Source organism: Eubalaena glacialis, chromosome 17 (assembly GCF_028564815.1).
Source record: "Eubalaena glacialis isolate mEubGla1 chromosome 17, mEubGla1.1.hap2.+ XY, whole genome shotgun sequence".
NCBI classification, from domain to species: Eukaryota; Metazoa; Chordata; class Mammalia; order Artiodactyla; family Balaenidae; genus Eubalaena; species Eubalaena glacialis.
The window spans coordinates 88,895,670-89,428,750 of NC_083732.1; the positions used below are offsets into that span (position 1 = coordinate 88,895,670).

At 56.7% G+C, this 533,081-nt stretch overlaps 35 protein-coding genes, 1 long non-coding RNA gene and 1 pseudogene across 114 annotated transcripts; 15 read left to right on the forward strand and 22 right to left on the reverse strand.

Moving 5' to 3' along the window:
* Positions 1-6,082: 6,082 nt before the first annotated feature.
* Positions 6,083-8,886, forward strand: HGH1 (HGH1 homolog). The gene is made up of 6 exons (XM_061171696.1): positions 6,083-6,717; positions 6,790-6,890; positions 6,989-7,087; positions 7,290-7,381; positions 7,478-7,600; positions 7,688-8,886. Exons 1-6 carry the CDS (start codon positions 6,092-6,094, stop codon positions 7,865-7,867), a joined length of 1,221 nt encoding a protein of 406 aa, XP_061027679.1. The 5' UTR covers positions 6,083-6,091; the 3' UTR covers positions 7,868-8,886.
* A 142-nt stretch (positions 8,887-9,028) lies between these two features.
* On the reverse strand, positions 9,029-14,564 carry LOC133077077 (testis-specific serine/threonine-protein kinase 5-like). The gene is given in 11 exon segments (XM_061171746.1): positions 9,029-9,225; positions 9,327-9,443; positions 9,778-9,837; positions 9,840-9,892; positions 9,987-10,116; positions 10,437-10,501; positions 10,585-10,775; positions 10,942-11,049; positions 11,420-11,602; positions 11,697-11,792; positions 14,496-14,564. Coding segments are annotated over 11 exon segments (1,269 nt in total).
* Positions 14,565-14,667: 103 nt separating this feature from the next.
* MROH1 (maestro heat like repeat family member 1) lies at positions 14,668-81,811 on the forward strand. 14 transcript variants are annotated; one of them, XM_061172022.1, is made up of 44 exons: positions 14,668-14,687; positions 24,349-24,451; positions 25,803-25,880; positions 26,818-26,963; positions 32,847-32,978; positions 33,402-33,564; positions 33,790-33,888; positions 38,432-38,583; positions 38,974-39,114; positions 39,360-39,452; positions 45,148-45,226; positions 45,454-45,567; positions 49,589-49,662; positions 51,197-51,319; positions 56,443-56,550; positions 56,685-56,829; positions 56,920-56,960; positions 57,275-57,416; positions 57,756-57,808; positions 58,316-58,423; positions 58,849-58,968; positions 59,177-59,299; positions 60,093-60,239; positions 60,332-60,358; positions 61,273-61,395; positions 61,526-61,605; positions 61,686-61,797; positions 61,878-61,973; positions 62,502-62,606; positions 64,525-64,660; positions 64,773-64,885; positions 65,961-66,113; positions 71,870-72,024; positions 74,972-75,137; positions 75,750-75,946; positions 78,746-78,883; positions 79,250-79,364; positions 79,680-79,826; positions 80,022-80,210; positions 80,387-80,542; positions 80,621-80,755; positions 80,842-80,944; positions 81,020-81,085; positions 81,532-81,811. In XM_061172022.1, the coding sequence occupies exons 3-44, from the start codon at positions 25,859-25,861 to the stop codon at positions 81,615-81,617; spliced, it is 4,923 nt and encodes a 1,640-aa protein (XP_061028005.1). In that variant the 5' UTR covers positions 14,668-14,687; positions 24,349-24,451; positions 25,803-25,858; the 3' UTR covers positions 81,618-81,811. The 14 variants fall into 14 exon arrangements, 11 of the variants coding, with proteins under 11 accessions (XP_061028005.1, XP_061028009.1, XP_061028004.1 ...); XM_061172021.1 differs by lacking the exon at positions 14,668-14,687 and adding an exon at positions 14,897-14,959; XM_061172026.1 differs by lacking the exons at positions 14,668-14,687; positions 24,349-24,451 and adding an exon at positions 14,877-14,959.
* An 88-nt stretch (positions 81,812-81,899) lies between these two features.
* Positions 81,900-102,793, reverse strand: BOP1 (BOP1 ribosomal biogenesis factor). The gene is made up of 16 exons (XM_061172036.1): positions 102,509-102,793; positions 100,842-101,039; positions 95,207-95,287; positions 84,689-84,843; positions 84,473-84,590; positions 84,293-84,394; positions 83,992-84,204; positions 83,737-83,898; positions 83,576-83,656; positions 83,433-83,502; positions 83,222-83,354; positions 82,963-83,143; positions 82,559-82,847; positions 82,400-82,484; positions 82,215-82,322; positions 81,900-82,133 (listed from the first exon to the last, which is right to left on the reverse strand). Exons 1-16 carry the CDS (start codon positions 102,791-102,793, stop codon positions 81,980-81,982), a joined length of 2,415 nt encoding a protein of 804 aa, XP_061028019.1. The 3' UTR covers positions 81,900-81,979.
* On the forward strand, positions 82,355-88,374 carry SCX (scleraxis bHLH transcription factor). 2 transcript variants are annotated; one of them, XM_061172056.1, is made up of 4 exons: positions 82,355-83,912; positions 84,311-84,934; positions 86,385-87,097; positions 88,059-88,374. In XM_061172056.1, the coding sequence occupies exons 3-4, from the start codon at positions 86,522-86,524 to the stop codon at positions 88,095-88,097; spliced, it is 615 nt and encodes a 204-aa protein (XP_061028039.1). In that variant the 5' UTR covers positions 82,355-83,912; positions 84,311-84,934; positions 86,385-86,521; the 3' UTR covers positions 88,098-88,374. The 2 variants fall into 2 exon arrangements, with proteins under 2 accessions (XP_061028039.1, XP_061028040.1); XM_061172057.1 differs by lacking the exons at positions 82,355-83,912; positions 84,311-84,934 and having other exon boundaries at positions 86,343-87,097.
* Positions 102,768-121,984, forward strand: HSF1 (heat shock transcription factor 1). Of its 8 annotated transcripts, none has more exons than XM_061172043.1 (14): positions 102,768-103,043; positions 116,465-116,573; positions 116,864-117,000; positions 117,210-117,367; positions 118,849-118,924; positions 118,993-119,054; positions 119,143-119,239; positions 119,319-119,455; positions 119,536-119,793; positions 120,162-120,245; positions 120,990-121,095; positions 121,170-121,235; positions 121,314-121,383; positions 121,463-121,984. In XM_061172043.1, the coding sequence occupies exons 1-14, from the start codon at positions 102,927-102,929 to the stop codon at positions 121,666-121,668; spliced, it is 1,683 nt and encodes a 560-aa protein (XP_061028026.1). In that variant the 5' UTR covers positions 102,768-102,926; the 3' UTR covers positions 121,669-121,984. The 8 variants fall into 8 exon arrangements, with proteins under 8 accessions (XP_061028026.1, XP_061028028.1, XP_061028027.1 ...); XM_061172045.1 differs by having other exon boundaries at positions 121,338-121,383; XM_061172044.1 differs by having other exon boundaries at positions 119,539-119,793.
* A 1,424-nt stretch (positions 121,985-123,408) lies between these two features.
* On the reverse strand, positions 123,409-133,093 carry DGAT1 (diacylglycerol O-acyltransferase 1). 2 transcript variants are annotated; one of them, XM_061172053.1, is made up of 17 exons: positions 132,792-133,091; positions 128,477-128,564; positions 126,257-126,297; positions 126,079-126,164; positions 125,944-125,996; positions 125,606-125,711; positions 125,347-125,460; positions 125,169-125,243; positions 124,980-125,083; positions 124,854-124,892; positions 124,700-124,741; positions 124,581-124,625; positions 124,392-124,504; positions 124,240-124,305; positions 124,055-124,142; positions 123,908-123,970; positions 123,409-123,812 (listed from the first exon to the last, which is right to left on the reverse strand). In XM_061172053.1, the coding sequence occupies exons 1-17, from the start codon at positions 132,983-132,985 to the stop codon at positions 123,657-123,659; spliced, it is 1,473 nt and encodes a 490-aa protein (XP_061028036.1). In that variant the 5' UTR covers positions 132,986-133,091; the 3' UTR covers positions 123,409-123,656. The 2 variants fall into 2 exon arrangements, with proteins under 2 accessions (XP_061028036.1, XP_061028037.1); XM_061172054.1 differs by lacking the exon at positions 123,908-123,970 and having other exon boundaries at positions 132,792-133,093.
* Positions 133,094-139,514: 6,421 nt separating this feature from the next.
* SCRT1 (scratch family transcriptional repressor 1) lies at positions 139,515-142,595 on the reverse strand. Its single transcript, XM_061172055.1, has 2 exons — positions 142,481-142,595; positions 139,515-140,458 (listed from the first exon to the last, which is right to left on the reverse strand). The coding sequence occupies exons 1-2, from the start codon at positions 142,593-142,595 to the stop codon at positions 139,515-139,517; spliced, it is 1,059 nt and encodes a 352-aa protein (XP_061028038.1).
* A 17,201-nt stretch (positions 142,596-159,796) lies between these two features.
* Positions 159,797-161,894, reverse strand: TMEM249 (transmembrane protein 249). Its single transcript, XM_061171747.1, has 7 exons — positions 161,871-161,894; positions 161,610-161,702; positions 161,326-161,476; positions 160,978-161,072; positions 160,667-160,862; positions 160,376-160,461; positions 159,797-160,097 (listed from the first exon to the last, which is right to left on the reverse strand). The coding sequence occupies exons 1-7, from the start codon at positions 161,892-161,894 to the stop codon at positions 159,948-159,950; spliced, it is 795 nt and encodes a 264-aa protein (XP_061027730.1). The 3' UTR covers positions 159,797-159,947.
* A 378-nt stretch (positions 161,895-162,272) lies between these two features.
* On the reverse strand, positions 162,273-165,867 carry FBXL6 (F-box and leucine rich repeat protein 6). 3 transcript variants are annotated; one of them, XM_061172039.1, is made up of 9 exons: positions 164,921-165,862; positions 164,506-164,664; positions 164,277-164,340; positions 163,837-163,968; positions 163,654-163,761; positions 163,438-163,551; positions 163,138-163,333; positions 162,803-163,049; positions 162,273-162,509 (listed from the first exon to the last, which is right to left on the reverse strand). In XM_061172039.1, exons 1-9 carry the CDS (start codon positions 165,328-165,330, stop codon positions 162,359-162,361), a joined length of 1,581 nt encoding a protein of 526 aa, XP_061028022.1. In that variant the 5' UTR covers positions 165,331-165,862; the 3' UTR covers positions 162,273-162,358. The 3 variants fall into 3 exon arrangements, with proteins under 3 accessions (XP_061028022.1, XP_061028021.1, XP_061028020.1); XM_061172038.1 differs by having other exon boundaries at positions 163,138-163,369; positions 164,921-165,861; XM_061172037.1 differs by having other exon boundaries at positions 163,138-163,369; positions 163,438-163,968; positions 164,921-165,867.
* On the forward strand, positions 165,416-168,244 carry SLC52A2 (solute carrier family 52 member 2). Of its 2 annotated transcripts, none has more exons than XM_061172051.1 (5): positions 165,416-165,886; positions 166,217-166,408; positions 166,522-167,389; positions 167,498-167,621; positions 167,705-168,244. In XM_061172051.1, exons 2-5 carry the CDS (start codon positions 166,279-166,281, stop codon positions 168,242-168,244), a joined length of 1,662 nt encoding a protein of 553 aa, XP_061028034.1. In that variant the 5' UTR covers positions 165,416-165,886; positions 166,217-166,278. The 2 variants fall into 2 exon arrangements, with proteins under 2 accessions (XP_061028034.1, XP_061028035.1); XM_061172052.1 differs by having other exon boundaries at positions 165,417-165,886; positions 167,730-168,043.
* Positions 168,245-182,544: 14,300 nt separating this feature from the next.
* ADCK5 (aarF domain containing kinase 5) lies at positions 182,545-199,240 on the forward strand. 3 transcript variants are annotated; one of them, XM_061172040.1, is made up of 15 exons: positions 182,545-182,612; positions 190,488-190,594; positions 191,084-191,233; positions 196,681-196,756; positions 196,870-197,070; positions 197,169-197,309; positions 197,387-197,500; positions 197,578-197,709; positions 197,778-197,861; positions 197,944-198,025; positions 198,100-198,178; positions 198,268-198,359; positions 198,422-198,674; positions 198,776-198,892; positions 198,976-199,240. In XM_061172040.1, exons 1-15 carry the CDS (start codon positions 182,601-182,603, stop codon positions 199,079-199,081), a joined length of 1,746 nt encoding a protein of 581 aa, XP_061028023.1. In that variant the 5' UTR covers positions 182,545-182,600; the 3' UTR covers positions 199,082-199,240. The 3 variants fall into 3 exon arrangements, with proteins under 3 accessions (XP_061028023.1, XP_061028024.1, XP_061028025.1); XM_061172042.1 differs by lacking the exons at positions 182,545-182,612; positions 190,488-190,594 and adding an exon at positions 192,449-192,663 and having other exon boundaries at positions 191,146-191,233; positions 196,875-197,070; XM_061172041.1 differs by lacking the exons at positions 182,545-182,612; positions 190,488-190,594 and having other exon boundaries at positions 191,145-191,233; positions 196,875-197,070.
* Positions 198,991-214,331, reverse strand: CPSF1 (cleavage and polyadenylation specific factor 1). Of its 4 annotated transcripts, none has more exons than XM_061172033.1 (37): positions 214,002-214,331; positions 207,327-207,354; positions 207,092-207,234; positions 206,911-206,991; positions 206,662-206,813; positions 206,427-206,573; positions 206,124-206,263; positions 205,940-206,050; positions 205,762-205,855; positions 205,589-205,676; positions 205,395-205,517; positions 205,261-205,312; positions 205,083-205,177; positions 204,874-204,948; positions 204,712-204,792; positions 204,548-204,637; positions 204,223-204,333; positions 204,003-204,144; positions 203,739-203,917; positions 203,528-203,661; positions 203,271-203,445; positions 202,981-203,187; positions 202,822-202,911; positions 202,587-202,730; positions 202,351-202,503; positions 201,444-201,560; positions 201,261-201,351; positions 201,105-201,189; positions 200,878-201,019; positions 200,630-200,782; positions 200,376-200,552; positions 200,224-200,290; positions 200,107-200,154; positions 199,868-200,023; positions 199,659-199,747; positions 199,435-199,573; positions 198,991-199,346 (listed from the first exon to the last, which is right to left on the reverse strand). In XM_061172033.1, exons 1-37 carry the CDS (start codon positions 214,143-214,145, stop codon positions 199,078-199,080), a joined length of 4,512 nt encoding a protein of 1,503 aa, XP_061028016.1. In that variant the 5' UTR covers positions 214,146-214,331; the 3' UTR covers positions 198,991-199,077. The 4 variants fall into 4 exon arrangements, with proteins under 4 accessions (XP_061028016.1, XP_061028015.1, XP_061028017.1 ...); XM_061172032.1 differs by having other exon boundaries at positions 203,528-203,664; XM_061172035.1 differs by having other exon boundaries at positions 199,224-199,346; positions 199,659-199,788; positions 203,528-203,664.
* A 3,137-nt stretch (positions 214,332-217,468) lies between these two features.
* Positions 217,469-222,079, reverse strand: SLC39A4 (solute carrier family 39 member 4). Its single transcript, XM_061171612.1, has 12 exons — positions 221,780-222,079; positions 220,932-221,216; positions 220,256-220,451; positions 219,989-220,140; positions 219,728-219,899; positions 219,212-219,384; positions 218,905-219,042; positions 218,698-218,826; positions 218,470-218,524; positions 218,194-218,346; positions 217,816-218,003; positions 217,469-217,723 (listed from the first exon to the last, which is right to left on the reverse strand). Exons 1-12 carry the CDS (start codon positions 222,044-222,046, stop codon positions 217,595-217,597), a joined length of 2,037 nt encoding a protein of 678 aa, XP_061027595.1. The 5' UTR covers positions 222,047-222,079; the 3' UTR covers positions 217,469-217,594.
* Positions 222,080-226,493: 4,414 nt separating this feature from the next.
* On the reverse strand, positions 226,494-231,326 carry VPS28 (VPS28 subunit of ESCRT-I). 4 transcript variants are annotated; one of them, XM_061172206.1, is made up of 10 exons: positions 231,247-231,322; positions 229,493-229,561; positions 228,892-228,920; positions 228,734-228,771; positions 228,416-228,505; positions 227,583-227,688; positions 227,370-227,471; positions 226,987-227,040; positions 226,821-226,912; positions 226,494-226,729 (listed from the first exon to the last, which is right to left on the reverse strand). In XM_061172206.1, exons 2-10 carry the CDS (start codon positions 229,527-229,529, stop codon positions 226,612-226,614), a joined length of 666 nt encoding a protein of 221 aa, XP_061028189.1. In that variant the 5' UTR covers positions 229,530-229,561; positions 231,247-231,322; the 3' UTR covers positions 226,494-226,611. The 4 variants fall into 4 exon arrangements, with proteins under 4 accessions (XP_061028189.1, XP_061028190.1, XP_061028192.1 ...); XM_061172207.1 differs by lacking the exon at positions 231,247-231,322 and adding an exon at positions 230,933-231,230; XM_061172208.1 differs by lacking the exon at positions 226,494-226,729 and having other exon boundaries at positions 226,817-226,912; positions 231,247-231,326.
* Positions 231,327-232,535: 1,209 nt separating this feature from the next.
* On the reverse strand, positions 232,536-244,562 carry TONSL (tonsoku like, DNA repair protein). The gene is made up of 26 exons (XM_061172205.1): positions 244,477-244,562; positions 244,281-244,376; positions 243,970-244,112; positions 243,304-243,487; positions 242,796-242,925; positions 242,393-242,564; positions 242,190-242,304; positions 241,502-241,647; positions 241,256-241,408; positions 240,960-241,085; positions 240,648-240,837; positions 239,609-239,688; positions 239,420-239,509; positions 239,071-239,143; positions 238,808-238,971; positions 238,595-238,718; positions 237,703-238,475; positions 237,511-237,587; positions 236,947-237,100; positions 236,786-236,864; positions 236,085-236,386; positions 235,757-235,928; positions 234,855-235,030; positions 234,544-234,617; positions 234,003-234,136; positions 232,536-232,794 (listed from the first exon to the last, which is right to left on the reverse strand). The coding sequence occupies exons 1-26, from the start codon at positions 244,499-244,501 to the stop codon at positions 232,601-232,603; spliced, it is 4,146 nt and encodes a 1,381-aa protein (XP_061028188.1). The 5' UTR covers positions 244,502-244,562; the 3' UTR covers positions 232,536-232,600.
* A 2,262-nt stretch (positions 244,563-246,824) lies between these two features.
* On the reverse strand, positions 246,825-260,675 carry ZFTRAF1 (zinc finger TRAF-type containing 1). The gene is made up of 4 exons (XM_061171417.1): positions 260,301-260,675; positions 251,454-251,692; positions 250,625-250,836; positions 246,825-249,046 (listed from the first exon to the last, which is right to left on the reverse strand). Exons 1-4 carry the CDS (start codon positions 260,658-260,660, stop codon positions 248,655-248,657), a joined length of 1,203 nt encoding a protein of 400 aa, XP_061027400.1. The 5' UTR covers positions 260,661-260,675; the 3' UTR covers positions 246,825-248,654.
* Positions 260,676-261,867: 1,192 nt separating this feature from the next.
* On the reverse strand, positions 261,868-263,348 carry TMEM276 (transmembrane protein 276). Its single transcript, XM_061171418.1, has 2 exons — positions 262,814-263,348; positions 261,868-262,648 (listed from the first exon to the last, which is right to left on the reverse strand). The coding sequence occupies exons 1-2, from the start codon at positions 262,904-262,906 to the stop codon at positions 262,163-262,165; spliced, it is 579 nt and encodes a 192-aa protein (XP_061027401.1). The 5' UTR covers positions 262,907-263,348; the 3' UTR covers positions 261,868-262,162.
* A 720-nt stretch (positions 263,349-264,068) lies between these two features.
* Positions 264,069-271,428, forward strand: KIFC2 (kinesin family member C2). Of its 3 annotated transcripts, none has more exons than XM_061171983.1 (18): positions 264,069-264,449; positions 264,617-264,698; positions 264,880-265,031; positions 265,497-265,635; positions 265,771-265,895; positions 265,986-266,051; positions 266,140-266,268; positions 266,697-266,780; positions 266,896-267,010; positions 267,089-267,198; positions 267,588-267,696; positions 267,807-267,964; positions 269,633-269,737; positions 269,820-269,941; positions 270,038-270,161; positions 270,266-270,395; positions 270,481-270,737; positions 270,823-271,428. In XM_061171983.1, exons 1-18 carry the CDS (start codon positions 264,282-264,284, stop codon positions 271,075-271,077), a joined length of 2,430 nt encoding a protein of 809 aa, XP_061027966.1. In that variant the 5' UTR covers positions 264,069-264,281; the 3' UTR covers positions 271,078-271,428. The 3 variants fall into 3 exon arrangements, with proteins under 3 accessions (XP_061027966.1, XP_061027967.1, XP_061027968.1); XM_061171984.1 differs by having other exon boundaries at positions 264,069-264,380; XM_061171985.1 differs by lacking the exon at positions 270,481-270,737 and having other exon boundaries at positions 270,823-270,978.
* A 514-nt stretch (positions 271,429-271,942) lies between these two features.
* Positions 271,943-273,438, reverse strand: FOXH1 (forkhead box H1). The gene is made up of 3 exons (XM_061172144.1): positions 273,250-273,438; positions 272,851-272,955; positions 271,943-272,746 (listed from the first exon to the last, which is right to left on the reverse strand). Exons 1-3 carry the CDS (start codon positions 273,421-273,423, stop codon positions 271,943-271,945), a joined length of 1,083 nt encoding a protein of 360 aa, XP_061028127.1. The 5' UTR covers positions 273,424-273,438.
* Positions 273,439-275,925: 2,487 nt separating this feature from the next.
* Positions 275,926-306,344, forward strand: PPP1R16A (protein phosphatase 1 regulatory subunit 16A). Of its 17 annotated transcripts, none has more exons than XM_061172084.1 (17): positions 275,926-276,033; positions 296,356-296,451; positions 296,895-297,025; positions 297,246-297,393; positions 297,979-298,109; positions 300,053-300,305; positions 300,605-301,632; positions 302,798-302,868; positions 302,946-303,091; positions 303,820-303,957; positions 304,201-304,304; positions 304,419-304,543; positions 304,634-304,759; positions 304,840-304,915; positions 304,994-305,123; positions 305,346-305,511; positions 305,769-306,344. In XM_061172084.1, exons 7-17 carry the CDS (start codon positions 301,374-301,376, stop codon positions 306,141-306,143), a joined length of 1,716 nt encoding a protein of 571 aa, XP_061028067.1. In that variant the 5' UTR covers positions 275,926-276,033; positions 296,356-296,451; positions 296,895-297,025; positions 297,246-297,393; positions 297,979-298,109; positions 300,053-300,305; positions 300,605-301,373; the 3' UTR covers positions 306,144-306,344. The 17 variants fall into 17 exon arrangements, with proteins under 17 accessions (XP_061028067.1, XP_061028070.1, XP_061028071.1 ...); XM_061172087.1 differs by having other exon boundaries at positions 297,277-297,393; XM_061172085.1 differs by lacking the exon at positions 275,926-276,033 and adding an exon at positions 276,132-276,155.
* On the reverse strand, positions 284,406-284,828 carry LOC133076978 (non-histone chromosomal protein HMG-14-like). Its single transcript, XM_061171695.1, has one exon. The coding sequence runs from the start codon at positions 284,803-284,805 to the stop codon at positions 284,500-284,502; it is 306 nt and encodes a 101-aa protein (XP_061027678.1). The 5' UTR covers positions 284,806-284,828; the 3' UTR covers positions 284,406-284,499.
* A 1,915-nt stretch (positions 306,345-308,259) lies between the features above and the next one.
* On the forward strand, positions 308,260-311,182 carry GPT (glutamic--pyruvic transaminase). Its single transcript, XM_061172100.1, has 11 exons — positions 308,260-308,552; positions 308,706-308,795; positions 308,870-308,978; positions 309,158-309,291; positions 309,433-309,676; positions 309,825-309,904; positions 309,987-310,123; positions 310,240-310,414; positions 310,491-310,646; positions 310,749-310,861; positions 310,931-311,182. Exons 1-11 carry the CDS (start codon positions 308,391-308,393, stop codon positions 311,019-311,021), a joined length of 1,491 nt encoding a protein of 496 aa, XP_061028083.1. The 5' UTR covers positions 308,260-308,390; the 3' UTR covers positions 311,022-311,182.
* A 1,423-nt stretch (positions 311,183-312,605) lies between these two features.
* On the forward strand, positions 312,606-314,708 carry MFSD3 (major facilitator superfamily domain containing 3). Of its 3 annotated transcripts, XM_061171595.1 has the most exons (5): positions 312,606-313,587; positions 313,885-314,032; positions 314,116-314,240; positions 314,307-314,416; positions 314,494-314,708. In XM_061171595.1, the coding sequence occupies exons 1-5, from the start codon at positions 312,822-312,824 to the stop codon at positions 314,665-314,667; spliced, it is 1,323 nt and encodes a 440-aa protein (XP_061027578.1). In that variant the 5' UTR covers positions 312,606-312,821; the 3' UTR covers positions 314,668-314,708. The 3 variants fall into 3 exon arrangements, with proteins under 3 accessions (XP_061027578.1, XP_061027577.1, XP_061027579.1); XM_061171594.1 differs by having other exon boundaries at positions 314,116-314,416; XM_061171596.1 differs by lacking the exon at positions 314,307-314,416.
* An 81-nt stretch (positions 314,709-314,789) lies between these two features.
* Positions 314,790-321,352, reverse strand: RECQL4 (RecQ like helicase 4). The gene is given in 22 exon segments (XM_061171473.1): positions 314,790-315,141; positions 315,233-315,341; positions 315,479-315,632; positions 315,713-315,893; positions 315,967-316,136; positions 316,218-316,347; positions 316,430-316,715; positions 316,792-317,054; positions 317,135-317,276; positions 317,349-317,528; positions 317,639-317,812; positions 317,896-317,979; positions 318,413-318,549; positions 318,629-318,721; positions 318,807-318,932; positions 319,275-319,401; positions 319,477-319,650; positions 319,653-320,270; positions 320,580-320,720; positions 320,941-321,044; positions 321,171-321,204; positions 321,269-321,352. Coding segments are annotated over 22 exon segments (3,636 nt in total). The 3' UTR covers positions 314,790-315,016.
* Positions 321,353-321,572: 220 nt separating this feature from the next.
* Positions 321,573-325,585, forward strand: LRRC14 (leucine rich repeat containing 14). Of its 4 annotated transcripts, none has more exons than XM_061171539.1 (5): positions 321,959-322,311; positions 322,493-322,981; positions 323,258-323,611; positions 323,792-324,376; positions 324,471-325,585. In XM_061171539.1, exons 3-5 carry the CDS (start codon positions 323,283-323,285, stop codon positions 325,036-325,038), a joined length of 1,482 nt encoding a protein of 493 aa, XP_061027522.1. In that variant the 5' UTR covers positions 321,959-322,311; positions 322,493-322,981; positions 323,258-323,282; the 3' UTR covers positions 325,039-325,585. The 4 variants fall into 4 exon arrangements, with proteins under 4 accessions (XP_061027525.1, XP_061027522.1, XP_061027524.1 ...); XM_061171541.1 differs by having other exon boundaries at positions 321,959-322,148; positions 322,262-322,981; XM_061171542.1 differs by lacking the exons at positions 321,959-322,311; positions 322,493-322,981 and adding an exon at positions 321,573-321,611.
* A 376-nt stretch (positions 325,586-325,961) lies between these two features.
* On the reverse strand, positions 325,962-329,016 carry LRRC24 (leucine rich repeat containing 24). The gene is made up of 4 exons (XM_061172140.1): positions 328,434-329,016; positions 328,002-328,280; positions 327,665-327,833; positions 325,962-326,986 (listed from the first exon to the last, which is right to left on the reverse strand). The coding sequence occupies exons 1-4, from the start codon at positions 328,716-328,718 to the stop codon at positions 326,064-326,066; spliced, it is 1,656 nt and encodes a 551-aa protein (XP_061028123.1). The 5' UTR covers positions 328,719-329,016; the 3' UTR covers positions 325,962-326,063.
* Positions 329,017-329,778: 762 nt separating this feature from the next.
* On the reverse strand, positions 329,779-332,475 carry C17H8orf82 (chromosome 17 C8orf82 homolog). Its single transcript, XM_061172141.1, has 3 exons — positions 332,297-332,475; positions 331,600-331,648; positions 329,779-331,317 (listed from the first exon to the last, which is right to left on the reverse strand). Exons 1-3 carry the CDS (start codon positions 332,456-332,458, stop codon positions 330,872-330,874), a joined length of 657 nt encoding a protein of 218 aa, XP_061028124.1. The 5' UTR covers positions 332,459-332,475; the 3' UTR covers positions 329,779-330,871.
* A 2,117-nt stretch (positions 332,476-334,592) lies between these two features.
* On the reverse strand, positions 334,593-414,463 carry ARHGAP39 (Rho GTPase activating protein 39). Of its 6 annotated transcripts, none has more exons than XM_061172135.1 (13): positions 414,370-414,463; positions 372,517-372,679; positions 366,265-366,699; positions 357,010-357,093; positions 348,630-349,986; positions 346,242-346,803; positions 340,333-340,425; positions 337,132-337,205; positions 336,584-336,693; positions 336,286-336,411; positions 335,494-335,585; positions 334,934-335,103; positions 334,593-334,842 (listed from the first exon to the last, which is right to left on the reverse strand). In XM_061172135.1, the coding sequence occupies exons 2-13, from the start codon at positions 372,594-372,596 to the stop codon at positions 334,660-334,662; spliced, it is 3,366 nt and encodes a 1,121-aa protein (XP_061028118.1). In that variant the 5' UTR covers positions 372,597-372,679; positions 414,370-414,463; the 3' UTR covers positions 334,593-334,659. The 6 variants fall into 6 exon arrangements, with proteins under 6 accessions (XP_061028118.1, XP_061028117.1, XP_061028120.1 ...); XM_061172134.1 differs by having other exon boundaries at positions 334,593-334,854; XM_061172137.1 differs by lacking the exon at positions 340,333-340,425 and having other exon boundaries at positions 334,593-334,854.
* LOC133077123 (autophagy protein 5-like) lies at positions 358,459-359,782 on the reverse strand. The gene has a single exon (XM_061171809.1). The coding sequence runs from the start codon at positions 359,471-359,473 to the stop codon at positions 358,826-358,828; it is 648 nt and encodes a 215-aa protein (XP_061027792.1). The 5' UTR covers positions 359,474-359,782; the 3' UTR covers positions 358,459-358,825.
* Positions 414,464-425,958: 11,495 nt separating the features above from the next.
* On the forward strand, positions 425,959-426,885 carry LOC133077079 (elongation factor 1-alpha, oocyte form-like; annotated as a pseudogene).
* A 575-nt stretch (positions 426,886-427,460) lies between these two features.
* Positions 427,461-429,900, reverse strand: LOC133077138 (uncharacterized). Its single transcript, XR_009697669.1, has 2 exons — positions 429,125-429,900; positions 427,461-428,989 (listed from the first exon to the last, which is right to left on the reverse strand). It is a non-coding gene; the product is annotated as an uncharacterized LOC133077138 (long non-coding RNA).
* A 2,543-nt stretch (positions 429,901-432,443) lies between these two features.
* Positions 432,444-436,246, forward strand: COMMD5 (COMM domain containing 5). 3 transcript variants are annotated; one of them, XM_061171472.1, is made up of 3 exons: positions 432,452-432,500; positions 433,109-433,258; positions 433,609-436,246. In XM_061171472.1, exon 3 carries the CDS (start codon positions 433,665-433,667, stop codon positions 434,337-434,339), a length of 675 nt encoding a protein of 224 aa, XP_061027455.1. In that variant the 5' UTR covers positions 432,452-432,500; positions 433,109-433,258; positions 433,609-433,664; the 3' UTR covers positions 434,340-436,246. The 3 variants fall into 3 exon arrangements, with proteins under 3 accessions (XP_061027453.1, XP_061027455.1, XP_061027454.1); XM_061171470.1 differs by lacking the exon at positions 433,109-433,258 and having other exon boundaries at positions 432,444-432,500; XM_061171471.1 differs by lacking the exons at positions 432,452-432,500; positions 433,109-433,258 and adding an exon at positions 432,507-432,838.
* Positions 436,247-441,147: 4,901 nt separating this feature from the next.
* On the reverse strand, positions 441,148-455,382 carry ZNF7 (zinc finger protein 7). 7 transcript variants are annotated; one of them, XM_061171550.1, is made up of 6 exons: positions 455,309-455,382; positions 454,045-454,269; positions 453,896-453,940; positions 453,249-453,375; positions 447,376-447,492; positions 441,148-445,689 (listed from the first exon to the last, which is right to left on the reverse strand). In XM_061171550.1, exons 2-6 carry the CDS (start codon positions 454,132-454,134, stop codon positions 443,906-443,908), a joined length of 2,163 nt encoding a protein of 720 aa, XP_061027533.1. In that variant the 5' UTR covers positions 454,135-454,269; positions 455,309-455,382; the 3' UTR covers positions 441,148-443,905. The 7 variants fall into 7 exon arrangements, with proteins under 7 accessions (XP_061027533.1, XP_061027534.1, XP_061027531.1 ...); XM_061171551.1 differs by having other exon boundaries at positions 447,376-447,489; positions 453,896-453,943; XM_061171548.1 differs by having other exon boundaries at positions 453,896-453,943.
* Positions 455,383-459,923: 4,541 nt separating this feature from the next.
* On the forward strand, positions 459,924-462,437 carry RPL8 (ribosomal protein L8). The gene is made up of 6 exons (XM_061171309.1): positions 459,924-459,995; positions 460,230-460,376; positions 460,457-460,598; positions 460,864-461,082; positions 461,900-462,015; positions 462,245-462,437. Exons 2-6 carry the CDS (start codon positions 460,239-460,241, stop codon positions 462,401-462,403), a joined length of 774 nt encoding a protein of 257 aa, XP_061027292.1. The 5' UTR covers positions 459,924-459,995; positions 460,230-460,238; the 3' UTR covers positions 462,404-462,437.
* Positions 462,438-463,777: 1,340 nt separating this feature from the next.
* Positions 463,778-477,151, forward strand: ZNF34 (zinc finger protein 34). 6 transcript variants are annotated; one of them, XM_061171898.1, is made up of 8 exons: positions 463,778-464,042; positions 470,931-471,122; positions 471,414-471,736; positions 471,817-471,869; positions 472,230-472,316; positions 472,606-472,732; positions 473,129-473,239; positions 475,307-477,151. In XM_061171898.1, the coding sequence occupies exons 5-8, from the start codon at positions 472,284-472,286 to the stop codon at positions 476,668-476,670; spliced, it is 1,635 nt and encodes a 544-aa protein (XP_061027881.1). In that variant the 5' UTR covers positions 463,778-464,042; positions 470,931-471,122; positions 471,414-471,736; positions 471,817-471,869; positions 472,230-472,283; the 3' UTR covers positions 476,671-477,151. The 6 variants fall into 6 exon arrangements, with proteins under 6 accessions (XP_061027881.1, XP_061027883.1, XP_061027879.1 ...); XM_061171896.1 differs by lacking the exon at positions 470,931-471,122 and having other exon boundaries at positions 463,962-464,042; positions 472,140-472,316; XM_061171895.1 differs by lacking the exon at positions 470,931-471,122 and having other exon boundaries at positions 463,962-464,042.
* A 22,275-nt stretch (positions 477,152-499,426) lies between these two features.
* Positions 499,427-518,375, reverse strand: ZNF250 (zinc finger protein 250). Of its 5 annotated transcripts, none has more exons than XM_061172180.1 (6): positions 518,328-518,375; positions 512,346-512,440; positions 511,995-512,121; positions 511,775-511,888; positions 510,024-510,086; positions 499,427-501,209 (listed from the first exon to the last, which is right to left on the reverse strand). In XM_061172180.1, the coding sequence occupies exons 2-6, from the start codon at positions 512,385-512,387 to the stop codon at positions 499,885-499,887; spliced, it is 1,671 nt and encodes a 556-aa protein (XP_061028163.1). In that variant the 5' UTR covers positions 512,388-512,440; positions 518,328-518,375; the 3' UTR covers positions 499,427-499,884. The 5 variants fall into 5 exon arrangements, with proteins under 5 accessions (XP_061028163.1, XP_061028166.1, XP_061028164.1 ...); XM_061172183.1 differs by having other exon boundaries at positions 512,346-512,406; positions 518,328-518,354; XM_061172181.1 differs by lacking the exon at positions 518,328-518,375 and adding an exon at positions 516,567-516,746.
* Between the last annotated feature and the right edge of the window lie 14,706 nt (positions 518,376-533,081).

The following is a 533,081-nucleotide window of genomic DNA, read 5'->3' on the forward strand; positions in this document are numbered from 1 at the left end:
AGAAAACAGGCAAAAGAAACAAAACAGACATTTCACCCAAGAGGAGATGCTCCACATCACCATCCATTAGGGTAGTGTAAATTAAGAATGGCTCAAATTTAAAAAGTGACGCCACCAAATGCTGGAGAAGATGTGGAGCAACTGGATCTGTGTACGATGCTGGCGGGGATGTAAATGGTCCAGACACTGGAAAGCAATTTGGCAATTTCTTGAAAACCAGGACTCAGCAATCATACTGCTGGGCATTTATCCCAGAGAAATGAGGACTTATGTCCACAAAAAACCACACTATGCACCAATGTTTATAGCAGCTTTATTTGTAACAGCCCCAAACTGGCAATGACACAAAGGTCCTTCAACAGGTGAATGGCTAATCAAACTGTGTCACATCCACACCATGGAATACTTCTCAGCAATAAAAATAAATTATTAACACAACAACCTGGATGAATCTCCAGATAATTATGCTGAGTGAAAAAAGCCAATCTCAAAACATTCCATTTAAATAACATTCTTGAGGTGACAAAATTATAGAGGTGAAGAACAGATCAGTGGTTGCCTGGGGTTAAGGATGGGCAGGAGAAGGCAGAGCAGGAGGGAGATCTTTGTGGTGATGAAACTATTCTCTATTTTGACTGCGATATTGGTTACACGAATCTACACAGGGGATAAAGAGGCATGGAAGGACTTCCCTGGTGGTCCAGTGGTAAAGAATCCGCCTTACAATGCGGGGAATGTGGGTTCGACCCCTGGTCAGGGAACTAAGATCCCACATGCCGCAGGGCAGCTAAGCCCGTGCACCACAACTACTGAGCTCGCGCGCCTCAACTAGAGCCCGCGTGCCGCAAACTACAGAGCCCGTGCACCCTGGAGCCTGCGTGCCACAACTAGAGAAGAGAAAACCCACATGCCACAACTAGAGAGAAGCCAGCACACCACAACGAACAGCCCGTGTGCCGCGATAAAAGGGCCCGCGTGCCGCAACTAAGACCCGATGCAGCCAAAAATAAATAAAATAATTAAATAATAAATCTTTAAAAAAAAAAAAGAGGCACGGATCTACACACACAATTTCATTTTGACACTGTATTATAGCCTCATAAGAGTAACCACTGAAGAACCTAGAACAGGCAGCTTTGTAGAGACAGAAAATAGCCATGAGGTCACTGGGGGGGTTGGGAGGTTAGAGTTTCTGCTGCGGGGGGTGAAAATGTTTTGGAAATACACAGTGGGGATGGTGGCAGAATGTTGTGGGTGTGATTAATGCCACTCTTTATACACTTAAAAATAATTAAATGGGGGAATTCCCTGTTGGTCCAGTGGTTAGGACTTGGCGCTCTCACTGCCGAGGGCAAGGGTTCAATCCCTGGTTGGGGAACTAAGATCCCACAAGCTGCGCAGCGCAGCCAAAAAAATGGTCAATTTTGTTACATGTATTTTACAACCATTTACAACAGTTAATGTAACACACCAGAAACCACTGAATTTAAATGGATGATCTGTACTGTATGTGGATTATATCTCAATATGTTACCAAACGGAACTTGGGTCTGCTCGCCTGATGCACAGCGAAGCCAATCTGCTGACACCGGGCTGTAGTGAAGGAGGGTACAGCGTTTACTGCAGGCGCCAATCAAGAAGAACTGGCAGCTCATATTCAAAAGACCTGAACTCCCCAGTGGCTTTCAGGGAGTGGCTTTTAAAGACAATGTGAGGGAGAGGGTCATGGGTTTCGTGATCAGCTCGTGCACAGTTCTCTGGTTGGTTGATGGTGAGGTAACAGGGTACTAGGTATTTTGGAAATCTCAATTATCAGTTTTCTGGGGTCTAAGTGCTGGTGGTCAGCATGCAGTTAACTTCTTCCACCTGCTGGGGGCTTTAGTATCTGCAAAACCACTCAAGGATATGGCTCAGGATATTATCTATAGCCTTCAAGTAGAACTAAAGGTCCTTGACTTTGTTTTGTGGATAAACTATTATTACTTTGTCTAGACTGCTCTCCCTTTTTTGCTACGTTTTCCCACTTCTCTGATTCAATTTGCTCTTTGGAACTCAGGGACGGCCTAGGAGGCTAAAGCTCTTCTACAAACAAGAGGTGGGGGACGTGGCAGTGGGAGGGGGTGTCTGTCCCCAGGAAGGCCCTGCAGGGTCCTGTTTGGTTTCAAATAAAGCTATTTTTAAAAACACACAGAAGGGACTTCCCTGGTGGCGCTGTGGTTAAGAATCGCCTGCCAATGCAGGGGACACGGGTTTGAGCCCTGATCCCGGAAGAGCCCACATGCCGCGTTGCAGCTAAGCCTGTGCACCACAACTACTGAGCCTGCGCTCTAGAGCCCACAAGCCACAACTACTGAGCCCACGTGCCACAACTACTGAAGCCCGCGTGCCTAGAGCCCATGCTCTGCAACAAGAGAAGCCACCACAATGAGAAACCCACGCACCACAACAAAGAGTAGCCCCCGCTCGCCACAACTAGAGAAAGCCCGCGCGCAGCAACAAAGACCCAACGCAGCCAAAAATAAATAAAAATAAAATTAAAAAAAAAACAACACAGAAGGGCTTCCCTGGTGGCACAGTGGTTAAGAATCTTTCTGCCAATACAAGGAACACAGGTTCCAGCCCTGGTCTGGGAAGATCCCACATGCCACGGAGCCACTAAGCCCGTGCGCCACAGCTACTGAGCCTGAGCTCTAGAGCCCGCAAGCCACAACTACTGAGCCCACGTGCCACAACTACTGAAGCCTGCGTGCCTAGAGCCCGTGTTCCGCAACAAGAGAAGCCACCGCAATGAGAAGGCCGCACACCGCAACAAAGAGTAGCCCCTGCTCACCGCAACTAGAGAAAGCCCACGCACAGCAACGAAGACCCAACACAGCCAAAAATAAATAAATAAATAAATTTTATAAATAAATAAATAAATAAAAACACACGGGAGCCTCCTTAAAGGGGCTTCCACTGACCAAATTGAGGATCAAAATAATGACAGTAAAGTATTATATTTCTTTGAATAAACTAGGAATCCATGAGACTTCATTGACATAAATAGGTAAAGAGAAAGCTTTTTTCCCTACAATAAATGATAAAATTAGAAAATAGCCATTTGGTAACCATCACGGTAATAACTAATTCAGAGAAAAAAACAATACATGCAAAAACTAGGGAGTGAAAGTTGGATGAGGAACGGAGTGCTAACATAGCCTCAAAGTATCCCCTCATAAAATACTTACTAAGTACAAAAAGAAAAAGAGTAACCTGACAGGGAAGAAGCTTGGGCCACTCGACCTTAATTAAGTGATCAAAATAAGCCTCTCCCGCGCTGAGACACACTGACATTGTGCCACCTGATCGGACAGGATGAAAAGAACCCAGGATTTCCTCCAGAGCATTCATGCCAAAAATGCACCACCTGAATCTAATCAGGAGACAACCGGACAAATGCAAATTGAGGAACATGCTACACAATAGCTGGCTGGTGGTCTGTGTCAAGGGCATGAAGAGCTGTTCCCACCTGAAGGACACAAGAGGTGAGACAAAGGTCATTACTGGGGTGACCTGGGAATTTGACTGAGGTCTCTGGGTCAAGGCTATATGGGGGTTCTTTGTACAGTTCTTGTACCTTTAACTTTGAAGCCACTTCCAAACACTTTGGATCTTGTAGTTCACCGTGGGCATGTGTAAGGCGCCCTAGCTGCTGATCACTGTGAACACTGCCTGGATCCAGTCAAATCACGGGCCTGCTCATCAGTCCTCTGCTCACGCCAGTGGGCCCTGAAGGTGCACATTTTTGTCTCAGTCAAAAGTACCCACCAGAGGGCATCATTTACCTAGGTTATCCACAATATTCTAATTCCATACCTTGAGGAATTTTCAACTCTTATGGCCTGGCCGGGATCTGTGTGTCCCGAGCATGTGGTTGCCTTGGAGAGGTGGCAGGTGCTTGGACTCATCCATCCTCTTCCTCAATTTCCATGGGACTTTCAGGAAAGTTTAGGTTGGGATTGAGGCTATGGGTCTCAGGTGGGGCAAATCCCGGCTCTTGGACCTTATGACCTCCTGACTTCAGGGGCATATTTTTCCCTGTAAGTGGCTCTTCTGGGCATCACTGCCCCTGGAGGCTTCGTCCTAGCCCTTAGTGTGAAACAAAAATAATATCAATCTATTAAGGGGCTTATAACCTATGTAAAAGTAAAGTACATAACAAATAACCCATGAGTCAGGTAATAAGTGGGGGGAAACCCCTATATTAGAAAAGAAGAAAGGTCTCAAATCAATGACCTCAGCTTCTACCTTAAGAAACTAGAAAAAGAACAGCAAATTAAACTCAAAGTAAGCAGAAGAAAGGAAACAGTAAGGTCAAAGTAGAAATCAATAAACTTGAAAAAGAAAACAATAAAGAAATGAATCCAAAAGGTGGTTCTTTAAGAAGACCAATAAGGGCTTCCGTGGTGGCACAGTGGTTAAGAATCCGCCTGCCAACGCAGGGGACACAGGTTCAAGCCCTGGTCCGGAAAGATTCCACATGCTGCGGAGCAACTAAGCCTGTGCGCCACAACTACTGAGCCTGCGTTCTAGAGCCCGCGAGCCACAACTACTGAAGGCCACGCACCTAGAGCCCGTGCTCCGCAACAAGAGAAGCCACCGCAATGAGAAGCCCACGCACCACAACGAAGAGTAGCCCCCGCTCGCCACAACTAGAGAAGGCCTGTGCGCAGCAACAAAGACCCCAACTCAGCCAAAAATAAATAAATAAATTTATTTTTTAATAAAAATCAATAAAATTGACAAACCTCTGGCAAGACAAAAGGAGAACGCAAATTACCAATATCAGAGACGAGAGAGCTGACACCCCGACAGATTCTACATTTAGTAAAAGGATAATAAGGGAATATTATGAACAACTTTATAACAATTAACTCAACAATTTAGAAGAAATGGACTAATTCCTTAAAAGACACAAACTACCAAAAGTAGCCCAAGAAGAAAATGACAACCTGAATAGCCATGTTTCTACTAAAGGAACTAAATTTGTAATTGAGAAACCTTCCCAGAAAGAAAATTTCAGGCCCAGATGTTCTTTTTTTAATTAATTAATTAATTAATTAATTTAGGCTGTGCAGGGTCTTACAAGTAGTACTAGTTTTACAAACTCTTCCAGAAAATTCATAAGGTAAGAATACTTTCCCCAATCCTCTGAAGCCAATACTACCCAACTCCAGACAAAGACATCATGAGGAAAGAAAACTACAGACCAATATTCCTCATAGACTGAGATGCAAAAATTCTAAACAAAACTTTCACAAACCGGGACTCCCCTGGTGGCGCACAAGTTAAGAATCCGCCTGCTAATGCAAGGGACACGGTTCGAGCCCTGGTCCGGGAAGATCCCACATGCTGCAGAGCAACTAAGCCCGTGCGCCACAACTACTGAGCCTGCGCTCTAGAGCCCGCGAGCCGCAACTACTGAGCCCGCGCGCCTAGAGCCCGTGCTCCGCAAGGAGAAGCCATCGCAATGAGAAGCCCGCGCACCGGGACGAAGAGTAGCCCCCGCTCGCCGCAACTAAAGAGAGCCCGCGCGCAGCAACAAAGACCCAACACAGCCAAAAATTAAAAAAAAAAAAAAAAAAATTTTGCAAACTGAATACAACCATATATAAAAACGAAAATATATCACGATCAAACGGAGATTATGCCAGGAATACACTAGAAAGTCAATCACTGTAATTGATCCTGCTTTTCCTCCCATGAAGACGGATGTCTGCCAATCACGAAGGAAGAGGGAATGTAATCGGTCCGCTATCAGCGGCTGGCAGGACCCCCAAGGGACGGTGCCATGCCGGGGCCCAAAGCTTGTCCCTGCACGACCCCCACCACCGCGCAGAGCCCGAGATCCCCAGCTTCCGGGCGGCACCCAATCCCACAATCCCCCGGGCCTTGGCGTGGCCCCGCCTCTGCGCGCCGGTCCCGCCCCTTGCGCAGAGTCGGTAGCCTCGGATTGGTCGCCGTGGCTTCCGGTACCCCGGTGGGCGGGGCCGCTGCCCACCTGTAGGCGCAGCGCATAGCTGAGCTTGCGTAGCGGAGCACGCCGAGCTGCATGCGGGAGGACGAAGGGGACGTGGGTGGGTCAGCCGGTGGCCTCGCCTCCGTAGGGTCGCCGATGCTGGAGGCCGGCCCGAAGGCGGAGGCGGCGAAGCTGCTGCCCTTCCTGGCGCTCGGGGCGCGGGCTGACCTGCAGGCGGCGGCGGCGCAGCATGTGCTGGCGCTGACCGGCTCGGGGCCCGGCCGCACGCTGCTGGCCGGCCAGGCGGCACTGCTGCGGGCTCTGGTCGAGCTGGCGGTGGCCCCTGCTCCCGCCCCGGCCCGAGACGCCGCTCGCGCGCTAGTCAATCTGTCCGCCGACCCCGGCCTGCACGAGCCGCTGCTGGCGGCCGAGCCCGGACTACCTGCCCGCCTGCTGGGCTGCGCGTTGGACCCACAGTGGCCCTGGGCCGAGGAGGCGGCTGCCGTGCTGGCTAACCTCAGCCGCGAGCCGGTGCCATGTACTGCGCTGATGGCGGCGCTGGCGGCCGCTGAGCCCGGGGAGTCGGGCCTGGAGCGGCTGGTGCGCGCGCTGTGCACTCCCGGCTACAACGCCCGCGCGCCCCTGCACTATTTGGGGCCATTGCTCTCCAACCTCAGCCAGCGTCCTGCGACGCGCGCTTTCCTGCTGGACCCCGACAGGTGAAGCCCAGGGCGCTCGCGGGGAGGGGGTGGCAGTGAGCAGGGACGGCACTGAGTGGTCTTTCCCTCCAGGTGCGTGGTCCAGCGGCTGCTGCCCCTTACCCAATACCCGGACTCCTCGGTGCGCAGGGGCGGGGTGGTGGGGACACTGCGAAACTGCTGCTTCGAGCACCGTGAGTGGTGGTGGGGAAGTTGTCGTGTCGGGGAGTGGGAGGAATAGACTGGACCCTGGGGCCCCTCTGGACTGGCCTCCATTCCTGTTTCTCCCCAGGACACCATGAGTGGTTGCTTGGGCCTGAGGTGGACATTCTCCCCTTCTTGCTACTGCCCCTGGCTGGGCCTGAGGACTTCTCCGAGGAGGAGATGGAGCGTGAGTGGCTTGGGTCGAGCCTCAGGGTTGGTCTGGCAGGAGGGGAGGCCAGTGGGGGGAGAGGCAGAAGGAGGTGTCCAGATGAGGGCCCCTTCTGAAACCTTCTAGCAGGGAGTTGCTGAGCACAGATGGGCCTTACAGTGGCAGGGTCTTGCCTAGCCGTCCAGGGGCCAGCATAGGGACCCAGTGAATTCACCCCTAGGGCTGCCCGTTGACCTGCAATACCTGCCACAAGACAAGCAGCGAGATCCTGATGCCGACATCCGCAAGATGCTCATTGAGACCATCATGCTGGTGAGAAGGAGTACTGCTACATTAACGTCATCCCCCCACACACACACACTTATATATTAGCACACTGATGTCTGGATAACCTCTGCCCTCTCCCAGCTGACGGCCACGGCACCTGGTCGGAAGCAGGTGAGGGACCAGGGAGCCTACTTGATCCTGCGCGAGCTGCACGACTGGGAGCCAGAGCCCGACGTGCGGGTGACTTGTGAGAAACTCATCCAGGTGGGTGCAGGGTTGGGGGAGTGGTGGACGTCCACAGTGTGCCAGCCAGCTGCTCACCTGCTTTCTCTGCCTCTGCCCTGCTGGCAGGTTCTCATTGGGGATGAGCCAGAGCATGGCATGGAAAACCTGCTGGAGGTGCAAGTACCTGAGGATGTTGAGCGACAGCTGCAGCAGCAGGACCGCCAGGAGCAGGAACAGTGCGAGCGGGTGCAGCAGGCGCTGGAGCTGGCCCCAGAGACACAGGCAGAGGTAGCCGCACCCACCTGAGGCCCGTGAAGCCTGCCACCAGCTCCGGGCCCACCTTTGCTCACCATCCGTCCAGGCATCCCCGACCAGGTCTGCCTGCAGCCGCCGGCAGGCCTCTGGGTCCCCTTGCTCTGAGGGTGTGCCCTGCTGAGAAGCAGAGCTGTTCTTAAGCGCCAGGTCTTTGCTGAGCGTTGAGGGCACCTCCCTGTGCCCTGTTGGCTCCAGCAAGAATGCTGGTTGCTCAGAGGAGGACTGTTCAGCCAGAGCTGGCCCAACCCTATGACTTGCTCAGGTATCTCCAGGGGGATGGCTAGCAGGGCTGGACAGAAAAACACTGCAAGCCCGAGGGGCTAGCTGGAGCTTCCCAGTCCCAAGGGTGCTACAGGGGTCTGGGCATAGGGGGGCACCCAGGTGCTTGCAGTGCCCCTTGGTACCAGTCCCACCCCAGGCCCCTCCATCCTGGGGCCCTGCCTGAGACCCAGCCTCAAAGGGCTCACCTGTTGAGATTTTCACCAGCCACACCCTGTCCTCGGAGCACTTGCTGGGTGTCGCCTCCCCTTCATGCTCCCCACCTTTCCACCTGTGCCCAAACCTACCCTCAGTTCTTTGCACGCTCCTCAAGTCCCGTTTCCCAGTCCTGGACTGACCTGATGCCCTCGCTCTCCCCCACTAGCTAGGCCCTCTCCCTGGTCGGCTTGCCTGAGCAAGCCTCAGCTCCCCAGAACCCCTCGCCTACCAAGCTGAGAGCCTCCCTGATGTGCCTGCAGCCTTGTCGTTGGCTCAAGTCTTTCCCCTGACCACCCTCCAAAGCTGGAGGCAGCTCCACTGGTGCGCCCATCAAGGCTGGCTTCTTCATGGGTGCTGGGTGTCTCCCTCCTCTGCGGTCCCCTCTCTATTCCCCCCCTCCCCCCAGACAAATTAAAGCTCTGGCCTGGAGGTATGTGGACTGTTTTCCAGATGCCCCAAGGCCCGCGGCCCTCTTCCTGCATTGAGAAGTCCACACCGTTGGCTCCACAGAATAAACGCTCTATTTGACTTTGCCCCCACCCTCCCGCCCGCCCTCCGTTAACCAAGTAGTGCCCAGGCACGCTCCGGATGGCAGACACGGAGCATAGCGATAGCGGACGCCTGGAGGGGCCCACCGTGCGACTGGCCGTCTCCGTGCTCCAGAGTCCCAGCGCGTCAGAGTCGCACCTCGTCTCGGGGGAGACTCCCTGGGCTCGGGCGCCGGACAAGAGGCGCTCTCAAGGCGGGGGCGGGGGGGGGGGTGCCCTGTTGCTGGGGTCGCCGCAGGTGCAGGAGCGGCCTTGGGGGATCTGAGTCCGCGCTGGGCTGCACGTTGTCTGGGGACGTTGGGAGCTGGGACTCCTCAGGCTTCTCTGCAACCGACCGCAGTGGGAGGGTCACGTGGGGCGCTGAGGAGCCGCCCACCTGCCTACACTGGTGGGCATGCAGCACCTGGAGTGACGCCGCTGAGCACTGCGCGGGAAGAGCGCATGCGCGGCGGGCAGCATCCAGTGGTGTGCGGCCACCTGCTGCAGGCCCAGGCGCGCTCGCGGGCGCAGCTGGAGCAGGCCTCGGATCAGGTCCTGGCACTCTGCGGGTGAGGGCTCAAGGATGCGGCCTACAGATGCCACTGCCCCCCCGCGCCCCCCGCCCACTCGCGCCCCAGCCCGCGGCCATCACGGCCAACAATGCTGGCAGCTTGGAGGGGTCGTCCCATTCCGTCTTCCCAAACGGCCGGAGGGTGTCCGTGTTTCACACGTGGGGAGACAGGCAGAGAGAGGTGAGGCGGCCTGCCCTGGGCTAGTGCAGGGTTCAAGCTTAGCGGGGCCGCCAACCCATTTCCCCCTCTCCGGACCCAGCTCTCTCTTGCCGCCCACCTGGGTGCGGGCTGGGACGGGGGAGGGACGCAGGGTGGAGGCGCTCACCTGGGGACAGGCCTGGCCGTAAGGTGGGGCCCCGGCGCATCAGGTACAGCATGCGGTGGGCTGGTGCTCCTTGAAGGGTAGCTTCCCGGTCACCAGGGTGTGGAGGGTGACACCTCTGGGGGCATGGGCTTCTCAGGGCGTGCCCCCTCCCCACCCCGCCACTGCCCGCCCCTCCCTAGGGGTCCTGGAGCCCGTGAGGTGGCGCTCACAGGCCCCACGGGTCAGCCTGCCGTCCGCTGTACTTGCTCGTGCGGCCCTCCAGGGCTGTGTAGGCCACAGAGCCGCCGAAGGTGCTCAGCAGCGAGTTCCTAAGCCCTGACCGCTTGGCAGAGCCGACGTCTGCAGGGGGCATACAGGGAGGGCGGGGTGGCGGGTGAGGGGCAGGTGTAAGAGAGTGGGCTCCTGCGGGATGGCTTTGTGGTGGACATGGGGCATGTGGGGTGACTGCAAGTGTGGCTCTGGGCGAGGGTGGGGTGTAGGCCTCCTAGGGGGGTTGAAGGACAAGGCAGACTGGGGTCAGAAGTCTGGAGCAAGCCAGTGTAGACGCTGGGTGCCTGGCTGGGGCAAGAGTGGGGTGTGTGTGACCCGCAGAAGTTGACGACCTCGGTCAGAGTTGGCGCAGGCTGGGGGCAGGGTTGGGGGCTGGGCCGCAGGCTTGCCGCTCAGGTTTAGGAAGCCTCGGTCATCTAGCAGGATGTTCTCACACTTTAGGTCCCTGCATGGGGAAGCGGAGGTGAGGCTGGGCCTGAGCTCAGGCGGGTCTCTCCATGCGGTGGGTGGGTGGGCTGGGCGGCGCCCTCAACTGCCATGCCTGAGTTGTGGCAGTGCGCCACGGCACTGACCAGCTGCCAGAACAGCCTGCGGGCCTCCTGCTCCAGCCCCGGGCAGCGGCAGTGGTCGGACACGGCATTGATGTGCTCCAGCAGGTCGCCACGGGCCGCCAGCTCCAGCACCAAGTAGGCGCGCCAGCTGTTCTGGTGGGTCTCGTAGAGCTGCACCTACTGTATCCCGCCCACCTGCCGTCACCCCGAGGAGGGGCCGTCAGGCGCACTGGATTGGGGTCTCAGGATGGAGCTGGGCTCGAGCGTAAGGGTCCCAGGAGGGGAAGGGGGCAGGCCTGGGCTGGGCAGGAGGGGGCCAGGATGTCTTGGGGTCTCTGCCCACCACGTTCAGGTGCTTGTAGGTAGCATTGAGTGACGAGATCTCACGGGGCAGGAACTTGCAGGAGAACTCCACAGAAGCCTCAGCGGTGGAGACCATCTTGATAGCCACCTGCGGGGATGGCGGGTGGCCACCGTGTGAAGCCCACAGCCCCTCGGGGGCGGGATGTGGCAGAACAGGCCCTGTGGCCTTTGTGCATGTTGCTGAACTTGGCCAGGGCAAGGCGCGGTGAGCAGCGTCCTCGGGGGGCAGCTCTGGTCTTCCTGCCCACTCCTGTCCCAGGCACTTACGTGTTCAAGGGGTCCAGGAACTGGGAGCGATCAGCCTGCCTGAGCCTTGGCCTTCAGGGAGGATGCAGGACCAGGAGGGAGCCAGGGCACCTGGGAAGTGCCTGAGTGGGGTCAGGACAGGGGCCTCAGGGCTGGGCTGGAGGGTGAACCACGGATCCCCCACCCCATGGGGAGGAGGCGGCCTGCCTCACCATGGTGTGGCGCTTGCCCCGCAGGTCAGAGGCCAGCTTGGAGTTGTGCTGTATGCGCTCCTGCGTGGCATAGGCCAGGTAGACTTTGGAGAAGGCCCCAGAGCCGATCTTCTTGGAGGAAGGCAGGTAGCCGTTGTCCCTGCATTTGCATACCTGCTCCATGAAGGCTCTCTGGTCCATGACCTTCCGGAGGTCAGGGCACTGCGGAAGGGGTTGGCCATCCAGCTCACCGCAGGGCCTTGGGGATGGGGGACAAGAGGCACGGCTGAGGCCTGACATGTTTTAGCGGGATAGGGGTGATGGGGCTGCAGGAGGCCAGCTGGGACCTGCGCCCCCTCAAGGCTGCAGCCAAGTTTCTGAAGTCTTGCTGGGACTGGGGCAGAGACAGGGGAGGGACCAGGGCTGAGAGCTCAGGGTGGGAGGCTAACACAGCTGCGCAACCATGGACTGGCATGGGGGAAGGCAGGGTCTGGGATAGCAGGGGCAGATTCTAGAATGGAAGGTTCTAGAGCTGTACCTGCATTGTGCCCTCGAAGGGGGTCTCCTATCCCCCAGGACTTGCTTGCCCTAAGAACATCTTGCTGGAACCAGCCCTGCCCTGCGTGAGGCCCATTCTCTGGGGTGAGAACCAGAGGCCTTTTTTTGGTGGTGCTGTGAGACTTGCAGGATCTTATTTCCTTGACCAGGGATTGAACCCAGGCCTTTGGCAGTGAAAGTGCCAAGTCACATCCACTGGCCTAGGGACTTCTCTGGTGGCACAGCGGTTAAGAATCCGCCTGCCAATGCAGGAGACCCCGGTTCAATCCCTGGTCCAGGAAGATCCCACATGCCACGGAGCAACTAAGCCCGTGCGCCATAACTACTGAGCCTGTGTTCTAGAGCCCATGAGCCACAACTACTGAAGCCCACGCGCCTAGAGTCTGTTCCACAGTTAGAGAAGCCACTGCAATGAGAAGCCCACGCACTGCAACGAAGAGTAGTCGCTGCTCGCCGCACCTAGAGAAAGCCCATGCACAACAGTGAAGACCCAACGCAGCCAAAAAACAAAAACAAACAAACAAACAAAACACTGGCCAGCCAGAGAATTCCTGAAGCCACCCAACCTTCCTTTGCTGAGGCCTGGAAGCTTCTGCTCAGGCCAAGACCTGCTGCAGAGGCCTTTCCCCCAGAGCTCTCTACACACTTGATGACACAAGCAAGCAAGTAACCCTCGCCCCCGCCTGGGTCCACCTCAAGCCCCCAGCTCCAGGAGAGATGAGCCGACACGGCCCCTCCCTTCTCCTGGCCCCTGGTGTCTTCTGTGAGTGCTTTTACCGTGGGGAGTAGCATCCAGTTTCCTGAGTGCCTGCTGTGAGCCAGGTGCTGTTCTAAGCTGCAACTACCAGCTCCCAGAGTCCTGCTCCTGTGCACAGACCACGCCCGACGTGCCTGTCCTGCGGTAGGCAGTTCACAGCCAGGATTTCAAATCTGAGCACCACCAAGCGACGCCCCCTTTCCAGACGACACAGCTGAGGCCCAAGTCGTCGTCCCTCTTCTGTGAGCTGGACGGCACAGTGGCTGGGGGCTGCCGTCCTGGCAGTGTCTGTGGACTGGACTTGTCCCCACTGGGATCCAGTCCATGGGGTGCTCCCGCTGCAGGAAGAGCCTTAGAACGCTTGGAATTGAACTGCTGCGACACATTTTGTCATCCCTGTCGGACTGTGAGCTGCTTGAGAGCGAGGCTGGTGTTTGATATTCCCTTGCTCACCCACAACCCTTGTCTAGCAAACTGCCTGGAGTATAGAAAATATGGACAAACTAACTGGTTTGCTACTGACCTGGGGGTTAGGAAAAGAGAAGCTGCTCCAGGTATTTCAAGGGGAGGGTAACGTTATATTTGTCTTTCTCTTTCTGACTTAACTTCATTTAGCATGATAATCTCTAGGTCCGTCCATGTCCCTGCAAATGGCATTATTTCATTCTTTTTTATGGTTGAGTAGTATTCCATTGTATATATGTGCCACATCTTCTTTATCCATTCATCTGTCAATGGACACTTAGGATGCTTCCATGTCTCGGCTGTTGTAAATAGTGCTGCTATTAACACTGGGGTGCGTGTATCTTTTCAACTTATAGTTTACTCCAGGTATATGCCCAAGAGTGGGATTGCTGGCTCATATGGCAACTCTATTATGGGTTTTTTGAGGAACCCCCATACTGTTTGCCATAGTGGCTGCACCACTTCACATTCACACCAACAGTGTAGGAGGGTTCCCTTTTCTCCACACCCTCTCCAGCATTTGTTATTTGTAGACTTTTTAATGATGGCCATTCTGACTGGTGTCAGGTGGTACCTTATTATAGTTTTGATTTGCATTTCTCTAATAATTAGCAATGTTGAGTATCTTTTCATGTGCGTATTGGCCATCTGTATGTCTTCTTTGGAGAAACGTCTTCTGTGCATTTTTTAAAAAATAAATTTACTTATTTTATTTATTTTATTTTTGACTGAGTTGGGTCTTCATTGCTGCATGCAGGCTTTCTCTAGTTGTGGTGAGCCGGGGCTACTCTTCGTTGCGGTGCGCAGGCTTCTCATTGTGGTGGCTTCTCTTTGTTGCGGAGCACGGGCTCTAGGCGCCTGGTTTCAGTAGTCGCAGCTCGCGGGCTCAGTAGTTGTGACTCGCGGGCTCTGGAGCACAGGCTCAGTAGTTGTGGTGCACGGGCTTAGTTGCTCCGCGGCATGTGGGATCTTCCCGGATCAGGGCTCAAACCCGGAACCCGTGTCTCCTGCATTGGCAGGTGGGTTCTTAACCACTGGGCCACCGGGGAAGTCCCTAGGAGTTTCATTGATGCCTGCTCATCTTGATTCCCACGGTCTGTTGGCATACTGGACGTGTGCCTCCAGTTTGCGTGTGTGTACCTGTTTGCGGAGGGTTCCTCGGCCCTGGGGTCTCTGGGGTGTTGGTTGGGTGTTCAGTGTGTGTTCATGTGTGAGCGATATAGGGCATGACAGTGCCTGTGTGTGTCCAGGTCAGGCCCACCTGGCGTGTGTACCTGGACAGGTATGTGCTTGTGAGAGGACCGGCTTTGGGCGCACTGACGCGCCGAACCGGCGTCCCCGATGCCTCTCCCGGTATGTGGGGCGGTGTCTGTGTGCCGGGATCATCGCGGTGTAAATGTCGTACGAGGACACAGCAGAGTGGGAAGGGAGCCGGGTCCCGCGCCTGCGCAGTGGCCGGCGGCACGCCCTGAGGCCGACAGGGCGGCCCTACTGGCGCCCAACAGTCAGGTGTGGCGGTCACGGGGCGGCCGGGGGCGGGGCCGAGCGGGAGGCGGAGTTTGCGCACTGACTCTCTGGGGTTCGGGGGGCCGGGTGGAGAGGGCGAGAGGGACGCACCTCCGACCAGTGAGCGCAGAGATCGCTCGGGGGCGGGGCCGGGCTGCCGCGCGCCAGGCCACGGTTGGCGGGGGGGGCGGTGGGCTCGCCGCGTGGCCCCGCCCACTCCGGTCAGCGGCAGGCGGGAGGGCGGCGTCCGGGCTGCGGCTGCCGCGGCTCCTCAGGTAAACGGGGTCGGGACCGGGGATCGGGGCTGGCGGCGGTCACTCGGCGAGGCGCCCCTCGGGGAAGCCTGGGCTGCGCACTCTCGGGCCGCCCCCTGGGCCAGGCCGCCGCGGGAAACCGAGTCAGGGGGAGCCTCTCCAAGGTCACCGGGCGAGCGCGGAAAGGGTCCCGGGCGTCGCGGGGCCGAGACCACCCCCTTCCCCGGGCTCAGGTGCGCCCAGCCCCGCGCGGAGCCGGATTTGCCGCGTCACAACCCGGAAGAGCGCGCTGGGAGCCGAGCCGCTCACATTCTTCCTCGCAACGGCATGGGGAGCCCGGCCCCCGTGCCCGTCCCCTCCCAGGGTGGGACTCGGGGTACCTGGTCTCTGTGCCCGTCTCCTCCCTGGGGGGCGCTCGGTCCCCAGTCCTAGCGCCTGTCACTCCGGAGGCGTGTGGTCCACGTCCTTGCTTCCCCGGGGGGAAAACGGGGTCCTCTCTATGGGAAGCTAAGCCAAACCCGAGAGTCCCAACGCGCAGGGGCCGTTGTATTCGTTCCATTTTCTCTTTGACTGTAGAGCAGGGGGTACTTTGTCCACAGTCCTGAGGATTACTGGCCACGTAAGGTAGGCGTGAAGCTGGAGGGCTGCAGGAAGTCCCGCTGGCAATCCGGTGAGAGCTAGGTGGTGCTAGGCCAGGGCTGGCTCCCAGTCCCTGGGCTCTTAGGCCCAGTTTAGGGTTCTGGTTTTCCTGGAGTGCCAGCACAGCTAGGGCCTGAGGTTCCCCTTTGCCGGCCCAGCCGGGGTAGGGGCGGGGCTGACTGGTAAGCTCAAGGGCAGTGAGGCACAAAGGGGTGTGGGGGGCAGAGGGGGCGGGTGTGGGGATGTAAGCGGGAGCGGCTGCCTGGTGGGGGGGGCAGGTGGGGTTGGGGTGGAGGCTGGCTTGAGGGGACCACTCTGGAAAGGGATGGTGGTAGAGGTGGGGAAGAAGGTGGTCAGTGAGTCACCGTAGGGTGTGGGGAGGGAGATGGAGGAACAGGAGGGGGTGATGCTGACCTCTGACCCACGTAGCTGAGTGCATGATGACACAGGAAAAGAGGCAGGTGAGGTGGGGGTCGGGGTGACAATGGTGTTAGAGCTGTTGAGTGTGTGTGGCGATGGTGGTCCAGATGGAGATGGCCAGCAGGCGCTGGGCCCCAGGAGACCCAAGCGGGAATCATCAGTGTGGGACACTTGAGTGGTGGCATGATTGTGACGTGGTTGCCCCTATGGTCCTGGCAGCCAAAGGGCCTGGGGATGCTGTTGTCAGCAGGGTCTTCGGCCATCATGGTTCAAGTGAGCACGCGTCTCTCGTCTCTCTTTGGTGTCAGAATAGCATCACCTGGAGTTGAGCTGTCTTGGTTACCTTGAAACCGACGTCCACGCTGCGGTGGATTGTTTGGACCTGCGTCTTGCTGTTTCTCACTCCTCCAAGGCTGTTTGCTGCCTGCTGAGGGCCCTCAGTGGATCAGAGGTGGAACCTGTGGGTGCTTGCCTGCTCCCTCGCCTTCACAGCTGTCGCCTGTGCCTGGAAGCAGGTGTCTGTGCTTAGTTCAGACCCAGGGTCCCCCAAGGCCCAGGTGAACAGCCGGGTCGCTGCTTGTCTGTGATCAGCAGCCCCAGACCTCATGAGCCCCTTCATGGAGCCAAGTTACTTGATCTTCTTGAAGTAGGGCCTCCAGGAAAGCTCCTGCTCAGTGCTCAAGGAATGTTGGCTACTGGGCGTCATGAGAAATGCGCTTTCTCCACTGAGCTGGAGGGCCGCCCAGTTGCGGGGGTGACACTACCAGGCATGGCTGTGCTGCGAAACAGTGTTCTCAAGGGACTGTGTTTCCTGGGTGACCTGCCCGGGTTCTTGTCGGTGACTCTGGAAGTTGATTCCTTCTCTAGCTCCTGTGCTAAGAGGGGAAGACCCTGGGCCTTGTGCGTGGGTGGGGGTGGGGTGTTCCCGTGACCCCCCCGGGGCCTCCTGATTTCCCAGTCTCCCCTCACACACCTATCCTCCAGACCAGCTCCTCGCTGCCTCTGGGCTGGGCTGTGTGTGGCCTCCTTGGCCTCCCACACCCACTTCTGACCCCCCTCCGGTTCAGCAAAGTTGGCCCAGCACCTCTGTTAGTGTGTGCCAGTTCATGTGGCAGCCGTAATACAAGTGGGCATCTTTCAGGCCAGGGGCTCTGTGGGTGGGGGCAGCACCTGGTGGGCATTACTGAATGCCATTGAATGAATGCTGAGTACAGGTGAGCGAGGAGGAGGGGTGGGAGGGGGAGGAGGGAGCTGCTTCTGCACTCACCCACAGCGTGTCCAGCATGGGAAGGAGGACCTTGTTGGCCCTGCTCCATGCCCTGTGCTGGGACCATCTGGGCAGGTGTGGAGGGCAGTGCGGGAGCCAGTCCTGGCGGAGTCCCGCCCCATTGCTGACCAGCTGCTGACAGCACGTCCCTCGCAGACCTGCTTGGCCGTGCAGATTAAAGGAGATGGTGCCTCGTCGGTGCATCCTGTGGGACGCAGGGAGCCTCCCAGACCCTTCCCTGTCTCTGCACCCCCTTCCCCTGCAGCGTGTTCACCTTGATTTGCCGTCAGCTCTGTGCTCACAGGTCTGTCTGCTGCACAGACCTCCTGGCCTGGGGCAGGGACAGCAGGTGGAAACTTACAAAACCGGTCAAGCCCGGCTCTTCCACCAGCCAGGTAGTTTATACTTACTTGGCTACCACCTTTTTCCAGTGCTTGTTTTTTAAAAAGTCTAACCAGATCCCTGATTGACATATGTGTGTTTTCTAACACTCTGTACTCACGGGAGGGCTTCTGTAGACGGATGTCGAGAGGTGGATGATCCCGTCACGCAGTGCGACCATTTGGGCTTGTGGGGGACACTCCACAGGCTCTGCTGGTCGTCCGCACCTGTGTGGTGGCCACAGCACTGACGACGTCTGGTGCTGAGAGCGCAGCCGTGTGCAGGCCTCACTGCCAGCCGCTCGCTCGTGGCGCGGGGAGAGCCCAGTCCTGGACTGGCCGTCTGCCTGCCGCCTGCCTTCTTGTTTGTCGTGTTGACGCGGATGAGCTCCTTTGCGTGTTAACATTAGACAGATTAGCCTCTTGTCATACCTGTTATGAATGGTTTGACTTGTTTGTCTTGTATTTACTTTATGCTCCACTGAGGATGGGGTGAGTTGTGAGAGTGAGGGTTGTGGGCATCGGTGTATGTATATGGATATGGTCTTCAATTTATGTATGTTTTTGACTTTCAGAAATTAAAAAATTTTATATAGTCAACTGAACAACATTCGTCAAGGTGTGTGGGTTTTTGTGTCTGGCTTAGAAAGTCCTTTCCTACTTCAAGACTATAAAATGTGTACTTGTATTTTCTGCTTAGGACTTACATGTCATTTTTACATGTAACACTTGTATCCATCTAGCATTTATTTTGGGGTAAGGAAAGATGTAGGGAAGACTAATTTTTTTCCCTAAGTGCCCAACTAGCTGTTCCAACACTATTGGCTAATCTGTCTTCATTATTTAAAATCCTCCCTTTCTTTTTCTTCCTATTGGTGTTTATTTCTGGACTTTCTATACAGTTCTGTTGATTTGTGCACCTCTTCTTAGAACAATAGCATAGTTTTAATTACGGTAGCCTTTTAATACGTTTTAACATAACATAGGACAAATCCTTTTCACATACTTTTCAAAATTTAGTTGGCTACTTTTGTATGTTGATTCTTCCATATGAACTTTGGAACCCATTTTATCAAGTACCCTCCAGTAGCCCGATTCACATATTTGTAGATGAAGGAAAATTGACAGTTTTATAATATTGAGTCTTATGGGAGGATTTTGGGTCTTTTCCTTCAATGAACAGCTTTTGTTTGTTTTTTGAAATTGCGTGCATACTAAGGATATAAACCACAGCTCGCTGGAGCAGACTGGCACGCACAACTGTCACTGTTTGGAACTGATGCCACAGTCCCCGTAGGAGCCAGGGCTGCAGGAACACTGGGTCACCCGCTGGAGGGGTGTGCTAAGGGACTGGCCCTTGAGGAATGAGTGGGTTTCCCGGGGTGGAGGGGGCAGGGCGGGGCAGGGTGCTTGTAGGGACCAGCAGAAGCAGAGGCGCAAGAGCCGAAGCCCTGGCCCACGGTGATCAGGTGCTGGACGCCTGCAGCGTGAGGGGCGAGAGAGAAGCAGAGAGGGGCTTGGGTCTAGGTTGCGACAGCCCTCGTTGAAGGTGTTGGTTTGATTCTGTGGGCAACAGTGAAGATCAGTGAGAAGCAGTGTGACGTGATGTGACCTGCGTTTGACAAAGGCCAGCACTCAGCGTGGAGGAAGTGGCCAAAGGCAGGGCTAGGTGAGGCGGCCACCAGGGATCAGCTCTCAGAGAAGGAGCAGGGCACCTGCTGCCTGATGTGCAGGGTCGGGGTGGAGTGAGGAGGTTGGGGGGGGCCGCTGACGTTGATCATGGCATGTCTGTCACTGAGTGGCGGCCTTAGAGGTGTTCGCCTGTTCAGTTGCCACTCCCTTAGCAGCATATGCAAAGAGCAGTGCTTGGACAATTTCAGTTTATCAAGTTTTTCTTTTATAGATTTTGCTTTTGGTGTCAGTCATGGAGATTTTCTTCTATGTTTCTTTCCAGAAGTTTTATAGTTTTAAGTTTCACATTTAGGTCTGTGAGTCATTTGGAATTTTTGTGTGTGGTGTGAGGTATAGATTGGAGTTTACTTATTGTATGTGGGTGTCCAGTTGTTCAGTACTGTTTGTTGAAAGACTATCTCTTCTCCACTCAGTTGCCTTTGTACCTTTGTACCTTTGTTGAAAACTGGACATATAAGTCCTGAAGTCAGGTAGTGTAAGTTCTCCAATTTTGTTTTGGTTTGGTTTTTTTCAGAGTTGTCTTGGCTATTCTAGGTCCTTTGCATTTCCATATGAATTTAGAATCAGTCTGTCAATTTCTACAAAAAACATTCTGGGATTTTGATTGGGAATGCCTTCAATCCGTAGATCCATTTGCAAAAAATTGATATCCTTGTACCGTATTTCTCTCCATTTATTCAAGTTTTCTTTAATATCTCTCAGCAGGTCCATCTTTTGTCAAATTTATCCCTAAATATTTCATATAATTTTTGCTCAGTGGCAAATGGTGTGGCTTTTTCAATTTTTGTTTATTGTTAGTATATGGAAATACAGTTGCTTTTTTTTTGTTAATTTTTAAAAAATTTATTTATTTTTGGCTGTGTTGGGTCTTCGTTGCTGCGTGCGGGCTTTCTCTAGTTGAGACGAGCGGGGGCTACTCTTCATTACGGTGTGCAGGCTCCTCACTGCGGTGGCTTTTCTTGTTGCAGAGCACGAGCCCTAGGTGCGTGGGCTCAGTAGTTGTGGCTCGTGGGCTCTAGAGCGCAAGCTCAGTAGTTGTGGTGCACGGGCTTAGTTGCTCTGTGGCATGTGGAATCTTCCCGGACCAGGGCTCGAACCCGTGTCCCCTGCATTGGCAGGCAGATTCTTAACCACTTCGCCACCAGGGGAGTCCCTTAAGGTGGAATTTGATGTTGTTGACCTTAAAACTAAAACAGCCAGTTATTTCACCAGCAAAATATGTTTATTTGGGAATAACAGAGAATTGCAACCATGCTATAGCAAAAACTATAGGCTAGTCCAGCAAACAAAGGAGAGGAAGTTACTTTACAGAGAAAAAGGAGGAAGTTGGGAGGGGCTGCTCTGAAGGAAAGTCCACAGGAGGGAAGGGAGAGTTCAGGATGGTGATGGCTTCCCACTGCCTGAGCTGAGAGGGTTCCCATCTGCTGGGCTTGTTGCCGGGCAAGGAGAGATCTTCCTTCCTCTTGCCGGGGTCCTAAAGTAGAGACATCTTCCTGCTGGGAATGCAAGTCATGACTCTTCCTGTTGGGTCTGTGATTCACCTGGAGTGGTAGTGCACAGGAGCTCCCACTCTGGCCTCCGCACTCCCTGCTAAATGAGGTTTCTTTTATTCAAATTCACAAAGTCATTCTTCTTTTCTAATACAGACATTTAGTGCTATACATTTCCCACAAATTTTGATGTCTTCATTTTCATTCACTTCAAAATGCTTTCTAATTTCATTTTTGATTTCTTTTTTGACTCATGCATTATTTTGAAGCATATTAAGTAGTTTCTAAATACTTGGGGATTTCTCAGATAGCTTTCTCTTATTGATTTCAAATTTAACTCTATGTGGTCAGAGAACGTACTTTGTATGACTCGAATTCTTTTAGGTTTATTGAGACTTGTTTTATTGCTCAGAATATGGTCAGTCTTGGTAAATGTTTCATGTGATTTTGGAAAAAATACATATTCTACTGTTAATGAATAGAGTGTTCTATAAATACTACTTAAGTTGGTTGACGGTATTGTTCAGGTCTTCTGTATCTTTAGCGATTTTCTGTACACTTGTTCTAACAATTACAGATAGAGGGGTGCTGAATTTCTACTATATTTTGGATTTGTCTATTTCTCCTTGCATTTTTATTAGGTTTGATTTTGTGTATTTTGAAGCTCTGTTATTAGGTGCATAAATGTTTAGAATTGTTATGCCTCTGTAATCCACTTTGTCTAATATTAATATAGTCACTCCAGAGTTTTTATGACTAGTTGTCAGCCTTGTTTTTCTTTTCCCATTCTTTTACTTTAGCCTCTTTATGTTAACATATTCAGTGTTTCCTGTGGTTTCTTGAATATATGAAATACAATTATAATCTAAATGTCCTTAACTACTAATTCTTTCCTCTGCATCATTTCTGGGTCAGTGTCTATTGATTGATTCATCCTCATTATGGGTTGAGTTTTCTTGCCTGTTTGCATGCCTGGTAATTTTTTTTTTTTAATAAATTTGTTTATTTATTTACTTTTGGCTGCGTTGGGTCTGCATTGCTCTGCGCAGGCTTTCTCTAGTTGCAGCGAGTGGGGCTACTCTTCGTTGCGGTGCATGGGCTTCTCATTGCGGTGGCTTCTCTTGTTGTGGAGCACAGGCTCTAGGCGTGCAGGCTTTGGTAGTTGTGGCATGCAGGCTCAGTAGTTGTGGCGCACCGGCTTAGCTGCTCCGCGGCATGTGGGATCTTCCCGGACCAGGGATCAAACCCGTGTCCCCTGCATTGGCAGGCAGATTCTTAACCACTGCACCACCAGGGAAGTCCCTGCCTGGTAATTTTTGATTGGATGACAGACATTGTAATTTTACTTTGTTAGTGCTAGATGTTTTTGTGTTCCTATTATTATTCTCAAGCTTTGTGCTGGGTTGTGGCTAAGTTATTTGGGAACAGTTTGATCCTTTCAGGTCTTGCTTTTAGCTTTGTTAGGTGAAACCAGAATGGCATTTAGCGTCGGGCTAATTTTACTTTTTTATTTTTTTGTCTTTTTTTGGCTGCATGGCACAGCTTGCGGGGTCTCACTTCTCCGACCAGGGATTGAACCCCGGCCATGTCAGTGAAAGCCTGGAATCCTAACCACTAGGCCATCAAGGAACTCCCTAATTTTACTTCTTTACTGAGCTGAAATCTTTTTTAGTGCCCTTCCCAGAATCCTGTGAGTTGTGATGTTTCCCCCGATTGCTGGGAGCAGGCCCATTCCTGCCTCATTGTGAGCTCCAGGGATTATTTGCTGCTAATCCTTTTGGGTGGCTCTTTTCCAGGCCTTGCGTAATTTCTTCTTCTTTTTTTTTTTTTTTCAATAAATTTATTTATTTATTTTTGGCTGCATTGGGTCTTCGTTGCTGCGCGCAGCTTTCTCTAGTTGAGGCGAGCGGGGGCTACTCTTCGTTGCAGTGCACGGGCTTCTCATTGTGGTGGCTTCTCTTGTTGCAGAGCTCGGGCTCTAGGCACGTGGGCTTCAGTAGTTGTGGCACGTGGGCTCAGTAGTTGTGGCTCGTGGGCTCTAGAGCACAGGCTCAGTAGTTGTGGTGCACGGGCTTAGTTGCTCCACGGCATGTGGGATCTTCCTGGACCAGGGCTCGAACCCGTGTGCCCTGCATTGGCAGGCGGATTCTTAACCACTGCGGCACCAGGGAAGCCCCCGTAATTTCTTCTTAAACATGGTGCTTGTATTGGTTTTCTATTGCTGTTGTAACAAATTACTACAAACTTAGTGGCTTAAACAACACATATTCATTATCTTAAAGTTCTTAAGGTCAGAAGGCTGACATGGATCTCATGGGGCTAAAATTGGGTTGCTAGGGCTGTGCTCCTTTCTGGGGACTCTGGGGAGGATCTGTTTCCTGCTGTTTCAGATCGTTGGCAGAATTTGGTTCTTTATGGCTGTAGGACCAAAGTCTGTGTCTTCTTGCTGACTGTAAGCTGAGGGTTGTTCCCAGCTTCTATAGGTGCCCCCATTCGTTGGCTCAGAGCCTCCTTCCTCCATCTTCAAAGCCAGCCATGGTGGGTTTTCTTCCCATGCTTTGATTTTCTCCCCCTTTTTCCATCTCACCTCTCTGACACAGCTGGGAAAGGTTCTCTGCTTTTAAGAACTTAGGCTGGTCTCACCCACATAATCCAGGGTAATTTCTCCACCTCAAGGTCTGTACCCTTAATCCCATCTGCTAAGTCCCTTTGCCAGATAAGGTAACATATTCACATTCTGGGGATGAGGGCATGGGCATCTTTGGGGACATTATTCTGTTGCCCCTGTGCTGGCCAGTAAGTCAACTGAGTGACCAGGAGACCCTCTGCAGGTCGCTGGACTTCTCTCTAGTACTAGACCTGCAAACTCCAGCAAGACTCAGGCCTCTCGAGATGCTCCCCGTCCTAACTCTGGGCCTTCCTGAGTGTCCTCAGCTGGATGTGCCCTATAGGTGATGAGCTGGAGTGACCTCAGGGTTCCCTGCCCTTCGTTTCCTGTTGCCCAACAGCCTGAGAACTATGGCTTCACGTGTTTTGTTCAGTTTCTTAGTTGTTTTGGTTGAGATGGCAAACTGGTCCATCCCTCCCAGGTGGGCTGGGGGCTGACGTCTCTTATGCTTGTTTGCGTTTGCTGCTGCTTGAGTCGAGTGAGCACATCTGTCTGCACTTGTGTGAAGGATGTTCCAGCTGGAGCTGGTTAGCCCCTTTTCTCTGAGGCGTGGACATAGACAGCTGTAGCTTTTCACAGGGCAAAGCCTCTGCCCCAGGAACTGGCTGCTTGCCTTGTAAACTCAGACCGGCTCTGGGAACTCAGGATGTGGGTTCCATGTGCGGGGGTGCCTGCCTCTGAGAAGTGTCCTGTGGGCTTTCTGAAGCCCGTGGCCAGTGCACCTCATACCTGCCTGACAGCTGTGGCGCTTTCCGCCTTTCAGCTTTTCGGGGTGTGGGGTTTTTCTGCCACCTTCTTGCTCTGCTGCCAATGGAATATGTGTTTTTATTTCTTGTTTTCCTTGTTATTTTCAGATGCTTTCCAGGAAGAAAGGGGAAACACCTTGCTGATGCCACCAGCTTCAAACCAGTCCTCTCCATCTTCTTTCTGTCTGCCTGGGATTCCTGGAAGCTTCTGGTCTGCTAATTTTATCTTTTCTTGTTTTCTAGTGCTCTTGTGGGTTTGTTCTTTTAAAACATGCATCTTTTCTGTCATTTCACTGAGGTTTTGGCAGGATGGGTGAATGCTTAGGACCAGTGTGCCTTCTTGATCTAGAATTCTCACTTATTTTTTTAAAATTAATTAATTAATTTTTGGTTGCGTTGGGTCTTCGTTGCTGTGCACGGGATTTCTCTAGTTGCAGAGAGCAGGGGCTACTCTTCATTGTGGTGCATGGGCTTCTCATTGCAGTGGCTTCTCTCCTTGCGGAGCACGGGCTCTAGGCGCGCAGGCTCAGTAGTTGCAGCTTGCAGGCTCAGTAGTTGTGGCTCACGGGCTTAGTTGCTCTGTGGCATGTGGGATCTTCCCAGACCAGGGATCGAACCTGTGTCCCCTGCATTGGCAGGCAGATTCTTAACCACTGCGCCACCAGAGAAGCCCTAGAATTCTCACTCATTTTTAATTCCACCCCCTAACCCTGTCCCCGCATTAGGTGACTTCTCACTGCCCCCTTCCCGTGTGGCCACAGCCAAATGAGCATATCCTCCCTGCTCGGGAGCAGGTCAAGGCATCTCTCCTTTGCTACCTCCACCTTCACCCTTTTCTGGATGGGTGGTGACTGGGGAATGAAGGGTGGTGACCAGCAAATCGAGGACACTAGTGTGAGAAAGCAGCACTGTACAGGTCCTCGGAGAGTGTGCCATAGGGCAGAGCATTTGACCACGTGGTGAAGTGGGGAGCCACTCGCGTATTTCATGGGCTTTATCCTTTGGGTCCATCTGTTGCAAGTGGTGCTTCGAGGCGTGTGCTGTTTGGATGGTTGGTTTCAGGCGCCAGGGAGCCCACCAGATCCCTGTGCTGCCCGCCCAGTCTCTCGGCCAGCAGGAGGCTCATTTAACACCGTGCTAGGATCTCAGGCGTGGCGAGTCCCGGCCCCGCAGCCACCAAGGCAGTTGCTCTCGGCTCTCAGGGAGGGAGTCCCTCCTCCGCACAGACCGCCAGCGACACCAGGCCTGACGCACACGGGGTGAAGGGAGATGCTGTAGCTGGAGGTGGTAACACGCTTGCCCAGGCCACCGTGGGCCAATCAGGACGAGCCCTGGCGGGCCGGCCATGCGTCGGCGGGGCTGACAGCTGCTGGGGTGGAGGAGAGCCGGTGACCATTGAGGGGACGGTGCCTCCTGTCCTCCGCACGCCTTTCAGCCAAACTGTGGCAGAGACAGTTCCCCCAGGACGAAATTGTTTAAATCTTGTGTTTTACACAAGCACAGTAACTGCTCGTAAACTGAGGAGGCTTGTGACTTAAATGCTGCACGTCTGGTTGCTCCAGGTTTGAAGAGAGCTGTCCATGTGCACACCGGGCGAGAGGAAGCCACGGCCACAGCAATGAGCGAGTCATACGTGAAGAGTGAGTGTGTGGGGCTCCTGGCAGGTCTCCATGTCATGCCTGCCGGTTTCTGAGTTTGGGACACAGAGGAGCCCGTGGCATTGAGTAAACGTGCTTGGAAGGAATGACGCTTGCACGAACACACTTTCTCTAAGTTTTCATTAAAAAAAAAAAGAAAACAAAGCTCTTGTCTCTGCAGATGCTGACGCAGAGGTCCAGATTTGGCCACAGGCTCAGTCTGGTGTGGGGGACGGCGTTTGTCTGGCACAGAGGGCTTCGTGCTCCATGTGGGAGGGTCCCTGTGCCTTCGTCCCTTCCTACAAAAGCCCCAGGGCCAGCATCCACTCTGGCTGGCTACTCTGCCTGCCGCCAGGGCCAGCTGTTTGCTGAGGGCATGGCCCAGGGCGGGGCAGAGGCTGGGAATGGTGTTCCTGCCCCACAGGTTCCATCCCCAGGGTGAGGGTCTGTGAACCGCTGGCAGGCACACGCCCGGAGCTCTCGGGGCACTGAGGATGGGGGGTCCTGTCCGTGGGGCGGAGGCCTGGATCTGACTGTGGGGAGTTGCCAGGGTGAGGAGTCAGCGAGAGCAGCTGGTGGGACTGGGGTGCCGCCCGGCAAGCACAGGGCACAGTGTGGGCCAGAGGGCCGCCTGGGGCAGCTTCCGAAGGGGCCCTGAGCCTGCACCGCCTGCCTTTTATAGGAGCTCGGATCCAGCGGGGCCGGAGACGTGGAGCAGACACGGCCTGGGCTGGAAGGTCGGGGTACAGGTGGCCGGAGTGACCTCAGAGCAGGTGGCCAGTGGGTCCCAGAGATCCCGGCCAGCGCAGTGGAGGCTGCAAAGCGGCCAGGCCGGTGCGGCGGTCTCCTCCAGCTCTGGGGCCGAGTCCTCAGAGGCTGAGCGTAGCGATGGTGGGGTCGGGGCCGGGCCTGACCACGCCATTGGGCTTTGTCACGGCAGGGCTGTTCACCATTCTGCTGGACGCTGTCACCGACAAGGACCCTCAGGTGCAGGAGCAGGTGTGTGGCGCCCTGTGTGCCCTCGGAGAGTCGCAGCCTGTGGAGGCTCTCCGCGCCTGCGCGGAGCACCTGCGGCTGCACGAGAAGGTATTGCTGCTCCTGCGGGGCGGGGCCTGCGGGATGGGGCGGGGTCTGTGGGGGCCGGGCTGCGGGATGGGGCCTGTGGGGCGGGGTCTGTGCCAGGGGTCTGCCGGCTGGCCGGCTGGGTCCAGAGTGCAGAGCCGTGCTGCTGTGGGTAGAAAATCATACCTGCAAGTCCAATTCCCCTCGAGGCGGGCAAGTCCAGCATAGATGACCCTCTTTGCCTCGTGGCCTGTGGGTTGGTCCTGTCGTGGAGGGACGGGGTGGTAAGCACTGCAGCGTCCAGCCGCTCGCTCGCAGGCCCAGTGCCGCCATCCCCTTTCGCTGACCCGCTGGAGCCTGGACAGCTGTCCTCGCCAACGAGAGAGGGCAGCTCGCGTCCACCGCGGTAACGGGAACACGTGGACGGGCCTCGGAGAGGGGCTGTGGCTGGGTGGGCGTGCCGACTGGACTCTGCAGAGACGGCTCAAGGCCCGCCGACTACAACAGAAGGGGCTCTGCCAGCTCCCCCTCTCCTGGGTCTCGGGTGCACGGCTCTGTGACGCTCTCAGCTCCCTGTGGTGGGAAGTTATTTCAGTTTTCCCCAGTGCGCGTTTTAGGCTCCTTCCTGGGAGTTAGACTTTCGGTCTCAAAAGACCATTTTTCTTTTTGGTTTTGACATTTGATCAGTAGAAGAGGACCCCTGTGCAGCACGAGCTATTTCTCTCTCATCTGTCAACTGCCGTTTCCTGAGGGCAACAGCCGAGTCCTGCTGAGTGGCTGCTGGGCGGCTTGTGCTGCGGCTTGATGACCTCTCCTCTCGTGGGGAGGGTCCCCTGCCCCCGCCCCGCTGTCCTAGCTGTTCTGGGCCTTTTACATGTTCGTGGACTGCTGTTGGGACTGGGGGTAGATAGGACGGGAAGGGCACCCTCATGCTTGGGCACGTGTGTGTCTACCCAGGCTCTTCGGCTCATGGAGCTTCACGGTGGTGCATGCTGGGTGTCAGGACCCTTCTCTTCGTGGCTGAAAGGCTCCATCATCGTGACCTGCTGAATTCAGCGTCTGATTGTTAGACAAAGATTAGGGCTGCCCTGGCTATTTGAGGAAATGGCCAAAGAGTACTAAAGGTGGCTAAAAAGCCTTTGTTATTTTTAACAATTCATAGCAAAATTTAAGTGTGCGTCATACTTGTCATTTTCTAGCTCACTTATGATTTTACCCCTTTTCTAGCCTTTTTAGTTTCTTCAACCAACTTTAAAAACCAACTTCCTTCACAGTGGCCCTTTATAGTAAACGTGTCTGAAGTTGGAAGCTCTGTCCCTCGCAGTGGAGCCCTTCCTAGTGCCTCTCCACCCCCAGCCACCACCATTGCCTCGTCCACACCGTGCTGCCAGCAGCTTTGTGCCACTCACTCGTGTTTCTTCACAATCAGACTTTATTGGGCTGCATCTTAGCATGTACATTTCGAATCCCCTTGATTCTCTCTCCAAAAAGATGTGGGATAGCAGAAGAAAGGTGTACAACACTATCGGGTCATCGTAGGTCAGTGCAGCATTTTGAGATGCATGCGATACTTTGTAGATATCAGCTTCTAGAGGCTTCAGTGTGCCGGGGGCACTGGGGCATGTTTGCCGCTCCACCAGCTGGTCCTGGTCTGTGTTCCTGGATGGTGGTGGGACGCACAGTTTTAGACAGATCCAGTCTCCTTCCTGTTGGCCAAGTCTCAGCATAGGAAAGGTGAACACAGCGACAAGCAGGCTCCTTCACAAGGCCTGTCAGGCCAGTGGGCAGGGAAGTGATTTGGGGAAGAGAGGCAAAAATAGTTGTCTTAGTCCCCTCTGGCTCCTATGACAAAATGCCACAGACTGGGTGGCTTTTAGACAGCAGACTTGTGTCTCCCACAGTTCTGGAGGCTGGAGGTCTTAAGATCAAGGTGCTGGCAGATTCAGTGGCTGGTGAGCGCTTGCTTCTTGGTTTATAGACGGATGTTTCCTCCCTTTGTCCTCACCTGGCAGAAGGGATGAGGGAGCTCTCTGGGGTCTCTTTTATAGGGGCACAAATTCCATTCATGAGGGCTCCACCCTCGTGGCCTAATCACATCCCAAAGGCCCTGCCTCCTAACGTCATCCTGCCCGCAGGTAGCCTGGTCATCCAGTTCATCCATTCAGTGGACTCAGTCAGTTCTGGGGGTGGGGGAAGGGCAGCAGGGGTGATGGGCTCATTGGCCACCCACCAACACGTCAGAACGGTTGAGCCAGAAATCTCACACACACCTGCCAAGGGCAGGTATCATCAGCAAGCTGCCCTCCCCCACCCCATTCCGTTCCCAGTGTGCTACCTGACAGGGGGCTGTGGCTACATCGTTCTGCATGAGGGCCTGGGCGAAAACCCCCGCCCTCAGAGGCAGTGCTCCACATCTTCTTTTGCTGTGGTTACTGTTCTGCTCATTGAACTCTCAAGAGCAACATAAAGTGGAAATAAAATCTTGAAAAATAAGCAGCTGTTGCAACTTTGTAGAAATAGAAAAACCCATCCTAAAATTCATAGGGAACCTCAAGGGATCCTGAATAGCCAAAACATTCCTAAAAAAGAAGACCAAAGCTGGAGGACTCACAATTCCTGATTTCAGAATTTACTAGAAAGCTACAATAATCAAGCCAGTGTGGCACTGGCATAGAGACAGACACATAGACCAATGGAGGAGAATAGAGCCTAGAAATAAACTCTCACATATGTGGTCAAATGATTTTCAACAGGGGTGCCAAGACAATTGAATGCGGAAAGGATAGTCTTTTCAACAAATGATGCTGGGAAAACTGGATATCCATTTGCAGAAGAATGAAGTTGGACCCCTACCTCACATCATACACAAAAATTAACTCAAGGGGTCAAAGACCTAAACGTAAAACCTAAAACTGTAAAGCTCTTAGAAGAAAACATAGGACAGAAGCTCCTGGACATTGGACTTAGCAATGATTTCTTGGATATGACACCAAAGGAACAGGCAACCAGAAGAAAAAATAGACGAATTGGACTTCGTGAACATTTTAATAATTTGTACATCAAAAGACACTATCCACAGAGTAAAAAGGCAACCCACAGCATGGGAGAAAATGTTTGCAAATCATATATCCAATAAGGAATTAATATCCAGGATATATAGAGAACTCTGAAAACTGAACAACAAAATACCAAACTACTCAATTCAAAAATGGGCAAAGGACTTGAATAGACATTTCTCCAAAAAAGATATACAAATGGCCAATAAGAACATGAAAAGATGGTCAGCATCACTAATCATTAGGGAAATGCAAGTCAAAACTACAGTGAAATACCACCTCACATCCATCACAATGGATACTATCAAAAAAAGAGAAAATAACAAGTGTTGGTGAAAATGTGGAGAAACTGGAAACCTTGTGCAGTGGTGGTGGGAGTGTTAAATGGTGCAGTGGCTATGGAAAACATTATGGAGGTTCCTCAAAAAATAAAAATAGAATTATCATATGACCCAGCAGTTCCACTTCTGGGTATACACCCAAAAGATTGAAAGCAGAGTCTCAAAGAGATAGTTGCACACCTTTGTTCATAGCAACATTAATCACAGTAGTCAAAAGGTGGCGGCAACCCAAGTGCCCATCAGTGGATGATGGATGAGCCAGATGTGGTCCATCCACACAACGGAATATTCAGCCTTAAAAAGGAAGTGAATTCTGGAAATTCCCTGGCGGTCCTGTGGTTAGGACTCAGCCCTGTCACTGCCAAGGGCCCAGGTTCAATCCCTGGTCGGGGAACTAAGATCCCACAGGCCGTGGTGCTGCCAAAAAAAAAAAAAAAAGGGAATTCTGACACGTGCTACAACATGGATGAACCTCTTTTTTTTTTTTTTAATATTTTGATCTAAGGATACATAGGACTTTTAAAAAATAAATTTATTTTATTTTATTTATTGTTTTTGGCTGCGTTGGGTCTTCGTTGCTGTGTGCGGGCTTTCTCTAGTTGTGGCGAGCGGGGGCTACTCTTTGTTGTGGTGTGCGGGCTTCTCATTGCGGTGGCTTCTCGTTGCGGAGCATAGGCTCTAGGCATGTGGGCTTCAGTAGTTGTGGCTCGCGGGCTCTAGAGCACAGGCTCAGTAGTTATGGCACACAGGCTTAGGTGCTCCGCGGCATGTGGGATCTTCCCGGACCAGGGCTCGAACCCATGTCCCCTGCATTGGCAGGCGGATTCCCAACCACTGCGCCACCAGAGAAGCCCCTGGATGAACCTCCTTGAGGACATTTTGCTCAGTGAAATAAGCCAGTCACAAAAGGACAAATACTGTATACTTCTACTTATATGAAGTGTCTAGAATAGTCAAATTCAGATACAGAAAGTAGAAAGGTGGGTGGCAGGGGCTGGGGGGATGGGAATGGAGAGTTAGGGTGTAATGGGGACAGGGTTTCAGTTTTATAAGATGGAAAGAGCTATGGGGAGGGATGGTGCTGTCGGCCACACCACCAGCTGAATGTATTTAATACCACTGCACTGCATGCTTGAGAATGGTTAAGATGGTAAACTTTGTTATGTGTATTTTAACACAATTTAAAAAAGCGAAAAACAGAACAAAACAAACCAGTAGGGCTTCCCTGGTGGCACAGTGGTTGAGAATCCGCCTGCCAATGCAGGGGACACAGGTTCGAGCCCTGGTCCGGGAAGATCCCACATGCCGCGGAGCACCTAAGCCTGTGTGCCATAACTACTGAGCCTGTGCTCTAGAGCCCGCGAGCCACAACTACTGAAGCCCACATGCCTAGAGCCTATGCTCCGCAACGAGAAGCCACCGCAATGAGAAGCCCGCACACCACAACAAAGAGTAGCAACTAAGCCCGTGCACCACAATTACTGAGCCTGCGCTCTAGAGCCCGTGAGCCACAACTACTGAGCCCGTGCGCCACAACTACTGAAGCCCGCGTGCCTAGAGCCCGTGCTCTGCAACAAGAGAAGCCACCGCAGTGAGAAGCCCATGCACCGCAACAAAGAGTAGCCCCCGCTCGCCACAACTAGAGAAAGCCCGCGCGCAGCAACGAGGACCCAACGCAGCCAGAGATAAATAAATAAATAAATTTTAAAAACCCAGCAGCTGTGAATGACCCCATCAGTAGGACATTGGTACTTTCCCCAGATATAAGCTGTATGTATCTACTTGAAATAGAGGGGTTCCTGCCCTCCCCTCTCGCCTGCAGGGCTGAGTGACCGGGAAGTGTGGGCCACCCCCGTGAGGGCTGCTAGTGGCCTCTGCAGGAGGGAGCGTGGTGGGGACGTCGTTGGCGGGGGGCTCTCGCCCGAGGGTCACGAGCACCTTTTCTCAGGCCTGAGCTCTGCAGAGTGCAGCCAGCCTGAGTCGCACCCTTTCTTGCCCTCTTTCCTCCCGTCACGTGGCCTGGGCACTCCAGCTGCACTGAGGTTGTGCCCCCTGGTCTGCACCCCCTGTCTGGACGCTCCATTCGCGGGGTGAGGGGGGAGGGTCCTCAGGGAGCGGCGGGTCTTGGTCTTTCCTGGCTCCCTGAGTATTTCCTGCCCTCACCGCCGGTCTCCGTGACACCCGGGACTCCGGCAGGATGAAGCCCTTCCCTTGGCTGGGCTCTGCTCATGTCGCGGGGTTTTCTGTCATCACCATGACATGCCCTCCACCTGTCACAGCCTCCGCTGTGGTCTGCGTGTCCTCACTGAAGGCGAGGACGACGCGTGCTGGACGGGGGCGCTGCAGGGAGGTGGCTGAGGAGAGGGCTGCACCAGGACATACGGAGAGCTCCCCAGGAGGCGGGCCACCCAGAGCGATGCTGTCAGGAGACCGGGGCTCTTTCTCAAGCTCAGGGAGGAGCTGTGAGAGGCAAGCAAGTCCTGGTCCTCCCTCCATGGTTCTCTCCTCAGCTGGCGCATCCGTACCGGACGATGATCCTGAGGGTCATGGAGACGGTCGTGAGCAGTCACATTGGCGAGCTGGACGAGGACGTGGCCAGGGCCAGCATCCTCCTGGCCTCCAGCGAGATGACCAGAGTGAAGGTCTGTGGGGCTGACCAGGCCCCGGCTTGGGAGGGAAGCTGCTTTCCGAGGCCTTTCCTCCCAAGTGCCTTTGGGGTGTGGGTTTGTGCCCGGCTGCCTCGGGCTTGGCCCCTGGGTCCTGTGCACTGACTGCCCTCCTGGGGTGGGCAGGGTCACCCCACAATCTCCGATGGAAACTGAAGCAGAGAGCGAACTTCCCAAACCCTCAGGGCAAACGTAGGGGCAGTGGTGCCCGGTGTGTGGAGGCGCTGGGCTCAGCAGGGAGCCCTGCTCGCAGCAGCAGCACCACCACCTCCCGAAGACAGGCAGCCTGTCCCCTGGCGTGACTGCGGGCAGAGTGTCTCATTTCGCTTCCTGGGCGGTTTCAGGGTGAGGTCTGCCTCCTTCGGTCTGGGTGCCAGTTCAGATCTTTTGTGGGGATAGGAGTTGGTTTGTGACTGGCAGCAGGCTGCCAGCAACGTCCTGGTGGCGGTGGGAAAGCGTTTCATCAGCAGCGTGATGGAGGAGATGCTGAGCAAGTTCCAGCCCGGGGTCCTGCCGCACCATTTTGTCGTGCAGACGCTCGCCAACCTCTCAGTTTCCAATGGTAGGTGGCGGCCCGGCCCCCTCCGACCCATGCTCGCAGCGGTCGTGAGGACCTCTGAAAGCCCGCTGGCCTCGGTTCCTTGTGTCCCGGCAGCTCCACCGTGAGCCCCGGCTGTGCAGAAGGAGCTCGAGGCATGTGGCCGGGGTGCGCTCTGCCTCCCCTGGGGCGCAGGGCCCGGGGGCAGGACAGGCTGGGCGGGGCCCCCGTGACGTACCCCTCTTGCAGTGTTCGGCATGGTGCCCTTCCTGACGTCCATCCTGAACACCATGCTGCCCATGCTGAGTGCAGCCAAGCCCGACTTGATGAGGGTGGTGTTCTGCTCTGGTAAGATGGGGCCTCTGCGGGCAGGTGGGCCTCTGCGGGGCAGGGGCTGGGCGCAGCCTGTCCACTCCTGGACCTTTTGTCTCCAGTGCCCCTTTGTGGGGCTGCGGGTCCTCCAGGCTGCAGGAGGAGGGTGGGACATTTAGAGGAAGGGTGACTGCAGGCGTGGGCTGGGTGGGCACTGCTGCAGGTAGAGACCTGGCCTCTGCCATCTGACTGCTTTTCTCTGCTGCTGGGGACCCCGCTGCCCAGGACTTTACACTGCAGTCCCTGAGCCCTGGACGCTTGATGCGGGGCGGGGAGAGACTTACCCCAAGCTGCAGCTGCTTCCCGTTTCTCTCCTGCTCCATGCCGGGGGAGTGACCATTCCGTGGGCATCTTGGGATGGGGTATTCACTCTCCCACCTTCTGTGTGCAGCCCTCTGCGTGCCTGGGCAGGGGAACGGCGCCTCGCGGCATGACTCTTGATGGGAGGGGAGGGCACTCATGTGGGAGGGAAGCAGAGGGTCCTGAAACACGGGGGCTGAGGGGGCCTGGGCCTCTTCTAGCAGCCACCACGTTGCCCTTGTCCTTCAGCTTCCTGGTGACCCTAGTGTCCCCACCAGTCTCAGGAAGACTGCTGGCTGGTACTGAGGGGAGGGAGAGGGAGCACCTGGGCCATCTGAGGCCCCCATGAGGACAGGACCCTTTTTAATCCGCAGCCCAGCCTGTTAGCAGGTGCTGGGCTTCCACCGCAGGCTGCCAGCTAGGGAGCATGTGGTGAGGGCGTGGCCACACTGGGCAGGGCTCAGGGTTGGGGTTGGGGGCTGGTAGCTAGAGCATTGGTGTTCGGGGAGGGTTCCTAGGGAAGCTGCGTATCTCGCACACACCTGGGGACTTTCCTAGCCAGGGCCTAGAGCTTTGGGCCCCAGCCCTCCCTGTTCACAGTGGCTTTGGGTTCAGGGTTCCCCTGCTTTCAGGGGGCCCTAGGAGGGGCTCCAGCCCCTGCCAGCCCTCCTCACAGCCCCCGCGTTCCCCATTCTCTCCGTTCCCTGCCATGGTCTCTTTGGTGCCTTCCTCTTGCAGGCTCCTCCCACCTGTGTGTGATTGGCAGGCTGCTTGGGCTGAAGGGCAGAAACCCTCCTTGACCTAGTTTTGGCTGAAAAGGGAATTTGTGACAGGATCCCCGAGCAGCTGGGCCGGGAATCACCGCTGAGCTGGGAATGCAGGAGCAGGACACAGAAGGGACCGAGGCAGAGCTGAGGGGCTGGGGCTGTACCTCGGGTGCGCTGCAAACGGGGAGAAGACCAGCCTAGGACAGCCTGCGTCCAGGCCGGTGGGGGAACAAGAAGAGCCCGTGTCGGAGCCGAGGGCTTAGTTACTGGCCCCGGACAGCTCCTCTGGGAAGTACTGGCCTCACTCCGGGAAGCGCGGGGCCCTGCACAGAGAGCTGACTCGCAGATCTCAAGAGCTCTGGTCCCTGCCCTTCCCAGGCCAAAGGCCCCTGCAGTTCTCACCTTGTTGGTATGTCGCGTATGAAGCAAGTGCGTGGGCCAAGAGACCTGCCCGCGGGCCGCCCTCCTGCTGAGGTGTGCGCTCCTCACACAGATAGAACGTTCAGGGTCTGCAGTTGGAGGGAAGAGTGGCCCTGCCTACTGGAGTGGCCTCAGTCGGGCCAGGAGGGTCCACATCAGCCCATCAGCGGCCTGGGTGGGGCGCGAGAGGGCTGGGGCCTCCTGTCCTTCCAGACAGCCTCTGGTTCTGGGCAGATGTCTGTGTCCACTGCAGGAAGGCGGCACAAGTGGGCAGCGGCGCTGGGCCAAGAACAGGAGCACGCGCACACTTGAAGGTGCTTGTCCAGTTTGCAGGAGGCTGTGGCCAGGCAGGGGAAGAGTGGGGAGGGAGACCCAGAGACCGTGTTGACGTGTCCCAGACAGCAGGGTGCACGGCTGGCCTGGCCACACTGTCCAGCACCAATGGGCGGCCCAGAATCACTGCCCGCGAGGAAAGTCTCTGATAGGAGAGGTGGCAGCAGGATAGACAGAACCCGAGACTTGGGGAAAGCAGACGGTTCAGGGAGGAGGACACAGGCAGGAAAGGAAACCGGCGGTTAATATCCTCAGGGGGTTAAGAGAAGGTGCATTCAGGAAACAAGAGCATGTTGCTATGAAGAAGCTACATTCGGAGAATAAAATTAAGCTTTTGGGAATTAAAAACATGATGAAAATGGAGGCAGAAATGGAAGAGAAAGTTGAGGAAATCCTCCAGAAAATAGAGCAAAAATGCAAATATATGGAAAATAAGAGAGAAAGAAAAGAATTAGCAGGCTAGGCCATGAAGCCAGCACTCGAATAAGACACCCTGGAAAGAACGAACAGAGAGAGTGGAGTGGGGGAGTCGTGCAGTAATCCCCGAACCTGCCCTGGAGCAGGAGCTGTTCCTGATGGAGAGGCCCTCCAAGCACCGCACCGGGAAGACTTTGCGGGGGGGTGGGGCAGGGATGGTCCAAGGGGAGGCTGAGGAAATAGGTGTCCTTGGCTTCTCCCGCTCAAGGGAGAGCGTCAGCAAGCTCCAGTGGAAGGCACCCTCTGAGAATCAGAACCCTGCCCAGATGCTGCTTGAGCAGGAGGGTAAAGACGCTTTTGGAGAAGCAAGGATCAGGAAGGGTGCGGTCCCACATGGCGGGGCCGAGGGAGCCCCAGGGTGTGTGGCAAGAGATGTGGCGGTTGCCTTAGTGACTCGTGCCTGGAGAGCCAAGGAGACTCAAACCGCAGGTGGTCGGTTACTCTGGGAAACAAAGCTGTTCATGGAGGGAGTGGGTGGGCTCTGGCAGCGCGGGTCTGGAGGGATGGATGGAAAGGACTGGCCCTGGCCTTGGGGGGAGTAGGTGAGGAACATCGTGGACGCGTTACTTATCGAGAGATAGATCCAAACCCCATGTTTGCTTCTGGAGAAAGGGAAATTGGGCTGGCAGAGGGTGTATGAGAATTGCTCTTTTACCTTATGCCTGTGTGTATACCTGATGAAAAACTCAAACCTAGTAACAGATTCGGGGGTGGGTTTCTGCTTCTGGCCATATAGTAGCCTGTTATTCTGAAAGACCTTCCCATGCAAAATACCTAGGATCCCTGATCAGTTTGACCAACAGCCTGACTGAACAGCTCAAGGAGGCAAAAGAGTAGGGGGGACGAAGGGGGCGTGGAGGAGCGGGGGGTTGAGAGAGGAGCTGAGGGTTCTCGGGGCACCAGAAGCCTCGGTTTTAGCAGCCATGTGGCAGGTAGGGGACCAGAGCCCACCTCACCAGACCCTCCAGGGGCCCATCCTCAGTGGAAGGGCTGCCCATGACACAGAAACCTTCCCCCAGGAGGTAGTTTTCTTTCAGAATTTCTTTATGTTCTCTCTTGAGTACGTGTGAACATGGCTGCCCTCCTGTAGATGGAGGGTTAGGGTTAGTCTTTCTGCTGGGCTGCAAAGCCCAAGGTAAGAAATTAGCCTTACAGGTGGGCCAGGTTTGAGGTTGTGAGCTGGGGCAAGTAAAGACCCCCGGGGCAGCTGCTGCAGCCCCTGCCTGGGCGCCGGGCTCTGCCCTCGGGATGCCCGGCCGGGAGCCGCCGCCTCTCCGGGCCATTCCGTCCTCATCTCCCCCTGCACTGCCCAGGCCCCGTGGCCAGGTCCTGGCCTCCGACTCTCCTTTGTGGCCCCATCGTCTCCCTTGACCCAGGGTCCAGGCCCTGCTGACCACTCGCAGGTCTGCACCAAAGCGAGTCCCCAGGCTTACCCGCCTGGTGGCCACAGCACAGTCCCTTCCACGGACACAGCCCCCCAGGCCAGCGCTCCCCACTCTCGGCACCCTGCCACCGTGCCCCCAGGTCTTCTTCCTACACATGTCCTGGGGGGCCCACGCCTGCCCGGCACAGAGGCCCTTGAAAGCGCGTGGCACGCGTCTCTGTGAGGGGAGAGGTGGGCACAGCAGACGAGTGGGCCAGGCGTGGTGGCCTGGGGGCATTTTGGGGAGGTTGGTGCCTGTACTGGTTTCCTTGGACCACCTTAACGAAGGACCACAAATTGGGGGGTTAAAACAACAGAAATGTGTTCTCTACGGCTCAGGAGGCCAGGATTCCAAGAGCAGGGTGTTGGCAGGGCCGTGCGCCCTCTGCGGCTCTGGAGAGAAACCTTCCAGGCCCCCTGGCGTCTGGAGGTGCCCGTGCATCCTGGCGCGTTGGCTCGAGGCTGCAGCAGTGCAGCTCTGCCTCCGTTGTCCCCGCGTGTCTGTCTCTCTTCTTGTGAGGACACGGTCCTGTTGTAGTGGCCCCCCCCCCACCACTGTGACCTCATCTTGACTCATTGCATCTGCAAAGACCCTATTTCCGAAAAAGGTCACGTTCTGAGCTTCTGTGAAGCACACGAGTTGGGGGACCCTTCACGCCCGCACAGCGCTTTGGTCCCGAGCTTGGCCGGGTGCTGGGAGGGTGTCTCGCAGGCGGCGTGGCATGTTAGAAGGGGCAGGTGTCGCGCGGAGCCTGTGCGGCCATGGGCCGGCTGCCGCTTACCGCGTGGGTCGCCACAGCTCTGCAGCGCTTCAGCGAGAGCACCCTGGAGTACCTGGCCAACCTGGACCAGGCCCCCGACCCCACAGTCAGGAAGGACGCCTTCGCCACTGACATCTTCAGCGCCTACGACATCCTCTTCCACCACTGGCTGCAGAGCCGGGAAGCCAAGGTATGCGCGGCCCGTAGGGACCTGTGCCCTCGCCTAGCTGGCTTTCCTCTCCCACCCCCAGCCTGGAGGTACTGCTCCAGTCACCTGGGCCTCTTCTGCTGTCCTGCGGGTTCTAGGGGGGTGGGGAGGGTAGATCTGTCTACACGCGCCCCTCCCTCCCCTGCCCCGCAGGTCCTCACAGAGTAGGGCTAGTTTTCTGCGGCCCCAGCGCTGGACCTCTCCCCCTGGGCCCACTCCCTCCGCCCCTTTAGGCCCCCCGCTCGTGGTAACCCGGGTCTTCGAGTCCGGCTGTGGGGTCCTTGGTGAAGGGCTCTTTGCACATCTCTGCCCCGGGCTGACGGGCGTTGCCGGCCGTTCTGCACGTGAGCGTCTGTCCCTGTGTCCCCCCAGCTGCGGCTTGCTGTGGTGGAGGCCCTGGGGCCCATGAGCCACCTGCTGCCCAGCGAGAAGCTGGAGGAGCAGCTCCCCAAGCTCCTGCCTGGACTCCTCGGCCTCTACAAGAAGCACGCCGAGACCGTCCATGTGTCCAAGGTGCGTTCAGGAGTTCAGCTGCAGGGGGCGCGGGATCGGGGTGGGAAGCCCCCGAGGCAGTCAGCCTCAGCGGGGGGCGTGGACGGGAGCCGGGGAGCCAGGCCCACCTGGCCTCGCCGCGCGCCCCCTTCCCGGCCCTCCCCTGCGAGCGCTAGGGCGGAGGGCTGGGAGACTCCCGCAGCCAGCAGGGGTGGGGCTGGGGCAGGAGGAGGCCCTGACGGCCCCTCTCCTCCCTCCTCGAGCAGAGCCTGGGCCAGATCCTCGAGGCGGCCGCGAGCGTGGGCAGCCGCACGCTGGACGTCCAGCTTGACTCACTCCTGGCTGCCCTGCACGCTCAGGTGGGCTGGGGGCCCCGGGAGGGGTGGGAGCACGCTGGGGAGGTGCCTGCTGAGGGTTAGGGAGCAGGAGGCGGGGCTGAAGTGCGGGCTTCCCTCGGGGCTAGGCCCCCTGTTGTCTGCCCAACGCTGGGGCTCGGGCCGCGTGACACAGGACAGCCCCGGCATGCGGGGACCGGAGCAGGCAGCCAGCAGGCCAGGGGCAGCTCTGGGGCCATCTGCACAGGCCGTGCGTCCCGAGGACCCGGGCTCAGGTGGAGACCCCCTTCAGGGGTCCTGAAGGCTCTGATGGAGAAAGGGCTTCGAGGAGGCTCCTCAGCCGTGCACACCCTGCCCCCCCAGGTCAGATGAGGGGCGTGGAGGTCATGGGGAGCTCTGGTGGGGACGTTGCGTCCATGGGACTTTCTGAGTGGGAGAGAAGAGGGGCGGAAAACTAAAGAGAGCGTGGGCAGGCGGCTCTTTGAGAAAGAAAAGCAGGGAGAGTGGACTTACTTCTTTGCTCCCCCACCCCCTGGGACATCTCTGGGCCTGCTCCACTCCCACACCTGCTGGGATGCCAGCCTGGCCCCCCGGACCCGCTGGCCTGAGCCCTCACCTGCCACACACATGGACGGCTCCCAGCGAGGGCCGGGGGTCTGGCTATGGTAGAGAGATTAAATAGTAATTTTAGTGTGTGAGCAATGGTAATGAACCTGAAAAACTGTATGAAGTGGATAGATTCCTAGAAAAGTCTTAAAAATGTCAAAATTGGCAGAGAAGAAATAGAAAACTTGACTAAACCAAGAAAGAAATGGAAACAACATTCCAAACCCTTCCTTTCTGAAAGCAAACCCAGGACCCACGTGGTTTGAAGGTTGCGTTCTTCCAAACTTTTGAGGGACAGCTAATTTCCACCCTACACAGGTGGGCTTGGAAATGAGAAAAGGATATCCAGAGCTGCCTGATAGATTCTTTGAGGCTGGTCTTGATTCCAAATCCAAGTCAGGACCACACAGAAAAATCTAGGTCTACTACTGTGAGGCTAGATGTGAGGATCGTGTGCTCAGTGAAGGGAGTTGCCCCGCACCGTGCCCCCAGCACTGCACCCCCAGCACTGCACCCGCAGCGCTGCGCCCTCAGCACTGCGCCCTCAGCACTGCGCCCTCAGCACTGCGCCCTCAGCACTGTGCACCCTCAGCACTGCACCCTCAGCACTGTGCACCCTCAGCACTGTGCACCCTCAGCACTGCACCCTCAGCACTGTGCACCCTCAGCACTGCACCCTCAGCACTGCACCCTCAGCACTGTGCACCCTCAGCACTGCACCCTCAGCACTGCACCCTCAGCACTGTGCACCCTCAGCACTGCACCCTCAGCACTGCACCCTCAGCACTGTGCACCCTCAGCACTGTACCCTCAGCACTGTGCACCCTCAGCACTGCACCCTCAGCACTGTGCACCCTCAGCACTGCGCCCTCAGCACTGTGCACCCTCAGCACTGCGCCCTCAGCACTGCACCCTCAGCACTGTGCACCCTCAGCACTGCACCCTCAGCACTGCACCCTCAGCACTGTGCACCCTCAGCACTGTACCCTCAGCACTGTGCACCCTCAGCACTGCACCCTCAGCACTGCACCCTCAGCACTGCACCCTCAGCACTGTGCACCCTCAGCACTGTACCCTCAGCACTGTGCACCCTCAGCACTGCACCCTCAGCACTGCACCCTCAGCACTGTGCACCCTCAGCACTGTGCACCCTCAGCACTGCACCCTCAGCACTGCACCCTCAGCACTGTGCACCCTCAGCACTGCACCCTCAGCACTGCGCCCTCAGCACTGCGCCCTCAGCACTGTGCACCCTCAGCACTGTGCACCCTCAGCACTGCACCCTCAGCACTGTGCACCCTCAGCACTGCACCCTCAGCACTGTGCACCCTCAGCACTGTGCACCCTCAGCGCTGCACCCTCAGCACTGTGCACCCTCAGCACTGCACCCTCAGCACTGTGCACCCTCAGCACTGCACCCTCAGCGCTGCACCCTCAGCACTGTGCACCCTCAGCACTGTGCACCCTCAGCACTGCACCCTCAGCACTGTGCACCCTCAGCACTGCACCCTCAGCGCTGCACCCTCAGCACTGTGCACCCTCAGCACTGTGCACCCTCAGCACTGCACCCTCAGCACTGCACCCTCAGCACTGTGCACCCTCAGCACTGTGCACCCTCAGCACTGCACCCTCAGCACTGCACCCTCAGCACTGTGCACCCTCAGCACTGCACCCTCAGCACTGCGCCCTCAGCACTGCGCCCTCAGCACTGTGCACCCTCAGCACTGTGCACCCTCAGCACTGCACCCTCAGCACTGTGCACCCTCAGCACTGCACCCTCAGCACTGTGCACCCTCAGCACTGTGCACCCTCAGCGCTGCACCCTCAGCACTGTGCACCCTCAGCACTGCACCCTCAGCACTGTGCACCCTCAGCACTGCACCCTCAGCGCTGCACCCTCAGCACTGTGCACCCTCAGCGCTGCACCCTCAGCACTGTGCACCCTCAGCGCTGCACCCTCAGCACTGTGCACCCTCAGCGCTGCACCCTCAGCACTGCACCCTCAGCACAGCACCCTCAGCACTGTGCACCCTCAGCACTGCACCCTCAGCACTGTGCACCCTCAGCACTGCACCCTCAGCACTGTGCACCCTCAGCACTGTGCACCCTCAGCACTGCACCCTCAGCACTGTGCACCCTCAGCACTGCACCCTCAGCACTGCACCCTCAGCACTGTGCACCCTCAGCACTGTACCCTCAGCACTGTGCACCCTCAGCGCTGCACCCTCAGCACTGCACCCTCAGCGCTGCACTCTCAGCACTGTGCACCCTCAGCACTGCACCCTCAGCACTGTGCACCCTCAGCACTGTGCACCCTCAGCACTGTGCACCCTCAGCACTGCACCCTCAGCACTGCACCCTCAGCACTGTGCACCCTCAGCGCTGCACCCTCAGCACTGCACCCTCAGCGCTGCACCCTCAGCACTGTGCACCCTCAGCACTGCACCCTCAGCACTGCACCCTCAGCACTGTGCACCCTCAGCACTGTACCCTCAGCACTGTGCACCCTCAGCACTGTACCCTCAGCACTGTACCCTCAGCACTGTGCACCCTCAGCACTGCACCCTCAGCACTGCACCCTCAGCACTGCGCCCTCAGCACTGCGCCCTCAGCACTGCACCCTCAGCACTGTGCACCCTCAGCACTGCACCCTCAGCACTGCACCCTCAGCACTGTGCACCCTCAGCACTGCGCCCTCAGCACTGCGCCCTCAGCACTGCGCCCTCAGCACTGCGCCCTCAGCACTGTGCACCCTCAGCACTGCTCTCCCAGTACACGAGGGGTGTAGGGCCCAGCCAGGGGGGCTGCACAGCACTGAGGCCTGTCAGCTCACCTCATCATGGAACGAGATTCCCGAAAATATTCTCTGATACCAATCAATGCAGAAAAAGCTTTTGATAAAGTTCAACACCTATTTGTCGTTAAAGCTCTTAGCAACCAGGATCAGAAAGGAACTTCTCTAACTTGATGAAGTTTAAATACCCAAACCCTCCGCATACATCATAGTGAATGGGAGACAGGTACGTTTCCTCTAGTGTCAGGAGCAGGAAGGAGCCCCACTCTCAGTGTTAATGGGGAAAGGAACAGAAATGGGGGGAGCGAGGACAGACCTGTCGTTCATCTTTTCCCGGCCACCCACCCTCCGTCCTGGTCCCCGCTTTGCCTTTCCCGAGTCCCCGAGCTCCTCTTAATACACTCAGCAACGGGTGGGTTGCCACTCGGGTCTCCCCAGCGAGAAGGCACAGGCGTGGAGGGGAGGGTTTGCTCTGTTCTGTTCCCTGCTGTCCCAGCACCGGTCCGTGTTACTCGTGAGCACTCAGTAGATGTTTGTTTTATGGATGGTTGATTTATTCATCCAGAAATGCACTCATATATGAACTGAATCGGTTCACAAATACTAGAACTAAGTTCAGCAAGGTTGCCAGTTACAAGACCACCCTGTAAAAATCAGGAGCATTCTTCTCCATCAGTAGTGACCAACTAGAAAGTACAAAAAAATGACCATTTACAATAGCAACAGAAACTTATCGTAAAGTATCTGGGAATTCACCTAACGAAGAATGCCTAAGATCTCTATGGAGAAAAAGTTTACAACTCTGAAAAAAGTGAGGAAAAAAATGAGAGATGTAGCACAATATCATTTACTTAATATAAAAGTGATTGCATAAAACTGTAAAAACAAACTGATTATCTATGGGATGGGGGTGGGGTTTAAACGGGGAATATAAAAGCTGAAAAGGCAGAAAAAATGTGATATTTCCTTTTCTTAGAGCTTTCCATTCATGTCTTTTGTTTTTCTATTGGTTTTTAGGGTTTTTTTCCATATTGATCTGTAGCAGTTATTTATAGTCTCATATCATGTATGTATAAATGTTTGTTTCTACTTTGTCCGTTATCTGTGGCTCTGTTTATGGTATTTTTTGCCATGCAAAATTATTTAGTTTTTACACCATCATTTATCCATCTTTTATGTTACAGTTCAGCTTTTGCTATACTTGGAAAAGGCTTTCGAGTTCTGCAATTAATTTTTAGCTTCTCTCATTTTCCCCTATACTTTTACTGTTTAATCCGTCTGGAGTTTATTTTAGGGAAAGAGTGAGAATCTAGTTTTATCTTTTTTCCAGATGACTACCCATTTGCACTAGTTATCTATTGCCCTTTGACCGATCACTCCAAAACTTAGCATGTGAAAACAGCAGCGGTTTACTCTCTCCAAGTCACTGCGGAGTCCTGAGCAGCTCAGGCTCGCGCGTGGCCACGGTCACGCATCTTCTGAAGGCTCCCCGGGGGGCGGGGGTTTCTGCTTCCAAGCCGGCTCCCTGCTCCTGGGCTGCTTGAGCGTCCTCAGGGCTGGCGGCTGAGTGAGCCCGGGAGCAGGCAGAAAGCCACGGTGCCTTTTATGGCCAGGTTAGGTCTTCGCAGTGGAAGTGACAAGGAGCACCCTGGGGGCCTGGAGCAGAGCCCGGCCGCCTGGCATTCACCTGGTCCTGCACCGCTGGCCACTTCTCACCTCAGAGCCCTGTGCCCGGAGGCCCTGCGGGTGTCCTTTGTTGTGGCCTTGAGGGGTTGAGTGGGTGTTGGGGTGCCACCCAGGGCTCAGCCCCCGGTGAGTGTCACCTGCTGAGGCACAGTGGAGCCCAGAGACACATCTGCCAACAGCCTCTGTTTTTACTTTTACTAGTGCAGCTTCTTTTTCTTTTGCAATTTTGAACGAATGGACTCTAGGTATTTTGGTTTCCAGTGCTTTCTGTATTCTAGAGGTCCGTGGTTTCCAGCCCAGGATGTCATGCCCAGGAAAGCGGGAAACTGTCTCCTTTCTCATCAAGGAATGTGTCTTGGGAATTTGTTTTCCTGGCTGGTGGTGGGAAGGGTGGGGTGTAGAAGGAGCCAGGACTCTTTTCCCTTGAGAGGGCCAACTGTAAGGTGTGGGCTGAGGTCCCCAGGGCGCTTCCGGTCACAGGCGAGGGGCTCCTGCACCCAGGTGAGAGAGCGCCTGAGGGACCTGCACCTGCGTGGTGGCTGAGGTGGAGCCTGGGCCCAGCATCTTCAGGGGACCTGTCCCTCCTGCGGCCTTGCTGGGCCCCTGTGACTGTGCCCTCTGTTCCCGGAGCAGATCTGCGTGCCCGTCGAGTCCTCGAGCCCTCTGGTGGTGAGCAACCAGAAGGAGGTGCTGCGCTGCTTCACGGTGCTAGGTACGCGGCCGGCGGCCTGGCTGCTCTGGGGGCGGGGGGCCCTTTGTCTAGTGTGCTGCCCGCCTGTGTCTCTGGGGAGCATACAGCCAAGGCCTGGCTGGGCCGCAGCCCCGAGCGCCCGGCCTCGCTGGCCGCCGGGCCTTGCTTGTCTTGGAGGGGCAGACGCCCGGCAGGGAGCAAAGCACAGCTCGTCACAAACAGTCTTTTGCCGAGCGCTTGCCCTGCAGCCTGCTGCTCGCCTGACCGCCTGCTGGCCTTCCTGCTGCCCAAGCTGGACACCAGCAACGAGAGGACCCGTGTGGGCACCCTCCAGGTCGTGAGGCACGTCATCAACTCGGCCGGTGAGTGCCCTTGGGGGCGCAGAGATGGAAAAGGCAGACATTGTCCAGCTTTTAGGGGAAAAGGAACATCTTGCTTTGAATTCTTTAAATATTTTCCCCAACTTTCTATTTTGCAAAACTCCAAACTTTTTGCAAAGTTGCAGCAATAGTGCTCATCTGCCCCCCAGCAGGTGTCCGTCACTGACATTTGCCCTGGACAGCTGGCTGCAGACAGTGGGACACAGCGCCCCTGATCTGGGCCCGGCAGCTGCCACATGCCCGCTGCTCTGGTGGCTCAGGGTCCCGCTGACCCGTCACGCTGTCTGCCGCAGCTGCCCCTCAGTGTGGGGTCTGTGCACAGGCTTATGTTGCTTAGTTGTGTCTTAGACGTGGACCTTTGAGAAGAGTTGAGGCCAGTTCTGTAGACAGTCCCTCAATTTCCATGTGTCTGATGATTTCCTCACAATTGGATGGAAGAATTCAGGTTTCTTGCTTTTAAGGCTAATTTAATCAGCAATAAGCTTGAACAGTTTTCACACTTAAGTCTGTTTTTTTCCGGTGAGTCTTGGTTGCTAAACAGTGGCCATGGCCGTGGGCCACATCAGGCCTGCAGCCTGCTTTTGTACAGCCCGTGAGCTGAGAGTGGTTTTCACATGGCAACGGGTTGTACAAGCAAACAAAGAAGAATGTGTGACGGAGACCACTTGTGGCCCTGGAAGCCTAAGTGTTCTCTGTCTGACCCTCTATGGAACAAGCGTGTGGACCAGGTGGCGCCTGTGGACTTGGCAGCTCTCGGGTTTGGGGAGTGAGGGGACAGCACTTGGTGGGCGAGGCCGGGTCCTGCCGTGAGCCCAGGAGCACGTGGCTGGTGGCCTGCTGGCTCCCTGGGGAAGGGTGGTGCTGGGACAGAGAGCAAGGCCTCTCACCTGAGCCACAGCGCCCTCGGGAGCCCAGGTGCCTGTGGGCCTCGTCTGGGCCTCGGCCGGGCCTTCGCTTCTTCTCTGATCTGCTGTTCATGGTCATTAGTGGCGCTGAACGTTTTTTACGCAGTCAGCCTCGCTTGCCTTTCCTTTGTTAATTCTTCTCTCGCGATGATGTTCCAAAGTCACTTCGTATCCACTTGTCTTTCATTTTTTCCTTTAAGTTCTTTCTCTGGCCATAAGTGTATATACGTATATATGGTTAGGACTCGGTGCTCTCACTGCCCAGGCCCCGGGTTCAATCCCTGCTCAGGGAGCTAAGATCCTGCAAGCCACGCGGCATGGCCAAAAGAAAGATGTGGTACATATAAAAAATGGAATGCTACTCGGCCATAAAAAGAATGAAATAATGCCATTGCAGCAACATGGATGGCCCTAGAGATTATCATATTAAGTGAAGTAAGTCAGAAAGAAGAAGACATATACAATATACCACTTTTATGTGGAATCTAAAATATGACACAAATGAACTTATTTACAAAATAGAAACATACAGACAGAAAATAAACTTGTTACCAAAGGGGAAAATTGGGGGGAAGAGATAAATTAGGAGTTTGGGATTAACAGATACATACTACTATATATAAAATAGATAAACAACAAGGTCCTACTGTATAGCACAGGGAACTATACTCAGTATCTTGTCATAAACTATAATGGAAAACAATCTGAAAAAGAATAGATACATAGGGCTTCCCTGGTGGCACAGTGGTTAAGAACCCGCCTGCCGATGCAGGGGACATGGGTTCGAGCCCTGGTCCGGGAAGATCCCACATGCCGCGGAGCCACTGAGCCTGTGTGCCACAACTACTGAGCCTGCGCTCTAGAATCCACGAGCCACAACTACTGAGCCCACACACCTAGAGCCCGTGCTCCACAACAAGAGAAGCCACCGCAATGAGAAACCCGTGCACCGCAGGGAAGAGTAGCCCCTGATCACCACAGCTAGAGAAAGCCTGCGCGCAGCAACGAATGCAATGCAGTCAAAAAAAAAAAAAAAAGATACGTATATGTATAACTGAATCACTTTGCTGAACACCAGCAACACTGTAAGTAAACTCTACTTCAGGAAAAAAGTAAAATTTTTAAAAATTATATATATATATACATATTTAAACCTCTCCCTTTTGGGGGGCTTGGCCCTTGGTGGTTTAATTTGCTTGCTTACAATCGTGGTAAAATACACACAACACAACATTTGCCATGCTCGTCGTTGTAGGTGTACACTCAGCAGCGTTAAGTACATCCACGTGGCCGTGCAGCCGCCCCCTGCAAACCTGAAACTCTGTCCCCGCTCAACAACACTCCCCACATTTCCGTCCCTTTTCAACCGCAGGTTTCCTGTGCTCTTTTCTTTCTCTTGTAATTTATCCGTGGAAGAGCCTAGGCCATTGGACCTGTGGAGTTTCACACGGTCAGCTTGGCGGGCTGTGTTCTTGAGGTGCAGATTGAGGTTTTCTCGTCCGTCTGGATTTCTTGCAAATTGGCAAGAACTCAGACTCCAGTCGAGTCCTTTTGGCAAGGCTGTAGCGGGCACAGTGTGTACCGGGCAGCCTCGGCAGCACTGACGCTCGCCGCCTGGGGCACGGCTGGTGCTGCGCCGGTTCGCTGGGTGCCTTGATGAAGAGATGCTCTTCACCTGCCACTCAGCCACGCAGAAGTGTGGCTCATGTAGGAACTGCAGGCTCAGCTGTTGGCTCCTTTGTTTTGTCAGTTTTCAAGATAATACACTGGTCCCCTATCATCTTCTAAAGGTGACCATTGCTCTTTAAAAATATCATAGGGACTCATGAATTCAAACATGTTCGAGAAATTTCAGTTCATTGCAGTTATTACCATTATCTTTTAAATTAATTTTTATTGGAGTATAGTTGATTTACAGTGTCATTTTAGATTCTGCTGTACAGCAAAGTGAATCAGCCGCACATATCCATATATCCCCTATTTTTTAGATTATATTCCCATCTAGGTCACCACAGAGCACTGAGTAGAGTTCCCTGTGCTAGGCAGTAGGTCCTTATTTGTTATCTATAGTTATTACCATTATTGGAGCTCAAATTGTGTCATCTCCGGGGAGCGGGGAGACTTCTTCAAGTTCTGAGTCCTTTGATGATGAACTAATAAGCTCATGGTGTATATTTCTTGCCCCAGCCTCCAGTTCCCCGTGTGAGGTGGGACCATGACACACCCCTCCCCTGGGGCTGTCCTTGGAATGACAGCGCCATCACTGTGCTCCCAGTCTCTGTTTTCATTAAAAAAAATTTTTTTTGACCACGCCATGTGGCTTGCAGGATCTTAGTTCCCAACCAGGGATCAAACCCGGGCCCTCAGCAGTGAGAGCATGGAGTCCTAACCGCTGGTCCGCCAGGGAGGTCCCTCTTTGTTTTTATTTTTATTAATCTCATGACCACTTCTTGATAGTCACTTTTTACCCCCATTTAAATATCAGAATGCGACTTCCCCGGAGGTCCAGTGGTTAGGACTCCGCGCTCTCACTGCCGAGGGTCCAGGTTCGATCCCTGGTCGGGGAACCAAGACCCCACATGCGGCGTGGTGCAGGCCCCCCCCCTCAAAAAAAATTAAAATAAATAAATATCAGGAAAGGAAGGGTTATACTGCTGGTTCTCAAAGTGGGGTCCTCAGACCGGCAGCGCCAGCTCACCGGGGAATGTGTGAAAAGTGAACGCCTGAGCCCACCCGGGCCTGCAGGTTGGAGTGGGGAGAGGGGACGGCGGCTGGTGGTGCTTAACGAGCCTGCTGTGATTCTGATGCCCCAGGAGACCCCCTGACCCTTGCACTTGAACTGAGATACCTGCTCAGCCCGCTCTTTCTCTGCTGCCCTAAACCACCAACCTCCTAGCTTTTTAATTGGGTGAAATAATGTTATTTGCTGCAAAAGGTCATTTCCCCCTCCCGCCCGCCGGAGAGAAATGGGTGGGCTTGTGCGTGTGCGGTCTCCTCCTCCTGCCACGTGGAGGGCCACACTGAGGCCAGAACCCCGGCAATGTGGTCTTGGGCCTTGTGGTGGGGGGCAGACTGAGCCATCTGTCTGTTTCCTGCAGCTGCTCAGATGGAAGTCAAGCAACCCTTTATTCTCTCCTCCATGAAGCTTCCTCTTCTGGATACCAATAGCAAGGTAAGTCAGCGGGCAGCCCTAGCTCCGCCGTGAGCAGCTGCGGGCAGTGTGGCCACCACTGACCCGGCAGCCACCTCTCAGCCAGGCCAGACCTCAGTGGGCGCGTGCAGGCCTGGGCATCTGCCAAGCTGTGTGTCTGGGACCCCCAGCTTCCTCCTGATGCAGTTAACCAAGTATGAAGTTAGGAAGCGGTCCCCAAAACCACCCTGGGGTTCAATCGTTCTCTAGAAGAACCCCCAAACGCACAAGAGTCGTCATACCCACGTTATGGTTTATTACACCAAAAAGACACAGACTAACCTCAGCCACAGAAGAGGCACGAGGGGCAGGCCCAGGAGGCTCCAAAGGCGAAGCGCTGCTGTCCTCTCCCTGCGGAGCCGTGGGCAGCCTGGGCTCCCTGGCAGTGCTGTGCCGGCTGCCCCCCAGGGAAGCCCCCAGCCTTGTGTCTGGGGTCTCTGTCGGTCCTCCGTCACGGAGACCTCAGCGTCCAGCCCCTCCTGGCCCGAAGCCCCCACCCTCAACCATCACATGGTTAGGTGATTCAGCGTGGCCGAAGCCTCAGGGAAACGAGGACCCGGGGCTCAGGGGCGACATCCAAGGGCTTGTGGGCGATGCCCAGAGCCGAGGGCAGGGCTGATCCTCCCTCCTCGGGCTCAGCGGCAGCAGGGCCCCTCAGCTCTGTCCTGGGGCTGCCCCAGCCTTTGCGCTCATCCTGGCACCCTGTTCTTTGGGACCTTCTGTGAGAGTTTCAGAAGCTACTGAAATGGACCCCAAACCACCTGCATCTGTTTCAGGGACCCCGTGCCCTGGGTCACCCCCAAGGGGCCACACTGCGTGCCGCCAACAGTGTCAGTGGCCAGACGCACTCAGCCTGAGTGGCCCTCGTGCTCCCATGTCGCTCACTCCCTCCAGACCTGTCAGCCCCACGGTCACTCAGGACACACGTGTAGTTGGGGGCACAGGGCAGCGATGTGCGACCTGAGATCCGGGGGAGGAGAGGCGTCACCGGGACACAGGGAAGGGTCCCCAGGGAGGGGCATTGGGCCGCTGTCTGGATGGAGTGTGGGAGCAGGAGGCCCTGGAGGAGGCGCCCGCCCTGGGAAGAGGGTGCTGTTTCCGGCCACGATGGCCCAGCCATTCCTTGGAGCCGCCAGACAGAGTTATCGAAGGGGCTGGACAGCAGGCTCAGAACTCTCAGGAGTGTTTGGGTGACAAGTGCAGACTCGGGGACTTTGCCCAGAAGGGCAAAACGGGGTCGGGAGATGCCCAAGGAGGCGCCGGCCCGCGTCGGGAGCCAGAGAGCAGCAGGGCTGGCGCCCGGGAGGGGAGGGGCTGGGGGAAAGAGGAGGAAGAGGCCTTCCCCTGGGGATGTGAGCGTGGCCGCAGGCTGGCCTTCATAGCAGGGGTCTGGGGAGAAGGTGGGGGCAGGTACAGGCGCAGGCAGAGGGAAGGGTGAGATTCCATCGCCCAGCTGGGCCGTCGTGCTGTCCGGCGCTCCTCTGAGGCCCTTGCCGCTCTCCCTCGGTCCGGGCAGGTGAAGCGGGCCGTGGTGCAGGTGATCAGTGCCATGGCCCATCACGGCTACCTGGAGCAGCCTGGAGGCGAGGCCATGATCGAGTACATCGTGCAGCAGTGCGCGCTGCCCCCCGTGGCGGAGGTAAGGGCACCGCCTCGCCCTCCTGCTCCTGGGCCCCTGATTCCCCGCCTCCGTCGGGGGCGTTGTCACACGTGCCAGTGATCTGTTGTCTTACTGCGGAGTAGCATTCCGTGGTACGGACGTGCCAGTCTGTTATCCACTCTCTAGAGGAAGGAGACTCCAGTTGTTTGCAGCGTGGCCGTTACGAAAAAAGCCACTGTGACCGTGTGGGTACAGGTTTCTGTGGGAGCATGCGTTTGTACACCTGGGTAAGCACGAATGGCAAGTGTGCATTTAATTTCATAAGAAATTTCCAAACGGTTTTCTGAAGCGGCTGTGCCATCTCATGGCCCCAGCAGCAGCGCATGAGAGGCCCTGTGGGCACTTGCAGGCTCGGGTCCGGGCTGTTTGTTTCTCAAGCTGTCCTGACAGGCTGGCATCTCACCAACGACCAATGTTTGCCATCCCCATGTCTTCCTTAAGTGTCTGTTCACAGCTTTTGCCTTTTTTTGAGTTGTTTACTTTCTTATTATTGAGTACAGAGTGTTCTTTATATATTTTGGATGCAAGTCCTTTATCAGATTTATGGTTTGTAAATATTTTCTGACAAGTCTGTTGCATCATACTTATCTTTTTATTTTCTTAACAATGTCTTTCAAAAAGCAGATGTTTTAATATTTTAGAAGTCCACTTTATCAGGTTTTTATTTATAGCTCTTGCTTTTGGTGTTCTAGCTAGTAAATCCTCTCTTAACCAGAGGTCACAAGGATGTTCTCCTGTGTTTTCTTCTAGAAGTTTTAACTTCGAGGTTTTACATATAGATTTGTGATCCATTTTAAGTTAATTTTGTTTAATGTGAGGTGTGGTTGTTAAGGCTCATTATTTTGCACGTGGATGTCCAGCTGTCCTAGCACCATCTGCTGAAAAGACTCTTCTTTCCACGTGGATGAGTTGCCTTTGCATCTTTGTCAAAATCAAGTGACTTTGTGGACTCTGTTTTGCTCCACTGGTCTGCGTCTGTCCTTTTGTCGGGACCACACTGTCTTGCCTGAAGCTTTACAGTAAATTCTGGAGCAAAGTAGCATGAGTCCTCCAACTTCAGTCTTCTTTTCTAATTCGTTTGGCTATTATAGTTTCTTCACTTATCCATATAAATTTTAGAATCATCTTGTTAATTTCTACAAAAATAAACCTATTAGAATTTTATTTATTTGTTTTTATTTTTGGCTGCGTTGGGTCTTCATTGCTGCACGCGGGCTTTCTCTAGTTGCGGCGAGTGGGGGCTACTCTTCGTTGCGGTGTGTGGGCTTCTCATGGCAGTGGCTTCTCATTGCAGAGCACGGGCTCTAGGCGCGCAGGCTTCAGTAGTTGTGGCGCACGGGCTCAGGAGTTGTGGCTCACAGGCTCTAAAGCGCAGGCTCAGTAGCTGTGGCGCACGGGCTTAGTTGCTTCGCGGCATGTGGGATCTTCCCGGACCAGGGCTCGAACCCGTGTCCCCTGCATTGGCAGGCGGATTCTTAACCACTGTGCCACCAGGGAAGCGCACCTACTATAATTTTGACTGGGATTGTGTTGAATCTGTAGACTCTTCGGGAAGGATTGATATCTTTTGATGAATTGATGTTGTCTTCCCATCTATGAAAATGGTGCATTACACTTACTTAGGTCATCTTTGATTTCTTTCGTCAGTACTTCGTAATTTTAAGCATATAGATTCTGCACATATTTTGTTAGATCTGTAACTATGTTTTTAGTGCTATTGTAATAGTATAGTTTTGTTAATTTCAATTTCCAATTGTTCATTGCTAGTGTGTAGAAATACAGTTGATTTTTACATGTTGACCTTGTATCCTGTGGCCTTACTTTTTATAGATTCTTTGAGATCTTCTACATGGAACGTCATGTTTTCCAATAGACAGCTCAATCTTCCTTTCCAATCTGAATGCCTTTTATTTCTTTTTCTGGCCTTATTGCCTTGGTTAGAATCTCCATTACAATGCTGAATACAAGTGATGAGCGCAGACATCCTTGCTTTGTTTCCATTCTAAGGGGAACACATTCAGTCTTTTAATATTAAAGATTCTGCTTTCAATTCTTTTGAATTTGAAATGGACATAAATGATTGCTTTTTAGGTATTGAATTCCTTGCAGTGCCAAGCCAAGATAAACCACACTTGGTCATGATTTATAATGCTTTTAATATATTGCTGGATTTGATTTCCTGATACTTTGTTGAGAGATTTTGCACCTCTTCAAGAGGGTTATTGGCCTATACTTTCCTGTAATGTCTCTCTCTGGTGATCCTTCGTTAGGTGAGTTTGGACATGTCCCCTCCTCTTCTAACTTATGGAAGAGTTTGTGAAGATTTGGTATTTTTTCCTTAAATCTTTGGTAGAATCCGTCAGTGGAACTACATAAGCCTGGAGGTTTCTTTGTTGAAAAGCTTTTAACCATGAATTGTTTCATAGACAAAGAACTATTTAGGTTATCTGTTTTCTTGAGTAAGCTTTGATGGTTTGTCTCTGGGTAAAGGGTCCTAAGGCCACCTACATGCTTGGTGGTTCACTAGAAGGACTTGTAGGACTCAGAGGTAACTGTACTCGTAGCTAAAATCCATGTGCACGTTTCCTGTGTGCTCCCAGAAGGGGCCACACAGAGCACACTCCCTCCTGCATCAGAGAGATGCAGCCCAGGGAAGCCCATCTGACAGCCTGAGTCAAGGTTGTTACTGGAGGTAGGCACCTTCTGCCACAGCCAGCAAAATGCCAGACTCCCAGGGGAGCCCGTGTTCAGTGCTCAGGCAACCAAAACAGTCTTACTTCTCACTTAGGGAAGTTTCCAAAGACGAGTTCCCGGATGTAAAATGTTTCAGGTGCTGTGGAAGAGAGTATGGCGGGTCTTCAAACAATTAAAAACAGAGTTACCATATGATCCGGCAATTCCACTTCTGGGTATTTACCCAAAAGAAATGAAAGCGGGATCTTGAAGAGATACTTGCACACCCATGTTTGTAGCAGCGTCATTCACGATAGCCAAGAGGTAGAAGCAGCCCAAGTGTCCATCAAGGGATGACTGGGTAAACACAGTCTGCTCTATCTATATAGTAGAATGTTACTCAACCTTAAAAAGGAGGGAGAGGGCTTCCCTGGTGGCGCAGTGGTTGAGAGTCTGCCTGCCAATGCAGGGGACACGGGTTCGAGCCCTGGTCTGGGAAGATCCCACATGCCGCGGAGCAACTGGGCCCGTGAGCCACAATTACTGAGCCTGCGCGTCTGGAGCCTGTGCTCCGCAAGAAGAGAGGCCGCGATAGTGAGAGGCCCGTGCACGGCGATGAAGAGTGGCCCCCGCTTGCCACAACTGGAGAAAGCCCTCGCACAGAAACGAAGACCCAACACAGCCATAAATAAATGTAAAAAAAAAAAAAAAAAAAAAACCCAAAAAAAAAAAAAAAAAAAAAAAAAGGAGGGAGATTTGGACACATGTTACAACATGTGTAAACTTTGATAACTTGCTGATTAAAGTTTTCCCTACTAGTTTTAGCATCAGTTGTTCATTTTCTAACTCCATTAATTTTCTATACTTATTTTTTTGGCCTTTTGTTGTGACAAAGAGCATTTTGCTATTTTTATGTTCATATATAACATCTCAGTGTGGATTCATGGGTTACTCTTTCATGCGTTTCTGTCATTGGTTTTGGTGGTCAAATTGTTCTGAGTTTGGCCTGTGGGAGCCCCCGTGGAGCGGGCTCCTGTGTCATTGAGGCAAGGCACGTCTCCATCATTTTTTGAGTGAGGCTTTCCTTGTTTTCTGGCACGAGAAGATGTTCCAGGCTCACCTGACCTGTCCTTACCTCTAGCTCTGTGGACACTTTTCAGATGAGCTCTTTTTATCTTTTATTTCTGAGGGGAATTTGTCTCCTTTATCTCTTTAATTTTTTCTTGCTCTCCATTTTTATCTCTCTCATTCCAGCACTTCTGTTATCTGAATGTTAGCACTTCTTTAATATCTTTCTTTTTCGTTTCCTTGAAGTCTTCAATCTGTTCTTCCAAGTCAGTAATTTCTTTCTTAACAGCAACCATTTCACTATTAATTTCTTGAATCAAATTCTGTATTTAACTGTTACACTCTTTCTCATGTTTTTCTTGTTCTTGGTTCATATTAATATTTTCCCACCTATAGTATGTTTTTCAGGTTAAGTTTATGTTCTTGGTCTATGTGTCCTAATAGTTCTGCTTTTGTTGGGCTTTGTATGTGTCCTCAGTGTTCACTATTGGATAGTTTGCAGTTTCTGTGTGGATTCTTTATTAACCCAAAGTTTCCTTTAGGATGTTTTAAGTTTTCTAGGTGATTCGCTTTTCGTGGCTACTGTGGGTTTGTAATTTTATTGCGTTCTCTACATTGAATCTGGCCAGGTTTATTTTTGCTTCTAAGAGTTTGTTGAGATCTTCTTTTTAGCCTAATAGGTGGTCAGACTTTCAAAGTTGTTTGTGTGTATTTGGTATTAAGACTTATCTGTATTTTTAGAACATGCTTTAAAAATTGCTGTTTAGGCCCTATTAAATACCTCTATTTTTTCTACTCCATCTTTGATTTCTCAGGGAGAGGTGTTAAATGTCTCCTATAGTCATTGCAGTTTTCCCAATTTCTCTTGGTTTTCAGTGTTTGCTTTTTGGTATTTCAAAGCATGAGTTGAAGACTCAGAGTGTTTGGAGAGCAGAGTCCTTTTCCGCATGGAAGGTTCCCAGGGAGCCGGGCCCTGGAGCACTGTCTCCTCAGGTCTGAGAGAAGCCACTGGCCCATCGGGTTCCAGAGCTTGTCTCTGTTCTTCGTAGAAAATGCCGTTTTCTCGCCGATTATCAGGTCCACAAAGGGCCTCCGGTTTCTGGGGACATCGGCATTGCCCATCAGGACGGAGTCACGGTTCCCTCTGTTCTGGGGGCTGAACCAAGCCTGCTGAGCCGGCTTCCTTGGGCGATTTTAGCGCAGAGTGAGCTTCCTGCCCGTGACGGGTGACGTGGGCGTCCCCTCAGTGGGGGCTGGGCAGGGTCTGTCCTGCTTCGCTCAGGCCGTGTCCTCAGGGCCGGAGCCCACGATGGTGTAACCTGGAGAGCAGAGAGCACACACTCCGCCCTCCCCTCTGGCAGCCTCAGAAGCTGGGCGCCGACAGCGAGGCCCCGGCAGTAGACAGCGTGCGGGCCATCAGTGTCAGCACCCTCTACCTGGTCAGCACCACCGTGGACAGGATGGGCGACGTGAGTGCCGCCCACCCCCTGGGACCCACCGCGCCCCTCCTGACCCCTCGGCCCGGGGGTCTGCTGCCCGCACACCCGGGAGCGGGTGCGGGGAGGCTGCATGTGCCTGCAGACTCCCGTACTGCTGCCCCCAGGTCCTCTGGCCATACCTGCTCGAGTTCCTCATCCCCGTGCGCTTCACCGGGGCACTGACCCCGCTCTGCAGGAGCCTCGTGCACCTGGCCCAGAAGAGGCAGGAGGCGGGGGCCCACGCCCTCCTCATTCAGTACAACGGCAACGGTGCGACCCCGGCCCTGGCCTGGACCCCCAGCCCACCTTGACCCCAGGGCGCGGGCGGCCCTGAGTGTTGCACGTCTGTCTCCCCCGCAGTGACCCTTCCATCTCCCTACGCCATGACCACCAGGCTCCTGGTAAGCAGCGCACTGGGGGGCTTGCTTTCCCAGAAGCATCACCTCCCCAGGCAGGTGGCCGCTGGGCAGCCGCGCACTCCGGGGATGTCGGGGAGGAGTGGGCCCTCTCCTTTGTCCCCGTCGTCACCCTGTCACTGCTGTGAGAAGGACAGTGTCTCGCAGTGGGGACTGTCAGGTGCTCCAGGTGGGGTTTTGGGGAGCTGCATCTCTGGGGGCTTCTTGCCCCACCTGGGTGGCCGTTCTCGGCCTCGTGTGGGGCGTTGGGGCGCTGTGGCCCTGGGCGCCGGTGGAGAACCCACTTCTGGCTCCTCCAGGCCGTGTCTTCCAGCCCCTACCTGGGGGACGGTCGCGGGGCGGCCTCGCTGCGCCTCCTGAGCGTCCTTCACCGGGACATCCATCCTATGCTGGGTCAGCGGTGGGCGACCGCCATCCCCCTGCTGCTGGAGCACCTGGACGGTGAGGCCCAGAGGTGGGCGGCGCCGGTCCTCCTCTGATCGCGTGTTTTCAGCCAGTTGGCACCAAGCCCGGCCAGTGGGGACCAGGGTTTTGAAAGTTGGAAGAAATGGCCTCTGCTGTGGTTCAGGAAAGGGCCTGGACAGTGGGGCTGAAAAGACGCTCCCTGCTGGTTGTCACCTGGGAGCACACTGGATGTGGACGCAGCCCTTTCTTCCTCTGTGCTAGAGTTGATGGGGCCAGGCGGGGGGCGGTGCGGGGGGGGCGGTGCTCTGAGCACTGCACTCCTGCCTGCGGGCGTGGGTCTGTCTGCTGGGCTGAGTGGATGACTGGTCGTTTCAGGACATACGGAGGAAACCCTGTCACGGAAGGAATGGGAGGAGAAGCTGCTGACGGTGAGAGAAGGGAGAGGAGGCGAGAGCGTAGCCTGTCTTGGACCCAGGGGCCTTTTCTGGCCCGGGTGGGGAGAGCTCGGGGCAGCAGATGCTAGGGGAACTGCCCCTTCCCGGGGTTGCGATGCTTGCCTTGACCTAGCGGTGTGGCTGGGGGAGGGGCAGAGGGATAGGTGGGTGTCTCTGGGGGTGAGCACTGCCTACTGACCTCACAGATTGTCACCCTGCTGTGACAGAGTCACATTACAGGGGCTTTGAGCTGCTCTGGCCACTGGAGCCTTCTCTCCTCTCCCCTGCTTGGCTCAGAGCTGTCTGTGCCCCTGTGTGGCGCGTGCCTGACCACCCAGAATTTGTTTTGTCTGGGCTCGAAAGTGATCTACAGCCATTCAGAGCCATGGCACAGGACCCTGAGGTCCCTGCCTGTGACACCCCCAGGCATTGGGTCCCTCCCCAGCCAGCCCAGTGAAAGGCCGAGCTCCGGCCCCTCATTGGTAGAGCTCCTGCCCACAGTTCCTTCGGGACACTCTGGCTGTTGTGTCTGACAACACATGGATTTGCCAGCTGAGCCTGGAGATGTGCAAGCAGCTACCCAACTACAACGGGACGCCCCTGGAAAAGGTGCAGGGGGAGGGGGAGACGCCCCAGGAGGAGGTGCAGGGGGAGGGGGACCCCCTGCTAGGAGGAGGTGTGGGAGGATAGCCTGCCAGGGGTGTTGTGGGCATGGTCCTCAGCTCCTGTTCCTTGGTTCCGTGTCACTAGCTCCCTGAGCCTGTCTCTGGCGGCCCCTGTGGTCCTGGCAGAGGCTGGGCGAGAAGGCCTGCGAGCCTCCTTGTAGTGGCTGGCGGCTGGGCGGTGCAGCGGCTCTGCACCCCCTCCTGCTCCTCACACGCTGCCCAGGACTCCTCTGGTCCTTGCGGTGGTCAGTGTCATGGGCTCCCGCGTCCGCTGGCAGCGCGGGCACCGCCAGGGGCAGCACTTTGGTAGTGCTGGGCATCCCTCTACTCGGGAGCCAGGCACAACCCTGTTCTCTGACCTCGTTGCAGAACTTCCTGTATAAATGCATAGGAACTACCCTGGGTGCTGCTTCAAGTAAGGAGGTGGTGAGAAAACATCTGCAGGAGCTGCTGGAAACCGCCAGATACCAGGAGGAGAGCGAGCGTGAGGTGGCCGCCCCTTCCCCACGGGAGGCCCGGATGCCCACAGGCTTGCTGGCAGTGGTCACTCTGTCCTCTCAGACGTGCAGCCAGCGTGTGTACCTGTGTGTATGTGTGTGTGGCGTGCACAGACGCACTGGATGGTGTGCGCATGCATGTGTACTCCTGTCCGTCCCCGACCTTGCCCAGGTGTCAGTGCACCTGTGTACCTCCCCAGGGCCTTGCCTGTTGCTTTGGGATCTGTGCCAGCTCCCACCTGGATGACACCCTGGCCCAGCTGGAGGACTTTGTAAAGTCAGATGTGTTCAGAAAATCTGCCGGCATTTTCAACATTTTTAAGGTACAAAGGTCAGGCTGACAGCTGAAGGGGAGGTCTGGGGTGGACCTGGCCTGTGATTTTGTCTTAGCCGTGGTACCCTGCATTTTGAGGTTCTGTGGGGTGGAGGGTTGGTCCTGGCGCTTCCTGGGCTTTGGTGCCTCGCACGTTGGGGGTGGGTCAGGGAGCTGGCATCTGGTCGTGGGCGGGGCTGGCAGATGAGGGCTCCCTCCCAGCTGGTGACTGGGGCAATGAGAGGGGCTCTGGGCAGCAGGGATGGGGGCGGCCACCTTCCTCTCCCACCGCCTATCTGTGCGTCCTCTGCCCCCTGGTGGCCAGTGGAGGCTGCGTGCTCGCTGAAGCCCCACTGGGGGCTGGACCCCCGCTGTAGGCCTCCACCCCAGCCCTGCCCCTAGGTTTTCAGTCTCCCTGTGCCTGGGTCAGTCGGTGACAGAATCTCAGGGCTGTGTAGTGTGAACAGGCCCTGAGGACGGAGGGGGGCTCCTGGGCAGCCACCAAGCGAAGGCAGGGACCCCACCTCTGGCCCTTCCATTGCTCTCAGCCCCCCAGCTCTTCCTCCTGCTTGCCCCTCCCACCTTGGTCCCCTACTGCGTCCTTTCCCCTCTGCCCCTTGGTCCCCAGCAGGCCCGAGCCTGCCCAGGCCTATCCCGTCCTGCTGTTCCCGACCTTGGGGCTCTCTTCCTCCCGACCAGCTGTGCCCTTCTTCCCGCGCACGTGGGGTCGGAGTGCTCGGCTGCTGGCAGGGGTGGGGGGGTGATTGTGTCACAGAGCCCTGCTGAAGCCTCCGGCCTCTCAGGATCGGAGTGAGAACGAGGTGGAGAAAGTGAAGAGCACGCTGATCCTGTGCTACGGGCACGTGGCGGCGCGGGCCCCCCGCGAGCTGCTGCTGGCCAGGGTGGAGTCAGACATCTTCCGGAACATGTCCCAGTGCTTCAGCACCAAGGTGGGTGCCCGGCCGTGTCGCGGGGAGGGAGAGAGGGAGGGGTGCCGCCACTGGGGCCTCACGCGCTAACGCATGTCACCTCTGTCGTTCAGGTTCTGGGGATAAAGGTAGAGACCAAGGTACAGTGTGGAGGAGTGGAGGGGGGGCGGCTCTGCTTTCCTCTGTCCTCCGGGCTGGGCCGTGAGCTTCCGGGGCGGCAGCCAGGGCTGCTCCCTGGGGCTTCCTGGCCCCAGTCCAAGGGCAGAGCATTCGGGACACCGCTCCGGGGCCTGTCCCCACCGCCTCGGAGCAGAACGGGGGCCCAGGAGCTCCTTCTCTGGCCCAGGCCCCGGACGGCGGGTGGGAAGGAGGGGGAGGTGAGGGCTCGCAGGCTGGGCGCGGGGCCTCGGCCGCAGCCCCTCTCCTGGCTCTGCTCCCTGACGCTCACGGCTGCCCTCTTGGCCAGCGCCGGGGAGGGGTGAGTTCTGCAGCCAGTGACAGTGGCCTCTGGCCTCACTAACGTGTTTCCCTCTGGACTCCCCGGCACTAACCTGGAAGCCCCCTCTGGAGCGGCTGGGTCTCCCCTTAAAGAGCAGACCCTCCACCCCGGCTCTCCTGCAGTCGGCCGGGCAGCGGGGCTGTGCTGAGAGGGGTCGCTCTGACTGAGTGGGGGGCAGCCCCCCGCTGCCGGGGCTCTTCTTGGGCAGCAGGTTCCCCTCCACCTTGGGAGCACCTTCAGCCACCCCACAGGTGGATGGAGCGGGCGTCTGCCTACGGCGTTTGCCCGGGGCCGTGACCCGGGGCCCCCCAGGCCCAGGCCGGGCAGACAGCCGAGGGCCCCGGGTTCCCTCACAGACCCCCCGTGGCCCATGTGGAGGGATGGCCAAGAGCCCCAGAGTGGAGGGGAGCGTTTCTGGCTTTGGCGGGAAGAGCGGGCTGGTGGTCTGGTCTCGCTGCTGTGGGCAGCCCCCGTCCTGGCTCAGCCCTACGGGCCTAGAGGGAGCGGCTGCTGCCTCGGGCCTTGGTGCCTTCCCGAAGCCCAGCGTCCCCGCAGGACCCGGCCCTGAGGCTGTGCCTCGCGCAGAGCGTGTGCATGGCCAGCCAGGCCATCTGCAGCAGCTCCCGCGGCAGCTCGTTCCAGCTCTTAAGGAAGCCGGAGCTGGTGGCTCAGATGATGGTGAGCGCCGGCGGGGCCTGGGCAGGGGCCTGAGTGCCCGAGCAGGCTGAGGGGCGGCGGCTGAGCGGGCGGCTGGCTGGGAGGCAAGCCGGTGCTGTGGCCAAGGGCCATCCCGCGGCTGCTCCCCCAGGAGTTCATCAAGGCCGAGCCCCCGGACTCCCTGAGGACGCCCATTCGGAAGAAGGCCATGCTCGCCTGCACTTACCTGGTGTATCCTTTCCTCCGGGGGCTGGGGGGCCCGGCCGGGGGGCCCCTCTGCGTGAGCGCTGGGCCCTTAACTCGAGGCTCAGCTCCCTGGAGCCGGCGCTGGAGGGGCAGGTGCAGGCGGACCTGATCCACAGCTGCCTGCATGGCGTTATGGCCGTGCTGCCTGAGCCCGAGGGGGTGGACGGCAACCAGGAGGTATGAGCATGGCCCTGGCTGTGGGTGCCCGTGCGCGGGTGGCAGGGTCACAGCGGGACCGGCCGCTTCTCTCGTTCCAGCCCCTGTACCTGGACACCGTGCAGGCCCTCAAGGACTTACTGACAAGCCTCCTTCAGCGAAACATGACCCCCCAGGGCCTGCAGGTCATGGTGGAGGTGTGCGGTGGGTGTGCGCTTCCCCGGGGCAGGGGCGCCGTGGGGACAGGGTGGTGCACTATGCAAGGAGGGGGGCGGTCTGTGAGCGGCAGGGGGACCCCCTCCTGCCTGGGCAGGTATGCAGATGGGTGCGGTCGCCGACCCAGATGGGGGCCCCGAGCTGGTTCTCCCCTCCCCTCCATCACATGGTGCTGGGATGGAGAGACCCTGCGGTGCCCCAGACATGCACTCCTGACCACCTGGGGCCATCGCAATGGCAGACTGGCCTGCGGTGGCCTGCGGCATGGCTTCCTGCCCTTGCAGCACCGCAGTGGGCTGGGGCAGGACCGACCCACTCCTAGGAACACCCTGTCCCTCTGTATGCCTGGCTTGCTCTGGGTGGCCGTGGCCGTGAGCCAGGCCAGCAGGACGGAGTGACGGGGCGGGGTGCACTGCACAGGGGGCTTGCTCTGACCTGGCACACTGGCCCCCACACCCAGAAGGGTGGCTGTAGGCAGGGCACCTATATGAAGCCCCCCTCTTCCCCAGCACCTGAGCCCATGGATCAAGTCCCCGAGGGGCCACGAGCGGGCGCGGGCGCTTGGCCTGAGCGCCCGCCTGCTGCAGTACTTCCTGAAGCACCTGCACATCCGCGTGAGTACGCAGGTGGCGACCCGCGTGGCCACTCCCTTGCCCTGTCCCCGTTCCTGGCCCCTCGGCTTGGGCGCCACTGCCTGGGGCCCTTGCGTCTCTGAGTGCCAGCACGCTCTCTGCCCTTCGCCCAGCTGCTGCCTGGGCTCATCCCGCATCCCAGCGAGTGCCACCGTCCTCTTTCTGGGCCGTGGACGGAGGACCATGAGGGCCAGGAACTGTCCTCAGGGCTGGCCTTTGTGTCGACCTGATGGGCACCCTCGTCCTTGGGAGTGGGGGCACGGGCCGGGACCAACGCGTGATGTGCTCCCCCGAGGAGGGAAAGGGTGACGGGGACCTGGGTGTGAGAGGAGAAAAGGAGGGCGTTCGCGGCAGAAGCAGCAGTTTGGGCAAAGGCAGGGGGACCTGAACCCACGAAATGCTGCGGAAAAGGCCAGTATTATTCGGTGGTTGGAGTGGGTGGGAAGGAGCTTGGTCCAAGAACCGCGCGGTTATTATGCATTTTAATATTTGCTAAGAGTAAGCAGCTCCTTTTCACGTTTTCAGAATTTCACAGTTCTTTCAAGGCCATTGATCAGGTGGTTTTAGGGTAGATTGGACACAGTCCTCAAATGTTCCCAGCACGGCTTTATGGGGGCAGGCACCCCACATTTTCGTGTGTTGAGCAGTAACATCTTTTAATAATGGGCCCTTCCATCCAGGTCCCTCTGGGTCCCTCGGAAGCAGGTTCTGGGCCACAGGTTCTGTTGCTGTTGTCAGCGTGACTTTTTCTCCCACTGTATTTAATAATTTGCTTATTGCTGGTAGGCAGGAAAACTATGGATTATTGGGTATTTAGGAACTGGGTAGTTTATAAGATTCCGTTGTTATTTCTAATGAATTTTTGATTAATTCTCTGTGCTCTTCAGATACCGTCGTCATAGTTTACAAATGCCGCGAGTTTGGCCTTTCTCCCCCGATATTGATGCATGTTAGTTCGTGCTGCCGTTAGCAGGAAGGTGAAAGCTGGCGGCAGCCCCAAGCCTTTACGGTCTCACTCTTAAGCGCGATGCTTGATTTGGTTGGCAGTATTTATTTTTCGTCGTGTTCCAGAAGCATCTGTCTGTTTGCTCGCTTAGACGGCTTTTCCCACCCAGGTTCTCCTGTGGCCTGTTTTTCATGTAACCCTGGTGCAACCAGAGTTCATGTTTGTTTGTGATGAGACAGAGCTCTGCCCTCACTAAGAGGAACAGCAGCTGGCCGTCCTCTGTCCGACGCTCCCGCCTTCCCGCCTTCCCGCCTTCCGGAAGTCCCCTCTGGTGACTCCCAGCAGCCTGGGAGCCCTACACGTCCTTGAGGAGCCTGTGCAGGGCAGGGGCGGGGCGGGGTGCTTCCCTGGGGAGGCCTCTCGTGTGGGGGGCTGACAGCAGGCTGGTGGAGCCACGAAGGCCGAGGGCTGTGTGTTGGCGGGGGCGGTAGTTGACGTCCCCGTGTCCAGGGCGTAGGAAGCAAGGCCCTTTGCTAAGAGCAGGGTCAGGAAGGCTTAGTGTTTGAGGAGAGCAGAAAAGGCTCTGGAAGATGGGACCAGGACCCAATTAGGAGGAGAGGGGTCTCATGCAGCAGCCCCTTTACCTGATGGGGGGTTGGCCTTCTGTGGCGGGGACTTCCCATGTGTCTGCTGAGGCACACACCTACTCGCCCAGCCCTCCTCCCCTCTTGGGGACCCGCACTTGGAGGGTGAGGGTCGCCATGCAGGAGGAGGAGCTTGACAAGGGGTCATGCTGGCCAAAGGGATGGACAGGGGCTGCCCTTCTGGTCACACCCCTGCCCATATCTGGGTGCAGGTGGCACCTGCCCACCGCAGCATCTCCTGAGCTCCAGCCCCCATCTCTGGCCATCTGCCCCCCGTGCCCCTACAGCACCCGCACATCTGCCTCTCCAGGCCCTGGTGCCCTTCCACAACCTGGGCCTCCTGCTCGGCCTCTTCTCCCCACGGTGCGCGGACCTACGGCCTGCCACCCGCCAGGAGGCTGTGAGCTGTGTCTACTCCCTGCTCTACCTCCAGCTGGGCTACGAGGGTGAGCCCCTGGCTGGGCAGAGGTGCGGGGGGTGTGGTGAGGGAGCAGAGTCGGGGCCTCCAGAGGCCGGGGAGGCCTCCCCCTAGCCCTGCGCTCCCTCCCGCCTCTGCAGGCTTCTCTCACGATTACCGGGACGATGCGGTTGAGCGGCTCCTCGCCCTCAGAGACGGCCTGGGGCACCCTGAGCCCGCCATCCTCTTCCACACCTGCCACAGCGTAGCCCAGGTACCTGCCAGGGCCTCTGCGAGGGAAGGAGGGGCCGCACGTGCCGTCAGGGCCCAGAGGGCCTCTGCAGCACCTCCTCTCGTGCACGGGCTCCACGGGTGCCGGGCCGGGCACGGGACGGGTCTCACTCAGAGAGTTCGGTGTCAGCACCGCCTCCCGCCCCCTCCTGTGCTTGCTGGGGTCCCCCCTCCCTCCGAGGCCCAGCAGGGAGGGTGTGGGCGGGGAGCTCAGCTCCTGGCTCCAAAGGGTTGAGAAAGCTGCCCCTAGCCCACCCCGTGAGCCCCCAAGCCAGGGCGGTGCTGTTGTTCCATTTGGTGACTGGAAATGGCCCTCAGGGGTCAGGAGGCTTTCTCTCCTGCCGAAGAAGGAAGGGAAGGGGGTCAACAGGGCCCTTTGTTGGGGGTGGGGGGTGGCGGGCTCAGACACTGGGAAGCAAAGACCCCGCCCTGGGCGAGTCCAGGCAGAGCGGGACTTTATGTTTGGGATCAGACTTCTTGGATATTCAAGCACTTTTATTTCTTCTTTGTACAAAGTTTATCTGCTTTAACTTCTGGTTGCTCTTTCATGTGGAGGGAAGGACAGGGGCTGCAGGGGGAGCTGAGGGTCCATAGAGTCTTGGTGGCCAGGCCGTCCAGGGTAGAACATGCCACCATCTGCCCTTGACTCTCTGTATTCTAGAGAGTTCTAGAGAGGCTGCACCACCAGGGCCACTCCCAGCCCACCCCACTGGGCAGGAGGAGCCTCAGGGAGGGCACACTGACCTGGGCCCTTCAGCTGCCCAGGGACCCCCCCTTCCAGGGGCCTGGGCCTGGAGGCCCTGGAGGCTGCCTCCCGGACCCGGCCAGGCTTCAGTCTGGGGATGGGGGCTCCTGTGCATGGGCCACCCCACCCTTGCACCGGCAGGAGCTCCCGAAGGCTTACAGGGCTTGCAAGAGGGTGGGAAAGGCTGGAGGAGGGATTTGAGAGGCGGAAATGTTGTCAGCCCTTCCCCGGAAGCTCGAGCCCCTGGGATGTTTCGCCTGGAAGGTGTGCTGACCCTGTGCTCTCAGTCTTCCTGACGCAACTGTCCTCCTAGATTATTGGCAAGCGCCTCCCGCCAGATCAACTCATCAGCCTCTTGCTAACCCTGTTTGAGGGCCTGGGAGACCCCGACAAGAACTGCTCCCGAGCCGCTACGGTGATAATCAACTGCCTGCTGAAGGAGCGGGCCAACGTGCTCCTGGAGAAGGTGGGGCCGGGCGAGGCTGGGGCGGGGATTGGCAGGGGCCGGGCATGGGCGTGGCCAGGGCCGGGGCGGGGCTCGTCAGGGGCCGGGTGTGGGCGTGGTCTTGTCTGGGACAGGCCAAGAGTGTGGGTGGGCGGGGCTGGGTAACTTGGGGCGCCCCACCCCACTCCCTCACCCCCAACCCCTGCTCTGTGGAGGTTTGGCCCTCAGTGCTCTGCTCCTTTTCCCTGTGGGCCTGATTTGGACAAATCTTTCTCTTCTCTTTGAAGACAGAATTAAGTGAAAGTAACTGCGGAGAACTTAAGGGTAGAAAAGGCAATTGAGAGGGAAATGCCAGTGCCAGGGGCTATCACTTGGCACCGAGCCAGCCCTGGCTGAGCTCCCTGCTCACGTTGCTGGTGAAGACGCAGGTCCAGAGGGTCCCCAGGTGCCTGCACAGAGGGTTCCGCGGCGGGTCTGGCCCAGAGCAGAGGTGCCCGGGACACTCAGGTGCTGCCCTGCCCATCGCCTCTGAGTCCTTCTGGCCGTGAGCTCATGTGGCTGTCCACATAGTTCCCAGACATGCATTGGCAGCCACCATGACAGACGTGCCCAGGTCCTCATAGGTGTAGGTCTGAGGCAAGCTCCAAGGGTCAGGGGATTTCTAGAATGCGTGTCCGTGAATCCTGGAGAGCCAATGGCCTGGCAGGTAGGGTCCCATGTGCCTAGAGGGAGAGTTAAGCTCCCCATTAAAGTGAAGCATAGCAGCAGAAAAGGGGGTTTGTCCTAAGCGCATGGCCTTGGGGGGTCGCACAGGCAGGAGCAGAGGGCCTACCGACTCCAGAGTCCCTTATACCCCAGCAGACGCCCTGCAGCACAGAGCGTGCCTCGGCTCGCACCTTATGTAGAGGGGCCTCGTGTCTGCCCCACATGGCGGTAGCCTGGGAGCCGGCGCGTCTCCCGGCCTGGCCCGAGCACTGCTCCTTCCCGCTGTGAGGGCCACGTCACTCACCCACCCACCTCCGTGAGCGCTTGGGCAGTTCCCAGCCTGAGCACCGAGAGTGCTGCCAGAGTGCGGGTCCTTCGGACCTGAGGGTACATTTTGGTTGGAGACACACCCAGGAGAGCGATTGGGGCCTGCAGGAGAGGCCCCCGTGCAGCTGTCCCAGGGCTGTCAGATGGCGCTCCAGGCCGTTCAGCTCCCACCAGCACCGCCTGCAGCTCCCACATGCCACGCCCCTGCCAACGCCGTTTCTGTCCTTTCCAGTGGGTGTGTAACGGCTTCATGGTCGAGTTTTGTTTGCGTTTCTCTGGTGGCTTATGAAGTGGAACACTTTTGCACATTTCCTGGCTATTCAGACGTCCTCTTCTGTGAGGATCCCAGTCTTGCCCATTTTTCTTCTGGATTGTCTGTGCTTTTCTTATTGATTTGCAGACGTACTTTGTATATTCTGGATACAGGTCCTGTATTGGATGGATATATCACAAATATCATCCCAGGGAGGGAGGGAGGAGCAGGAGTTGCCGGCGGAGGGGCCGCACGCCAAGGCAGCAGTGTGTGGTGTGGTGCCTGGAGGGGAACATGTGCCATCGTGACCACTCCTCCTGGGAGTGGAAGGGGGCTGGGGAAGGAGGAGGGAGGCGCAGGGCACAGCAGTGAGTCCTAGTCGGGGTTTGATGGGCCAAGGTTTGGATCTTATTTTGCATTCAGTGGGGCTTCCAGGTCAGATTGGAGTGGTAGAAAGGTGCCCTGGTGGCTCTGTGTGGGGGGAGGGGACAGACCAGGCCGCAGGCAGTGGCCACTGGTGGTCCTGGTGTGTGTATATACACGGCACATTTTGTTTGCTTGTTCATCTGTGGATGGACACTTGGGCTGCTTTCACCTCTTGGCTACTGTGAATAATGCTGCTATGAACATGGGTGTAATACATATCTCTTCAAGATCCTGTTTTCTTTTGGGTAAATACCCAGAAGTGGATTTGCAGGGTCATATGGTAGTCCTATTTTGAATTTTTTGAGGAACTGCCATACTGTTTTCCTTAGTGGCTGCACCAGTTTACATTTCCACCAACAGCACACAGGGGTTCCAATTTCTCCACATCCTCACCAGTACTTGTTAATACCTGTTTTCTTTTTTTTAATGTTTTATATGTGTATATATATATATTTTACATAACGGAAGTTCTTTAGGAATGGACATTTTCCCCTAAGCCTCAGAAGTACAATATGGCATATTATTTTAACTAGCTAAGAGAGGAAATTAACAGACCTCTATAATTATTAATATTGGTAACATTCTTTCATTTAATATTTTTGTATATCAAGTGTCTCTATGTTAACTTGTATTCTGTTTCTCTAATCATGGTTTCCTTTAAATACCTGTTTTTTTGATAGTAGCCACCCTGATGGGTGTGAGGTGGTATGTCATGTTGGTTTTGATTTGCACTTCCCACATAATTAGTGTTGTCGAGCATCTTTTGATATGCTTGTTGGCCATTTGTGTGTCTTCTTTGGAGAAGTTTGCGTCCTTTGCCCATTTTTAAATCAGGTTATTTGATTTTTTTGTTGTTGTTGAATTGTAGGAGTTCTTTATATATTCTGGATATTAACCCATTATCGGATATATGATTTGCAGATATTTTTCCCATTCCATAGGTTGTCTTTTCACACTCTTGACTGTGTCCTTTGATGTATAAAAGTTTTAAAGTTTGATATAGTTCCACATGCCTGTGTTTGCTTTTGTTGCCTGTGCTTTGGGCGTCACATCCAAGAAATCATTGCCAAGCCTAATGTCCTGAAGATTTCCCCCTGTTTTCTTCTAGGAGTTCCTTAATAGTTTCGGGTCCCACCCGTCCTTGATAAATCCAGGTGCCTCTCCCTGGGCCCAACACACCGAGCCTGCTCCTGGCCTCTCAGGGAGCTGCTGGGCTGTCTCCTCCTGGCTCAGGCTCCCAGACACACTCAGCACACCCACCCCGGGTGCTGTGTTCCTGACTTACACCTTCAGCCTGTCTGCAACGTGCCACCTCTGTCTCATGTGACATGGCCACTGGCATCAGTACCCATGGGAGCCGTGGCGGGCCACCGTTTTCTTTCCTACCCTGAGAGCCTGGCAGGGGGACCCACTAGAGACACCTGGACACTGTTGGACTTTGAGTTTGTCTGACGCTAAATCAGAAAACGTGGTCCTAGCAGGTGACCCGTGACCGGGCCGAGCCCCTCTGCCAGCAAAGCCAGGCTGGTCAGGTGGAGGGCGGGACGGGCATGCCGGGAAAGACCAGAGCCCTCTCAGTAAACAGCGGGCATGGGAAGTGAAGCCGCTGCTGCAGAGACGCCCGGCAGGCGGTAAACACAGAGGCGCCGCCCAACCCGGCAGCTCCACTCCTAGGCGTGTACCCGGGAGAGGCGGGCCCATGCCCGTGGGAACCTGTACGGACACGCGCCTGGCAGCCCAACCATGGCAACAGCGCAGACGCCCATCAGTTAGCAGCTGGATCTGTCCGTTCAGTGCAGCACTACTCAGCAGCGGGACGGAGTGACGGGCTGATTCCTGCCGCAGCATGGAGGAGCCTGGAAAACGCTTGGCAAAGTGAAAGAAACTGGTCACAAAAGGCCCCGTAGAGTGGGATTGCATTTCTCTGAAATGTTCAGAAGAGGCAAATCCAGACACAGAAAGTGGATTCGTGGCTGCCAGGGGTGGGGCGGGGGAACTGGGGAGTGACTGCTCGTGGAAGTGAGGTTTCTTTTCGGGTGATGGAAATATTCTAAAGTTGATGGCTGCACAACGCTGTGAATATACGAAACACCACTGACTTGTACACTTAAAATGGGCGAGGTATGTGGTGTGCAATTATAGCTCCGTGAGGCTATTGTGAGGAAACAGTCTAGACCAGGTGTGAGGGAAGGTTAAAGGGCCCCCGCGGGGCTTGCCACCAAGAGGCGCGGGAGCAGGGCTGGTGAAGGTAAGTCTGGAGCAGCCCCGCAGGCCTAGGGTGCGGCCCCTGCTCACCAGTCCTGGGAAGCCTAGAACCCGGTGCCGATGCAGCCCCAGAGCCCGCCACGCCTGAGCGCCTGGGCGCTGCCATCACGGTTCGCAAGAAGCAGATTCAAGCTGCTCACAGGCGCCAACGGGTACAGCTGCTGAAAAGAAAAGAATATGCAACAGCAAAGACGACATTAGAGAAGAAGATAGATAAGCCCAGTGAAACAATTAGGAATAAAGCTCTGCCAAGACAAGCCACAGAAAGAGTACCAACATCCAAGAAAGCAAAGTGAGAAAGGGGAAAACATATACATAAGAGATTCGACATACGATGAAGCATATCTACGGGCCACTATGGTCCAATGCACCTGAGAACCTGGGGTGACGGGGACAGGCTTCCGCAGGAAGGCCGCTCTCACCGGCGTCTGTGCAGGAGCCACACAAGTGCCTGAGTCCGCCAGGCCTGCACATCTTCAGGGGACCAGTGCCCCTTGTGGCCAAGAAAGCCCAGGAGACTGGAGAGGAGCCGTGCCCCTCGCCCCGTTTCAGCGGCAGCCGTGGCCTGGAAGATCCCAGCGCGTCTGTCTGCGAACGTCGCTGCGCCCACAGCTAACGGGCGGCACCGGCCCAGCGGCTGCGAAGGCTGCTCCACCAAAGCACCACCTTCCCGCCCAGGTCCCCAGGCAGGAACACGGGGAGGCTATTTAGCGTGGCGGCCTGTCTTGTCAGGGAGACGCAGCTGGGCCGGCCGAGGGTCTGGGCAGGCGGGCGGGGGCAAAGCAAAGAGGTTCAGGTCCTTAGAAGGAGGTGCGGATGCCTGTGAGTTGGGCTATCAACCTTCTGGACTCGAGGTCATAAAAAGAAGACAGCCTCATTATGCTTACAAGTCCTTTGAGAAATGGCGGCGGCAGTGCCTCTCCCTGAGGCCCAGGCGGGGGCTCTGGCCCGGCCCAGGCAGCACTGGATGTGCAGCGCCGCCTCCCCTGCCGAGGGCCACGCCCCGTGCCCCCGCACCGTCCCTTCCCGCTGCTCCTGCGGCCCAGGCCCCCGGGTGGGTTCCTCACCAGCCCTGCCCAGGAGCCCAGGGTTGGCGGAGCCCACGGACTGCCAGCTGCCCGTCCCGGGGACCGTGTCCCTGGGGCCGTGTCCAGTGCTCTGTCATCAGCTTTCACCTTGCACCAGGGTGCTTCCCAGCTGCGCAGCCCAGACCGTGGTGGGCGGCACCCCCGTGGCGCGGGGCCCACGATGGCAACCGTGCCCTGGTTGCCCGTCTGCGGCCTCTGCAGCAGCTGCAGCCCATGAAGCCTGCCTGAGGCTGCCGGCCCTCTCCCAGCCCAGCCGTGGCCTCAGTCTGGGCACAGGGCTCCACGCCCCTGTCCCTGTTCCAGCACACTGCACGGGAGGTGGTGTGGGAGCAGCGCAGCCTGCGTGTGTCCTGCCTCCAGGGACAGGCTGGGTCCCCCTGTTAGCCTCAGCGCGCACCCCGGTGGCCTTCCCCTCCCGCCCTGCCCTGCACACGCCTGTGTGTGTCTCAGCGCCTCCTCCAGGCAGGCCCCTCTTGGGTCCCCGTCGCTTCCCGTGTGGAATGTGGGATTGGCTCCCTCGGCCCCGAGGGCTCTGGGCTCCTGCTCTCCATCGGGCGCCGGCAGCAGGGAGCTCTGATCTCACAGGACTTCCCTCCCCTCCCCTCGGCCAGCCAGCCTCCCCGGGGCCCCTGCGCCCTGGCCATGGGGGACTGGCCCCTGGTGTGGGTGTGTCCCCGCTGCAGGCCTCACCGCGGCTGCTTGCCCGCCCGCAGGTGCCCGAGATCGTGAGCGTGCTGCGCTCCAAGCTGCAGGAGACCCACGGGGAGCACGTCCTGCAGGCCGCACAGCACAGCGTGTACGTCCTGGCGGCCCGGCACCACGCCGCCGTGGTGTCCAGCCTTCTGGGCAGCCCCCTGCCCTTTGACAGGTACGTGGTGCCCACTAGCCTGCGGGGGTGGACGGGGCTCCAGCCACCTGGGCTCCACGTTCCGGGCTCACTCCCACCCTGGTGTGGTGTTCACGGGCCCCAGCCCCTCTGCGTGGGAGCCTGGAGACCCCGGCCCCGGACTGGGTGGAGACAGGCTCACTCTCATGGGCTGTGCTGGCCAGTCCTCAGGGCTGGTTCTCCGGAGGGCGTCCACCATCATCTGTGAGCAGACCCCTGGGGCCAGGCCCCCTCCTGGGTGGGGGAGATTCGTGGGGGGAAGGGGGGATTCGTGGTTGCCAGGGGCGGGGCGAAGTATGGGAGCTCTGATCCATCCCACACTTGCACCCCAGCCCCCGAGTGCCATCAGTGACCCTCAAGTTGCCAACCTCGGGCTCTCAGGGCAGGACTTCTCCGCGCCAGGGCCTGTGCCCAGCCCTGTCTGTGTACCACAGCCCCTGGGGTCCCCTCCCCTCCTGCGCCGAGGCCTCCAGGTGGCCGTTGCTGTGGTCCCAGCGCTTCCAGAGCTCAGGGCCCGCTGCTCCTGCCTTTGCTGTCCACGGCCTGGGTGGAGGCCGGCACCCGTGGCCTCCTGGGGGCCCCCGTGCGGGGGGCCTGCTCTCACTTAGATGCCGGCGCCGCTCGGGGCCCCCGGTTCTAACGTGTGCGGCTTCTCCCCAGGTCACGTCTGTCAGCGTTTGCCGCTGTCGCCTCTCCTGGCCCGTCACTGTCAGCCTTTCTTTGCCCTCGCAGTTTAGGTGTGTTCCTTTTCCAGGGTAAACAGACGCTCTCGGTTGCTGACGTAGTTGGGGTTAAACCCACTGTCTTATTTTTTGTCTTCTCTTGGTCTTTTTTCTTTATCTTCTTCATTGTCCTTTTTAGATTGACAGGGTCTTTTTTACGATTTCATCTTCCAATCAATTAGTTTGGAAGTTGCACACTCTGTGCTCTCCAATGGTGGCCCTGAGAACGACCGCGTGGGCACAGCGTCCCTGGGCAGTGCAGGCCTCTGCAGGGGCGGTCCCCCGCCCTGCCCGTCATTGTCATGGCTGCTCTGTGCAGGCAGTGTGTCTGCCCACGCACCCGCCCCTCGGCTCTGCGTCCCTGCCTTTCACGGGTGCAGCTCACGCGGAAGAGCAGGCACACTGCCGCCGGCCCTGGGGGACCTCAGCCGCGCGCAGAGGGAGACGGGGCAGGCATCCAGCCCCCGCTAGGCTCCGTGCCCGCTCGGTCAAAACTCCCTGAAAGGTCGCCGCTGTCTGACTGCTGTTGCCAGAGGTGTGTTTTGCCTGATCTTGAACGTGGTGTCAGTGGAGCCCTCTGGACTTTCTCCTGCTTCTTTTGCTGTCCTCGGGGTGCAGGGCGCTGCTGTCCCTCCTTTCCTGCTGTGCCAGCGCTTTGCGTGTTCATAGGAGCGGGGTCGTCAGGGCGGGGTGGGCACAGTGCGGCCAGGGCCGAATCTGCCCACCACCTGCTGCCTCTGAGCCAACGATGGGCTTTACACTTATAAACGGTTGGGGAAAAGTCAAAAGAATTATATTTCATGTCCGGAAAGTCATGTGCAACTGGAATGTCCGTGTCCGTGGCGGCGTTCTGGGAGCGAGCACACCTTCGCTTCCTCGTCCGTGCCCGTGGCTGCCGTCGCCGCGTCACAGCAGAGCTGCCTGGTGTGCAGAGACCGGGCGGCGAAGGGCCCTGGCGCCCTCCCACTGGAGTGCACTCTCCAGAGCCCCGTGCGGCTCCTGGGGGCGACAAGCCCCACTTCTGTGCATCTGAACACGCATTTATTCAGCTGTCCTTCTCGGAGGTTGTTTGCCAGAGTCTGGGACTCGAGCTGGGCGCATGCTTTCTTGGAGTCTGTGTAAGAGGACGTGTCCTTTTCTGGCTCCTGTGAGTCCAGGTGGTGCCGAGGTCGCGAGGGACACGCACCAGGCGCCCCTTGTCTATGGCGCTCTGCACCTTTGGGGGGTGGGGGGCGTGGGTGTCCATTCCTTGTCCCGCCAGGCGGCTGCCAGGCTTCCTGAGCCTGTGAGCTGGTGTCTGTCATCAGCTCTGACCGGTTTTCAGCCCTCTTCTTCAGACACTCTCTCGAATGTCTGCCAGACCTTTTCGTCCCACCCGCTACATGTCTGGTTCTGAATTTCCGCCGTGATTGTTCTCTGCTGGGTTCTGGGTAACTCCCTCCGTTTATCTTCCAGCTCATTGTTTCTCTCTCCTGCTGTATCCAGGCTGGTGCCAAATATGTCACTGAGTGCAGAGTTAGGTGTCTCAATTCTTTTTTTTTCTTTTGTCTTTTTGGCCACACCACGTAGCGTGTGGGATCTAGTCCCCCGACCAGGGATCGAACCCCGGGCCCCCTGCGTTGGGAGCGCAGAGTCTTGACCACTGGACCACCAGGGAAGTCCCTGTGTCTCATTTCTAAAGGGCTGTTGGTTGGCTTCCAAATGTGCTCCATTTTTAGAATTTCCGGGTCCGGTTAGATATCTGGAGTCTGTCACTTCTCTCTGTAAACGTGTGACGCACAGCCGCCTCCCCGTGCGTCTGAGCACCCGGGGTCTGCAGGCTGCTCGGGCCTCCTGCAGCCTCCGCCTGACCTCACTCACATGCCTGCCTGCCTTGGCCACGTGCTGCTCATTGCGGGAAAAGTGACTTGTAGGTGCCCCCGAGGCCTGGGGTGGCACTGCCCCCTCCAAGGAAGCCCAGCGTCTGCTTCTGGCAGCGCCCAGGGGATGCCTCCTCTCCCTGCCCCCGTACCAGTGAGATCTTCTGCCCTTTATTGCCAGCTCTGCTCACCCCCGGGCCGCCTGATTACAGGCCACTGGGTCAGAGGAAGGGGTGAGTTTGGGTCTGAGGTCAGGGTGCCACTCGTGGCCTGGCTGGAGCTGAGGCTGGTGGGCACGACAGGGGCCGGCAGTGGCCTCGGGGTGACCATCCTCCTGCCCCGCTCCAGCCACACCTGCAGCCTGTGGAGGGCGCTGGCCGTGGAGCCCGGCCTCGCCACACAGGTCCTGGGGCTGCTCCTGGAGAAGATGAGCAGGGACGTGCCGTTCAAGGAGAGCCGGGCCTTCCTGCTGAGCAGCGCGCCCGACCGCGTGGCCACCCTGCCGCCCCTTGCGGTGAGTGGGCTCTGGGGCGGCACGTCTGGCCCATCCTCCCTTCCCCCTGCTGGTCCAGGAGGCTGGTAAGGGGCCGCGTGGCCGCTGCGGGAGGGCCCCTCTGGGGGCCTGGGTGGCACCCCGCAGGCACCTGGCGGCTGACTGGGGCACCGGAGCAGGCGAGCTTGGAGCCCAGGCTTGTAAAGGCCCCGCAGGTGTTGGTCCCCAAGGGAGCGCACTCTGTTTCATCCTGCGGAAAAAAAATAAACCCAGCTTGGCAACGTTTCCACAGTAAAGCAGCTGTGAGAGTTTCCTCCTCCTCCTGCTAAAGCACCGAGAGCAGATGCTGGGAGCCCGTCCCCCGGCAGCCACACTGCCCTGGGCCTGCCTCCTGCCCCCGAGGGCCAAGCTGGGCAGGGCTGAGCTCCTCGTCCCACCCACCCAGCCGCCCCTCAGGCGCCTCCTCCTCCTCCCAGGGCCCAAGACCTCTGGGGACATGGGGTACCTGCTAAGGAAGTGGGGCTTCAGGCTAGTTTGGGTGCTGGGGTGCAGGGTCCAGCCTTCGCTGTGGCCGGCCTCGTTAGACCTGGCCCGGGGCGGGGAGGGCTGAGGCTGAGGTGGCACCGTCCCCAGGCCACCTGTGCGCTGTACGAGGTCGCGTCTGCCCCGGCGTCTGGGCCGGCGGTGCTGGAGCTCTACCCCCAGCTGTTTGCGGCGCTGCTGCTGCGGGTCAGCTGCACCGTGGGTGTCCAGCTGCCCAGGAACCTGCAGGCCAAGGAGAGGAAGAGTGCCAGCTCAGGCCTGGCCTCGCGGAGCCTCGAGCCCTGCAGGTAAGCGGGCCCCACCTTGTGGCCCTGGCACCCTCGTCTGTGGGCTGCTGTCCCTGCTGGGAGTGCAGCTTCCCTGGGCTGCAGGAGGGATAGGGACAGTCGGGGCGGGGCTTCCTGGGGACATCAGACGGGTCGTGAACTGCGCCTTCTGTGGGAGGGCGGAGCGTGAGGAATGCTTGGGTACGGCAGGGTCTGCGTGAGCCCACTCTGTGTTTGCAACCTCAGTCTTCAGCTCCAAGTTCCGGCTCTTCCTACACTTGACTGGGGCCCCCCACCTTCGGACAGAAACTCTGCAGCAGCCTCCCTGCCTCCCCTGAGCGGCCTCTCACCTGGGTTGGCCCCGGCCCCCAGCCCTGTTGGGGAGGGCCCAGCTGCCACACGGGTGATGCCGGGTTGGCTCAGAGCCAGGCCCCTGGTGCCACTGGCCTATGCGGGCACCTTCCCCTTGCCTCTCGTTGGGGTTTCGGGCCCTGGGTCCTGGGGCAGGAGCCTGGGGACGGCGGGGTGGAGCTGTTTCCGCTCCTGGGGACATTCCTGGTCCCCCTGGTAACTCTTCAGGGCTCCAGACAGCTGTCTGGGGCCACAGGATGAGCAGAGGAAGCTGACGCCCCAGGGCCACCGGAGCCTGAGTGGCTGTCAGCCTGGCCGCCTCCCCACCCTTCCCCAGTGTCTGGCTGGGGACACCCGAGGGACAGTCAGCTCGCCCCGCCCCACTGCGGGGCCGCCCCACTGCAGAACTGACGCGTCCACTCCAGCGAAGGCCGTGTGTCAGGCCTGGCCTGACTGCGCAGACCCGGTGGAAATGTGAACGGCCCAGCGGACGTGGCCCAAGCAACCCCGGGCCTAGCACACCGGCTCCAGCGCCGTGGTCTGAGCTGTGGGGCCTACAGCCCCATGGCCCAAATAGGGGTTCTGGGGGGGCCACCCCTGAGCCGGGATGTGTGCAGTGCCGGGCACAGGCCTCGGCTCTGACGGAGGCCACTAGCCAGCAAGTCAGACCCTTGCAAACGCCACACCCCCAGAAAGCCTGGGCAGTAGGGCGAGCAGGCAGGGGAGGCACCTCATCTGAATTGTCGACCTGCTCCTCGGCCAGACCTGCCCCTCACCACTGCCCGTTCGCTGCAGCCAGGTGGCACCTCTTCTGGGCCTTGAGGCGTGGAGCCAGGGTCAGAGCTGCTGGGCCCTAGCTGTGGCCCAGCCCTGCCCACACCGTGCGAGACTCCTTGGCGGGCACCGTGGGCATCTGCCCGGTGACCGCGTGGCTGGAATGGTTTTCTGTGCCTGCAGTCAGTGTGGGCGCCCCACATCCAGGGGCCCCCCAGTGTCTGGGCCTCCGCTGGGATTGCAGAGCTCCTGTGACAGTGGGAGCCACCTTCTAGTGTCTTCCCTGGGGCCGGGACCCAGCTGGGTATAGTCTGTGGACACACAGCCAGGGAGCCTGTCCAGCTGTCGTGGACACCAGACCCCCCCACCCCCCACCAGGGGCATCCCCACAGCCCTCATTCCACCCCGGGATGGCCGTGAGGAAGGAGCTGGGCTGAGGTGGGGGCAGTGGGTTGTGTGCACACTGCTGGGCTCGGAGGAGTCTACCAGCATCTGCTTCCTGGGCTGCCAGGACCCCTGGACCAGGACCAGTCACGGGGCCTCCAAAAGCACGTCAGATTCCCCCGCACTCACCCCGCCCCTCCCCAGATGTGAGGCCTGTACTGTGCAGCTGGCAAGACCTGGCCCTCACGCTCCAAGCGCCTAGGCCCCTGGCTGCCCCTGCACCCTCGCAGCTGAGCCATCGAGGTCACAGGAAGACCCCGTGCAGCTGACGCCTGACAGCCCCATGGAGGGTCCAGCGCACTGCCCTGGGGGTGGGCACGTGCCCTTGGGCCAGGAGCCCCAGGGACGGCTCCTACATTGACGCGCACTCACGTCTGAGGGCCCACGCGGGGCCTGACACGTGAGGCGGTCGATGTCAGGAGAGAGGGGATCAGCACAGGGGTGGGGGCTGCGGCCCTGAGGCCCTCCCTGTGCGGCCCTGGGGACCCTGATGTGCTGTCTCTCCGGGCCGCAGGCTATGGTGTGAGTCTCTGCCAGGTCCATGTTGGGCCAGCACTGCTGTCCCCAGTCCTGTCTGTGGGGTGCTGCCCCTGCTGCCTGCTCACTGGCAGCCCCGCACCCTCTGCCTGAGCTGGGGAAAGGTTCATCAAACGAGGGGGCTGGATGCGCAATTCCAGCTGGTTTCTGCCTCCTTGGGCCCCTCCTACAGGAGAGAGGGCCAGCTGGGCGTGGCAGACGGAGCTGCCTGGCCCAGGCAGGAGTCAGACCCTGATTTGCCTTTTGAGTTCATTTTTATGAAGAGTTTTCTCCGTTTTCTTTTTCATGTTTTTTTTTTTTTTTAATTAAATGAAGGTCTTTAAGGCAGGTGAAAAGAGCAGCTGATTGTTACCCTAAAATTAATCTGAGGGCCTTGCCTGCTCCAGAGGGCCTTGGGGACACTACCTGCAGAGCCCCCAACTGCCCCTCATGGGGGTTAGGGAGACAGGAGCAGTCTGCCTGAGACCAGAGGGTCCACAGTGGTGCCCAGATGAGGGGGAGGGGAGAGCCCAGAGCCTGCGCCCCATAGGATGTTGCTGGTAGGGAGCAGGCTGGGTAGCCCCGGGACGTGTCTGCCAACGGCACAGAGGGAGGGGTGTGGGGGTGGGTGGGTGTGTGTGTGTGTGTGTGTGTGTGTGCACGCGTGCGTGTCTGCGCGTGCGGGGTGCAGAGCTGGGAGCCCTGCCAGCCACAGCCACACCCGCGTCTCCGCAGCTCCGCAGTGGATGCGCTGCAGGCTGTGCTTCTCCGAGGTGGCAACGATGATGTGGTGCAGCACATGGAGCTGGAGGGGGGCTGGCAGCTGCTCAGGACCTCGGCCGGGCACGAGGAGGGGGTCACCCGGCTGGCCAGGTGAGCAGGCCGGGCCCGCGCACCCCAGCTCTGGTGCTGGCTGGGCTCTAACAGGCCAGGTCCTGTTCAGGTACCATCCGGGGGCCCCCAGTGGCACCTGGGAGGGGCCCAGCATGAGGAGCAGGTGCGTGGGGGCAGCGGGGAGGCCGTGAAGGCAGCTGTGGTCTCTAGGCGCGACGGGCTGGGAGGGGCGCGTCTGGAGGGGGAGGACGTGCAGGGCCCGGCAGCCGGGTGGGGGGCTCACGGGCTGGAGGGCGCAGACAGTGCAGGTTGGGAGGCAGAAGTGCCCCCAGGCCCACATGGGAGTGGGACGTGCTCGGGGGAGGCCCGAGGCCCCAGCCCTGCCCAGTGTAGCCTCCTTCCCAGCGCCATGGCCAAGTTCGCGGGCCCCCGGCTGCCCCTGATGATGAAGGCGCTCTTCGCCACACAGAGCAGTGTGTACGAGATCCAGAGGGTCAGCTCCACAGCCTTCCTGGCCGAGGTAGGAGCCACGTGCTCTGGATCACGAATAGGGGCCTGGCGGGGCAGCGGGGAGCCCTCCCCCACAGGCAGGCTCAGGCCTCCCCCTGGGAAACCTGCCCCAGGCCATGGCAGCGGGGGCCAGGGTGGGGCTGGGTGAGGAGTTCCGGGGAGGCCAGGAGCCTAGGCTTGGCATACAGGCCTCAGCTGGCCTTTGCCACGTCCACGCCTCAAAGTGACCTGCGACTGGGAGGGCTGCCCAGTGCAGTGGTGGGGAGGGGGCGGGGTGAGCCTGGGGTTAGTGGGGCAAGGGTAGTCAGAGCACCTCTGCCCCCAGCTGCTTAGCAGCAACATGGTGAACGACCTGATGCTCCTGGAGTCCCTGCTGGACAACCTGCTGGCGCGGCAGAAGGACATGTGTGCCCGTGTGCGAAGGCTGGTGCTCCGGGGCTTGGCCAACATTGCCTCGGGCTCCCCGGATAAGGTGAGGGGCTGGCCAAGCCCTCTGGGGCCCTGTCCCCGGGAGAGAGACAGCAGAGCTGCAGCCAGTGAGGAGACCCAGGTGGACGCAGTGCAGGCGGTGGGCATGGGCATGGGCATGGAGATGGCACCGGGAGGGAGGGGGGCTGGGCCATTCCACGGCATGACCTAGGCACACAGGTGTGTGTGGCATCCCCAGGTACGGGCCCATGGCCCCCAACTCCTGACGGCCATGATCGGTGGGCTGGACGACGGTGATGACCCGCACAGCCTGGTGGCCCTGGAGGCCATGGTGGGCCTTGCGAGGCTGCTGGACCTGGTGGAGGCCTGGGACCTGCGCTCGGTGCTGCTGCACGTTGCCATCCGCATCCGGCCCTTCTTCGACAGTGTAGGCCCCGCCAGCCCCGCCCCTGGCCATGCCAGCCTGGCTCCTGCCCCTTCCTCTCCAAGCCCCGCGAGCCGTGTCACCACCGCACCCTCGGGGCCGGGCCCCGGGGTCGACGGATGGGCAGTTCTGGGGAGGGCCCCATGGGGTGACACCTGCCACCCACCACCCCGCCCCAGGAAAAGATGGAGTTCCGTTCTGCATCCATCCGCCTCTTCGGGCACCTCAACAAAGCCTGCCAGGGGGACTGCGAGGACGTCTTCCTGGAGCAGGTTGTTGGCGGGCTAGCGCCCCTGCTGCTGCACCTGCAGGACCCCCAGCCCCCAGTGGCTGCTGTGAGTAGCCAGGGGGGATGGGCAGGCCGGGCCGGACTCACTCACTCAGGGACTCAGGGCTCAGCCTGTGCCCTGCAGGCCTGCAGGTTCGCCTTGCGCATGTGCGGCCCCAACCTGGAGTGTGAGGAGCTGGCAGCCATCTTCCAGAAGCACCTGCAGGAGGGCCGGGGCCTGCACTTCGGAGAGTTCCTCAACACCACCTGCAAGCACCTGGTGAGGGGCGGGGCGGCAGGGCCGGGGCGGGGCCGGGGCGGGGCGGCAGGGCCGGGGCAGGCCCTGAGACTGAGGGCCTCTTGCAGATGCACCACTTCCCCGACCTGCTGGGCCGCTTGCTGAGCACCAGCCTGTTCTACTTCAAGAGCAGCTGGGAGGACATCCGCGCTGCAGCCCCCATGCTCACAGGTGAGGCTGCCCTGGGCCCCCCTCCCGCTCCCGCTGCCCGCCACGCGGACCCTGACCCCGCCCCCGCCCCCGCAGGGTTCCTGGTGCTGCACGTGGAGGCTGAGCGCCGGCCGCAGGTGGACCTGGAGCAGCTCCTGGCGGGTGAGCCCCAGTCCTGGGGGCCCCGCCCCCCACGGCGCGCTGGGCCGCGCTGACCCTGTGGGCACCAGGGGGGACTAAGTGATTTTCCTGGATTTCAAGGATTTTTTCCCTGTCACTGGTGACCTCATCGTCTCTAGTAATTCACGGAAACTTCTTAACTGTTCCAAAAGAGCTTAAAAAACACTAAAAAAGGAAAAACTATCTTTCCGTTGGCTCCTGAGCCCTCCCGGCAGAGGCCTGTCTTAGGAGGGCGGTGGGCGGGCGGCCCCCACGCACAGGGTGGGGTGTGAGCCTCGGGGTCCTGGCCCCCAGGCTCAGCGCGCCAAGAAAGGGGGGTTCAGCCTTAGCCGCAGCTGCGAGCGGGGTGTGGGCGGGCCCACGGGCTCAGACTTTTAGTTCTCGGAGGGCCACAGAGGAGCCCCCAGCAGCGGCTCCCTGTCCCCCAGCGCTCCAGCTCCTGCTCAAGGACCCGGCCCCCGCCGTGCGCGTGAAAGCTGCTGAGACTCTGGGCCGCCTGGTGAAGTTCGCCTGAGGCTCCCGTGGCAGCGCTGCCCCTACACGCAATACCGGCCTCGCCGGCCCGAACCGAACCTCCGAGATGGGGCCCTAAGGAGCCCCCTGCCCGAGGGGAGCCCCCGGGCCCACACGGCACGGGAGGGCTGGGGCCACGAGGGTGGGCAAGTCGCTGTCCCCCCCCTTGCCAATAAAGCCATTTGCTGCTCAGCAGGTGCCGCCATGACGTGGCCTCTCCTTCTGGGCAGGTCAGCAGGTTCTCTCCCCCGTTAGGCATCCTGACTCAGAGAAGGTCACGCCAGCAGGAGAAACGCCTCTATTGAGTGTCCTGAACACACACACAGCCCAGCCCCACCTGCCCCGCCCGGGAAGCAGGGCCACCTAGGTGAAGAGGCGGAGCGTGCCGTCAGCCCCGGCGGAGAAGACCCACGGCTGGGTGGGGTGGAAGGCCACGTCCAGCACCCCCAGGTCCTTGGTCAGGGTGTGCCCCTTGAGCACCTTCACGGGCACCAGCAGCGGGTTCTGCAGCAGGTCGCTGTGGGGAAGGGAGAGGCTCAGGACGGGGGCAGCACGGTCCCCACGGGGGGCGGGCGGGCGGGCGGGCACCGGCACTCACTTGTACACCATCCCGTGGCAGACGATGACACTGCCGTCGTCGGAGCCAGATGCAAAGAGCGGGTACCGGGGGTGGAAGGCCACGGCCCGGAGGGCCTTCTTGTGGTGCCTGAGGCGGGGGACCAGGTTGAGGGGGGCGGGGGGGGCAGCGAGTAGGGAGCAGCCCACCACCCGCCAGCTCCTCACCTCAGCACTCTGTACGGCTTGGTGGAGAGGTCCAGGTCAAACCACACCAGCTTGCTGTCGTAGCTGCCACAGATGACGTTGTCGCCTGGGGAAAGAGGCGGTGGTAGGGACCTGGTGGCCCCCTCACCTGCCCCCCCCCCAACCAGGGCGGCCCCTCACCTGCCGGGTGCACTGCCAGGCTGGACACCCACTTGCAGTTGGGCGTCAGCTTCTTGGTGAGCTCCTGGCGCAGCAGGTGGTAGAGGCGGACGCTGCGCTGGGAAGCCACGAGCAGAAAGGGCCGCACGGGGTGGAAGGCCACGCACTGCACCTGACCGCGGCCGCGGCGGAAAGGGCTCTGGCTGCGGCGCCGGCTCAACTGGTGGATTAGCACCTGGGTGTGGCCCGGGGTGGCCAGCACCACAGCCATGTAGTCCCCACGACCGTGCCAGGTCACCTGCGTCACAGGCTGCAGGAAGGCGAGGTGGGCTGAGCCGCCCCGCCCCTCCCCCCGCCCTCCCCTCCCCCCGCCCTCCCCTCCCCCCGCCCTCCCCTCCCCCCGCCCTCCCCCATAGCCCCCACACCTTGCCGTGGCAGATGCGCAGCCGCAGGCCGCCCCGGCGCTCCTCCTCTGAGGCTTCCAGCCAGTGGGCGGGCTGCGCAGCGGGCTCCGCGGGCGGGGTGAAGGCGCTCAGCAGCTGGTCCGTGCTGCCCACCACCAGCCGGTCCCCAAGGGCCGGGTTCAGCAGCAGCACTGTGTCCTCCCTGCGGCCAGAGCCCGGTGAAGGCCCCCAGGCATAGGACCGCCCCCGCCTGCCCGGGCACCCCGGGCCTCATACTCACACTGCCACGGCCACCAGGCAGACGGTAGGGCAGGGGTTCCAGGCGACACTCTTCACCACGCCCCCCGCGGGCACAGTCCTCACGCAGCGGGCGGAGGCCACCTCCCAGAGCCGCACCGAGCCATCGTCTGAGCCTGGGCACAGCGGATGGGGTCTCAGCACCCGGCCCCCAGCCCAGCCCCCACGGCAGGGCTGCCCCACCCGAGGCCCACCTGATGCCAGCCACTGGCCACCCGGGGAGACACTGAGGCAGCGGACGAGGTCGCTGTGGCCCCTGTAGACCTGCAGAGAAGGGGCGGTGAGGGACGGAGCCCCGGAGCTGTGTGCTCCCGGCCGCCCCGCCCTGTCTGCTCACCAGGGCCTGGCACGTGGGGAAAGGCTGCAGGTCGCGTGGCCGGGGCAGTCTGGGGATGAGGTCCTCAGGGTCCACGTTCACCTGGGAGAGGAGCACGCGGGGTCAGCTGCGTCCACCCCCCACTCCCCGCCCCCGCCCGGGAGCCCCTCCCCCCCGCACACCCTCATCTTGCGCTGCCGTGGGCACAGGTAGAGGTCAAGGCAGCGCTCGAAGCGCTCCTGGAGGAAGCGGCCGTACGCGGGCACAGCCCGCAGGCTCGGGAACCGGCGCGGCAGGAAGTGGAGGCTCCTCTCGTCGGGCTTTCGCTGCTCCCAGGCCATGCGCTGTGAAGGCAGGAGTGAGCCCGGAGCGCGGGGCGGGCGGGGGCGGGCGGGGGCGGGCGGACGCGGGCGGACCCCAGCCTGCACCAGGCTCACCTCCTCCTCGCTGGGCAGGTACTCGGGAGGTGGGTTGTAGGACTCCGCGTGGCCCGGCAGGGCCAGCTTGGGTGCAGGCACGTGCATTTTGTGGCGGCCCAGCACCGCGTCGGGGTCCTCTTGGGCCCACAGGTCGTAGAAGCTGGGGGTGGAGTCCCGAGGACGGCGAGGCTGGATCCAGCCCATCTTAATAGCGTGCACCATGCGGGAGACCTGCAGAGGCGGCAGGGTCAGGGTGGGGGTGGGGGTGGGGGCGGGGGCGGGTGGCCGGGGGCGGACCGGAGGATGGGGCCGCACCCACCTTCTCCTTCTCCACCAGGGACGGGATAAAGCTGCGCTTGTCAGCAGGCCGGTTGGTCACCGGGTGCATCATGACGTCCCCACTGAAGAAGTCCACAGCCGGCTGGGGGGATGAGCACAGGGGTGTGGGCCCGGGTCCTGCAGGTGCCCCCAGACCCTGGGGCCAGCGGCTGCCCCTTACCTCGTACGGGTTGAAGCTCACATCCCCAAACTGGCCCCTCTGCAGTCGCCGCACCAGGGCCACCTGTTCATCTGTCAGCTGCACGCTGTGCCCCGTCATCCGGTCCTGCACCGTACGCCTAGGGGCTGCCCGTCAGAGCCGAGGCCCCGCCCCAGCCCGCCCCGCCCCAGCCCGCCGGCCCTGTCCCACCCCACAGTCCCCGCCCCACGCCCGCACCAGTAGTCAGGGTTGTCCATCTTGTCCAGAAACTGGTCCAGCTCGTCAGGGGTGCGCAGGGGCTTATAGATGCGCCTGCCGTCCAGGTCGTAGCCCACGTGGGGGAAGTCATCGTACCACTCCAAGGGCACATTGCCCACCGTGTTCCGGATGTCCTGGGGCAGGAGGCCAGCGTATCAGCACTGGACACCCACTGGGCCCACCCGTCCCTCCAAACCCCCCAAAAGATACAGACGAGGGGGAAAGGTGAGAGCAAAGGGACTGGCTTCAAGGCTAGCCAGGGGCAGCACCCGGGCACCCTGACTCGTGCCTTCTCCCTGGGGTGTGACGTGGCAGGGCGGCCAGCACTGTCCCCCACCACCCCCCTGACCCTCAGAGGCGCCGGAGCTGTACCTTCACATTTTCCACTGAAGTGGTGCCAACCCCAGAGCCTCCCCCCTGGATTCCTTGGCCAGGGCTCTGGGCAGCCACAGGCAAGGGTGACCTCATCACCCGTGGGCTCCCTCCCCTGGCGGGGGGCCTTAGGCAAAACCGGGTAGCCACAGGCAGGGACTCAGGGAAGACCCCACCAACCCACTACAAAGGGAGGCCGAACCCACCGCATTGTGACCTGCAAGCGTTCAGGGACTCCCCAGCTCCCCAGCCCTGTCCCCCACCCCACCCTCAGCGGGCAGAGCAGCCACATTCCTGGACACACATTCCTGGTCGAGGCCTCTGCCAGCCGCCACCCTCCCTCCACCCAGCACGGAGACTGCTGCCCAGGCGGCCGCTTCCTGCAACAGTAGCCACGGGAGGAGTGGCCCCGATGAGACAGCACGGCCAGGAGCCTGGGAACCCCTCCCCCTTACAGCAGGACAGGACCCTCTGGGAGCTGCCCCTCTGCACCTGCCCCCAGCCCCCAACCTGCCGACTTTAGTTCTCCCAGCTTGCCCATCCTCCAGGTGTGCCCTCGTGTCCCTGCCGTTGCTAGGAATGCCCTTCCTTCTCCTGTGACCCCCAAGTCTACACAGCCATCCCTGAATTGGACAGACTGGAGTTGGGGGGTCGGTGGCCCAGAGAAGCCCACGGGAGCACTCAGTAGGGGAACGGGGTGCTGGTGGGGGGTTCTCCAGAGCAGGAGCGCAGGCAGGAGCCGGTAAAGAGGGCACACACAGCCTGGGCCAGACCTGGAGGTTGATGCCAGGAGGGGGCAGGTGCAGGAGAGACAGGCTGTGTCATCAGGCGACCCCAGGCACAAACCTGAGGGGGGGCGGCCGAGGGAGCTGGGGCTGAACTCCAGCCCCTCAAAGCTGTTCTCTGCCCCCTCCTCCGGGCACAGAAGGCCCAAGTGTACATGGGAGGGAGAGACAGACAGGGTGTGGCCAGGCGCTGGGGCCAGGGCAGCTGGGTTAACTTGGTCATGCCAAGCGAGAAGGCCCAGGTCATGGGTCCTGCTTGACCCTCCTGCCCCCCGCAAAGAGGGAGAAGAGGAGGCGGCACAGCCCTGGTACCACCCAGAAGGGGGCTCCCACTTCCCCCGCATCCCCCAAAGACAGCAAGATGCTCCAGGCCCCTTCACCGTGGCGCGAGAAGGCAGAGGGACGGAGGGCCCCTGCTCCAAGCGGCCTCCAGGGGCTGGGAGGCGGGGAGGAGGGCGGGCCGGCGCGGGGGAGGGGCCGCCTCGGCTATAAAGGCCCGGCCCGCGGCCCTGCTCCAGCCCGGGACGCACACGTGCGCGCGGCGCCGCAGCCGCCACCGCGGGAGCCCTGAGACCCCGCGCCCTCCTGGCCTGGGCGGCGGCGGCGGCGGCGGCATGCACGGCGCGCGGCGGAGCTGACGGCGGCCGCCGGCCCCATGTCTTTCGCGATGCTGCGCTCGGCACCGCCCGGCCGCTACCTGTACCCCGAGGTGAGCCCGCTGTCGGAGGACGAGGACCGCGGCAGCGAGAGTTCGGGCTCCGACGAGAAGCCCTGCCGCGTGCACGCGGCGCGCTGCGGCCTCCAGGGCGCCCGGAGACGGGCCGGGGGCCGGCGGGCGGGGGGCGGCGGCCCGGGGCCTGGGGGGCGGCCGGGCCGCGAGCCCCGACAGCGGCACACGGCGAACGCGCGCGAGCGGGACCGGACGAACAGCGTGAACACGGCCTTCACGGCGCTGCGCACGCTCATCCCCACCGAGCCGGCCGACCGCAAGCTCTCCAAGATCGAGACCCTGCGCCTGGCCTCCAGCTACATCTCGCACCTGGGCAACGTGTTGCTGGTGGGTGAGGCCTGCGGCGACGGGCAACCCTGCCACTCGGGGCCCGCCTTCTTCCACGCGGCGCGCTCGGGCAGCCCTCCACCCCCGCCGCCGCCCCCGCCCCCTGCCCGCGACGGCGAGAACGCCCAGCCCAAACAGATCTGCACCTTCTGCCTCAGCAACCAGAGAAAGTTGGTGAGTGTTGGCCGCGGGTCGTCCCCAGAAAGGGAGGCGAGGAGGATGGGGCGCCCCCCACCTCCAAACCACCCGTGCAACCCACACCTGCCTGGCAGAGAGGGCGGGGCCAGAGGCAGGCAGAGCTCCCCAGCAGCACCTGTTAACCCACGCGCAGCCCCGAGCCCAGGGAGGGAGGAGCACGAGGAGGAGGGCACAGCTGGAGCAGGCGGGGCGGGGCCTTCCCTGGACATTCTCCCCACGAGTCCCCTGGACACAGGCTCCCACGGGGACCAGAGAAGGCCACCCAGGGCCAGATGGGGGAAGAAACCAAGGCAGGGCTGGCACCAACTTGGAAGCTAGGGGACCAAACCAGGGTTGGATCAAGCAACTCTGGCCACCCACCCTGCCCCCAGGGGAAGGAGACTCAGGAGCAGTGGGGCAGTAAGGCGACCCCCCTGGGATCGCAGTGGGGCAGTAAGGCGACCCCCCTGGGATCCACTTGCTCTGACACTGGCCTAAGGCTTGTCGGGCACCTGCCTGCCCTCCCCTGGCCCCTGCCCCTGGGGCTGCCCACTCAGACACCAGTGCAGCTGTGGGACCCGCTGGCAGGAGACTTGGGGGCTGGGGGAGAGGCCCCACGCTGGCTGGCTGTGATTTACAGCTCTTGCTGTGCTTGGTGGCACCGGAAAAGCAGGGTGAGCAGGGAGAAAATACGGCGCGGCTTTCCCCAATCCCCATTTCCTCTCCAGACGGCACGCGCGAGCTCCTGGGGCCTGAACATCTGGGAAATTTAATTTTACAATTTCGGCTGTGCAGCAGCGTACTCTCCTCCCCAAGCCGCTTGGGGAAGCTGGGCTGAGCGTGGAAGTGGGGGTGCTTTCAGCACCCACCACCCGAGACAGCACCCAGTGGGGAAGCCCAGAGGTGCAGGCTGGCACTGGTCTCTGCGCGGGCCCTGACACTGCCCTCCCCTCTGCAGAGCAAGGACCGAGACAGAAAGACGGCGATTCGGAGTTAGAGGCGGATGCTGCTGGGCCATCCACGGAGAGCCCCCATGGACCTGACTCGGGCACAGGCCTCCCTGAGGGCACCCCCCAGGCCAGCCCTGCCCCAGCTGTGAGCAGGGCCGATGGACAGACAGGCGGTGGGACTCGGAGCTGGCCCAGCACTTGCCCAGCCCCACTGGAACTTTCCGTGCTGGCTCCCAACCTGGTTTTCTTCTGGTCACTATGTGCTGGCATCTTGTGTCTTTGATATGATAATATAAAGTCTGGAAACTTTGTATAATTAAAAACAAAACAATTATCTTCTAAACACGGACGCACTGTCCTCTCCAGCAGTTCAGAATCCACCCTGAGCCGGAGCCCGAGCCCACCCTCCCACCCTCCCACCCCTCAGGGCTCCGTGGGCCAAGGTACCCAGTTCTCAGGGAAGGCCCCCCACTTTCCAGGGCTCAGGGCCGGCACGCCCAGCACCCACAACCAGGGAACTATGGCGTGGGGTCCGAAGGAGACCTGTGAGGGGAGAGGACAGCGAGGGACAGAGCGGGACACAGGCAGCCCGGGCCTGGGAGCAGTCTCGCCCCACCCCCGCTCCGAGAGCCTGCCAGGTGTCCCGGTGCCCGGTGCCCTGAAGGGTCCTCGGTGCTTGCGGCATGCAACTTGCTCGTCGGTCTTCAGGGCCTCAGCACCTCAGCCTCTGCCCACGGAGCCCCACGAAGTGGGCATGTAGGGGAGGGTAAGCGAGGGGCACTGTCTGGCAGAGCGAGTCCCCAGGCCTGAGGGCAAGGACCAGGTGGCAGCTGCCTGTGTGTACCCCTGGGGCCCACCCCTGCCCCCAGCCCTGCCCACCACCCACCCACCCACCCAACTCCCCCAAAGGCCCCACCTGCCCATGAGGAGGGCAATTCAGGCCTCTCCCCGAGCTGTGCACAGCTGGCGGGCCATTAAAATCTTGCAGGTGACAATTATAGACTAGTGGCACGAGCTCCACGGGCACAGCAGAGAAGAGAGACGGGGGCGGCTCTGTGCAGGCCACCCCAGCACCCCCAGGCTGGCCAGCAGCCTGACTTCCGGCCAGCGGGCGGGGAATGGCCAAGAGCGCCAGGTGCCGGCCCCGGGCCCTGCTAGCCCTCAGCGCAGGCTCAGGGACCCCGGGAGAGGGCAGGTGCCAAGGCCCACGTGGGCACCCCAACAGGGCAGGGCTAGAGCTGCCCCCTCCTCTGAACAGACGGGCTCCAGGGAACCGAGAAGCCGGAAGCGATGGTGTAATTTTGGAGGAAATTCTCAAAGCCAGAGCCATTAAGGACTAGAAGAGGGCTGTGTCCAATCTGATAGAAATATAACAGGATAAAAAGTCACAACGGCAGGTTCCACTCAGAAACCCAACCCCAAATTTCCTCTCCTTAATTCTGCAGGAGCCTACAGCTGGCCGGCCGAAGGGGGGGAGAGGGCACGCTCGGTCACCCCCGCCCGCCTGCCTGGAGAGCCAGGACCCAGGAGGAACGTGGGGGTCCGCCTGGGGGATGAGAAAGGCACCCCTTCCGCCCCAGGGCACTGAGGACACTGCGAGAACGCGACCCGCGGAGGGGCACGCGGTCAAGCAGGGACGCCCCCCAGGGTCTCCGGCCTGCCTCCCCTGCTCCCCGGGGCACCAGTGCAGTTCTGTGGGGACGGTCTGTGGCCCACCTGCCGCTCACCCACCGGCCTCACCTTTCCATACCTGGGCTGGGTGGGAGTGCACCCTCCCTCACAAATCCTCCCGAAGACGATGGGCAGCAGGGGGCAGGGGGCAGGGGGCAGGGGGCAGGGGGCCGCATGCCCTGCACAAAGGCCTGAGAGAAGAGTGCGGGGCGAGGGGGACAGGCAGGGCGAGGCCGGAGGGGCATGGGTGTCAGGGACCCTTGGAGCTGGTGCAGGAGAGGGGAAGGGGCTGAGGGAGCCTCGGAGATGCCAAGTCGGTAGGAGAGGACAGGCCGTTGGGACGGTCCCCAGGGGCCGCAGGTCCTGGCACAGGGCGCGCGGGCCAGGCCCTCGGCTGCTGGGCCTGTGACTCCGACAGCGGCTGCAGCTTGGCCAGCCTCGGGCCCGGGCAGTGGGCCCGGTCGCTCCCTGAGCTGCACCGGTAGCAGCAGAGGCTGAGGGCCTGGCCCGCCAGCCAGCAGGAGAGGGAGGGGAGGGGGCAGGGAGGAGCACGCCGTCACCCTCCAGCGCTCCAGAAATTCAAACCAGACTGGGGGTGGCGGGCCGGCCCGAGCCCTTGCGGCCCCACGGGAGTCCACTCGGCTACTCACAGCCGCCGCCGGGCCCCCGTCCACCACAAACCCCACTTCCTCCCCAGGACGCCAGCCTCGCCCTCCACCGAGCCTCCGTGTGCCAGTGCCCCACAGAGGCGGCCCGAAAGGAGGGCCCAGCCCGCACCCTGGGCCAGCAGCCGCCTCTGCGGGCCAAGCAGGGCTGGAAACGCTCTGATGGCCATCAGGGCCAGGCTGTCAGCTCCCTGTCCCCAGCCTGGGGAACGAGCTGCTGGCGGCACCACGTGATCCATCGCCAGGCCGCCTGCGCCCGCAGGCCAGCCGGCCCCCACCCTGTGCAGCACCTGCGGGCTGCCAGGAAGCACACGTGACCCCGTGGGGGCGGGAGCCCGCCGACCCCTCCAGGTCCCAGACAGCCCCCAGCCTGCACTCTCCCAGGGGGCCGCCATGCCCCAAGGACGAGCCTTGGGGCGGCAGGGGTCCCCCACCCCCCAGGCTGCACCGGACACAGGCGGCCACCGGCTGATGTGTCGGCTGGGATTTTTCCGCTCTCGCAGAGCCCCCCCCCTCCCCTCCCCCTCCCCAAAGTGGCTGCAGCTGTCAGGACCGCAGATTGGAACTGCAGGTACGGCGCTGGCCCGCTGCCCACCTCCCTCCCGTGTCTGTCTGAGAGAAAGGAAGCCGGCCCACCTCTGGAATCCTTCACTCTCTCCTCGTTCGCCTCTCCCACCTGTCCCCGGGGAGCGCGGGGTCAGCCGCCCTCGCTCGGGCTCTCTCTTCCCCTTGCCCCTCTCCGATTACAATGCCGGCAGTGTTCCCTCAGCTCCCCCGACACGGAGCCCCCCCCCCCCGCCCCCCGCCTTCCGAGCCTCCTCTCTCCTGCACTCCATGGCGGGAGGAGGACCGGCCACGTGCCCCAGGCCACCTGCTGCAGCTGAACCCACACAAGGTGCTGGCAGGATGAGTCCTGGTCGATGGGCCCAAGGGGAGAAAGCCAGGTCCCGCTCGGCCTCTTCCTGCCCCAAAGGCCAAAGCCAGCTGAGGGGATCCCGGCAGGGGTCGGGGTCAGGAGCAGAGCCCACCAGCTGTAGCCAGCCAGGCCAGGGTGGGGCTGGCGAGAAACTCGGAACCCCCTTCCCAAACCTTCTCCATCAGACTGTCCCTTCCAGTTGCCATCCTCACAAAAGCGCTGCTGGCCCGACCCACCCCTGAGCCATCGGACGTTGTGTGGGCACAGGGCCCCTCCAAGGTCACTCCTTGACCCCTGACCAGTGCCTCCACGGCTGCTGGGGTAGAGGGAAGCAAGTCCACTCCCCAGCCAAGGGGTCCATGGGGGAGGGGGAGAGGGCACCGAGGTTGCTTGCCCCTGCTCCTGGGTCCTCAGATACCCAAGACCCCCCACCCACCTGCCCCTCCCCCTCCTGGGGTTGGCCAGGGTCCAGTGGGCGCTCCCACGTGGGACACCCGAATCTCGGCTCCCTGCAGGCAAGGGCTCCCAGAAACTCCTCTGGGAATGCTGGAGGTAGGCACAGGCCTGGGACCCCATTGCTAAGTGCCAAAGGCCCACTATGCTGCTTCACATCCCAGCACCAGCCCCTCCAAGACCTCATTCGGGAGGACTCGCCCCGAGCCCCTGCCCATACACGGCCAGTCCCCCAACCCCTGACCCCCGTCCTCAGCAAGACAGCCCCGGCCTGGGCCGGGACACGTACTGGCCCTGCTCAGCAGCCAGCCCCTCAACCACCTTCCTACAGAATTTGCGCCCCACAAGCCTGCCCAGCCAGCCCCGGGTCTACGGCCACACCTCCAGCCCTAGGGCGACACCCACCCCACCCCCGCCCCGCCCCAAGCCCAGCACCCTCCCTCCCACCCGCCTGCCCGTCCACCTGGGTTCCTGCTGCTTGGGAAACTGGCTCCAGTGGGCACAGGGCAGGCCAGGGCCTCTACCTCCCACGTGCCCCAGTGAAAGGGAGGATGCTGCTCTGAAGGAGCCCCCCCGTCACCTGCTGCTGCCGCTGCACAGCTCCTGAGCCCCCAGGCCCTGCTATCCTCCAACACTCTCCGCCGCCCACCCTGCCCTCCCCAGGGGGAACCCTGTCTCCCAAGTGTGACAAGTGGACCCAGGGCGGGCGGCGCTGGCGGGAGGGCACCCCCCACACACCCAAACGCAGCGGGCCTGGCTGAGAGGTGGTGCCTGGCAAAGGCAGCCAGGGGCGCCCTGAGGTCACAGTCGCCACACCCACCGCCCCCCACGGCCACCTGCGAGGCCACGGGCCACGGTGTCATCGGGCCCCTCCCAGGCCAGGCGGCCGGGGCGACCCGAGGGGCTGTCGGAGCCTGGCCGCGGGGATGGGGGCCCGCCAGGGAGGCCGGCGGCCCGCGAGGCCGAGACGCACGCTCTGCACTGCAGCTCGAAACCCGAGCCGCGGCTGCGCTGCCAGCAGCGAGCGAGCGCCGAGAGCCGAGGGCCGCGCCGGGGGCCGGGGCCGGGGGCGGGGCCCGGAGGAGGCGGCTGCCGCTCAGTAGCCGGGAGGCCATTAGCGGCGCCTGGCGGGAGAGCTGAGAGGACCGCAGCCCGGACGCAGATGCGCCCGCCGCCCGCCCACCCTTGCAGGGCCGGGACCCCGGGGGCTCGCAGCCCCGCCCCCACCCCACCCGCCGAAGGCCTCAGCTTCTCCCAGCTTCTCCCAGGCCAGGGACAGGGTGGGGGAACCCCGCTGCTGCGAAGGCCGCCCACCCCCCGCCCCCGCCCCTCCTCCCGGGGCGGCAGCTGGATGAGATCACGTCTGTGGGGGAGGGGTGCAGTGGACTTGTGGGAGAGGGGCTCCCCCCACTCACGGTGGTCAGGACCCCCGCCACGCGTGGCCTGGCAGCATGTCCAGGGGCTGCAGCCCTGTTGCTGCCTGGGATGTGAGCTGGGGGGAAGGTACGGAGAAGGCCAAGGTACGGAAACAGGACCCAGGTCTCCCGAGAAGGAGAACCGTCGCCCACCAGTCAGTGCCTGGGGCGGGGGTCCCCCAAAGCCAGGCCCGGCAGAGGCCGGCGGTCAGAGGGCCTAAAACCCCACCCCCACCCCCGGGGCCTCAAGCCCAGGCCTGAGGGGTGGGCAGGACAGGGACTGGGGAGGGGTAGGCTGGGCACTGCCACACCACAGGTTCTCCCCCGGGAGCACGCCTTGTCAGGACACCACTGCTGGAAGCTGGCCAAGGCCTGAGTGGAGTCCTGGCACCACCGGCCACCTCCAAGGACGCTTCGTGGAGGAGGCGCTGCCCGACACGATGCGACCAAGTGTTCGCGGACGGTGGCCCCTTCCAGGTGCCAACCACCCAGGGCACAGCCCCGGGGTGGGGGAGGCTCCTGTGCCCCTCGCGTGCTCTCGCCCCTTGGGCCCCCAATAAGATGGCTCGCCACCCCACCTCTCAAGCCTCTTCCCTGAAGCCCACCCTGCTTTGCACAGACGGCAGAGACGAGACGACAAGTGTGTGTGTGTCGGAGGGGGGGGGGCGGGGGGGGGGGCCGGGGCAGCACTTCTCAGGGAGGAGAGCATCTGTCAGGCCAGCCTGGTCCCTGAAAGCCGAGCTCTGCCGCCCCCTCGAGCCACAGCCGGCTGTGCTGGCAGAAGCACGGCTCCCTGTCACTCAGGCGACATATGGGATAGTCATCGCTGGAGGAAGCAGCCCCCACCCCGGCGGCTCCAGCACAGCCCGGGCTGGGAGGAGCGCCTCCCCGCGGGCGGGCCGAAGCCCCTCCCCCGGCCTCTGCACTCCATTTACAATCATCATCGATTTCTCAAAATACCGAATATAAAAAAGTAGCCGACAGGATGTGGCTGCCGACAGCCAGAGCCCCTGGGAGGGGGGGAGACAGGCCGGGAGCCGCGCTGCACCGGCCCCCCTTCACCGAGCACGCCCGCTGCTCCGGCCAGGAAACCAATTTATTTTGTTTTGTCTCTGTTCTCTGAACGCACAGAGACCGGATCGGGCGGGCAGCCAAGGCTCCTGCAGCCGCTGCCAAGAGAGCGGAGGATGGGGGTGGAAGCTGTGCAGGGGAGGGGGCGCGTGTCTCCCCAGCCGGGGACAGCCCCTGGCAGGCGGCAGGAAGAGCCACCGGGGGGCGGGGACCGCTGTCTCTGCAGGCCCCCCCAGCCCGAGGAGGCACACACCCGGAGGGCTCACGCCAGGGCAGTGGGCATGGGGGCCGCAGCCCCGGCCGGTGGCCAGGACACATCAGGGAGGGGGCGGCGGGGCGAGCAGCACGGCCACGTCTACCTGGGAGCTCCTCAGCCCCAGCACCCCCCAGAACCCACGGGCAGCTCCGGGCAGCTGAGCCACGGCAGCCTCTGGCCAGACCAAGCACGCCTGGCCTGGCAGCAAGCTTTCCCCTTGAGAGCGTAAATGTGGGAAGGACGACCAGAGTCACTGAGGGCCCCAGCGGCCCAGGCCTCCAGGATGCCAGGGAGGAAAGGGGCAGAGAACCGGGGCTGCCCGTCTCCTGCCCTCAGTGCCCAGCGCAGGTGCCAGCGGGGCCTGTCACTGCACCCTCACCCCCGGGGACCAGCCCAGGCCGGCGGGTGTCGGGGAAGCCTCCCCGGGCCTGTCGGTGCCTGCCCAGAGCACAGGGGCCCCCACTGCCTGCTAGCCCCGCCGCCCACCCCCCAGGGCCCAGGGGTGGCTGCAAGGTGCCCAGTGCCCTCCCCTCCCCGCGATGACACACACTCCTGCAGTCACGTGTCCCCGACCCTGAAATCGCTCTTCCAGACGGGGACTGGGGCCCCAGGCCAGGACGCCCACTCAGGCCTCGCTGTGGACTGACCCACCTCTGCCCAGGCAGTGCAGCCCACCCTGCGAGCAAGGAGGCCGCGGCCCCAGCCCTACCTCCTCGTCAGAGCTGTCCTCCACGTACTCGTCCTCGTCCGGCACGCTCGCCACCTCCGTCCTCGGGGAAGGGGTCCCGGCCTGGGAAGGGAAGGGGAGAGCGGTTATGTCAGGACACTGATGCCCTGTGCCTGGGGCAGATCGCGGGTCCAGGACGCCCACCCCCTCCTGCCAACGCAGAGGCCTAGGTTCCCACACCCCAGTCTCTAAGCGGCTCCAACCTGGTCCTGGCGCCAGGACAAGACTGGGGACACCGCAGGTCTAAGTGGGCCTCTCAGGGAGGGGGGTCCCACCCAGGGTCATCCTCTGTCAAGGGCTGGACCCATCATAACGTCCAAGCTCCGGGGGAGGACCCCAGGGAGGGGCTGACACCTGGAAAAGGAGCACTTAGCCACCCCCGCACTCCTTAATGAAAAAAACGGCTGCCGGGCTCCTGGCCCAAAGGCCCAGCCGAGCCCAGAGCCAGCCTGGGGTCAGGGGGCAAGGCGCCTCAGCAGCCGCAGGTGAGGGCTGGTCCCCTGAGGGGAAGGCCATGGTACTCGCTCTTGGCCACCAGCAGAGGGGCCACAGCCGACCCACTCCTAGGGCAAGACCCTTGCCCCGAGGAGGCCACATTCAGCGCAGCCGGCCAAGGGCCCGGAGAGGCATCCACACTCTCAGAATGCTGGGAGGACCCGGCCCCAGGCTGACCCCGCCCACCGGGCCAGTGAGTGGGTGCCACTGGGCATTCACACCCCAACCTGGAAAACAGATTCTCCCCTTGTGGGGCAGGGGGACCTGGTGTACCGGAACTGGGATTGATGGGGAGAACAGCCCGTCTCTCCCCCCGACTCCAGAGGCAGTAAAGTGTAGCAGGGGCCCCCCACCCCAAGCACAGGCGCCCCGCCCAGAGCCCTGCTCCCCCTGCCCGGGCAAGAGCCAAAGGCCCGCAAGGCAGCTCTCCCTCCCGCCTGTTTTTCCCTCGGTGTAAGGAGGGTGGGAGAGTAACTTTTTTTCCAGGCCAGGAAAAGGCGAGATTCGGTTTCCACGTCTCTCCCACCCCTTGCTCCCCGAGCTGTGCGCTGCGGGAGCCCTGCCCGCTGAAAGTGGGTCAGCACTGCCTGGGGGCGGGGGCAAGCGAGGGGCGCAGAGGGCCAGCCTGGGGCCCAAACCTTTCCTGCCATCCTCACCCATAGCAGCAACCAGCAGACACACCTGCCCCAGGCCCTGGGCTGGCAGGACCCCAGTCCAGGCCACTTGCAAGTCTCTCAACAGCCCCCTGATGCCAGCCCGTGGCTGACGGGCCACTGGTTGCAGCAGGGTCGGCAGTGCAGGCCATGGTGCTCCAAGGCTGCCAACCGCCAGCCAGTCTGATGCCCCCCACCAGGCACCGGACCCCGGGAGCCCCGCACCACCTGCACGACAGGCCACCATCCCGGGGCCCTGGCCAGCCCCAGTGATGCCTGGGGAGCCAGACACAGGCGGGACCTCAGCGAGGGGAGGGGACACCCAGCAGCGGGGCTGTGAGTTCCTGGGCAAAAGAGCTGGACGCCGGCAAGGAGGGCCCTCCCTCACGGCACCAGGGCTCTGAAGCCACCAGGGCTCTGAAGCCACATCCTCCCTCCAGAGGTGACGCTGCAAGGCAGACGGTGGCCACCAGGGGGCTGCCGTGATGCGGGGCGTGGCCCAGCGCCTGGGACCAGGAGGACCTAACAAACCCCGCCCCTTCAAAGTTTAGAGGCACTGTAGCTGGGCAGTGGCCACTGGAAAAAAGGGAGAACTCGCACGGCGCCGCCCTCTCTCTCCTCTTTCTCACGCGGCCCAGCCCTGGCCCCTGACATCCTCAGGCACAGGCACCAGGTGGCGAGGGGCTGCCCAGAGCCGCCAGCACCCACCCCAAGACGGGCTCAACACCACGTGCTGCGGGCTCCCAAACGTGCCCATGTGGATGGCTGGGGGCCCACAGGCAGGACCAGAGGGAAGTGGGGTTCTGTAGGCAAATGTCCCAGACCAGGGGACCAAGGGAGGCAGGACGGGCCTCTCCTGGGAGGGGCTGCAGCCTCGCATCCTGACCGGCAGCCCCACAGCCAGGATGCTGCTGCACGGCTTGCTTGCTCTTGGAGCCCTGAGTCCCGAGAGAGGGCACAGGCAGGCAGAGATGAGATGCCCAGTGAGAGCCAGCCACTCAGGTCACCCCACCCAGACGTGTGAGTGAACCCCAGAACACGGGGTGTGATCTGAGTGACCACCCTCCGAGGGCAGAACATACCAGAAACCTGGGGAGGGTACAGGAGAAGCTGATGTGCTTCACAGCTGAGGGGGGCTGTGGGATCTCCCAAACCCACTGATCATGTCACCTCAGATGCGACACCACCCACCTGCCCTGAACTCTGATCCCCAGAAATAAGAGTGTCTGACGCTGGGCCACGGCCGGGGCTCTCTGGGACAGGCCCGGGCACGTCCTGCCTGAGGTGGCCTCCACTGACTGGGCCCGCTCCCTCCCCAGGAGCCAACGCCCAGACCCCACAGTGCACAGGCCTGGGACTCACAGCCGCTACCGGCCTCCTGGCGGCCCTGCCCACCACTCCCCAGAGCTGAGCTGAGACCCAGATGGGCTCCTCCTGCCCAAGGGTTTGCGGTAAGCTCGGTGCACAGACGGTACAGGCAGGACTCTTAAGTTATCTGGGAGACGCTAGTTGCACATTAGGCATCGCTACTAGGTCTTTTGTTACATTCTTGAACGTGGCAAGCAGATTGAACTAGTGAAAATGGGAACTTCTGTACAAAAGAATAAGAAAACAAAATACAGGAAAGCCCACACAAATGAGAAAGGACCAAACCAAACAGGACAAGCAGGAAAAAAACAGATCTAAACAAGCACAAAAAGGAAGAAGTGGCCGTCAGCACCTAAATCCACTCAAGGTGAGAAATCAAGAGGCGGCCCAGCGACGCGAGACCTATGGGACCGGAAAAGCCCGCCCAAAAGCACCACCAAGTGCTACTGGGGGGACACAGGGAAGCAAGAGGCCCTGGGTGACTGGGGGTGCCCGGCGGCAGGAGCCACCACCTGAGGGTGGAAACAGGAGGGGTGTGGGCAGCCAGTGGGGGAGCGGGAGCGGGGCCCGGGGCTCCTCCCCAGCTTGCTCGCAGGGCTTCCTGGTGTGACACGGGACGACCCACGGGCTGTGGCGGGTGAAGGTGGGTCGGCAGACCCTCGAGAGGGCCCTGAACTAGCGGAACCCCCCAGCGTGGTAGGAAGGTTCTGCAGGTTAGCAGCCCCGCAGCAGCTGCAGGATGAGAGGAACAGGCTGACTCGGGGGGCCCCGATGCAGAGCATGACAGGGCTGTCACGGGGGCCACTCCTGGGTGTCTCGTGTGGCCAGGCTCGGGGGGAGACAGGAGAACACGCAGGAAGCACTGACTGGCCTGTTTGTGAACAGGAGACGTGGAGAATCGCCAGCTCCACCAGGCGGGGCAGTGGATGGCTTTGGAGGCATGGGCGGAAGGTAAGGGGAGATCGGGGCATTTCCACCAGGAGTCAGGAGCACACCCACCTCTTCAATTTCCTCTCTTGGTCTGGACCAATTCCAACCCAGTACTGAGGTCCCCGCTTCAGAAGAAAATACTCCAACACCGCTCAGCTAAAGCACGAAGAAGCCAGAGACGTGAGTGCCCAGGCCAAGCAGCTTCCGGGGAAGCTGGCAGGGCTCCAGGACGACCCTCAGGAGATGCGGATGGGCCCTAAGAGCCTGCGCACGCACGGGGAGCGGAGCCCAGCGGAGCCCAGCGGAGCACGGAAGGGAGGGCCCGAGGGCCTGGCTGCCAGTGGGGGACACCTGGGGAGGGTGCAGAGCCACAGGCAGCCTCACCCCCTCTGAGGACGCCCTCACCCAGGTGGCCTGGGCCGACTTCCTCAGACAGAGGGCTCAGAGGGCACCCCGGAGGGCCAAGGGCCAGGGGCGAGGACGGCTCCCCGCCCTCTGGAGAGGGTAGGCATGGAGTCTCTCCTGAGCTGCAGCTCGGCACCCGCTGAGCCGGCCGCCAGCAGACCCAGGACGGCGGCACAGGTACCTCTGCGGAGCAGCACGAGCCCAGCGGCTCGCGGGGCACAGGTGGTCAGCTTCAAGATGCCTGTACGCAGTACCTCCCCTAGAGAATTTCAACTAAAAATTCTTTTTATTAAAAAAAGTTATTAAACTTTTAAAAATCATTCCTAAAATTTTGTTTATAAAAGAGGATAAAAATCCTATTTTAAAGGAAAAAACTTAAGCATGTGGATCCTTAATTTTAAAAGAGGAGGAAAAGATCCAGGAAGATAATTTAACCATGAACTGTGCTCACCAAGGAGAGTGAAGGCAGCGAATGGAAACGTCCTTTACTGAACAGTGTTGATCTAAGATTTAACTTTTTGTCAAGGAGGGAATATTTTGTAAATTTAAAAAGTTAAGGGACTTCCCCGGTGGTCCAGTGGTAAAGAATCCGCCTTCCAATGAAGGGGACGCGGGTTCGATCCCCGGTCAGGGAACTAAGATCCCACGTGCTGCGGGGCAACTAAGCCCACGTGCTGCAAACTACAGAGCCCAGTGCTCTGGAGCCCACGCGCCACAACTAGAGAGAGAAAACCCGCACGGCACAACTAGAGAGAAGCCTGTGCGCCACAATGAAAGAGCCCGTATGCCGCAACTAAGACCCGATGCAGCCAAAAATAAAATAACTAACTAACTAACTAACTAACTAAATAATGAATCTTAAAAAAAGAAAGTTAAAAAGGAGAAAAATATCTGCCCATAAGCCCACAAACCACGGGCAAGGCAGTCTGTGGACCATCTTCTCTTTGTGCACCAGCGCTACAGTTAAAGCTTGAATGGGTGAGGGTTTAAACCTGATTTAAAATCTTTTCTTCCTAGGAAACAGATCAAATAAGTAGATCAAATAAGTGCGGCTTTTGGTTTCCATCACGGTCCTAACCTCCAGAACACCACGGCCACTGAAAGTATAAATAGTTACAAGAGCGTTTTTAGGATGGTCTGAACAACCAGTGTTGTGCTTTAGTTAAATTAAGCGTTTCTGTCATTCTTCTCACTTAAGAGCGGGGTTTGCCTTTCCCCATCGTCACAGCAACAGGCAGGACGGCAAAGCCTCACGCGGCGGCCGGCTGGCTCCTGCGCCCCCGAGACCAGGCCAGGTGGATGGAGCTCCACTCGCTCCCATAAGTGCGGGGCCACCAGCTCCCCCCAGGCAGGCCCCTGCAAACAAATCCCACCTTGGGCTTTGCCCCTAGGAAACCCAGCCTACAGCTGAGTCTAGCAAAGTGGCCTGAGCCTCAGGAGAAGTGACATCAGAATCACTGGGGTTGGGGGGGGGGCCCAGGCAGGTAGATTTTTGGGGTTCCTATGAACAGAGCACATGACTATGCTTGAAAACTGGTGCCCTAGAGCTCAGAGCACCTCAGCTCCAAGTAAGCGTCCTACCCAGCCCCCACCAGCAACACCCACCCCCTCCCCCGCCCCGCTGCACCGGAGGAGGGACGAGGGCCTTGGGGTTCCCAAGGAACGGGAGAAAGTACTGCCCCCAGAGAGCCCGACGCCTGGCAGGCACTTTCCTGGCCGTGGTCATTCAGGGGGTGAGCCCACCAGGAGGCTCCTTGCTTACCCACCTGCTGCCCAGGGGTCCTCTCTGTCCTGCTGCACTGCTCAGCGCCGCTGGCCCCATCCTCCTCCTCAGCTGCAGTGTCGGCCTCACTACTGTCACTGCCGGAATCTTCCAGGCCTGAGAACACACTCTCCTCGCTGTCGGAGAGGCCAGGATCGCTGCCAGGCCCGAGGCTGGGAGCAGGAGCGCCGAGGAGAGAAGGCTAAAAGAAGCACGGCATCAATGAGCCCACAGCGCACCCACCAGGCACCGTGCGCTGACCCACAGCTCTGTGTGGCCAGCCTCCAAGGCCACAGCCCTCAGGCCACAAGCCTCCACCTCCACCAAAACCACCCACCCGACCCAGGCCTCCCTCACCACCCACCTCCGCCAGCAGGCCGCGTGCCCTCGGAAGAGACATTCAACTCCTAGCATCTCACAAGGGAAGGACTTTTCAAGGAGCTCAGTTCCCATCACATCACCCACACCGGCCCCGAATCCTCCACACCCCACCCTGGCACTCACAGCCCCAGAGCTATGAGGGCACTAGGGCGGGGTCTGGGGCAGGCAGAGGACCACAACCTGAGGGGCTTTTCCCACCTGAAGCAGAAGACTCTGTATCCAACCAGATTGGGACCGACAGTTGATCAGTAAATTGAAAAGGTTGGTTGAAAAGACATAAAAACTACACAAGCTTTACTTAAAAGCAAGTGTTTCCATTCACCCCCTCAAGGGGTAGGACCAGAGCTTCCTCGGAGCAGAGCTCTGCTGACCAGACGCTACCCGGTCCCTAAGTCTACAGGACACAGTGCACAGTGTGTGGACCTTTTAGAAGTGGAACAAGAACTTGCAGACTTCTAACAAGCATTTATTTGAATGGAGAATTCGCTGCTTTTCAATTGTTAACAAGTCTCTCACCTAATTGGACAGCCTGCACTCACCAATTTCTTGGCAGCACTCAACTCAGCTTCCACAGAAACGACTCTGACACACACTAACTACTCCAACACTTAGTAAGTCACACAATTAAAACAGCAAATGAAAATGGCATAATGATTTGGGCACAAGCACAAATGGCTGCTGATGGGTACAGAGCCAAGAGGACTTGTCGCAAATTGAGCGGGCAGCCTGACAACCCAGCAACGTGGAGTCCCGGCTCAGAGAGGCGCGACTGTACAAGCCTTCGGCGGCTTTCTACCACCGAGATTTGATGACACCCCACAACCCAGCTGGGGTCCAGCTGGAAAGCAGTAGTGGCCATGAGTCCAGTTGAAACGATGCGTCCAGTGCAGCAGGCACTGCCTTACTATTCTCGTACCCTCTTTTACAATGTATGCGACGTATTAGTAACGTATCAACAGGCAAGTAGTTACTGCACGCTCAAATCCCTTTAACGCAGGAAGCACAATTCAAAGGGCTAGGGAGGCTGCCGCACAGGATGCCAGCCCTCCTTCCTAGCTCTCTCCGGCGCAGACGTTCTTCCAACCGCAGAACAGCCCAGCCCCACACCGGCTACCCCTCGCGCAGGGGGTGCTCCCTGCCCAGGACGCCCCCACAAGGCCACCGCCAGCAGAGGACAGGCGACCCTCCTCCCCGCTTTCCCCGGCCTGGCTCCCCAGGGCCGGCGGCCGAGGAGCCGCCACGTGCGGCCCAGATGCACCTCCCCGTCCCGCTCGCGCAGCCCGCGGTCACCTCCTCCGGCTCCGGCTCCGGCTCCGGCGGCCGCTTCCCCGGCAGCGCCCCCGCCGCCGCCGCCTCGCGCCCCACGCCCCGCGTGCCCACCATGCTCCACGCCAGCCCCGACCCGCGCCGCCACTTCCGGCAGCGACACGACCGCGTGGGCCTGGGGGCGGGGCCCGCAGGGTCAGAGGGCGCGGGGCGGCCCCTGGGTGGGGCGGGGCCGGCGTGCGCGCGCCGTGGGGACGCGGGCGGGCGGCGCCGGCGGGAGCGCGCCCGTCGCAAGATGGCGGCGGCCATGCTAGGGCCCGGGGCCGTGTGTGCGCAGCGAGCGGCGGCGGCGCGGCCCGCGCGGGAGGCGCGGCGGCGGCGCTAGCCCGGCCCTCAGCCCCTCCTCGCGATCGCCACCTCCGTTTCTCCCGCCTCGCCCGCTATGGATCTGCCCGTGGGCCCGGGCGCGGCGGGGCCCAGCAACGTCCCGGCCTTCCTGACCAAGCTGTGGACCCTCGTGAGCGACCCGGACACGGATGCGCTTATCTGCTGGAGCCCGGTGAGGGGCTGGGCGCGCCGGCCCGGGGCTTTTGGGGGCGGGCAGCAGGGCGTCGGGAAAGAGCGTCCGAGGCCGCCCCTCGTCGCTCCTGCCGCGCGCTCCCCTGGGCTGGGCAGGAAGGGCCTCTCCTCCTCGGTCTCGCGCCGACTATGTGCGGGACAGCTGCGGAAGCGCGTCTGGCTTTAGGGCAGCGCCCAGTTTCGCTGGCGAGCGTTGTGCCCAGGTGGCCCCCGTAGCTTCTCAGATGAGTTACCAGGGTGGTGGGGTCGGCAGCCTTTGGGAAGAAATCAGGACTTGGCGCAGGAATTGGAGAGCGTTACTCTAGTGGAAAAGGAAAAGGAGCGAAAACAGAAAGCAAAACGTCATAAAGTTCCGGTGGGTCTCGAGCCCGTGTCCGGAGACCAGAGCCGGGTTTCCCAAGAGCGACTTTGTTTTTCGTTCCTCTCGGGACGTCTTCATTCGCGTTCCTGCCTCCAGTTGCCTGGCAGCAGGCTCGTTTCCGTGGTCTGACCTTGCAGACCGGACAATTCAGGCTTGCAGAGGTAGAGCAGAGACTGTCTGGAGTTGCGGCTGAGAATCTGCCGTTCACGTCCGGGCTGTGACGTCGTGTCCGGGGAAGGCCGGAGCCATAGCTCAGGGCCGGCAGATGGGTGGCCTAGGCCGCCCTGGGCTGCGGAGCCTCTGGGCGCCTCCAGACATGCTTGCTCTCTTGAGGGCCCAGACGCTGGCTTTCTCAGACTCTCCTAAGTACTTCTCTTTCACAGTCTTAAGCCCTTAGCAACGAAGAACAGTCAGGGCTGAAACGAGCCCAGAACTGGAGGCTGGGTCCTCTCGTTCCTGGGTTGTCTGTTTGCTGAAGCTCTGCCTCAAGAGGGGGAGAGGGAGTAAAGAAACTAGAAATCCTGCAGCGTCCTTGTGGGGGACACTTTGTGTTGGTCCAAGTAACACATCCATGTGGCACTCTCCATTCCCACTGCTTGTTTCTGTAGTGGTGGGCAGCATTCCCAAAGAGGGGGCCGTGCTTTCCTGCAGCCTGTCCTGTTGCCACCATCCCTTCGTTGCAGGACTTGAACTTTGCTGACCCAAGGAAATGACCCCATGTTTCTGTCATTATCCTTCCTTCTTCCTCTTTCCCCTTTCCTTTAACTCCCAGGCAGCACTCTTACCCGGTTTGGGGAGGGGCATCAGAGATCTTTTGGGATGTTCCGAGCTTAGTCCTACTGGGGTGATCGCCCCACCTCTTGACCTGCTCACTGCTTCTGCTTAAAGATCATGAGGCAGCGGGTGAAGCCCCACCAGCGAGCTCTCCAGGTCCCACTGCCTGTGCTCTGGGCAAGGCCTTGGAGCAGGAAAGCGGGAACCATCAAGCCTGAGACAGCCTCGCTCACAGTGGCTGCACCACCCGCCGGCCCTGCTGGCACTTTCTCCCCGGGGGGTGGAGGGGTGCTGGCTGGAGCCTGTGCATTTGAGCCCCCCTGGTCTGTCCACAGGCCGAGCAGGGTGTGCTTGGTGCAGGAGGCAGCGGGCGGGCTGGCACTGCCAGGCAGGACAGAAACGGAGCCCTTTTCTGGGTTGGACAGGGGCTGCAGAGCTGCCCAGCCCTGAGAAAGGAGACAGCCCCCTGCCTCAGTGATGCCCACACAAGCCCCGGGCCTCTGTCAAAAAGTCCTCATGGAGACTTCTGCAGACTTGCAGCCCAAAGTCCAACTTCCAGAGACCTTGGAAGGTTCTGGCGTCTGTGCTCTCGGTGCCTTCCCCCTTGTGCTGGAAGTTTTCTCCCCATTCTGCCAAGAGGACCCTGCGTTTGACCCGGGGGACCAGGGAAAGGCGGTAGTGGGGTGGCTGACCCTCAAGGCTGAGTAATAGGGGGGGTGGGGGGTGACTTCCAGCCCCAGAAACTCTGGCTGGGGGGCCAGTCCGGCAGTGTTGTGCATCCTCTGCACAGCCCAGGGGACAGCCAGCAGGTCGCTGCCCAGAGAGTCGTGTTGGCTTCCCCCCCTTCCAGACCCCTTGCCAGTTACCGATGCGCTTGGTGTGGAGCCACTGCTGAATAGGCCGGGGCTGCCCTGCAGGACCCGAGGCCCCGCCGCCCTCGGGAGGGAAGCTGGCGAACGCAGCGGCTCTCCTTACCCCACTCCCACGGGACAGGGATGGGGGGAGGGAGCGCGTAGGTGAAGGAAGCTCTTCTTTTTAGGCTGCAGGCGCTTCGAGTCCCTAAGAGTGAGGGCCTCTTTCGCCTAGGATGGCCCGTGTGAGCACCGGCAGTCAGAGGGTCAGAGGGTCACACTGGAGGGGCTGGCTGGAGAGCAGTCCCTGCAGTCAGGTCGCCAGCTCCCTGTGGGACCCTTCGAGGAGGGTCCTGGTCGCACCTGGCCACTCCGAGCTGGCCGAGGACCGTTTTCGGGGCTCCCGCGACAGGCAGGGCTGCTCCTCCTCCCGGCCCGGGAGCCAGGTGGGCCCCAGCAGGCCCTCCGGCCCGCCCTCGGGGATGGGCAGTGGCCCCGAAAGGCCGGAGGCGCACCCGGTGCAGGCTGTGAGGGGCGCTGGGGGCCTGGAGGCTCCTGGTGCCCCCTGCACCTGCCAAACAGGACATGGCCGTCCCTATCCAGTCTCTCTGTGCAGCGGGAGGCCCAGCCCCTCGGGTATCGGTTCCCCTCCTTCCACAGCCCCACGTGGAGGTGACAGCCGGCCTTTTAAAGACATGGGAACTGAGTCCCAGAGACATCAGGAAACAGACGAAGAGCTGGGGGACGGCTGAGCAGGACCCGAAGTCCACGGTCTCTCGCTCACCTCAGGAGCCAGAGGCGTCCAGCTCTGGCTCACGCCTGCCCTCGCCACACTCCACGTCTCCCGGGTAGAGGGCAGCACGAGGCCTCCACCTGTGGGGTCCGGGCTCCGGCTCCACCCCACCTGCTTGCTTGCTTGCTTTTTTTTTTTTTTTTTTTTTTTAATAAATAAATTTATTTATTTATTTATTTATTTTTGGCTGCCTTGGGTCTTCGTTGCTGCGTGCGGGCTTTCTCTAGTTGTGGCGAGCGGGGGCTACTCTTTGTTGCGGTGCACGGGCTTCTCATTGTCGTGGCTTCTCTTGTTAGGGGGCATAGGCTCTAGGCACATGGGCTCAGTAGTTGTGGCTCGCGGGCTCTAGAGCGCAGGCTCAGTAGTTGTGGCTCACGGGCTTAGTTGCTCCGCAGCATGTGGGATCTTCCCGGACCAGGGCTCGAACTTGTGTCCCCTGCATTGGCAGGTGGATTCTTAACCACTGCGCCGCCAGGGAAGCCCCTACCTGCTTTCTTAGCCTGACCTCAGCCACACTCGGACTGACCAGTACTTGGTCCTCATAGAATTGTTGTTTGTATTTTTACACGAGAGTCCCCCCTTTCCCCTTCTGTAGAGATGTATAGGTATATGTATAGATGGATGGATGGATGGACGAGTCGGGCAGAGATCTATAAACGGTGGGCTATGTGTGTGGTCTCCTGTCTATTTTCTCCCTCCGTGGTCCTGGGGTGGGCAAGGGGTGGTGAGGAGGGGCACAGGGGTCTCAGAAGGGGCTGGAGGGAGGGTAGATGGGCACGGCACACCTGAGCCTGAGCCTGCCTGGCTCCACTGGGCCATGTGTGCTCAGAATTCTTTATTAAAGGACCAGGGAGGGGTCAGCAGGGTCCACAGGACCCACCCTGGAATGAGCGGTCAGCTCCCATCAGATATCACAGGCGCCGGGCTAAAGACCCCAGAGCCTGCACCTTTGGCTGCAGGGTTTCCTTGAGATCTGCAGGGCTAGCAGAGGCTGGCCTCGCAGGCCGTGGAAGGAGGGAGGCCGGCTCCCTGAATGCTTCCCGATCCTGGAGGCGCTGGCAACTGCCCCACAGTCTCCTCCCACTGGGAGGGCCCCGGCAGTTACTGAGTCAGCAGTCACCCATGTGCAGATGTTCAGCTGGGCCTGGGGCCAGCGGCTGGACATGAGCGGGGATGCTTTGGTCCTGGGGCCTGTGCTGCGACCCTGAGCAGAAATAAGAAAATGACATGAAGACAGTGCGGATGGTCCTCTTCTCGGTTGCGGACAAGACGAGGGCCGGGGAGGGGACCGAAAGCGAGCTCCCCTCTGCACCCCGCCTTGTGCCTCCCGTGTCCCCCCGCCAGGCTGCGTTGCTCTGCGGCCGCGGCCGCGCGGCTCTAGTGCTCACACCGCACGCCCACTGCTCCCGGAGCACATCACACACACCAGTCTCTTGGGCTGGGGGACTAAAACGGGCCTTTTCTTCTGGGAATATACTTGAAAAGTACAGGTAGGCCTCTCATGGAATTACCGTGGATGTTAATCCTGTTGAGTTGTGGGTGCTTTGAGAAAATATTCAAAGACAGAGATCCTCCCTCTGTAAAAATGTACTTACGTGCAAAACTTTGTATACGTTTCAGGTTGTTCACAGTTGTGTAGGAAATAGGGCCACAGACTCTGAATTTATAGTAAGACTTGATATTTACTAAGAACTGCATCTCAGGGGCAAGGGCATTGCTCGCCAGCCAGCAGCTGGGCAACAGCTTCTCCCTGGTCCTGCCGTATTTCCCATCACTGGTTTCCGTTATATCCAAGGGTAAGCCAAGACTTCCTGCAAGAATTGCACGTGGTCAGCAGAGGAGGAGGAGACATCGGGTTCTGCAATGGACTCACCAGAAGGCCCTCTCAGACTTCTAACAGACCTTAAGGTCAGGCTGGCAGGACACATTCAACATGGACTCAACCCACCAATAGCGTTCAGGATTGTTAAACAGGAAGGACAGGTGAGCCCTCCAGGTGCCTAGGCTTTCTATCTGGAGGCAGTGTTCAGACTCCGAGAGCCTGGCCTTTGGAGAAGCTGAGACAGCCAGAATTTGCAAGGCCTGGTACCAGAGAGGAGGAGCCGCACGTGAGCCCCTGCGGATCTTGGTCGAGTGCTGCTTCGCCCGTCCGTGTGGGGAGCCTGGGAAGCCGCCCGAGAACTTCCAGGGAAGGAACAGCCACTGAGGAGCCGTGTGGTGCGCGACCACCAGGCTCACCTAGAGTTGGCCGAGTCATCGATTCCTCACAGCCAGAGCGGAGAGACCACTCTAACATACAGAGCCCTTCACGGACCTCAGAACGGCCACGGCTTGAACGTGGGGCTGGATTAGCCCCAGAGAAAAGGCTACCCAAATGCAGTGTAAACGAGCTTAAAAACAAGCCTTAAAAAGATCTGGCTGATCCTTTCCTGCAGAACTGAGGGTGCAGTACTCTTGAAAGGAAGACAACTAAACTCAGACACAATGTAGTAAAATTCTTCGTGTCCAGGATCTAGTCAAAACTAATAGATGATCCGCTTGGCATGAGAATGTGACCTGTAACAAAGAAGGGAAAAGTCATAGTAACAGATCCAGGTGTGATGGAAGTGGCGAGCAAGGACATTAAAAGAGTTATTAAAATGCTCTGTGTGCTCAAAGAAGTAGAGAGAAAACATTAAGACAGAGAAATGGAAGATATAAAAAGGAAGGAAATTGAACGAAATATCTCTGGAACAAGTGTCCCATGCAGAAGAATTCCAAATTATTTCTGTTGACTCCCTTCAAAGAGGTGACACGTAATTCCCACCCTTCAGTGTTGGCTGCACACAGACTTCCTTCTGAGGAGTACAGGAGCGGGTGGGGGGAGAGACTGTACAGTGGAGATGCCTGACAGACAGGCCTCCGCCAGCAGTGATGAGTCACGTTGACGGGTGTGCCCTGACGTGCTGTGATGGGCAGGGCAAGCCACCTCTGTGGTCTTCCTCTCCAAAAACTTATGTAACCCCAACTCATCATGAGGGAAAAACATCCGACGAATCCAAGTTGAGCAACATTCTACACAATACCAGCCTAGATCTCCTCAGAACTGTCAAGGGCATCAGAAACCAGGAAAGTCTGAGACTGTCAAGAATGACGTAAGAAGACGAGAATGTAATGTCTCGGATGATGTCCTGGAATAGAAAGACATTAGGTAAAAACTAAGGAAATCTGAACAAAATGGGGACTTTGGTTAAAAATAAACTATCAATATATTGATTCGTTACTTGTGGCATATGCACTAATGCAGGGTGTTAATAATAGGGAAACTGGGCGTGGGATATATGGGAACTCTGTACTGTCTAGCTTTTCTGTAAATCTAACTTTCTAAAATTTAAAGCTTGTTTTTATAAGTCACTGGAGGGGATTAAACAGCAGATTAGAAACTGCAGAAGAAAAGATCACCGAACACTAGACTAGCAAAAGAAACTATGCAGTGATCACAGAGAGGAAAAAAAGACTGAAAAAAGTGAGCAGAGCCTTACGGGGATAATGTCACATGGTCTGACACACAATTTAAGTTCCAGAGTAAAGGAGGGAGGAGAATTTTAGAAATACTGGTTGAAATTTTCCCCAGTTGTTTTTTTTTTCTTTGAAAGCTGTAAACCCACAGATCCAAGAATTTCAATGATTCCCAAGGAGGATAAAGCACAAAAAAAAACGATAACCAATGCACATCACAATCAAATTGCTGAAAACAAGTGGTAAAGAGAAAATCTTAAAAGCAGCCAGAAAAAGAAAGGAAATTGCACACGGAAGAATAGGATAAGAATGAGACTGACTTCCGATCAGAGACAGCATGAGGCCTGGGACTGGAAGGGGCCCTGTAGGTGGAAGTCTGGTCAACACTCAAGACCTAGTGTAACTCACCACATCGACAGAACGGGGAAGAAAAGCCACGTGATCTTCTCAACAGAGGCAGAAGCATTTGACAAAATTCAATATCCATTTCATGATAAAAACTCAGCAAGGGACTTCCCTGAGTGGCGCAGTGGTTAAGAATCCACCTGCCAGTGCAGGGGACACGGGTTCGATCCCTGGTCTGGGAAGATCCCACATGCTGCGGAGCAACTAAGTCCGTGTGCCACAACTACTGAGCTTGCACTCTAGAGCCCGCAAGCCACAACTACTGAAGCCCGCGCGCCTAGAGCCCGTGCTCCGCAACAAGAGAAGCCACCACAATGAGAAGCCCACGCAGCGCAACGAAGAGTAGCCCTCACTCGCCACAACTAGAGAAAGCCTGTGTGCAGCAACGAAGACCCAACACAGCCAAAAATAAATAAATAAATAAAAATTTTTTAAAAGCTCAGCAAACTAGGAAGGGAAATTCGTCGATCTCATAAAAAGCTTCTACCAAAAAAACCCTACTGCTAACATTATACTTAATGGTGAAAAACTGAATACTTTCCCCCAAGGCTGGAAAAGAAGGCAAGGATGTCTGCTCTTACTGCTTTTCCTTAATATGTATTGGATGCCCTGGTCAGGCAATATGGCAAATACATAAATAAAAGACATCAAGATTGAAATGCAAGAAATAAAACTCTCTATTCATAGAAAACATTATTGTTTACTTAGCAAATCCCAAAGAATCTACAGAAAAGTTATTAGAACTAATGAATGAGTTTAGTGAGGTCACAGGATTCAAGGCCAATATACAGAAATGGAATATATTTCTATGTACTAGTAATGAACTGTTGAAAATGGAAATACTTACAGTGCTACAAAAACCACAGAACACTTACTGGTTGTATTATCTATGGCTGTGTAACCAGTCACCTCCAAACTAACTGCCTAAAACAACAAACCCTTGTTATCTCCCAGTGTCTGAGAGCCGTGAGCTGGCTGCCTCAGGATCTCTTGTGAGGGTGCAGCCATCTCAAGACTCAGCTGGGGGGACTTTCTTGGTGGTCCAGTGGTTAAGACTTCGCCTTCCAATGCAGGGGGTGCAGGTTCGATCCCTGGTCAGGGAGCCAAGGTCCCACATGCCTCTCAGCCAAAAAACCAAAAGATAAAACAGAATTAATACTGTAACAAATTCAATGAAGACCTTGAAATTGGTCCACATCAAAAAAATCTTAAAAAAAAAGAAGACTCAGCTGGGTGCTGGCAGCCTCAGTTCCTCACCCTGTGGACCTCTCCTTAGGGCTGCTTTCAGCATGTCACCTTGCCTCTCCCAGGGCAAGCGATCTGAGAGAGCAAGAGCCCAAGGTGGGCTTGTAATGTGTTCTCAAATACCATCATGTCTGTTGGATGCTGTTGGTCATAGAGAACATTCCTGGTAGATCATGGAAGGGGACAGCACAAGCTGTGAACTCCTGGAGGTGGAGATCCTTGGAGGCCATCTGTAGGCTAGTTATCATGGGGTAAATCTTGCAAAATGTGTGTGTGTGTGTGTGTGTATATATATATATACACATACATATACACACACATACATATATATACGTGTATAATTTATTCATTGAAAACTATAAAACATGGCTGAGAAAAAGACGTAAGTAGGTTCCACACAATCCCTGTGAAATCCAAGCAGAAATTTTTGTGTGCACTAACCTTCAGTTTATATGAAAAAGCAAAGGACAGAGAATAGTCAAACTTTTTTTTTTTTTTTTTTAAGAACAAAGTTGGAAGACTCACACTATCTGATATCAAGACATACTGAAAAGCTATAATAATCAGTACTGAGTGATATTGGCATAACTATAAACATACAAATAAGTGGAACAGACTAGAGAGTCCAGAAGTAGGCCCACCCATTCAAGGTTATTTGATTTTTGACAAAGATGCCACTGTAATTCAATAGAGGAAGAACTGTCTTTTCAACAAATGGTGCTGGAATAATTGGACTTCCTCAAGCACAAATGTGAGCCTGTCCTGTGCTTAATACTATATACAAAAATTAAACATAGATTGAAATATGAGAGCTAAAACTATATAACTTCTAGAAGGAAAAAACCCGGACACAAATGTTCATAGCACTTATTTATAATAGCCAAAAACAGGACACAACCCAAATGTCCATTAACTGGTGAGTGGAAGACAAACTGTGGGACATCCCTACAATGGAATACGACTCAGCATTTAAAAGGAACAAACAGCTTACCCTTGCAACACTATGGCTGCATCTCAAAGGCATTATGCTAAGTGAAAGACTACATACAAACACAAAAGGCTACATACCCTGTGATTCCATTTATATGACATTCCAGAAGAGGCAAAACTATGGGGACAAAAGATCAGTGGTTGCCTGGGGATGAGGGAGGGGGTTGACTGCAAAGGGACGTAGGGGTGATTTGGGGGGTAGATGGAAATGTTCTCTATTCCTCGCTTGTGCGAGTAAACAGCTGTGTGTCAGAAATGGAGAGCTGTTCATTTAAAATGGTAAACTGTATATAGATTATAGCTTCCTTTTCAGAGATATCGAGGTACGTCCCAGACGGCCAGCCATGTGGAGACACCCAATCAGTCAGCAAGGGTAGAGCTCAGCAAGCAGTCTGGCCTGGGGTGAGACAGGATGTGCTTGAGGTCGTGTGGGTGAATGGTAGATGCCACATGGGGAGACTGAGGCACAGTGGCAGCCTGCAGATGCCACCATCAAGACTCGCAAGAGCGCAGCCTCCAGAGGAGCCCTGTTTTCTTCCCTCATTTTCCATCTGACAGGATATCCATCTCCTGTGCCACAGACATTCCCCAGCAGTCCACCAAACTCTTCCTGTCTGAAAATGTGTGAGATCCACATAAAGCAGTGCTAAAAGGGAAATAAGAATGGCTTCTGAGCTTCCACATTAAAGTAAAAAAAGAGCAAAGTAAGCCCAAAGCAAGCAGAAGGAAAGAAATAATAAAGACAACAAAAATCAATGAAATTGAAAACAGTAAAACGTGATAAATGAATTCAAAAGCTGAATCTTTCAAAAGATTGAGATCGGTAACTTGTGGAATGACTGACAGAAGAAAAAAGGTAAATTACTAATATCAGGAATCACAGAGGGTATATCACTACAGATGCCACAGGTGGCAAGAGGATAATAAGGAAGTACTATAAACAACTCTATGCATGTAAAGTTGATAAAATGGACCAATTCCTTGAAAAGCACAAATGGCCAAAACTCACCCAAGGTGAAACATAACTATTAGTGGTCCTGAGTCTATTAAAGAAATAGAATTCCTAGTCATAAACCTTCCTAAAAAGAAATTTTCAGGCCCAAATGATTAGACAAAAACAGTCCAAGAAAATTACAGACCAATATCCTTCATAATGTCTTCTATAAAATTTTAGCAAATCAAATTTGGCAGTACATAAAAAGAATAATGTCACAACAAATGGGATTTATCCCAGGAATGCAAGGATGGTTCAAGATTTTTAAATCAATATAATCCACCATGTTAACAATCTAAAGAAGAAAAACCACATGATCATACTATTTGATTCAGAAAAAGCATTTGACAAAATTTGATGTTCGTGATATTAAAAAAAAAAAAAATCCCTCCGAAAACTAGGGCTAGCAGGGACCTTCCTCAGCTTGATACAAAAGGATCTTTAAAAAAAAACAGAACACACACACAAAAAAATCCTATACCTAATATCATACATAATGGTAAGACACTGAATGCTTTGCTCATAAGATCAGAACAAAGCACAAAGTCTGTTTTCACCAGTTCTAGCTAATAGTGTACTGGAAGTCCTACCCAGTACATTAAGACAAGAAAAAGAAATTAAAGGCTAACTGGGGTGAGGGTAATTGAAGCCCCAGTATTCTCAGCCTGCCATGCCTGGGGTAGAGCCTCCATTCTATAGGCGGGGGCAAAATGGAGAAGAGGACCCTCAACCTCTTGGCTGCAATCACCAGGAATTTAGCCTCTTCACCTTCAAGTTGGACAAGATGAGAAATGCTGGTGGCCTGCCCCTCAGTAAGATACAGAAAGCCTTGGTTGTAAACTGAGGGGAGAGGAATCCCCACCTCTAGGCCATAGCCTCCCAGAGTGTCATATCAATCCAGGTGAACTGGTGTGAGGAGGACAGAATAAGTTATGGCTAAAATGTTACAGACTCACTGTTCATACTGAGTTTTAGGTTTTCTTGAATAAATGTTTCTTCATTTGTTATATGCCTTTAGGACAATTTCCAGAGACTTTAGATGACTTAAATAAGCTTCGTTTTTTTCTTCTTGGAGTGGTTCGCTGGATCTCCTTAGCTGCCTTCACAGACAGAGAAACCTTGCCTTTATCTTCAAAGGATAGTTTTGCTGGATATAGAATTCTTGGCTGACAGGTTTTTTTCTTTCAGCACTTTTGGTATGTCATCCCACTGGCTTCTGGCCTGCATGGTTTCTGATGACAAATTAGCTGTTATTAGGGATTCCTTATACATGATGGGTCTGTTCTCTCTTACTGCTTTCAAGATTCTTCCTTGGTCTTTTGCTTTCTTCAGTTTGATTATGGATATCTAGATGTGAATCTCTTTGAGTTTATCCTTGGAATTTGTTTAGCTTCTTGGATATTTTTCATCAAATTTGGGAAGTTTTCTGCCATTATTTCTTCAGATATTCTTTCTGTCCCTTTCTCTCCTCTCCTTTATGCATATGTTGGTCTTTGGTGGTGTACCACATTGTCTCTGAGGCCTGTTCACTTTCTTCATTCTTTTCTCTTTCTGTCTCTCAGCCTAGGTAATCTCAGTTGAATATCTTCCTTCACGTTTGCTGATTCTTTCTTATTCCTGCTTGGATCTGCTCTTGAGCCCTCTAGTGAATTTTAAATCTGAGTTGTTACACTTTTCAACTCCAGGATTTTTTTTTGTTCATATTTATAACTTCTATTTTTATTGTTATTCTTTGTTCTAAGAGATATCATTCTTATGCTTTCCTTTATTTCTTTAGATGCCATTTTGTTTTGTTCTTTGAACATATTTCAAATACCTGATTTTAAAGTCTTTGTCTAGTAAGTCCAACATCTGAGCTTCCTTAGGGACAGTTTCTTTCGGTTGCTTTTTTCCCATGTATGGGTCATACCTTGTTTCTTTGCATGTTTCGTAATTTTTTGTTGAATGTTGGACTTTCCATTAATATAATGTGGCATGTGTTAAACTCAGTATCAGATTTTCTCCGCTCGCCAGGATTTGTCGCTGTTTTCGTGTCGTTGCTGTTTGTTTAGTGACTTTTCTGAACTAATTCTGGGCAGTTTGTGTTCTTTGTTGTGTGTGGTCACTGAGTTCTCTGCCCAGTTAGCTCATTGGTCAGGGAGTAAAGGGAGCAGGAATGTCCTTCAATGCCTGGAGACAATAACCCTCCCAGCCTCTGCAGGGGACTCTGTATGTGCTGGGTGTGCCTTCACCTCCCAGCCAGGTAGTTGACACCTTGACTTTCTCCTCCACTTCCTGCTTCTGCAGAGCCTCAGTCAGCCAGAGGTGAGAGGGCCTTCTCAGGTCTCTCTCAGGTGTGCACACAGCTCTACATGTGCATGTGACTTCTAGATCCCCTGGAATATTTTGGAGCTTTTCAAAGCTCCTCTTGATATCTCATTCCCCAGCTCTTCCTTTTAAGTTTTCTGGTTAGCTTGTTTTTCCCCGTCTGTTGTCCACTTCTTAGGCAGCCACAAGTTTTAAAATTGCCTCTAGATGTTTTCAACAAACATCCCTAGGGAAAGGCTTTTTATACTAAGAGAGCTTCCAGTCAAATCAAACAAAAACAGCCTTGCAAGTGGAACCTTCCAGGGAGTTGCCATACAGGCCTTGAAGGAGCCCCAGCCCCATTCTCACCCTGTGGCTGCCGGAATGCTGGCTCCCCCACGATTTCAGCTGTTGGTTTTCACAGCTACGGGAAAGGAGGTGGGAACAGGGCGAGTTTGAATGCCACAGCTCACTGGTCTTACTGAGATTCAACCATTTCTTGAATAAATTCTTCCCATGTTGCTGCAGTCCTTTGGGTGAGTTTCAGGGTTCTGAAGAAGTTGACTAAACATTTTTTGCTAGTTTTCTTATTGCTTCTTTGGAGGAAAAAAGCTTTAGAGGTCTCTCTTCCACCATTTCTCCTCACCTCACACTTACATCTGTTTATTGTCATGTCTATGTCTGTGTTGAGAAGCGTTGCTGCGTCCTGGTCACTGCCATGGGGATCTTCCGGCTCTTCCCTGTCCCTCAGGACTGCGCCCGCCCCCGGGCCCTGCCAGCACAGAGGGCTGCCTTGTCGCCCTCCCAGTAGCTTTTGGACTGAGGTCAGGAAAGAAATGGAAGAGCAGCGTAGCAGTTTTTTTCATCTCTGTTTTTTGTCTCTGTTGCCAAAAGAAAAACAAAGCTGCGTTTCTGAACGTGACTGTGTTGTTTTCCTCCAGAGTAACTGAAATCAGGTTCCTGTTTTCTTGGCTGCCTCCGTTTGGGGTCTTGGCTGTTCTTAGGGGAAATTTGCTGATTAAAGCTAGCACGAGGCCCCCTGAGGGAGGCGCCTGCAGTGCTCTGAGGTGCTTCCTGAACGGCCCTCTGCAGCCCGGGTGAGCGGGCCTCGGCAAGGGTGCTGGCTCCCAGGGCGACCTCCACCCTGGATGGGGGCACAGCCCCTGCACCGAGGCGGCTGCATGACCCCTGCGTCTCCTGGCAGAGTGGGAACAGCTTCCACGTGCTGGACCAGGGCCAGTTCGCCAAGGAGGTGCTGCCCAAGTACTTCAAGCACAGCAACATGGCCAGCTTCGTGCGGCAGCTCAACATGTGTGAGTGTGCTGCCCGGGGCCCCGCTCGCTGGCCTGGTGCAGCCCCCAGCCTCTGACCCCTGCGTAGCCCGGGGGCGCACCTGCGGGGGGAGGGGTGTCATGGGGGGTGTGGCGTCTCCCTGAGACCGAGACCACCCAGCCACCTCAGGCAGGGCTCCCAAGAGGGCAGTGCTGGGCATTTCCCCACTCCCGCAGCCTCCCTCGTCCTCCAGCGGGGCGGGGGCCGTGCTGGAGTGAGGGGCTGGGTCCCCAGCCCTGAGGCAGCACTGCCCCCGCCCCGTCGCACGCAGATGGCTTCCGGAAGGTGGTCCACATTGAGCAGGGCGGCCTGGTCAAGCCAGAGAGGGACGACACCGAGTTCCAGCACCCGTGCTTCTTGCGCGGCCAGGAGCAGCTCCTCGAGAACATCAAGAGGAAAGTGACCAGCGTGAGTAGCCGTCCTCCCTCCCCCACGTCCTTGGACCTCCCTCCAGGCCGTCAGCAGCAGCAGCGCCCACTCCCTGCCCTGCTGGCCTGGCCTGGCTGCACCGAGCCCTCTTCCTGCTGGCAGCCCCTCCTCCATCAGCCACCACAGCGAAGGCCCCTCCAGACCGGCAGCCCCTTGGCCCTTTCTGCTGTATCCCACCCCCCCCCCAGGCCACCTCAGTGACTGCTCCCCTGGGGACCCAGGTGTCCACCCTGAGGAGCGAGGACATAAAGATTCACCAGGACAGTGTCACCAAGCTGCTGACCGACGTGCAGCTGATGAAGGGGAAGCAGGAGAGCATGGACTCCAGGCTGCTGGCCATGAAGCAGTAGGTGCCGGGGCGCCGGGCAGGGGAGGTGCTGGGGCCAAGAGGCCTCCTGGGGAGCGAGCAGAGGAGCGGGAGGGGGCGCCAGCGGAGGGCCTCTCCCCCCAGTCCTGCCCCGCAGGCTCCGAGACAGATGCTTCAGGCCTTCCACTCTCCAGACAGGACTAGGTTCAGGCTTGCACAGCCTCCCACCCTGCCAGGTTGAACTCATTGCCAGAAGGTGGGGTGGGACCCGGTTCCCATGGCAGCAAGCAGAGCTGGGCCGGAGCAGCGGCCACGCCCTCGGGCTCCTCACACAACCCCTGAGCGGGCGCCTGGCATCACTCAGCACGGGTGTCGCCTCTCCTCAGGCCTGGGAAGCAGGAAGCACTTTGGGTTCTTTCTGGAACCCCTGCCCCTGGGGCATGTGTGGCCACTGCAGAACCAGCTCTAGGCTCCCCCCAGCCTCACATGTTTCTGGCTCCCCAAGTTACAAATTCAGCTGTTTGTCTGTCTCTCGTGCTACCCGGATTGTGCTCCAAATGTTGGGGGAAAGGACGCTATATATTGGATTCCTTCAAACTCCGTCACCCTCCTCGCCCAATGCCAATCATCATAATTGATCACAGAGAATGTGTAATAAGGCCTCTTTTCCTCAGCCAGGACCCCTGTGGAGGCTGGCTTAGGTCTCCCCCCATGTACTTGGGGCCCTGGGGACCTCGGGAACCCCAGCCCGGGGTGGCTGTCCATGTCTCGGTGTGGCCTCAAAGCCGCTCAGAGGGCCGGCCGTCGTGCCCCCCAGACCATGGAGGATGCTCCTGGGCCCCGACTACTCACATCAGGGCCCAGCAGAAGCCCCTGGCTGGGTGATACCTGGAGATGGGACCAGGTGAACTTGGCCTCCGGGACATGGACACCTCTCAGGGTGAAGCCAGGAGGGTCTCTTGCATGTCAACAAGACATGCTGGGGGCTGAGCAGGGCTGGTCCCCTGGAGCGGCAGACCGTGGGCTGCTCAGGTGGCCCTTTCTGCCCCTCGAGGCCACCTCTGATCCCCTAAAGGCACAGGACAACCCCCCATATGCCGCCCTGTGGCCTGAAAGCTGTACTGCCCCCTTCCCCTGGACTCCCCTCCCATTCTCAGCCTCAGTCTAGGGAGAGACGGCCAAGGGTGGGGGCCACCCTCAAGGCTCTGCCACCTCGACCGTGACCGAGAAGGCCCTGGGGGTCTCGGCCCAGATCCTGGGGCGCACCAGCCGGCCCTGCCCAGGTCTCCACCGCAGCCCCGCTGCCCCCGCACCTGGCACCCCCGCGCATCCTCCCCTCGCAGCGCAACTGCGTGAGGAGGGGCGGGGGCCCTGGCCTGGCCCCCAGACCATCCCACAGCCTGTGCTCGGGTGGGGTGGGGATGGGCCGGCAGTTGGGCTTGTGGCGAGATGCAGTCCCCCACCGCCCTGCTCCTGCCCGGGTTGGGTGGAGTGTCCTGACGGCGCCTGGTCTGTCGCAGCGAGAACGAGGCCCTGTGGCGGGAGGTGGCCAGCCTGCGGCAGAAGCACGCCCAACAGCAGAAAGTCGTCAACAAGGTGCGACGCCGGCCGGCGGGGTGCGGGGTCTCTGTCCGCAGCCAGGCTGACCACCTCTCCCCCTGCAGCTCATCCAGTTCCTCATCTCGCTGGTGCAGTCGAACCGGATCCTGGGGGTGAAGAGAAAGATGTGAGGCGCTAGGCATGCCCACCTCCTGTTGGCTGCGTCCTGGGGGCCGCCGAGGCCGGGGACGCAGCTAACCTGCCCCTCCCCACAGCCCGCTGATGCTGAACGACGGCAGCTCTGCACATTCCATGCCCAAGTACGGCCGGCAGTACTCCCTGGAGCACATCCACGGCTCGGGGCCCTACTCGGTGAGCAGCGGGCGCCGCGCGGGGCGGGGGGTCGATGCGGCGGCAGGCGCTGCATGTGGTCACCTCCCTCTGGTGGCAGGCTCCGTCCCCGGCCTATAGCGGCTCCAGCCTCTACCCCCCAGACGCTGTTGCCAGCTCCGGACCCATCATCTCCGACATCACCGAGCTGGCCCCCGGCAGCCCCTTGGCCTCCGCGGGCGGGAGCGTAGCTGAGAGGTGGGCCAGGCGCCTTCCCAGCAGGCGGGAGCGGGTGGGGCTGGCGGAGGCGCCTGCTGACACGTGCGCCCCCTGTCCAGCAGCCCCCTGGTTCGAGTCAAGGAGGAGCCCCCCAGCCCACCTCGGAGCCCCCAGGCAGAGGGTGCCAGTCCCAGCCAGCCGTCCTCCGTGGTGGAGACGCCCCTGTCCCCGACCGCCCTCATTGATTCCATCCTGCGGGAGAGCGAGCCTACGCCGGCCGCCTCGGCCCCGGCCCTCGCCGATGCCGGGGGCCGCCCCCCCTCGCCCCGGCCTGCCTCGGCCCCCGAGAAGTGCCTCAGCGTAGCCTGCCTGGACAAGTGAGTGCCGTCCGCTCACCCGCCGGCCGCTGGAAGCACGGCCGGGCCTCTTGACGGGGGCTGTCTGCAGGGCTGGACACGGGCGGCCCTCAGGCCTGCGGCTTCGGGCTTGCTGGGCATGAGCTCGCAGACCTGGCCCTGAGCACAAAGCTCAGGGCTGGGGAGGGAGGGAGATACCAACCAGGTGATCCCACGGCCCTTCCACCGCAGGAGCCCAGGCGTGTGGCCAGGCCGCCCTCTCCTGCAGCAGGCTGCTGGGTCCCTGTGTCTTGTCCTGCTGCCCCAGAGGTGGGCAGGCGAGGGTGGGGGCTGGGAGTCTGCCTGGCCCCCACCTGCAATCGGGGGGCTCTTGTCTTTCTATCTTGCAGTTTGGCTCGCGCTCCACAGATGTCTGGGGTCGCCCGCCTCTTTCCCTGCCCCTCCTCCTCTCTGCACGGCCGAGTCCAGCCAGGGTTAGCGCTGTCCCACCGGGGAGGGAGGAGGGCTCTGCCGGAGCTCGGGCCCCTCCCCAGCCGCGGACCCGAGCCCAGCCCGGCTGGGAGCACTCCGCCCTGCCTGGTGAACGGGCACCCCGGGCCCTCTGCGGCAGGGACTGGCCCCCGGGCTCCGGGGCCCAAGCCAGCACCCCGAGTTGCTGACTGACAGAGGATGGCCCAGGTGTTGTGCTGACTGGCCTCCTCTAAGGAGAGGGCAGGGCTTTTTTGTTCGCAGCCGCCAGGCCCGGTCTCTTTCCTGGCAGGCACCGGGGGAGAGGCTGGCCCACCCAACGCCGAGCACGGCTCCTCTCCTCCTCCTGCTGTCTTCCGGTGCAAAGGCCCAAGCTTATCGAGCCTGAAAATCTGGGCCCCCGCCCCATTCTGAGCACTGAACTCCTCCTTGGCCCTCCTGCCATCTTGGCCCAGCCTAAAATGCTGCCAGAGGCCTTACGGGGCCTCACGGTGACCGGTGACGGTGGGGCCTGAGCCACTCCTCCCGGTGGCCAAGGATCCTGGCCCCGGCCGCGCGCACACTGCCCCACCGGGCCCGGGCTGGCAGCGCAGAGGGGCCCTACCTTGGAGGGCCTCCCGTGAGCCCGAGCAGGGTGGGTGGTGGCCGAGGGGAGCCCTTCTCTGGCAGGTGGGTGTGAGCGCTGGCAGGAAGGCGCCTGGATGGGGACGCCGGAGTGCCGCTTCACCCGATTGCCTCCCTCTGGCCAGGACCGAGCTCAGCGACCACCTGGATGCCATGGACTCCAACCTGGACAGCTTGCAGACCATGCTGACGAGCCACGGCTTCAGTGTGGACACCAGCACCCTGCTGGACGTGAGTCCCGGCCCCGCCCCGCCCCCACCCGCCCCGCCCACAGGCACGGCCTGACCGCCCTCCCTTCCCTGCAGTTGTTCAGCCCTTCGGTGACAGTGCCTGACATGAGCCTGCCCGACCTTGACAGCAGCCTGGCCAGCGTGCGTAGGGTGTGGGGGTGGCGGGGTGGCGGGGGAGAGGATCCGGGAGCCCTCACCACGCTCCCTCTGCCCCAGCAGATCCAGGAGCTCCTCTCTCCCCAGGAGCCCCCCAGGCCTCTTGAAGCAGAGAGCAGCAGCCCTGACTCAGGTGAGCTGAGCCTGCCCGCCCCCGCCCCTGCCCCGTGCCCTCGTGCCAGCACCCTGACCTGCTCGGTCCCCGCCCCCAGGGAAGCAGCTGGTGCACTACACGGCCCAGCCCCTGCTCCTGCTGGACCCGGGCTCCGTGGACGTCGGGGGCAGCGACCTGCCGGTGCTCTTCGAGCTGGGAGAGGGCTCCTACTTCTCCGAGGGAGATGACTACGCCGACGACCCCACCATCTCCCTGCTGACGGGCTCTGAGCCCCCCAAAGCCAAGGACCCCACTGTCTCCTAGAGGCCCCAGGAGGAGGGCCGGCCTGCGCCCCACACTCCCCCCCCCCCCACCCCAGTGCAGGGCTGGTCTCAGTAGTACCGGGCCGGCTGGGCGGGCGTGGCCCCAGTCAGCACCGAGGGCCCAGCCCCACGAGCAGTGGCCTGCCGGGGCCTTCACAGCCACTCGGACTGACCGGTACGCGGGTGCTCACAGAATTGTATTTTGGATTTTTACACGAGAGTCCCCCCTTTCCCCTTCTGTAGAGATATACAGGCATATACATGGACAGACGGACAAACGAGACAGAGATCTATAAACGACGGGCTGTGTGTGTGGCCTCCCTGTCTGTTTCCTCCCGCGGGGGTCCTGGGGTGGGCGGGGGGTGGTAAGGAGGGGCACAGGGGTCTCAGAAGGGGCTGGGGGGAGGGTAGATGGGCACGGCACACCTGAGCCTGAGCCTGCCTGGCTCCACTGGGCCGTGTGCACGCAGAAGTCTTTATTAAAGGACCGGGGAGGGGTCAGAGGGCCCCTAGGAACGCCACTGCCAGGTCTGCACCAGGTGGGACACAGGTGGGTGCGCCGTTGTGTATCTGCCCAGCAGAGCCACCTCTACTGCGCTCACGTCACGAGGGGCCAGGCTGGCTTTGGCAAAAGGGAGGCGCGGGGTCTGGCACAGGAGGGAGGGAGTGGGAGCACAGCACTGCCCCTGGGTCAGGCGGCCACGGTGAGCACGTGCACGCGGTACAGGGGGCAGGCCAGAGCAGCCCACCTGCTGTCCTGCCCCACCCGGCTCACGGGCTGCTTGCCATTCTCCCGGCAGCCGCCCAGGAGGCAGGGGTCAGGGAGATGCGGCCTGTAACTCCTTGGACTCAAAGGGCACCCCCAGGTGGCCTCCCTCTCCCAAAACCACCACCGTGACCCAGAGGAGGCGAGGACTTGGGGCTGAGCAGCTTCTGGTTGGGGCAGGGGCAGCATGGCTCTGAGACCAGCGCCCAGTCACCTCCTCAGACACCCACCTTGTTGGGCTGTGGCTGTACATCAGGGCACACCTGGCCTGGCACAGCCTCGGGGTTCCACCAGAGGTGGGAACAGGAGCCTGGGGGTGCCCCCACCTCCCTGGCAAGCTCTGAGCGGCAAGCTCTGGGAGCAAGGTATCCCGAGGGCCACACTCAGGATGTATCAAGTGGACCATCCAGCCCAGTCAGTGCCAGGAAAACAGGGCAGGGCTGGGAAGGGGCCAGGGAGGCCTCAAGCCAGCAGTATCAGGGGGGCCACTGAGAGGGAGGCTCTGGATGAGGGTTGGGTCAGGCCACCTGCCTCATCCCAGAGGTCCAGGGCCCACCCCAGGTGGGCACCCCAGCACGTGGCTGCCCCTCCCCAGCGGCCTGTGGACTTGGCCTTTGTGTCCTCTGCAGCCTTGCTTTGGAGTCTGTTAGCCCCTCGAGTCAGTCCTGATTCTCGACCCTCTCGGCCTCCGGCCCCACCCCAAGCTGAAGTCCACTTCTGGGCAGCCCTCAGGCACACGGGGCCTGGGAGTTCTGAGGCCCCACCTTGCAGAACAAGAAGTCTTGGGAGGCAGGGAGGTTGCCTCCTACGCCACGGCCCGCCCCAGCCCAGCCACAGCCGGGCAGCGGCTCCAGGCCCTGGGATGCCGAGGGGACCCAGATGCCCCTCCCACCGTCCAGCCCAAGGGAGGCCGCCCCCGCGGGACTGGGGCGGCCACCACCTCCCAGCAGCCCGTGCCCTGGAGGCTGAGGGAGCTCACCGTGGACAGCACTTTATTGACACACTCAGACCCCCGGGCAGGATCGGCACAGCTCCCGGAGTGCGGGCACCTCCCACGGGCCCAGTCTGCCATCCCTGAGGGAGCAGGAGGGTGCCCCATAGGGGCAGAGAGGCAGCATCGGCCGGCCAGGCCTCTCCCCAGCACACAGGTCGGGGGCCGGCTCCAGCCACGGGCAGTGAGGCGAGGCAGGCAGCCGCAGCAAGGAGGGCCGGCCTGGAGCGGCTCAGGCCCCGGCCGTCGGGGCCTCGCAGTTGAGCACGTAGTAGTCGTGGACGTACATGAGCACCGCCACAGGCTGCCCGATGATGAGTGTCAGCCACACGGCCGCGTTCCCGTAGTTGCCACGGAAGAAGCGGCCCACTATCCAGGCCAGTGGGATCTGGGGACACGGGAGGGGCCCGGTTAGCAGGCCTCAGCGACCACGGGGCTGGCTCCCGGGCCCGGGGAGGATGCCAGGCCACGTGGGGTGCTCACCTGAGCCATCATGCCCGTGAAGGCCCAGAGGCGGAACATGCGCAGAGGGATGCTCACCAGGTACTGGGTGGGGGTGAGAGGGGCGTCAGCTGACCCCTTGGCAACCCCCGCCCGAGCTGGGACAGGACGCACCCACAGGGCACTGACCTCGTGGAAGAAGGCCGAAGCCAGGAACACCCCCATCCTGGCTGCCCACTTGCTGCTGCCCCTCCGGAGCATGGGCTTGTAGAAGTGTCTGCAGAAGGAAGCGGCCGTGGGGCGGGCGCCCGGGCCACGTGCCGCCCGCCCGCCCGCCCGCGCGCGCGCCCACCGGCTGCAGCGCCCACACCCACCTTAGGCACCACTTGTGTACGGGGATGTTCCAGTTCTGCCAAAAGTAGGTGACGGACTCAGAGTTCCTGGGGGTCGGGAGACGGCGGGTGACCGGGCTGCGCCACGGCCCTTCCCCCCCCCAGCCCCCGGCCCCACACCCAAGGCCACCCACCACCAGTCCCGATAGAACTCGCGGTCTCCGAAGTGCATGAGCTCGGCCACGGCGTTCAGGCAGGAGTGGAACAGCCAGTAGAAGAAGATGAGCCAGATGAGGTGGTTGGGGACCTGCGGGAAGGCGTGTGCCAGGTTCCAGACCACCACCACCACCCCACCACGTGCCCCTACCCACCAGGCTGCTCACCGCCAGCTTCAGGAGGCGCTCGATGATGCGGGAGTAGTCCATGTCCTGCAGAGACAGGGTGCAGCTGGCTCCCTCGGTCCCGCCCTCAGACCCCACCCCGCCAGGGCCTGCCTGCTCACCTTGAAGGGCTTCATGGAGTTCTGGATGGTGGGGACCATCCACTGCAAAGAGGGCAGGGCGTCAGCTCCCTGGCCGCCCGAGCTACCCTCCTCCAGCAACCCGCCCCCCCACCCCGGCCCCCGCCCAGCGCAGCCCCCAGCCCAGCCCGCGTACCTGCTGAATCAGCCCCACCATGAGCTGCGTGAGGAACAGCTGGAGGAGGAAGCAGAGAACAGCGGGCTGAGCCCCCCAGTGCCCGGTGGCCCCCCAGCCCGCGAGGCCCCCAGCCTCCAGCCTCACCATCTCAAGGAGCCGCCGCAGCAGGAAACGCTTTCGGATGCGGGCGGAGCGGGGGAAGTTGAGCTCGTAACACAGGGTGGGGGCAAAGAGGAAGTAGTACAAATCTGCAACGGGAGGGTGGGGCTAGCAGGCCGAGGAGGCCCGGCCCCCAGCAGCCCCCCTCCCCCAGGCCCCCGGCAGGGTTCTCACCACGGTAGGTCAGGTTGTCAGGGTAGCTCACGGTGCACTGGGCAGCTCCCCCGTTGGCCTTCTTACCCGCAGCAGCTACGAGCAAGTGGCAGGGCGGGGTGAGGCTGCGATGCTGCCCGGGTCCAGCCCCACAGCAGGTGGCAGCCCCGGGTGGCCCCAGCCCCAGGCAGCCCCTCACCAGCCTTGGCCTTGGCCCTAGCCCTGCGCTCTCGGCACCACAGGTTGACATCCCGGTAGGAAAACAGCTTGAGGAAGAGGATGGTGTACACCATCAGAGCCAGCACGGAGCCCACTGCAGGAGAGGCAAGCTCAGGCCATGCGCCTCCCACACTGCCCACAGGAGAGCCATGGCCACAGGGGCAGCCCCTGTGGCTCGCCTAGGTCTCTCCTACGGGCCCCAGAGACAGGTTGGGATGGGGGTGAGATGGGTGGCCCACCTGGAGTGATGGACTCAAGCAGGAAGGCCACAGCCGCCGGGAAGCAGAGAATGGTGGCCAAGTTGACCACGTGCAGCAGCAGCCCTGCCTGCTCCGTCAGGGCACCCTGGGGTGGGTGGGGGAGCACAACGCTCAGCCAGGGGCCCCCACTCCCTGGCCAGAGGGTCTCCCTAGGGCATGGCCGCCAGGCCTGAGGTGCAGCCCCTCCCGGGAAAGCCACACACAGCCCCAAACCCTGAATGAAACACAGTGGGACGGGCTGCTGGCCCGCCCTAAGTTTGGCTGGTGAGGAGCAGACCTCCGGGCAGGGCGAGGGTGGGCGTGAGGGCGCTGCTTACCACAGCCAGGCGCTTCTCCACCTGGAACGCAGCCACGGCAAAGACGTTGGCCACTGAGGACAGAAGCGCCACAGGGCAGGTTCAGGCCCGGGTCAGCCCTGTCCCCACCCGAGGCCTCCTGGGCACTCAGCTCACCAATAACCAGGCACAGAGCGGGCCAGCTGTAGGGATCCTTCAGAAACAGAGACACCACCTGGATGGGATCCACCAGGATGCCGTACCTGCGGATGGGCAGGTGGGGGATGAGGGTCTGAGTGGGTAAGGGGCGGGGCCTGAGCTGGCAGTGGGTGGGGCAGGGCCAGGGCCCACTCACTTGATGAGGTTCTCTAAAAATAACCGTGCATTGCTCAAGATCTGCAAGAAAGAGAGAAGGACACAACCCTGTCATCTCTGGCCCCGGAGCACCCACCCCAGCTCCTCCCGGCACCCGTAGGTCCAAGCAGCGGCCTCCCTCCTGCAGGCCCAGCCCTGTCTGACCTCACGCCAAGCTCCGAGACTCGCAACCCACCCCGCGGGCACCAGTGCAGGGACGGGAAGGCCCTCGGCACTGCCCCCGGCACGCCAGTGAGAAGGAGCCGACCCCGACACCAGGCACTTCCCAGATGCCCGTGTCTTCGGCAGCAGAAAGAGACCCGCGCCGTCCAGCAGCCCGCCTCCATCCCACTGAGCTGGTGAGGGCCCCAAGGCCACAGCAACAGTCCCAAAGTCCAAGCCTGCCAGATGGAGCTGCCACCCACGCCCAGGGCACCGCCCTGCCAGTCAGGCCAGTCCTCGCAGCGCCTGGCTGTGTGGCAGGCGCTGCACCGGGAGTGCCCACGCCCTGTGTGGGGTGGTGGGAAGAAGCAGGCCAGAGCGCTGAGGGGCCGGGGGAAGCTGGGCCTGGAGCGCCACACTGACAGTCACGCCCCTGCCCGCCTCGGCCACTCCTGCAGCGCCAGCAGCCGAGGATGGAGCCCCCTCTCCACAAGCTCTTGCCTTTAGCCGGTGGCTGGGTGCCTGGCTTTGCTCTGCAGGGACAGGGACCTCCTGCCCCAGCCCACAAGGCACAGGCCCCAGGCAGGGTACGGAAGGTTCTGCAGAAAAGTGCTGCTTCTCCAGGGGACACTGGTGGGGTCCCTTACCTGGCAAGTTTCACGAGCAGGTGACAAGCTCAGAGATGCAGGGGCCACCTGCCACACCCTCTCCCAGTCAAACGCCTGACCGGCCAGCTTACCAGGACACACGCGGTCCTACAATGTCACCCCACCTGGTGGTGGCCTGTCCTGAGAGCTCACAGCAGGCGAAAGCTGGAGCTGCAAATAGGCAGCACCCACCTGGAGGCCCAGGCTGCAGAGGGAACGCAGCTCGGGATGCGCGTCTCCTACAGGGAGGGTGTGGCAGAGGTACCAGAAGCAGGGGGAAGGCTTTGGGGCGGCACCAAAGGGCCAGGCAGGCCCAGGGGCTGCAGGAGAGCAGACAGTGCCGCCCAGGCAGCTGAGGGCCCGCCCCGCACGACCCCCTCTTCACAAACCCAGCCTCGGCCAGCAATGACCTCCAGAGACCAGGGACACGTCATCTCCTGGGTCTGGGCTGGCCTACGGCCCGCTCTCACCTTGCCCAGCCAGCTTCTCACCCACCAGGCTGCATGGCACCCCACAGCTCCCCAGGGAGCCTCCTGGGGCCACAGACGGGGAAGGTGTGGGAGCCCCTTGTACACGGGCAGCTGCGGGAGCCACACCCAAGACAGGCAGACAAGTTGGGTGGAGGATCAAGGGCGTCGCGCCACATGGCCCTGAGTGGCGGGGGCAGGGCCCAGAGAGGCCCCTGCCCCCTGCCCCGCCCGAAGGCTGCGCCCTGGAGCTCTGGTCTCCAGCTGCTTGTGGGCCAGAGCTGCTGGCCCAGCCCCACCAAGTGCCGGGGGAGCGGGGCCCCTGAAGCAGTGGCCTCGACCAGGCCGCAGAGCAAGGCAGGCGCAGGGCTCCCCGCACTCACCCTCCTGAGACTGAGGGAGGGGGGCCAGGGGCCCGCAGAGCTGGGGCCCGGGGCTGCAGGGCTGAGCCAAGGAACCGTATTCTCGCCCCTGCTCCCCCAAGTCCGGGCCTGCCTGGGGGCTCCACGCCCACGAGGGCCATTTGGAACAGAAGAGGAAACTCTTCACGGACCCCCAAGACCACTCACACGTGCTGCCAGGAGGCCCTGCACCCACAGCGCCCCTTCCACAGCCCCAAGGCCCACCAGCCCATCAGCCTGTCTACTCCTTCCTGCCCCCACGCCAAGCCAGAGAAGCCCCTCAGGAGACCCCAGTGCCCCTCAGGCACAGCCCACGGCACAAAGGCTCCCACGCTAGCCCTGCAGGCGTCTCCTGGGATTCAACAGGGACAAGGGTTGAGTGTGTGCCCTCTGGGAGCCCAGTATACGGCCGCTGCAGGGACCGCCACCGCGATCCCTCTCCACTCAGCCCAGCCACAAAATCTCTGGCCACCCGCCCCAGGGGGCAGAGCCCGTGCCCCACCTGGTCACAGGGACAGCTGCTCCAAGACGCCACCCTACTTACCAGCATCACCACACACCAATTCAGGATGCCACGGTAGTTGTTGAAGCCACTGTCAGAGCTGAACAGAGAATCCTGCAGGCGGTGGCACCTGGAAAGCAGGAGTGGGCACCCGCAGAGCCCCAGGCAGTGAGAACCTCAGGCAAAGCCAAAAGCAGGCCCACGCCTCCCAGCCCTGGCAGACACCTGGGAACCTGGCCACGCCCAGCCCCTCACTCTGGGCAGCTCACACCCATCTGCCCACACATCCTACTCCCCATGTATCATCAGAGAGGGGCCAGGCCATGCCAAGCTCTCAGGAACACCCAGAGGCCTGACGCTCCACGCTGCAGGTGGGCGGGGGCACGCCACAGACAGGAGCTGGCTACGCGGGGCTGGAGTCCCCCAGGCTGGGAGCCCACCTCCCTCCGCAGATGCCTCTGGCTGCCGCCACACTCGCTGGCTAAGGAGTGGTGATGGGCCCACAGGAAGAGTCCACCCCAGGGGTCCAGAGGCCCATCCGGCAATGCTGGACAGATGAGGGGGGGGGCGAATCTGCCTTTGCAGTCGGCCCAGCCCACCACCCAGTGAGCCAAGGGCCCCACTCCAACCGCCTCCTCCCTCCATTTGGCCCACACAGGTCCCAGCAGGCACTGGCACCCAGGCGCTGGGCGCCTGATGGCAGGGAGGTCTACAGTAGAAGCCAGCAGAGGCACTTTCGGTGCCCCCCACCCATGAGCGCTCCCACCCAGTGCCAGGGTTGGGGGACACAGACGCAGACCCTCACGTCCCTGCCTGATCCTCAGGGCGAGGCAGAGGCGGAGGGGCCACAGCACGGCGGGGCAAGGCTCAGCCCTGGTGCCGGTCCTTGGCTGCAGCCCTGCCTCACCCCAAGTGCCCTGGCACCAGGAGGCCTTCCACGGCGTTGAGCAAGGCCTCCGGTTTTGTAAGAGGAGAAGCCAGGGCCTCCCCTTCCCTCCCCTGGACACAGCTCCACCTCAAGAGGCAGCTGGGGCACAGGAGAAGAGAGGGCCTCCGGGGCTGGCCCTGCCTCGGTGGCAGGCCTGGCTACGGCCGGGGTCAGCACTCAGACGGCCGCACCCAGGAGATGAAGGGCCAGGGAGGACGAGACGCCACTCAGCATCTTCAGCCAGGGCAGTGCTGACAGTCTGACCTCTGCCTTCCCAGACCGAGGTCGGCCCACACCTGGCCCACCCGCCTCTCCCAGTCACAGGCCTGGCCTCCTTGCACCTGTCCTCCAGCGCCATCCTGGACCGCGCGCAGTGGGGCTGTGAGCTCCACCCCAGGCCCTCTTCTTCCTGAGTTTCTGCACCTGCCTTTCGGAGAGGCGAGCAGAGCTCCAAGCCCCAGCTCCCCAGAGAGGACAGTCTCTGGGCCTCTCCACTGGATGGGCTTGCCCAGAACCCTCCCCCAAATTCAAGCCCATTCGCTTTTACTGGAACCGTCCCAAAGCCACCTCATGCCACAACCTGCCAACCGCCATCTGCATGTCCACGCCCGGCTCGACACGCCCAGGGGACTGTTTCACAACAGCGTGACCCCTGCCCGCTTTGGGCCACTGAGAAGACCACACTGACTTTATTTGCAGCAATCTCTAAGATGAAAATGGGGGTGGGGGAAGGGCGGCGTTTTCCAAACCTGACAACAAATAACATTATAAAAGCTCTTCCAGATTCCTCCTGTCAGGTTCCTAGGCCTTCCCCAAGCCACCCACACCCGCCCCTCAGGTCCCTCCACCGGCCTTCTGACCATCCCCAACCCAGGCAGCTCCCTGCCCTGAGGTCGGAGGGCCCAACCCAGGGAAGGAAGCCCACCACCCACCAATCCCCCCAGAGGTCCAGCCTTGCCGGTGCAGTCAGCTGCAGTGGACCAGAGGGCACCAGGCATGGTTGGCATGGACGCGGGGCCTGGCCGCCTTGCCCAGAGCTCTGTCACCCTCTCCCCTACTGCAGGCGCTGCCCACGCCTCTGTGCCCTCCAGCGGCCCGCCCACCTGCTCCCAAGTCCCACCCAGCCAGCAGGGCCATTCTAACTCATCACAGGTATCACCTCTTTCACCACCTCACACCAGCACTGGAAGGCGGGCACACGGGGAAACTGAGGCTCACTGAGGTTCAAAGCTTGCCCAGAGGCACAGCCCCAAGTGTGGACCACACATGCAGGACCACATGGTCCAGCTCCCGGGCCAGTTAGAACAAGGAGGGGGCAGGGTGCCAGCTCGCCTCCCAGCTGCCACCCCCTTGGCGCTTCCTCCAGTTGGGTGGGCAGTTGGGTGGGCTCCCCGTGTCCTCAGTCCCTGCTAGAGAGGGAGAAACAGAGGGCACCCCAGAGACAAACCCCTGGGAGAGCCCCACGACAAGAAGGCTCTGCCTGGAGGGCCCATGAACCAAGGGCTGGAGGGCGCACAGGGGAGTGTGGTGCACCTGAAAGGAATGAGCTGAGAGGCAGGGCAAAAGGGGTGGCCCTCCTTCCTTCCGGCCCCACCCAGAGCCTGACCGGGCCTGCCAGGCCAAGGTGAGCAGGAAGTGTCGGGAGGGGAGGGAGGAAGAAGGGGGCGGAACAAGCAGGGAGGAGAGGCGGCAAGTGAGAGGAAGATGACGGGGAGGAGGGGCGGCAGAGGCCAGACGCCAAGAGGGCAGACACAGCAAGGCCTGGTTCTGCCCCAGGAGACCCCAAACCCTGCGGCGTCTGGCATGAGGGACAAGCACACGTAGCCTGTGTGTCCTGCAGATCAGAGGGGACTGCTGTGGCCCATCCCTGCCACCTACTGCTCCTCTTCCCAAGGGTCCAGACCTTGAGGGTGGCGAGTCAGGGCTCCTGCTCGCTCAGCCCAACGAGCAGGAATACAGGAGAGGCTGCTGGCCACCTGGCCTGTGTAGAGCAGGAAAGCGACTGCCCGCCCAGGGTGACAGCTTGGCCCAGAACTGGCACCCCTCATCTCATACAAAATGACCCCAAATCCCACCCCCTCCAGAGGGAGATCGAGCCAGCCACGCCCCTGCCTCCTGGAGAGGACAACGTGGGGAGTTAGCAAAGGGGACTCTAGGACACTCCTATCCTTTGCAGCCTCCCTCAGTCCCACCTCAGGCCCACAGGAAGCCAGCACCCCCCAGTAGAGCCGCCCTCCTCCCCCACGGTGCCATCATGAACTCTGCGCCAGACCTTTGCTCACACCGCTCAGTGCTGAGATTATCTTATCTCCCAGGTGAACTGCGCGCACCCCAAGGGCAAGGACAGTGCCTGCGCCGCAGCTGCCCCTGCCCATCCCCTGCCCACAGCACCCAGTGAAGAAAGCCTCGGTTCTTCTTTAATGAGAGAGCAAATCCTTGCCAACCCACTGACAGGTTGCCCACTTCCTCCTTGATAATCTCTAGCTCTGGAGCTGCTTCCAAAGCCAGAGTCCCTGAGGGCCCCTTGGCCAGGATGAAGGCTACGGTGGGGGGAGGGGGCACAGCTGCAGGACTTAGCCAGTGCCCAGGTGGGCCAGGTCCTCCCCATCAGCCACAGCTTGCTCCCCACCCCCTTCCCATCAGTCCTTCGGCTAAGCAGGGAGACCACCTGTGGGTGTGCCCACTTCAAACCCCTCTCCTGTACCCCAGCCAGGGGTGAGAGTCCCAATACAGGACCCATCTCTGACCCTAGAGCAGACATTTGTGCTGGTAATATAAGCAGGACCCCAGGCCAGTCAATCACTGGGTAAAGGATGAGAGACCTTTGTGAAGACCATTCTTGGGAGGGTCTGCAAGGGATGAGAAATCCTCTCGCACTGCCCCCTGCCCCTTTCCTCAGGCAGTCCCAAGCTCCTGCTGGCCCACTCCCCAGCCAGCCCACCCTCCTCTGGGAGCCTTATGTACCCACAAGGCACCCCTCATAGCCCTCAGGAGGGACCCCCTTCATCACACACCGCCAGACGCCATCCATCTCCTTCCAGGAAGAGAACAGTATGGGTGGCTGGAACCAGCCCACCTAGGGCTCCAGGCTCTGGGCTCACCCTGGGAAAGAGCTTCAGGACCCACCTAAAGATGTGCAGAGGGAGGGGCGTCTGGAAGCTGGGCCGCTGCCGGCTCCCCTCGGCGCCCCCACCTGTGTGACCTTGTCAGGCGACCCTCCACCCCTAACCTCCCCCTAAGTTTCCCCGCCGAGGCCCAAGGGGCACACCTGTCCACGCAAAGTCCGGAAGCCAGGCTCTCGGACTCGGAGTCCAAGCGCCAGGCTCTCGGGCTCGGAATCCGAGCTGCGGCGGACACGCCTGGGGGAACAGCGAGGGTCGCGCAGGCCCCCGGTCGGGGTCAAAGGTTAGGGGTCAGGCGCACCGCTACCTCAAATCCCACTGGCCGCTGCCCACGTCGACGTCTCCGTCCTTGTCCTTCTCCGGGGCAGGCGCGTCCCCCCCGGCGCCCACGTCCCGTACCTCCTCTTCCGCCGCCGCCGCGGGCCCGCTGCCGCCCTGGCTCGAGGGCCGCGACCCCGTCCTCCGGCGCCGGGAGCCGCTCGCGCCGCTGCGGTCGCCCATGGCCTCAGCCCGCACCCTGCCGCGGCGGAGTCGTGGCCCACCGGGCTCGCAGCGCCCGAGGCCCGAGGCCCCGCCTCCGGACTCTCGGCCAGCGGCCGCCACCGCCCCCTGTCGGCCGCCGTAGCCCGCGCCGCCAATCAGCGCGCACCTGCCGGGTCCTCCCCGAGCCCGCGGCAGCGTCGCTCCCGGAGCTGCTAACTGGCCCGTGGCCGCGGCGCGCGTCCATTTGTAGTCCGCTGGCGCGCGGGGCACGCTGGGAGTTGTAGTCTCATGGCGCGAGCCGGAGCGCGAAGGCAGGCGGGCGCGCAGCCAGGGGCGGACGCTGCTCCCCAGAGGGCCTCGGCGGAAAACGCGCGGCTTCCTGGCAGCTGGAAGCCCCTCCTGACCGCTGCCTGACCCTTGTCCCGCTCTTTAAACACAGGGTTTCCTCATGCCTCAGCCCAGGCGCGGGGTGTGGGGTTGTAGGTTATTTATGAAATGCCTCGTGCGTTACTGTCAGACAGACACCTAGCGCGTTGATGCTCCGCGAGCCCTCTAGTTACTACCGTAGGCCCCCGCTTTTCCTCCGCTTAGGTTGTTCAGACAAGCACCAGGCCAAAGGATGGAGCGAGAGAAAGGCCCCAGGCCCCGCGTCCCGGGTACCTCCGCCTGGCCCACCTACTCCCAGGGCAGCACCTCTCCCCTGCAGGCCCAGGACGGGGCGGGGCAAGGGTGCTGCCTTCGCCCCCACAATGGGCACGCCCGGCCCGCCTCTCCACCCGGCCCCCTTCTGCCCTCGTCCGCAGACTTGCAGAGCTTCCCGCGTTTCGCACCCGGGCCAGGTTTGCCAGGGCGGGGGGATCCTGAAGTGCCAATTCGCGGGGGCCCAGAGGCTTCTGTGTCATTGCACAGTCTGCAGTCATCCAGTCGTTAAATGAAGCAACTAATACACCATAACAACTGCCCGGTGAGAACCGTGGGCGGGCAAGTCCGGTCCCACTTGGCTTGACCTGCATTTTGCAAAGAGCATGGAGCGTGAGCATCCCGGATTTCCGGATGCGAGCGTTCACGGGGGGCTCAGGCCTGGTTTACCCAAGAAACACCCCTAGCCGCAGAACCCACTCCATTCACTCCCCTGAGGTAAGCAAGGCTGAGAAGATCACCTCTCTGAAAGCAAATAAACCCAGAGGCTCAGCCTGAGGTCAGCCCTCCTTCCCGCCGGGCTTGCCCTGGATCCATCACCTCCACGGACAGGCACCTGGGCCCCCTGGTGACACGTTCTTCTGCCACCGGACCATTTGCGGCTGATACCAGCCTGGCATCCCTTCCTGGCAGGCTGAGGCTACCTTGCAGGTGTTTTCGAGTAGCCTGCTAAAGGGGCCGCCCTCACTGGGCGCCAGAACCCCTCCCGCATGCCCACATGGCCCAGCCTCGGTGGGTCAGGACCAGCCCCGTCTCCTATCCAGTGTCCAAGAACGTTCGTCTGTTCCTAGGCAGACCTGAGCCAGGGGGAGCTAGGCCTTTCTGAGTACTAATCCCAAGGGAGGTCGGACGCAGGAGAGGGTCCTCTCGGGAGCCCGCAGCGTAGGGGTGAGCCCTGGGAGCTCTGCCCCTCCCTCCCCATGCCCTCTCCCAGGCAGCTAGTGGTGAGTTCCCCACCCACGCCCACGTGTCTCCGAGCGCCTTCTGGCCATGCCATCCTCCAATCCAGAGCCAAGACTAGAGGGCCGGCCCGGACTGGCACGCTGATTGGTACAGGAGAAGATCGACGGCTCAGGCTGCCAGTAGGCCCAGAGAGGCTGAGCCCAGTAGCCAACGAGGAGTGAAGGGCCGTGTTAGAAGCGGCTGCCTGTGTCCGCGTCCAGGCTCCAAGTCGTCGGCAGACAAGAAGCAGTAGGAGTGAGGGGACCAGGGTGGACTGGGGGCCGCCAGAAAGGACCGATCTGACCGGGGGCTGTGGGGGAACCAAGGGTTCCACCACCGAAGTTGAGAGCAAGATCAAGGCCTCGAGCCAATGGGAAGGCATGGGCTGTGAAGGCACCAATAAGGAGGAGCCCCTGTACCAGCGGGGGGTAGGGCCTGTCTGAGGGAGGCGGAGGCCTGTGGTTGATAGTGGGCGGGACCTCTAGGAGGGAGGTGGGGCCTACGCCAGCCCCGCCCACAGCCCCAGCACCTCAGGATCCTGGGTGAGGTGCGGCCCAGAGCCACAGGGGAGAGGGAAAAGGTCAAGGTAGGTGGGGTTGTTTGAGGACAAATGTGTGCATGAGGAGTTGTCGAAGAAAGCTCAGTGGGGAGTCTCCCTGCTGGTGGAAGCAACACCTGGCCCGGGGTGAGGAACCTGCAGGTCTGGCCTAATAAAGGGCTGGAAGGGTTTTGGGGTTTAGAAAGGGCCTCGGGCTGACACTAGGTTGGAGGCGCCGCGGGCAGGCCAAGGAAGCCTGTGAGGGAAGACACTGGACATGGTGATCAGCAGCCTGTGCTGCCTATTCTCTGGAAGGCAAAGTTCTGTCCATGGACACCTGTGGAGACAAGCGTGGGCTCGTCCCAGGCACCGGGGAGGCAGCCTCCATCCTTCCACCCCCACTGCCCCTTAGAGTCTTGGAGAAGCAGAAACAGTCAGTCCAGACCCCGAAGCTGAGGAGCCCTGGGGAGGAGTGGACCTCTAAGAGCCTTCCTCCCTGCCATTGGTGCCCACCCAGGTGTGAATCTGAGTTTAGGATGGGTGGGGTATTGGGCAGGGCTTAAGTCAAAGGCAGCCCTTGGACAAGTTGTTTCTCTCCCTGTGGCTCAGAATCTTCATATGCAAATTAGGCAATGATTCCTACCTAACCTCTACCAACACTGGGGGCTTTCCTGAGGTTGTTAAGGCTGAGAGTGCTCCCCAGAAGGGGGCGCCGGGGCGCCCACCTCCAGGTGAGCCTCACCCTGAGCAGCAGGCCCACAGGCTATGGTCTGTTGCAGGTCAGTCTCCCCTGCTGTCCATACCAGTGGAGTCTGGGTGGGCCTGTCCCCTGCCAGGGTGCAGACAGCTGCTCTGGCCCTGGGCTGACCTGGTTTGACCACATGTCTCCAAAGATGTGGGACCTCTCAGCTCATGCCTACCTACCTAGGTGCCGAGGGCATTTGCTGGGGTAGGGGTCCATGTCCCTGGGCTCTCTGAGCCCAGCACAGCCCTGCCCCTCATCTCCTCAACATGACATCCTGTCTAGAGCCCGAGGGCTGTGGGTGGCTGTGGGAACTCCTATGACCCCTGGGCACCTCCTCCCCGGAGCCAGCCTGGCCCAGCTACCTATGGAGGGCTCCTCAGTGTGGGAACATACCCCCTGAGTCTGGGAGTCAGGATGCGGACAGCAGGCTGCAGGAAGGGGTCAGACCCCACACCCTCTGCTGTCCCCATTTTCTCCAATGGCATCGAGGAAGGCTCGCTGGTGGCTGTCAGGCCTGTAGGGACAGCAGGAGCCCCTACAGGAAGAGTGGGGGTACCCCAGGCCACAGGATTACAGGCCCTGCTGTACCTACTCTGGCCATTCTAGATCAGTCCTGGGCTAGAGCTGACTGTAGCCTCCCCCAGTTCCTGGCACAGAGCGGATTCACCTGCCACAGGAGAAATGCTAACTGCCTTGCCTTCAGGGGTGTGCTTTTGCCTTTGGTCTGACAAGCCGGCCCTCCAGGGTGGAAGACTGCCTTCTCGCAAAAGAAGACACGGGCGCACCCCAGCAAAAGGCAGCGGCGCGACTCCAAGGCTGCGTGGGTAGGATGCCACTCCCAGCGCTGGGCCTGCGCCTGCCAGACCTCTGAGGTGCGGCAGGACCGGGAAGACGCCCCCTAGATGACCCCAGCGCCCCCTGCTGCGCGGGCCCAGCCCTGTATACATCAGCCCGACACTCCAAGTTCTATCAAGAGTGGCATTTATTCTCCTCGTGGAGGTGCGGTGCTCCGGGGAGCTGGTGCTATTGTGCTTAGGAAGGAGGTCTGTCCGTCCGTCCGTCTGTCCGGCCGGCCCGGCCCCAAATGGGGGCGGAAGAGGGGCGCGGCCCGAGTAAAAATCCCGGCCTGTTCCGGGTGGGAGTATGTACAAGGCGGCGGGGCGCAGGCGGGGGTGGGGGCGGGGCGGGCCGGCGGCCGCAGCCCCCACCCGAGGGCCCCCGCATCTCGGGCCCTACTCATAGAATCAGTATAAAATAGGTGCTACCTAAACGTTCCTTCTACCTGAATTCGCTAAGTCGGTTATTGTGCTGCTTAGTTATGGGGGCGGGAGGGGGCCCATGGCTTTCCACGGCGGCGGGGTGTGGGGAGAAGCGGGAGACCCTGGCCGGCCCACAGCCCTCCGGCCTTCTCCTTAGGTAGGTAGATAGGCATGTGGGGTAGGGTGGGGTGCCTGTGTGTGCGTGTGCATGCGGGTGTGCCCAGCGCAAGCGGGGCAGGCCCCGGCTTGGGAGCTGTGTGAACACCAAGCTGGGATGTAGGGGTCTTGGACGTGGGCCCTGCTGTGCTGGCCTCTCAGGTCCGGGTCCACCCCTGCGGGAGCAGCTGAGTAGCAGCCGGGCTTGGTACCCACGGGGATGGGGCTAGCCAGGTCAAATGCTCCAGCGTGCACCTTTTCTTCTGGCCTGGAGCCCTGGACTGACGTGACAGAGCCGCCATTGCCAGGGGATGGAAGGAATGGGATTCGGTATGGGTGGCCCTGGTGGCGCTGGGCCTTGGGGCCCTCGGTCTGTGCCACCTGAGCTGAGAACCCAGGCCCAAGTCAAAGGCAGAGCCCCACTGCCCCCAGCACTGGCTCGGCACTGGGGCGGGGAGGAGTGAGGGGCCCACGGTTAGGTCTAGGGACCGCGGCTCTCTCTGCACCTGCGGCCATCCCTGGCCCACCCAAGCCCGTTGGGCCCGTCACAAACATGCACACCCCCCCTCCCCCTGCAGGTCGCCGCGTCCCTAGCGGACTCAGAAGGGGGCCTGGAACATAGTTGGTGCCTAATGAAGGATTGGTGGGTGATGGACGACTGAAGGAGGGGTCTTGGGGGGCAACCACCCCGCCCCTGAAACCATTACACCCGCCGGCCTCTGCCGTGGGGGGGGGAGGGGGAGGAGGAGGGAGGAGGAAGGGGAAGAAAGTCTGCGCGTCCGGCCCCGCGCAGTGTCCCTGATCTAGGGGCCTATGGGGTGGGTAGGGCAGGGGGATACCTGATTCTCAGTAACTCTAGAGGCGGCGGCAGCTTCGCATGCAGTGCGCATTATTGCTCTATAGTCGGCTTCGGACTAACTAAGAGGGACAGGGAGCGGGCAGCCCCGGGAAGGGACGGGAGGTGGGTTGGGGCTGCATGCAGTGACGTCACAAAGGCGGCGGCCAATGGGGCGGGCCCTTGGGGCGGGGTCGCCGCCGAGGCTTTGGCATAGACGGGCGTAAGTTGGCAACAGAGTGAGGGCGGGGCCTGGGGTTCCAGGGAGGGGGCCGGCCTCTGAGAGGCGGGGCCTGAGGCTCCCAAGAGGCGGAGCCCGGGTGGGGCGGGGTTCAGGGGCGGGGAAAGTGATCCCGGACATCCCAAGCCCCTGGCGTCGGCGGGAAGGATAGGGGCCGCAGCGCCCCTCCCCTGACCCGAGTGCAATCCGTTCATAAATATAACGTACAAATACAGAAAGAAAGAAACCCGACGCATCCGCAACCCCCCCCCAGGGGGCTTTACCCGCAAAGCGAATACAGAGAGGTGTGTAGAGGGCTGTGCCCAGGCCTGCCTGCCGGGCACCAGAAATCCGTCCTCCAACACCGAATGCCCGGGTACGAGGGAGGGGGCCCCGGGGCAGGGCGGGAGCGGGTTCTGAGGAGGTCGGATAAGTCCATGCGATTTGATATGCGTCATTATTATTCGTTATGGAGGACAGAGCCCGGGAAGCTGGGCTGGAAGAATTCGGATTTGGCAGGGGATGCGAGGCGAGGGTAGGAGAGCGGCTCGGACTGAGGCCCCAGAAGGAACCCAAGGGAGAGAGGTGCCGCCATCCGCCCCCCTCCCCGATCCCCAACGCGTCTAACACTCCTGGGGTTCAACGAACACTGAGGAGTAGGGACGCCTCTGCAGCCCCCCATCCTGCTCCTCCCCCGCCTGCTGCTGGGGAGGGACCGGCTCCCTGGACGTCTAGGCCGCAGGCCTGGCCCTGGAAGGCTTGGGAAGGGGTGGGGAAGACCTGAGTCTCTGCGACACGATCCAGGGGCGCAGAAGAGGGAGGAAGGGGGCGCTCCCTACCTCACCCCACCCCGGTCTTCAGAGACCTAACTCGGAGATGAGGTTCGGTTCTGGGTCTCCTCGACCCTATTGCTGGGAAAAAGCCTGGGGCACCCTGGAGGGGAAGGGAGGGGGCTGGGGTGGGTCTCCCCTCGGGACCCTATTGCTTGAAGGGGCCGGCAAGGCCCCTGGCGGGCGGGGCGGGGCCGGGCCCCCTCCCCCTATTGCTGTGAGGAGGGGCCCGCCCTCCGGCCCCTCCGCCTGTTCGCCGGCGGAGACCTCCCTGGGGGCCCGTATTGCTGAGAGCCGACCCGGCTGGCGGAGGCACCGCCGTCCTAGGCCTGCACAGGGCTGAGCTGCGGCGACGCGGCGGGCGCCGGGGCCGGGGGGCCGCCGGCGGCGGCGCCCTTGAAGCAGGCCGACTCGTAGTGCTTGTTGAGATAGGACTTGAGCGCGAAGCTCTTCTTGCAGCGCTTGCACTGGAAGTGCTTGAAGGCCGAGTGCGTCTGCATGTGCGCGCGCAGGTTGGAGCGGTCGGCGAAGGCCTTGCCGCAGTGCGCGCAGCCGAAGGGTTTCTCGCCGGTGTGGGAGCGCATGTGGCCCTGCAGCAGCCAGGGCCTGGAGAAGGCCTTGCCGCACACGCCGCACTTGTGGCGCAGGTCGTGCGTGAGCAGGTGCATGGCCATGGCCGGCATGGACACGTACACCTTGCCGCACGTCGGGCAGCGCCGCGCCAGCTGACTGTCCAGGCTGCGGTGCGTCTGCTTGTGGCGGCTCAGGTTCGACGACGTGGCGTACGTTTTGCCGCACTCGCCGCACGCGTGCCGGCCTCCCGCGCTGCCGGCCCCAGGCCCCGCGCGCGCCTCGGTGCTCGCCCCCGCGCGCGCGCCGCCCCGACCCCCGGCCCCCGATCCCGCACCGCGCGTGCCTGCCCCGACCCCGCCTCCGCCGTCGCCGTCGGGGGCCGCCGCCGAGGCCGTGGAGGGGGCGGCGGCGGCATTGGCGTTGGCGGCCTTACGGCGGGAGCGCCCGTCGGTGATGAAGAAGGCGTCAGCAGCGTAGCCCTCGCTGACCGCCGCATCGCCGTTGATGTAGCCACCCGCGGCTGTGGCCAGCTCCGGGCGCGGGGTGGGCGGCGGCGCCGAGCCCGCAGCCGCCGGGCCCAGCTCTCCCCGCACGGCCGCAGCGTACATGGGCTCCGGGGACGGCCCTTTGAGCAGGGCCGCCTCGGCGTCGCCATCGTAGACAGAGGCAGGCCCCGCGTAGTCGTTGAGGTATCCTAAGGGCCGAGGCGGACAGACAGGGAGACAGCGGGAGGGGAACCGGGCAGCGGGCGAGACACACACGGGAGGGCGGCGGGAGACAGCGGGGTCCGGGAAGGAGGGAACAAGGAGGACAAAGAATAAGGGGCCGAGGGACCGCGGGGCAGGGAGGATGGAGATGGCAGGGAGGGGAAGAGAGGAGAAGAGAGATGAGACAGGGCCCGGCCCGGCCCCGCCCCACCCTCGCAGGAGGAGGAAAAGAGTCGCATCTTCGGGCGCGGCTCCCCCACCCCCACCTTCCGCGGAGCTTCAAGGTCAGGGGGGAGGGGCGGCGCTTCCCTCGCCCTCCTTCCCCTCCTCCCCCCTCCTCCCCCTCCCCCTCTCCCTCCCCCTCGGGTTCTCCCCACTTCAGCAGTTTTCCCTGATTATGCAACACACTGCAGACCCGCAGCGCACAAAGCCAGGACCGCCTGTCCAGGGACCCCGTCGCTCCCGCTCTCATGGCTCCCAGCGGCTTTTCCACTGTGCTGAGAACCCGCGCCCAGCCTTGATGCTGACCCTCTCCGGTGCTCGAGGTCTCCCCACGAGCCCTGGAGAATTCTACCTCCCGCAGACCCTCTAGCACCTCCCTTTCATCTCCCAGGTCTCCCACTACTCACTAGATTTGACCAGCTTCAGCTCCAGCCCTATCTCCCTCCATCCACTCTGCTTCTGCCCCCACTCCCTTTAGTCATCCTGAAGCCTTGGGTCCTACCTTGTTCCGCATTGCCCTCTTCCCCCAGGCCCTAATCCTTTATGGGGGCCTTCCTCAGCCCCAGGACAGATGACCAGGAAGACGCTGCATTGGAGACAGTGCCAGGGCGTCCACCAGGGGACACCTTCACAGGGACAAACTGCAGGCAGGCAGCATTATTCATGCCGGTAACTGCAGCTGTTCTCAAGGCATGAGATGGATCTCACAACCTCAAAGTCACAAATGCACACCCCACACAATACAGGCTCTGGCTTCTTCAGGGTTACACTCAGCCTCTCAGACACTGTCAATCCTGGAGTCCCCTCAGGGTGGGCTGCATGCTGACCCAGGCCTGTGCCACCTACTCATGCAGGGTCAGACATGCAGCCACCCAGACATTCTCAGCTAGGGTCACCAGTCACATGGGCGCAAAGCAGCCTCAGAGTCACATGGTCCCATGTAGTGGCACACAGGCAGGCACACACTCATACAGGGTCACACACAAGCGCACACAGTCACATGGCCACACGCAGTCACATGGGCACACACAGGCTTGCACACAGGCTTATGCTTCTTCAGGTCACACTTGTTTTACCACCCCAGGCTGCTGGCACTCTCAGGACCCTTGCCTGCATGCTAACAGTTGTCCTTGAATTTGGGCGCCCTTACACAAAGAGCCTCCCCCTGCCTCCAGCACTTTGGACTTGCCTGCCCACAGCCCACCTGCCCACACCCTTCTCCCTGACCCTGGATTCAGGGAAGAAGACACTGCTGCTGCCTCGGCTGGGACCTTTGCCCTGACAGGTGGGCCGCCCCCACTGGACCACATGGCTAGTCCCTGGAGCTCATAGCACTTCCCTGATGGCCCTAGCAGGGGGTCCTGGAGGTGTAGCCAAAGAAGAGAAGAGGGCTCTGAAGCAGGCTCAGTTTTCTGAGTGTGGGTTTGCATGCATCGCTAAGTCCTGTCATGTCAGCAGGTGTCCATGCTGTGTTGGTCAGGGTGTGGGTCAGTGTGTACCTTCAGGTACCTCCTGTTCCTGACCCCTGTTCCCCACACTCTCTCCTGCATTGACACTCTCCCTGCCCAGCCTTGGCTCCGTTCTGGCCTACCTCTGCCTTCCCCTCTCCCTACCCCCCATCTCCATCCCCTCCAAGTCCCGCTCCAGCCACTGCCTCCTGCTGGTTCTGGTTCCCTCGGGTCTATTTCCTGGGGCTCCTGCTCCCTGCAGCCCCACACTCTGGCCCTCTACCCCTTCCGGCCCTGCCCTGGGCCCCTCGCCGCCCCCAGCCTCATCCCAGCTCACACCTTTCTCCTGCAGTCGCTCGCCGAGGTCGCTTCGGGAGCGCCCGTAGGAGCTCTCGAGGTCTGCCGAGGAGAACGTGTCAAGTTTGACCTTCTTGACCAGGAAGGATCTGGGCATGATTCCTGCAGGGCTCCGGCGCTGTGGGCCTGCGGAGCCGGGACGCGGGGGGGCTGCGGCCGCGGCGGGGCCCCGTCACCATCCGAGGAGCGGCGGAAGCAGCGCGGGTCCCCACTCTGGCCTTTGGATGCCGCCGCACGAGTGCCGTCCTCTCTTCTGCCCGCCTGTCCTGCGTTTCCTCCTCTGCTCCTCCGGATCCCTCTTCGTCTCCTTCCTTCCTTCTCTTCTCTTCTTCTATTCTCTTCTCCTCTCTTCTCCTCTTCTCTTCTCTCTTCTCTTCCTTCCTTCCTTCCTTTCCTCCTCTGGTCCCGGCTTCCCAGCCCGCAGTGCCGCCCCTGGACAGGCGGGGGAGGAGGCTGGGAGGGCGGGGAGGGGGGGAGCGGCTCCGTCCCGGGCCCGGAGGCTGCGAGTGGGTGCAGGGCTGGCCCGGCTCCGCGGCCCCCTTCCCCTCCCCCCCGCCACCGCGGCGGAGCCTCAGTCAGCGACCCCCCATGCCCCCGGAGGTGGCGGCACCGGGCCCGGAGAACGGGGCGGCGGCGGGAGTGCCGGCAGCTTCAGCACCGCGGCCAGCGCCGGCCCGGCCAGCACCTCGGCCAGCGACCGGGCGGGTAAAGCCGGCGCGAGCTGCGAGGGGCGGGCCGCGGGGGCTCGGCCGCCGGGCGGGGGTCCTCGGCGGGGGTCTCTGGGAGGCTTGCTTTATTGTTCTGCAGCCGGAGCGAGCGGCGGCGGCGGCGGCGGCGGGCGGCGGGCGGCGGGCGGCGGGCGGGGGTCCTCGGGGGGAGGGGTGCGCTGGGAGGGCGGGCCGAGGGAAGGTGGGAGGGAGGGACGGGGGCTCCGGGGGCGGGGCTCGGCCCTCCGACAGCTCCTGGGCCCGGCCTCCTGCACCCGCGGCCGCCTCTGCCTGCGGCCCGGCCCAGCCTCCGGCTTTTAAAGCCCAGGAGCTGCGGGAGGGGGTGGGAGGAGTGGGGGAGAGGACGGCGGAAATGGCTGCGCTGGACCGGGCCCCCGCCAGGAGCTCCTGGGAGGGGTCTTGGGGATGCCGCGGCCCCGCTTGTGTGGAGTTCCCCCGAGAGACTCCAGGAACGGAGGCCCAGCTGTCCGCAGCATTGTGGGGCGTGGGGGGAGAGGTGGAAACAGGCCTGGGACCCACGAGCCCGGACTTGGGATCTTTGGGGGAGGAACGCAGGGCGGACCCCAGAATGGTCCGGCCAGTCTAGCTCTCGGGTGTGGAGGCGAGGGATCTGCGGGGGCAGGTGGGGGAGGCAGGAGGCGAAGGAGCGAATGCTGAGGCAGCGAAAGTGCAGTGTGGAAGTGCTGCGCGCGCCCTGTACCGCAGTGGCTCCCTGCCACTCGGTCACCCGGGCTGACCCCGCGCCCGCTGGAGAGGCCTCCTCCACCCCCGCCTTCCTCCCAAGGGGCGGAGGTCGAGCGCAGCGGCGACGCAGCGAGCGGGATGTGAAGGGGTAGAGGGGCTGCTTTGCCCTTGCTCCAGAAATTCGGTTTCACTGGTGGTTTTCCGCCCTCCCGCGCGCCTGCAGCTCCTCCACGCGGCCCCGCAACCAGGCGGATAACCCTTCCCCCGGCCGCCCGCCCCGAGTTTGCAGCCCCCATGACGTCAGGCCCAGCAGCCAATGGCTGGCGCCGGGGTGCGGGGAGTTCCGGGCCGCACAATGGCCGCGCGCGAGGACATATGTCCCCAATTAGGGCCCGGCGCCGCCATTGTCCCCTCAGCCTCCCCCGCCCGGAGGTTCGTGTCTGCACGCTCCGAGCGCTCCCCAACGCGGCCCTCCGTCTCTGGGGACCAAGGTCGCAGGGGTGGCTCCGGGAGTATCCGGGCGCGTCCGAGCCGGGAGCGCGTGCGCCCCCGTCGCAGAGAGCGGTGACCTTGTGCGGGGCGGCACGGCGGTCCCGCGGACACCTCCCGGGAGCGCGCGGCGGGAGGGCCGCACCGGGGGCGCGCGTTCGGGGGCGTGCCGGGCGTGCTGAGCTCAGCGCCCCGCCGCCTGCCCGGCTCTCCGGTTCCTCCCGCATCTCAGCCCAGGAGCCGAGTGAGCGTGGCTGTGAGCGAGCCAGCCCGGCGCGGGGGCGCGGCGGAGACCACAGGCCCGCTTTGTGGCGGCGGCCCAGGCCGCGGCAGTGGCGGGATATTCATCTTGCGTGGCAGTTGCTCCCAAGGGGCGGGGGCGGGGCGCGGCTGCCCCCTTATCGCAGAGCCGCAGCCGGCGGGGCCCGCAGTGGGGGCGGGGACGGGGATCCCCCTCGGCCGAGCCGGCCGAGCCGCTCGTCCCTGCCCCCTCCCAGGGGGGCCAGGCAGAGGCGCAGCCGGAGGCGCGGGCCCAATTAGCATTTTGATTGCGGGACTGGGGGGCCCATCTGGACCGAGGCCTAATTACCGGGCTAACCCTCGGGGGGCCAGCGGGACGGGCCAGGCGCACTCCCTCCACCCTGGGCTCCCCGCCTCCCGAACAGTCCGCCCCAATACTGCTCTCGGACTGTTTCCCTGTCCCCCTCCGTTATCCCAGTCGCCCTGTCGCTCTGTCCGTGTACTTTTGCTCCTCCACCCCTTCCCTCATTCTTCCACTCCCCTACCCCGTCCTTTGTCCCTCCCTCTGCACCTGTTTCCTCAGTCCCATTCCTCCATCGCCCCTCGCTTTTCCCACATTTCTGTTCCTTCATCCAGTTTCTCGATTCTTCCATTCCTGGCTCGCTGTCCCAGTCCCTGCCTGTCTGTCAATTTCCCCGTCCCCGAGGCTCCCAACCCTCTTGACCGACCGGGCGTCAGAGCACCGACACATGTGTCCTACGGCCCCGGGCGCTCCCGAGGGGATCATTTAGGCCGCCCTCGCTCGCACTCGCTCGGGGTAGAGCCTGCAGCCCCTCGGGGCGCCCAGCGGGGAGGGGCAGCTGGACCTAGGCCTTGGCCATCAGTCCGAAAAGGCCAGGTTGCGGAGCACACATGCGGCTCGGAAGCAATTACTTAGTCCTCTCCACCCCACCTCCTTTCAAGCACCCTGAGGTCGAGGTCACTGTGTTGCAGGAAGGGGGACGCCTCCCAGGGCCTGAGAGCGTGCTCTTGTCTAACACTCAGAAATGAACTGTCCGAGGAGACACACGTGCTGACAAAGCAAGAGACTTTATTGGGAAGGGGCGCCGGGCGGAGAGCAGGAGGGTGAGGGACCCCAGGAGGACTGGTCTGCCACGTGGCTCGCAGTCTCGGGTTTTATGGTGATGGGGTTACTTTCTGGGTTACTTTCTGGCTGATCATTTTGACTCAGGGAACTTTCTGGTGGCACATGCAACCGCTCAACCAAGATGGCTTCCAGCGAGGAGGATTCTGGGAGGTTGGTAGGACATGTGGACTGGCGTCTCCTCTCTCCTTTTGACCTTTCCTGTATTCTTCCGGTTAGTGGTGGCTTGTTAGTTCCTGGTGTTCCTTACCAGGATCTCCTGTCGTAAAATAACTCATGCAAACTGTTACTGTCTTTGCCTGGCCAGGGCAGGCGGTTTCAGTCAGTGTTTCCCCTAACAACTCCCCCCTGAGAGACTTCATACTCAAGATACTTCTTGGGAATTGGGGCAGAGGTCTCTTTCTTCTGTAACTACTTCCTGCTGAGAGTGGGCATAGTCCTGCCTCGTAGAGTAGAAGTCTCTCTCCACCTGATCAAAATTTGGGGTGAGGGCTGCAGGATGTGTGACTTTCAGCAATACAAGGACTTGTCTGAAATCACACCCATAGTGTCACCTAGTTATTTCCTTGGATGTCTGAACCATAGCTACTCCATTTTGACTTTTTTTTTAATCCATTTTGACTTTTAATTGTAATTTTCTCCTCAATAGCCAAAGCTGATGTCACCATTAATGATGTTAGTGTTTCTCTAGGTATGAGAAGATGCAAGAGTTTGGACTCATAAAATCTTCTCCTGAAAATATCTCACTATCTGAAAGCCTGTCCTGCCAGGTTTTCTCAGAGCACAGAGTGCCTCATTCCTGATCTCCAGCCTGAATTCCTTTCAGGGGGTGTTGAAGCTCAGTGGCTGTAGTGGCCATTGACTTAATCCTTGCAGAGGCAGATGGCAATTTTCAGTTGGCAGAGCCCCTTCAGGATCATAAATTTCAGCATGGTTTGGGGGGCATTTCGTGACCATTTCATCCCACGGTGCTAGGAATGCTTATTCCCAGATCCGGTGAAGATTTCACTGACAGGCCACTCAGTGTGCTGCTATTATTGGACTAGGCCTTACGAGTAGCCAAAAAGTCTCTGGACCACCTGTCTAGTCTAGTCTCTTATGGTGCAGGACAATATTCCCTCTTGTTGCTTCTTCCCATATCTAGACTTACACTATTACCGTCATTGATCTTATGTGGAACTATATATTATCATTTTGTCAGAGGCTCAGTCACACATTTGGTAATGCAAGAAACAACAATTTTGTAAAACAGGCAATATACAAAAATTATATAGCTAGCAGATTAGTAAGGTCATAAGCAAGAATATAAGTCAAGAACTTCCATTAGGTGCAGCCCAGTATATCCCAGGTCGTCTGACTCAGTCTGTTCTGTACCAATCCTTATCTTTAAGGGAAGTTATATATTGGCATTGTCCATAAGGCACCCAGGCCAGCTTCCTAGTGTTACTAGACTGATTATCCTTAGTATGATTTAATTGTTCCCAACATAGAGGAGCCTTTAAACTTAAATTACCATAGCCTGGTGTTAACTACGTAAATCCATCCCATGATTGTGGGAGGTCTTATTCCTTGGCTGAAACTGCTTGTTGCTCTGATTGAGCTTGAGTAATAGAAGAAAACTCATGTTTATGGCCAGGGTCAGAGCAGGCATTATTAATTGGCCAGGTGAAGGGATTCTACCTAGTAATATCAATAGTTACCTGAACATGACTATAATTTTTCTTTTAAAGTAAATTTCCAGGCTTCCCTGGTGGCGCAGTGGTTAAGAATCCACCTGCCAATTCAGGGGACATGGGTTCGAGCCCTGATCTGGGAAGATCCCACATGCCGCGGAGCAAATAAGCCCATGTGCCACAACTACTGAGCTACTGAGCCTGCACTCTAGAGCCTGCAAGCCACAACTACTGAGCCCCTGTGCCACAACTACTGAGCCCGCGTGCCACAACTACTGAAGCCCACGCGCCTAGAGCCCCTGCTCTGCAACAAGAGAAGCCACTGCAATAAGAAGCCTGCGCACCACAACAAAGAGTAGCCCCCGCTCGCCACAACCAGAGAAAAGCCTGCATGCAGCAACGAAGACCCAACACAGCCAAAAATAAAAATAAATAACAATAAAATAAAATAAATTTTTAAAAATAAAAAAATAAATAAAGTAAATTTCCTCAGGGCCAACCAATGGGCCTTTGAGTGGAGAAATTCACCAAGGTAACCCAGAAGTACTAGACACAGGTAATTGGTCACAAACCCAACAATTGGACTGATTTTTAAAACTAGCATAGGATCGTGCCCGTGATAGGAAAACATTTGATTCATATGCAAGGGTCCAAGAAGTCAGGAAAACATTATAAATGATCATACGAGTCAGGTCGAGGATCTTGGGCAACCTGTCTGCTTCTGATGTTGTCTTCTTCTTGTCCTAGCGTGAGTGTAGTTTCTCCTCTGAGCATTGTTTGAAGGTGAGTTTGAGGTCAGCCGTCCTCTCTATAGGCCAGTCCAGTGCAGGGACCCTTTATGAGTGGAAATTAATCCGAGTCAATTCCCTTCCGTTTCACTGTGCATGAGCTAGTTAAGAGTACCTGCTAAGGGTCCTTCCGTCCAGGTTGGAGATAGTTTTTTAAATTATGTCTTTTCCAGTATGCATAATCCCCCGGTTGCGGGTCGTGGTGCATCTGATCTTCATCCAACGATAGATTACTGAGATATGCTTCAGAAACAAACTTAGAGTGTCCTTCAATTAAATTTTACATTAATATAACGTAACAGCAAAGAACTATCTGGGAGGTGAGTCTTAGTAAATACAGATCTCCATTAACAAAACTGGGATTTAACATTCATTCAAACATAATCTTTTTCTCTCTAAAATTACCCTGTTTTCTACCAAATGTAACCAAATTCAGACTAATTTGTTTGCAGAATAAGTCTGGTCTCAATACTTGGCCTGATGATTTATATAACTATAATTGATCATATAGACTTGCTGAAATTTTTATAAGGAGTCTCAGACTGGACTTTTAAAAGACCTCTCAGGGCTAGGAAAGTCATGCCAAGGGCTTATCACAGATTTTTGCCTAACAAATATAGGTGAATTCCTCCCTTTTCGAGGTCTCCAAAATACCTTGGGATTTCTGTACCTGCTAGTGAGGTAGCCTTCCTAATTTATCTGACAAAGCTGCTGGGAACCTAAGAGTTTCCAATCTCTGGAGGGAGCAGATAGAGAGAAAAAGATAAATGTTTCAATTCTGCTTACAAAAGTATAATTTACCAAATTTCTGTAAGTCATAATGAGTTTGAGGGGAAGGTTTCTGTATACCTGGAAAACACAGATTTAAACCAGTAATTTTTCAGATAAAAACCATAAAAATTAAACCATATTCACCAGTTCACTCAGTCCTATGTAACTAATCCTTTTTGTTAACAGCTTTATGAAGCCATCAGGTTTTTCATTAGAATTCTTCAATTTCTTACCCAGTTCAGCATTATGGTCTGAAAGTCAGAAACCTGTATTTATCCAAAAGTCCTTTCTATAAATCTTCTTGAAGAGGAAGCATTTTTGCAAAGGCATTCGAGTGAAACCGTAACTGTCTATAATGACAAAAGACTTAAGAAGGCACGTTTAAATCTGATTACAATGCAATTGACAAAGAAACTTGGTTACTGCTGTGACATACAACACTTTAGGATAATAACTAGAATTATGACTGATAACATTTTACCAGGACATATCAGAATTTTAGGAACTGCCTATAATGTCTAGGATATCTATATTAGTAACATTTACCATACAATATAACCTAAGAAGATTTATTACTCATTTGACAATACTTCCCATGTAACTTAACATACCAGATGAACTTAATTAGTTTAATATTTTTCTTTGGGATGTTTCAAGGGCCCTTTGAAGCATCCCAAAGTTAGCTAGAGGTAAAAAAAGGACTTCATTAGAATTTGATTTAGGAAGTTTTGTCAAAAAAAAATTAAAAAGGGTTTAGAACACTCAGTCACGAAGGATGAAAGGTCACTGTGAAACAATAGTTATTCTCTTAGCCAAAGTAACAATAAAGATTTCAAAGGCAAATACAGAACAGATCACTTAAAAGGTAAAGAAACTTGAAATCTGTTATCAAACGCAGTTCAACATTTTAAGAAATCTTGTCCTCTTAAGAGAGAGAAAAGCCAAATTCAAGTTTTGCACCCACTTACATTTAAAATTCATTTACTCAATTAAATTTATTTTAAACTTAGTCAATCCTGACCATGCACAGAACTCTTTTCTTGGGGTCCACTTTCCACAAAGCTTTTTACCACTTTCTGTGTCCATCACTTTATTTTTCCATCCAGAAACAGCTACCTGTAAGTCAGACCTACTTCCTTTTCCCTTAATAAAATGCAATTCCATTCCTCATCCCTTCTTTACTAAAAACACACATCCTATTTTCCTTAAGCAACCATGAACTATCCTTTATATCAACACTCTGTAGATTGGTAAACATAAATCCCAATAATTTATTGAAAAATGTGCTTTCTTATAGAAAATTTCTCAGTGTGGCACTAAACATATCTATTGATAGTCCTAAACTTTTTGTTTCTCTGTAAAAGAAAGCCAATGTTCAGTAATTAATGTTTCAGTATCTTATTTTATTCCTAAAAAGTTCATCCAAAGCTCTTATCTCATTTGAATTTTCTTTCCTTAAAAGTTTCTTCACATTGAGTTACTTTCCTTGCTGACAAATTTGCAACACATATAATAAGATCTTATTTAACTCCTATTAAACCTAGGTGCAATAAAAGTATTATACTTAATGTTGGTGACGCTAAAGACATGTCTATATTAATTAGATCAACAAACTTAAACATTAATACCAGGTGTTAATTTAATACTGAATATTTCCCAGTTCAGTTACCTTAATTTCTCTTGTATTTAGAATTGTTTGATTTGTAAGCGCTTACTTTTCTTTAAGCCAATTAAAAAGAGCTCATTTACAAATTAACCTCAGCAATATTATCCAAAGACAGAGACACACGCTGAGACATACATATATCCAGCCAGACACAATGAGAAATCTAGCTTCATTTTCTAAACTTAGTCATGAATCAGATATCACAATATAAAATTCACTAGTTTATAAATAACAGTTGGAATAAGTAAAATTTTTAAAGGCTTCTTCCCGTTTTTCCCTCGATCTCAGGACTTAGAGATGGCCTAGATAAGATAAGTGTTCCTGAGAGCCCTGGTCTTGAGGCACAGGGAGAGAAAATCAAGTTCTCCTAGTAGGATGTGTTCCCTCAGACTCAGAATTCTGAAAAGATGTTTGATCAAGCTTTTTTTACTAAATGTATATGCAAAAAGAACCAGTTTTGGAATCAGTTTTCAAGAGTTTTACCTAAACCAACTTTCTCTGGAGTCTAAACAATATGGTGGCCACACAAGGTTATCCCATTTCACAAGGCAGAATGGCCATCACACATCACAGCACAGAACACAAAGTATAAACCACACACAGGCCCAGCCATTCTAATCAGACACTCCCTTAAATACAAGATTGAAGACTCCGAAAACCTCCTATGGAGACACAGAACTTCAGATCCGAGTACTAACAGAGTAAATGGAAATATCTCAGGTCTTCAAAGATTTCAAAGGGAGGAAAGGAGGCCAGGTTGAAAGATGAGGGGAAGGAGGGGGGACAAAAGGGGTGGCCTTACGGACGTCTCCTGCCACTTGCAGACATCCAAGCATTACGGGACTTTTCCCTGGGCTTCCAGGAAGGGAGGACGGGAACTTGGTCCTACCCGAAACCAGAGACCAGACCACACCAGAGCCAGAATTCGAGTTCTCTGCCCACCGGAGGTGATCAGGCTCCGACACTCAGATCAGGCTGAGGCCCCTCAACCAGACTCCTGCATCCAGGACCAGGACAGAAGGAAAAAGGGTAGGATAGGAGGGGTTGAAAGAGGAAAGAGAGGGGGTAGGGGAAAGAGGTCAATAAAGTCTGTTGCTCCTTACCTGGTCGGAGCACTCTGGCCAGTCGTCTGCATCAGGAGGAGACCAGGAACAAAAGGGTCCCAGTTGCGGCCGCTGGGTCTGGTCCATCTGCAGGCGAGCTGGTCCCCGAGTACCCCGAGTGGTCAGGATGTCAGTCGTAGCGAAGAAGGGATCCCACCAGAGTTGCCATTTGTTGCAGGAAGGGGGACGCCTCCCAGGGCCCGAGAGCGGGCTCTTGTCTAACACTCAGAAATGAACTGTCCGAGGAGACACACGTGCTGACAGAGCAAGAGACTTTATTGGGAAGGGGCGCCGGGCGGAGAGCAGGAGGGTGAGGGACCCCAGGAGGACTGGTCTGCCACGTGGCTCGCAGTCTCAGGTTTTATGGTGATGGGGTTACTTTCTGGGTTACTTTCTGGCTGATCATTCTGACTCAGGGAACTTTCTGGTGGCACATGCAACCGCTCAGCCAAGATGGATTCCAGCGAGGCGGTTTCTGGGAGGTTGGTAGGACATGTGGATTGGCGTCTCCTCTCTCCTTTTAACCTTTCCTGTATTCTTCCGGTTGGTGGTGGCTTGTTAGTTCCGTGTTCCTTACCAGGATCTCCTGTCATAAAATAACTCATGCAAACTGTTACTGTCTTTGCCTGGCCAGGGCAGGCGGTTTCAGTCAGTGTTTCCCCTAACAACTGTGCCCCATGGTGGGGTCCAGCTAGGAGAGGCTGGGAAAGGACAGCTGGAGATACTAACCCCTTTGGAAAGTTTCAGCCCTCTTGCACCGGAGGCCACCATGAATCTCTCCCACTGAGAGGTATAGGGGGCTTTGTTGCAGGAGAGGAGAGTGGGTCCCAAGGCAAGGCCACTTTGGCCTCCAGCGGACCCAGTGGGTTGCGGGGCACTGCAGCACTCGAGGCCCTTGCAGGGACCATACCCCGAGGAGCCTCTTGGCCTCAGGGCCTCTGTGCACCAGCCCCACCCTGCCCAGGTTCACACCGCAGCAGCTGGGCCCAGCCCCTTATCCATGTCGAACGGGAAGGATTTGGTGTTGGTTCTATGTTGCTCTGCCCTCCTCTGCTTCTGTGTGTGCCACTTCCAGGCCTGGCAGCTCTCATGTTACTGAAGAGCCAGACTTTAAGCGGGGACTCCCAGTGTTATATCCCCAGCACCGTGCCCCCAGCAAAGCCAGGAGCCCTGTGTGTGCCCACCCATGGGCCCGTGGTCACCTTCTCACCCCCCTCTGCCCTACTCTCTGCCCCAGTGGGTGTATCTGGAACCAGTTCTGCCTTCACCCCACTAACCTATATTGAACGTCAATCTGTGCTCTGAAGCAGGGGCAGCAGACACGGACCTCTGTGCTCCTAGAGCCCACAGTGCAGCCCAGGAAACAGAGGCGAACCAGTGAAAGCTTGGACGATGAGAGCAGGACGGGGAAGGACTGGGAGGAGACAAGCAGTGGAGGGCTACTGAGACTGAATAGTACTGGGGGAAACAACCCATGCAAAGGTCCTGAGGCCACAGTGGGAGGAGTGTGGGCAGCAACCCTAGGCCAGAGAAGGGCAGGTGCATGAGGGAGAGCAGTAACAAGTTGAAGACGGAGAGGAAGTGGGCAGAGACTAAGCCTGTGAGGTGGTTATGGGCTTTGGCCTCTATTCCAGAGGTGATGGGATTCTGTGTCTTTCAGGAACAGCAGGGAGGCCAGTGAGGGTAAGCAGAGGGGTTGAGTTTATCCAGGTGAGCTACTGAGAGAGGCATGTGAATCAAGGGGCGTGCAAGGGAGGGGTGGCAGTGATTGTGGAATCTAAACCAGATGAGGAGAGGGTGAGGACACATCATCCTGGGGCTCTGGGGCGCTGGAGTCAGCAGTGAGCTGGGAGGGGTGATGGGCAGGGAACCGGGTGTTGAACCGAGATGCTGGGGCGGGGTTGGGGGGTTACTGGAGGTGACAGGGTCCAGGGTGTCATTGAGGCAGAGGATGAGGTCACTGGCAGGAAGAAGAGGTCAACACCGAGGGGCAGGGAGTTGAAGGGTGGTCCACGGGAATATCGAGATCACCAGGAATTCACGCCTGATGCAGTGATGCGGCGACGCCCTCGGCAAGGGCTAGGGTGGGTGGTCGGTGCGGCCGATGGTCGATGGACGGGTCAGCCAGGACTCTTAGGGGGAGGAGGAGGAAGGGGCTGCAGGCTGCAGCAGGAAGAGGGGTCGTGGCACTTCCAGGCCTGGGGGCGAGGCGGGAGAGAAAAAGCAGCCCCCAAGAAGGCTGGCGGGAAGGGGGCAGGGTGGAGGGGCCGCGGTCCAGGGGAGAGCAAAGGCTGAGTGACAGGGGCTGAGGGCGTGGGGGGTTGCTGGAGCCTGGCCCCGGGGGAGGGTGTCAGGACTGGGGGCCTTTACTCCTAAACAAGTGCTGTGTGCTGGGAGGGGCTCATGGGAACAAGGGCTTGAGGCAGACCTGCTGGGGCAGCAGATCAGAGCCGCAGCAGGGAGGCCAGACCACGAGGCAACTGAAACCGGCTGCCTGAAAAAGACCAGGAAAAACAAAGGGTGAACATCAAGGTAGTAGAAAATGAGTGCAGTAAATATAGCAATGGTTACTATTCTGATAGTAGGAACAAGTAGTATTAGGTGAACTTGTACAGAACGGAAATGCTGATACTCCCAAGGGGTTAACAGGAGATTTACTACACAAGAAATGAGGCCTGGCCAGAAAAGTCATGCAAATTAAACAATGAAAACGTAAATTCAGGGTTTTCGGGGTTTTTTTTACATTTTATTATAGAAAATATCAGACATGCACAAAAGTGTAGAGAGTCAGACCATGTGACTGTCACCACCACCACCTAAGACCAGTTCATGGCCAGACTGGTTTCCTTTTTGCCCTCCCCCCATCACAAAGCGCCACTCTTCTCTTAGGAACTGAACAAAGACAGGAGAGCAGGTGGCCTGGCTGTGGTGTGAGGCAGCCCCAGCCTCCTGCTCTGAGTCCGTCCAGCCCTACCTGGGGGCGCCAGAGGTATGACTGGGCCCTGCCCCCTTCCTGTTTGGGGCAGGGTGTCCCCTTAGCCTCCTGTGTCCAGGGTCTCCAGCTGGCTCTCTGAGAGGCCAGCTGCCCCAAAGTGGCCCAGATCCCTCCTCAGTCCAAGGGATCCAACTGCCCGACTTGCTCACAGCCTTGGTCTCATTCAGCCTGAGCCTGAGCTGGAACTCCCATACGCTTCAGACACCTCCGTGTTCCCCGTGTCAACACAGGCGTCTGCCCTATCCAGACACAGGCCACTAGTGTCCCCTACAGGACTGTTCTTTGGGGACTTTTTTAAAGGAGACACGGTGGTGGGGGGGCAGGAGGGTGAGCTCTGGGGAGGAGGAGGAAGGGGGGAGAAGGTGACCAGAGGGACTTCAGGACAGGGCTGCCTGGGCCACCAAGGGGTAGGCTCTGGCAGCAGGCGGTGGACTGCCATCCCTCCGACGCTCCACAGAAGCTTGGCATGTGGTGGCCTGGCAGCCCCGCGCTTCCTGATACAGTGTGGCCCTCCGTACCCTCACTCCCCTGACCTCTCCATGGGGTTGCCACTTTCATTCAACCTTTGCTCTGGAACATCACGCCCCCATGGCTCCCTCCCCAACACCCCCACCCCAGCTCTGCCCCAGAGAGAGGACCATGCTCACTACATCCTCTCTGCTGTCCGTCCACCGTCCACCTTCTCACTCTCACAGCAACCTGGTCCCCTGAGGACCACACTTCCTCAGCAAGGGCAGCGGGTCATTCTTCTAAACACTAGCTGGCTTACTTCCCATCCCGTTGCCACTCCTAGGACTTTTATCTGTGGTGCACACGTGACGCATTGCCCTGATCGTCTTCCCAGGAAGGACTCTGGCCCCATTGCCTGCAGGCGACACCTTCAGCTGTCAGAGGCTCCAGGGGTTGCCCCTGGCCTCATGTCCCAGCCCCTCTGGTCACCAGAGCTGTGTGCTCCAGGGCTGCCCTCTGTGTGGGCTGCAAGGGCCCTTCTGCTGTGGCAGGGCCTGCTACTGTGGGCACGTTGGTAGACGGGGCTGGCCCCTGGCCCAGCTGGCTGCCAGACCTTGCCTCACGCAGAGGGTGCAGGCTCACTGGTGGGTGGGGCTGGCTGAGGGGCACAGGGGAGCCCAGGTCTGGTGCCAACCTTCTGGTGGGTGGGGCTGGATCCCTACACAGCTGGTTGTTCAGCCTACTGGGGGGTGGGCAGGTAAGCCCCTGGCACTAATAGGCCAGAGGGAGGACTTCAGAATGGTGCTTGTCAGCACCTGCGTCCTTGTAGAATGAGCTCCCCAGAACGGCTGCCACCAGCATCTATGTCCCCAGGGGGAATCCCAGTGGTCTCCTGACTCTCCAGTATGCTAAGATGAGCAAATGGGTCTAATTCAGGCTCCTTTCAAATAACTACCTCTGCATTGGGTCTTGGAGCATGTGAGATTTTGTGCACAGCTGTTAGTAGTGGAGACTCTGTTTCCTACAGCCCTCTGGCTCTCTCATACGAAAGCCCCACTGGTCTTCAAAGCCAGCCATCTTGGTGGCTCATCTTCCTGGTGCAGAACCCCCGTGCTGGGGAGCCTGATGTGGGGCTCAGACCCTTTATTACTTGGGGACAATCTCTGCAATTGTGATTATCCTTCCATGTGTGGGTCGCCCACCTCGGAGTGTGGCTCTTGACTATACTGTATCTCTGCCCCACGTACCCATCTTGTTGTGGTTCCTTCTTTATATCTTTAGTTGTAGATCTTTTCTGCTAGTCTTCAGGTCGTTCTCATCAATAGCTGCCCTGTAAATAGTTGGAATTTTGGTGTGCCTGAGGGAGGAGGTGAGCTCGGGTTCTTCCTGCTCTGCCATCTTGGCCACACCCCCTGTGTCTACACAAGATGATTCTTATATTGCATTGGCTAGGATTTAGTCTCAAGCAACTATCTATCTGAACCAGAGTCTGAGAAATGCAGTCCTTATTCTATGGGATCATATGCCTAGCTAAACACCAGGGGGTTCTTTTCTAAAGAACAAGTGGAGGATGGGCAAGAGATCCTGCTCCCCATCCCAACTGTGTCCCCAATCCCCTCCTCTCTGCCCAACCAAGAATGTTTTTCCTGCAAATGTCCCTTGTCACCTGCTTCCTAATAAACATCTCTCGGTTGGGCCATTCCCACTTGCAGAGCAATATGCCTTTAAAAGTGTACAAGAAGGGATTTCTCTGGTGGTCCAGTGGTTAAGACTCAGCACTCCCAATACAGGGGGCTCGGGTTCAATCCCTGGTCAGGGAACTAGATCCCGCATGCTGCAACTAAAGATCCTGCACGCTGCAAGAAAGATCTCGCACGTGGCAACAAAGATCCTGCATGCAGCAACCAAGACCTGGTGCAGCTTAATTAATTAATTAATTAATTAATTTTAAAAGTGAAGGGCTTCGCTGGTGGCGCAGTGGTTAAAAATCCACCTGCCAATGCAAGGGACATGGCTTCGAGTCCTGGTCTGGGAAGATCCCACATGCTGTGAAGCAACTAAGCCCATGTGCCACAACTACTGAGCCTGCGCTCTAGAGCCTGCGAGCCACAACTCCTGAGCCCGTGTGCCACAATTACTGAAGCCTGCGCGCCTAGAGCCCGTGCTCTGCAACAAGAGAAGCCACCGCAGTGAGAAGCCCATGCACTGCAACGAAGAGTAGCCCTCACTCGCCGCAACTAGAGAAAGCCCGCGCGCAGCAACGAAAACCCAACGCAGCCAAAAATAATTAATTAATTAATTAAAAAAAAAATAGTGAACAAGACCTCCCTCCCATACGCAGCCTTCTTGCCTCTCTGCCCGTGGCAGTGACACTCCCTGTGTGACCTCTCCCTGCCTCCCCCCTCCCTCCCCATCCTACCCACCCCCACCCCCACCCCCACTCCTGCAGTGCTGCTCAGCCCCCTCCCTGAGGCTGTTCCTGGGGGGGTCCTCCCACCCCTGGTGAGCCCTCATCTCAGTGGACATGGGTTTCGCCCCTTCCCTCTCCAATTTTCTTGTCCCTCTCCCTCTGTGGGCCTGTCCTCTGCCCACCCTTTGTGTGTCAGGTGCCAGGGTTCCATCCTCAGGGTCTTGCCCTTCACTAACCACTGTTCTGCCAGGGAACATAAGGGCCTTGGCCTGAGGGACCTCCTGTGGGATGATGGCTACAGATCTATGCTTCCTGCTCCTCTCCTTTCTCCCCTGGGCCTCCCTGCCTTCTCAAGTCTCCCCTAGCTCAGAAGCCCTGATTCCTCGATCTCTCCTCCCCATGATCCCCCAGCACCAATGCCCAGGCCAGAAACCCTGTAGTCCTTTCCAGCCTGCGTCCAGCCTGCCAGCAAATCCTGTCCGCTGTGCCCTCAAAAGGGAGCTCAGACCTGCCCATGACCCTCTCTGTTCCCCTCTGCCCCATCAGGGTCCCAGCTGCCCTTCTTTCCTTGCACAGAGCCTGCAACCTCCCAGCCCTTCCCCACGCCCTCCTTGGATTGTAGTGCATCTGTGCTTACAGCTCCCAAGCGGTTTCCCGCACCCTGGTCCGCTTCCTCTGCTCAGCCCGTCTCCTTGTGGCTTCTCCAGCACGTCCAGCTCAGTCCTGCATCGCACCCTCTCACTCCCTGGCCCCGCTTCCCAGAAGTCTCTCCCCCCAGACCTCATTATGACCTCAGCTCCTCGTATCAGCTCAAATGCTGAATCCTTGGAAAGCCCTGACCCCCTAGCTGGAGGGACCCCACACCCTTCCAGCCACTTTGCCAACAAAGAAGTCAGCACTTCAATCTGGGTCACCCTTAGGTCATCAGCTCCAGGAGGGCAGAGGCCTTGCCTGCCTTGCCTGCCTGGCTGGAACCGAAGCCCACCCTGAAGCCTTGCTGACCGACCGAGCAGCCTCCTGGAGCCCAAGCGGCTGGCGTGCCCTTCCAACTCCTGTCCATGCCCGACAGGCAGCCTGGGCACTCCTCACCTCCCCCCGCTGCACTGACCCGCAACCTATCCCAGGCCCTCCACTGCCGGGTTCTGCCCGCCCCCTTGAGCCCTTCCCCTGGTAGAAGCTGGGCACTGTCACTCTGAGGACAACTTGGGCCCCATCTTCCGAGGAGCAGGGACCCCTGCCCTTGTGCCATGAGCAACAGTTGCTCCCTGGGATTGCCTAAAGCAGTCCCCGCAGCCTCTGGACCCTGCTCCAACGGTGAGTGACGATGAGCCAGGGCTCCAGGCAGGGCCAGCTTCACGGGCATGTGACCTGAGCAGTTGCACTGGGCCCCAAGGTCCGAGAACCTGCACTTGGTTTGATGATCTAGTGCTGCCACCTGGAAATTCTTAACAACTTTTTAACAAGGACCTCTGCATTTTCAGTTTGCATGGGGCCCTGCAAATTATGCAGCTGGTCCTGGTTCCAGGGACACTCAGCTGACACAATGCACAAAAACCTGGGTCGTGAGGAAAAATGCTGACGGGGAGACCCAGGTGCCTTCTCTGCTCCCACAGCAGCTTCCAGCACCCAGGAGGCAAGAACACCCGCTGCACAGGGAACATGGGACTGGGGTTCCAGCAGGCAGGCAGGAGCACGCTCCAGGGATATGGGGGGTCTACTCCCCAGCAGGCCTTGAGCTCTGGCCTAGAGCTCCGCAGGAGCAACTCCACTAGTGTCCAGTGCGGGATCCACCCCTAGGCACAGTGCTGGACCTTCGGCGGTGCCCCCATCCCATTGCTGATTGGACTAGGACAGCACCTGACCCAGACTGGACCAATCAGATTCTGACTCCTGGATTCCGCTCATTGGTCAGCACTTCTGAAGCCTGGTAGGACCAGTTCAGTGCTACTGACCAAGAGAGGCAGTGTGTCCCACACGTGTTCTAGAGGCCTGGCTACTTGTCACCCTCAGTCCCACTGCGACCTCCATCTTCCAACCCAAACTCCGGGGTTGCTCCCTGAAAGGCTCCCTGAGGCCCTGCGAGGTGTGCACCACGGGAGGGCCTTGGGGCGGCAGCCCCCACCGCACGGAGGAAATGAGCAGGCTTGAAGCAGGAGGTCGCTTTATTGAGAAGAAGGCCAGTGGTCGGGTGGAGGTGGAAGATTGGAGGGGAAGGGAGAATGCAGTCCCGGGGGGGGGGGGGGGGGGGAGGGGTGGGAGCCAGCTGGCAGCATCACAGGTCCTGGGCGGACTGAGAGTTCCGGTTGTCCTAGGCACCGGTCTTGCGCAGCAGGATGCCCGGGCTGACGGCGACCCCCGGCGGCCAGTGGCGGACCACGTGCCGGTACGACGTGGCCAGGCAGTCGAAGTAGTTAATGTTGAGCTTCCGGGCAATATGACGGCCGAGGTATTCCATTTGCTGTGCGAGCGGGTGGCGGTCAGCTCTTGCCCGAACAAGAGCTGCGCCGGAGGCGTCCCCTCCCCTTGGCCAGACCGCACCTCCAGCCCTGCCCGTCAGCCCCGGCGCCCTCTCCGCCGGCTCCCAGCTTGAGGGCCTGGGCCAGGACCCCGTTGTATGCACTCTCCACCTGCGAAATGGCCCTATCTTAAGACCCTAAACAGTGGCTGGCGTCACGTTGAACCAAGGAGGGGAAGGGAGCGTGTCTGGGACCCCATGGAGGGCTGGGCGGGACCCACCTCGTAGCGCTCCGACAGCTGCACCAACACCAGCGGCTCCAGCTTGTGGCCGCACAGAACCAGCTGGAAGAAGCATCTTCCGTAGGCTGGCAAGGAGCAAGCCGCTCAGCCCCAGGTCTCTGGAGAGCCGGGGGCGGGGGCTCCGGGGGCGGGGGCTCCGGGGGCGGGGGCTCCGGGGGCGGGGGCTCCGGGGGCGGGGGCTTGGGCCAGTTGTCTGCTCCTCCCCTCTCCACGTGGCTTCCCCGTCCCCTGCACGCCATCCCCCAGTCCGCGGCCCGCCCTGTGCGTCACCGTCGGAGCTGAGCGCCATGCGCACGTAGACCAGGTGCATGGGGCCCTGACACACGGTGCGGCCCTGGATGGAGAAGTGGTACACGCCGCGCACGTGGTTCAGCACCAGGCGGCGCCGCGGCAGCGAGGAGATCATGAGCCACAGGCCCACGCCCACGCCGTAGGCTGGGAAGCCCCAAGTCTCCTGCTTCTGCACCTGTGGGCGCCGCGGGGACTTCCTGAGCCGCCGCGGGACCCGGGGGCGGGGCACCGAGTGGGGGTCCGGCCCCCAGGGTAGGAAGGCCGTGGGGGGCGGGCCCAGGAGCTCAGACCTCGCTCACAAGCCCGAAGCTGACGAGGAAGAAGCAGACGAGGAAGAGCAGCGTCCCCTTCCACAGCGTGTCCAGGTAGTACTCGAGCACGAAGACTGGGGGCGGCGCGGCGGGGGCGCGTGAGGATACCGGGCCCCTGCTCGCAGCCCGAGGTGGAAGTGCCAGGGCTTGGGCCCGGAACAGCCCGCCGCCCGCAGGGCCCGGGGCCGCAGTCCGGGTCCAGCCGGCAGTTGCAGCGCCCACGCAGGCCGCAGCCGGCCCGGCCCCGCCCCGTTCAGATTCCAGTCCCCGCCCCGCGTCCCCGCTCCGCCGGGTTCTGGTCCCCGCGCAACTGAGTGTCGCCCTCACCGTTGGGCTGCTGCTGCGTGAACGGGTAGAAACTGTTGTTCTTGAGGCGCTTGGCCAGGTTGCGCTCGGTGCAGAAGAGTCCTTGGGCCCAGAGCTGGAAGGGCTTGCTGCCGGAGGTCGCAGGCAGGCCGCTGAGCCGGCCCTTGGGGGCCTGGGTCGGGTACAGACCGTCGGCTGTGCGGTTCGTCTGTTGCCACTGCCCACTGCTCACTGCTCACAGCCACACTCATACCTGGGAGAATAAAGCCACACTCATACCTGGGAGAATAAAGCCACACTCATACCTGGGAGAATAAAGCCTTCAGGGCTGCGGTCCAGGAAGGAGCAGTTCTCAGGCGAAGGCGGGGGAGCGACACCAAGTGGCGGTCTAGGCTGGGCTACGCCGGGTTCTAGAAGCTCTGGGCGGCGGGTTCTAGAAGGGACCGTCCTGTTGATCATCCCTTCTCCAGGGAGTCGCCCGGCCCGGCCCTGCGGTGGGCGTGCACTTCCCCGCTAGGCCCCACCCCACTGGAGGCCCCCTGTACAGCCTGGTTCACAGTCCTCACCTGCAGGGTGGGGTAGTGGGACATCCCAGGCCTGAGCTGGAGAGGAATCTGTAGGCAGGTGCCCCACGACGAGCCCCGTGGCTGAGCATGGCCTCCCCTTCTCCATTGCCGCCTCTGCCCGGGTCGGAGCCTCATATACAATCACAGACAGCTCGCCTTAGTGTCCCTGAGGGTGGAAAGCGCACACACACACACACACACACACTCACTCACACTCACACTCAGTCCAAGATTTGAGCCCAGGATTGAGCAGGAAAGGCACGGCCACAGGCTGACTCAGGAGCCCTGGGGGGGCTGCCCCCAACGCCACAACACACAGGTTCTGGGCCAGTTCTAGCCCCAAGTAGTTCCCTCAGAGACAACCCCTAGCCTCTCACTGGGATCCCAAAGACCACACATGAGTTCCTAAAAATGTTTTATTGTAACAAAATGCTCAAACATCCAAAAATGGGAAAGGGGTCAGGGCAGGGCTGGCTGGCTGGAGCTGCCTAGCTGGGAGGGGGGAGGCTGGTGAGCAGCTGCTGCAGGCACCACTGGACTTCCTCTGGGCCCCTGTAGGCCCGCTTCAGGCCCCGGGGAAGGCAGCGGCAGGACTCCAGGTTGAGGTACAGCAGACCTGGGCAGTTGCTGATCACAGAGCTGTGGGAGCAGTGCAGGCCATGGGAGGTTGAGCCACTGGCCCCAAGAAGACCCAGGCACAGCATGGCTGAGCCAGTCTAAGGAGCCCTCTCTACCCTTGCACCGCAGCTGGCTCTGCCACCTACAGCCATCAAGGCCCAAGCCCAGTACCCTTGGTGTCCCTAAGGCCAACCCCAAGCAGGGGCTGGGCCAGTATGGGCTCCCTTTTCAGACCCCTGGAGCTGGCAAGTCAGGCAGGACAGGGGATCAAGCCATACTGGCTCCAAGGAACTGGCGGGGGTGGGGATGCTGACCTGACTGTGCTTGGTGTGACCCGGGTGCCCCGGAGGTTGAGGGAGCACAGTGCCAGGTGTGAGCCCCCAGGGGTGCCTGAGAAGGCAGCTAAGGCCTGCTCCAGGTCCTTCTCACTGAAGCCCTGGCCACTCAAGTCCAGCTCTTGCAGAGTGTGGCACCACTTCTGAGTTAACAGAAGGCTGCCCTCCTTGGCTAGAGTCAGCCGGTCCGACATGCCATACAGGCCCAGGTGAAGCTGCTCCAGCTCTGGAGGTGAGAGGAATGGGCATGAGCTGTGGGGTGGGCAAGAATCCCCACATCCCACCTGCCCAGCCACCACCCGGGGAGTGCTGACCCTGACATGGCAGATCATGCAGGCCAGCAGGTGTGATTCGAGCACAGCCACGGAGATCCAGCAAGCGCAGGTGAGGGGAGCCGTGGAGCAGGCGGTCCAGGACCTCGTTGCTCACAAAGTTGCAGGTGGAGCTGGCGAGGCAGAGCTCTTCAAGGCGGGGGAAGCCTGGGCCGGGAGTGATCGCTCGCCCGGAAGGCTTGGGCAGCCACATCAGGTTCAGCAGCCGCAGCACCTGGGAGCGAGGCCCAGGCTGCAGGTGGGGAGGGGGGTGACAGGTGGAAGAGGTGGGGCGGCAGGTACCTGCAGCTGGGGGCAGCCTTTCTGCAGGGCCTCGACAGGCAGCTGGAGGGGAGTGCTGTTGTGGTTGAGGCCAGTGCTCACCTCCAGGAGCTGGAGTTGTGGGCAGCAGCTGCCCTGGAGAGGTGGGGGAGAACACAGGGTCGGAGGCCTGGCAGTCCCTGGTTCAGCACCCAGCTCTGCTCCTGCCCAGCACCAACCTGCCCATGACCAACCTACCAGCAGTGCACCCAAGACAGCTGTCGTCTGGGAGCTGTAGGTCAGCCACAGCTTCCGCATTCGGGGCCCCGCCTCCTCCAAGAAGCTTACCACAGCCGTGGACTCCACCTGGAGACCCAGCACAGAGGCACCGGTCAACTCAGCCCAGGCTTCCTTGGGGCCCCTGGGGACTCCTGGGCTCACCATGGAGTGCTGTATGTCCAGGCTGTGGAGCTGGGGGCAGGCTTTGGCTAGCATGATCAGAGTGTCAGGGGTCACACCGTGGCAATCGGAAAGCTTGAGGAAGGTGAGCCGGGGACAGGACTCGCTAACAAGCTGTGGAAGACAGAGAGCCAGTTGGGGTTGGGGGAGGGCAGGCTGTGGTCCACAAGGGAAAGAGACCAATGGCTGGTGCCAACCGCACTTTACTGCCTCAGCAATGGTCTCCTTTCTGGCCATGCCAGGCCTACCTGGGTGCTCCCACCTCTCACACCTCCCTGCTGGAAGACACGCCAGGAAAGGAGAACCAAGCAGGCATCTTCATGGGGCATCGCTGGGCCCCACGGTACCTGACCCACTCCCTGGAAGTACTGGGTAACCCCAGAGTGTCATGGCTGGCGTGCAGGGCAGCCTCGAGCTCTCACCTTCAACACAGGGTGTACCTGGGACTTCCAGTGGATGAGAGTCAGCCTCTGGAGCTGTGAGAACCTGGGCCGACAGCAGAGGCAGAGCTGCACAGTGTTCCCACGCTGCCCCTTCTGCCAGCCTTCTCCCCACCCATCACCTTCGTGCAGGGATGCAGGAGGGGACCTGGGGCTTATCACACAACACACAAATGGAGTGAGGGGATAAGAAACAAATGGAACTGCTCACCGACTGGGCATAAGCCACTCCAGGGAAGCAAGGAGCTTCTTCTCAGTCTTGGTCCCACTCTTGGCGGGGCGGCCAGCCAGCGGGGGTGACAGGGTGAGAGTGTGCCAGAGCGCGGGCTGGGAGGCGGCCTCGTGCCAGCGGCGGCACACGCGTGCAGCCCTGGGAGAAAATCTCTGCTGAGGGGCCGGGCCATTTGTGGTCGATCGCTATGGGGTTTTCTAAGAGGAGGGACCTGCCCCCCGCCAACTCTCACAACGCTGCGGACCCCTCAGTTCAAAGTCGGGCCCCTGGGGTTCCAACTGGACGCCCTGAGAGACTGCGCTCTCTGGGACGCGTGTGTGGGCGCTCAGCCACCCGATGAGTGCCTAAGAGGTCAGCTTGAGACCCGGCGCTGTACGCGATGGTCCTGGGGTACCTGCCAAGGAAGGGTATAGGCCCATCCGCCGCCACCAGCAGCCCGAAAATCTGCAGCAGGATTTCCAAGGGAATGCGGTCGCCCCAGCCCGGGTCGGGCTCCTGCTGCGGTACGGGCGCGGGTGCGGGTGCGGGTGCGGTCCTGGGCTTGGCCTTGGCCTCAGCGGCGCGGGCCCCGTGGAGCCGCAGCAGCTGAGCACGGCGGGCGGCACGCCTCTGCGCGCGGGGTCGGGCGGGCCCCGGGCCTGGCAACACCAGCAGCATGCTGTCCGACTGCAGCAGGTGGTAACCGGAGCCGCTCGGCGCCAGCCGATCCCACCACCAGTCCTCCGCCGAGCGGCTCCGCGCCCCGGCCAGCGGCAAGATCCGGACCCTTTGCCGGGCCCGCCGGCGGGCCACAACCGGCGCCATAGCCACTCGCCGCGTTCCCAGTTCCGCCCAGGGGGAGCGGAAGAGGCGGCTCCTGTGGCGGAAGGGGTGGGGCCGGCGGAGGCGCGGCTTGCCTCAGGGGGCGGGGTCAGGGCCCCGGGCAGGCCCTCCCGGCCCCCGGACTCCCCACTCGATTTCCGGAGCGGGGTATCAGGCGCTGGGGCGCGCCCGCGGGTGGTTTCTCCGAGTCCCGGCGGGTGAGTTGGAGTCCTCGCTCCCTCTCGGCTGCGTTTTCCGGCCCCACCGGTTCTGGGCTGGGGCCTCGACCCTGGGCCGGAGGCGGCGCCCTCGAAGTGTGGCGGGACGGCCGGTCGCCGGGTCAGGGAGCGCGCGGGTTCAGGACCGGGAAGCGCAGGCACCCCAGAGCACCGGTCGGCTCTCCGCCCCGTCGCTGACGCAGCGAGGGGCGGTGCCCGCCGCGGCCACACCCCCAGCCCCGACTTGGCTCCGCTGTCCGGGGTCTCGCAGAAGCCGCAGAGGTGTGCTTGGCGCCTGAGAGGTGGACCTGTCCCGGAGTCCTTGTCCCGTATCCGTGGGGGTGAGTACTGTGGCGGCCTCGGTGACTCACACCCGATGATCATCTCCCTCTTTCGTCATCCTTCCCTGGGCTTCGGCGTCTTCTTGCTTCCCTGCCTGCCGGCCTTTGCTGTGTCGTGATCCCGGCACACGCCGCCGGTGTGCTTGGTCCCTTCTCCTCCCCATCCCCCACCCCCGGCATCCCCCCAGTTTCCCTGGTCTTGGCCGTCTGGTCCTGTCCTGACAATGGTTCTGTGTCTCTCTCTTGTGATTCTGCATGCATGTCTCTTTCCTTCAAGCTAGACGAAGTCTTCAGTTCCCGGAGGAACTGAAGCATCTTTTTTGCACCTAGGTGGGGAAAGAAGAGCTGGCTGTGACCTTTGCCCTGTCTTGGAGGCTCCAGCCTTGGGCTAAATGGCAGCACCCCCGCTGGGCCGTCTGGTGCTGACCCACGTGCTGGTAGCCCTCTTTGGCATGGGCTCATGGGCTACCATCAACGGGATCTGGGTGGAGCTGCCTGTGGTGGTGAAAGACCTCCCCGAGGGTGAGTCGATGTGGGCAGGGGGCGAGGCTGCGTGCTGGGGAGGTGGGCTGCAGCTGCTCTCTGGACCTGCACATCCTGCCCCTGACACGGCTTCCTCCTTTTTTCCCTTGCAGGTTGGAGTCTCCCCTCCTACCTCTCTGTGCTTGTGGCGCTGGGGAACCTGGGTCTGCTGGTGGTGACCCTGTGGAGGCGGCTGGCCCCGAACAAGGGCGAGCGGGCCCCCATCCAAGTGGTGCAGGCGCTGAGCGTGGTGGGCACGGCCCTGCTGGCCCCTCTGTGGCCCCACGTGGCGGCAGTGGCGGGGCAGGAGCACTCCGTGGCCTTCCTTGCTCTGTCCTTCGTGCTGGCGCTGGCCTGTTGTGCTTCGAATGTCACTTTCCTGCCCTTCCTGAGCCGCTTGCCGCCTTCCTTCTTGCGGTCCTTCTTCCTGGGTCAGGGCCTCAGTGCCCTGCTGCCCTGTGTGCTGGCCCTAGTGCAGGGTGTGGGTCGCCTCGAGTGCCCACCAACCCCCACCAATGGCACTCCTGGGCCCCCCATTGACTTCCCAGAGCGTTTTCCTGCCAGCACTTTTTTTGGGGTCTTGTCCGCCTTATTAGTCGTTTCAGCTGCCGCCTTTCAGGGTCTCCTGGTGCTATTGCCGTCACCACCATCTGTACCTACAGGAGGCCCAGCGCCTGGCCTGCAGGTGGGAGCCCCAGGAGTGGAGGAAGAGGAAGAGGCCTCACCCCTGCAGGAGTCTCCCAGCAAGGCGGCAGGCACCACCCGCAGCCCAGAACCTGCGGCCCATCGGCTGCTCTCCACCCGTGGTGTCTGCCTGCTGGGCCTGCTGGCCGTCACCAACGCTCTGACCAATGGCGTGTTGCCTGCTGTGCAGAGCTATTCCTGCTTGCCCTATGGGCGCCCAGCCTACCACTTGGCTGTGGTGCTGGGCAGTGCCGCCAACCCCCTCGCCTGCTTCCTGGCCATGGGTGTTCTATGCAGGTATATGCAGGCAGCCCAGGGTGGGACTTAGGGGTGAGAGCCTGGGTCTGGCTCAGGCCTGGCTCAGAGCCTGGGCCTGAGCCCTGAGTTTTTGCTCACCCCTGGCAGGTCCCTGGCAGGGCTGGGCAGTCTCTCCCTGCTGGGCATGCTCTTTGGGGCCTACCTGATGGCGCTGGCAATCCTGAGCCCCTGCCCACCTCTGGTGGGCACCTCTGCAGGGGTGGTCCTTGTGGTAAGTATGTCGGGGGATAGTGAAGCAAAGAGGGTGGCAGTAGGGAGGGGGTTCGCCCTAGAGCAGGGGCATTTCACGCTCAGCCTGCTACTGTGTCCACCTTCCCAGGTGGTGTCGTGGGTTCTGTGTCTTGGCGTGTTCTCATACGTGAAGGTGGCTTCCAGCTCCCTGCTGCATGGAGGGGGCCAGCAGTCGTTGCTGGCAGCTGGCGTGGCCATCCAGGTGGGCTCTCTGCTCGGTGCCATGGCCATGTTCCCTCCCACCAGCATCTACCATGTGTTCCGCAGCGGGAAGGACTGTGTGGACCTCTGTGGCCCCTAAGCCTGAGCAGGTGGGGACTCCACTCCACTCCACTTGTCTTCAGGTTGGGGTTGCCACAGTGCCTGCGTGCCCACAGCCCAGGGAGGCCCACCCTACCAGCAGCCTGCTCGCGGATGCCTGCGTACTCCACCGGAGAACCTGGCACTGCGGGCCAGGGTTGGGACCACAGAGCAGGCTCGGAGCCAGGGCTCGGCTGGGGATGTGGATTTGGCCCAGGCCCAGGACCTGTGTGGGATTTGTACAATAAAGCATGTTTATTCCATGAGTTGGAGCTAATCCCAGGAAAAACTCTTGCTGTGTAGATAGACCTCCCCTGAGCTAGAGCGGTAGCCTGACCTGTTCAGCAGGGGCCTGTCCCACTCCCTGGGGCACTGTCACAGATCCTGGGGGTCATGGAACCTGCTCTTAAACACAGATACACATACAGAACTGCCCGGAGGGAGGGTGAAGGCCAGCCCCAGGGCCTGGAGTGTAGGCCAAGGACCCACACAGGCTACGGCAGTCAGAGGCAGTGTGGTGGGCCGAGCCAGCCAGGCACGAGGGTCAGGCCGCATGGGCTGCCTCGTAGTCGCTGCCTTTGTGGCCTGGGTGTGGCACACTTACCCGCTGCTTTATGGGAGGATCCTACCGGGGGATTTGTGCCAGGGGCTTGTTGCCAGGTCCTGGTACAGAAAGGGCTCAGCGAGTAGGACTTAGAAGAGACTGGGGTGTGAGGGTCCAGCCGATCTTGGGATTCTTCTGCTCAAGGACGTGGTCCCCTCCCCCAAACCACCAGCCTCGTTTGTAGCTCCTGTGATCAAACCTGCAAAGGCCTCAAACCCTTTATTCACACAGATGCGACAGTGGCTGCCTTCTCCTGGGGCTGCTGGCAGATCGCCCTGGCTCTGAGCAGGCCACGCTCTGCGCTCTGGCCCCACCCTGGGACAGCGGTCCAGGCGTTTGCTTGGTGGTGTCTGCAGGGAGCTCAGCGCCAAACACAGGCTGTCCTGCACCGGGGCCCCCACGCGCGGGCTGCTGGGGACTGGAGTGTGCGCGGGCCAGCAGGGCCAGGAGGGTCCGAGGGGATTCAGACGGAGGCTGCCGCGGGGCCGGGGCCTGAGCTTCTGCCGCCTCCTCTGTGCCTCCTGGGCAGGTGGGGAGCAGAGGCCTGGGGGGGACACAGGCTCCCCGGGGGGCAGGACACCTGAGCCGTGAGCCAGTGTGACTGGCGTGGTACTGAGAGCCCATCCTCACAGACAAGGTGCCCTGCTTCCACAGGGGGCCCTGCAGCCCCCAGGGGCCGGGCGTGGGCAGTGGTCGGAGCGGCTCCTGCCCTGCTGGCCAGCCCTCTCCGGATGCCCTTTCTAAGCTTCTGAAGCCAGCTGTCCTTGACTCGGGCTGCGCGGAGGCTTCTCAAGGTCTTCCTCCCCGGCCTGGCCTTGGCAGGACCGGCTGAGCTGAGGGACTTCCTGGCGGGAGGGAAAGATCCCCAGGCCTTGACCCGCCATCAGGCATGTGGTGGGACCAGGCTCCCACGTGGCCCAGACACAGCCCAGCCCTTAAGGCAGAAAGCCACCGCCTTCCAGGGTGCTAACCACCCGGGCCCCTGACCTGATAGGGCTGGGGAGGGGGCGCCGGCAGGCGGGTGTGAGCTGTGGACGCCACCTCCGGAGAGTCAGAGGGGGGAGGCCGAGGGCGTGATGGGGGTGGTGCGGCCCCCGGCCTCCGCGTGCCCTCCCCTCGCCTCTCTGACACTGCCCTCACCCCTCCCCTGCCCCCCCTGGGGCCGGAGGCTGGGGGAGCCTCCCCCCACTTCCTTCCTGCCTTCCCTCACGTTGGGCGTCTGTGGAGCCTCCGTGCCGGCGTGTGTGTCTGCGCCACATGTGCCAGGCACCAGGGCCCCGGGAAGCAAGGCACAGTCTCCCGAAGCGGGTGGGTGGCCTTGAGCCCCGGAGGCCAGGACTGCAGGGGTGGCTTGAGAGAGCCCCTGCCCTTTGGCGTCTCCAGGGCGTCCGGTCAGCTCCCCGAAGGGAACAAGGCAGGAGCCCAAACAACCAGGGGAGGAAGACGCCTCGGGGCCAAGTCCTGGAGAGCCGCTCGGCACACCCTTCCCGTCACGGCGTCCAGGCGTGAGGCCAGTGGCCGGGAAGCAGGGCGGCCCGCCACGCCAGCCCCTCAGAGCTGAGCGTCCCCCCAGGGCCCTATCCGGGCACCCACGCCTCCAGCTGGACAGCAGGTGGCCAGCCGCTCAAGCTCACAGCCCTGCCCAAAGGGTCTCTCAGGCCCGGGGTGGTGAGGAACTTGAAGGAGACCCCAGAAGGGAGGCGGTGTCCAAGGCAGGACCGAAGGCACCGTCCCCTGTGTGAGAACAGAGCTGAGCCACGGGCCCTCTGTGGTCTGTGGCTCAGGTTCTCTGGAAACCAGAGAAGAGCCAGCCAGGGTGTGCCCTACCACACGCAGCCCCTCCGCAGGGGTGCGGCCACTCCCCCAAGGCGGAGAGGGACGAGGCTCACCGGCTCTGGTTGAGCAAGTAGAGGTGGGGCCTTCACCTTCCTTCAGTCCTGGGCTCGTCAGCCCACCGGGGTCCCTAGGCAGGTGTGGGTTCCGACGCGGGCATGAGTGTGACAACACCTGGGTGAGGGGAAGGTCACACCCCTCATCTGCGCCAGCTCAGAGGCCCACTGCCTAACTTGGGGACAAGGGATGAGTCCTTTCAGGGGCTCCCTCCCCTCCATGGATTCAAAGGGACCTCCTCGCTTCCGTGGGGAATGGGGCCAGTGGATGGGAGTGTGGGAGTGACTGGGCCTCTGGTGAGGGAGCGGGTGCAGGTCATCAGCAATTCCAGAATCGGCCACTCTTGGACCAGGCCCACACTGTCTTGGGGTGCTGCCCACCTCAGTGGGGCCACGTACTCTCCACTGCACTTTCCAGGGGCTCAGAGGCCCCTATCGTTCTAGTGGGCTGTCAGTCCCAGGCCCCTGCCTTCCACCCTTTGGCTGGGTGGGTGCCCCGGCTAATCCAGCCGTGGTGCCCATCCTCCTGCCCGTGGTGATGGAACTGGGAGCCCTGGCCCTGTGGAGCAAGTCAGGATCCAATAGAGATTTGTCTCGGCGGTGTCAGTCATCCCAAGAGCTATAAAAAATACCCAAACTACTCAGGGTGCACACCAGAGAATGAAGGCATCGCAGAGGCAAGCAGAGCGAGGGGTGGAGAGAGGCAGCACTCCGAGAGCATTCTGGGATCTCCTGGATCCAGCTGTACCCGAAACTAAACCCCTTGGACTTGCAAGTTATGTGGGCCCACAATTTCTTGCTTAAGTTGAGTTGGTTCTTGTGTGTCACAGCTGCAGGCGTTGTGAAATCCTCTTTCGTCTCCTCTCTGAAGCATTTAGGACTGTTCAGCCTTTGCACGCACAGCACTGGTTAATCTTTCCTTGCCTGGGGGAGAGCCGGTCATTCTCTTGGAGACTCTCCATGTCGTACTCCCCATGACCCTTCCGTCTCCCAGGCCCCCACCTCCAGCTCCTGAGCAGGGTGCTTCCCTGACCCACTTCCAACCTGCGTAGAAGAGTCTCCTGGACGTCTGACCCTCTCAGAAAACCTCAAGCCAGGCCAGTGGGGGAAGAAGGCAGGACCTTCCTCGGCAGGACCACCCAGGAGGAGGTAGGTTTCTGTCTGCGTAACTGTATGAGCTAAGTGAAAGGCAGGTGGCAAACCAGCCTGGAAATTCCCCTCGTTTTGCAAGAGAGGCAGGAAAGCCGAGCTCTTTAGAAAGCAGATTGCAGAAGATTCCCTACCTGACCCCTCGTTGACATCCCCGAGCCAGCCCTTGATATTCCCTTTGAAAAACATTCTGAGAGCGCTGAGCCAAAGCACTGAGCGGGTACGTGTTGTGGCCGGGAGACCAGGGCGCCAATTCTCTAAAGGCAAGTTGTGGGGAAGGCAGCTCCCCAGCGCCCCACCCCCCACTGCAGGCGTCCATGGTGCCCATGCCCCCCGTACCCCACCCCCACGCTGACTTGAGCCGGAGGGATGCGAAGAGATGCTGAGGCCGGGGTGCTCGGGCTCCAGGGCCAGTTAGCACGTGGGCTTGAACATCCAGAGAGGAAAAGCAGGCAGATCCACAAACGAAGGTGTCTGCTTTCTATTGCACTGCAGGTCCTGGCAAGGGTAGTTAGGCAGGAAGAAGAAATAAAAGGCATCCAGATTGGAAAAGAAGTAAAACTATCTCTATTCTCAGATGATGTGATTTTTTTTTTTTAACTGATTTTCTTTTTCTTTTCTTTTTTTTATATTTATTTATTTATTTGGCTGCGCCGGGTCTTAGTTGTGGCACGCGAACTCTTAGTTGCGGCACGTGGGATCTAGTTCCCTGACCAGGGATCGAACCTGGGCCCCCTGCATTGGGAGGGTGGAGTCTTAGGCACTGAACCACCAGAGAAGTCCCTCAGATGACACAATTCTATGTTTAGAAACTCATAAGGAGGGACTTCCCCAGTGGCGCAGTGGTTAAGACTCTGCACGCCCAGTGCAGGGGACCCAGGTTCGATCCCTGGTCAAGGAATGAGATCCCACATGCACACCACAACTAAGAGTTTGCATGCCACAACTAAGGAGCCCACGTGCCGCAACTAAGGAGCCTGCTTGCCTCAACTAAGACCCAGCACAACCAAATAAATAAATAAATAAATAAATGTTTTTAAAAAGGAAAGAAAGAAACTCATAAGGAATCCACAAAAAACTATCATCAGGACTAAAAAATTCAACCAAATTTTGCAGATTACAACATCGATATACAGAAATCAGTTGTATCTTTATATACTAGAAGCAAAAAATCTGAAAATGAAATTAAGAAAAAATTTTCATTTACAATAGTATCAAAAGAATAAAATACTTAGAAATAAGTTTAACAAAAAAAAGCAAGCCTTTTACATGGAAAACTACAAAACTGTTGAAAAAAATTAAAGATGCGAGTAAATATTCATGGATCAGAAGACTTAGGTTGTTAACGTGGCAGAACTCTGCACACTGATCCAGAGATTCAAGTGATGCCTATCAAATTCCAGCTGGCCTTTTGCAAAAACTTAACAAACAAATCCTAATATTCGTAACAAAATGCAGGAGACCCGGAATAGCCAAAACAATCCTTTTTTTTTTGACCACACTGCTTGTGGGATCTTAGTTCCCCAACAAGGGATTGAACCCGGGCCCTCGGCAGTGAAAGCGCTGAGCCCTAACCACTGGACCGCCAGTTCCCCAAAACAATCTTTAAAAAGAATAAAATTGGCTACAAAGCTACAGTAATCAAGACAGACACACAGATCAGTGGAACAGAATAGAGAGCCCAGAAATAAACCCACATTCTTATGGTCAATTAATCTACAACAAAAGAGGTGAGAATATACAAAGGGGAAAAGACAGCCTCTTCAATACATGGTGTTGGGAAAACTGGACAGCTACATGCATAAGAATCAAACTGGACTACTTCCTCACACCATATACAAAAGTAAACTAAAAATGGATTAAAGACTTACATGTTAAGACCTGAAGCCATAAATCTCCTAGAAGAAAACATTGGCAGTACGCTCTTTGTCATCAGTCTTAGCAATTTTTTTTTTTTTTTTGGCTATGTCTCCTCAGGCAAGAGAAACAAAAGCAAAAATAAATAAATGGGACTACATCAACCTAAAAAGTTGTTGCACTTTTACTTGATAGTAAGGGAAACTATCAACAAAATGAAAAAGCAGCCTATTGAATGGAAGAAGATATGTGCAAAGGTTATATCCAACAAGGGATTAATATCCAAAATATTCAAAGAACTCATATGATGCAACCTCAGGAAAACAAACAACCCAGTTAAAAAAATGGGTAGCGGCTTCCCTGGTGGCGCAGTGGTTGAGAATCTGCCTGCCAATGCAGGGGACACGGGTTCGAGCCCTGGTCTGGGAAGATCCCACATGCCGCGGAGCAACTGGGCCCGTGAGCCACAACTACTGAGCCTGCGCGTCTGGAGCCTGTGCTCCGCAACAGGAGAGGCCGCGATAGTGAGAGGCCCGCGCACCGCGATGAAGAGTGGCCCCCGCTCGCCACAACTAGAGAAAGCCCTCGCACAGAAACGAAGACCCAACACAGCCAAAAAAAATAAATAAATAAATTTATTAAAAAAAAAAAATGGGTAGAAGACCTAAATAGACATTTCTCTAAAGAAGACATACATCCAGCCAGCAGGCGCATGAAAAGATGCTCAGCATCATTAATCATAAGAGAAATGCAAATCAAAACCACAATGAGATATCACCTCACACCTGTCAGAATGGCCATCATAAAAAGGCAACAAATAACAAGTGTTGGTGAGAATGTGGAGAAAAGCAAATCCTCGTGCACTGTTGGTGGGAATGTAGATTGGTTCAGCCACTATGGGAAACAGTATGGAGGTTCCTCAAAAAATTAAAATAGAGCTACCATATGATCCAGCAATTTCACTTCTGAGTATTTGTCTGAAGAAAACAACACTAATTAGAAAAGATATATGCACCCCTATGTTTATTGCAGCATTATTTACGATAGCCAAGATACGGAAACAACCTATCGGCAGATGAATGGATAAAGAAGATGTGCTACATATATACAATGGAGTATTACTCAGCCATAGAAGAGAATGAAATCTTGCCATTTGTGACAACATGGATGGATTTTTTTTTTTTTTGGCTGCGTTGGGTCTTCGTTGCTGCGTGCGGGCTTTCTCTAGTTGCGGCGAGCGGGGGCTACTCTTCGTTGCAGTGCGTGGGCTTATTGTGGTGGCTCCTCTTGTTGTGGGGCACGGGCTCTAGGTGCATGGGCTTCAGTAGTTGCAGCACGCGGACTCAGTAGTTGCGGCACATGGGCCCTGGAGGGCACGGGCTTCAGTGGTTGTGGCACATGCGCTCAGTAGTTGTGGCTCATGGCCTCTAGAACGAGGCTCAACAGTTGTGGCTCATGGGCTTAGCTGCTCCGCAGCATGTGGGATTTTCCTGGACCAGGGCTCGAACCCGTGTCCCCTGCATTGGCAGGCGGATTCTTAACCACTGTGCCACCAGGGAAGTCCCGACTTTTTTTTGTTTGTTTTTAGATTTTATTATTTTGGGCTGTGTTGGGTCTTAATTGCGGCATGCGGGATCTTCGTTGAGGCATGTGAGATCTTTTGTTGCGGCATGCAGGCTTCTCTCTAGTTGTGGCGTGCGGGTTTTCTCTCTCTAGTTGTGGCGCATGGGGTCCAGGGAGCATGGGCTCTCTAGTTGAGGCGGGCAAGCTCAGTAATTGTGGCACGCGGGCTTAGTTGCCCCGCGGCATGTGGGATCTTAGTTCCCTGACCAGGGATCGAACCCACGTCCCCTGCATTGCAAGGCGGATTCCTTACCACTGGACCACCAGGGAAGTCCCAACATGGATGGACTTAGAGGTTATTATGCTGAGTGGAGTAAGTCAGACGGTGAAAGACAAATACTGTGCAATTTCACTTCTATGTGGAATAAAAAGCAAAACAAACGAACAAACATATCGAAGCAGAAACAGACTCATAGATGCAGAGAACAAACTGGTGGTGGCCAGAGAGGAGAGGGGTGGGGGATGAGTGAAATAGGTGAGGGAGATTAAGAGGTACAAATGTCCAGTTACAGAATAAATGAGTCACAGGTATGAAATATACAGTGTTGGGAATATAGTCAATAATATTGTAATAACTTTGTGTGGTGATGAAACGGAGCAGGACCCTATGGTCCTTGCCCCCTGTGTCCTCAGCCTGCCTTTTGTCTGTGGAAAAACTTTAGCCAAAGAATAAGTTTAATCAGAGAGAAGTGAGAAAATGCAGGAAAAAAGGAAACAGTCAAAGGAGACCAAATAATAATAGTTTAGTCATTAAGCAGAGTCAAATTCCTTTAGCTCCTTCTCAAGGGCTATAGATCATATTCTGAGCCGTATCCTGTGAGCTGTCTTATAGATACTGAAACCCCTGCCAGGTGGAAGAAGTTAACTACATGATGACCAGGCTGTAGCCATGACATAAGCTGCCACAATTCCAAGAACTGGCCTCAAAGAAAAGGGAACAAACAGACCCTGGAACTGAAGATTAACTGTACTTAAAACAATCAAGATGATGCTGGTCAGACCACCAAAGACTAATGTCAAGATGACTGTCAGAGTTGACTGTGCTGTTTCTACACGTAGCCCCCTCCGTCTGTCTATAAAAGCTCTTGCCCCCGATTGTGGGGGGCGGGGGGAGTTGGCCTTTGGACAGGTGTCACCCCCCCACCAGTTGCTGGCATCCAAAACAAAGAAACTTTCCTTTCCACCACCTGGCCTCTTTATTGGCTTCTGAGCGGGCCCCACTTCCGGTTACAGTGACCGATGGTAACTAGACTTGTCCTGGGGATCATTTTGTAATGTACAGAAATATTGCATCACTATGTTGTTCACCTGGAACTAACCTAGTGTTGTAGGTCACTTATACATCGAAAACAAACTCATAGGAAAAGATCAGATTTGTGGTCACCAGAGGCAAGGGGTGGGGGGAGGGGGAATTGGATGAAGGTGGTCAAAAGGTACAAACTTGCAGTTATAAGTACTAGGGATGTAATGTACGACATGATTAATATAATTAACTGCTGAATGTTATATATGAAAGTTAAGAGTAAATCCTAAGAGTTCTCAGTATAAGGAAAAAAACTTTTTTTCCTTTTTCTTTTATTTTGTATCTATATGAGATGATGGATGTTCAATAAACGTACTGCCGTCATCGTTTCACGTTGTATGGGAGTCTAATCATTACGCTGCACACCTTACACTTATACAGTGCAAACATCAATTACATCTCAGTAAAACTGGAAGAAAAGAAGAGCATTTGCTTTCAAAGCATATATGTATGTATGATAATATAAAAATATGTGGTCATATATTTCATATAATATATAGAGATGCAATAAAATATTAAACGCACTAAAAAAAAAAAGAATGAAGTTGGAGGAATCTCTCACAGTTCCCAATTACAAAACTTATTACAAAGCTACGCTAATTGAGGAAAGGTGGTGCTGGATGTTCAAGACACATGGATCGATGGAATAGAATCACGGGTTCAGGATGAAACTTACATTTATGGTTAATGGATTTTTGACAAGGTGCCAAGACAATTCAATGTTGAAAGAATAATCTCTTATACAACTGAATATCCACATGCAAAAGAATGATGTTTGACCCCTACATCACACCATATACAAAAATTAACTCAAAAGTGGATCATAGACAAATTTAAGAGTTAAAACTATGAAATTCTTGGAAGAAAAGGTAGGATTAAATCTTAACAATCTAAAAGCATAAGCCACAAAAGGAAAATTAGATAAATTGGACTTTATCAAAGTTAAAGACTTCTGTGCTTCAAAGGACATTATCAGGAAACTGAAAGGACAATCCATGGAATGGGGGAAAATATTTGCAAATCATCTATCTGATAAGGGAATTGTATCCAGAATATATAAAGCACTCTTACAGCTTTACAATAAAGTGACAAATAACCCAATTAAAAATGGGCAAAATATTGAGTAGACATTTTGTAACCGAGCAGGACCCTACGGGATCTTCTTGGAACAGACCCCCGCCACACACACACTCATGTCCTCTGCCTGCCTCTTGTCTGTAGAAAAACTTTAGCCTCCTAATCCTTCCCTGAGATCTAAAGAGTAAATTTAATCAGAGAAGTGATAAAATGCAGAAAGAAAGGAAAACAGTCAAGCAAGACAATAATAGTTTAGCCATTAAAGTCAAGGACCTTTAGTTCCTCCTCAAGGACTAGAGAGAGTATTCTGAGCCATGTCCTTGAGCTGATCTGCAGATGCTGAAACCCACACCAACTGGAAGAAGTTAACTGTCTGCTGCCCACAAGCCCATAGACCTCAGACCGGTTGGAACCAGCAAGTTGATGATGTTGACTCCCGGTTACCTCACCATCAGCCAATCAGGAGAATGTCCACAAGCTGACCACTCACCGCACAACCCTGTCCCTCACCCTGTTTTTAAAAACCTTTCCCTGAAAGCCTTCGGGGAGTTTGGGCCTTTTAAGCACTAGCTGCCTGGACTCTTTGCTTGGCGCCTGCATGAACTCTTTGTCTAAGTTTTTTAAAAATTGGTTTTACTGGGGACTTCCCTGGCAGTCCAGTGGTTGAGACTCCACACTTCCGATGCAGGGGGTGTGGGTTCGATCCCTGGTCAGGGAACTAAGATTGCACATGCCACACAGCCAAAAACATTTTTTTAATTTGTTTTACTGTCTTTGCATGTCACAGAAACAACCAATTTTTTTTGTCAGTTGCATCATTCTTATTTTGACCTTCATCAGACCTCTTACATTTGAAAATGTTAGGTAGTAAATTAGCCACACCCACTGAGTCTCTCATCTTTTGTTTCACCTGAGGCTCTGCCATCAGCCACAGGAGGGAGACTGAGCCTTCAGTGGAGGATAGCCCCAGAGTCCCTGAGAAAAGGTTGGGACCATGTCCTTCAAACTATTGACCTATCCGAGGATGGACATTCGGATGACCTTTGGATACCTCGAGGTGGATTCCCCATTTCCAGCCTCTCATGGAGAAGAAGCCCATGCCTTGGACTGCTCACCCCAAACCCAGCTAACCAGAAACTGATAACAAGACAGCGTGAGCAGGTGAGGGAAATGCTTCCATGGTCATTTGCCTGAACACCATTGATGTTGTTTCAATGCTCTGTTTCCTGGTATTAAAAAACAAAAATTCAACCAGCTAAAATTTGAAGGTCTAATTGGTGTTACTGACCAATTAACAAATCGGGCAGCATGCCATCCAGCAAGTATAGGGGAGTTCCATAGGGCTCCAGAAAGGGGAAGATTTTTAAAAGCAAGACAAAAAACTCATAACAAAAAAGACGATGGCAGGCTTAGGTCACCTACTTATGGGGGATGGAAGGGGTCATTGTGGCAGATGACTTCCTCTTCCTCTGTGGGTGGAGAGGGCCCACGTGGCAGGTAACCTCATTGGTGCCGACCAGAGAATTCCTGACTGACCAGTTAAGACTGCATTTCTGGGGGAGGTTGAAGCTTCAGTGAGGGTTGGTGTTAAGCCCTGGTTTAGTGGCCTGGCCGAGCATAAGTGATTCCCTTTGGGGGCTGTGGCTTTCTTTTTAACACTGGGTACATAAAGAAGCCCTTTCTCTCTCCTCAAGCTATCTGTAGCCCATAGTCATTTAGTAGACTCTTCTTGTAAACTGAAACGCAGCCTTTTAAAATGACACCTGCGGGCTTCCCTGGTGATGCAGTGGTTAAGAATCCGCCTGCCAATGCAGGGGACACGGGTTCGAGCCCTGGTCAGGGAAGATCCCACATGCCGCGGAGCAACTAAGCCCGTGCGCCACAACTACTGAGCCTGCGTGCCACAACTACTGAAGCCCGTGCGCCTAGAGCCCGTGCTCCGCAACAGGAGAGGCCACCGCAGTGAGAGGCCCGCGCACCTCAATGAAGAGTAGCCCCCGCTCACCGCAGCTAGAGAAAGCCTGCGCGCAGCAACAAAGACCCAACGCAGCCAAAAATAAATAAATAAAATATATTAAAAAAAAACAAAAACAAAATAAGCAATACAGAAATGTCTTACTTAAAAAAAAAAAAAAGTATCTTGCTGGTATCTCCAATGTTGTTTAGAGCATGCCCTTCCGGGTTATCTGATTCTGACTTCATCAGGTCCCTGCCTTTCACTGTCTGTGAGCTATTTTACAGCTCTATAAATTGCCAGTGACCAACAGCAATGAAAATACTTCCTTTATATAGACATGCAAATACATTTGGTCCAATAGAGTTTCACTTGTATTTTTCCTGTGAAAAAAGCCAATCTCCATCTATTTTAAAGTTTATTTTAGCATTCCTTTACTCCATATAAATTTGTAGTTTTCGAACCTCTTTATTTGAATTTGTAACCCCTTTCCTGCTTCTCTCATTAGTTAATGAGTTAAGTAAACCTTTGACACACTGTACTAGTTTTCTAGGACTGTTGGAACAAATTACCACAAATCTGGTGTCTTAAAACAACAGAAATTTATTCTATCACAGTGCTAGATGTCAGAAGTCTGGAATCAAGATGTTGGCAGGGTTGGTTCCTTCTGAGGGCTGTCAGGAGGATCTGTTCCAGGCTCCTGTCCAGCTTCTGGTGGTGCCAGCCAACCTCGGTGTCCCTTGGCTTGTGGCCACATCCACAATCTTTGCCTCTGTCTTCACATGGACTTTTCCTCTGTGTCTCAGATCTCCTTCTCCCTTCTCATGTAAGTACACCAGTCATTGGATTTAGAGCCCATCCTCATTCAGGATGCTCTCAACTAGGGAGCCTTAACTTAATTACATCTGTAACAACCCTATTTCCAAAGAAAGTCACATCACAGATTCCAGAGGTTAGAACTTGGACAAACCTTTTGGGGGAATGTTGTTCCCATCATGTCTGTGTGTCATGCTTCTTAATATACACCTGTACTCTTTTTCTTTAAGAGCAGCTTGAAGATTCAAGGCCCTGGAAACACAGGGTGCTGGGAGATTGCACAGATATGCTTGGGGGTGGGGGACCCACTGCGGGGGACTGGAGGAGACTGTGTCTGGGGTGTGAGTGGAACGGGAGTGGTGGTCACTGCGGGAAGGTTTCCTTGGTGCCCCTGGGGCCCAGCAGTCCCAGTCCGAGGGAACTGACCCCATAGAGCACCACCAGGGGTGGGGTACCCCCGATTCAGTCCAGGGGCTTGTGTCCTGCCATGCAGAGGGAGGACCTGCAGCCCTCAGCCCTGGTGGGAGCCCAGGCCAGTACCAGGGTCCTTTGATGTGGAAATAGGTCAGAGTTCATTCCTTTGTTCATCTGGGGACTGGGAAACAGCTATAAACCCTCCTCCCACCCCCATTCCCAGCCCCAGGGCAGTTGATGGCCCAGGCTTCCAGTGCCATCTGTACCTGAGTACCCGGTCAGCTCATCCTGCTACCTTGCACCTTGCTTTTGTCCCTTCTCAGATGTCCTGGAGGCATTCCCGTGTCAGCTACACCTACCCTATCTCCTGGAACTGGTTCATTAAATGTTATGGGGTTAGGTGGGGAGGTCAAATGTGTAAAACTGGGAACTTTCCTGAAAGCCTGGCCCTGGGAGGGCCTCCAGATCCACTCTGTCAGGCCCTGGCCTGGACACTAGGACACAGCAGTGAAGACGAAAGGCCACATCCCTGTCCTGGCAAGGCAGGCAAAAAATCAGTGAGGACAGCCATCTGTATTCAGCCAGGGTGTGGAGCCCAGCATTTGTTCCACTGGGGACAATGGGAACGAGGTGATTCAGGACACTGAGGTACATTGTAGCAGAAGAGAAGGAAGGAGGCACAGGCCTGCCTGGGCCCAGGGATACCCAAACGAGCAGGCACCATTGGGAGGAGGAGCCATGTGAGAGGGGGAGGGATCATGTGGGAGGGGAGGGGCCCCGTGGGAGAGCGAGGGGCCACGTGGGAGGAGAAGGGGCTGACAGGAGAACCGCCAGGTGGGACCAGACTTCAAGGAGAAAACTTCCTGAGGCATCAGTGTGAAGGTGGGGTCCTAGTATGTGTGGGGTAGGGGACACGAGGCCCAGGGCATCCACTGCAGAATGGCCAGGCCACAGGAGCACTCTGGCCAGACCCCTGTCCCCGACCCCGAGGGTGTGAGCTTCGCCGAGGTTAGCACGTGGCTGGCTGGTGGATCTGCCCTTGAAGAAGTTATGCGGAGTGGGAGCGGGGGCTGGTGGAACCGCGGAAAGGGGGCCGCGACGGCCAGAGGAGAGAACCTGAGCGAGTGGGTGCTACCTGTCAGGGTGACGGGGAAGCAGGCGAGGGGAGGGAAGAGAAGATTTGGCATCAGCTGGGAGGGCCATTGAGCAGAGAGGACGGGTCCTGCCCTCCCAGAGGGCGGCAGGAGAGGAGGAGCGGGAGAGGCTGTCAGGCCAGTGAGGGAGGCAGAAGCTTTCTCCGCGGGCCTTGCCTCCCCTGTGTTCACTGTTCACGGCGTGGTTACTGAGTGTCCACCTCCCCGGCCGCCCACCCGCACACAGCAGGTGCTCGCATCAGTGGCTTAGATCCAGGTGAACAGCAGGCATTGCATGGATAGGGAGCTCTATTAGCTTGTGAGTTATGACCTCATTTTGCAGCGAGGAAAATGAGGCTTGAGCAGTTAGAGATGTTCACCCTAATCCGTGGCACGGAAGTGCTGGGCCGGACTGGCCGCCCCTCCCCCTCCCCAGGTCCAGCTCCAGCCCTCGGCGCTGACCTCCTAGTGGGGTCCCTTCTCTCTCTCAGCTTCCGCCCGTTCTGTGAGCTCCTGGGCAACAGGTGAGCTGATCTCCCCGAGCCTCAGCTTCTATCGGGGGTGCGAAAAGACACCAGCGGCAGGAACCGATGGCGTGCCTGCCGGAGGGACTCGCCGCGGTCCTCAGCCTTCACGAGGGCCGGTCCTTGCCCTAAACCTAGGTCGCCGGGGGCCGCCAGGGGGTGCTGCTCGGCCGCGGCCGCGGGCCCGCTCGGGGCGTGGCCTCCAGTGCCCGCCCACTGGGGCGGTGCGCGCGTGCGCACTGCTCCCCGCCCGCAGGGACTGCTGGGCCGGCGACACGAGCGTGCGGCGAGCGGGAGTGGAGTTGCGGTCCCGAAGATGTGGAGACCTGTGAGCCCCCCGCGCGCCCGCGCCCCTCCCGCGGCCCGGCCGGGACCCGCAGGGCCCCGAGACCCTGCCCCCAGAGATCCTCTCGCCCTGCAGGGACCCTCAGGGCTCTAGAAGGAGCCCGTCACAGCGCTCAGGCGCCCTGTCCTTCGGGCCCCCACTTCAGCCCCCAGGCCCTGTGGGGAGATGCCAGGAGCCACTTAGGGGCCCACTGGAGAGGCTGCCTTCCCGACGCACCCCACAGCCTCCTTTCTCAGAAGCACGTTCTCCGTGGTGGAGCCTTGTCTCAGAGGCGGCCTCTCCAAAGCCTCTCCATCCCCGCGAGGGATGACCCTCTAGTCCCCTCACGGGCGCCCCTCCCCAGGGAGACACTCTGTCCCGAGGCGACTGCCCAGCGCCTGACCCCTCCTCCCGCCCCGTGTCTCCCTTAGACCCGTCGCTGCTGCAGACTCTACCAGAATCCCAGACCGGATCCCCCGTCTTTCCTGTTACCTGCTCCCTTGGGCACCCTTTTCGCCTGGTCACCAACCCCCCCGCCCTGGGTCATCCTGGGCTGACAGCTGCCCCCCTGCTTCTGGGGAGACAGAGGACTTTGGGGGCTGGGAGGGGCGGCAGGTGGGCTGACAGCTGCCCCAGCCCGGCGCAGAGCCACCTCTCCTCCCACCCTGTCTCCGAAAGCCCCTCCTCTCAGGCCTTCCTAGGCTACTGCCTGGCCCTGGGCTGCCCGCCTAACTCACGCTTCTTTTGATCCTGAACGTGGCAGCTGACTTTCCAGTCTTTTTCCTGGTCGGGCCTCCCCGTTTTATTGCATCTCTGCAGTTTGGATTAGCACCTTTCAAACCGGGTGTCATAGTCATTGACCCACGTCTTAGCCACTCCCTCCCCAGGAATCTAGCCCTTTTCTCCTGTGGTTGGTTTACAGCTGAAGAGACTGAGGGGGGCTCATCAGCGTTTTCAAATTGGAATTTTCTGTAGACCTTGTCTTTTTCTAATAAGCCTAGCCTTGTGGGTTTAGGTATTAATGCAGATAAACATCCATTACCTTTTGTGGCTTGCAGTGAACAGCTCTTTACATAGGGGTGTTTTATGGGCTGAGATGGTGAAGCAGTCTGAGAGTTAGTCTGAGAGTCAGGCAGAGAGACACTGAGTTGGTCAATTATAGTTTATTTATTTATCTTTTTATAGTTTATAAAGCTGCTTCACACAGTCAGGTCACTCAATCCTCCAGGCAGCTTTAGCCCCTGATGAGGAGATGCTCATGACCAGTAAGTGGAGCGGGGCCCAGTAGCCTTCTAAGTCCTGACTGGTGTTGAGAGGGTCACAGACCCTTGGAAAAGAAAAGGACAGGGCATTCATGGTCATCTCCACCACCTCTTCTGGGCCCAGATTGCCAGTCTCTCTCTTCCTAACCATGAGAACGTTTCTGTGCTTTGGTTTCCTCTCCTGGTAGGAGCGTAGGGCTGTTGACCTCACCATTAACCTGCCCAGGTTCTTGTCACCTCTTTGTAGTTTCTCTGTTTCAGGCCTCAAGAGACTCAGCAGTTGCTTCTTACTGCTGGGGGCTGGTTTATCCTGCAGTGACCTTTCACCTTCCTTCTAATCGGCTGTGTCTAGTCAATAGGGTGTTAGGAAAACAGCTCGGCTTGTGCCTGAAACACGAGCGCTGTGTTAGAGTGCCCGCGAAGTGTGAGGGTTGTAGTAGCCACCTGCGTGTTACCGCTCAGGCTCTTTTTGCTGCTTTGCAGACTGTTAGCTGGGCTCCAGACGAGCGCTCTGTTTCTGCTGACAGGCCGGGCAGGCACTCCTAAGGACGCGCTAGAGGCTGCGGTGGAGGAGGCCCATCTCATCCTGTCCCAACTGGGAGGCTTTTGGAGTGAGAGGGGTGCTGGGACAACCCATATAAGCCAGGACCGCCCCAGGAAAGCCGCGTGCGTGGTCATCCTGGTGAGAAGGCACGGTGTGCAGGAGCGCGTCCTGGGGACCCAAAGCCCTCTCTATACATGTTTCCTGCCGCGCTCTGGTGCCTGAGCTCTGGGTGTGGTTTGGGTTACATGGGATGTGGTGGAAATTGTGCCGGACTGGTTCTTGGAAGGTCTGGCTGCAGGCTCTGCCCCACGTTTGTAGCTACATGACCTCGTTGGGCTTCAGGGATGTCTCCTATGTGACGGGGACATTCGGGGAGTCGCTGGGCATCCCAGCTGGAATGAGCCAGGCACACTGGGGGCCCTGTGGGCGCTCTGGCGTCATCAGCAGGAGGCCTCATCCTTGGAGGCCGGCCCAGGGCCAGGCTGCGGTCGGGGCTGGGGCTGTCTCTCGCCTGACCGTGGCCTTCGCCCTGTTGCTCAGTGACATCCTCGCTTGGGCCATGTGGGGTTCTGGCTCATTCACCGTTTATCTTAATTCAGCGAGCATTCATGGAGTTTCTGCTTTATCTTAGAAAGCACAGGGCTAGTCGGAGCACAGAGATGATTGGTGGGCCCTCGTCAGGCTGGTGGGGAGAGAGACGGCAAACTACCAGGCGCAGTCCTGCGTGATAAGGACAGTGGGAGAGGGATGGGGGGGGTGGTAACCGTGGTGACTCAGGGTGGGGGAAGGGCCTTCTAGGCAGAAGGGCAGCCTGGAGAGCAGGCCTGGGCCAGGCTCTGCGCGGCTATCCGAGGTCTGCCAGAGGGATGTTTATCCCAGGAGAGTGAGTGAGGAGTCAGTGCTGGGAATGATGAGCTGCAGCCAGAGCTCCTGCTGCACTGGTGGCTCCTCAGAGAACAACAGAAAACTGTTACAGGGACTGTGGTGAGGGGCGGTTACTTTTCTGGCCGTGCCCCCTCTGCTTCGGCCGTGTGTGCGGAGGCTGTGGGCTCTGGTCCTCAGCTTCCCTCCCAGAGCCCCTGCTGGTGGGGGACAGCGGTTAGGAGGCTGCGGGCGCAGCTGGGGCCTCGTGCCTTAAATGATTCAGGTTCAGCATCCTTCTGTAAAAGAACTGTATGTTTTAATGTGATCATGATGTGTAAACTTATCTGTCAGCTAGGTGACTTGACTTTCCTCACCAGACCCTTCCTACTAATGGCTCAGGGGACAGTGTGCTCCGCCCTGTGGCTGTCAGGACCTGCCACCTGGGGAAGGAAAGGGTGACGACTGGGGAAGCGGTTTGACTTGGGCTCCACCCCCAGATTCGCCAGGCGTTTCTGCTGTGGACCATGTGAGGAAATATGTGTGAAACTCCCACCGTCAGAAATGCCCACCTTTTGTTGAACACCTGTTAGGTGCCAGACCCTGAGCAAGGTACTTTATTTCTACCATGTTTCACCTTTCCAGCCTGGCAAGGTGTCAGCGGGGAGTCGCCCCCAGGCAGAGGGTAAGGGTTGGCGAGGCGGGCAGGCTGGGCCTGTGTTGCTGCAGTGCAGCGCTCGGCCCTCGTGGGCTCCGGCCGCTCCACGGCACCCCGTCGGCACGAGGGTGCTGAGTCACGTGCCGTCTGTACGCCGTCCTGTGCCATTCCACTGGGGTCACCAGAGACCCGGCTGGGGCTGCACACACTTCTCCTCCGGGGTGTCCTCATCGTGCGCCCCTCAGGGTCTCCCTGATGGACTCTGGTGCTTCCGCAGGGGGCAGGGCTTGGAGGGTGAGCCCTCTCTCGGGCGCCTCCTTGCCCGCAGCCTTCTGCTGCCTCTAAGTCAGACATACGTAGACCATGCGTGCGGGGCCTCTGGGGGAGGAGGTGTGACGCTGGGTTCAGCCGTGGTCTTGGAGCAGCTGTGCCGGGCTCTGGGTGTGACAGCCCCTGCCAGCCCTCACCTCAGCGTTGGCGCCCGCAGCCTCTTGACTCTGCCCCTCCAGGTCGTTGGCACGTTGGCTAGAATAACTCGTGATCTGTCCTTTCTTTCCTTCTGAATGTTAACATCTCAGGATAATCATTATCAGTCAGCTTTGGCCATTTTCCTTCCCTGTCTCAGGGTGCAGTCCCCATGGGACTTTGCAGCGAGGCCCACTCTGCTGCCCGGCCGCTCCAGTAGCTGAGCATTTCTTCATATCTGTATATAATCTACTCCAAGCTTTTCATAAGTTGGTCCCTGACTCATGATGGTTTGACTTACGATTTTTCAACTTTATGATGCTGCAAAAGTGATACACATTCAGTAGAAACCATGCTTCGAATTTTGAATTTTGATCTTTTTCTGGACCAGCGATGCAGGGTGGATACTCTCTCCTGATGCTGGGCAGCGGCAGCCGCAGCTCCCCAGCAGCCCCGAGGTCACAAGGGTGCACAGCCTGTCAGGGTGCCCTGACAGCCGTTCTGTATTCACTTGCAATCAATTACATGAGATAGTCCACATTTTAGTATAAAACAGGCTTTGTGCTAGATGGTTTCGCCCACTTGTAGGCTAATGTGAGTGTTGTGAGCACGTTTCAGGAAAGCCAGGCTAAGCTGTGATGTTCGTTAGGTTCAGTGTATTAAATGCATTTTCGACTTATGATATTCTCAACTTACAATGGGTTTAACCCTAACCCTAACCCCATCATAAGTTGAGGAGGATCTGTAGTCTCTCTTCTGGGCTAAACAAACCCTTTTTTCCTTCTGAAAAAGCAGGGGGCAGCTGACGATCTTTCAATATAAATAGTTCAGTTCAACCCAGCAAATACGTCCTTCTTGTTAGGTGGGGTGGTCTGCAGGGCGAGGGGGGCAGGGTTGTTGGGAGGAGGGTTAGGGCATTGGGGACCAGTGGGCAGCTTAGTGCAGTGAGGAGGGCCTGGCGGCAGGTAGCCTCAGCGTGTGCCTCAGCCTGCCCTGCACGCTGGGCTGGGCATTGCTCGAGGGCTTTGCAGATGTCAGCTCACTCACCCTCACTTCAGCAGTACAGCAGTCCCCACCTTACAGACAGGGAAACTGAGGCACAGAAGGAAGGCACTTACCCACGCCGCATGGCTGGTAAGTGCTGGAGCCCAGATTCCAACTCCAGCCCCAGAAGTCTGGCTCCAGGTTCTACTTGAGTCTCTGGGGCGGGGCCTTCCAGTGTCTGGTGTTGAGTGGTGTCCCTGGCCTGTACCCCCTCGATGCCAGGAGCACCCCTCCCCCGAGTTGTGACAGCTAGGAGTGTCTCCAGACAGGGCCAGGTCTGCCTGTCCTGCACCAGCTACCTCGCCTTCCCCATGCCGCCTTCCTGACTGGACTCTGAGAGTATAGCAGACGCATTGCACCTTTGGTCATGAAAACATTTACACATAGGGACAAGCTGACAGCGTGGTCCCAGAGAGTTCATTATCCAGATGCCACCACCTAGATCTACCCATTATTAACATCTTGCCCTAGTGGATCTATTTCTATTTGAAAATATATATTTTGTTGTCATTGGATCATTTGAAAGTAAGTCACAGACATTTTGACACATGATCTCTGAATACTTCAATGTGCATCCCCTAAACAAGGATATTATGTAACCACAGTAACCGTCATGCCTAAAAATCCTAATTTTTGTGCTCCCTGGTGTCTGGGGTCCCTCAGATGTTTCATAGGTGCTTTCTTTAAGATTGAGGTTTAGTCAGGGCTCGTGCTTTGCACTTGGTGCAAAGTCCTCCCACGTTTTTTCTCGTGACTTTTTTTTTTTTTACCTTCTAAGGAAAAATTGCAAATATTTACAGAAGTAGAGAGAACTGATAAATGACGGTGCCGGGCACCAGTAGTTCTCAATGCGTGGATGCTAACGGCTTTCTGGAGAGGCTGGGCTGCTGTTTGGAGACACCCCACGCTCGGGAATTCTCAGGGTCACTGATAACGAACGAGAAGCCCCAAGGCTGGCAGCTGCTAGCTGTTGTCATTTCTTATTCCGTGGGCTTGTGATCTCGCTGAGAAGACCAGAATCGCAGCAGAACGGTCGCTGGCCAGAGGAGCAGGCAGCTGGTGTGCAGGGCGTCCCGGCCTCACTGTCTTGCCTGGTTCCTCACGCTGGCCCTGAACCTACCCCACCCCCCACCGCCGCCCCCAGGCCACAGCTCCGCCTCGGGCTCCAGCCCCCTCTTGCTGGGTATGTGGCCCGGCCTCCTCCCAGGCTGACCACTCCAGCGTACGCCCCCTCCCTGCATGAAAACCCTGGGCCCCCCCCCCCGCCCCCACTACAGCTCACTTTGCTGCCCACCCTTTTCTATCTGGGCGCCCCGCCCCTCCTCTGACCACACATTATGTTTTCCAGTCACAAGCCACAGGGGCCTGTCTCCTCCCCAGCAATGCCCTTACTCTCCTGGCTTCCTCTGCCCCAGCGTCCGGGTGGAGACCCACTTGCTGCCAGGCCGCAGGATCCCTGACGCCCTCTCACCTGGTGTGGCTCCTGCATGCGGTGCGCGGGCCCCCCACCGCTAGGGTCTGGCCTGGGACACAGCCAGGGCTGTGGGCTCAGAGAGTGGGGCAGGGCGGGCCTGCTGGAGACGGGGCCAGAGCCGGAGGAGGGCAGCAGGGATGCGGGCAGGAGGGTTCTGGCTGTGGTCCTTGGTCGCACGTGGCCCCTCACAGGCAGGGTGTGTTTGGTGGGTGTGTGCGGTCGCAGACGTGGACTCGGGTGAGGGGTACAGGGAGAGGTCTGCACACCTCGCAGAGAGCAGGCAGGGGCCGGGCAGCCAGGCAGGGCTGCCTGAGGGGGAGGCCCGGTGTGCAGGCAGGCGGGCCTTCCCCGCCCCCCACGCCTGCTGGCACCACAAACCCTTGTCATCTGTGAGGTGGGAGGTGACTGGGGTCCCAGCCTGCAGCCGCCGTGTGTGCCATGCCCCAGGCCAGGTCAGGTCGTGCGGGCCAGGTAGGGGGCAGCGGGGTGGACAGCGGGCTGGGCCGCCCTCTGGCACAGAAAGCCTGGGGCTCTGCATGCCCGAGTCTGCCCGCCACTGCCTCTCTTGCCTTTGCGGGGTTTTCCTTGAGGATCTGCACTTGCTGTGCGTGGCCTTGTGGAGTGGAACTTTCTGTCCTGTTCTCCTCTTGGGACGGTAGGTCATGGACCTTTTCCTTTGACTTTTGTGTTGTTTTGCATCCTTGAAATTGTCTTCAGGGCTGTGTGCTTTGGCCAGAAAGTGATTGGAAAGTCAGTTCTCTATTTGGCCCATAATAATAATAATAATGTTCATAATAATAGTGTTAACATCTGTGTTGTGGGCTATGACTTACTTTGCACAATCTTTTTTTTCCCTAAAAACTGAGAATTTAGAGTTGGGGCGTCTGTGGTTGAGGAACTCTTTAAGGTCTTATTCAAATAAGATTGGGAGACCAAGGCTGCCAGTGAGCGTAGGAGAGCCGCGATGTTTCTTCCGTGGCCCCTGAGACAGGGCAGCACGTTGGCCTGTCTCCCTGGCACTTTGCTTCTCTACCTGCCCCTCGGCTGTGGCACCTCCAGCCTTCCCCTCCCTCCTCCAGGCAGAAGCTTTCCAGGTCTGACCGCTGGGGGCTCAGCAAGCACAGGTTCCTTGTGCCCTCGTTTGCTTTCGGAGCAGGCACCACCCCAAGGCCCTCTGCCTCCCTTCTGATCGTGTGGTGAAGCATTCTCGACCCTTCCTTGGGAGGCCGCTGGTCTCAGCAGCGGGAAATAGGAAACGAGGGCTCTCAGGGCCCAGCAGAGTGTTAGGGGCAGGGACCGAGGGGCATTTCCAGTGGCCTGTGGAGGGGCTTCCGAGGAGGACGCCCCGTGTGCAGATGCACGTAGCCTTCCCTTCCCTCGCGTGGTGCTTGGCCCTCAGCCTTGCTCTTAACCCGGCGGAGTCTCTGCCTCCCTGCGTCAGACACGCGAGGGCCCAGGAGGCACCAGCGCTCTTCAGTGACGTGTCGGGGGTGTGTGGGGAGCCCCTGCCTGCGTGAGGCCGGGGGGCATGTTCCCGCCGCCAACGCCGTACCCTCTGCTCACTTCGCAGTCCCAGCTCTGCCGCTTCCACTTGGCCCTGCTGCAGGGCAGGCCGAAGCCCTGGCCATCCCCCACTGCCTTCTTCAGGAGAAACCTCGGGGCACCGCCTGCAAGGTGGTGAGTTGGCCGCGGGCACCCTCCAGGGCACGTGCCCCTCGTCAGGCAGGGGCGACCTCCGCTGGGGGGCCGTGCCTTCTCTGTACGCCACCCGCAAGACGGGACGCGCCTGCTCCCATGGGCGTTGCGCCGGCTGCCCCACCGCCAGGGTCCTGGCCTGGGACTCGGCCAGGGCTGTGGGCTCAGAGAGTGGGGGAGGGCGGGCCAGGGCAAGAGCGGGGGAGCAAGGGGTTGGAGGGCCGAGTGGGCAGTGGGCAGGATGGAGCCCGCTTGGAGCCCTGGGGTCTGGGGGTCTGTGGGGCTCAGGCGAGGTGACTCGGACCCGGAGGTCACAGAGCACTGCGGTGACCACACAGGCGTCCGGAGGCGGTGCTGCCTGCCGAGGTCCTGGTGAGGCTGCAGCGGCCGTGGGCTGGGCCTGGAGAGCCAAGGCCGGAGGGGCCGGGGCAGACGGGAAGTAACCCAGGCCGTGCGCCTGTCGTCTTCCAGGCCCTCGAGACCGCAGCCCCTGTGGAAGAAGGCACTCTCCGCCACGGTGCTGGGGGTGCCCCTGCTCCTCGGGGCGAGGTACCTCACGGCTGAGCCACAGGAGAGGAGGCGGATGCGGCTCGTGGGGGACGGCATCGGGCGCTTCAGCAGGTAGGGGGCCGGCAAGGTGGCGGCTTCTCCCCGCTGCGTCCCATCCTCAGGCGTGCGGGGCCGTGTGCGGGGGCTGGGAGGGGCAGCAGGGTTTTGCTGGGAACTCTGAAGCTGCCTTCCAGGGATCTCTTGTGCTGCCCGGTGGGGCAGCCGAGCGCCGCGGGGCCCACGCCATCCACGCTGGGCACGGCCTCCACAGACCCCACCTCAGGCCTCTGCCTCATCTCCCTTCGGGCTGCCCCAACACTCCCAAGGAGAGTTGGCATCCAGACGGAGAGTTTGGGGCTCACGGGGGAGGACTGCCTCTCGCCTCCACTCCCAGTGTCCTGGACTAGCGACGGGCCTTGTTGGTCATTGGTGTCCAGGGCGCCTTAAGCTGAAGGGTCTCTCGTACTCCTGTATCTCCCGGGGCAGGATTCTGGGGGTGTGGGGCGGTCTTCCCATTGGAGCAGCTTGGGCAGGCATTCCTGCTCCAGTCAGATCCAGGAATTCCTACAGCCACAGGGTCTTGAGAGCCAGCTCTTGGCAATGAGTGAAACTTCAGCTTACCCAAACCCATGGTTGGACTGGGGGTGCACGATTGCCTGGGGAGGGGGCTCACATGAGACCTTGGTTGAGGAGGCCGCTGCAGGTGCCCTGCTCTGCCAGCTCTGAGCTCCTGCTGCCCTTTGGGAGCCTGGGTCGGTTTCCCAGGGCGGGCTCAGGATGCCAAGGACTTGGGGCCCTTGGCCGAAGCTTTGTTGAAATTTACCCCAGTGGCAGCCATAGGTGGGCAGATGGCCAAACGCTTTACCTCATTCCATCTTCAGGAAGAAACAAGGCGCCCTGTCCTCAGCTCGCTGGCGGCGGCTGCACCCACGCCATCTTCCAGGGTGGTGGTTTGATGGGTTTGCCTGGAACTCCTAGTTGCCCTCCTGGGCAGGTTCTAGGCAGTGGCCTCTGTGTCCTGCAGGGTTTCCCAGTCTCCACAGCCTAGAGATTGATGAGGGCAGAGCCTGGGGTTGGCTCTCCTGTGGCTTTCCACCATGAGGGACCGCACAGGAGCGGTGGGGACTGTCCCCAAGCAGCCTGGCTCTGAAGACCACACTGAGCAGGTCTGGGCCGTCTCACCTTCTGCTGCACACCTGCTGCTGTCTCCCAGCGTTAGATACGCCGTGGCAGACTCGATACACCCCTGCCTTCTCCACTTCCCTCCTGAAAAGGGTATTTTCACAGCTTGCTTTCAGAGGCTGAGCTAGAACTATTTTCCCAACAATCTGTGCGATCTCGTCAGCTCTCAGCCCTAACAGTTGCCAGGACAGGCAGGCCTGACGGAGCATCCCTGGCTGGGCGCAGGGTGACCACGGGGCCTCTGGAGACCTCGGGGCCCACAGCGCGTCCTGGGTAACAGGGCAACGTACGTGCAGGAGCCCAAGGAAGGAGCATGGGTGGTGAGTAATTCAGGACCAGCTCGCCCGAGGGCAGCGGGGCTCATCCTGCTGTGGGAGGGGAGACCAGAACGTACCGCATGTGCCCAGGCTCACTCGCAGGGGCTGGGGTGGTGGAGGGTGGCATCGGGGTCCATTTCTGCCCCCACCCCTTACTTAATTTTAACTTTTAAAAATCCTGTGGGCTTTTTTTGGACACAATTTCAAATGTCCAAAGAGTTGGACTGATAACATAAAAGAACTTTTTTCTTTTTGAAACATTGACAAATAAGTTGTCAACATGCCCCATTACCCCGAAACCTTGAGTTATTTCCTAAACAAGGACATTCTCCTCCACAGCCACAATCGGGAAACTGATACATTGTGACCCTCTAACCCTCAGACCCTGTGTTACCAGGTGCCCCAGTAACAACCTTTTCAGCACAAGGATCCCACCTGGACCCATGTCTGGTCTCTAGCCTGGAAGAGTCCTCATTTTCTCCTCAGCTCTCATGGCTAAACTTGAGGTCAGGGCATGGCCCCCCAGACCCCCGCTTGCCCAGGGCGTCTGACACCAGCTGCAGGTTCCAGTGTCCCCATGGGTTCCCTCACCTCAAACCACTGGCTACAAATTGGGGGGTCCCCACAGACTCCCTCAGTTTTGATAGTTCCCTAGGACAACTCAGGAAATACTGTATTTATGATTATGGTGTTATTATAGCAGAAAGATAAAGTCGGAATCAGCAAAAGGAAGAGATGCCCAGGGTGAGGTGAGGTCTGGGAGGGTCCTAGCCTCAGAACTTCCATGTCCTCAGACACATCCCCCGCCTCTCATCCCCCTGTGACAGTACACGTGGGTCACCCCCAAGCTTTGGTGTCCAGAGTTTCATCTCATAGCCCTGATTGATTGAAGACCCCGGACTCTGATCCCATGCTTGTCCTTTCTGGCTGGCAGAGCCCCTCACTGGTGTGAACCGTCAAGGCTGTTATTGCGGCTCAGATGCTGCCATCACTCAGGAAATCTCATGGGTTTAGAGGCACCTCCCAGGAGCTGGGTAACGTTAATTCTTCGTCACGTGATGACCTTGACATATTTGTGGGCAGACAGGCCATAGTATTGTACAACAGGGGTCAGCAAACTCTGGCCCTGTGCCAAATACAAGGGTTGGTAGAGCTCCTTGGAGCGGCAGCCACGCCCCCCTCACCCTCCTGAGGCTGCCCCTAAGACCCAAAGTATTTATTGTCTAACGTTTTCAAGAAAAACTTTGCCGAGCCCTGATGTGGGTTTGTCTGATGTTTACTCCCAGTTTGTCCCATTGTTTCGCTCTTTGCTTCCCTTGTCCTTTGATGTGGGTGCCTGTGCCCCTCACCCCTCCATCACTCACTTAGCGCCCCCGGTACTTCTCGGGTGAACTCATTCCTGCTGGCTCAGCCGTCCCATCCACCCTGAGGGCTTGTGTTCTACCATAAGGGAAAACTCTGTCCTCCCACGTGTTCCTTCCTCTTGCTTGCGTCAGTCTGGACGGGGACGTTTTACTCCGAGGGCTGCTCTCACTCAGCGTCAGTGCTGTGTTGTCGCTGAGACTGGGTTTGGCTCATAGGAGGAGCCCCTCCACCTGGCTTTTAGGACCCTTCTCTCACTTTTTTTTTAAAAATATTTATTTATTTATTTAGGCTGCACCGGGTCTTAGTTGCAGCACACAGGATCTTTAGTTGCGGCACGCAGACTCTTAGCTGTGGCATGCACACGAGATCTAGTTCCCTGACCAGGGATGGAACCCGGGCCCCCTGCATTGGGAGCACGGAGTCTTAACCGCTGCAGCACCAGGGAAGTCCCCCTCACCCTTCTCTCTTTTTAAAAAAAATTATTTATTTTTGGCTGCGTTGGGTCTTCGTTGCTGTGCGCGGGCTTTTCTATAGTTGCGGCGAGTGGGGGCTACTCTTTTATTTATTTATTTATTATTTATTTATTTATTTATGGCTGTGTTGGGTCTTCGTTTCTGTGCGAGGGCTTTCTCTAGTTGCGGAGAGCGGGGGCCACTCTTCATCGCGGTGCGCGGGCCTCTCACTATCACGGCCTCTCTTGTTGCGGAGCACAGGCTCCAGACGCGCAGGCTCAGTAATTGTGGCTCACGGGCCCAGCTGCTCCGCGGCATGTGGGATCTTCCCAGACCAGGGCTCGAACCCGTGTCCCCTGCATTGGCAGGCAGATTCTCAACCACTGCGCTACCAGGGAAGCCCCCGGGGGCTACTCTTCCTTGCGCTGTGCGGGCTTCTCATTGCGGTGGCTTCTCTTGTTGCGGAGCACGGCCTCTAGGCGCGTGGGTTCAGTAGTTGCAGCACGTGGGCTCAGTAGTTGTGGCTCACGGGCTCTAGAGTGCAGGCTCAGTGGTTGTGGCGCACAGGCTTAGTTGCTCCGTGGCATGTGGTATCTTCCCAGACCAGGGCTCAAACCTGTGTCCCCTGCATTGGCAGGTGGATTCTTAACCGCTGAGCCACCAGGGAAGCCCCTGACCCTTCTCTTTTAATCTCCAGCACCTGACTATAAATTGTTTCAAACATACAGCAGAGCTGGTGAGTCTGGCTTTTATCAATAGCATCTCGGAACCCTTCCAACGCCCTCCGTCCTTTGAGCATTTTACTCCTGCTGGCAGCACAGTCACTCCAAGCTCAGCCTTGGAAGCAGCCAGTCTCCCGATGGTTCTTCAGGATGGAGCAGTGGCTCAGGGGCCACGGTGAGGATGCCGGTGTGCTCGCTGCTCTGGACTGTGTCTGCCCCAGGCTCCTCCATGGACAAGGGCTGCGGGCGTGCGCGTGTGTGTGGCTGTGAACACACGCCCAGGGCCATATGTTTGCTTCTGTAGCCAGTCATCGACGGCAAACCTGCTGTTCCATTTCCCACACGGGTCATTCTGGTTTTCTCCCTTTCTGTGTCTGTAAGACCGGCTCCCCTTGTCCCTAATTTACTGACTTACTAGCTAGGCCACCCCGAGTATAGCCATCACCCCACCGCCCTCACCTGCACCCCTACCCTCACCCCTGTGCAGACCTCGCATTAGCTTTTGGACAAATTATTCAGGAAGGAGGGCAGCTCCTCTTTGGGTCTCGGGGAGCTCAGAGAAATCCTGTCTCCTTGCTCACCCTGCCTCACAGACAGCCCTGTTTGCTTCCTGTATCAGGCTGGGGTGGGTGGGACAGACCCGGTTCGTGGCACTCAGTCTGGGCTGACCTCATTGCTCTAAGACACCGGTCTCCACGGCTGCTGGGAGGGCAGGAAGCCTGTGCAGGATCTGGCAGCCTCTTCCTTCCCACCTTTTCATCCTGGCCCCTCGTGGTGGAGGGGCTGGAACAGGACATGCTGGGGCGGGCGGAGGCTCGGCCTGCACCGGGGCCCCGAGAAGCAGGAGCCCCACACCCTGCTCGTGACGGTTTGAGGGGCTGGGGTCTGCGGCACTGGAAGCCTGGATTCTGGTCCTGGATCCTCCCCTCTCCAGACCCAGGGCTGCCTTGTCCATAGCCTGGGGCGTGGGAGTGAGCGAGGACCCCTGCCCACACCAGAAGGCCTGGGCCTGCGGGCCTGCCTGGGGCGTGCCCTCAGCCGGGAGAGCAGGCCCCAGCTCCAGCGTTTGAGCCCCAGGGGCTCGTGTCCACTCCAGTCGGGGTGCAGAGGAGACAGGACCAGTGGTGCAGGGGGCGCCTGAGTGAGGGCATGTCCACAGACAGAGCAGCCATTGCGGCTGTGCAAGCTCGTGGATGGATTTTCACGTGTAGCAAGTGTTATCAAAGAATGAAAAGAGCACGCCTGCTTGTTAGGGCCCGAGGCCCCCGTTCCTGTCCCAGGCGCCCCCGGGTGCACGTTCAGGGGCTGAGGGGTGGTGTGGATGCAGGCTGCCCAGCCCACAGCCCAGCGGCTGAGACTGACCTGCTGGCCACGCAGTCCCGAGAGCCCAGCAGCCCTGCCAGGTGCTCACAGCGGTCCGGGGTGCTGGCGGGGATCTGAGGCGAGTGCCCGCTGGGGCTGAGGGCAGCCTCTGCCCACAGGTCTTTGAGGGTCGGCCTGCAGATCTCCCTGGACTACTGGTGGTGCACAAATGTCGTCCTGCGAGGGGTGGAGGAGGTTTGTTCCTGCGTCCTAGCCTGGCTGGGCCTGGCCTGCGGCCTGCGGGGATGGGGGTGCCCAGGTGGAGGTGCCCGCCCGCCCCCATCCCTTCCCTCTATACCTGTGGTCAGAACAGCCCGGGGTACTTGGAGGTGATGTCTGCATGTCACCAGCGGGCGGCCGACGCCCTGGTGGCTGGGGCCATCAGCAACGGGGGCCTCTACGTGAAGCTGGGCCAGGGGCTGTGCTCCTTCAACCACCTGCTGCCCCCCGAGTACATCAAGACACTGCGGGTGCTGGAGGACAGGGCTCTCACGCAGGGCTTCCGGGAGGTGAGCCCTTCTCGCGGGAGCGCGGAGGCGGGGAGCGGCCGCACGCTGCTCCAAGCCACGCCCCCCACCCCACCCCACCCCCCCCCCTGTCCTGCCAGGTGGACGAGCTGTTCCTCGAAGACTTCCGGGCCCCGCCCCACGAGCTCTTCCAGGAGTTTGACTACCAGCCCATCGCGGCGGCGAGCCTGGCCCAGGTGCACCGCGCCAGGCTGCACGACGGCACCGTGGTGGCCGTGAAGGTACGCGGGGCGCCGCGGGGCGCCGCGGGGGGCACCCGGGCGCCGGTGGCCAGTCCTCCCTGCAGCCTCCCGTGCAGGTGCAGTACATCGACCTGCGGGACCGCTTCGAGGGCGACATCTACACCCTGGAGCTCCTGCTGCAGCTCGTTGAGCTCATGCACCCCAGCTTCGGCTTCAGCTGGGTCCTCCAGGTACCCGTGGGGACCCGAGGGGGCCGGGGGTGGGCCGCCTCCTGAGCTGGACCTCCAGCTGCCCGTGTGGCCCCCAGGACCTGAAGGGGACCCTGGCCCAGGAGCTGGACTTTGAGAATGAGGGCCGCAATGCCGAGCGCTGTGCACGGGAGCTGCAGCACTTCCGCTATGTCGTGGTGCCACGCGTACACTGGGACGTGTCCAGCAAGGTGGGCTGGGTCCCCTCCTGGGCGGGGGTGTGCAGGCCTGCTGAGCTGAGGCGCCTGTCCTCTCCCAGCGCGTGCTGACGGCGGAATTCTGTGAGGGCTGCAAGGTCAACGACGTGGAGGCCATCAAGACCATGGGGCTGGCGGTGCGGGATGTGAGTGCTGTGTGCCCGGGGCAGGGGAGGGTACATGTGCCGTGGGCCCAGAATGATGGCCTGTGGCCTGTCCTCTTCCCAGATAGCGGAGAAACTGATCAAGGCCTTTGCCGAGCAGATATTTTACACAGGCTTCGTCCACTCTGACCCCCACCCTGGCAATGGTAGGAAAAGGCCTGAGGGGGTGGGAGTCTGGGCTCGGGGTGGGGCGGTGTGAGACGGCACGCCCTGTCCCTAGTTCTGGTGCGGAAAGGCCCCGATGGGAAGGGACAGCTGGTGCTGCTGGACCATGGGCTGTACCAGTTCCTGGACGAGAAGTAAGCTGGGGGTGCGGGGGCTGGGTGGGCACACCCTGCCCCGCAGGCCGGCCTCCCCCCCACCCCCCGCTCATTGCTGGGCCCCCCAGGGACCGGTCAGCCCTGTGCCAGCTGTGGCGGGCCATCATTCTGAGGGACGAGGCTGCCATGAAGGCGCACGCAGCTGAGCTCGGGGTGCAAGGTGAGGCCGGGGTGTGGGTGTGAGGCGGGGCGGGCGCACAGCCCTGGCTCAGGCCCCCCCAGACTACTTCCTGTTCTCCGAGGTGCTCATGCAGCGGCCTGTGCGCCTGGGGCAGCTGTGGCGCTCACGCCTGCTGAGCCGTGAGGAGGCGGCCTACATGCAGGACATGGCGCGGGAGCACTTCGAGGCGGTCATGGCCGTGCTCAAGGCCCTGCCGCGGTCCATGCTGCTTGTGCTGCGCAACCTCAACACCGTGCGCGCCGTCAACACCGCCCTGGGCGCCCCAGTGGACCGCTACTTCCTCATGGCCAAGAGGTGGGCCCCCCCAGCCCCGCGCAGCAGGAGGGGCGGGGCCGGGGCCAGGAGGGGCGGGGCCAGGAGGCTGGGCTGACCGCCTGTCGGTGGTCTCTATGCAGCGCAGTCCGGGGCTGGAGCCGCCTGGCGGGCACCACGTGCCAGAACGTCTATGGCGCCAGCCTCTTGCGCCACATCAGGGTCATCTGGGAGTCGTTCAAGTTTGAAGTGGCCCTGAGGTGAGCAGGCGCGCGGGGTCCCAAGGGCGGGTAGCCAGGGCCCGCCCCCCCCAACCTGCAACGCCTTGACTCCCCTACCCCAGGCTGGAGACCCTGTCGATGCGGATCACCGCCCTCCTGGTCCGAGTCCTGGTCCACCTGGGCCTCGTGCCCAAGACCAAGGGGCTGTACGAGTTCCTGGAGACCTAGGGACCCCCCGCACGAGGATCACAGAGCTCGCGCCACCGCAGGCTGAGGGGCCGGCCAGGGCCAAAGCACAGATGCCTAAGACAGACCTGGGGGCACTGGAGTGACTGTGGCCTGGAGTTGGGCCTGCAATGACCACACGCTCTTCTCAAATCACACAAATGTTTTCCTTCGTGTTTTGTACAAAAGGGGGGTGGGGGAAGTGGCAGTATCCAGGGGTCTAGAAGTGGGCAGTGACTCGGTCCGTCTCCAACAGGTCGTCCAGGATCTGCGGGGAGAGAGGTGGCTGAGGGCAGGGAGCAGGGGTAGGCGGGTGGCTGGGGGCACGTGGAGGGGCAGGGCGGCGGGCGGCTCACGATGTCGGGCGTGGTGCCAATCTTCTTGGCCAGCTCCCCGCGCTCCATGGTGCTCAGGTACAGGTAGCGGTTGAGCAGCTCCCCGTCCAGGACGTTGCGCACTGCATTCTGTAGGACGCGCCGGTCCACGTGCAGCATCCTGGGGGTAGGCACGGAGGCAGTGAAGAGTCGGGACAGATGCGGGGCGGGGGGAGAGGGGGGCGGGGGGGGGGCGGCAGGCTCACCGGAAGGCACGCGGGTTGAGGCCGGCGTGGTGGGGCAGCATGGTGGTCAGCGCGTTCTGCAGCATCAGCAGCCGCCGGTAGGTCTTCTCCTGCATGGGCAGCAGGAGGCCGATGCCGCCGTCCAGCGTGGCTAGAGCGGACACGGCGTGAGCCCCGTGGAGCCCCACCACACCCCACTGCCACCTTAACCCCCTCCGCCCCACACTCACCAAACCACGTGATGTGCTTGTTCTCCCACACAACGGACTTCTTGCTGGGCCCTTCGGCAGCCCCCCGGCAGGGGGTCCTCCAGAACGTGTTCACGTGGGCGCCCACGTGGAAGTCCGCCCGGCGCAGCAGCCGCATGCCCCCGAAGCTCTCCTTGGCTGGGCCAGAGGGACCTCAGGTCACTGCCTGCCCGGCCCCATGCCCGACCCCCTGCCCAGGAGAGGGTGGAGGGAGCACTCACCCTCTGGCAGGTACATGTAGACCATGAGGTTGCGGTCACGGTCGGACACTAGGGAACAGAGCCCACGGTCAGCCCCAGCCCCAGCGAGGTCCCGGGGACCCCAGCCCCCGCGCTCACCCAGGAAGCCCAGCTGGGCGTTGTCCACCATGAAGTCCACGCTGTACACTTCCAGGGGCTTGGCGTCCTGAGGACGGGAGGGGAGACACGGACGTCAGGGTGGGCCTGGGGCAGCACCCACCCACCTGCTGTGCAGCCCAGCCCCTCGGTACCCGGGACACAAGGCTCAGCGTCTTGCTCTCCTCCTGGTAGCGTAGCAGCGAGATGCTCTTCATGACGTCCGCGGCCAGGATGAAGTTCTTGACGCTGATCATCTGGTGGATGTAGAGCTGTGTGTCGATGAAGGCCATGCCTGTCAGCTCGCTGGCCCGCAGGCTCCACAGGAAGATCTGGGGGGTGGGGGGGGGTGGGTGGTGAGTGGTGGGCAGTGAGTGGTGGGCGCTCGGGTGGGCGGAGAGGGGCACACCTTCTGGCCGATGGCTGACACCAGGTGGCCATTGCAGTGGCACAGGGCGGTCACGGGCCCCTTCTGCTCCTTCTCATACAAGACCTTGAACTTGTTCTTGGTCAGGGGCTGGCCGGGCTCGGGCACCACCTCGATCACGTCCATGATCAGGATCTATCAGGGAAGGCGGGGGCGGGGTGATTCACAGAGGTTGCGTGCAGGCCGCTGGGCACTGCCTGCCTCCCTCCCACCCCCTGCTGGCCACTTACCCGCCCTCGGCACGTGACCTCCTCCCCTTGCATGAGGCAGGTCCCGGCAGCTACGTAGCCCTTGAGGCCCGACACGGTTTCCTCACTGCGCAGGGACACCGTCTTCATGCAGGTCACATGCTCCCACTCCTCCAGCTCGATCCTGCATCAGCCCAGGTCAGGACACCAGCCTAGGCCAGGACACCAGCCCAGGCCAGCCACCAGCCCCGACCTGGGCCCAGCCTCACCTGGCATTGGGGATGGCCTCCCAGCTGACTGGGGAGATGAGCTGGATGGAGAAGGCCTCCTGCTGAGGGTGGATGTAACGGTCATCTGCACGGACAAAGGGGTGACAGTCAGGGAGGGTGACCCCGAGAACGGGCCCAGCCTGGGGCACCTCGCACCTCTCTCAATGGTCTCAAACTCCTTCTCCTCGCCCGTCATGCGCGGGATGCGGGTACACGGCGTGTTGGTGCTGGTGGCAACAGCATACACCTGGGGGGGGGGTGGAGGGTGTCACATGCCAGAGGCCGGGCCCCCAGGCCCCAAAGGTCCCTGGCGTGGTGGGGCGGGGGACGGTGTCAGACCTTGGACTCCACATGGTAAGCCACATAGTGGGCCGTGCAGCGCAGCGGGATCTTCCTGACAGGCCACGGGGCATCGTAGGACAAGTAGGCAGGCAAGACACTGATCCTCAGCTCGCCCTGGGTGGGGCAGGGGGTTAGCGAGGGCTGGCACACCCCAAAGGCCAAGCCGATGAACCCAGGCCTCCAAGGGCTCCCTTGGGTCAGCCCTCAGCTCTGCTGGAATGGGTGGCAAGGGACCGCAGCGTCCAGGCAAGGCCTTGGAGAGACCATGGCCCACTGTCCTGTGCTTCATGGGCTTCCCATCCCTTCAGCCAAGCTCACCCAGGGCTGGGACACTGGCCACAGCTGTGGTCTGGGCCAGGACAAGGGAGGAGCCAGGCTCAGGGGGTGCTGGAGGCCGCAGGCAAAGGGTGGGTGGCACACACACAGGCCACGCCAGGGTCTGCACCAACAAGCACGGCTGCCCTGCCGGGGCCCCGAGCCGGTTTCCTCCGCCCACGGTTGTAAGCGCGCCAGCACCTACAGAGCACCTACCACGTCACCATCACTGAGTGCTCAGAGTGCTGACACCTTGGTGACAGGTGAAGAAACTCAGGTTCAGAGAGGGTGAGCATCTCACCCAGCCACACAGCTTCTAAGGGGCAGAGCTGGGGTCCAAGCCAGCAGAGCAGTGACTGGACCCTGGTTGCCCAGGCGGGTGCCCTTGTGGGCTACAGCCTCCAGTCCCGACTTCCCCAACTCGGCCTTGGCTCCCACCACCCTCTGGACACCCCCCGACTCTCCATTCCAGGGTGCCCCCATCCCGAGCCACTGAGGGCCTCTTTTCTGGGGCCCCAGCACCTGGTCCTGCTTGGGCAGCACCGGCGAGTGTCAGAGAGCCAGGCTGGGCCGCATGGGGCCTCCCTACCTGTCTGTTGAAGTACAGGAAGCCGCGGGGGCAGTTGACGTTGTGGAATGGGGCGAAGGAGTCGATGGGGCCATCGATGCCCATGGGGTGCAGCCGCAGGGCCCCCCGGCCAGTCACCAGGAGCCAGTGGGGCGAGGGGCCGCAGATGAACACCTGGGGGCAGGCAGCGTGAGGAGGCTGCTGGGGCCGGAGCCCTGTCGGCCCCAGCCCAGGCTCCCTTGGAGCCGCCAGCCTACCCCAGAGTAGCCATAAATGTCCTCAAAGTAGCGGAACCGCGCCACACGGCCTCGGGCCCCAGCGCCCTCCTCAGCGCTGCCACCTTCTGCCTTCTTCTTGGACGGCTTTGGCTTCTTCTCTCGGAAGTTGATGCTGTGCGGGACCTGGGGGGGGCACTGCTGCTGTGAGGGCCAGGTCCCGCCCCCACCCCTGCTCCACATCCTCCCCACACCCAGCACGGCCCAGACACTGCACCTTCTTGAAGCGAACTTTGAGGTTCCCCTGGCCGAGCTGTGAGTCGTGGGGGAAGGCCTCATAAACGAGCAGCTCCTGGTCCACGTGCACCTGGGGGCATGTGGGGCGTCAGGGGGCGGGGGCTGTGCAGAGCCCAGGGGCGGGCAGGGCCACACTCACCAGCAAGTAGGGCCTGCGCTGGCGGCTCCCCAGCGCCACCAGCAGCACCTCCTTGACGAGGGGCAGCTCGCCCTGGCGCGTGGCCTCCTCCTTCCGGGCCTCGCCCTGGGTGGTGGGCTGACCAAAGGAGCTGTCCACCAGGACCCGCTGCCCCACAGGGAAGTTCTTCACCAGGAACACCAGCCGCCAGTCGGGGAGCTGGTAGATCTGCGGGGACAGCGGCAGTTAGCTGGGCGGGGCGGGGCACAAGCGGGGGACGGGGGCCACGCTGGACACGGGGCGCCACCCACCTCCATGGTTCCGTTCTCCCGCACCAGCAGGCACCAGTGGGTGGGCTCAGCCCGGAAGGGGGTGGGGTCCCGGTCGGCGGGGGGCTGGCTGCTCCTGCGGGCCTCCTCCTTGCTGGGGCTGAAGAGGGAGCCCGAGTCCCCGTAAAGCATCTCCTCCTCGTCATCCACCGTGGGGCTGGGGGCCAGCAGACACGTCAGTCACAGGCAGCCTGCCCCAGGGACCCCGGTCCCAGCCTGCAGCCCAGCCCCGCACACACCTGGTCTCTGAGCCCTGGCACTCGGCCTCTGAGCCGCTGCGGCCGCCCATCTCGTCGCGGGCCCCGCCCAGGCGGCTCTCGGTGGTGAACATGCCGCTGACGTCCCGGTACACGCAGAGCGTAATCACCTTGGACTGCTGCGGGGATAGGGGGGCTCAGTGGGGGGGGGCGGGGGGGTCAGCAGGCCCCAGGGACGGAGGAGGGAGCCTACGTGGTGCAGCGGGGGCTTGTGCAGCGCCAGGCGGTGGTGGCGGCCCCCATACGAGTCACTCTTGAGCAGGAACATGGTGATGTGGCCCTCAGCACTCATGATGACCACGTAGGGGTCGGCCACGGCGCACTGCACGATGGGGGAGCCCAGGTCCACGGGGATGAAGTGCAGCTGGTTCACTGCGGACACAGGCTGGTCAGCAAAGGGCAGTCGGCACGCACTAGCCCTGGACCCCATCCCGCCTGCCCGCGTGGCCCAGCCCACCTCCTTCCAACAGGCGGATGCCGAGTGGCGACACTTGCACGATGTAGCGACTGTCCCCGATGTTGCCAGCAAAGACTGTGGGGCCCTGCGTGGCGAAGCCGCTGGTGTCCAGCTCCATGATCTCCTGCCCCGTCTGTAGGATCTGTGGGTGACGGTGGGTGAGGTGCACCCCCCACCAGCGGCCCCCCCCCGCCCCAGGCTGCCGGGCGGGCCCCATCACCATGGTGGAGTCTTCCCGGCTCAGGATAAGGAACCCGTGTCTCCGCCCATCGTCATCTGCTTCGGGGGCGCTGGGCTCCTGCTCCGCCCCCTCCCCCTTAGTGGTCTCCTCCTGTGAAGGCAGAAGGAGAGCAGGAATCCCACCGCCCAGCCCCAGGTGCTTGGAGCGCCGAGCCAGAGCAAGCCCGTAGCCAAGCCCGCCTGAGCTGCACGGCAGAGCCCGGTGCTGGGACCGGCGGCCTCCGGGCCACCCACACACGGGCCAGGTGGGCAGCAGCACTGCGCCCCCGCACCACCCAGGCCTCGCCAACCTGGGGCGCACCTACCTGCTCCTTACGCACAGGGGCGATGACTGTCCACATGTCATAGCAGCCAGGAAGCTCAAAGGTGGTCACCACCTGGGGCCGGATGCTCTTCTGGAAGGACACAAGGGGTGTCAGCAAGCGCACCCGGGCCCCGCCAGGAGGCGCCACCCCTGCCCCCAACACACCTGCAGCACCGACAGGGCCCCGTTCTTCCCGTAGCCGGAGCACACCACGATCTCCAGGTCTGGCTCGGGACTGTTCTGAAACTGCATGGGGGGCGGGGGGGTGAGGACGGCACCTCCCTGCTGTGCAACCTGCCCCCCGCCACCTCGCCCCCGACCGGGCACCTCTTCAGAGAGGAAGGCGGGCTCGCCCATGGCAGCGTTGGCACAGGGTCCGATGTTGAGGATGCTGTCACACACCTGCGGGCACAGCAGTGGTCAGGTGGGCAGGCGGGTAGGTGGGCAGGAGGGCAGGCGGGCACGAGGGCAGGCAGGGAGGAGGGCAGGCGGGCCAGCAGGCCGGCGGGCGGCGACCCCTCTATGCCCAGCCTCACCTCAAAGGAGTAAGTGGCCAGCTGTGTGCCTGACTGGGCTTCGCTGCCGTACACCTCAATCTCGTCCACCTCGTCCTGCGGCACTGACTTGCCCCCTACAGCATGTGGAAAGGCCACCTGAGCCCACCTGGCTGCCCAGTCCAGCCCCCGCCCTCGGCCCTCACCTGACGGCCCTCACCTGACCAGCCGGCTGTGGCGTCCACGCGCTTCTTCTTGGAGGGCGGCTCCTCCTGTGAGGCAGGTGGGGCGGTGAGCAGCCCCCCGAGGCCGCCCCGCACGGGAGGGCAGCGTCCCCACAGGCCCCACACCCACCTTGTCGGCAACCTCTCGGGTGGTGCCGGCCGGGGGCTCCTGCAGCTTTTCCGTGTACTTGAGGAGCAGGGAGTTGCCCAGGCGAGAGCCAAGGAACAGATATCCGGGCTCCATGGTGACCATCTGAAGGCAGGATGGGGGTGAGGGCGGGGCCCAGCCCGGACCCGGGGCCGCCCCCCCGAGACCCCACTCACGCTCGTGGTGAGGACGCTGGCGGCGGCCTTGTCGAAGTGGAAGGCGCGGACGCTGCGCATGCCGTCCGTGATGAGCGTCAGCACGTAGCTGCCGGGAGGGGCACGCTGAGCTGGCGCGGGGGGACCACACCACCCGCCGGAGAGGACGGGGCTCCCTGGAGGGGGAGACTCACATCTCGCCGCCCTTGAGGGAGATGACCATCTTGTCGTAGGAGATGAAGGCTGCCTGGGCACAGTCCAGGGTGATCCGCACGCCCTCCTGGGTGCCTGTGGTGGGGAGTCAGCCGGACCCGGCAGCCACCCGCCCCTCCCCCCGCCCCCGCCCCTCGGCCCCGTCACCCTGACACTCACGCAGGGGGAAGGCAGTGGTGCCGGTGGTGAGGCTGTTGAGGGCCACGCCGTAGGGGGGGACGCTCTGGTTCAGATATAGCAGCGAGTTGACAGCAAAGACCACCACCCCGCCTGGAGATGGACATGCTGGTGGGTGGGGCCCAGTGCTCTCCGTACCCACCCTCTCCAAGCAGCCCCACCTCACCTATGGGCTTGGGCACGGCAAGGGCCTGGGTGCAGTCAAAAGGCAGGCTGGTGAGGGACCAGATGACGGGGTGGACCTTCTGCGTGATGTTCAGCGAAATGGCCACGATGGAGCACGTGTCCTGCCGCACAGCCACCCGCCTGGGACCACGACAGCGGGTCGGCCAGGGGGCCAGTCACAGCACGTCAGTCCCCAGTCCCGCGCCACTGAGACTCGCCCGGCCCCTCCCTCCCTCCCTCCCCCGGGGCGGGCCTCTCTCCGGGTCAGGGCCACAGCCATGGCCACAGCAGCACAGGGCCTCACCCAGGCCAGGTCTGGTTGGGCTCAAACAGGATGAGCAGGGTGGGCTCGTAGTAGCCGTGCAGGAACTGCAGGTCGACAATGTTGAGAAGCTTCTCGTCCAGGGCCCTCACGTCAATGATGTAGCTGGGCAGGAAGCTGGACCTCTGCCTGGGGGCAAAGGGCTTCAGCTGGGGAGGGGCACGGGGAGGGGAACCCGGGCTCGGCAGCGCCTCCCCTGCCCTGCCCGGGCACTCACCCCTCACCCACGAGCCCCTCGTGCTCCTCGGCCAGGCTCTCCCTGCGGAAGGGCAGGACCACCAGCCGCGTGCCGTAGATGAGCATGGCCGCGCAGCGCCCGTCGGGGTCCACACGCACCCGCGGCGTGTGCACGTTCTGCACGAAGCCGTCCTGCGGGGGAGGGGCATCAGGCGGGCCCCGGCAGGGGACCCCACGGGGAGGCGGGGGGCGGGGCAGGGGGCGGGGCAGGGGGCGGGGCTAGGCCTACCCGCAGCTCAGGCTCCTCAAAGTAGTGCAGAGACAGGGTCTTGAGGTCGTGGGTGCCCGGGTCGTATTCCACCACCGACAGCTGGGGGCGGCAGGTCAGCACTGGGCCCGCCCACCGCAGCCCCACCGCTCTGCTCCCGCCCCCGCCTGCCCCGCCCCCGCCCCCCGCTTCCCACTCCCACCTTGGCATCCTTGAAGCTCAGGAGCAGGGCATCCCTCTTGGCGCCCGCCAGCTGCACGCTGGCCATGGACATGACGTTGCCGAAGAAAGAGAAGGAAGCCACCAGCTCCAGCTTTTCCCGGTGCTCCCGGTGCGCCTTCCCCTCTGCGGAGAGCCAGTGGGTAGGGATCTGGGCCCCGTGCCCCGGCCGCCAACCCCCAGGTGCATGGCCAGGCAGCCACCCTGCGCTCACTCACCTGCGCTCCTGTCATTCTTGGTCGGCACCTGTAGGAGGGAGAAGGAGGGAGGGCAGTGAGGGGCGCACCTCACGGAGGGACAGGAGAAGACCACCCAAGGCCGGCCCTGCAGCCAGGAGTGCCACAGGGCTCGCGACCAGACACTGCTGGAGACGGCCGTGCCCACAGACTCACACTGGCATCTGGGGTCCCCAGCCCGCCCCAGGGCTCCTCCTCAGGAAGCTCCCCACCCAGCTTCCCCAGCAGCCGTCCCGACACGGGACGCTCAGGGTCAAAGGATGGACAGCACTCTCTGTGCACCCCCAAAGCACCCCAGACTCACCCTGGGCCCAGCCATGGCTGCCACCAGCTGCCAATGACATGTGATTGCTATGAAGAAGGAACCCCGGCTCTGCTGACATGCCGGGCGCACCCCTGAGTCCGAACTGGGCGTGACGGTGACCCCAACACAGGGCTATGGCCCTCGCCCCATCTGTGTCCTACCGACTACCTTCCCCAGGGCAGGAGGGTGTCTGCAAGTGAGCCTGGCGACATTTGAAAGGATACTACACCACAACCAAGTTGCTATTCCAGGCATGCAAAGTCAGTTTACCACAAAAATGCCCATCGCTACAATCTACCAAAGTCTCAAAATTAAGGAGAAAAATCATGTATTGTTTTCAATGGATATGAAAAACATTTGATAAAATTTAGACCCATTCATGATAGAAATTCTTACTAACCCAAGAATACAACTTCCTTAATCAAATAAAGGTCATCCACAGTAAATCTATAACAAGTGTCGCACGTGAACTACAATGTGAAAGTCGCCCTTCAGATGAGGACTAGGCCAGGACACCCTCTCCCCTCGCCAGACACAAGGTCAAGACACAGAGACCAACTGCAATTCTGTACAGACGCAAGACACAGAGTAAAAATGTAAATCCATTTTAAGAGACGTAGGGACATAATCAAATGGTCTAACACACCACTGGCAACACAGAAGGACGGAGGGAGGAAAAGGACAGAACCCAAAACTGAAGAAATGACCAAAAATATTCCAATAAGAAGCATCGGCCTACAGATTCAAGGTCAGCCAGCAAGTCCCGAAGCAGGGTAAATACAAAGAAGCACATCGCAGTTGAAAGATAGGAAACCAAAGACAAAGACAAGTATCATAAAAGTGGTCAGAGGCAAAAAGAGACAACACCTTCATAAAAACTGATATTCAGGGACTTCCCTGGTGGTCCAGTGGTTAAGACCCCGCACTCCCAATGCAGGGGGCCCTGGTTCGATCCCTGGTCGGGGAACTAAGATCCCACACGCATGCCACAACTAAGAAGCCCGCCTGCCGCAACGAAGATCCCACGTGTCGCAGGTAAGACCCGGTGCAGCCAAAATAAATAAACAAATAAATAAATATTTTAAAAAACAAACTGATTTTCAACAGAAACTACAGAAGCCAGTGCTTTAAAGTGATGAAAGAAAGAAGTCAACCTAGAATTCTAAACCCAGTGAAAATATCCCTCAAAAAGGAAGTTGAAATAAAAACATTTTCAGACAAACAAAAGTGGAACAAATTCACTGACAGCAGAAACACTCTTCAAGAATTACTAATGGAAGGTCTTCAGGCTGAAGACCCCAAAGGATAAAAAAAGACTACAACCTACTGAATAGAATAAGAATCCATGAGCCTGTGGTGTTATAAAGAAAGGAATGAATACGGGGAGAAAGGAAAGCCCACCAAGAAGGTAGCAGAGAGGGTGGGGTCAGGAAAAGCACCGCAGTGGTGTCACCATCACCATGGATGCTGACAAACACAATCACTGCTGCTGAAACTGGAAGAGGAAGGTCTGAGCAGTAAGACGGCATTTATGGCCTCAAAGTCCCAACATCCCAGTGGGAAAGCTGGCGGGCTGCTCACCCCACCAAGCCACCTACACCAGCACCCAGTGACTGCACCAAGGAGCATCACAGGACACGCTGGCCAGATGTGACCAGGCCTGAACTACACCAGCACCAGCGTCCAGGTTCAGACCACTGGCCTGTGGTTCTGCAGAGACTCTGGTACTGTCTGAACGCATGCGACACGCTGACCTCTAGGAGCCAAGGGGTCCCGGCCTGCAACTTATCCTCCAGGTCCAGGAAAAAAAGACAGAGATACGGCACAATGTTCACCTTTGGGACTCTGGGTGAGCGTCCACAGGAAATCTTTGTGCTTTTGCAACTTTTCTGGGTCTGAAATTATGTAAAACCGAAGTGCTAACAACAACAGTCATGTTCTGCAGAGCTCCTAACCTATGCAGGAGCAAAACCTGTGACAACAGAACAAAGCGTGGGGGTCAAGAGGATAAAGGGTTACAAGGACTCTGTGTAGTTTGGGGAAGCTCAGTGGAGCCAGATGGTAATAAACCACAGAGACCTGTTGTGGCCTCAAAGGTAGCTAATTAGAAAATAATGCGGGCTTCCCTGGAGGCGCAGTGGTTGGGAGTCCGCCTGCCAATGCAGGGAACACGGGTTCGAGCCCTGGGCCGGGAAGATCCCACATGCCGTGGAGCAACTAAGCTCGTGCGCCACAACTACTGAGCCTGTGCTCTAGAGCCCACGAGCCACAACTACTGAGCCCACGCGCCACAACTACTGAAGCCTGCGTGCCTAGAGCCCGTGCTCCACAACAAGAGAAGCCACCACAATGAGAAGCCCGCGCACCGCAACAAAGAGTAGCCCCCGCTCGCCACAACCAGAGAAAGCCCACGCACAGCAACGAAGGCCCAACACGGCCAAAAATAAATAAATAAAATATAAATTAATTTTTTTTAGAAATTCTTAAAAATAAATAAAATTATACATTCTTGATTTTTGGCTCTTCCATGTAAATCTGAGAATCAAGATTATGAAATCTAACAAGAAATCTTATGGCAACTTTGAGAAAAAGGACACGATTTTTGGATTCATTTGGAGAGGGTATGACATCTCTACAATATTGAGACTTCCCATCCATGGTACATTTTCTATTTACTTGAGACTGTCCTTAATTTCAAGAAAGTGCTATCCACTTTCTTTCCTCCCGGAGGTCACAGCTGCCCGGCCCTGCAAAGCAGCAAGACCTGCCGCTCCCGCAGCTGCCGGGGGTCTGCTTCCCCCAGGACTGAGGGACCAGGCACACGCCCCACCCCCACCATCTGCTCCCCACTCTCTCCTTCCCTCCTGTCACCACGGCAGCCCCTGCACTTGCACTTGATTCCTTGGGGCAGACTGAAGACAGCCTCCAGAGGGGGCTCACCACTCCCTCTTGAATCCGGGCTGGGGGTGGTGCTCTGAAGGACAGTCAGTGACAAAAGGGACGCTGTGCCCCCAGGGTCTGGCCCTGGCCACGACTGGCCGCTTCCCTCAACGTAAGAAGCTCAACTACCTCAAGGCCGCCTGCCACGAAAACCAAGCCAGCCACGTGGAGAGAAAGGGGAGAGACATGCTCTTCAAGTCACCCAGACAAGACCCAGACCTCACAGAGCAGAGGCCAGGCGTCCCCACGGTCCCTGCTGTGCCATCCAAGCTCCCGGCCGCCCACAGGTGTGTGCCACCCTGGTGACAGTGCTGTCTGAAGCTCCAGGGCAGGCTGTCCCGCAGCAGTGCCTAGGCTGACCCCCAACACGCTCACCCACCCGAGGACTCCACCCCAGCCCGCACTCCACCTCCGGCTGCCACACACTCCACTCTCTGGTGTAAGAGTTGGCAAACTTTCCTATGAAGGGCCGGGGAGCAAGTATCTGACTCAGGCTTTGCAGCCGCATCTGGTCTGTCAAGGATCTTCTGTGGAATTGTTTACAGCCCTTCAGAGGCGTGCAAGCTCCCTTGGATCTTGGTGGGCTGAGAGTGGGCTGTGCCGGGGGCCCCGCACAGGCGGCTCCTTCCCTTCGGAGCAAAATGTGCCGTCTCACTCCCCTTAAAAAATCCTGCCCTTCCTACCAGTTCCTGCTCCATTTCTTCTCCTCCCTTTGCGCAAACCTCTCCCAGGGAGCTGTCTCGGTCCACTGGTACTGGCCCTCCTCCTGCACCAGGCTCTTGGCCTCACTGGCCCGCACCCCTGCCTGCCACCAGACTTCCTCGTCGGGGTCACCAGGGGCCTCCAGGCCTCAGGACCCACCTGAGGCTCAGAAACATGGGACCCAGCATCAGGTCCCCAAACACTGCCCTCCCTCGGCCGCCAGAACACTCTCTGGCTTGGCTGCCACCTCCCTGGCCATGCCGCTCCCGACTCGTCCACGGCTTCTTCTCTTCTTCCTACCCCCTGATGCTGGGGCGCCCCAGGGGCCATCTCTGGGGTGATCGCAACCTGCTGCTACCGCGTCTAAACACCACCCACAGGCTGCAGACCCCGACTCCAGCTCCAGCCCCCAACCCCTCCTGGACATCGCCTCCGGCTGTGGCGTGAGCACCTCGAAGTGCCGGTGGTGGCCCCAGCAGCTCCCTGCGCTGGGAGGTCCACGTGGCCCTGACCACTTCTAGATCAGGTTACAAAAGACATGCGGCTTCCAACCCGGGGGGCTAAGTCGTCCTGGGGGAGGCTGTGTGTGGTGAGCAGCCCTGTGGAGAGGCCGCACGGTGAGGAACCGACGATTCGGAAGAAAGCAGAAACCACAACCCCAGTGGGGCCTTCAGAGGACGGCGACCCCAGCCGAAGTCTCACTGCAGCCCCAAGAGACCCTGTCGGGGCCACTCCCGGCTTCCCGAGCCGAGATCCCGCGAGGCAGTGCCCGCTGCTTCACGCGGCTGAGCTTTGGGCCACCTTGTGATGCAGCAACAAGTAACTCCTACGATGTCCAAAATGAGCTCCTGACCCCAGTGCCCACGCCCTCCCCGCAGCCTTCTCCCTTCTCAGATGCCGGCAACTCTGCCCTGCAGGCGCTCAGACCGAAATTCCGACCCAGGCAAAGCCTCGACCCTGAAGAGCCTCGGCATCGCCCTGGGCTCCTCTCCCCTGCCCACCGCACATCCCCACATCCGTCCGTCCTGACCCAAGCGCTTCCTGCCACCTCTAGCACCCGCTGCTCCTCCGCACAGCGGCCACAGCGACCCTGGGAGACACCGTCTGGTCAGCTCGCTCCTCTGCCCAAACCTTAATTCCCCATCTGCCTCAAGTCACCACTCAGTTCCCACAATGGCCCAGAAGCCTGCGGTGCCAATGCCCCAACCCCGGCCCGTCACCCCTCTGACCCTCTGCTCTCACCTGCTCACTCCTCCCTCCCTCTCCGCCGCTGGGCTGGTCCCGGAACACATGCCCCTACTGCCCTGGGACCTTCGGCTCTGCCTGGAAGCTCTTCTCCCCACACCATCCTCCTCGCCCACTCAAATCTCACCTGCCCAAGGAAGGGAGCTTTAGACCACGCCTGGCTTCATCCATCCTGTTGGTGGGCACAGGCACTTTCGCCTCCAGCATGTGACGTGCTGGCAGCGTGTGGTCCGCCCCCACAACCAGAACCAGAGCGCCACCACAGCAGCGGTGCTCTGAGGCAGCGCTCACCAACCCCTGCCAAGATGCTGTGAACCCATTTGTAAAACACGTAACAATGTAAAAACTTCCAGTCTGTCTCTGAAAGTTGACTGAAAACCAGTCTCAGATTTAGTAACAGCAAAGGTCCTCCTGTTCAGTGCGGAACCATATATATTTATTTGCAAAATTTCTTTTTCAGTTTTGACTGAAATTTTGACAAAAACCAAATACTGACCTCAAAACTACTGTATCGCAAAAGCTTAAACCAAGATTTTTTAACGACACGTATTCAGTCGCAAAGCTCTCACATCCTTCTATATTTTGCTTGCTTTGTCACGTGTGAATTAGTACAGCAGTACACACGTTTAACACAAAACAAACACCCATGTCCTGAGGTAGGTGCCCAGGAAGGCGGCGTCCTCCTGGCTGCCCTCTGGCCCTGTCCACCTGCTGCCCCGCGGACGACAACCCCTCCCACCCCACCTCCACTCTGCACCCCAGTACAACCCCTCACCCCCTCCCCATCCTCAATTACTTCTGGCCTGCGCACAGGCCTTCCTTCTGCCTGGAACCTACCCCCTCCCCATCCTTGCGCCTGGCTCTTACTCCCGGCTCCTACTCCCCCTTCAAGAACAGATGAGAAGCCGCCTCTTGCAAGAAGTCCCCCTGGACCAAACCTCACACCTCCGGCAACCAAAGTATCTCCTCTACCGATGGGTTCATCACACTTTACCGACCTCCGACCCACACCTACACCCAGCCTTGTTCTCTTTGCCAGGAAAGTTCTTCCCCCAACAAACTCCTACTCTGCCTAAAGGAGGCTCCTCTGATCACTCATTCTCTCCTCCATTTCCTCAGCTGCCCCTTCTGCAGGCTGCAGTGTATCTACAGGTGTGTTCGCACGTGTGCATTTGGTCAGCGGGTGTCCTCCTGCCCCAAGTTTTTGCAGGTTTTGTTCACTACTGCATCGCTACCACCTAGCACACAGCAGGTGTTCATGTAATTTGCTAAAAAAAACGAAAGAGCAAATGAGACGCGCAGGGCAGGCCTCCGAGCCCGCCAGGAGTGGGAAGAGGTCGAGGAACGCGGCAGCGAAGAGAACAGGCTCTGGACACAACCAACCACGGGGCCCGTCTGTCCTGCCTCTCTGTCTCTACCGGGCACCCCTCGCCGCGTGGCGCTGCGGCTGGAGCGGGCCTACCTACCTCGGCGTCGCGGTTGAGGCGGTACACGTAGAGCTGCGAGGTCCCGGCCACCACGAGGTTGCGCTCGCTGTTGTTAAAAAAGTTGCAATACATCGAGAACTCGAGGCCGGTGGGCGGATGCGCCTGTTTGTATACGGCGTACATGGCGCCGAGCCCGGGCTGCACAGGGCCGGAAGGCGACAGGATGAGCCGGGCCGCCGGCGCACGACCACAGGACCGACCGCCCGCCTGCCGCCCACCTAGCAGTTGGAGCCGGGTGACGGGGGACCCGTACGGCAGTGAACACGGCCCGGCAAGGCCCGGAAGCCGCGCGCCGAGGTTCCGCGTTTCTGCGCTTGCGCAGCGCCGCCAAGGCGCAGCTGCGACGGGAGCGACAGCGGCCCCTGGTGGTCTGGGGCGGCCTCGAGGCTCCGCCTCCGGAGCCCCGAAAACCGAGCTCTCTCGAGATCCAGGGTCCCGCTGCGGGCGAACGCAGGAGCGTGTTGGAAGCCGGACGGGGGCTGAGGCGGCTCAGGGCCGCCGGCCAGGGCCCTGCCCGCCCCCGGACCCCAGAATGGGGTCACCGCTGAGGGTCTCGCCCGCAGGAAGAGGCGAGGTCTTAGGCGCCCTGCCGGGTGCCGAAGCTCAGCCAGGCGAGCCTCGCAGTGTGGAGGCCGGGAGGGCAGAGACCCCCGGACATAAACAGTCGCCAAATTACGCCCCGGCAGGTGCCGCTAGTGTGGCGGACGCCCGACTAGTCCAGGGAGAGCTTCCTGGAGATGCCGTGTCCCGTCCCTGCTCAGTGTTCCCCCGCAGAGCGACCCCCCCCACCCCCACCAGAACACGCGTACTCACGACGCACGGCCCTGACTGGCACTGGCGGTCGCGTAGCTGCTGGTGGTCCCGCCGGCCCCTCTACGAGCCCCTCCCCGCAGAACGGCGCTTTTCGCGCCTCGTGCCCACTGCTCCCTCCCGAGGCCTGGCACAGTTGCCCACTTCAAGGGCCCTGGAGCTAGGACCACGCACAGCTAAGCAGTCCTCTCCTCACTTGGCAGGGACTCGCCCTAGGTACCCGCGAACAGGTCTGGGATTTAGAAACAGAATTTTTTTTTTTTTTTTTTTTTTTTTTTGGCCGCTCCGCGCGGCTTGCGGGATCTTAATCCCCCGACCAGGGATCAACCCGTGCCCCCTGCAGTGGGAGCGCGGAGTCCTAACCCCTGGACCGCCAGGGAATTCTCAAGAAACGGAATCTTAGGAAATAAAACAAGAAAGTATAGTCACACCAGAGAAAATGGCATAGAAATATGTGTTCATGTTGCATCCAGATCCACTCACTTGCTCATTTCAGCAACAAGGCTTCAAATCTGGACCCTTGAGCGGTGGACAAAGGGGTCACTTGGATGCCTGGGCAGGTGTGTGACCCCTAAGTCACAGCAAACCCCTTTAAAAGTCATAACAAAACTGAACCCTGAAAAGAGGGGTGGGCTGGGGCAGAGCTTACCCTGGGCAGGAGAGAACACCCGGAGCCCATTTCTCTAGGAGCCCCGCGCCCTTTCCTAGAATTCCTGTGACGTGTAACTGTGTCACCCGAGCCTTTGTGGGGAGCCTGCCTCCCAGACTTGCTATTTTATATAATGTATTTATATATATTTGTAGATGTGATAGAAGTCTTGGGGGAGTGGGGGCCAGCTGCTACTCTCCCCACTCAAGCCCCTTCTTGCTGTAGCAAAATAAGCCCCCTCTTCCCCTTTTCCCTTCAGGCCTTCTATTAATACATAGCCCCCTGGAAGGCTGGTTTAAGGCAGTCTGAGTATTGGGATCAGGTACCAATGAAGAATCACGACTTATCTCGCTCCCTTGTAAACCATTATTTGAGTTTTTGTCCTAGTGTAATTACTTTATCCCTCGATTTTTGAGAAACTGGTCCTTTTGTCATTTGTCATGTTTCCCTCCCTCCAAATCTTGATCTGGGAATAGCAGAGATATGTCCCCCGCCACACCCCCCACCCCTGCCCAACATAAAAGTGGTACCCGTTTGTCTCCATACAGAGCAGGGGCTTCTGCTTCTGTTCTGGTCTTGACCCCAGAGACTTGCCTTCCTCTGGCTGACCATTTTTAAAATAATCTGAATTTACACTCAGAGATATTCAGCCTGTCAGCTCCCCTTTTAAAAAATCAAAGATATGCTTTCATCTCAGTGAGAGCATGTCTCCAAGCAAAGGCTCCTTTATTCCGGTCATCCTGAACCAGGTGGGTGACTGTTTCAGAGGTTTTCTCTTTTGCCCAAACTCCACCTAATAAAGTTCTGATAGCATGAAAAAAAAAAAAAAAAAAGTCGTAACAAAAACTGTAGCCAGAGCCACCCTGAGGATGTACTAGAGGAGGGAGCAGGGGCAGAGCTGCGGCTGTGGCCAGAACACTAACTCTCTTCATCCAAGTCAGATGGGCATAGTCACGGCACCCACAGTGCAGGGCATCTGTGATGGATAAACAGGTCAGTGGCCACAGAGCCCTCAGACTCGAGCCTGGCATGTGGCAAGTGCCCTGACACAGGAATGAGAGTTTGTCTGTGGGAGAGAGGTGGTCGGTGCAGAGAGAGGCAGGGACACTGAAGGAGCACAGAGCTGGGAGAGCAGAAGCGGGCGGGGTGCAGCTCCATTCCAGGCAGACAGGAGGAGAAGGGGGGCAGAGGGGCTGGGAGGTTGTGGGGCTGCCAGCAGGAAAGCAGATGTGGGCCTGCCTGGTGGACGTACTTCTTCAATGGGAAATTTAAGGAGGCTGTCAGTGGAAGTGGGGGCTCAAAGTTGCTCGAGAGGGACGGTGATGGGCTGGAGGATGGTGCAAGGCTGGGGGGTGGGAGGGGTGATGGGGCGGCCAGTACAAGAAGCCAGTTGAAGCTCACATAACAGATTCTTCCCTAGAGACTTCAGAGGAGCACAGCCTGCTGACCCCTTGATTTCAGACTTCTGCCTCCAGAACTCTGAGAAAATAAATTTCTGACATCCTAAGGCACCCAGTGTGTGGTGGGCTGTGCTACAGCCCTAGGAAACTACCACGCGGGGACTCTGAGGATGGACACTTCTGCTGAGGACAGTGGAGCAGAATAGTAGAGGCCTGGGCCTCACTGAGGGTTGCCACACACTCTGGTCTGATTATCTCCAGGCCCATTTTTCATGAGAGAGAAACAAGCCCGCATCTGTGTAAGTGCTGCTGCTTGTTTTGTTTTTTCTGCTACAAGCAAACAAATTTGATTCCTGATTGGACCCCAGGTCCTACCTGCGGCCCACAGACCCTGGCCCATTTCTCTGGCTTTGCTTCCCATGCATTACAGATGAGGGGACTGAGGCTGGCTACTTGGAGGTCCCTGAGCTCAGCTATCCTGGCTCCTCATCAGGCACCAGGCACTGCTGTGGGGAGAGATACTGCCCCACCTGTCGACCTGTCTTGGTGGGAGACCCTTCCCTCCCAGCGAGGTAAGCAGGCTGGGCTCCAAGGACAAGAGTGTCTTTATTGAAGATGGATGCCGGGGCTCTCGGGGTGGCTGCGGTTTCCAAGGGCTGAGCTAGTGCAGGGCCAGGAGCCAGAGTCAAGGGCCGAGACTGGGGCAGAGGCTATCAGAGGGTGATATTATCCTCATACAGCGACAACAGCAGCAGGACGGTCCAGCCGCCCAGCAGGCCCACGTTGTGCAGCAGGAAGAGGAGCCAGGGCCGCCGGTCCCGCACGTTCAGCATGGCCGGGAGCTGAGGAGGAGGTGGGCCCTGGGTCAGAAGTCAGCTCAGAGTTCCTGCTCAGCTCCCGCCCACGGCAGTCCCCTCCCGCACTCCGCGCTGACCATGTCGCAGAGCGCCACGTAGAGGAAGAGGCCAGTTGCTACCGCCAGGATCCAGGTCTCGCCGTCTTCGCCGACGCGTACCGCGAGCGCCACGTAGAGGCCGATGAAGGCCGTGAGCCCCGACGCCAAGTTCAGCAGCAGCGCCCGGCGCACCGACAGCCCCGCGTGCAGCAGGGCCGCGAAGTCCCCTGGGGCGGGCGGGGCGGGGTTAGGCCTAGAGCCCCGCCCACCCGACGGCCCGCCCACCCCCGACAGACCTCGCCCCGCTCCGATAGTCCCTCCCAACCGTCCCGCCAACCAACCAACCGCACCCCAGGCAGGCCCCGCCCACTACGGGCAGGCCCCGCCCCCGCCCCGTTGGAACCTCTCGCGGCTCACCCAGCTCGTGCGGCACCTCGTGGCAGAACACGGCCAGCGAGGTGGCCAGCCCCGTCTTCCAGGAGGACGAGAAGGCGGCGCCCACGGCCAGACCGTCGGCGAAGTTGTGCACGGCGTCTCCCAGCGTGATCACGTAGGGCAGCAGTCTCAGCTCTGCGGGCGCGGCCGGCGTGGGTGGGCATCTGCCTCGCACCTCCTCGCCCCCGCCCCCCCGCGCCTGTGCTGCGCACCGAACCCCTGGCACCCAATGCTTCCGGGGCCTCCCTCAGGGCTCACCTGGGCTCAATCTCCGGGGCTCCGGGCTCAGCAGTTCGGGGCTCTCCTCCGCCACCTGTTGGGGGGGAGGATGCGGTCCGCGTAGATGAGCCTCTGGGCGGGGAGGAGAGGAGGGGCTCGCGGAGCTAGGTCCTCAGCTCAGGCCAAGGGCAGAAGCCTTGGCGTGGGGGCTGGGAGTGCAGACAGGGCTCCGCGTGGGGTAGGGACGTCCGGCCAGAGCCAGCTCACCAGGTCTGCGCGGGAGCCCTCGTGGGGCTGCTTGGGAGGCCGGAGATCGCTCGGCGCTAGCTGCAGGGACACGCCATGGCTGTGGCCGCCGTGACTGTGTCCGTGGCTGCAGGGCCCGTCCTTTCGGTCCTGCGGGGACAGCGGCTCAGGGTCCACCACGCCTCCCCCCCTCCTCCCCACACCGCGTCCAGCCCCCATGCACCTGACCTCCGGGTCCAGGGGTAGCAAGAGGTTGAAGAGGCTCTCGAACAGGAAGAAGGCATAGAGACCACCCAGCACAGCTAGGAGGCGCCAGGTGGGCTGCAAGCCAAGGCCTTCGCCATCATGCGAGTGCAGCCCCAGCACCTGGGGGGGCAGAGGGCACTGGGCCAGTTGCCCCAGGGCCTCCTCCCCCCAGACAAGGAGATAGGGGTTAGGGGTCAGGGAAGGGTCCCAGGAGGGTGTGCCTGGAAGGAAGGCTGGGTAGGGGAGTCCCTGGTGGGGGAGGGAGGGTCCTGGTGGGCAGGGGGCCAACCTGAGGCGTCAAGTGCAGAAGGGCGTCGCCTGTGAGCGCGCCTACAGCCATGCTCAGGAAGGTCTGGATGATGTAGTGGGTAGCAGTGCTGCATTTGGCACAGGTGAGGAGCGAGAGCCCGAAAATGGAGCTGAGGCAGATGAGCAGCGTAGCCAGTGAGCCATATAGGTACCCTGGTGGGGGGGGGGGGGACACAGTGAGAGCCTCCCTCTCAGCCTCAGCCCCCCATCCCTGCTTCCCAGGGAAGGGTGTCCAGGTGGGGTCCAGGAGTGAGCAAGACCCGCCAGGGCTGCTCACGCTAGCCCTCTGGCCTCAAAACTCCATCCTCTTCCCTTTCAGGCCCCCATATTCCCTGTTACCCCTCTACGCCAATGGCTCTTTCTCCTGCCAGCCCTGGCCCAGCTCTCCCCGCCCCTCCCAAGCCCAGCAGCCACTTCCTCCTCCCTTTTCGGTCCCACCTCCATGCTGCCAGCCCTCTGGGCACAGCCAGGCACAGCTGGGGAGGTGGGCACTCACTCTCCACCTGGCTGAGCTGGTCCTGGGTGGGCTGCTCAGGCTGGGGGCTGCAGGCCCCACTCAGTTGCTGCTGGAGCAGGGCAGGGCTCAGTTGGGCCCAGGCCTCTGGTGTCACCCCAGCCTGCTCAGACAGCCCATACACCGCCATCACATCTCCAGCACTCAGGCATACCTGGGGGGTGACAGGCCTGGGGGTCAGGGACCTGAGCAGACTAGTGGGACCCCACCTCTCCCCAGGACGAGGGCGCATGGGCTGCTCACTGTGTCCCACATGCTGGAGCTGCTGTTGGGGGTGGCAAGGGGCACAGGGCCCTGGCGGTTGGCCCCCTCTCCCAGATGACCGTGGTCACTGTGGTCACCATGGGTCTCGGTCGCTCCGCCCACCCCCAGGCGCTGCATCAAGGCCTCCAGCTCTGGCAGGGAGGACAGAGTGACAAAGTTTGTGTGGGCTCCAGCCCTGCGCTCCCCAGGGGCACCGATGCTGGGGTTCAGGGCACTCCCTGCCCAGTGGCCCAGCTCAGGCCTCACCAGCCAGTGTGATGTTGGGGTTCTCGCTGCTGTGCTGCCGGAACACGAAGTCCACGAAGTACTGAGGGGTCGGCAGGGCTCGGAAGCAGGACCCGTTCCTGACGTGGTCCAGCAGGGCAGCCAGCACTGGGCCGGGGCTGCCGGGAGACCCCACCCCCGCCGCTTCCTCCAACAGCTGAGGCAGGTCTACACAGGCCTGGGGAGGAGCTGGACCTCAGCCTCACTGGCAACGTGGACTTCCTGGCCTCTAGCTCTGCCATTGCCCCTGGTGCCCCCTGGACTCCAGTGACCCTGGACCAGCCTCCTGGGAGCACCACTTCTTCCTGTTCACGTAAGACCTGGGCTGGGCCCCTCCCCTGCTTGGGGCCCCTCCCTGGTACCACAGGCCTCCCCCTTCCTGGCCCAGCGGGTCCAGGCCCCCACCTTCCCCCCAGGGCTCCTCCCTGTAGCCCCAGGAGCTTTCTCAGACCCTGTCCAGGGTCAGGGCCCCTCCTGGGGCCCCTGCAGCCCTGCCCTACTCAGTGGTGAGCCTCCATTTGTGATTCCCCCAGCCCAGACTCCCCAAAGTGCCCAGAAAGGTGTCGAGGCCCAACCCCCTAAGGGGTCCCCCTCCCCTCAATCCCTCTTGGCTCCTCCTCACCCACCGCCCCCCCGGCCAGCCCGCCCGAGCCCCCACCTCCGCAGAAGTGGGCCGGCCAGCGGCCTGGGCCTGAATCTTCTGCAGCAGCCTGGTCAGGCCTGGGGTCAGGGCCTCAGGGCTCTCGAGCAGGGCCAGGAGCTGGTCGGCGCGGGAGGCCCAGCGGCCAGCCCGGACATCCGCACAGGTGCCCTCCGGGTTGCTGAGGTAGAGGGCGGCGGCAGCACTGAGGCGGGCGATGTGCCTGGGCTCCAGGGCCGGACCGGACCGGAGCCCTGGCTTCTCAGGCCTGCCCAGGGCCAGGGCGTCTTCCACAGACAGGCACTGTGGGCAGAGACAGGTGGGCAGGGGCCAGGTATCTGTGGCTCAGGAGCCGCCCCCTTCCCTGCGGGGGCCTCACACAAGGACCACCATCCTCTCCATCCCTCTCACAGCGACACCTCTCCATCACCTGCTCACTCACATACTCTCCCCACCATCCCCCTCAGTGACAGGACTGCGCGTGCGTGCGTGTACACACACACACACACACACACACACACACACACACACACACACACACACAGGGGTCCCGCCACCTCAGGGTGATTTCTTCCTGGAACCACTGCCACTTTGCTGGCCTGGGGGCTGACGGGGTGGGGGTGGGGCAGCCCTGGGGTCCCGGAGCCGCGGGTCCCTACACGCCACCGCCCCACCAACAGGGAGGGCAGGTGGGTCTGAATGCGGAGTGGGGGAAGGTGGGCTCGGGCCTGCAGGCAGGGCCCAGGCGCCAGGCCACTGCACTCGGCCCGCCTCCTGGAGTTTGCCCGAGCCCTTTGCCGCCGGCCCTCGGGGTGGAGCGGCGGGCTGGGGCTGGGGCTGGGGGACCCGTCGGGTGGGGCCGTTACCTTTCCACACGGCCCGTCGGCGCAGTGCACACGGGCCGCTAGTGTATTTAACAGGCTGCCCAGCGCCATGCGGTCCAGAACACCCTGGCCTGAGGACAGCAGGGTCAGCAGACGGGCAGGTGGGGTCGCCGTCCCGGTCAACGCCAGCGCGGCCAGCAAGGCCAGCAGCAGCCCTGGCTTGGGCCCGGCCAGGCCAACCAAGCTGCGGCCCCCGGGTGCTCTGAGTTCCAGGGAGGCCATGGTCACCTGGGTGGCTGTGGGCTGCATGGGCTGCCTGGTGCCAGACTCGGGCTGGGCTGGGACCCGCCCGCCCCGGCGAGGCTCTCCAGGCATTTCCTGCGGGGCCCTGTGATTGGCTGCTGGAGGTGTCGCAGGTTAACCATTCCAGGTCCTCCCCGAGCGAGGTGCTGCTGCCCGCGGGGGGCGAGCCTGGGCTGGGCCCACTGAGCTGCGGCCCCGGGCCACCCCCTCTGCTCCCGCAAGGATCTTGTTACCGAATGCAAGTCTGTGTGCCCGATGCACAGTGAGGCCAAACAAACCGAAACGTCGGAGTCTGGAGCAGAGAAGGGTTTACTGGGGGGCCGAGCAAGGAGAACGGGTGGCTCGTGTTTAAAAACCCTGAACTCCCCGATGGTTTCTGGGGAGTCTTTAATAGGCAAACTTTGGGGTGAGGGCAGCAGGGCATGTGACTTTCTCCTGAGTGGTTGGTGGGGAGGTGGCGGCGGTGCTGTGGGGTCCCAGCTGGTAGTCGCCATCCTCCACCTGGGTGGGGGCCTTCGTTCTGGCGGAAGAGCTCCAAGGGGAGCCAGGACCTTGCCCCAAGGCTGTAGTTTCTTGACTGCCCCTCCTTTGTTTCTGCATCCCCTCCCTTCCCTGATTAGCAACAGTTTGAACCTGCCCTTTGGAACTCAGGGAAGGTCTTAGGGGGCTGAATGAAGCCCATTTCCTACAAACAAGAAACGGGGGACAAGGGAAGGATTTGTACTCAGGAGGCCCCCGCGGGTCCTGCTCAGTTTCAATCCCCCCCTTTTTTTTGGTGCTCCTCAGTCTTGAGGGGAACAGGTGTCGGACAAGACAGGGAATAAGGTTTGCATAGAGAGGCTACGCAGGAGCTTGGCAGAGGAACTCGGTTTTAGGGGAACTCCATTTCAGTGTGGGTGTTGCTTCCCGGGGCCCTCTCTCTGAGAGCTGCCCTCAAGCCAAGGGGGCCTGGCGCAGAGGTTCCAAGACACCACCGCAGGCCCGGTCCCCACATCCCACCTGAAAGCCCCCATACGGCCCCGCCCCACTCCCCTCCCTGCAGCATCCCCAGGAGGGCCCCCCTGCCCCCTGGCTCAGGCAGCTTAGACACCCCCAGAGCCTTCGAGGGCCTCCCTGGGGGTGGGGTCCTGAGCTGCGATGGAATTCTGTGTTGAAATTCTTGCGGGCTGGAATCCGAGGGAATTGAGATAAGGTGCTGGCTGAGTCATGTGCCCCTCTCCAAACCCTCCAGGGAAAACTCCCCAGGAAATGGCCAAAGCCCCACACAAACAAGAGCAAAAAGGAGGCTGGGCCCTCTGCTCATACCCCCTGGCTCACCAGCCAGTGAGGGGCTCCTGGGCCCTGAGGGCAGCAGGAAGGCGGAAGTGGGCACTAGGCTCCGGGAGGGGCAGAACTGTGGCTCCCAGCCCTGCCCCTCCCTGCTGGCTCCCGCTCCGGCCTTTGAACCTCTAGGCCTCATCTCTGCCTAGTTGGCAGTCTGGAGAAAGGGGCAGACCCCAGGGAGCTAGCCAACACCCCAGTCTCGGGGCAGCCTTGCCTTCTAGAGGGAGTGTGTGGATGGCCCCTTCCACACCTGGTTGGACCGACTGCTGACCCTGACCCTGTCCCTAGGGGGCGTGGTTGGGGTGGGGGAGGAGAGGCTCCAGGGGACCTGGGAGCTCAGGCCCCAGGACTCCGTCCCCATCATCCTGTGCCACCCAGGGCAGGGCCTCAGGCTGAGGACGGTGTCCTGGGCCCGAGTTCAGGTGTAGTTCCTGCCCTCCCACCCACACACATGCTGGATGGCACTGCAGTGTGACCTCGGTGGGTCCTAAAGGGGTATCAGGCAAGGGGAGGGGATGGGAAGAGTCTGCCAGGGGTTCAGGTAACTCCTGGACCCGAGTCAATGAGGAGGGAAACTGGAAAGATTTGGGCTACCCCCCCACCCCAGTTGTTGGGCCCAAACTGGCCTTTTTCCTACCCCACCTTGTCAGGGCTGGGGGCTGGTTGGAGCTGAGCCTGGGACCAAGCTGCTGCCTCAGGTCATCCACTGCTCAAGGCCTGGTTAGCTTCAGGGAAAAGGTCTCAGCCCAGCCGTTCAGGTCCCCTGGTGGAGGCCTGGCACACAGCTGGCATGCCCTCGGGCCTCAGCACCCCTCTGTGTGGGCCCACGTTTCCCTGCTTCATGTCCCCCCAAACACTTACCCATGCCCTCCCTTCCTAGCCCAGAGCAGCCAGAGTGTGTCACCAACTCCCCTGCACATCTGCCTGTCCCCCGCCAGCGCTGGGCTTATCCCCAGGCCCCTCCTGCATCAGGCCATCATCCAGCAAGCGCCAGACACCCACATTCATTGCAGGATATTCACAGAAGCCCAAAGATGGAAGCAGCCCAAGGGCCCATCAGTGGGTGAACAGATAAACACAATATGGTCTAGACATACCACGGAATATTATTCAGACATGAAAAGGAAGGAAATCCTGTCTCATGCTAAAACATGGATGAACCTTGAGGACATTATGCTAAGCGAAATAAGCCAGTCACAAAAGAACAAATTCTGTATGATTCCATTCATACTTCCGAGGTTTTGGGGGTCGCCAGAATCCAGGGGTAGAAGGTAGAATGGTTGGTGCCAGGGGCTGGGCGGGATAGGGAGCTGTTTAACGGGGACAGTTTTAGTTTAGGAAGATGAGAAGGGTCCTGGAGACAGGTGGTGGCAACGAATGCACGATGTGGTTAATGCACCTAATGCCGCTGAACTTAGAAATGTTTCAGGTGGCCAACTTTATGTTTTACATATTTCATTGCAATAAAAAATTAAAATAGACCCCAACAACCCTCCCTGGCCCTTTGCCCCCTCAGCTCCCTGGACAGCAGGTCGTGGGGACTCAGGCACTGGTGGCCTCTCCCAGGCTCCACTGAAGCCTCAACCCAGCCCACACTGTTGTCAGAGTCACTGAGAGCCCCGCGGGCCAGACTCGGCAGGGCTCTTCCTCGGCTCGGTCCGCCCTGGAGCTCACTGTCCTCCACACCTGGGCCTCTGGTCTCCTCCCCGGGCCCCGGTCGCCCCTTCTTCAGCTCCTGCATTGATGCAGCGCCAGTCCTGCACCTCGGGTAGAATTCCTGGCACCCATGATAGCGTGCTTTCACCCCAGACACCAGCCTTCACCCTTGTCTCTGGAACTCCACCCTCTGGTGTGCAGCCACGCACCTGATGGCTCCCCTTGACCATCCGAGAGCCACATCCAGCTCCGCCTGTGCACACAGGGCCCCTCCTCCCCAGGCGTCCACATTTCAGTAGGAGCTCCTCCACCCCTCCAGGTGCTCAGGCTCAAGCCTAGGTGCAACCCCGGAGTCCTCATTCCACCGCTGCATCCAGCAAGGACTGTGGGCGCCACACACAGCACGGTCCACACCCAGAACCTGACGGTCTCTCCCCCTCACTTGCTGACTCTGCTCTTCCCTCCTAACACCCAAGGGAGATGAGGGCCTCTGCTCTGAGTCCCTCACTGGCACCCGGGGCTCCTGGGTACAATCCCAAGTCCTCACCCGCCTTCCAGCCCTGTTTCCCACCCGGCTCCCCACACCCTTCCTCCTTCCCCAGGGAGCCCTGCTCACTTCTCCTGGACCTCCTGTTCAACGCTGAGAGCTGTTCCTGACCACCCCATATGCAATGGCACCTCCTCATTGGCAGCCTTGGACCTCCTCCATCACCACTCGAAATACCACACACTTTATTTGCTTGCCTCTAGAAGCCAGATACAAAGCAGCACCACTAAGAGAGAGAAAATGCTACAATGAAACTCTGGCATGTCCCTCATCCCAACGCCACAGCTGCTAAAACTGGAAACAACCCACCTTGGAACCCAGAGCCCTGGTCTCTGGTTTGCTGCTTGCTGTCTGCCCCAGAGGATGAGGACGCGGACGTAAACACTGCGGGGCCAGGCAGCTTCCAGCACTGACGGCACAAGACCTTGGAGCAGGCGTGGTGAACACTAGTAAAGGATCTGGCATTGCTTCCCCACCAGGCTTTGGGCAAGACCAGCTTTGGGGCTCCCGTGGCGTCTGCCGGCTGGGCCTTGCTCCCGGGTGAGGGACACCCTTGGTGGCAGGCAGGAGGACAAGCTGTGCTATTGTGAGCTATCAACCAGGGCTCCTGTGAGCTACCGCACAAGGATGGGCCCTGCTGCACAGGTGTCAGGCTCTGCGCCAACCTGGCCAGCTGGGCCGCCACGCTGCCTAAAGCTCTCAGCTGAGGGGTGGGGGAAGCTGTGGCAGGCAGATGCAAGCCTACCTGGCCTGGGGGGAGGCGCACCCCTGCTGGCTTGCCAGGCGGTGCCCACCAGGGAAGCCGCTGCCTCTGAAGTGCCACTGAGGCTCTTCCCTGATGAATGGGCTGCGTGCTCCCGAGGCCCAGAGGGCAGACAAACAGGCAGGGTGGGCCTGGGGGCGGCGGGGGGTGTCCACAGCAGCAGGGAGGTCAGAAAGCATCTTTATTGGGGGAGCGGGCTCCAGGCCACTGTGCACGGCAAAACGTGTGCAGACGTCGGGGGAAACGGGACCATCACAGAAGGTGGGGGTAGGGAGGCTGGGCTCAGGCGTGCAGGAAGCGGTTGAAGGCGTTGTAGGCTGACTCCAGGTCGAAGAGCATCTGGCGCACCTGGGAGTCGTCCAGCTCGTCTGAGGCTGACATGCCGCTCAGGGTCTGCAGCCTGTGGGGCACAGAGCACAGAGCTGGGCTGGGGCAGGTGGGGGGCTACGGGGCTGGGACGGACGGGGCGGCTCAGCAGGTGACACACTCACCACTGGCTGACCGTCTGGCGGCCCTCGAAGTCAGGGGGCAGGTGGCTCATGCGGTGCATGGTCTCCATCAGCTCCCGCAGGTCGGGCTGGATCTGCGGAAACACCACCCGCTGGGACACCGACCCCGCTTCCCCTGCCCCCACCCCCGACCGCCCGGGAGCCGCACCTCGTCCATGGCCCGGATCTCCAGGCGCAGCTTGTCCATCACTGTGATGAAGAGCTGGCGGCAATTGTGTGTGTGAGACGACGTGGGCCCCCGGCAAAGACCCCCGCCAGCCTGGTCCTCTGCAGGGTTGGGCCCAGGGCAGCACCAGCCGGCCCTCGCCCTCCTCAGCCTCGGCCGTGGGGTCACGTGGGCCCTAACCCTGACCCTGCACCTCAGGAGCTGTCAGTGGGTGGGAGCCCTGGGCACATCCCACGTGGGCCTTGGGATGGGAGGGGCCTCAGGGGGTTTCCCGGAAGCTGCCCAGGAGGACTGCCCTCCCCACCCCCCTCCAGCTACTCTGTGCACCCCGGGGCTGTGGGCACGTGGCCCTCCCGCCTCCGCACCGAGACGACGTCGGCAATGCAGCGATTCAGGTTGCCCTTGTCGTCCTTGATGGTGATGGGCCGGTCCTCCTTGATCCTCTCCATGGCGAGCGGGCAGTCCAGCTGAGGGAGGGCACACGGTGCTGGGCCTCGCGGGGCAGCCCAGCCCCAGCCCAGTGGCCCCCATGCCCACGCCCGCCCCCGCCCCTCAGGGTGGAGGGGCCGCTCACTCACGCGGAACTTGCGGCAGAATTCATCGATGGAGCTGACCTCTGACCCCTGTACCTGCCGGAAGGCAGCTTTGTACTGGACCAGGAGCCGGGAGCAGGCCGCAGTGTACCTGGGGGGAAGGGTCAGGCTGCCGCCCTCAGCGCCAGGCCAGCGCCGCCTGGCACATCCTGCTTATCCTCGGCCCTTCCAGACAAGTGGCAGCTCGCACGGAGGGCTGGGTGAAGGGCCAGGGATTGGCCATCGAGGGCCGAGCCTTCCCACTTGGTTTATACAAAAAAAGAACTCTGGAAGGTGGCGGAAGGTGGTAATGGCCAAAATACAGCTGCCACACGGACCTGGCCTGGACTGTGCAGCCTGGCCCCCAGCCCAGCACCAGGCAGAGGCCCAGCGAGACCCCTCGTGCCCGCTCCTCGGGCCGTGTTGGCTGTGCCTCCACGTCGACAGCTCGTGGTCCTATGGGGGAGGGGCTGCTGCACCGAACAAAGGCCCCACGTACCTCCTGGCTGCCAGGCCTGGCCAGCGGCACCCCACGGACTGACTGCCTGTGCCACCCTGCTCGCCTTCTATGCATTTGCACTGATGAGGCCCCAGGTAGCAAAGCTGGGGCAGAATCCTGAAGCCAGGGCGCTGGGCTCCCCTCTCCCCAGAATGCTGGGCTACTGCTGCCAAGATGTCCCTGCCTGAGATGGCACCAAGGCCACCAGCACCCAGGGGACCCTCCTTGCGCTGGGTGAGCCTCAGACCCCCGCCCTTGCTCCTTACTGAGCACCCCAGCCCTGGAGGGCAGAAACAAGCTTCCAAGTACGGGTCGGTGGTGCAGGGAAGCGGGCTCTCACTCGTTGGGGCTGACGCAGTCCTTGATGTATGCCTTCTCCAGGGCCTGCATCGTCTTCACAACTGCAAACAGCTCCGCCATGTTGTCATACCTGAGGGGGCGCATCCTTCAGCCGCGGCCGCCATGGCAGGGAAGCCGGGGTCCCGGAGCCTAGGGTGCCAGTCCTACCCAAGGTGCCGCTGAGGCAGAGCTCCGTGTCTGGCTGCCCCTCTCACCCCACCCCTGGCAGAGGCTTCTTGGGACCCGTTTCCCTGGGCCGACCCCATGTCCTTCTGACCCTCAGTGTGGGGGAGGCAGGCAGCCTGAGTGCTGGACTCACTTCTCCCGCTCACGGGCATTCTTGTACAGCTTCACTTCCTGTTAGGGAGACAGGGCAGAGGGTCGGCCAGCAGCGCCACAGTGGCTGCGGGGCCCCGGTGAGGACCACGCGGACAAAGACTATTGGCCAACGCCGCCAGGCGGGTGCCCGCCACTCACCTCATACAGCTCCGGCTTGTTTCCAGGGGCTGCGACAGAACAGGCAGATAGCTGGCAGGCTGCTTACGAAGGTCACCCTGGCAAGCTTGTCCACCGCCCTGGCCCAGCCCCGTCTCAGCACCCCTCCCAAGGCCTCCCCGGGCTATGTCCCAAAGAGCCCAAAGGGAGCTGGGGGAATTTCAATCTCGGCATCCCCATCAGTTAGTTTGTGGGGTGACCTGAGCAGAGGACATGCCTCTGGGTCCAGGGGGCTGCACGCCAGGGCTGGTCCTCCATTCCACCTGTTTCTGGGCTACCTTGCTTACGATGCAGTGATGGGCACACACGTTTGTCACATGCTTTGTAATCTTTTCCCTGGCTTGAGGACTGTGGGATACCCAAGACCCCCTGAGGTTCCAGCCACACTAAAGCTGTCATCTCTGCGCCCAGCTGACCCCACCTGGAGGAGGTCTCTGGGCCCCTGGCCACTACCTGAGGTCTTGCGGGGGCGGACACTTATAGACCTCCCAAATGCTCCGGCCACCACTCCCATCAGCCTCTGCCGCAGAGGCTGAAAGCCTAAGCCCTCTGGGTCCCTGGGCCCAGCTTGGGCCACACTCACCTCCCATGCCAGGAGTGGCTGGGATCCCGTGAAACATCCTGCAGGCTCAGGTGGCCACAGTACAGAGACCTAGGGAGCAGAGCCAGTGCTGACGCAAAGGTGACCCCCTAACACCCCTGAGGGCTGGGCCTCATGAAGAGCTTCCCCATCCTCAGCAGAAACAAAAACAGCAATGAACACACAGGGTGCTGTGCACCGTGTTGGGAACACCGAGCCACCCTGGAGGCTGCCGGGAGGAAGCAGGTGCAGGTGAGCATCTCAGGAGTGAGCAATGGCGGGACGGCAGAGGGGGTGGGGTGGGGGAGGGGTGCCCTGGAGCATGGTCAGAGCAGGTTGCTCTGAGTCAGGTGGCCAGGAGAGGAAGGGGCTGCAACTATCAGATGAATGACCTGGGTGAACGTTTGGGCAGAGGGAACAGCACATACGATAGCACGTATAATGCGAGGTCTTCACGCAGGAATGAATTTAGAGAAACAGACAAGCGGCGGGGGGGCGGGGGGGACGGTGAGCTTTCTGAGTGAGGGGCGTCCTAGGGGGTGAGGGGCGTCCTAGGGGATGAGGACAGAGAGGCAGGGGGATCAAAGGGCACAGATCTCACAGGCCAGGAGGAGGAGTCTGGGTTTATCCTGGCACAGCCAGAGGGAACTACTGGAAGACTGAAGAAAGTCCTCCCGGCTCCAGGTGGGCAGCGGGCTGAGCCGACCGTGGAAGCAGGATCGCCTGCCCACTCCGGAAGTTGATGCGGTGGCTGGGGTCATGTCCTGACGTGCTTTGGAGATGGAACCACCAGACCCAATGGAGAATTTGAAAAGGGGTAAAAATTAAAAAGGACTCAAGAATGACACCCTTATTTCTGGACCAGTGGCACCATGACAGTGACGTGAACTGAGATGGAGAACGTGAACAAAGCAGGTGTGGAGGGCAGGCGGGTGTGCAGGAAAGCGCTGCAGTTGATCTGTTGGCTTTGAGAGGCTCCGCAGACATCCGAGGAAGCTGCTGAGGCGGCTGGAGATCAAGGGAGAGGCCGGGGCTGGCAGGGCTGAGCCAGTGGCACTGAGGGGGTGGATGGCGTCCCACAGGAGATGGCTTAAGGGCGAACCAAGGTAGAAAGGAAAGCAGCCCACGTTGAGCCCCGGGCACCCCGGCGTGCGGAGGCTGGGCAGAGGGAAGGCGGGATCAGGGCTGGGAAAGGCCAAGGTTGTACAAGTTAAGCAGCAGGGGAGCGGGGGCGGGGCCGAGAAGGCCGACGCAATTACCAGAGCCCGCGGGGGTGGGGTGGGGACACGGATACCACTGAGCCACCCTCCCGCCGCATCAGAGAGGAGGCGCAACGGAGAGAAGGAATAAAGGGATCGTCTGTGGCTCTACAGCGGGATTCCACGCAGCCACGAAAACGGACGTCCGCGGCCACATGCGAATACTCGGCTGAACCTCACCAACCTGCCCCGACCCAGAACGGCGAGCTTCTAGAGAAAGCCCAATGAGCGCGGTGGACGATCGGGCGGGCCGGGTGCGGGGCGCATAGGCCGCGGGAACCTTCGGGCCCGGCGGTCTGAGCGCCGCGCTCGGAGGCGCCAGTCCCGGGGAAACGGCTCTGGTGCCCTGGGGGGAGCCAGGAGAGCCGGGCACCGGGAGAGGGGACCACAAGACGGAGAGCGAGGAGGAGCACGGGCGCGGAGTGCCGTCCGCGGCACAGCGACACCCCCGGGCCTCGGCCAGGGCCGCCTTTCCCGCCCACCCCCGGCCTGGAGTACCTGGGAGGCCTCGCGGATCCCGGAAATGGCGCGGGGGCGGAGCGCTCCCTGACGTCTTCGCTTGTGCGCGGGCCCCGATGTATGCGCCTGCGCGCACTTCCTCGGCGCCGGGTCCTGATGTCTGCGCCTGCGCGCGGGGCCGGTCTGCCTGGGCTTCTGGCTACTTCCCCGCAACCCCGCGCTGAGGCCGGGCCGGGATGGGGGTAACACTCTGCGGGTCTGATCCAGCCATGCCTGATAGGAACCGGAAGAGGTAACGAAGGGAGAAGGCTTTGCCTTCACCTGTAGGGCCTCTAAGTGGCCGGATCTGTCCTGGAAACTGTGCCCCACAGGGTTAACAGAAATTGATAACAGAAATCCTTGAGCTTGTCTTTACAGCTTCTTAAAAACTCCATAAACAACAAGGACCTACTGTACAGCACAGGGAACTATATTCGGTATCTTTTAATAACCTATAATGGACAAAAATCTGAAAAACAACATATATACAAAACATATATACAAAACTGAGCTGAATTGCCTTGCTGTACACTTGAAACTAACACAACATTGCAAATTAAGTGTACTTCAATGAAAAAAACCCCTCCGCTTGTAACCTGCCTTCACTGACCAAGCTCGCCTTAATTGTTGATACAAAAACGTGCATGTCCTGAAAAATAAGATGTTTGCTCTGAGTTGTTTTCCAGGAACTTGGAGTCACCTGTGTCCAGTCTGAGCTCAAGCCAGTTAAGACTGGTTGGGACCACCAACCCTAAAACTGGGCCTGCACAGGTGTCCAGTGAATGACCTTTTGACATCAGAGGGCCCAAGCCCCCACCCTCAGATCATGTGCCATTTTTTAACATGGGTCCCATGAGGAAGCAGGTAATTCAGACACACCTCTGCAGAACACAGATTATGTCACCTTTTTCCTACCTCCCATCTCCTTTCCCCATGCTTAAGATCACCCTGCCTTTTTTTTTTTTCTTTTTTGGCCACGCAGCTTGTAGGATCTTAGTTCCCCGAACATGGAACCAGGCCCAGGCTGTTGGCAGTGAAAGTGCTGGAGTCCTAATCACTGGACTGCCAGGGAATTCCCCCAACCTGCTTCTTCATCCCGTAAATACCCTACGCCCCTACTTTGGGGAAGCCAATCTGAGATCCGTCCTCCTGTCCCCTCACTTGGCTGCCTATGAATAAACCCTCTCTCTGCTGGTTGTGGCTCACTGCTTATTGGGCAGGGAGGCCTCATTCCAGAGCGCTCTGACAGCAAGGTGAACCCCTCCGAAGGCCACAGCAGGGAGGGAGGCGGCAGCAACGGCTTCCTTTATTAGAGGCTTGGGCGGGTGGGGAGGGCGGGGCATGGCTCAGCCAGTCAGAGGTGCCTGAAGAAGAGCTTGGGTCCCCGGTCCAGGGTGCATGCTTTGGGGCCCAGCTGGCTGGGCAGCAGCTGATGCAGGGCATCCCGGTCCTCAGCAGAGAGACGTCTGCTGCACAGCTGCAGCTCCCGCAGCTGCACCGTTAAGTTGTCCCAGAGGCGCAGGCCCAGGGGGCCCTGGACAGCACAGCCTGCAGAGGGGAGGCAGGAGTAGGCCTCAGACTATGGCCGGGGGCCCGCGGGAACCAGTGGTGTTCGTAGAGGGGGCCCTGTGGGGCTTTTCTCTTTACCAGTGTGGCCCTCGGGAGGAAACACACTTCCTCTGAGGCCCCAAGGGCTGCAGCAAGGGGCATGAGCAAAGGCCAGCAGAGGCCCGTTAATTCTCTAGGAAGGTGTGCTCTCCCAGGCCTAGTGTGCCCAGGACTGTGGACTCCCTTCCCAGCCAGTGGTCGGGCACGAGGGAGGTTGGCTAAAGTAAACACCGCATTCACATCTGTGCCTCTGCCATTGTCTGACGATGCCTGGGTCTCTCCCTCCATAAAATGGACCCAATGGGCTACCTGTGAGTCTCAAGACACTGAGCTACAAGGCTCAATCCTCAGAGAGACCAGAGAATACCCAGCAGGCTCACGACCCCAGGGAGCTTGGTGAGAGGGTGCAGGTGCCAAGAAGCCAGGTGTGTGGGGAGCCAGGTCTCCTACCAGCCCACCTTCGGGGGGGCCTTCCTGGAGGAGCCAGCCTGGCCCTGTGGGCCCGTGGGCGAGCAGCAGGAAGAACCCAGGGGTCCCCTGTGTGTAGACCCACTCCCAGCCCTTGTTCTCCTAGAGGGCAAAGCCTGGTCTGCCCTGCCCTGGGCCCCAGCGGGATGTGCCAGGCTGCTGGGTGGCCAGTTCACCAAATGCACCTCTCTGGGGTCCTTCTCAAGACAGCTCTGGTAGGGTCCTGCACTGGGGCGTGGCCAGAGAAACCAGCTAAGTCAGGCCATAGGCCTGGACGGTAGGGTCAGGGCAGCCTTGGCCAGGAAGCGGGAGGGTCTCTCAGAGGCAGGTATTGCCACCCTAGCCCGACGTCCCTCCCTCTGGACAACAGGAACGAGAAAGTCCCTGTGGCAGTGGGTCCCTCGGCCATGGTCTCGAGGGTCAGGCTGACCAGGCCAGAGGCAGAGACCCACGGTCCTCCCGCCCTACGGTTTGAGGAGCGAGGCTCACACCTGCTTCCAGTCACAATGGTCACCGTCCTCCGCTGTGGCAACCCCAAGGGGCCCAGCCCACCCTTGCAGTCTGGCTGGTGGCAGTGACAGCCCCTTCAGAGGAGGCACCTGGGCCTAAGGCAGGTCCTCAAGGAGGGAGCTGTCACCAGCTCCGGTGTGGCAGGTATAGCCACCATACCCAGAGCTCACCTGACAGGCCGAGGAAGCTGAGGCCTTGGGGCCGCCCTTGGAGGGCAGACAGGAGCTCCTCCAGGCCAGCACAGCTGATCTTAGGGTTGGCAGACAGGTCCAGCGAGACCAGCGAGGGGCAGAGAGGCAGACATCTGAGACAGGGAAGAAGCCTGGGGGTCAGCTTCCATCACGAGGGGAAGCTGCCCCAGGTGACCCCAAGGCTCGGGGAGCTGCAGGCCAGGCCCACAGGCTTTGCCCCCAGCCTGGCACGGGTGCCTCACACTCCTGCGAGCCAGCTGAGGCTGGAGGGCCACAGAAGCAGTGGCCCTTGCCTGGGCTGCTGGACAAAGGGTGACAGGAAAGGACACACCAGAGGGAAAGAGTCTCGAGAGCTGTGGGAGCATGAAGAGAGACACGAGGGCCAGCCAGGAGGCAGGCTAGTGGCTGGCGGCCAGGTCTCGGGGCACGCCGGGGCAAGGAGCCCCAGCTTCCCCGGGCTCCTGGGCCCTGAGATCAGAACCCCTGCAGGATGGTGGTGGCACAAGCTGGCTGGCATTACCTGCTCAGATCTCTCACGGCCTCATCGCCCAGGTGGTTTGCCGACAGGCCCAGGTGCTCCAGGGCGCAGCCTTCCTAGACAGCGGAGGCCCAAGGGGAGCCGGCCTGAGTGGGGGACCTGCCCTCCCTGCCTCCCTGGATCCCAGGTGTCCTTCCTGCTGGCCAGGAATTCACAGCCTGAGGCAGGCAGGCCTACAGAAAGCTTTCCCCGCCTCTGTTTTTTCCAAACGTGCAAGCCTCTTCCCAGCACCACCCGCCAATCCTGGGTGGCCCAAGGTGCCTCTGGCTTAGGGTCCCTCCTTGACCGCATACCTTGGTCAGGTAGCTGACCACGGGCTCCGTGAGGCCTGGGTCACTCTTGCTGGCGGCCACAGAGCCCAGCTCCAGGCGCAGGAGGGTGCTGGCTGGCAGGCTCCGCAGGGCCTGGGCCAGGGCGGAGGTGCCCAGGCCGTTGTAAGACAGGGACAGTGTCTTCAGGCACTTGGCGCCTGTACCAAGGGCCAGAGCCTCTGTCAGCCCCGCGTGCTGCCGCCGCCCCCAGCCCTGCCGCACAGTCCTGGGCCCAGAACCCTCGTGACCCTCGGGAAGCCGTCCTTGTCCCTGAGGTTTGGTGTGCGGGGAAACGGGGGTGGCTCTGGCCCAGTGTCTCCCAGTGGGGAGGGGGCAAAACTGGGCGCCTGAGCCCAGCTCCTTCCCGCCACTTCTGGGCCCTCCACCTGCCCCTGCTGACGACAGGATGGCCCCAGGTGACCCCAGACAGGCCCCGGGCTGGGACACCCCCGTGTGGTGGGGTGGGGCGGGAGCACTCCGTCTGCCACCCCAGTCCCAGACCCCTCCTCCCCTGCCGCTGTGCTCATAGCTCTGTGGAAAGCCCCCTAGAGGACCCCGGATTCCAGCTTCTCAGCGCTGGGATGGCGGGTCTCTGCAGCCCCAGTGGGCTTGTGGCGGAATCGCCTCCGGCAAACGGGATGCTCAGACCTGGTGAGAGCCGTGGGGCTGGGGCTCTGGCCTGCAGCGTAGCTGGGACTGGGGCTGTGTCCTGAGGGGGCCGCCCAGGCCAGGCAAGCACCCGACGTCCCTCTGAGCCCAGACAGGTCCAGCACCTGCATGTGCACCTACGTGCTCCCGAAAGCTGGGCTTGTGCCCTGGGAGTCGTCACACTCGAGGCTCTCTGAGCCCTTGGGGCCAGGGAGTGGACGTGCCCGGCAGCTCACCTTGGAAGGCGCTGCCCAGGGCCGCCTGGTGGTTCAGGAAGAAGCTGGGGCCAAAGCCACAGGCCTGGAGGTGCAGGGTGCTGAGCAAGGGGCAGGCCCGTAGGATGGAGGCCAGGGCCTGGCCACAGCCATCCCCGAGGGGGTTCATGCTTAAGTCCAGTTCTTCCAAGTTCTGTGGAGACATGGGTTCCCCAGAGGATCTGGTCTGGGCCACCCGGAGCTGGGTACTGGCCAGCACTCTCAACCGCGCCTTCCCACCCAGGGATGGGCTAGATATGGACGTTCAGATGCTGCCCTGGTACCGGTCCACTATTCCCCACGCCTCTACCTGCAAGGCGGACTGCCCCAGGAGGCCCACAGCAAGCTGGCGCAGGCCTTCAGGGCCCAGGTGATTGGAGGAGAGGTCGAGGACGGTCAGGCCGGGCACGGTGTCCAGGGCAGCCAGCAGCTCGGCAACACATCCATCCCCCAGCCGGTTCCCGGCTAGGCGTAGCTCGCGGAGTGCTGAGTGCAGCTTCAGGGCCCGCAGCAGTGGGGTGAGCTGGGCCTGGCGCAGCGCCAGGGAGCAGGCACTGAACGCGGGGCCTGAGCCCTGATGCTCCGTCGCCTGCAGCACCTGATGGTGCTCCCCTGGAGGGGGGAACGTGGTGTCACGAGGACCAGAGCCTGCCTGTCCTGCCCTGTGCATCACAAGAGGCAAACCAGGCAGCCCCTCCTCACTCACGAGCCCTGGGGCAGCCACCAGAGGCCTGTGGACCCCGTGGCCCAGGAGCCACGCCGCACAGACAGTGGGTGGTGCTCATCTACCTCCAGACGGGGCCAATCTCCCCCCCCCACCCCACCACCTACACACAGGGCCACTAGGTGGGGGAGGAAAAGCCGAAAACAGGTGTGGCGGGAAGGGACCCTGGTGAACACCTGGGGTCCTGGGAGTCGAGGCCCGCAGACCTGAGAGTGGCACGGGCAGGTGGAGCCCACACACCCAGCCCTCTGCCAAGGCCACCGCCGCAGGGCCCCCTGGGCCCTTACCTTGCTCCAGGCTCTGGCAGGCCCGGCGGTAGCGGTCCGTCAGCGGGGGAAGGTCCCATGAAGTCACCTCAGCCAACACCTGGAAAGCACCAGCGGTGTGCAGCCCCCGGCACCCAGTGCTGGAGAACACCCCGAACTCAGGGCCCCGCCCTGCCACTCACCTCCTCATTGCTCTGCAGCACATCGGAGATGGGGTCCTGTGGGGCCAGCAGGGCCCCCTCTTTTTGTAGGGAGAGCCGAGGCAGCAGCCCAGAGGCCTGGTAGTAACGCTGGGCAGCCTGCTCAGCCAGCCAGGCCACGGAGTGGGTCTCCCTGCTGTGGGGACAGAGGGCGAGCTGAGTCCTGGACCTGGCCAGGTTCCTGCACACGCTGAGGAGAGGCCCCCGGGGTCCTGCCATCCCAGCTCGGTGTCCACAGCTCCCTCGTCTGGCTCCTTCCTCTCCCCCTGCCCCTACGTGTGACATGCCAGTGCCCCGTGCACACGTGCAGCACCTCCGGGCCGTTTCTAGGGACGCAGGGCCTCCCCGAGCCTGTGTCTGCCATCACCTCCCCCAGCTACCAGCCCCCCAGAGGTGGGGTATAAAACCAGATGGATTCTCAACGCACATCCCACGCCATCTACAGCCGTGAGGGCCCTCTGCTGCCCCTGCGCACCATCCCCCGGCCCAGAACCCGCAGAGGCGCAGAGGGAGCCAGGGGTTGGGAGAAGACAGGTGACACCTTACCTGTGTGGAACGGGGATGAGGAAAAGATTATTCTGAACACGAACTCGAACTCGGATGGGAGGGAGCAGGGCCTGACCCTAGCAGGTGCGGGCAGGGAAGAACAGCCTGAGTCAGGAAAGACGGAGCCCCCCGCCCACTACCCCCAACCGCCCCAGCCTGGGAGGCAGCTCTGCTCCAGGCTTGCACACCCACCAAGGGCTGGCCTGCTGCAGGGTTTCCCCCAATGGGCCCCAAGGCCCTGGGGACAGCAGGGCTCCGCGGGGGCTCTGCGGCTGAGCTGCAGGCTGCATCTGCTCTGACCACTGCACTCCACCTCTTGAGAGAGGACAGCCGGCTCTGCCTGGCCCGGGCCCGAGGCCTGATGGCACTCGCGTCACTGCCTGACCCGGAGGCACTGTGTCTGCTGCTATCCGCGCTGCTATCCGCACTGCTACGGGGGCGGGGCAGGTGGCTGCCCCGGTGACCGCGGGCCAGCGGCAAGTCCTCTTCCAGCCAGTCCCCGGCCAAGCACTCCTCCTTAGGGAGGGGCGCCGCCCGGGGGGTGGGGGCCTCGCCGGGGCCTCGAGGGGGGCTGGGGCCCAGGCGGCAGCTCTGGGCACTGCCCACACCGCCGACGGCCGCCCGGTAGGCTGCCCAGCCGGCACTCGCTGTGGCTGCCTCCCCGTCACTGGCAGGGCCGGGCATCCGGGCCGTGGCGGGCAGTGATGGGCCAGAGTGCCGGAGCCTCTTCTGGGTTGGCTGGGGTGGGCCTGGGTTGTCCTCCCCCTCCGAGCTGCTACTGCTGGCCAGCTTGTGCCTGCTCCTCCAAGGCCTGGCCGCAGCTGGCACCGCCAGCCCCTGGGAGACCCTGGCACTGGCCTGACAGGCTTCTGGGGGTCCTGGGCTGGGACTTGAGGGAGGAGAGGTCCCAGGGTCAAAAAGATGGTTACTTGGGAGGGTCGGGGGAGCCAGGGAGCTGTGGGGAGCTGCGGAGAGATCGAATCTATTGTGAGGCAGTGCCTGGCACCATCCCCGCCACCCAGGGCCCCGGGGACTCTCAGGCTGAGGAGCGAGGTCCCTAGGGGCAGAGGAGGTCCCCGCGTGCCTTGGCCCGAAGAGGCCGCCTGGAGCAGCGTCTCCATGGCAGCAGCCTTCTCTCGCGTCTCGCCATCCAGATCCTTGCAGTACAGCTTCACCCACTGCTGCAGCGTCTGCAGCGGGCTGCGCCCCTGTGGGGTACCCAGCTGAGCAGGGCTGGCAGCAGCAGTACCACCAGCCGCGCGTGGCCCACGCCTGCCTGGCCTGCGTCTGTGCTCACCTTCCTGGTTCGGAGGATGACTGATGCTCCTCGCTCAATGAGCAGCTGGGCCACCTCAAAGTGGCCACAGTTGAGAGCATCGTGCAGGGGAGTGATACCCTCACAGCCTTGGCCACCCGGGTCATCCACCACGGCCCCATGGTCCAGCAGGAAACGGACGATGTCTGTGGACAGGGGGTATGAGCCAGCTCCCGGGCCCTTCCTTGGAAGGGACCCTTTCCCTCTCCCTGTCGTATGCTAGCACCCCTCGGTCCCACACTCACCCAGATGCCCGTAGTTGCAGGCCTCGTGCAGGGGTGTCCAACCACAGTAGTCCCGAGGGTTCAGGGGGTGGCCCTGTGACAAAGAACGGGAAGGAGCCTGGCCCCGAGTACCCCACAGCCTGGCCTTGCCCTGGGGCTCTGAAGCCTGAGGAGGGCCCCCGGGGCCCACACCCGAGCCTGGCCCTGGCCCAGGTCACACCAGAGTGAGGGAGACACTCCCCACCACAAGTACAGAGTCCCCAGTGCTGGCGCCGGCCCCTGCGCCCTGTCCTGGCCCCTGGGGAGACAGTACCCCAGCGAGAGCCCCTGCTATGGCCGCAGGGTGACGGGGGTGGGGCAGCGTGCCCACCTGCCTCACGAGGTCCTGGACGCGGCCCAGCTGGCCCTCTATGCAGGCTCGGTGCAGCAGGGTCTCCCCGACGTCATTGCGCCGGTTCCACTGTGGGCACAGTCGCCCCGTGGGGGCGTAGGCGTGAGGGGACAGGGCGGCACTGGCGCGCAGGGGAGGGCGACACACCCGCTCAGCCGCCGTCCTCACCTTGCTCACTCTCCTCTGGCCCAGACAGCCCCGAAGCTCCTCCTCCTCCTCCAACCGCTGGGACCCGTCAGCTTCATCCTCTGGAACAGAGCCAGGCCCGCCAGCCCAGGTGAGCCTAGCCCCCTGCCCCGAGCTCTCCTGCGCCCAGGAGACTGCCCTGTGGGTCAGCCTCCCCCGCGCCAGACCTCTGCCGTCTCTTTCCCGGCAAGCATCCTTGTCAGGCCAAGTCAGGCCCAGGGTGGACACAGCTCGTCCCTGGAGCCCAGGCGTCCTCCGCCTGCATGAGTCCCGGTGCCTCTGCCTTCTCCCGCCCCCCCCCCACCCCCGCCTGCTCTCAGCCCAACCCCGCTCCTCGCCCCTGCTCCCTCCTGCACCTCTGGCCCTTCCTGCCACCTCCTTCTCCTCCGTGGGTAACTGCCTATGGAGAGCATCGCCTGAAGTTCTCCTTTTGGGTCCTCTCTCCCCGCCCCTCCTGCGGACCCTCCCCCACACCTATATACGAGCCACACCCAGCTCGGCACCCACCTAAGGCAAGGCTGAAACTTCACAGAGGTTCTGGAGGCCCCTAGAGTTCAAAACTCAAGCCACTCCTACTGGCCTCGGGGACCTTGCAGCCAGGAGCCAGGTGACTCCTGAAGCCCACCCACTGGTCCGCTGCCTGAGCCGGCTTCTGCCACAGCCCACCCTCACGGCTGCCCCACGGAGCTGAGCACGCTGGCCTCAGGGGAACCTGCGCGGGCCCTCAAGGGTCTCGGGACCCGCTTGGCTCCTCTGCCCGCTTGTGGTGCGTTTCCCCAGGTCTGCCCCGAGCCACCTCCCCTGCAGACGCCCGCCAGCTTCCCGGCACAGCCAGTGCCCGGTTCCCTGCACCCACCCCCTCCTCCACCCTCCTCCACCCGTCTCACCTCCGCCAGCTGCCCACCCCGCGCTGGGCTGTTCCCTCCCATCGTGAGCCTGTGAGCAGGACCCACCGGCCCCGGCCCCGCACAGGCGTCAGGGAGGGAACGCCGGGGCCGCCGGCACAGCGTCCGAGCCTCACCGCTCTCTGAGAGCTCCACCTCGATGGCCTCCAGGGCGGCGTCGTCCCCCTCGTCCTCCTCGTCTTCCTCGTCCCCCTCCTCCTCCTCACCTTCAGCCGGCCTCAGCTCCTGCAGCCTGGCTTCAGTGCCAGGGGCCTCCTGAGGCTGCAGCCTCAGCTGCACCGCGTGGAGGTGCCGTAAGACCTGCCTCTGAGGAGCAGGGGACACCCAGCTCAGGCCAGAGCAGAGACAGGGATGGGGGACAGGGGGACAGACAGGCTGCGGGGAAGCTGTATGTGGGGATCTCAGCACGGGCGGGCGGACTCCCACACCTGCAGCCGCGGCTGCTGAGCTTGCTGGGCACAGCTGAGAGCCTTCTGGAAGCACGGCGCCAGCACCTCGTAGGCATCACCGGCGTCCTCGCGGGACAGCGCGATGTTCAACCAGGTCTTGGCCTCCTGGAGGAAAAGGCATGAACTCGGTGGCAGCTGCCCCCGCACCCAGCTGGCCCCAGCTCCCCATGGCTGCCCACACGAGACAGGAGGACGACAGCCCTCCCGTGCCCACCCCCGAGGGCAGCAGTCCTGGGACAGAGCCCCGGGCAGGGCAGGGCGCCGTGACCCCTCACCTCCAGGGCGTTGCCGTCCCGCAGTCTCAGCTCCTCTTCATAGTGGCGCACGGCCTGGCGGTGGTCCTTCATGTCCCCCAGGGTGGCAGCCAGGGACACGTGGATGACGGCCAGCTCAGGCCCCGGCCTGTTTAGCAGCTCTGCGAACTGCAGCTGGGAAGGCGGCAACAGCGAGGCCAGGGCTGCGCCACACCCCGCAGCCCACAGCCCCGGTGCCCTCACCCCCGCCCCAGCCCGGGCACGCACCTGCTTCTGGTAGGCCGCGGCGGCCTTGGGGAAGTCGCCCGCCTTGGAGAACAGGTCCCCCAGCTGCTCGCAGATGCCCATGGCGCCCCGCGGGTTGCTCTCCTCAGCCTCCTCCAGCTCCTGCTGCAGGCGGACCACCGCCAGCACTGCCAGAAAGAGCCTGGTGCAGGGGCGGCACAGCCTGGGGCCTGACCCCGTGCCCTTAGGCAGCCAGCCACCGGCCCGAGCCTCCGCTCACCCCCCGGTAAGGGGGGTGGTAGGAGGAACTACTTCGTGGGGTCGCAGCAAGAGTAGAAGAACCAACTAATGACAAGTCAGGGCAGGGGCTGGTCCGCAGCATGGGGTGGGGCCCTGCTGACCGCCACTTATCAGTCCTGCTAGGCCACACGCACCGTCCACGCTCCCACTCCGTTAGGCGGGGCGGCTTTTCTCTTGAGTTTGCCAACGAAGCTGGCTTGTGCATAGACACTAGCCTCCTGACCACCCTGGGTGCCCCTCTGACACTCTGTGCTGAATGTAGCTCAGAGAAAAATGAGGCCCCTCCCAACAAGAAGTGGGGGGAGACGGGTGCCCTACTGACGCTGCCACCTCCCAAAGGACACACGCCCAGGCCTCCTCTGCTGAAGGATGGGAGCCCTCCCTACCCCTTCTCAGGGGGTTCAGCCCCCCCATCCCCTCCTAGGCTCACCATACTTGAGGGTCCGGCAGACCAGTGCCTTCTGCAAAGGCTTCTGGGAACCAAGCCGATAGGCCTTCTTCAAGGCTCTCTTGGCGGCCAAAAAATCCCCTAGGTCTTGGAGGACCTGGGGGGCAAGGGAAGGTGAGGCCCGCAGGCTCCTGAAGGCCCAAGCCCGCCCGGGAGCAGGGCCCGGAGCCACTGGGAAGCAGCACCTGCGAGAGGAGCAGGCAGCACTCGCTCTCCAGGGAGCCCTGCTTCAGGATGCGCGCGCACTTCCGCGCCCCCTCCAGGCAGCGCATGGCCTGAGAGTGCTGCCCCCGCCGCCAGTGGATGGCGCCCAGGTTGTAGCGGGCGCGAAACAGGTCCTCGTACAGGTGGTTCTGCCTGTGGGCGGGGACAGGAGCTCAGTGCCCGGGCACTGTCGCTTAGGGACAGCACGGCAAGCACCCACCGATGCCACTTAGGGTTCCGGCCCCCACAAAGCCAAGGCTGCCCCTCTGCTAACAGGAAACTGACTGGGCGGAGGGGTGAGGTCAGCCCGGCTGCCCTCTCGGGAGGACCCTGGGAGCAGCCCAGGCCCCAGCCGCTCCCTCCTGGGGCCGAGTGGGGCCTTACTCGGCAAGGAAGATGCTCTTGGTGAAGTAGGCGTGGCACAACGCCGCCTGCTGCAGGCTGTCGCAGGTGAGGCCCACGTTGAGGTAAAGTCGGGTCCTCATCTCACTCAGCTCTCGCTGGGCCAGTGAACCTGGAAGATGCCCCTCCAGACACTCAGTGCCCTACCCCCACTTGGGGTCTCCAGCCCTGGGCCCTGGCCAGCCTCTCCTGGACCCCTCCTCCCGCCTCTCACTGTAGGTGCCAGGGGTTCTGCTGCAGGTAGAGCGGAATGAGAAAGAGCAAAGGCAGCCGGACCCGAGGTCGTGAGGAGCACAGGCTCTGCGGGGCGGGGGGGGAGGCGGCTTGGGGAGGGCTGCTGCTTCTGAGAACCGATCTCAACCTCACAAAGGGAGGGCCCAGGCAGGTGGACCCACCACACGGGCAGGGCGGGCAACGGGGCTGTAGCCTCTTCTCCCTGCAGAGCTCAGGAGGCAGAAGGCGGGGAGGGCCAGTCTCCAAGGGCAGTTACCCTGCAGCTTCTCGTCCACGATAGCCAGGCTTTTCTCGAAGGCACCCTGTGCCTGCAGCAAGGCATCCTGTGACTGGTGGTGGTCATAGATGTCCAGGTGGGTGCGGCCAATGGTGGCCCAGGCCCTCTGCTGCTCAACATGGTTGGACAAGGAACATGCCAGCTCCAGGTAGCGGTGCTGGTGCTGGAGCACAGAAGAATGGCCACTGTGAGCCAACCCCACGTCAAGCAAACCCCATGTGTCCCCCAAGCCCCCACAGAGCAGGCCAAAACCAGGCTGCAACACCCTATTTTCTCTATGCCAAGAACTGCCTGTGGGGACGGTGGCACCACACTCGGACCAGCCAAAGTCACTGGGGGAGAGACACTGACCGGGAGTTAGCTGGGCGGTGGCAGCCCCAGAAGCCGGGGCCAGGGCAGTTCTGTGTGGACAGAGGGCCTGGACCCCCACTGTGGCACACCCACCCAAGGACCAGGCTACCAGGGCCCGGCGCAGGGCTCTCTGAAGGTGAGGCCCCATCGCAGCGTGTCCCCCTCTCCCCTCCAGCCAGAGGCCTGGACGGCAAAGACCGGGCCTCCCTTCCCGGAAACGGACCCCCAGGAGATGAGAGCCCAGGAGACCTGGGTGTGGCCAGCGTGGGGGTCCACGTCGCGGCCTCCGCCCACCTGCAGGGCAGCCGAGTAGTCCTCCGTCTCCGCCAGCCTCTCTCCGATCTTGCGGTGGGCCACGGCGCAGCCCAGGGGGTCGTCGGCCGTCTCCAGGAGCTGCAGCTCTTGCTGGTGCTCTCGCAGGGCTTCCGCGTAGCAGCCTGGGCGGGCGGTGCAGGCTTCAGTCTGGCCGGGCAGTGGGCCAGGGGCCGCGAGGGCCAGTGGGGCAGCGGCCGGTCGGCACTCAGGAAGGCCCCCCCCGCCCGGCCCCCCCCCCCCCCCGGTCCTCCCGGCTCCCCGCTCCCAGGCCCGGACTCCACCCCACGCACCATGGCTGGCCAGGAGCTCCCCCAGCTGGTGGCAGACGGCTGCCTCCTCCCGCAGCTGCCCGCTCCTCTGGGCCTTAGCCTTGGCCTTGCTCAACTCTGCAGAAAGAAGGACGAGGCGTGGGTGCTGAGCCTCTCCGCCCGGGAGGGCCAGGCCCGCCCCCGGCCCCCGCGTTCGGGCGCTAGTCCCTGGACTCACGGCGAAGCTCGCGGTCCAGGCTCATACTCCGGTCGCCGTGCCGGGGGTTCCGGACTTCCCGCGCTCTAGCGCCGCCACGGCAGCCCCCCCCCCCCCAGGCCCAGCGCGCAGGCCCAGTCCTGGCGCGGAGTATGCCGGGAAGTGTAGTCCACCCGCCCGACGCATCCTGGTAGTTGTAGTAGGGCTGGCGCTGGGGCCGGAAGAGCGGCGGGCGCCTCCATGGACTCCTGGGTCTTCCCCTCGAGCTGAGCCCCCCCCCCCACCCCGCCCCGCCCCGCCCCGCATCCCGCATCCCGCATCCCGCATCCCGCATCCGCCCTTGGGGTGGGGTCTCCTGGGCTCCCTCCGCGTGCTGCCGCATCCCGCACACAAGCAAATCTACCCACCCACGCTACTTGGCCTGAGGAAAGGACTGCCCTCGCGTGGGAGGAGAGGAAGGCCTCGGAGACCACGGGCACTTGAGCACTCAGATTTGTGGGCATGATCAGAGGCGACCTCGCAGAACCTGCGGATCAGCCTTGAACGCGCCACAGTCGTCACACGTGGGGACTCCAACCCCCAGTGCTACCGGCGGGAGGGGGGCTGTGTGTTTCAAAAAGAACCGAGCGCGGTCCTGCTTCCTCAGTGTGCACGCCAGTTTTGTATTTCTGGAAAACTCAGCGTGCGCTTGTTAAAACTGCAAAACCGTCTTGTGCTAAGAGGTAAAGGGAGCAGGATCCGGGCTCGGAGCGCTGTGACCAACCTCTCAGCTGCAGAAGATCGGGGGTGTGGGGAGCCTGGGGACCTCTAAGTACCCGTCCTTTCCCCCAACCCCTGCCTCGAGAACCAAATACCTGCCGGGCCTCGGGGCTCTCAGTCCCCACCCTGCTGCGCGGCCCTGGGCCCTAGGTGTCAGGGCTTGCGCCCCAAAGTCCCCAGGGGAGGCCCGGAAGGAGTGGGAGATGGGCAGTTTTATTTCCTATGGAAATGGAAACAGACCCAATGGGGTAAAATTCTCAGCCAGTGGGTAGGCAGCAAGGCCTACCCGGGAGGGAGCGATGTGGAGGGTGGCTGGTCCCCAGGTCCAGGGAAAGCTGCAGGGGTGAGGCTGAGGCTGAGCTGGAAGAGCAGCAGGAGGGCCTCCTCTTTGCCTCCTGAAGGGTGTGGTGCTCTCTCCCCCTCCCTCCAACGCGGGATCCCAGGAGACAGGACAGGAGGCCTTGAAACCAAGGTGGCTGCTTGGCAGGCAGGCTGGTGAGGTGCAAGGGGCACAGTGAGAAGCAGGGTGGGGATGGGGGAGCCGAGCCAGGGAAACAGAGACTGTCTCAGCAGAACGGGTGGGACAGCACCTCCCCCGAGAGCCTCTCCCCCTCCAGCACCAGCATTCACAGGACAGCCCAGGTCCTGGGGCCTGATCTCCCTTAAGAGAGGACCCAACTTCTCTAGCCTTGGCTTCCCCACTGATCAGACAGGAATGCGCATATGAGGATGCCAGCAAGAGCTGAAGGCCTGGGGTGGGGAGGCTGCAGGCTGGGGGCCAGCAGCTGACCCCTGGCTGGGAGGCTATCAGAGCCCAGGGAAGCCCATCCATGAGGCTGTCTGCTTGTAAGGAAATACAAATAAAACTTGGTTTGGACCTTTTTCAAAACTGTAGTTACATACAGAAATATCCAAAGAGACCACAAAAGCAACATAATATGTTAAGTCGTTTCCGACAGCGGTAAAAACACCTCTTCACTCCTCTCTTTAAAAAATTTTTATTATTATTGTAAATGTCTCACTTTGGGCGTACTGAGAGATGTAGTGCTTAAAGGGAAGTGTGGGGGTGGGAGAAGGGAAGGGGGGCTGGCTCGACCTGTGCCCCCAGGCCTCCCCCAACCCTCGCCAGCTCAGGATGCCAAGGTGGACCGGGATCCTGGAGACAGACTGCTGGTGTCTTCTCCTTACGACAGGACTGGGACATCCTCCAGTAAAGCAGTGACTCCCAGTGAGATGACACAAGGAGGTTTATGGCGCCAGCCTCCAGCGATGGCCAAGAGCGCACTGCAATGTCCCAGAAGTGCCCGGCTCCACCAGGCTGTAAGGCTCAGCTGCTGAGATGACTGTCATAGGGCAGGGCCGTGTTGGTGGATTAGCAGTCTTCTTGGGTCCCCCCAGACCCACACCCCTACAGGGAGGGCCTTGCCTGGGTGCCAACCCACTCCCACGCACTCACTTGGACAGCTGGAACTCGAGGGCCATGTGCCCCCAGCCGTGTGTTCCAGCAGCTGAACTCTGACCCTGGTGCCGCAGAGCGCAGCCCCTCCTGTCCACCACCCCCCCCCCAACAGGTCTGCCAGCCCAGCCCCGGGGGTGCCCTCCTCCTGCCTGGCCCTCTGTGGCAGCCACACACCTTCACCTGCCCCACCCAGGAGAGCTGCCGGGGGCCCGCCCCTCCGCTTCCTCAATCTCACACAGGCACCCAGACACACACGGACCAGGCAAACCCACCCCTGTCCTGGCCCCCCTCACAATATGGTCACTTTGGAATTGACAGAGAGGGTGTCCATCCCCAAGAGACCCAATAGGGTGACAGGGAGCCATCCATACACAGAAGACCTGGCCCGTGTTGACGTGAATGTCATCCTCTGCGCCTACAGGCAGGCAGGGGCAGCCTCTGAGGGCAGTGGTACAACACCAGGGTGTGCCTGGGTCAGATGCCCACAAGGATGGGCTGGGGCTGGGGTGGGGTCTTTCTTTGTGGAGGGCAAGCCAGGCTGAGTCGGCCTTGCAGGATGGGACCCCCGCCAGCCCCATGCCCTGGGTGGGGAACAGGGGCCCCGCCAGCCTGGGAGGGCTGCTTCGTCCACTAGGAACTGGCTGAGGCTCGAGCTGTACCCCATAGCTCCTTCACTCCCCTTCTCAGCTCCCCACCTTGAGGGCCAGGAGAAAAAGGAGCCCCCAGAGACAGGCCAGGGCGGCCCTGCCCACTGAGCCTGCAGAGCCCGGGCAATAGGGGGCCAGGCCGGCAGGGGCTGCTCCAAGCACGGGGTGGGCCTGGCTGGGGGGCGAAGCAAACAGTTCTTTGGTATTGAAGCAACGAGAAACTATTGCAGAAGAGCCTTGTCTCCTAAGCAGGGGCCGGAGCTCTCCCTTTCCCAGTAGGTCCCAGGGTCCCGGGATCCCCAGGCAGGGCTCCTTCCCCCTGTGAGGCCTGCACTTGGGCCTGCTCACCGCAGCTCTGGGGCAGGACTGCAGGACCTCGGGGGGCCCACCTCCCTCGGGTGAGAAACCACACTGCCCAGCGCTGACTTCCATGCAGAGCCCTGGATGCAGGGCCAGCAGCTGGTCCCTGAGAGCAGCATGGGGGCAGCTGGACCACTCAGACCCTCACACAGCCAGGACTGCTCACCGCCGGCAGACCCCAGAACTCTCCTCACAGCCTGGGGACACTGAGTCCTTAAGGCTGAATACAGAAGATAGATTCTCTCTTGCTCAATTTGCATTAACTTGTAGAAGAGCCTGTAAAGGGTTTAATTTTTTCCCTGGGAAGAGACAGAAAATCACCCTGCATTCCGAAACGTCTGCTGAGCCCTGGTGGCCAAGTCCTGCCTCCCTGGAGTGGCTGGGGGTGGGATGTGCTGGAGATAGTGAGAGCCCCGACCCCGCCCGTTCCCCTGCCCAGGCCTGTGACAGAGGGGGCAGCGACTCCAAGTCTCTCCTGGGGCGGGGCACGTGAAGGTGCAGTCACAGGGATGGGCGGGCTCTGACCCTTGGCCAAACCGAAGACCCCATTCTGTCCAATTACAGCCACGCCTTCCCCTCGAACAAAACAGAAAGTAGGAAACAAGGGTGCCTTTTTAATTGCAATCAAATATGCCGTCTGAGGTCAGCGCCCCCGAGCCCGGCCCAGGGGCCGTGCGCAGCCCCGTGTGCGGCCCAGAGCAGGCACGTGGCCCGCTGCGCGGTAGGGGCCGGGGCCAGGCTGCCGTGCTGCGCCGCGCCCCTTGGGTCCCCGAGCAGCGTCTCCTCTGCGGTGGCCCGGCCTCCAGCGCCCGGGACAGGGGAGGTGGGGCAGAGGGCGAGGGGGGCGCTCCCACCTTCGCCCACGCATGCAGACGTCCCAGTGTTCGCTTCTGTTCCTTTTCCTTCTTGGCTGAGATGGGCGATGGCGCCGTGAAGCCGCTGCCGGGCAGGCGTGGGCAGCGCCACGGGGCTGCCTACTTCTGTATCTGGAACAGGAAGAGCCGCAGGTTGATGTTCTTGGCGGCCAGCAGCTTGTTGCACTCCACGGAGTCGACGATGGGCAGCGGCACGTAGTCTGTCTCGTTGCTCTCGTTGGTGAAGACGAAGTGGTAGATGACAGGGCTGATCTTCACGTCGTCGTACGGGCCCTTGAGCAGCAGGAAAGAGCACTCCAGGGGCGCCGTTACCTTGCTCTTGAGGAGGAGCTGGAAGGACAGCGTGCGCTTGCACGACAGGTTGGGGTTGCGCTCTGAGTCGTTCACGCGCGCCTTCAGGACCCACGTCTGGTTCAGCACCGTGAACCGCGGCGTCTCATAGTACAGGCGCGTGATGAAGTCGTCCGTGCGGTACGGCCGGAACTGGACCTCTGTGGAGACAGACAGGCCGGGGAGCCGGCGGTCAGAGCAGGCAGGGCCAGGGGCAGCGCCTTCCCAGCCGGCCGAGGACACGGGCTCGGCCAGGGAGGAAGGCAACTTACCAGGACACAGCGGGCTCTACTTGTCACAAGGCAAATCAAACGCAATTATGGCAAACGGAGGCGCACGCAAGCTTTGGGGAAAGAACTACGAACAGAAGTGACACGCGTTAGCGGCAGGGAGTCCAGAGGCTGCGAGAGGTGAACGGCCAGCCCCGCCTGACCCCCAGGTCAGGTGAGGCCTCCCTCCTCACCCTTCCCCGGGGCCCAGCAGAGGGAGAGGCCCCGCCCAGGGGGCCGGGGTAAGCAGACACACAGACAGGATGCAGTTCTGTGAACAAGTGTACTTTATTGGTTCCGATACAGAGCTGCCGGAAAAGCCGGCGGCCGGGCTGGCGTGTTGGGCCTCGAGGCGGAGTGCCATCGCGTGGCTGGTGCTGGGCTCTGCCGGCCGGCCGAAGGGCCCATCGGTCAGTGGGCGACTGCCATCACACAGTTCTCTCAGCAGAGCCCGTGGCCCACGGCTGGCGAGTCCCTCCACAGAGGTGGCCAATCCTCCCTGCCCGGCCACGGCTGCAGTCACGACGCCTCGGTCCACCCAGACTCTCCAGGCCTGGCCTGGACTGTTTGTGACACAGTGCCCACCGGGGCAGCTGAGGCTACGACTAACCAGCGGCCGTGGTCTTCTGCTGCGGAGACCCCGGCCCTCGGCCTTCTGGGCCCCCACAGGCCTCCACCTAGCAGGTCCAGTCCAGGCAGCACGGTCTGACTGGCTGCCTGTGACTGCCCTCGGCGCTCTGGGCCGGCCGCCTGGCGTGGGCCGGGCAGTATAGGGCCAGAGTACCCCCAGCAGCTCCAGCGACAGCAGGGGCTTCTTGCTATTGTGTGTGTCTAGACCAGGCTCTGGCCTGACTTCTGCTCCCCAGAGTGTCCAGAGGCAGTGGCGGTGGCCAGGAGAGCCCAGGAGATCCAGCGGGCCTGAGTGCAGTCCAGCCTGCCCATCCCTGGGCATCCACTCCCAGCTCTGCAGCTTGAGTCAGGCACCCTCAGCTCGTTCTGGAACCCCGGCCCTGACCATCTTCTCGCTGGCCTCAGGAAGCCCGTGGCCACTGCAGTAACCGCCTGCAGGTAGGACCTGACATGACGAGTGCTCTTCTTGCCCCTGGCTCCGCAGGGCAGGCCCTCAGCTCCCAGACCCCCCCCCCAAGACACACCCACCTTCCGGTTAGACCCCAACTGTCCCAAGGTTGTGCAGCCCCTCGCGGTGAGGACACCACTTTGCTGGGGTAGCAGGGCCGGGGTGGGGAGGACAGGTGGGAAGGGCCTCTGTGAGAGCCATGCAGGTGCCTCCAGGGTCCTGCCCGGCCCCTCTTCTCCCTTAGATGTCCTCCCACTCACCAGGAGCTTGTCCAGAGCCTGGCCATCTGGTGCAGCCTGTGCCACTGCCCAGACCCCATGGCTCCCCCGGCTCCCGGCCGCCGGCCCCACCCCCAGCCTGTGTGGCATGCAGCGGTCAGCAGGGCGCCTCACCTGTGTAGCCAATCTTCTCGAAGCTGAGCAGGCTGAAGATGCTGTTGTAGAGCTGCATCTCCTTGCGGTGGCTCTGGTCCATCTCGTCCAGGATCTCCATCAGCTCGTTGCCCGTCTTGGTTGGGTGGGCACACGCGGCCTCGTGCACTGTCAGCTCATGGAAAGGGCCGTGCCATGGGCAGCCGATACGCTTGTACTTGCACTGCGTCACCCTGGGGAGGAGGCGAGCACTGCGGTCACACCCGCGCCCCGTGGAAGGTGGCTGTGCCAGTGGGCCTCCAACCAGCCCTGCTCACACAAACCACTCCCTGAAGGACATATTCCCCACATGCCGGCCCTCAGGAAGGGGTCAGAGTGCGTGAGAGCCTGAGAAGGAGCAGGGCATGTGTGAGCTGTGCGTATGCATACCCCCTACACCCACTGCCACGGGGCCTCTCTCCACAACGGTCCTGGGCCCCGCGTGGCTTCACTCCAGGGGAGGCTCGGCAGCCTGGCCCCCTGGAGGGGGGGATTGGGGTGCCAGTGCCACCATCACGCTGCGCTCCCAGAGCCCCTGTGCTGGCCACACTTTCCTGGCCCAGGGACACCATGGACAGTCTCTAAGAAAGAAGCCACCACACAGCCACAAAGAACCCTGGAGGGCCAGGGTAATGTTCAGACGCTTCCAGTTGCAGATCTAAGCCCCCCAGTCTGTGGAGCCTCCCGCCCACCCCCTCCACGGCCTGGGCCCTGAGCAGCTTTGCACTGACCCGGCCCTGTGAGGTTGCCGCTGGGTGGCGTGTGTGGAGCCAAGCCCCTGGCAGGCAGGCCAGCCAGCCCAGGTGCTTACCTGTCCTGGCACTCCTCTTTCTGGTGCCTCTCCAGGAGGGAGCGGGGGAACTGGCACAGGCAGAAGCCACACTCAGAGGGCAGCTCGCTCACGGCCTTCTCCACGGCCAGGTTGCGGCAGCAGAGGCTCTTACTGATCTCGCAACGACAGTTGGGGCACGTGGCTTGCTCCTCCTTCAGCCGGGCATCTGCTAGTAGGTGGATAAAACAGCCAGCGCACATCAAGTGACCATTAGTACACTGCGGAGAAGGAAAGGGAGATGAAGCTCACGGACCTGCGGGACCGCGCAGATGCGCGCCCGCCCCACTGCCGGCCCCTCCCAGGGGCTGCGGTGCAGGGGCCGCGGGCAGGCTGCTGCCCGACAAGCACAGGCTGCCACTCCCACTCCCGAGGGAGGGCCAGGCTGTCCTCCCGGAGTCCCGTGCACGCGGCCAGCAGGGTCCCCATGGAGAGGGCGGGTCTCGAGGTGGCCCTCGTTGGCAGCAGAGGTTCGGGCTCTTCACTGTGGTGGCCCGCCAGCGGGCACTGGGTGGGCCACACGGGGGCTTTTCCCATCCAGGGGCTGGAGACTGTCCCCAAAGTCCACCACAGGGCCTGATTCAGGGACACCCACGGAACATGGGCTCTCGGCCAGCTGCCCACGCCGAGGCGGCTGCACCCTCAGCCTGGCCCCGCCACTCCAGCCTCCTGGGCCTGCACAGGTGAGGAGGCAGCTGCCACCCGCCCAGTGGGGCTGGCTACCTGGAGGGGACCTTCCCAAGGGCTGGTGGCACAGAGCCGTGGCGGGCGGGGAGGCCCACTTGGCCCAGGACAGGGCACGTGGGCAGTGTGCGTCTGCAGGAGCGTTGCTGGCTTTGGGCCTAGGAGCCAGGCCCCTCCCTGGCTGAGCCTGCGGATCCAAGGCGTAGGCGATGCCGTCGGCGACCTGCCCCTCCCTGCCGGGGGTCCTGGCGTGTGAACAGTGGGCTGCCGGCTCAGCTACCTCGGCTCCGTCACTGGCTCCACACACCTCCTGAGCACCCACTTGGTGCCCTTGAGACACACGGCAGGCTATGGGTCTGGGCCTGCAGGGGCTCACGGGGCTGGGGGAGGAGAGGCCCACACGGGAACCAGAGGTGCAAGAGCAGACAAGCTGTGTCCTCCAGGGCAGACACGGCCGTCTTGGAGCCCGGGGAACACTGGTGAGAGTGTGGGCCCCCTCACCCGAGGGCACCTATCTCCATTGGGAGACGCCCAGTAGCTGAGGGCAAGTGGGCAGGCAGTGCTTCCACAGGCTTCCTTGGGGCCCAGGACCCTTTTGCGACTGGGATCCAGTGTGGTAGAGGGATTCACAGGGCCACTGCCAAGCCACGCCTGCACACGATGGGGTCCTCGGTAAACACCAGGGGTCCGTGCACCCTGAGCTGAGGGCTGCAAGAGGCTGAGTGAGCTCTTAGCGCCTGCGGGTCATGCTTGGGGTCCAGTGAGTGATGGGACCTATGTGCTGAGGACCGATGCGGGGGCCGGGGACAAAGGCCTCAGTCACAGGATCCAGGTCCACACAAACACCCTAGATCAGCTGCACTCAAATCTCAATTTCTAAGTCAGGTCAAAAGTTAAGATGTGCGAGACGAGGAGGGGGCTGGGAGGGGCCGGCCAGCGCCTTTTCTGGACACACAGCCTGGCTGGGGGTTGTGGAGCGAGGCTGGTCCCGAGAGCGGCCAGGGAGGAAAAGCAGTCTGCCCCGTCCACTGCCCGGGGTCAGTGGAGAAGCCAGAGACGCGATGAGTGGAGGAGAGGGTAGGGGGACACGGCACCATAGGCTGCTGCCACCCTGTGGGAAGCTCAGACCAAGAGCCCAGGTCACACGTGTTCTCAAAGCCCCGCCAAGGGCCTGAGCCCAAGAGGGCCTGGCTTCACCGTGCCACAGCCCCAGGGAGAGGATCGCTGTGGCTTCTAGAAGGCAGAGAGGAAGCAGTACATGGCGACCTGACCACTCAGTCACAGGAGGAAGAAGCGGCAGGGCCCCCGGAAGTGAGGCCAGACAAGGAAGCACCAGGCTTGCTGAAGTCCCATCCGCTGCCTAGCACCCCAGTGAGGAAGCCAGGAAGGCCTGGGGACCCCACACTACTCTGTGTGGCCAGCTCTAGTTCTAGATGCCCCAAGGCAGGGCTGTTGCTCTCTGCTGAGGCCCAACCCAGCTGGCTTCTCCTCTGTCTCCGGTGGCCCAGCCAGGGTGTGGGCCTGCAGGCGAGAGACTCGGGATGGAGTCCTGGGACTTCCTGAGGGACCCGAGACTGCCAGCTGTGTGACTGCCCACTCCCAGCGCTGCCCTGAAAGCCCACTGCTCTGGAGCAGAGGGGGTGACCTGCGCGCCCCCCTGGCAGGCCTCTCCTCAGAACCTGGGCGCCGCAGGAGTTCCCAGGCTCCAGGGCCAGTCCCCACCCCACCCTCCCAGAACCTCCAGACCCAACACAGGCTCAGGTACTAGGGCACCTGCCCTCTGTTGGGCTCTGGGGAGGCGGGGGCACTGCCCCTCCAGCCCTAACCGCTCAGCTCCGAATCGGGACACGGCTAACCAGCAAGGCGCTCCAAGTGCTGCCGGCCTGCCAAGGGGCACACGTGGCTAGTCCCTTACCGGCCACCCAAGGGGCGCTCTCTGGGTGGACACCAGGTGGCCAGCCTTGGCCCCAGCACCTACCCAGCCCAGGCAGTCTGTCCACAGCAGGACAGTCACCATGCTCCAGAGCCCTCCCCACCAGCCAGGCTCCCCCTCGGCCTCCAGAGCGAGACCTAACTCTGCACGCAGGCCTGGCCCAGGGCCTCTGCGGTGGTCGGGCTGGACTGTACCTGCCCCAATTTGCCCATCCAGAAGCTGGGCCCCAGAGGGCTCAGCACAGCATTGGCCATACGCCAAGCCTCTGACAGACAGCACAAGCCAGGGCAGTCGGAGTGCCCCACGCTACGTGCCAGGGCCAAGCCCCCGAGAGCTTGGGCAGTTCCAAGGAGCAGTTCCTGCAGTGCCCAGGATGGGCTGCCTTCCCCCCACCTGCCAGGAAGACCCTAGAGACAGGGAGGGCTACGGAGGGGGCTCCACGACGCAGGACCTTGTAGGGCCTCCCAGGCCCTCCCAGGACAGATGCTGGCCAGACCCCACAGGTCACCAGCAGTATGCTCTGAGGCTGGTCACATCCTTCTCTGGGCCTCAATTTTCTCCGGCACAAAAGACAACAGGGGGTGGGGAGGTACTTCCCTGATAACACAGTGGATAAGACTCCGTGCTCCCAATGCAGGGAGCCTGGGTCAGGGAACTAGATCCCACATGCATGCTGCAACTAAGAGTTCGCATGCCACAGCAAAGGAGACCACGAGCCGCAACTAAGGAGCCCACGTGCTTCAACTAAGGAGCCGGCGAGCCGCAACTAAGGAGCCCACAAACCACAACTAAGGAGCCCGCCTGCCACAACTAAGACCCAGCCCAACCAAATTAAAAAAAAAAAAAAAAAAGACAACAAGGGGACTTCCCTGGCGGTCCGGTGGTTAAGACTCCGCGCTTCTACTGCAGGGGGCACGGGTTCGATCCCTGGTCGGGGAACTAAGGTTCTGCAGGCCGCCCGGCGCAGCTAAAAAAAAAAAAAAAAAGGCAACGAGGACAGGACTGGCCTTATTACGCACTGAAGAGGTAGGATAGGACCACCAGTGTGACACACAGTGGCCAGAGAACTAATGCCTGGCACCACACTCATCACCCAGCAGAACCCAGCTAGCCCCTCATGCAGCCCCTGCCCGGAAGCCTCAGGAAGGACTCCAGGCACAAGCCTGTGATTTCAACAAAACCCCCTCTCCCTCTCTCACTCCTGGGTTCCCCAACCCCACCAAGTTGTGCCCCAGCCCAAGCCCCTCTGCAATGGCCCAAAAGTGGGCATTTGTCCCTGCCCCCAGGATGTCGCCCAGCAGCCCCTCCCCCTGCCTGCCCAGGGCACCCAGGCCATGCAGGCCAGGGCCTCTATCTGAACCAGCTTCCCCCTGGGGGAGCTGAAGGAACCGTCCGGACTCTTGAGGAGGAGCCCTGGCCCCTGGGCCTTGGGACAATAGCAGGTCTTAGAAAATGCCCCCCAGCTTCTGGGGGCCAAGTCCTCAATCAGTAGGCCTTTTAGGCCTGGAGTCCACAGTCCCCTCAAACCCTGGGGTGCCCCCCAAACTCCGCTCTTTACCACTAAAGGAAGGCTCAGCACCCAGACTCACGTGAGCAGCCCAATCTCCAAAGCACAGGGGAGGGTACCCACACCCAAAGTGCCCCTCAGCCGAGCTGGAGGCCCCCCTTCACCAGGCCCAGCAGGGCCTCACGGCACCCCACACCCCTGCACACTCGGCCTGAGGTTTCCTTGACCTCTTTCATCAAGGGGCCTGGAAGGGACCATGCAGGGTCTGAGACACACAACTGTCTCAGGGGAAGCCAGGGCTACAACCTTCCACCAGGTTTTGGGTTTGAAGTTCTGGGCCAGCAGTTCCTGATGTCACAGCACCCCGAGACTCGGGGACTTGGGTGGGGACCAGTCAAACCTGCAGTCAGGCTCTTGCTCAGAACCCAAGTGCTGCCTGGATCAAAAGGTAACTCAAATGACAAACCACCACTACAAAAAGCACAATTTCTCATCTCGTCAGAGTCCAGAAACTTGCTCTTCCCTCTGCCCTTGTCTTGGATAGCTAAGCAGACATGTTTTCAAAGCTTTTTTCTCAAAGCATGAGCCAGCCATAGTCTTGGAGCTGGGGAAGAGGATCCCAGGCCATGTGGGTGGGCAGCCCCATTAGATTCCTTAAACATCATCTTGAACAGAGTCTGCAGCACCAGGCAGGTCGACAGATGCCAAGACGGCGCACTTGGAAGCTCCCCAAGGCGGGTACCCACATTGGCCAGGACACAGGCAGAGATGGAGCCACCCCTGCTTCCTGGGCCTTTTACCCACATGGCTGCCAATGAGGTAACCAAGCCAAGTGGGCTGAGCCGAGTCCTGGCGGGCACAGGAAGCGCAGCAGGACACCCTCAATCCTCCCACAGGACAGACGGCGTCAAGTGCCCAGGCAGGTTGGGTGGGACAGGCATCCTGTAGCAGGGAGAGAAGACGACCTCGGTGCAGGGGTGCTGCCTCAGTGGGGCCCACGAGGAGCAGGAGTGGGCAGGGGCAGGGACGGGAGAGGGCACCCCGGCAGCAGGGGCATGAGAGCAATGGGCTGAAGCGGCAGGGCTCAAGTCTGAGGCAGGAGCAGTGGGCAAAGGGGCCAGAAGGCCAGTTGGTGCCACATACCGTGACAAAGGCCCCCTGACTACTTCTGTACCCCAATGGGGGTCACAGGAGCTTTCCTGGCTGAGAACCAAGTTGGGATGGGAGAGCTCTGCGGCCCCTCCCTCCAGATGTTGGTCTGAGGCTCAGGGCCTCAGCTGACATTAGCGGGGTCAGGGCCAGGTCTACCTTGTGTGAAGGGCTGGAGGAGAGTCCCAGATGGGGTCAGGGAGCAGGCTGTGGCGGCAACGATCCAGGCACCACCCACTGAGGCTGTGTTTCCCCCAAAGAAGGCAGACGACCCAGGTCACATCGCCCTGGGGCCACAGGGCTGCATTCAGAGCAGGTGCCAGCACAGCTGCCGATTGCCGGCTCCAACACAGAGCTCCTATGTGCACGTCACTGCTGCATCCCCGGCCCTCCTACCCCTACCTGGTTGCCCGCTGCCGTGCCCACCCAGGACCCTAGAAGGTGGCTGCACACCTTGTCAGGCCAGTCACCAAGAATACACCTAACATCCACACGGAGAACATCAAAGCCAGCACCTGCCGTACCAGCTGCAGCCCTGCCCTGACCTGACCTAACGCAGGTCACGGTGAGAACCATTTGCATGAGTGCCCTGGTCTGACACCAGAGCAAGAATCCCAACCCAGGTGGTGTGATGTACTGGACCCATGGTGGAGCCGACACTGTGGGGCTCAGATCAGGGAGCAGGTGACCAAGCCTAACCATGCAGCCCGTGTCTGCTCTCACCACCACCCAGGCTTCCCCAGAGGCACGGAGGTAGGGGCTGCTGGCCGGAGAGCAAGCTCTCGAGTTACTGCGCACCCAGCCACATCCAGAGGCCCATGGAGACGCCCCTGCTGCCCCAGTGCCAGGCACAGCATGGTCACTGGCTCTTCTCCTCACCCCAGAACTGGGTACCATCTGAAACAGCCCTCAGATGCGTAGCACTGCTGGTGCTTGCCCCGAACCACGTATCCTGGTGGGGTCAGACAAAACGTTGCCTATAGGAACACAGAGCAAAACATACCACATGCCTGAGGCAGGTCCACCAGAGACAGCCCGTCAACGTGACTCACCAAAGAAGGCCAGCAGAAGTGGAGGGGCTGAGCCCAGGCCCAGAAGCGTTGGCGAGCAGTGGGCCCCAACCAGGGACACGTAGAGCTCTGCGTCCTCATTTCAAGGCAGCGCATGTGGAACCTATGCTGTCCTTGACCAAATCATCCTGGGAGCAAACCCAGCTCTGATGCCAACCAGGCAATCGGGCAGGCCTCCAGGCCCATCTCGATCCCCCCCCACCCAAATAAATGTCCCCATCCAGGGTGGCTGTGAGGGTAATGCGGACCACAGCACGCAGCAAGGAGTCACCAAGAAGCCTTCCCTCGGGCCCCTCACACCCCAGGCTCCAGGGTGGGCACGGCTGTGCATCCATGCCCCATGGGCCCCCATCACACGGCAGGTCTTCCAGCAGCCAAAGCGAGTTCTGACCCGTGGCAGCGTTCCAGCCAACCTTTCTAGGGCCAAGGGCTCTCCCACTGACCACACGCTCTAAAGCTTTCTCCCAGCCTCTAGAGATGAGAGGGAATCAACTCCCTGCCAAGACCAGGGTGTCACTTGGGAAGAATGAAGGTGGGGCAGAGGGCTGGTGCCAAAACCCACAGCTCAGCATTGGTGGGCTCTCCTCACTCAGCGGGCCCGTTCCCAGGGAAGCCACTGAGCAGAGCCCACTAGGCCACGGGGAAGGCCACAGGCCAGGTGGCCCAGAGCCTTCATTCCCCATCAGAGCTGCTCAGCCACCTGCCTCCTGCCGGCCCAGAGCTCAGCTCCCAGCACGGTACGGGCCGGTTTGAAGCAGCCAGGCTCAAAGGCCTGGTCACCAGCGGCTCCGGCCAGAGGCAGAAATGCAGCTCTCTGTGCTGAGTAGACCCAGAGCTGGCACCACATGGCCTGTTTTCATGCCAGGTCCATCTCCAGCCCACTCACATGAGGAGAGATGAAGAACCCCCTAATCCCCCTGGGACCCCCCCCCCAACCATTGGCTTGGCTTCCTAGACTCTCACTCAAGGCCCAAGGAAGGAAGAGTGTTTTTGGGAAGATCAAAACGTCGTAGGCAAGCAAAAAAGGCCAGAGAAAGGACAAGTCCTGAAGTGCACCCCCAAGGCTGAAGCGGTTATGAGAAGTGCTACCCCAATTTGCACTGGGCCAGGAGGCCTGTGGTACTCCTGAGCTAGGGCCTCTGGCCAGGAGCTTCCCAAAGCCCAGGAGGGTGGGTTGAAAGCCAGTGTCCTCTCCCCAAGGAACTCAACCCACTTCCCCACCAATGCCTCTTCTCTCTCCATCACCCAGGCACACTGGGATCCTCCAAAGCAAACTCATGCCAGAGCAGGAAGGATCTGGAGATCCAGAGGCTGGGGAAGTGGCAATTCAGACTAGCCTGCACTGTTTACTACAAAAATGGCCCTCGCACCACAGCCCTCACTCTGCGCATAAGCAGGGGGACGAGGCCCCATCGGCCACGTCCAGCTCCTGTAAATGCAAACAAAGGTGACAGTGTACCTGTTTCATTCCTCAAAGGGGCTGGGGGTGTGGGGGTAATCAGAGATGGGGGTTGACGTGGAGACACACACAATGGAGAAAGCAGAACGCTGCGCAGTGACCCTGGGACCAGAGTGTGACCCTGCTGCTACGGGGTGCACGAGTGAGACTCCCTGGGCTAAGTAAGTACCCTCTCTGGCAGCCCTGAGCGGGTTAAGGACTCTGAGTCCAGCCACCAGGCTGGCTCTTCAGACAGAAAGGAAGTGGACAGACCTCCTGGAGCACCGGTAGCCTAGGAAGCCAGGCCTGGTGTGGGGGAGGTGGGATGTGGTAGGAGCCCAGCCTGAGGCACAGCATGTCCAGAAGGCACTGGATTGGGCTGGGGCAGGGGCTGGGGCTGGAGAAGAGACCCAGGCTGTGGGGCTTGATGTGGGCAATTCATCTGGACCAGGAATGAGGGGAAGGGGTGGGGGAAGGCAAAGAGGTGAGCCCCTCCCTTCTCAACTTTCTTCCCAAAAGGAAGTGACAAGGGAAGGGGATTCTTCCACACCAAAGGGTAAAAGGATACAGGATGAGCAGGAGGATAGGTTTGGGGGGGTGTGTCTGCAAAAGAACTGAGAAGAAACACTTGAGGAAGAGCAAAGACCAGGGACTCCCGGAGCCCAGGGAGCTCAGGGCTGCGCGGAGCTGGCTCAGAAGTGGGGAGGAGCACGGGCATCTCTCGCCAGCTTTCTCTGGGGTCAGCTTGAGGGTGGGCTGAGGAGTGCTGAGAAAGGGGCAACAGGGGAACCTGGAAAGAAAAGGGGCGTCCAAGTGGGAGACAGGAGATTCCCATCAGGAAATATGGGCAGTCACAACGAGAAAAAAAAGGAGGTTCAGAGCAGGAAACAGGAAAGTTCCCAGAGGACGAGAATGAGGAGCTTCCGAACAGGCGCCAGAGTCCCACCTCTGGGCCCCAGGGCTCTGGCCTGGCCTCCGAGGAGACGCGGTGCCGGGGGCCCGGCCGCGGCGAGGCTGGAGCCGAGCCGGGTCTGGCCGGCGGCCCTACCTGGTACACGGAGGCCTTGGGCAGGTCCAGGCAGACCGTGCAGCACAGAACCGAGTAGAGCCGCTCCTCCAGCTTCCCGCTGCCCGCCGCCGCCGCCGCCGCCGCCGCCTCGGCCGTCTCGGCCGCCCGTAGCCGCTTCTTGGGCGGCGCATCGGGGTCGCCCGCCGCCTCCTGCAACTGCCGGGCACCGGCCAGGCCCGCCTCGTCTGGGACCCCGGGCCCCGCCGCCTCGCCCAGCGCCGCCGCCGGCCCCGCAGACGCTCCGGCCCCGGCCCCGACCCCGGCCCCGGCCCCGGCCGGCACGGCACCGGCAGGCCCCGCGGCCGGGCCGCCCCCGCCGGCCTCCTCGGCGCCGGACATCGCGGCCGGCCGGCCCGGCGGGCGGGTGCCGGCGCGCTCCCGCGGCTGGAGGTTAGGGGCGCCGCGCACTCCCTCCGCCCTCTCGCCGCCGCCGCCGCCGCCGCCGCCGCCGCCGCCGCCGCCGCCGCCGCCGCCGCGACCCCGCAGCCCCGCTCCCTGCGCCGCCGCCTCAGTGGGTTCGGCCCGCGCGTCGCCCCGCAGCCGCCGCGGCCACCGACCCCGGCGCGGCCGCCATCTTTGTTTTCCCTGTGCGCTCCCCCCTGCCACCGCCTACGCCCCCTTGTTCTCTCAATCACGTGAGCCGAGCGAGGCCAATGGGAGGGCCGTTCGGGGAGACAGCGCGACGGCCAGAACCAATGGGCGCGCGAGGGCCCGCCCCTGCATAAGGTGGGCGGGGCCCCGGGCGACCCGCTGAGGGGCGATCTTTGGGGCTCGAATAGTCCTGGCGTCAGGGGTGAGCGCGGTGCTTCCCGCCAGTCCGGCCCGGGACCACACGCCTTGGGTGCCCCGGAACGGAGGGCAACCTTGGACCCCCACGTCCAGATGTGCCTGCGCCTTTGTCCCCGGACACCCAGGCTAGCGTGCGCGGGGCTCTGGCCTGGCTGGCCGGAGCGAGAAACTGCCGGCCACCTCTCCCTCCTGTGCGGGAAGAGATGTGCTTCCACAGGACGCGAGTGCAGGAACTCCCCAAGGGAGGACTCTGGACCCGGAACTAACCCACCGCTCTGCCCAATCCCGTTTCATAACCCTGGGGTTGGGAGCTGAAGAGGGGTCCGCTGAGGAAAGCGAGGGTCTTAGGAAATCAGGACTTGCCTTGCACAGGCCGGTGGACAAACGGGTAGAGGTCGAGTCAGCCCTGGGAGGGGATGTACATTTCTGGGAACAGCTGTGGTACGGCCCTCCCCTGCCCCCACACCAGCCGGCGGCCGGTTAAGGTCACTGCCCCATAGGGCCACCAGCCAGACCTTGCAAGGATATTCAGAACTCCACCGTGTTCCAGGAGAGCAAGGGCTCCTGTATCTTCTCAGTCCAGGGGCCCTCCTGACAAAGGTGCCGGCAGGCCAAGTTGAGTGAGGCCCCCAGGGTTGGTTCCAGCGCATTGCCTTCCTTTGCTCAGGGAAACCAGTTGCTGCCCTGGCAGCCTCAGAAAGCTCACTGGAGGATCTCTCAATCCGACTCAAGAATAGGCAGAGTCCATATTCCTGCTAAATCCCTAAGGTTTATTGGAGACCAAGCCTCTCTCTGGATCCACAACTATGGCCTGCCCAGAATCAGGCCCCAAAACATGCCCGGGACCCAGTCCCCCTCATTTTGGTCTAGGCAAGTCCTCACACTGCGCTAGAGAAGGAGATAGTGCCCAGACTCTGCCCCCTGACCAGTCACTGCCGCAAGCTGGCTTCAGTTGAAGGAGAGTCTCTCCCTAGAGGAGGAGGCCCTAGGAGCAGGCCTATGAGGGGAAAGTGATAGCCAGGGCAGAAGCCTCGCCTTGCTGTCCCCAGCCATCACCCCCACTGCAGGCGCTGTGTGTGCAGGGCCCGGTGGTAGGCCCAGCTGCCTCCGGCCAGGGCCCAGCGACAGACGTCCTCCTTCGGCAGCAGCAGCAGTCTGTCCTCCTCCAGCCGGCTCAGGAGGCCTGCGGCGCCGAGCATCACCCCCCCCCACATTCCATAAGTGTTGGTCGTGAAAACAGCCACAATGAGGATGGTCACTGCGACCACCAGCACCACTGCCTGCCCAGCCACAGAGCGGCCCTCAGCACCAAGGTGCTCACCAGCCACTGCCAGCACCATGCCTCCTCCCAGGAGCAGGTTGGCGGAGGAGCAGTCCCCATTCACCCAGTGGAAATCGAAGGCCAGGAGGGGCAGGCCAATGACAGTGGCCACCCAGGCTCCAGCAAGACAGTCTTCATCTGTGCCCAGCCCTGGGGCCAGCATGGTGGCAGCAGCCAGGGCCTGGAGCAGGAAGCCAGCAGCGGCCCCTCGATTTGCCTGTCAACACAGGGAAGGGAGATGTGGGAAAAAGAGGCCAGGACCTCCCTTTAAACAGGGAAGGGTCTGAAGGTCTCACAGAAGTCGGGCCCCCACACTTACCTCCCACCACCCTCTAGGGATTTGGGAGTGGGCTACGCCCCTGCCCGGCCCCAGTGTACTCACCTGGGCAGTGCTCAGGGCTGCATGCAGAGACACTGATCCCAGCGCCAGGTGGGACAGGGCGGAGCTCCACTCGCGCCCTGGCCTGGGGGCCATGACACCTCGGGCGGTAGTGAGTTTGAGGGAACGGGAAAGGGATCCTCAACTTTGGAGAAGAACGTAGAAGCCGGCGACAGGGGGCCCTAGGGGTGTCTCTCCAGAATTCCCAGGTTCCAGAACCCCATTTCTAAATATTGTTATGGGCTCACTCGAAACTCGCAGGAGCCCTGAGGCCACTGGACACAACGTTGGGGAAGAAGAACCTAAATCCGCCGGGAAAAGACGGTGCGGGGCCTGGACTGGGTGGGCGTTAGCTCTGGCGTCCTGGAACCCAAGTCGGCGCAGGGCTCTGCGCTCGGGGAGGCGCCGTCCTCGGAACCCGGCCCGGAAAGAGCGACGGCGCAGGCACTCAGAGACCGCTGAGCTCCGCGACCCCCGCGCAGCGGCGAGCGAGAGGCCTAAATCAGCCCACCGCGCCGCCCTCTGGCTGCCGCTCCGCCTCCCGCGCCGGGTGTGCGACAGTCCCGCGCCAACCAACGAGAGGAGCGGAGGCTAGAGCGGCCGGGGGGGGCGGGGCCGGGGCGTCGCGGGCGTGGAGGAGAGCAAGACTGGGTTGTAAGAGTGGGCGGGGCGAGGAGGAGGGGGTCTCTGCTTGGTACTGGACGCACACGCCCGCTGGTTTGGGGGGCGGGAAGGGGCTCGAGGAAGGAGCCATGAGGGGAGGGGCGGGGTTGGAGGAAGGGGCGGGGTTGGAGGAAGGGGCGGGGCGGGGCGGGGTTGGAGGAAGGGTCGATGAGGGGAAGGGCCGAGGAAAGGGTGGCGAGAGGAGGGGCTTCTAGGGGAGGGTCTGAGGAAGGAGTGGTGAGGGAGGGGTCGGGGAGGGGGAGAGGGATTGGAGGAAGGTGCTGTGAGGAGAGGGGCATTGAGGGGAGGGGTTGGAAGAAGGGGCCGAGGAGGACGTAGGGCGGAGTAGGAGGAAGGGGCGTTAAGGAGAGGGGTTGAGGGGGGGCGGGGCCGGTGAAGGGGCGGGGAGGGGAAGGGTATTGAGGGGAGAGGAGGGGCGGGGCGGTGCGGGGAGGCGTGGGAGGAAGGGGCCGAGAAGGAGCTGGAGGGGAGGGGTCGGAGGAAGGGGCGGGAGGGAAGGGCTGGAGAGGGGAGCGCTTGGTGGAAGCGGCGGTGAGGGGAGGGGCCGAGAAAGGGGCTTGAGGGAAGAAAAGGTTGGACACCTGAGGGCAGAAGGCTCTGAGGGGGTACAGCCGCGCGGGGGTCCTTCGCAGAGGACCCGTAGGGATTCTGGAAGAGGAGGTGTGGGGCCGTGCCGAGGGGGCGGCCGCCAGAGCATGCGCACGGGCTCTGCAGCGGGCGGGCGCGGAGTTGGGGCGCGGGGACGCGGGGCGGCGCGAAGCGGGGCCCTCTGTCGCCCCGCGCTCTCATGTACGCCTTCTACTCGCTGCTCATCTACATCTTCTACAGCCTCTTTCGCAGGGATGGCGGGGCCGCGGCGGCCGCCGACCCTGGGAACCCCGCCCAGGTGAGCGGGGGCGGGCGCAGCTCGGCCGACGACCCCCTTCCGGAGAACGGTTTTGCAGGCCGGCGCTGCGTAGGTCCCGGGGCGCTGACGCAGGGGAGGGGCCGTGCCGAGGACCCCGTCTCTGGTGTTGGAAGCTGAGAGCCCGGCTCCAACCCCTCGGGCTCAGTTCTCGGAGGCAGGGAGCCCAATGGGCTGCCTGGCCTCGCCTCAGGGGCTCCCCCCCGCTCCCTCCCTAGAGTGCCCGCTGCAAGCCCGGGGGTCGCCGCCGCCCCGACCAGCCCACCGCAGAGCTGTGGACCGAGCTGACCGGCCTGGTCGGTAGGTACTGTTGGTGCATCGGTAGTGCTGCGTCTCCCTGGGCAACGAGGGAGCGCCGCCGTCCGAGAGATGCAGGGGGTGCCCGTGCCCTCATTGGGAGGGAGGGAGCTGGCAGGTGCCGGCTAGTGGCCTAGCATCCGACACGTGACCCAGCACGCTTACCCATCCCACTCCCTCGCAGGCTGCTCGGAGTCCGAGGATGGGCCGGGAGGGGCAGCGGAGGGCTGTCCGGCCGAGGTCTCACTGGAAGAGGCTCTCGTGCGTCTTGCGGAGTTCCTCTCAGTCCAGCTGGGGGCGGAAGAGAGCTTCGGGAATTCTGCCGACCTGAGCAAGGTAAGCAGAGTTGAGATTTCTACAGCAACCTGTTCTGTGTTCTCAGGCCTACTGATTTCCATCCATACCCCTGTATCCTCTTCACCCGGCCCCCATCCTTTTCCACTTTTTTTTTTTTTTTTTACAAAGCAGGTAGGCTTTTTTTTTTTTTTTTTTTTTTATTTGTTTTTGACTGTGTTGGGTCTTCGTTTCTGCGCAAGGGCTTTCTCTAGTTGCGGCAAGCGGGGGCCACTCTTCATCGCAGTGCGCGGGCCTCTCACTATCGCGGTCTCTCTTGTTGCGGAGCACAGGCTCCAGACGCGCAGGCTCAGTAGTTGTGGCTCACGGGCCCAGTTGCTCCGCGGCATGTGGGATCTTCCCAGACCAGGGCTAGAACCCGTGTCCCCTGCATTGACAGGCAGATTCTCAACCACTGTGCCACCAGGGAAGCCCCCTTTTCCACTTTGATTTCTATTTCTTTCCCAGCCTGGTGATGTTCCCCCACTGTTGACGGTGACCGGTCAGCTCTTGGCCCTCCTGGCATGGATTCGGAGCCCCAGGGGGAGGCAGGTCCTGCCCCAGGCGACGCAGCCAGCCTCAGGGGTGCAGCCCCCCACTCCTGCTGGTGCGTAAGTAGTGAGTTGAAGAGGGAGTTTGTTCAGGGAGTGACGCCCACCAGAACCCTAGCAGCCAGATGTGAGGTGTCCCTTCCTTCAGGCCAGAGAGCTCTTCTGTCCTAACTGGGTCCACCCCACCCCAGGAACCCCATCCCAAGAAGAAAGCCCTTCCGTTTCACCAAGGGGTGAGGCCCAGGGGCAGCAGCCTCCTCAGTTAGAGGAGGACCAGAGGGCTTGGCAGCGGCTGGAACAGCTCATCCTTGGACAGGTGAGGGGCCCAGGAGGCAGTGGGGGGGTGGGGGGTCTGGGAGGGGGCTGGAAGGAGGCGTTCCACCCGGTGCTCTTTCCTCCTTTCCAGCTGGAAGAGCTGAAGCAGCAGCTGGAACTGCAGGAGAAGGAGCTGGGCCAGCTGCGTGTGGGAGTGGTGAGGCTGCTGGGGTGGGGGCTGGACAAGGGGGACATGAGAGGGTCTCAGCCTCCAGGTGAGTTTTGAGTGCTTCCTTCTCTCCCAGGGGGCGACAGACTCGGAAAAAAGGGTTCAGCATCTGACTCTGGAAAACAAGGCCCTGAAACAGAGCCTGAGCCTTACTCGGGATCTCCTGCTGCACTGGGGCCCCGCCCCCCCCAACAGAGCCTCCCAGGTATCCTACTCCTTAGCTGCTACCGTCCCTGCAGCCCGGGGCTCCTGCACCCTGGTCTCTAGCAACACTGCCTGGGCTTCCTCAGGACCTTGTGCTCGCTGGAGCAGAGGCAGGGAGCCCCCTCTGACCCTTCAGACCTGAGGCCCAGACTGTGGGCGGCAAATGCATGGTAGCCCCGTCAAGGAGACTGATGCCCATGGGAGAATCCCCTTCTTTCAGTCCATAGTTTCTCCCAGTGACTGACTGCAGGAGAGCAGAGAGACTTGGTGAAAGGAGCCCTGCATGGAATTGGGAGGCATGGATGTGTGACCAGCTTTGTGAGCCCCTGTCGACTTGACTTTCTCATCTGTAAAATGGGGCAGCTGGAGTGCCCCTCCCTGAGTTTCCTCCTGGCTCCATAGTTCAGCTGGCCCCCACTCCCCTTGCAGGAGCAGGAGGAGGCAGAGGCACTGCTGGAGCTCCGGGGCCGGCTTCAAGACGCCCAGGACACCACGGAAGCTCTCCGAGTCCAGGTGGGCTCTGGGCCCCGGGGGCTGGGAAGTCTGGGGCTCTGGGCAGGGGGTGTCTGAGGCAGAGCCTGGTAAGTGCCTGTTTCCTCAGTGACAGGGCTGGGGTTGGGTGGGGCAGCTAGGGGTGCAGGAGGCGCAGCTGCAGGGCCTTCGGGGGGCCCTCCGGCAGCTCCAGCAGGAGGCGGAGCAGAACTGCAGGAGGGAGCTGCGGCAGATGCGCGCGCAGCTGGCAGGTGAGGGCTGGGGCTCCGGAGCTCATGGGAGGGCTGTGGGGCCTGGGCTTTCCCTCACAGCAGCCTTCCTGCCCCCAGGACTCCGTGTTCGCATGGCCAGCTTGCGTCAGGGCTGTGGGGACCTCCGAGGACTGGTCAGCACCTTTTCCCAGAGCTGCCAGGGTTCGCTGAGCGAAGCCCGGGGCCAGGTCAGGACCACTCGCTCCCCTCCCTCACACTTGTTCTCTGTACAGCCTCGTCACTGGTCTTCCCTTGGGGAACCCCTGCTCTCCCTTCCTTGCCAGCCCCAGGGTCTTGTCTCGTCTACTGCAAATCTTAGGTTTTGGAACCAGAACAACTGTGTTCTGTGCAAACTGGGGTGACGGTGAATCCCTCACAGGATTGCCAGGAAGCCCACGGTTCTCCTCGGGTTCCTGAGCTCCATCCCAGGCCCACTGAATGATGCCCCAAGGGTCTGAAACCACTGAAAGTTGTGCATCCCCACAGCTGGGGGCCACGTGGTGGATATTGCCCTCAGCACCCCATCCCTTGCTCTCTTCCCACTGCCTTCCCCTTCCTCACTTCTCTGTGTCCCCAGGTATCGTGGGCCCTGGGGGCACTGTCAGCGGGTGGGGCTGGGACTCAGCTCCTGGAGGCACAGCAGGAGCCCCCAACTGGATGCCCAGGGCGGCTGCTGGAGCTCAAGGGTATGGCAGGCTTGGGGAGCAAAGGGCTGGGGCGGCAGAGGTGGGGGACGTGGAGGCTCTCCACGCTTCAGGATCTGGGAGGCAGCCCCCTGACCTGATCTCCACCCCAGGAAACATCCGTGTGCTCTGTCGGCTGAGGCCAGGGACACCCTCCAGCTTGGTGAGCTTAGAGCCCGGCCCGGGTGGCACTGTCACCACCTGCTATCGAGGGCACCAGCGTCGCTTCCGCCTGGACTGGGTCTTCCCTCCACACGCCAGCCAGGAGGAGGTGATGCTCCACCCTTTCACCTGTGTCGCCTGTCACTCAGAGTTCCCTGGAGACCAGAGAAGGCTCCCTGTCTGTCTGCCTTCCCAGGAGAGAGGGCGGCTGGACTCCAGCAGGGAAGGGAAGGGAGCCGGAGGGTCTGGGAGGCAGGACTGGTATTCTAGCTGGGCACCTACTTTCTTTCCAGGGTTTCCGCTTTGCTTCCCCCCACCAAACTCTACAGGCTGGGGGAGACAGACTTTATGGCTTAAACAGGAAGATTAACATTTTCAAAAGTAACTTTGTGCCAGGAAATGAAGGAAAATGAACACGTTTGAGGTGATGGTTACTCAGGGGGCTGTGGAGCATGGCTGGGGTGCTGTTGTTGTTGTGAGGTCAGTACTGTGACCTCCTTCCCGCAGGCTTCACTGGCTGCCCACTCCCCTGGCCCAGGGTCCAGAGATGGTCAGCTCTGAGGGTGGGTAGCTCTCCAAGGGGAGTGGGGGGGCACAGGTGAGCTTCCAACCCCAGCCCCCCGCTGCCTTGTTTCCCGCACACTATCTTCACTGCACACCAACTTGCAACTAGAGCTCAGGAAACAAGGCTGAGAGCTGGGACGGGGTGAGGCGAGGGGCAGAGCTTTCAGAGATCCAGACCTGTGCTGGCCTCACGGGGACAGACTGTGATGAGAGTGCCTGACAGGTACTCCCTCCCCCACTTTTTGGGGCACCGCAGCTGTTTTCCATCTACCTCTATTTACCCCCCATACCACCCCCACCCTGTCTTCAGCCTCCATCCCAACTGCAGCCCTGAACAGGGGTCCCTTGTCTATTGTCTTCTGGGTAGCCTTCCTAGACAGGGTCCTCCAATTCTGGCTGAAAGAGCTAAAGGATTCTGTTACTGGGCTCCCTCACCTGTATTCCCTATCTCTGTCTGCAATAGCGCCCCCAATGCTCCTTTCTAGTCATGGAATCTTAGCAACCTCACTGGCAATTCTGGATTCTGCCCTCGTAGCTGGCAACCAAAATTTCAAAGAGATCTGACAGCCCAGTAGTCACCCGCCACCTTCTGGGCACAAAAGCTGGCCGACAGTGTCACTGCTCGAGAGGCTGCTGCTGGTGTCCAGTTGCCAACAGGACACAAGTCCCAGCTCCATCTCCCCTTCACCTGCCTCTCTGCACCCTCCCAGGGCCCGACTTCCAGGATCCTGGTTGCCCACCAACCTCCACACACGGGACCCTCTGGGTTCATCTTTCACGTGCCAAGTGCTGCACTAGTCCTCTTGGTCCACATTCTCACTTAATCCCTCACAACAGGTGCCACTACAGTCCTCATCTCACAGAGGGCAAGATGAGTGACTTGCCTCCAGTCACACCCAGGGTTTGAACTTGGCCATCAAGCCCAGGGCCTGGGCTCTTGACTGCTACACCCCCAGCCTTCCAAGCAGTCAATCGTCAGGATTCCAATACTCTGCATCGCCTGTTCCTCCTACCTGTCGCGTCCCTTCCCTTCTTTGCCTGGCAAATTCTGGCAAATGCCACCTTCTCCAGGGAGCCTCACCTGTCTGTTGGGAGATCCACTCTTCTACTGTGCTCCCCTAGAGCCAGCCTCCTTCCAGGGGAATCAAGTTTTGTTCACACCTTGCCCCAGGTCCTGGGGCTTAGGGCCCCTCCCAACCCCTCCTACCCCTAGGTCTTCAGGGAGCTGGAGTCGGCTGTGCTGTCCTGCCTCGGAGGCTACAGTGTCTGCATTTTCACCTACGGTCAGACAGGGACGGGAAAGACCTACAGCATGGAGGTGGGAAAGGGGGCAGTCTGGGTGGCTCCTGGGGCCAGGGGCTGGGATGTGAGCCCGATGAGGCACCCCACCCCATCCCCAGGGCCCGCCTGAGGACCCTGGCATAGCTCCTAGGGCGCTGCAGTCACTGTTCCGGGAGATGGGAACAGGGGGACAGCACCACGTGACCCTCAGCATGGTGGAGATCTACAACGAGGCTGTAAGGTCAGGGCCGCAAACAGTGCCTCCTCCCCGCCCCGGGCCCCAACTTCTGGCTCCGCCCCCCCGAAACCCCAACAGAGCCCTCCCCTTTTTCGCCAGGGACCTCCTAGCCCCAGGGCCTCCCCAGCGCCTGGCAGTGAGGCAGGGCCCAGCAGGCGAGGGGGGGATCCAGGTGTCTGGCCTCACCCACTGGGACGTGCCCAATCTGGAGTCGTTGCACCAGGTGAGGCTGCCCGGTGGGGCTGCGCAGTCCTCCAAGCCCCCGCCCTGTACTCCCACCTGGGCCGCGGACGCCGCAGCAAGCCAGCCCTGTCCTCCGTCCTCCAGATGCTGAACCTGGGGAGGAGCAACCGGGCCACCGCCGCCACAGCCATGAACCAGCACAGCTCTCGTTCGCACGCGCTGGTCACGCTGACGCTGCGCACGGCGTCCCCATCAAGCGGTCCCGGCACCGCAGGTATCTCGGCGTCTGAGTCCTGCGGGGGGCTTCGCTGCACCCGAGACCGGGCCTCCCTCCACGCCGGGCTCGCTCGCCTCTGCAGGCACGCTGCACCTAGTGGACCTGGCAGGGTCCGAGCGCGCTTGGAAGGCAGGGGCGGCCGGCACGTCGCATGAAGACCGGGACGGCGCTCAGCGTCTGCGGGAGGCTCGGACCATCAACCGCTCGCTGCTGGCGCTGGGAGGAGTGATGGCCGCGCTGCGGGCCCGCCGGCCACACGTGCCCTTCCGCGACTCGCAGCTCACGCGCCTGCTACAGCCCGCACTGGGCCCCGGTGCCACCGCTGTGCTGCTGCTGCAGGTGGGGCCAGGCGGCCCGGCGGGAGGGTTGTTTGCATGCCAGGCGCCGCCCACCCGGGCCCGCCCACCAGCGCCGCTCCCCGCAGGTCTCCACGCGGCCCGAGGATCTCGGCGAGACCGTGTGCTCGCTCAAGTTCGCTGAGCGAGTGGGGCGAGTGGAGCTGGGGCCTGCTAGGCCCCGCAGGGCCCCGCGCTCCGGCACGCCCTCCTCCCTGAGCACCGACACACCACTCTCTGGGACCCCCTGCACCGCCACGCCCTCGCCCGGCAGCCCTCCAAGCCCCGGCCTGGACAGCGGCTCCAGCTCGGCCCTGGCACCGCCGGAGGACCTGCCTTCGTAGTCCTACCCAAGGAGTCTGGGTCGCGTCTCTGCCGGCAGAGGCAGCAAAGTCCCTATTCCCCCCACGACCTCCTTGATCTCTGGGGGCCTGCTGCCCCCCAGACTCCCAGAGTCCACCCCTTTCTCTCCCGCCCCCAGGAGTGCTCCGCCTGGGGTAATGATCACCCCCCCCACCCCCCACCCCCCCCCTGCCCCGGCCCTTAGCCCTTTGCTTATCACCATCTGCTGTTATCGAGCGGCGCACAGCAGGGGATCCCAGAGCCGCGGAGGCAGACCCTGGCCAAGTGGCCACCAGACTCACTACCCCATCACCAAACATCAGACTTGCATTAAAATGTCGTTTGTTCCTTTACTGTTATCTTCCCCACTACCACCACCAAAACCAGGTAGGGTCTCCATTCTCCGTCCCCTCCCCCCAAAGGTGCTACCTCCTTGCCAGGCAACAGTGGAGGGGGGACAGGACTTAGGGATGGAGCGGCTGGGGCGGTCATTAGGTTTTCCCTCCCCCAGCCCGGAGCCAGGGAGGGGAAGTGACAGATGGTGATGGATGGATGGATGGATGGATAGATGGACAGAGGGCTGGAGAAGGTGGGACCAGGAAGGGGACAGGAAGGGCTACTTCAAGCAGAGCCCTGCTCCTTCCAGCCTTGCCTCTCGGGGTAAGAGAGGCATGACTGACCATCAGGGCTGCGGTGGTGCCCAGCTGGGCCACAGCTCTCCTGGAGTGTCCAATAAACACGCGGACTCTCAGCACGGCTGGTACCTCGTGTCTCAAGGCGGAGCCACACGTACCTTGGTTTCCTCTCAACAGGCCTAAGGGTGGCAGGAGAGGGTGGGAGAGGAAAGCAGCCCCTGCCCTGGGAGCCTCACAGGCTGTACCAGGACAGTAGCCAGCCTGGGGTAGGGGCAGCCAGGTCTCGGGGGTGGCTAACCCACGCATCATAGATGCTTTTGTTGGGTGGCACCCCCTGGAAGAGGGCGTCTAGATCCCAGAGCAGCCTTGGGGGGCCATGGGTTTCAGGGACCACCCCCCAATAGCCTGTGCTGGTTGAGGGGGGGCACCGGGGGCAGGAGGTGGGTGGCAGTGGGGCAAATGGCATCACCACGTTGGGAGTGTAAATGGGCAAATAAGAGGTAGGTAGCTGCCCCCAAAGCGAGGCCCTGTGGCTTCCACCAGGGAGTCCCCCAGGGCCTGGGGTACCCTGCAGTAAGTGGAGGGGCCAAGCTCTGGGTTCAGGGGAGAGGGGCGAGGGCCTGCTGTTTCCCCCCTGGGAAGTCTCCCCTTCTGCTCTCAGGGACCCTGGGAGGGGGCAGGCGGGCCACAGAGGCCTCTCAGAGGAGGGGACTGGAGTGGGTGCCTCTTCCTCCCCTATGCGAACTGAGCCTGACCGACTTGGGCTGCTCGGCAGCGCCCCCTCCCCGGAGTCCCCTAGCAGAGACTTTATGCTGAAGCCCTCGCAGGGCGGCGGCTGGGGACTGGGCGGCCGGTAGGGCCGGCCATGAAGCACATAGGGGCCCAGGTCCTTGGCGAAGGCTCCCCTCGCGCCCCTGCTCTGCCAGCGCCTGCACAGGGCCGTGTTCTGCAGCCGCAGCGCCTCGGCTGGGATCAGGCTCACGTCGACCGCCCAGAAGTTGCCCTTGGCCTGGGGCTTCGCGGGATCTTTGGGCACCTGGTGGAGGAGGGGGGCAGGCTTGGGTGGGGCTGTACGACCCCGGATACTCAGGATTTCCGCCCGCGTCCCGCCCCCAGGCTCCGACCCTCGCCCTGCCCCACCTTGCGGAAGCATCGGTTGGAGGAGAGGTTGTGGCGGATGGAGTCTTTCCAGCCCTCGTAATCGTCCCTGAAGAAGGGGAACACGGCCTGGACCTGACGGATGATCTGAAACCATCGGGCGGGCAGCGGGCGCCGTGAGCCGGGGCGCGTGGGCGGGGGGCCACGCTGCCCCTCCCCTCGCCTCTGCGTGGCCCCCCTCGCCGGGAAGGGGCCTGTCTGAGTGCTTTAGCTCTCTCCCTGGGTGCCCAGGCCGGGACCGGCCCCACTGGCATGGCTGGATAGGGCCAGGTCGGGGTGGAGGCCGGAGCCTGAGCCTCCGAGCAGGGGCCAGGTGGAGGACGCGTCCGGGGACAGGTCCGATCACGGAGTGTGAGGGAGAGCGGGCAGGGATCCTCTCACCTGGGCCAGCTTCAGCCTGCGGGAGGGTGCGGCCTGGATCACCAGGGCGATCATGGCCAAGTAGGTGTAGGGGGGCTTGTCATGCCGCAGGTATCTCTTCTTCCTCCTCTGGGGGGGCTGGGAGGGCGACTCCCCACCGGGGAGCCCCAGGCGGGGGTTGCTGCAGGGCCCCATGCAGAGGAAGCAGGCAACGTGGGCAGGGGTCCGGCCGGGTGGTGGGCGCAGGGCACTGGGGCAGTGTGGTAGTGTAGTGAGGAAGAGCTGGGGCCTGAGGCCAGGCGGGGGCTGGCGGGCCAAGCCCTTTATCATTCGGATGGAAGGGGGAGGGGAGGGGAGGCCAAGGGAGGTAGAAATACGCGGTGGGGGAGGGGAGCGTGCAGAGGGCAGCCACAATTAGTAGGTTTCGGTTAATCTGGGAGGGAGGGGCAGGGAAGATTCCAGTGGGGGCTGCAGGCGGCCACCCAGGCCTCATTCCTCACCCCTGGGCTGCCTTTGGCACCCCCCCTAGAGCTGGAAGGAAAAGCCCTTGGAAGGGGCTTATGACCCACAGTTACTTTATCCCATCTAGATCTCAGGTTCACATTTAACAGATGGGGGAGTGATTGGTCCAAGATGAGCCGCCAAGAAGGGGTGGGTCCTGCCCAGAGTTCAAGGCCAAGCAGCTAGCAGGACTTGGGTGGTGGTCTGGGAGGGCTTCCTAGAGGAAACCTCAGAAATAAAAGAGGGATACAGTTGACTCAAGGGATTTTCCCACAGGCTGCTGCATGGCCCCAGAAGGCTCCCCAGGCCCTGGAGGTCACTTTCCTTCCCTCCTTGGTGCTGGTCAACAGTGGGTCCTGGGAGATGACCATAATAATAGTCCCTCATTATTCCCTGTGCACCTCACTGGTCCTGGGTAAGCTGGACCCCCCTGGCTTGAGAGAACTTCCTGGAAGTGTGTTTGCCTCTCTGCTCCTCTTCTGGTCCTCTGGGTCCAGATACTCTGGAGGTTGTCCCCCGAGGAGGACGCCACTTGGTCCTCTGGGGCACTCAGGCAGTGCCCCTGGGTGGGTGTGCATGGAAGGAGAGGCCTTCTAGCCGTAGGTGTTTACTGGCTACCGCTTGGGGCCAGGCCTTGAGAACACAGCCCTGTGGGTCATGGTGCCTGCCCAGGGGAGCCTGCGAGAACCACTTGGCATCACCCTGGGCAGGAGTGAGGACAGGTGTGTTATGTCTGGGTACACAGGGCTTCCCAGGCAGCCCCAATGCCCTGTGGCTTAGGCTTGCAGGGAGATGCTCCCCAGGCAGGAGGGGGTAGGCCTGAGTGGAGGAGGGGCACTCTGGGAGACAGAGTGGAGGCTGAGCCTGGGGAGGCCTGCAGGGCCAGCACCCCTTGCTCAGCCCTGGCCAGAACTTCTGAGTGCTTTAGCAGGCACAGGACCTGGCCCAAAGGTGCGATTCTGGAAAAATGCATTTGGCAGCTGCCCTGAGACATGGTCCTTCTGGGTCCCAGACACTTCTGTCCCCTGACCTCCTCCCTGGCCATCTAGTCTGTGGCTCTGCCCCTCAAGTCAGTCAGGGCCTGTGCTCTGTACCCTGACCCAAAGCCTGGGTTTCCCCCGGTGAGGACTGGGCAAGTTCGCAAAGGGATTATCAGGCCCAGGACACCAGCAGTGGTGGGGTGTTGCTACTAGGACCCCCAGACCTGAGGAAAGCCACAGAAGCACAGGGAGACACTTTCTATCGCTTCACTCTAAGATTTCGGCTTTTCTTGGGCAGCAGCAGCACCCCTTCCACACACACACCAATTATACCCTTAGAGGGTTGAAAATCTGCAGCCTACAGTGGGTGCCCAGCTCTCACTGAGGTGCTGAGGGAATGGGTGAGTGATGGGTGCAGTGGAGGAGGAAGCCTGGAGCTGAGATGGATGATGTATGTGGGGTACCACACGGCTCCCTCCACTATCTCATACTCTTTCTTCAGACTTCACCTGGCTTCCTCTGGATCCCTATGTCACCTCCTCAACACCTGTCTGTTTCCAGGGCTCTAGCTGAGGGGTCCTTGTGTCTCACCAGGCGACCTATGGCCTCCTAGCTCCACTCGGTCATTAGAGAGGTCTTTTTCTCCAACAGGTCTTAAGTCAGCCCCTCTCCTCCACTGGTCCTCCTGTGCTTCCAGGATAAAGCCCAGCTCTTGGTTTGGCGTTCAAGGCTCCTCATGTCCTGACTGTTCATCACTGACCGCACGTACCACCCTACCGGGCCCCCGCCCTACTAAACCACCACCTCAATTCTTCCCACCGGGTCCTTCCACCTTTGCGCATGCTCTTCTCTACACCAGTGACGCCCCTGCTTTGTCGAGTGAACTCTGACCCTTCCTTAAAAGCTCAGCGTAAATAGATGACCACCCTCCTGGGAACCTTTTGACTACTTGCCCTTCCCGCCCCAACCGGGCCCCACCGCGCCGAGGACGCCCCTACCACAGACGTTCGCACCATGCGGTCAGCAACCTCTCTCTAGTTGCTCTGCGCAAGCCCCGCCCCCGCGCGGCTCGGCCCCGCCCCCGCGCGGCTCGGCCCCGCCCCCGCGCGGCTCGGCCCCGCCCCCGCGCGGCTCGGCCCCGCCCCCTGCTCCCACCGGGAGCCGCGGTTTCCGGCTCCGGGACCCGCGGGCCGGAAGTATCGCGTTGCCATGGCGAGGGCCGGGCGCGGGGCCCGCCCCCGCGGCGCCGGGAGGAGCGCTAGGCTGACGGACCCGCAGACGGGCTCCGATCGACTGCGCGGTGGCTGCTGGCGCGAGGCGGAAGGTGAGGCGCGGACTTCCGGGGCCTGCTGGCGGGAGGGGAAGCGCCGGAGGTGGGAGGGGGAGAGGGGAGACGGGGAGGCCCGGGTCCGGGCGGGAGGCTGTCCAGGCCCCGCTTGGGCGCAGGTGGGTGAGGCCCGGGCAGCCGGTGCTGAGGGTCAGGAAGGCTCCTGGAGTGGCAGGCTGTGAAGGCCACCGGTAGGCTGTTCACGTTTTAGCTAAATGTGGAGTTGTTTGCAGCCTTGCAACCTGTTGGTCAGGTAGGCAGCACTAAAGTTACCTCCATGTCAGCTGAGGAAATTAAGGCCTGCGGAGAAGTGACTTGCCAGGCTTCTTGTGGGCTTTGGAGTTAGGCCAGAGGAGAAACTGAAGCTTTTCTGGGGCAAGTTCCTTAAACTTCCAGGGGTTCAAGTGACCTCACTTGTGGGGGGGATCCTGGGCTCCAGCTCACAGATCGGTGTTCGGGCGGGAATAGTAGCTGCTGTGTGGTAAGTGCCGGCCGTGCTGGTACGGAGGCGCTCGGGCCTGGGAGGGAGTATCCACGCCGGGCTGGGGCCCCTCGCCGTTCTGGAGCAGAGGCTGAGGCGACTGTGGGATTAATTTCCGTGGGTGCGGAGACGGGAGGTGTGTACGGAGTCATTCCAGGTTTGGGGAAGCGGGAGAAAGGCTAGACCTCCCCAAGCCTCTGGGCCTTCCTTTTCCTCCCGGTCCTTAGATTGGGGGTGGAGGTGCAGGGGCACCACGCTGCTCTTCTCAGTCCCTGCCTTTGCTCCCCCAGGTGCTTCCCACCAGGATTGGGGAGCTCTCCCTGGGAGAGGTGTAAAGGGCCTCTGTGCCCTGGCTGGGCCGCCTCATTCACTTCAGGGGCCGCACTCCTGATCACCTTGCCATGTGTGTGTCAGACCACCACCCTACTGAACCCCTGCAATAGTGGTGGAGGGGAGGGGAGGGAGTAAACCTCCCCTGTCCCTTTCCAAGCTCTGTGGCTTTAGGAAAGGTCTTGTCAGCACATCAGATTGAGAAAAAAGACAGAGAGGTGAAGGAAAGTCTAGTTCCACAGACACCCAGGGGAGAGGGTCCTGGGGAGAAGGAGCATGTGCTCCACTGCCAGGACCCCTGTGTGGGCAACGCAGTGAGGCCCGATGGCGGACGGCGGGTTCTGGGCTGCTTCCTTCTTGGGCGGCTGTGACAAACACAAAGATTGCCAGGACTTCGCGAGACCTTGGTCATTCTTTGATCTGACTACTGCTGTTGTGTTGGTTTTGTGTGGCGCGCTTTGTAAGTCTCACCCCCACCCACCCCCTAGAACCTCCTCCCGTTCTGGAAGGAGGACCGTGGTGTAGTTGCAGGTGAACCCCGGGAGCCTCCAGGACTCAGATGAAGCCCCTGCAGAGCCCTGCCCACTGTCAGGGAGGTTGGAATGGCCCTCGCTGCGCTGGCAGGGCCCGCAGTGAGCATTGCCGTTGCCGACAGGCCTCCTGTGTTTCCTCCGGGCTGATCTCCGGGTGGGTGAGCAATGCATGTGTCACCATCGCTGGCTCTGCATCTCAGTGTGAGCCCGGCCCTGACGCAGCTGCACACACAGCTGAGTGGTGGTCCTTTCCATTCAGCCGGCTCAGTCCCAAGCTCACCATCTCCTGTGTCCCCTTCTGTGCCGTCCCCCAGTGCCCGGAATGCATCTGCTCCTGTGGTTATGGGTGCTTCCTGCAAGTCAGGCACCGGGTTCAGGGAAGAAAACAGTAAATTGAGTCAAAAATGAAAACAGGGTGAAGAGACAGGAGTGACAAGGTAACCACAGAAGACCTCTGACGAGGTGATATTTAAATTGAGATCTGAGGGACTTCCCTGGTGGCGCAGGGTTTAAGAATCTGCCTGCCAAAGCAGGGGACACGGGTTTGACCCCTGGTCCAGTAGGATCCCACATGCCACGGAGCAACTAAGCCCATGTGCCACAACTACTGAGCCTGCGCTCTAGAGCCCACGCTCTGCAGCAAGAGAAGCCACCACAATGAAAAGCCTGCGCACAGCAACAAAGAGTAGCCCCCGGCTCGACGCAACTAGAGAAAAGCCCGCGCGTAGCAACAAAGACCCAATGCAGCCAAAAATAAAATAAATAAGTAAAAAATTTTTTAAAAATACACTTTAAATTGAGATCTGAGTTACAAGAAGGAGAGAACTATTATGAGATCTGGTGGAAGAACTTTCCAGACAGAAGGCACAGCTGATGCAAAGGAGGAGTGATGATGAGGATGGTAGATCAGGGGTCTGCAAAGCTTTACTGTGAAGGGCCAGAGAGTAAGTATTTTAGGCTTTGCAGGCTATATGGTCCCTTTCACAACTATTCTGCCTTTTTGTGGAAAAGTAGCCACAGACAATATGTAAGTACATGTGCTCTGTTTCCACAAAACTTTATTGATAGACCCTGAAACTTGAATTTCATATAATATTCATGTGTCACAAAATATTCTCTTTATTTTTTCCCCAATCATTGAAAAAGGTAAAAACCATTCTTAGCTTATGGGCCATACAAAAACAGACAGTGGGCTGTAGTTTGCCAGTTCCTGTGCCAGACACCAAAAAATGCCTTGTGTATTAACTCATTGAATCCTCATAAGACCCTTATAAAGAAGGTACTATTATTCCATTCACAGATGAGGAAACTGATTTAAAAGAGGTCAAGAAACTTGACCAATCCCCTCAGCTGCTGCCACTTTAGACCCAGAGCCTGGTTCCAGAGCTCAGCTCCCAGTCTCTGTGGTATAGAGCCGAGGTTCCTGAGGTGCAGGAAGCAGTCTGGTGTTGAGTGGGAAGTGGAGAGAGGTGTGGGAGGGGACAGCAAGGCCAGGAGTGGCCAGACCACTCAGGGTTAGAGGCCAGGAGAAAACTTAGGTTGTATACTTTTATTTTGTTACATCAAACTTTACTGAGGTATAGTTTACCTACAATAAAAGGCACCTATATAAAATAATTTGGTGGGTTTTGATAGATGTATACATCCTTGTAAAAGCTACCATAATCCAGATGTAGAGCATTTCCATCATCCCCATTCCCTTCCCCAGGCAATCACTGATCTGCTTTTTGGGTTTTTTGTTGTTGTTGTTGTTGTTTTTATAAATTTATTTATTTTATTTATTTACTTTTGGCTGCGTTGCTGCACACGGGCTTTCTCTAGTTGCGGCGAGTGGGGTCTCCTCTTCCTTGCGGTGCACGGGCTTCTCATTGCGGTGGCTTCTCTTGCTGCGGAGCATGGACTCTAGGTGCACGGGCTTCAGTAGTTGTGCCTTTTGGGCTCAGTATTTGTGGCTCGCGGGCTCTAGAGCGCAGGCTCAGTAGTTGTGACGCACGGGCTTTGTTGCTCCGCGGCATGTGGGATCTTCCCAGAGCAGGGCTTGAACCTGTGTCCCCTGCATTGGCAGGCGGATTCTTAACCACTGCGCCACCAGAGAAGTCCCTACTTTTTGTTTTTATAGATTCACTGTCCCTTTTTTTTTTTTTTTAAGAATTTCACATAAATGGAAGCGTACAGAATGAACACTTTTGTGTCTAACTTCTTTATCCAGACAGAGCGTTTTGGAAATTCAGATTGCTGCATGTATGTGTGGTCCGTTCTGTCTTTGTTGCCGAATGTCTGGTACCCACCGCATAGATACACCACCTTTTACTCTCTGTGCACACACCTGTTGATGGACATTTTGATTCTTTCCAGTTTTTGGCTGTTATGAATAAAACTGCTGTGAATACTCGTGTCTACAAGTCTTTGTGTGGACATATACTTTATTTCTCTTGGGTTGAGTTGATAGAAATGATGGTTGAAATGCGTATTTGTGTTTAACTCTATAAAAAAGTACCAAACTATTTTCCAAAATGGTTGTATCATTTTACATTCCCAGTTCCATATCCTCTTATCATTCTTTTAAAGTTTAGCCATTCTTGCGAGTGTTGGTAGCTTGTTGTGCCTTTAATTGGCGTTTCCTTAATGATGAATGGTGTTGCACATCTTTTCATGTCCTTATTTTATTGGCTATTTGTATATCTTCTTTTGTGATGTGTCTAAATCTTTTACCCGTAAAAAATGGGTTGTTTGTCTCATCAAGCTTTAAGAATTCCTTGTATATTTAGGATGCAAGTCCTTTGCCAGATACATGTATTGCAAAAATGTTCTCAGTCTGTGGCTTGACTTTTCATTTTCTTTCTTTCCTTATTTCTTTCCTTATTTCTTTCCTTCTCTCTTTCTTTCTCTCTCTCTCTCTCTCTCTCTCTCTCTCTCTCTCTCTCTCTCTTTCTTTAATTTGGCTGCGCTGGGTCTTAGTTGCGGCACGCGAACTCTTAGTTGCTGCATGTGGGATTTAGTTCCCTGACCAGGGATCGAACTCACGCCCCCTGCATTGGGAGCATGGAGTCCTAGCCACTGGACCACCAGGGACGTCCCAACTTTTAATTTTGTTACCAGGGTCTTGAACAGCAGATACTTTAATTTTGATGAAGTTCAGTTTGTCATTTTTTTCCCTTTATGGTTTATGCTTTCTCTTATGGTCAAGAGGTCAAGGATCATTGTTTTCCGTGGATATCCAGTCATTCCAACACCATTTTTGAAGACCATCCTCTCCCCATTGTATTACCTTAACACCCTTGTTGAAAATCAATTGACAGTATATGTTTGAGTGTATTTCTGGATTCTCTATTATATTCATTGATCTTATTGCTAATATCCCACATATTTGATTATTGTAGCTTTATAATAAGCCTTGAGATCAAGTAGTGTTAATTTTCCAACTTGGTTTTTCTTTTTCAAATCACTTTGGCTCTTCAAGATATTATGTAGTCCTATATAAATTTGAGAATTTCTACAAAAGGGCTTACTGGCATTTTGATTGGGATTGTATTGAAGCTACAGATCTATTTATGTAGGTCTCTGTATTATCTATTGCTGTATAACAAATTACCCTTAAATTTAGTGACTTAAAACAATAAATTTTTGTTATCTCACAGCTGCTGTGGGTCAGGAATTTAAAAATGGCTTAGCTGGGTGGTTCTGGTTCAAGGTCTCCTGTGGCTGCATTTGGGATGATCAGCCAGGGCTGCATCATCTGAGGGCTGGGGCAGGGGTCTAGGATCTGCTCCTTCCCGTGGCTGTTGGCAGGAGGCCTCAGTTCCTCACACCAGGGCCTTTCCTAGACTACTTAACTGTCTCACAACGTGGCAGTTGATTTCCTCCAGTGCCAGCGATCCAAGAGAGTGAGCAAGAGGCTGCACTGCTTTGTAGAGCTAGTCTCTGAAGTGATGCATCATCATTTCAGATTTTTTTTTTTCTATTTGTTAGAAGTGATTAAGTCTAACCCATATTCAGGGGGAAGGGGATTAGGCTCTACCATTAGAAGCGGGTGTCAGAGCTTCCATGTTTTGTGACACGAATTTTTTAAATGATATATTTACCATTTTGCATTTTCCAGTCCTTTGTTGCCAATACAAAGACATGAATCTGATTTTGACATATTGTCCTTGTATCCTGCAACCTTGCTAAATATACTTATTTATTCTAGTAGCCCTATTATAGATTTCTAAAGATTTTCTACATGTCTTTTTACTTGCCTTCTGCATGTAAAGAGTTTCCAATCTTTCCAATCTTTTTATCCCTTGCCTTAGTGCATTGGCTCGGACTTCTAGTACAGTGTTGGATAGGAGTGGTAAGAGTAGATATTCTTACTTTGTTCTCAATCCTAGGGAGAAAGTGTTCATTCTTTTCCCATTAGGCATGCTTTAGCTGTAGGTTTTGTGGAGATGCCCTCTATCAGACTGAGGAATTTTCCTTTTATTCTTAGTTTTCTAAGTTTTTTTTTCTTAAGTCATGAATAGATATTGAATTTTGCCAAATGCTTCTGCTTCTATTGATTTGATTGTATTTTTAAAATAGCAAACTATGTTAATTTTTATATTTTTAAATTTTATTTTATTTTTAAATTTTATTTTTGGCTGCGTTGGGTCTTCGTTGCTGCATGCGGGCTTTCTCTAGTTGTGGCGAGCGGGGGCTACTCTTCGTTGCAGTGCTTGGTCTTCTCATTGTTGTGGCTTATCTTGTTGCAGAGCATGGGCTCTAGGCACACGGGCTTTGGTAGTTGTGGCGCGCGGGCTCAGTAGTTGTGGCTCGCAGGCTCTAGAGCGCAGGCTCAGTAGTTGTGGTGCACAGGCTTAGTTGCTCCACGGCATGTGGGATCTTCCCGGACCAGGGCTCGAACCTGTGTCCCCTGCATTGGCAGGCGGATTCTTAACCACTGCGCCACCAGGGAAGTCCCCTATGTTAATTTTTTAAATGTTAAACCAATCTTTCATTCTTGGAATAAACCACAGTTGGTCAAGACGTATTATTCTTCTTATATATTCCTGGATTCAATTTGGTAATGTTTTTTAAAGAATTTTTGCAACTATTCATGAAGCAATCAGTCTGTGGTATTCTTAAATTGTTGTGTCTTTGGTTTTGGAGTCAGGGTAATACTGGCTTCATAAAATGAGTTGGGATGTGTTTCTTCCTCTTCTATTTTCAGAAAGCATTTTTGTAGATTCTGTATTATATCTTCTTTAAATGTTTGTTATAATCTGCCAGTAAAGCCATCTGGGCTTGGAGTTTCTTTGTGGGAAAGTTTTTAACTGGAAATTTAATTCCTTTAATAGATATAGGGCTGTTCAGGTTTTCTACTTCTTCTTGAGCCCATTTTGATAATTTGTTTCATTCCGGTAATTTGCCCATTTATCTAAGTCAAGCATGGCAATTTTTCTCTATAAAGGGCCAAATAGTAAATGTTTTAGGCTTTTCAGGCCATATGGTTTCTGTTGTGGTTACTCATCTCTTACTGTACCATGAAACAGCCATAGACAATACGTGAACAAATGAGCATGGTTGTATTCTAATAAAACTTTATTTACAAAAACAGATGGTAGGCCGATTTGGTCCATAGGCTGTAGTTTGTCAACCCCTGACTTAAGTTGTTAAGTTTATTATCATAAATTGTTCAGAACATTCTCATTTTTATCCTTTTAGTTGTCTGTAGGATCTGTAGTGATATCCCCTTTTTCTTTCATGCTGTTGGTAATTTTTGTCTTCTTTTCTTGATCAGTTCAGCGAGAGTTTTATTGATTTTATCAACATTTTCAAAGGAACAACTTTTAGTTTCAATGTTTTTCTCTTTTTGTCTATTTTATATTTCATTAGTTTTTGTTCTTATTAATATTTCCTTTTACTTACTTTGGGCTGAATTTTCTCCTCTTTTTCTAGCTTCTTATTAAGTTGGAAGCTTTGGTCATTGATTAAGTTGGAAGCTTTGGTCATTAAGTTGGAAGCTTTGGTCATTGAAAGAAATAACCTTTCTTGTTATTTAAGCATTCAAAGGTAGAAATTTCCTTCTAAAACCTGATTTAAGTGCATCTCACGTATTTGATATGTTTTCATTTTCATTCAGTTCAAAATATGTTCTACTTTCCATCTTGATTCCTTCCTTAGCCTGTAGGTTATTTAGAAGTATGCTTTAAAGTTTCCAAATATTTGGGAATTTTTCCAGATATCTTTTTGTTATTGAGTTCTAGTTTAATTCTAATGTGGTCGGTGAACTTTCTCTGTATGCTTTCATTCCTTGTAAACTTATTGAATCTTTTTTTTTTTTTTTTCTTTCATAATTGAGATTTTATTGGTTGTTTTGAGGATCAGTACACAGACATTTCAATTTGTACACAATTCTCAACATACGTACCAAAAACCTAAAAAATCATGTAGTTGTGATTCTTTTCTGAACAGTTATTCCAGTGACTTTCCAGCTTAAAATTTGGGGGCAAATTTTCCTTCGCAGGATATCAAGTACCAATATCTTCAAATATTGATATGCTGTTACATCGTAAGTCCCACTAATTCACAATTTAATATCATGTACACTACATACTCAAATTGTCAATCGTTCACAGCACATTAACAGTTACTAGAAGAACTGGACTACCACGACCAAAGTTGTTACATACAGAGTGCACAAAATTCTGCCCAGGTGAGCCAAGATCAAGGGGTGAGTGGTTTGCTTTAGGAAACAATTCTACCAAAAACAACGTGGGAAGAGAAGTAATTTAAAGTGTTTAAGACATTAAATGCACAACTGACTCCAAACTGCCATTTAGTATGCTTTGTATTATAGGATAGAAAAGCTACCCCCCATCTGTGGAATGTTCAGCTGACACCCAAGACAATCAAAGCCTCCCATATTCAATATCCCACTATTTTCTGGTTGTACCAAAAAATAAACAACCAGCAAATGATTTCACCTCTTAAAAAAAAGCATTTACACTTAAAAAATGGGATGAGGTGGGATTCCTTCCTTTTTAAAAATGTTTCTAGAGCTACTAAAAAACTTGCATTTACAAAATAGTTGATAAAAATATTCCTCTGGATTGTACAAGAAGGGAAACAGGGACCACTGATAGGACCAGGTGTGTGATATTAATCAGACTTGGCTTCTTTCTCTCCTGCTTCATCAGAAGCTGGGCTCTCCTCATTTTTAGTTTCTCCATTTTCTGCAGGTAAGTCTTCTTTAGTCTCTTGGTTAGCCACTTCAGCCTGTTTTCCCTTTGCTCCCCTTTTCCCTTTTGTTTGCACTTTTTTGTCGGAAGATTTATCCTTTCCTGCCGCCTTTTTTGGCTTCGTTTCCACTTTTGCAGGAGCTGGTTTAGCTGACAACCTCGCCGATCTCCTCTTGGGCTCCTCCTTCGCCGCCCCCTCGCCGGAGCTGACCTTCCTCTTGGGCATCGTGGCGGCGGGGCGGGCGCGTGCCGGGCGCCGAGAGCCTTCGCGAAGCTGGGCTGCCTGGCCGCTGCCGCTCCTCCCGCCGCCCGAGCTGCTGCGACCCGCGGCGGGGGCGGTGGGAGAACCCTATTGAATCTTATATTAAGTTCCAGCATATGGTCTGTCTTCTTTTTTTTTAGGGTTAAATACATTTACAGTGTTGTGCAACTATCATCACTCTCAATTTCCAGAACTTTTTAATTACCTGAAGCAGAAACTCTGTCCATTAAACAGTACTTCCTTACTCCCCCTCCCCCCAGCCCCAGGCAACCACCATTCTGCTTTCTATCTCTGAATTTACCTATTATATAAAGGGAAATCATACAATATATGTGCTTGTGTCTGATACATTTGTAACATGTATCAGAATTTCATTCCTTTGCATGGCTGAATATTCCATCGTATGTATATACCACATTTTGTTTGTTTCTTCATCTGTCGATGGGCATTCGAGTTGTTTCTGCTTTTTAGCTATTGTGAATAATGCTGCTGTGAACTTTGGTGTGCCCATAGCTGAGTCCCAGATTTCAGTTCTATTGCTTATATACCCAGAAGTGGACTATGCCTTTGCTTTCACACTGCATGGTCAGTAGGGTCACATTCTGTTCTGTGCCCTAGTTCACGGTCCTGTGGTGCAGAAGTTGGAGACGATGTCAGTCTTTCTGTCTTCAGAGCCAGGCATTGTGCACAAACTGTCTCCTCATCTGTGGGCCTGTTGTCCCAACTCCTGCACCCCTAGAGTGTTTTCACCTGGCTTCAAGTTCACAGGATTCGGCTGTGTTATGTGTTACCAGTCTCCTGGTGTGTTTCTGGCCTCAGGTCATTCCCGGACACCTCCCCCATGCAGTGCCCCTCTCTCTGCTCTGGGGCTGCTACCGTTCTTCCCTGTGACCTTAGGAATGTGTAAACTAATCATGAACTCTCTTCTGGATGCCCCTCTAGTTCTCCTCCTAGGTTTGTGGAGGTCTCAGTGTGGACATCTACCCACACATGTCTTCTTCTAAAGCTTTGTGACCTCAGTGCCCCTTCCCCCCGTAACTCTGCAGCCCTGTGCTTCTGGCAGCATCCTGCCCACCCCCAGGCCCAGCATCATTGTGTGTGATGTGTGTGTGGGTGACTGAGGTTCGAATCAGAGCAGACCCAGGGTCACAATGCTGTCCCCTCCAGAGCCCACTTTTGTTATTTTGGTTTTGACACTCTTGTACTTGACAGACCTTAATTTCCAAGTCTGCACGGTGAGGTCATGGCCCATCAGAGTCATGAGGCCAAAGGGGCTGCGTGCAGCACCGCGGCAGCCGGGATCAAGCCTGTGGCCTGGCCTTTAGGAAGGCGTGGTGCTCAGGCCTCTGGAAGCCTGTCCTTTCTCCTCCTAGCTGAGCATGGGTTGGCTTTTTTTTTTTTTTTTTTTGGCTGCACTGCGTGGCTTGTGGGACTTAGTTCCCTGACCAGGGATTGAACCCCGGACCTCAGCAGTGAGAGCACAGAGTCCTAACCACTGGACCACCAGGGTGGCTTTTATCCTCAGTTCTCTTTGAGTCTGTTTTCAAATGCAGATGCCTCCAGCTGCCGAACTTCTTTCATTTGGCCATCTAGACTTCTGACACCTTGCTGTGAGTTAGTTTATTAGATTTCTTTCGGAGCTGGGTGGCAAAGGGAAAGGAAATGGACGAGGGAGCTTTGGAGTGCCCCTGGCTTCTGGGGAGGGGCCCTGCCAGGTTCTCCAGCCCCCACAACACTGCGGCCACGCCTTGCTGGCAGCCCCTCACTCGCGTGGTCCAAACAGATCTGCAGCGCCTGCTCTGGCCCAGGGGCCTGGGGGCTGCAAGCACCGTGTGCACAGACGTGCCAGCGTCCTGGGGTCCTCCTTCCTCACAGGACTGTCAGCTGGGCAGTTGTAACTGAGCCAAATGAAATTTCATTTTTGTAGGTCACAGCTTTGAAATAGCTTCAATTTCCTATGGTTCTACTGCTGAGGGAAGTTTGAGGAGTATTGAGATCACTGAAAAAGGACACAGATCTCATGGGAGGGGTCAGGAAGGAAGCTGAGGCCAGAAGATGAGTAGGAGTAAGTAAGCCAGAGAGGAGACTCGTTATAAAGCTACAGTGGGGAGGACACTGTAGCACAGGCTTAGGACGGATGGAACAGAGTCAAGAGTCTCGGACAGGTTCACATATACATGGGAACTTAAATTATTACCAAGGTGGCTCTGCAGAACAGTGTGGAGAGAAGCACCTTTTTTTTTTTTTAATTTATTTATTTATTTTATTTTTGGTTATTTTTGGTTGCGTTGGGTCTTCGTTGCTGCACGTGGGCTTTCTGTAGTTGCGCTGAATGGGGGCTACTCTTCGTTGTGGTGTGCAGGCTTCTCGTTGCAGTGGCTTCTCTTGTTGAGGAGCATGGGCTCTAGGTGCGCGGGCTTCAGTAGTTGTGGCGTGTGGGCTCAGTAGTTGTGGCTTGTGGGCTCTAGAGCGCAGGCTCGGTAGTTGTGGCGCATGGGCTTAGTTGCTCCACGGCATGTGGGATCTTCCCGGACCAGGGATCGAACCCACGTCCCCTGCATTGGCAGGCGGATTCTTAACCACTGTGCCACTAGGGAAGTCCCAAGAAGCAGCTTTTAAATAAATGGTGCTGGGACAGTTGGATATAAATGTGGAAGAAAAATGCAATTGGAGCCTGTACTAGTTATGTATTGATGTGTAACAAATTGCCTCCAAATATAGCGGCTTGAAACAACAGTTATTGGGACTTCCCTGGTGGTCCAGTGGCTAAGACCCTGCACTCCCAATGCAGGGGGCCCAGGTTCAATCTCTGGTCAGGGAACTAGATCCCACGTGTCACAATGAAGAGTTCGCATGCTGCAACTAAAAAAAAAGATCCCCCACGCAGCAACAAAGATCCTGCATGCCGCAACGAAGACCTGGCACAGCCAAATAAATAAATATTTTTTAAAATACCAAACAAAAACCCAGCATTTATTATCTTAATCTGTGTGGGTCAGGAGTCCAGGAGCAGCTCAGCTGGATGATTCTGGCTCAGGATCTCACACATTTTCTGAAGACTCGACTGGGGCGGGGAGTCTGCTTCCAAGCTGGCTCCCTTGCTGGTCCCGGTGGGAGGTGGCTGGCTTTCCCCAGAGTGAATGACCTAAAAGGGAGAGCAGGGATGAAGTCACAGTGCCTTTCACATCCTGATCTTGGGTGTCACACTGTCACATCTGCCACACTCTATATTCATTATAAGCAAGTGACTAAGTGCAACCCACATTTAAGGGGAGGGGAATTAGGCTCCACCTTTTCAAGGGAAGAGTGTTAAATAATTTGTGGGCATATTTTTAAACCACTACAGATTCCCTACTTTACACTGTACACAAACACTAGCTCCAGGTGGACTATAGACCTAAATGTGATGGAAACTATGCTACTTTTAGAAGATAATATAGGAGACTAGTCTTTAGAAAGATGTCTCATCTGATTAATTCTCAGAGAACTGCAAATTGACTGTAGGAGATACCACGGCCCATGCACCAGAGTGACGAAGCGAATATGTTTTGTATAAACCAACTGGAATGTTTCTCCATTGCTGTTGGGACTGTAAACTGGTACCACTTTGAAAAGTAGTTGTAGCATCCATTGATTCATGTCATATAGCCTGCAGTTGGCTGCTGTGCACCAGTGTCTGTGGACAGGGTGTTCACGGCAGCCTGTCGTTCACAGGCCCGCACCCAAGCTGCCCTGGGCCCTCAGAGGTGTACCCCGAGCTGTGTAAACAGGCATGTAGTGGACTGTTACGCAGCCAAAGGCAGAAGGCCTAGGCCACATCCCTCAGAATGGGTGGATCGCACACACATGACGGGAGGGAGGTAGCGCAGAGCATGAGGCCCAGCTCCACCTGGACGTTCAGCCTGTCAGCACTGCACTCTGCTGTTCGGAAGGTGTACGGGGGTGTGTAGGTGTAAAGAAAAGCCAGGTGGTGATCGCTGCAAGGAGCAGTGAAAGGAAGGCTCTGGGGAGCTGCTTGGCATCCTGATGGGGTGGAGCTCACATGGTTTTGTGTTTCCATTTTATGTGCATTGGTTTTTTTGCACTTTCTGTACTTGTATTGTTGACTTAAAACAGCCAGTTATTTTATCAGGAAAATGGGTTTATTTTAGAGGAGCAAAGAATTGCAATTCAGGACCTGCAATCCATGGGGAACCACAGGCAAGTCTGGAGAACAAAGAGAAGAAACTCTTTTATAGAGGAGAAGGGGAGTTGGGCGGGGCTGTTCTAAACAGAGTCCATTGGAGGAAACTGGGAGTTTGAAGTTTAGTAGTTTTTCATTGGCTGAGCTGTTGCCCGGCGGGGAGAAAATCTTCCTTCCTCCTGCTGGGTAGTAAGCGGTAACCTTCCTCCTGCTGGGTCTGCAACTGAGGTGGAGTGACAGGGTGTGAGAGCTCCCCCTTCTGGCCTCCTGACTCCATTTTATTTTATTTATTTAAAATTTTTATTTATTTATTTTTTGGCTGTGGCTAGCGGGATCTTAGTTCCCTGACCAGGGATCGAGCCCAGGCCCCCTGCAGTGGAAGTGTGGAGTCCTAACCACTGGACCGCCAGGGAATTCCCCTGACTCCAGTTTAAATGAGGTTTCTGTTTATTAATTTTCACAGTATCACACTTCACAATAAAAAGTTTTTAACAGGGCACCCCAATACCCTGGGGAAGCCTGTGTAGGAGCCCATCCCAGGCACAGGGACCCCTGTTTCTCCAGACCTGAGAGGCAGGGCATGCAGGACCGACACGAGGTCTAGCCTGGCTGGACAGTGGGACGATGGGCAGGGCTGCTGAGTCTTGGCTGGGATCCTATGCAGGCCCTGGGCCCAGGATGTCATGGGCTGTGTAAGAAGCATGGACCTTACATGGGGCCAGCCCAACGGCCTTAGGACCGTTTCACGCACGGCGGCGACTGGGTTGAGCCTTGCGATTTCAATGCCCTGGGGCTGCAGTGTGGAGAGGGGCTGGACCCCCGACTAGGAGCAGGGCAGCAGGTAGAGGCCCTGTGAAAGACGCAGACCCAATGGGGGCTGGGGGCAGGAGTGGGCTGGAGGGAGGGGGCCCCAGGATGGCACTCTGGCCTCACCTCTGGTGCTGTCACTACCCCTCCTTGAGATGAGGGTCCAGCCATGCCATGGGTCTCCTCACTCCTGCCCTTACTTGCTCCCCAGTTCTCACATCTGCCAGGTGTCTTCCTCTGGGCCTTTGCACCAACCCTTCACTTGGCCCGGATGCTCCTTCCTGCCCGTGAGGTGGGCACCGGGTAGCTGTGTGGGTCACGCACCGCCCTTCCCTCGAATGCCAGCCTGGGAGGAGCAGGGCCGTGAGTGCTGCTGGTGGATGGGTGAGTGCGAAGCGAAGGGGTAGGAGGAGAAGCCGGAGACGCTGGCCTCCTGCAGCCCAGGTCTGCCTTGGTGACAGCTGTGGTGTCAGGGTTGCCGCGCCACGATGGATGTGACTGGTGCTGAGGGCGCTCCCGGTGCAGCGGCACTTCCTAGGGGTCCTTGGGAGCCCTGAGGCCAAGCGCTGTGGGGGCTGCTGGGGGCCGGGGCCACAGGAGGGGCTGCCCGTGGCGGGTTCCCCAGACCTGTGGGACATCAGGAGGCTCAGGCTGGGGCACGGTGAGAGACTGGGGCCTGGAGGAGGGGCCCCTCAGGGGCGGGGACCCGTAACACAGCCCTGCGTTGCCTTTGAGAGGCTTGTGTGTCTGGAAGGACCCGTGAGCGTGTCCAGCCGGGTCCCGGGAAGGGTGGGAGCGCGGCCGAGGGGCCCAGGGCTGGTCTCAGAGCGCATCCTGACGCGTGCTAAGTGCGGGCCGTGCGACGCTGACCCTCCCCAGTCTGCTGCCAGCTGCTGGGGAGGCTGTTAGTGCCCTTAATTCTTGAGTCCACACTTCTGCTTCTGTGACCAAGCGCAGCCTGAAGCCTCAGGGGATCGATGTGGACCCGAGTCCCCAGCCCAGGTCCCAGTTGGCCAGCTGTCCTGGGAATATCCTCTGTAGCGCTGTCCCCCATACAGGCCCAGTGTGGGGCCCAGACACGTTTCTGTTGGGGACAGTGCCTGGAGTGGGCGGCTGGTGGAAGGTGTGTGGTCCACGGGCACCCCCGTGAGCAGGGACGGTCACGGTCACCCCGCGCCTTCCCTAATGCTCAGTCTCCCCACGGGTGGGCGGGCAGGTGCCGGGGTGTTGGGTCACGTGTGCATTTCCCTGATGACTGTTGACCTGGGGCCCCTCATTGTGTGTATTGATGTGAAGGGACTCCTGAAGTCTTCGGCCCCGTTTCCAATTTGGTGGAGGTTTCTTAGTGAGTTTTGTGTGTTTTTAAAAAGTATTTATTTATTTATTTTGGCTGCGCTGGGTCTTAGTTGTGGCACACGGGATCTTCGTTGCAGCACGTGGGATCTAGTTCCCCGACCAGGGATCGACCCCGGGCCCCCTGCCTTGGGAGCGCAGAGTCTTACCCACTGGACCACCAGGGAAGTCCCATTTAGTGGTTCTTTTTATATCAGTTGTTGTTATGTATTTCCTACTCTGTGGCTTGCTTTTTCGCTCTTTTAATTTTTTTTATTTTTTATCTTTTGGCTGCTCTGCGGGGATCTTAGTTCCCTGAACCCGTGTCCCCTGCAGTGGAAGCACGGAGTCTTAACCACTGGACCGCCAGGGAAGTCCCTTCACACTTTTAAAATTTCAGTTTGAGGAGAAAGGGTTCGGGAAGCCCCGAACCCTTCCCCTGTCCCCAAGGGCACATGGCTGCGGTGCAGAGTCTGGTCTGGGACACAGGCGTGGACACACTCCATGACCCTTTCAGATTTCACCAGTTTTACACGCACCCAAGGGTGTGCGCACACAGGGGTGCAATCTGATCACTTGTGTCGAACGGTGTGACCACCACAGTTGAGGACCCTCGGCTGCCCTATGTGGCCCTGGCCACCTCCTTCCTCACCCCACCCCCACCCCATCGAGAATGCTGGGTGGACGGGACCACGCAGGATGTGACTGTGGGGGCAGAGCAGAGCGCCGTCCGTGTCCACCCCGGCCATGTGCGTCCATCGTGGGCTCTTTTCAGTGTTGAGGGGTGTCCTGTGGGGTGGGTGGGCTGGAGTGTGGTTAGCCATTCACCCAGTGAAGGACATCTGGGTCGTTTCCAGTTTATGCATAAAATTGCTCTGAAATTCACGTACAGGTCTTTGTGTGAACGTAAGTGTTCATTCTCTGAGATAAATGCCCAAGAGTGCAGCTGCAGGGTCATGTGGTAAGTGCATGTTTAGTTTTAAGAAACAGCAGACTGTTTTCCAGAGTGGCCGTGCGTCTCCCATCCCTACCAGCACTGGGTGAGACCCGTCCTTGTCCCGTCCTTGCCATTCTGATGGCCCACTGTGATTTTCATTTTCATTTTCCCAATGGCCAATGCTGTTGAACATCTTCTCGTGGGCTTTTCTGCCATCCGTATCCTCTTTAGTGAAATGCCTGTTCACATTTTGCCCCTTTTCTAATTGGAGTGTCTGTTTTCTCACTGCTGAGTTTTGAAAGTTCTCTGTGTCCACTGGATAAAAGTCCTTTGTTCTGTTTGTGCTTTGCAGATATGTTCTCCAGTCAATAGCATGTCTTCTCACCCTCTTCACAGGGTCTTTAGCAGGACAAAACGTCTAAATTTTGATGAGGTCTATCTAATTTGTCATTTATGGACTGTGCTTTTGGTGTCCAGTCTTCATAGATGCTGTGCTGCCTCACCTCTCACGTGTAGGTGCACAGCTCACCCGGGGGTGGGGTCAAGGTGAGCTTTTACATGTGGCTGTTCAATGTCCCAGCACCATTTATTGAAAAGACTCTTTTTCTGCTGCTCTGCAGTGTCATAAATTGAATGTCTGTGCATGTGTAACTGTTTCTGGACTCCGTTCTGTTCCGTCAGTTTATTTCTCTATCCCTAAGCACTTGAGGTTTGTCCCTTTTTAGGATTGTACTGACAATTCTTGCCCTTTGGCATTTCCTATTAAATGGAGAATCAGTTTGTGAATTTCAGATTGAACCAGTAGGATTTTGATTGGGATTGCATTGAATCTTAGATGAATTTGGGGAGAAATGGCATCTTTAGAGTTCAGAGTCTTTTGACCCCTAAGCGCGGTGTGTCCCTTTTGGTCCTTCTCCCGTGTCTCAATAAGGTTCAGTGATTTTCTGTGTGGAGACCTTGCACATCTTTTATTAGATTTATTCCTAGACATTGATGCTTTTGGACACTTAGTATTATAAATACCATCATTACAATTTTTCATCTTCTAACTGTTGCTAGCATTTATAGATACAATAGATTTTTGTACATTAACCTTGTATCTATCAACGGGACTTCCCTGGCAGTCCAGTGGGTAAGACTCCATGCTCCCAATGGAGGGGGCCCGGGTTCGATCCCTGGTTGGGGAACTAGCTCCTGCATGCAAGCCACAACTAAGAGTCTGCATGCCACAATGAAGATCCCACATGCCACAACTAAAACCCGGTGCAGCCAAAATAAATAAATAAATATTTTTTTTAAAAAACCAACTTGTATCTATTACTATGGCTGTGTTCTCATATTCTAATAGTTTTCTAGGACCTTTCAGGTTTTTATCATACACTATATGTCATTCGCAAATACTGAGTTTTTTCCTACCCTTCTTGTTCTTTTATACGTGTGTGTATATGTGTGTATGTGTGTATGTATGTATGTGTGTGTGTATATATATATATGTATGTATGTATGTATGTATGTATTTTGGCCACACCACGCGGCTTGTAGGATCTTAGTTCCCTGTCCAGGGCTCAAACCTGGTCCCTCAGCAGTGAAATCGTGGAGTCTTAACCACTGGACAGGCAGGGAGTTCCCCTACCCTTCCTATTCTTATTCCTTTTATTTCTTTTTCTTGCCCAGTTGCACTGGCTAAAACCTTTAGTACAATATGAATAGAGCTAGTGATAGTAGACATCCTTGTCTCCTCCAGTAGGGTTTGCTGTTTTTTTAAATTAGGTTGGGATCATCACTGCCGAGGGGAAGGGTCCAGAGGAGAGAGCTGATGCTGGGAGGTTGTCCTGGAGGATCCTGGGGTGGGGGTGGAAGGCCCTGTGGGTGGGCTCAGTGGCTGGTGGCTTTTTCACAGAGATAAATGTCCTCTTCTGATGGCTTCTGTCTTGTCAGGAAACGTGTCGGTAGCTGAGCGTGAGGATGAGGAAGAAAAGGGGAGAGGGAAGCTGTAGGGTTTCCCGAAGCTTTAGCGCTGTCGTGTCTGAGCGGGGTCTTCAGTCAGCAGCTTTGCTGGTACATTCAGAGTTGGGGCCATTGTGTTGGGCCGTGCCTGGGACTTTCTGACAAGCTCAGTGAAGTGGCAGGGCCAGGGAACATGTGCTGATGGGGCTTGAAGCTGCTGCTTGAGGACACATCATCCTGGGGCTCTGGGGTGCTGGAGTCAGCAGTGAGCTGGGAGGGGTGATGGGCAGAGAACGGGGTGTTGAACCGAGATGCCGGGGCGGGGTTGGGGGGTTACTGGAGGTGACAGGGTCCAGGGTGTCATTGAGGCAGAGGATGAGGTCACTGGCAGGAAGAAGAGGTCAACACCGAGGGGCAGGGAGTTGAAGGGTGGTCCACGGGAATATCGAGACCACCAGGAACTCAGGCCTGATGCAGCGATGCGGCGACGCCCTCGGCAAGGGCTGGGGTGGGTGGTCGGTGCGGCCGATGGCCGATGGACGCGTCAGCCAGGACTCTTAGGGGGAGGAGGGGGAAGGGGCTGCAGGCTGCAGCAGGAAGAGGGGTCGTGGCACTTCCAGGCCTGGGGGCAAGGTGGGAGAGAAAAAGCAGCCCCCGGAGAAGGCTGGCGGGAAGGGGGCAGGGTGGAGGGGCCGCGGTCCGGGGGAGAGCAAAGGCTGAGTGACGGGGCTGAGGGCGTGGGGGGTTGCTGGAGCCTGGGCCCGGGGGAGGGTGTCAGGGCTGGGGGGCGGAGAGCAGGATCAGGAGACCCCTCCTCTGTGCCATGTCTCTCACGAAGCCTCTCTCTTGCCTCCCGCACACGTCGTCTGAGACTCTTAGGAGGTGGGGACCCCACCACGTCCGAGCCCACTGCACCTCTGCCTTGGGGACTGCTGCTGGGCCACCGCGAGGAGACCACCTGTGTGCCTGGCAGGGCTGCCTGCAGGGCAGCCCCTTGGCCGAGCAGGTCTGAGGCTTTTTACACTTGAGTAGTTACTCAGGCGCGTCCTTTAGGGCTGGTGCTCTCAGCCTCTGTGGTCCAGCTGCGGGTGCCGTCCACGCTCACGTCCTGCTTCCAGTTTGCATGTGTTGATTATCAGGGAGTTGAGTATCTATCTGGATGTTTCCAGTGGGATCCATGCTCTGTCCCTGTGTGCGGCCGTCATGATTGATGTGAGGACCACTTTGCCCTGTTTATTGCAAATGTTTTTACCCAGTTGACCATTTGTCTTTTGATTTTATAGGTTTCGTTTTGAATTGTTTTGTTTTTGCAGTGCAGACATTTAAAAAATCTAGTGCAGTCGGATTTATCAGTTTTCTTTTTGGTTTCTGGGTTTTGTGTCAAGCTTAGAAAGGCTTTCCCCTTTGCTGGGATCACACAGACAGTCTTGCCTTCTTCCTTCTGGTACTCCTGTGGTTTTATTTTTCCTACGGCTGTGTCAGTGATGCATCTGGATTGGTTTTGGTGTGAGGAGAGAGGTGGCGTCCCGCCCTGCCGCCCATTCGAGCAGGCCTTCCCTGAGGCCCCCGCTCAGTTCTCCCATCTGTGCCTCTGCTGACCGCTCACTTCCACATACTCTCTCCTGGGCGTCCTGGCCCCTGCTCACCGTGGACACCGCTCGGTCCCACTTCTCAGGGCCCTCCTTCCTCCGTCTGCCCCTTGCTGGCCCTTTCCTCGCATCTGGCAGCCTGTCCTGCCCTCCTCCTGTGGCTCCTCTCCTGTCCACCACTGCCGGGGGTGTGTGCGGGTCCCATCGTCTCTCCTGCCAGGTCCCCCCACCCCTCAGATCCAATCACATCACTCATTTGTCTGGAAGCCTCTGGGCTCCCCCGGCCCAGGCCGAGGCCAGCTCCTCTGCTGACACTGGCACGGGCTGGTCCTGTTAGTCCCCGCCCCCCGAGGCCGCACCTGATACCTGACAGGTGTGCTCACACCTGCCCTCCCTGAACAGAGCACTAAATGTTGTTTCGAAGAGGTTTACCTTCACATGGCTCAAAAGCCAAACAACAGGAGTGACCCAAAGCTCTGGTGCCGCCCACCTGCACCCTCTGCCCCGCCCCCGCCCCGCCTGAGGCCCTTCCCATTGCTTCTCTCATCGTCCTGTGTTTCTGATACATGTTTACATGTGTGTTCACACAAAAGTTGCTTATCATGTACAGATTTTACACCTTTTTTCCTTCACTGAAGAGTTTCTTAGTGACCTCATGAGGGTGCATAGGAGGCTTCCTCATAAACCCCTTAGGGCCTTACTTAATGACCCTTTGATAGACGTGTAGGACGTGAAGGCTGCTGCAGTGAGGGGCCTGATGGTAGTGCTGTGGGATTAGCTTCTAGAACGTTCTAGAACAGGCCTGCTGGAGGCAGGTGAGTGCCCCTGGGGACAGCTGCTCTGCACGCATGTGCTGTCACCGTGGTAACGCTGCCCTGGCCGCACCCCCAGATCTGCTCCTCCGTGGGTCCCGCCCGCCCCGCTGCTTGGCTCCTGGCCTCTCCGTCCTTGCTGCTCACACCTTGGCCCACCCCACCCCGCTGCCGGTGCCCCCAACCCCTCTCTGGGCCCGTCAGGTGGGCCCACCCCGGGGCCACGGTGGCCCTCCTACTCACCAGCGCACGTCCTGCGCCTCCGCTGAGGGCAGGCCAGTTTTCCTTGTCCCCCGACCCTAGGCCACCCCCAGGCCAGGCCCGTGGGGCAGGGCTGGGGACGGCATGGCCAGACCGCTGGCGGAGTGCCTGTTGTGAGCCAGACCCTGCCCTTGGGGTGTCGGGTTCCCTCCCTGAGCAGGTCCCCACCCGAGGCCGCCCTCCAGGTCCCAGCACGTGGCCTGGGCACGGACCGGGTGGGCCCCCAGCTGGCTGGTCCTCTGCGGGACGCTCAGTGCCCTTGGTGGACTTGTGCCTGCGGCGGCCGGATATGCAGTGGGGATGGGAGGCTTCCCAGGTGAGCCAGGCTGGGGCGGAAGGGTGAGGGGATGGGGCAGGGGGTCGGCCCAGGGATGAAGCCCAGCTACTCGTGGTCCCCGAGCAAACAGATGCCCTGCCTGCAACGCGGCGGGGTCAGCTCTGCCTCGGGGTTTCGGCAACCAAGCCCCAGCCCCTCGCCCGTGACATTTACATGCCCTCACCTGCTGATGGGCACGTCTGTGTGTGTGACTCTGCAGGATGGCGACACACACTTCGCTCTTCCCACAGTGAGGAGCAGCTGGTCATCCCCCATCTTTCGCTGTCGTATATAAAGCCACAAGGAAGACCAGCTCCAGCAAACCTTAAGCAGGACAGGGATGTGAAGCCCCCAGAACCTGAGAGAAGGTGGGCACCCCGCTCCTCCTCGCACGCCCCCAGCCCTTCTCTGAGGCTCTGCGCCCCCCACCCTGCCCGTTCATCTCTCCTGTCCTCTCTCTGAGCAAGGCACAGCCTCCCTGTCCCTGGGTGAGTGAAGGGACACTTCCCGACCCTCAAAGCCTCTGGGCTCTTGCTACACTGTCCCTGATTCTCACAGATGCTGGGAAGTGGGCACGAGAGGCAGGACGGTGGCGGCGTCAGCAGGGCCCCACGGGTTCAGGCCTCAGTTCCCAAGGTGGGAAACGGGGATAATGACAGGGGCCTGCCGGCACAGGGCTGGGACTGGATGGGGAGGGGCCGCTGAGACACTCAGGCCAGCGTGTGTCTGTCCACACCGAGGGCCTGGGCTGGGGCCCATAAGCCGGGTGTCCAGGGGTACTCTCGACAGACTCTGGACGTAGTCCAGTGGCGTGGGCTCAGAGGATGAGGGGCAGTGGCCACTGTCCTTCCAGAAGGCTCCTCCCACCTCAGCCCCACACTCCCATGCAGCGCCCCAGGCATGGAGCTGAGAAGTGGAAAAATCGTCCAGATTATCTCTGTTTGACATTCCAGGGAGGCTTGGGGCAGGATTTGTGGACTGAGGCGGCAGCCGCCCTGCTTGGCCCCCTTGGCCTGGGTGTGGCGCGGTGGTCAGTTGTTGAGACTCCACTGAGCTGTCCTGGCCTTTGTGGCTCAGCTGAGGGGTGAGTCTTCTAGCTTGGGGGGACTGTTCCCGGACTGTGTGGCTGGGAGGAGGCGGAAGGGTGGGGCTTGAGGAGGGGCAGCAGGCAGAGAGCTTAGACTCAGCCTGGGGGGCCGGGGGCTGGGCACTGTGCTGCCCCCCATGGAGACTGTTCCAGGATGGGCGCCCACTGCAGCAGGGTCCTGGGACTCCCTGGGGTCACCTTTCTCTCAGAGGAGGCAGTCCAGCAGTCCAAGGACCCACCCAAGGTCACATGCAGACTGTCCTCAGGCAGCTTCCAGCAAGGAGTGCTGCTAAAGGGGCCCAGAGGGGACCTGGGGCTGCAGGCAGGTGGGTCCCCCAGAGTAGGGGGCTGAGGACCCGGTTGAGCTGCTGTAGCCCAGCAGGAGACCAGAGTCTCCAGTGTGCAGTGCCCGGGCCGTTGGGGGCCCACAGGGAGCAGTCTCTATCCTGAGCCCCGTGCGGCCTGGGGCGCAGGGGTGGGGCTGGGTGAGGCTTCAGATCCTGCCCCAGATGTATTTTCATGGGTGGCCTTCAAAATAAGAAAACAACATCTAGAAAACACAACATCTGTTCAATTGGAAAAGCTGGTGGTTATTCTATTTTAGGTTTTTTTCTGTCCCCCACCCTGCTCCCCCCGCATGCAGGGGTCTTAGTTCCCCGACCAGGGAATCGAACCCGTGCAGTGGAACCATGGAGCCCTAACCACTGGACCATCAGGGAATGCCCCTCTAGGGGAATTTCTGTAGGACGTGGGCGTCACAATCTCTTTTCTTCCATAAAATGATGGGTAGATGACGTCTCCTAAAGCTTGTCAAACTTAACAAAATCGGGCTTTGGCTCTGATGTTGGCGCCCACCTGGAGAAGACGGTCCCTGAGGCCCTGTGAGCCCGCTCTGCCGTGGAGCCTCGGCCTGCAGGGCACTTCCTCCCTCGTGGACATGGTCGGGGTGGCATCCCCTGTGGGTCCCCTTCCCCTTCCCATGGCGGAGACGGGGTCGGGGGTGGTCCTGGGCAGAGTGCCTTGCTCCTTCCTGGGGTCTCTTGGGGCAGGCTCTTCAGAGACCTACCCCAGAGAGGTGAAGATCCCATGTGTGGGCTGGAGGGGGTCCCAGCTTCCTCCAGGGGAACAGGAGGCTACCTGTGAGCGGCCAGCAGGGAGGGAGAGTCTTACAGAGCCAGTGAAAGCTCTGCCATGCCTTGGGTATGGTCTGGGATCCACCCCCAGCCTCATGGGTGGGGAGCTGGCACGGTGCCTGCAGGCCTCCTGCCTGTCTGTCTCGGTGGAGAAGTGGTGTCTCGGGGGCAGAGGCGGGACTTGGGGGATCCAGGCAGGGGGCCTAGGCAGCTCACTGTCTGCCTGGCCCCAGCAGTCTGCAGAGGTGGCCAGCTGGGGGCTGGCTGCCTGGAGCAGGAGTGCTGCCTGGAGAGCTCTTTTCTGGGCCTCGCTGGTCCCCTATCTTGTCCCCAGGAAGCCTCTGAGGCCTGGCTCGCAGAGCGGATAGCTGGAGTGCCAGCAAAGTCCAGGGCAAGGCAGAGCTGTAAAGCGAGGCTCCCAATACACTGGGGGTCCCGGGGCAGGAAGGACCTGACCTCATTTGATCTGGCCCAGGACAGTTCCCTTCCAGAAAGAAGGGGGCACTCACTGAGACCCCTGAGTACAAGTCTGGCCAGAAGAAGGCTGGGTCAGTCTCTAGATGGCCACAAGGTCTGGCCGAGTGGGAATGGGGACTCCCGGTGGGCAGGCTGAGCTGCAGGTGGGTACCTTCTAGGTGGAGCATGGCCACGGCCTCCCGAGGAGTGTCCTGGGACCATGCCTAGTGAGCACACCGGGCGTGCTGGGCAGGACGGGCCATGGTGGGGACTGTGGGGCTGTGCCCCAGCCCAGCTGCCTGCCCACCTGTCTGTCAGGCAGGCCACCTGCGCCTGTGTTCACACGACCAGGGCTTGGACCGCCGCCCAGGATGGCAGAGGGAAGCGCCGAGTGGCCTGAGCTAGAAACAGAAAGCCCGGCGAGGAAGAGGCCCAGACTCGGGCGGTGAGGAGCTGGAGTGCTGGTCAGGACAGGCCAGGCCCTCCACCCTCCGCAGCTGCAGCCCAGCAGCAGGGCGGCCCGGGGCCCAGGCGGCAGGGCCCGCCCTCGGGAAGGCCGTAGGCCGCACAGCCCTCGGGGAGTCCAGGAGAGCCCAAGGAGAAGGTGACCTTGGCCAGCCCAGCCCAGCCCAGCCCGGGGCGCACAGGTCAGGGGTGCTGCGGGGCAAGGACCGAGCCGGGGGCCTTGAGGGGCCGCCGCGCAGTGCCGCCCCTGCTCCCCTCTCTCAGCCGCACAGCCCGCAGAGCCCTTGCTGCAGAGCCCGAGTGTGAGGGCAAGAATGCGGGCACAGCCAGCCCCCTCCCCTCCGCCAGGATCTCCCGGGCAGGGCTTGCCCTCACACAGGGCGGGGCTCCGGGTGGAGCCGCCGTCTGGCCTTGACGCTTCCTGCTTCCTCCTCTCAGGCCAGCAGGAGCACCTGCCGCGTACAGCTGAGCCGCCGGCTCCTCCGAAGGGGAGGCCTTCCTGAAGACACAGTCGCCAGGCCCGCTGTACCCTCGGTGCCCCGGCCGCTTAGAGAGCCTCAGCCCCAGACGCTGGGGGCCGGACCCCGGGACTCTGGACACACACCCGCCCGGGCCCCCTGTGGCCACACCTCCTCGTTAGCACCGACCCCAGAAGGCTGGGGGCGTGGGGAGAGAAGGCCCCCGCCATGGCTGCTCCTAGACCCCACCTGGTCCCCTAAGGCCTGTTAGGTGAGAGGGGCTTTTAGGGCTCACAGGGGCCTCTGCCCCTTGTCCTGGCCTCCCCTTCCCCTCGGCGAGGTGTCAGGGAGCTGCAATTTCATTATCTGGGTCATTAGCTTCAGACCCTGAACTGAGGCTGGCCGGGTCCAGGACTGCTTCCCACAGGGTGGGCACCCTGACCCCACGAGGGAGGGAGGCCTTGTCCATTGAGCAGCCGAGGTGCCCGGGCCCTGGGAGGCCGGCTGCAGGTGCCCTCCCTTGCTGCCCTTTCTGCCTGGGGCCCAGGCCCCTCATGGCTGCCCGGGTCTGGTCACAGTGGGGGGCCTCCTGACCCAGCCTTGCCAGGGGCAGAGGACACCGAGCCTTAGAGAGGGGATGCCCCCCAGGGCGCCAGTCCAGCCAGCTGCCCCGCCTCTCAGGCCCAGCCTGGCCCCCGCGCTTCCCCGTCCGGTGCCCCCAGCAGCCCCCCGGGCGGGCAGCCCCCGCCATGGCCGAGCACCTGGAGCTGCTGGCAGAGATGCCCGTGGTGGGCAGGATGAGCACACAGGAGCGGCTGAAGCACGCCCAGAAGCGGCGTGCCCAGCAGGTGAAGATGTGGGCCCAGGCTGAGAAGGAGGCCCATGGCAGGAGGGGCCGGCGGAAGCAGTCACAGGAGGCGGCAGCCGGCGGCTGGCCGCAGAAGCGGGTCCTCTTCACCCCCAGCGTTGCCCTTCTGGAGGCGGCTGCCCGGAATGACCTGGAGGAAGGCGAGTGTGGGCCAGCCGTGCACGGCAGGCAGCCCTGTCCCTGTCCCCCGGCGCAGGCCTCGAGAGGTCCGCCAAGGGCGAGGCCCAGCGTCCTCAGCCACAGACCCCAAGTGGTGGGAGCCCCCAGGGTAGCCCTCACAGGCCAGCCTGCGGAGGGTCCTGCAGTGAAGGTGAGGCCTAGGGGGGTGGGCGGGGGCCCTGGGTGGGCCCACAGGGCTTGGCTCGGGTGGGCTGGGAGCTGGCCAGTCTTCGCCGCCTCTTGCCAGGGCGCTGGGCTTGGCTCGGGACGCCTGCTTGCCTGGGTCCTGAGCCTCCGTACAGGAGTATGGTGGAGCCCACCTGGGCAGGTTAGGGCACGGGGAGCGGGGCTCCCCGTACGGGCTGGCCCCCTCGATGCCTGCTCCTGGCTCTGCCTCTGACTTCTTCCTTCTTCCCATCAGAACCTTCCCAGACGACAGGCCTGAACTGTGGGCGGGCTTCCTGTTCCTTTCCTGTGCCCACATGCTCATAGCCCCTCTGCGCTCCCGGGAGGCTCTCGAGGGCGCTTTCTGCCTCCCTCCAGGGCAGGGGCCTCTGCCGTAGAAGCTGGGGTGCAGAGGGCTAGGAGGGGCAGGGTGTGCCTCAGGCCAGTGCATGGGAGCTGCGGGGAGGAGGGTGCAGCCAAGGAGGGCCAGGCCTGGGCACCTTGGGCCCACACTCTTGGCTGCAGCGGTGCAGGGGTGGGCGGCTGCAAGTGCCAGAGAAGGGGTGTGTGTGTGTGTGTGTGTGTGTGTGAGAGAGAGAAAGTGGGGAAGGCTGGGGGAAGCATGGGAGCTGACACAGGGATGGCTGACAGAAGGTGCCAGCACCCAGGCCCAGGGGGCGACGGTGGAGGTGGCTGTCACACAGGAGGGCCCTAGTGCCATGACTCAGGAGGGCGCCCTGCTGGAGGGTAGAGGCAGAGTGCTGCTGTCTGTACCCCGCTTGGGGGCCCAGCTCCTGAGCCCTCGGCCTGAGCTCTGGTGTCCCTCCTGTCACCTGTACCACTGCCTTTCTCCCCGTCCTCTGCTCTCCCGGCTACGCACAGCAGTCAGCCCAGGTATCCCAGGTGCAGGGACCTGAGCAGGATGGCGCTGGCCTGTGGCGGGACTTCTGTGCCCTGAACGCACCCCCCTCCTCTCTGCAGTCCGCCAGTTCCTCGAGAGTGGGGTCAGCCCTGACCTGGCCAATGAGGACGGCCTGACCGCCCTGCATCAGGTCAGCCTCGCTGAGGGTGCGAGGAGAGGACGGGGCCCTGGCCTGTGGCTCGGGCACTCAGGCCACGTGCTTTGCAGAGCTGCATCGATGACTTCCGGGAGATGGTGCAGCAGCTCCTGGAGGCTGGGGCCAAGGTCAATGCCCGTGACAGTGAGTGCTGGACACCCTTGCATGCCGCGGCCACCTGTGGCCACCTGCACCTGGTGGAGCTGCTCATTGCTCGGTAGGGCCCACTAGGAGCAGGTGTGGCTGGAGTGGGCGTCTCTATCAGGGAGGGGCTGCAGCTGGGCCAGGGGCAGGCAGGACCTTCCTTGCAGTGGGTAGTTCATCCGGAGACACCGCCCAGGCATCTCATCTCTGTGGGAAAGTGTGCCTGGACCCTGGCCTCTTGTGTCCCCACTGACCTTTGCTTACCCTGCCTGCACCCTGGCGTGCAGAGCGGGACGTGGGCCGAGACCACGGATGCTGCCACCCCAACGGAACTAGCACATACTCAGGGCAGTGTGGTCCTCCGCCTGCCAGGCTGCTCACACCATGAAGAGCATGGGAACTCCTTGAGGACAGGCCTTGATCTCCTGCTCTGGTCTTCTGGCCTTCCCAGGGTCTGCACAGAGAAATGCCATTCTGGTCAGAGCCACGAGGGAGAAATTGGCAAGGGGGGGATACCTGGACACAGGTGGGGCCGTTAGCAAGGAGGGCAGAGCAGGGCTGGGCTCCTGAACACCTGCCTTGGTGAATGGAGAGGGTGGTCAGCTTCACCAGGATCCAGGAGTCCCCCACTGGCTGGCCTTGGAGCAGTCCGGGCAACAGTGGTGGGTGTGTGGGTGGATGGTGGTGGCTCCCGTTTGCACACAGATGCCTTGGAGTGGGACGGGCTGGGTGTGCAGCGTCACGGGGCAGCAAGGGGGTGCGCCCAGGCGGCCACTAGCCCCACGCCGTGTCCCTCCACAGTGGGCACCCAGCCTTGTGTTTCGGGCTCTCCTTCAGCTCCTCACAGCGCTCTCCTGACACCCAGGCTCTCTCCCCACCACCTTCCGCTGCCTGGGGCCCCCAGAGTCTTGGCACCCCCTCGTGGCAAGTGGGCCCACTGTACGTATTCATGGGGGCAGAGGGGTGCCAGGAACCTGAAAAATCAGACATGGTGGAGACTGCAGGACAGCCCACCTGGCCCCAGGACAGCATCCAGGGCCGAGGGGCTGCCTCTCACTGCAGCAGGTGAGGCCCGGGCCCCCTCTGAGGCAGCCCTAGGTGGAGGGCCTCTGAGAGGGTACTGGGGGCCTCCGCTGGGGGAGAAGGGCCCTGTGACCAGCGCCCCGTCCACCCTTCCCGCAGTGGTGCCGACCTCCTGGCAGTCAACACGGATGGGAACATGCCCTACGACCTGTGTGACGACGAGCAGACACTGGACTGCCTGGAGACGGCCATGGCCAGCCGTGGTGCGTGCAGCCCCGCCCGCCTGCCTGCCTGCCTGCCTGCCCGCCGGGGCAGGGGGGTGCGGGGTGCGGTGGGTGGTGTCCTGGGGGTGGAGCCCTGAGCCCACTGCCCCGCAGGCATCACCCAGGACAGCATCGAGCAGGCCCGGGCCTTGCCCGAGCTGCATATGCTGGAGGACGTCCGGACCCTGCTGCAGGCGGGGGCAGACCTCAATGCCCCCCGGGACCACGGGGCTACGCTGGTGAGGACGGGGCCGCGCGGGACCCAGGCAGGGGAGGCTGCTGCCGGCCGAACCAGGGCCGGGACTCAGGGGCCGGCGGTTTGCCTGCAGCTACACATCGCCGCGGCCAACGGGTTCGGCGAGGCGGCTGCCCTGCTGCTGGAACACAGGGCCAGCCTGAGCACCAAGGATCGCGACGGCTGGGAGCCACTGCACGCGGCGGCCTACTGGGGCCAGGTGAGCGCCTGCGGGGCGGTGGGGCCGGGCGGGCTCGGCGGCTCCGCAGGCTTCAGCAGCCCGGGCTCGCCGGCCCACAGGTGCACCTGGTGGAGCTGCTCGTGGCACACGGGGCTGACCTGAACGGCAAATCCCTGATGGACGAGACGCCTCTCGGTGAGCCTGGGGCCGCATCCTCCCGGTGTCGGGGGCGGGCGGGCGGGCACCCCTGACCCTCCGGCCACTCCTTCTCAGACGTGTGCGGGGACGAGGAGGTGCGGGCCAAGCTGCTGGAGCTGAAACACAAGCACGACGCACTCCTGCGCGCCCAGGGCCGCCAGCGTTCTCTGCTGCGTCGACGCACCTCTAGCGCCGGCAGCCGGGGGTAAGTGCCCGCCCCTCCCGCCAGGCCCCCGCGGGCCCGCCCAGCGCCCCACCCCCGGGCCCTCAGCACCCCTCTCCCCTCCCCTCGCCCCTTGGGCTCTGCCCCGGGCTTTGTCCCTGCTGATGTCAGCTGGCAGGCCTACGTGCCCGCTGGAGCTCGGGGCAGAGTCCGCAGGGAAGGCGGTGTCTCTCCCCTCCACTCCTCCTGCCCGCCCCCTCCCAGGAAGGTGGTGAGGCGGGTGAGCCTGACCCAGCGCACCAGCCTGTACCGCAAGGAGCACGCCCGGGAGGCCATCGTGTGGCAACAGCCCCCGCCTACCAGCCCCGAGCCGTCTGAGGAGGATGAGGACCGCCAGACCGATGCGGAGCTCCGGCGTCCGCCCCCCGAAGTGAGCCCTGCCCAGCCGTGCCCGGGCCCCGCCTCCCTCCGTACCAGCCTCAGGAGCTGGTGGGACCAGTGACCCTGCCCCCATACGCAAGACTCGCGCCCCGTGGGCCTCAGTTGCCGCCCCCACCCGCGTTTCTGCCCTTGGACCGCCACGCAGCCCGGCACCCCAGGCCAGAGGGGACCCTCCTGATGGCCTCCGGGGCCCCAGGCCAGAGGGGACCCTCCTGATGGCCTCCGGGGCCTGTGCTCCCCACACAGGAGGAGGACCCAGAGGCGGCCAGGCAGCACAACGGCCGAGTGGGGAGCCCCCCCGGGCGGCACCTCTACTCCAAGCGGCTGGACCGAAGTGTCTCCTACCAGCTGAGCCCCCTGGAGAGCACCACCCCTGACGCCCTGGTCCAGGCCAAGGCCCCCCACACCCTGGCAGAGCTGAAGCGTCAGCGGGCTGCCGCTAAGCTGCAGCGACCCCCGCCCGAGGGGCTCGAGGCCGCTGAGTCTGAACTGCCTGTGGACACCGAGACCCCTCAGCTGGAGTGTGGCTCCGGGGCTGGTGGAGACCCACCCCTGCTCAAACTCACAGCCCCCTCAGAAGAGGCCCGCGTGGAGAAGAGGCCATGCTGCCTGCTCATGTGAGGGGCTGGCGCTTGGGGTGCCCAACGTCCCACTGCCAGGCCCAGGGCCCCTGCTCTGCGTACCGCAACGTGCGTCCCGGGCTAGGCTGCCAGCCTCCTCCTTCCTCGGGGACGGACCTGTGGCAGAAGCTGTACCTGGGAAGCACCTGGCTGCGGAGACCTAGTTTCATTCTGTGACTCTCAATAAAGGGCCGTTCTGCCACCTGCCCTGTCGTGTGTCTCAGCTGGGCCGCCACTGCCATGGTGGGGAGCTGCTGCGCTGCTGGGCCTGGGTGCGCCTGGCCCTGTGAGCACCTGAGGGCTGTGGGCGCGTGCTGGGGCTTGCCTGTGGTGCCCAGCCCCTGCGTGGGCGTGAGGCCCACGCCGCCCCCGGCAAGAGGCCTAGCGTTTACTGCACCCTGCCTCCCCAGCCTCCTGGAGACGCCTCTGTAATTCTTTGCTTTCTTGAGGGGAATGGGGAGCTTCAGAAGGACACTCCTTGTTGGCCAGGGCTGGGGGGTGTCCATGCTGGAGAGGCAGGGATCCTGGCTTGGAAAAGGAGAGAGTATTTTCCGTAAGACTCTTGGGTAAGGGCCAGAGGGTCAAAGTGGTACAAGGCTAGCGTCAGAAGCCTCCCCGGTGGGGGGGCGGGTTCCCCATTACTGGCATGCAGCCCCGATCTTGGGGCCTGGCTGCCAGCTTCTGCTCAGGCTGGCAAGGAGGGCCAACAGTTGGCTGCTGAGGCACTGAGCTGACCAGGCACGATGTGTCAGGGTGACAGGGCCCCTTCGGGGCCTCACTTGGGAGGGCTGGGGCACTGCCAGCTCATCTGTCCAGGGCAGGTTGCTTGGCATGGCCACCAGTGCTGGGTGGCATGGGCTTGGGTCACCCTCTCCGCTGGACATTGACCTGGTCAGCCCAGTGTCCACAGGCCCCTCCCCCCCATCCCTGAGCATCAGTGGTTGGAGGGGTGTCCTCAGCACAGTGGGGGGGGGGCCCGCGGGGAGGCTGCTGGTTAAATTTAGAGTGTGGGGTGGTGCGCTGCCCAAGGTCCACTTGCCACCACAGCTGCCACATGGCCCTGCTGCCAGGGGGCGGGCGGGGCCTGGCTCTGCCTGCGGCTGGGCCCATATTAACCTGTTCTCCAGCCTGGGGCCCAGAGAGGCCTGCAGGAGCAAAGGGGCCAAGCCTTCCCCAGGCCTGACCAGCCACCCACAGCCCCGCTCAGCCGAGAGGGCCTGCTGCTCCCTGACCCTCACTGCGGAGCCAGATCCTGGTGCTGGGGTGGCCACCGCTGGGCATGGCCTATCAGCTCCCTGCAGGGCCTGTGGAGGTGGGGCCCTGAGGGCTTATCACGGCTCGCTTCCCACTCTCTCCACCAATCAGGAGCCACAGGGAAGGGAAGCTTAGGTCACCCTGCCTGTGGTGTGGCCCCAAGGGCAGCCCCAGGCTGGTGTGTGTTTGGCGAAAGGGCAGGACAGCAGCCCAGAGCAGCTGAGGTGTCCAAGGGCCCTGCGAAGGCCCAGAGCTGCCCTGCCCCTCCCCCAACACCCCCACCCAAAGACTCCAGCCTTGCAGCACTGATGGGGGACCGAGGTCCGGCCCCAGGGCTCTTGCTGCCCCGGGCCATGGTCCCCAGTGCAGGAGGGGCCAGATGGAACCCCCGCATGTGAAGCCTCACTCCCCTCCCCGGACAGCCCCAGGATTCCTGAGGCCTGGCTCAGTTACCCGGGAGACAGGCCTACTCTGCTGGCCCAAGCAAAGATGGGGGGGTCCAAAAGGGCTAGGCCTCGGCCTAGCCCTACTGGGGTAAATCTCCAGAGGCCCCAGGCCTCATTCTCCCCTCCAGGTTCAGCTCTGCCAGGCTCTGCCAACCCCTCAGGGCACTCAGCCCACCTCCCCTCCCCCAAGCCTAGTCCCTCAGAGCTGCTTGACCCTTCCGTCTGTCCCTACCTCCCATGTGGGTCTCCTGCTCCCCTATCATGGGGACACTGGGCGGGCACTGGGCCTCACCCCAAGCCCCGCCTGTCTTCTCACCCACTCCCTGTGGCTCCCCAGGGCAGAACTGTGCCCAGACGGGTGGGGCGGGGCCTGGCGGGCCCAGCTCCTTCAGCCTTTTCTGTCCCTTTCAGTGGGGCCAGCAGGCTGCAGTGAAGAGGGTGCCCCCTTCCCAGCCCTGGCCCACCAAGCCGGGACCCAGCTTCCCTCACCCACACTTCTGGATCCTGACGCCTCCTGAGTCTCCTTCTTGCCCGGTCCGAGAAGGATCATGGCCTTGAGGACAGGTGACCACGGTCAGGCTGCAACAAATGGGCTGAAGGAGAAAGTGCTGACGCTGGACACCATGAACCCGTGTGTCCGGAAGGTGGAGTATGCGGTACGAGGCCCAGTCGTGCTGCGGGCGCTGGAGCTGGAGCAGGAGCTGCGCCAGGTAGGATCCTGAGCCCCACCACTGCCTCAGAGCTGCACCGGGGCACTGAGTGGCCCCATTCTCCCCCCACCCGTGGGCCGAATGAGACAAGGCCTGTGGGAGCGATAACGTCCGTTGTCACTGCCCACGCCCCCCCCCCCCCCGGCGCCACAGGGCGTAAAGAAGCCCTTCACTGAGGTCATCCGAGCTAACATCGGGGACGCACAGGCCATGGGGCAGACGCCTATCACCTTCCTGCGCCAGGTGAGGCTCAGTACTGCCCTGCACCCCTTCCCTGTCAGCCCATGTGCCCTGGCCCCAGCACTCGCTCCTCCCAGGTCCTGGCGCTCTGCGTCCACCCTGATCTCCTGAACAGCCCTGACTTCCCCGACGACGCCAAGAGGAGGGCGGAGCGCATCTTGCAGGCATGTGGGGGCCACAGCCTCGGTGAGTGCCAGAACCTGCCCAAGCCCCAGGGAGGGGCAGGAACAGGAGCTGGAGGAGGCTGTCCCAGGAGACGGGTGGATCTGCCTGCTGGAAGGGGCGGATCTCCTCGGGAGGGATGCAAGGGAACCTCACCTATCCCACCCCCACTCCCACCCCGTCCTCCCTGTCCCCGGGCCCAGGGGCCTACAGCATCAGTTCTGGCACCCAGCTGATCCGCGAGGACGTGGCGCGGTACATTGAGCGGCGCGATGGAGGCATTCCCGCCGACCCCAATAACATCTTCCTGTCCACGGGGGCCAGCGACGCCATCGTGGTAGGCCGGGGCAGCGCGGGAAGACACCGCGGCTCCTAGTGCCGGCCGAGCGGCTCGGCTCGTCCTGGCACAGCGGCGCCCGGGGCGGGGGACGGGTGCAGCCCTCGGCCCGCCAACCCCGCCTCCCGGTCCCACCCGCAGACGTTGCTGAAGTTGCTGGTGGCCGGCGAGGGTCGCACGCGCACGGGCGTGCTCATCCCCATCCCTCAGTATCCACTCTACTCCGCCGCGCTGGCCGAGCTCAGCGCGGTGCAGGTGGACTACTACCTGGACGAGGAGCGCGCCTGGGCGCTCGACGTGGCCGAGCTGCGGCGCGCGCTGCTCCAGGCGCGTGACCACTGTCGCCCCCGCGCGCTCTGCATCATCAACCCCGGCAACCCCACCGGTGCGCGCCCCCACCCGCCCCCGCCCCACCGCCCTGGCCCGAACAGGCACCCTTGCCCTCTGCGCCTGGGTCAGCCTGCCCCTCCGCCCGCCGCCCCGCGGAGAGCAGCGCGGCCCCTCAGCTGACCCCGGACCCGTCTGTGCCCCAGGGCAGGTGCAGACCCGCGAGTGCATTGAGGCCGTGATCCGCTTCGCCTTTGAGGAGGGGCTCTTCCTGTTGGCCGATGAGGTGCTGGCCGGGGCCCCCGCAGGGAGGGGTCGGAGGGTGGCGGCGCGCGCCCCCGTGACGCACCCCGCTGTCGCCCGTCCAGGTGTACCAGGACAACGTGTACGCCGAGGGCTCGCAGTTCCACTCGTTCAAGAAGGTGCTCACGGAGATGGGGCCGCCATACGCGGCGCGGCAGGAGCTCGCCTCCTTCCACTCGGTCTCCAAGGGCTACATGGGCGAGTGCGTGCTGGCCGGGCGGGCGGGGCCGGGCACCCGGGCCGCGGCCTGGCTCACTTCGCCCGCCAGGCCGGCCCCTCCTTGCCTGCCCTGCCTCGACGCCCGCCCTCGCCTCGCAGGTGCGGCTTCCGCGGCGGCTACGTGGAGCTGGTGAACATGGACGCAGCGGTGCAGCAGCAGATGCAGAAGCTGCGGAGCGTGCGCCTGTGCCCGCCCACGCCGGGCCAGGTCCTGCTAGACGTGGCGGTCAGCCCGCCCGCGCCCTCCGACCCCTCCTTCGCACAGTTCCAGGCGGTGAGTGGGCGGGGCCGCGGGGTCAGAGCGCCGCGCCCCTGGCCCAGCCTGACCGGCTCTCCCTCCACGGCCGCAGGAGAAGCGGGCGGTGCTGGCCGAGCTGGCGGCCAAGGCCAAGCTCACGGAGCAGGTCTTCAACGAGACTCCCGGCATCCACTGCAATCCGGTGCAGGGAGCCATGTACTCCTTCCCGCGCGTGCATCTGCCTCCTCGCGCGGTGCAGCGCGCTCAGGTCCGGCGTGCGGCGTGCGGCGTGCGGCGTGCGGGGCGGGGCGGGGCCCGCGCGGCCTGGGACGCCCCGCCCTGACCCGCCCCCCCGCCCGTCCGCCCCCAGGAGCTGGGCCTGGCTCCCGACATGTTCTTTTGCCTGCGCCTCCTGGAGGAGACCGGCATCTGCGTGGTGCCTGGCAGCGGCTTCGGGCAGCGGGAAGGCACCTACCACTTCCGGTGAGGCTGGGCCCCGCAGCCCCTCCCCGCAACCCCCACCCCATTCGCTTACCTTCTTCCCCCTTTTAGGATGACCATTCTGCCCCCCATGGAGAAGCTGCGGCCCTTGCTGGAAACGCTGAGCCAGTTCCACGCCAAGTTCACCCGCGAGTACTCCTGAGGACACCGCTGGGGGCCAGGCTGGGCCGGCAGGGACGACCCCGGGCGGACAGTGCTCAGGGTCCTGGGGTCTCTGGAGCCCTCTGGACTTGCTCCTGCTGCCTGTGTGGCTGGGCCCCTGCCTCTTTTCAGGCCCCTAATAAAGCAGTGGGTTGGCTTGGCTGCTTGGAGGCTGGGTGCACACCTGTATGCGCCTCCGCCGCCTTGTCCGTTCCTGACTGCCTTTCTGTGTGGGGTTCTGTGCAGGCCTGGGGGCCCGGGAGGAGTGGTCAGGGAGGGCTTCCAGGGGAGGTGACCTTACAGGATGGATTTGGCGGGATGGGGTGAGCACTGGGAAGCGGAGTGACCGTGAGGACTCAAAGGGGCAGTCTTGGTTCCTGTAACTGGGCGTGGGCAGTGGTGCTGCCACTTTGGACAGCTGGAGGAGCGGTGGTGCTGGCCCAAGAGCAGGGAGGGGAGGAAGAGCAAACGGGTCTCGCTTTGCCATGTTGTGTGTGGTGTGTGACATCCACGTGCAAATGCAGTTCTTGGGCTGGGAAGCAGTGAGAGGGGAGGCCCCCTCCTGAGCTGGGGCACCCAAGGGCAAGTTTGGGGGAAGAGAGCACGGAAGATGCTGAGGAAGAGGTGCCCTGTGGAGCTCTGGGCTGAAGGACCTGGGCTGGGGGCTGGCGGGCAGCCCTGTGTCCTTGACACTGGCGCGCGAGGATGTGCATGCCAGACACTGTTGTGGATCACTGCACAAAGGGCCCTCTCTGGTGGGCACTGTAGTCCCCATTTCATAGATGAGGAAACCTGGGCCCCAAAAATGTGTGGAAATGAAAGGAAGCTCACTCCGCGTGGCCTCAGCAGCTGACGGAATGTCTTGGCTCAAGTGTCTGCGAGTTGGTCTAGGGGTTGGCAGGCCTCAGCGACCCACGGGCTTAGGGAGAGTATTGGCCAAGGCCCCAGCTCCACTCTGGATGCGGTTGTTAACCATAGTCCCTGCTTCACTATCTCCCCTGGGCCTCAGGTGCCCCACACAGCAAGGCTCTGGGCAGGAGAGGGCAAGGGAGGCGCAGGTTTCTCGTTGGGCCCCGCCCCGCCCCGCCCCGCCCTCTCCATGGCCAGCTGTGGTCAGGCTGGGGCCGGCCTGGACTGGCTCTCCTGGCCTTGTAGCTGGACACTAGAGGGCGTTTCGGGCAGCAGCCGGGTGCCTCCTTGGGCTGAATGTGGGCTCAGGCCTATTCCCACGAACTTCCTGCCTTCCACGACGCTCTGCGGCCACTGGCCTAGGGAGGGCGCCGAGACCACTAGCACAGCGAGGTGAGGGTCCAGCAGCCGAAATAAGCGGTAGTAGACAGTGGGTCCTCCGTGGGGGGCCCAGTGGACCCTGCGGCCACCAGGCTCCAGGTGAGACACCAGGAAGCACTTCCGGAGAGTTAGGGTCTGGGGACCGGATCTGATAGCCCTGGGAGGGACCTGAATGGGCCGCGGGTTCGGCCGCTTCCGACGTTCGAGGACAGCTGGCCACCGGGGGCGCCAGAAGGCGGCCGGCGCTCTAGCCCGTCCGCGTTCTCTATGGCCGCCGCGTCTCCGGGTTGCGCCGCCCGGGCCAGAGCGCTGCCCCAGCGCCGCCGTGGAGGAGTCCTGCAGTTCTTCGGCGTTCTGACGCCCCCAGGACCCAAGGGCGCGGGTGCGGACGCGAGCCTGTCCAACCCTGGCCCAGCCCCAGAGCCATGCCGCTCTGTGACCCCTGACCCCATCCCGACCGGACCGGACCCCCCTCGGAAGCACCCTGCCCCCACTCTGAGTGGAACCTCTCATGCCGCCCCGGCCGGCCTTGAACCCAGACCCAGCCACTAGAGCTTGGGTCCCAGCCCCCGCCCCAGCGCCCCGCCTCCTCGCCATGCGTGGGAAGCTGCTGCCGCTGGCCGGCCTTTACCTGGTGCAGGGCCTGCCCTATGGGCTGCAGTCTGGGCTGCTGCCCGTGCTGCTGCGGGCCCGCGGCCTCTCCCTGACACGCGTGGGACTGGCCAAGGCGCTGTACGCACCGTGGCTGTTCAAGCTTGTGTGGGCCCCGCTGGTGGACACTCGGGGCTCCCCAAGGGCCTGGCTGACGCTCAGCACAGCTGCTCTGGGCCTGGTGTGTGGGCTGCTGGCATCCCACCCTCCCGCCACAGCTGGTCAGGCCGGGCTGCCTGTCACGGTGGCGGGGCTGCTTCTGCTGCTGAATCTGGCTGCAGCTGTGCAGGATGTGGCCCTGGACATGCTGGCTGTGCGGCTCCTGGAGCCCGCAGAGCTGGGGCCTGGCAACACTGTGCAGGTGGTCGCGTACAAGTTGGGGGCGGTGCTGGCTGGGGGTGGGCTGCTGGCCTTGGTGCCCACCCTCTCCTGGCCCCTGCTCTTTCTGCTCCTGGCTGCCACTTATTGGTTGGCTGCTGCCTTGACCTGGGTGGCACCAGCCCTGCGACAGCTTCCCACACCTCTGCCCTCAGAACACCCCCGACACACCCTGCACCTTGGGCAGGACTTGCTGGCCGTGCCTGGGACCCTGTGGACAGTGGGCTTCGTGCTCACCTACAAGCTGGGTGAGTCAGGAACAGCAGGGGTGGGTCCACAGGAGCCCCGGAACTCACCTGCAGGGCTGCCTTTCCTCTTTGGGGTCTGACCTGAAGTCTGGAGCCCAGCCCGGTCCTCTGCAGGTCCAGCTCCAGCCACACTCCCTTGGGCCTCTCTGAGCTGCTTCACGCTGACCCTGAGCGTCGTTGAAGCCCAGCCCCAGCTGTCTCCTGGCATCTGTGGCCCAGGAAGAAGGCAGGGCTGGGGGAGCATGACTGAGGCCCAGGTGGAGGTGTGCCAGCCACCCCTACTGACTCTCTCCACAGGTGAGCAGGGCACCAGCGCCCTCTTCCCACTGCTCTTGCTGGACTGCGGCATCTCTACCCCAGAGCTGGGGCTGTGGAATGGTGTGGGTGCTGTGGCCTGCTCCATTGCCGGCTCATCCCTGGGTGGGGCCCTCCTGGCCAGGCGCCGGTGAGCCCCCCTCAGCCTGTCCCGCCCACCTGTCTCCCCTTCCTTCCCCACGCCCTCTGACCTGCCCCATCACCCCACCCCAGGCAGCCACTGCCCCTGTTGAAGTCAGCGCTTCAGTTCCGTCTTGGGGGCCTGGCCTGCCAGACTGCCCTGCTCTTTCACCTGGACAGCCCTGGGGCCAGCCTGGCCCCCAGCACAGTCCTGAGAGGTGAGGGGTGGGCCACAGGGGGGAGGAGCTTGGAGTCCTGGGCCCTGCTGACCTCAGCCCTCCCAGGGGCAGCCCTGCTGAGCCTGTGTCTGCAGCACTTCCTGGGGGGCCTGGTCACAACCACCACCTTCACCCTGATGATGCGCTGCAGCCAGCTGGCACCAAGTGCCCTGCAGGTGAGGGGATGTGGCTGCAACACCAGGGGCTGCAGGACTGGAGTCCAAGCAGGTCCTGACATGATTCCCCCCCACAGGCCACACACTACAGTCTCCTGGCCACTCTGGAGCTGCTAGGGAAGCTGCTGATGGGCACGCTGGCTGGAGCCCTGGCTGACAGCCTGGGGCCACGTCTCTGCTTCTTTGTCTTCCTCGCTCTCTCAGCCGCACCCATGCTGTACCTGGGCCTTGCACCCAACACCCTGGCCTGAACTGGGTGGCCAGACTTATCAATAAAGTGGAGTGTGCCTTTGCACTGTGTTTGGGATGAGTGACGTGCAAGGTTGTTCTCAGACTGTGGGGCTGTCCGCGGTGGAAGAAGTGTTCCTGAAAATGACTTGAGCATCTTTTATTCTGCACTTTGGGGCCTCCTTGCCCCCACGCTACTGGTGGTGGCCTTTGTCCAGAGTGGTTGGTCGCTGTCCTGGTCACTGATATCTATGCCCATCTTTACCTTGAGGACCTGCTGCACCTGACACCCCCCCATGCTGTGGCCACGCAGCCCCTGCTCAGGCCCGTGTCTGTGATGTGGGGGAACTGGGTCCTTCCGCGGCAGGGTGGTCAGCAGCCCCACAGCAGGATCTCCTCTGTGGCCAGGTGCACGAGGGCATGGAAGCTCAGGTGCAGGTACTTTCTCCAGAAGCGCTGGTCCCGCCCGTACACCTGGGCCGGATAGCAGGGGCTTCCTGCAGTGGGAGGAGACGCGGCTCTGAGGACTCCGGCCAGGTCTGCCCCCAGCCCCCACCTTGCTCAGGGCTGGGCCTCCCAGCTCCGCACCGATGCCGTGGAAGACCCGGGCCACGGCCCTGCCCGAGAACCGCTGCTCTGGCCACGAGGACAGGAGGTGGCGGATGTCCCGGCGGATCTGGTCCTCCCAGTCCTGGAGCTGCCGGTGGGGACACGTGGCACGTTGCCCCGCAGTGCTCGGCGAGGGGCGGGAGGCAGGTGTGTGCCTGCAGCCGGGGGCATGTCCTCTCTGTAACTCCTCTCCCCCCCCCCCTCCCCGGAGGCCCCGACACTCACCCTGGCCTGTCCTGGCTCAGGGTCCTCCTCGGTCTCCACGCCCCCCGGTGCTTCTAACTCTTCCTCGAAGTAGTGGCTGAGCAGGGCCTTGAGCCTGCCGCTGCGTGCCTCATCGGGCTGCTCCAGACACGGCCCGCAACTGGGGAAGGCCACGCTGGGGTGGGGAGAGCCTGTAAGAGCGGCCCGCCTTGGGGAGGATGGGGTGACCCAGGCCCTGCCCACCCCCTCCTGCACCTGTGAAAAGCCCGGAAGGTGCGGTGCAGGCGGGCCAAGGCTTCTCGCTCACGGGCCTGCACGCGGCCGTGCAGGAAGTCACAGATCTGGTCCTTCTCCTGGGCTGTCAGGTCCCCAGGGCTGTGCAGGTGGAAGGCCAGCTCCCTGAACTCCACCAGCACCCCCGTGCCTCGAGGCACACCTGCCAGATAGGGTGTCAGAAACTGGCAGAAAGGCGGCAAACAGGCGGCAAGCAGGGCTGGGGGCGGGCGCACCTGTCCCAGGCTCTGGATCCCATCGCAGCTGGTGGAGAGCCCGCCGCATGGGGGCCAGCTCCCAGCCCATAGAGTCTGCCAGCTCGACCACGTCCAGCTCCACAGAACTGCTTCCCCCACCTGTCTTCTTGGGGCACTGCCGGGCCAAACACACAGCCAGGGGGGGACACCTGTACCAGGGGAAGGGACATGTGACTGGCAGCCCTGGTTCTCTGTCCCTGTCCTGAGCCAGGGGTGGGATGTACGCTCACCTGCGGGCCAGGGCCTGGAGCTGGGTGGGGCCCCCGGGGCAGCGCAGGTGGCAGCAGGCATAGGTGGGCGCCAGCAGCTTCAGCCAACGCTGTGGGTGCAGCTCAAGGTAGCACAGCAGAGTCTCGATGGCTGGGGGCAGAGCAGGGCTCAGAAGATGCGGGGATGCTGGGGTGTCCCCCCACCCCCACCTCTCACGCTCCCTGCTCCTCACCCTCCTCGGGCATATCCAGGGCTTGCACGGTTGGCTGCACCGGGAGCGCCCGCTTGTGGCCCGGGCACCGGGTTGTGTGCTCGAGGCCGGGATGGTCAGCATCCTGGGGAGATGTAGCCACAAGGACCCTGGCCGAGTGCCTTTCCCCGCTCTCGTCTCCCTGCTGCTCTAGGGGCTGCCGGGTGCAAGCACAGGGCGGGAACACGCGCTGCACCAGCCTCTTCACGGCGAGGAAGTCGATGACGTTGGCGTGAACGTGTCTGCGCAGCTCCCACAGATCCTCACCCTGCAGCAGAGCAGCATGAACGGGGGGCCGCAGCAGGCGGCGGGGCTGGGGGAGCGGTGGTGGGACGGGTACCCACCTGGGGCCGGAGGAAGACGTGGCAGTGTGCAGGCTGCCCATCACGCCCAGCCCGGCCCACAGCCTGCACATAGCTCTCAAAGCTTGGGGGCAACCCCAGGTGCAGCACGGCCCGCACGTCTGGCCGGTCCAGCCCCATCCCGAAGGCCACCGTGGCCACCACCACCCGCAGCCGGCCCTCCATGAAGGCCCGTTGCACCCGCCGCCGCTCCCGGCCGCACATGCCGGCGTGGTAGGCTTCAGCCACAGCCTCCGGGGCTCGGCCTGCAGGGAAGACCCACGATGGTCAGGTGTGGCATGTGCCCGGGGCCCATCTGTGGGGTGCAGGCCTGCCTCCACCTCACCTCGGGATCCTGGGGCCCGGGCCTCACGCAGGCAGGTGCGCAGCAGGGCAGAGACACGCTCCGTGTCCTCTCGTTTGTTACAGTAGACGATGACAGAGTCCAGGGCACGGAAACGATCACTCTGCAGCAGCGTCACCAGAGCCTGAAGAGGACAAGGGTCAGCACGAGCAGTCGGAAGGCAGGGCCTCCGCTCGGCCCACGCGTGCATGCTTACCTGGTCTGGGTCCCTGTCCGAAGACACAGAGAGGTGCAGATTGGCAGGGATGGTGCCCGACCCCCTGAGGATAGACTCTTCGGCCACGCCCAGGTGCCGGGCCATGTCAAGGGCAGTGCTGCGCGTGGCCGTGGCTGTGAGACCCAGGAGGCAGCCAATACCCATGCATTCCCGCAACACCTGTGTGGAGAGGAGTGGTGAGATGCCCAACCTTCCTCGGTCTGCTCACGTAGCACCCCCCCCACCCCCACCCCACCCCACCCCACCCCACCGCACCCCACCAGGCTTACCTGGCAGACACGCAGGTAGCAGGGCCGGAAGTTGTGGGACCACTGGGAGAGGCAGTGGGCCTCATCGATGCAGGCAAAGGCAACCAGTGGCAGCTGAGTGAGGAGGGCAGCGCCCCCCGCCCCAACCAGCGCCTCTGGCGACAGTATCAGCACTTGCACCTGGGCTGACCGAACCTGAGAATGATGGCAAGGTCAGGAGCACCACCAAGGGGTCTGCCTGCTGCCTCTGCCGGTCTCGCCCTGTGAGGACCCTTTACCTTCTGCAGGGCAGAGTCCCGCTGCTTCTTGGTCATCCCCGAGTGGATGCAGACCGCCTTCAGGCCTGGGGGCAAGCCGGAAACCTGCAGGTACAGGAGCACAGCCTGTCACAGGCCACCAGCCCTGGTCCTTCCCCACATGCCTCTTAGAATGGTTTGGCCTGACAACTACTGGTGTGTCCCCTCCAGGATCTCTGGGAGAAAAACGCAGATCCTGGGTCCTATGACTAAGGGTTCAGAGCCACCTGTGGGCTTTGACTCAGGAGCACTGGAGACAGGTCCCAGTGGGGATGCCCCCTCCCCCGAGCTGCTCCTCTTGTGGGTGGGCCTGGGTCTAGCCAGCTGTGTCCCTGCTGCCTTTGGGCCACTGCCAGCTTATAGACAGAGCTGAGAATGGCCTGGCGACTTTCCACTCGGGGGTGGGGGTGGGGCAAGAAGCAGCAGCCCAAGTGGGTCAACAGAGCCATGGGTACCAGTTCTTGCCTTCTGCACCTACCCGAGGACCCTATCCACCAACCTGGTTGTCCATGAGCGACATGAGAGGAGAGACGACCAGTGTGAGGCAGGGGCTTCGCCGGAAGTAGAGCAGTGCAGGGAGCTGGTAGCACAGGGACTTACCAGCCCCTGTGGGCAGCACCAGCAGTGTGGACATGCCTGGGTGTTACAGAGGGTCAAGAGCACAGCTCTGCGGCCCAGCCTCAGTCCCACCACGCCCCCTGCCGGCCATACTCACCAGACAGGATCCGCATGACCACACGCTCCTGCAAAGGGTAGAAGGCTTGGTGCCCCAGCTGCTCCAGGGCCTGAAACACCTCAGCTGGCGTGTCTGTGGACACAGGTATCAGTCAGCATGGCCCCGAGTCGCCCCCACCCCCCAGTCAAGGCTCTGGAGCTGGTAGGCGTCTACTCACCTATCACCTGCCCCAAAGGCCCTGGCGGATAGAGTGGTGGCACAGGAGGTGGACAAGGAGCCTTGGGCACAGACTGCCCTGTGGGCACCAGCAGCTCAGGCCCCGCAGGCTCTGTGTGTTCTTCACCTGCCGAGAGCAGATAAGATAGGGTAGGACAGGAGCTCCGGACTGGTCTGGGGTCACTCTGGCAAGAAAGCCACTGGCTACAACCTCTTCTCCATCTCTTTGCTCACCAGAGAGTTGGCGGCAGGCAGTGCCCATTCTCTGGGATACTTCCTCGAACGTGGCCCGGGTCTGTGTGCCACCCTCATCCTTGCCACCCTCCTGCTGAGGGACCAAGGTAAGTTCTGGACCAGGGGCAGGAGTTAGGAGGGCCTTTTGCTTGAGCCAGAGCCGCCTCCCCAAAGAGCACAACAACCCCTGCAAGCAGCGCTGGCCCAAGCCACCCCCCCGGGGCAGAGGCCTCACCTGGCTGAGGGCACTGGGATGCCCAGTGACTGAGCTGCCCACGCTGGGAGCAGGAATCCTGGGCTGTGGCTCTGGGCTGACCACCCCCAAAACACTCTCTTTTCTTCTGCCACTTCTGCTTCCATGCCTAGTGGGGACACAAATGAGACTCAGAACAAGAAGCAAGGCAGGTGAGCGGGAGCATCTGGCGCCAGCTTCTCACCTGCTTGCGGAGGAGCCTGCCCCTTGAGGCCGGGCCCCGCGCGTAGCGTTTCTGCTTCATGTTGAGCCGCACGTAATTCCCCCTGTCGCGGACAGCACGTCTAGAAGAGACACACAGGTCGACTGCACCCACAGCCCTCCCCACCATGGCGCGACTGAGGGCAGCGCTGCTGGGAGGCTAGGGCAGTGATACCTGGGGGCTGGGGGCTTGCTGGGGGGCTGTGCCTGCACAGGCTGCTCTGGACAGTCTTCTGCAGGCGCTGCAGCACCAGCTCCTGCAGGCAGCGGTCCTGCTTGGCCGCTGTCCTGCTGGGTCTGTGCAGGGCTTCCCTCCAGCTCCCCACTCCATCTCCGCTTCTTGCCTTGACGGGTACCAGGCTGGGAGTTCCCTGCACTGATACCAGCTGCTGGTAGGGTTGGAGCCTCTGGGCCCTGTAAAGGCACCTCAGGGCCAGCGCTGGGACCGAGGACAGATGCAACACCTGGAGTAAGAAGCTGGGACTCCTCTGTACCCAGGCAAGGCTGGCAGGCCCTGGGAACCCCCAGAAAATCTGGGGTCCCGTTGTGACACCGCTGCAGCCAGCCTGGGTCTAGGGAGCCCAGCCGCAGGCTCAGGGATGCCCTCAGCTGCTGGGGCCGGCCTGGCCTCAGCTGGGGCCTGGGAGGCTGGGGGGGCACCTCACTGACTTCTTCTGGAGAGACGGTGGCAGCTCCTGTGCCTGGTGGCCCTGGGGAAGGCATCTTGGAGGAGGATCTTCGTGTAAGCCGGGGTATTCGGCCCAGGGCTGGCCCAGCCTGGGAGGGAGAGATAAGCAAGCAGGAACTCAGGCCCTTGGGGGTGCTGCAGACTCTGAAACCTGCTGGAGGCCCCACCTGTAACAGCTGGGCGATGTGAGAAACTTAAGGCTGCGACATAAAAGAAGTCGAGAGTAGAGGCTGACCCTGAGCTCTTCTGGAGAGCTGCGCCCTGGGAAATGCTGGAGTTGTGTGTGTGCGCGTGAATACGTGTGAAAGACTTAACAGGGTTGGGTGTCTGCTGACCCTGCTCCTGGGCCAAGAGTAGCTCTGGACCCCAGCTGGACGCACTGCCTGCCCGACCCTCACCTGCAGACTGCCCTTTAGATTGGCCTTAAGCCTCTTCCCGTAGTCCTGCACAGATCCCTGAGAGCTGAGCCTTGATGGAGGATGGGGGCTCTGGGTCGCAGCCCGATTCAGGTGGGGCCCCCAGCAGCTGGGCTCCAGCATCTACAGGAAGAGACGGTAGAGATCTAGGCCGCGGAAAGGCTGGCGTAGGGGGGGGACAGAGGTGTCTCCAGCCCCGGAGACCTGGGGGCGGGGGCTGTCCTTCCTCCACCCTGTCAGCCCGCCCCCTGAGTTCTTTGCCCCACAGAGCCTGGGTCACGACTCCTCCTGGATCCGGCATACAGGAAGTTGACCGATAGGCTGGGATGTCGAGCCCGGGTACCTCCTCGGCCGCCGCCGCGGGAAGCGACTGCTCCGAGCCGTGAGGCCCGAGACCGCCGGCCTGACCCAGTGCCTCCTTCAGGGTGCGGTACTCCCGGTAGAGCGCTGAGGGCGGGGCCGGAGGGGGGTCGGTGTTCAGGAGGCAGGGCTCGGCTGGGCGTGGGGGTGGAGGCCGCCCGCACCCTGCCCGCGTCCCCGGCCGCTCCCTCCGCCCCGCGCCCGCTCGCTCACCGCGGGTCTCCTCGGGCGCCGCTTCCACGTCCTCCTGTAAAGGGAGCGCGTCAGCCGGATGCCGCTCCCTCAGCTCCCCGCCCACGGGCAGCCCGCACCTGGCCCGGCAACCGCCCGCTCCGCCGCCGAAACGCGCGCTCCCACGCCTGCAGCCGCTCCCACACATCACGCAGCCGCTCCATGGTCGCCTCGCCCTGCGCCCGGCGCCCCAGGAATCTCCCGCCAGGAGGGCGACGCCGGCCGCCAGCCACTGGGGGCGCTCGGCGGGGTTGGAGGCGGGGCGACTCGGAGGCCGCCGGGCCGGGGCAGCCAATCCGCGGGGCCATGGGGTGGCAGCCAATGGGGGGCGTCAACGTCATCGCGGCGCGCGGCGGCGCTGGGCGGGGCGCGACGTGCGGCGAGGCGGGGCCGGCGGCGGTGGCGGCGGCGTCTGCGGGCCCGGTGAGCGCAGGCTGCCGGCTGGGGACAGAGCGTGGCGGCGTGTGTCCCCGTTTCTGCCTGGCCGCACGAGGCCGGTGCGGGCGCTCGGGACGGCGCCGCCCGGGAGGCGGGGGCGGGAGCCCAGGCGGTGCGGCTGCGGGGAGGGGAGGACCCGGAGCACAGTGCCGGGCTGAGCGGCCTCGGGTCCCAGGAGGCGACGCTCAGGCTTCGAGGGGCAGACCCCGCCCGGAAGGCGGAGGGCGTCGGATTTAGAGCTTCCAGCGGTTCGAGGCTTGGAGGAGCCGGGCGGGGGCGTCTTCAGGGAAACGGCGTAGCCGCGGGCCGGTGGGGGGGGGGCGGCGGCCACCACACAGAGGCTCCTCCCGCGGTGACCGCACTGGCTGCTTTCGTTTCCTCTCGTGACAGGTGCTTGGTTGGTCTGTCCTGTCACAGCGAGGTATGAATCGTCCTCGCGAGATTTGTCCACAGGCAGAACGAGGCCGAGGGTTGACGTCCCGGGCTTCTCAGGAACCAGTGCCCTAAGGACTTGTGTGTGAGGTCTGCAAGAGCAGGGGCTCTGGGGCCAGGCTGCCACCATTCCCGAGCTCATCACCCAGGCTGTGACCTCTGTTGGGCAAGGCCTAGGTCTTAGTTGTCTAACCTGTTTTCAGGGAGATGACCCAGAGGCAGTTTTGAGGATGAGGTGCCTGGCGGGCGCACAGTAAGTCAGCAGCAGAGCTGACACCCAGGTACCCTGTGCTCTCAGGCACCTCCTTTGTGCTCCTTGTCAGCTTGGACGTCCCTTTGGCAGCTGCCTCTACCCACCTGAGCAAAGGCCCCTAGTGTGGGGCCTCTGAATCCCATGGGTTTGAGACTTGGTCTCTTTTAACATGGTTCTCCAGGGAGGAGAGAGACGTTTACACCGGTAGCGAGGATCTCGATGGGTGAGGCATCCTTTCTGTAAATCTTCAGGGGTCTGCGTGCCTGATAATGCTTCTGGAAGACAGTAGTTAGAACTGGGGCTCGTGTTGAGAGCTTGGGTTACTCAGGCCTTTTGGACTCAGAGTTGTCTGGGTTCTGGTCCTTTCTACTTGTCCTGCTGTTTATTAAACTGCATCTGTATTTCTAACTCTTCTTTGCTGTGCTGCACAGCATCCAAGGGCGGCCTCCCAAGGCTTCTGAGGAGGCTGGGAGAGGGTCCTGTGATGCAGCTTCCAGCCTCCTGGTAGTATCCCATCTCTCTAGTGCTTGGGGGATAGGGAGGCTTTGTTTTTGCTTACTTTTAAGGAAGGGGAGAAGAACAGATCTCGGATAAGTGGCTTTGTGATTTGGGAGGCCTGGAATACAGATGGCGGGCCCCGCAGAGTAACAGCCATCAAAAGCACACCAAGGCGAGCTGGTCATCTCTGGTGCCATGCTGTTTATGTGCTGCTCGATGGCTTTGTCTCCCTAGGGAGGCCTCTGTGCTTCTGGAGGGCGGGGACTGGGGGTGGCCTTGTTCTCCTTTTCACTACCCTTAGCCTAAGGCAAAGCACCTAGCACTTGCTCTTTGGTGCCATGGTTCTCCACTCTGTGCCGAGCACCATGCTGAGCTTTCCCACTACCAGTGCGTGGAGGGGGTGGGGGCCTGGGGCCTGTCCTCCCCACTGAAGGGCCCTTCCCTGCAGGTGGCCTCCTGCCCGGCCCAGCACCATGCACACCCTTGTGTTCCTGAGCACACGGCAGGTGCTCCAGTGCCAGTCAGCTGCCTGCCAGGCCCTGCCCCTGCTGCCACGAGAGCTCTTCCCCTTGCTCTTCAAAGTGGCCTTCATGGACAAGAAGACCGTGGTGCTGCGCGAGCTGGTGCACACGTGGCCCTTTCCACTGCTCAGCTTCCAGCAGCTGCTGCAGGAGTGTGCCCACTGCAGCCGGGCCCTGCTGCAGGAGCGGCCTAGCACAGAGAGCATGCAAGCCGTGATCCTGGGGCTGACTGCCCGGCTCCACACCCCGGAGACTGAGGCTGGCACACAGCCCCTCTGCAGGTATGGGCTCACTGGAGGGGCCCTCGGGCCTGGGGGGTGCAGAGAGGGTCCCCCAAGAGGGTCCAGGCTGGTGCAAGAGCACAATGCAGGAACAGGCATGTTGCTCCTGTCCTAAGGTGGCTGGGAGTGGGTGTGGGCTGTGTCCCCTTGTCTCCTGCCTCAGCCCACCCGTGCTCCCAGGAAGCACACGCTGCGGGTGCTGGACATGACGGGCCTTCTGGATGACGGCGTGGAGCAGGACCCGGGCACCATGAGCATGTGGGACTGCACAGCAGCGGTGGCCCGCACGTGCATCGCACAGCAGCAGGGCGGGACTGCAGAGCCCGGCCTGGCCCCCGTTCCTGTGGAGGTGCGTGTGGACCTGCGGGTGAACCGGGCCTCTTATGCATTCTTGCGGGAGGCACTCCGTAGCAGCGCGGACAGTCCACTGCGGCTCTGCTGCCGGGACCTGCGGGCTGAGGACCTGCCCATGCGCAATACCGTGGCCCTGCTGCAGCTTCTGGATGCGGGCTGCCTGCGCCGCGTGGACCTGCGCTTCAACAACTTGGGCCTGCGAGGCCTGTCCGTCATCATCCCACACGTGGCCCGCTTCCAGCACTTGGCCAGCCTGCGGTTACACTATGTGCACGGGGACTCTCGGCAGCCCTCTGTGGACGGCGAGGACAACTTCCGTTACTTCCTGGCCCAGATGGGCCGCTTCACCTGTTTGCGGGAGCTCAGCATGGGCTCCTCTCTTCTCTCGGGGCGGCTGGACCAGCTGCTTAGGTGAGCAGGCCCTGCTATTGCCCTGCCCTTCCCTTCCCCTCCAGGAGGCCTTCCCCTGGCCCAGCCTATTTGTGACCCCTTGTGTCCTCCGCAGTACCCTGCAGAGCCCCCTGGAGAGCCTGGAGCTGGCCTTCTGTGCCCTGCTGCCTGAGGACCTGCGTTTCCTGGCACGGAGCCCCCATGCTGTCCACCTCAAGAAGCTGGACCTGAGTGGCAATGACCTGTCCGGCAGCCAGCTGGAGCCCTTCCAGGGTCTGCTGCAGGCAGCAGCAGCCACGCTGCTGCACCTCGAGCTGACCGAGTGCCAGCTTGCTGATACCCAACTTCTGGCCACACTTCCTGTGCTGACTCGTTGTGCCAGCCTCCGCTACCTCGGCCTTTACGGCAACCCGCTGTCTATGGCGGGCCTCAAGGAGCTCCTGAGGGACTCGGTGGCACAGGCCGAGCTGCGCACGGTGGTGCACCCTTTCCCCGTGGACTGCTATGAGGGCCTGCCCTGGCCACCGCCTGCCTCTGTCCTGCTGGAAGCCTCCATCAATGAGGAGAAGTTTGCCCGCGTGGAGGCCGAGTTGCACCAGTTGCTACTGGCCTCAGGCCGTGCCCACGTGCTCTGGACCACAGACATCTATGGGCGCCTGGCTGCAGACTACTTTAGCCTGTGACCTCCAGGCTGTGGGTGAGAGTTAGGCTGTCCTGGGGTCCAGGGCTGCTGGAGGCCTCTTGCCCCTTGGATAGTCAGAGCCTTTGGGACCTTGCTGGAGGCCTGACACGAAGGCACTAGTCTCTGATTTCTTTGCTCCTGGGCGCACCTTGAGCATGCCCATGCTTTTTGCAGCACCCTGTGCGGTTTGTCCTGCACCTGCTCCCCTGACTCACTGACCATCTGTGGGCCTGAGGGCTGGATTCCAGGCCTACATGGCCCTGCCTGGTTAGGCTGCACTCAGCTGCCCTCCGGTGTCCTGGTTCTGTCCTTGGAATGTTCCTGGGATCTGTGAGCTGAGAGAGGATGTTTTCCTTTGGGCCCTCCCCAAGAGCAGACTGCTCTGGGGTGGAAGTTTGGACAGGGGCCTGCTTCAAGGAGGGTTGGGCTCCCAGGCACTCGGGGGCCTCTTAACGTTCTCCTTTCCCTGGCACACAGAAAACTGCCTGTCGGCCGGGTTTGGGGGCCAGAGGGTGTCTTTAAGGTACAAACGTGCAGTATGCTTAGAACTTAAATCTGTGGCTATTTTTTCTGTCCTAACTGGTCAGAGTGAGTTGTCTCCTGCTCTGCTGTCACCCCCAGCCTGGCCACTGGGTGATATGTCTTAACGGCCTGCCGCCCCATCTTTTCTCTAGACATCTCCGCAGTCCGTCGCCCCTCCTCGCAGAGGTTCAGGCTTTTCCTGGGGCGGCGGGGCCCAAGGCGGACCTGCAGAGCTGGAGGTCTGGTGATTTGGGCAGGGGTCTTTTCTGGAGGGTCTCAGTGGGGCGTTGGAAGCCTACCCTGGCTACCCTCCGCGCCCCAGAACTTCCATCTGCAGGGGTCCGCAGGTGCTTCCGCCCCGCCCGACGCCCAGGAACCCCATACACGGCTCGCAACACTGCGCAGCTTCCACCCTTTACTGATTACGCTGGAGCATGCGCGGGGCGAGCCGGGCCGGCCAATCCGCGGGGCCCGCGTCATCAGCGCGCGTCCGCCCCGCCCCCCTCAGCAACGGATCTCGTAGGCGGCAGGCGGCTGCAGCGGGAGGCCCTGCGCGATTCCGGGCGCTGCGCCCTCGGCCGCTTCCGCCGGGCCCTCGGCGAAGAGCGGTTTGGAGCGGTCGATGACGAACATCTCGTGGCCCCGCTCGTCGCGGAGCTCCTCGAGCTGCGCGAAGGTGCAGGGCCCGTCCGAATAGTCGTTGACGAAGAGCGCGCCCTCCCCGGGAGGCCCTGGTGCCTTTTTGCGCCTGCGCCGCCTGCGGCAGATCATGGTCGCCAGCAGCAGCGCCGTGAGCGCCAGGAGCGCGATGGCCGTCGCGATGGCCGTCTGCGTGGCCAGGCCCAGGGCGCGAAAGGCCATGCCGCCCGCCTCGGGCAGGGGCTCGTGGCTGACTGGGCCGCCGGCCCGGGGCGGCGCAGGCGCCAGCAGCAGCTGCTGGGACAGGTTGACCAGAAGCTGGAAGGGCAAGCGGGCGGCGCCGCCGGCGTTGGAGGCCTCGCACTCGTACTTGCCGGCGTGGGCCAGGGTGATGTTGGTGAGGAAGAGCATGCCGCTGCCCGTGTCGGATGCCCCGGGCCCACTTGGGCCCGGCACCCCGCCTTCAGGTTGGGCCTGGGCCTGCGGCGGCCCCTCGCGAGGCTGCGCCACCTTTCTCCAGGTCACCAGGGGCTGCGGGTAGCCGGAAGCCTGGCAGGCAACCCGCAGGTCCTCACCCAGGTTGGCTGTCACCTCCAGCGGCTCCACGTGCACAGAGGGTGGGATGCAGATGAGGCTACTGCCAGATACTTCCAGGAGACTCTGAAGTGCCAGGCGGGGGGGCTCTGCACACGTGATTTTCTTGTCCCTGGAGCTGAGCAGTCGCTGGCCCCCTTCCTTGATCCAGGTTCCCAGCCAGTGCAAGGCACAGTCACAGCGCCATGGGTTCTCTGTGGGCAAGGCAGCAGCGGACAGGTAGCTAGCTCAGGGGTGGCTCCAGAGCACAGCGTGTGTGGTTGGGGTTGTTGGCCACAGCAGGAGCCCCTTTCTCATCTCCCACAGTTGGGGACCGCTGCCACCCCTTCTCTGACCCCAGGCTCCTTAGGTGTGGGCAGCCACCCCCCCCCCCACCTCCTTTCTGTGATGCACATCCAGTTTACTTCACCCATCTCTGGGAAAGCCCCCGCTCCTCTGACGTCTCTCCCTGTGATAAGTCTTGCTGTCTGGGGGGAAATCTCTGTGTGCACATAGACATCCCACCAGCACTAAAACCTTGCACATCCTGCCAGCCTTGTCTTCGGGTGCTGTCTCCAGGAAATGTCCCCAGTCCTGGTCTCATCTTTCCAGTTTTTTCCTGCCTGCCCTCTCCTGGCCCCAAAGTGTGTGAGCCGCTCAGCTCTGTCCAGTTTGTTCAGGGACTCATACCTTTTCTGTCTCCCTTAGGCAACTGTAACCCTGCCAGCACCCCTACTCCTAGCAGCCTTCTGTCATGGCTATGGGTGGTGGTGGGGCCCCCCAGAGCACTGCCACTGGAGCCCCCTCCACAGCTGGGCCGGCTACCTACCACCACCACTGTGGTCAAGGAAGCTACCTTTGCATGAGAGTCCCTTGCCCCCAGAAAGAGGTACCTGTGAGGCGCAGGACCTGTAGGCTGGCCAGGGGCTGTAGGGCCTCCTGGCTGATGGTGCCCAGCTGGTTCCTGCTGAGGTCCAGCAGTGCCAGCGAGGAGAGCCCGGCCAGGGCCTGGTCCTCCAGCAGCTCGATGCTGTTTTCCTGCAGGTGCAGCTCCTGCAGTCGCTGAAGCAGGGACAGTAGGTCATCAGGGAAAGGGGCCCTGGGGGACATGTCCCCTTCTTACCAGGCTAGACTGGGCTGCCTTTTCTCCCCTTCACTACTCCAGCCCGGTAAGGCAGGTGGCAGTGCAGGAGGACCTCTTGCCCTTCTTGCCCACTCCTCCCCCCTCACCTGCAAGTGTAGGAAGGTGAAATCCAGCAGCTGTACCAGCTGGTTGCCAGCTAGGTAGAGCACGCGCAGTTGGGCCAGGCCCGCGAAAGCGCCAACGCGCAAGCCGCGCAGCCGGTTGCCGGTGAGCGCCAGCTCCAGCAGGCGCGACTGCGCACGGAAGGCGCCTGGCGCCAGGGCGCGCAGGCTGTTGTTGTGCAGGTAGAGACGACGCAGGGAGGCGAGGGGCGCCAGGGTGCCCGGCTCCAGGCGCGCGATGCTGTTGTCCTGCAGGAACAGCGTCTGTGCCGGAAGGAGAGAGGGAGGGCGTTTACCCCGCTGAGGGGGTCTCTTTTCCCTAGGGCGCCCCATTCACCCACCGGGAGGCTCACACACCATCACTCCGTGTCGCAGGCATCCCTGGCCCGCAGCCCGGCAGCCCCACTCGGTGCCCACCTGCGTCCCGGGCGGGATTCCGGGCGGGACCAGGCGCAGCCGCAGGGCGCCGCACTCCACCGTGGCGCTGTAGCAGCGGCAGGCCGCAGGGCATCCGGTAGCGCGAGGCGGGAGACCTGGCAGTGACAGCAGCGACAGCAGCAGCAGTGCGGGCGCCCCTGGGGCCATCTCTTGCGGGACCGGCCGCAGGCCACGAAGTTGCAGCCTTCTCAGCAGCCTCCCTACAGTCTGGCCCCGATGGGATGCGCCTCCTGAAACACAGGTTGTCAGGCCTGTCCCTAACATTTGAGAGCCAGTGAAAAGCACGGATGGAGGCACACACCGTGTCTGATTTTTGAAGTTTGAAATTAGTTCAAGAAACTGATAAAATAAAATGTTCTTTGCCTTCCTTTATAAAAAGGCATAAAGATCTGGGGCATCAGGTTTCGGTTTAGAATTTCTCATGTCCTCGGTCTTGCCACACAGGCCACAGAAGGAGCGCCTACACCACCCCAACCCACTTCTCTCCCCATCCCATCTCTGCCCAAGGCTCCACGCTGCTAGTGTCCGTCCCTGCCCTCACCTAACCTTGACCCAGGGTTTACTCTAGTCATTTTTATCTCTAGAACTCATGCTATGACCCCAATTCTGGGATTCACCTGTTGTGAACTGATGGAGGACATGGGCACAACTGGTCTCAGGGCAGCCACCAGCCACAGGCACAGTTTTGTCCAGCCTCTGGCCCTGCCCTCCTGGGGGTGGGAGTTGGTAGAACAGCTTAGCTAGAATTAGAGCTTTTCCTTGGAAATTGTTAGACAATTGGGGGATGAGACAAATAGGAAAGCCAGTTCAGAAGCTGTGGGCCTGTGTTCTCCATGCTGGCTCCGAGAAAGGTGCATCCGTCTTTGGGGGTAGGTGGGGCCCTGGAATGGCTGGGGTGTGAAAGAGGGGCCTTGGGCCACTAACTGGGTTTTAGTGTAGTTTCCCAAGTAGGCTCTGGGAACACTGATCTCCTGGACTCTGAAGGAGTGTGTAGTGTTTTGGGGTTTAGACACATGCAGCTGTGATCCTAGAGGGAGGAGAAGGCCTGGGTCTAGTTCAAGGCACAGTGAGTCCAGTTGTAAAGGTGGGGACCTGGGCTGAGAAGCCAGCCAGTCTGAAGCCAGGGATGGCAGGGCTGAGGGTGTGCTATCAGCTAGCCTTCAGCCCCACCTCAAATGGTCCCTGCTCTGAACACCTGCCTGTTCACCTGGTCTCCCTATTAGGAGAGTGAGTCATGTGGAAAGACACCAAGTGGCCTTGGTGTTTGTTTAAATCTTGCTCTAAATTGTAACTCACATGATTATTTAAGATCACTGAAGAGAAGTAGGCACAGCAAAAGTTTTAATGGAATCGCTTTGGCCCAGGCAGAGGCAGTTCCCAGATGTCTCAGAGGTGTGTGAAGGACCCCGAGAACTAGGGGGCATACTCTGAGCCCCCAGGATCCATTTCCCTGAGCAAAAGATTTGGCCCAGGGCGTCCACCTAGCTTCCAGTGGCAAGGCCTCTCAAACAGAGAAGGTTCTTGGTCTCCTCCTCAAGACTCAGGGGACTGCTGCCCACACGGACACCCACTAGATGCTGATTCGTGTGGAAGGGCTGGCCTGGGCAGCGTTGAGGACTCAAGCAGGAAGAGCAGGGAAAGCCAGGCCAGAAATCCTTTTACTCAGCGGAGAACCCCCTAATCTGGCTGGGCAGGGGGCGGGGCGTCACATACTGGATTTGGCAAAGGCTGTCACTGTCTCCAGGGCGCCCATCTGTGCGGGGAGGGGAGGTTGGAGGGGTAATGGAGGAAGCCCTGCGACGCTCTCCAGCGCAGTGCGAGGCCCAAGTCGGGTGCCTTGATCTCTCAAGGCGCCCCCTGCATCCCCTCCGGCGCGGTCTGTCCCGGGCCGGTTCAGGGCAGGGCGTGGTCCCCGCCAGGTCGCACGCCCTTCTCGGTGATCGCCGGGGACAGAACCGGGATGGCCCCTGATCCCGCCCCCACGCCCGCTGACCTTGGGTCGGGCGCCCCCTCACCTGACGCTCCTGCGGCGCGGCTCCCCCGCCGAACCCCGGCCCACCGAGCAGCGCCGGGCGGGGGAGGGGCGGGCGCCGCTCGCGCTCGCGCACTGGAGCCCCCGCACCTCCCTCCCGGCCGCCCGGGTCTGCCGTCGCGAGTGCTGGCCGAACCTGAGGACTCCGAGGACGCCCCAGGCCGGGGGTGTGCGGACGGGGTAGAGCACCCGTGACCCCGCCCCTCCCCGCGTCTGTTCTCGGACCGCGGCAGCACCTCGGACAGCGCCGGGCGGGGCGGGGCCGCGGCGCACCTCCGCCGCGCACGCGCACTCGGACAGCGCGCTCTCCGGGTGGCGCGTGCGCAGCGACCCAGCCCGGGGGGCGCAGCGGGGCTGGGGGCGCCAGCGGCTGCGAGCCCGCCGCTCAGGGCGGCGGGGCGGCGAGCAGCAGCGGGGCCAGGTCCATGGTGAGGGCGAAACGGCTGCCCTGCCAGCGCACGTGCGAGGGCAGCTCGCGCGCGCCGGGCGCGTACTCGAAGCAGGCGCTGAGCTCGAAGGCCAGAGCCGATCGCAGCAGGCCCACGCCGCCCGCGCGCTCCGGCGCCGGGTGGTAGAGACGCCCATTGGAGGCCAGGGGCAGTAGGCGCGCCGGCTCGAAGGGCACGGCCAGGGCCTCGCCGCCGCCGCAGTAGGAGAGGCGCGGGGGCTCCGGGCCAGCGGCCAGCAGGTGCGTGAAGACCACGGGACGGTCCTCGCAGCGTAGGAAGTTGCGCTCTCTGCCGCAGGGCGAGAGGAAGGGGAAGGAGGCCTCGTAGCGCCCGCTGCGGTTGGGTCTCAGGCGGGAGAAGAAGATGACCAGGAACTGCGGGTCTGTGGGGGGGGGGGGGGGGCGAGGCCGCGACTGCTCAGCATGCCGGGCCCCGAGGCCCCCTAGGCCCTACTGCCCCAGGCAGGCGGCTCGCCCTGGGTCACACCAAGGGCAGACGCCGGCGGTCGGACAGCCTCCCAGGCCTCACTCTAGTTAGGGGGCTTCTGAGCGCAGGACGGCCAGTGCCCTGCTGCGGGCAAGCCCGCCGGCAGGTTGGGCAGCGGAGCCCTTCAGAGCCTTCCCCGAAGGAAGAGGGAAGGTGGGGGAGGAGGGCGCATCAGTACCTTTGAAGCAGGTGATGAAGTTCTTCATTTTGGAGTCATCCAGGAAAAGCTGCAGAGAGGCAGACCGTGGCCCTTGAGCCCCAGGGGGAAGCCCGACAGAGCCGGCCCCAGGGAGAGAAGGCCTGGGCGGGCCTGAGCCTGGGCCGGTGTCCGCTTTCTTTGCTCGTCTGTGCACACCGTGTGCAGGGAGGCGCGTGGAAGGTAAGCCTGGGGGCCCTGCAGACTTCCCCACATCTACCCCGCACCCCCGGTCTTGCTTCCTCATGCACAGGTTCTCTGGGTTGGCATGCCTTTCCCGCGCCTCTTCCCTCCTCCTTTCAAGTTTCTAATGAGATGTGCCCCTCCTCCGCGGAGGCTATCTGACTTGCTTCCTTCTGTATATGGCGGATGCCCCCGCCAGGGCTTCCAAAGCAGGCGGGGCGGCCCCGAGCTGGGGGGCCGCAGGATCTGGGGAAGCAAAGCGCGCAGGGCGTAACCACGTGTGGGAGGTTGGCCGCTCGGACCTAACCCTCTGGGGCCGGGGCCGGTCGCCCCAGTCTCTCCAGCGCCACTGCGGAGGTCGGGTACCCTTACTTTAAAGACCCCGCCTACTCAGGCCCCGCCCCTCACAGGGTCCTCCCTCAGGCTCCGACCCGCAGAAACCCGGCACCAGGCCTCGCCTCTCACGGGAGCCTCCCTCAGCCCCGGCCCCGCCCACCTGGCCCTGATGATCCACGTAGTAAAAGTACTCGCGCGTCCGCGGCTCTGGGCTCTGGCCCTGCGTGTAGGAGACGCCCCCGCCCCCACCGTAGGCCCGGGTCCCCGGGGACCACGCCAAGCCGAGGGCCCAGGGCCGCAGCACTCTGCGCGTCGCCCACATTGTCCTTCCGTGCCGGAAGCGGCCAGAGGGTCACGCGGGGGCGGTGCTGCGCGAACGTAAGTCCCCTGGTGGCTGCGACCTCGCGCTTTGGGTTCCGGCGGCGGCCGCGGAGCTCGTCCCCACCTCCCGGCCTCCTCCCCACCCCCCGGGCTTTGCTTGTTCCCCGGACCCCGGGCGGTCCCGACACTCTTCCTTCTCTGGGCTTTAGGGGCGCGCCGCCCTGCCGTCCGGCTGGGAAAGGGGTGGCGGGCGGGGCCTCCCGACGGTGGGATTCGGGTGTGAGACGCGGGTGTGGGCGATTTCGGGAACAGGGATACGGGCTGGGGACGGGGCGGCGCCGGGCGTGTGGGCCCTGTCCCTCCGCCCTCGGAGGACGGTTGCTCTCACTTGGGCGAGGCACCCGCCCTGTCTCCTCCCCCAACCCCTAGGAAGCCCCCCCACCCACCCACGGTGGGGCAATCTGCCTGTCCAGCTGGGTGCTGAACAGCGAGGTGGTGAATAAACACTGCCTAGACGCCTATGCCAGCTTGCGGGTAAGGTAGCTCAGAAAAAGCCCCCCTCCCAATCAAGCAGGGCTTTCGGGCTCAATTGTGATACCCCAGGTGCCTCGCACCTTGCGCGCCTACCTGGAGCCTCGTCCCCGTTCCCGGGAAGCTGCCTTGCTCTCCGCCCCCACCACTCCCTGCTCCCCCCATTCTCCCTTGGCCTGGCTTCCACCCTGGTGCCCACACCGGCAACCGACTGGCCGCTGATAGCTGCCCCGCCGCAACTGGAAGGAATGGGAGGCGACAGGCTCGCAAGTGTCCATACGTACTTTATTCACACAAAGTGTTGTCATCTCTCGAGTCCGTGCATCAGAGCGAGAGTCTGTGGCCGGGCCGCCCCTACCCAGGCCCCGAGACCACCGGACTGAGGACGCTCCCCCAGGGGACACCAGGCCTCGGCAGGACTGGGGTTTTTTGTTTTTAATAATAAATAAAAACTCAACTCTAAATATATATATATATATAATATATATTATATATATATATATAAAAGCCGGGGAGAAATTAAGTTTTACAACAATTGGAACTCAAAATTCCAAAATGGAAAATGTACAAACTGAGAGTCTAGATACCTCCCCTCCACCCACCCACCCTACCCCCCGCCCCGGCTCTGGCCTCGAGGAAGGGCAGTCCCTGGTGCCCCTCTGGTCCCCCAGTTCAGGGCTCCTTCCTTCTCATCTGCTGCAGGTCCTGGATGGGGATGGGGCAGGGTTTGATTTTTGGTCAGAAGCCAAGAGGGTGGAGAAGAAAATGAAGGAATGATCTCAACTTGTCTGCAGAGGATGGGAGAGGACTCAGAAATAAATAACATTTGGGTTAAGACTATGTCATTAGCAAATTTAGTTCTTATATCTTTCGCTCTATTTATATCTCTATACACAGGCTGGTTGGGATGCGGGATAGATTCTGAATTTATAGTTACACGAAGAAAAAATACTCTTGCCCTTCCCCCACCCTGCCCCAAGAATGCCTGCCCAACCCTGCCCCCCACCCCAGAGGACTTTGGCTTGGGGGCCCCTTTCCACCCAGAGAGAGCCTATCGGGCCCTGCACCAGCCAGGCTCTGCTCTGGTGGTGAACAGCCCAGAGCCCTGGAGCCTCCAAACTCCTGTGCAGTCACCACGCTGGAAGCCACAAGTGGCAGGGGGAGGGGGCGGGAAGGGACTGGGAAGGGCGGAAGTCGCAGATCAGGAGACCCCCAGGTCAGGGGGAGGGCAGAGGAAGAGCAAGATGGGCAGCCGGGTTGGGCCGGGGCCAAACTGAGCGCAGCAGCCCCAGCAAGGCGGCTCGCCCCAGGAAGGGCGGCTTGTGCTCTCGGGCCGGCCGGGAGGGGCAGTGTCACTTGGCTCCAGGAAACAGAAGGCACTTTCTCGCGGCCGAACCGCGGCTGGCGGTGGGCGGGGCAGAGCCGAACGATACGGCCACGAGGCCTGGGGCGGGGCAGAGGCGCCCTTCCCGCAGCCCCTCTGCCTTGGCCGCGCGTTCAGGCCGAGGGCCCGGGTCGGAGGATGCGGGTTCCAGGGCTGGGGCGGGCATGGGCGGAGCCGGCATGCTACCTCCGCTTCTCGGGCGTCCCCTCCCCCCTCCCCGCGTGCCCCCTGCCCGGGCGCACCCGGGCAGGCTCTGTCCCCACCCTCGGTCCCTCGGTGCCCACGCGCTATAGCACGCCCTCCATGAAGGTGGTGTCCAGGTGCTGGATGAGCACGCGCAGGAAGGACATCTCCTTGCGAGTGTTCTCAAAGATGATGCGCGGGTCGTCCGAGCGGCAGCGCAGGCAATTGGGCGCCATCACCATGGCCAGGTTGCTGACGTCCATCTTGGTGATGGCCACATTGGCAGGCTGCACGAACACCTGCGCGGGGAGCGGGGAGCTGCGGGTGGGCCGAGGCGGGGCGCGGAGGGGCGGGGCGCGGAGGGGCGGCACCGCCTACCTGGAGGAAACGGATGAGGTAGCACAGCACCAGGCGGTTGATGCGGGGCAGCGCGTGCACCACGGCCACGGCGGCCTCGGGGCTCTCGTAGTGCGCGATGCACTGCTCGTAGAACTCGTGGGGGATCAGGGGCTCCTCCAGCTCCCGGTACCACAGCTTCAGCAGCGACGCTGTGGACGCACCGCGGGGGTTTCAGCTGGGCGGGGCAGTCGGGGACCCGCCCCACCAGCAGCAAGGGGCGAAAGCGGCCGTGTGTGTCGGGAGTGGGGGCGAGGGGCCAGGACCAGACGGGAGGTGTCCACCCAGCCGTGTGGGCTGCGCGGCCGGAGGCCAGCGGGCTCCTGTTCCTGAGGGCCTGGACTGACCCCGAGCGCCGGGAACCAAGAGAGGCTGTGCAGCCACCGTGAGCAGGCAAGCGGAGGGAGGCGCCGCGGAGGCTGTCCAAAGACAGGGGGACGTCTGTGCTGGAAATGGACCAGAGGGCTGTCCCTTCACGACGGAAAGCAGGGAGGGCTGAACCGTCCGAGCTGCTCCTGCTGCTGAGGGGGCTGGGGACTCACCTGGGACGTGGGGGTCCTCCAGGCCTGTAGGCACCTTCCACTGGTCCACCTGCAGCTTCAGGGCATTCACCTCATCAATGTCCCCAGGGACTCTGCCAAGCACAGGGCAGGTCTCAGGGAGGAGGAGCTGGGCTTGCTCAGGGTCAGGGCTGCCTGACCCCTCTCTGCCCAAATGGCCTCTTTCTTACCAGAGGGAGGTGTGGCTGGGGTCCCCTGTCCCAGGCCCCCATCCCTCATCCCTCTGCTGACTGCCCCCATGCAGATCCCTTCCTCAGAATGGTCCCTGAGGCCCAAACCCATAAGCCTGTTTCCCCACCTGTCCCGGGTCCTGGGTAGGTGAGTCATGACAGCAGGTGACTGGCCATGTGCCATCCTCCATGGGACAGGGCCATCATCTCCACTCACAGGTGAGGACCGTTGCTGGGGGTTGCTGCATCTTTCCAGGCCCTGCCTATGGTTGGTGTCCAAGTGCCCTCTGGGCCCCTGCTGGCCCTTTCTGCAAGGGCACTGTCCCTGGCTAGCTCTCCTGTCTGGGTTCCGGTGTGCTGCCATTCAGGAGGGACAACCCTGCTGACCCACCGCCTAAAGATGGGGCCCGCCCCACCCTCCTGGCCGCAGAGCGCCCGGCCCTTCTATCTGCTCCAAGTTGCCCTCCCTGCCTGCATGCTGGCCTCTCAGGGGGCTTCTCTGGCTGCTCTGAGGCAGGGGCCCGGGGCCCACTGGCCTCCGTCGGCCCAAGACACGTGGTGTAGACACCCAAGCCCCCACACCAGGGCCCAGGTTGCAGGGCACCTGAAGATGCCTTCCGTCTGGTCACCGTTGAGCGCGAGCACCTCCTCGGACAGCCGAGTCTGCACCCAGGGCAGCTGCCGCGCAGGGTAGCGCTCCTTCTGCATGCTCATGACCTCCTGCAGGGCACTGCCAAACATGGACGGGCTGAACACGGCGTTCTTGGCGTGCCGGATCTCCTCCACGTTGGGCTTCTTCAGCCCCTGCAAAGGCGGCCCAGCTCTCTGTCCCAGTGTGGCCTGGCGCCCAGCTCCCAGCCCTCCCTCCCCCTGCACCTCTGCAAGGGCTGCCCCTGGCTCACCCGCCCTCTTTCCTCCTTCTGTCCTCTCGTCCCTGTGAACCCCAGGCCCGAGCCGGGGACCCCCAACTCCCTGGCCCCTGAGTCACCAGAGGGGCCTCCTGCTGGGCCACCTACAGCATCAGAAGCTCCAAGTGGCACCCTCCGCACCGTGAGCCGTTAACTGCCCCCCGCCCCCGCCCCCAATCTGCAGCCCCCTCCCCCGCCCCCGCCCCAAATCTGCCCCCCCGCCCCCTCCCCAAATCTGCAGCCCCCGCCCCGCCCCCGCCCCAAATCTGCCCCCCGCCCCTCCCCCTCCCCAAATCTGCAGCCCCCGCCCCCTCCCCAAATCTGCCCCCCCGCCCACTCCGCTCCCCAAATCTGCCCCCGCCCCTCCCCCTCCCCAAATCTGCAGCCCCCGCCCCCGCCCCCGCCCCAAATCTGCAGCCCCCGCCCCCGCCCCCGCCCCCGCCCCAAATCTGCAGCCCCGCCTCCTGTCGGACTCTGTCTAGGCGTCACCGGCACAGGCTGCCCGCCCACCTCTGCCCAGCTGTCCTGGGAGAAGTTCGTACCTTCTTGGCCCCAGTCAGGGCTGCCTTCTGCAGCTTGTGGTAACAGTACTTGGCATATGTGCTTATTGCCACCCCTGGAAAAGAATGGTGCCAGTTGGCTTGGCATGGATGAGTGGGAGCAGGGGCTGCAGGCCAACCAGTGACTAAGAGAGGAAGCAGCAAGAGGGGTGAGGAGAGGTGGCTCCTGCAAGAACCTGGGGGCCCAGGCCTGACCAGCCTCCTGCCTGCTGCTTGCCCCAAGCAGCGGGTCCTTACACTCCTGGGCCGCCCTTCAGAAGTAAACTCATGTGAAGAGGCAAGGGGGCACTGCCCTCTCCTCCAGAGGAGCCAGGTTGAAGAAGGAAGCCCTCTGCCAGCCTACCCAACCCTTCCCCTGGCCAGGAAGGTCAGGCTGGGGATGAGGTCTATTCCCCAGGGGGAGTCGCAGGCAGGATAGGGCAGGGCCTGGGGAGCCCCCTGAGAAGGGTGATCTCCATGTGCTGCACACCTGCAGGCACTCAGCGCCCATCACCTTGGGCCAGCACGGGAGGAGGGAGCTTTGGGGGGGCTGGACAGCAAGCCCAGCTCTCTTGCAGCCCTGCTTCCAGCCAGAGGCCCTGGGCAGCCCAGGGAGAGGCCTTAGCCCACAGGACCTCATGCCTGCTTGGTCAAAGGCTGCCTGGGTGGGGGTCAGGGAGAGGGAGGCCCAGGGCCTGGCTCACTTGGGAGGGGCATGAGTGTGGAGGGGATGCCCCGTGTCCTGAGCCTGGGTTTCGCTGGGAGGGCAATGCTGGGGAAGGACCACATGGTGACTGCCTGAGGCCTGAAGGTGACAGGAGGACTGGTCTCCTTTCTCAAGGGAGGGGGCTTTCTAAAACCTTGCCCCTGAAAGCAGAAGTTCTAGCTGGTGGTCATGGAGGGTGGCAGGGCCAGCAATCCGAGGGCAAAGACCTCAGGCCACGGGTCTTTCCAGATACAGTGTGTTGGGGCAGGTGGGGGTGGGGGGCTGGAGGCAAAGGGAGGAGGAGGGGAGAAGGAGTGGGGAGGAGACCCCACCCAGGGAGGGTCTGAAACGTGTGGCACATCTTTCCTGGCCCAGGCAAGGGAAGGAGCAGCAAGACAGAGGAGCCATCTGGGCCGGGCTGCCCCAGACCATGGACAGATGGGCCGACCATGTGCCTCCAGGCTCAGGACAGACCCGTTCCCTGTAAGGCTCTGCCTCTGCTGGGCCTCCCTGCCTGAGGGGGCCTCTGGACCCAAGTCTCAAATACAGTCTTTTTTAAAGGAAGCAGTTGTCTGAGGACACAGGGTTCCGTGAACCTCAGTGTGAAGAACACAAACATGTCTCATTCGTGAAAACCTTTTCATTTCTAGTTATCACAAAATACTTCTGTCATTATAACTGGTAAGTGGGTTCTGTTTTAGAGTAATCAAAATGAAAACAAACATTTCTTATAGCTGTTTAAACCCTGAAGAATCTGTTTCAGGTCCCTGGGGACCCACAGACCCAAACAGAGAATCCATCCTAGCTGCAGCTACCCATCAGCCAGCTTGGGACACAGCACTTGGAACCTTCCGCCATTGGCCCACATGGGCAAGCTCTTGGTTCAGGGAGAGTGGATGGTGCTCAAGCAAACGGGACCTGGGCTGCACCCTGAGCACCGGGAGCCCAGGGAGTGCTTGGCGGCACCTGCTCGCTTTCCCCATCCTGGGAGCATGCCCACCCCTCCCGTGGGTGACAGCCTCCTGTCCCTGGGCTTGGGGCCCGTGGGCAGACTCGCCCTGACCTCCTGTCACAGGGCTTCCTGGGGCCAAACCGGCCTCTCCAACAGGCTGTGATCTGAATATCCTTGGGCCACCACCTCACCTGGCGATTGTGCAGCCTTTCCAGGCCTTATTTCCTCTCTGTAGGATGGGGACAGGTGCCCATGAAGGGCTGACCTCAGTCTGGCATGGAGTGAGGGCTCAGTTGAGGGCTGCAGCTGCTGGAGTCCGAGCTTTCGTGGGCGGACCAGGGACTGAGGCCTCGTGTGCCTGGAGTCTCAGGGCTGGGGCACCTCTGCTGCCAGGGCACAGCCTCCTGGGCCAAGACTATGGGGTGTCTGCTGAGTGCCTGCAGCCAACCCAGGGAAACCCACCTGGTGCTGCGGGGGACTCTGGGTCCACTGCCCCGTTCTGGCCTTGCCAGGGCATGCTCCCACCCAGCGGAGAGACAGCGGCCCCCAGAGCAACTGACAAAGCAGCCCTCCCAGAGCCTCTGCTGCTGTGCCAGGTGCCCAGGCCAAGAGCCTCGAAGGCCGCTGGGTGTGGCCAGGACCTGCCACCTCTTGGCACGGACTCTGCTGGGTCCCGGGGGAACTAGCTCCCTCCTCTGACCCCCTCGGGGCTCCAACCACCCCCGGCCCACAGGAGCCTGCACTCTGTGCCCCCAGCCCCACCTCACTGCTGCATCGGGACTCCAGCGGATGGGCTCAGGCCGGAGCTCAAAGTTCCTTCCGCTCCTGTCCCCAAGGACAGGGGCCCAAGGGCGCCTGGGAATCCTGGATTGCGGCTGCCCCCCTTCTTCTGGTGAGGGTTACCATGTAGCCAGAGAGCTTCCCAGAGGAAGGGGTGCCAAGGGTGAGTCTCACAGGAAGAAGAGTGGGGCAAGTGTGGGTAACCAGGTACAGGTGGGATGGGGGCTGGTCCCAGGGCCCTGGTGCCAAGAAGGGAGGCTCATGGGACAGAAATGGACGGCTGGGTCTCCTGGCCAGGAGAGCACAGCCTTGGGCTAACAGGGTTTCTCTGGAGCTTGGGTGGGGGTGGGCTCCTGAGCCAGGGCCCAGGAGAAGAGCAGGGATGGGCTGTGCTGGGGGCCCCGGGGAAACAATGCCAGGCTTGGCCCCCAGCCCCAGCTGGAGGTCCGGGCTGGGGAGGCACCTGCCCACAGGGCACTCCCTCACTTAGGGGTGCCTCCAGCAGGCCCCTCCCCACTGAGAACCCAGCATGCACGTTGGAAATTGTTCTGAGCACCGTGGAGAAAGGCGCAGGGCAGGTGTGGCCTCTCCCAGGAGCCCTGTCGACGACCTGGGCTTCCAGCCCACTCAGGAGGAGACCTGATGGTTAGTGTCCACCCACTGTCCCCCCAGCCCAGAAGCGGTTAGAGAGAGGAGGCCAGGCGGCCGAGGCCGGAGAGCAGAGCCGTGCAGACGCAGCGCACAGCGGCCGCGGGAGAGGCCCTACCATCCGGCTCCTCAACATAAGGCTTGGGTTTCTTTCTCAACTTGGACTTCTTCTTAGAGTTCCTTTCCAGGAGCGCTTTCATGTGCTGTGTCACTGGGGAGCAAACAAAGCGTGAGGCCACAGAACACAAAGAGGAACACGTGCCCACACGGTCCCGCTCGGGACTGACCCTGGGTAGCTGGGAGGGCATTGCCCCAGCCTGCTGGACTCCTCGGAAGGAGATAGGCTGATGCCCCGCCAGAGGTGGAGGGGAGTCCTGGGCACAGGGGTGGGTGTGCGGGCACACCTGGGTCGTGTGGCTGGGGAGGTGCCAGGAACGTGCCCCTGGGCAGTGGGGAGAGGATGTGGTCAGCTCATGACCCGCTGGCCGACAGAAAGGCAGGGGTAGGGAGCCCCCTGAGAGGGCCGCAGCCCAGCCACCTAGTTCCTACGTGGCTGCGCTCCAGGGGCTGAGTGGGTGCTGAGCGAGAAAGGAGGGGCCTGGCTCCCCTCTCTGGCTGATCTGGGCACCCCCCCACACCCCGCACAAAATAACTCAGCGCTGTCGATGCGGACCCTCCATCCCCCCATCCCGTGCTCTGGAAGGAAGTCGAGGCACACAGCCCACACTGAGGTGGGATTCACGCTCCCCTCATGGTGGACCCTCTTACCTACATAAATTATTTGTAATTTTTTTTTCTTTCTTTCTTTATTTGGCCTCATTGTGTGGCATTCGGGGATCTTAGTTCCCCAACCAGGGATCGAACCCGCACCCCCTGCAGTGGAAGTGTGGAGTCTTAACCATTGGACCACCAGGGAAGTCCCATATTTGTAATTCTTCTGCATGGAAGAAGTCCCCTAACCCTAACCCTATATCTGTCTAATCATTTATATCAGTATGGGCTTAGGGATGTTCATTTTACGTTGTCAGGTTACAATTCAATATGACTTTATTCTGTTGCTCAAAGTGCTCCAGCTTTGGCCCCGGGGAGCTCTGTGTCCTGTGACCCGTGTCCTGTGACACACCCCATCGTCTCCCCTCTGGCACATCCTCCCTTCTGGCACTGCATCTTGTACATTCCCTACCCCAGCCTTAGAATCAGCTGTTTCTCCAAACAGCTCTGCTTCCTTTTAATGGAAAATGGTAGAAACCAAGAGCTGCGGGTCAGGTGTCCTCAATGCTACTGGGGTGTCATTGCTTCTAGGCCCTAGGCTGACAGGGCAAGGAAAGATACATGTGTATACTAGGTTGAAGAGACTCCCTTCTCTTCCAAGTTTTTTATCAGGAATGGAATGTTGGATTTTGTCAAATGCTTTTTCTACACTTATTGAGATGATCATATGGTTTTTTTTTACTCTGTTGATTGGCAAATTACATTGGTTGATTTTTGAATGTTAAACCAACTTTTCATTCCTTAGATAAACCCCACTTATTCAAGATGCATTATCCTTTTAACATATTCTTGGATTTAATTTGCTAAAATACGGTTCATTTTTGTCCTATGCTCATGAGGGATACTATCTGTGCTTCTTTTTCAAATTTTTGGTAATGTCCTTTTCTAATTTTGATATAGAGAGAATTGGGAAATATTCCCTCCACTTCAATTTTCTGAGTTAGTTGCTACACAAACAATGAAATATTTGATAGAATTCACTAGTGAAGCCATTTGGGCCTGGAATTTTCTTTGTGGGAAAGTTTCATAAAGTACCAATTTCTTTAATAGATATATGATTTTTCTGGTTATTTTTTATTGAGTGATCTTTGGTAGTTTGTGTCTTTCAAGGAATTTGTCCATTTCCTCTAAATTGTCATATTTACTGGCGTAATGTTGTTCATAATATTTCCTTACTATCCTTTTAACATCTGTTGAATCTGTAATGATATTATCTCTTATTCTTGATATTGGTAATTTATGTCTTCTTTGTGTCCTGGTTAGCCTGGCTGGAGGTTTATTAATTTTGTTGATCTTCTCAAGTAATCAGCTTTTTGTTTCCTGTTTTTCCACATCGTTTTTTCTATTTTCTCTTTCATTGATTTCTACTCTGATCATTATTTCCTTTCTTCTCCTTACTTTTTGGTATAATTTCCTCTCACTCTTTTTTTTTAAGTTTCTTAAAGTAGGAGCTGAGATAATTGATTTGAGATATTTCCTAATACAGACATTTAGGTGCCATAAATTTCCCTCTAAGTACTGCTTTAGCTGCATCACCCAAATTTTAATATGTTTTGTTTTCATTTTCTTTCAATTCAAAATACTTTGCACCTTCCTTTTTCATTTTTATTTGACCCATGGATTGTTCAGTAGTATGTTCTTTAGTTTCCAAATACTCAGGGATTTTCCAGATATCTTTGTGTTGCTGATTGCCAATTTAATTCCACTGTGGTTAGAGAACACACTTTCTATGACTCGCATTCTTTTTTTTTTTTTTTTTTTTTTTAGTATTTATTTATTTATTTTGGCTGTGCCGGGTCTTAGTTGCGGCATGTGGACTTCTCAGTTGCGGCACGTGGACTCTTAGTTGCGACATGCGTGTGGGCTCTACTTCCCTGGCCAGAGATCAAACCCGCACCCCCTGCGTTGGGAGTGTGGAGTCTTACCCACTGGACCACCAGGGAAGTCCCTATGACTCACTTTCTTTAACCTTTATTGAGACCTGTTTTATGGCTCAGAATATGGCCTATTTTGAAAAAGTGGCTGAGCTCTGAGTCCAGATGCTCTGGGTCCAGAGTCTTTAACTTTGCCTACTCCACTGTAGCTGCTCTGCTTCTTAAACAGACCTTCAACGAGTCCTTTTGTTTTCAGCTCCATGGTCGCTCCCACTTCCATACCACTGCTGGAGGAAGCTGGCTCCACCCACTGCTGCGCTTTTTAGGGCTTGCTACCTGCTTCGACTTGTCAGCTTCCCCACCACCTACTTGGGATCCACATTTCTTGGTCTGCCAAGTCAGTTTCCAGCCACTTGTCCGTGTGCTTTTCAGCTTCCAAAGCATAGTTGTTCTTCCTCTTCCATACTCTTTGTCCTGGTGGGTTTTAGTATTTTTTATTGTGGTAAATTATACGTAACATAAAATCTGCCATTTTAACCATTTTTAATTGTACAGTTCAGGGTATTAATTACATTCATATTACTGTGCAATTGTCACCACCATCCATCTCCAGCACTTCATCTCCCAAAATGAGAAGTCTGTACAAATCAAACAACTCTCCATTTCTCCCTCCCCGTAACCCATGGCACCCACCATTCTGTATGAATTTGACTACTCTAGGGACCTCATACAGTTACCTGTCTGATTCATGCAGTATTTGTCTTTTTGGGTCTGTCTTATTTCACTCAGCATAATGTTTTCAGGATTCATCTATGTTGTAGCCTGTGCCAGAATTTCCTTCCCTATTAGGCTGAATAATTCTATTATGTGTACAGATGACATTTTATTTATCTATTCATCCATCAATGGACACCTGGGCTGCTTTCTACCTCTTGGCTATTGTGAATATGCTGCTATGAACACGGATGTACAAATATCTGTTCATGCTCCTGCTTTCAGTTATTTTGGGTATATGCCCACAAGTGGAATTGCTGAATCCTATGATAATTCTATTTTTAATCTTTTGAGGAATTGCCATTCTGTTTTCCATAGTGGCTGCAGCATTTTACATTTCCTTGTGAGGTTTCTTTTTTTGCCTTTAAAGAATTCCTTCACTGTTCTTTTATCATGAGTTCAAGGTGGAATGCAAGTCAATGCACGTGTTCATCCTGCCATCTTCACCTGGAAGGCAGTGTCTTGCCGAAGGCGTGAAGGCACACGTGTCCCTCAGGGCCTGCGGCCTTCCAGTGTGCGCTTTCTGCAGCATCCCGGCGACGCCTGTGCTGACAGCATGCTTGGGGAAGTCCAGGGCAGACAAGCTGTGGAGTCACCTGGTGGTGGCTGGTACCAAGGTGTGACCACGTGCGAGCCGAGGCTAAGCCAGGGGGTGGGGTCACGTGAATTGGGGTTCACTGTGTGGTACCTTGTTCCCTCGGAGTGGTGACCACGCAGCAGATGTCACACACATGCTGGCAGATGAATCAAAAGCTTCTGAGGACAAGGCAGGCAGTGTGGTTCAGGGTGAGGCCCCACACACGGGAGCCAGCTCACCTCTGCTCCCGCTGGTGCTCCCAGGACGGACTGCATTTCCTTTTTCTAAGCACAGGCTAGGTCCTTCTGGGCTGATGGGGCCTGCCCTCCTGACTGGCAGCCAGCACCCATGTTCCTGACAGGGGCCAGTGGGAGGGAGATCGAGGCCTCTCCTCTGGGCTCAGTGATGAGCAGGGCCTGGCAGAAAATGCCCACCCAGGAGCTGGTCTCAGGGCTGGAGACAGGGCTTTGGCTGGAGGGCAACCCTGTGCCACAGATGTGAGACCAGATCCTACCGACACAGAACCCTGCTAGCGGGACCACACAGACCACCGGGGCCTCAAAACCACGGCTGCCAAGCTGAACCTCGGTTCTCTCAGTCTGGCTCCTACGGCACAGACACTAGGGCGAAAGTGCACTAACCTCCGTGCAAAACCGCAATGTCCTGCTGAACGATGGCCAGCTCTCCGTGGACGCCGCAGCCAGAGAGGGCGCAGCCTGGAGCCTCTGGCCTCTGTCCACTGCTCACTCACCGTCCACTCAGCAAGCACTCCTGGGGCCCCCAAGGGCTGCGTGCCGAGCGGTGGACACATACTTCCAAACCTCCAGCTCAGGCAGGGACGTTTCAAGACCTTTTTGGAAGAGGCTGAGGTGAACTATGAAGCCACTGGGGGCCCACCTGCTCCTGGGAAGGTCTGAGAAGACAGAGGCAGATCCAGGCTGCCCGCTTCATCCAGGGAGCCACCTGGGGAGACCCGTCTGCAGTGTTCGGTGATCCTGCTTCAAAAACTGCATGCCTGAGCAAAAATTTCATGGCTTCCAAGATCTGCCCCTAAACGGCTGGTGTGCTGGATGGTGCCTATGCTTCACACACCTTCCCCGGGCCCCCCACTGCCCTGCAGCCCTCGTCGCTGTGTGCACAGGCCTCAGCCCCCCACACCTGGGCTGGGGCAAAGCCCTGGCTAGACCAGCATGGATGGCCACTCCCACTGAGCAGTCTTTGGCACGGCAGACACTCACGAACACGGGGTGGCAGGCGGCCTGCTGCCCTGGCACGTGCTGCCGGCGGCTCCACCCCCACGTCACTCTGCCCAGCCCAAGGCGAGCACCGCCTGGCTGGCAGGACCGTGGGCCAGAGTCCTCCCCAAGGAAGGCCAGGCCGGGGCCCACGCAGACCTGACGCATGGCCTTCAGCAACCCCAGGCAGATGCAGCTCTGCACTCGGCCCCAGGCAGCCGTCAGCAGGCTGCTGTCCATGACGGTCCCAACCTCGGAACGCCTGAGGCAGCTCAGGGCCAGCTCAGCTCACAGCACCTCAACGGCCTGCTGGTCACCTCAGACCCAGTGCTGGGCCAGTGTGCCCACGTTCCCCACTGCTCTCAGAAGCCCTCCTGAGATGGCCACAAGGCATAGCGTGAGCCTGGCCAGGGCAAATGCTGTAAGTGCACACAGGCTGACTGGCCTCCCTGCCCTTGTCAGGCAGGGTGACCAGGATGGTAGCCTCAGAGTGGAGTGGATGCCGGCTGGCGGAGACATGGGTGCAATGGGTCCTCAAGCAGACCCCCACCTGTCAGCCCGTGGCCAGGGAGGGACCCTGTGCCACAACTGCCTGTGGCTCTTCTCAGGGCCTCAGTGCCGAGAAGGGGCTGCCTGAGGACCCCGCATCCCAGTGGAGGCCAAGGACGTGCCCCTCCGGGAGATGCTGTGTTTGTGTACCTGCTGCTGCCAGGTGCCACCCAGCGCAGACAGACACTCTAGCCGCAGCCTATACTTGAGCTGGTGGCAGAGCCCAGGGGTCCTGTCTGGGTCTTACCTTTGGTGTCGTTGACGGGGTCCATGTGCCGGTAGATGTAGCCCTCCAGGTAGGAGTGGAACTTGGGCGTGGGCGGGAAGAAGGCCAGGCAGATGGCCATGAGCTCCCAGCCGCGGGCCAGGCTCTCGAGGCGGAAGTTCTCGGTGGTCTGCCGGCACAGCTGGATGTAGAGCTCGTCCCGCAGGCCCTGCACACTCCAGCCCTTGGTGGCGATCTCCAGGGCCACGTGCAGCGGGTCAGCCTTGGCGCGCCGGTCGCCCATGTACATCTGGATCAGCTTGAAGACCTCACAGGCCTCCTTCTTCACGTGGCGGTCGCTGGTCACGATCATGGGCTTCTTGATGGACTCGCTGCTCCACGCCAGCATGTTGGCAATGGACACCTTCCGCCGGAAGAGGCCCTGTGTGTGTTTGTTGAAGTGCTTGGAGGCCCAGTTCTCGATGTCGGTCTCCGAGGACGGCTTGCGGAGCGTGAAGGTGGGGAACACGCAGCTGGCACTGGGCATCACGCTCCGGGTCTGCCGGCTGCTCTCGAACTGGGCGCAGGTGCCGAGGTCCTCAGACTGGGGAGGACAGGGGGGCTGTGAGGGGGTGGGGGCCCCACGTGACCCAGCCAGGTGAGAGGTGTGGCCCCCCTACCCCAAGCGGGCCCTGAAGCTGCGGGAGGAGAGAGGCCTGGGCGGGGTGGGGTGGGGTGAGGCCGGGCCTGGGCTCCCAGCTCTGCGCCTTGTACTGGTCTAACAGGGACCCAGAGAAGCCCTCCCTCTGACCTTTACCCTGCGGGCTCGGCCTCCGGGAGGTGCCTGCCCTGGTCCGGAGACCGAGGTTTGGGGGTGGCCAGCACGGGTCTGGGGGCAGGAGGGAGTCGCGCATGTGTCTCGTCAGCTTCTTGGGCTGCCGTAGCCCCAGGTGGGAGAGGGCCCGGGGACGCTGCATCCCCAGTGCTCACAGGGCTCTCCCCAGGCAGGGAGCTGGACCGTGCGTGGATGCAGGAAGGTGCTGCCTCCTACTGGCCTTGCTGTGGCTGTTTGGCTTCTGCTGGTTCAGATGGGAAGGGCAGCCCCACAAAGCAGCAGAAACCCCCAGATGCAACATTTGACAGAGAAACGCAAATGTCTCTGGGCCACAACGGCTGCACCCTTTTCCCCAACAAAGATAGCGTTGTAGTCTCGGGCATCGGGCAGAGTGATGCCATGCAGAGGGGCAGAGCCAGGCCTGAGAGGGCCGTGGGCTGCGGCCCTCCGCTCCCGTGATGCTGGGAAGGGAGAGCGTTGCCCCAAGCTGCCCCCTCCCCCCGCACCAACAGCCTCCACGTACCTGCACTCAGATAACAGCCCCTCACCCAATACTCTTTGGGGGCTCCCGTCCCCTCTGTCTGGGAGGTGGGCTCTTGTCCCCAAACCTGTGCTGGCCTCCCCAACCCTTGGTCTTGAAAGCAGGGAAGGCACCTCCCTGGGCAGCGCCAGGAGTGGACCTTGGTCAGGCCCTTGGAGCCCATGCGTCCTGCTGTCCAGGCCCCGCGCTGGGAGCCGGGTGCCCCAGGACACAGCTGTTCACACTCCACCTACCGCCCGCCCCCCCAACGCCTCTTCCTATCTGTCCTGATGTCCTCCTGTGTTACAAGCCACAGACAGAAACGCTGCTCTGAGCTCTCCCGTCTGGAGGAACACTAAGTGCCCTGGGGGATGCTGGCCACCTAAGATGCCGTAGTTCCTGGGCATGTCTTCCCCACCAGGACTGGGGGTGGACATGAGGCTCCTGACCCCGGGAGGCCCTGTGGCCACTGCCAGCTCTGAGCAGAGGCCAGGGCAGACCCTCAGCCTTGGCTTCAGGCAGGAGACTGGCGTGAAAGGTCAGGGACCAGGAGGTGAGAACCAGGGCACTGGGCCACACCAAGCCCTGGGCACCGTGCTCCTTGCACGCACCCGGGACAGAAGGTGCACATGGACCCCGAGGGCCTGATGGACGTCCAAGCCCAGCACTGAGCAGAGAAGACACCACAGGCTGGGCTTCTGCTTTGGCTCCAGCCGCAACGTGGGGTTCTGGGAGCCACCTGTGGCTTGCTGAGTGTGTCCTGGCCCCAGGCTCTGAGCCGCGCAAGGAGCGCCTGGTGCTCTACCTGCACAGCTCACCTGAGAGCCACTCACAGGTGGAAGAACAGAGGCTCAGGGCTCAGTGGGCAGGTGGCGGCCTCTGTGGCCTGGAATCAGGACATGGCCTCCAGCCCCCTGGTGACCTGGCAGCACTGCTGGGCCTTGCCAGCAGCCGAGGTAAGAGACCCCCGTGCTGGCAGAGACCTGGGGGGCGTCTACCGTCTGTCCTCACGCCTGCTGGGAACCGTGAAGCCTCACCACCCCTGCCCGGGGCCCGCCCGCGGCCTTGTCCCTACCTGAGAGGGGTGGAGGTAGGGCTCCGGGGAGGCCAGGCTGGTCTGCACAGAGACGCTCTTCTCGAGCAGGACCTGGGGGAAGGCGAGCCTATCCAAGGCGCCCCTCTGCCAGTGCTTGCTCTCCTGCTGGGCCAGCGCCTCATCCTCGCTGAAGGCGCGCACCACAGGCCCAGGCATGGGCAGCGGCACGGCCCCGTCGCTCTCGTAGCCCGAGCCGTCCTGCTGTGAGTCCCAGCTGCCCCTCTGCTTCATGTGCAAGTGGGCCTGCTGTGCCTCCCAGGCCAGCCGGGCCTGAGCCAGGAAGGGCTCGGCCTCGCCCCGGGTCCCGTCCCCCTCACCCGCCTCGCCCTCTGCACGCTTTGTGGGCGCCAGGCTGGGGCTGCACAGGGGCCGCTCCTCGCTCAGGGGCTGCTGGCCAAGCGGGTCGCGGTCCCCGGGGCCCTCGGTGGGCAGGGCGCTGGGGGCGTGGCACGCAGAGGGGTTCCTGCTCTTCCTCTTGCGTGTGCCGGGGGAGCAGCCCGTCGAGGACATGGTGTCCTGCTGGCTGAACCAGGACATGGCATCGTCCTGGGCCTGGGGCAGTGGCACGGGCGGCTGGGCGGACCGCAGCTCGGGCCCCTCCATGCTGCTGTAGTCCCCGGACGTGACCCCCAGGCGCTGGTCGCGCAGCAGGCAGGGGCTGGGCTGCAGGGAGAGGGAGCCGCCGCCTGGGTGGGGCGTGTACTTGTGCCTCGGGCCCGCGCGCAGCTTGGGACTGGAGCCGGCCTGCTCCACATACACCAGCTGGCGGACGTACTCCTTGCCGGCCGGGCTGTACTCCAGGCTCAGGTAGCGCTCGGGGCACTTCTGCCTGGTGAGCACCAGCTGCTGGTAGGGCGACGCGGAGGCCTGCTTGGGCGGCTTGCGGCTGGGAGACCGCCGAGGCGAGCCGGCCTGATAGCCCCCGCCGGCCTCAAACTGCACATCCATAGGGGGCTCGTCATAGATGGGGGCCTGGTACTCCACGGGGGGCTCTTCGTAGAGGGGGGGCTCGTAGGCATAACGCGGGGAGGACGGCTGAGAGTCGGCGGCGGGCTTGCGGGGCTGCGCCAGCAGTGGGGAGCAGCTCCCTAGCTCAGCCCTCTTCGGGAAGGGTGACGGCCTCCGCTCTGAGAAGAAGACAGGGCCGTCCGCGTCGGGGGTGAAGGTCTGTAGGCTGGGCGAGTGCTGTCCCCCGGAGGGTCTGCGGGAGCGACCCCCGGGCTGGCTGTCCAGGGGGTAGCCGTTGCCCTGGGGGGAGAGGAAGCTGGGCTCCCTGTCGGCAACTTTGACGAGCATGCGCTCCTTGGTGCCCGAGTTCCAGCGGAGCGAGGAGGTCCTGGGGGGGGCGGGGGGGCGGTGCAGTACAGGTTACCCGGGGAGGTCCTGGGGGGGCAGGTTACCCGGGGAGGTCCTGGGGGGGGCAGGTTACCCGGGGAGGTCCTGGGGGGGGCAGGTTACCCAGGGAGGTCCTTGGGGGGGCAGGTTACCCAGGGAGGTCCTGGGGGGGGCAGGTTACCTGAGGAGGTCCTGGGGGGGGCAGGTTACCCAGGGAGGTCCTGGGGGGGGCAGGTTACCCAGGGAGGTCCTTGGGGGGGCAGGTTACCTGAGGAGGTCCTTGGGGGGGCAGGTTACCCAGGGAGGTCCTGGGGGGGGCAGGTTACCCGGGGAGGTCCTTGGGGGGGCAGGTTACCTGAGGAGGTCCTGGGGGGGGCAGGTTACCTGGGGGAAGTCCTAGGGGGAACAGGTTACCGAGGAAAGGTGGAAATCTGACCCCTTTGCCAGCCTGGACCCATTACCCACCCAGTGACCTCATGAGTGTCTGAGGTCAGGGCCCAGAAGGCCTGGTCATTTCTCACTGTCCTCTTCACACCCGCCCCCCAGGGGCTGCAGGTTGTGGGGGCCTGGTGCCTACTGGGGCTCCCAGTAGCGAGCTGTGCACTTTTCATTGCTGAGGCCCTGACCTCTGGTCAGTGCAGCCTAGAGTAGCTGCCCTCCTGTCCTGGGAACTCCCCTCACACATTTCCCTGCAGCCTTCCCCTCTGGGGGCTCTCCTGATCCGGGAGCTTCCCCCAGACCCCAGCTGCTGCCCACGGCAACGCTCCCTGCCAGGGCCTCTGTGAGTGTCTCTGCTCTGGTCCCAGGCTAGAACCAGGCACAGAACTATTTCTGTTAGGAAGAGCCAGGAGGGGGACCTCCCAGAGGCCTCTCTGGCTTTGGAATCTATGAGTACTGCCCTGCAGGCCCGACTCCCGGGCTCAGCACCTGCCCCTGTTCCTACCAGGGGTGGCCAACACATCCCTTGTGCACCAGCATCTCAGGCCCTGGATTTCAACCACAGAGGCTCCTGTGAACTCCAAAAAGGCTAACTGCCCTCCTCTGACTGCCCACACACACAGTCGGCACTCTGCACCTGGACAGAGACGATAAAACTGTCCCCCAGTTCCTGGGAAAACCTGTATCAGGCTAAGGGAGAGCTGGGGAGCTGTGAGGCCCAAATCACGACCCCGCCACCGAGCGCGGGGGGCCACCCAAGACGCTCAGCCTCTTCTGAGCCTCACTTGCCTGGTGACATGAGTGACACTGCCCCTGGGGATACATGGACTTGACCACATGCCACATCTGCCCACTGAAGGTCTGCACCACGTCCCACAGCTGTACCAGCCATGACGGGCCAGACCAAGTCCCAGAGAGATGAGTGGGGCTCACCTCTGCCACCTGCTCCCCCACCCCAAGAGACTCCTGGCTGCTTTAAAGATTTTCTTTTTACATTTTTAAATTAATTAATTAATTAATTATTTGTTGGCTGCGTTGGGTCTTCGTTGCTGCGTGCGGGCTTTCTCTAGTTGCGGCAAGCCAGGGCTACTCTTCGTCGCGGTGCACGCGCTTCTCGTTGTGGTGGCTTCTCTTGTTGCGGAGCATGGGCTCTAGGCACGCGGGCTCAGTAGTTGTGGCTCGTGGGCTCAGTAGCTGTAGCTCGTGGGCTCTAGAGCGCAGGCTCAGTAGTTGTGGTGCACGGGCTTAGCTGCTCCGCGGCACGTGGGATCTTCCCGGACCAAGGCTCGAACCCGTGTCCCCTGCATTGGCAGGCAGATTCTTAACCGCTGTGCCACCGGGGAAGTCTCTTTTTACATTTAGTATTTGGAACATGTGCTTCAGTGTTTGGGATTCCCAGCACTTTTTCAATCTGTGGCCTGACATCTTTTATGATTTTTGGAAACCCTTGACCATATCTTTTCAGTATTACTTTTATCCCGTTTCCTGTCTCTCCTTTCCTGGGAATCAACTGCAGTCCTCTTCACTGTGTTCCATATGGTTTCAGGCTGTATTCTGTATTTTCCATCCTCTGGCCTCTCCACACAGATGTGTTCTTCTGATCTACCTTCTAATTTACTAATTTTGGGGTTTTTTTTAAAAACATTTTTAAAAATAAGTTTTATATATTTACATATTTATTTATTTATTTTTGGCTGCGTTGGGTCCTCGTTGCTGCGCGCAGACTTTCTCTAATTCCCTCGAGAGGGGGCTACTCTTCGTTGCAGTGCGCGGGCTTCTCATCGCTATGGCTTCTCTTGTTGTGGAGCACGGGCTCTAGGCGCACGGGCTTCAGTTGTTGTGGCATGTGGGCTCAGTAGTTGTGGCTCGTGGGCTCTAGAGCGGCAGGCTCAGTAGTTGTGGCACACGGGCTTAGTTGCTCCGTGGCATGTGGGATCTTCCCGGACCAGGGCTCGAACCCGTGTTCCCCTCATTGGCAGGTGGATTCTCAACCACTGCACCACCAGGGAAGCCCCTAATTTACTAATTTTCTATTCAGCTGTGTTTAAACTGTTCTTACACCCATCTATTGAGTTCTTAGTTTTTATTACTATATTTTTCAGTTCTAGAATATCTAATTCTTTTTTTTTAAGAGCACTTTTAGGTTCACAGCAAAATTGAGCAGAAAGTACAGAGATTTCCCATGTATCCCCTGCCCCAACTCATGCACAGCTTCCCCAGTTATCAACATCTCGCCATCGATGGTATATTTGTTGTAACTGATGGACCAACACTGACACATTATAATCGACCACTTAGTTTACCTTAGGGTTCACTCTTGGTGTTGTACATTCTGTGGGTTTGGACAAATGGATAATGACTTGTATCCACCATTATAGTATCATACAGAGCATTTTCATTACCTAAAACCCCCTGTGCTCTGTCTGTTCATCTCTCCCCCCAACCCCCGCCCCATCCCTGGCAACCACTGATCTTTTTATTGTCTCCATAGAAGCCAAATCTGTAGCCAAATCAATAAGCAAATCTTTGGCCTCTAAATAAGCCAATCTGAAAAGGCTACATACTATGATTCCAGAATGTCAGAGTCACAATCACGCAATGTGTAGCCTTTTCGTGTTGGCTTTAGTTGATGTGCATTTAAGGTTCCTCCATGTCTTTCCATGGCTGATAGCTCATTTCTTTTTAGTGCTGAGTAACCCCTTGTCTGGATGGATCACAGTTTATTTCTCTGTTCACCTACTGAAGGACATCTTGGTCATTTCCAAGTTTTGGCAACTATGAATAAAGCTGCTGTAAACATCTGTGGACAGGATTTGATTTGAACATAAAATTTCAGCTCCTTTCGGTAAATACCAAGGAGCACAACTGCCGAATCATTAGAGTATATTCAGTTTTATAAGAAACTGCCTGTCTTCCAAAGTGGCTGCACCACCATGCGTTCCCGCCAGCAATGAATGCGAGTTCCTGCGGCTCCACACCCTCACCTGCATCTGGCGTCCTAAGTGTCTGGAATAGGTGTGGAGTGGTATCTCGCTGTTGTTTTAATTTGCATTTCCCTGATGACAGATGATATGGAGCAGCTTTCATATGCTTATGTGTCATCGGTATATGTTCTCTGGTGAGGTGTCTGTTCAGGTGTTTGGCCCATTTTATTTTTATAAATTTACTTATTTATTTATTTATTTATGGCTGCATTGGCCCATTTTATTTTTTTTCATTTATCTATTTATTCATTCATTCATTCATTCATTTATGGCTGCATTGGCCCGTTTTATTTTATCTATTTGTTTATTTATGGCTGCATTGGGTCTTCACTGCTGCGCGCGGGCTTTCTCTAGCTGCAGCAGGCGGGGGCTACTCTTCACTGCAGTGCGCGGGCTTCTCATTGCAGTGGCTTCTCTTGTGGAGCATGGGCTCTAGGCGCGCGGGCTTCAATAGTTGTGGCGCACGGGCTTAGTTGCTCCGCGGCATGTGGGATCTTCCCGGACCAGGGCTTGAACCCATGTCCCCTGCACTGGCAGGTGGATTCTTAACCACTGCACCACTAGGGAAGTCCCTTTGGCCTATTTTAAAATCAGGTTGTTTTCTCACTGCTGGGTTTTGAGAGTTCTTTGTATATTTCAGATAACAGTCCTTTATCATTTGTGTCTTTTGCAAACGTTTTCTCCCAGTCTATGGCTTGTCTGCTCATTCGCTTGACACTGTCTTTTGCAGAACAGAAATTTTTAATTTTAATGAAGTCCGGCTTATCAACTGTTTCTTTCATGAATCATGCCTCCGATGTTGTACCTAAAAAGTCACTGCCAAACCCAAGGTCACCTGGGTTTTCTCCTCCGTTACCTTCTAGGAGTTAGTTTTGTGTTTTACATTTAGGTCTGTGATCCATTTTGAGTTAATTTCCATGAAGGGTGTAAGGAACGTGTCCAGATTCATTTTCTTGCCTGTGAACGTTCAGTTGTTCCAGCACCATCTGTTGAAGAGACCATCTTTGCTCCGTTGCATTGCCTTTGCCCCTTTGTCAAAGATTAGTTGACTATATTTATGGGGGTCTATTGGTTGTTTCTCCAGTCTATTCTATTTATCTGTCTATTCTTTTACCAATATCACACGGTCTTGATAATGGTAGCTTTATAGTAAGTCTTGAACTCGGGTAGTATTACTCCTCCAACTTTGTTCTCCTTGAATATTGTGTAGGCTGTTCTGGATCTTCTGCCTCTCCATAGAAATTTTTTTTTTTAAACATCTTTATTGGAATATAATTGCTTTACAATGGTGTGTTATCCATAGAAATTTTATTATCACTTTGTCAATATCCACGGAATAACCTGCTGGGATGCTGAGATTGCATTGAATATATAGATCAAGTTGGGAAGAACTGACATCTTCCTCCATTTATTTAGTTCTTCCTTGATACCTTTCATCAGAATTTTATAGCTTTTCTCATATAGATTTTGCACATATTTTGTTAGATTTATACCTATTTCATTTTGGGGGATACTAATGTAAATGCTATTGAATTTAACTTCAAATTCCACTTGTTCATTGCTAGTATATAGGAAAGCAATTGACTTTTGTATATTTAGCTTATACCCTACAACCTTGCTATAATCACTTAGTTCTAGGAGTTTGTCAATTCTTTAGGATTTTCTACATAGATGATCATGTGATCTGTAGACAAAGACAGTTTTATTTTTTCCTTCCCAATCTGTATACCTTTTATTTCTTTTTCTTGTGTTACTGCATTAGCAAGGACTTCCAATACGATGCTGAAAAGCAGAGGTCAGAAGGGAAACCCTTGTCTTGCTCCTGGTCTTAGCGGGAAAGCTTTGAGCTTCTCACTACTAAGTATGATGTTAGCTGTAAATTTTTCATAGATATTCTTCATCAGGTTAAGGAAGTTCCTCTCTAGTTCCTAGTTTACTGAGGGTTTTTTTTTTTTTTTTTAATCATGAATGGGTGTTGGATTTTTGCCAAATGCTTTTTCTGCATCGGCTGATATGATCATGGATTTTTCTTCTTTGGCCTATTGATGTAATGGAGTATACTGATTCTCAAATGTTGAACCAACCTTGCATACCTAGGATAAATCCCACTTGGTCATGGTGTGTAATTCTTTCTGTACAGTGGTGGATTTGATTTGCTAATATTTTGTTGAGGATTTTTATATCCATGTTCATGACAGAGACTGGTCTGTAATTTTCTTTTCTTGTAATGTGTTTTTCTGATTTTGGTATTAGGGTAATACTGACCTCATAGGATGAGTTAGGAAGTATTCCCTCTGCTTCTATCCTTTGAAAGAGACTGTAGAGAACTGGTATAATTTCTTCCATAAATGTTTGGTAGAACTCACCAGTGAACCCAACCCATCTGGGCCTGGTCCTTTCTGTTTTGGAAGATTATTAATTATTGATTCAACTTCTTTAACAGATGTAGACCTATTCAGATTGTCTATTTCTTGTTATATGAGTTTTGGCAGATTGTGTCTTTTAAAGAATTGGTTTATTTCACCTAGGTTATCAAGTCTGTGTGCACAGAGTTGTTCATGGCATCCCTGTATTTTATTTTTTTTTCGGCCACGCGGTTTGCGGGATCCTAGTTCCCTGACCAAGGATCGAACCTGGGCCCTCAGCAGTGAAGGCGCAGAGTCCCAACCACTGGACCGCCAGGGAATTCCCTGTATTTTCTTTTTAATGTCCAAGGAATCTGCAGTGATATCGCTTCTTCCATTCCTGATATTAATAATTTGTGTCCTTTCTCTCTTTTTCTTAGACTGGCTAGTGCTTATTGGTTTTATTCATCATTTCAAAGAACCAGGTTTTCATTTCATTGATTTTTTTCCATTAATTTCCTATTTCAATTTCATTAATTTCTGCTCTAATTTTTAATATCTATCTTTTCTTCTGCTTACTTTGTACTTAATTTGCTCATCTTCTCCTAGTTTCCGAGAATGAAAACTTGGATGATTGATTTTAGATCTTTCTTCTTTTCTAATATATGCACTCACTGATATAAATTTCCCTCTAAGTACTGCCTTTATCACACCCCACAAATTTTAAGTTGTGTTTTCATTTTTATTCAGTTCAAAATATTTAAGAATTTCTCTTGAGATTTCTTCTTTGACCCATGTGTTATTCAGATGTGTGTTGTTTAACCTGCAAGTATTTGGGGGTTTTCCAGCTTTCTTTCTGTTACTGATTTCTAGTTTAATTCCATTGTGGTCTGAGAGCAGATACTGTATTATTTCTTTTCTTTTAAATTTGTTAAGCTGTGTTTTATGGCCTAGAATGTGATCTATCTTGATGAAATTATTTGATTTGGAAAAACTGCCATTTAATATCTTGTACAAATGAATCATATTTATTAAAGTGAGTGTCTGATAACTCCAAAATATAGATCTCCGGTGGGTCTGTTTCTATCATCTGTTTTTGTTTCTAATCAGTCCTGGCTGGGGCAGGGCCCTGCATGCTGTGCACGCCCAGCTGGTTGCTTCCTGCCGAGCCAGACTCTCCTCCAGCTCACCGAAGAGCTGCCAGGAAAACCACCCCCGGGTCAGGAGACAGGGCCAAACCTGAGGCAGGGGCCCTACCTGCAGTGGAGAAGGCGGCCATCCGCGCTGTAATCCCGGTAAATGTCATAGTCGTTCCCAAGGAGACCTCCTGAAGGCAAAGAACTGAAACGCAGCAAAGTGAAAAGGAGACGTGAACAAAAGTGCAACCATTTAGAAACACGATACATCCAAAATAACACGCCTTTCTTTCACTTTTCAGAATGTGGGTGCTGTCCTTTTAGTTTCTCATCCACAGCTCCTGCCCACAAAGTCGTCCCCTTCATCTGGTCTGAGTATTTCTTGTGCCCTCACCAACCCCCCCCCGGGTGCCTGGAACGTGGCCTGGATTGAACGGACTGGAGGCCCGCCGCCCTCCTACAGGGACAGCCCACTACGGCCCAGGTCCACCTCAGAGCTGGGGCTCCGGCCGATGAGCTCCGGCTGGGCCTGGGCCGGGGCTGGAACCCGAGGCAGGTGAGGCAGACACACTTCTGCTCCCACAGGGCTCACACTCCGGGTGCAGTCCACTGCAGAACGAACCAGAACCTCAGGCCGCTGCAGGACCAGACCGGAAACAGCTCCAGGGATGGCTCTCTGGGGGGGGTGCGTCTGAGCTGTGGACAGGAAAGTGGGCCCGCAAGGGGGCTGAGCTGGGCATAGCCTGGGAACAGGAAGAGGCCACTGTGCTGAGACGCAGCGGGTGGTGAGGAGGGGGACACAGAGGGGCTCGGGCCAGGCCACCAGGCCCCATGGGCTGGCCACGCCAGGAAGCCTGCACACCCCTTCAGGTCAGGGGGCAGCTAACTACAGCCTGTGGGCCACATCCAGCCTGCTGCCTGTTTTTGTATAGCAGGTGAGCTAAGAATGGTTTATATATTAAAATTTTTTTGTGTGTGAAACGTGAAAACTACACGAGATTCAAATTCCGGTGTCCGTCAGGAACACGACATGGGAACACAGTCCCATTCGCTCATCTGCAACAGTGACATGCGTGGCCACGGCAGAGACCACAGGAGGTGCTTGCATCACTCAGCGTGGCGCAGGCCCAGCGATGCAGCTGCAACTCATCGGCCTGAGTGCCACACGCATGGCCGACCCATGACATTTCACTGACGCTTTTACTACCCTGCCTACCCACAAAGCCACGCCATGAAGAGAGTGGGCCTGTACTGTTATGCCTTTCAGGCGCGGTGGCATGCGGGCTCTTTTTTTTTTTTTATGTTATTAAATGACAAAACATATTTAGAGGCTTTATTTAAAAATGTCTCACTGTTCATTATCAAAGTTACAAGATTGCATACAAATAGACAGACTGTAAACATAGGAAATTTTCATTAAGGAAAGGTGGGTTTACTGTAATTTGATCTTTTACAAAAAATTACTGAAAGCTATTGATAACAGAATTTCTCTTTTACTTTCTTAAGTCTAATTCTCCTGAAAATTAAACCAGTGTTTCCACTCCCTCGAGCTAAAGTTCAACCATGGTCACCTTAGGAAATACCCCTGTTTATTTGTTAATCAGAAATACAAATTGAGTGGCACATATTTCCATTTTCTTCTTAGGCCAAAGGCTTCAGCTTCATTATATTTTACAAGAAAACAGAAGACTTGCAGTGGTCCTGTAAAGTCTTTCATGTCGCAGCTGAGGTTTAACGACGGCAGCGGAGGAAAGCAGTGGTGATGCAAAGTAAGACCAGCCCAAGTGCCCTTATCTGACATGGAATCTTTTTCCTGTTTGGCTTGTAGCAGTGTTTCTGGTCAGGTTGCCTCCACCAAACCTGACTGAAGCAGAAAGGTGACATGCTCTGGTAAATCCTGTTTAAGGGTGATACCGTTCAAGCAAATGGTTGATCCTTCAATCTGTTGGTTGCGGGATGATACTAATATGAAGAAAATTATCCGGGTAGCTCAGATGTTCACTCAGCCACTGCAAAGGTGTTTCCAACATTGGTTCAATTCCATGAATCATCACTTGATTCTTTTTTTCCCCATCTTCAGGAGCAACTGCAGAAGGACAGACTTCTTTGAGGAGATCTCCTAGTGTATGCAATTGGCCATCTGTAGCCACAGGACAAAAAAGCTTCCGAATGAAAGGCCGTTCAGTTGTTTGGTATATTCTAAAAGGGATGTAACGAAATCCATTTTCCTCTGCAGGATATTCCATGAGTTTCCGATTGATGGCCCAAAACTGGTCAAATCTGTCATTTTGTAAACCCATCCAGAGTTGCTTGTGATCTTTTTTCTGCATTTCATTGATTACTTGACTTTTGTGCTTTAAAGCATCTGCTTCTTTCACACAAGACATAAAATGAGCTTCAATTACATCCTTAGATGGACAATGCAGAAGGTCCTTTTCTGGAAAACTCTTAAAATGTACTGTGATGTTCCAAGGAAGAGCTGAACCTGATGCAAGAAGATCAAAGAGCAAACCAATCGGATAATGCCATTTCAGTGGTGTGCCTTCGTATTCAAACCATATCTCACTAACGTCTTCTTGTCTCATAACCTTCTCAAAGTGCTTTTTCACTTTGTCAGTTACCAACGTCAAATAACTTAACTCTTGGCAAAAGCAAATAATATGGTTCTGCCTCCCGTTCAGTTATCTCATCCTGATAGAGGGTGAAGCAAGTTGGAATTCGTCCAAACCACACATCTCGAAGCACATCTTTGTCATCTGTCATTCTTCCAGTGGTTAAAGCAGTACACATAGGCTAAATTCTTTTCCAGCCAAAGCCAAACAGAAGCTCAGGCTTCTCCTCCGCCTTCCTGCACCGGTGAGGACGCTCGGGTCTCGGGCTCTGGCTGGGCGGCGGCGGAAAGCGCCAGACACACTGTCCCGCAGAGATGCACCAGACTGGCCATGCGGGCTCTTTGCTGCTGGGTTGGTAGGACACACAGCCCTGCTGGAAGCACTGCAATGTCCCAATGTGCACAACAGTCAGAGCCCGAAATGGAAATCTCATCGCAGCAGAATTACTTCACAGAATGAAAATGAAAAGGACCCTTACACCAAGTAAGCTCCCAAGTGGCTCATTTGTTAGCCAAGCAAGGAAAGCAAGGAATGCTGTTCACCAATGATGAGTTTATTAAATTGTGTTGACTGCAGCAGCTGAAGTTATGTGTCCAGAGCAAATAAACCTGCTTCAGACTATCAGCCTCTTGGCACGGACAGAGTCTTGAAGAGTCAAGGAGACAGTGAGAGCAGCAGCCAAGGACCAGAGGGTCCCTGGGCTCCGGAGGGCCGCACGTTCCCGACACTGCTCTGCAGCTGCTACTTCACGCAAGCAGTCAACACTGAGTTTGAAGTGACTGAGGAATTGGCCTCTATGAATCATCTCTGTGGAGCAACTACAGCTGAAATTACTGCCAAAGAAGCTGAGAAAACACCTAATTCAGTCCAACCTGAAGTGGAATCTGCTAAGATGTGTTAACAACTGATCATGCTAAAACACACGTGTCAGAAGAGGCTCAGCTGGGAACCCACAAGGCCCGCACAGGGTGGGTGTTTAAGGGTACGCACCGTACCCTTCACTGGCAGGTGCTCTGCAGAACACACCAAACCCATCACGAGTCATGAGACAGCAGCATCGGCTGAGAACTTCCTCTGCTCTCCTGGACTTTGCCATCACCAGTTCCATGGATTTTTGTCAGAAATAGAAGCGAAACATCCTGACTTGACCTACTACACAACAGTTTAACAGCTTGAAAGGGGAAAGTTTTACTGCCGTTTTTTAAAAAATTCACGACCTAGACTGAAATTTCTGTTTGAGAAAAACCTCTACTCGACTACTATCATCAAACATTGAATGTGAGGGTTTTTTTCAGATTTGAGAATGTTTCTCAATGAATTCAACCTAAAATTATAAGGCAAGCAGAGCTTACATGAGATACCAAGATTGCAGTAGAGTCATCTTGACGACAGTGAACGTCTGAGTCACAAATAATATCAGGTTGTTTTATCATCTCCTTCCCGTGCCACAAAAATTAAAACAAGAAGCAAGATCTCCATTCCCACACAGTTTTGCAGCAGAGATATTTTCTGAGCTCAAACTACTGGTGAACCTCAGAGGTACTGCAGGTTTAGTCCCAGACCACTACAATAAAGCCAGTCACATGAACGTTCTGGTATCTCAGTGCAAACAAAAGTTATGTTTACACTATACTGTAGTCCATGCAATAGCCACCTGGGTTTTCTGAGGAATCTGAACTCTAGGACTTAAATGATAGAAGAAAAGCCCACAACTAGCTAAGATGCTCTTAAATACAGAGGAGACAGGGACGCTTCCTAGCACACACGAGGCTTGGGTGGTGCCGAGAGAGCAGACTGACGGCGCGGTAGGGAGAGAAGGTGGCGTGTGGCGCGGGTGGGCCGGGGAGGAGACAGAACGAGGATCCTTCTGGCCCCACACGAAGGTGGCACCAGGCAGACCTAGGCCTCCACATGGAAGAGAAAACTATAAAGTTAACACAAGACATATAAGCGAATACCTCTGGGCCTAGGCCAAGAAAGAACTTTCTAAGCAAAACATTAAAAACAAACCACGGGCTTCCCTGGTGGCGCAGTGGTTAAGAATCCGCCTGGCAATGCAGGGGACACGGGTTCGAGCCCCGGTCCGGGAAGATCCCACATGCCGCGGAGCAACTAAGCTCGTGCGCCACAACTACTGAGCCTGCGCTCTAGAGCCCGCGAGCCACAACTACTGAGCCTGCACGCCGCAACTACTGAAGCCCGTGCGCCTAGAGCCCGTGCTACGCAACAAGAGAAGCAGCTGCAATGAGAAGCCCGCGCACCGCGATGAAGAGCAGTCCCCGCTCACCTCGCCGCAACTTGAGAAACCCGTGCACAGCAACGAAGACCCAACGCAGCCAAAAATAAACAAATTTATTATTAAAAAAAAAGAAAAAGAAAACAAACCATAAGGCGAAAATAATGGCAAATTTGGTTGCGTCAACATCAAGGACACCAGGGACCAGTCAGCAGGCATGCTGGGGGCACTGGTGAGGAGCTGAGCCCTGGGGTCCACGAGGGCTCCTGCACACTGAACAGTCAGCCAGCAGCTTCAGAAGAAAGTGTGCAAAAGGCAGAAGCAGCCGATTCACATCTGCGAGATTCTGCCTGACCAGATCTGCTGGGTAAGCCCGGTCCAGGGCCACCCTGCCGGTCACTCACCCCAAACGCTCCCACCCGGGCCCCGGGCACAGAGGAGGAGGTGCAGGGCTGCCCCGGGCTGCAGGGTGCACGCAGCTTAAGAGCAGTGTTCTGCGGCGGGGAGCACAGCCCACAGCCCCCCATGCACAGGAACACGCTGGGCGGTGGACGCACGCATGGAGCAGTTTGGGGACGACGCAGGAAGAAGGATGACAGGAAGAGCCTGGGCCTGGAGGATACGAGGATGGTAAATCACATCCTCTCGCCGTATCAGGGATCCCCAGGAAGCACCCCCGCAACCATCCCGCCAGACCAAGGACAGGTGCTGGAATGGGTGAAGCATGACCCTAACCCTATAGGTTACTGATGAGAAACACACCTAAAGTACATGGGAAAGGACTGCCGTTCAGAGGCAAATACTAACCACGGAGAAACTGGCAGACGCTAGTTCCAAAGCACACTTCAAGGCAGAAAACATCAGCAGGTAAACAACATAACGACAAAGGAAAAACGCATCAGGACACCTAACTGCAAATCTATGCGCAGCCGATCCACAGCGTCCACACACAGGCAGCAGCAATGCGAGACAGGAAGGAGGGACAGACCAATTCCACCGTCTGGGGAGACTTTACCTCTCAGAATCGATAGATCAGGTAGACAAAAAATTAGTAAGAAACTCAATGGACACAATTAAGAGATTTGACCTAACAAACACACAGAGAACCCTAGACCTAACAGAGAACAGAAATTTTTGAAGTAGTCCTGAAATCATTTATAAAAATTCAGGATTTAGGCTACAAAGCAAGTCTCAAAAAAAATCATGCTTTCTGGCCAAAATGAAATTAAGTTCACAATCAAGAACAAGAATGGAGAGTAACCTACAGTTTTGGAAATTAAGACATTTCTAAATTACAAATGAGTCAAAAAAGCAATCATAATTATACGTAGAAAATATTTAAAATTGAACAATGAAAATTCTACATACCAAGAGTTGTGTAATAAAACTAAAGTAGTATGCTGAGGGAAGCATGACTTCAAAAGTTCATTTCAGAAGAAATAGTGAAAATAGATGCGTTACGTTTCCAACAATAAGTTAGTAAAAGACTGAGAAAAAAATGTCCAATAAATAGAAGAGCAGTGACACAAAAGAGGCTCCGGAGAGGCGGAGCGGGTTCTCTGAGAAGACTGAGCACGTAGAAACCCTCCAGGCGCCTGCGCAAGGCGCGGCAGCAGGAGCAAAGGGCCTGCGTGGACCAACGTCCGCGGAGGAAGGGGCACCAGGGCAGCCCATGCCAATGTGTCTGTGCCTTAGATCAGCAGGCCTCCGTAAAACAGGATTTCAGACAGTAAATGCCTGAACATTCCTGCAAGCAGTAAAGAAAAGAAATCAGTAGTTAAAACTCCATCCACACGGGTCACAGGCCTGGCTGGTGAGCAAGTGCTCTTTGCCAGACACTCCAGGAACAGACAATGTTTCAGAGGAAACACTGCCACTGTTGATAAAAAACCAGGACACACAGAACAAGGAGAAAAGTATAGGCCATTTTCACTTATCAACATGGAAAAAAAATCCTAAATGAAATATTCGCAACCTGAATCTATTTTAAAAATTACACCGAGTATCCCAGGAGCACATGAAATAGATGATCGTTTACAAATGCTGACTGTAGTAGTGCCTGGGGCTGCTGGAGCCAGCACCACAAAGTGGGCATCTTAGAAGCACAGACATTCACTCTCTCACGGTCCTGGAGGCTGGAAGCCCAGGATCAAGGTGCCAGCAGGGCCGGCTCCTCCTGGATGCTTGGAGGGAGCCTGCTCAGGCCCCCATCCAGCTTCCGGTGGGTCCAGCCATCCTTGGCGTCCCTCGGCTTGCGGCCACAGGGCTCCAGGCTCTGCCTCGGCCATCAGGGTGTTGTCCTGTGCGTCTGTCTTCTTGCAAGGACACCAGTCCCGCGGGACTAGGACCCCGCCCACTCCAGGGCGGCCCCATCTCAGCTTAACTAACGATGTCTGCAACAGCCCTGTTTCTCAATAAGGCCACATTCACAGGTGCTGAGAATTAGGACTTCAGCATATCTTTCGGGGGACAAAATTCAACCCACAATAGACTAAGAAAATGTACCGCATAAGGTTCTGCATCCATTCATGCTAAAAAGCCTAATAATTGAAAGGGATGCCGCAGCCCGATGGACAGTGTCACAGTGTCACACGGACAGCAGGCCAGCAGCCTGAGAATAGGGACGAGCCCTCCCTGGTTCATCCTCATTGTGAAAGTGCTGACCAGCTTGGGACAGCTGGCCAGTGTCACAGGCAACCCAGGAGACAGACGGTGAACTCTACTGAAACTAACGAGAGCTCAACAAAAGTGTAAAAACAGAAATGACAAATAAAAATTCATGTCTGTATACCAGTAACGATCATATGACTTTATATGGTACCTAAAAATAAACCTTAAAAAAATATGCAAGTCCTTCGTGGAAAAAAAGTGTAAAATGCACCACCTTCATCTACGGGATAAGGTGACATAATCAAGGTGCCTACTCCCCACAAATCCAACACAATTCTAATCCATGTCCAAACAGGGCTTCTTGTGGGAACCCGATCCCAACCCGATCCGAGTCACCACGCTGCATCCAGGACGCTTTTGGAAAGAAGACACTCCCACCCACAGATAGCGGGCATGGGTGCTGGACACGTTGGCCAACAGAATCCTAGAGTCCAGTCCCTTCACCTGACTGCAAGGATGAGCCAGCACCCATCCCAACCCAAGGCAAACGGGAGGGTATCTGAGCCCAAAGGCTGTCAGATCTGCTGCACAGGAGGAAGCAGCCAGCCTGAGCTCCGTGAGGACACCCGAAGGGCGGAAGGCTGCTTTTCAAACTCACCCGTTTGCTTCCTCCTTGGGGCTCATCCCGGGCTCTGTCTCCTGAGGACAACTCCCAAACAGCCTATCAGCCCGCTCAGGCCCACCTGCCCAGGCCTCAGGCTCCGGCCCGAGCCCAGTGTGTGCCCAGCACCCACGCTGACCTGCCCCCACGCGTGTCCGGCTCCCCATGCTGTGCAGGAGCAGCACAGCCAGTCTCGAGTCCCAGCGCATCCGCCTCTGCCTGTCTGCCCCCCGCACCCTCGGCACACGACACACTGTCCCTGGCCTGGCACGTCATTCTCCAAGGAGCAAATGGACCCACCGTGTAAGTCGGCTTTCGGCTGCTCTGTGATTTCCACTGTCCCCAAGTGAAACCCAGCCGCCCAGCCCCTTTCCCGCCACCCTTCCCTGCCCAGCCTCCAATTCCAGATCCTCCCTGGCTTCTTTCTGGTAACTTCCAGCCTGTTTCGTTTTCTCCAGGGCACATGTCATCCAGCCATTCCTTCTGGACTTGGTCCCTTGAGTGCTGGGCCCTGGGGTCGACTCTGGTGCCTGGGACAGGGTCTGCTGAGTGCCAGCTCTGGGGTACAGGCACTCAGGGTGCAGCCTCTGGGGAATGGGTACCTGGGGTTCAGGCTCTGGGGTATGGGCACTTGGGGTGGGCCACAAGAGCTGGGAGGAGACGTCCAGATGTGCGAGGCCAGCAGGAGGTGGGAGCCCTCACTGTTCGCCAGTCCAGGAGGGAAAACAGTCACCTCCGCACACAGCCACGGCGGCCGCTGGGTAGGGCGGACACTTCCTGGGCTCTGCCTCGCTGCCGACCACCTCAGTCCTTCCTTTGTAAAACGGCGGTGACCCCCTCACCTCCCTCCCAGGATGCTGGCGAGATCTGTCAAGCTTGGGCAGGCGTGCTCGGTGCCAGGTGGGGCCTACGAATCCCCACGGATCTGCGTCCCGAGAACGACAGGCTGGTCTGCCTGGGGAAGGCACCCCCTCCTCACACGTACTCTGCGGGGCCGGCTCTGGGGTCCCGAAGCCACGCTCGCACTTCCCACAGCGGAAAGAACCAAGCAATTTCACAAGTAGCCAGGAAACCTCCAGCCCCAGGCAACGCTGGGCAGGCAGGTCCAGAGAGCAGAGCAGAGCAGCCCTCGATGCCGGGCTCCGCCCCCGGCGGGGGCAGGGGAGCGCGGCCCTTCCTCCCGGCACAGGGTCCCACCCGGAGGAGGCAGGCTGCTGCGGCCCCCGCGGCCCCTGCACCCCCCGCGCCCGGCCTCACCTGCCGCTCTCCTCCTTCACCGCCCCGAGCACGGCCTGCCGGCTGGCTCGCCCCAGAGTCTCCTGCACCTTGTCGCCGGCATCCAGCTCCGGCTCCAGGGACGAGCTGGTGCTGCCGTCACGGCTGACGCTGCTGCCCCTCCCAGGGCTGTTCTCAGCCGAGGCTCTGGGGGACTCGGTGTTCTGCTTCAGGGTCTGCAGCTTGGCCAGGGGGATGATGTCGCAGTCCTGCGGCCGGTGCCACACCGTGCGCTGGGTGGTGGCGTTGTAGTAGTAGAAGCGCGACGTGTTGGGGTCGAAGAGCTCCCACCACTGATTCTCGCTGGTGCGCTTGATGCGCACGCCGGCCGGCGGGTCCCACACGCACTCGCCCGTGACCAGGTTGGCGTACATGCGCTCGCGCGTGCGCGGCTCGATGATCTCCACCCACTCCAGCCTGGGGAGAGGGACGGCAGCGTTAGGGTGCGAATATCCTGCCCATCGGGCCACCTGCCCTGCGTCCCGTGTCTGCAGAATGGCTCGTCCAGCACCAGACCCGTCCTCATATCTGCCAGCCTCAAAAGCAAGAAATCTTGTCACTTATAAAACCGACGCATACCTAAATTCCATCCACTTCTGATTTTCTACATGCTCATTAGGGCCCAGCCCTGGGAGTGGTGGGGATCTTCCAACTGGCCGCTCTCTGCTGGTCCCACATTAGGGATGCCCTGGGTTCTGGCTCCCTGTCCTCAGAGGGCCTGGACCACGTGCACTGCCCACACTCCTCCCAGCCAGGGGCCAGGTCCCTACAGGATGCCCTGGCTGCTCTTAGCAGCAGCCACTGCAGGCCACCACCACCCGTCCACCTGCAGCAGAAGCGGACTCCACCATCACTGCGATGCCCCAGTCAAAAGCAGAGATGGTTCCCCCCAGAGGCCCCCCGAGCACCCCCCACCCCAAGAAGAGGACTTCTATCCACGTAAGGCCCTTTTTTTTTTTAAGCGTGTAAATTAAAGCTATTCAGAACAAGGCAATTATAATGCCGATGTGTTTGATATCAGGGTGTGCTCCAGCTGACAAGTAGCATTTTTTATTCTGCTTCCAAGTTTCAACAAACAACAATCTTTTAAGTGCCATGGACTGCTGTGCAGTGTGGATGCGCCGTGTCCACTGTTCCTGGACTCTGTGATGGGCCTGGTCCTCACCACCACTGGGATGGTCAGGAGCTTCCAGGGGTTCGGAGAGAAGGGGAGGCACCCTGCTCCTTGCCCTCTGCCGCAGGCCCAGTGTTTCACTTGGGAGCACGGGTGGGCTTTGGCAGAGGGTTGAGGGGGCAGCCCTTCTCTGAGGATCTCATCGAACCTTCTCTGAGGACCTCATCCTTCTCTGGGTACCTCGTCCCTACTCTTTGAGGCCAGACATGCTCAGGGTGGGGAGGAGAGAAGGCACAGTCCTGCAGGACGATGAGCCCCAATCACTTAGTATGCGTGCGCGCACACACACACACACACACACACACACACACCTGCCCCGCAGCAGCCCTGCAGGCTCTAGGGCCTCTTTCTGGGTCCACAGTCATTTCTGGAAGCCGGCTGAGCCAAGGCAGGCTAGCATAGCGGGCAGGGCACAGCAGCTGGATGGTGTGGAGCCACAGAGAGGGCAGGAGATGAGGAGGGAGCAGGAAAGAGGGAGAGCCCTGAGGATCCTCAGGGCTGGAGGAGGAAATGCGAAGTGGGACCGGCCTGCGGGGCTTGGCCACGTCTGAGCGGCCTCCCCCCGCCCCGGTCATCCAGCCAGCGAGCCCCCTCTCTCTACGAGTTGCTCCCCTCCCGTCTCCCTCCACCTGCGGTCACACTGGGCAGCTCTCGGTGGGGGAGGGCACTGGGGCTCCGTGCCTGCCCATGTGGGACCACTGCCTAACCTGTCATCCTGTAGAAGGAGGAGCAGGGCTGGGTGGGCATCCCGGGATCAGACGGCTCGAGGGACAGAGGCCGTGAGACGGTGTCCTAGACGTAGAGGACAGGAGGCAGACCTGCCAGCAGTGCTGTAGGGTTGCAGCATCTCTGGGCTCCTCGGGCCTCACGTGGCCTCTGATCATAGCAACCCTGCAAGGCCAGTTTCTGCAGAAGGTGGGGCTGGAGCCCTGGCGTGTGCCCACTGTCATCATCTGTCCCCAGGCGCCCCTCCTGGGCCCAGCCTTCACCGCCATCGACCTGCTACTGGTGCCAAAATCTGCTCCCCAGCCACCTCGCGGTGCTGAGTGGACCAGCACCTGCCCTGCTTCTCTGCCTGGTGGGAGTGTGTGCCCCTCTCACCCCCTCCTGTCCTCTCGCCCCCTCCTGCCTGGATCCCCACGGTCGCCAGCTGGCCATCGTCCACACAGAAGATGGAGCAAACTTCTAACTTTGGGAACTGGGTATTTTTAACCAGGAAGCTGCGGCCGCCTGCACTGCCCTAGGATGGAAGGCACTGCCAGCGCAGCTCAGCGGGCGCCCCGCATTCAGCCAGAGGATATGGGTGCCACCAGGCTTGGAGGCTGGCGGGCACTGCCCGAGGGCGCCCCCCACCCAGGGACGAAGGCGCCTGGAGACCAGGCCAGGAGCTGGGGGTCTTGCTCCCGTGAAGAAGGAAGCCCTGAGGTTCCGAGATTGCCCTCAGCTGACAGCCTGCTCTCCCCTTGGGCCGCGGCATGGGATCAGCTGGGACAAAAGGCAGACGCTACCCAAGGAAGGGCTGACCCAGCAGAGGTGCTCAGAAAGCACTGGACTGAACACTCTGAGCCCCAGGGAAGCAATAATAATTCTTATTTTTGCTCTAAATACACTTCAAATGAATTTAATGGCGATAATTCTCTCTGAATAAAGAAAAGCGTCTGTTCCCTTTTCAGCGCATCCCTGTGTGCACGTGGGCAGGACCCCGCCTTTTCAGAAGAACGTTCTGGGCGCTCCCTACAGCACTGAACCAAGTCCCCCGGGGACCCAGGGGGCAGAGAATGTGCTGGAACCTGGAGCCTGGGGAGGGCCGGGAGCGAGCGGGGCCCGAGCAGACCCTGTGGCAGAGTGGGGAGGGCAGACCTCGTCCCCGGGCGCGTGATGGAGGAATGGTGCTGAAACCACTCTGGGGCTTCCCTGCCAGTAGGAAGGGTCGGGACCTGTGGGTGACAGACTTATCAGTGACCCACCCACACCATCAGAATGGAGTTCGAGGGAGATTGATTTGGCGACGATGTCTAACATGAATTGGGTAGGAAAGAATGAGCCATTTGGGGACAGAGCCGAAGATTCAAGATGACAGCGGTTTCCTGGGTGTGACGCCGGCCGCGGCCTCTCCCCGTGTGCCGGGCAGGCTGCGCGGACGACCTGCCTCTTTTCTCCAAGTCGTAGAGATGTTTGCTCGCAGACAATAACCTGTTCAAATACTTACTTCCCGGAAGAGCCTCACGAGTGCCAAGTATGTCCCAGGCAATCTGCCAGGTGAAAGGGAGGCGAGTGTGACCAAGCACAGCCCCTGCAGTGGGGATCCTGCAACAGGAGAGGCAGGACCGTTCACCAGGGAAGGGGCAGCCTCTCCAGCGAACGGTGCTGGAAGCTGAGGTCTCTGGGCAGGAGGGCGACGCTGGCCCCTGGCTCACGCCACACACAGGAAGCTCACGCCTAGCAGTGACTAAGAACCCAGAGGCACTAAAAAAAAATCAGTCGATTGTAAAGTAAAAAAGATTTGGTTTCTTTGGACACATTTGGTGAGAATATTAAATATTTGCAATATAAATTGCAGATAAAAGGTTCATATACTTAATACATAAATTTGAACAAGAAAAAAACAAATATACTATAAGAAAACGGGCAAAAGATAAGAATAGACAATTCACAAAGTAAATAACATATGTGAAATGTCCCACTTCACCTGGCATCAGACATAAAACCCGCGCCACACTGAGGCCCCCAGCCCCCGGGCACCACATCCAGGCCCGAGCTTCGTCCTGGGGGAGGCTGTGGGCAGACGGGGGCAGCGTGCAGGGCCCCACAGAGGGCACGTGAGGGCACGACATCTCCAGCCTAGCAACCCCTACCCCAATTTCCCTGAAGACACACAAATGACACAAGCACCAGGCTCTCACCGCAGCATCGCTCCTAACTGCATGCTAACTGGAAACGCCTGCACTGAACACAGGACTGCTGGGCCGCCACACCCAGGAGGCTGCGAAGGGGGCCACCTCTGGGGCCCGAGGTCCAGGGCACCCTTCCAAACAGAAACATAGGAGATAAACCAGAAAACCTCCTGCAAGAGGTAGGTGGGGGCACGGAGAAGGTCTGGGGGCTCCTTCTCTGAATATAAATACCTTTTGAATAGTTCTGTCTTTTGAAAGCATGTTAAGGGTCTACATGTTTAAAAAACAAAATTAGGGACTTCCCTGGCAGTCCAGGGGTTAAGACTCGGCGCTTGCACTGCCGGGGGCCCAGGTTCAATCCCTGGTTGGGGAACTAAGATCCCATAAGCCGAGTGGGCACGGCCAAAAACACCAAACCAAAACAAACCAAAACAAAATTAAATCAATAAGAATGGAAAGGGAGAGGAAAAAAACCTCAAACTGAAACAAACGAACGCAACTGTATTTCGATGAACCTCATAACCACAACAAGAGGGAAAAGAAAGCTAACCCAGTGTGAACACAGGACCAGACTCCATTCCTGCTCCTGGGTGGAGGGCGCGTGTGGGCATGCAAATAAATCCTGAACATTTTTCTAGTACGTGTATATATATACTCTGTAGCAGAATGGGCAAGCGACTTTGAAACCACCTTGGACATATTATCAGTTGAACAAACGAGTCACTGCACTGAGGCTCTTGGAAACAGGGCTCTCCTGGAGGAGGAGCAGGGCTGTGGTACAGGAGGTGGCAAGAAAACGCCCCAGAAAAGGACCGGGACTGGAGATGCCCGCGCGAACTCAGCGTTTCTAGTCCTTCTGCTAAAGGGTCAAGAAACACACATATCGCAGGAGCCACGAGCACACGTGCTGGTCCTTAGACCCTAGTCTTCCCTTGGGGAACGGGGCCCCTCAGAGAAACAGGTGACGGGGGGTGGGGGGGAGGCAGCACAGGATGCACCTGGAGCCCGGGGAAGCCACCAGGAATCACAGGGGCCAGCCTGGAGGAGTCTCACCGGCCCATCTGGTACAGCAGAGCACCAAGTCATTAAGTGCGGGATGAACGACAAACCACGTAAAACAGAACGGAATTTGTGGTTCCACACTGAGAGGGATCCACAAGTGAACACAGCAATGGGGAGGAGGGGCTCCCGAGGGACGGTGGGCACTGGCCGGCCGGTGTGGACCGGGTGCCGTGGCTGGGAAGCCGTCCAGCTCCGCACCCACCCCAGGAAGGCCCAGGTCAAGGAAGAAACGGTGGAAGCCCCGGAACTGGCGAGGAGCACGGCAGCGAGGCAAACAGCCATTGTCCCGAGAGCAGGTGGGCAGCAGGCGGCCGTGAACCTGCAGAAGGACACACTCTGCTCAGAAATCATCAGAAAGACCAAACCGAGTGCTCTATCTTAACAAGGCTGACTTCCCTGAAAAAGCGTCTATGTCACAAAAGGCAGAGAAAGGAAGTGGAAATCTTCCAGGTTACAAAACACAAAGGAGACGTGCAGCAGACTCGGGGTAAGCGGTGCTGGAGGGGCCGGAAACGCCATGAAGGACGGCAAGGAGCCAGCGGCCAAAGCCGGACCAGGCGGCAGAGGAGGCGGGTGCTTCCCATCGCACAGATTTACGCACGGCGCCTCCTGTCCTGGGAGACGTGCGCAAACACGGGGCTGGATGTGCGTGCCCCCCAGATGGCTCAGAACAGTGCTGTTTGTGGAAGGAGCAGCGGCCGCACGGCGGCACAGAGCATGAATCTGGGTAAGGGGACCTGACGCTCAGAGCACTCTTCCTGTTCGTGCAACTTGTGGAATTATTCCCAAATAAAGCCATAAATTAGAAAAACGCAAGTGATCATCTGTGGCCGCCTGCCTCAGCGTGGATGCCCAGAGGGCGCCTAAGGGGCTGGGCCCAGCTGAGGGCTGGCAGGGTGTCCACTGCCCGAGGAGAAGCCCTCCCTGCTCTGCAGCCCGCTGGCGACAGGAGGTGGGGCTCCCCGGGGATGCCAGATTCAGAAGGCAGCACACAGCTCCTCGTGGAGGAGAGTGGGGCCAGGCCGCGTAAGCAGGCAGGACAGCACTGACAAGCCGAGGAAAAGCCTCCTGCTTCCCTGGCCCCCGGTAAGTCAGCCTCCTTACCTCGTGCTAGATCCTGAAATCCGAGATTCCTGCAGGCCAGCATGATGGCTCTCGCATTCATAGTCCTGTGTCTGGGACATCGCAGCCTTTTCCTGAGGACCCGGGTGGACGGATGTCAGCAGGTCAGTGGGATGCCCTCAGCATCAGTCGGGAAGGCACCGCCCTGAGAGAGAGCAGAAGCCACATTACTACGCCTTTGGGTTTGGGGAACCAGTAACTCCCAGCCTAGCCCCTCATGGCCCAGGTCGCCGGCGAGAACGAGGCACACTCACGCCTGAGCTGGTCCCTGAGCTTCCTGCACCCGACCCTGAACCCCAGCCGGGATCCGGCCCCTGCCCAGCCCCCGCGGAGGGCATCCAGACCCCCTCGCCAGCTGGCCCTAGGCAAGCTGCCTGCCCCCTCTGAGAGCAGTGCTCTTGCCTGGTGAACAGGGACAGCACTCCCCACCTGGTGCTACCGTGTCCGCAAGTGAGAGGCACACGGCCCGCCCTCGACTGGGCAACACTCAAGGGTGATCTATGCACACGCAAGGCCCCCAGATTTAGGACAGAGGGGGCTGTTCAAAAACGGTGCTGCATTGACACAATTTACACATGGGAAACAATGAGCCTTGACCCCTACCTCATCCAATACATTAAACTCAATTCTAGGTAAACTGATGCTCTGAACATTAAAAGTAAGACAGTAAGACTTTTAGAAAAAATGCAGAAGAAAATCTTTGTGGTTTTAGAGTAGGTGCACATAATCAGACACAAAAAGCCACTAACCACAAAAGAAACATTAACAAATTGGACTATAATATTAAGAACCTCTGCTTATAAATTTTTACCATTATGACTATTACTCAGCCATAAAAAAGAATGAAATCATGTCATTTGCAGCAACATGGATGGACCTAGAGATTTTCATACTAAGCGAAGTAAGTCAGAAAGAGAAAGACAAATACCATATGATGTCACTTGTATGTGGAATCTAAACTACGACACAAATGAACTTATCTACGAAACAGAAACAGACTCACAGACATAGAAAACAGACTTGTGTTGGCAAAGGGGGGGGTGGGGGAGGGAAGGACTGGGAGTTTGGGATGAGCAGATGCAAACTAGGATATAATGAATGGATAAACAACAAGGTCCTGCTGCAGAGCACAGGGAACTATATTCAATATCCTGTGATCAACCATCATGGAAAAGAATATGAAAAAGAATATATATATGTATAACTGAATCACTTTGCTGTACAGCAGAAATTAACACAACATTGTAAATCAACTATACTTCGATAAAATTTTTAAAAATAAATTTTTTCCATTACAAGAAAAAAGACAAATCCAGGGTAGGAGATATTTGATGCCTAGAGTATGTATAATACATTACATAAATGTGTGTACATTATCTGATCTGACAAAGGACTATTTCCAGAACATATAAAAGATTCCTAGAAATAAATAAGAAAAAAACATAATCAATAGAAAAAAGGACAAAAGACTTGAAAGCACACTTAACAACAAAAAAACCTAAATGACTAATAAACACACAGAAGTGTGCTCCACCTCCTTAGTCATCGGGAAATGCTAATTAAAAGCACAATGGGACACTAGCGTGCCCACCAGAATGGCTAGCATGGAAAAGAAAACCTATCCCACGCTGGCAAGAGTGTGGAGGCTCACCGGCTGCAGGACACTGGTTAACACCCTCCAACCGGGTTGGCAGCACCTCCTAGGCTGCACGTACCCCGAGGCCCTGTCATCCAGGGCTGCCACTTCCAGCGATAGGGGCCAGCAGAGGCCACATGGCCGCTCACCAAGACCTGCACATGGCATTCCCAGCAGCCGCAACGGGAAACTGCCAAATGTCCATCACAGCAGAAATGGCACATGGGAGTTGCCCCCAACAACATGGGTGTGGCTCCCGGGGGGTGAGAGACAGGAGCCTGACACACTGGAGTCACCAGCACGATCCCCTTACATAAGTTCAACATCAGGCACACGAGCCTCTGCGGGCATGCGTCAGAAGCAGCCGCCTCTATGCCGGGTAGTGCCAGGTGGTCCCAAGGGGCAGGGCCACCGTTGCGCATGTGCTGGTTTATAAAAGCTCTCAGAGGGACTTCCCTGGTGGTCCAGTGGTAGAGAATCCGCCTTCCAATGCAGGGGATGCAGGTTCGATTCCTAGTCAGAGATCTAAGATCCCACATGCCATGGGGCAACTAAGCTCGCACGCCACAACTACTGAGCTCGCACGCCTCAACTAGAGAGCCTGCATGCTGCAAACCACAGAGCCCACGCACTCTGGAACCCACGCGCCACAACTACAGAGCCCACATGCCCTGGAGCCCGCGTGCCACAACTAGAGAAGAGAAAAACCTGCATGCCACAACTAGAGAAGAGAGAAGCCCGTGCGCCGCAACGAAAGATCCCACAGGCCGCAACTAAGACCCGATGCAGCCAAAAATAAATAAATAAATTTAAAAAAAAAAGAGCTCTCGGAGTTCCATGCCGTCGCTTTCACACCTTTTTGTCCACGAGCCTCACTTCAGTAAAACGTCTGAAGAGCCGAGGAGCAGCAGCGTCGCAGGGGACACCTGCCCCTTGCGCCCCGTCCTCCTCCCGGCTGCGGGCGGGACGAGGCCGGTCCACAGACCCTAGCTGCGCTAATCAAGGCGGGGACAAAACAGGATCAGGGCACGAGGTGGGAACACAGCCAGCCAGGGGCCCAGGGGCAAGGGGCGCTGCAGGCCAATCAGACACTTCCTCTAAGGCCCAGGAGGGCTGTGACGCCCCATGTCCCACCCGACGTCACTCAGTTCCTGGGCTGGAGAACAGGCTCCCAGCCGCCTCCTTCCCACCACTGGAGTGTCCACACAACTACCAGGAATGCTTAAGACTGCCAGGAATGCCATTTTTAAAAAATGAAACAAGTCTTTCTAATTGTCTAAGAGAAAATAGGTGACCTTCTTGTATGGCTTCAACATTAAAAAAAAAAAAAAATTAAAACAGCACCGTTAGTGAAATTTTGGAAAAAGTAAAAGGTACCTACCACAACCTGAGAGCAACTCAAATCAATGTCTTCAACCCGTGCACCTCCTTTCACTCATCTGCCATCCTTCCCGGCTGGTCCAGAGCAGCAAGGCTACCACCTCCAGTGCATCTGGCTGCCCTCCTCGTTTCAGTGCCAGCTAAGGCATCACCTCCTCCAGAAAGCCTTCTCCAATCTGGGATAGACACCTCATCTTGGTGACTCAAATGCCCTGGGTCTGAAATCAGGTAGTGTTGGCCCTCCAACTTTGCTCTTCATTTTCGAAGTTGTTTTAATTATTCTAGGTCCTCTGCATCTCCATATGAATTTCAGAATCAGCTTCTCAGTTTCTCCAGAATAGGTTGCTATGATTTTGCTTGCAGTTGCATTGAATCTACCCATCAACATGAAGAAAACTAACATCGTAATAATTCTGAGTCTTCAAATCTGTGAACAGGGCATATCTCTCCATTAGTTACTAGTTTCTCTCAGCAATGTTTTGTAGTTTTTTTTTAGTGCAGAGATCTTGTACATATTTAGTCAAATTTACCTGTATTTCATATTTTTGACACTAACAAAATATAAAACAATTTCCAATTGTTCGTTACTAGTACAGAAGTATATCATTTGGTTTTGCATATTGGTAACCTTGCTAAACTCACTCATTAGCTCTAATTGTGCCCTCCCTTTCAAAAATTTCATTAGAATTTCTACATAGATGATCATGTCAGTGGTGAACACAGACAATTTTACTTCTTCCTTTCCAATATGGATCGTTTTCTTTTTCTTCCTTCCCTGCCCTGGCTAGAACCTCCGCTAAGATGCTGACTAGGATGGGTAAGAGCAGACACAGTTGCCTCATTCCTGATCTCAGGGGAAGCAGCCAGTGCCTCACTATTAAGTATGATGTTGGACTCCCCTGGTGGCGCAGTGATTAAGAATCCGCCTGCCAATGCAGAGGACACGGGTTCTAGCCCTGGTCCGGGAAGATCCCACATGCCGCGGAGCAACTAAGCCCATACGCCACAACTACTGAGCCTGTGCTCTAGAGCCCGTGTGCCACAACTACTGAAGCCCGCACGCCTAGAGCCCGTGCTCCGCAACAAGAGAAGCCACCACAACGAGAAGCCCGCACACAGCAACGAAGAGTAGCCCCCGCTCGCCGCAACTAGAGAAAAGCCCACGTGCAGCAATGACGACCCAACGCAGCCAAAAATAAAATTTAATTAATTAATTAATTAAATTTATTTTTTAAAAAGTATGATGTTAACTGCAGATGTTTCATAAATGTCCTGTGTTGGGTTGAAGAAATTTCCTTGAATTCCTAGTTTGCGGAGTTTTTTAAAAATCAGAAATGGATGTTGGATTTTGTAAATCGTTTTTACCATGTCTACTGAAATGATCACATGAGTTTTCTTTTTTGGTTTCAGAATAGTTGAATTCCATTGACTAACTTTCTAATGTTAAACCAACCCTGTATTCCTTGGACAAATCCCAATTGGTCAGGATATATTATCACTTTTATATATTGTTGTATCACGTATATATATTGTATATATTATATATTGTTAACAAAATAAAATTTTGTTAAGAATTTCTGCATCTATGTTCATATGGAAGATTAGTCTGTACTTCATTCTTCTTGTGATGTCTGTCTGGTTTTGGTATCAAGATAATACTGGCAAAATAAAATGATTTGAGAAATATTCCCTCCTCTCAATTTTCTGGGAGAGTCTGTGCAGAATTGCTATTATTTCTTCCTCAAATGTTTGGTAGAATACACCAGTGAAGCCATCTGGGCACGCATTTTCTTGAGTGAGCTTTAGTGGGTTTTGTCTTTCAACGAATTTGTCCCCTTCATATAAGTTGTCGAATTTATTGGCATAAAGTTGTTATAGTATTCCTATATTATCTCTTTAAGATCAATAGAATCTGTAGTGATGCCATCTCTTTTGTTCCTGATATAGGTAATTTATGTCTTTTCACTCTTTTACCTAATCAGTTTGGTCAAAAGCTTGTCAATTTTACTGACCTTGTTTAAAAAAAGACAGTTTTCCACTTTATCAGTTTTCTCTATTATTTTTCTGCTTTGTTTAATTTCCGCTTCGATCTGTTACTGCCTTTCTTTGCATTCTTTTGGATTTAATTTGCTTTTTTTCTAATTTAAGGTAGAAGTTGAGTTCAGTGATTTGCGACCTTTTAAAATTTTAATCCAATTTAGGCATTTAGTGTTATAAAATTTCCTTTAGAGTACAGCTATCACGATATCCCACAAATTTTGATATGCTATATTTTCATTTTCACCCAGTTCAAAAGCTGTCTCATTTCCCTTTTGATTTCTCCTTTGACTTGTGGATTATACAGAAGTATGTTATTTACTTTCCCAATAGCTGGTGATTTTCCAGATTTTTTTTTTTTTAATATTTATTTATTTGGTTGTGCCGGGTCTTAGTTGCAGCAGGCGGGCTCCTTAGTTGTGGCACGCAAACTCTTAGTTGCGGCATCCATGTGGGATCTAGTTCCCTGACCAGGGATCGAACCCAGGCCCCCTATATTGGGATCGCGGAGTCTTATCCACTGTGCCACCAGGGAAGTCCCAGATATTTTTATAGTTTCTAATTTAATACTGTTTTTGTCAAAAAAGTTATGGTGCAGAAAAATGGTCTATCTTAGTAAATATTTCATATGCACTGGAAAAAACATGCTGTTGGGTGGAATGCTCTATATATATTAATCAGGTCAAGTTGGTTGATTGTGCCAACACTAATTTTCTGTCTACCTGTTCATCAGTTACTGAGGAAAGGGTACTGAGAGCTCCAACTATAATTGTGGCTTTGCCTATTTCTTTTTGCAGTTCTCTAAGTTTTTGCTTCACATGTTTCATAGCTCTGTTATTAAGTACATAAAATTTATAGTATCTTCTTGAGGAATTAACCTCTTTATCATTATGAAATAGCTTTACCTGGTAGTTTTCTTTGCTCTGGAATGAGTACATTTGATATTATTATAGCAGGTCCAGCTTTCTTTCCATTAGCATTAGAATTGTATCTCTTTTGCCTTTCTTTTACTAACCTATTTGTCTCTTGATATTTAAAGTGGGTTTACTGGGTAAGCCAGCATATAATTGGGTCATGCTTTTTTATGCAATCTGACAATTTCTGCTGTTTAATTGGGGTGTTTAAACCATCTATATTTGTGATTGTTGACAAGGTTATGTTGAAATCTACCCTCGTTTCCTGTTTTTGATTTCTCCCATCTGTTCTTTGTTCCCCCTTTTCCTCTTTTTCTGCCTTCTTTTGAATTATTTTATGTGATTCAATTTTATCTCCACTGTTGACTTATCAGCTGTATGTAATTCATTGTTTTGCTATTTTAGTAGCTGCTTTGGGGTTTGTAGCATGCATATTCAATTGATCATAGTCTGCCTTCAAGTGAAATTATATTTCTTCAAGCATATGAGTTTGCCATTTCTCCTGTCCTTTGTGCCATTTTTGTCATACATTTTATTCTATTTATGTTACAATCCCCCGACTCTGCTAAATTGTTCTTATTTTTAGTTAAATAATTATGTTTTAAAGAGATGCCATTTAAAGAGAATTAAATAATAAGAAAGTGTCATATATTTAGTCATGTAGGTACGTTTCCAGGACTCTCCATTCTTTCACATAGATCCAGATTTCCATCTGGTTTCAGTTTCCTGCAGCCTGAAGAATTTCCTATAACATTTCATGCTGTGAAGGTCTTTCAGCTTTTGATTGTTTGAAGTATCTTTATTTCACCTTCATTTTAGAGATATTTACCCTGGTGTCGGCTCCTAGGCGGACAGTTTTCATTCAGCACTTGCACAGGGTGCTCCACTGTCTCCTCATTTGCATTGTTTCCAAAGAGAAATCTGCCATCGTCTGTATCTTTGTTCCTCTGTGTGTAATTATGTCTTTTTTTCTGGCTGCTTCTAAGACCTTTCTCTCCATCACTGACTTGGAGCGATTTGATTATGGTGTGTCTGTGCATGTTCCTTGTCCTCAGAGTTTAAGATTGTTTGATCTAGGTTTATAGTTTTCATAAAATTTGGAGGCTTTTCAGCTATCATTTCTTCAAGTAGTTTTTCTGTCCCTCCCTCCCTCTTTGGGAACTCCAATTACACAAATCTTAGCCTCTGCCCACTGCCCCACAGCTCAGTCATGCTCGTTTTTTTGCATTGTTTACTTAAGAGTACTTTTCCCCTCCTTGTTTTAGTTCAGATAGTTCTTACTGCTTTGTCTTCAAGTTCACTAATCTTTTCTTCTGCAACATCTAAACTGCTGTTAATCCCATCCAGTGTGTTTTGCATTCAGACATTTTAGTGTCAAACCTAGAAGTTTAATTTGGATCTTTAGTTCAGTGTCTTTACTTCACCAGGTCTCTGCTTAAAGTCTCAAATATTTCCTTGAGCTTTCTGAACATATAGAGTGTAGTTATAATAACTGCTTTAATGACCTTGTCTGCTAAATCTAACATCTGAGTCAGTTTTGCATCCGTTTCAACTGAATTTTCCCTGCCTAATGAGTTGTATTTTCCTGTTTCTTTCTACGCCTGGTAATTTTGATTGGATGCCAGACACTGTGAATTTTACCCTTTTGTAAGCTGTATATTTTTGTATTCCTATAAATATTTTTGAGCTTTGTTTGGGGATACAGTTACTTGGAAACAGTGTGAAACTTTTGGTTCTTGTTTCTAAGATTGTTCAGGGGCACATAGCAGCATTTATTCCAGGGCTAGCTGTTCTCCACTGAGTAGTCTGCCCAGTGCCCTGTGAATTATGAAGGTTTTCAGTCTGCCTGATGACAAGGCACTCTTCACAATGTTGTGACAGCTCTGGGTACTGTTCCCTTTAATCCTTCTGAGTGACTCTTTCCCTGGCCTCTGGTGGTTTCCCCACACCCACACACTGATCAACACTCTGCTGGAAACTAAGAGAGACCCTCTGCACATCTCCAAGTTCTCTCTGTTTGCTGTTCTCTGCTCTCTGGCGCTCTTGCTTGCAAACTCTAGTCCACGAGCCACAACTACTGAAGCCCGCGTGCCTAGAGCCCGTGCTCCACAACAAGAGAAGCCACCGCAATGAGAAGCCTGCGCACAGCAACGAAGTGTAGCCCCCACTTGCCGCAACTAGAGAAAGCCCGCGCACAGCAACAAAGACCCAATGCAGCCAAAAATAAATAAATTAAATAAATAAATTAAAAAAAAAAAAAGATGATCCTGGAAGATCCCGTAGAGTCAGAAAGTAAGGAAGACTTAAGACAAAAACAAAACCCCACGATGAAGGCGTCTGCCAAAGGGACAATGGTGCTAAATAAAAGAGCTCCCAATGACCAAAGCTGGAACATTTTGAGGGAAAAAAAAAAGTCATTCCGATTATAACCCAAAGTATAAAAGGATATCCGTAAGTCCATACTGATATAAATAAATGACCAAATAAGGAAGTAAAATGGGGAGAAGAGACAAATATCCCCTGCAAACGCCAATCTATGCAGACGCTCGGCCCTTAGGGACCCTCCTCCCGCGGGTGCCCCAGCCCGGCCTGGCCCGGGGAGCTCCTGGAGGGCCCCCCTCACCCGCCTGTGCACAGCGCCCCCCAACCTGAGCAGAGGGCGGTGGTCCACGCTTTACAGAGGGTTCCATTTGGGCACCAGGTCCTGAGCCGCGCTGCCCAATTCTTCCCAAACGTGACTCTCAAGGCGCAAAGCCACCCCCTCCACCCCAGGGGGTCTCGTGTCCTCCCTGGACGCCCCGCTGCCCGGTGCCTCGCGGCGCCTCTCGGACCATCTTCCAACTGTCTTCCGTCTGCTTCTCTCCGTGCCGCACGGCATGTTCTCTGCAAGCAGCTGTCCTGGGGACTTGCTCTTCTCGCTGTCTGCCGTTACTCGTAGGGCTCTCACGTCCGTCACAGCCCTTGTCCCCCAGCTCCTTTCTCAGCTCTGCCAGCGCCCTCTCCCCGCACCCTGTCCCCCTGAGCCCCCTTCTCCTGTGCATAGCTGAGCTCCGCTCCCGCCCCCGGGGCCGCCTTCTCCTCCCTCCGGTATCTACAGGAGGGTCCCACGCTGGCTCCTCATCACTGCTCGTCTATAAACGAGGGCAGAGACAGGACTGAGCCGGGGAGCGCCCACCAGCTGTGTTGTTCCAGAACGCTCGACTGCCAAGCTTCCTTACAGGTTCTGCTCTGGAAATGAGTTTCTGGTCTTAGGACATTTTTTGGTTGCAAGTGACAGAAACCCAACTCAAACTGAAGACAGAGCAGCCAGCACCCGTGCCCAGTAGGGCTATCCGGTTCCTAGGAAGGCCCGGGCCGCTCTCCCCTATTCTCTGCTCAGGCTGGCTCTCTCAAGAGCCACACAGCGACACCCCCAAACACGGCCAGAAGTTTCTTCCCTCTGGCTCCAGCAAGAGTCTCCTGGCTTCTGAGTCAACACTGGGACCTCAGTCTTGACTGGTGCTGCGAGGGGGCAGGTGGGAAGGCGGCTCCACGGGCATCCGAAGGCCCTCCTGCAAAAGCTCCTTCGGGTGACTGTCTGCCTGCCTGCCAGGTGACTCACTGGGAAGCCTCTTGTCAGCCCCCACAGTACGGGGGACACGGCCCAAGGCACTGCCAGAGGCCAGCATGTCCACAGGGAGTGCCGATTCCCCTCTCTTCTTCCCCATCTCACCACTTAGCAGTCTGGATCTTGTAGAAAATGCGGCTGGAGCACCTGGGCCTTCCTCCTTCAGCTCCTCTCTCACCAGATGCCCACCCACATCCGGTTTACCCCAAGGCCCACCCAAACCACAGACCCCATTCTGCCAAGTAAATGTCAACGGTGCCCCCAAAATCCTCTTTGTTGGGCGAAAACTCAGCCCTGCTCAAGGCTCTGGCTTTCGTTCGTCTTCCCTGTCTGGCTGACATCCTCCTCTGGCTGTGGCTATTCCTTAGATTCACTGTAGATTAAATCCTGTTCCCTATTTTTCATTCTTTTTGTCCATTTCAGTGAGTTTCGGGGAGGAAAGAAGAATAAACAAGCCTCTACTCAGCCATCATTTCCAGAAGGCCTATGTTCCATTCTCCATGCTGTTTTTAATACGTTTTCCAAGTTCTGAACAATGAGCCCATCTCAGTTTCGTGTGGGCTGGCGGCACAAGGCCCCGCTCTCCCCGCTCAGCCAACAGGCCGGGCTGGCATTTCCGCCTCCACACCTCCCGCTGCAGCTGTTCTCACTGACCTCCCCACCCCCACCCCCCAAATGCACGGGCCACGCTGTTATGCTGAAAATTGTGGCCCAACCCGTCAGCAAGTCATGGAATCAACCCGTAGGTCAGAACCAGCTTTTCAGACCTTTCTGGGAAAGGATGTCAGACCGTCCCCCACACAGAAAGGACACTGCTGTTTGGAGTCAACTGGACGCAACGTAAAGTGAATCTCGGAGGCTGGTGCTGCCCTTCAAGCTCTCGGAAAGCTGCCACCCTGGGGACAGCACGTGGCTTCTGCCCGGCCTCGGGGTCGCATGACAGGCAATCAGGACACACAGACCCTGCTCTGCTCACCCGCGGTGTGCGTCCCCAACCCCTCACCTCCTTGGGCTTTCCTCACCAACAAAACAGCACCAGAGCCCCCGCAGAACCGTTTAGAGAGAACAAAATCTCTATCACATGTTCACGAGCCAAGGTCTGGGACACAAGCTGGCCTGTGACGGGAACAGCCAAACACCAGCGTCCTGTTCGGGCTCCCCAAACCTTCCAGGCGCACAGCGCCCTGGCTCCCAGAGGAGGACGGCGCAGCAGGGCTGTCGTTCTGCACGACGCCAACGCCAGCCCTCCCGTCGCCTCCAGCGCCCACGGGGCAGCCTTTCCCGACCCCTCCAGGCTGAGCCCCCAGCCCCCAGCTGCCTCAGCCCCACAAGACGATGCGGGGGCGTCGGCGAGGGGGCGGGGGTGCAGGACAGAGACGGGGCCTCCAGAAGGAGGAGCAGTGGCGCTTCGAGGCAGAGGATGTTTCCTGATTACTTCAACCTCGTTGTGATTGTTTAAAAACACACTGAATTAGAACAGTGCCTTCTGCGCATTCCCGCCCCAGCACCCAGACCTCCGCTCCGTGAATCAGCAGCGCTCACCGGAGTGAAAGGCCTGGCTGCTTCCATGAAGCTGGGTGGAAGCGCGGACTCTTCTCACACTCACTCCGGGGGCCACGTGGGACCGTGCGCAGCCCCGCCCACAGCCCGCCCAGGAGCAGACAGAGGGTCCCTGAGGAAAAGGAAACTCCTGAAAACGCTGTGGGACGCCTGAAAGCACAGAAAAGAGCGGCAACAGGCCGTCTGCCCAGGACTCGGTGGTTTCCTAGGGCGCTTCTCACCCGCCCAGCGGGCGAAGGTGGCGCCGGGGCAGGTGGTCAGGCTTCCCGTGGGTCCGGTGTGGAGACGCGGACGCCTGGCGTCTCCCTGCCCCGCTCTTCTGCTCAGTCTCGCGCTTCGGGCCTTCCCCACTTACGGATCTGGATGTTTTGCCTGTTTCCACGGGTGATTTAACGGGAGGCTGCGAAAGGAAGCTCCCGGCAGGGTCGGCCGGGCCGCCCTCACCCTGTCCTAGCCGGCTCCCCAAAGTGCTCCATGCACACCCCTCACCTGAAGGAGGTCTGCTCCCTTGAACGTCACCGCAGGAGGGACGCCCTCCCCGCCAAGGCCCCTCAAAGACCCCCTGTCGGTGAGCCGGAGGCCGGCTCCGCCCCGGGGCCCCGCTGCCCTAGCTCAAGAGGACGAGGAGCCCCTGGACCCAGCACCTGGGCTCCGCAGCCCCGCCTCCTGAAGAGCGCCTGGCGCAGGGGAAGTAAAGACACCGAAAAACTCACAAACAGTTCACTGGCATGTGACGACGGCTGCCCTTTGCCGAGTGCCCGCCGAGCTCTCAGCAGCCGCACCGCCCACCGACCTCACCACGTGGTCGCTCGGCGCCCTTCCTCCGCTGTGCGGGCAGGTCAGCTCGTCCTTGTCCCACAGACCCGGCCGGTGCTGAGGCCGGAGCTGCGGAGGGGCAGCCGGACCGCCGCTCGCTCCTCCCCGCCCCCACTGCAGGAACGCTCCGGTCACACGTGGGCGAGAAGGTTCTTGATTCCAACTTCCTACGCGAGTTCTGGAACAGAGACGCTCTGTGCCGGCTCCTGATGGGGTCTGCTTGGAGCACGAGCCCCAGGAAGCTGCAACCTGCAGGCCGGGGGCCGAGGGGAACGCTCTGCCCGGTGCCGCCTGCGTGGCGCGGTGTGTGAGCCTCGTGAGCGTGTGAACACGTGTGAGCACGGCGCCCATCACCCGCCGGAGCGACAGCCTGAGGCCTGATGGGGCCCGGGACGCCCGCCTCCGTGCTGCACCCCACTCCCCCGGGGCGCAGAGACAGCAAGGGCAGGGAAGAGGCCACGGCAAGGGCAGGACATCCCAAGACCCCTGCAGCCCACAGCCACTGGCGGTACCCTCGGCGGGCAGGGCTGGGCACTGGGACACTGAACAGCACCCTCCACCCACTGGTGTGTCCAGACAGATGGGAGCCGCCTCTAGGAGGCCGCCCAGCCCTGCCCTGCTCACCCTGGCCTGCTGTCCTCCCCACCTCCACGCAAGGTGGTAGGGGCCAGCCTGCACAACCTTGCGGTCCTGCCTGCCGTGGCCTGAGTCGCTCCCATAAGCCGACTGCCTCCCTGAGGACCTCCCCGCCCCCAAGGCTGAAAGGCCAGCAGATATTTCTGGAATGCAAAGCTGGCCAATTCCCACCAGCAGACAGACCACGCCGCTGAACACAGCCCAGCGAAGAGGTAGCCCAGCCAGGAGGTGGAGCCCTTCTCAGGCGGCAGCAGAGGAGGGGGCCTGCGTCCAAGGGGTCAACAGCGAAACCCAGAGATGCTGACCGGCAAGGAGTCCCGAGGTCGGCAAGGTCACGTCTCAGAAACAGCAGTAAAATGTGGTTTCCCCCACAGAAGCAGCAGCAACGCCTCCCTCCCGCGACCCAGCAAGCAGGGAGGAGGGAGCGGAGCAGGAGGGAGGGTGATGTGTGGTTCCCAGTCATCCTCACAGCTCTCAGGCCCAGGGGAGCGGAGGCACGGGGTGACCACAGGCTTCGTCAGGACTCACCCGAAGTGTGGGACGAAATATTAACCAAACACGTCGGAAAGGAAAACAAAGTGGAAACCTTTTCTCTATCCGACAGAAAACCATCAGGAAGCACAGATCTGGGCCCTGCACACCTGCGGACGGTGCCAGCAGTCACAGTAACAGACCCCACGGGTCCCACAGGGCCCTATGCAGGAGCCCTGGGCCAAGCCCTGCTGTCACACAGCGCCTGAGGGGGCTTCCCCTTCCTGGGGGCCCGGAGGGGGATGGCCCATCCAGTTCCTCGCTGAAGGTTCCAGAAAACCGCTGATAAACATGAGGAACGTTTCATCAACTCAGACCGTCAGAGACTCCTTTCTGCCAAGTTCCAGTAGCAGAAGAGACGGTGCCTTCCTGGCAGGGCCAAGCCTGCCAGGCCACTGGGAGAGCTGGGGCCCGTCGTGCAGGGGACACGCCCCCCACCAACACACACACAGGAGGCTTGCCCCAGGACCTACTGGGAGTAAAGACTTCAGAGAACACTGCCATTTCTGTCACAATGATGAAATAGACAGCTTTGACCAACCCTCTTAAGAGAGAACAAACACACTATTATGACAGTTTTAAACTACTGAAAAAAAATTTTAACCCATTGATGAGATAGGGAGAAAGTTCGGAACCTCAGAGGGCAAAAGCTAAGTAAAACCAGCAACAGGGGAAATCAAGGCGCCCCTCTGCTGCCTGCATCTGAGGGCCTGGCTGATCTTGAGCATTTGTACTGCTTAGAAGAGGCAGGGGAGCGAACAGAAAGCCTTGGATGTACCCACGTGATCACCCTCTCGGAGACACCCCCAAGGCTGAGGCCCCGAAGGCATCAGGTAAACGAGGGCCACTAGGAAACCCAGCCCACCCACCCTGAGGAAGCAGGAGCTGCGGGGGGAGAGGGAGAGGTCAGCCCATACCTGGGATGGAACTAAACAGACTCACAGTGTTCGAAGAGCACTGAATTGCTTGGAGGAGAGTAAAAATATCAATTAATTTAGATTTTGATAAATGAATTCTGTGTGTTGAAATATCCAGGGCAGCCACTATGGAAGCCAAGTGAATGAATTCCAATCTAGTTGAGGAGAAAAAAAGAAATAAAAAAAGATCAACCCAAAAGAAGTTAAGGGCTTCCCTGGTGGCGCAGTGTTTAAGAATCCGCCTGCCAGTGCAGGGGACATGGGTTCGAGCCCTGGTCCAGGAAGATCCCACATGCCACACGGAGCAACTAAGCCCGTGCGCCACAACTACTGAGCCTGCGCTCTAGAGCTGGCGAGCCACAACCACTGAGCCCGTGCACCACAGCTACTGAGCCTGCGCTCTAGAGCCCGTGCGCCACAACTACTGAGCCTGCGCTCTAGAGCTGGCGAGCCACAACTACTGAAGCCCGCGCGCCTAGAGCCCATGCTCTGCAACAAGAGAAGCCACCGCAATGAAAAGCCCGTGCACTGCAACGAAGAGTAGCCCCTGCTCCCCGCAACTAGAGAAAGCCCGTGCACTGCAACGAAGAGTAGCCCCTGCTCCCCGCAACTAGAGAAAGCCCGTGCACGGCAACAAAGACCCAATGCAGCCAAAAAATAAATAAATAAATAATAAAATAAAATAGAAGTTAAGAAAGGAGGAAAAAAGTAATCTGTCCCCAAATAACAGGACACATAAAGTGTGAAATAAGACGGTAAAAATAAATTCAAATATAATAATTTTCATAAACATAAATGGACCAGCAATCTAGGTAAGACAAAGACTGTCAGACCAGATTTTTAAAGATCCAGATACATTCAAACATAAGGATGTGAAACTGTGAAGGTCAAGAATGGACAAGACACTCTGAGGGAAAGCTGGTGCGGCCCTGGGGTGTGGGCAGAAGACACCTCCAGAAGCAGGCCTGACGGGCCGGCCCACCACACGGTGGGGTGGGGGGGGCCTCACATCTGTGAGAAGGAAGAGCCGGCACAGCTAACCAGGCTTCATCTCAGGGGACCATCCTTGGAACATCTCTGAAAACGGACCCCATACCAGGGCATAAAAGTCAGAGCTCCCAACAAAGGTCAAAGGCCCAGCGGCTCAGGCACAGCCCCACCCATGGGATACAGCAGTGAGTCAGGGAGTGAGAAGGCCCGGCCCCAGCAGTCATCCGTGGTCACAGCTCGTGGGAAAAAGGAAGATATATGCACCGCTTCCACAGCCAGCGGCCTCGGGGTCATGGCTGAGAAGCGACCTTTTGGGGAGGGACGGGAAAGCTGGCAGGACCATCATGTGCTGCGAACAGGTGAGGCTGCAGCTGCCTGCTGCGGCGTCCTCTCTAAGGAACCTAGAACCATAGTCATCCCAAGGGCACCGGTCTGCACCTGCGCACCACCCCACCGCGCTCCAGGGGGCACCTGCGCTCCCCGTGCAGCACATGGGAGAGCAGGTCACGACAGAGACAGCCTTCTGTATGCACAAGGGCAATCACCCCACAAGCAGCTATGAGGACGAGGACGAGGATGAGGACGAGGACGAGGATGAGGACGAGGACGAGGACGAGGACGAGGACGAGGAAGGGGCGGGGGCAGGAAGCATGGAACCCACAACTCAGCAGGTGGCCTGAGTGCAACACGACACTGCCCCGACTGCCTGTGAAGATGCACTTGCTCCACAAAACTGCCTCAGCTAAACTGGCACAGACCTTGCCCTGGCTACATCATTTACTGAGCGCCTACTGTATACAGTAAAACGCTTGGGAAGAGCTGTACAAACACCATCACATTTCCTCTTGCACACCTGGGGACGCGGCAGCTGTGTCCGTCCTCACCTTACAGGACAGAAGACAAGGTCCCGTTTCTAAAAGGCCAGCAACTGAGCTCACGTTCCGGAGCTCCTGCTGGGCCCAGCACGTGCCACAGGAGCTGGCCTGTCCGTCTATGCTTCTCTCCCTCCTGTCTGCTAGGAGCCCCGCTCCCTGGGGCTCTCCAGGTGTGTTTTTTTTTTTTTTAACGTCATTAGATTTTTTAAAAATATTTATTTATTTATTTGGCTGCGCCAGGTCTTAGTTGTGGCACGTGGGATCTTTGTTGCGGTATGCAGGATCTTTAGTTGCAGCACATGAACTCTTAGTTGCAGCATGTGGGATCCAGCTCCCTGACCAGGGATCGAACCCAGGCCCCCTGCATCGTGAGCGTGGAGCCTTAGCCACTGGACCACCAGGGAAGTGCCCCTCCAGGTGTTTGAGTGGAGGCCCCGCCTGCACCCCTCCCCATGGGATGGGTGCAGGGCAGAAGCAACGTCCCCGAGGATCACAGAAGACACACCCTGCCTGCTGGAAGCGCCAGCTTGGGGCTCGGGGCCTGCAGCTGCTGGGCCACTTTGCCCCCAACAGGGAGAGGCTTCTCAAAAAAAAAAAAAAAGGAGGCAGAAATAAATAATAGGAAAAAAGAGAACGACCACCTGGCATCTGGATCCAGCCACCCCTGAAGGAGGTACTTCTCGGTACCTGTCCAAATGAGAGGACATGGATCCCTTGTCCTAAAGCTGGGATGCACTGGTGATCAAAAGAGCCCTCCTGGGGCCATTTAAGCCCCCACACCTGCTGATGTTATGAGGCGGCAGGGAAGAGAGAGGGAAGGGGGAGAAGGGGGCCAGGGCACAGTGGAAGGGAGTCTCCAATCCCACCCCTTCTCCAAGGGCCTTGGTTGCAGCAGGCTGCCCCTCCAGGCCGCGGTACAAAAGGTAAGGAGGATTCACCAAGTCCTCAAAAAGCTGCACCCCCGAAAGAGCTGGCGCTTCCGGAGTGGCTGGGGGCATGCAGGCTCTCACCCAGCCTGTCACCTCAACGTGGATAGCATCCAGGGTGGCTCCTTACTCTGTGGTCATCGTAATGTCCAGAGTGAAGCCACTGTGGGAGGCTCATGAAGGGCTGGGACCGAATGACAGGAAAGCGGCAGCAAACACTCAGAGCTGGAGAGCGGTTCTCACACCGGGAAGAGACAGCGATGCCCACAGATGGTCGCTCCGCCACCACGAAGGGCCACCAAAAAGAGGACGAAACAGGACAACGCAGCCTCAGGCATACAGACACCCGAGCGAAAGGAGACCCAGACACAGCCGCAGCGGAAGAACTTAAACCTCTCCCTGGATAACCAACAGAGTAAGCAGAAGACAAAATCAGGCCCACAGCTGTCCCGAGCAGAGCTGACCTGCAGGTAAGCGCGCTGCCAGCCCTCTCTGGTGTCTGCCTAACCTCAGCCGCCAGCCGCTTCCTGACCCCGTCAGCCCTGGGGTTTTAAACAGCGCCCATGGGATGGATCACGTGCTCCTCGGGATCTCAGCTGTCTCCCTGATCCCCAGAGCTGCCGGTTCACGCTCCACGGGATTTTTCTTAGAAAACTGGGAGACGTTTTCCACATGTTCAGAGCAGGGCGTCATCTGCTGCGGCGCCCCGTGCGACGGATTTCCCGCGTCACCGCACACCACACGTCGCTCGACGGGGGCACGAGTAGCAAGCTGGGTGGCAGCACAGGCCGAGCCAGGGCAGCACGACGGGTGCAAGAGGCAGGGAGACAGCGCGTCAGGGCAGCCGCCACACCAGCAGGCGCTGACTCCGCGCGTCAAGCAGGTGGTCGGCCACACGCACCTGGGTCGGGACGAGGTCCACGCTTTGGACGCAAGCTTAGGAGAAATCAGCACACAGCAGGAACTCCACTTTCCTGCCCAGCGTGTTTGCGGGCACAGCGAACTAGCAGAGACGACAGAGGTAAGGGCTCGAGGAGGCGACGAAGCCCGCGTGGAGAGGGTGCTGGCAGCCTGCGGAGACAGGCGGTGGGGGATGGGCTCAGGAGAGCAGGGAGGAGGGACAGCAGGTACAGGTGCGCCAGGTACAGGGATGCGGGGTGGTAGCCTGGGGAGAGGCCAAGAGCTGTTTTGTTCGCTTTTAAGCTGTGAGAACCAACAGCAGGCGTGCACTGGAAAGCAAAGCCCACGACAAAGGTGGGCAAAGGGCACCGACGTGGCGTCACGGGGCCTCGTTTCAGCTGAAAAACTCCAAAACACTTGTTACTGAGATGCGTGCGCCGGAGCTGACAGGCTCCTGCTGGCATCACAGAGTCCCGGCCCAGCGTGGGGTGCCCAGGGACAGGCCCTGCTCCGGGAGACCTTCGACACACTCTCCACTGACCTCTCTTCACACCAAGACTCTGGACGTCCTCACACGAGCAGCCTGTCTACTTCAAATGCGAGTCCAGAAAGCAAGAACCGTCTTCTCCAATCCCCCCCGGAGCCTAGGCGCCCGTCCTCACCCGGCCTGACCTCTCCAGGCACTCAGCTGCCAGTACACGGAGCTGGGGGAGCCCACAGACGGGCACACATGGAGCGGGGCGTCCTCCAAGGGCGCTGCAGTGGAGCCGATGAATATGGAAAGTGAACAGGACCCTCCAGCCCAGCCGCTGAGGGTAAGCCCGGGGTCCCGGCAAACAGGCGGCCGGTGGGCACAGCGTGGGCTTGGTGCTCTGCACCTTCCACCCACAGGCAGCCCCGGGGCACCGCCGTTTTGGGACCGCCTTCCCTTCTGCGAGAGCTTCTTCCTGGCTCCCATTTCTTCTCTCTGTTTCCTGAAAAAGGGCAGGTGGGAGCTAAGTTTTTGAAAATGTATGTGTCCGAAAAGGCCTTTATCCTACCTGGACAGCTGATGGGCTGTCTGGCTGGGTCAGAGTTTATTGCGTCAGGTTTGGAGGTGCCGCGGAGGTCCCCCGCTCCTGCCGGCCAGCCTGCCCCACGCCTCCGCGGGGACCCTGTGCTCCTCACCCTCCTGACCCTGTGGTGCTGAAGCTCCTGGACCAGCGGGAGCGGCCTCTACTGGTCTTTTCATTTCCTACTGTTTGTGTCTTTCTGTTCTCCTTCCGGATGATTACATTCGCTTCTTTCACTGCACCTTTCACGCTGCCCTCCCACCCGTACTCTGCCCCGTCCCCTCCTGCACAGCACGGCCTGCTCTCGGGGATGCAAGTCCTCTCACCTCAGAGACGTTGATGATGCTTCCCCACTTCCTTTTGGAAGCTCAGCTCCAAATCTGGGCCTGGTCAGGGCGGTACACTGGACCACTGGACGGGGGCCCGAGTAGGCCTCTCTGGCTGGACTCTCCCCGCCAAAAGCTGGTGCAGAGGGAAAGGCCTGGCCGCCAAAGTCCTGGGCAGGTACCTGCATCCTCACCGGTGCCAGAGTCCCCGCTCCCGTGACCTCTGTCTCCTCTCCCAGGAGGAAAGATTTCACACGCCTCCTGGGACAGGGAGGGGCAGCTGTCAACTCCAGGCAGCGAGGGAGAGGATCTAAGCACACAACTACTTCTCAAACAGCCCTGGGAGAACCTCCATGGTGCCCCACGGGCTTCCTCCCGAGTCTGTCCTAAGTGCCACTAGCATTCAGAATGCTTACCTCAAGTCTTAGGATTCTTTTTTTTTTTTTTTAACCTCCTTTCTCCTCTAATAACCAAAAGCAGGTGTGAAGCGCCTCTCTGCCCATCCTACGTTTCCACAGGGCACTCACCCTTCGGGGCTCACATGCACCCCACAGCTCCTGGACCACACCGTGGCTGCCACTTGAGGCCGAACCTCCTCCAGCGTCCAGTCCCCATGGATCTTCCCCAGCACCCGCACTGCCCTGCGCACACCAGCCTCCACGTGTCCCTCTGGGAGATGGGCAGGCGCCGACCAAGTGAAGCCCTACTGCCCAGGGATGGTGAAGGGCGGATTTGCACCCACACCCTTTACCGTCCAAGCACAGGCTCCAAACTCAAGGAAGGGTGGGAGCCCCCAGGAAGCCTGCCCAGCCCGTGGCACTGGCTTGAGCGCTGCCTCCCCCATGAGTGTCCCAGGGATGCTCAGCTCTGCCCAGCTCTGAGCTCACGCTGAATCCTGACCTGCAGTGACCAAGACAACAGCACCACGTGGGCGACCAGAGAGCCCCTTGCGAGGCTGTGACCCCATGAAGCTCTGCAAGGCCCCCCTGCCTGAGGCGAGACTGCCAGGGTCATGCAGACATGAGACAGGAGAGTTTGGCCAGTTACAAAAGAAGGGTTTATTCTGGATGATGTGATAGCTGCCAGGGTTCAACTGTCAGGAGCATTTGCTAATAGAATAATTCAAAATGTGAAGCATTTAAATTGCATTAGTTGTAAAAGTCATAAGTGCAATGTGGGCTAGACAGACCTCCTGCAGTCACCGCCCTTCACCACTGGGACCGAGGCACCAGCTCCCACTCTGGCCCACACATAAAGGGCAGCAGTTCCACACTGTGAAGACCAGGCGGGGCCACGTCCAGCACAGGGACCAACAACCCAGATCTTAAGCACTGTTGCACTCTGCTTGTTCCATATGAAGGCCACGAGCAGCATGGTCTTCCCAGAATGAGGCTTGGAACTCAGCCTCTCGGGCAGGACATTGTCATGACACACACAGGCTCCGGGACCACCCTGCATCAGCACAAATCACGTGGCCAAGCCCCTGCGCTGGGGCAGACAGGGCTCGAGACAGGGGCTGCAACTCCCACGGCAAAAGCCTCGAGGAGAGAGCAAGGGACCAGGCAGCTGGTGGAATCCACACAGAGGCTGCAGGGTTGCGACACATCACCAGGCCCCTCGGCGCCCGCTGACCCAAGTCCTCTGCACCACCGGTCACATGGTTTTCTCTGCCTCAGCGGGCACTACTTCAGGGGCATCACAGGTGAGAAGACCTGAGTGGTCACATGCATCTCTGTTTTAAGATGCCCACCTGACACTCTCCATCCAATGATGGAAGCGCATTCAGCAGGCAAAGCTCATGCTGAGGACAACCAGAAAACTAAATCTAGAAAAAAGGTTTAAAGAAATCTACTTGGAGGCACGGAAATGCTACACAGCAGCCAGGACCCAAGGGGCCAAGGCCCCGGCTGACCCTGGGGGAAGGGAGCCTACTCCGGGGACCTGGGGGGCGGGGGGAAGGTGCTGAGCCTGGGCATCTGGCTGAGGCGGCGGGCAGGCAGGCAGCGAGTGGCAGCATAGCCGGCAGCACCCTAGGGGTCCATGTGGGCCGGGCCCACAGTGTCGCTGGGACTTCTGCAACAAGGCGTTAACTTTAAATATCCGTGACCGATGGATTCATGAAAACAGATGACAAGACCAAAGAAGTGGAATCCACAGAAAGGGCTCACATGCAAAACACAAAAACTGAAACTGAGAACTCCACCGTTGGGTTCATGGACAGATGGACACTGCAGACGCAGCTCGGGGAGCTGGGAAAAGAGCCAATAGATGGTCCAACCGCAGCTACACAGAGGAAAAGGGTGGAAAAACCGAAGAGACAGACACACGGAAACCGTGAGAAGGGGCGCCACGCGTGTTCCCATCGCCAGAAGCAATATGCGAAAAGATGACGGCCAAGAATGTCCCCAAACTGACCAAAGACATCAAGCGACCAACTCAAGGAGTGCTGCGGGCACCTGAGAGTCTTGATTACATCAGGCCTGCGCTGCTCCACCCACCGTCATTTCCTTAGCTGAGCTTTCCAGTCTCCTATTTCTAAGGCGGCCAGTTATCCTAGGAAGATGCCAAGTACTGCAGCCTCTCCCAGAACCCACCCTCCCCATCGCCACCTGCCCAGCCCACTGGCACTGTCCCGCCCTGTTCCCATCTCACGTGGTACCCACAGCACCGCCCTGGGTCCCTCTCTCCCACCTCGCCTAACACCTGGTTCCTCACGCAAAATATAAAGTTACTTTTCTCTCCCCGTTCCTACCACACCAACCCCAAACCTCCAAAATACCAGCAAATGTGAGTGAAGAATCAGCAGCAGTGCCGGGAAAGGGGTGGGAACATGTAAAGGAAACAAGGGAGAAACTGGCAATCAGGTCACCTGGGCGGCTCGAGCTGTTCCCGCCTCTGGGGTGAGGGAGGAGCACAGGAAGAAACCGGTCCTGGCCCCTAGCACTCCTAACGTCGCCTGCAATGCAGGTGCCGTGATGCTGATGCCTGAAGGCTCCTGAACGGCTGGGGTGGCAACCGCCACGGAGAACTGTGGAAACGCGCGGGCGCGAGGAACACGCTCAGAGGCACGCTCCACCGCTGGGCGCTGCCGTCGCCAGGGGCCGCCTTCACCGCACACGGTAAAGAGCATCCTGGTCGTTTCCAGGACGGGGAGGACAGGGCGCGTCAGTGGGCAGAGCACCACCCTGGAGGTCACCTTCCATCGGATTCTGAACTTACTGCTTCCCAGACCTCTAGACTCCAGAACCGCTACTGAGAACTGCAAAAGTCATTCGGATGCTCAATTCTCTCTTTCTCTCTGAAAGCCCTGCGAGGCTTCCATCTGTCCGAGCCGTCCGTCTGTCCGGAGAGCTGCAGCGTGTCGAGCCCCTTCGACAGGGTTCCCAGACTTCAGTACTCTTCTCTGTTCTCCCACCCCAAATCTGGGTTCTGCTTCATCTGGCACCCCTGCTGTTGCTGTGTAGTCTCTCTCTGAACCCTACAAAGTATAATTATTTCATGCAAACATATTTATCATTTGTTAACCATTCCATTTTGCAACTCATGCTTTCTCTGATGATTCTTTGTTTCTCTGAAAACAGCATTCCACCCTGCTCTGGGAGACTACCCTGCAGGAGGCCAGTGTCTCAGGCCGCTCCCACCGTCCTCCTGGCACCGTGATCGCTGAGGAGCGGCAATCAGGACCCGTCAGCACCCTGGAAGAGCTCTTACTTCTGGTTGCTTGAAACGTTGTCTTGGTCTTTGGTGTTTTGGAGCGTTGCTGTGATGTTTCTCAACACGGACATTATTTATCCTGTTTGAAATAAACGATTTTTCCACCATCACATCTGTCATTAGTTCCAGCCAACAGCTCTTCCAACATTGTCTCTTCTCCATTCTATTTTCGCTTTTGGGGCTGGAATCAAATGTATCTGAAACTCTTGCACTCTGTCCTCTACCCCTCAATCACCTTCTCCATCATACTTTCCATTCTATTAACTCTTTGTTGTTCTTATTAAACTCCTTTCAGCTCGTTCACAAAGCCTCTCTTCAACTGCTTATAACCTAATATTTAGCCTGTTGGTTAGTTTTTAAATTCCAACTGTCATTTGTTTCTGGAGATTCCATTCGGTCTCTCTCCAATCTTCCTGACCCTTCCTGTTAGCCTCTTGCTTTCTGCTCATCATTGTGGTTCTCTCTTTGACTTCCTTAAGGTCCCTGGTGCCTCTAAATTTTGAGCCTTTTGATGATTCTGTGGTGCAAACAGGATTAGTTCTCAGCTCTCCTCACTGCCAGCACCAAACCTGGCGTTCTCAGATCTGCTAAGTCAGTTATGACGTATCCATCTGCCTCCCAGCTTCCAAAACTTTATTACCATTGTCTCCCTCTCACTTTACTCAGCCTTGTGAGTTTGACTTTTTTAAACATCACTTTCCTGTTCATTTAGCAGAATGGGAGAGAGTTTGGGAGAGAGTGAAATTGTATACATGTGTTCAATCTGCCATCCTTACCTGAAAACCAGTAAGCTTTCCTTAAAAAATTATCTTCAGCATGAAAAATTGGAGTTGGAGTCCAGACATTTTTTAAATTAATTTAAATTTCATTTCCACCATATAAATTATTTCAAAATACAGAAGAAATAACTTCTTAACCTCATCATCTATTAACATTAACCACATTACAAATACAGGCATATTTGTATTTCCCCATGGAAATCATCCTGGTTAACATTTTTTGGTAGAATATCTTTTGGTTTTTGATAGTTTAAAAGTTCATAGACTATATATATAATACATATACATGTATAACTGACTCACTTGGCTGTACAGCAGAAATTTACACACTGTAAATCAACTATACTTCAATAAAAAATTTTTTAAGTTCATAAATCATATAATTATTCTAATATGTATTTCAGTTTTGGTTATTAAAGGGGTAAAATTTGTATTTATGTCAAAAAACTAAATCAACAATTTCCTCAAAACAACATGCAGGGAAAAAACCTCAGGTTGGATTTGAAATTCAATTGGGAGAAGCATGCTGCGTTCACCTCTGAAAATATACACATTGATACTATGTATAAAATAGACAACTAATGAGAACTTACTGTAGAGCACAGGGAACTCTACTCAATACTCCGTGGTGACCTAAATGAGAAGGAAATCCAAAAAAAAAGGGGCTACATGTATATGTACAGCTGATTCACTTTGCTGTACAATAGCAACTAATACAACATTGTAAAGCAAGTACACTCCAATAAACATTAAAAAAAATAAAAGTGTCACCAGGGCACCTGCTGCTGAGTCGCAGAGGCTCTAGGCGTTACCACAGGAAAAGCAACAGCAAATAATTTGCATCACTTGTCTGGAAAACAGGGAAACCCTTTTTTACATTCTAACATGATAGCCTATTTCTTATATGAAGGTCTTTTACCAGGGTTTCAAAGATGTTTTAGGAAATTGATTGATAATGAATGAGTTAATACATTCTCCCATTTAACGTGATGAAAAATAGACTCTGTTTTCAAGTAGAATGTCTGATTTTCAGGATGGGTTACCAGTGTTGAATGAGAAATATGTGAACAGTTGCTCTTTATAGAATATATTACAAGTGTTATTTAGAAAATACTGAAAATTGTTTCTGCTGCAAGGCACATCAAAGGCTCTATGCCCTGTTAGAGGCTCCCTGATGCCAAGGATTTGCTAAACTCAGACAAGTCCAAACAAGCTGCGGCCGGCCTGTTTTTTCGCCTGTGATCGGCTCAGTTCCACACAAAGGGTGAATGAGGGAAGGCAGTTTTCATGGCACACGTACAAAGCGACACTTCAATACAGATGCAGCAACAACAACAAATGCTGAAGTACTGCAGGAAAAAAACAATGTTTTCCTGACAAATACCTGTTGGGGCAGATAAACATCCCACAAAATAGTGTTAAAAATTTAGCTAAACTTTCTGGGACTTCCCTGGTGGCGCAGTAGATAAGAATCCGCCTGCCAATGCAGGGGACACAGGTTCCAGCCCTGGTCCAGGAGGATCCCACATGCCGCGAAGCAACTAAGCCCGTGCGCCACAACTACTGAGCCTGCGCTCTAGAGCCCGCTCGCCACAACTACTGAGCCCGCGTGCCACAACTACTGAAGCCCACGTGCCTAGAGCCCGTGTTCCGTAACAAGAGAAGCCACCGCAATGAGAAGCATGCGCACCGCAATGAAGAGTAGCCCCCGCTCGCCACAACTAGAGAAAACCCGCGAGCAGCAATGAAGACCCAGTGCAGCCAAAAGTAAATTAATTAACTAATTCATTTTTTTAAAAAACCTTCCTACAAAGAAAACTCCAGGCCAAGATGTTTTCACTGATAAATTCTACCAAACATCCAAGAAAAATAACATTTCTATACAAATTCCTCCACTTCCACTTTCTAGAAGCATTTCTCAACCCATTTAATGAAGCCAATATTACACTGATATCAAAATCAGACAAAGACATTACCAAAAATCTACAGACCAATAGCCCTCATGACCATAGATTCAAAAATCCTTAAAATTAAAAAAAAATGTTAGCAAATTGAATCCAGCTATAAAGGATAACACACCATACCCAAGTGGGGTTTATCCCAGGATTGCAAGGTTGTTTTAACATTCAAAAATTAATCATTGTAGGGACTTCCCTGGTGGTCCAGTGATTAAGACTCCACACTCCCAATGCAGGGGGCCCGGGTTCAATCCCTGGTCAGGAAACTAGATCCCACATGCCACAAAAAGGTCCCACAGGCCGCAACTAAAAAGATCCCGCATCCCGCGACTAAGACCCAGCACAGCCAAATAAATAAATAAATATTTTTTTAAAATTAATCAGTGTAATTAACCAATTAAATAAGAAAAAATATATATGATCATTACAGTAGAGGCAGAAAAAGCATTTAACAAAATCCACCATTCATTCTTAATAAAATTCAAAGTAAAGTAAGAATAGAATAAAACTTCCTCAACTTGATAAAGGGTATATATACAAAACCTATAGTTATATATATAATCCTAAGTAGTAAAACCCTGAATGCTTTCTCCCTATGATCAATAACAAGGAAAGGACACCCACTCTCACCACTTTTGTATGACATTTTATTGGAGGGCCCAGGCAGTGCAAAAGGCAAGAAAAAGAAATAAAAGGCATTAAGATTTGAAAGGAAGAAATAAAACTATCTTTATTCACAGGGAAGATTATTGGTATACAAAAAAACTTAAATATTAATATTTAATACTGGGTAATTTTTTTTTTTTTTTTTTTTTTTTTTGCCATGCAGCATGCAGGATCTTAGTTCCCTGACCAGGGATCGAACCCGTGCCCCCTGCAGTGGAAGCGTGGAGTCTTAGCCACTGGACCGCCAGGGAAGTCCCGAATATTGAGTAAATATTAATATTTAGTAAATATCAGGGATAAATTCAGCAAAATATGTACACTGAGTGCTACGAAGTACTGAGGAAAGACGTTTTACAAGGTGTAAATTTACAGAGCAGTGTATCAGGTTCACGGATTGGAAGGCTCAATAGTGTTAAGGGGTCACACTCCCACTCGTCCTTCTGTCCAGTCCCTCACACTTCACACCCCCCACAAGTGCTCCCCAGTAAACTTCCTACAAATCTCCATCTTGGAGTCTGCTTCCCAGGGAATCCAACATGAAGAGTAATTAATACTTCATACATTTGTCAAGGAAGGAAAGGAGACAAAAGTGTAGCTATCTAGATAAGTAGCAAGACGCTGACCCGGACAATTCAGGTGCGATGAGCATCACTGGATCAACACAGTGAAGGCTGGGAGGAAAACGACCAAATAACTCCCTACGTGTGCCGTGAAGCTGCTCATCTGAAGAATGCTTGCTTTATACAATACATAGAATCATATGAAATGGGCATTTTTTTGACAGCTTTTACCTACAAAAACTGCAATTTCACGTGGTTCAACTTTGTATTTCCATTGAGTCCTGTCTTAATCCCAACTAAATATCTTTGAGACTAACAAGGGCTTCTTTTTCCATCACCAGCCCTAGGATCTCAGTGCGGAGAGACAAGGATTACCTCTAAGTCAAAGTTCAAGAGTCTAAATGGAGGACATTTTTTAGACTATTTCATGGGGTCTAAACCAAGAGACCAGAGGATTCCAAACAATCTTCTGACAAATCCTCTGGCTGAAGTGCCCCACCCACAGTCACAGCTCACGGCCCCCACCCCCACCCCTCACCTGCTTCTCTCGCCCCTTCCCCCACTGCCTCTCGAGCTCCACCACTCAAATGCCCTCCAACTGTGGGACACCGCGAGGCTCTTCTCCCTCTACACCCTATCCTTTGAAATCCTGGTTCTGTTCCCACAGTTCCCACTACAACCTCTCTGTAACTAAGTCCCAAGTCTCTGCCGACCACCTCTCCCCCAAATGTCAGGTCCGCCTCACCTTACAAATGCCAGGCAGGCCCGCCCTGGAGAGTGTTCCCAATGGAACTCTCGTGCAGATGGCTTTCCCAACCACCCCGTGTACTTTCAGTGCAGCCACTTCTGTCCACAGCACCACACCGGCCTGGCCCCCAGGCTCGAAGGTGCGGGGTGCTCCTGTGCCCACCCCTGGCCCACGTCCCCACCACTGCCCATCCCATCCATGAAGCTTGGCATTGGCCACTAGCCACCTGCTCTCACAGCCTCACGGCCTCTCATGCCGGCCTCTGGTTAAATAACAGAAGACTCTCCATGCTTTCAGCCTTCCCTCCCCCAACGCATCTCACCCCCACTGTCAGATTCAAGAATCTCCCAAAAGGACAGCCAACATCACCTCACTTTCATCGTGATAAACATTCAACAGTGCCCCCCAAATAAAGGGACACTTCTTATACTAGCATCTTCTGGAACTATGCTGTTCAAAAACAGTTGCCACTTGCTACTGTGGCTACTTAAATTTAAATTAATTAAGATTAAATAACATTCGGGACTTCCCTGGCAGTCCTGTCGTTAGGACTCCGCGCTTCCACTGCAGGGGGCTCTGGTTCGATCCCTGGTCAGGGAACTAAAATCCTGCATGCTGGGCGTCACAGCCAAAAAGGAAAAAAAAAAAAGACTAAATAACATTCAACGTTCAGTCCCACGAGCCACATTTCAGTGCTCGATAGCCATACATGCCTAGTGGTTGCCGTGGTCCTGGACAGCACAGCTGTACAAGCATGCCCACCTTAACATCTTGGTCCAGACTCATTTCCCACTCCTACTCTGTTCCAATAAAAACATATTGCTAATTGTTCCTCAGTTACGCCTCCCACCTGCCAAGCCCCACTCCACCTGGTGCTTGTTCCCCACTTGTGGGCTCCCCGCTCCTCCCTTTCTAACCAGGCCATCCACCCATTAAGAAGCAGTGCTTAGCGTCACCCACCCCATTGGGCACTCTCACCTCTGAACGCTGTGACACTAATTTCCATCATTCAAATAACTTTAAATTTTAAATTATGTATGGCAGCGGCTGGTAATATCTCTTGCACTCCTGATGGATCTTATTAAAATTTCTCCCACTATTTATTTTTCCCATTTATGCATTCATTAACTCATTCCAAAAATATCTATTTTGTGCTTATGTGCCAGTATCGTGCTTCGCTCTGGTAGACAGTGATGAACAAAACTGACAGCCTCTGTCTGCACACTCTACAGAAGAAAGAGATAGCGAACAAGTGCAAGTGAGTACACAATTGTCAGCTCTGGTAAGCGCTCTAAGAGAATAAGGTCTAAGAGGAAGAACAGCAGGAAGGACCTACATTAAACTGGTTGCGAAACCAGCTCTGAGGAGGAATCACTGAAGCTGAAGCCTCCAAGAGGAGGAAGCAGGGCCCTGACACCATCTGGAGCCCTGGGACCACGGACTGAAAGGTGACTGCAGAGTCACAAGGCCTCAAAAAGAGCATTAAGATTTTAAATTCTGTCCTAAGTGTAAGAGCCACTAAAGGATTTTAAGCAGGGGAGCAACATGATACTATTTAAATTATAAAACAACCTCGCTGTCCAAGGTGAGAGCCAGCGACCAGACAGGGCAGAAAGTCCGAGGCTCTGATGCAACAGTGAAGCGGACTGTCCCAATTTCACCCCAGAGGTGGCGCCGCATGGGACTGATGGACCTCTGGCCTGGCGGTTCCAGCCTTGGCTGCAAGCGGCTGATGACAGAGGCTTGCAGCAGGTCCACTTCCTCACCTGGGCCTGGGCTGCTGCTGGGCTCTTTCCTACCCACCTCCCTCCAGCCTCTTCATAGCCCCACCGCTGCCAGGCCTCCACCGGGATTCCTCACCAGGCCTCCCCTTCCCCGTCCCGCTCCTGCTCTGAATAATAATCCCCACATCCCTGGGGTTCATTCACTCAGAAGGATAAAGAAGAAAATGGAAACGGCCCATCACCCCACAGAGCACTGTACCCAGCCTCCCCTTCCGCCTGGTCATCTCAACCTCCTCAGGCCCTTTTACACCTTCTCTCCCCAACCTCCAGCATCTCCTCCCATCTCCCTATTCTCAACAGAGAACCGTTTCCTACTCTAAGAAGCATCAGAGGAGGATGTCCACAGGCCCGCCATGGACTGGCACAAACCCTGGCCCTCCTGCCACCCCACTTGCACCGCAACCTCCCAACTCCCGGGGATCTCCCTCCTACATCATTTCTTCCTCTCTAAGGGGGCAGTCCCATCAGCACATAAACTGTCATTTCCTGCATCTTAAAAGACATGAATAAATAACCTTCCACTGCCCCTTTGCAGCAAACATCCTTGAAAGAGGTGTCTTGTACTCACCACTTCCAATTTCTTCAGTCCATTTTCTCGTAAACCACTCCAAACATGCTTTTGCTCCCCGCCACACACACACATGAACCCCCGAATCTGCTCTTCCAGATCACCAATGACCATGACCTGGGCCCAAAGGCAGTTCCTTGTCCTTGCTTCTATGACCTAACAGCTCAGGGTACCAAAGACCACACACCCGCCTTCCCACCACCCACCAGGATCACCCCCCCTCCCCAGTATCCCCCCACTTGCTCCACCTTCACCCACCCCACCAGGGCTCCCCAGGCTCGACACCTGCATTGCATCTCCACGCCCGTGATTTCCCGCCCACCCGCTCCTCTCTGACCGCCAGCTCGCAGTGATTCCAGACTCTCAAATGCAGCACGCCCAAACTCCTGAGGTGCCCCCTGCAATTCCGTCAGGAAATCTTAACGGTCAGCCTCAAAACAGGTCCAGAACCTCGGCAAAGAAGATAAAGGAAAATGAAGAAAAAAAATTAAGAATAAAAAAATATATTTCCAGAACTTCCCTGGTGGGGCAGTGGTTAAGAATCCGCCTGCCAATGCGGGGGACACGGGTTCGAGCCCTGGTCCAGGAAGATGCCACATGCCGCGGAGCAACTAAGCCCGTGCGCCACAACTACTGAGCCCATGTGCCACAACTCCTGAGCCTGCACTCTAGAGCCCGTGAGCCACAACTACTGAGCCCATGTGCCACAACTACTGAAGCCTGCGCGCCTAGAGGCTGAGCTCCACAACGAAGAGTAGCCCCGGCTCGCCACAACTAGAGAAAGCCCGCGCGCAAAGAAACAATGCAGACAAAAATAAACAAACAAATAAATATATATACATTTCCAGAGTCTAAGTCCTATCACCACACCTGTTACCACTGTGGCCGAACCACTACCCGTCCCACCTAGGTTGCTGCCGTCACCTCCTCACCAGCCTCCTCACCTCCTCCCTCACCCCCACGTCTGTTGAGTAGTGGCCGGTGGGATGCTACTGAAGACGGATCAGACGGTGTTCCTCGTCTGCCCCGAACTCCCCACAGGCCCCCTCCTCCGCTGCGTACCCCCTCCTGCTCTCACCCCCTCCCGCTGGCACCACACACTCTCAGGCCCAGCCCCCCCCGGGGGCCCCTTGGCCGTCCCTCAAGCACAACACACTCGCTCCAACTCCCAGGCCTTGTGCTGGCTGTTCCTCTGACTGGAACCCTCCTCCCCACAGAAGTTTACCTACTTCATCTGCTCTAACTCTGCTCAGACTCATCATCTTTGTGAACGAGGCCCACGTAACCCCCTACTGAGACTTGCACCCCACGTCCCAATCTCCCTGGCCCTCCTCCACTGTTTCTCTGCAGCACTGACACCTCCTGACATACGGCAGAAGTCAGTTTCTGTCACTCTGTGAGGGCGAGGACTGGCCTGTCTTCTTCACTGCTATGTCCCAGCGCCGAGAACAGTGCTGCACACAGAAGTCTCAATAAAAGCATGTTTACACCCTGAGGTCAGGGAGGCCACATGACATAAGACAAGTGTACTCTGAGGCTAAAAGGGAAAGGCCTTGCACGCTGATGCTGCCCCAGCCATGTGACCTGAGCAAGGCCCTTCTGGCTTCAGGGTCCTCATCTATTAGGTGGGACCAAGAGCACGCACCACATGGACTGTTCAGAGGCATAAATTACATAAAACACAGAGGGGGTTCAGAACAGCACCTGGCGCATACACACCAGGTCACAACAATGGTAACAGGCACCAGGTAGCTTCAAAGTACTTTTCCTAGACTTGATGGACAGTAACAACTTCTTAGACAAGGCGACGGCCCGGCCACTGAGCAAGCTGAGCAGGCCAGCCAGGTGCATCAGGGAAATCGTGTTGTAGCCGTTTCTTAAGCCTCATCTCAGAATCCAAAAAAGCTAGTGAGTTCTTGGTCCCTGAAAACCGACAAAAACTAGAAGATGGAACAGAAGTTATATTTGTTCACTCCCCACTTTTTCAGAAAGAATTTTTTATGAATGCACTAAAAGTTTTGAAGAGTATAATTTTTATTGCTCATTTGGAACTATCAACCTAATGGGGAAAAAGAGAGCACGCATATGAATTTGCTTATACATGTACTGAATATCCCTGTTAGGACAAACAAGACTCTAAGGTAGCCAGCCACCTCCAGGGAGGAACCTGGATGGCCAAAGGGTAAGGGTGGGAGAAACTTTTCACTCTGCACTCTAATACCTTTTAAATTTTGAACTTTTGTTCAAATAGAAAAAAGGAAAAAGTTTTAAAAGACACTCATTAGCAATAAAAAGCCTGAAAATGAAATCAGGAAAACAATTCCATTTATAATAATATTGAAAAGAATAAAATATTTAGCAAGAAATTTAACAAAAGAAGTGCAAGTACACTGAAAACTATAAAACATTGTTGAAGGAAATTAAAGAAGGCCTAATGGCAAGATATCCCATGTTCATGGAATGTTCATCTTTTTTTCTTTTTTGGCTCTGTTGGGTCTTCTTTGCTGCGTGCAGCTTTCTCTAGTTGCAGCGAGCGGGAGCTACTCTTTGTTGCGGTGAGCAGGCTTCTCACTGCGGTGGCTTCTCTTGTTGTGGAGCATGGGCTCTAGGTGCGCAGGCTTCAGTAGTTGTGGCACTCGGGCTCAGAGGTTGTGGCTCGCAGGCTCTAGAGCACAGGTTCAGTAGTTGTGGTGCACAGGCTCCGCAGCATGTGGGATCCTCCCGGACCAGGGCTTGAAGCTGTGTCCCCTGCATTGGCAGGCGTATTCCCAACCACTGCGCCACCAGGGAAGTCCTGGAATGTTCATCTTAACATTAAGATGGCAAACCTTTCCAAATTAATCTACAGATTCAGCAGATCCTTATCAAAATTGACCTTATTTTTGCAGAAATTGATAGGCTGAATATGAAATTCATGGGACCCAGAAAAGCCAAAACAATCTTGAAAAAGAAGCACAAAGTGGAGGACTCACACTTTCTGCCTTGGAAACTTACTATACAACCACAGTATTCAAGACAAGGTAGTACAGGCATAAGCACACACACACACAGACCAATGGAAGAGTTGCCACAACTCAGAGTTCGCATGCCACAACTAAAGATCCTGCATGCGGCAATAAAGACCCGGCGCAGCCAAACAAATAAATAAATAAAAGCACCACAGTTGTCAACTGCACGTCTGTTCCCTGCACTGAACTCTAAGCTTCCGGAGGCAAGGGCCTCACCCCTGCATCACCAGCCCCGCACCTCACGAAATCAATGACCAGATGACCAGAGAGGCTCGACCACCTGATCCAAGTGCAACGATGCTGCTGCCAGTAGAGCTCACACCCCTCATGTTGGAGCCCCCGACCACCCACGTGTCTCACGCTCAGGAGGAAGCCGGCAGGGTCGCCAAGCATCAGGGCCAAGCTTCTCCCAGTACCCACGGGGCATCCACATACCAAGCTCATGTCAACTCCAGTTCGTAAATTCCTAACATTAGTACTCTTTAAGGACTACGTAGCTAATGTGGCCGGTGTCATTTCTCGTGCTCCATGGGGGACCCCACGCTGGGCTCACCTGCATCCCGGGTACGGCAGGCAGGACCGGAGACGAGGGCCGCCGCCCTTCAGGAGGCCGTCCCAGCCCTCAGCTTCACCAACATGCTCGCCGGCTACCTCACCGATCTCCCACCCTGCCCGGCCCTGCTTCACTGGACGCTCCGGCCACGAAGTGCTCTGGAAGCTCACGCACACCGTGCTGTGCCCTGCTCATGCCCGCCACCTCCACCCGAGGCATGCTGTTCCTTTGCCTGGTTAACACCCCCGAAGACTTGGTCAGACACCCCTCCTTTCTAGATGAGAAAGCCTACCTAAACTCTGTACCCCCAAGGCTAGGCTAGCGGCCACCCTAGGGGTAGCCCCGAGACCCCACACTCTCCTCCCTGACTGTTGTCCACGTGAGATCATCAGAATCCACACCACCATGTCCCCCACCAGGAGCCTGGTGTATCTCTATCTCTGGGCAACTGACTGGCGAATGGCTGGCACATAGCAGGTGACAGAAGAGACCAGGAGCATGGGATGGACGTGGGTGGGCCTGGCAAACAGAAGCAGACATCAAATCCTGCCAAACCAGCCCTGGTCCGGGAAGATCCCACATGCCGTGGAGCAACTAAGCCCATGCGCCACTACTACTGAGCCTGCACTCTAGAGCCCACGAGCCACAACTACTGAGCCCACGTGCCACAACTACTGAGCCTGCGTGCCTAGAGCCTGTGCTCCGCAACAAGAGAAGCCACCGCGATGAGAAGCCCTCGCACCGCAGCAAAGAGTAGCCCCCGCTCGCTGCAACTAGAGAAAGCCCGCGTGCAGCAATGAAGACCCAACGCAGCCAAAAATAAATAAGTAAATTTATTAAAAAATAATAATAATGGATATATGTAGATGTATAACTGAATCACTCAGCTGTACACCTGAAACTAACAAAACGTTGAAAATCAACTATAATATAAAATAAAAATTAAAAAAAAAAAATCCTGCCAAACCAACAGAGAAGGCTCCACCCCCGAGCAACACCATCCTGGGCCCCAGTGGCCTCAGGCAGGAAGGCACACACTGTCCCTTGGCGGTCGGCCACTGGGCTTTCTGCACATCCCTGCAAATGAGGGTCTCTGGGACCCACAGTTTACCCCCTCCCAGGTTTTGGGAACCAGAGCCTACTTCTTGGGCTTCTCAGAGTCGGAAGAAGTAGGAATCCTCATAGCATGGCTGAATTCTGAATACAAAATAAAAGGCCAACACCACCAAAATTAAATAGAAAAACAGTATCTAGAGTCCAGAAGCTGCCACGACACGTGCAATCGGATGCACAAACAACCTGAAGTCTGTCGGCTGGGAAATTTGTATTGTACATGCTTCGCACAATCCCAATGGCTAGGAAGCACATGCTGGCCACCAGAGAAGTCCCAGGAAGCAGCTGAAGGGACTGTAACAGAACCACCAGCAGTGTCTCAGGATGACATTCCTGTGAAGCTCCACACATGAAGGAAGCACCCACATCTCTGGTTCGTGCTGGGCCTCCAGGAACTTCAGGAAGGACCGAGATAAGAGGCAGAACAGACAGAGGAGTGCAGCCAAGGAGGAAAATAGGCTCAAGTAGTGGGGGCCAGATGAGGGGCTCCCAGGCCTGAGCCCAGCACCCTGGGGCCACACATCGTTCTGTTCACAATGCAGCCGGCTACACTCGGGTCAACCAGTCTGCAAGAGGACAGAAAACGTGCTCTGCTGACTTGACCTCTTGGTGTTGAAATTACTTTTTTAGAACCCTATACACGTATAACACTCAGTAATTTACAGAGTCCTCTGAAATTCAGTCACACTTCGGCCTCACAACACACCCTGAGAATAGACGGGACAGATATAATCTAATCCGCAGATATGAGCCGAGGTTCGGCTGTTAAGCGATTTGATCGATTTACCTGTGATGGACCACACTCCTCGGGGACTGAGTCAAGGCTGAACTCAAGTCTTCTGCAGTGGGAACAGTGCTGTGTCCACTATACCCAGTATCTCAAAGGCCGATCCGGGAGTCACCGTGCTGCCCACTGGACTTCTCACCACAAGCCCAGGACAGAGTCAACACTAAGGCCTTGGGTCCCCCCTTGGAATGCTCCCTTCTTAAATAATCCTAATCACTCTTATTTTTAACAGCTTTATTGAGATGTAATTCACATACCATACAATTTACCCATTCAAAGCATACAATTTTAGAATATTTTAGTATATTCACAGATATGCACAGCCTTCACCACAGTCAATTTTAGAATATTTTCATTACCCAAAAAGAAACCCCATACGCCTTAGCTGTCATTTCCCAGCCCCTGACAACCACTAATCTACTTTCTGTCTCTATGGATTTGCCTATTTGGGGCATTTCATATCAATGGAACCATACAAAGCCAGACCTTTGTGTCTGGCTTCTTTCACTCAGCATAATGTTCCAAGATTCATCCACATTGTAGCATGAATCAGTACTTCCTTTCTTTTTATTCCCAAATAATATTCCACTGTATGGATAGAACACACTTTGTCCGTTCATCTGTTGATGGACATTTTGGCTGTTTCCCCTTTTTGGCTATTATGAATGATGCTACTGTGAACTTTTGTGTTCAAGTTTTTGTGTGGATATGTTTTCCTCCTACCTATAAGAACACATGAAAGGTGAGCCAGTTTCCAACTGAGAAACTCACTTAATCTGACCATACTATATTATTTAAAATACAGACAGATAACTGGGAGAAATAAATGACCAAAGAAAGTACAGAGTTAAAGACATTAAGAAACAAAAGCAAAACCTGATCTAACAGAATCAACAGTGATTAAACAAAGAGATGTTACTTCTAGGGATGGGCCCCACAGGCACATGTGCACAATGCTGTGTCTGCAGCCTGATTTTAACTGGGCAAAGTACGACATTCACCAGCAGGGGCTGGTTAGATAAATTATAGCACCTCCACACAGCCAGACATGATGTAGTCATGAAAAAGAATGAACTGGAAAATGTACTGATATGGAGTGACTTCCCAAACCCAAACACATTTAGTTAAAAAGGCGAGGTTAAGAAAATTTTTTAAAAGAAAAGAGCAGGAAAAAACGAATACATATACATGTTTGCATGCATAGTTACAACAAAGTATCTCTAGAAGGAGATGCAGTGGGTGCCTCCAGGAGACCAGGCTTCTGGGGGCAGAGAAGGGAAGGAGGCAACAGACAGCTACACTGTGCACCCTCTGTGCCTTCAAACCCTGAATATGTTACGTAGTACAAAATTTTTTAACCTTTTAGGGAGCAAAAATGAAAAGAATCTATGAGAATTAAAACATTTACACTTAGGAAAGCAAGACATGAGAGGCCTCAGGTAGCTGGAAGAGCCGCTGCTGTGTCAACCTGGGAAGCACGACGGTGACTCCCACCCAAAGGCGTTCATCCCTGCTGATGTTAAGACACAAAGGAAATGCTACACGAGGCACTGAGTCCACTGCCCTCGAGGACTCCCCGTGCAGAGGGAGACAACTGGAGGCTGTGCAGAGCCTGCCTGGCATGGGGACAGATCAGGCCCCAGGCAGGCCCCAGTGAGGGCCAACGGAGCTGAGGAGCCACCCGAGCCCTGCTTGTTTTAGGGGAGGAGAGAATGCGGAGCAGGGCTGGGCCTGGTGGTGCTCAGCCAGTGTCGCCGGGGAGCAGGATGCGAGTCGGGGCACGCCGGGCCACGGACAGCAGTCCAGGGGGCACGGGGAGCCGGGGAGGAGGGCAGGGCAGCAGCGCGACTGGCACACAGGCCCTGGGCCTGCTCCTCAGCCGCGGAGCGTCCTGGGTGCCACAGGGTGGCCTCCACACATTCGCTGCCAGCTGCACCTGCTCCCAGTTGGGACAACCAAAAATGTGTCCAGATGAAGCGCCCGTGGACGAGGACACTGTTCTGCACTCACCCCCGGAGCAGCTGCGTGGAGGACAGAGGGGGGGAGTCCAGCCAGGAGGCACAGCCACAGTGCGGACGAGACAGGGCCCGGGCCCCGCTTGGCAGCTGGCCCTGCTGACAGAGGAAGGGGGAGTCATTAACGACTTGGAAGGTACGACGAGCAAGACATGGGACAGCAGGATGCGGTGGCTGCGGGAGGACCCAGAAGGCCAGGCTTCCAGGCGAGAACCTAGCACATGACGGTCCCAGAGCACCAAACGGCCAAGGCTGGAAGTGAAGCAGGAGGCAAGGCCTGAGCGGCCTGCAGGGCTCCCGCGCAGGTGGCTAAGGGAAGAAGTGCGGCTGGCACGTGGACCCCAGATGGCGCACTAAATGGGCTCGTTTTCTCCCTTGGGGTGGTCCTAGCATTGTCTCCAGTTATTTGGCCACCCTCCCTGTAAGAGGGCTGTCCATCCTACAGCCTGCCCCTGGCCGTGGGACGTATCTCCTCCCCCGGGGCTGGGCCAGGTGACCTGCTTTGGCCACGGAACTTGAGTCTCCAGTTCTAAGCTGAAGCTCAAAGAGAGGCTGAGTCTCTGCCACTCTCTTGCCATAAGAATAGCGTGTCCCAAACAAGGGCACGTCCCCGAGTCCAGCAATGAAGACTCTCAGAAAAGAGCTTCAAGCAAATGAAATGTGAGCTAGAAATAAACCTCTGAGTTGTTACTGCAATCTTTCTAGAGAAAGCTGCCCAATAAACTCCCTGATTTCTTCCTTCTCCAACCCATCCTACGCATCACAGCCAGGTAAATGTTCCTAAACCATTTTATCAGGACTTCCCTTACTCACAGACCTGAAGTGGCTCCCTATAGCCAGAGAACTGAAATCTAAAGTCCTTCACCTAAGTTCAAAGATCTTCACGTTATAATCCTTATTTCCTCTTATTCCTTATACAAACTTCTAACCCCCACAGACCACACATGAGCCACCTTCTTGCCTTTACTCCCAAGACCTGAAACACTTTCTGTCTGTAGTGCTGCAATGTCCTCAATCCTTTCCCCCACTCACCTCCTACTGAGGTTCAGCTCAAAGACCACCTCTTCCTTGAAGCCTTCCCTGACACTGCAGCCCCCTGCAATCCTTCTGCCTCTGAACTTCTAGAACAAACTTTTTCTGAAAATGGGCCAGATAGTAAACAGTTTAGGTGTTGTGGGCCATGAAGTCTCTGTTGCAACTAGTCAAGTCTGCCAAAAAAGCCATAGATGATACAAAAATAAACCAGGGTGGCTGTGTTGCAATAAAACTTTATTTACAAAGACAGGCCAAGGGGCTGTCAGTGGCTGTAGCTTACAGACCCTCATCTGGCGCAGTGTTGGGAAGGCTGAGGCGTGAGCACAGCGGAAGCAGGAGTGAGCCAGGGCTGCAGGCCCAAGGAGGAGGTTCTTCTCAGCAGGGTGAAACAGTGTGGCTGCAGGACAGCAGTCAGGGTCAGAAACGACCTCGGGGAGCAGGGCAGAGCTGCCAGGCAACATCAAGGGCAAGTCCCAGAGGCCGATGGGAGGCACGGTGAGGCAGGCATAGGAGGGGGCAGAGACAGCCGACAGCTGAGGGTGCAGACTTTACCAGGGGAGCAAGAAGGGTAACAAGAGAAGAGGCCTCCAGGCAGGGCAGCCCAGTTCAGCTCTGCCAGGTGTCGCCAGGCCCAGCGCTGCGACACCCAGGCTGAGCTCCTGAGACAGGACACCCACAAAGCCAACTTTGAGTGGGAGCGTGTAAGACCCTCAACAAATGGCCACATGGGTCAGTGAACAGGCACAGCAAAGGTATTTTGCTAGTAAAACTAGATATTTCACTATGAGAATGTTCTCATAGTGAAACATTTTTTTCATTTTTTCATCTTTACACGGACATTTTTTTTCAAAAGCGACAAAGAACCAGGTGGAGGCTTAACAAGACACTGAATTCACTGTTATTACATTGTTCAAGGACAGCCCACACCAGCACACATGCAGGAAAGAAGGCGGGGATGGACATTTTTAAATCTATCTTTAGATATTTTAAAATTTGCTCACAGAAGCTATTTCATTACCATTCGCTCTGAACATCAAATGTTCTCCACCTTAGACTCCACAAATGCCAGAAGACTCTCCTTAAAGTGGGGGCTTCCCTCTTAGTCTTAGTGTCACACAGATAAAGGGGATGAGATGAAGTGATCTAGGGTAAGCCTAAGATACCTTCCCTAGACCTGAGAAAGAGAACCATCTCCTTGAGAAACACGACGAATTTTCCCACTTTGTTCTGAAGCAAGTTACGTTATTCCTTCCAACAGCTTAGCAAGACAGAATGTTACAGCACTGATAACACCAAGTCTTCATTTTCTGGTGCTTATGCCCTCGCTGTCACTTAGAGTTTGTTAATAAAGTATCTTTTCTGTTACAAGGATAACACTGTGAAGTATAACAACAGGGCTTCCCTGGTGGCACAGTGGTTAAGAATCCGCCTGCCAATGTAGGGGACACGGGTTTGAGCCCTGGTCCGGGAAGATCCCACATGCCGCGGAGCAACTGAACCCGTGCGCCACAACTACTGAAGCCCGCGCGCCTAGAGCCTGTGCTCTGCAATAAGAGAAGCCACCGCAATGAGAGGCCCACGCACTGCAACGAAGAGTAGCCCCCGCTCTCAGCAACTAGAGAAAGCCCGCGTGCGGCAACAAAGACCCAACGCAGCCAAAATTAATTAATTAATTAATTTAATTAAAAAGAAAAAAGTATAACAACAATGGCTTTGATAGTCTAATTCAAGTAGAGAACTACCCAAGAACTGCTCGACATCTCATTTCTGTCAACGACAATCCTATCTACCTCCCAGGACAGTAAGTACTGCAGGATTCTAGAGTGGTTCATTAGAAGCTTTCTTCTTCTAAAAAGATTTTTAAAAACAGTTCTATATGATAATTTATCTAAGTACATGAGATTTGTTCCTCGTTTACCTTTATAAAGACTTGTTTCTCCAAATATGACCCCAGCTTGCGCAAGAAAAGAGAGCCACAGACCTCAAGTTAGTGTTAAACTAAGACGAAACTGCCAACCCAGCGAGCGCACCCTGGAAACCAGATCTTGGCAGCGATAACAACTCCTGACTTTTCTCAACACTGACAACGTACAAGGCACAATGAATTCACCGAGTCCCCACAACCACCCTGGGAGCCCAATATTATTGGTGTTCCCATTTTACACATGAGGAACCAAAGGCAGAGTACAAAGCCAGTAAACAGAAGAGTCACGACTCAAAGGCAAGCAGTCTAGCTCCAGAAGCCGCCCTCTTCTCCCCTCTGTTCTCCAGCCTCTCCAGACAGCTGACTAGACAAAGTGCAGGCAGGGAGACCCAGGGCCCTGCTCATTCCCAAGCCAGCGCGCGGGGCACACAGTCCGCGCCAAGCTGCTTTACGGAATGAGTCTCCTTGCTTTACATTCACCCCTATCAAATCTCCTTCCCCTCCCCCAACGAGGAGAAACACACCTTGCTCACTGTGAAAGGGGAGCCGCTGACCGGGAACCACCTGCTGTTTACAGAGGCACCCAGGATGTACAGGGTGCAATTCCCCTCGCTGGCTTCAAAGACAAACCTCCTATTGTCTGCACCAGGGGAGGAACAAGAAGCCTTGCAACTGTAGGTTTCTGCAAAGGTCACAGGAGGTTTGGTTAAACCCTAGGACACCGAAGCGGGTGAGGGACGCCGCATTTTTGCTGCTGAAGGCTGCGCAGCGCCCACAGCAGCTGCTGGTGGGAGCAGCATGTAACACACCCACAGCTGCGGCGGCCTCGCCGCCAGCTGCACGTTTTAAAATAAAAGACGTCCTGACCCCCAAGATGCGCACAACCTGCCTCTATCTCGGCCCTCGCGCGGAACACTGCCTCCACCCACACCAATCCCGCAACCGGGGGGCCACCGAGGGAATTCCAGCTCCGGGAGGGCGACCCGGAGGGAAGGCGGGGACGCCCCAGCCCGCCTCCCTGCAGAGGCCAGATCGGCGGGGCCGGAGGCCACGGCCCGCACCCGGACACGCGCGTCCCGACTCCCCGACCCCGCACCTCCCCGACTGCGCACCCGAACCGCGCCGACACCCCGCGCTCAGGCCCGGCACTCCACTCACGCCCACCCTAGGCCGGGCACGCTCACACCCCAAGGCCGGGTACACTCACCGGCCCGCACCCCGGGACGGACACACTCTCACCCACCTCCACCCACAGGCCAGACCCCACACCCACCTCACACCCTGGCCCCGCGAGGCCTGGGCCCCTCACGCCCCTGCGCATCCCCCCCCGCCCAGCCGGACCTCTACACACAGAACCCGCCCCTCCCCGGCCCGGCCGCGGCACCGCCCGCCCCCTCAGTCGCCAAGGACCCGTATCCTCGCGAGCCGGGCCGGGGACCTCGGCGAGGCCGGGCGGGGGCCACAGCGCCGGCCTCTCCGCCATCTTCCCGGCCCGCACCGCCCACCGCCCGCGCTCTCACCCGCAGGCTGCGCGCGGGCCGCGCAGCCACAGCCCCTCATCCCGGCTCGCACGCCGCGCGTGAGCTGCTCGCGGCTCTCCCGCGCCGCCGCCGCCCGCTCGGTGCGCGCCCTCCGCGGCCGCCGCTGCCGGCCCAGTGCGCCGCGACCGCGCGTCCTCCCGTCACCAGCGCAACCCCCCGCCTCCGGCCCCGCCCCCGCCCCGCACGGCCCCCGCCGCCTGGGGACGCCGCCGCGAGCCCCATGCACATGCGCTGGCGCGCGGCACGCCGGGAGCGGGAGTCCCGCCGGGGGCGTGCGCTGCATGCCGGGAGCCGGGAGCATAGTCGCGCTGGCTCCGCCCACAACGCGGGTGTGGGGTTGTCGCGCTGTCCTGGCGAGTCCGGGGATGCTTCGGGCGAAGAGGGGCGCCCCCGGCCCGGGTCACCCGGGTCCCGGGGTGCGACGGGCGGAGAGGGGCGGCTGCTGGCCAGGTGATGCCGAAGCGCTCCCTCCAGCCCCGCGGTCCGCACCACGGCCGACGTTGCCTGTCAGATCGCTCCTGAGATTCTTCCGATCCCCTTCGGTGCGGTGCAGTTGACATTCCCTACGTGTCGGTGTGGATTTGGTGTAATTTTACCTACTCAAACCATGTTGGACTTCCTGGAAAAGATTTCACTTTTCCTCGATTCTGGAAAGTTATCAGCCACTGTCTCTTAAAATATTGGCTCTCCTCCATTCTTATAGGTTCTCCCTATGTATCTGTCAGCTAAACTGGACGGCCTGTGTCCTCCGTGTCTCTACGATTTTCTCTCTTTTTGCTCTGTCATCTTAACTCTTGGTAATTGCTCAGTTAAGCCTTACTATTGTTCTCTTTAGCGTTTTCTAATCTGCGTTTAGCCTGCTCTTCAGGCTTTTAAAAATTATTATTACCTATACAGTATTCATTTCCAGAAGTTGTAGTATTTGACATGCATGTCGATATAAATGGAAGCTAACCAGCCTGAAACTCCCACAACAAAACAGAGAAGCCCACACCACTCCGTGGCCACAGCCCGGATCCCATTCGCACAAGGAACTGCAAAGGGCTGAAAGCTCAAGCTCAGAAGCCCTCAGTTGAGTTCCACTTCCGGCCTGCAGCTCACTCCCTCAGTGCACCGCTGCTGCAGTGCTTTGCCTCCCGGCTCTCTGATCCGCACTCTGTCACCACTCTTTGGCTTCCCATTTGGCCCATCCTCACATTGCACTCCCATACACAGGAAAAATGGTCTCTGCTCTCCTGTCTCTAGCTTCGGAGACCGTTGTGCACACTTGAGAAAGCCCAGTCTGGAGGAACCCCACCATTCTCCATCATGAATGCTGCAGAAACATCACAGACCTGCGCTGGCTGGCTTCACTTTAAACTTAGAAGGAGCACTTCACACTCCTTGGCAATCTTGTGATTTTTCTCCAGAGGGTGAGTCTCCCATTCCCCAAAGTGAGCATAGGAATTTCTTAGGCCTCTCTAGTTGAGCCTCCCAGATGAGAACAAAACTTCTTATCACCAAACCCAAAGGCCCGCCCATATCTATCCCTGCCCTTCACCTTCCCTCCTGAAAATGGGCAGGCAGTTTCCCTGCTCCTATACAAGGCAGGCCCTCCTCTGATGAACTGGGACCCACTCCCTCTGGCATTCTCAAAGATTTTGTTCATCTGTCTCCTCTCCTGCATCATCTGTTTGTCTCTCTCTGTTTTATTATTTGCATGAGCATACAAAGCCACTGATATTTCTCGTTATAAAAACAAAATGCCTCCTTTAACTCCACTTATCCCTCCCAGGTCCCTGGGTCCCCTGGTGGCCATGCTTCACAAAAGACTTGCCTGCACCTCACCATCATATTGTTTTTGTTTGTTGGTTTTGTTTTGTTTTTTATTGAAGTATAGTTAATTTACAACGTTGTTAGTTTCAATTGTATAGCAAAGTGATTCAGTTATACATATCTTTTTCAGATTCTTTTCCATTATAGGTTATCACAAGATATTGAGTATAGTTCCTTGTGCTATACAGTAGGTCCTTGTTGTTTACCTATTTTATATATAGTAGAGTGTATCTGTTAATCCCACACTACTAATTTGGGATGAATGGATAAAGATGTGGTACATATATACAATGGAATATTATTCAGCCATAAAAAAGAATGAAATGATGCCATTTGCAGCAACATGGATGGACCAGAGATTATCATACTAAGTGAAGTAAGTCAGACAGAGAAAGACAAATATCGTATGATATCACTTATTTGTGGAATCTAAAAAAATGATACAGGGAATTCCCTGGCCGTCCAGTGGTTAGAACCTGGGGATTTCACTGCTGTGTCCTGGGTTCAATCCCTGGGCAGTGAATTAAGCCGCAAGCCGTGTGGCATGGCCAATAAATAAATAAATAAATAAATAAATATGTTTTTAAAGATACAAATGAACTTATTTACAAAACAGAAACAGACTCACAGACATAGAAAACAATCTTCTGATTACCAAAGGGGAAGGTGGGGAGGGCTACATTAGTAGTTTGGGATAAATTAGGCTCATTTTATTTGAAAACATACATGTGAAATTCGTACATAAAAATTGTTAACTGAATGCCAACATACAAAAACACAGAATGCTTAAGAATATACAAGAACGTAAGGATAGGGGCTTCCCTGGTGGTGCTGTGGTTAAGAATCTGCCTGCCAATGCAGGGGACATGGGTTTGAGCCCTGGTCCGGGAAGATCGCACATGCCGCGGAGCAACTAAGCCCGTGTGCCACAACTACTGAGCCTGCTAGAGCCCACGAGCCACAACTACTGAGCCCGTGAGCTACAACTACCGAAGCCTGTGTGCCTAGAGCCGGTGCTCCGCAACAAGAGAAGCCACCGCAATGAGAAGCCCGCGCACCGCAACGAAGAGTAGCCCCTGCTCACCACAACTAGAGAAAGCCCGTGGGCAGCAACGAAGACCCAACACAGCCAAAAATAAATAAATAAATAAATAAATTTTTTAAAAAAAGAATGTAAGGATAACATAACATCAGAAAAATCTATCAGTGTAATTTAGCATATCATCAGACTAAGGATAAAATCACCTCCGTCTCTCAATTGTTGATAAAAGTCAGCATCTCTTTATGATCAAAAAAATTTTAACTGAGACTACAAAGGAAACTTTATTAACCGGGTAAAGGCTATATACCAAAATCCCACACAAATTATTTTCAACAGAGAATCTTTGGATACAAACCCTTTAAGGTCAGGGGCAAGAAAGGATGCCTACTAATGTTGGTGGGTGGAGGTGGGTGTGCTCAGCCGATGCAACAATAAAAGAAAAAAAAGAGCCTAAGGATTAGAAGAGAATAACCTAAAGTCTCAAAAATTGAAGATAATATGAAATTCTACACAGAAAATATACAGAATCAACAAAGTATCAGAATCAGTGAGTTCAATAAGATCTGCTCACAAAACCCAACAATGGTTCTCTACAGATGAGAAACCACCAACTGGAAAATATGATGGAAAGTGAGATGCCCTTCACAACACCAACAGAAGCTATAAACCATGTAGGCATTAAGCTAATTAAAAATATACAAAACCTTTATAGAGGACACATAAAAACTCTATGAAAGTATCTTAAAAGAAAGCCTAAATAAATGGAGAAACATACAATGTTCATGGACCAGATGGCATAACACTGTAAAGATGTCAATGCTCACTAAAGTGGTCTAAAAAACCAAAATATTAATAATCTAGTTCTAGTAAGATTTTTTTTTTCTAGTAAGATTTTTTGAGGAATGTGAAAAACATATTTTTTAGATATACATGGAAGAATAAAAGTCTACAAATAGCTAGTTCAGTTTTGAAGGAGGACATACAGCAGGCAGGTACTCTACCAGATGTTAGGATCTACTCAAAAGCAATGGTACTTGATAGGCCCAGGAACACAAATGGACCAATAGAACAGAAAAAAGAATTCAGAATCTCACTAATGTATAAAAAGTAATGGGGAAAGATTGATTATTTAATGTATTCTTTGTTGAGGAATTATTTGAAGAAACATGAAACTGGATCCACATCTAATATGTATAAAATTGGGTTCCCAATAGATTATCCACATAAATATGAAAAGCAGAAGAAAGTAAAACTGAAATACTTCTAAAAAAAAATAGAGAGGTGAATCTTTATGACCTTGGAGAGGGTAAAGACTTATTAAAACCACAAAACTACAAGCCACAAGGTAAACAATTAGCTAATTTGACTACCTCTGATTTAATTTCTATTAAACAGATGACATCACAGTTAAAGTTAATAGATGATGGACTAGCAGAAGACATTTGCAATCTAAATCTGACAAGAAATCGGTATCTAGAATATACAAGAGCTCTTGCGTATTAACAACAAAACAAAACAAAAAACAGGAACTCCAATAGAAACATAGGCCAGAAACAAAAACAAAAACAAAAATACATATGAAAAAACAATTCACGAAGGGGGAAAGCCCACATGGTATTTGAGGAGATCATGAAACTCACTAGGAATCCATTAAGGACAAATTGAAACAACCATGATATGCATCTGATTGGCAAAAATAGGAACACTGTATAACACTTAGTGTTGGGGAAGGTGTAGTGAATTGGGAACTCTCAGGCACGGCTACTGGGAGTGTAAATGTACTCAGCAGCTCTGAAGGGCAACCTAGCGGTAGTCAGTGAAATTAAGCGTGCAGATACCTTATGAACAAGCAAGCCGTTCTTGGATAGATAATCCAGAGGAATTTTCATTCCTAGGGACCAGGTAAAAAGATACTCAGCACTACGTGATTTGCAGTGATGGGGAATAAGAGGCAACTTAGGTATCCATCATCAGGGACAGACGCGCAGACTGACAGTGCTACGCAGCAGTTAGGGACAAAGAACCAGAGGTATGGAGAACAAGAGAAGATCCTAAAAGCAAGGCGCTGCGTAAAAAATTAAGTGAAGTGGGCTTTATAGCACAACATGTAAATTAAGTCACATACACCACACAACAGTGCATATTTTACAAGGAAAAAACATATTAAGGACGTGTATAAAACACCTGCACCTACGTGATGGAAAGGAAGAGCTGCGGAGTCAAGGATACGTTGATAAACGAGGAGAAGCGCCTGCTCCAGACAGGAAAGGGCCCGGGGCCTGCGTGCAAAGGCGCCGCCTCCCCTCCGCTGCCCGGCCGCACGCAATCCCACTGAGGACCCCTGTTCTTCCCACTCGCCCCTGCAGGACGGGGCCAGGAAGACAGGGTGCTCCAGCATCACCTCTGGCTCCGTCCCGGCTGGGCGGCGGCGCGCGAGCAGCGGCCTGGCGCCCCGAGGGCCCGAGCCCAGGCGGGACAGCGTGGACCCGCTGGGACCCGCTCTGGCCTCCTGACCACGCCCCTCACGACCGCCCCTGCACCGGGTCACGCCCCCAACACCCTCCTCGCCCCTTCCTTGACCGCGCCTCCCTCCGGACCTTGGCTTCGCCGCGTCCCTCTGATCCCAGTCACGCCTTCCCGGGCCACGCCCCTTGCCCAAGGACACTCCCCCAGGAGACAGCCTCTTAAGCTCCTCGACGCTCCGCCCTGACCACGCCCCCGTGGACTTCACCGGGGCCACGGCCCCACGGCTCACTCCCTCAGGGCCCCCTCTCCCCAGCTGGCTCTGGGCTGTCAAACCCAATCAAATCCCTTCCCTCCAGTCCGAGGGCCGCTCCCCACCTGCAGTGGGCTCTGTGCCAGGTCTGGGGCTCTGCCCACGAGCAGGGACAGGCTGATGGTCCCCTGGGTTGGTGGTAACTGGTTTCCATCTTAATCCGATTACAGCTCATCAGAAATTGCTTAGGTGTTCTATCAGGGACGCTCTTTATTCCCCAAGGAAGCTGCCTCGGCACACCAGGCTTGGTATAATTTTTCCTTTACGGTAGGTATTGTCATCATTCTCTCTTCCGGGTGGAGACGCTGAGCACAGAGTTGAGAAGCTTGGCCAAGGTCGCCCAGCAGTCCGCTGATAGGACCAGGGGCTCAGCCCCACGCGTCCTAGGGAGTTTAGAGGAGAGGGGTGGACGCGCCCCCACCCGCTCTTTTTCCTCCCCTGCAGGAGGCTGGTTGCTGAGACGTCAAACAGCCTTCAGACCTCCTTTGATTTTGCTGCCTGGAAAATAAGACAGGCTGACTTCTTTTTTAAAATATTTTAAACTTTTATTGAGATATAATTGACATACAATAAACCACACAAATTTAAAGGATACAATTTGATGATAAGCTTTTTTTTTTTTTAAATGTCTTCCTTGTCTTTTATTCTTTTTTCTTTATAAATTTATTTATTTATTTATTTTTGGCTGTGTTGGGTCTTCGTTTCTGTGCGAGGGCTCTCTCTAGTTGCGGCAAGCGGGGGCCACTCTTCATCGCGGTGCGCGGGCCTCTCACCATCGCGGCCTCTCTTGTTGCAGAGCACAGGCTCCAGACGCGCAGGCTCAGCAGTTGCGGCACACGGGCCCAGCTGCTCCGCGGCATGCGGGATCTTCCCAGACCAGGGCTCGAACCCGTGTCCCCTGCATTGGCAGGCAGACTCTCAACCGCTGCGCCACCAGGGAAGCCCTGATGATAAGCTTTGATGTATTGTTTAATTCTTAATTTCACATCTGTGAAAGAATTACCACAATCAAGACAATGAACGTGGCTGGCACTTCCCCAGTCTTGCAGGCCCCAATGAATCCGCCCTCTTACCCTCCCCCACCCCATCTCCAGGGAACTCTGCTTTCTGTCACTATTAGGTCAGTTTCATTTTCTAGAATTTGTTGTAAATGGAATCCTTTTCTCCTAGGGTAAACACCTAGGAGTAGAATGGATGGCTCATATGCGAGGTGTATGTTGGACTTTTTATGAAGCTTCCAAACCATTTTCTACGTGGCTGCACCACTTTCCATCCCCACCAGCAGTGATGAGGGTTTCATTTCCTGCACATCCTCACAGACTCTTGACATGGCCAGTCTTTGTTTAAATTGTGGTAAGACACACACACACACACACACACCATAAAATTACCATCTTAATCATCTTTAAGTGAACAGTTCAGTAGTGGTAAGTATATTCATATTGTTGTGCAACAGCGCTCCAGATCCAGATCTTGCAAAACTAAACCTCTCTGCCCATTAAACAACTCCTTATTCCTCCCTCCCATCAGCCACTGGCAACCACCACTCTACTTTCCATTTTTATGAATTTGATTACTTTAGATACCTCATATAAGTGGAATGTATTTGTATTTGTCTTTTTGTGACTGACTTATTTCACTCAACATAATGTCCTCCAGGGTCATCTATGTTGTAGCATGTGTCAGAATTTCCTTCTGTTTTAAGGCTGAGTAATATTCCATTATATATACACATCACATTTTGTTTATCCATTCATCGATGGACACTTGGGTTGCTTCTACCTCTTTACTATTATGAATAATGCTGCTATGAACATGGGTGTGCAAATATCTCTTTGAGATCCATCTTTCAGTTCTTTTGGGTATATACCCAGAAATGGGATTGCTGGATCAAATGGAAGTTTTTTGGTGTTTTTTAGTTTTTTAATAAATTTATTTATTTTATTTATTTCTTTTTGGCTGCATTGGGTCTTCATTGCTGTGCGTGGGCTTTCTCTAGTTGCGGCGAGCGGGGGCTACTCTTTGTTGCGGTGCCAGCCTTCTCATTGTGTTAGCTTCTCTTGTTGCGGAGCACGGGCTCTTGGCGCGGGCTTTGGTAGTTGTGGCAGCAGGCCTAGTTGCTCCGCGGCATGTGGGATATTCCCGGACCAGGGCTCGAACCCGTGTCCTCTGCACTGGCAGGCGGATTCTTAACCACTGTGCCACCAGGGAAGTCCCCAAATGGTAGTTTATTTTTAATATTTTGAGGGACCTCCATACTATTTCCCACAGAGGCTGCACAAATTTACATTTCTACCAAAAGTGTCCATGAGTTCCAGTTTCTCCACATCCTCACCAACAATTGTTATTGTTTTATTTTTTTTATAGGCACCATCCTAATGGGTGTGAAATGGTATTTCATTGTGGTTTTGATTTGCATTTCCCTAATTATTAGTGATGTTTAGCATCTTTTTGTCGCTTCGTTGGCTATTTGTCCATCATCTTTGGAGAAATGTCTGCTCAAGTCCTTTGCCCATTTTTAAATCTGGTATTTGTTTTGTTGTTGTTGTTGTTGTTGAGTTGGAATTCTTAATATATTTTGGATATTAACCTCTTATTAGATATAGGATTTGTAAATATTTTCTCCAGTTCTTTGGGTTGCCTTTTCACTCTCTTGATTGTGTCCTTTGATGCACAGAAAAGTTTGTCTGATGTAGTCCAATTTACCTATTTTTGCTTTTATTGTGTGTGCTTTGGTGTCATATTCAAGAAATCTTTGCCACATTCAACGTTATGAAGCTTTTCCCATTTTCTTCTATGAGTTTAGTGGCTTTAGGCCTTTGATCCATTTTCCATTTTTTAAAAAAATTAATTTAGTTATTATTTATTTATTTTTGGCTGTGTTGGGTCTTCGTTGCTGCACGTGGGCTTTCTCTAGTTGCGGCGAGTGGGGGCTCAGTTAATTTTTTAATACAGCATGAAATAAGGGTTCAACTTCATTCTTTTGCATGCAGATAGCCAATTTTCCCAACACCCTTTGTTGAAAACACTGCCCTTTCCTCATTAGATGCTCTTGGCACTCTGGTCAAAGATTATTTTCTCAGCGACGTGAGAGTTTATTCTTGGGCTTTCTCTTCTGTCCCATCGGTCTCTATGTCTGTCTTTTTGCCAGTGTGAGTGTGCCCAGTCTTTTTTAATTTCAGCAATTTTAATGGGTGTTCCTCATTGTGACTTAAAATTGAATTTTCCTAATGATTAATGGTGTTGAGTATCTTTTCATGTGTTTGTTTGCCACTCATAAATCTTCTCTAGGGACTTCCCTGGTGGTGCAGTGGTCAAGAATCGCCCTTCCAACGCAGGGGACACGGGTTCAAGCCCTGGTCTGGGAAGATCCCATATTCTGCGGAGCAACTAAGCCCGTGTGCCACAGCTACTGAGCCTGCGCTCTAGAGCTCCTGAGCCACAACTACTGAGCCCACGCACCACAACTACTGAAGCCCGTGCTCCTAGAGCCCGTGCTCCGCAACAAGAGAAGCCACCACAATGAGAAGCCCGTGCACTGCAAGGAAAAGTAGCCCCCGCTCTCCGCAACTAGCGAAAGCCCGTGCGCAGCAAGAAGACCCAACGCAGCCAAAAGTAAATTAAAATAAATAAATAAATAAAAATCTTCTCTAGTGAGGTATCCGTTCACATCTTTTGCCTGACTGTCCCTTCTCTTTGTCCCTTTCCTCACAGCAGGAGACCCAAAGGGAGCATTGGGATGGATTATGGGCTCATGTTTTCAGGCTAGAGGAGACAAGTGGATGACACTGAATGATGGGGTTTGGTGGAGGGCAATGGAGAGGAGGACCCGGACGTGTGTCCAGCAGCCTCCCAGCCTCTCGGGCCACCTTGGCCCCTCCCACCTGGGCTGGACCCAGAGATGAGTGCCCAGGACTCCTTGGGGGGAGTCTCACCTTCTGTTCCCCAGGGTTACTAGCCGGAGTGCAGGCCATGGCTCGGGACACGTGTGGACCCACGTCTGTGTTCAGGGAAGCTGGACTGTTTGGTGGGCACAGCTGCTCGATAAGGCCATGTCCCCAGGTGTGTCCAGGGCAGGGACTGGCTCCCAGGACCTGTGCACTGTCCAGGACATCTGCCTGTGCCTTAGGTCTGGGATCATCCAATCGCAAGGAGTGGGAGCCCTGGGTGCTGCTCACCGTGAGGAGAAGACCCAGCTGGGAGGACACAGAGTTGGCTCACACAGATGGCAGGAGGCTGGCCTGGAAGCCTGGGACCCCTCTGTCCCCACCGCGTGGACTTTCTCTCCTCTCTATCTCTCTGTGGAGTTTGGTTCCTCTGCTTCTGCACGTGGGGCCCCTCACCCTGGCACTAAGTGCATTGTCTGTGTCACTAGCCCTTGCAGGGACGGGCACCTGCCCCTCAGCTGTACAGAGGCTCAGAGAGCCTGCAGCACCCAGCCCAGTCAGCACGGCCTGGGGGAGGCTCCAGGACAGGCACAGGGACCGGTGTGGACGTCCCTTAAGGCAGCAAGTACCTGTTTAACTGTAAACTCCCCTCATATGGGATGTAATGGGTACAAGAAAGGCTCTGGTCATGGGCAGAGGGGGCATTCTGGGTGCCTGCCCTTGCCAGCTGCTCCCTGTTGAACAAACTGCCCACCCCCGCCCAGTTCTTGCCGTGGGTGGCCCTGCTCTGCGGGAGACATGATGCCCTTAGACCAGAGTGCAGGCAGAGGCAAAGCCAGCTGTATTCCCATCTGCAGGGGAAGCCAGTGATCTGTGATGTGGCCAGGTCTCAAAGAACGGAAGAATCAAATGTACAGAGAAAAGCAGATGGAGAAATGGGTCCGTGGATTCATGGAAAAGTGCAAAATTGCTGCAGTTAGTGCCGGGTCCCCGGAGCTTTCTTCTCCTGAGCAATGGCGAGCAGTGACCCAGTTCTTCACGAAACCCAAATGGACAGTAGCTGACGGTTTCCTACATTTCCATACTAAGTTTCTAAAATCTGGAAGCATGCAAAAGGGGAGTTACCCCGCCTCCACAATCAAGTGGAGCACCGGCCGCAGCCAACGCTGCATTCTAAAATCTGTGAAAGAACGCTCATTTGCAGCTCAATCCTCCCCAAAGCAATGAACGATAATGACATATATAGTAAGGTCCTTACAGTAGAAAATAAAGGCTAGAAAGCCACCGTGAATTTCAAACTGTAGGTATAACGGAATAGTTGGTTGTTTACATAAAATGGTTGTTGAAAAGTTTCTGGCTTTTTCCACAGTGGATTTGCTCCCAGACACAGGCGTTTAAAAACCACCACTAGGGCTTCCCTGGTGGTGCAGTGGTTAAGAATCTGCCTGCCAATGCAGGGGACACAGGTTCGAGCCCTGGTCTCGGAAGATCCCACATGCCGCGGAGCAACTAAGCCCGTGCGCCACAACTACTGAGCCTGCGCTCTAGAGCCCGCGAGCCACAACTACTGAGCCCGTGCGCCACAACTGCTGAAGCCCGCTCACCTAGAGCCCGTGCTCCGCAACAAGAGAGGCCACCGCGATGAGAAGCCCGTGCACTGCAACAAAGAGTAGCCCCCGCTCGCCAAAACTAGAGAAAGCCCATGTGCAGTAATGAAGACCCAACGCAGCCAAAAATAAATAAATAAATTTATAAAAACAAAGCAAACAACAAAAAAAATGGATCTCCATTTCCTTACCAAAAATAAATAAATAAATAAATAAATAAATAAATAAAAACCACCACTAAGCCTAAGCCAAAACTGGCAAGGAAAAGACGTCGTCGTTGCTGGATACGGAGCGCAGGTGCGTCTGCCTCTCCTGGCTCTCTGCCTCACAGCTATAGTGGGAGTAACAAAGGAGCCGTGGAGAACTGTGGGGGGTGGGGGGAGGGAGCCTCCGGGGATGGGAAGGGCTCCCCTACATGGCTTCAAACTCAGCATGAGCGCCATGTCCCCACTGACCTCCCTGGGGAGACCCAAGACCAGCCAACATTCTGTGACCATCAGTGACGCCCCAGGACACACAGACGTTATTGAAAACATGATCACAGGCGCATCTCAGGCTGACCGTGCTGTCCTGGTTGTTGCTGCTTCTGTCTCCAAGCGTGGGCAGACCCCTCCCTGAGCAGGCCCTCTGGCTTACACACTGGTGTGACACCACTAACTGCAGGTATTAACAAGATGGGCTCCACTGAGCCCTCTGCAGCCAGGAGGGATGGAAAACACCTGGTAGAGGTGGCAGTGCAGTGGAAGCGAGCTGCCCGCAGCTCGACCAGCTGACAAGCCCTCGCGTCCACCCCTCCAGCACATCCACACAATTGGTGCATTGGCACCAAGCCTGTGGGCTGAGAGGAGATGGGGGTTCTCAAACCCAGCGGAGTGGTCGCCTTTGTCCACGTGCACAGCAGTAGCTTTGAGTGAAGCTCTTCTTGGGGAGTGTGGACTTCAGTGTCAAGAACGTGTCTGTCGCTCATCGTGGCAACAGCAAGAATGATCCAGCAACGCAAGTGGCTGGCTTCACAGCCCAGGTGACTATCCTGAGCCATCCAGGCCGTGTCAGCACTGGCTGGGCATCTGTTGCCTGCAAGTCTGCTGAGGTGAAGAATGTTGGTCACTGTTCTGGGAAGAGTCTGGAAGATGGCCCCAGATTCTTGAAACCTCGTGATGCTTCATCATTGAAATGGTCCCCAGCAAGCCCATGTGTGTTGAGAGCTTCTCTGACGATCCTTCTCTGGGCCATTTTGGTATTTGTGACATGAGATGGACGGCAGCTGTGGGTGTCATCAAAGCAGTAGGTGAGAAGGCTGCTGGAGCTGGCAAGAAAGTTCAGAAGGCTAAACGAATACACTTAACCCTTGAGCCACGTGGGGATTAGAGGCACTAACTCTCCACGCAGTTGAAGATCCGGGTATAACTTTACTTCCGTATCTGCAGATTCAACAACCCCAGATATTTTTATTGGAAAAAAAAAAGCTGCATATAAGTGGATCCACAGTTCAAACCTGTGTTGTTCAAGGGTCAACTGTATTGTCCCTAATACCTGCCACCCACTCTTAGCCTGTGGTGGAAGAACGGTCTCAGGACAGTCTCAATTGGCCATTTTGGTTTAATAGTAAAAGACTGGCTAATGAGAACAATGCATCATAAAATCTTCATAAGGAAAAGAGAATGTTTTGTGGACCATTGTTGCGGGGGTGTTGCATGGCAGTTTTAAGTTACTAGTTTTTAAAATCAGAACTATTTTTTTCTTAATATTTATTTGGCTGCGCTGGGTCCTAGCTGCGGCACACGGGATCTTCGTTGTGGCACGTGGGATCTAGTTCCCTGACCAGGGATTGAACCCGGGTCCCCTGCATTGGGAGCGCGGAGTCTTAGCCACTGGACCACCAGGGAAGTCCCCAAATCAGAACTTTTTAGTGGAAACAACTGGACAAAAACTCTGTCACAGAATTTTGAGACCCATTAAAACAAAGTTTAATGAGAAAAAAAGTTTTGGATCAGATTTCCCAAGTTGACCCAATCCAAGGGGAAAGGAGGAAGGCCTGAGAGGAACAGGTGTGAGGCACAGCCACCCAGACCTCCTTCCCACCAGGCCTTGGCACAGGCCGAGCCAGGAACACCCGAGTCTTCAGAAGTCGGGAGGTGCGGATGAAGGCCAGCAGGGTGCCGGCCCAGGGGCTCCACATTGTCAGGCCTGGGGGGAGGAGCAAGCTGTTGCCTCACACAGGTCAAGAAGGGAACGGGAAGGGGGACTTCTGAGTCCTGTCCTCAACTGTGGGCTCCTCACGGGGAGAGGGAGACGCAGCCGGAGTCAGGTGCTTCCTCGGGTCCTGTTGCGGGTAACACAGGAGTGCGGTGGAGGTAGTGGTAGAGGCCAGGAAAGCTTGATGGAGGAGGACTGGAACTGCCTTGAAGACGGTGGGATGACGGCACAAGGGGACAGAAGTGGCACAGGGGACAGAAGCAGCGCAAGCAAAGGTGCAACGTAGCAAAGATGGGAATGTGACTCTGGAGCTGGCAGGGCCTGGCTTTTTGTCTCCTGGAGACTGTGGGCTCCGTCCTGGAGGCCGTGGAGCCTTGGCATGTTTTTGAGGAGCGAGGCATCGTCAAGGAGGGCTTCAGTTAATCTTCAGGCCATCCAGGAATGAGGACTGTGTGGGATCCTGGGAGGCGCTCGGTGAGGCTCATCTCACCTGTCTCCCGGGCGTAATATAGAGGCTTCTCTGTTCCTCAGAGATTGTAAATCAGTTTCTTGATTACCCAAACCTCATGATCCATTTCCTTCACGTAGGATTTGAGGGTAGAGAAGCTCTCGTGCAGCTTGCGGCTGAGTGGGGCCCCTGTGGTTAGGGAGCCAGAGGGAGGCTGTCCAGAGACAGGCTCACCAACCCCGGTCTGCTCCTCAGCTTTGCCCTGGTGCTGAGACCAGGTGCCCTGTCCTCCAGGAAGTGGACACAGAAGAGCAGAGAGCCAGGGCACAGAGGAACCCACCAAGGGCCCGCCCGTTGTCAGTGGTACCAGTGTTGCTGCCAGGAATGCACCCCTCTTTGAACACAAGTTTCAGGGGAAGCTGGGGGATCTGGGAGTGGGTCTTAAGATTCAAATTTCAGTGGCTCCAAGCACTGACAGCTGCTGTTTCCATCCCCGTTGTAGGGATCAGACTACAGGTGTGGTCACTGCCCTTGGTTGTCCGGCCACAGGTCTCCCAGACAGTGCCTGGGTGGCGTCTGCACACTTCTGGATCTTCATGTGTCCATTTTCTTTCCTCTGAGGCTTGAAGTCTAAGCGGAATGGAGGTTTCCTCAGACTTTCTCTAATGAGTGAACAAGTTTCTGCTAAGTTAAAATCATGTTCTCTTGCCCTCTTGGGAAGTAAGTTTAGGGTTGATGATGCTTTAGAGTGACTCCAAACTATTCGGTAGCACACCTGCAGCCTCTCATCTGTCCTCACAGACGCCCAACCGCACCCATTGTGAGTCCCTGGGGGGAATAACAGAAGCATGGGTTTGGGGTCGGACAGATGGATCTGAATTCACTTAGTATGCGGTCATAGACAATTTGTGTAACCCCCAACCTTAGTCTTCTTACCTGTAAGATGGGGATGTTAATACCCACCTGGTGCGTGTGGGGCACTCAGCACAACCTGTCACGTGGCAGGTACTCGATGAATGTCAGATACTGTTCTCATCACGTGGATTTTACCAGGTTCACGCCCAAAGGGCAGCAATATCTCTATGAGCTCTGAGTGCTTAGGAGATAACTGTTTCTTTCAGTTAGTGACAAGACCCAGGTTCTGACTTACAGCTGCTCGGCTCGTGCTGTGCATTTTATCCTTAACCACAGCCACCTAGAAGCCCTCCCAAGTGCTACCAGAAGTAGTTCTGACTCTCCACAGACCCCAGCTGGTCCATGAGGGTCCCCGCCACCAAGGACCGTCCCCACAGTCCTCAGACCCCAGGGTGCCGCCTCCCTCATCATCTGCGCAGACCTTAACAAGCCCCAGGGGGCCAGGGCCTCTTCAAGTTGGGTGATCAAGTGCCCCAGTGGAGTCAGCGACCGTCCTACGCCTACAACTGTATCGCAGCCCGCGCGACTCCTTTACGCTCGGCAGGCCCTGTACTCGGGACCCGGCCCACCCGGGAGGCCTCTTTTGCCGACTCCCGTCGGCCGCCCGCCTCACCAGCCAATAAGCAGCCCTGTGCCCGCCTCCGTCGGACCGACCGCGCCCCCGGGGCGCTCAGGGGAAGGTCCCCTGGGGCCAAGTCGCCTCCACCCTGCGGCAGCCGCGACTGCTCACGATGCTGGGGCCTAGCGATCCCCAAGTCAAGAGCTGAAAGAGAACGGCCGGGGCGCCGCCCGGAACCCCGCTCACCAACCCTCGGTTTCCCCAGCCCCTCAGCCACCGCGGACCGAGAAGGGCGGGCCGCCGAGCACCATAGAGTCGACGGTCTTCCCTGCGTCCTAGAGCGACTCGAGGGCGCACGCGCAGGCCCCACCCCGGGACCACTTCCGGCGGTGCGGCCCGTCCAGCGGGTGGGCTCAGCTTCTTGGGGGCGTCCGGGTCTCCGCGAGGCGCGGGGGCAGCCGTCTGACGTTGGTTAAGGGCGGATGTGACTGAGGTCCCTGCAGCTAAGGGCAGCTAGGCCTGCGGAGGCGGAGGTGGCCCAGGCGGCTGCCGCGATCTGCTTGGTCTAGGGAAGCCCCTCAGAACGCAGCTCAGTGTGAACGAAAATCCCGTATCTCCAGGCTGACTTCTCGAGCACGTGTCAAACTTTCCCAGGGATCCGGTCCGATTTACGGTCTCATCCTGCATCCGCTGGGACTGCGGCCCGTGAGGGCTCGAGTCTCCAGCCCTAGTTGACTCCAGTTACTGTCCGTCTAGGCCGGGCGAGGCGTATCTCCTTGTGGTTGTGACTTGCATATCCCTGAGAGCTAATTATGTTGAGCATCTTTTCACGTGCTTGTGGACCATCTGTATATCTTTTTTGCCCAAATACCTATTCAAATCCTTTTCCAATTTTTAAATTATTTATCTTTTTATTGTTGAGTTGTGAGAGTTATTTATATGTTCTGGATACAAGTCCCTTATTTCAAATACATGGTTTGCGAATATTTTCACACTTCCGTGCGTTGTCTTTTCACTGTCTTGATAGTATCACTTGCAGCACAAAAGTTCTTAATTTTAATGTGGTCCAATATTTCTATTTTTGTTTTGTCATGTGCTTTTGGTGTCTTTTTCAAAGAATCTACTTTCGGTTTTATTCATCCACTCTGTTTCCTTTTTTTTTTGGCACGCCACTGAGGGATCTTAATTCCCCCACCAGGGACTGAACTCTGCCGACAGTGAAAGTGCCGACAGTGAAAGTGCCAAGTTATAACCACTGGACTGCCAAGGAATTCCCTGTTTTTATATATATATATATATATTTATATTTATATTTATATTTATATACTTATTTATTTTATTTGGCTGTGTTGGGTCTTCGTTGCTGCGCACAGGCTTTCTCTAGTTGCGGCGAGCAGGGGCTACTCTTTGTTGCGGTGCATGGGCTTCTCATTGCGGTGGCCTCTCCTGTTGCGGAGCATGGGCTCTAGGCACGCGGGCTCTAGAGTACAGGCTCAGTAGTTGTGGCACCAGGGCTTAGTTGCTCCGCGGCATGTGGGATCTTCCCAGACCAGGGCTTGAACCCGTGTCCCCTGCATTGGCAGGCGGATTCTTAACCACTGTGCCACCAGGGAAGTCCCAGTTCATTTTCTCTTTATTATTTCTTTCTACTTCATTTAGGTTTGATATTTTTTGTCTAGCTTAAGTTGAACATTTAATTTGCTGATTTTTAAAATTCTGACTTAAAATTATTAAAGGACAAGTTATTTGCTAAAAGCTTATAAATTAATGGACTTAGTAATAGGCTGGTTTCTTCAAGCTTCTGGGTTATAGAAGTTGAAGAAGGTAGTAAGGGAAAGGGAAGGCCCTCGATATTTTATGGGAGGGAAATGGGCAAAAAGAGAACAAAATTCAGGATAAATGGGAGAAAAGGGCTGCCTTTTTCTCCTGACTCCATGGAATTTGTTTAATAAGTATGGGAACAGAAGCAGGTATTGTGGTTTTTCTATAGCTATCTTTTACAAGTCGATATTTCTTGCTTTTGGATCACATGGATTTAGAAAAGATATCGTTTTGTTTTTAGGCTTTTTAAATTTTTTATTTTATTTATTTTATTTTTGGCTGTGTTGGGTCTTCGTTGCTGTGCGTGGGCCTTTCTCTGGTTGCAGTGAGCAGGGGCTACTCTTCATTGTGGTGCACAGGCTTCTCATTGCTGTGCTTCTCTTGTTGCAGAGCACAGGCTCTAGGCGCGTGGGCTTCAGTAGTTGTGGCACGGGGGCTCAGTAGTTTTGGCTTGTGAGCTCTAGAGCGCAGGCTCAGTAGCTCAGCAGTTGTGGCGCACCGGCTTAGTTGCTCCGCGGCATGTGGGATCTTCCCGGACCAGGGCTCGAACCCATGTCCCCTGCATTGGCAGGGGGATTCTTAACAACTGCGCCACCAGGGAAGCCCTGACTTATTAAAATACCACTTTATGGAGATAAATGCACATCCCATCAATTCACCTATTCAAAGTGAACAACTGAGAGGCGAAGTTCGCGCGCATTTTTGTGCAGGCGAGCCTCCCCGCCGAAGGTCTGTACTCGGCACAGCCCCCCAACCCCCGTGTCCCCGGACCCCGGGGGAGACCCCCCCCGCTCTTCGAGTCCAAACCACGCAGCAGCAATCCGAGCGGAGGAAAACCGGAAGTGCGTCCTGCGCGGTCGGACCCGTAAGACCAACCCGGCGGCCTAGGCCCCGCCCCACAGGCCGCAGATCACCGAGGGCGAGTCCTCCGGCTGTCCTAGAGCTGCCTCCCGGAGGGAGCAAGGGTCTCTAGGTCGCTTCCGGGAACCAGGCCGCGCTTCCGGCCGCGCGCGCCTCTGTGCTCCGCTTGGGACCGCGCGCCAGGTACGGGGGCGCAGCGGGAAGCAGGGGTGGGAATGGGTCGGCCTGCTCGCGAGGCGGCGACCACTCTGGAGGCAGGAGGCCGATCCGGCAGCTCGGTACCGGACCGCAGGACGCTGACCGCGGCCGGGGCGGCGGCTCGGAAGAGCTTGGGTGGCCGCCTCGGGGCGCTCCTTCCTCCGGGCCAGGGGGCAGCGCGCTGGCCTCCAGGGGCCGGGACCTGAGCGGCAGGCGGCGGGGCGGCGGAAGGCTGTCCGGATACTGGCCAGGCCCTGAAGGAAAACCCGTGGGTGGTCGTTGACAGCCGGCGTGAGGGGACCCAGCCTTCCCGGGAGAGTGGGGTACGAGGAAACCGGTGGGGAGCTCCCCGTGCGCCCGGGCCCGCCGCGCTGAGGCCCGCAGGCCGGGGCTGGGGGCGCCTTGGGGACAGCCCTGCTCGGCACCTGGCGCGGCTGCGGGGGGCCGGGCGCTCCTGCAGAAGCAGGTGTGGGGTGTCGTGCTGTCCTTCAGGTGACGTCTCAGTCCTTTTCTCCAGGTATTGCACCCACTTCTCTTAACACTTGCGCCTCAGCCCTTCCTGCCTGAGAGACGCCGTCTGGTTCCCCCTGCAGGGACTTCTGAGTGGACGGGCCTGGGTTCTAGTCCTTGACTTGAGCAGTTGTTTCCGCCTCGATTTCCGTGTTGGTGGGGTGAGAACGGTAACCCGCTCGTGCAGAGCCGTGTGCGGCTTGGACGTGGAGTAGCTGAGTGATCTTGGAGTGGTCAGTGGCAGCGGCAGTGGCTGTTGTGTCTTTGTATTCTCTGGACCTTTCTTCTCCTTCATTCTTTAATCCGTTATTTATTTGGAGAACTTATGTTGCTCTTCTGTTTCGTGATTCTCTTCCTTCTCTCCTCCCCACCTCATCTCCCTTTTCTGCCGGCTCCTGTCTCCCCTCTTCCAGGGACTGGAGAGGGGCCCCTCCGCCACCTGCTTCCAGGGCACCTTCCGTCACGCTGGCTGTCATCAGTGTTTCACACCGTCAGCATCTGGGAGGTGGAGACCATATCAGTCCTCATTCACTGGCCCAGAGGACATGGGAGTCACTGGGCTTCTCTTCCACCCCCCTTCCAGGCAGTTGCGGCTGGGACCTCCTACCTGGGCTGCCGGTCAAAGAGCAGGAAGCAGCGATGTCTGCCGTGGGTCCTGCAGCTCCACACCTGCATCGCCCTGGTGACAGTCACAGTGGTTGCATGAGTTTCCTGGGTGCCCAGCTGCCTCCAGAGGTGGCAGCAATGCCCCAGCTCCTGAGGGACCTGGACAGGGGCACGTTCAGAAAGTTGCTGAAGCTGGTGGTCAGCAGCCTGCAGGGAGAAGACTGCCGTGAGGCTGTGCGGCGCCTCGGGGCTGGCGCAGACCTGCCTGAGGAGCAGCTGGGTGCCCTGATTGCTGGCACACACACCCTGCTCCAGCAGGCCCTCCGGCTGCCCCCGGCCAGCCTGAAGCCCGATGCCTTCAAGAACCAGCTCCAGGAGCTCTGCATCCCCCAAGACCTGGTCGTGGACTTGGCTAGTGTGGTGTTTGGGAGCCAGCGGCCTCTCCTTGACTCTGCGGCCAGGCAGCAGGGGTCCTGGCTGCCCCATGTTGCCGACTTTCGGTGGAGGGTGGACGTGGCCATCTCCACCAGCGCCCTGGCCCGCTCCCTGCAGCCAAGTGTCCTGATGCAGCTGAAGCTCTCGGATGGGTCGGCCTTCCGCTTCGAGGTCCCCACGGCCAAGTTCCAGGAGCTGCGGTTCGGTGTGGCCATGGTCCTGAAGGAGATGGCCGACCTGGAGAAGAGGTGCGAGCGCAAACTGCAGGGCTGAGCCTTGCTCGCCGGTTCCCTTCTGGTCACCGGGGATAGCTGGCTCAGACAGGTGTCTCCAGAGCAAAGGCCGCCCTTCCCGTTTGAGTATAATCGTGTATTTCTCTAAGTGAAGAAGACAGCTGTGTCTTTCCCTTTTTCTGGAAGTAAAGCAGCTACACAAAATATGTTCTTCTGGGTAGGCATCAAACTGCAGGCCCCATCCCCCTAGCTGTCAGTTGGTCTTGTTGCCAGGTAAGGGCACCCACTGCTCCGGTGTGGCCATGTGTAGTCTAGTCACAGTCTGGGGTCCAGGCCAAGGCCTTTGTGAGGACACAGAGGTTCCTCAGCCTGGCCCCACTTAACAACTGAGCTCTTGCTCCTGTGATTTTGGGAACCCTGTGCTTCAGGGTGCACATTTCATTCCCCTGTTTTAAATCCCTGACCTTATGGAGAGCATTCTAGTGGGGAGAGGGAGGCATTACGAAGTGCATAATACAAACAAGTGGTGTAGCTCATGGGAGGATGGGAAGTGGTGCAGGAGGTAGAGCAGCCTTTGGAGATGGGGGGCAAGGCTGTGGGAGAACTGGGCTGTCATTTTAAATTGGGTCGTGGGGGGACCTCCCTGGTGGCCCAGTGGTTAAGAATCCTTCCAATGCAGGGGACGCGGGTTCGATCACTGGTCGGGGAACTAAGATCCCACATGCCACGGGGCAACTAAGCCTGCGCGCCACAACTACTGAGCCCACGCGCCACAAACTACAGAGCCCATGTGCTCTGGAGCCCACGTGTTGTAACTAGAAAGAAGCCTGCACGCTGCAACGAAAACCAGACGCAGCCAAAAAAAAAAAAAAAAATCAGGGCATGGGTTGCACCTCCTTGAGGACATGGTACCTGAGCAAAGACTTAAAGGAGGCGAGGCGGAGGGAGCAGCCTGTGGTGCACAGGCCACGTGCCTGCAGCCAAGTGGGGGGAAGGTGAGTGGAGGGCACAGGGGGCAGTCCCAAGGGCCTCTCTAAGAGCTTTGGCTCAATTCTGAGTGAAATGAGTGTGATGTGACAATTGTTTTCAGAGGATTACACTGGATGCTGTGTTGATAGCAGAGCGTAGGGCAGCAGGGTAGGGATTGGGCGTCTGGTGGAGTTGGCGGTGGCAGGGGAGAGGGGAGCAGGGGCCTCGCCTGGGTGCCTAGGGTGGGAGTGTGTAGAGCCCGTGGCCAGCCCTGCACCCTCCAGCATAACCACACCCCAGGTAGGGGCCTGGCGTGTCCCTGCCTCCATGCTCTGCCGCGAAACCAGGTCACAGGTCTGGTGGTGTTAATAGGCCCGAGCATCAGGCAGGAACCTCCTCTGAAAACAGCAAATGAGCTTGGGTGCCCACCTGGCACCTGCGCTTCCCCAGCGCCCCCTTCCTGCCCCCTGCTCCATGCCACGACCCATCAAGAGCGGCAGTGTTTGCTCTGTGCTGTTTCCAGAACACTCCCATGATCTCGGTTAATTAAGGCCTTTCCCTGAGTGAGGGTCCTGGCAAGTTAGGTGTGGGCCAAGGGCACAGAGAGGAGGAGGCCACCCTAAGGTGCTGCTGTGTGCTTGGAGCTAGAGTTTCAGAGGCCAGGCCGCAGGCAGAGCCCCATCTTGGCTCAGCCGAGGAGTGCAGACTCCCCAGGTCTCCTTCAGCGTCAGCTGGCATCCTTGGGCCCTGCTTCCCTGAGGACAGGAGCTGGCCTGGGCTGTGCTCGCGGTCGCCCGGGCCTGCTCAGAAGAACGTGCACCGGGAAGCTGAGCACCACATCTGCCTCAACCAGTGATGGAGGCTTTCCTGGCACCGTCACTGTGCTGTGGCTTCTTCCTCGACCGCTGGGCATGTGTCAGGAATATGTACTCATTATGATACGTTTGGAAAATCCGAAAAAGTAAAGCAAACAAAAAAATAAAAAGATTCAAAAAGCTCCTTTGCCCATAGACTGTCATGGAGAAACCGTCTTGACCAGACTTGACATTTACGCTCTGTGCTGTCTCTGTGTTAACACAGCTCTGTTCATGTAACTCTTCCTGATATGAGGGTCTGTCTAATGGCAGCAGAACATGCATCTTCCCGGTGGGCGTGCCAAGTTTCTCTTGGGGAAAACAAACAAAGCACCACAGACCGGGCAGCCTATAAACAACAGACATTGATTTCTCACAGTGCGGAGGCCGGATGTCCGAGGTCAGGGGGCCAGCAGGGGCGGGTGAGGCCCTCTTCCTGGCTGCAGACTTCTGTGTCCTCATGTGGAGGGAGGGGCAAGGGAGCTCTGTGGGGTCTCTTATCAGGGGGACTCCACCTTCATGACCGAAGCACTCCCAAAGGCCCCACCTCATAACACCCTCACATTGGGCATTAGGATTTCAACATATACATTTGGGGGACACAAACATTCAGACTAGAGCAACTTCCGTGTTTCATTTTTTTTCTTAATTAAAAAATCACTGTTGTTGGGACCTCCCTGGTGGCTAAGTGGTTAAGACTCCACGCTCCCAATGCAGGGGGCCCAGGTTCGAGCCCTGGTCAGGGAACTAGATCCCACATGCTTGCTGCAACTAAGAGTTCACATGCCACAAGTAAGGAGCCCTCGAGCTGCAACGAAGACCCGGCACAACCAAATAAATATTTTTAAAAATCACAGTGAGGGCTTCCCTGGTGGCGCAGTGGTTAAGAATCCACCTGCTCATGCAGGGGACACGGGTTCGTTTCCTGGTCCGGGAGGATCCCACATGCCGTGGAGCAACTAAGTCCATGCGCCGCAACTACTGAGCCCTCATGCTGCAACTACTGAAGCCCACACGCCTAGAGCCCGTGCTCTGCAACAAGAGAAGCCACCACAATGAGAAGCCCGCGCACCACAATGAAGAATAGCCCCTGCTCTCTGCAACTAGAGAAAGCCTGCGCGCAGCAACAAAGACCCAACAAAGACAAAAAAAAAAAAAAAAAAAAAAACCAGTGATGTTATGCAACTAGATATGCAACTAGAGATTATCGTACTAAGTGAAGTAAGTCAGACAAAGACAAATACCATATGATATCACATGTTTGGAATCTAAAATGCATACGATACAAATGAACATATCTACGAAACAGACTCACATGGAGAACAGACTTGTGGTTGCCAAGGGGGTGGGGGTGGGGGAGGGAAGGACTGGGAGTTTGGGATAAACAGATGCAAAGTAGTATATGTAGAATGGATAAACAACAAGGCCCTACTGTATAGCACAGGGAACTATATTCAGTATCCTGTGATAAACCGTAATGGAAAAGAGTATGAAAAAGAATATATATATGTATAACTGAATCACTTTGCTGTACACGAGAAATTAGCACAACATTGTAAATCAACTATACTTCAAAAAAATTTTTTTAAATCATTGATGTCAATAGTAAACGGTAGAAAGATTTTATATTAAAACTATTTAGAAGTAGGAACAGAGGAGGCAGAATGTGACCACTTTCCACGTTGAATCATTCCATGTGTAGACTTTTGTGTTGGCTTCTTTTACTTAACACAGTGTTGTAAAAAAAGAATGTGATCATTTTAGGGGCTTCCCTGGTGGCACAGTGGTTAAGAATTCTCCTGCCAATGCAGGGGACACAGGTTCGTGCCCTGGTCCAGGAAGATCCCACATGCCACGGAGCAACTAAGCCCGTGCGCCACAACTACTGAGCCTGTAGTGCCACAGCTACTGAAGCCTGCTTGCCTAGAGCCCGTGCTCCACAACAGGAGAAGCCACCGCAATGAGAAGCCCACGTGCCACAACGAAGAGTAGCCCCTGCTCTCCACAACTAGAGAAAGCCCGCGCGCAGCAACGAAGACCCAACGCAGCCAAAAATAAAGGGTTTTTTTAAAGAAAAGAATGTGATCATTTTAAAGCCCTTGGTATTATGTCCCTAACGACCCAGAACACGACCTCGAGCGCCCCCTACAGGCCAGGCGCTGTCGACCAGGCCCCAGCCGAGCGCAGAGAAGGTACAGGTGGAACCACCAGGTGCAGGCCCTCTGCCGGGCACGTGTTAACTCATTAACTCACAGGCACGAAGCCGCTCCGCCTCACGGGTGACGAAGCGCAGAGAGGTTTGCGTCTTGCCCAACGACACACAGCTGATGGGGGAGCTGGCAGTCCGTTCTCCGCCAGCCTTCCCTCCCCACCTGTCCTTAGTCCGCCGACTCTGTGGGCGTGCGAACCTGGTGGCAGGACAGGCTCTTGGTGCCGGCTCCCGTGCCCTGAGCGGCTGCTGGCCCCAGAGTGAGGACACACGTTTAGGGTCGAGGGCCACGGGCTCGGGGGCGTCTGTTTTGCCGGTTACCGCAGCGAAGTTGGGCCAGTGCAACCAGGAACGGAGACCTGGGGTCCGAGCCCGGCCGACGTGCCCCAGCAGGTGCTCCGAGCTCTGCTGCCACGGAGTGGCCCCGTGGCCGCGACGCCGTGGCTCTAAGTCACGTGCCTGGCAGGAACGCACACACCCCCCTTCCCGAGGGACCCTCCCATCATCCTCGGTTGTCCTGGCAGGCAGGGGTGCTTTTCCGACTTGAGGCTGGGAGTCCCGCGGATCAGCACCAGGATTTGCACACCCTTTTGCCCACCAGGCGGCAGAGACCCCCTTGTCCTTGTGCTCCTGGCGGGGGCTGTCTGGCTCTGTCTCCCCAGCCCTGTGGGTGTGTCCACCCTGCTGGTCCGCGCCCCGGAGGGTCGGCAGACTCTGGGAGGGCCCCGGGCCCCTCGAAGTCACCGTGTCTACAAGCGCTATCTGCTTCCATCTCCACCCTCGGGGGGTCCCGGCCAGCAAGTGGGGGTGTAGAGCTCTGCTCGCTCACCTGCTCCCCTCCCCCTCCCCCAGAAGGCACCGTCTGTGCCTTTTAAGTCACTGGTCAGGAACGTCAGGACCAGAACATGATCTCCATCCTCGGGAGGCTGGAGGTGGTGGCCCTGACGGCGCTGCCCCTCCCACAGCGGCTGTGGGGCAGCCCTTCCCCCCACTTCCCCAGCTGCTCAGCCAGGAGAGGGTCGCAGAGCCCTGCCTCGGCCCTCGGAGGAGCTCTTGACAGCTCTGATACTGCAAACTCTGGGTTGTTCACTTGTGAGCCCTCATGCTTCTGTCTCAAGGAGGGACACACGGGCAAACATGACACAAGGCGTACAGGTGGTAAGTGGCTTTCATGAGACGCAGAAGATGGGCAGCAGGCTGTTCCCGGGACTGTTGGCTCCTGGGGCTGGACAGAGCCAGGGGATGAAGGCCACCAGCCTCCAGGCCGCTCACAGGATTCTGGCCTCACCGTGGGTACGGGGAGGCAGGCATGATCCAGCTTGAGAAGGTCCCTCCAACTGCGGGGCACAGGCTTGCAGGCCAGCAGTGGTGGCCCTTTTCACCTGCGTTGGGAGTGGCTAACTTTTCTCTAAAGGGCCAGAGAGTATTTTAGCTTTTCAGGTCATAATGATTGTCAGTTCTGCCATCATAGCTCAGAAACAGCCAGAGACATCTAAACCAATGGGCATGATCATGTTCCAATAAAAATGCCCTGTGGACACTGAGATTTTAAGTTCACATCACAAAATTTGTTTCAACCATTTAAAACCCATTCTCAGCTCCAGGGCCGTACAAAACCAGGTAGGGGGTGGGCGGTGGCTCTAAGTGCTACACTTCCCTGTGTGCCTGCAGGGCTCCCTCAGGCTGCAGAGGGACCATCCACCTTCACCTGCGGTCAGTCTCTACCCCAGACCTGGACTTGAGGGCAGGGGCCAGCCCAATCCACCTTTGTCCCCAGGCAAGAACAAGACCTTGCACAGATGTTTGCACCTGGAAAATTACAACTGTGTTGACCTTATTTAGATCTCTGTGGAAACTTGATGCTGGAGAATTTTCTCTCTTCTGTGGGCCTCTAAAGCCTCGCCTCAAAGCCTGGATGTGCCCCAAATGCATCATTCATTCATTCAACAAACATTTCCCAGGCTCTGAGTGCAAGCCACACACACAAGGGGACACAGGGATGTGAAAACCCACCTGGACTCTGCACACACACCCCATGTTATTTGTGAAGCTTCCAGAATGCTCAAAATGTCATAAATCAAAGCTTAATCTGATAATTGAGACAAAAAGCAATTTCAGGTCAAAATTAGGGGTTTAATTTATTGTCTCCAAAAGAGAAATCCAAAGTATTTAAATATCTACTCTGGAATAGTTCTGGAAATTCTGTTTTCTGGCCATGTTGGGAGTCTTGAGGGATCTAGTTCCCCAAAGATTGAACCTGGCCCCGCACACAGTGAAAGCTGGGTCCTAACCAGTGGACCGCCCGGGAATTCCCGGAAATTCTTAAAATGAGTTTAGTGTTACATTTACTGAAGCCCCAAATTGGGAAATATAGCTTGAAAGTAGAGCAGAACGGTCCAGAACTCGCACTACCCGGCAGGCAGCCCTCTCCTCTCCCTCCCTGCAAAGCGACCAGCACACATGACGTGCGCAGATGCTTTTCCTGTGCTCTGGGATCTCAAACCTCTGCAGCAGTTTGAACTCACAATGTCTCGCCAGGTGACACATGAATACTACACATCTTTTTCACATGGACTCAGCTAAGAAAGGACTCCTCACCCTGTACTTCTGCAGTCGATATTCTAGACTGGAATGCAGAGCTTGAGATGTATTTCTATTGAATTCTTGGTTGTATTGGGACATTTAAGTGAACAAAGCACACTAAGAACAGAGAGGAAAAATAATCCCTCAAAGGCTGGAGGCATGACGTTTTTACCCAAGTAAACAAGGCAGGACTGCCACTCGATCAGAGGCAACCCGCAAACAAATGGGCCAGCTGTGTTCCAAGAACCTTTATTTGGTCACACTGAAATCTGATTTCAATATAATTTTCAAATGTCACAAAATAGTCTTTTTTCCGCCCCCCCCCAACCATTTAAAAATGTAAAAACCATCCTTAGCTCTTGGCCTGTTAAAAGGTAAACAGGTACATTAAAATCCTGAAGTTGATTTGAGCAAACATGGATCGGGAGCAGCACCAAGCCGAAGTGGTTAGGAGTCCTGCCAACAGGGGACTCGGAAGCAAAGCCAGGAAGCTGTCAGATCGGCTACAGCTGAAGCAGCTGCCTTACTCCTTGGCTGTTCGTGATTAAGTTTCCTGGACATGAGTGCATTTACAGGACTGACTCTGGCTCAGGTTTTGTGGGCTGTGTAGGTCCCAGGCTTTACAGCTACCCGGCCCAGTGGCCTCAGGCTGATCACCAGGCCTCACAGATGTGGGCACAGGTCCGCATTTGGCCCAAGGGCCACACAGTCAGCCCGCCCCTGACTTAGGACCCTGTTGATCCAGAAAGAATCCAGGTGCTGAAACAGATTTAAGGCTGGTCCCTCTGGCCCTTTTTGGCCAGCCTGCAAGTGCTGTCAGGGGAAGACAGAAGCATCCTGCCCAGTGCAGAACGTGGAGTCCAGAGGCCTTCCACCCCTTTGTCCATCACTACCAGGAAGCGGCCAGGAGACAATTCCCTTGTGGGGACGGCGCACCCAGTGACAAACAGCCTTCCTAGAGCCAGAAGGCGAGAGCATGGGGCCTCGGGAGGCCCTTCCAGCACATGATGGCACCAGGCGCCAGTGGAGGGCACGTGTGGCATGTGCACCGGGACCTTGACTCTTGTCCCATCCTTGGGTGGCTCACAAAGCCTAAGATACAGCCCACTCACATGTGCCCACCCTGTCCGGCTCTGACGGCAGTGACCACCTGGTTGAGCACAGCAGCCGAGGCGGGGACATAATCTCTGTTCATAATCTCTGCACAGTCTGTGAAGGTCCCTGCCCTCTTGCACTGACCCTTCAGACACAAGTTCTGGGTGGAGCAGGGGACGGCGGGGGAGATGGGGTTACAGCTGCTGCAAGGGGCACAACGACTGCATGGCGTCCTCCGCCCAGGGCGGGAACACCCCCGAAGATGCAGGTTGGGGGATGATCCTCATCCCCCGAGACAGCACTGCAACCTGAGAACATGTCACACCTTTTGTCAGGCGAACTGGCAAATCAGGCTGAGCTGCAGCGGGGTTGAATCCCTGTCCACGTGCTGAGAACGGAAACTCACGTGAACTCGGCCACCCTGAACTCCACTGTTCCCAGCCCCACCAGGCCCTCCAGTACACACGGAGTGGCACTGTTTCCCCTGATACAAACCCATAGGCGGATTTTGGGCCGTGTCGCACAAGGCAATCTGGGCTTCAACCAACCAGTGTGATGGTGACCCAAGTCGTGTTGCAATAAATCCTGAAGTGACCTATGTCCCTCAGGGTCACCTGTCCATGCATGGGAGAAGTGGCCTCTCTGTGGCAGGCTGCCCTTGGCCTGTGATTATTGGCAATGGCACCAAAGATCGGCAGGTCTCAGGGGGGTGGTCCTGGGTGGCAGCCTGTGCAAATAACACACCTGGTCCCGAGTCACCGCTGCCGAGTCCAGGGCCCCAAGCAGGGCTGGACTCAATGCTACACGTCAGCCTCATCCTGTGGCTCACAGGCCTTGATGAGATGCTCTGTGAGCCGCTCCGCAGCCCCAGCCTGTCAGTCAGGTTAACCAGAGGGGTGGGCGGAGCGGTGATCTCCCCTGCACGTTCTTTCCGCCCGTGTCAAGAAGGTCAAGGGCCCTGACCACTCTACCCTGGCCGTTTCTCCAGGCTGGGCTGGCAAAGAAAACCCGGGGAGGAGGTGATGTGGGCGGAGCGGGCTCGCTCACGCGCACCCGGTGCTCGGCACCCGCAGGGCCCTCTGCCCTGGGACCTGTGGGGCCCATATGACCACGCCGACACGCTGATCCTGGTGAGCAGGCGTCTCCACCTTCCTCAGGCATGTGAGAAGGCACGGGCTCGTGTGTCTGCTTGCAGAACCCCGTTTTGGCAGTCCCCGTGGCTGGAGTTTTGAGGACGTCTGGCCAGCAGCAGCCAACAACACACATCCCAGCCTCTGGTGGTGTTCTCGGGACTGAGGCGAGGATCCTGCAGTGCTGAGGGCCGGGCTGGGAATCCCAGTGAAGGCTGAGCATCTGATCCTCGTAACCGAAGCAGCTGGGCTCTGGAAGTAGGGTGGGCCAGTGACACTGTCCCCGGGCCTGGGCACTGCTGCTGGAGCCAGCTCCTCCCCAAAGAGGCCCTGCCGGGGGAGTCAGGTGAGGGGGACCCGGCCACGCCGCCTGGGGCCCCGCGGACACGAGTGAGCATATCTTGCTGCTGAAGCCAGTCTGAGTACCTGGTGCTTAAGGAAGACGTCCTGGGTAACTTCTTTCAACCCACTCATCTGGCGGGGCTCACGGGGCTTTTCTTATGCCTCTTCCTCGTCCGCAGGACCTGGGGTCTTCCCTCTGTGAACTCAAATGCTACACATGTGCACCTCGATGTGAGGTTTACTGAAGGTCAAACGTGCCAGCAAATAAACATACACCTTATGTGAATCTGGATGCTCCCTCTCCTAAAAGAGCAATTCTGAATCTTCCACAACATTCTAAATCGTCAGTATAAATGATCCCATAAAAAATAAGTTAAGGCTGTAGGTTTATTCACATTTATACACATTCGTAAAGGTGAGTGGTCTATCCCATGTGAATTTTCTGATGCTGAGTAAGCCTTGAGCTCCTATTAAAAGCTTTGCCACATTCATTACATTTATAAGGTTTCTCTCCAGTGTGAATTCTCTGGTGTATAATTAGATGCGAGCGCCATCTGAATATTTTTTCACATTCATTACATTTATGAAGTTTCTTTACAGTATTAACTTTCTTACGGCTCACGTGGGTAGAAGCTTCCAGAGTATTCCCATACTCGTGGTACCACTGGGCTCGAGTGTGGATCCTCTGGTGCTCGATGAGGTACGAGCTCCGGCTGAAGGCTTTCCCACACTCGCTGCATCCGTAGGGCTTCACTCCAGCGTGAATGATCTGGTGCTGGAAAAGGGTGGAGTTCTGACTGAAGGCTTTCCCACATTCACTGCACTTATAGGGCCTCTCCCCCGTGTGCACCCGCTGGTGTATCGTGAGCTGTGTGCTCATGCTGAAGGCTTTTCCACATTCGAGGCACTCATAGGGCTTCTCCCCTTTATGGATCCTCTGATGGTAAATGAGGCTCGAGCTCTGGCTGAAGGCCTTCCCACAGTCACTGCACTCATAGGGCTTCTCTCCAGTGTGAATTCTCTGATGCTGAATTAGGTGTGAGCCCTGGACAAAGCCTTTGCCACACTCATCACACTTAAATGGTTTTTCTCCAGTGTGAGTTCTCTGGTGGCGAATAAGCCGTGAGCTGCAACCAAAGGCCTTTGAACACTTGTTGCATTTATAAGGTTTCTCTCCGGTATGCGTCAGCTGATGCTGACTAAGGCGGGAGACCCACCGGAAAGCCTTCCCACACTCGTCACACTTAAACGGTTTCTCGGTAGCGTGCAACCTCTGATGTGCAACCAGGCTGGGACTATCCGGGGTTCTCGGGAGCTGAAGTTTCTCCCCAGCATGCATCCGCTGGTGCTGAGCTAGGGTTGAGCTCTGGCTGAAGGCCTTCCCACACTCCTGGCATGGGTAGGGTCTCTCTCCCGTATGGGTCCTCTGGTGCCTGGCCAGCTGAGACTGCTGGCTGAAGGCCTTCCCGCACTCCCGGCAGCCATAGGGCCTCTCTCCCGTGTGGACCCTCTGATGGTGGATGAGGCTAGAGCTCTGACCAAAGGCTTTTCCACATTCCTCACACCTGTAGGGCTTCTCCCCAGTGTGAATCCTTTGATGCTGAATGAGTTTCGAGCTCAGACGAAAGGCCTTCCCACACTCGGTGCATTTAAACGGCTTCTCTCCAGTATGGATCCTCTGATGCTGAGTAAGCTGTGAGCACAACCTGAAGACCTTCCCACACTCCTCACACTCATACGGCTTCTCTCCTTGCAAGGTACTCAAATGTCTCCCCTGTAAGCAATCAGGTAATTTTTTTTGGCACTCTTGGCAGCTGTTAGGTCTCTTCTGTGTATTAATTTCCTGATGCAGAGCGACATATGAAGTAGATCGGAAACTCCTACCACAGATGTCGCATCTTCGCAAGGACCCCTGACTTTGATCACGTCGACAACCCAGGCGGCCACCGCTCCCCCGCTCGCCACACCCCTGGGCCTCGTCCTCGGCGAAGGTCTCCCTGGGAGCCGCAGTCCCTGTGTTCAAGCAGTTTTTCTGGAAGAGGGAAGTTGGCTGACTCTCTGAACAGACCTCGGGATCAGAGGCGTCTCCAAAGCCAGGACTCTGGGGAAAGTCCTGGGACGGGGTTTTGACCATGACCACACGGGATTCTGATTTTAGACGGTCAATGTCTTCACAGGCCTGCTCACTCTCGGTCCCAATTGTAGAATCTGAAATGAACAGGAAGTAAACTGCTGCTTATCCCATGTGCTCAGAGAAAGGACAAAGACTGCGAGGATGGGGCAGGGGTGCAGACCACCCCTGGGACTGAGCCCCCTCCCAGGACAGTCTGCGTTGAGCACATGGAAAGACACTACAAGAAGTCAATGCCTTTGACAGTTCTCAAAATCTGGTTTCATTCATACTTCATTTTATGCACTCATTCAGTTACAGTGTACTTGGCAGAGTGCGAAGAGCTACCCTCCTATGTGGGGGAAAGGTCCTCCCACGTGGAACTAGCACGAGGAAAAATCCACAAAGAAGCAAAGTGAGCTCGATAGGGTGGGAGGTTTAGTGAGAGGCAGGGCTAGGCTGAGAGGTCAGAGGCTCCTGGTTGCAGAGGACGTAGAGTGAGGAGGAAAGAGGGACTGAAAACTGTGAATAGAGGGGTGTTAGATACCAAGAAAAATGAGGTGCAAGAGCTGCTGAGGGGTACACGGGTGGTGAGCCCAAGAGGACTGGGCCTAAGGCTGTCCACTGGGTTAGGGTTCTGAGAAGGACCCCGGGCCTGAACTCTGTGGCGTCCAGCTGCCACCAAGCCACGCCCTCTGACGCACACCTGGCCATGTCCCTTGCTAGTCTGCCCCTCAGCTTCCAGGTGGCCACACCCACTGGCCATACTGACTCCTCCTTCCCGTGGGTTTCTAGAGGGTCCACCTACGCTGCCTGCCCTCCATATGGAGGTTTGGAGTGATGTGGCCACCAGCCAAGGAATACCTGGGGCCACCAGAAGCTAGAATAGGCAGGAAGGATCCTCCCCTACAGGTTTCAGAGAGGACACAACCCTGCCCGTACCTTGATTTTGGACATCTGGCCTCCAGAACTGAGAAACAGTAAATCTCTGCTGTTTTAAGCCTCCAGTTCGTGGTGCTTTGTTACAGCAGCCCCAGGACACTAACACAGCCCTAGAGCCTTATCTGAGAGGCTGGGGTCACCCAGGGCCCCAAGAAGTTCCAGAGGGAGCACTGGCGGAGGGAGGGGACAGCTGCTCAGAGCCACACTTAGTGCTCCCCTTAGAGCCACACGTGTGTACCTGCGCTCAGTAAGACTATTAGTAAAATTACAAGGGCTTCCCCGGTGGTGCAGTGGTTCTGCCAATGCAGGGGACACGGGTTCGAGCCCTGGTCTGGGAAGATCCCACATGCCTTGGAGCGACTAAGCCCGTGCGCCACAACTACTGAGCCTGCGCTCTAGAGCCCGTGAGCCACAACTACTGAAACCCGCACCCCACAACTACTGAGCCCACGCGCCTAGAGCTCGTGCTCCGCAACAAGAGAAGCCACTGCAATGAGAAGCCCGTGCACCGCGATGAAGAGTAGCCCCCGCTCGCCACAACTAGAGAAAGCCCGCGCGCAGCAACAAAGACGCAAGGCAGCACCCCCCCCTCAAAAAAAAAAAATTACAAACTGAACAAATTGTGGTTCAAAAACAAACTGTTTTTGCCGTAATGCACGGTGTTTTGTGTCCTTGCTTTTCTGTAGTTCAGTCTCTTCTGAGGCTGCCCCACCACCGGTCTAAGCTTCCGGGCCCACCCCATGGCATTCCCAGGCAGCCCAGCAAGCCCACATGGGTGGCACCTGGGGTCTGCCTCCAGCCTCCCGCCTGCAGCCCTCTCACCCTGTGCCCAGAAGCCTCACCTGCCTCGGAGGTCCTGGCTGCCTCTCTCCCCTCCGCTCCTTGCAGGTCGAGGACCCATGGCTCCTGCCCCTGTTCCAGCCGGGAGATCAGCTCAGGTTTGAAGACCAGGAATCCTGCTGTGGAGGCGGCAGAGGAGGAGATGGCATTGGTGTGGCTGGGAGTGCAGCTCAGCCCTCCCTGGTTCCCAGGAGTGAAGGGCTGGGGGCTACTGGGGCACAGGGGCCCTCTCTGTCCAGGTCTGTCGCCTCCTGAGGCTGGACACAGAGGAACTCCTGGACTCCCAGCCTGTCCCTGTCTCCATCCACACAGGGCCAGGATCCCCAGGGAGCCCTGTCACCCGAATCTGCCTAGCACAGGCCAGCTCTAGCCCAGGGGGAGAGAAGCCAGGCACTGCCAGCACTTCCCTCAGTCCCTCAGTTCTGAGGGCAAGGACACTCCAAGAGATCGACGTAGTTAAAAAACAAGACAAACAACAACAACAACAAATCAACAAACAAAATGGATTTTAAATCAGAAAGTGTGAGGACTTCCCTGGCAGTCCAGTGGTTAAGACTCCACGCTTCCAATGCAGGGGGCACGGGTTTGATTTCTTGGTCTGGGAACTAAGATCCCACATGCCGCGCGGTGCCGCCAAAAAATTAAATAAAATAAATTAAAAAAGAAAAAAATCAGGTGTGAAGTCCAATGGTCACCCAGCAGCCCCAGCCTCGAGTCCTCACACAAAGCCCTGGGGGGCCTCGGCAGAGGGGTGGAGAGCTGCAGGCACCCACCTGGCACCTGCCTTCTGGGGCCGCCAGCCCCCATGCTGTGGGCCAGCCGTGTGATGTGCTCCCAGCCCATCCAAGGGCTGGCCAAGACCTCTGGCTGGAGCACACCTCAGGTTTCCAGCCGTGTGGGTGGAGAAGGGCAGCCAGAGAGAGCCTAGGTCGAAGGCTCAGGTGATGGCAGGACCCCCACAGTCAACGTGAAACAGGTATTCTTGCCAAGCACATGTGCAACGCTCACAGAGAAACATCCCTGGGCCAGTCAGGAAGGGGGTCAGGCACAGGCCACAGAATAATACCACAGACTGCGCCTGATCTAAATGCAACTGGACATAACAGCCATCACGACAAGTAGCTCAAAACTATTAGCTATCTGAAAACTAAATGATGAATTACTAAGTGGTATTTACTATAAGTAAATTGTATTTACTATAAGTCAAAATTTGTAGGGCGCAGCTGAAGCAGTACTTACAGATAAAATTTCACATTTTTAAATATGTTGACCAGAAACAAGAATGATTGGGGGCTTCCCTGGTGGCGCAGTGGTTAAGAATCCACCTGCCAGTGCACGGGACACAGGTTCGAGCCCTGGTCCGGGAAGATCCCACATGCCGTGGAGCCACTAAGCCCGTGCGCCACAACTACTCAGCCTGTGCTCCAGAGCCTGCAAGCCATAACTACTGAGCCTGTGTGCCACAACTACTGAAGCCCGCACGCCTAGAGCCGTGCTCCATAACAAGAGAAGCCACTGCAGTGAGAAGCCCATGCACCGCAACAAAGAGTAGCCCAGTTCGCAGCAGCTAGAGAAATCCCGTGCGCAGCAACAAAGACCCAATGCAGCCAGAAATAAAATTAAAATAAAAATTAAAAATAAATAAATAAAATAATAAATTTATTTTTTAAAAAAAGAAACAAGAATGATAAACACAGAAGAGGTAAATACTAAATTCAAGGAGTTGCAAACAAAACAACACAGCAAACACAAACAAATAAAAAGGGAGAAAATAACACAGGTGGACAAGGTTCAATGAAAGAGCACCCCCTCCCAAAAAAAAACCCAAAAGCTGGTTCTTCAAAAAGATAAAAAGAATAGTCTTGTGGCAAAACCAATCACAGGGACTTCCCTGGTGGTCCAGTGGGTAAGACTCCACGCTCCCAATGCAGGGGGCCCGGGTTCCATTCCTGGTGGGGGAACTAGATCCCGCATGCATGACACACCTAAGAAGTCCGCATGCCGCAACTAAGAGTCCACATGCCACAACGAAAAGATCCTGTGTGCTGCAACGAAGACCCAGTGCAGCCAACATAAATAAAAAAAAATATTTTTTAAAAATCACAGTCAACACAGTGAAAAAATGCTGCCAAAAAATAAAACAAACAAGGAAAACAAACACAAACATACCAGAGATTAAAAATAAAGAGTATTACGAATACATGCTAAATAATACATGCTAAAAAATTGAAAATCTGAATGAGTAGCTCTAGCTGTACAAAAACTAGAAATGACAAAATTGGCACAGGGGAAAATCCATAAGCTTGATAGACCATGAGGCATTAAGAAAATGTAAATTCTAGTCAAACACCTTCCTTCCCCAAGGGCTCAAGGCCCAGGTGGTTTTACAGTTGAGTTCAACCAAAAACTCGAAGGTTCAATTAATTCTATATAAATTCTTCCAGAAATTAAAAAAGACAGCAAAAGCTTCCCAGCTCATTTTATGAAACTTATATGCAAAAAATACCAAACTACATAATGACAATTCACCAAAAAAGAAAAAACAAACAAAAAACCATACAAGTCCATTTGGCTTAGGAACAGGGATGTAAAAATCCAAAATACAATACTGACTACCTGAGTCCAAAAGGTTATCAGACTGTATATGTAAATATCATGACTTAAGTAAGGTTTATTCCAGGAATATAAGTAAATATGCCAATGTAATTTATTAGACTAACAAACTAAGGAAAAAAAAACATATGGACACCTCAATTAATGTAGGAAAAGAATCTGAAATTCGACATGCTCATTTATGATTAAAAACAAAATTCTTGGACTTCCCTGGTGGTCCAGTGGTTAAGAATCCGCCTGCCAATGCAGCGAACACGGGTTCTATCCCTGCTCCGGGAAGATCCCACATGCCGCGGGGCAACTAAGCCGGTGCACCACAACTACTGAGTCTGCACTCTAGAGCCTGTAAGCCAGAACTACTGAAGCCCGCGCGCCTAGAGCCCGTGCTCCGCAACAAGAGAAGCCACTGCAACGAAGAGTAGCCCCCGCTCGCCGCAACTAGAGAAAGCCCGCGTGCAGCAACGAAGACCCAACACAGCCAAAAATAAATAAATAAACAAAATTAAAAATAAAAAAAAGGATTCTTACTTAACTCCACACACAAAAGTGGAGCCCAGGTCTAAATGAGAAAGATGAACTATAAAATCCACATGAGAAAATGCAGGCCATCCCCATGGCCTTGGAGTAGAAAAGAACTTTTATATAAAACTTCAGAAGTACAACTCATAACGCAAAAACTGATCGATTTAATTAAATTAGAATCTCACCTCACAAAGCTAACAAACAGGAGAGAATGGGGAAGATATTTACAAGGCACAACACCTGTGCAGTACTGTCTCATTCGATGGATCCTAAGATGCACTTAAAGAGCACATTCAGGTCTCTGAATGTGGGTCACATCTGGGACGTGCTGTCCTTAGCCGGGTGGCACTGTGACCTGCCATGGAGCCTGTGCACATGTGGGCTGGGCCACAGCTGCTCACATCGCAGTGGCCTCAGCTGAGTAACCAGCACTGTGGTAAACACTGCTCTTTGCACCGAGTGACCGTATAGCAGAAGGCCGGGGAGAAAAAGCAGCGGGGCTCTTTTGAGACTGAAGAAGCAAACTTTCGCCAGGGCAGTGACTGCAATTCAGTCACTGGCAAATCAGCAACCATGTGCACACCACGCCTGAGACAGGAGGATGGGCACAGTGTAGGAGTCGTGTGGTTCATCACCGAGATCCAGCAGGAAGAATGGCTGCCCCACACCGGGCAAGAAAACGAAAACCCAGCAACACTTAAGAAAGGCAGCACAACTCAGGCTCTCCATGGCCCACAGGACGCCAGCAGGTCATAGAGTGGACACAGAAACCAATTCATCAGAGGATGGGAGGGGACAGAGCAACACCCAAGCCAACTCACTCCACGTGTCTTTCCCTTTCTATTTCAGTGATGTACACTTAATCTTGTCTAAATGTGTCTGACAGCACTCTTAAAAAGTATAAAATAAAAAACTGAAGGGATGGGCTTCCCTGGTGGCGCAGTGGTTGAGAATCCACCTGCCAATGCAGGGGACACGGGTTCGATCCCTGATCCGGGAAGATCCCACATGCCGCGGAGCAACTAAGCTTGTGTGCCACAACTACTGAGCCTGTGCTCTAGAGCCCGTGAGCCACAACTACAGAGCCCGTGAGCCACAACTACTGAGCCCACGTGCCGCAACTACTGAAGCCCGCGCGCCTAGAGCCCGTGCTCCACAATGAGAGAAGCCACTGCAATGAGAAGCCCGTGCACCGCAACGAAGAGTAGCCCCCGCTTGCCGCAACTAGAGAAAGCCCACGTGCAGCAACGAAGACCCAACGCAGCCAAAAATAAATAAATAAATAAATAAATAAATAAAAATTAAAAACGAAAACAAAAAAAAAACCGAAGGGATAAGAAAACATCGTGTGGCAGTATAAACAGCAGCGTTCTACCTCGTAATGATACATAAAACAATGATGTGTTTTATGATGTATAGCATTTTAGACTCAATGAAATCAAATAAAAGAAATAACAAACACATTCAAATCAATAAGGCCCAGTGACCCCAGCAGAAAACTGGCCAAGGCTCTGAACACTTTATGGAAGATACCTGGCTCTTCCCAACTCTAACAAGACTTGAAAGATGCTCCAGGTCAGCAGTCATCAGAGAAATGGGAGCTCAAATCACGACAGGCTCACTGCGTGCTCCTTTGAGTGGAAACACACGAGAAAGCTGGGCCTGCGGGCTGGCCGGGACTGAAGGGGACAGGCCTGGTCCAGCAGGCTGAGAGGCCCTTAGCTGACCACGCTGCCGTGTCTCGCCCACTTCTGGTCCCCCAGCCCAATGCTCTCTCGGGGGCCCAGGCACTCAAGTGTGATGGGGCTGGAGACCACATGGGGCCAGCGCGGCAGGGGTCACACATCCCTTTCACAAGGGTGCAGTCCATATCACAGGGCGCGTGACACAACAACACAGAGAGAGACATGAAATGCACTGGGGTGCCTGCCTGTGGTGGTGGGGGATGGGAGAGGAAGACAGGGCAGGGCAGGAGGGCCGCAGGGAGCCCTGACAGCCTCCACGGAGTGGCACCTGCAGCATCGCTGCCACCCTGGCTTTGACCATACAACCATCTCCTTGGATCCTATGAGCCAAAAGCTTCTCTTCTGCTGTTTAAGCTATTTCAAGTTGGATTCTATTTCTCACAAGTTAATCTATTCACTCAGGCAAAAAGGAAGCTTCAGCAGCTCCCAGAAGTCCACCTACACTGTGAGGATTAAATCAGGTGACGTGTGCAAACCTGGGAGCCTGCCTGGCTCACTGTGACCCGTCCTGGGGTTAGCTTCTGACCCACAAGGACTCACAGGCCCAAGGCCCCTGTTTAGCCCATGAGAGCTTGACCACACGGCCTCCATATCCGCAGCCTATAACAGAGGCCTGGGGACTTCCCTGGTGGCGCAGTGGTTAAGAATCCCCTTGCTAATGCATGGGACACGGGTTCGAGCCCTGGTCCGGGAAGATCCCACATGCTGCGGAGCAATTAAGCCCGTGCGCCACAGCTACTGAGCCTGCACTCTAGAGCCCGTGACCCACAACTACTGAGCCCGCGTGCCACAACTACTGAAGCCCGCACGCCTAGAGCCCATGTTCCGCAACAAGAGAAACCACAATGAGAAGACCGCACACAGCAACGAAGACTGCATACAACCAAAAATAAATAGAATAAAACAATAAATAAAGAAATATATATAATAGAGGCCTGGCTAGGTGGGTGCTGACCGATGATGCAGGGGGTAAGGGTGTCCAGATGAAGCCTCACCTAGTCCGGCCACACTGCTGTGGTTCTCGAGCATCACCTCCTTGTAGAGAGCCCTCTGGCCAGGGTCCAGACACTGCCATTCCTCCCGTGAGAAGTGCACAGCCACATCACCAAACGTCACAGCCTCCTGAAAGGACACACACCAGTCTCCCAGGGACCCCTGGGTGTCTCAGGCACATGGACCACAAGGTTGGGTGAGACAGTCACCAGGCCCCTTTGGCTCTAAAATCAAGGGGAGGAGGGAATTCCCTGGCGGTCCTGTGGTTAGGACTCCGCACTTCCACTGCAGGGGGCATAGGTTAGATCCCTGGTCAGGGAACTAAGATCCTGCAAGCCATGCAGTGTGGCAAAAAAAAAGAAAAGAAAAGAAAAGAAAAGAAAATCAAGGGGAGGGACAGTATGGAGAAGGGAGAGGGACCCAGACTACGGTGATATACAATCCTCCCCCGAGAGCCTCAGGCAGGGCCCAGTCTGGGCAGGGGTTTGCTCACTACCTTGGCAATGGGCATGCCTGAGACTGGCAAGGGCCACAGTGTGGGGCCGAGGGACGGTCTAGGTCCAGGTCCAGTGGGCAGGGGGGGTGCCCAAAGGAGGAGGAAGGGGCCCTCACAGGACGAGGGAGTGAATGGGGGAAGTCAGACTCCTACCATGCGGCTGGGTGGGTGGGGATCCACGTGTCCCGGCCGAGAGACCTGCTGGAAGTTACGAAAAGGTCAGAGATCAGTATCCTGGAGGCCCCAACCCCTGACTTGCAGGCTAATCGAGGGGCGTGGTACTACGTTCTCAGATCCTTTACCTCCAACCCCAGGTGTTCTCTGGCAGGGACTTGGGGCGGGACCAAAGTCGCCATGGCACCTGAGTACCTGCCCCCCGAAGCTCCATTCATCTTTCAGAGTGTGTAGTATGTATGAATCACTCCACAAACATGTGATGGGTGGTTGCCACGGGTGCCGGGTGCTCAACCAAGCAATGGGGATACAGTAGTGAACAGTACACAAAGACTTTGCCTTCACGGAGCAGTCTACTGGAGAAAAGAGTTAAATGACCACACAAACAAATGCAAAATTACAGCTGTGATAATAGCACCGAAGCACAGGAAACTCTGAAAGCACGTAAACTAGGAAATTCTGACTTAGTCTGATGGGTCACTTCCCCTAGGTGCTAACTTGGCCAAGGTAATAGAGGCGGGGAAGGCACTGCAGGCAGCAGGAACAACGTGTGCAAAGGGCATGAGGCAGGAAAAACCGGGGCTGAATGAGCCTGTGGGGCCGCAAGAGGAAGCATGATGCGACTGGAGGCTCGAATAGACAGGAATCGGAAGGACGGACTGCAGGGACAAGAGGCGTGGACACAGGACCCCACCCCAACCCCAGTACATAAACTTGGCCCCTCCCCAGGCATCTCTCTGGGAGGTCAGAATGAGAAGCGGGCTTCCTAGGGGAGCTTTCGGCTCTCAAATCGGCTTGAGGGCCGAAGCCCCAGGCCGTGAGGACAGCAAGGCTAAGGCAGCAGTGACCACTGTCAGGTGGGTCCCCACCTGGGCCTCGCCAGTGCTGGATCCTGGGTCCCCTGTAGAGAACCGCAGGCCCTGAGCGGCAGCCAGAATTCAGAGAAGATACATACCCTACTCCCCCAAGGTACAGCCCTTTTTGCCACCCTCACTAAGTCTAGGTCTTCGACGGGCAGTGAGGGAGGGAAAAAGAGGGCCCTAGAGGAAGATGATTACGCAGGTAGGAGAAGCAAGGATGCCCCTGGAGCTGGCCTAGAACCGGCGGGAAGGTTACGAGGCTGCCGCGAGGCCGGATCTGCGGGACTCCCCCTCCCGCCTCCCACCTCTGCTGGCCAAGACGGCCGAGGGTCGACCACCGCCCCGCCAGGAGCCCACGGGCTCTGAGAGCCGCCCGCGCCACCCGCGCTTCCCCGCGGAGAGGCAGGGGGAGCGCGGGGCCTGCAGAGTCGGAGGCGGGAAGACGCTGGGGCTGGTAGGCGGCCTCTCCGCCCGAGGGCGAAGAGCACGTGTGCCGCCCCCACACTAATCCGCGCGGGTTGCACCGACTCACCCTCCCCGGGGCCGCTCGAGGACCCACCCGCGGGACGACGCCGGAAATGGGCCTCGGCCGCCCGCGGCCGCTCTGCCCCGCAGACTTCCGGCCGTTCTGGGCGGTTCGGAGGCTCGGCCAACTCGGTGGTTCCCAGCCGGCCCCCGCCCCCGCCTCGGAGCCGGTGAACTGGCGGGGCCATATCGCTGGGGAAAGGATGGAGCCTGGAGAGGGCGGGGCGGAGTCCGGTAAAGGGCGGGGTCACAGTACGGGGAGGGCGGAGCCGGGGCCCAGGAAAGGCGTGGGTCTGGGCCCGGTGTCTCTTGGCCTGGGGGCGGGGAGCGGACCTGGGCGAAGCGGGCGGAGAGCCTGAAGTCCGCCCGGGACGATCCCGCGCACCTCCGGTCACCAGTCCGAGGGCGCTGGTCCCCGCACTGGTTCTATGTGCTGGTTTTTCCATAGCAGAACGCACCCGCTGGGCACCCGTTCCAGGCCCCAGGACTACGGAGACACCCCCACCCAGGCCGTGCCCGAGGTGGAGGGGGTACGGGGTGGGGGGGAACGGCCAGCTGGGGGCGCAGAGGAGCCGTGTGCAAAGAGCAGGTGTTCTGCACCTGGTGGGGCAGGTGGTCCAGGCCGAGGTCACCGCAGAGTGTGACGGGGCACCGACAGCTCAGAGATGAGGCTGGGAGGGCCCCAGAAAGGGTGAGGACCACCAGAAAGAGGAGAGGCCCAAGGGAGGGTCGTCAACCGGGACTCCGGGCTGGGGGTCCCTGGCTGCATCACGGGGCTCGGGGCAGCAGGACAGCCCAGGACCTGCCAAGAGACCGGATGGGGTGGGACCCCAGGCGAAGGGCGGCGCGCCCCGAGGTCAGGTCAAGGCTTCTCCTCGCTGCGCCCCCACCCATCCCCAACTTAGTGTGGCCCCCGGGGCCACGTGTTCTGGGTGTTCTCCCAGATCCACGCTGTCCTGTGTGTAGGGGCGGGCACCCCAACTTTTTTGGGACTCAGCAGGAGCCTCCCCAGGTCCCTGCAGCCCTGGGGAGGACGCTGCCTGTGTCTTCGGAGGCCTCAGCTTTGTGCGGCCCTGGTCCCTGGAGCTCTTCACACTGGACAGCCCTGGAGCGGGAAGGGCAGGGGAAGGGTGCGCAAAGCTTTTCGCGGGGAGGGCCCTGATGCCCGACTCGTCGATGATCCAAATCCCGGGGTCCCAGGCAAAGCCACTGTGAAATTGGTGCAAACCAAAGTAAGGAAATGGGCAGAATCAGCTCCCGGACCGACTCCTAGGGGAGGTGGAAGGGAAAAGCAAGTACGCTCGGAGGAACCAGCTCCTCTCCCTGGGCCCCTGTGCGGCATGGTCCCGGCGCTCCCACCCCACACCTCCCAGCTCGATCTCAACTCTACCGTCCCCACATCCTCCCTGGCCACGCTCAGAGAGCATCTGTGCAAAGTATGAATAAACGAAGGAATGGAGAATGGGAAAGGGCTGGGAATACGCCTGCTTCCTAACCCTAATCGCCAGCCAAGTGCTCAGGTACCCTGAGCTCACTGGTGGTCCTGATCTACTGGGAGCCTTCCTGCTGGAGGGTCTTCACACTGCACCATCTAGAGCTAGGAGGTGCTGGCAAACCTGGGCCCTAGCCTGGCCCCCTCAAGGTGAGAGGAGCACTCCTACTCAAGGTAAGGATGACCCAGGGAGCAAGAGGGGGAGCCAGGGCTGATGCTTGGGTCTGTGGACCCTGAGGACAGAGCCATCTCAGCCACCACGAAAGCCTGGCCCAGAGTGTCCACCCAGTAGACATCTGGGCAGTGTGGGAGGTGCAGGTACCAGGGCACTGAGGGTGCTCCCTGGGAGCGGGGTGAAGGAGACTGCTTCTATCCACTGCAGGCCATTCCAGGGCCTCCGTGGCTGAGTCCCATAATCCTCACTGAGCCTTGGACCCACTGAGCAAACAGACTATTAACAGTAAGGGGCCTGGGGAACTTCCCTGGTTGTCCAGTGGCTAAGACTCCACGCTCCCGATGCAGGGGGCCGGGGTTCGATCCCTGGTCAGGGAACTAGATTCCGCATGGCACAACTAAAAAAAGATCTCACGAGCAGCTAAGACCCGGAGCAGCCTAAATAAATAAATAGATAATAAATATTTAGGGACTTCCCTGGTGGCACAGTGGTTAAAAATCCGCCTGCCAATGCAGGGCACACGGGTTCGAACCCTGGTCCGGGAAGATCCCACATGCTGCAGAGCAGCTAAGCCTGTGCGCCACAACTACTGAACCTGTGCTCTAGAGCCCACAAGCCACAGCTACTGAGCTTGTGTGCCACAACTACTGAAGCCCGCGCGCCTAGAGCCTGTGCTCCGCAACAAGAGAAGCCACCACGATAAGAAGCCCGCGCACCGCAACGAAGAGTAGCCCCTGCTCGCCGCAACTAGAGAAAGCCCGTGCGCAGCAACGAAGACCCAACGTAGCCAATAAATAAATAAATTAATTAATTTTAAAAAATTGTTTAAAAAAATAATAAATATTAAAAAAAAAAGTCAGGGGCCTGCATGGTTTCCCAAATGGCCACAGTGCCCCTTCTCTGGGCCAACCCAGATTACTTTCCAGCTATTTCCAGCCTGCGATTGGGATTCCAAGCTGTAAGTGTTCCCAGGGGAAAAGCCCAGTTTAAAAATTATTTTTGGGAATTCCCTGGCGGTCCAGTGGTTAGCACTCCACGCTTTCACGGCCAAGGGTGCAGGTTCAATCCCTGGTCGGGGAATTATGATCCCGCAAGCTGTGAGGCCAAAAGAAAAATTATTTTCAAAGAGCTGTGTTTCCAAGGCCAGTCTGGGCCATCTACTAGACTTTCTGTAGTCTAGTAGATGGCCCAGAACAATAACACTTTCAATGAACCAGAACAGACAGAGCCCCTGAAGGCCATCACCATCCCTGAGCACTCAGAAATCTGATGGTGTGCTAAAATGTACCTCGGGTTTGTTTTAATCGGGGATGGTAAGACATGCAGACTCGGAAGTGAAGGAAGACATTTATACTCACAGGTCTCTGGAATGGGAGGCAGGGCACACCACACGGGGCCACACAGGGAAGCACTAGGTTGGTCAGGAGGCAAAAGAGGGGAGGGAAGGTGTGGCCCAGAGCCTTCATTGGGGTTTCCGCAGGAAGGAATGGGCGAGGCAGAGCAGGTGCGCTGAGTAAGCTTAGGATCATATGTTTGAATAATTTCAGCAGGCTGCAGGTTATCAGGTTATCGGGGTGGTCTCTAGTTGTCCCATACCTGGCCCTGGGGTGATGTAGGGCAGGGAAACATTGGTGTGGTGTGTGAGTCTCATAAAGGAGATAGTTGGGAGTGTGGGCTCTGGGTTGGTTGGTTTGTATCAAAACCTTGCTCTAAGGTTCCTTCGCTATCTCTAGGAACGCCTTTTGGATTTAGCCTTGCTTGGCTCAAAAGCTGGCAGGAGGAACCAGGAGACCCCAAGCCCTGAACAGAAGCAGAAGTTCCCTTTGTCCCCCAGGGAAATGTTACCTGAGGAGGTCAGGGGCTTGGGGTCCTGAGAGCAAAATGAACGAGGTGCCGGAGGGGGCCTGAGGAGGTGGGCAGCAGGGGCTGCGGGTGACAGGCCTGTGCCCAGCACAGAGAGGCCTTGTCACCACCTGCTCCTGTCTGACTCCTGCCCTGTACTCAACTTTTTTCCCACTTGGACCGGAGTCCCTTGAAGGCAGGGCCTGTGGTGTTTCCATCTTGCCTCACTCAGGGTCAGAGGGAGAGTGGAGGGCCACGTGCCCCGCCCCCCCCATACTCCATTCTAGGGCCCCACAGCCCACAAGTCCAAGCACTGTCCCCACCTCCATCCCACTCTTCCTCTGCCCTTCTGGTCCTCCAGGCCTATCCCGAGCTGACCCCAGAGCCTGTCACCCCGCCCCAGGGCGGCCCCAGTGCCCCTCAGCTCCTGGCCCTGCTGTAGGCTGTGCTGCCTCCGGGTGAGCTATCTCTGCCAAGAGTCGGCTGTCTCTCCGGGCGCCTCGTGCCCCGCTGTGGCTTCAGCATGTGGCCACATGGACCCTTCCTTCCCTCTCCTGTCACCTTCTCCTGATGTCTGTCTGGCCTCCACCCCTGCAAAACCCACCTGCCCGCACTGGTGCAAACACACCACCCCAGAGTCCTGAGTGCAAGGCCCTCTGCTCCCTGAGACCCCTGCCCTCACTCTCTCCCTACCTCGCTGGCTCTCCCTCCTCAGGCGTCACCTGCACACCCACTGCCCTGGTCACTAAGCTCTCCCTGTCCTCGCCTACTGACAGTTCTCACTCAGGGGATCCACCTCCTCTTCTGCCAATTCCAGGGACCCTCTCGGGAAGGACCCCTCCCACTTCTCCAGAAGCCCCCTCCCCGAAAGATGTGCCCTACTGGAGGCTCCCTTTCTGGTAGGCTTGCCCGCCCACTCGACGGCCCCGCGGCGGGAGAGCAGCCTCCCCGCCAGACCACCGGAGCCTCTGCGCACTGCGGGACCAACCACCTCAGTTCGCCTGCGCTGAGGCCCCGGCGCGCGGGAGGGGCCACTGGCGCCCGCGAGAGGACTACAAGTCCCGGCGTGCCTTGCGGTAGCGACCGCCGCTCCTGGCCGGAAGGTTAAGGGCTCTCGGCCCCGCCCCGGAAGATAAGGCGGCTCTCAAGGGTCGCGTCTCCTCTTTCGGCCGTGCCCGGCAGCAGGTAGGGCGTGTTGGTGCTGTCCGGTGCCATCCGGTGCCATCCGGTGCCATCCGGAGCCCTAGGGCCCGTGAGGGACCCCAGCCGGCTCTGCAGAAGGCGCCGGGTCGCACGGCCGGGGATGGGGGCGCGGAGGGTGCCGACACCTGGAGGGAGGAGCCGGGGGAGCGGGAGCCCTGAAGCCGGGGTGGTGGGGGTGCCTGGGCGGCCCGGCCGCTAACCATGAGCCGCCCCCAGACCGCCGCGATGGGCCGCGTGATCCGTGGGCAGAGGAAGGGCGCCGGCTCCGTGTTCCGCGCGCATGTGAAGCACCGAAAGGGCGCCGCGCGTCTGCGCGCCGTGGACTTCGCCGAGCGACACGGCTACATCAAGGGCATCGTGAAGGTTCGGGGCGCGGGCTGGGGCGGGTGGGGGCGTGGGGCGCCCGGCGGGACCCACGCCACTCAAGCCACCTCGCCCCGCAGGACATCATCCACGACCCGGGCCGCGGCGCGCCCCTTGCCAAGGTGGTCTTCCGGGATCCGTACCGTTTTAAGAAGCGGACGGAGTTGTTCATCGCCGCCGAGGGCATCCACACTGGCCAGTTCGTGTACTGCGGCAAGAAGGGTGAGCGTCACGCCGAGATGGAAGGTCGCGGTGGGGAGGGACCTGCGGTTCCTTGAGGTTTACGCCTTGGGTCGGGGGAGGAACATTGAGGCAGCAGCCTTCACGTGGCGAGACCTGCTTGGCCACGCATGCCTGGTGGGTGCCCGGAGAGCTGTAAGAGGAGGCTGGCTGTGGAGTGCTGCTCTGGCCTTGTTTTTGGCAAGCAGTGGTTAGGACACACCACCTTACGCTGTTGACTGCCTGGTGCTGCTGCTTCCCCTCGCAGCCCAGCTCAACATCGGCAATGTGCTCCCGGTGGGCACCATGCCCGAGGGCACCATCGTGTGTTGTCTGGAGGAGAAGCCTGGTGACCGGGGCAAGCTGGCCAGGGCCTCTGGGAACTATGCGACTGTCATCTCCCACAACCCTGAGACAAAGAAGACCAGAGTGAAGCTGCCCTCGGGCTCCAAGAAGGTCATCTCTTCCGCCAATAGGGCTGTGGTCGGTGAGTGGAAGGTGGCAGTTGAATGCTGTGGGTCTCCTGTGGACAGCCAGCAGCTAGACAGGGGCTTGGAACCCAGCTCTTTGCTTCACTGAAGTGTGGGCTCTGTAAGCTTGAGCACAGCTCTAAAGCGGGCGTAGCAGTTCCTACTTAATTGCTGGTTGGGTATCGAATGAGACCGAACCCGCTGGGACTCTTTAAGGCAGACTTGTCTGCGCTTGGGGATAACCTGGACTTATGTGATCCCTGCCCATGCATCCACCCGGTGAACATCCTACCAAGAGATGTGTGATTTCCTTAAAGTCACCCAGGAAAAAAGCGTATGAACCCAAGTTTGTTTACTTTGCTTTTTGTCAACACCTTTGAATCCATGTGGCAGAGCCAGTCTTGCATGGGGGAGGCTCTTGAGGATGTGCTCACAGAATAAACAAAACAACGGCAGAGAAGTGGCAGGTTGGGTCAGCTGTCCTGTTTGGGGTGGGGAGGTGCTTGGAGGAGCCCAGTGTCAGACCCTGCAAAGGGGACGACTTCCTGGAGAACCATGGATCAAGGTAGGCATTCCAGATGATGTGAATAAAGCCCTGGCTTAACGACCCTGCAGCGCCTGAAGTAACTTGTCAGCTGATAGGCTGCAAGGGGACTTGGTGCTTGGTGATAGTTTCAAGGCATTTCTGAGGTTCCTGGGAACATGTGATCGTGTATGACACATGGGGGTGGGACACTGGCACGGACCGAGCAGAGGATGCTCTGCCTGATGGGAGGGTCCCCCAGTGCTGGGCAGGGTGTGATACATCTCCCTGAGGTCCCTGGTCTCCAACAGGTGTGGTGGCTGGAGGTGGCCGCATTGACAAGCCCATTCTGAAGGCCGGCCGTGCCTACCACAAGTATAAGGCAAAGAGGAATTGTTGGCCACGCGTGCGGGGTGTGGCCATGAATGTAAGTGGCCCAGAAATGGGCAGTGGTGGGGGTATTCAGCGTACTGGGGCTGTGAGATTGGGCGGACAGGCTCCTTCCTGCAGTGTTCCCTCTTCTCTGTTGGGGGGGGATCTGTAGTGTGAGGCTCTGGGTGATGGTTTGTAAGCACAGGCTGGTTGATTGTACCATTCCCCAAGCCCTCCTGAGGTAGGTCGGGGCCACCCCCAACACCACTTCCCTCTTCCCGCAGCCTGTTGAGCATCCCTTCGGAGGTGGCAACCACCAGCACATCGGCAAACCCTCTACCATCCGCAGAGATGCCCCTGCTGGCCGGAAAGTGGGTCTCATTGCTGCCCGCCGGACTGGGCGTCTCCGGGGAACCAAGACTGTGCAGGAGAAAGAGAATTAGGGCTGGGGGCTCAATAAAGTTTGTCTTTTTCACAGCTGAGCTGTGCTTTTCCATGGTTTCAGAGGGAAGGGTCCTTGCTGGGAGGAGTGCCCTGGTGCTCCACATATAGGGAGGAAGGAGGAAGATGAAGTAGTTGCACTAGCGAACAGTGGAAGCTTTGGACAGAGAAGGTGGGGCTGCTGGGTTGCTTCACATCTTGACTCCTGGAATCCCCCACCACCTGGTCATGGAGCAGAGAAGCCCACTCACAAGGAGTGTAGCCCCCAGACCTCCGTTCACTAACTTGTCTTGAGCACTTGGAGAATCTGGATGAGGGTTTGGGTGCTGTTGGGTGAGAGTGGTGTCCCTGGAGCCACAGGCTGGAGAGCAGGGGTGCTGCTTGCAATGGAAGGACCAGACTAGTTTCTCAACAGATGGGTTTCCTTTTTGGCAATAGCCCACTAGCACCTTGTCCCAGACTAAATGATGGACTGGTCAACAGGGCAGACTGGGCACCAAAATGGGAGTGGAGGCCCATCAGTGCCTCAGGACCAGGACACTTGCTTCCCAGAGGCCAGCCAGAGCCCCCTGCCCCTAGTGGTACCCCTTGGGAGCTGATGTGAAAGCAGGAGCTGCAAGCCACTGTGCCTAACTGACCATTGGAGTGAGTGGTAGGCTGATTGGGACAGCAAGGGTGGATGGCAGGCTGAGGTGGGACGCGCCTTTACAGACTGGGCGGAAGGGCACGGGCTGGAGTCTCTGGCAGCCACCTTCCTGAGTCTCATGCATGAGAACTGGTCACCTTGACTGTTCTGGGAGACTGGCAGGGTTCCTCCTGGGTGGTAGGGCCTCACTGGTTGCCAGCTGGCTCCTTGTTCTCATGGTCCACACCTGTCTCTAGTGCAAACCTCAGTTCTAGTTTTGCCTTCCTGGGGCCCCACGTGTCCTATGCCACCCACACCTAGACAGTGACCCAGCAGGGCTAGGACCTCGGTCATGAGAGAAGGGCAATGGTTCCTTCTGAAAGAAAGGGCACTGGACATGTTCGCCTGAACCATAACCTGCTTGCAATATTGCTCCCTTCTGGGTAAAGTGGCCTGGGGATTTGTCCAGGGGACTGGCCAACAGGGAGAGTTTGCTCCAGGAGCATTCGGGCACTCAGACCCTGAGTGGACACTGGGCCCCATTTACAGGAGTTGGGGCTGGGGGCAGTGGGTTAAACTAAAACAAGGGCTGCTTTGACCAGTAAGTATCCTCTTCACATGGCCTTGAGAAAGGGCGTGGTTTTCTGCCTTTAGCTGCAAAGGTAAGGGCCTGCCTGAACTTTTGTTGGTTGCAGTGGCTTGAGAGTTTCACTGAAAAGGAGAAATACTGGAAATCTGCCGGTCACCAAAGCCTCTGCTTTGCCTTCACTGCGAAGCCTGGGGGTCGTGGTTGCAGACTGCCACCTGGTGGCAGCGTTCCCGATCTACGACGCAGCTTCTACTTTCCTCGAGGCGGCCGACCACCGAGACGCGGCGTCCGTTTCCCAGAGCGACCCTAAGGCGTCTTCTGCCGGGATCCGGGAGGAGGGCCACGTCACTTCCGGTCGGGTTTCGGTCGGCTGGGCTGGAGCGGCAGGCGGGGCCTGGTCGGGCTGCCGCCGTTGGGCGGCGCTGAGGTGAGTGTGGGGCGGCGGGGGCGGCGGGGGCGGCGGGGGCGGCGGGGGCGGCGGGGGCGGCGCCTCCCGGGCGCGGAGCGCGGACCCTCCACTCGACACCGAGAGCTCCCGCCCCGGGTCCCATTGCAAGGCCCCGAACCCTATTGGTCTCCACCGGTCGGGGTCGTTCCTCGCCAGGCCCCTCTCCCGCCGCGGAGTCTCCGTCACCGGTCCCAAGCCCGCCCTGGGGTCTCTCAACCGGACTCCCTTCCCGGGTCGCCCCAAGGGGCTGCTTCCGCGGCGCGAGATGCCGCCGGTAACCAGGCGCCGCGCGCGCCGGCCTCGCACTGTTGTGCTCCCCTCTCGCTCTCCGCCCCCAACTCGTTCCGCCCCCGGTTCCCTCCTCGCGGGCCTTCAGCTGGGGGGGGGTTCATGCCCGCGCCCACTCCCGTCACCTCCAGCGTCAGCCCGCCTCCGCATTTCCCCCGCGGCCCTGCGGGTCCCGCACCCCGCCCTACCGGACGTATCTTCCCTTCCTTCCCACCCTTCTGCTTCTGGCCCTCGGAAGCCTTTCTCCCTGCAGCCAAATTTTTGTTTCTCTTTCTAGAGGCTTTTATTCAAGGTCTGAAACCTTTTTATTTGCCCCATTGTTTTGTGCTTTTAAAATGTAGCATTAAAAAATGCTTTTCGATAAAACTTAAGTACAGAGAATGGATTAGCAAACGTCAGGGACTGGGATTGCCAGTTCTCTTTTTGCTACAATTTTTTCAAGCCCACCCCCCACCCCGCCCTTTTTTTTTTGTAATTTAAGAAAACTGTTAAAAACCTTGGCAGTCCAGTGGCTAAGACTCCGCGCTCCCAATGCAGGGGCCTGGGTTTGACCCCTGGTCAGGGAACCAGAACCGCAACTTAGAGTTCGCATGCCGCAGCTAAGACCCGTAGCAGTCTAAATTAAAAAAAAAAAAATCCTCTTAGCAAATTTCAAAGTATATAATACAGTATTGTTAACTATAATTACCTGGCTGTTCATTAACTCTCCAGAACTTATTCATCTTGCATAACTGAAAGTTTGTAGTCTGACCAACATGTCCATTTTCATTAACCCCCAAACCCTGGCGACCACCATTCTACTCCTTGAGTCTATGATTTGGACTGTTTTAGATACCACGTATAAGTGAGATCATGCAGCGTTTGTCTTTCTGTGCCTGGCTTATTTCACCTAGTATAATGCTCTCCAGGTTCATCCATGTTGTTGCCAATGGCAGGAATTCTTTTTTTTTTTTTTTTTAATTTTTACACTTTATTTATTTATTGTTTTGGCTGTGTTGGGTCTTCGTCTCCGTGCGTGGGCTTTCTCTAGTTGCGGCGAGCGGGGGCCACTCTTCATCGCGGCGCGCGGGCCTCTCACCGTCGCGGCCTCTCTTGTTGCGGAGCACAGACTCCAAACGCGCAGGCTAAGTACTTGTGGCTCACGGGCCTAGTCGCTCCGCGGCATGTGGGATCTTCCCAGACCAGGGCTCGAACCCGTGTCCCCTGCATTGGCAGGCAGACTCTGAACCACTGCGCCACCAGGGAAGCCCATCCTTCTTTTTTTAATGACTGAATAATATTCCATTGTATATATATGCCACATTTCTTTTTTTTCCCTTGTTTTTATTTATTTATTTTTTGCCACATTTACTTTATCCTTTCATCCATGGACAGACGTTTAGGTTGTTTCCATGACTTAGCTGTTGTGAATAATGCTGCAGTGAACACGGGAGTGCAGATCTCACTTTGAGCTCCAGATTTCATTTCTTTTGGCTATATACTGAGAAGTAGGATTGTTGGATCATATGGTGGTTCTACTTACAATTTTTTGCGGAACCTTCATACTGTTTTTCATAGTTGATGCACCAATTTACATTTCCACCAACAGTGTGCAAGGGTTCCCTTTTCTCCAAATCCTCACCAATGCTTTTGCTTTTTTTTTTGAAAAGGTAAAGGATGTTCTTTTTTAAAAATTAATTTATTTTTGGCTGCGTTGGGTCTTCATTGCTGCACACGGGCTTTCTCTAGCTGCGGCAAGCGGTGGCTTCTCTTGTTGCGGAACACGGGCTCTATAGGCGCGCGGGCTTCAGTAGTGTGGCACTCGGGCTCAGTAGTTGTGGCTCACAGGCTCAGTAGTTGTGACGCATGGGCTTAGTTCCTCCCTGGCATGTGGGATCTTCCCAGACCAGGGATCGAACCCATGTCCCCTGCATTGGCAGGTGGATTCTTAACCACTGTGCCACCAGGGAAGTTCCTCTTTTGCTTTTTGAGAGTAGCCATTCTAACAAGTGTGAAGTGGTATCTCCTTGTGGTTTTTTTTTTTTAATAAATTTATTTTATTTATTTTTGGCTGCATTGGGTCTTTGGTGTGGTGTGTGGGCTTCTCATTGCAGTGGCTTCTCTTGTTGCATGCGGAGCACAGGCTCTAGGCACGTGGGCTTCAGTAGTTGTGGCACGCGGGCTCAGTAGTTGTGGCTCGCGGGCTCTAGAGCACAGGCTCAGTAGTTGTGGCGCACGGGCTTAGTTGCTCCGTGGCATGTGGGATCTTTCCGGACCAGGGCTCGAACCCGTGTCCCCTGCATTGGCAGGCGGATTCTTAACCACTGCGCCACCAGGGAAGCCCCTCCTTGTGGGTTTGTTTTTTTTCAAAATTAATTTATTTATTCATTTATTTAATTTTTGGCTGCATTGGGTCTTCGCTTGCACACGGATTTTCTCTAGTTGCTGAGAGCGGGGGCTACTCTTTGTTGTGGTGCGCGGGCTTCTCATTGCGGTGGCTTCTCTTGTTGCAGAGCACGGGCTCTAGGCATGCGGGCTTCAGTAGTTGTGGCATGCCGGCTCTAGAGCGCAGGCTCGGTAGTTGTGATGCATGGGCTTAGTTGCTCTGTGGCATGTGGGACCTTCCTGGACCAGGGCTCGAACCTGTGTCCCCTGCATTGACAGGCAGATTCTTAACCACTGTGCCACCAGGGAAGCCCCCTCCTTGTGGTTTTGATTTGCAGTTCCCTGATGATGAGTGATGTTGAGCACCTGAGCATGTAGCTGTTGGTCATTTGTTTGTCTTTTTTGGAGAAATGTCTATTCAGCTACTTTGCCCACTTTTAAGTTGGGTTATATGTTTTTTTTGCTATTGAGTTGTGTGAGTTCCATATATATTTTGGATCTTAAACCCTATCAGATATGTTGTTTGCACGTATTTTCTCCCATCTCTTAGGTGCCAGAAAAATAACTCTGTTGATTGTTATTTTGCTGTCAGCACGTTTTCTTATATCTCTACACACTTAATAGTGTTTCTGTATTTTAAAATCTACTTATATGTCATACTGTTGATATTCTACACTTACCAGTTTTACTCAGTCTTATAACTTGTGTTCTGTCTCCTCTGTGACAATGATGTGTTCATTCCTTTCAACCACTGTGACCTTGCCTGTTCCCTGATGATGAGAATTGAGGTTGTTCCCTTTTTTGCTTGTACACAGACATACAGGAACATCCTTGTGTGTCTTTTGTGCATTAGCAAGAGTTTTTATAGGGCACGTACCTAGAATTAGGTTTCCTGACCCAGGGGTTTGCAGAGTTTCAGCTCTACCAGGTGGTGCCTGATCGATTTCCAGAGTGACTACCAGACTACCTATGGGACTCAGAGTCCATGTTTGTCATGTCTTCAGCGGACCACCAGGGAATTCCCTTTTAAATTTTTGATGGGTTGTTTGTTTTTGTTTTTTATTTTTTAATATATGCTGTATATCTTTTATTACATATGTTTGAAAATATTTTTTTTCACCTTGCAGTTTGCTTTTTATTTTTTTAAAATATTTATTTATTTATTTGGCTGCACCGGGTCTTAGTTGTGGCACTTGGGATCTTCGTTGCCACCTGCGGGATCTTTAGTTGCGGCATTCGAACTCTTAGTTGTGGCATGTGGGATCTAGTTCCCTGACCAGGGATTGAACCCGGGCCCCCTGCATTGGGAACGTGGAGTCTCAGCCACTGGACCACCAGGGAAGTCCCAGTTTGCTTTTAATTTTGTGGTGTCTTGTACAGAAGTTTTTTTTGATGGAGTAAAATTAAGCAACTTTTCCTTTATGGATGGTTTGTTTTCCGTATTATTTCCTTATAATAGCTATAAACATTTTAAAGAAACATTTAGGCCTTCAGCCTGTCTGAAATATATTTTTGTGTGCCATGGAAGGCAGGATCTAATTTTACTTCCCTGTGGAAAATCAGTTGTGCCAGCTCCATTTATTGAATGGTGCATTGCTCTTAACATTGCAAGTGTGTCATTAATATATGCGTGGATCTGTCCCATTATCCTCTTTCCTGGGCTCTTACAATCAGCCCTCTGTATCTGTGGGTTCTGCATCTGTGGATTCAACCAACTGAGGATTGAAATTGTTGGAGGAAAAAAAATTACAGAAAGTTCCAAAAAGTAAAACTTGGGTTTGCTACACCTAGCAACTCTTTTTTTTAATAAATTTTTATTTATTTATTTATTTATTTAATTTTGGCTGCGTTGGGTCTTCGTTGTTGCGCGTGGGCCTTCTCTAGTTGTGGCGAGTGGGAGCTACTCTTCATTGTGGTGCACAGGCTTCTCATTGCGGTGGCTTCTCTGTGTTGCAGAGCACAGGCTCTAGGCACGCGAGCTTCAGTAGTTGTGGCACGCGGGCTCTAGAGCGCAGGCTCAGTAGTTGTGGCACATAGACTTAGTTGCTCCGTGGCGTGTGGGATCTTCCCAGACCAGGGCTTGAACCCGTGTCCCCTACATCAGCAGGTGGATTCCTAACCACTGCGCCACCAGGGAAGACCCACCTGGCAACTCTTTACATAGTATTTCCATTGTATCTACAAGTATTTACATAGCATCTACATTGTGTTAAGTATTATAAGTAATCTAGAGACGATTTTTAAAGTATACGGGAGGATGTGTATGTGTGTGGGTTATATGCAAAGACTATGCCATTTTATATAATGGAGTTGAGTATTTTCAGATTTTGGTATCCTATTAGGGTCCTGGAATCAATTCTGCATGGACACCTAGGGACAGCTGTATCTCACTTTTATTACCACAGCCTTATAATAAGACTTGAGGACTTCCCTGGTGGATCAGTGGTTAAGAATCCGCCTGCCAATGCAGGGGACACGGGTTCGAGCCCTGGTCCGGGAAGATCCCACATGCCATGGAGCAACTAAGCCCGTGTGCCGCAACTACTGAGCCTGCGCTCTAGAGCCTGCGAGCCACAACTACTGAGCCCACGTGCCACAACTACTGAAGCCTGCACGCCTAGAGCCTGTGCTCCACAGCAAGAGAAGCCACCTCAATGAGAAGCCCGCGCACCGCAACAAAGAGTAGCCCCTGCTCAATGCAACTAGAGAAAGCCCGCGCACAGCAACGAAGACCCAATGCAGCCAAAAAATAAAATAAATAAATAAATAAATTTATTAAAAAGAAAAAAAGACTTGATATCTGGTAGGGCATGGCTGTGCCTTAGTTCTTCTTTGGCATTGCCTTGGTTAATCTTATTAGATCATTACTCTTGTGATGTTTAGAGTCATTTTGGTCAGATATCATGATATGTCCCGTTGCAGTTTTGCTTGTACAGAATTAATAGATTCATTTGGGGAGAACTGACATTTTTGTGATATCAAGCTCTTCTGTTTATGAACGTTGTCTGTTTTTCCATAGGTTTTGTTTTTTTATGTGTGTGTCCTTCAATGAAGTTTTATCATCTTGTCCATAAAGTTACATTTTTTTTGTTAGATTTCGTAGGTGCGGTATAGTTTTTGTAGCTGTTAGGAATGCTGTTTTTTTGGTTGCTGATTGTTAGTATATGGGAGTGATATTAATTAGTCTATTGACCTTGTATATGGCAATCCTGTTGAACTCTTATCATCCCAACACTGGGTTGATACTCTCGGATTTTCTATGTAGATCTTCTTTTTTCTTCTTCTTCTTCTTTTTTATTTTGGTTGCGTGGTGGCATGTGGAATCTTAGTTCCCCAACCTGGGATCAAACCCGTGTCCCTTGCAGTGGAAGCACGGAGTCCTAACCACTGAACTGTAGCTTGTATTTCTTTTTCTGTGACTTAATGCATTGGCTAGGGTCTTTGGTACACTGTTACATAGCAGCTGGGTGAGGGAGCAAGCATCTGCCTCTTGTCGCTGACTAATGCTAATGTTTCTGTTGTGTTCCCTTACCGTTGTTATGAAACAGACTTGAGTGCTAGGAGTGCCAGGGTCTTGGCCTGCACTCTAAGAACCGCTACTCTTATGTGTGGTATGTAGAGTTGTGTTCCCTTTTTTGTTCTTAATAGTATTTCCTTTTCCATCTTTTCCCCTTCCCCACTTTGGACTTGCCAGACGTTTGTGTATTTTATTAGCATTTTCAAAGAACCAAGGTTGAGATTATTTTCTGTTTCTTTAAATTGTGTTTATTTTTTTTGTTTTCTTTCCTTGAATTGCTTTCTTATTCTGTGCCTGGTTTGTTGTTGAATGCTTAGATTATTATTTCAATCTCTTTGTTAAAATAAGTGCATTAAGGTTTCCCTTAGGTAATCTTTGTTTCCATTTCCACCTTAATTTCCATTTCTGTGTTTTTCTTGAAGGGGGGTCCTTTTTTAAATCAGATATTTTTAGTGCAACAACAATATGAAAGTTTGCCAAATGATGTCAGCCTTTGGAATTTTTTGTGTTATATATATATATATATACACACACACATTTTTTAAGATTTATTTTTTATTATTTATTTTATTTTATTTTATTTTTGGCTGCGTTTGGTCTTAGCTGTGGCACGCGGAATCTTTTGTTGCAGTGTGTGGGCTCTTTGTTGCGGCATGTGGGCTTCTCTCTAGTTGTGGTGTGTGGGTTTTGTCTTCTAGTTGTGGCGCGCAGGCTCCAGGGCGTGTGGACTCAGAAGTTGTGGTGCACGGGCTTAGTTGCCCCGTGGCATGTGGGATCTTAGTTCTCCGAGCAGTGATCAAACCCATATCCCCTGCATTGGAAGGCAGATTCTTTACCACTGGACCACCAGGGAAGTCCCTGGAATATTTTGAAACTTTCTTTTTTGTCTGGTATGTGTTATTTCTTATAATATTCAGTGTACATTTTGAAAAAGTGTATTCTCTGTGCTTTAAGTAAGTATCCTCTATTTGATCCACTCATTTCTGAGGGAAGTGTGTTAAAATCTCTCATTCCAGGGGAGGGTTTGCACGTTTCTCTTTGGCACTGCACTTAGCTTTGGTTTTCTACACTTCGAGGATTTGTTTGTAGATACACGTTTGTAATTACAGCTTTTGGTGGATTTTTCCTTTTATTAATACCCGGTGTCTGCTTTTGTTCCTAATAATGATTTTTGCTTTCAGTCTTGTTTTGATTGGTATAAACATCGCTAAGGCACATGCAGCAAAGCATGTTCAGCTTGCAAACACCGTGCTAAGGGGAAGAAGGCAGCACGGAGTGCAGAAGGCATAACCCCTCTGACAGAGTCCGCAGGGCGCTGATCTGTGCTGCCAGGAGCCAGGCAGAGGCTCTCCTGGGAGGCCAGCAAGGAGGCAGAGCCTGCAGCAGTGGCAGGGCTGCCAGGGCCTGGTTCTGTGGGCCGGGCCCCTCGAGCTGTGTGTTCGATTTGTCGACTCTGCTCTGTAAACGTCATACTCCAATAAAGAGCTTTAAAGATACGGGAAAGGTAAATATAGCTATTATAGCTTTATTTTAATTAGTGTCTCTTTGGTCTGTCTTATATTTAGCCTTTCTGTGTTATTTTAGGTTATATAGGTGCATTTTGTGTATCTAATTGGAGAGTCTTGTGCTTCCAGTAGGTGAGTTTAATCCTTTTACTTCTAACTGTTACACATCCATTGGTCTTGTTTCTACTAGTTTTGTATTTTTTGCCTCTTCATCTTTGACTTTGCTTTATGCCTTTTATTGTTTTTTTTTTTTCACTCCTTTTTCTTCCTCAGCCCTTAATGTGTTATCTTTATTCTTTCATATAAAGTGAATGACTGTCTCCATCCTCCTCCTGAATGAGACTACTTGGTCCCCGGGAGGAGGTGGGGGCAGATGACCTGAAATGTTGTACGTGTCTGCAGGGAGCAGAGTCTGCCCGGGAGGCCGAGCACTGAGGCCGGCTGCAGGAGGGGCCAGGCTGCACCTCCACATGTTCCTCTCTCTTCCCTCAGCACCTGAGTGACTGGCTCCTGCCTCCATTCCCGGGAAGCCCAGGGTACTAGGCGATGGCAGCTTTGCATCTGTCTGCCCTGCCCCAGGTGAGCATCTGTCTTCCCTGGGAGGCGTGAGGTCTTCTTCCAGGGCTTCCTTGTCTGCTTGGCCTCAGCAAACACTGTCAGGCGTCTCTGCTGTGGGGCGCTGAGCAGAGGAAGGGTGACCCTGGGAATCCCCCGACCTCCCTGAGTGAGCTGGCTCAGCAGCCAAAGGGTCAGGTCACCCCCTAGGGCCACGCTGAGGGATCAGGCCTGTGATCACCCCTGTGCTGCTTCTCTAGCCCGGGCCCAGCCTGAGCCACGCTTGGGCCTGCAGCAGCTCTTGTTGTTCCAGGCTGAAGTGACCTTCGAGGACGTGGCCGTGCTCCTCTCCAGGGAGGAGTGGGGCCGTTTGGGCCCTGTTCAGAAAGGCCTCTACAGGGATGTGATGCTGGAAACCTACAAGAACCTGGTCTCGCTGGGTGAGGCCCCTTTCTGGGATGCAACTCGGAACAGTCCTGGGGACTCAGGGCTCAGCAGGGGCTGGGCTGAGGGCCTCATCCCCTGGGCCCACAGATGGGTGTCACTGACCCTGGTCCCAGGCAGGCCTGGTCTGCACAGAGGAGGGCCCTGGGTGGAGATGGGTTCGCCAGCACCGGATAAGACTGCCTCCCTGCCCCAGGCCCAACGTAGGTGCACCTCCTGGTGGAGAGAGTCCCCTGTGCTCAGATCTTCATCTTCATGACCACGTCCACCCCTCCAGGGCGTATCCAGACTTCACATCACCCCCTGTACCTGTGTGTCCTCTCCCCCGCCAGTCCCAGGGTGAGCCCACACTGTGTCCTTGGCATCAACCCCAGGCCTCGTCTCCTTCCCAGGAGCTGGACCTACAGGCCCCAAGCCGGAGGTGATTACACAGTTGGAGCGAGGGGATGAGCCGTGGGTCCTGGACGTGCAGGGGAGAGAGCGACCAACCATCGATGGCTCAGGTGCGTAGCGGGGCTGACTCCCCGACTCACTTGCTGAACAAGCATGTGTGGGGGTCCACGATATGTAGTGTCAGCCGACTCATGAGTTTGGAGGAAGATGCATTATGGCCAGTGCAGTAGCCCTGGGAGTGGCCTCTGCTGAAACCTGGGTCACCTTTGCCAGCCTGGGTGCCACAGTGGGGTGACTCTTCTTTTCTTTTAATTGAAGTATAGTTGATTTACAATATTCTGTTAGTTTCAGGTGTACAATGTAGCGATTAAGTATTTTTACAGATTATACTTCATTTAAAGTTGCTACAAAGTAATGGCTATGTTTCCCTGTGCAGCACAGTATATTCTTGTTGCTTATTTACAGGGTGATTCTTCCGTTGAATCTTCTAGGAGGGTAAGAAGGGGCAGTGTTGGTGGAGGAGAAGAGGGGAAGGCACTCGGGTGTGCTGTGAAGGAAGGCCAGGCCCCCAGGACTCCATGGAGCCCTGCTGTCCAGAGCTCATGCCCTCCGAGGGGCGTCAGACCGTCAGGCGGGGCCATAGCGATGGAGAACATCGCTTCGTTTGCCCTCTTCTGAGTTAACCTACTAGATGATTACAGGCCATGATAGGAAAGGGAGGGAGTACACATCACCCCAGATCCTAGCACCCAGATACAAATGTGTTCCGGTGTGTACCTGCTGTTCCTTTTCCAGTGAAGTCTGGTCTGCACCCACACACAGACATCGCTTCCTAATAGGAATGCAGTGATCTGTGTGCATTGCGGGGTTGCTGGATTTTTCACTGAATGCATTTCCATTTCTGTGCACACGAGCTGCGGTCACTGCTCTCAGTGGAAGTGCTGTGGGGAATGGTGTCCTCTGGGTTCATTGCCACAGAGAATGCTGATGAGTGACTTTTTGCAGGTGTCTTGCTGATGTCCTAGGAAGGAACTTTTGGCTCAAAGAACTTGAATTTCACGTTTGTAAATTTGTTTATTCAAATATAAATACTTACAGAAATGGGACAGACCCTATTTACAGCTCAGTCGATTTTTACGAAAATCCATCATCCAGATCAAAATAGAGAACATATCTAGTTCTCTGGGAGCCCACAGGGCCTCCTCAGTCATTTCTCACTGCTCCCCACTGGCCCTTCTCTCTGACTCCTGCGGGGCACCTGCATGTGGTGAGCCTGCCATGTTGTATGGAGTTTGTTCGGTCTGTTCGCTGTTCTGTCATGAACACACCACAAGTTTTTTCCATTGTACTTCTGCAGGGCATTTGGTTGTCCCCATTTTGGGGCCGTGTGTGTGTGTGTGTGTGTGTGTGTGTGTGTGTGTGTGTGTCTTGGCTCACAGAGAATGCATTTCTGTTGAGTGTATTCCTGCAAGTGGAGTCACTGTGTGCCTTGTCAGGGAAGAAAGGGTGGAGACATGGGCCTCAGACTTGAGGGCATCCCGTGTTGCATCTTGAGTTTAAGGTGCTGGTGGCTCCCGGGGTGGCCTCTCAGGCCCCTGGGAAGAGCCCTGGGAATGGGCGTGGCCTGCTAGGGAGGGCTGAGGGACCCAGCCTCTGTGTGCTCTACCCTCTCCTCCTCAGTTGGCATGAGCTCTGCTCTCTGCCCTTCTGGGGAGGCAGCTGGTTTTCCCACCATGGATTTTGGGGTGGATTAGCTGTTGTTAGGCAGCCTTACACTCGCTCAGCTTTAATTTCTTTGTCAGATATCCTTCGTGACTTTTGGGACCCCTCCTTGCTCTGTTTGCATGATGCTATGAAGCTTCCATATTCTGTCCTTTTGTGATGAGGACAGGTATCCTGCAGTCCCAACCAAGCAGGCTTTGTGGGCAGAAGGCAGGCAGGAATGGTGTGGGTGTTAAGAGTTGGGCGGATGCTTGTGCTGCCGCGAGATTGCAGCCCTGGGTGAGGCTTTTAAGCCTCTGGGCTCCAGGCTCTCATGTCTGCAAGACTTTGGAGATGGTGTTGTTGTGACTTTGGAGATGGTGGAGATGGTACTCCACAGGTGGTCAGCAGCATCTTTATACCTTCCTTCCAGAGTCAGAACAGGTGACCCTGAGGTGTTCCATTTGTTGTTTCAGCTCATGGGACCAGGAGTGAGAACCAGGAGTTGACTTCAGGCGAGATGCTCTATGGGGAAGAACTGGACCGACTCAGGGGGAGTGTTCTCCAGGGACTTGAGCCGGGAGAAGCCTGTGAGCATGTCAGGGAGCCAGAGGGGAGCATGGACGGGCCTGTGGAGCAGAGAGGCCCCAGGCCAGTCACACTGGCAAACAAGGAGAGTGGCCTGGAGTGTGGGGGAAACCTCAGGTTGGGGTCAAGCCCTCTCGCTGATCAGAGACCTCACAAATGCGATATATGTGAGCAAAGTTTTGAACAGAGATCATACCTTAATAACCATAAGCGTGTACACAGGTCCAAAAAAACAAATATAGTTCGTGATTTAGGAGAAGTTTTCACTGCAAATTTAGTTGTTAAAGAAGATCACAAAATTCCTATTGGGAAAAAATTGCATTATTGTGGTTGCTGTGGGAAAGCCTTCAGGTACAGTGCTAACCTTGCCAAGCACCAGCGGCTGCACAGCGAAGAGAAGCCCTACAAGTGCGACGAGTGTGGGAAAGCCTTCCACCAGAGCTGCGAACTCATCAATCACCGCAGGATGCACTCTGGGGAGATCCCCTACCGCTGCGATGAGTGCGGGAAGACGTTCAATCAGAGGCCCAACCTCATGAAGCATCAGAGGATCCACACTGGGGAGAAGCCCTACAAGTGTGGCGAGTGTGGGAAGCACTTCAGTGCCTACTCGTCCCTCATTTATCACCAGAGGATCCACACTGGAGAGAAGCCCTACAAGTGCAACGACTGTGGGAAGGCCTTCAGTGACGGCTCAATCCTCATCCGACATCGTCGGACTCACACTGGAGAGAAGCCATACGAGTGCAAAGAATGTGGCAAAGGCTTTACCCAGAGTTCTAACCTTATTCAACATCAGAGAATTCACACTGGAGAAAAACCCTATAAATGTAATGAATGTGAGAAAGCCTTCATCCAAAAAACCAAGCTTGTTGAACATCAGAGAAGCCACACTGGAGAAAAGCCCTATGAATGTAATGACTGTGGCAAAGTCTTCAGCCAGAGCACCCACCTCATCCAGCATCAGAGGATCCACACGGGAGAGAAACCCTACAAGTGCGGTGAGTGTGGGAAGGCCTTCCACAACAGTTCCAGACTCATCCACCATCAGAGGTCACACCACGGAGAGAAGCCGTACAAATGCACTGATTGCAAGAAAGCCTTCAGCCAGGGCACGTACCTCCTGCAGCACCGGAGGATCCACACCGGGGAGAAGCCGTACACGTGCGGCGAGTGTGGCAAGGCCTTCCGGCACAGCTCCAACATGTCCCAGCATCAGAGGATTCATCTCCGGGAAGACTTTTCCCTGTGACTGGGGGAGGCCCCTGAGGTCTGCTGTGCACTTCCTGCATGTGACCCACCCAGCCCTTTACTTGCTGTCCACATAGTGTTGTCACAGGTGAAAGAGCATTTCTGTCTAATTAAAAAAAATCTTAAAACAGAAGCAGTGCATGTTCATTTTAGAGAAATTGAGTGAGAAACGTAAGCAAACAGGAGAAACTCCGGTAGCCTCCCCTTAGACAAAGAGAACTCACCACCACTGCGCCCGGTGTAGGTTTTGTCCAGACACACCGAACAGCATCCTCAAGAGAAGTACTGTGGTGCTTTCTGTGCAGCTCGTTTCCTCAATCCTGGAAAACTCACACTGGAGAGAATTCTATGTGTTTACATGGTTTTTACACATTGTAAATTTTTAAAAATTAGCATTTTCTGTATCACTTAATAGAATTGCCTTTTTTATTGTGGTAAAATATATACAACATTACATGTACCATTTAAACCATTTTTAAGTGTACAATTCAGTGGCATTAGATATATTCACAATATTGTATAACCATCAGCAAATCTGTTTCCAAACTGTTTTATCCGAAACAGAAACCGTGCACCCATTAAACAGTAACTGTCCACTCTCCTCCTTTCCATTTTTCTGTCTCAGAGAATTTTTCTATTCTAAGTATGTCATATAAGTGAGGTCATATACAACATTTGCCCTTTATGTCCTGGCTTATTTCACTTAGCATAATGTTCTCAAGGTTCATCATGTTGTATCAGGTGTCAGGACGACATTCTTTCTTTACAGCTGAATAATAACTGCACTGTTTGTAGATACCATGTTTTGTTTACCCATCATTTGTTGATAGATTACTCGGGTGTTTCTGCCTGTTGATTATTGTGCATAATGCTGCTATGAACATTGGTATACAGATCTGTACTTGTACTTTCCCTACTTTCAGTACTTTGGGGTATAATCCTAGGAGTAAAACTGCTGGATTATATGGTAATTCTATGTTTAAGTTTCTGAAGAATGGCCACACTTTTCCACAATGGCAGTACTATGTTATATCCCCACTAGCAATTCACGAAGGTTCCAGTTTCTCTACATCCTTGTCAATACTTGTTATTTTTCCATTATTTTGTTCATAGTCATCTTAATGGGTGTGAAGTGGTAACTCACTGTGGTTTTGTTTTGCATTTCCATGATGACTAATGATATTGAGCATCTTTTTATGTGCTTATTGACCATTTATTTCTATGCCTTCTTTGGAGAAATGTCTATTCAAATCCCTTGCCCATTTTTGAATTGGGCTGTTTGTTTTTGTTGTTGAGGTGTAGGAGTTATGTATTTTGCATAGTAATCCTTTATCAGATATAATAACTTGCAAATATTTTCTCATTCTATGAGTTGTCTGTCTAGTCTCTTGATAGTGTCCTTTGATGCCAGAAGGTTTTAATTTTTATGTTCAGTTTATCTATTTTTTCTCTTGTTGCCTGTGCTCAGGGTGTCATATCCAGGAAATCATTGCTAAATCCAAGATTATGAAGATTTGCCCCTACGTTTTCTTCTAAGGGATTTTACATTTTTAGGTATTATGTTTTGGTCTTTGATCTGTTTTGAGCTAATTTTTATATATGGTATAAGATAAGGGTCCAACTTTAAACTTTTCTGTGTGTGGTTATCCAGTTTTCCCTATAACATTTTTGGAAAAGTCTTTTCTTTTACCCCACTGAATGGTGTGTTAGCTTAAGCTGCCACAACAAAATACCACAGACCAGGTGGCTTAAAAACCAGAAATTTATTTCTCACATTTCTGGAGACTAAGAAGTCCAAGATTGGGCTTCCCTGGTGGTGCAGTGGTTAAGACTCTGCCTGCCAATTAGGGGACACGGGTTCGAGCCCTGGTCCGGGAAGATCCCACGTGCCACGGAGCAACTAAGCCCGTGCGCCACAGCTAGTCAGCCTACGCTCTGGAGCCCGTGTGCCACAACTACTGAAGCCTGTGTGCCTAGAGCCTATGCACCACAACAAGAGAAGCCACTGCAGTGAGAAGCCTGCGCACCTCAATGAAGAGTAGCCCCTGCTCGCCACAGCTAAAAGAAAACCCACGTGCAGCAACGAAGACCCAACGCAGCCAAAAATAAATAAATAAATAAACTAAAAAAAAAAAACCAAGTCCAAGATCAAGGTGTTGGCTGATGCAGCTCCTGGTGAGGATTCCTTTCCAGGCTTGCAGTACAGCTGCCTCACTGTGTCCTCACTTGGTGGAGAAAGATCTCAGGTGTCACTTCCCTGTTCTTATCAGGGCACCAGCCCTATGGCATTAGGGCCCCACCCTATGACCTCATTTAACCTTTATCACCACTTCACAGGCCTTACCTCCAAATACAGTCACATTGGGGGCTAGAGCTTCAGCTTATGAATTTTGAGGGGACACAAACATTCGGTTCATAACAAATGGTCTTGGCACCCTTGTCAAAAATCGACTGTACGTGCAAGGGTTTATTTCTAGGCTCTATTCTCTTCCATTGGTTATATGTCCTTATGCCAGCATCACACTGTTTTGATTAGTGTAGCTTTGTAGTAAGTTTTGAAATCAGGAAGTGTATGTCCTCTAACTTTTTAATTAATTAAAATGTGTGTTTTTTTTTTTTTTTTTTTAACCAGAGTTGTTGTGACTAACTGTGACAAAGCAAGAGAGATGCAAGGGGATTGAAGTTATATGTAAGAGGAATGATTGTAATGATGAACTTTTTTTATTTTTTATTTTTTTAAATTTTATTTATGGCTGTGTTGGGTCTTCGTTTCTGTGCGAGGGCTTTCTCTAGTTGTGGCAAGCGGGGGCCACTCTTCATCGCGGTGCACGGGCCTCTCACTGTCTCAGCCTCTCTTGTTGCGGAGCACAGGCTCCAGACGCGCAGGCTCAGTAACTGTGGCTCACGGGCCCAGCTGCTCCGCGGCATGTGGGATCCTCCCAGACCAGGGCTCGAACCCGTGTCCCCTGCGTTGGCAGGCAGATTCTCAACCACTGCGCCACCAGGGAAGCCCCTAAAATGTGTATTTAATTAATTAAAAAGGGTGTTAGTTGTGGCATGCGGGATCTTTAGTTGGGCATGAGAATGCTTAGCTGTGGCATGTGGGATTGCGTTCCCTGATGAGGGATTGAAGCAGGGTCCCGTGTGTTGGGAACGTGGAGTCTTAAGTCCCTGGACCACTAGGGAAGTCCCTACCTGTTCTTTTTTAAGGTGGTTTTGGCTGTCCCTTGAGATTCCGTATGAATTTTAGGATGGGTGTTTCTATTTCTGCGAAAAAACGTCATTGGGATTTTGATAGGGATTGTAGTGAATCTGTAGATCACGTTGGGTAGTATTCTGCCTCAGTTGACATGATCAAGTGGGGTTTTTTCCTCATTTTATTAATGTGATGTATTACAGTGGTTGATTTTCATATGTTGATCCTCCTTGCATTCTGTGAATAAATCCTGCTTGGTCATCATGCATAATCCTTTTTAAATGGGGATTTTTAAAATTTAATTAATTTGGCTGCACCAGGTCTTAGTTGTGGCATGCAGGATCTTCGTTGCAGCATGCGCGATCTTTAGTTGTGGTGTGCGGACTCTTAATTACGGCCTGTGGGATCTAGTTCCCTGACCGGGGACGGAACCCAGGCCCCCTGCATCGGGAGCGTGGAGTCTTAGCCACTGGACCACCAGGGAAGTCCCCATGCATAATCCTTTTAATATGTTGAATTTGGTTTGCTAGTATTTTGTTGAAGATCTTTGCATGAATACTCATAAGGATATTGGTCCATAGTTTTTTGTCTTTGTCTCTCATTGATATCATGGTAATGCTAGACTCATAGAATAAGTTAGGAAGTATTACTTCCTCTTCAGTTTTTGGGAAGAGTTTGAGAAGGGTTGGTATTTATTCTTTTTTAAATGTTCTGTAGACTTGAAGCCCTCTCTGTCGGGCTTTTCCTTGATGTCCTTATATCTAAAGAGAGTCTCTTGTAGACAACATGTAGTTGAATCTTGGCTTTTTTTTTTTTTAATTTAATTTTATTTATTTTTGGCTGCGTTGGGTCTTCATTGCTGCACACAGGCTTTCTCTAGTTGCGGCGAGTGGGGGCTACTCTTTGTTGAGGTGTGCGGGCTTCTCATTGCGGTGGCTTCTCTTGTTGCGGCACACGGGCTCTAGGTGTGCAGGCTTCAGTAGTTGCAGCATGTGGGCTCAGTATGTGCGGTGCGCAGGCTCAGTAGTTGTGGCGCATGGGCTTAGTTGCTCCGTGACATGTGGGATCTTCCAGGACTGGGGCTCGAACCCATGTCCCCTGCATTGGCAGGTAGATTCTCCTTTTTTTTTTTTTTTTTAATTAATTTATTTAATTTATTTATGTTTGGCTGCATCGGGTCTTTGTTGCTGCGCACAGCCTTTCTCTAGTTGCAGCAAGCGGGTACTACACTTTGTTGTGGTGCATGGGTTTCTCATTGCGGTGGCTTCTCTTGTTGCGGAGCATGGGCTCTAGGCACGTGGGCTTCAGTAGTTGTGGCTCATGGGCTCCAGAGCGCAGGCTCAGCAGCTGTGGCGCACAGGCTTAGTTGCTCCGCGACATGTGGGATCTTCCTGGATCCTGGCTTTTAAAATCTACGCTGCCGATCTCTGCCCTTTAATAAGATAGTTTAATCTATTTACATTTTACGTGGTTCCTGTTGAATGGTTTATTTCTATCATTTATCTATTTGTCTTATGTATGTTTCAAGTTTTTTGGGTCTTCGTTGTGGTGCGTGGGCTTCTCATTGCGGTGGCTTCTCTTGTTGCAGAGCACGGTTTCTAGGCACATGGGCTTCAGTAGTTGTGGCATGCGGGCTCAGTAGTTGTGATGTGCGGGCTCTGGAGCGCAAGCTCAGTAGTTGTGGCGCACGGGCTTACTTGCTCCACGGCATGTGGGATCTTTCCGGACCAGGGCTCGAACCTGTGTCCCCTGCATTGGTAGGTGGATTCTTAACCACTGTGCCACCAGGGAAGTCCTTAGTTGATTTTTTTTTTTTTTTTGGTAGTGTACCATTTTAATTCCCTTCTTTACTTCTCTGTATATTTTTTAGTTGTTTTCTTAGTCATTACTTTGGGGATTACGTTAACCTAAGCTGAGAACAATTTAGTTGGAATAATACTGACTTAGTTTAGTAGTGTAAACACACTCTACCTTTACATCTCTGTCCCCCCTTTATGTTGTTATTGTCACAGGTCACATCTTTGTATGACACACTTACGATTATTGTCATGCATTTGCCTATTAAATCATGTAGGAAAAGGAGACATTACAAGCCGTAACAAAAGTATAGTAATACTAGCTTTTTATATTTACCTATGTAGTTCCTTTTACTAGTGTTCTTTATTTTTTCTTGTGACATTGAGTTACTATCTAATACCCTCTCATTTCACTGTACTTGAGGAGCCATTCTTTGGTTGCTGCTTTCAGAATTGTCTCCGTCTTTGGGTTTTGACAACTTGACTCTAATTTGTTTCAGTGTGGACCTCTGTTTATCCTGTTTGGCATTGGACGTGCATATTCACATCTCAGATTTCAGAAGTTCCTGTCCATTATTTCTTCAGATATCTTTTCTGCCCCTTTCTCTTCTTTCTGGGAGTCCTGTAATGTGTATGTTGGTACATTTGATAGTGTTTCATAGGTTTCTTGGATCTGTTCATTTTTCTTCATTTTTTTCTTTCTGCTCCTTATACTGGGTAATTCTAATTGTCTTTTTTTTTCTTCTTCACATCTTTATTGGAGTATAAATGCTTTACAATGTTCTGTTAGTTTCTGCGGTATAACAAAGTGAATCAGCTATACGCATACATATATCCCCATATCCCCTCCCTCTTGAGCCTCCCTCCCACCCTCCCTATCCCACCCCTCTAGGTCATCACAAGTTGATCTCCTTGTGCTATGCAGCAGCTTCCCACTAGCCGTTCATTTTACATTTGGTTGTGTATATATGTCAGTGCTACTCTCTCACTTCGTCCCAGCTTCCTCTTCCCCACCGTGCCCTCAAGTCCGTTCTCTACGTCTGTGTCTTTATTCCTGCACTGCCACTAGGTTCATCAGTACTGGTTTTTAAAATTCTATATATATGCGTTAGCATAACGGTATTAGTTTTCCTCTTTCTGACTTACTTCGCTCTGTATGACAGATTCTAGGTCCATCCACCTCACTACAAGTAACTCAATTTCGTTCCTTTTTATGGCTGAGTAATATTCCATTGTATATATGTGCCACATCTTCTTTATCCATTCATCTGTTTTGTTTTTTTTTTTAATTTTTATTTTATTTATTTATTTTTGGCTGCATTGGGTCTTCATTGTGGTGCGCGGGCTTCTCATTGCGGTGGCTTCTCATGTTGCGGAGCACGGGCTCTAGAGTGCAGGCTCAGTAGTTGTGGCACATGGGGTCAGTAGTTGTGGCTCACCAGCTCTAGAGCGCAGGCTCAGTAGTTGTGGTGCACGGGCTTAGTTGCTCCGCAGCATGTGGGATCTTCCTGGACCAGGGCTCAAACCCGTGTCCCCTGCATTGGCAGGTGGATTCTTAACCACTGCACCACCAGGGAAGCCCCATTCAACTGTTGATGGACATTTAGGTTGCTTCCATGTCCTGGCTATTGTAAATAGTGCTGCAGTGAACATTGTGGTACATGTATCTTTTTTTTTTATAAGCCCAAGCTCAATAATGTTGATGGCAAAATATGATAGATTTTATAAGAGGGGTTTAAACAACCTTTGGAGCATAGAGTATATAGTCCTTTTTTTTTTTTTTTTTTTTTTAGCAGTCATGTTGCTTTACTTTTTTTTCCTTTATTTATTTTTTTATACAGCAGGTTCTTATTAGTTATCCATTTCATACACATCAGTGTATACATGTCAATCCCAATCTCCCAGTTCATCCCACCACCACCCCCACCACCCGCCACTTTCCCCCCTTGGTGTCCATATGTTTGTTCTCTACATCTGTGTCTCAATTTCTGCCCTGCAAACTGGTTCATCTGTACCATTTTTCTAGGTTCCACATATATGCATTAATATATGGTATTTGTTTTTCTCTTTCTGACTTACTTCACTCTGTATGACAGTCTCTAGATCCATCCACGCCTCCACAAATGACCCAATTTCGTTCCTTTTTATGGCTGAGTAATATTCCATTGTATATATGTACCACATCTTCTTTATCCATTCGTCTGTTGATGGGCATTTAGGTTACTTCCATGACCTGGCTATTGTAAATAGTGCTGCAATGAACATTGGGGTGCATGTGTCTTTTTGAATTATAGTTTTTCTCAGGGAATATGCCCAGTAGTGGGATTGCTGGGTCATATGGTAGTTCTATTTTTAGTTTTTTAAGGAACCTCCATACTGTTCTCCATAGTGGCTGTATCAATTGACATTCCCACCAACAGTGCAGGAGGGTTCCCTTTTCTCCACACCCTCTCCAACATTTACTGTTTGTAGATTTTTTGATGATGGCCATTCTGACTGGTGTCAGGTCATATATACCTCATTGTGGTTTTGATTTGCATTTCTCTAACGATTAGTGATGTTGAGCATCTTTTCATATATTTGTTAGCCATCTGTATGTCTTCTTTGGAGAAATGTCTATTTAGGTCTTCCACCCATTTTTGGATTGGGTTTTTTGTTTTTGTGATATTGAGCTGCATGAGCTGCTTGTATATTTTGGAGATTAATCTTTTGTCAGTTGCTTCGTTTGCAAATATTTTCTCCCGTTCTGAGGGTTGTCTTTTCGTCTTGTTTATGGTTTCCTTTGCTGTGCAAAAGCTTTTAGGTTTCATTAGGTCCCATCTGTTTGTTTATGTTTTTATTTCCCTTACTCTAGGAGGTGGATCAAAAAGGATCGTGCTGTGATTTATGTCATAGAGTGTTCTGCCTATGTTTTCCTCTAAGAGTTTTATATTGTCTGGCCTTACATTTAGGTCTTTAATTCATTTTGAGTTTATTTTTGTGTCTGGTGTTAGGGTGTGTTCTAATTTCATTCTTTTACATGTAGCTGTCCAGTTTTCCCAGCACACTTATTGAAGAGGCTGTCTTTTCTCCATTGTATATTCTTGCCTCCTTTGTCAAAGATAAGGTGACCATATGTGCGTGGGTTTAACTCTGGGCTTTCTATCCTGTTCCATTAATCTATGTTTCTCTTTTTGTGCCAGTACTGTACTGTCTTGGTTACTGTAGCTTTGCAGTATAGTCTGAAGTCAGGGAGCCTGATTCCTCCAGCTCCATTTTTCTTTCTTAAAATTGCTTTGGCTATTTGGAGTCTTTTGTGTTTCCATACAAATTGTAAAATTTCTTATTCTAGTTCTGTGAAAAATGCCATTGGTAATTTGATAGGGATTGCATTGAACCTGTAGATTGCTTTGGGTTGTATAGTCATTTTCACAATATTGATTCTTGCAATTCAGGAGCATGGTATATCTCTCCATCTGTTTATGTTATCTCTGATTTCTTTCATCAGTGTTTTATAGTTTTCTGAGTACAGGTCTTTTGCCTCCTTAGGTGGGTTTATTCCTAGGTATTTTATTCTTTTTGTTGTGATGGTAAATGGGATTGTTTTCTTAATTTCTCGTTCTGATCTGTTGTTGTTAGTGTATAGAAATGCAAGAGATTTCTGTGCATTAATTTTGTATCCTGCAACCTTAGCAAATTCATTGATTAGTTCTAGTAGTTTTCTGGTGGCATCTTTAGGATTTTCTATGTATAGTATCATGTCATCGGCAAACAGTGACAGTTTTACTTCTTCCTTTCCAACTTGTCTTCCTTTTATTTCTTTTTCTTCTCTGATTGCTGTGGCTCGGACTTCCAATACTGTGTTGAATAATAGTGGTAAGAGTGGACATCCTTGTCTTTTTCCTGATCTTAGAGGAAATGCTTTCAGTTTTTCACCATTGAGAATGATGTTTGCTGTGGATTTGTCATATATGGCTTTTATTATGTTGAGGTAGGTTCCCTGTATGCCCATTTTCTGGAGAGTTTTTATCATAAATGGATGTTGAATTTTGTCAAAAGCTTTTTCTGCATTTATTGAGATGATCATATGGTTTTTATCCTTCAATTTGTTAATATAGTGTATCACATTGATTGATTTGCGTATATTGAAGAATCCTTGCATTCCTGGGATAAACCCCACTTGATCATGGTGTATGATCTTTTTAATGTGTTGTTGGATTCTGTTTGCTAGTATTTTGTTGATTTTTGCGTCTGTGTTCATCAGTGATATTGGTCTAAAATTTTCTTTTTTTGTGATATCTTTGTCTGGTTTTGGTATCAGGGTGATGGTGGCCTTGTAGAACGAGCTCGGGAGTGTTCTTCCCTCTGCAATTTTTTGGAAGAGTTTGAGAAGGATAGGTGTTAACTCTTCTCTAAATGTTCGATAGAATTCGCCTGTGAAGCCATCTGGTCCTGGACTTCTGTTTGTTGGAAGATTTTTAATTACAGTTTCAATTTCATTACCTGTGATTGGTCTGTTTATATTTTCTAATTCTTCCTAGTTCAGTCTTGGAAAATTGTACCTTTCCAAGAATTTGTCCATTTCTTCCAGGTTATGCATTTTATTGGCATATAGTTGCTTGTAGTGGTCTCTTCTGATCTTTTGTATTTCTGCGGTGTCAGTTGTAATCTCTCCTTTTTCATTTCTGATTTTATTGATTTGTGGCTTCCGTATTTTCTTGATGAGTCTGGCTAAAGGTTTATCAATTTTGTTTATCTTCTCAAAGAACCAACTTTTAGTTTTATTGATCTTTGCTATTTTCTTCATTTCTATTTCATTTATTTCTGCTCTGATCTTTATGATTTCTTCTACTAACTTTGGGTTTTCTTTGTTCTTTTTCTAGTTCCTTTAGGTGTAAGGTTAGATTGTTCATTTGAGATTTTTCTTATTTCTTGAGGTGAGCTTGAATTGCTGTGAACTTCCCTCTTAGAACTGCTTTTGCTGCGTTCTGTAGGGTTTTTTAAAAATTTATTTATTTATTATTTATTCATTTATTTGACTGTGTTTGGGTCTTCGTTGCTGTGCGTGGGTTTTGTCTAGTTGTGGTGCGCGGGCTTGTCATTGCGGTGGCTTCTCTTGTTGTGGAGCATGGGCTCTAGGCGCATGGGCTTCAGTAGTTGTGGCTCACAGGCTCTAGAGCACAGGCTCCATAGTTGTAGCGCACGGACTTAGTTGTTCTGCGGCATGTGGGATCTCCCTGAACCAGGGCTCAAACCCGTGTCCCCTGCATTGGCAGGCGGAGTCTTTTTTTTTTTTTTAATTAATTAATTAATTTTTGGCTGTGTTGGGTCTTCATTGCCGCACATGGGCTTTCTCTAGTTGTAGTGAGCGGGGGCTACTCTTTGTTGCGGTGCGCAGGCTTCTCATTGCGGTGGCTTGTCTTTGTTTCGGAGCATGGGCTCTAGGCACCCAGGCTTCAGTAGTTTTGGCACGCAGGCTCAGTAGTAGTTGTGGCTTGCAGGCTCAGTAGTTGTGGTGCACGGGCTTTTTTGCGCCGCGGCATATGGGATCTTCCTGGACCAGGGCTCGAACCCATGTCCCCTGCATTGGCAGGCGGATTCTTAACCACTGCCCCACCAGGGAAGTCCTCCCATAGGTTTTGGATCATCGTGTTTTCGTTGTCATCTGTTTCTAGGTATTTTCTTATTTCTTCTTTGATTTCTCAGTGATATCTTGGTTATTTAACAGTACACTGTTTAGCCTCCATGTATTTGTGTTTTTTACAGTTTTTTTCCTGTAATTGATTTCTAATCTCATAGTGTTGTGGTGGAAAAAGATGCTTGATATAATTTCAATTTTCAAAAATTTTCCAGGGCTTGATTTGTGACCCAAGATGTGATCTCTTCTGGAGAACGTTCTGTGTGCACTTGAGAAGAAGTGTATTCTACCACTTTCAGGTGGAATGTCCTAAAAATATCAATTAAGTCTGTCTGGTTGTTTGTGTCATTTAAAGCTTGTGTTTCCTTATTTATTTTCTGTGTGGATGATCTGTCTATTGGTGTAAGTGGGGTGTTAAAGTCCCCCACTATTATTGTGTTACTGTCAATTTTTCCTTTCATGGCTGTTAGCATTTGCCTTATGTATTGAGGTGCTCCTATGTTGGGGGCATACATTTAAAAAAATTTTTGTTTATTTTTGGCTGCATTTCATAAATACAATTGTTATGTTTTCCTCTTGGATTGATCCCTTGATCATTATGTAGTGTCCTTCCTTATCTCTTGTAACAGTCTTTATTTTAAAGTCTATTTTATGTGATATGAGTATTGCTACTCCAGCTTTCTTGTGATTTCCATTTGCGTAGAGTATCTTTTTCCATCCCCTCACTTTCAGTCTGTATGTTTCCCTAGGTCTGAAGTGGGTCTCTTGTAGACAACATATATACAGATCTTGTTTTTGTATCCATTCAGCCAGTCTGTGTCTTTTGGTTGGAGCATTTAATCAATTTACATTCAAGGTGATTATTGATATGTGTGTTCCTATTACCATTTTCTTAATTGATTTGGGTTTGTTTTTGTGGGTCTTTTTCTTCTCTTGTGTTTCCTGCTTAGAGAAGTTCCTTTAGCATTTGTTGTAAAGCTAGTTTGGTGGTGCTGAACTCTGGTAGCTTTTGCTTGTCTGTAAAGCTTTTGATTTCTCCGTCAAATCTTAATGAGGTCCTTGCTGGGTAGAGTAATGTTGGTTGTAGGTTTTTCCCTTTCATCATTTTAAATAGGTCCTGCCATTCCCTTCTGGCTTGCAGCGTTTCTTCTGAAAGATCAGCTGTTAACCTTATGGGGATTCCCTTGTATGTTATTTGTTGCTTTTCCCTTGCTGCTTTTAATATTTTTTCTTTGTATTTAATTTTTGATAGTTTGATTAATATGCATCTCGGCTTGTTTCTCTTTGGGTTTATCCTGTATGGGACTCTCTGCACTTCCTGGACTTGATTGACTAGTTTCTTTCCCATGTTAGGGAAGATTTCAACTATGATCTCTTCAAAGATTTTCTCAGACCCTTTCTTTTTCTCCTCTTCTTCTGGGACCCCTATAGTTAAAATGTTGGTGAGTTTAATGTTGTCCCTAGGGTCTCTGAGATGTCCTCAATTGTTTTCATTCTTTTTTTCTTTATTTTGCTCCCTGGCAGTTATTTCCACCATTTTATCTTTCAGCTCACTTATCCAGTCTTCTGCCTGAGTTATTCTCCTATTGATTCCTTCTAGAGTATTTTTTTTAATATATTTTTTGTAATATATTTATTTAATTAATTTATTTTTGACTGTGTTGGGTCTTCGTTGCTGCACGCAGGCTTTCTCTAGTTGCGGTGAGCGGGGGCTACTCTTCATTGCAGTGCGCGGCGCTTCTCACTGCAGTGGCTTCTCTCATGGAGCATGGGCTCTAGGCACGTGGGGTTCAGTAGTTGCGGCACGTGGGCTCAGTAGTTGTGGCTCACGGGCTCTAGAGCACTGGCTCAGTAGTTGTTGCACACGGGCTTAGTTGCTCCGCAGCATGTGGGATCTTCCCGGACCAGGGCTCGAACCTGTGTCCCCTGCATTGGCAGCCGGATTCTCAACCACTGCACCACCAGGGAAGCCCTTTCTAGAGTATTTATAACTTCAGTAATTGTGTTGTTCATCACTGTTTGTTTGCTCTTTAGTTCTTATAGGTCCTTGTTAAACGTTTCTTATATTTTCTCCATTCTTTTCCCGAGATTTTGGATCATCTTTACTATCATTACTGTGAATTATTTTTCAGGTAGGTTGCCTATTTCGTTTTCATTTATTTGGTCTTGTAGGTTTTTACCTTTCTCCTTCATCTGTAACATATTTTTTTGTCGTTTCTTTTTCTTTTTTTTTTTTTTGATGGGTGGGGCTGTGTTCCTGTCTTACTGGTTGTTTGGCCTGAGGCATCCAGCCCTGGAGTTTGCAGGCAGTTCGGTAGAGCCAGATCTTGGTGACGAGATGAAGACCTCCGGGAGGCCTCACTCTGATTGATATTCCCTGGGGTCTGAGGTTCTCTCTTAGTCCAGCAGTTTGGACTCGGAGCTCCCACCACAGGAGCTTGGGCCCGACCTGGGCACCAAGATCCCGCAAGCTGCGTGGCACGGCAAAAAGAAAAGAAAAAAAGCAGTACAATAACAAAGAATAAAAAATAAAATTAGATAAAATTAGGGAAAATAAAAATATAGTTGAAACAACTGCAACAAGGTAAAACACAACCACATCAGAAAAAAGGAAAACAAAAAACAAACCAGAAAACCAGTTGTCTTATCTTCAAGTTCATTGACCTTCCTTCTGCTGCTCAGATCTGCTCTTGAACCCCTCCAGTGAGTTTTTCATTTCAGTCGTTGTACATTTCAGTCCCACAGTTTCTGCTTGGTACGTTCTGAACATCATGTGATGCCAGCTCCGGATTGTAAGTCCCCCACCCCTCGGGGTTGCCGCATCTTGCTTGTTGAGGATTGGAGCCACCTGTGACTTTTCCTTACTTTTTCAAAGTGTAGTCCCTGAAATTTCTGTTTAATTTTCCATGTGGTCATCCAGTGACCTAACAAAGATTTCCTTAAATATCTAGTTCCCAAAAGGGGAAGAAACAAGTATCTTTTTAATTCCCCCTGGAAGCCACTTTTACCCATTTGAAACCAGTGTTTAAAACAATGACAGCCAAACCTGTGCCAGCCCCGCAGTGATCAAAAGCAGCAGTTAGCCGTCAGAACACAGTTCTCATGTTTGGAAGATGGTGGCCTTATTGCCTATCCTTCCTCCAGCAAAGCTGTGTCAGAAATGCAGGCCAGCATCCACACGGCTGTGTGCCACAGGCCAGGTGATGGGTGTGCTAGGTGCTGGCCAGCTGTGGATTCACTGGAATTTGCTGAAATTTCCTACCCTCTTCGTCAAGCTCTCTCCTGGATGCTGCAAGCGTCTGACTACACTTGAGTTCCAGAATAGTTACTTTAGAGTTCCTGCCAGCTCAATGGTCCTTTAGGTGGAGGGACAGAGTCCTGGAGCTTCCTACTCTGCCATCTTCCAGGACATCACTCCCTGTTAACTGCCTTTGTAACAGTAACAAAATGTCTACCTAATTAACATATTTTAGTTTTATAAAACTTATCATTTGGACATATATTATTCCACAGTGACTACTTCAGGCCTTTAACTTATTCTTTTAAATTGTGTCTTTAGCATACATTCCTAGGAACAGGATAAATGTTTTAAAGGACACTGATGTAAATATGCAAACGCTTTCCAGAGTGGTTGTACCCAATTTGTAATGTCACCAGCACTGAATCATTGGAAAACTATTTGCCTGCCTGCCTGTCAGGATGCAAAGTTGAGCAGAGCACAGTCTGATTTCCACTCCACCTTCCCGCATGGACGTTGTGCTTTTAACCTCTGCTTGCAGATTAAACAGGCACGACCGTGGCCAGTGCTTCACTAACTGACTGATTACTCAGGAAACAGCATTTCGTTGTTTGGGTTTAAGTGGGACCCTCCTCTTTCTCAGACCCTTTGCCCTGTCACTGCTTGTGGCCCAGATGATCTTTTGTTGGGTTGTCTAAGAACCCCTGCTCTGGGGGGGTCCCTTCCACTGGCGTGGATGTCCCCTGAGCCAGTGGCACCTGAGGGACTGTGGCCTACTTGAAGGGAACCCCAAAGCCCTGGGTTGGGGGGTAGGCTGGAGAGGCAGGGAGGGGTGGAGGGGCAGTGCAGTGTGAAGAAACATATTTAATGGTGAAGCGTACCTGGAAAAAGAAAGGTACGCTGTCGTTTTCATTGTGCAGAACCAGAGGACACGGTCTGACAGGTTTTCCTGGCTGTTTGGTTTTGGCTTAATAGAGCTAGTAACACGAGTTGGTGACACATTTTCACAGGGGCCAAGCGTCCAGCCCATCTTGGGATGGGGAGGGAGCACGGGCAGAGGGACCCACTGGTTCTGGATGTTGGCACTGGGCCGTCTTGGGCGGCCGCTCCTGGGCACCTGGTCAGCTCACTCCTGTGGCTGTGTCCTGTTGTCTCCTCAGCTCAGGAGATCAGGAACCAATTGTCAGCCTGCCTTTGGGGGTGATATCATCCCAGACCACAGGCTGCTTGTTAGATATTAATTGTTAACAGCTCTGGGCAGCTAGCAGTGAGTCAGATGAGCAGTTGGGGTCAGAGGGTCAGACAATGAGGACCCTGGCCTGTTAGGGGAGGCTCAAGCATCCCTGAGTAAAAGAGGTAACGGCATCCACCCTGAAGGTCATGGTGAGGCCAGGTGAGGTCATGCTCACAGCGTGCATGTTTGGTGCTCACATACTAGGTTTTGTGCCTGGCCCTGTGCACACCCTTGGGGCAAAGACCCAGACAGGACATCAGATCTGAGCCACAGGGTTGCTGGGAGCTGGACCTGGGCCCTCCCAGCCCTGTCCTTGGGTTGAGCCAGTCCATGGGTGCCCCCCGGGTGAATGGCCTCTCTGCTCTCCTTGAGTGGCTGGAGTGGCTGGAGGGGGCCGTGAGGCCTCTTCATGCTTGCCTGGGGAAGCGCCTGTCCCAGTTTCCTACGTGGGTCTCGGGGTCCCCTGGGGTTGTAGAGTGTTTGGACGCCTCCTCATGGGGGTGAGTGGCTCCCCTTAACCCCCGTGGTGGTTGCACCTGTCCAGAGTCCTGCAAACTCAGCACATGGACCACACGGACTGAGGCCTGGGCTGGTCTTCCTGCAGTGACTTAATTCCACACTGACCCTGTGACAGAACCCCAGGCTCACAAAGGGAAGTGACTGGCCTGAGGTCACAGTAGTTGCAGGCAGGTCTGGGCTCCAACCCACTCTTTTTTTTTTTTTTTTTGGCTGCATTGGGTCTTCGTTGCTGTGTGCGGTCTTTCTCTAGTTGTGGAGAGCGGGGGCTACTCTTCATTGTGGTGCGCGGGCTTATCATTGTCGTGGCTTCTCTTGTTGTGGAGCACGGGCTCTAGGCACGCGAGCTTCAGTAGTTGTGGCACACGAGCTCAGTAGTTGTGGTGCACAGGCTTAGTTGCTCCGCGGCATGTGGGATCTTCCTGGACCAGGGATGGAACCTGTGTCCCCTACATTGGCAGGCGGATTCTTAACCACTGCACCACCAGGGAAGTCCCTCCAACCCACTCTTAATCACCTTTGCAGAAAAGACTACCCTCACCTCAGGAGAGGGCTGGCCTCTGTCCTGGGCTCCTGGATGGTTGGAATGTCCTGCCTGAGAAGAGTATCTTTGTTTACCTGCAGCCTTGGGCCATGCGAGGTGGTCTACACCAACAATGACCTATGGTGGAGTCCTTGGGCTGCACGGCATCAGCTTGACCTCTGGAGGGGCTGGAGCCTGAGGTCGGTCATGCAGGCGGCCAGCTGTCACCGGCCCCAGTAGGAGCTCTGGATGCCAAGGCTCAGGTGAGCTTCCCTGTTGCCATACCCATGCACTGTGTCCCACACCAGTGTCAGGAAAGTAATGCTGCCTGTGACTCTGCAGGGAGAGGACAACGGAAGCTCCACATCTGGAACTTTCCCTGGATTCCGCCCCATGCAGCCTCTTGGCTGATTTGAATCTATGTTCCCTGTAACACATTGTAACCATGGTATATCAGCTTTCAAGGTGAGTTCTGTGTGTCCATGTAGCAAATTATTGAACTTAAGAGTGATCTTGGGGAGCCTGAAACCTGTGAGTGGTGTCAGAGGTGAGGGCAGTCTTGGGGACCCTGAACTGCACACCATCTCACCGGCATTTCTCAGCTCAGGAACTTTTACACATGAAACTAAAAGTGTTCCCCAAACTAATCGAGATGGGCCAGAGTCGAGACCCCAGTGCTGTCCCCACCACCACTCCTCTGATTTTCCTCTGCCCCCGGGCAAGTCCGACTCCTGGGCCTCCACCTCCAGCCTCTCTGTGCACGGAGTGGACTTTGGCGGACTAAGCTTCCAGACCCGTCATCCAGGAGTGCCCCTGCCCCTCAGGGAGCCTCTGGGCTGCCTGGCACCTGCCAGCCACGTCCTGGTGCGCAGGCATCTTCCTCCAGAGGAGATGGTCACACTCTTGTGTCCCCATACCCGACAGGTGGACTGTATTGTCACCAGCAATGCATTTGGCACCCATGAGCCTTTCTCAGGCTCTCCTGGTTGGATTGCCCACTCATGTCCAATGGCCTCTGATGTGTAGGAGATCCTTAAGCCACAGTTACTGATCTTCCTTCACGCATAAATATGGGTTCCAGGCATTGCTTTTTTATTGGAAAATGTCAGATTATACACAGTACACCAAATTCTAGGTGGTCTAAAATATTTTCCAAATAATAGAAAATTTGAAGAGAACTAAGCATCAGATTTTTGGTAGCTGTAAGGAGAAATAATAGAAAGATTTAAATACATAAAATATAAAGACTTCGAACTGAAAAAAAAAAAATCCAAAGTAAGTATGAATGCTGCTGACAAGTCAGAGGTGGGAGATAATGGCTGAGAATGGTGTTACCAGGGTGAGGGGGACCCCAAAGGTCATTCCAGCCTCTGACGCGACTTCCAAAAAGGGCAGACTGCTCTTAGGTCCCAGCAGGTCATGTGCTACTCCTGCTCCTTGGAGAGGCAAGTGGCAAAAATGCATGTTCCAGGCTCCTTCCCAGGGAGAGGGGCACTGCAGCTTGCCACCCAGGTCAGTGCAGCTGAGAGCAAGAAAAGGCAGAATGACAGAGTAAGTGCACTTCATTTGGCAAGGTGGGAAAGCAAACTATACACTTTGGAATGATTTCCCCCAAAACCCTAACTTACTTGGAGGATTTAGCAATCAGAATGATTTGCACTGTGTAACTCAAGTTGTCCTGTGATACAGAGGGTCTTTCCAAATAAACATCTCTGTACATTGAAATTACCTGACCTCTTATTTTCATCTTGACTACAACATGACCATTTCTTTTTTTTTTTCCAACAGAGCATTAGTTTTTTTTTCTTTTTTTAAAAATCAATATATATTTTTAATTGAAATATAGTTGATTAACAATGTTGTGTTAATTTCTGCTGTGCAGCAAAGTGATTCAGTTATACATATATATATTCTTTTTTAAAATATTCTTTTCCATTATGGTTTATCATATGATATTGAATATAATTCTCTGTGCTTTACAGTAGATCCTTGTTGTTTATCCATTAAACATTAACAATATATATAAAAGCTTCCATCTGCTAACCTCAACCTCCCACTCCATCCCTCCCCAACCCCCTCCCCCTTGGCAACCAATAGTCTGTTCTCTATGTCCAAGATTCTGTTTCAAAAATAGGTTCATTTGTGTCATATTTTAGATTCCACATATAAGTGATATCATATGGTATTTGTCTTTTTCTTTATGACTTACTTCACTTAGTATGATAATCTCTAGTTGCATCCATTGCTGCTGCTAATGGCATTATTTTGTTCTTTTTTATGGCAGAGTAGTATTCCATTGTATAAATAGACCCCATCTTTATCCATTCATCTGTCAATGGACATTTAGGTTGCTTCCATGTTTTGGCTATGGTGAATAGTGCTGCTATGAGCATAGGGGTGCATGTATCTTTTTGGATTAGAGTTTTGTCTGTATATATTCCCAGGAGTAGGATTGCTGGATCATATGATAATTCTATGTTTAGTTTTCTGAGGAATCTCCATACTCTTCTCCATAGTGGTTGTACCAGTTTACATTCCCACCAACAGTGTAGGAGGGTTCCCTTTTCTCCACACCCTCTCCAGTATTTGTTATTTGTAGACTTTTTAATGATGGCCATTCTGACTGGTGTGAGGTGGTACCTCATTGTAGTTTTGATTTGCATTTCTCTAATAATTGGCGATGTTGTGCATTTTTTCACGTGGCTGTTGGCCATCTGTATTTCCTCTTTGAAGAAATGTCTGTTTAGGTTTTCTGCCCACTTTTTAACTGGGTTATTTGTTTTGTTGTTGTTGAGTTGTATGAGCTGTTTGTACATTTTAGAAATTAAGCCCTTGTCAGTTGATTGTTTGTAAACATTTTCTCCCACTCTGTACGTTGTCTTTTTGTTTTGCTTATGGTTTCCTTTGCTGTGCAAAAGTTTGTAAGTTTGATTAGGTCCCATTTGTTTATTTTTGTTTTTATTTCTATTTCCTTGGGAGACTGACTGCCTCAGGTACGATTTGTCAGGGAATGTTTTGCCTATGTTCTCTTCCACGAGTTTTATGGTGTCATGTCTTATGTTTAAGACTTTAAGCCATTTTGAGTTTATTTTTGTTTATGGTGAGAGTGTTCTAACTTCATTGATATACATGCATCCAACTTTCCCAACACCACTTGCTGAAGAGAGTTTTTTTTACCATTGTATATTCTTGCCTCCTTTGTCAAAGATTAATTAACCATGGGTGTGTGGGCCTATTTCTGGGCTATTCTGTTCCATTGACTCATTTGTTGGTTTTTGTGCCAATACCACAGTTTTGATTACTGTAGCTTTGTACTGAGTTGGCCAAAAAGTTCAGGTTTTTCCGTAAGATGTTACAGAAAAACCCGAACGAACTTTTTGGCCAATCCAATAGTATTGTCTCAAGTCTGGGACGGTTATGCTTCCTGCTTTGTTTTTTTTAATAAATTTATTTATTAATTTATTTTTGGCTGCATTGGGTCTTCGTTGCTGGAACTTGTGTCCCCTGCATTGGCAGACGGATTCTTAATCACTGCGCCACCAGGGAAGTCCCCTGCTTTGTTCTTTTTCCTCAGGATTTCTTTGGCAATTCTGGGTATTTTATGGTTCCATATGAATTTTAGGATTATCAGTTCTAGAAGTTTTTGTGTGGAGTCTTTAGGATCTTCTATATATTCAGTTGGTGAAAAAGTGCCTTTGGCTTTTAAGTAAAAATAAAAGACACATTTTTCATTTTCACCAAGAACTTTATTGAACAACGTATTCACTCTTTTGTTCTACCTTCTGCCATTTTTCAGGCAACTTCATAATTCCATCTTCCCAAAGCTTTTTTTAAAAAATAAATTTATTTATTTAATTTATTTACCTTTGGCTGTGTTGGGTCTTTGTCGCTGCATGCGGGCTTTCTCTAGTTGCAGCGAGCAGGGGCTACTCTTTGTTGTGGTGCGCAGGCTTCTCATTGTGGTGGCTTCTCTTGTTGCAGAGCACGGGCTCTAGGCGTGTGGGCTTCAGTAGTTGTGACATGCAGGCTCAGTAGTGGCTCCCGGGCTCTAGAGCACAGGCTCACTAGTTGTGGCACACGGGCCTAGTTGCTCCGCGGCATGCGGGATCTTCCCGGACCAGGGCTTGAACCGTGTCCCCTGCATTGGCAGGCGGATTCTTCAACCACTGCGCCACCAGGGAAGCTCCCCCAAAACTTTTTGAGCAAAGAACTGTTCCGGGTGCCTTTTACAGTGTTCCAGGGAGTTGAAATTTTTTCCATTAAGGGAATTTTGTAAAGACCTAAATAAATGGAAATCCGAAGGTGCAATGTCTGGTGAATATGGTGGATGAATCAGAACTTCCCAGCCAAGCTGTAATAGTTTTTGCCTGGTCAGCAAAGAAACATGTGGTCTCGCGTTATCCTGATGGAAGATTATGCGTTTTCTGTTCACTAATTCCAGACGCTTTTCGATGAGTGCTGCTTTCATTTGGTCTAATTGGGATCAGTACTTGTTGGAATTAATTGTTTGGTTTTCCAGAAGGAGCTCATAATAGAGGACTCCCTTCCAATCCATATACACATCACCTTCTTTGGATGAAGACTGGCCTTTGGTGTGGTTGGTGATGGTTCATTTCTCTTGCCCCATGATCTCTTCCATTTCACATTATTGTACAGTATCCACTTTTCAATCACCCATCACAATTTGTTTTAAAAATGGAACATTTTCATTATGTTTAAGTAGAGAATCACATGCAGAACTATGGTCAAGAAGGTTTTTTTTGCTTATGTGGAACGCAAACATCAAAGTGATGAACATAACCAAGCTGGTGCAAGTGATTTTCAGCGCTTGATTTGGATATTTTGAGTATGTTGGCTATCTCCTGTGTGGTATAATGTTGATTGTTCTCAGTTAATGTTCTCTATTTGATCACTATCAACTTCAACTGGTCTACCCGACCACGGAGCATCATCCAGCGAGAAATCTCCAGTACAAGACTTCGCAAACCAGTTTTGACACGTTCAGTCCATCACAGCACCTTCTCCATACACTGCACAAATCTTTTTTTGCATTTAGGTTGCATTTTTACCTTTTTTTGAAATAATAAAGCATAATATGCTGAAAATGTTGCTCTTTTTCTTCCATCTTCGATATTAAAATGGCTACACAGAAATTCAAGACTTTTGATACAAGTCTTTTTTTAAATGCACGCTGATATGACAGCTGTCACATACAGTCTAACAAAATTGTTTTTAATGAAGTTAAAGACAATTAAGTGCTACTGAGCCATCTTAAAGAAAGAGCCAAATGAACATTTTGGCCCACCCAATAGTATTCACATCATCTGCAAATAATGGCAACTTTACCTCTTCCCTTCCAATTTGGATGCCTTTTCTTTCTTTTTCTTGTCTGATTGCTGTGGCGAGGACTTCCAGTACTATGTTGAATAGAGGTGGTGAGAGTGGGCAGCCTTGTCTTGGAACATGACTGTTTCTTACTCTAACTAACTTCCACACGATTAGGAATTGTGTCCTGAGTAGTGGTAGGCTCAGCTCTGAGTAGCACTGGGAGTCAGATGCCAGTCATGGACTGAGTCAAAAAGTTTGGTATCTTCCCTATGATCTCACTTCCTCTCTCATGTTACACCTGAGTGATGTAAGCTCCTCTCAGCAGTGTCTGCAGAGAGGGGCAAACAAGCTTTCACCTGCATCAGTGATTGCTATGGACGTAAGGATCAACACTCTAGGACTTCCCTGGTGGCACAGTGGTTAAGAATCCACCTGCCAATGCAGGGGACATGGGTTCGAGCCCTGGTCCGGGAAGATCCCACATGCTGTGGAGCAACAAAGCCCGTGCACCACAACAACTACTGAGCCTGTGCTGTAGAGCCCAAGAGCCACAACTACTGAAGTCTGTGCACCTGGTGCCTGTGCTCTGCAATGAGGAGCACACGTGCAGCAACGAAGACCCAACACAGCCAAAAAAAAAAAAAAGAAAAAGAAAAGGATCAACACTCTGGTCCTTGATTTTTCCTGAGAAGCTGATATGTTCTCAATAGAGAGAAAAAAACTTTTAAAAATTATGAATAAACTAGATATTAATCACAGTATATGACAATGAATACTAGACTCTCTTGGAACTAGAAGTAAAAAATGAAAGAAAACCCTCATAGGAATAGAAATATTAGAAAGAGTAAACAAAAAGCTATTTGAGAATTTTGTTTCAAAAGTATGTGCCAAAGAACTGTCTTTTTAGTAACACTATTTTTGGGAAACACCATAGTGTATAGAGAGGCACCCACGTGGTGTAGCAGCTGTGAAGTCTGGGCTCTGAGTGCGAAGAGGCCTCCTAAGCCTACATGGGCCCAGAAGCCCAAGACATCCCATGATTTCTGTGCACAGGTTTTGAGGAAAAGATCCATTTTTGAGTTGAATCTTCACTAATAAGTAAGTTAGGACATCCCTTCTGATCTTGAAAAGTTAAAGGACTAGATAAAGGGTTTTCTAAATTTACATCATTTCTCACTAATTAATCTTTAGAGTCCCGCCCCCCCCACCCAGTTTTCATACAAAACAAGTGGTTCCACACACACAGGATTTTCAGCCATAATACATTACGACACTTGGTGACAATCTTTTTTATATCATTTTATCCACACAGCATTGTAGTGCTTAACAGAATACTGAAAATATAGTCCAACAAACATTCTAATTTTAAGTAAGTGCAATAATCAGAACAGTCATTGAATTTAGGAAAGGCATATAATGTTCTAAGAAAAAAACCTTTATTTGGAGTGTGAGGAAGTTTTACTGTGACAGTAATCCTTATGCTGTAACTTCCTTTACTTCCTCACTTCTAATAAACTAATGTTAAATAATGAATTGTAACTGTCTTCACCAAAATTCTCTACAATTGTGTAATTACTCTGCAATGTAACCTCAAGAAGTTGAGAGAAACAAATGAGGCATCCTCTGAACTTCTTCCAGAGACGTGTCAGTGCTTCCCTTGAGTTTCTCAGTGACACTTGGTGATGCTGACGGGCACCTCCCTTGGACTGGAGGCTTCCTGGGGCTGGGTGCCCAAGTTCCCGAGTGCAGCTTCGCGTGCAGCCAAGGTCACAGCTTCCTGTGTACCTTCTGGTGCTGGATCAGGTGGCCGTGCTGGTTAAAGGCGCGGCCGCACTCCCCACATTCATAGGGCCTCTCACCTGTGTGGATGCGTTGGTGCTGCACGAGCACCGAGTACTGGCTGAAGGCCTTGCCACAGCGGCTACACTCGTAGGGCCTCTCGCCTGTGTGGGTCCTCAGGTGCACAATCAGCGTGGCCTTCAGGCTGAAGGCCTTGTCGCACTGTGCACAGCGGAATGGCCTCTCGCCCGTGTGGACCCGCTGGTGCTGGACCAGGGACCTGCGGGCACTGAAGGCGTGGCCACACTCGCCGCACACGTAAGGCTTTTCGCCAGTGTGGACCCGCTGGTGCTGGGTCAGGTGGGAGTGCTGCACGAAGGCTTTGCCACATGCGTAGCAGCCATAGGGCTTCTCCTCGGTGTGGATGCGTTCGTGGTTCAGGAGGGTGGAGCGGTGCCGGAAGGCCTTGCCACACTCGCTGCACTCATAGGGCTTCTCGCCCGTGTGCACGCTGTGGTGCTGGATGAGGACGGAGCGGTCGCTGAAGGCGCGGCCACACTCACCGCAGGCGTAGGGCTTCTCCCCGGTGTGGACCCGCTGGTGCTGGAGCAGCGTCCTCTTCACGCTGAAGGCACGGCCACACTCTGCGCACGCGTGCGGCTTCTCCCCGGTGTGCACCCGCCGGTGGCTGCGCAGCACAGTGCTGTGGTTGAAGGCCTTCCCGCACACGCCACACACGTAGGGCCTCTCCCCGGTGTGGATGCGCTGGTGCTGGAGGAGGTGGGAGAGCTGCGTGAAGGCCTTGCGACACTCGAGACACTCGTGTGGCTTCTCCCCCGTGTGTATCTTGTGATGCTGAGCAAGATCTGAGCTCACTCGAAAGGCCTTTCCACATTCGTGACACGCGTAGGGCTTCTCGCCCGTGTGGATCCTCCTGTGCTTGCTGAGGACCGAGCTCTGGCTGAAGGCCTTGCCGCACACGCCACACACGTAGGGCCTCTCCCCAGTGTGGGTCCTCTGGTGCTGGAGGAGGTGGGAGCTCCGCCCAAAGCACTTCCCACACTCCACGCACCGGAAGGGTCTCTCCCCGCCAGGAACGGCTGGTCGCTGAGCGACAGGCATGCCCTGACTCAAGGCCCGGCCTTCAGGGGGGCCAGCGTGGCTGGGACTCAGACAGAAGCTCTCCTCAGGTTCGTAGCTTCCCTGATCGCTCCACTCGGCAGGTGTTTTCCTCAGAATCATCGATATTTCCTCTGAAGTGAGCGGTCTCAGACTCAAGTCTCTGTTCTGGTCCTGCTCCTTGTTTTCACATCCTGAAACAACAAAACCAAAGTGAGTGTGTTAACCCACTTGAAACTGCAGAGCAATTGCCACCCTGAAGGTGCTTCACTGGAGCAGGGAGGACCCTGAATGCCCACGGCTGAGAAGCCACCAGCAGGTGACACAAAAGGTGCCCAGGCCGACAGTGTGGCTGGAGAGAAGGGCCGGCTCCAGTCCGAGGGCCCCTGTGAGGGGCACACGAGGTCAGAGCCCACTGCCACCCCAGCCCCGCCCTCCCTGGAGTGTCCAGAGGCCATCGGAGGTGGGATCGAGGCAGGACCACACCTATGACCGTGGGGGGTGGGAAGGGGGCTGCTAGGGAGATGCGTGAGCGCTGCATGCGTGTCCAGCAGACCGCTCCCTGGGGGACAAGACAGGGCTTTCAGGCGTCAGTGAGGATGGCAGAGAATGCCAGGGGATGTTTCTACAGTCAGGTCAGGGGCTCTGTAGGCTGAGTGGGCGGAGCAGGCGGTGCCAAGGACATTTTTTTAAATCTCGGAGACAGAGCCACTGAGTTGACGTCACCAGGGGACGGGACTGTCCCGGAGGACGGCCTGCTCAGAGTGATGTTCATCAAGGACACTCAGCAGGTGGAGCTGGCCTGCGGCAGGGCTGTGACAGCACGAGACGGGGGACAGGACGGAGCCAGTCCTCCCACGACCCTCCCAGTGCCCATCTCAGCACCCACTGTGCTGCTGCCTCTAGCTTCCCAAAGGCATCGCTGGGGACAGTGTTAAAAACGGCGGTCGCGGGCTTCCCTGGTGGCGCAGTGGTTGAGAGTCTGCCTGCCAATGCGGGGGACACGGGTTTGAGCCCTGGTCCGGGAAGACCCCACATGCCGCGGAGCAACTGGACCCGTGAGCCACAATTACTGAGCCTGCGCGTCTGGAGCCCGTGCTCCGCAACAAGAGAGGCTGCGATAGTGAGAGGCCCGCGCACCGCGATGAAGAGTAGCCCCCGCTTGCCACAACTAGAGAAAGCCCTCGCACAGAAACGAAGACCCAACACAGCCATAAATAAATAAATAAATAAATAAATAAATAAATAAATAAATAAATAAATAAATAAATAAAAATAAAAAAATTTAAAACGACTACTTTAAAAAAAAAACAACGAAAAAAACAAAAACGGCGGTCGCTGAGGGACATGCCAGAGTGAGAAGCCCCGGGGGCCGAGGAAGATCCGAGGAGGGAACTCTCACTCCCTCGCCACACGAGGACACTCCTGCGGCCTGTGACAGGTGCCAGGGCCGGCAGCCCTTGGGGAAAGCAGACTGACAAATGCTATCCCAGAAACACCAGGAGATCACGAGCTAGAATGGCACCAACATGCGTGCCCGTGGCGCCTGCCTCTCCCTCCCCTCCTCCGGGCCTTCTCAGCTCAGGGGACCTGCATTCTGCTTCACGGTGAAGACCCAGAAGCCCCTCCCTGCCTGAATCTGGTGGTTAAAGGTCTTTCTGGAGTTTCTGATTAGGAAGCATACTGAATGGCAACCAGGCACGTTGTCACCGAACTGTGCTTTTTCTGTAGTAAGAATATTTTCAAGTCCCAACAGCTTTTCTTGTCTTTCTTTTTTGGTGGTAACAGCATTATTGAGATATAAGCTTTACTTTTTAATTCATTCAGAAGTTGGTCTGAGAAGACAGGTGCTGTGCAACGGGCTCCCTCAAACCCCAACCAGGACCCTTGGAAAATAATGTGCTCGGAACCCAAGCAGTCCCTCCACCAAGCAAGGGAGCTTCTAAGATAGACTTTGACTGAAGTGTTTGGAAAGAGATTTGTGCCAATGGGGTCAACATGTGCTTGATTTGACCTGTGATGTCTTGTGACATCCAGGAAATGGTTACCTTGGAGGGACTTAGACATACCAAATGCTAATACTTCTTGCAAAAGGATGGAGGCAGGGGTTTCCCTGGTGGCACAGTGGTTGAGAATCCGCCTGCCAATGCAGGGGACACGGGTTCCAGCCCTGGTCCGGGAAGATCCCACATGCCGCGGAGCAACTAAGCCCGTGTGCCACAACTACTGAAGCCCGCGTGCCTAGAGCCTGTGCTCCACAACAAGAGAAGCCACCACAACGAGAAGCCCGCACACCACAACGAAGAGTAGCCCCGGCTCACCGCAACTAGAGAAAGCCCGTGGGCAGCAGCGAAGACCCAACGCAGTCAAAAATAAACATAAATAAATTTATTTTAAAAAACCCCAAAAAACATTAAAAAAAAAAAAAAAAAAAAAGGATGGAGGCAGCCCGACTGCAGCAAATCTTCAGCAGAGGGTCATCTCAGAAGAGGCAGGAGCAGGGCTGGGAAGACTTACCCAGGGTTCCTTAAAGAAGTCACACTGAGGGAGAGGAGCCCCCACAGTGGTGTAGAGGCTGGGGTCCCACCCCGAGCTTCAGCAGCCCCTGACACGGGGACATCCTGGCTTCCCCACCCACACTGCTCTCCAGGGCTCAGGTGGGTGTTCCGCCTGCAGCCAGACCTCTTCATCTGGAGGGCCCACCAGCACATCCACGTCAAAAGTCCAAAACGGAACTTGGCTCCTCCCTCCTGCAGCTGGGGGCCTTCAGGACCCACGTCTCTCTTCTGATTCCCTTTTTTTTTTTGGCTGCACCATGTGCCATGTGGGATCTTAGTTCCCTGGCCAGGGATCAAACCTGCATCCCCTGCATTGGAAGCGCGGAGTCTTAACCACTGGACCACCAGGGAAGTCCCTCTTCTGTTCTTCTCTTCCTCTTCCAACCCCAGTGTCCAAGCCCTTGTTCCTGTTGCCAAACAGTTACCGCCCTCTGCTTCCAAGCACTGCCTCTTCATCAGAGGCAGTGAGGGCCCCTCCCCGGGACCCTCAGAAGAACACAATCTCAATTTGGCAAAGTCTCGTGACTGCACTGACCAATCCAGCTGTGATTCCCATGTTCTTCTACCATTAATGTCGTTATTATATTATTTAAGACAACACGTATTATTATGTCATTTTGTTAACGGCCTTCCCCCAGGGGCTAGAAACCTGGAAAGAGCATCTCTTCCACCCCGACAGCAAGAAAAAGCTAGACAACCTACAAAATCTTAACTTTTCTGAATCCATCACAGAACTAATGTCACAATAATAACCAACTGACCCGAAATCTAGGGAAAGACAGGTGCTTGAATGGAGACAGGTGTGTGGGATGGCCCATGGCTGAAGGGAGGGGTGAGAGGAAGATGGAAGGCAGGGCTACCACACAAGCGGCTCAGAGACTCCAGCTAAAACATTAACAAATTGACAAAGAGCCCCTGGGAGCATGGACACGAGGGCGCATCTCTATGGACCTCCCCTGGGGGTAGTACCACAGGGAGCCTCCCTTGGGGGTTCAGGTCTGAAAGAGGGGGGAGCCTTCTCTACGGAACAAAAGTTGTGAGTCACTGGGGGAGGGTAAGCAAACTTGACACTCTGGGGACAGATGAAAATCATGGCTGGGGGAAGGGAAGACTACCCTGTGCTTGGGGGGTGGGGGTGGGGAAGGGGCAGGAAACGACCCTGGGCCCAGACAGTTAGAACCTCCTTCAGCTGGGGGAGGGCTGAGCCCAAGGACGGACCAGGACAGCAGGGGTTGCTCCATCCCCGCTTCCCCAAGTCTAACAAGCGCTGAGCAACAAGCCACAGCACGCTATTGCGGGTGGAGGAAGCCTCTGAGGTACAGAAACACACGGGAGACTGAGTGCCCCCGCCCTGCACGAGGAAGTGCCTGTGGAATCTGAATCTGGTGGCGCCCTAAAGGCAACTATGGGCACAAAAGAACCCAGCCCAGCTCCTGACTGAACTGACTCTGCCTTCCACACTAACAGTTGAGCAGGAGAGGCTGTGTTTCCAGACAGACAGTTTACCTCTTTCGCTGTCCCATGAGTGATGGCTGACATTCAATTAAAAAGTAAGAGATACCAAAAAAGAAAAGGGTGTGTGAGTGCGCGCACATGCATGCGCACACACACACACACACTATCAAGACACTAAGCGGCAATACGCCAGGCTCAGAGGTGACCTGTGTGTTGGAACAACCTGCACGATCAGACACAAGACACAGTGACAGAGGTAAAGGATGCCTTTGATGTGCTCGTCAGTAGACTCAACTCAGCTGAGGAAACGACCAGGGAGCTTGCAAATAGGTCAAGAGAAATTATTCAAACTGAAACACAAAGAGAAAAATGAACAGTAAACAATAAAAACAACACTGAACAGAGCTGTGCGTCAATACCGAACAGCCCAACTTGCACGTCGTTAGAATCCCAAGAGAAGACAGAGGACAAGGAAGTAAAACATCTGAAAAGATAATGGCTGGGATTTTTCCAACAATAACAGATGATATCAAAACACAGATCCAAGATCAGAGAAACACAAACATGTTTCCTATTCAAACTCCTAAAAACCAAAGAGAAGGAGAAAATCTTAGACGCAGCTACAGGGAAAAAAACCACAGAGAACACAGAGGAACCAATGTAAGAAATACAGCAGACTCGTCATTAGAAACCTTCATCACGTCAGAAGACAATGCACGGACATCCTTCAAGTGCTGAGACGAAAACACTTGTCAATTTACAACTCTGTGCCCAGCAAAAAATACCTTTAAAAAAAAAAGATAATTTTTTGAAAAGAAAAAACCCAATGGAGAGAGTTCCCAACCATGAAATCCACATTAATGTTAAAGGAAGTTCTTCATGGGGAAAAAATATACCTGACAGAAACTTGGAATTGCACAAAGAAATGACGGTTTTTGGAAATGGTTAAAATGAAGGTAAATATAAAAGACTATAGGGGCTTCCCTGGTGGCGCAGTGGTTGAGAGTCTGCCTGCCAATGCAGGGGACACGGGTTCGAGCCCTGGTCTGGGAAGATCCCGCGTGCCGCGGAGCAGCTGGGCCCGTGAGCCACAATTGCTGAGCCTGCGCGTCTGGAGCCTGTGCTCCGCAAGAAGAGAGGCCGCGGTGGTGAGACGCCCGCGCACCACGATGAAGAGCGGCCCCCGCTTGCCGCAACTGGAGAAAGCCCTCGCACAGAAACGAAGACCCAACACAGCCATAAATAAAAAAAAAAAAAAAAAAAAAAAGACTATGAAAAAGTTTTCTAAGTCACTCTAAAAGACAACCGTCTAAAGCAAAAACAGTAGTTGCATATTGTGGGTTTACAACATATATAAAACTTAGGACAGTATCATAAAATTGGGGAAGAAGGAACAGGGAAGTTCTTAAGGACTGAAAATTTGTGTTCTCCCAAATTTGTATTCTGAAGCCCTAACCCCCAGTGTGATGGTATTTGGAGGTGGGGCCTTTGGAAAGTGCTTAGGGCTAGTTGAGGTCATCAGGGCAGGCCGCAGTGATGAGAATAGTGTCCTTATGTCTCCGCAGGCACAGAGAGTCAAGTGAACACACAGCAAGAAAGTGGCCGCCTGCACAGTGGATAAGACTCCACGTTCCCAATGCAGGGGGCCTGGGTTCAATCCCTGGTCAGGGAACTAGATCCCACATGCATGCCACAACTAAGAGTTCACATGCCACAACTAAGGAGCCCATGTGCTGCAACTAAGGAGCTGGCAAGCTGCAACCAAGGAGCTGGCAAGCCGCAACTAAGACCTGTTGCAAATAAATAAATAAATATTGAAAGAAAGGGAAGGAAGGAAGGAAGAAAGGAAAGAAAGGAAAGGAAGGAAGGAAAGAAGGAAGGAAGGAAAGAAAGGAAGGAGGGAAGGAAAGAAGGAAGGAAAGAAGGAAAGAGAGCGAGAGAGAGAGAAAGAAAGAAGGGAAGGAAGGGAAGGAAGGAAAGAAAGAAAGAAAGAAAAGAAGAGGAAGGAAGGAAGGGAGGGAGGGAGGGAGGGAGGGAGGGAGGAAGGAAGGAAGGAAGGAAGAAAAAGTGGCTGCTTGCAAGTCAGGAAGAGAGCAGAGCCCTCGCCAGAAACCAAATCAGCTGGTACCTTGATTTTGGACTTCCAGCCTCTAGAACTGTGAGAAGTAAATTTCTGATGTTTAAGGACCCGATCAGTGGCATTTTGTTATGGCAGCCTGAGCTGGCCAATACAACAGCATGCTTTGTGTGCACCACTATGGAGCAGTCAGTAGTGCAGGGAAGCAGTGGTTACCCTGGACCAGCCACTATACACCCTGTTGTTTGTTCCCTCTTCTTTTTCTCCTTTCTAAAACGTTAGGTATTTTTCATGATTCTATCTTATCTCCTTTGCTGTCTTCTCAGCTATAACTCTGGGCTATTTTAGTGGTTGTCTCAGGATTCACAGCATGAGTCTTCAGTCTGTCAGTCTGCCTTTGGCCCCTGCTTCTCTCCATGTGATGTGTCTTTTTCTCTGGCTGCCTTTAAAATGTTCTCTTTGTCACCAGTTGTCAACATTTAATCATGATGTGGTTTACTGTAATTTTATTCATGTTTATTATGCATAGGGTCCCTTGAGCTTCTTAGATTTCTGAGTTTATAGTTTTCATCAAATTTGGAAAAACTTCAACTGTCACTTCTTCAAATATTTTTCCTGCTTTGTTCCCATCAATGATATATATATCAGGCTATTTCAGGTTCTCCCACAGCTCACCGACATTCTTCAATCTTTTTTAGCCTTTGTCCTGTTTCCTTTTCAAAAGTTTCCATGCCTTTGTTTTCAAGTTCACTAATCTTTTCTTCTGCAATGTTTAATCTGCCACTAATTTTACCCAGTGAATTTTTCATCTCATCGTTGTTTTCATCTTTAGAAATTAGATTTGGGTTTTAAAAAAAATAATCTTCCATGCCTCTACCTAATACACTATTTCCTGTAGCTCCCTGAACATATGGAATTTATTCTAATATCCTTGTCTCCCAATTCTATCATCCCTGTCATTTCTGGTCAGTTTCACTTGACTGGTTTTTCTTTTAATCATGGTTGTATTTTCTTGCTTCTTTGTATCTCTGGTAATTTTTCATTAGATGCTGGACATCATGGATTTCCCCTTGCTTGGTGCTGGATACTTCTGTATTTTTATAAACATTATTGAGCTTTGTTCTAATACGTGGCTATGTTACTTGGAAATTGTATGGTTCTTGCCTTTCAACTCTGTTCAGTCTGACCAGAGCAGTGTTTAAGGTTATTCCCCCCACCCCCCATTAGCGAGGCAAGACCCTACTCAGTACTCTACCTGATGATGCCTTGTGAGTTACAAGGTTTTCCACTCTTGCTAGTGGGAAGCGACAGTGTTCCCAGCCTTGTGTGAGCACTGGAAACTGTATTTATTAGCTTACAGTTCTGTAGGCCACAATTCTGTATGGTGGGGATGGGTTCTCTGCTCAGGGTATCACAAGGCTGAGATAAAGTGTCAGCCGGTCTGAAATCTTGTGTGAAGGCTCAGGGGATAAATCCACTTCTCAGCTCTTTTTTATTGTTGGCAACATTTAGCTCCTTGGAGCTGCAGGGCCGAGGTGACCGTTTCCTTGCTGGATGCCGCCTGGGAGTCACGCTCCACTCCTACCTCCTACCTGCATCTTTAAGGCAGCAATGATGCATCATATCCATCTCCTGCTTTAAAAAAATTTTTTTAAAATTAATGCATTTATTTTTGGCCACACAGAGCAGCTTGTGGGATCTTAGTTCCCTGACCAGGGATTGAACCTGGGCCAAGGCAGTGAAAGCGCTGAGTCCTAACCACTGGACTGCCAGGGAATTCCCTCCTCCTGCTTTGAATTTGACTTGTCTCTGAGCTCTAGACCCAGATTTAGAGCATTCTCTGTTCCTTAAAGGCAACAGTGCCATTTAACATAACCTAATCATAAAACACATAACCACAGTCCTGGGGATTATGCAGGGCATGTATACCAGGGATCAGAGGGCAGGGATCCTGGTGGTTATCTTAGTTGGCTTGGTGTCCTAACAAAATATCCTAGACTGGGGGGCTTAAACAACAGGAGGCTGGGAAGCCCAAGATCAAGGTGCCAGCAAGGTAGATTTCATTCTGAGGCCTCTTCTGTTGGCTTGTAGGTGGCTGCCACCTTCTCATCTGGCCTCTCCTTTGGTTCTCTTCTATTAGAACCTGTTCAAGTTTTGTGCCCATTTTTCTTATTGGGTGTTTCTTCATATTTTATTCTCTTCAGAGCAATTTATTTATTAAGTGTGCACTGTACTGATAAATGGTAACAGTATTCAATAGGTTCTTCATTTAAATATCTGAATTCACTGTCATCTGTTTAATAAGATTTTTACATGTTCTTAAAAACTTGTACTATGTTTTTTTTTAAGCGGAAAACAAGTTTTAGTTCCTTTTTTTTGACTTATAAGCCTCATCATCACAGAGTAAAGCTGGTAGGTCAAAAAAATAATTACTCATTTGCATGGAAAAGTATCACTTCTAATGTTTGAAGCTTCCTGAATGGGTGGCTTCTGGCCTGATGCCAGAGTAACAAGACAAGAAAGACGACTTTAACGGTGAAGAATAAATTAACATTTCAGGAGGTAACTCCCTCCATTACCCATGGCACAAACACAGCGCACAACAGACCCAGGCTGCCATGAATGCGGGGATGGGCTGCCTCTTGCCCCACACTCTCAGGATGGCAGCTTCATCGTTGTTTCAAGTGTACAGTAGCAACAAGACAAATGAAGGGGAAAAAGCAAGTCCACTGAAACCAATTTTTTAATTAAACCCCCCCCCCTCCGCCGGCATTCTGTAGAGATTGTGTGTGTTGTGTAATGAGAACACATGTTCTACATCAGAGCAGCCTGGGAATCTCCTCGTGTTCTCGTGAACCATGAGCACAAACACGTCAGGGATTGTACTGGATCAAAAAGGAGATGAGACACACACTTACCCCAGGGACAGGACGTGCCGTCTTGCTGCACACAAGCTGTCTTGTGGTCACACGTGAAGTTGTCTGCAAAAGGAACAGAGAGTTGAAGGGACAACAAAACCAACGCCTCTCCCAAGAGTGGAAAATCCTCTCATTTGCTGTTACAAGACGAAAGTGCAATTCATTGGGTTAGAGACAGCAGGGCCGGGCAGGTGCACACGCTTCTCCCTTTGAGGAGCCGCCGGGCGAGGCTGAGGCACATGGTGGCGGCCCGGGCTGCAGCAGGCAGCTCCTGCTCTGTGCACACCCCTCACGTCTCAGACCCCGTCCTCCGGGGCCTGTGGGGGGGGGGCAGAGTGAGCGGGCGCTTCTGTGCGAAAGCTTCCCCCTCCAACCCGCCATGCTCTTGGAGAACGGCGGTCTCTTTGGCATCAGATCTGAAGGGCACTCGTCTAAGACCTCCATCAGGTGAAACCACAGCTGGTCCACCAGGGACCCAGGTCTGGTGGGGGGCAGCTGTTTTCTTGCCCCTGCAGCTGCAGTCAAAGATATGCTCAACACGATGCTGTGCCTTTTCTACATTCCCTGGAAAATCGCATTCCTCCGGGTCCAGCGAAGTCACTGCTCCTCTGAGGATACCTGATTCTGCGGGTCAGTAAGAGGCGGGCTGTCCGTAACACCTGGTGCCCCTCCACACAGTACCCAGAGACCCTGGAGTGGAGCAGCCATGGGATTGGTGCCGCGCTGTCCTCACAGCCAGAGGGGCCGCGTCCTGCAGGGCAGGCTGGCTGAGGTTCCCTGAGACTCCTGTCCTCGTCCTTCACTGGATGTCGCCCACCCCCACCCCGCCCTAAAGCAACTGCTGACCACTGCCCTCGGGACTGGACGCATCTGCCAGCACCCTCTCTTCTACACTTTCCTCCATAAAGGTCTGGTACTTCGTCTGTTAGATTAACTACTGGATACCTCACCTCTCTGATGCTGCTGTAAATGTTATCTTTAAGAATATCACATCTTCAAAAAAATTTTTTTCTCTCTTGCTGTTGTACCTATATGAGATGGTGGATGTGACCTAAACTTACTGTGGTTATTATTTCACAATATATTTAAGTCAAATCATTATGCTCTACACCTTAAACTTGTAATGTTATGTCAATTATATCTCAATAAAACTAGAAAAAAAAATCATACCTTTGGTGCTGATACATAGAAATAAAACTGATTTTGTACCTAGCAAACTCTCTTGTGAATTCTAATCAATCTTACATGAGAAAACCATATGATTTTCAATGATTTCTTTCCAGTTCTATAGCTTCAACTTTGTTGTTGTGTTTCGTCTGTCTTGCCTTATTTTGGGTGGGACGCCCGGACAGCGCCGCCATGTGGCTGTGGATGGTGGGCTCCTCATCTCAAACAGCTCCAGCCCCAGGAGCTTACCTACCAGGTTAAGAAACTTCCCTTCTACACTTAGGGTGCCTCCTTCTTCCCTAAACCAACCAGGTATCCCTCAAACGCTGGATGTCCCATCAGAACGGGGACCTGGCAGGGGCCCGGTCACCATGGGTGCTCTCCCCGCTCTACCTGCGCCCAACCCACCACCAGGCTGCACTCGCCTCTGTGCTCACTCCCTGCCCTGGGCCTCTGCCTGCTCGGCCCCGCCTGCCCGCAGGGTCCCTGCCAAATCAGACCCCAGGAGGAAGCCACTCCGGCCACCTCCCATCAGCACCCGCAGGTGCTCAGCCCTTGGTGCAGGAAGGCGGCACCCCACTCACCTGAGCGGCCAATGCCCAGGCCCCTGCGCCCCTCATTTCCCTGTTTGTCCAGGACCCACGGCTCCTCTCCTCGCTCCAGCTGCGAGATCACCTCGGGCTTGGATCCTGGAATTCCTGCTCATGGGGAGGGAAGGCCTTTTGTCTACACAGCATCTGTGAGCACCCTAACCCCGCCCTGGGCCGAGCACACAGACAGACGAGGCCTGCAGAGGGGCCTTACCCACGGAGACCACGTTCCCATAGGTTTCCATCATCACATGTCGGTAGAGGCCCCGCTGAGCAGGGCCCAGGCGGTCCCACTCCTCCTGGGAGAGGAGCACGGCCACGTCCTCGAAGGTCACCTTGGCCTGGAATGACAGGGGCTGCTGCAGGTCGACTGAGTGTCTCCGTCCGAGATGAGGTGGGTGCAAGCAGCATGGGGGTGTGGGGACATGCCCAGGGATGCGGGGGCAGTGACAGGAGGGGCCACGGCACTCAGGAGGCAGTGATGCTCAGGCTGCCACCAGGAGCCCCAGGCGTGGGCCGACTGTGAGCAAGGCAGGGGTGCTGCGCAGGCCTCGGGGCAACTCACCTGGGGCACCGCCGGTGGCGGTAGGAGCCTGGCCGCTGCCATCACCTGGTCCCTGGGGTCTCTGAGGAAGATGGAAATCTGAGGAGCCTGTGGGACTGAGGAAGAGCAGGGAGCACATGACGGGCCCAGCCGGGCCCCCCGTGAACTCTGACTCCAGTTCCAGAGCCGCACAGATGGACCCCGAGCTCTCGGGCCCAGGAAGGTCCCACCTGAGACACCTGGGGACGCTGTGCACCCCTAGGGCAGTGGGCCGTCTGCCCAGCTCACCTGGCACGGCCTGCAGTGCGCGCACAGGCCCGGGTGAGCGTGTCCTCACAGGAGCCAAGCTGTCATCCAGGGAGGCACCGGGCCTGGCTGCCTCCAGAGATGCTGGGCGTGGACAGTCCTTCCAGGGCCGCACTCCTGTGGGGACCCCATGCCAGGCCCTGCATGCCTGGCTTGACCACAGCCCTCCTGTGGGCCCACCGATGCCCTGGCTACGCCTGGTCCTGCCCTGGTGGCGGCTCCAGCAGGGGTCGGGTTCTGGCGGGAGTCCAGAGTGACCCAGGGATTTGGTTTGAGCACCTGACAGGGAGGCCCGAGGGTGGGCAGGTTCTGGGGAAATGCCAGGCCAAGTAAGCTATCTGTCACACCCCAACTGCCAGACAGAAGGGGGGACCAAGAGCTCTCCTGGCAGGGCGATGGGGCTGACATCATCTGGAGGCCGAGGCGGGTCCGCAACAGGGACACAGAAGCCCAGCAGGCAGATTGCTCGGGGAAAAGCGATGCAAGAATGAGGTCAAGCCCCTCAGGCAGGCACCTCACCAAGCAGGACGCTTCGCCTCACACTGTGGGCCTCTGGGGGAGCAAGTCAGGGAGCCACCACCTCACGCTCTTGGTAAAGCGTCCCGTGGATGAGTACGTTTACACACACAACTTTCAGGAAAATACACACTGAACTCGTGACCGCGGCTGCCTCTGCGGAGCAGGAGCCTTGGCGGAGAGAGAGGCTGGCTGGCCCTCACTGCCCACCCCTCCGTCCACCAGAAAGGCCATTCCCCCAAAACGTGTGCGCGCGCGCGTCTGTGCGTGTAAAGGCAACACGACTCTGATTAGAATTCCAACCGGAGTCTTCGATTAGAATTCAAGGAGTGAACAGAAGTACCCCAGAATTCACCCGAAAACGGATACCGACCTTTGTTAACGGCACAGCTCTGGTCCTCTGGGAACCCAGCAGAGGTGGACAGTCATTTGCACTACGGGCTGACCATACCTGGGCCAGGACCCAATAATGAGCACCCACAGGCGCCCCATTCACGGCCTCCCCAGTGGGTGCTGGTGGCCGGCCACGAGGCCTTGGGCCAGGCCAGCTCCTGCCCGAGCCCGTGTCTGTGACCTGAGCTGCTTCCCGCTGCACAGGCCTGAATGTCCAGTGGAGTCCAGGGGCTCCCTTTGGCATGCTGAACTGCTGACCTCCTTCCCTCCACCGGGCATCTCCACGTGGGTGTCCTCTAGCACCTCAGACACTTAACATCAAACACCGACCCCGCCCTCCACCCGGTTCTACCCCAGCTGATCTGGCACCTGCATACGATCCAGAACCTGGGCCCGCGGCAGCACCGTCCTGTCCTGCCCCCCCATGGGAACACAGTGACTGTTCTCGGCTCCAAGGCCACCCCCACCCCGCCCCCACACTGTTCCTGAGGCTGCTCAGCCCTGCCCGGGCCTCCCCTTGGCTGGGGTGGCTCCTGCCCCTCGGCTGGTGCTTGGCCATGTGACCCTCTCGCTGAGGCCCCTCCTGAGCCCCCTTGGGGTCCTCTGCCTCATCGCTCTCACACCCCCCTTCCTGTCCCAGCAGAGCAGCCAGTGGCTCAATGTTTGCTGAATAAGTGTATGAAATTACAGGAGCAATGAGACCACACTCCACCCTTCAGAACAGCAACAAGTGCCAGGCGAACATCTGCTGCCAGCAGCAATGGGGAAACGGAGTTTCTGGTACGCTCTTTCTCAGGTGAGAAAGTCACCTGGTATATTTAGGTGCAGCAGATACACCCTTAGGCAGTGCACGCCCTCCTGGGAGGGACGTGAAACCAGGAGGGGAGGGGGCAGAGCACAATCCTTAAAGAACACACAGATGTCAGATATGACAAAAACTGGTTAGAACCAACTACGCCCAAGACGGTGGAAGACTTGCCCCCCAGAGCCTCATTATATGCTCACTGTAATACATCAGCTAAATGACACACCCACAGGCCCCCCAGTTCCGAGGCCCCTGCCCTCCCCCTGAAAAAGCTGGAATAATCCTCCTACTTGTTACCTGTGAAATTACCCAGCCCATAAAAAGTAACCACCCCATATTTCAGGGCCGCTCTCCCCTTTTGAGACGGACCACATTCTAAGGAATGTGTACCTCTCTAAATAATTCCACTTCTCACCTATCACTTTGCCTCTTACTATGAATGCCCTCTGCGCTGAGACATAGAGCAGGGGTCCCCAACCCCCAGGCCGCGGACGGGTACCGGACCGGGCCGCAGCGCAGGAGGTGAGTGGCGGGCAAGCGAAGCCTCACCTGCTGCTCCCCATCGCCTGCATCACCGCCTGAACCATCCCCCCCTACCCCGTCCGTGGAAAAACTGTCTTCCACAAAACCGGTCCCTGGGGCCAAAAAGGTTGGGGACCGCTGACATACAGAACCTGAGCTTCAGTAAGTCCTGAGCCTAGGTGTGTGGTTTCAATTAAAAGACAGTGAATTCGAGTCTCGGCCCACGAGTTCGAATCCCACGTGAGTCGTGTGGTTTCTGAAGCAGGCTCCAGGATGGTGCTGCTGCCAAAGCCACAGTCCTTCCACACACCAGTCCGGCACCTGCTAAGACCAAGATTCAGGCCGCGCCCGGTGGCCAGAAGGGTCAGCAAAAGCACGGGGTACGGAGTGTGTCCACGATGCCCCTGTTTCACAAACAATGACCTCAGGGCCACGAGGGGGTGTGAGCCCTTGTCCACACCAGTAAGACAGAGAGACACACCTCCTCTCAGGTGAGAGCGCTTGACTAAGCGTCAAGTCACCCGATGGGATTAACTCAAACCCAGCGGCCAACAGGCCTGAGGCACGGAGGGGTGGAGAGGGAGAAGGCGACAAGATTCCCACCTGCGGTGAGTCCCAGAGAAGCACGAAAGCAAAAGACCTCTGCCTAGAATGACCTCTGCAAACTGCCAAAGGGAAAAAGCGTATCGTGAAGTATGCTTGTTGCTCTAGTCTGAATGTCTGTGTCCCCCAAATGTATATGTATGTGTTGAAATCCTAATGCCCAATGTGAGGGTGTTATGAGGTGGGGCCTTTGGGAGTGCTTCGGTCATGAAGGTGGAGTCCCCCTGATAAGAGACCCCACAGAGCTCCCTTGCCCCTCCCTCCACGTGAGGACACAGAAGTCTGCAGCCAGGAAGAGGGCCTCACCCGCCCCTGCTGGCCCCCTGACCTCGGACATCCGGCCTCCGCACTGTGAGAAATCAATGTCTGTTGTTTTACAGGCTGCCCAGTGTGTGGTGCTTTGTTATAGCAGCCCAAATGGAATAAGACACTTACATCCTGATAAAAAATAAAGAAAACAAATTTAAAAACTGGTACTAACTAGTTTTTCATTTTTCTTTACTTGCACTTTGGTAGATAAGGTCTGGGTCTCCTGGAACAAGTGCCAGATGCAAAGACGTGCAAAAAACACTGCAGGCCGCTAACCGACACCACAGGGAGGACAAGAGAGCCACCTGGGCACTGAACCTGGCTTTTACCAGGCCACCCCCACCTCGATGCCCAGAGCTCCGGGCATCAGGAAGGGCGAACAGGTGGGCAGGACAAGTCCTGTTTAGATGGTCCCCAGAGCCGGAATCACCACCACCAAGGGTCAGAACTGGCTCTGAGGAGCTGCCTAAGGAGGCCATGCCGCCCCCAACACAGTGGCAAGTACAAAAAGCGCCCGCCCCAGGGGTGCCCGCAACAGTGACCCACCCACTCACGGGTCACCGTCATTCTTCAGATGCAGGAATTTCGTTTTTTGCAACTCCCGCCAGGGAATAACCCAAACAAACCAGAACAGGCCAACATGCTCTGCAGCAGTGGTCACACCGCAGTGAGACTCCGCCGAGTGAGGTCTGGCTCGGGTGGTGACTAAGGGACTGCAGAGACGCGAAGAGCTCAGGACTTAACGTTTGTTATTATTCGGTTTTGTAAACTAAGCTTTAGTAACTTACCGCTTGCTGCAACTGCTGATGATCTTGATGTGAAAGAGCCTTCCTTCCAAAGACCCCGCCCACAGTGACAGACATGACAGGCACACTCCCAGTCCCTGGTCTGGGGTGGGTGGCTCCCAGAGTCTCCCCCCTCATCCTCACCGTCCTCACCCCCAGGTTTTCCTGCTGGAAGGCCTGCCCCCTCTTTCTTCATCTCCACGGAGCCCCACCCTCCAGGGTGGAATCACCTTCCAAAGAGGCACTTCTGAGCCACCCGTAAGCCCAAAGCACAACCCTGCAACCTTCGGAAGTAAATGATCACAAACATGCATCCACGCGGATAGCTTTCCTACACACCAGCAACACGGAGTCAGAAAATACACAGGGAAAAAGGTTCTATTCACAGATGGCAACAAGAAACAAGGTTAAAATAAACCTGAGAAATGTGATGCTAATTCTGCCCACTGTATCCACAAAGCCGTGGTGCCGAGAGCCAAGCTGGCCTGGACTAGAAGGGGGAGAGTAGGGCCACGTCTATAAACAAACGGATCCCGGGGAAGATGGTCCAGTAACCGGCACTTGGACAAGCGGTCTAAACTTAGATCTTTGCACAAGGCTCAACTTATCTCCCAGAAAGCTAAGCAAAAGCAGAGATTAAAAAAATACGACAAAAAACAAAAAAAACGACAGAAAAAAATGAGATCATTTCGTATCATATACTGAAAGCATTCGGCTAATGAATGAATAAGAGATACATTTAAAAATTACATCATAAAAAGAACTTGAATAAAGTCTGGGGGGCAGAGATCCACAGATCTGCTGCATGAAAATCAAAACCTTTGCACATCAAAGGACCATGAATCCCAGAAATGGGCCCAAGACTTGAGAATTTAACACGTGACAAAGGTGGTTTTCCAAATCAATGGAGAAATGAATTATTCAGTAGGTTGTGTCAGAAATATCAGGATTTAGAGACAACACTGAAGCTGGATTCCCAACTTGCCCCACACCAAAATGATTCCAGATGGAGCCAACATTTCACAAGTACCAGAGAAAAACAAGAGTTTATTTAAAAACTAATCTTGGAATAGGGAAAGCCCTTTAAAACACAGCACAAAGCCAAAAGCCTCGAGGGTAAATATCTGACCATTAAACACTCGAAATCTTCCATCTCAAAACGGAAGAAAACACCATAACCGGAGTCCAATGACAATCTGAGAAGACACGTAGGTTAAAGAACCGAGCTAATGAGAAAGGAAACGCCAAGGGCAGCGCACACCGAGGGCTCGGCTGAAAAGGCGGCACGCCGTCTCCCGCTGAAGCGCCCCGGCAAGCTTCCAGCAGGCAGACACCCGCGGACTCTGGGAAAGGCTGGTCGCGCTCACGAAAAAGGGCTTTTACAAAGTAACCGGGAAACGAGCCTCGATGGAAAATGGAGGCGGGAGGGGAACTCGGGAGGAAGCACTTTTCCCAGAGAGACGCCAAGGCCGCCGGGACGCTGAGTGCGACCCCCGCGGACAGCGGTCCCGCGACCCCGGCCCGCCCCCGGGCGCCGCGAGAAGCTGGAGCTCGCGGGGTCGAGAACCACCCGCTGGGCAGGGCTCGCCGTTCGCGGGAGCGGGGCGGGGAGGGCCCGGCGGAGGCGAGAGTGGGGCGGGGGCTCGGAGTGCGCCTGGCGAGGGCAGGGGGCGCGCGTGGGAAGCGCCCGGCCGCGTGGAGGATCCCGGCCCCCCCCCCGCCGCGCGGGCAGAGGCTCCCGGTGCTGCCCGCGCCCCGACTCACCGTCCCCGCCGCAGCCTCACGCGCAGATGCGACCGCCCGCACCTCACTCAGACAAAGGGGACACCCCGCCCCGTCTGCGCACCCGCCAATCCCGGAGCGCCCCGCCTCCCAGGGCCACGCCCACACCTCCCAGGCAACCACTCCTAGAGCGCGACACTTCCCAGTCCGCCGTGGGCCCCGCCTTCCCTGCCCGGCGCCTTTCTCCTGACTGACGCCTGTGACTCGCGCTCCGGGGCCACCGAGAGACGCGGCCTCCACCGGGCCTAGAGAGGCCACGCCGCGTCCGGGCCTCCCAAGGCCGCACTTCCGGCGTGGCCCCTCAACTGCTGGCCCTGGAGGCCGTACTGGCCGCCCCCCCACCCTGGCCTGTCCCCGCCCTGCTTCAGCCGGTGTCACCCCGCCGAGCCGGGGCCTGGCACGGGCTGGCAGTGGTCGTCATGTGTGGCGGCGACCGCCTCCCCATCCCCCTGCGCTGGTGTTTGCGCACTTCGGGGGCGGTGCGCGGTCCGGGGCTGGAGGGTCCGAGGAGGACGCTGTGGCCGACGTGGAGGACTAGCGCGGGCGGAAGGAAGAGGTGGTCATCGCTGCTTCCTACCGCACTCTCTGGCCCCCCAAGGACGGGCGGGTGTCCTTCCAAGTGGCACGTTGGCTGGGCCTAGGGAAGAGCTCGGCAGGCTGGGAGGACTGGCCAGGCAGAGCCGGTGCCCCGACTGCGGGGCAGGAGAAGTGGTCTGGGGAGAGGCCCCAGGCTGGAAGTGGGGGAGGATGTGGCAGTAATTCTCTGGGTAGCAGGCACCGGCATCAGGGGCAGGGTTCCCACTCCGCGGAGAGTGAGGTCAGCTTCCCACGGGGAACTCGCCTAGCACGCACACCCCTGTGGAGCAGAGTCCCCTCTGCCAAGGGACTGAAGCTCAGGACCAAGGTCGTCCGATTTGGCGCTACTATTGGACCGTCCCAGGTGGTTTTGGCCAGTTGCCAGTGTTAACGTAATTAAACAAGGAGGCCATAAGGCTGCAGTGGCTCTGCTGCCTTGGTAGCTACTTAAGGAGCCCCCAGCAAGGCTTTCCAAATAAGGCGACTGCTTAAGTTATGGCCCGTCAACTTCCTTGCTTTGCTTCTGCCTCTTTATAAAAACCTCTTCCCTAGCTCCTGTTGGTAGAGGGCTCCTAACGTCTTTTGGTTTGGCGCTACCCGATTCTGTTCTATGTTTGCTCAAATAAGCTCTTCAAAAATTTTAATATGCTTCAGTTTACCTTTTAACAACAGGGAGTGAGCTCTATCCCAGCAATCAGTCCCAACTGATGCTTCGAGGACCTTCTCAGCACACCCTGCTTTGTCTCCTCCACAACTTATTTTAAAAATGTTCATAAAGGTTGAAAGAATAATACAATGAATACATTGCATACCTTTCCCTTAGATTCAACAGCTAATATTTTGCTACTTTTTTTTTTTTTTAGCAATTCAACAACTAGCGTTTGTGTGTGTGTCTAGTTCTGCCACTTGTGTCTCTGTGTTTCACAAGCATGGTATTTATTGAGTGCCTGTTGCATGCTAGGCACTGTTCTAAGTGCCAGGGCTACATGAATGAATAAGACAAGCAACATTCCCAATAAGTCCCTGTTCTTGTGGACCTTACCTGTGAGTGGGGAAAGCAGGCAGTACACAATCAATATGTGAATTACAGAGGGTGTCCAGAGGTGGTGTGAGCTATGAAAGGTCCACGCAGGTGCCACTGCCACTCACAATGTCCCCGGCTCACTGGGTGGCACAAGATAGCAACAGGCCTATACCTGCTCCACCTTCCTTCTGCAGGACACCCACATCATCAAAGAAAACAAAGGCTTTTCTGTCTGTCCTTAGAGGCTCCAGCTCATGACCACAGGTCCCAGCTTGTGCTTGGTTTCCCCACTTTACATCCATCTTCCCTTTCCAACCCTGTCTTGCTCCAGCATCAGACGCAAATACAAGAGCCGATAGGAATTGCTTGATTACGTCCCACAATTGCGTGAGGCGTAATCCCTGTAACATACATATTTTTTATATAATTTTTTATTGTTTGTATAATTTCTGTCTCCTAGTGGTTCTGCCTCTCTGAGTGAACCCTCATACAGTATACTTAAAAACAACACATGCACATGTGTGCATGAACACATACTCTCCTATTTGTTAAAATAAATTGAGAATTAAGATCCCACATGCTGTGCAGCATGGCCAAAAAAAAAAAAAATCATTCATAATCGGGGAAATGCAAATTAAATCTCTTTTGAGCCCCTTTCCCACTTACCCCTCTGGCACGTCAGTGCTACAGGCATTCTACTCATTTTGTGAACTGGCGTGTCCCAAGTACCTGGAAGAGGGCCTGGCAATGAGTGAATGGAGGGATGAATGACACTGATAAGCGAACCCCCTCAGACACCACCATACCAGCCCAGCCATATCGATTTACGTCACACAGGGACACTTCTTCTCCTCCAGCAACTCCTGGGAACTGACCCAGAGGTCTGACTGTGCTTGGGAAACGACCCCTGTATGTCTCATCCGGGTCCTTTGCTGGATGTCAGGAGGGTGTGAGGAGACGGGGCCCTCCACAGTCCACACGTGTTGTCCAGGAGGAGGTGACTCGCTACTCAGAGGCTTCCAGTCTCCCAATTTCCTTTATCCGCAGCAGGCAAAGCAGAGAGCTCCTTCCTTCTGGAGCTCACATCCTGGTGGGGAAACACCATCAACATGCAAATTAGATGACTTCAGCTGGTGAGGCTGCTGGGAAGCAGGCGAGGGGGACAGGAGCCCCTCTGCAGGGACCCACTTTCTCCCTCACTCTTTCTTTTTTCCTTTTAGCTTCTTATTCTGGAACATTTCAGAGACACACAAAGGTAAGGAAAGTGTATAATGAAACCGCATGTCCACTACACAATTGAACAAGTGGTTGACCCACAGCTAATCTCTTCTCACCTATTCTTTACCCAGTTGTCTCCTTCCCATCCCATCATTTCCATATCTGTCTCTGAAAAATTAGGGCCCTTACAAAAGGTAATTACGAAGCCATTATCATACCTAAATAGCAACCATTATCCCCTGTTATCAAATATCCAGTGTCCAAATTCTCCCATTTGTCTCAGACATTATTTTCATTTTTTGTAACCGGTTTGTGTGAATCAGAATCCAAACCAGGTACACAAATGCGCAATGCACTTGGTCGACAGGCTGTAGAGTCTCTTAATCTATAGCCTCCTCCCACTTCTTTTTTTCCTCTTTGAAATCTATTTATTAAAATCAGGTCATGTGTTCTGTGGAGTTTCTCACACTTGGGATTTTGCCATTCGGATTCTCGTGGCGCCCTCTGTCCTTAGACGTTCTTGCAAACTTATAGAGACTAATTGGATTCAGGTTGGCGGGGGCAAGAATACTCACACGTGGGCGCTTGTATTTCCACTGACAGTCATTGCCTGGGTGCAGTTCACTCGGATTTTGCAAGACGGTGACATTCTCCTATTGGTATCCCTTCTGCATTTGTGGGAACAGTTCTGTAAAGACAAACTTCCCCATATCAAGTGTTTGGTTGCCTTGAAATATGGTCCATAGAGAAAAGGCAAGTTAAGTGCTTAATTATTGCCTTTATTTACTAACTTTCAGAATAATGATTTGGTTTTCTAGCATTCTCCAGAGCTGACCAAGTAGGTACTTTTTTTTCTATATTATTTGAACGCAAAAATTTTAATATATTTAATGTGTTTTAATTCATTACAGTTTTGAAAATTAATACTCATATCCTCCCATCTTTGGTCAGTGCGAACCTCTTCAAGTTGGCCCTGAGTCTTTTTGACACAAGCCCCTTGCTCACTGATTTCTTCCTAGATTTCTGATATGACAAGATGTCCTAGGCTCAGCTCCCATACCCCTGGATCCTCAGGCTGGAATCTGTGTTGTTTTCAAGGAGCCCTCGTCCACCTGAGTGGGAAATGGTGTTTGGAGACCACGGGGGTCGGGTGGGTGGGGCTCTAGGGACGCTTATTGCCACCAGGCTGGAAATTACTTCTAGGTCTTTTCAGAGGACAGAGCTAGAATACATAACTTTAAATGTAAAAAAAAAAAAAAAAAAAAAGAATCGTGAATTCAGTGATATTTCAAATTCAAATTTAGAGCTAGGTGGTTTTAACTTCTTTTATTTATTTATTTTATTATTTTTTTTTAATATAGGCTGTGCTCACTGCCATCTTGGCTCAGGTTACCCATGGGCCCTGATCGCAGGACAGGATCTGCTATGAAACCGTGGAGACCAGGATCAGGAAGCACCCGGCACCTGCACACTGAACCCCGCAACTCAACACCAGGCCAGGATGGAGGCAGTCTGGAAGACCCTGCCCCAGCCTCTACTCACCCACCGGAGGCCTGGTTTTACATTTGTATCGGTTTTTCCTATATTGAAAATCCTGGATCCTAATTATCTAAACACAATTACTTATTTACTTTATCATTTATATGTAATGGTTTCAGAATAACAATGTCAATATTATTAACAGTATGATTATTGAAAATAGTCTAGATTTTTTTTGCAGTTATTCTTGTTGTTAGGATATATCCCATTTGGGATATTACTCTGCTTCAAAGTAAATTGAAAAATTTTGTTTCTGTGGGGTTAAGACCCTAACTCTATACTAGTTCACTTGTTTCATTTTGGTTTTGCTTTTTAAAGTTACATTTTTCAAATTTTGATATAATTTTGTTTTATGATTACGTAAAACTTATATGGTTCCAAAGTCAAGTTTACAAAACAAAGTACAGTCAGAAGTCTTGCTTCTCTCCCTGTTCCCATCAACCTCGTACTGCCCTCACCCTATTGATAGCCATTTATCAATGCTATGGTTTCTCCCTCCATTTTGAAAAATCTGAGTGAACTTCATTGAACAGCAGTTCTGTCCCAATTGCCTTGCATTTTGGCGTTTATCCCTTCAGTGTCCTGACGATCTCTCCTCAGCAGTGTCTAGGGATGTCCCTTTCTCCTTTTAGCAGCTGCATTCGCCTCTCTTGTGAATGTGCCATAGTGTATTCAGCCAGTCTGCTATGACTGGACGTCTGATACCGTTAAAATTAATGCTGTAATGAGTAGATTTATATGGCTCTTTTCATAGTTTTGCCAGTTTACTTTAAGGGTAGATTCCTAGAAGTGGACATTTGTAATCTGTTTTTGCTGTACGTTGCCCAGCTCCCTTCCACAGGGTTGTAGGATCTTGCATTTCCACTGGTGATGTTTCCTCACAACCTTGTGAACCAAGGATGTTGTCAAATATTTGGTATTTTGCCAATTCTGCCAAGCAAGAAATGGCATCGTGGTGTGGTTTCCTTTTGCATCTTTCTTGGGGGTGAAGTTGAGCATCTTTTCATATGTTTAAGTGCCACTTTCACTTACTTGTCCATGAGCGTGCTTGTTGGTCTCTTCCCTCTGATTTTAGAAGCACTATTATATTAACCCTTTGTGACATAAGTTGCAGATTTTTAAAAACTCTGTTTTTAACACAAAATTATCACTTGTTTAAGGTTAAAAATTGCAAAAAAAAAAAAAAGCCCTTACAGTCTTTTTTGATGCAACCTGACAAGTTATAATCAATCAATCAATCAATTTGATACCAGAGAGATGGTTGTAAAGGTTAGTCTTCAAAATCACCTTTAACTTATATTCTGTTAACCTGATTTCTTTAACTTTCATCATTCAATTCATCCTCAACCTACTTAATGTGTACAACTTAGGGTGCTTAGAAATACCCTGTTCAGAGAAGAGAAATGGAAATTTCTTAGCGGGAAATACACTATAAGGCTGATAGTACATTGATTTTTAAAAATATTTGACTGCTGTGTCTTTTTTAAAGGTTTTATTGAGGTATAAATTGCACATATTTTAATTGTTCAATTTGACATAAATATATGCCTGTGAAACCATCCCTGCAGTTGAGACAATGAACATATCTCCATCAGCCTTAAATGCATTCCCTTCCCCATCGCTGGCAAGGGATCTACTGTCCCTCTAGCTTAGTTTGCATTCTCTGTAGTCTTATATACGTGGGGTCCTAGAGGAGTTATTATTTTGTGGGTGAGTGGGCCTGGCTTTTCTTTTCTTTCTTTTTTTTTTTTTTTGGCAGCTCACCGGCTCCTTAGTTGTGGCATGTGTGCTCCTTAGTTGCGGCCGGCGGGGTTCTTAGTTGCAGCTCACGTGCTTCTTAGTTGCGGCTTGCCAGTTCCTTAGTTGCTGCATGTGAACTCTTAGTTGCAGCATGCGTGTGGGATCTAGTTCCCTGACCAGGGATCGAACCCAGGCTGCCTAGCATTGGGAGCGTGGAGTCTTAACCACTGCGCCACCAGGGAAGTCCTGGGCCTGGTTTCTTTCACTCAGCTTATTTATTTTGAGATTTATTCAGATAGCTGCATGTATCAATAGTTTGTCCCTTTTGAGTGTGGGGGGGTAGCATTCCATTGTAAGAATGTATCACAATGTATTTATCCACTGTGATGTATAAATTTACCTGTAATAGACACAGGGTTGTTTCCAGTTTTTGGCTATTGCAGCTAAAACTGTTACAAACATTTGTGTATGTGTCTTTGTGTGGACCTGTGTTTCCCTTTCTCTAGGGTAAATATCTAGAGGGGCATGGCTGGGTGGCATGATAGATGTATGTTTAACTTTTTAAGGAACTGCCAACCTCTTTCCAAAGTGTTTTTAACCACTTTACATCCCCCAGCAGATGTGATGTTGCCTCACATACTGCTCACATTTGGTATAGTCAGTTGTTTCCCAAATCAGCCATTATAGTGGGTATAGAGTGGTGACTCACTGTGGTTTTAATTTGCATTGCTCTAATGCTTAATGTTGTTGGATATCTATTCTTGTGCTTATTTGCCATCTGTATATATTCTTTTTTTTAAATTAATTAATTTATTTTTGGCTGCCTTGGGTCTTCGTTGCTGCATGCAGGCTTTCTCTAGTTGCGGCGAGCGGGGGCTCCTCTTTGTTGCGATGCGCAGGCTTCTCATTGTGGTGGCTTCTGTTGTTGTGGAGCACGGGCACTAGGCGTGCGGGCTTCAGTAATTGTGGCACGCAGGCTCAGTAGTTGTGGCTCGTGGGCTCTAGAGCGCAGGCTCAGTAGTTGTGGCGCACGGGCTTAGTTGCTCCACGGCATGTGGGATCTTCCCAGACCAGGGCTGGAACCTGTGTCCCCTGCATTGGCAGGCGGATCCTTAACCACTGCGCCACCAGGAAAGTCTCTGTATATATTCTTTGGTGAAGTGTCTGTTCAAGTCTTTTGCCTTTTTTGTTGTTGTTGTTGGGTTGTCTTCTAATTGAGTTGTAGGGCTTCTTTATAGGATGGGGTACAAGTCTTTTTTCGGATATATGTTTTGCAAATATTTTCTCCCAGTTTATGCTTTGCCTTTTCATTTCAGTTAGTTTTGAGGAGCAAATGTTTTAAATTTTGACGAGGTCCTATTCACTGATTTCCTTCCTTGAAAGTTTCTGCCTTTTATGTCCTATTTAATAAATTGTCACTAAAGTGAAGGTCAGTAAGTTTTTCTCCTATGTTTTCTTTTAGAAGTTTCTTTACATTTTCGTTGATGATACATTTTAATTTTTATATATGGTGTGGGGTAAGGATTGAGATTCATTTTATTGGTATATGGTTATTCAATAATTCCAGCACCCTTTGTTGAAAATGAAACCCTAATTTTAAATAACCTTTTATATCTTAATTTTATATGTGCTATGTATAACATAAGTTGTAAACACTTCCTCCAATTTGCCATATTTCTTTTTACTTTGATTATACAGGTTTCGGTCATGCAAAAATTTATTTTTATGTAGTCAAATTTATCATGTTTTCCCTTATTGTTTCTTGATTTCAAGTTATAGTAATATTTCCCTAACTTCCTGGTTCTAGAGGAATCCATTCATGTTTTCATCCAGTATTTGTTTCTTTACATTTAAACCTCTGTTCCATTTGGACTTTATTCTGCTCAGTGATGTGAAGAATAAGTCTAATTTTATCTTTTTTCTAAATGGCTATCTTGTTGTCCCATTACTACATATTATGAGGTTGGTCTTTTCCCCTGGACTTGAGATGCCACCTTTCTCTCATATCAAATTTCCAGATGGGAATTGTCTCCCCAGTCAATGTGTGTTCTAACGTCTGGAAAGGCTCACAGCCTGGCCCATGGGCACAGAAGAAGACCCTGCACACAGAATAAGCCACATGGGGTACTTGGGAGCCAGGCTGCCCCCCACGCCTTTGTGTTACTTCCAAGGAAGTCCAGGGGCCAGTGCTGATTGTCTGGCTGTCTGCCAAGTCCCAGGTGAGTGGTCCAGCTGGGACTCTCCTGCTGCCACAGCTGCCCTGGCGTGGCCTGCACTGTCCTCAGCCATCAAGGCCCTGTTCTCCCCTCAGACTTGGAGTTGGCTCCAGATCCACGGAAGCTTTGGGATGGCTGTGGACCCCGCTCCTGCTCTCAGACATTGTGCTCCAGTCTCTCTGCTTCTCCTTGTGTGGAGGGCCCGTGGGTGTTGAGGAAGATTCTCTCTTCCCCCCATACCCATCACCTGTGGGGCACGGGCTGTGGGATCCATGGAGGAGGTCTCCCAGGACTCTGCCAAGCACGTGGAGATTGTGGCACAGGTGGTACCAGGCCAGCTACCAGCTGTTAGGGCTGCTTTTTCTGTTGTTCTCTAAGGAGCTGGCATTGTTGGTTGGAAGTAGAAATGTCTGGAGGTGGAAATAAGGAGCCAGGAGAACATCCTCCTGATCTCTATTTCCAGTGGCATGTGAGGCAGGGAGAGGGCTTCAGGGGACCTGTGCAATCAGGGTAGCCAGGCTTCAGTAGAACAAGAAGTTGAGGGGAACTTCCAGAGAAGTCACAGTACAGAGGAATTTGCTGATGTCCGTAAGCCAAAGAGCAGAGTGGAAGATGTGGGGGCCAAGGGGTGGCTTCTATTTTTTTCTTTTTTTTTTAAGGCATGAAAAGATTTACTACTTACATAATGGAGGTCTCTGAGGAGAGTAGGGAAGGCCTCTCAAACAGGTCTGAGATGGTTTGAGAGAGCAAGAAGGGTCACCGGCCTAGGTCTTCACTGAGGTCAGCAGATGTGGCTGGTGGGAGGGTCCCCAAACATAGGTGAAAGCCTGCGTGCTTTCAGTCTCCTGCTGGCATCAGAGGACAGAGCACCTGGCTCTCTTTTCAGCTTGTCCAGATGTGGGCACAGAATAAGGAGGATGAGGTCTCAAAGCTGTCAGCAAACATCAAACAACGGAGCCAAACTGCTAGTCACAACTCACCCTGTTGTTTGATGACAGAGACACACCATGTTTCACTCAATTGAATCAGAGCTTGTTTAAATAAGACTGCAGCCTGAGGCTGGTAGGGGGCATGCCTTCTTTAAGAGAAGTGACACGAGGGCCTCGGCCACTCTCAGTAAAACCTGGGACTCCAGAGGGGATGAGGGCATCCTGGTGAGGCCTTGTACTGTGGCCTGAGCATAGGTAGAGACATCTAGTGACCTTGATTGATATTTTGGGGTATCTGTGAGGCAAGAGATTCCTGGAGTTTTTACACCATACGGCGCAACTCTTAGGCAATAGCACAAGAGTTTGTAAAAATGTGCAGATGGGGCCATTTGTTAGCCAGGCCATTGGGTGCTAAGAAAACTGCCTGAAGTTTGGCCAGTCATGCTGACCCTCTGGTCTGGTCCTGTATCAGCATCGTCCTGGTTAAGAAATGAGGAGCAGCTCCCCTCTGAACTCCGTCTCCCGTGACGGTTGGCACTTCTGTTCCTATGGTTTTTGAATTCTCACTGCTGTTCACCCAGTTCATCCCAGGGGGCTCCCTAGGTAGGCAGGGTTCCAGCAGCCTGGCATCTGGAAAGGGACCGAGGACAGGTGAGGCCATCCCTCTTACAGGTGGAGTATGCCAGAGGGCCCAGGTTTGGCTCCATCCTGTACCAAGGTGGCCTCATCAGCCCTGCTGAGCTTGTTGGGTGCTGCTTCTATGACCCAGAGCATAATGAGTACCTGGGTACAGAGGGTCACAGGCTCGGGAGGATCCAGTTAGTGGCCAGCAATTGCAGCTCTAATGGCATATTATATGGGGGCAAAGAGGGCAGTTTCTTGCATCAGAAGCCCTTGGACAACTTAGAGCCATCATGAGTGGTCTGGAGACTCCAGGAGGCATAGAAGGAGGGGCTGAAGCCCCTTCCATGGAGGAGTCTTGGTGGGGACACTAATGGGCATGCCTGAGGTATCGCACAAATTCTAGAACATTTTGTTGGAGGGAGCCCCATTCAAGGTGGGCCCATTTGCAAGTACTAGGATAAATGGGATTAAGTAAAATTTGTAAATGAGGGACATGTTGCCTCCAGAACTCCCAGAACACCTGAAAGATGTTGTTGGTGAGAGGGTCCGTGGCTGTTTCTTGACAGTATCAGGGATGGAGCAGCCCTTGGTTAACCAATCATTTCCAGGAACTGAGCGGAGGTGGCAGGACCTTGCACTGTGTTCCTTTCTGGTGAGGCCCTTTGTGCTTCTACGTCCTGAGTGAATGACAAATGAATGGAGGCCACATGGCCCTCCTTGGAGGAGAATGTCATCGATGTAATGTCACACCTGTGCTCCTGAAGAAAGGTGCACGCAGCTGATACCTCATCTGCCAAGGTACCCATGAGGATCCTAGAAAAGGTGTACTGTGTCCTTTCAGAGGTGAAGGCAAACTGTGGCTGAGGGGCTATTGAAATAGGCCCAGAACAGAACATATTAGCCAAATCGATAATAGCAAAATACTTAGCAGTTGCTGATTGGATGAAGTCAGTAATTTTAACTGGGTCCCATGTTTCAAGCCACTTTGTATTACTCATTGGGTCAGAGCATCCATGCTCACTATGGAATACTCTAGGGCAGTGGGTGCTATGATTACGACGAATTTAGGCAAGGCAGTACTTCTGATGGTTAGGGTGAGACATACCTATTTGTCCTCTATTTTGTATTCAGTGACTGTTATGATTGTAGGGGCCCTTGTATAAATTTGGTGGGATCCCCAGGTATAACTGAAAATTGACACCCAGTATCAAGTCCATGAAGGTCTGCCAACTGGTGCGTTTCAGCAGGTGTAAATTCAGCACCCATGTCGTAAAGACGCAAAAGCCTTTTGTCTTTTTGTTATATAAGTTCTTTTAGTAAATTCTGAATGTCAAGTTGGGTCAAATTGTGAATTTCTTTGTCTACAATTTCTCTTTTGGGGGTGTGTGTGGTCTGGATATACTTCAAGGGGGTCCTCTCTATTGCACTCACATTGATAAATTTCTTCCTCCAGGGAGACTTCAGTCAGTATCATCAGGTCAAGTGCTTCCTCATGGCAATGGTTGCTTGATATGGGTTAAGGACCCTAGGCTTAATTTGGATTTGAATTAATCCCTTGGCTGTGCCAGGAGTGTTTTCTCTAGAACCCTGAGCGTGAGGATTTTCACTGTGACACAGATGCTGGCTGAAGCAGCAGCAGTGGCAGCATTTAAGGGTCCTGGTGAGCTTCTGCTCTGGAGTGTGGACCTCAGCCTCACCTATGCTCTTCCATGAGTCACCACCCAATGGCTGCATATCTTGCATGGGGCATAGTCTCTCCCCTGAGCCTAGTCAGTTGCAGCTTTGTTCTCAAATAGAGGTAGGTCTGGGATCCGACACACAACCCAAGGCCACTTTAAGGAGGGTCCCCATTCCATACTCTTGTCCCTGAACACCAATGAAGTATGAGGAAAACTGCTGATTTTGGTCCGCTAACTCTACGAGGCTCCACTGGATTCAACAATGCAACACGTGCAGCACAGCTGAGTGAGGCCGGCCTGCAGCCAGCGGGCTGGTTAGTAGCAGAGCAAGAGCAGAGGCTCCCGGGTGACGTCACCGCGTGGGCTTCCTGCTCAAGTGCCGGTCCCAACGTTCGTGGTCCCCTGGAGAGGTGGGTGGGCACCCCCCACCGAAGATGTGGTTTGATACGAAGACTGATGATGCCACACACACCACAAGTGTAGGAAAAGGCTCACCACTTACCTAACTGACGTCAGCAGGGCAGGGCTCCCAAGAAGGTCCAAAGTGGTCTCAGAGCACCGGCAAAGGAGATCGGCCTGGGTGCTCATTGTGGGTGGGGTGGGGCTGGGGAAGCCCCCTCCCCCATGTTCCAGCAGGCGCCTGGGTGGTTTGAACCTTCTGCTGGCCCTGAGGGAGGGGCGCCTGGGCTTTCCCGTCAGTGTGGCACAGCGGTCAGGGGAGGAGGGGTGAGGCTTAAACACTGTCAACGGCCAGACCCCAGAAAAATGGGCCTGTATATACAGTGGAATACGACTCAGCCATACACAAGAATGAAAATTTGCCATTTGTAACAACATGGATGGACTTGGAGGGCGTCATGCTAAGTGAAATAAGTCAGACACAGACAAAGACTGTATGATATCACTTATGTGTGGAATCTACAAAAATACAACAAACTAGTGACCATAACAAAAAAGAAGCAGACTCACAGATGTCGAGAACAAACTAGTGGTTACCAGTGGGGAGAGGGAAGGAGGGAGGAGTAGTATAGGGGTAGGGAAGTAAGAGGTGCAAACTATTAGGTATAAAATGAGCTCCAAGGATCTACTGTACAACACAAGGAATACAGCAAATATTTTATAATAACTATAAATGGAGTATAACCTTTAGTAATTGTGAGTCAGTATGTTGCCCACCTGAAACTTACTGCTCACCTCACCGCTTGAGGAGTCCAGGTAGCTCTCTGGACAGTGGCTGTGCTCCCCGTCTCTGCTTCTTGCTCAGACCAAGTCTCAGCCCTGCACTGCTGTCCCTAGAGAATGAGTTAAGTGGTGGAATTATGTATGATATCTTTCCCCCTTTTCTTTTTTTAAAAAATAATAATTTTTTTTTATTGGAGTATAGTGCAAGAATGTTCCCTTTTCTCCCCCCTTTTCAACATTTGCATTTTCTAGAATGATGTTTATTTTAAATTTAAAAAGTCAAATTGGGGAAGGTATATTTGAAATTATGGCTGTTACTCTCCCAGGGGCACCGATGTGTACCCCTTCGGAGACACTCCCTGGGGCTGCGGCCAGGCTCTGGCCACCCGGGAACGAGGCACCCAGGCCCGAGGTCAGTGACTTTATCTATGGATCTCACGGACTCAGCCCTTACTTCCCAAGGAATACACTTCCAAGGACACCGTGAAAGTCAAAGGAAAGACACAGGCTGTGGTTGACAGACATTTGCTTTTCAAGACCATTCCTCTTTCAAAACATGACGTCCTGAAATTAAAATTTCTCAGGCTGCAGACGGCACAAAATCAGGTGAATTCTCCCCAGCTGCCTGCAGGGCTGAGGGAGCAGAGGACCCCCTTCCTGTGGACCTTTTGTCTCCCAGAGGTGGCAGCTGTCGCTCGCCTGGGCCTCGGCCTCGGGATACACTAGCGGTGTGAAGGCCGGGAAGGGGAAAAGGAGCTGAGAAGGCAGTGACAGAGAGAGGAGCACACGCTTGCCCCGCCAGCCTCTTCTCCACACAGCAGACAGTCCTCCTGAGATGCACGTCAGGTCCAAGCCCTCCACATCTTGCCATTCCACCCAGAGTAGAAGCTGCAGGCCTGTGGGGCCCGCCCACGATCTCACCTGTCTGCTCTCCCTTCGTCACTGCGCTCCTGGCCCACAGGCCCCCTGCTGCTGCCAACCCTAACCCTAACCCACCTTCCTGGGTCATTCTCTCACTTGCTGCAGGTCATAGCTCACACGACGTCTCACTGAGGCCTTCTCTGCCCCCATTTAAGACTGAGACCCTCAAAACACCCAGACCCCATTTCCTGCTTTACTTCTCATCACAGCAATCATAACCGTTAGGCAATTTTCTCTCCCCCCCTGGAATGCAAACTCCTCGACGGCAGGCACTTTTGTCTGTCTTGTTTCCTGCTGTATCCCTCCTGTGAATGGCACAGAGCAAGTGTCCAGCATGTACTTACTGAAAAAAGGAATCATCAAATCCAGGCTGGATGAAGAGGAACATGCAGCCAGAGGAGCTGCCTTACAGTGAGAAAGCGAGAGGTCTCGTCAGGCAGAGACCGAGGCGGGGAGCTGGAGGATGGCAGGGCAGGACTGCCATCCAAGCTGCATCCCCCTGGGGTGTTGCCTTGGGGGAGGGGCTAAAGTGGAGAGGAGGGTGTGACAGACGCCTCTGCAGGGCAGCAGTGCCAGCTGCTTCGCAGGGTCTCTGAGGTGAGGGTGGGCAGCCCATGCTGCCCAAGCCGACGGGACACACCTGTGCATCCAAGTCAACCCTTCCACACTCCATTCTTTCCAAACCTCCCACCACCTCTCCCTCCGCATCTGCAACTGCTGGCCTTGCCTCTACTTCCTTGAAAACACAGGAGCCAAGACCTTACCTTCCCACCATAACTACAAACCTGATGATACCTGCCCATTGCTACCCTTTCTCCTGGAGCAATGCAGGAGGTGCCCCCCACCCCAACCCATCCATCCCATAACACCCCCAGGTCAAGGCCTCCCTGGCGGTAGAGGTGTTGCTTCTGGGCCAAGTTCCCCCTGCTTGGGGATTAGGGGACCAGTGCCCACCTCCTAGGGGCACCTAGGTGCCCCATAAGTGTCTGATGATGGACCTGGGAAAAAACAGCCTGGGAGCCTGTGGGGTGAACAGGAGGGGCATGGAGAGAGTGGACCTCTGCGGGTGAGGCCAGGCCTGGAGCTTG

Bases quoted from the DNA above. Each gene is read 5' to 3' on its own strand.
- LRRC14 (XM_061171542.1), top strand. From the start codon at position 323,283: ATGCACACCCTTGTGTTCCTGAGCACACGGCAGGTGCTCCAGTGCCAG. The intron at 323,612-323,791 runs GTATGGGCTCAC...CCGTGCTCCCAG, and splicing joins GGCACACAGCCCCTCTGCAG to GAAGCACACGCTGCGGGTGC. The intron at 324,377-324,470 runs GTGAGCAGGCCC...TGTCCTCCGCAG, and splicing joins CGGCTGGACCAGCTGCTTAG to TACCCTGCAGAGCCCCCTGG.
- TMEM249 (XM_061171747.1), bottom strand. From the start codon at position 161,894: ATGTCCCACTACCCCACCCTGCAG. The intron at 161,477-161,609 runs GTATGAGTGTGG...TACCCGACCCAG, and splicing joins TGAAGGCTTTATTCTCCCAG to GCCCCCAAGGGCCGGCTCAG. The intron at 161,073-161,325 runs GTGAGGGCGACA...CGCCGCCCCCAG, and splicing joins CACGCAGCAGCAGCCCAACG to TCTTCGTGCTCGAGTACTAC.
- BOP1 (XM_061172036.1), bottom strand. From the start codon at position 102,793: ATGGCCGCCGCCATCTTGCGACGGGCGCGCTCCCGCCGGCGCCGCCCG. The intron at 95,288-100,841 runs GTGGGTAAGCAA...TTCCCTTCCCAG, and splicing joins AGAGGACCCCTGGGCAGCAG to GCCGGGACCCCTTCCCCGAG. The intron at 84,205-84,292 runs GTGGGTGCGGCC...CCGCCTCTGCAG, and splicing joins CCCTGGTGGAGAAGGAGAAG to GTCTCCCGCATGGTGCACGC.
- ZNF7 (XM_061171548.1), bottom strand. From the start codon at position 454,134: ATGAATGGAGCTTCGGGGGGCAGGTACTCAGGTGCCATGGCGACTTTG. The intron at 453,376-453,895 runs GTAGGAGTCTGA...GTGTCCTTTCAG, and splicing joins CCCACCCACCCAGCCGCATG to GAGGCTGTGACGTTTGGTGA. The intron at 445,690-447,375 runs GTGAGGCTTCTG...TGTTCATTTCAG, and splicing joins AGCCAGGACCTCCGAGGCAG to ATTCTACAATTGGGACCGAG.
- DGAT1 (XM_061172053.1), bottom strand. From the start codon at position 132,985: ATGGGCGACCGCAGCGGCGCGAGCGGCTCCCGGCGCCGGAGGACGGGG. The intron at 125,461-125,605 runs GTGGGCCACCCA...CCTCTCCTGCAG, and splicing joins GCTTGAGTCCATCACTCCAG to TGGGCTCCGTGCTGGCTCTG. The intron at 124,505-124,580 runs GTGAGCAGCCTG...GCCTTCCCGCAG, and splicing joins AGCGCCTCCTGAAGCTGGCG to GTCCCCAACCACCTCATCTG.
- ARHGAP39 (XM_061172134.1), bottom strand. From the start codon at position 372,596: ATGTCCCAGACACAGGACTATGAATGCGAGAGCCATCATGCTGGCCTG. The intron at 366,700-372,516 runs GTAAGGAGGCTG...CCCTCTCCCCAG, and splicing joins ATTTCAGGATCTAGCACGAG to GCTGGAGTGGGTGGAGATCA. The intron at 335,586-336,285 runs GTGCCCTGCAAC...TGTGCTTGGCAG, and splicing joins CAGACGGAAGGCATCTTCAG to AGTCCCTGGGGACATTGATG.
- CPSF1 (XM_061172032.1), bottom strand. From the start codon at position 214,145: ATGTACGCCGTATACAAACAGGCGCATCCGCCCACCGGCCTCGAGTTC. The intron at 205,856-205,939 runs GTGAGTGTCAGG...TCCCCACCACAG, and splicing joins CACCACTGCCTTCCCCCTGC to GCACCCAGGAGGGCGTGCGG. The intron at 204,949-205,082 runs GTGAGGCTGGGC...CTGTGCCCGCAG, and splicing joins TGGCCACTTACTCCTTTGAG to GTGTGTGACAGCATCCTCAA.
- TMEM276 (XM_061171418.1), bottom strand. From the start codon at position 262,906: ATGGCCCCCAGGCCAGGGCGCGAGTGGAGCTCCGCCCTGTCCCACCTG. The intron at 262,649-262,813 runs GTGAGTACACTG...CTGTGTTGACAG, and splicing joins CAGCCCTGAGCACTGCCCAG to GCAAATCGAGGGGCCGCTGC.
- TONSL (XM_061172205.1), bottom strand. From the start codon at position 244,501: ATGAGCCTGGACCGCGAGCTTCGCC. The intron at 238,719-238,807 runs GTGAGCACAGAC...GGTACCCCACAG, and splicing joins TCATCCTCCGAACCAGGAAG to GGGCGCAGCCCGCTGCAGAC. The intron at 238,476-238,594 runs GCACGCGGGGAC...ATCTCTCCGCAG, and splicing joins GGCGGCCTCTTCGGGCCAAG to CTCCCCACAGCTCCCTGGCT.
- VPS28 (XM_061172206.1), bottom strand. From the start codon at position 229,529: ATGTTTCACGGGATCCCAGCCACTCCTGGCATGGGAG. The intron at 228,506-228,733 runs GTGAGTCCAGCA...GCGCCCCCTCAG, and splicing joins AATGCCCGTGAGCGGGAGAA to GTATGACAACATGGCGGAGC. The intron at 226,730-226,820 runs GTGAGTGTGTCA...TGTGCCCCACAG, and splicing joins CGCCAGACGGTCAGCCAGTG to GCTGCAGACCCTGAGCGGCA.
- LOC133076978 (XM_061171695.1), bottom strand. From the start codon at position 284,805: ATGCCCAAGAGGAAGGTCAGCTCCGGCGAGGGGGCGGCGAAGGAGGAG.
- KIFC2 (XM_061171983.1), top strand. From the start codon at position 264,282: ATGTACGCCTTCTACTCGCTGCTCATCTACATCTTCTACAGCCTCTTT. The intron at 267,697-267,806 runs GTATGGCAGGCT...TCTCCACCCCAG, and splicing joins GCGGCTGCTGGAGCTCAAGG to GAAACATCCGTGTGCTCTGT. The intron at 270,738-270,822 runs GTGGGGCCAGGC...CGCTCCCCGCAG, and splicing joins CCGCTGTGCTGCTGCTGCAG to GTCTCCACGCGGCCCGAGGA.
- RPL8 (XM_061171309.1), top strand. From the start codon at position 460,239: ATGGGCCGCGTGATCCGTGGGCAGAGGAAGGGCGCCGGCTCCGTGTTC. The intron at 460,599-460,863 runs GTGAGCGTCACG...TTCCCCTCGCAG, and splicing joins CGTGTACTGCGGCAAGAAGG to CCCAGCTCAACATCGGCAAT. The intron at 461,083-461,899 runs GTGAGTGGAAGG...GGTCTCCAACAG, and splicing joins CGCCAATAGGGCTGTGGTCG to GTGTGGTGGCTGGAGGTGGC.
- SLC52A2 (XM_061172051.1), top strand. From the start codon at position 166,279: ATGGCAGCACCCCCGCTGGGCCGTCTGGTGCTGACCCACGTGCTGGTA. The intron at 166,409-166,521 runs GTGAGTCGATGT...TTTCCCTTGCAG, and splicing joins GGTGAAAGACCTCCCCGAGG to GTTGGAGTCTCCCCTCCTAC. The intron at 167,390-167,497 runs GTATATGCAGGC...CACCCCTGGCAG, and splicing joins GCCATGGGTGTTCTATGCAG to GTCCCTGGCAGGGCTGGGCA.
- FOXH1 (XM_061172144.1), bottom strand. From the start codon at position 273,423: ATGGGGCCCTGCAGCAACCCCCGCCTGGGGCTCCCCGGTGGGGAGTCG. The intron at 272,956-273,249 runs GTGAGAGGATCC...CGATGGTTTCAG, and splicing joins GCAGGCTGAAGCTGGCCCAG to ATCATCCGTCAGGTCCAGGC. The intron at 272,747-272,850 runs GTGGGGCAGGGC...CTCCTCCACCAG, and splicing joins CCAACCGATGCTTCCGCAAG to GTGCCCAAAGATCCCGCGAA.
- ZNF34 (XM_061171898.1), top strand. From the start codon at position 472,284: ATGGCAGCTTTGCATCTGTCTGCCCTGCCCCAG. The intron at 472,317-472,605 runs GTGAGCATCTGT...TTGTTGTTCCAG, and splicing joins ATCTGTCTGCCCTGCCCCAG to GCTGAAGTGACCTTCGAGGA. The intron at 473,240-475,306 runs GTGCGTAGCGGG...TTGTTGTTTCAG, and splicing joins ACCAACCATCGATGGCTCAG to CTCATGGGACCAGGAGTGAG.
- FBXL6 (XM_061172037.1), bottom strand. From the start codon at position 165,330: ATGGCGCCGGTTGTGGCCCGCCGGCGGGCCCGGCAAAGGGTCCGGATC. The intron at 163,969-164,276 runs GTGAGAGCTCGA...TGTCTTCCACAG, and splicing joins AGGTACACCCTGTGTTGAAG to CTTGTTAGCGAGTCCTGTCC. The intron at 163,370-163,437 runs GTACCTGCCGCC...CCTCGCTCCCAG, and splicing joins AAGGCTGCCCCCAGCTGCAG to GTGCTGCGGCTGCTGAACCT.
- MFSD3 (XM_061171594.1), top strand. From the start codon at position 312,822: ATGCCGCCCCGGCCGGCCTTGAACCCAGACCCAGCCACTAGAGCTTGG. The intron at 313,588-313,884 runs GTGAGTCAGGAA...CTCTCTCCACAG, and splicing joins CGTGCTCACCTACAAGCTGG to GTGAGCAGGGCACCAGCGCC. The intron at 314,033-314,115 runs GTGAGCCCCCCT...ACCCCACCCCAG, and splicing joins GCCCTCCTGGCCAGGCGCCG to GCAGCCACTGCCCCTGTTGA.
- LRRC24 (XM_061172140.1), bottom strand. From the start codon at position 328,718: ATGTTAGGGACAGGCCTGACAACCTGTGTTTCAGGAGGCGCATCCCAT. The intron at 328,281-328,433 runs GTGGGCACCGAG...CTTCCGGCACAG, and splicing joins GAATCCCGCCCGGGACGCAG to ACGCTGTTCCTGCAGGACAA. The intron at 327,834-328,001 runs GTGAGGGGGGAG...TCCCTGCTTCAG, and splicing joins TCACCTTCCTACACTTGCAG to CGACTGCAGGAGCTGCACCT.
- ZFTRAF1 (XM_061171417.1), bottom strand. From the start codon at position 260,660: ATGTCCGGCGCCGAGGAGGCCGGCGGGGGCGGCCCGGCCGCGGGGCCT. The intron at 250,837-251,453 runs GTAAGCACCTGG...CCTCCTCCCCAG, and splicing joins AAAGAGGAGTGCCAGGACAG to GGTGACGCAGTGCAAGTACA. The intron at 249,047-250,624 runs GTGAGGCGCCCT...CTGTCTCCACAG, and splicing joins CGAGAAGATTGGCTACACAG to AGGTCCAGTTCCGGCCGTAC.
- HGH1 (XM_061171696.1), top strand. From the start codon at position 6,092: ATGCGGGAGGACGAAGGGGACGTGGGTGGGTCAGCCGGTGGCCTCGCC. The intron at 6,891-6,988 runs GTGAGTGGTGGT...GTTTCTCCCCAG, and splicing joins AAACTGCTGCTTCGAGCACC to GACACCATGAGTGGTTGCTT. The intron at 7,382-7,477 runs GTGAGAAGGAGT...GCCCTCTCCCAG, and splicing joins TCATTGAGACCATCATGCTG to CTGACGGCCACGGCACCTGG.
- HSF1 (XM_061172043.1), top strand. From the start codon at position 102,927: ATGGATCTGCCCGTGGGCCCGGGCGCGGCGGGGCCCAGCAACGTCCCG. The intron at 119,055-119,142 runs GTGAGGCGCTAG...CCCTCCCCACAG, and splicing joins CTGGGGGTGAAGAGAAAGAT to CCCGCTGATGCTGAACGACG. The intron at 119,456-119,535 runs GTGGGCCAGGCG...CCCCCTGTCCAG, and splicing joins GGCGGGAGCGTAGCTGAGAG to CAGCCCCCTGGTTCGAGTCA.
- SCX (XM_061172056.1), top strand. From the start codon at position 86,522: ATGTCTTTCGCGATGCTGCGCTCGGCACCGCCCGGCCGCTACCTGTAC. The intron at 87,098-88,058 runs GTGAGTGTTGGC...TCCCCTCTGCAG, and splicing joins TCAGCAACCAGAGAAAGTTG to AGCAAGGACCGAGACAGAAA.
- SLC39A4 (XM_061171612.1), bottom strand. From the start codon at position 222,046: ATGCAGCCCACAGCCACCCAGGTGACCATGGCCTCCCTGGAACTCAGA. The intron at 219,385-219,727 runs GTGAGTGCCCAC...CCCCCCCACCAG, and splicing joins CCAGCTCAGCCAGGTGGAGA to GGTACCTATATGGCTCACTG. The intron at 218,525-218,697 runs GTGAGCTGGCTC...CCCCCCCAACAG, and splicing joins AGGGCTCCCGCGCAGACCTG to GTGGCGGAGGAGAGCCCCGA.
- GPT (XM_061172100.1), top strand. From the start codon at position 308,391: ATGGCCTTGAGGACAGGTGACCACGGTCAGGCTGCAACAAATGGGCTG. The intron at 308,553-308,705 runs GTAGGATCCTGA...CCGGCGCCACAG, and splicing joins TGGAGCAGGAGCTGCGCCAG to GGCGTAAAGAAGCCCTTCAC. The intron at 309,677-309,824 runs GTGCGCGCCCCC...TCTGTGCCCCAG, and splicing joins CAACCCCGGCAACCCCACCG to GGCAGGTGCAGACCCGCGAG.
- C17H8orf82 (XM_061172141.1), bottom strand. From the start codon at position 332,458: ATGTGGGCGACGCGCAGAGTGCTGCGGCCCTGGGCCCTCGGCTTGGCG. The intron at 331,649-332,296 runs GTGGGCGGGGCC...GCCTCTCTGCAG, and splicing joins ACGTGGATCATCAGGGCCAG to CTTTTCCTGGATGACTCCAA. The intron at 331,318-331,599 runs GTACTGATGCGC...CCCCCCCCACAG, and splicing joins CTTCATCACCTGCTTCAAAG to ACCCGCAGTTCCTGGTCATC.
- ZNF250 (XM_061172180.1), bottom strand. From the start codon at position 512,387: ATGGCAGCGGCCAGGCTCCTACCGCCACCGGCGGTGCCCCAG. The intron at 510,087-511,774 runs GTGAGTGGGGTG...TTCCTTTTGCAG, and splicing joins CCTGGGCATTGGCCGCTCAG to ACAACTTCACGTGTGACCAC. The intron at 501,210-510,023 runs GTAAGTGTGTGT...TTGTTGTTTCAG, and splicing joins CGGCACGTCCTGTCCCTGGG to GATGTGAAAACAAGGAGCAG.
- COMMD5 (XM_061171470.1), top strand. From the start codon at position 433,665: ATGTCTGCCGTGGGTCCTGCAGCTCCACACCTGCATCGCCCTGGTGAC.
- PPP1R16A (XM_061172084.1), top strand. From the start codon at position 301,374: ATGGCCGAGCACCTGGAGCTGCTGGCAGAGATGCCCGTGGTGGGCAGG. The intron at 303,092-303,819 runs GTAGGGCCCACT...GTCCCTCCACAG, and splicing joins GTGGAGCTGCTCATTGCTCG to TGGGCACCCAGCCTTGTGTT. The intron at 304,305-304,418 runs GTGCGTGCAGCC...ACTGCCCCGCAG, and splicing joins GACGGCCATGGCCAGCCGTG to GCATCACCCAGGACAGCATC.
- MROH1 (XM_061172022.1), top strand. From the start codon at position 25,859: ATGAGCGAGTCATACGTGAAGA. The intron at 45,568-49,588 runs GTGAGTGCCCTT...TGTTTCCTGCAG, and splicing joins GCACGTCATCAACTCGGCCG to CTGCTCAGATGGAAGTCAAG. The intron at 60,240-60,331 runs GTGGGTGCCCGG...TCTGTCGTTCAG, and splicing joins CCCAGTGCTTCAGCACCAAG to GTTCTGGGGATAAAGGTAGA.
- SCRT1 (XM_061172055.1), bottom strand. From the start codon at position 142,595: ATGCCCAGATCCTTCCTGGTCAAGAAGGTCAAACTTGACACGTTCTCC. The intron at 140,459-142,480 runs GTGTGAGCTGGG...CTCGGCCCTTAG, and splicing joins CGAGCGACTGCAGGAGAAAG to GATACCTCAACGACTACGCG.
- LOC133077123 (XM_061171809.1), bottom strand. From the start codon at position 359,473: ATGAGACAAGAAGACGTTAGTGAGATATGGTTTGAATACGAAGGCACA.
- ADCK5 (XM_061172040.1), top strand. The intron at 197,501-197,577 runs GTACCCGTGGGG...TGTGGCCCCCAG, and splicing joins GCTTCAGCTGGGTCCTCCAG to GACCTGAAGGGGACCCTGGC. The intron at 197,710-197,777 runs GTGGGCTGGGTC...GTCCTCTCCCAG, and splicing joins ACTGGGACGTGTCCAGCAAG to CGCGTGCTGACGGCGGAATT.